Source organism: Camarhynchus parvulus, chromosome 12 (assembly GCF_901933205.1).
Source record: "Camarhynchus parvulus chromosome 12, STF_HiC, whole genome shotgun sequence".
Lineage (NCBI taxonomy): Eukaryota > Metazoa > Chordata > Aves > Passeriformes > Thraupidae > Camarhynchus > Camarhynchus parvulus.
The window spans coordinates 2,421,078-2,893,333 of NC_044582.1; the positions used below are offsets into that span (position 1 = coordinate 2,421,078).

The 472,256-nt window shown below is 42.0% G+C and overlaps 1 protein-coding gene across 1 annotated transcript; it reads right to left on the minus strand.

Moving 5' to 3' along the window:
- Positions 1-48,147: 48,147 nt before the first annotated feature.
- On the minus strand, positions 48,148-434,748 carry ATP2B2 (ATPase plasma membrane Ca2+ transporting 2). Its single transcript, XM_030956513.1, is given in 25 exon segments — positions 48,148-51,615; positions 68,839-69,021; positions 72,669-72,776; positions 74,313-74,524; positions 77,284-77,497; positions 85,956-86,147; positions 86,771-86,877; positions 93,270-93,357; positions 94,354-94,533; positions 100,259-100,493; positions 101,460-101,701; positions 126,531-126,773; positions 128,904-129,118; positions 131,197-131,361; positions 132,920-132,961; positions 138,769-138,864; positions 142,133-142,258; positions 143,535-143,660; positions 144,648-144,863; positions 144,866-144,904; positions 166,851-167,048; positions 221,257-221,743; positions 316,129-316,228; positions 353,923-353,974; positions 434,675-434,748. Coding segments are annotated over 22 exon segments (3,738 nt in total). The 5' UTR covers positions 221,456-221,743; positions 316,129-316,228; positions 353,923-353,974; positions 434,675-434,748; the 3' UTR covers positions 48,148-51,303.
- Positions 434,749-472,256: the final 37,508 nt, after the last annotated feature.

Genomic DNA, 472,256 nt, shown 5'->3' on the forward strand with positions numbered 1-472,256 from the left:
TTCCTGGAAATTGTCAGATTTAGGTTCTTCCCCCAGAGGGTGCTGGGCACTGCCCAGGCTCCCCAGGGAATGGTGACACTCCCAAGGAGAGTTTGGAAAACATTCCCAGAGATGCCCAGGTGGGATGGGTTGAGATGTCTGGTCTGGATGATCCTTGTGGGTCCCTTCCAACTTGGGATATTCTATGATTGTTTTTATATTTCAGGATATTTCTGACCATTCCTACTCCCTCTCATCTCACTTCCTTTCCTACTCACAGGAAAACTGAAACAGATCCTCCAGGGTTTGACTGTGTGGTAAAGAAAAGCTTAAAATACACTTTTCTCCAATTCTTTTCCAAGTGTCTGGCACTGAGGAGAATCATCACTTTACCAGAAACACAGAGCCTAATTCATGGAAAACCGAATTCAGGAGAGGAGAAGGAATTTTGCTGGAGGTCATTTTATGCATAAATTCTGCCTATTTTTGACTCCCTCAACACCTTGATGTTTGTAGGGTGACTCACAGGTAATAAATCAGGCAGAGAGAAGACATCCCATATTACCTGAGACATGGAGTTCTGGCTTCACAACAGCAGGAAAAAGAAGTTGGGCTTGTTTCTTTTGGCAGTCTGTAATAAGGAAGGCTGTAGTAGAAATAATCAGTTGAGATCCTGTGTTCCCACCAAGTTTTAATTTAAGCACAATATCTGGTGAATGGAAGTCCCAAAGCAGCACCTAATTCTTAAATTCTTTCTCTAAAATTTACTTGCAATTTTTTTAATAGGAAAAAATCCCTATGCTGAGGAAAGCTAAGCAACAATTTTTTTCCCAAAACTCAATTTTTTAGAAGTTCAGCTTTCTCTGAGCATTGTTCTAGCCATCATTTCCTCATGACTAGAAGTGTGTAATTAACTAAAACAGGAAGAACACAAAGATCTCCTTATTCAGTGTCACTTTTACTTGTCCCACTGGGAAAGGAAGACTTTGCTGATGGAGTCAAGGCAAATAAGTCTCCTCTAAAATATCAGAGCATGAGTGACAGTGACACATCCCCAAATATCCCATCTTTACCAGCCCTGGTATCACAATCATACAATTTTTGGGAGCATCATTCCATGTTTTGCAGTCAACTTCTCCACCTGCTTCTGAGATTAAATATCATTTAAGAGTAGAAAAACTGCACTCAGAAGAGGAAAATTTCTTCTGCAGAGGTCTCCATAATCAAAACCTTCTAACTTTTTACAGGCTACAGAACATGCTGCAAATAAACGCAATAAAATTTTCCACCACTGCATCATTTACAAAACTTTCAGCATTTTCAGCCTGAAATTCATTTCTAAAGATACTTTGCAGATTTGGGGCTTGAAGGTCAAATTCTCAGGAGCTAAATTACTGAGGTGGCCTTTTCTGCTGAAGAGGGGCAGAATATGGTACTTGGTTCATTGTTTGCAGTTCAAAAGGGGTTTGTGCACCTTGCACATTGATTGTTTTGATGATTAAAGTAGCTGAGACTGAGGAGATATGGCTTTGTATCTGTAAGTGCTTTTATCTTTCCAGAAAGTGTGAGTTTCCTCAGTTCATTACTGACTTTACACACAGAATAAAAAGCTGTAATCCACATAGCAGTAGAAATAAAGGTTTTAAATCAGGCAAGGTTTTCTTCTGAGGTTTGTTTTTAAACCAAGCAGGGAGGGTGTGGAGCAGCCAGCTCTTAGTGCAATTAATTTCAGGTCCTTGTTAGTCAAGATAAGAAAGTATTAACTTTCAGATGATAAGAAAGCATTACATTGCAGCTGCTTGTGTTACATGGATTTTTGATTCCAACTTGATTCCTATTTTAAGTCTCTTTAAGCTAATTAAGAGTTTCCCAGTTCAGCCCTGGGTTTTACAAGAGCCTTGAGCAAGGAGCAGAGCAAAGTGTTTCTCTCCTGCAGCCCTTGGGCACACAGGGATGGTTCAGCTGCTTCCAATGAAGGCAGAACTTGCAGGTGAAAGGCCTGAGTTTATACAGAGACAGCAGCTGCTCTGGAAACTTTCTCCTGTGCTGTTGTACGCTCAGAGAAATAACAATTTATGTTCATTTGCTGCATGGCCAATAAATCTGTAACAGACCACACTTGTTAAATGTGGGTTTAACAAGACAAATCATCATCTACCAAATATTTCTATAGTCTGCAATGTTTCTGCATGCTGGGGTTTGTGCACTGACCTTTTGGCAGGGCTGTGGCTGTGTCACAGCACACTGACCTGTGGAAGGCAGCACCATCCCTCAGCAGGAGGACACAGACTGAATTTTGTATTGATTCATGAGGGGCAATCATGGAACAATGGAATATCCTGAGTTGGGAGGGGCCCACAGGGATCAGGGAACATCCTGAGCTCAAGGGACCCTCAGGGATCAGAGAACATCCTGAGCTGGAGGGGACCCTCAGGGATCACTGGGTCCAATCCCTGCACAGACCCCCAACAATCCCACCCTGTGCATCCCTGGCAGCACTTTCCAAACTCTCCTGGAGCTCCAGCCGCCTCAGGGCTGTGCCCATTCCCTGGGGAGTGCCCAGCACTTTCCTTTCCCTGATCTCCACCCTAAACCTGCCCTGGCACAGCTCCAACCCCTAAAAACTCTTTGTTCACACTTTATACCCTTGGGCATACAGATATTTTTAAGCACAGGCGTTCTCCATGATTTCTTGAATTGTTTCAGTGCCTCTTTGCTAACAGCATCCTGAAGTCCTGAGTCCCCTTTTCTATTTGCAAATCAGAATCCTGGCCAGACACAGAAAACAACCCATCTATGAGGCCATTTGATTAAAACAAAATTTGGCTGCTGCCTAATGGCTTGCTCAGGAAGCATTTGGGTTGCATTAAAATGAAGAGGCCAAAGCAAGTTCCTGAGCTGCATTCCAAATCCAATGTTAAAGGTCAAAACACCAGAGTGAATGGCACCTAATCTGTGGAACAGCTTTCAGGAACTCTTTTTGCCACCTTCAACATTTACCACTCTATTCTTAGCTGAAGCAGATGTAAATTATGGTCTCCTATTAAAACAAATGAGATATTCAAGAAAACGTCTTTGAGTAAACTGGAATAGTTAAATGCAATAAATTTAAGACACAATTGGGTTCTATAATAAACCTTATTTTCCCATAAGTAATTTAATCTTAATGAAGATTGTTGTTTTACAAGATATTATTCTAACATAAATGTTATTACCCTTTGTCAGGTGCACTAAAATATCTGAAAATCTGCCCAAATTACCATTTCAACTCTACAAACATCATCCTACTCCAATTCTAGGCTGAAAATAAATTCTCACTCTGCATCTACAACTACGAAGAATCTAAAATAATTCATAGTGCTAAACATATATTGGACAAATTGGAAAAAAAAAAGTATTTAAGTATTTATTATGTTCCAATTCCTAATCTAGATTTTTTAGAGGAAGTAAATGCTTCTTTCACCTATGTTTGTTTTTTAAGGTTATATTATAGTGTTTGTTTTATAGGGTTACATTATAGTGTATGTTTGTTTTAGTTTTTTTGTTGTTTTTAGGGTTACATGATAGTGTTTGTGTTATAGGGTTACATTTTAGTGTCTGTTGCTTACAATTGGTTTCTTCACATCTTCCTCTTATGTTTGCAGGTTTTAAGATTATTTAAAAATGCCTTTTCCCAAATTATTCTTCATCAGTTGTTCCTGTGGTACCAACCCTGCAAACCCTTTACAGCAGGGCCTTACCCAAATGGAAGGATTTCCACACAATTACAGCAAATTAATGTTCTTGTTTTATTTAAGGACTTGGAGGTGGAGTGTTTAAAAAGCAGCTCCTGGTAAAATTCCCTTTCAATAACAATAATGGGCTTGCCTGTCTCATTGGTGCATCACTAAAGTATGGAAAAATGAGTCCCTGCAAACTCCAGCCCAGTCCTGAATATGACACTGAAAACTAAACAGCAAAAGTAGGACATGTTAATATATTCCTAAAACTTTGTGGAGTACTTCCATCCCTGTTGTAGAAGTCAAGCCGTATTTTCCTGGGATTTTCTACAGCAAGACATCAAAACCCTTGCACACTTAAAACTCTCCTGACAAATTAAGGCTCATTTTTCTTTTGCTTTGAATTCATTTTTCTCAAAGCTTTTGGGCTTTTTGCAAAGTAATAACTTCCATGATTTCTCAGTTCACTGTTTTGAACTTAAGGGTTTGAATGGAATAGTCCAGCTGGATTGTCCTGTCAGCATTTTGTCTTTATTTCTCTTAATGCTTGATAATGCCTCCCTAAAACAATTTTTATTATTGGTTTGCAAGGCAGAATTACCTGAATGTAATCAGATACAGCTTTTCCATTAACTGAAATATGTCTCTGGGCCATGAAGAGCTCTCTGTGGTTTTACAACATTATTTTAATTCATTATTTAACATATTTAATGTTAATTATTGTATTATTTAATGCATTATTTAAGATTTTAATATATTAATATTATTTAACATATTACTTAACATGATAATTACTTTGCTTATAAATATAGTCCGTAAATATTTTATAGGCCATTTTTACTCTAGCATTATAATTTTGACATTATTGTTCAAGTTGCATCTTACATTTAGTGCCTTCACTGTAGATGACCTTAAAATATAATCACAAATACAAAAAAATATATTAATTTATATTAATTAAAATATATTATCCTACATTAAATCATCCTGTATTAAAACATCCTACATTTAGACATGGTTAATGACTTAAAGTTTCCTGCCCATGGCAGGGGGAAAGAACAAGATAATTTCTAAGATCCTTTCCAACCCAAACCATTCTGGAATTCTCTGAAAATGGGCCTCCCATTCCCACTGTCCTTTTTATTAGTAGTGACTGATTTTCTAATTCATTTTCCAAATCAGGCTGGTTTTGCTCCACCTCTGGATGAAACAGTTAACTATTTATATAGAATATTTCTAATTTTCCATATTGTCCCATGCTGTTTCTACAGATGCTTTCTAAAGACTGTAAAAATGGCATAAACAGCAAAAATTCCTTGCTAAGGAATGGACTTCCTCCATTAATTTTTGTCATTAACTTGGGAGCACCATGCCTAATTGCTGCAAGGAGGGATTCACAGAGCTGAACAAAATCTTGGCACTTCAAAAAGAAGCAGAGCCAGGCTTGCCTGTTTTCCTGAGCAGCTCTGAACTCTGCCCAGATGTGCTGTGATCCCATAAACTCCTGAGGGATCCCTGCAAACAGAACATTCTGTCACCAGTGGCTCACCCACTGCAGTGGCTGGAGCTGTTCTCACAGCACTGCTTGGCTACTGACAGATAATCTGATTTTAAAACCTCACCTGGACAGAAATAGGTAATAGAAATGTAGATACAGAACTCTTAATTCATCAGGGATGATGTGCAGCAGTAGATTCGTGAGGGATGCAGCAGCAAGGACAGAGAGTTCCCACAGGAATTTTTTATCTGGGTGAGCCATGAGTGCCCCAATATTGCATCAATGAGGAGAGAAAAATCCCACAGGACTTTTTTATCTGGGCGAACTATGAGTGCCCCAACATTACATCAAGGAGGAGAGAAAAAATTCCCGTGGGATTTTTATCTGGGTGAACCATGAGTGCCCCAATATTACATCAAGGAGGAGAGACAATTCCCCCAGGAAATTTTTTATCTGGGTGAACCATGAGTGCCCCAAGACAACATCAAGGAGGAGACAGAAATCTCCTGCTTGATTCCTCCCTGATTTTTTATCTGCGTGAACCACGAGTGCCCCAGTGTTACATCCCTGTTTTATTGAGCTTGGTTCAATCTCCCACTGACTCTAGGAATAGCTTAGAAAATTTTTTGTATGACTACACCCCCAGAGGGTTGAGATCTATGATTTATAGCTGAATCTTCATGGCATGAGTTCTGTTTGAAAGAAAAGCCTGCTGTTGTCACCTTGTCCTGTGTTGGCAGAACAGAAAGGTACTGGGGTTTTTTAAGTGTGTGATCTGCAGCAGTGAATGTGAACTCTCAGCTATGAAAGCTGCTCCTGTCTCTCTGAAACCTGCTTGCTGCAGCTCTGACAGGTACCCCAGACTGATGGAAATGCACAAATTCCCCTGAACTTGCAGCTTTTGAAGGAGAGACCTTTCCAAGGAGCAGCTTTCCTCCACCCCCTCCCACCCTCGAGTGGGCTCTCTGTTATTACAAAATGGGCTTCTCAGCAGGAGCTGCTCGACAACAAAATGAGCCCTTGGCTCAGCCACCCGATGCTGTCAGAGCTGAATATCTGCCTGGAACTGGACTTGATATTCCTTAAAATCAGTTCATTAACTGTTTGACCTTTTCTACTTCCTAGGAAGATAAAAGTATCAATGCAAAGCCAAAGCACAGCCCTGGACCACCTAGGATGCTGTGACAGGGTTTATAAGCAGGGAGGTGGGTGAGAGCAGAGCCCGGGCTGCCCAGAGAGGGCAGGGCTCCAGTGAAACTGCTAAAAGTCATTAACATTCTCCAGGACTGTGCTGGGAGCCTCAGTGCCTCGGAAATGCCCTGGCTGCTGAGGCAGGGCACAGGCAGTCCCTGTGCCCAAACATCCCCCCGTGCTGGAGTGCCCAGCTGCCAAGCTGCCTCTGTGCTTATCACTTCTACAGGTGAAAAAAATGACTAGAAAACAGCAAGAATCCTGCTCGTGCTCCAATAATGCACATTTGGTTGCTGTTGTTAATCTCAGTCACAGGGTATTGTATTTGAGTTCCCCCCAGACAAAGGCAGGAATTACGAATCTGACTTCATGTTCTCAGAAGGCTAATTTATTACTTTATTATACTGTATTATATTAAAGAATACTAAAGTAAAATATACTAAAGAATACAGAAAGGATACTTACTCAATGCTAAAAGATAATAATGAAAACTTGTGACTCTTTCCAGAGTCCCAACACAGCTTGGCCCTGATTGGCCAAAGAGTGAAAACAACTCACAGCAGAATCCAATGGAACAATCACCTGTGGGTAAACAATCTCCAAACACATTCCACATGTGAGCACAACACAGGAGAAGCAAATGAGATAAGAATTGTTTTCCTTTTCTCTGAGGCTTCTCAGCTTCCCAGGAGACAAATCCTGGGCGAAGGGATTTTATCAGAGAATGTGGATGCTACAACAGGGTAAACTGAGCACCTGTAAATCTGGTGAGTTCATTAACTACAGTGCAATAATGGCAATAATTATGTTCATAACATCATTCAGAGCATTTTCACATCCAATGACACCACTCATATATGAACAAAAAGTATAAAAAATTCTTTTCACCCTGACTGCTTTCTTGGATTGTTTTCCAAGGGTTTTTCATGCAGACCACCATGAATTTGTCAACTACTCGAGCAACCAAATGACTGTGTGGCCTTGCTCTGTACAAATCTCATCTTTCCTCTGCCTGCTCATTAGCAGTATTCCCTAAAATACCAGCCACTGCAGCCTCAGGCCTCCAAGGCCTAACCCCTGCTTAGCTTCAAGTATTTAAGAATTCCAAATAGCAACATCTCTTAACAACCAAAATGCAAAATTCTGTTTTTGCCCGATGATTACACACAGACATGACCAGTTCTGGCCACCCACAGACAGATCCTCCTTTAGCCTCTGGAGCCACTCTGCTAAAACAAACAGAAACTGAGTTTTTACTGGTGGCAAATCTGTGTCATTTTGATCTCATTTCAAGTTGAGGAAGAGATTATTTTCATCCCGTGCAAAGTCTGAATGATTAAACATTTACACAGCTCCAGAAAGACTTCAGAATAACTTCTTCTAGCATAACCAAAACAAATCAAGGTTTTGGATGAATGTCAGTTCAAATGACAACTGAGAGGATCCTGTACTTAAAAATGACAATTGACAGGATCCTGGAGTTAAAAATAGTTTGGACGCAAACATTAGAGTTGTAATAGATGCTGATCTACCACACTCCTGTACCCTAAAGCCATTGATCTATCTATGGCAAATTTGTGTTGTGCAAATACCATTACGGAAAAAAAGAAACATTTTTTTTAAATCCACAATGCTATTGATTTCAAATGCTATTATACAGAGAGGGGTTAGGAACTGGGGTCTGGACTTTACCTTGTAAAATGAATTGAAGAAGAGGCCATGTGGGTAAAGCTGGAGTCTCCTGAAGCGCTTTCATCTCTAATTCAAGGGGAATTCTGCAGCACAGATCACCAGCTGTGGGGTGCTACAATACCAATACAATAAAATAAATTATCAATACAATATCAGCCAAGAAATCATGAGATCCTGCCTGTGCTTAAAAATAATTAGAGAGATCCTAACTCCACTCCTGGATTTGGTATATAAAATTCCAAAACCAGCTTTAAACTAGATTCAAAGGAAGAACACCAGGAATTTGGTAGCACTGTTAAAGCTGTGAGTCTTGGTGGCATCCCTGGGTTTCATTGCAAAGGGAGAGGTCAGAGCAGGTGATCAAACCAGTTCCCCTGGATTAATTCAGTGATTTAAATCAGGTGTGATGGCCTGACCCCAGCTGGCAGATATATATTGCTGTATTACCTTGATAAACTCCATTTGCATGCTAAAGAAATCATCTTTTTCTTTACAAACGTTTCCTCTCTCAGAAAACGTATTTTTATGAGCAGATTTAAACTGACTTCATGATATTGTGGTTTATGGGTAAAAAAAAAAATACAGCTATTCTACCTCTAGAAGGCTGAAATATATTCTTTCCATCAGAAGAGGAAGCAGGCAGAACAAAGTTACTTCTCAAGCAGAAAATTACTAGATAAAAAAATGCCAAGCAAAGCCTACACTCCAAACATGATATGTATATCAAGCATTGCTCATAAATACCCCCTGATGGAAGGATAGGGATTCATATCCTCTACTGATTTTGTCTATTTATCTTTCAGCAGAAGCATCTTGCTTTCATTTGCTCTGGAAAACAAAAAGGTTGAAATTGTTATACTAAAAATATGTTAATGCTTATATAGAATTAATATAAGAATAAAATGAATTAGAATAAAAGCAGTCACAGCCAAGGCAAGTGAGTGCTTTTATTGCTCCACACACCAGACTGAGCAGTCAGTACTTTGGAGCCCCTTTTTCTTTGAAAAAGGACATTTCTGCTCTGTCATGGGGGGTTTGCCCAGTAAAGGGGCAAACCCAGCAGTAACTCTCAATAAAAATATTAAAAAAATATTGACAATTACAATGTGACAGAATCAGTTAGCTTGATCCTTCAGAAAATGGCAGCTTTGCCTGGCCAATTCAAGGAGAAAAAAAGGATTTTGTTTTCTGTAATCTTTGGAACATGTTGGGTGCTAATCCTGCTATGCTGAGCAGGACTTGGGGGATATTTTCTCTCTAAATCCACACATTTGCTGTTATAATCCCAGCCCTCTTATTGTATATTTGCCTAGCTTGCTGGGGTTTACAAGTAATTATTCCCTGGCCCAAACTCTATCAACCTCAATTCTCCACAGGACAACAAGGGACTATTTTTGATCAATAAAAATAATTCTATCTGTTTATAATTTCATTGCATGGCCCCATTTATCTTCTTCCATCACAGTCAAGATGATTTGTGACTGTTGCAATTGGTTTAATTCTTTTGGTAATGGTCTTCTGAGTTATCAAAACTTATTTTTCTGCAGCACAACCATTTGAAATTCACAGGAAGCTAGGAATACATGCAGTTTTTTTAATCTGTAATATATTTTTAACATATATACTAAAAAAATAACAATATGTGGATAAAATAGCCTAAAGAAGAAATGGAATTTGCTTTTTTTTTTTTGCCTTTTCTAAACACGATTGAACGCAGCAATTGCTCAGTGAGGATTCACTGGGTTTTGTGGCTTCTAGAACACAGATTTTCTACCCACTTGGTGGAGAAATTACAGCAAAATAAACTGCTTAGAAAAGTTTAGCTGAGGTCTATTGAAGGCAGTTAATTTTATAGTTTGGCTGATGAATACCTCATGAAAGATAAAGACCCTGAGTTTTCTATAACAGATTTCAGTCTAGATCTGCACACAAACTGCAGGAGAGATTTTTAATAATTCATCTGTAATTTCACATCCCTGCAGAAATATTTCTAAATGCTGTTGCTGTCCACAAAGAAAAATGTTATCACCACCCTCATAATGTTCTTTGCAGGTTATAATTTTCCTTGCAGCCAATAAATAAGGCTGTAATAAGCAGTAGGTGATGGGAAGGCAAAGAGAGATTTATTTGCATTTATTTATAGCATATTTAGACAGTGGTTAGAGCAAGTTAGGAAAGGATAACTTGGTAAGGCAGCACCATATCACAGATAAACATTCTGGGGAGAAAGGATGTGTGAAATCCTATTCAATATCAAAAAAAAATCCCACTGAATGTGGTGGCACTGCTGAGCTTTAAGGAGTTAAAACACTCCACTATTGATTGCTTTGGAAATCCATCATATTCCACTGCAGTAGCAGCAGAAAATCTGTGGGTGGAGGTGCAATATCAACTGTGATAAAAGAGAATAGCCACCACAAAAATCACAGAGGACTGTAAACCAAAGCCTGGCCAAATGTTTGCACAATGGAGGAGCCTCATTTCACCTCTTTTGAGCATCTATACGTTGCTCTAAAATGTTCAGCACGTTATGATTTCACCTGCAGCTTTTGCTGTGAATCTCAAATAATCCTGACCTCAATCTGGGCTTGAGAGAGCAGCTTTCATGTCCTGGATTTTAATTGCCTCTGAAAAAATGAAAATTTGCTTTACTTTTCCTGACTAGAAAGAGCTTCTTCCCTCTCTGTTTTTTCTCTGAGGCTGCTGGTGGTCATTTAGGAGTCCACTGTTACAATAACAACATACAGTGTTTTTCAGATTTCATTAGCAGGATTAGTCTGGATGTGAGCATTTTGCGTAATTATTTTCTAAATTGTTCTCCTCATGCCTTGTGGGAAATACTCTGTGGTAATAGTTAGTGTGCACATCAAGGTTCTCAGAATTTATCTGACATTTCTTTTCCAGTTTTCTTCTGCAGAAATGTTTAGAAATTATCTATCCCACTACACAGATATATTCATATTTTCCTTGTGGTTCAGTTGTGTATTTGAGCACCAGTGCCCCAAACCAAGGGGATTTTCCAAAAGTAAAAATAAAGGGTAAAGATCATTGTGGAACTAGAAATCAACACTTTTTAAATATAGACTGTGAAAGGAAATGCTACATTTCATATGTATCTTCTCTGGAAGAGCAAAGTAGTGTGAAGCCATTTGAAAAACAATTTAAGTGTACCCGTGGACATGAGAAAATTCACAACCAAAGTTACCCACATTATGGAAAAACCCACAACTAATGGCCTTATGGGAAAGATACATGTATCTAGCACAAAAGAGATCTCTTCCAATATTCCTTGTGTAATAATCTGATCTTTAAATGTGGAAAACATGGAAACCAAGAGCTGCAGCCTTACAAAAAAAATTTAAAAATTAGGAATCATCAAAGAAATACAGAAACTTGTGAGAGAGGACATTCACTATGAGAAGTGAATTATTGCTCAGTCTTGGTACACATGACCAGACTGTAGAAACATTCAATCCCAGTGAATCAATTAAGATTTGTTATTTCTCCATAATTAAAAAAAATGTGTGTGGAAACATGTATTACCACACTGAATCCAAAGACAGTGTCTGGAAAACACGCACAAAATTACTCAATGTTAAAACAAAAAGGATTGGCATTGTTCATAACTTCCAGAATTTTTTGTTCCCAGTCTGGTCAAGAGTTTGTTTTACAGCCATGAGACACATGAAGTAATCTATATTACATGCACTCATTTTTAATTAATAATTAATTGAGTCACTGAGTTCCCAAATATCTGTTACAAACAGAAATACCTTGAAGGAAATAATTGAAAATTAAAAAAAATTATTCCTTGTCAAGAAGTTAGAGCTATATTCATCTTTATATTTTTTTTCTTCCCCATATCATTCTCCTTTCTCAAAAGGAGAAATGGAGCAGCTTTACAGTGATCTAGTGCAGTCTGCCACCGTGTTCTTGAGTCTTGGAAAAGGACTGCTAGCTACCTGATGGGGTTATTTTTAGGAGCTGAACACATCACCAAAGTCTGTTGTGCATTCCCAGAGCCAGGCCCAGGTGTCACACGGAGACTGGATGCGTTCCTGAAGCCTGCGGGCAGGGATCCAACGGTGACGGTGCAGATCAGGCTGACACGGAGCAGGAGGGCTGCAGTGCTCCCTGAAAAACTGCTCCAGGCAGCCAGAAAACATGCCAGAGAAAGGAGAACAGTGGAACGGCTTCCTTTGTGCTCATCCCTGGAGAAAGGAGGAATGGGAACACACTAGCCGGAGTTTAATCTCTGCGATAAAAGCCCAGAAGCTTAATGGGGCTGATTAGAGGAACAGGAGCTCACACACACTTTGTCCTCTGAGCAGGAAAGGCAGTGCTCATCCAGAGGGCAGCCAGCATCACTGAAAGGCATTAAAATAATATAAAAAAATTAACTTGTGGGGCCTTGCACTCGTGTTACACTTCAGGCACTCACAATAGTGCCCAGAGAGGAAGCGTTGGTTCCTGAGAAGAGAACAACATCAAGGACAACAGAAACACCTCCAAGTGCTGCCATAGAGTGTCCTGAGTGGGGAGGGATGCACAAGGATCATCCAATCCAAGCCCTGGCCCTGCCGGACACCCCAACAGTCCCACCCAAGGGCTGCCCAAGCTCTCCTGGAGCTCTGGCAGCCTCGGGGCCGTGCCTGTTCCCTGGGGAGCCCCAGCACCCTCAGGGGTCGAACCTTTTGCTGACATCCAACCTGAACCTCTCCTGACACAATTTCAGGTGATTCCAAATCCCTGGTCATTCCTCCTGCTCCTTCCCAGGAGGAAGCTGCAGATCCCTGAGGCCTCATTTCTCATTTCCACCAGATGAACAGCCCGAGTCCCCTCAGCCGCTCCTCACATGGCTTCCCCTCACAGCCCTCCGCCATCTTTGTGTCCCTCCTTTGGACCCTCTCTAATAGTTTAATATCCTGTTTTATATTTTGGCACCCAAAACTTCACACAGTACTCAAGGTGAGGCTGCCCCAATGAGACATGGGGGGGGGTCAGAAAATTAACTTAGAGTAGGGCAGGACAGTGCCCTCTCTGGCCCGGCCGGCCATGCTGGGCCTTGTCGCCATGATATTTTCTGAAAAATCCCTTTGCCAGGATTTTTCTCCTGAGAAGTTGAGAAGCCTCAGAGGAAAAGAAAACCAATGAACCAACGGTTATCTGCTGCTGTGGAATGCAACAGGTGCATCTTTGATTGGTCTCATGTGGTTGTTTTTAATTAATGGCCAATCACACTACAGCTGTCTCGGACTCTCTGGTCAATCATAAGATTTTGTTATTCATTCCTTTTTATTCTTTGCAAGCCTTCTGATGAATTCTTTCTTCTATTCTTTAGTATAGTTTTAATATATCATTTTCTTTTAATATAATATATATAATGAAATAATAAATCAAGCCTTCTGAAACATGGAGTCAAGATTCTTGTCTCTTCCCTCGTCCTGGGGCCCCTGTGAACACCACCACATTTGGTGACTCCAAGTGAGGAACATTGCCACAGGGTCTGGTACCCTCAGGACACTGATGTCCCCCCAGCTGCCAGGACACACAGCTGGAGCCTCAAGAGAAATATTTACACCTCAGACCCCATCCAAAACACTGATTGTACTCACAGTTCTCCTCTGGGACCGTTGCTAAGCCACCTCTCTCCCTCGTCCTTGGGATTTTTGGTTCAGGTGTCAGTCCTGTTATGAGCAAAGCCTTTTCCTTCCATCAGAAGCTCATTGGGATGAAGGCTTTGCTACAGACACATGCTGGGTTTTGGGGAGGAATCTTCTCTGTCCCAGCACAAGCTCAGCGTGTCCCAGAGGGTGGGAGACCCTACGAGCATCCATGCAGTGCCACTCTCTTCAAAAGGCAAACTGGAATTGTATTAAAGCTGTATCATTTGTGGCAAAATGAAAGGAAGGCTAATTTAGTATAAAATGTTGCTATTTGACAATAGTTAATTAATCTCAACACTAATCAATGTGAAGATAAGTTGTTTGTCTGTTCTGTCCACAATACTAGTCTTAGATGAATGCTCTGGAATTGCCTCTTTTATGGAAATGATCCTGATAGAACTAGTGGAGTGCATTTTTGAAGAAATTATTCACAACAAACATTACACTAACTGCTGTAACCACATAAAAAGGATTAATACAAGGGTAGAGACACAGTACTGTGGTCGTGTTTGAGGGTCCCCAGGACGAGGGAAGAGATGAGAATCCTGACTTCATGTTTTAGAAGGCTGATTTATTATTATATTATATTGATATACTAAAACTATACTAAAAGAATAGAAGAAAATATTTAATCAGAAAGCTAGAAAGGAATGAATAATAAAATCTTGTGACTGACCAGAAAGTCTGACACAGCTGCACTGGGATTGGTCATCAAGTAAAAACAATCTACATGGAACTAATCAAAGATGCACCCGTTGGTAGGCAACTTCCAAACTGCATTCCAAGCAATCAGATAACCATTGTTTACATTTCATTTCTGAGGCTTCTCAGCTTCTCAGGAGAAAAATCCTGGCAAAGGGATTTTTCAGAAAATACGTCAGTGGCACAGTACCATTCCAGATCACAGCTAACAGTTCTTGAGCCTTGAAATTCAATTATCTTCATTACAAATATGTGAATGAAGCACAAGATTACAGGCTACCTCAGTATCCTCCACTCCACAAAACCACACTAACAATTTTTGGCCACATGCTCACATTTAACAAGAATTAAAGTTTTTATATAGTGAATTTCATTGTGGATGATATAGTCTAAATTTTTCAGTCAACCAGTACTAAAAAGTGCATTTCCTATGAATGAACCGTGCAATAGAGCTTTCCAAACACAAAAAGGCTGTAACTCTATTATATTCTAGGACTCGCTCTTCCATTTGTTTTCAAGAAATTTATAAAAACATACTGGTTTAGCTTTCATACCTCAGAGTGTGTTTGAATGCAGTAAATTGGTTTAAAACCACTGGGGCAGTGATTGACTCCTGTCAGTCACACGAGCACAGGCCGTGCTGCAGGATGAGAGAGGAGCAAGTCTCCAGAGGGCAGAGCTGTGATGGTGAGGATTAGCAGACTGAAGGGTTTTCTGCTGTTTCTCCGATTTCAGCATCGCAATCCCCCTCAAACAGATGAAATATTTGCCCTTGGAAGCAAAGCAGAGAAACTTAATGAGGTGTTAACGAGGTAGTAAAAGCAGGAAGGTAAATTGCAGACCCACAGACACGGGCAGTGCTATCCCATTCCCAGAGCTACCAAAGAGTAACAGGCAAGCTGTTCAACAAAAATTCCTTTCCTGACTGCCCTCCAAATTAGGGTGGTCTACTCTGTGTGCCACAGAAATACTTCCTCTGCTCACCTCAGGTTCCAGGTCACTTGCTCATCCAGCACAGTGTTAAAAATAAACCAAACTTAAAGTGAACAATCAAACCACTACATCTCCAAATCCCTGTGGTTTTTGTTAAGTGGCCATGAGATTTAAATCTCAATTAATGTCCTATTGATCAGGAAGCCTTGCTGGACGGGGTTATCTAACAATTTAGAACTCAGAAATGAAGGCCAAACAACTTGTCAGAGGTCCTGTGCATAATTGAGTAATCAGAGTATCTCAAATTCTAAAATTGTTGTCGAGAACAAAAGATCTCTTGCTCACAGAAAGATAGGCAGCCCTTGGCAGTCCTCACCATCATTTATGGCAGCAGTAGAATCCCAGCAACCACGCTTAGAAAACCACGTGCTGAATTTAGTGAGAAGTTCCAGCATTATTTCAAGCTGCTATGAAAATGGAAGGGTTCATCTGCCTCATTTGCACATGCAGTGGAACCTCAGTGGGTCTTCCTAGAAAAGGCTGATTTTACCTGAACTTTAGAAACATAAAACAGCCAGAGTAATCTCCACCCTCCCTTTGATGTTTGTCATGGGGTACCAGCCTAGGAGATTCAGCATTTTCAGTTCTGGGGCAGGAGAGGGGAGGCCCATTGTTTATCTAGTCAGACCAGGATCCCTGTTTGGTTTGGATGAATTACATAATGACTATAATCAGAATTTGGGGATGGTTCATAGACAAGAAAACACAGGCAAAAGCTTTTGTGCAGCAGTAAGTGCTGGTAATTAAGTATCACCCATTCTTCCCTTTATTTGGTGAAACTACACACAGAATATTAATTAAAATTCCCAAAGTTACCACCATGGAATTCAGTCCTCCCCCTTCAACCAAGGTGACCTAATTTGACTCATCTCAGTTTTACTTTAATCTCCTCAATGCAACCAAATCTTTCCAGGAAATGGGGCAGGACATCTGTTCACACAGGAACATGTATGAAACCCAAACTCATGCCAGGTGTTCACATGCCAGCTGTCATTTTGTAGCAGGGTTGGGAAGGAGTTTCCTTACACAACTCATGAAGGTTTTTACTGATGAAAAGAAAGCTGCCTGAGGAGCTGCTTGACAAATGTGAACTGACAGGGGCTTTTGGGAAGTACTGTTCAGGTATTTGGTTTAAAGAACAGAAAGTTGGGTTATGCTGAAAGTTTGCCTGGAAAATCCTCACCTTGGGTCTCTGGGAATGAGCAGAGACTCCTTCTGTTGAGGCAATGCTTCCCCAGTGCCAATCCTGCCCCACTTCCTGGGAGTGGGCTTGAGAAGCAAAGGTTTTCCTTGTGCCCACTCTGCAGGTACAGGTGTTTACTCCTGGTAAAGTTTTGTCTTGGCTCCTTCAGTCCTTCTCACCTTGGAGGGGCAACACTTCCCTGGGCACAGCTGGGTGGGAGCTGCTCCCTCAGGCTGTGTGAGCCTGAGAAAAGAGAAACACAGCCCCCAACCTCAGCTTTGATCTCCTCCCCACATGTGTTTTTAAGCACAGGTGTTGTGTTTTAAGGATGACAAGGAGCTGTCCCTGTGCTCCCACCCCACGGTCCCCTCTGTGCTCCATTTTCAGCTGTGTGATTGCAATTACACCAATTAACCTCAGGAAAAGATGAAGGCTTGCTGGGGCTGGGGGGTAATTCTTCTGAGGCCCCAGTGTAAAGGTGTGACTTTGGTAGTCTCTTAGATTTGATGCATCCCTCTGTGTTCTCAGAATTTACCAGCTTTGCAGCAGAGGAGTTTTGAGCTCTAGGACACACAAACGATGGATCATGGATGGAACAAGCCCTTTACAAAAGCTTCTCAGTGCAACCTTTTTTTTTTGCTGTAGTCTTTATTAAATATTACTGTGTATTAAATATATAAATGAAACCCATTGTCATTAAATATAAACCCATTAAATATAGAAATGTCATTGGCATTAAATATATAAATACAACCCCTGGCCGGGCTGTATTGATGTATTCCTGCAACACTCTCTTTTTATCCAAAAGATACCTTGAAAAACATGGAGGGGAGGTTTCCCAAACCCCTCCTGGCCCTGGCTGCTGTTCCTAGCTAGTTTTCCACACCATTTCCCGGCTGTTGGTTGAGGAACAGACCATGAACAGCCCCGTTCCAGGAAAGCAGAAAATCCAGAGCACCCAGGAAACATGGGACAGAGATCTGGGGAGGAACAGGGCAGTGGGGCTCATTCCTGATGGTGCCACTTGTTACACCAGCTGAGAAAGGCAGAAATCTAAACTGGGAGTAGAAAAGGGACAATTATCCAACTTTTACCACCAAAAACTGAACTGGCTGGTGCTGAAGTTGTCGGTTTGTAGCAGGGGTGTGCAGTCAGCGTGGGAAGCATATTGAACACAAATCCATTGAGCTGAGAGCAAAACTGGTTTGCCTTGGGGGACTTCTTTCTGTTTTTGTTTGGTTGGTTTTTTGGTTTTGTTTTATTTTGGGTTTGGTTTTGGTTTTTTGTTTGGTTTTTTGTTTGGTTGGTTGTGTTTTTTTGTTTGGTTGGTTGGGGTTTTTTTGGTCGGTTTGGGTTTGCAGTTCCTAGAGGAGCACATCTGTACCAGCACAGCAACAGGCTCCCTCTGGCGGCTCATTCCCATAAATGCCATTTTTTTCCCCAAAAAAGCCATTCCGTGCAGTCCGACCGCTTGGAGCTGGCCGGATGAGGTGGAACCTGTTTGAGAGCACGTAGGTTCAGGAAGCTCTAAGGTTTTTTTGTAAAGCACTGAACAATTAATTCTTTTATTAGGAGTAAAGACTTGGGGGTTGTACAGGCTCTGTTGTTGCTATGCAGGCTGTGAAAGTGTAGAGGAATCTTCATTTTTTAAAAAATAAAAGCCTTTTAAAACAAGTATATTAACTGTGAAACAGTGTAATTTTATTTAATAACGCTTAAAATTGCTGATTATTAATTCCACCCCGGCTTTATTTGAAAAATTACATCCTTGTGATTACTTCAAAGTCGATATTTGCTACTTTTTGGAGGAAGAGCTGATATTGGACATGTACATGTCTTTTAGCTCAACAAGATACCAAAATAAATAAATAAATAAATAAATAAATAAACCACATGCCGCCTTAAAAAGAAAAACCCAAAGGCTCTGTGATTGTATAATCAACATCACTGCGCAGCTTCCAGCACTTGCACTCTGCTATTCAGCCTTGATCCCATGTGGTCCTACCAAGATTTTGACTGAAGTAGTTAAAATTTCATATGCGGCTAAATATAACCTGCCAGTCAGGAAATGCTGCATGGATGGAACCTTCCAGCAGGGCAGGAGCAGGTGTGGAGCTGGAACAGGTAACCCAAGCACATCCAGAACATTTTACACCAGACTGGAGTTAACCCTTGTGGTGTTTGTGAGGTCCCCAGGATGAGGTGAGAGATGAGAATTTGGCTCTATATTCTCAGAAGGCTGATATATTATATTATATTATATTATATTATATTATATTATTATTACATTACATCACATCACATCACATCATATCACATCATATATTATGCTATACTAAAACTGTACTAAAGAAAGAGAAAGGATACATCAGAAAGCTCAACAAGAAGAATGATAATAAAAACGTGTGACTGACTCAGAGAGTCCAACACAGCTGGACTGGGATTGGCCATTAAGAAAAAAGAATTCACATGGAGCCAATCAAACATTCACCTGTTGGTAAGCAATGCCCAAGCCACATTCCAAAGCAGCAAACACAGCAGCAGCAATCACATAATTATTGGTTTCATTCCTCTCTGGGGCTTCTCAGCTTCCCAGGAGAAAATCCTGGGCAAAGAGGATTTTTCAGAAAATATCATGGTGACAAAATCTGGTCATGTCTGACAGCTCCTGGGGCTGCACCTGCAATGAGCAGGAAATGGTTTCTGTTCACATCATCCCCACGTTGTGTTACTGATATAAATCTCATCCAGGAGAACTTTGAGAGTTCCTAATTCTGGCTGAAAACATTTTGGCTGCAGCAGAACAAACTCTGGGTTTGAACAGGCTTCAACAATTTTTGGTTGCTTCAGGTTTGCACCTCACCAAATATTATTCTAAAGGATTTGTCCCTGAGTGCCCACAGGGAACGATGCCTAGTGCTGAGGTTGCTCTTTGTGAAGTATAAACCCTTCTTCAGTTTAATATTTCAGAGAATTACAAACTGTTGGAGGTTACTCCAGGATTGTTCCTCTGCTTCTTGTCCCCTTTCCCTTAAAACCTGTCAGAATTGTCAGAATAGTACTAAAGAAAGTTGTGCCTTTAAGAAATGTTCTTCTGTCAGTTTGTTTTACATTTTAGGCCAATCTCTCCAGAATCCTTACCTAACCTTTACAGTGCTGGAGAAAGGGGAGGGGGAAAAAAAAAGGTTGCTAGGATACTTGCAAAAAGGCAAATTAGCTGCACTAGAAATAAAACAAAAGGATTAAAAATCTCTAACCTTTTGAGTTAAACACCCATTTCCAGCCACTGCCAAAATTTCACGGTCCTTCTTTTTGAGACAAAGCAATGCAGAATGTCATAGAGCCCCAATTTCACAGGCATATGGGATTTTAAAGCATTGCCTCACTGCATTAAGTTTAAGATATGACAAACTCTATGGTAAGTTTCTCCTGCTGTTGGCAGAAAATTTGATAATTATTTATAAATTCATATATATCTATTTCCATCCCTGTTTGGAAGTAGAACTTTGGAGTTTTAGATATTCCATAACACACTGAGCTCAGCTGAGCAAAGCTGAGTTCCTAAAACCAGGTAGAATGTAAGGCTTCAATGAAAGACTTTTGGACAGAGCTGTGGAGTTCTCTTTTTATATCACTTTAGTTCTACTGAACTTTTCTCCATTTATAGCTTTGGCAGCAAAAAATCCACAAGAAAGGTAAAGCTGAAGATGGAGATTCCTTCCCTTCACTAAGATATGCACCACTGATTGAAACACTGACAAGAAATCAACCCTTGCATATTTTGCTTCATCTTCAGTGTAGTAAAAATTCTGCTTATTTCAAGGAAATCTCATTTTACATATTCAAATCCACTGCAGCAGAGAGCTCCAATTGCCTGCATGAACCCTGAGGCAGAGCCAGCACTCATGGAGAGCTGCTGGGATTACCAAAGCACATCATTTCCAGGACTCTATTCCACTGAGCTGAGCAGGTTCTGATCAGATCCAGGCAAAGGATGGAGCCATCATTGCTCTGCTCCCTCCAGAATTTGGATGCAGCTGTGATTTGTAGGCCAGCAAGCACATCTGCTTTGATGGCTCTTTCTTCTTCCCTTTTTGCCTGAATAATGCCTGAACAAAACCCCTGTGTGCACGGGAGAGCTTCAAGAACACTCCACAGTTCCTGGGGCATGTTTGGTGTTTTGGTCCAGAGAGATTCTACACGACATTATTAAAGTTAAATACAAGGCAGAGCCGTGTTGGGCTTTAACAAACCAACATTCTGGGTGAAAATGGAGCAGGATTTGCTCCTTGCTCAGTCCCAGGTGGGAGGATGGCTGGCCTGGGTGCAGGATTGAGGGAGGGCAGTCCTGCCAGCTCTCTGCTGTGCAGATGCTCAGCAATGAAAGGCACCTCTGCCTCTTCACCTTGGCAGAAGTGTCTGAATTCCCTTTCTCTGGACAGCCAGGGAGAACTCTAAAATCTTCCAGGGAGGAAGAATGCTGCCAGTTTCACAATCAATTCCCATGGCTCTGCCATTCCTATGTCTGGTGCCAGCAAGGATTTGTTCTGTGCTCCTCCTGATGCCACACGAGTCACAGATGGAAGCTTGGGGCTCCCTTACTTACAGGAGAAGTTGGAGATCATGCTATTGCTCTGGCTTGACTATTTCCTTTCTCCAGCTGAGGCAATACATAATATTTCAGACAAGAAAAATGTGTACCAGGTGCCTTCCCTTGATGTATTTTCTTATTTTTCTCTTTGACCCTTTTAAACCATGGAATTTTTTTCCTCTTCTTCCTCTCACTCTCACAAGAATGAGTTTGCAGGTTTGGTTTTTTTAGTTGTTTTTGTTGGGTTTTTTAAATTAAAAACCAAAAAAGTATAATCTTTGCATGCATAAATGGAACTGGAGTAGTGACAATCTGAGATGGCAAATTGGGAAGAATCCGAATGCAGCTGCATAAAGAAAGAAAACAGCAAATTGGAATGGAAACACATTTGGATAATTACAAACTTGCCAAATCAGGACATGTAAATCTCCTTTAGGAAAAAAAAAAAAGGCAAAAAATGTAATACTGTTGTGTTTCTGCAGTGCTTACTGAATTAAAAATGCAGAGGCTGTAATAGTACAAAGCTCAAGATTTACAAAGGAAAATGAGCTGTAGGAATTAAGAATTACTGAGGTCTAACAGGTCATTTTAAAAGAGCTCCAGAAGAGCAGAGCCAGGGCATTCCATGGGCTCACTGTTCCCTAAGGAATGGGAAGCAAAGAGCAGCAGCAGCCAGAGCTCTGCCCAGAGCAGCCACAGGAGGCAAGAACAGTCCCAGAGATGGTCCCAGGCTCAGCCAGGAACCCAGGGCTGCAGGCAAGTCATGGAATCCTGGAGTGAAAGATCCCAGAATAAGCCATGGAATCCTAGAGTGAAATTATCCCAGAATAAACCATGGAATCCTAGAGTGAAATTATCCCAGAATAAGCCATGGGGTTCTAGACTCAAAGGATCTCAGAATAAGCCATGGAATCCTAGACTGAAATGATTGATCCCAGAATGAGCCATGGAATCCTGGACTCAAAGGATCTCAGAATAAACCATGGAACCCTAGACTGAAAGGATCCCAGACTAAACCATGGAGTCCTAGACTCAAATCACTGAGGCTGGAAAAGATTTCCAAGGCCATCAAGGCCCAGCTGTGCCCACCTTGTCCCCAGCCCAGAGCTCTGAGTTCACATCCAGCAATCCCTTGGACACCCCAGGTTTGGGCACTCCAAACCCCCCTGGGCAGTTCCAGTTCCTGAGCTCCCTTTCCGTGGGGAAATTCCTGCTGCTGTCCCTCCTATTTCATAAAAACCTGGCTGCAGTCTCCTCCTGTCCCTTTGTTTATTTTCCCAGGTGAACTTTTTATTATACCAAACGCCCCGGCTGTGCTCGCTGTCAGGAGTCTGTGCAGAGTCCACAAATTCTCTACTCCTTTCGTGTATAGTTTTATATATAATTTCTATAATATATCTATCATCATATTAGCCCATATCATCATATCATATCAATCATCATACTATAATAACCTTCTACAAGCATAAGACTCTTAGGAAAAATATGAAGACAATTTAGAAACCATTGGATATAAAGCAAAACTTAATTAATTTTTCTATTCTAAAATCCATAAAATGCCCTTTTTTTTTTTTAATTTTAAAAGGGGCACATATGGTGCAAGACACTGCTTCCTGGAATACTTTGTTTAATATTTTTGTGTGATGATCCTCATTTTGTTGACCATGCTTTTGAGAGGACATTAAATACAACATATATTCTTTACAGGATAAATAAACTTTTAATATGCCAGACTTTTATTTTTTGGAGGGATCAGGGGATAAATATTAATAATTCAAGCCATCATAGCACTTGATTAAGCCTCTAGGAATTTCAAATTATTTGTTAGGTAGCTGGAGTACTCCTTCAGAATATCTGTTTCTATTTAAGAATCTTAAGATTCAAGTGACCGGTGTCTCTCTTGTTCACTCAAAAAGTTTGAAAGATGAACTTGAATTCATTTGCTTTTATACAAGCATATAGGAACCTGCTGGAGAAAAGAAAAAAAATGTGAAAACACAGTAGGCATGCCCATCGATAAACTTTTAGTAATAATTTGTGTTTGGGAGGAAAAAATTCAAAATTAGGCATGGCTTAGGATAAAAAAAAAAAAGCATTTATGGTGTGAATCTCTGGTCCAGCACTGAATTCCTGATATTACAGCTTTATGATGATTACAATGAAATTCAAAAGTGAAATAAGGTCTGGGAGGACCCAGCACTTTGGATTTCAGTGTAAATGAGAAAATTGGGCAACCTAACAGGAAGCATAACTCAGGAACCTGATTGCTGGTTTTGTTGGGTTTTTTCCTGTTGAAATTCCTCCAGTTTTTAATCACCCTTTAAATCTTCTCAGGGTAATTAGTGAGGACACTGATCCCTGAGGGAGGCAGGCTGCAGTCCCACATCTCCAGAGCGATCATCATTCCCAATGACTATTGCTGTGCTACCCTTGATTTCCAGGCTGCACCATTGTCTTAATCCACATTTAAGTTTAATAGAAAATGACAAATTTCACTAATTTACACCGAAATTGCTTTTTAGAATTGCTTTGTGCTTCCCAAAAACGTGCAGCACAGCTATTGAGCCTCACTTAACTTTCGAAGCACAACCCAAGGGTTGCAAACACCTCGGTGAGAAAACTCTGACAGGTGAATAATGTGAGTGCACCCTCCCACAGGAAAGGCATTTCCAGGCTGTTGAAAGTCTGGTGCTTCACACTTCAGTTCAAAAAGTAAAACTTGGGTTTCTCTGAGGAGCTGCTATTTAGTACAACCTGTGCAGAAATAATGCATTAAACCACTTCAAAACATGGGGTAGTGATGCCACAGCTCTGCACTATAAAGAGTTTTTATGCTGTAATCAGAATGGGAAGCAAAACAACTCCTCAGTAATATTTTTAGAGGTTTTGGTGGCTGAAATTCAGGTTTTATTGGCTGAAATGTTTTAAGAGATGCTAATCAAATATTTTTTGCTTTTTCCAGTCATGTGCTCACAGTCAAGAGTGATGGGGAAAGGGGGAATGCCTGCTGGGATTTTAGAATTTATGGCACAATCTAAAAATATATAGAATTCTCTGACAGAGACAAATCTGCAATTCCTACTAAGCTGATACCTTCCCATTCCCCAGAACACAACTAAATTATTAAATACAGCTTAAATATAAAAATAAATGCATTTCTATAACATCTATACAAACAGGGCACGTATTAATACTTGGTCTCAGTGTTTCATGTTTCCAGCAGGAATTAATTCCATTTTAATTAATTAATGAATTAATTTTATTAATTAATTTCATTTTTATTCTCTTTATAAGTTGGTATTAGAACTTTGCAAAGGTCTGAACAAGTCCTGTAACACTGAAGTGTTTTCAGGGGTTTCTTCTTCAGGGATGGAAAGTTTCTTTTTTTTTTTCCTTCTATGGCCAAACAGGAGTTTTCTGTCCTTTTCCCTCTGCAACAGGAGGGCTGAAAAATGCAAATGCCACCAAGCTGTCACCTCAGTCCCTGCTCCATGTGGGTTGCACATCCTGTGCACTTCCAGCAGGGATCAAATCTGCACACTGAGGAGTCTGTTCAAGCCTTCCCTGGGCTTGTTGTGACCCCCAGCACCTGCCAAGCTTTGGTTCCCCCTGCTCCTCTCCTGAATTTCCCTGGCAGGTTCATCACAGGACAAGTTGCTGAATTTCCTCCTTGCTAAAATGTCTCACCCGTGGGATGTTCTCATTATAACCACACCACAGTGCCAGGATAAATGCATTAATACCTCCACATCTCTCTTGTTTAGGAGATGGAGCTATGCAAGCAAAATATAAAATAAATATTTCACAGGGGCAGTTGAGAGGCAGAGCGTGTAAGACATGAAACTTCCGTTGATTTCCTTCCAGAGACTTTTAAAAACATCCTTCTTCCTCTAACAACATATTTAACTTGTTCCTCCCCTCTGTGTTTGTTGGGGACTTTGCATAATGCAGTGTCACTAGAAACTTTCTGTCTAGCTGAATTAAGAACCACCAAAAGTCTCTCTAGAATGGAGTTCCTGAGTGAAACTGAAAGGACTAAGTGGCTGAATAACTTTTTTTTTAATTAAAAAAAAGAGGATATGGCCAGTTGCTTTGGAAAAAAGGCCATTCACTTGCCAGAGGACTTGGAGATCTTCAGACCACCCAGAAGGCAGGGACCCTGCCAAATCAAAACCCCAAGGACATCATGCAGAAAGGGCTGCAGTTGGCTCCCAGACTATTGGGATTTTACTTTTTATTCTTCAGTGCTTAGAGCCATAAAGGAGATCTTGCAGCTGAAACTTTGTATTTGATCATTAATAAGTCCCACCTGTCTGAAAAAATGGGTAAGAGCAGAAGCAGAGATGAGGCGGTCACTGGAAAAATCAGTTTTGCAGTTGAATGGGATTGGGAATGCCAGGAAGGCTGAGGTCTCCTGCTCCAGGATGCCCTACACAGCACCCAGGGGAAACTGCAGTAGGTGGAAAAAGAGGCCACAAAACCAGAAATTTTTGTGCCAAACAGGGGCATCACTGGTGCCACTCAGTGAATTTTGGGAGCTGGTACATGATGTCACCCAGAGCTGAGATTTCTGCTTGAGATTTTGCGCTTGTCATCCCTGAATTTCCAGCTAGCCCATTACTCTGTCTCTAACTAAACTCAAATGATGAATATTTGTCGGGCTGTTGAGATATTTGTTGTGAAACCAGCTGCACCTGTTAATAAATGGGGGAGTAGCACTGCCAGCAATGTAGCAGTGTAAATAATGATGGCAGTGGTTGTTCAGAGTTCCCATTCTGCTAAAATCAACATTAAATTGAGGAATATTAGAGTGATGCTGTGTCAGGGCTATCTAAATCAGAGGCCAGACAGAATCAAGGGAATAAAAAGCAGTTCTGTTTATTGAGGGGCCTGCAGGTACATTTAGGGCAGATTAAGCCCCCCAGGGGCTACACCCAAAATGGACAATGTTTCACGGGTTTTTATACTTTTATAAGTTTGGTCCATTTGCACATTGGGGTTCATCTGCCAATTGCAGCTCCAGGGAATGAAGTCATTGACCCCAAGTTTGCTCCCCCCAAGTCCCTTTTGTTCCCATCTCTGGGCCCTGAGGCAGTGAGGTGTCCTTGATTGCCAGGCCTGGAGAGGAATTGTTGTGTCTGCCCAAAATGGGAAAGCTGCAGCTGACACTGGCTGTGGGGTTTGGAGTTACCCACTAAAGAGCTACAGGAGTACAAATAAATTAAATATATAAAAGCTAAAATGCTAAGGCATCAAGGGCATAGTACACACTTGCACTTTAAGATGTGATAATCAGATGAAAAACTCTGTAATGTTTATAAATGAGCATGCCATCCTCATGAGCTCATTTCCAATTGGGAAACCATTTGTGAGTTTTCATGGCTAGGGGATGCAGCTTGCCCTGTGTGCTGGGACAGCAGGGCAGCACGGCCTGGCACTCAGAGCTGGGATTGTGTGGCAGCACCTGCTCAGCAGCACCAACCTGCCAAAAGCCAGGCACAACTCATGGCACGGGCCTGAACCCCCATTACTTCAATTTGTGCTGCAATGAGAGCAGTGCTAGCCATGAGAACAGCACAAAAATGCAGTTTTAGCGATTTGGAGGGGCTGGTGATAACTCAGATTTACACATTCTTTCACTATACCTGAAAAGCGTAGCTGCACATGAACTGAAGGTCGTGGCAGGGAAATTCCCTGCTCTGAGGGATGGCTGTGCCTCCACCATCTGCACAGCACCTCGGTCAACCACGGCAGCAGCAACAAGGCATCCACCAGAACTAAATTATAATTCCTCCCAGAAATATTCCTGGAAGATTTCCAAGAGTGAAAACATCCCTCCCTCAAGTTTGTTATTTGAATGCTATATTTATACAGTGGAGTGTTAAAATAATTAAATTTTTTGGCCAGACTATGATAATCTCTTTTGACAACCTTAGTGGGTAGCACAGCCATACTTTTTTTTTCCTGGTTCTAGACCAGCTTTCAGGAAAAAAAAATCTAATTCAGATTATTATTTATTATTATCTATTCCAATTCTATAAGATTGTTATCTATTCCAATTAAGAAATGCAGGTGTAAGAGAGCTAGAGCTTCAGGAATTTGTCCCAGGTGAGGTAATATGTCACTGGCAAGTTGTGCTTTTATTTGACTGCAGGGTTTTTGCAGCCCCAAATTTAGATTTTGATTAATAAGTTAATACATTTCTTTTCCTCAGGAGTAAGTTCCAGTATAATGTTTCTGAATGCAGAGAAAACCTGATCATCCTCTAAAAACCAAGAAGAAGGAAAGATTAAATCTCGGCATGAAGTAGATAGGAAATAATTTTTTAAAAATATTTTAAAACCCATATTTTGGGGGAGGGGTAATATTTTTTCAAGTAAATACATAATATTTCTTTACAATATTTGATGACCTGACTTGTCAGGTTGATTTTTTGCTAGTCCTGATCCTAAACTATTAACTTTAGTCTGAGCATTCAGTAGAATAATCATTAAGTAAAATAGAGAAATGTTTTCCCAATATTTTTGTAAGATATATGATGAGCAAAAGGAAAGTTTTGTGGACCAAAGATACTTATAAATTGAGGCAGATTTGTACCATTTCAGAGAAGGTCCCGAATGTGGGCCCTGTATTTCACACAGTGGCACTCTGCAGGATTTTGAGGTGACTAAGAAGTCCAACAAATGAAAAAAGAATTAAATTATTGTAAAATAATTGGTTTTTCTAAAGTGGACACACAGAGGTGTAAAAGGGGTTCTAAAAGTTCTATACCACAGGACTTGTGATTTTTGGTTGGGATAATACTTAAAAAAAAATAAAATTTCATTCTTAAAGAAATCTCAGTTATCTCATTGTGCACATGAGGCTTTCAGCTGGATAATACAAATATTTGGGGGCTCTGTTCCTCTAGTACAGCCACAAAGTTAATTTTTGTCACAGCACCATTGATTCTGTCTCTTGTGTCTGCTTTTCACAAGGTCACAGAATAATCAGGTTTTTCCTTGTTTTTTCTTACTCTATTCCAAGATGATTTACAAGGAAAAGCTGCTCTCTCCTCCACTTTTTGAAAAAGCAATAAAGCTTCTTTGGATATTCATTGTGCACAGGTGTAAAACCCATCAGAAATTAGGAAAGGTTTTCTTCGCAGCATCAGGAGGTTGGAATACTTCATAGAAAAAAATTATATTGCAAAAATGACTTGCACAAAGCACACTTTACTTTAAAATCTATTAAATTGCCTTTATAAATGCAAATCCTAATTCCAGTGTTATTTAGTGCAAAATCAGGTGCTTTGGGTAGGACTAGGATAAAACAAGGCACTTAGCTATAATTGCTGGATATTCTTCTTGAACACTGGACTTAAAAAGCCCAAAAAGCCCAAATTGTTATTTGAAAACTGAAAACATTTGATTATTCAACTGGCTGAATTATCTTAGACTGAGACAAGGCTGGAATTAAGCGCAGATATTTCTAAAACTCCCTGAGAGCAGGCAATGACCATTCCATTAACTCAATTGTTGTGCTTCTTATTCTCAACAATCCCTTTCATTTCCCTTTGCTCTCTGTTTGGTGTAGTGGAGATCACAGCCCTCCAACATGTGCAATTTCAGTTTCCAGTGCTGATGACAAGTTCAAATTGAAAGCAGTTTTGTAAAATTACCAATGTCAGCGCAGACAGAACAGAACAGTGTAATTAACTGCAGAGCAAGTCATTAAAGAGAGAGAAGAAATGAAGCTGCAAATCAGCTGCAAAGGCAGACTCTGAACTTTTGGCACCACAAATTGCTAATTCATTATCAGCATTGTTGTTATCAGCCCTCTGAAATATTTGGCGACCTTTAAGTTTAGAAATGGAGCTTTGGGAGTTTGAGAAACTCGGGAAACCATTAAAAATGTCCCTTTTCTTTTTGCTTAGTTGAAACAGGGTTCTACAGATCAGGATTTCTATTTAAACACAGCAGCTGTGCCCTTCTGACAATCAGTTTTGGGAGATCACTGCATAAACTCACAGAAGGCCACTACAAACTGCATGGAGCAAATCCATAAATATGGTTGGGAAGTGTCTTGGGCCATCACAGGCAGAAATTTTTAAACCAGAATCTATAATTGCTTCTAAAGTTATGGGTTTGTAATGCTAGAGCAATAATTATTATTTTTTTATCTTCTGGAAATGGACAGAAACCAAACCAAACAAAACCATTTGGTTCCTTATTGGGAAAAAAAAAGAAAAAATTAAAAATATGGTTTGACCGTAGATAGTTCATGTCAATAAAATGCTTTAAATAAGGGCACAAAGGGAATTATGGGCTCATTTCTCAGTGTTTACAGAATTTGCCAAGGATAGTGGCAAACTCGCCTACCTAGGGAGATCAAATCATGCAAGAAGTCACAAATTCACAGAACTGCCCTTTGTACAAACAGACACTGCTACACTTAGGGCCAGAAATCAGAAACTTCCCCTCCCAGGAGAAAGTGCAGCCAGAAATGCTGCAAGGACTTTCTGCATTTGCTGTGCCCAAGACAGAGATAAATGTTTATAAAATGGGAGAGAACTCCAGCAGAGAGTTTAGAGCTTCTCCATGAGCAGAAAAAGTGGGAATTCCAGCAATGGGATCCCGTGGTGCTGGAGTTGCAGCGCCCACATTTATGATTATTATCCTTACTCCTCTCTCTGTCAGGAATTCTAGGATTTTGTTTTGGGGTGGATTTGTACAGCCTGCTGTTTTAGCTGAAATTTATTAGGAATTTTAAGTCTGGAAAAAGTATTAGAATAAATCTTATTTTCTTGCAAATATTCCCATTGTCTCTATTAGTTACTGGGAATAGAAAGAAAAACACTCAGAATTTCCCTCAAATACTTTAATTCTGGTCTATATTTTATCTATAAAACTGCTCTTTTTGCATCCAGCTTGAGAGCAAATATTTTAAGGCCCAAGGAAGTGCTGAACAAGGAAAAAAATGTAGAACAACAGGAATTATCTGTCAAGTAAAACAAAGCTTTTTCAGGAGTTCCTTCTTAATTTCTTTATTATGATCCAAGCAGATGAAATGGCAATTTTAACAGTTAGAAAAGAGTAGCAACAACAGCAACACCACCATGAACTAGGGGCAAAGAAACCCTGACCTCAATCTTATGTTGTTTTTTATTTTTTTAAATGTACTTTTGTAATCTGTGTGTTATTGACATAAAAACATATATTTATTTTTATATTATTTATAGTCCCTGTTTGGGCTATTTTTAAAAGCCCATCTACTTCTAGTCAGCAATGAAAAACAAGTGTGATTCAAGAGAGCTCCAACAGAGGTCTTATTCTTCAGGGAAATCAGATTGAGTATGGGCTTGAATAAATTCAGGCTGCAGCCCCAGCAGCCTGTGGGTGTCTGTGAATGGCTCATTTTGTATTCCAGACACACTGTGAGCTACAAATGCCAACCACCAGAGCTGCACTACACAGATCAGGCTCTTTCTCCGTCTTAAAGCAGCCACTTCCTTTCTGAAAACACACTTAAAAATCCTCTGAGGACAGAGTGATTCATTTCAGGACTTTTTCCTCATCAGTGTTGGGGTGGTTTTTTTTGTGATTTCAACTCAAACACTGTCCCAATGTAAGGTTGTAAACAAGGGAAAGCAGCAGCTCACGAGCAGAACTGAAATGGGGAGAAAAACTGAGTTTATCTGCTTTGGCAGATAAGAGCTTGCTGCTGTAATCTGTCATTTGGGTCATTTTCCCTTTCAGAGTGGGAACTGAAATTCATTTTGCTGAGATTTCCTTTGAAACTCTGCGTGCAGGGAGGCAGAGACAAATGGGAGTTATTTCACCCCACGTTGATCAAGATCCCAGCTCCCATGGTGGGTGAGAAGGCTGCCCTAGAACAGAGGCTGGGCAGAGCAAAGAATAAAGCAGGGATTTATTAAAGGTCCTCGGTGGATCCACCTTGGGCAGCGCAAGAGCCCAGCCAGGGTTGCACCCAAGATGAACCAAAATGGCCCCAAAATGCACGACCAGGCACGGGGTCTGTCACTGGGATCAGTTCTGCTCCATTTGCACCTTGCAGTTCATTGTCTCATTCCAGCTTTAGCCCCTGCAGTCCCACCCTGCTTGTTTTTCTCTCTCCAGCCCACGGGGTTTGTGCTCTTGGGCTGAGATTTGGATCATTTGTCCTTGGTGCCCAGCTGGAGCAGGAATTGTTTTGTCTCCCTGCTCTGTGCACAGAGCTCACCATCCCCTCATGTGAAGCCCAGACTCATACACTAAAGCAGCACAGAACCTGAAAATATAAAAGCCAAAACCTGAAGCATCATTCCCTCTCTGCCCATCACCTGGACTCACACACGAGGCAAAGCTTTCCTAGCAGCAAACCTGGGCTGGGTTTCAGAACAAAAGGAGCAAAATCTGATTTATTTCTGCCCTGAGCATGCTCCTCCAGCTCTGGGCATCATGTGGCTCCTTGTTTCCAAGGAAACAACTCTGATGCTGAGCACATCCTCTCCTATCATGAACTGCAGGAGGGTTTGGGGATTTTTTCTTCCCCCCCTCTGAGAATTTTTTGAAGACATCAATCTGAAATAATTTGCTGCACTTGATTGGCGTTGATTTCTATTTACAAATATGTAATTCTTCCCACGAGTAGAGGAGATTATCCAAATCTACACTGAAATGAACTGCAGGAAATACATGGCACAGGCAAATTAATTTAATTATATTTGGGATGGGATTGCCACAGTTGACAAGGGAATGAAGATGTTGCACAATTGCCATCCCTTGATGGGGCTTTTTTACTTTGATTCTTTGGAGGCATAATTGAATTATGGCTGATTTGTCATTTAAAAAAAAATAAATAAAGAGATTGACAGAGAAGCTGCTTCCAGTGATCATGTCTGAAGCACCTGGAAAACACTGAGGAAAAGAAGGAGGAAATGGGGAAAAATGGGAACAAATCTGAAAGTGTGGCACGCCTGAGAGAATTGGTGCTTCTGCCTGTCAGTGGATTGGTAAAATAAAGAAAAAATGGATTTACATAAAACCCTTCAGTACAATGATAAGGGATTCCTGAAGGATTCTCTTTCCCTTCTTGTTAGAGGCCTGGACTTTACCACCTAGGACAGTTTTTATGGCATCAAAACTTGTTCAATATGACTGGAGAGTTGCAGTAGTTAAGTTTCCAACTTGAATCCACATTCTAAGTTATGGCCTGCAAGTCTTCATTTCTTTGTTTCTTTGTGTGAACAACACTAGTACAAAAAAAAATGACATTATTAAATCCCCCACAGAGTATCAAATTAAATTCTAATTAAAGTGAAGAAATCCAATGAAACAGAAATAGGAAGTGCAAATAACCCTTATTAAATCTATAAAACCAAAATGATACAAATTCAGGTAATTTCTAATGTCTATTATTAGGAGTGTTTGTAAGAGATATGCAGACATTAATTCTTTGTAATGAAAACAAATACTCAGGAGATCACCAAAGCACCAAGAAAGGGGCCAAGCAGGCAGGAATTTTTCCATGCCAAGGCAGGCAGAAACTCCAGGGATTTTAGGAGGCTGAGCTGGTTCTGTTTGGACACTAAATGGAAATAACATCATTTCCTCTGCCATGTTAACAATCAAGCAAAACACTGCAGAGTTTGTAGGGCTCTGTTGATATCTGCCAGCCTTGGAGAGAATTTCCAGATTGTTTTGGAGCTCACATTGGGCTGCAAGTGCTTTCTGCCTTATCTCCAGTGGTAAACTGATAACATGGCCAATATGAACTGTCCCCTATTAACAACAGGGAAAAAGAGAATTGGACCTGTGCTTTAGGAAGGGACATTTAAGTGACAGGATTGAAGCAGGTAATTTAATCTAAACACACTTAATTTGTCATGCTGAGTAAAGAAAATCAGCATTGAAAAAGGCAACTTACCTCAATCCTTTTATCCTAAGCAAAGAATCCCTGTACAAGGCCATTGCCTGTTTTACAGCCCTTGTGATGAGTTTCAAAATCTTGCTCAGAAAAATCTCTTTCTTTATTGTGTTCTATTGAAAAGAACAGAAATATTCACAGAAGGGAAATTTCTCTGTGGAGGTTTCCAGACAAAAATATTACTCCAGCTTCAATCAACTAGTTTTACTGGAGGTTGGAAGTGAGCCTCAAAAATAAGAAATTTAGCAAAAAAAAGGGCCTTCAGCAGGTAATTTAATCTAAACACACTTAATTTGTGCTGAGCAAAGAGAATCAGCATTGAAAAAGGCAATTTACTTAAATCTTTCTATCTTTCTATCCTGAGAAAAGAATCCTTGCACAAGGCCATTGCCTATTTACTGCCCTTGTGCTGAGTTAGAAAATCTTTCCCAGACAAGTGTTCTGTTCAAAAGCACAGAAATATTCACATATTCCTCAAAAGGAATAGATATCCTTTATATTCCTTTTGGAAAATATCTCTGTGGAGGTTTTCAGACAAAAATATTACTCCAGCTTCAATCAACTGGTTTTACTGGACGTTGGAAGTGAGCCGCAAAAAAAGCTTTAGCACTGGGGACTCCCTGAATTCAATTTAGCTGCAAAATACTTGAAAAGTTCCTCATGAATGGAAATTAAAATTAAAAGCATTTTTTCAAGTTGAAACTGTCGACAGATTGTTTGATCAGACTCCAGATTTGAAAGCAAACAGGTGGAATTTTGGTGGTTTTTTACAGAAATTGAGGGCATTTAAAGGCCAAACCCAAGGCCATGGTGAGTTCCACACTCTTCATTGGTGACTCTGTTAGAAAAGGTAGAATTGATGAGCTTCTACTCTGAATCCTTTCCTATGCAATTCTCTATTAAAATAGAATAAAAAGGAGAAGAATTACTATTTACATTTATATCACACTAATAAAAATTTAATTGAAAGAAGAGAAGTTTTTTAAGCAGCAGCATGAAAAGCAGGAATCTCTTCAAAGTTTGAGACTATTTTCCAGGTTTTTTTTCTACTTACAAATTCAGAAACTGATACTTGCAAGTTGAAACCTCCATAGAAACCTCAGGGGGTTTAGGATAAAGTGTTTCTGCTCAACATTTATTTTGGGGAAGAAATTTAAGCATTTCTTTATCTATCCATGCACGGGGTAATAAAAAAAATATTTTCTTTAGAAGGTCTCATGCATGATGTTACACAGTAAAAAGAAAACTTGAGAAATTAAAACTCTCCTCCTCCTGGGACACACATTTTATTTTGGCTTCCACTTTCTGATATCCAACTGTACTTAAATTTAGAAGGAATAAAACAATCTCCTGAGTATTTTAATCAAAGATGTCCCTCATTAACCAACAAGCAAAGAACTGTTGCAAAAATCAACATTTTAAAATAGAGCATGTGATCTTAGAAGCTCTGATTGAATTTATTAAATACTGATTAGTTCCTTTTTCAGTACTGAAGACGACAATTAGTCCAAGTTTACAATATCATTGTTGGAAAATTAATTTTACTTTGGTTTTTAAAAAACTCTGTGTCAAAAATATTCTCCTGTTGAGTATTATCCTGAGTTAGCCTTGATCTATAGAATAGAAGAACTGAACCTGGGTTAATTTTAAAGCGCAGATTATGGACAAAACTGGCAATAAAACAGTGCTACAAAGCAATTTTCCCTTTAAAAATCCACATTTTTTGGGCATTGGTCTTGCCTGAAAGCTGCTAATCCATTTTCTCTGTGTGTTCAATGCTATTTTCTTGAACATAAATGCATTAGAAAATAATTCACTTTTGGTCTTCCTTACAATTAAACATTTTAAACTTTTTTTTTAATGTGTCTTCTATTCTACTTGTACCTTTCAAAGCTCAAAAAGCCAAACCCCCAAATTTTCAGACTTAAAATGATCACTCTTTCAAGATTTTTGTATCATTTAGATCTAAATCTGGACATGACCAGCTTCATTTTAAATGAAAGCTCTATGGGGAATATAAATCAATTTGTATTCCAAATAACTTCAGAAACAAGTAGAAGGAAGTTTTGCTTTGGGATCACTTCTGAAGCATCACTGGAGTGATTTAAGCTGAAGGGCTGTGCTTTTTCTGAGCCCTATGTATGCCTTCAAACCCTAAATTACATTTTTAAAGTTTGGAAAAATTCTGTTTTCGACAGGAAATCCCCAGGAATCCCAAAGAGCAGACCTAGAACGTTCTCCTGACACCTGAAGAGTGCAGAGGCCAAGGTGTCAGGCAGAAAGGAGAGCACAGAGCCCTGTGCTGATGGCAATTAGCACAAACAATGAGGTGGCTCCTGTCCAAAATTCCAGCAACACCAGGGCAGCACGGCTGGCTTCAGAGGTGTTATAGGGTTATTCACATGGGAAGCTTGCTAATTTATTTAGAAGCAGAAAGCTTTTCCCAGCCTGTTCCCAGGCTGGGATTTGGTTGAGTGCCTCTCATTAGACTGTGTGATGGTCTAGGGTGACACTTGGTGGCTAATCCGAGCACTGAAATATCAATTGCAAGTCAGCTCTTGGGATAACTCAGGAAGAAGCTGATCTCACCTCCTGATTAAAATCCTGAGCAGGCACATGTGCAGCTTCTCAGGCTTTTGGGATGTGTCATGGGGAGTGGGGAATGTCTGAGCTGCGGTTCTCAATTTAAACCTGCCAGAAATCCCTGAAACAAGGGAGTGATCTCACTGGAAGTGCCTTTAACAAGGACAGAAGAGTTTGGCCATGGGATAGAAAGAGAAAAACAACTGATGGGATTTCTTTGTCAGTGTCCTCTTGATGCCTCAGGTTCTAGCTCTTTGTATTTTTTTTTTCAGATTCTGTGCTGCTTTAGTGTGTGGGTCTGAGCTTCACATGAGGGAATGCTGAGCTCTGTGCACAGAGCAGGGAGACAAAACAATTCCTGCTCCAGCTGGGCACCAAGGACAAATGATCCAAATCTCAGCCCCAGAGCACAAACACCGTGGGCTGGAGAGAGAAAAACAAGCAGGGTGGGACTGCAGGGGCTAAAGCTGGGATGGGACAATGAACTGCAAGGTGCAAATGGAGCAGAGCTGATAAAAATGTGAGATCTTGTGACCAAGCCCTCTTGCTTCCATCTTGGAGCCATCCAGGTACCTCCAGGGTGTGGCCTTTGAAGGCTCTTCAATAAATATCCACTTTATTCCCCTTAATACCATCCAGCCTCTGCTCCAGCTCCTCAAGGCATCATTCTGGTGACCCAGATGGGACAGTGAGGCATCAGGCAAACCCTTGGACCTGGCATTCCCAGAGAGGCCCAGCTGAGCTCCAGAGCTCCTTAAGGCATCACTGTTTATCTGACATCAGCTGGGTTTTCCTGGGGGTGCTGGGGAACAAAGAGCAGACAATGCTCCCAGTCCTTCACCTTGACCTCTCTGCTGCTGGCCTGGAGCTCACTTTGGTGTCCTGGCTCACCACAGTTTGGTGTCCTGGCTCACCACAGTTTGGTGTCCTGGCTCACCACAGTTTGGTTTCCTGGCTCACCACAGTTTGGTTTCCTGACTCACCACAGTTTGGTTTCCTGGCTCACCACAGTTTGGTTTCCCAGTTCACTTTGGTGTCCTGGCTCACCATAGTTTGGTGTCGTGGCTCAGTTTGGTGTCGTGGCACAGTTTGGTGTCGTGGCTCACTTTGGTGTCCAGGCTCACTTTGGTGTCCTGGCTCACTTTGGTTCCCTGGCTCAGTTTGGTTCCCTGGCTCAGTTTGGTTTCCTGGCTCACCACAGTTTGGTTCCCTGTCTGAGTTTGGTGTCCAGGCTCACTTTGGTGTCCAGGCTCACTTTGGTGTCCTGGCTCACTTTGGTTCCCTGGCTCAGTTTGGTTCCCTGGCTCAGTTTGGTTTCCTGGCTCACCACAGTTTGGTTCCCTGTCTGAGTTTGGTGTCCAGGCTCACTTTGGTGTCCAGGCTCACTTTGGTGTCCTGGCTCACTTTGGTTCCCTGGCTCAGTTTGGTTCCCTGGCTCAGTTTGGTTTCCTGGCTCACCACAGTTTGGTTCCCTGTCTGAGTTTGGTGTCCAGGCTCACTTTGGTGTCCTGGTTTCACACTCCCCTCCTCTTGCCCCATCCCTGCTCCTGGCTCACCCAGCCACCTGGACCTGCAGTTTATTGTGCAGATAACACCAAACCTCCCTATTCCCATGGATTCTCCTTCATCCCTGCAGCTCATGGCTGGCCTCACACAGCTTTGGGGACAGTTGATTTCAGCTCATACATCTTGAGAGGAATGTAGCTCAGAATTGCACAGATTTCAGCCCAGCTTCACCAGTTCTACCCTCAGCAATCCAAAGTCATCAACTTGTGAACTTATGCAAGGAAAAATCCCTTTGCAGAAGTCAGTGGTGGGTGCAGCCATAACTTTTAACACTGCAAATACACCAGTTCCTGTTGAAATTTTCCAGCATGCACCCAGCTGGGAAAAACAGTCCCACTTTGACACTTTGTGCAGGTGAGGGGCTCAGCCTGACAGAAACCACCACTCTGAATTGCACTGCCAGGCTTTGAGAGCATCCTTTGCTGTCCTTCAGCTGCAGCTCCATTTGCAGGCACCCACCTGTAGGATTTAGGGTAGAACAGAGTTTGAGGCTGTTACAATGTGCAGGCCTCATCTATTGCAGCAATGAGTAATGGATTTCATAATTAGTTCAAGCATTTTTGGATATCTCTACATAATTAGATCCTGCATTTCTCTTGACTTAAACTCTGAGTGAGGCTGTTTTAGCAGTGTTTACACTGAGCTTCCTCATCCCAGTCTGCAGCAGGGTTTCCCTCAGGGCTGAAGTGAGTCTGGCTGGATTCAGAGACCACCCTAAAGGAGATTTTCTCCTCGGCTGCTCTGCTCATACTGAAACCCACAGCAGGAACAAATCTCATTGTGCTTCTGGGAGAGGTCCTGCTTTGTTGTCCCCTCACAGTCCCAACCTTTGTCACTTTGGTGTCCCCTCACAGTCCCAACCTTTGTCACTTTGGTGTCCCCTCACAGTTCCAACCTTTGTCACATCCACTGGTGCACTTTGGGCTCACAATTTTTTTTCCATCCATCCATCCATCCATCCATCCATCCATCCATCCATCCATCCATCCATCCATCCATCCATCCATCCATCCATCCATCCATCCCTCCTGCAGAGCCCTGGAGGTTTTGCTGGGTAAGGCCCACCTGAGACATCTCAGATTCCAGCCCCTTCCTGAGCTGCTCTTGGAATTTCCATCCCAAGAGATCACTTTGACAGCAGAACTGTCATTTCCCAAACAATTTCTTTGTTCAAAGGGAATTTCTGGTAGTTCCCTAGACACTTTTCATTGCATTTATTACATAGTGAAAACCAACCTGACAATGTTGGTTTTCCCTCACTTGAATTTTAACACTAACCTGTTAATTTTCCTAAATTCCTTCATGGTCTGTGTCACTGCTGAGACATGAGTGCCCCAGTGGGTTTTCCCCTGGCAGGATGCTGCAGTGTCCTTCTGTTTCCTTGTCACAAAGGTTTCAGCAAACAGAGCAGCCTGATTGCCTCCTCCAAGGTGTGAAATCACAGCAAAGCTGTTTTTATCTGCATAAATTGTGGGTAGATTTGAAAGTCTGCATTTAAAACTATGATAAGAAAATACAATTAAAAGATCAGAAGGGATTTAATCTGTTTAAATGATTAGAAATTAATTCAGACCTGCTGGGAGGTGCTTGAAAAGGGCTCAGAAGAGCTCCCAGTCTGAGTTTAGCCCTGCATTTATCAAATATGTGAAGAATTGAGTTCTTGTACCTAAGGCACAGAGCTCTGATTATAAACCCCAATTTCCAGTTTGAATTCCTGCACACTCTGCAATCCCATAAAGAATTCTCCATTTTCAGCTCCCCAGACCCCTGGGTCCACCCTCCCTGTTAAGCTCTGAGTGCTCTTGTGTCCTTTGCCCTGTGAGTTCAGCAGGGAGGTGGCAGAATTCCCCCTCTGGAGCGGGGTTTGTGGCAGAATTCCCCCTCTGGAGCAGGGTTTGTGCAGGGTTGGTGATGTGTGGGATGTTCATCTGTGCTTCCAGCAGATCCTGCACAACGCTGGGAATTCCACACAGGAGCTGCTAGGCCTGGAAAAGCCTCCTCTTGCAGCTCAGTGGGAAAAGAAAAAATGATTGGATGAACTTTTTTTCATCTTTGCTATCCTTAACCTGAATGATTTAATTCATCTTTTTTAGGAAAAGTTTTGAGCATTATTTCTTATAGATTTAAAATTATATTACTCAGTCACTAGGCTATCATCAACCTTTTCTGCAGCCACACTGAAGCCAAGTGGAAAAGAAAAACCCCAAAAAAGAAACAAAATCAATGAATTTGGATCACCCTGTGCATTGCTATTGAACATGGTTTGGGTTTTTATAAAAAAAACCCTCCTGAATAAGACCATAATCTACTGATATGATTTTTGCTTGTCCTACTTTGATAAACCAAAATCAAAATTCCACCCACAGCAGTTAAAAAACAAAACACAAGAAAAGCCCAAGAAAAATCACCAAAAACCAAAAACAAAAACAAACAAACCAACAAAAAAACAAAAAACAAACAACCATCACCCCAACAAAAAAAAGGTAAAATGAAAAGAAAAGAAGTAAAACTGATCAGAAAGCAAAAGCAAGTCTTAGAAACAGCTCTTCCTTTTGATCAGAATAACTTCACATGGAAGAGACTGCTTCAAAGCCCAGCAGTTTTCTGGGAATTATTGAAGCTTGAGGAGAGTGTTTCAAGTGATAATCTGCTCTTTTGGTGGTGTGGACTGCACAAAATGGCCCTAATGAGATTCAGCTCTAATGTCACAGGTCTTTCATAGCTGCATTTTAATCTCTGCTGAGGGCAGCCAGGATGGCTGAATGAACAGCATTCCTCTTCTGCAGAAAGAAAAATTCCATTTGAAGATGAGCTGGAGATAATTTGTGCATTTCTCCTCCACACAGAAGCGCTGCGGTGGGGGAAGGAGCAGGAATGGGATGTCAGGGCCTTCATTAACCCCTCACAGGGACACACAGGGGTGGCACTTTGGTGACAGAGCTGTGCAATCTGGGCAGGGGTGGTGGGGAATTGAGTGATGCCTTAGCATTTTAGCTTTTTTAACATATATATTTGTACTCCTGCAGTTCTTTAGTGTGTAACTCCAAACCCCACAGCCAGTGTCAGCTGCAGCTTTCCCATTTTGGGCAGACACAACAATTCCTCTCCAGGCCTGGCAATCAAGGACACCTCACTGCCTCAGGGCCCAGAGATGGGAACAAAAGGGACTTGGGGGGAGCAAACTTGGGGTCAATGACTTCATTCCCTGGAGCTGCAATTGGCAGATGAACCCCCAATGTGCAAATGGACCAAACTTATAAAAGTATAAAAACCCCTGAAACATTGTCCATTTTGGGTGTAGGCCCTGGGGGGCTTAATCTGCCCTAAATGTACCTGCAGGCCCCTCAATAAACAGAACTGCTTTTTATTCCCTTAATTCTGGCTGGTTTAGGTAGGCCAAAAAAGGCATCAGGAACCTCACTGATTTCACACTTTTGCCCTCTGTGGTTATCACTGACACATTCTTCCAACCTGGGATGTCTGAGCTCCATTTGAAGGAGAATTTCTCCCAGCCTGGGCACAGTGACACATGCCCTGTCCCCTCCCTGGTGCCACTGCCAGGGGCTGCAGCACGAGGGGAGTCTGGGGAACCACCACAGACCCTGCAGCAGCCAGCCTGGGCTGGGCAGGACTCAAACAAAAGCAGCTTCTGGTGGTTAAAATCCCCTCACTCTGGCACTGCCACAGAATGTTTCCCTCCTGTGACTCCCAGACCCAAGCCCAGCCTCTCTGGGATGTCAGAAACCAGAGTAATGCAAACGTTGTGTCCAAAGGATGCTGCTGTGATGCAAATTCTGCCCTCCTGCCATCCCTCTGCAGCAAATGTTTCTCTGCTAAGATGTGCATGGAGGGTGATGGCCATGCCACACAGCTGGCAGCTTTACAAGCTGTGTCTGTGGCACACTGCTGCTGTACAAAATCAGTTTTTTCCAATCCAGAGCCCCTGAGGGTTCCTCAGAGATTGGCAGGACAAGAACAGATCACCATCGTTTCTGAAATGTGACATTGCTGTTTATTTTTTATTCCGTTTTCCATATCAAACAGCACATCTGTGTGCTCTGGCTGGAAATCAGCTGGTTTTCATTCAGAACCCTGGTCCTGGCATTCCCCTGGGTCTGAATCCAGAACACAAAAACCTCGTGCCCACCATTTGTTGCATTGCTATGGCATCATCTCAATCTTTAATGCCACAAGAAGCACAGAAAAATGAGTTGTATACTTGCTTTCTTTCAGGATTATAATCTGAGGAACACATTGAAAAACCTAACACACAAATTACTCCGAGATGTAATAAGACAAGATAATGTAATTTAAAAAGTATCACTGCAATGAGAAATCCACTATGAGGAGGTTCTAAAAAAACCAAAGCCCCCAAACCTCCATTAAATCTAAACCAACACATTCATGTCCTTTCTGGGCATGAACAGATTTGAAAATATTTAACATCAATCCTAAATAAAACTGCTGCTTGCATTGTCAGTGACAGATTAAGCACAAGAAGGAGCAATAAGAGTCTGATGAGATCAGGTTTCTTCAGTGAATTTTAAGCTATAGCAGCAGAATCTTTGAAATCTGATATTGATTTCCACTGTAGGTAATTCCTACCTGAATTCTGCCTCCCTGTTTAGTCAGAAATAAATAATTAATGTTAATTTGTGCCTTGCTTATGCTCCAGGATTGTTTTTAATCACTGACCACAGCTTCCCATGAGTGGAGAGATCCTAAACCACCAAACAATTACAGAATTAAAGTGCAAACCCACAGTTCCTGTGCACCCTTCCCTGGCCTTGTTTTCTGTTGCACAACACCCATGGACACTGATGGGAAATTAGGGATGGTAAAGAGGAAAACCTGGGGGAACTCCTGAAATCAGAGAGACCTGTGCACTGCCAGCTGAAATGTGAAGCAAAGATCAAGTGAGATATCAAAAGCTGCAGAACAATGCATCAACTTTGGAAAACTGGAATTTTTTGTGGTTTATGGAAATTATTTCAATTCTAGGTCTCTAGTGCAATTTCAAACCAGCAGATTAGAAGCAAAAACCAACACCAATAACAAGAACAATATTCCAAAGAACTGAAATCATGTTTGAGGATCCAGACTGCCAGGTTGCAAACATCTCTCACTGCCATCAAAGGTAATCACCATTTTGGGGATGAGAGAAGAAAAGCAGGATTTCCTCACTGGGGCTTTGCTGTACTATTCTGCCCCATAAAAACCAAAATCTTACCAAAGTCTCTAATGGCAAACAGCAGAATAAAGGCAAAAAAGAAAACTAAAAAGAGCAAGGATGTGCCAGATTACAAATCCCAGCAGGGTGGGTGGGGAATGCAGCACACAACCCTCACTATCCCCCTAAACTCCATTAGCAGCACCCTGCAGGAAACAGGTGAACACAAGGAAATCACTGCCCTGAGCTCCCCAAGAACTTAAATATTCCCTCCCTTCACCCCTGCTCAGCTCCTTCCCTTCCCTTGTCAGCACTGCAGGCTGAGCTCTGCGGTTTGTCCCAGAGCTTCCCTCACCTGCTGCAGCCTCTCAGGCTGACCTTTGATGTCTTTCATTTGTGTTTGATGCTCCTTGGAGATGCAAATGAGACAGATATGTTGCAGTTAGCAGCAGAGATGGTGCAGCTCTGAGCTCTGGATTTAATTGCTTACATACATTAGAATTTCTAGAATTTCTGCCAAAAGATTCCCTTTTGGCACCTGCTGTTTCCTTTGTCTCCCTCAGCACAAGATTTAAACAATTATTCTGCTTTTTGGCTTAGCCTGGAATTGAGCTTCAGCTACTCAAACCTTGAAAACTTTTTAAATTGTGTCACCTTTAAAAAATGGACTTTTTTCCTGGGTTGAAATTACTTGATCAATGTTTCAGTATTTGGACTTTTCTGCCATTCTGACACCATTTAGCTGCAGCCTCAGGAGAAAAATCAGTATTTTTTAAAGGTACCATTGCAAAAGGCAGGATTTCTTCTCTTTTCCCTTCCAATATTGCCTGCAAAGTCTTGACATCAAAAGTAGGCATTTTCTGAGCCCAGGAGAATTCAATGACCAGTAGTGGTTTGGTTTTTTTATATACCAGACAGATTTTTTCTACTTTGACAGCATTTATGGTATGATATTCTGTGGAACTAATTTACAAGGAGAGATCATTCAGGATGATCATTTAAGTACCTGCCCATTTTCCCTACTAAACCTCAGATTGCTGGGAAATTTAAAGAATGTTTTTTGGTTTTTTTTTTTTTTTTAAATAAATCCATGATTTGTAAAATGTAACATGTGGATGAACTACAGATGAAAGCAAACTCAAATTGTGACCACAGCTTTGAGCTTTGTCCCATTTCAGGATTCAATAACACAACCAAACCCTTCAGTGTGGTGAGACTGCAGAGGTTCTGCATTGATGAAGAAATCCAATTCATTCTTGACTATAGGTAGCAAAGCTTTCCTCTGGTGTGAGGTGGTTCAGGGCTGTCCCAGGCATTATTTTCAATGTCTGCTCTTTGGAGGGATGGCAAATTTCCACCAGGCTCACCATTAGCATGAGGATGCTCTGCCAGTGGCAGATCATAGATCGGCCTCCAAATTTTCAGGAACAAAATGTCCTGGCAGGAACACTGAGGGGACACAATGCTTTGGCATTATTGGGGAGTGCCTCTGTCCTGCTACATGGAAATGAAAAGAAAGGCAATTGAATCATCCCTGCAGCCTGCTCAGCCAAACTGGGCTTTCTCTGGGTTTTCTCATCCAGTGAAAATACGATTTCTATCCAGGAGTTGTGGGGTACAGGAGACTGTGGAGTTTAATACAAGCAAAGCAGTCAGAAGGAATATTTCGCTATGGCCACTTTTATCACCTCAGGCTTACAGAAAACAGCACAGAAAATGTAATAGAGAAACACTGAAACCTTCCAAATGCCTCCCAAGCACAGACAGCAGGATAATAAAACCACCTGGAAGGGACTTTATCCCTTACTAGTAGAATAAAGCCTCCAAAAAGGCCCCTATGGCACCAGCACCAGCTTCCCAAGGAGCAGCCAGAGCTCCTTCTCCCTTGCCAGGAGGTGTGGTGGGTTTGGCACAGGTGAGCCCCTGCCTGGCAGGAATCCCAGGCACAGGTGAGCCCCTGCCTGGCAGGAATCTCTCCTCCCTGCACGTTTGTGACTCTGCAGCTTTGCCTCTGAAGCCAAAGTCCTCTCGGATAGGTGGCAGGACACAAAGACAGTCCAGAGCACTGAATGCTCTGCTGGGCAGCTCTTTAATTCCCTTTTATTTTTTTCTTTTTTTGGCTTGGTAGCGCAGACATTTTCCTCTGAATGAATTATGGCTTCATTTCCTGAGCAGGCACCACTCCCCATCAAACCAAGCAGTGAGCCAGGCCTGGGATTGGAGAGAAAGCCACTGAAATGGCCAGAAACATCCCAACCAAACAAACAAGTGGGAAAGCAATCTGTCCCAGGCCAGGACCTCCAGTGCTCTCCCCAGCCAGTGATTTTGGGGAACAGCAGGGCTGCCACAGGGCCATGCAGCAGTGCTGGGCATTCAGCAGGTTCATTTGATTGGAAGGTTTCTGTTTGGTTCCCTTCCTTCCCAAAGAGCACTATTTAACTGCACAGTGACATCTCCTAGAACTCCTGGAATCTTTGTCTTCTAGAAGATAATTCCATCAAATTATTTTATCAAATAAAAATTGTCATTAACTCTCCATATGCAAAAAAGCATGACAGAGCTTCCCCATTTGATGTGCTATGGTGACAAAGTGTTAGTAACTCATTCCTGTGACTTATCCTCCCGTCATTCTTATTAGATGTTCTTCAATAATTTTAGATAATTATTTTAAATGCCTCTTTTGAAACTCGAAGCTGGAATAATTTTAGATAACTCACTGATGAAAGCACTAGGAGGCTTTATAAATCCATGTGTCACCTTCTCTGGAGACATTCCAGACCCACCTGGGGGTGTGTTCCTGTGTCACCTGCTCCAGGTGACCCTGCCTTGGTGGGGGTTGCACTGGGTGATCTCCAGAGGTCCCTTCCAACCCTGGCTGCTCTGGGGTTCTGGGATAAAGGGCAGATCAGCATTTAGATAAAGGGCAGATTAGCATGGATTGAGCGGGTGCCATAAATGCTCTGTGAAAATTTAACAGAAAGCTGCATAACTCTTTTTCTGATTTTCATAATCTTGTAAAAGCTGTTTGCTGTGCACCAACAACGCTGATTTTATACCAGCTCAACTCCTAGAGATTCTTAAATGGCCACACACAAGGGGTAGAGGGAGGTGCTTTGGAATTTGCTGGAAAATCAACCAAATCCATCAGAGGAAGGAGTGAAGTACATCCCCTTACTTGGGATTTAACATTTCACTTATTACCAGGCAAACATGGGCTCCCAGATAGACAGAAAATCAGTTTGTTTGAGTATTTGGGAGAAAATGTTGTTGTAAATATTTCCTTGGGTTTGTGTTTGTCAACAGTCTGTCCTGTTTATTAAATGAGTTGTTTAATCATACTTGTCTTCAGTTCCCATCAGGTCAGATCATAATGTGCCTGTTAAAAGCTGCTTGTAAAAAGGAAAACAGAATCAGACAGTTCCCTGTTGTTCCCAGCCCCTGCTATAGCAGAGTGCTGGTGATCAAACCTGAGCATTCCCTACATGGATTTCATAAAATCAGAAATATGGATTTCATAAAATCAGAAATATGGATTTGTAGTTCATAGCCCAGGGCAATGCACACATGGACCCTTGTCTGGATATGAGCCAGGAATACATTTATTATTATTATTATTATTATTATTATTATTATTATTATTATTATTATTATTATTATTATTATTATTATTATGTTCCATTCTGCCCATGTCTCACACAGCTGCAGCAATACAAACACAAATGGCAAATATCCAGTGCTTACCTTCAGTGGTTCCTCAAAAGCCACTCTAAAAGTGCTGGAATGCCAGGAGGAAGGGGGAAGAGCTGAGCCCTGGAGCTCCCCCCGTGCCCACACTGGCAGCCCCAGGGAGGAGGCAGCTCCTGGGGTGGTGCCATGGGACACCAGGGGCACTGGGGTGCTGGAGGTCACCTGCTCCCAGCTGCTTTGGGACTTCTTTGGAAAGGGTTTCATTCAGGGAATTCTCTTGGGTTGGAACTCAGTGCCGCATCAAGCCAGTAACCAGCAATCACAACTCCATTTCATTTCAGTAGATATATATATTTCTATTATAGATGCACCTGCATTTTCTTCCTCCTTCTCTCTTCTATTATAATACTTATAATATAATTATAAATATTGTAATATTTATATTACAGATGCACCTGCATTTTCTTCCTCCTTCTCCCTCCTTTCCCCTTTTTCCTCTCCTTTATCTGCCATTTATGCACCATTTCCCCATTCCTTATCAGTTCAGCACCTCAGCAAATCACCACCTGCTTTTCTTACAGAGGTCACAATGTTTACCCTCGTGCTCTTGGCATAAAACAGCTGAAAACTTCCAGCATTGCTATTTTGAATCAGGGTATCAGCCCTGGTCCTCCCTCATGGATGAATAACCTCGAATTTGTGCCTTTCTGCAGCCTCAGTTTGCTGCACAGAGCAGGAATTCTGCATTGTGGGGAATTTCATCCCTGATTTCCTTCCCAATTTGCACCTAAAATTCACATCCATCCCATATTTCACAAACTCCCCTGCAAAGGTGAAGCTCCTAAAGCACATCTCTGGGGCTGCAGCATTCCCAGAGTGCCCAAATCACACTGAACAACAACTCCAGAGCTTTTTCTTGCCAGCACCTCCTCACAGGAGCTTCTCTGCAGAGATGGAGAGTCCTGCCCAAAGCACTCAGCCTAGCACTGCAAATAAACTTGTGTGTGTGAGGAGGAGGGAAATGAGTGACAGAGAATGAAAGTAAAAGTATTTTCTGATTATTACCTACCCTGAGCTCCCAAAATCAAAGCAGAAAACAGTTTCAATCCAATGTAGCTGTAAAGCTGCATTAGTCCAGGAAATCTGCTGTCTAAATAATTGTTTTCTCTGGGGGTTTCCTTGAATTTGCTGAGTACATTTTTATTTGTTGGTAACTTTCCTCACAGTGTAGCACTATTTCATTTTGGCCCCTATCAAGTATAACTTCTGACAGAGAATTGGTGAATAAAAAGTTTGAAATCTAGGTGAAAAGACAGGAAAAGAAAACCTGTAATCTGAAGCATTTTACCTTTACAAATGAGATTATCTGACAGCCACTCACCTCATACCTGGCCTGCTTGGCTAACTCCTATTGCAACAATATTTTATGAGCACAACTGCACCAATCTAAGCTGGAAAAAGAAAAGGGAAGGAACTTTGGGCTCAGGGCCTGAGCACTGGAGTGAGAATTCCCTCCTTTTTCCCCAGGTCTTCAGTGGCAGGAGGAGTCCCGCACTGAACTCCCCAATTCTGATTCTCCTGGCTGAGAGTCCTGATGCACTCCCCAATTCTAAAAATTCAAAGTTCATTTTTCTCACTCTGACAGAGGGAGAAAGAGCTGGAAAAAATCAGTGTAAGTGCAGAGCTGTCATGAATGACAGAAAAGACATCAATGACAGCCTTAGAGAGCGGCTGTTCTTAGGGCCAGGATTAAGATTGTTGTTCCCTAAGCAAATTCGCTTCATGGTTTGGCTTTCCTGAGCACTCCCAGGAGCATTCCCACCTCCAGGCTTCCCAGCCCAGGCAGGAATGAAACCCTGGGGGCTGCTCAGCCCCTGGGACAAGGAAAGCAAAGTGTGCCTGGGGAGCAGGGTCCTCTCTGCCAGTCCAGATTTGCATCCATCCAAACATCCCAGCAGGAATCCAGAGCTGCGCCTCGGGAGTTCAGGTGAGAATAAAGAAAGCTGTTACATTCAGACCATTATTGTTCATGCTGCTTTGTGAATTTATTTCTTTAAATTTTCCACTTGTGCTCCTGCCAAGAGAGATCTATTAGACAGAAAGCAGCAAGAGTAAATCTTTATAATTTTGTTTCAAACTATAAAATAATTTACATCACATATTTTACTTACTTTTGTCTTTTTTGTTTGTTTTTTTTTTGAAACCACAAACATTCCAGCATCACACTGTAGGAATAAGAATAACAATAGAAAGCATAACCTTTTGCATAGTATTAAATGAACAGACAGAGTAAGTTCTTTATTTACAATTATTGTCTAGATAAAAAAATTCATAAAAACAGATGAATGAACATATATTAATAACCCCTAGTGGGATGGATTGCCAATGTACCACTGTATTGTTGTCCACAAATCTCATGCTGCTAAGTACAGTACGTAGAGAGCGAGCATTTATATATTGCAGGGAATTTTAACAAACTGATCATTTTGGTTTTTGATCCATTGTTCCCATCACAGAGAGGTCAAGCAATAAAAGAAAGGAATTGTGATGCACGACTTGTAGTTGAAAGGTCATAGCTATTCTGCTTTAAAAAAAAAAAAGTCTATCATTTATCATATACATAAAGCACAGTCTCTGCTCACAAAAGCCCAAGTTTTCTATGCATCTCAGTTTATATATGTTTTACTATATATACACAGAATGCAGTGTTCATTTTCTTATAACAGTTTTCAAGTCTGCGAATGGTACCTTAGGGAGGGGTACTCCTACAGGAAAAAATTCCAAAAATAATTCAAAAAAAAAAAAAAAAGAACCGAGAAAAAACATGAAGAGTGTTGGAAAACAAAAAGGCAAACAGTCAGTGTGTTAAGATGCTGAAAAGAAACTGTTCCAGTATTAATAGCTTCTGTAGATGTTCAAGTCCAAAGCTAGAGGCTTCCCTGTAAATACAGATACCACTTTTGTCTTCTGGCCCCAGGGAGCCCATGGGTGGTGGAGTCCCCATTACAGAGCACCTTCCTGCCTGGGCTGGGGCACGGCTGGGGCTCCTGCCAGGTGCCACCGCTGCCCTGGGCACCCTGCCTGCCCCTGGGGCTGGCCACGAGGCACAGCCAGCAGAGCTCCCAGCCCAGAGTCCCGCAGCTGGCAAGGGAAGCTGCTCAGAGCTTTACCTGGCTGAGGGTCCTGATGCACCCTGAAAACATCAGTCTGCAGTTTGGCCATGAGTCTAAGCTTGGTTTGGAGAGTTCTGGCTTGGTTAAGCTGCTGCGACTGCAGAGATGCACCACTGTATGGAGCCAACCAGAAAAAAACACCTTAACAACTCAACGGATCGAGATGGTTGGAGGGTGTTTCGTTCCAACACGCCTGGCATAATCGATTGTGGAATTCCAAATGTCTTTTTGCACTGTACAGTTATGGAAAAAATCATATGCTGAAAAGTCTCCAAGCAAACTTTATATTAAATACAAAAATTAGTTATGAAAAATCTGTGATCCACAAAGTGCTTAGCATTCAAGTGGTTGACATAGCAATTGTATAAGCTCATAATTTTTTACGTTTCTAGGGCTGTTACCATCTTGAAAAATGTTTTTCGCCTTCCATACTGCAGGTTTTCAAAGCAGCTTTCTTGGGAGAAAGCTGAAGGTAAAATAATGTTATTACTGTGTTACTGCAGGAACACAAGCTTGATTAAAAAAATCACACAAACCACATCTCAATACACAATTAATAAAGATTTGTTCAGTCCTAATAGTGCAGAAATTATATTTTTCTTTTAAAAAAAAATCAAAGCAACAACCTACAGTGATTTTCATCCAAAATGCCAACAGCCCATACTTTGCAAATAATAAGGAAATAAATGCCTAAAGTACTAATTGAAAAGGATTAACACAGTATATCACAAGATTTTAACATTTCTTTTATCTCCATATAGACAAACCAAATATAACTTATTTTAAATTATAAACTCATTTAATGTCTCTCTAAAAATAGTTTCCGAAGCCATTGCTGTATGTCTGAAGAATGAAATAGCCTCCATTATTGTATGTTGCACCAAAAGGAGTTCAAGCAGATCATCAGAGGGAAGGAAGGAAAAAAAAAAAGGAGAGAACCTGATCATTTTGATTTTTATTTGAAACAAAGGAAGCCTGGTTTACCTCCCTGTATATAGGATCACAATGCTACATCCAATGTGTAATATTTTGGCTTCTTTTGTTATTTACTAGCAGTATCTACATTATTAACAAAAAAAAAAAAAAAGACCAAAATAAAAACCCAAAAAGGAAATCAGGCAGAAATCAGAGCACGGTTGTAATAAAATATCCAGGGTGCGAGAGTACAGACATTTTCATGAGCTGAGCTGAGCCATTTTTATACTACTTCGGCAGGAAGTGCTTTCTTAACCCTACAAATAGTTAAGGATATTATCTACAGGTTTGTAAACAAATTACATTCTTTTTTAGGACATAAATAAGTTAAAATAGTCAGAGCAATTTGAGCAGAAACAAGGCAACATGCCAACAAAGAAACTTTATATATATATAACTATATATATATAGATAGATATATACATATATATAATTAATTATCTATATACTTATATGTATATATCTCTATATATAGTCTCATAAATGTTTAAGTTCCTCTGTCCAACTGGTGCAAATCTACTGTGCAAGTTAAGCTTTGCAACTTCAAAAAAGTTATTTAAATTAATCTATACAATTGAGTCCATGCCACACAAGCATTTCAAAAACTCACAGACCAGTGAATTGGATAAATAGCCTCAGAAAGAAGTCCTCTGCAGTTCCTGCTTAAGGAGGAAAAAAACAACAAAAAAAAACCAAAACAAAAAGGAAATAAAAACAAACAAAAAGAGAGAAAGAAGGGCCAGCAGTGTACAGTACATTCATGCAGGAGGATTTTTTTTTGTTTTTGTTTTTCTGAAAGGGAACGGGGGGTATGTAAATCAGCCATTCATTCTTTCCCCAAAACCATTGTGATCAACAATTCATTCACTTGTCTCAGAGTGAATAAGAGTTCAAACAGCTTTTCAGCCAGCAATGTTTTTAATATATATATTTATATATCTCGGTTGCTGTGGGGTTTCTTATTTTATTTTACTTTAACTTTTTCTATTTCTTTTTTTTTTGTTTCCTTTTTGCAGTGACCTTTTCAGCTAAAGTGATGTCTCCAGGCTATGTATTGGGCTTCCTGGACTAGAAGAGGTAGCTGATTTACTTGTATCAGTTGTAAGATTGATTCCACTGTCGATAGCACTGTTGTTCTTGTTCAGCGAGGACGGTGGACTCGAGTTTTTCTTGAGAGCAGGGTCTTCTTCTAGGTCTGTGTCATCAATGAGTGGGATGTGGGGCTGGGAATCTTCTATCCTAAATTCAGGATGAGTCATAAAGTTGTGAATAGAGGTTCTAGATTCTGGTTTTTCTAAACCTTCATAGAGAGAGCTACGGAATGCCTTCACGACGCGGATCTGGGGGGAGAAAAGGAAAGGGCTGTCAGAGGGCACCTCCCCAGGGCACAGCAGGGCAGAGAACACTTGGTGAAAAATGTAGCACATGGTTAGGGCAGTGCAGGCAGCTGGAGTCCAAAGTCTCTGGATGTTATATGCATAAACGAGTGGCTCAGTTATGTGCATTTTGAATGTCTGTACCAACTGCAATATTAAAATAAACCAAGGTTTAAAGCCATCAAAGAACTGATGGGGAGGAGTGGTTAAAGAAAGCCAAGGTCCACTCGTGTGGTACATCCCTAGTAAAAGACAAGCCATGTTAATTGTAATGCAAATGTCAAACCATGCATGTTGATAGTTTGTTTTTTTGTTTTTGCAGTGAGTAAGTAGAAAGGCTTTTTTAAAATTAAAAAGTCTCTTTTGTATTGTTGTTAAAAAAACCATTACACATAACATATCACACTTCACAAACAGAAAAGCACGGAACACGGACACGGTTGGATGGGTACGTATGAGACACACACAGGAGCCAAGTGTAAAAACTAGAATATCAATGTTTTAAAGCAAAATCTAAATGGATGCAGCCAAGAGCACAAAAAGCCAAGCAGACAAAGTACTAAGCGCAATCATGCTACCACAGGGGGAAAAAAAAAATAAAAATCACAGTTACCACATGAACAGAGATAACTTGCACACAACAACTACACTTGGAAGCCTGGATAATGTGAACATAGTATCGTTGAACCAACTTTTATTTGTCCTTCATGCAGATGTGAGGTAAACACTCGAGTATAGACCCACTGTTCTAGCCATTCAGCTTGTTAATAAATAGAAGAACATGTAATAAAATGATGGATTGGTTGTTGGGTTGAATTGAGTCCCATTGTTAACAGCGAGCTGTTTGGATTTGGTGTCTCAGTCGTGCAGTTAAATGCTGAAAGCCACGATTTATGCCATTTATGCAGTCTTTAAAGCAGGTCAGTGACCTGGGCCAGGGGCCACCTAATGCCAGAAACCACCTGGCAGGAAGAACAGAGGTGAAAATCAACTCAAGACTCAGCCCAGCGATTCTCAGGGATGGTGCCCACCGTTTTCCCAGTAGGAAATGGGAGGAGCAGAGTGAGGAGTGGGGATGCTACGTCCTCTGTGGGTGGGCAAAGGGAGGGATGCTCTCTAGTCCCAGGGACCTACCAGTTCTCAAAAGAAGTGAAGGGTTGTGCTGGGTTACTGCTGAAAAAAACAGAACTCTTTGGAAGGGGGTGGAGGGGCAGAGAGGAAAAAACAGAATGGCAAAACGTGATCTGTTGGCAAATGTTTCATGACTAAGTATGAGTTCTATCCCTCTACTTCCATGTAGTCCATGAGCAAACCTTGAGCATTTCTCAGGGGGGAGACTAAAACACAGGCAGAGGCAGAAAAGGTGCAAGCAGGTACTGTGAAAGCTTCTCCACGCATGTTTGAGATGGTTTGGTGGTTGGCATGTGGATCTTTTTACATGTAAATATGCTGCACATTGTTGGTTGGCCTGATACACCACTGCTTTGGAAAGCTTTAATTCCTCTTTGCCTTGGCAGACTGCACTTCAGTAATGGCACAGGGCCACAGGGGTCCAGCTGTGGGGTCCAGCTGATCCCATGCTTGGAGCTGGCCAAGCTGTACAGAATTTCAGCACATTTGAGGAGGAGGCTGACTTGGTTTGGTTTTGGTGTTTTTTCCTGTTTGATCTCAGTCCTTGTTTATGCTCTCTAAATTTGGATATTCAGCACCTTTTAAAATCTTAACAGCTGAAGTCCTGCCATGTTCAGATCATTGGGTCAGCCCAAATACTTTCCCTTCACAGCCACATTTGGTAACAGCAGGGCACAGTACAAAAAGTCGTTCATGTGACTGTTTATGCCCCAGGTAAGAGGATTGGAGGGGCACAGAATGGCTCAGCCAGACCTTGGGGTGTGAGAACATGTTAGGTTGGCAGAGGTGCAAGAGGGAAGATTGTCTTGCACCAAAAAAAATTATCAACAAATAAATTTCAAATCAGTTTCACCCACTGCAATCACGCAGTGTACCTAAGAGAGCTCCTGGAATTGAAAACCAGGGGTTCATGAGAGCTGAATCTGAGCTGTGTGAGGGCTCTGCAGCATCAACAGAGTGGGGTGAGGGATTCATCTGCCTTGCTGAAGCCAGAAAAGGTGACAAATCCCTTCACTATCTGTGCCCTCCCAGCTTGTCTTTTAAAGTGCAGAGTAATTCGTCTAAATGATTTTTAAAAATGGTATGACTGTTGAGGCAGCCTTAAAACCACATTCCCATATTGCCCTAGTTTAAATCAGGAAACTTTTTGTACCGTGGGTACTTTATAGTATGGGCTGATGAGGTGACATTTCTGCAAACCTCCCCATTATTTCTGCTCTCTAAACACAAATACCAGTCACCTCTTCAGCTGCAGCTGGATGCTAGAGCTTATCAATCAATAAGATAATTCTGTTATCTTGGGAACAGCCACTTCTTATGGCATAGACTTGGGTTCTATTTGCCAGCTGGATCTTTATGGTGAAGGTAAATTTTTACTTAAATAAAAGGGTTTGATACTACCCTGAACAGATCCAGCAGAATCCAAAGAAAGGAAAGCTTTTCTTCAGCACACAAATTGTATTTAAGTCTGCAAGATTTAGCAGGGCAGGAACTGATGTCAATTTTTGAGCTCCATGTCCCACAGTGGGGAAAAGCATCTGTATTGCTTTAATACCAACATTTGGCATCTCATTTGGGTTTAATCCCAGCCCCTAGTCAATGCAGGGCAAACTGCACATTCCAGCTGTGTTTGACAGGCAGCTCTGCAAACGTGCTTGCCATGACCTGGATTTGGGGCTCTGCAGTGACTCTGAATTAATTAATTAACGAGCCATTGCAGGGGAGCAATAATGACTTCGAGCTGCATGGTCTGAAGATAGAACTGCAGCCTCTCACTTTGGGTGAAGGTGTGCGGCAAAATTTCTGGCCTGGACTGTTTGGGTCCTGCAAGAACATTGAGATGTTTCTAGAATGGCTTCTACTTGTTCACACTGGTTAGTACTGGAAATATTAGCTTAGAACTGCTTCAGCTCTGCTGACACCTGAGGTAATTCGCCTTCTGAGGGCAATGGTAATGGAAGGGCCAAACTGGGCAAGTCCCTCAAGCTGACAATAAATCAAATTAGATTTCTAAAGAGTTTTCCTCACAAGGGAGCTGTAGAAACCCATAACTTCACTTAAAATCTCTCTACAGAGATGTATATTAGTTTTCCATTGATTTTTCACTTTAGAAGAAACTCCCTCCTCAACTTAAAATTTTACATACTGAGCTTGGCATCCAGAAGAAGACATTATCTTTTTAATGTCACACGTCATACAGTGACAGAATTTCTGCATTGCAAAAAAATTCAAAATCTCCTTCAAAGCCTGTCCTCCAACAGATCAAATTATTGCTTTCAGGGACAAAACTTAGTGGAAACAAAGGCAGAGGGTTTGTTGCATACAAAGGTGGCATTTTAATTTCTCTACCATAATACTACAATATTTCATTTACCTATTATAGCTGATCCAACTCCCAGATTTAAAAGTATTAATTACCCAGAGATACATGGCCCAACAGCAACAAATTCTTTTAATACATGCTCAAATTCAAGATTTGAGGTAATATCTGGTGTAAAAATATTTGGGGGCTCTGCTGAAACAAAGCCCAGCCAGGTTTTTTTTGAAGATAAAATAAAGCAGATGAACTGGGGATGTTGTTATGGCTGTAAAAGCATGGAAAAGCAGGGACATCCATGATGGATAGAACCTGGGAAGTGTTGGTTTAGTATGAACTATGTAGAGTTCATGTAATGGTGTTTCTTTATGAGACTGACAATGCCAAGGGAAGACAAACAAGTGAGATACAGCTCCCTTTTCTCACAGTAATGGAGACAACAGAAAAAAAATGAACTGCTTTTAACAAAAGACTGCGGGGACAACACTTCAGGACATTTTTGACATTGCTATAAGTTTCCACTTCTTTCTTCTCTGGAGCTGTAACAGAAAAAAACTCTTCAGCTTCATCCCACCTTGAAAGTCAGATTTATTATACTGCATCAGGCAAGAAAAAACCAAAAAACAAAAAACAAAAACAAAAAAGAGATAGAATTTTAGATACTACAATTTTTTTTCCCATCAGAAGAAAAAGGTGATATTCAGAATGTCAGTCCTAAGTACAACCATCTAGGCAAAATCTGCAAAGCCTGGTAAGCACCAAGAGCTGTGTTCTGGTTGGTAGTGTGTGGGCTTATACTCGAATGTTTACCTGGCTTCATCTAAGCCAAGTATCTGGAGTTTGGTTCACATTCATTTCAGGCTCAAGGTTAAAGACTCACAACCTCTTTTTATTTCACTCTCTCCTGCTGAACCCTTTTGTCCAATGTTCTCTAGCCCTCTGGGAAAACAAACACATTTAATATTCAGACAGTAGAGAGTAGGGCACTGCAACAGCAAATAAATTCAATACTGAAAGGTCAGTAAGGTGATTAGTATAAAATTGTAAACAAGAGGTCAATTTTGCAAAGAGATGCCAACTCTTAGGTGTAACTGAGACTATTCTAGGTCAAGACTAAACTGTACAAAGGTAAAGGAGCTTGGTCAAGGACTATTGCATATGGAAAGCTTTGAAATAGAAAACATCTTCAGTATATTGGGATTTCTTTGTGAATCCTCCCAGTTTTAGGTGAATAAAATCACATTAGGTCTCCACAGGAGATGCTGCTTGAATTGGGGCCACCTGTAAATGTTGTGCCTCGTATATTCTGGGGACTAGGACGCAGAAGTTGAGCAAATTCAAATATAAAGTTAAAAAACATGTATAAAACTTAGAAATTCTAGTTTTCTGCTTTAAGGAGTGAAACAGATGCATAACATTATTCATGCTACTCTCTTCCCACATAAAGATGCAGCAAATCTGCAAGTCCTGCTCAAAATTCAAACCACGGGCAGCAAGGAAAGCAAGCACCCACACAGGCCTGGTTCTCCTCTCCAAAAGGGCTGAATTCCACTGTATTTTAGAGCAAAAAGCAGAGCCCTGTGCAGGGCTTCCACTTTTCCACAGCAGGATTGCTGCAAAATTATGGAGTTGGACATTTTTGTATCAGATTTAAATAATTCACACAAGCCTTTAAAAGAACCTGTTTGTGCTTTAGGATCTAACCCTCCCTGCCATGGCACATCTCCACTTGGGGGCTTGGGTTTATATTTAGGCTCTAAATCTGCTTAATTATCCTTCAGGGAGGAGATCCAGGAGTTGATTTTGATTTTTTGCATATCCCAGGAGGGTTTTGTCAAACCTTGGTCACAGCCAGTGGGAAATCCTAGGCTTTAGTATGGAACCCCAGTGTCTGGTTCAATGGTGCAGCTTTTAGAAACATAATTTTAGCTGTGGGTTTGACTGAAGTTCTGCTTGTTCCATTTCCTCCTGTGATGGTTAAACCTTCCTGTACAGAAATTGCCCTCTGAGTTTGGTCTGTGATCTGAATGTAGATTGATACTGCAGCAGTAATCTTTGCCTCAACATTTATTAAAATAGATGATTTCTTTAAAAGAAATTAGTTCCCATTTTTCTGCATGAAAAAATTCCATCCAAACCAGTGTTAACTCTGAATTCTGAATTATTTCCTTCATAGAAAATTAAATATGTAAGAAATATAAAAGCTCTTCATACACAACAGCTTGCAAACAGTTAAATGGACTCTTTAAGATGCTCCCTTGGGAAATGGGCTGTGAGAGCCACTGGAGCTGAGCTTGCTGAGTGCCTCACGTGGGTGTGACACAATCTGCAGATGCTCGTGGCCTCAGCAAAGCCCTGGGTGACACCTCCATCTTTGCCTCAACATTTATTAAAAATAGATGATTTCTTTTAAAGAAATGACTTCCCATTTTTCTTCATGAAAAAATTCCATCCAAACAAGACTTCACCTCAAGTTTTAACTCTGAATTCTGCATTATTTCCTGTCCACGACAGTTCCTGCCCTCGTGCCACCCCAGCAAACGCTGAGTGTTCTACCCAGGACACGTTCCTGGCACATCTCAGAACCATTCTTTGATTAAAAGGGAATGGGAAAAGCTCTCTTGACCAGCAGTGAAGCCCCAATTCTGGAGGCTGTGGCCCCTCCAAGCGAGGCAGAGCACAAATCCAGCCTTAAGGGTGCTCTGCACTGCTCCTGCAGGAGGACGCTTCTTAAAAACCAACCAACCAATCAACCAGACAGAAAAATAAGCAAAAAAACCCCTTCAGAGATTTGTACACAAATACCTCTGAGAGCATTTTGTGGTTGACTGGTGCTGCTATAAAATTGGGAGCCCTGACTCTGTGTTTTCTCCTGTCTCACCACACAAGTGGGTCCTTTGAGGCCACTGCTGCTGGGGTTCATGTAGTAAAAAGTTTCAAGTGATTGCTTTAAATATTCACTTCTAAAAACCTCTGACAAGACAATTCTCATCAGAACCAAGAAAAAGGAACTCTGGGAGGTCTCTTTTGCTGCGGTTTGGTTTGGTTTGGTTTGTTTGTTGTTTCCCCAGTGCTCCCTAAACTTAAAAATTACAATATTTTCTGAAAGAAAGGAGAGATTTGTTTCAGGGACCTGCAGTTCCTGATTATTTCCACTTGGGTAGAGTATGAGCTCCATATGAGGATGAGGGGAAGAGCAAGTACAAAGGAATATTAAATGTGTGTCTATCTTGGAAAATCTGCAACTGTGTTGTTTTGCAGGGGTTACCTATTGCTACCACGAACATCTGAGAACCAGGAATACACAGAGTAGAATAAGGACTTGTTTACTTTGTGTACAGTTAGATATTCTCACCCTCTACCTAACTAAAAAACCTAGTGGTAAAGGCTTTAATCAATACTCAATTTTAAGCACAAGATAATTCTTGGTGTTACTAATTCTGAGCTTCAAAAGGAAAAATAAAGATGCTCCACTTCCCCAAGGTTCTGGGTTTTTTTCCCCCAAATAAAACATAGAAAGAAATGTATATAAAGCACAAATCCACCAAAGGTTGTACCTGAACCCACCCTTAAATCTGCAGTGGCAGAGCTTTCAAATGATGGAAGTTTGTGGGTGCAAATCTGTGTCTGAGAAGATCTGACACCACCTTGCTTAACTTCCCGATATTTTCATTTTCAGTAGCTTAAAGGTTTGCATATTAAACAGGTGCACATATTTAGTGTGCATTTAAATGAATTTCATCATTTTATCAGAATAAACAAAATGCCAGGTTTTAATTTGCAGGAATTTTTGCTCTATTTAAAGTTGCAAAGGCTTTCAAAAGAGATAAGAGACTCACAGACCTCACTGTCATCCATTAATGGTGACATCCAGAAATTTGTAATTTGTTATTACAAATAACACCCTGATGGCTCACTAGGAATCTCTAGTATTGTACTAAATATTCCCTTGTACAAACTGCTTTTAATTAAGGGATTCCACAACTCTGAATGGGCCATATTTGTAAATAGCTGCTAATTACATGTAATAACTTGCTGACCTGTTTCACAAACCACTCTAGGGGTGGATGCATTCCACAGGCAGATTTCTCTTTAAGCAAGCACTAAGCTTTGAATCAAACATGAATTTGCCCAAAAATACTAGAAAAACATTCCATTAAAAAAAAATTCCAAAATTTTACTATAAACCTGCAGGAGACATCTCACAGATTGGTAAGGTGTCACAATGAACTTTATATTAAAAATTAGTAACCCAGTTAGTAAAGAGCTTCATGAATGCTCTGTTAAATTAGACTGACATATCAATAGAGCAGCATGTGATTGCTATTTTTTTAATTAAGTATTTATTGATATCAGACCCTCTCCACTTTGGGCTCCCAAAATGCCACCTGAAATATCCCAATTGTTGCAACATCCTGAGCAAGTTTCAAGAACTAGACCCTGTTTCCTTCCTATACTCTCAAGGTTTTCCCTTGATACTCCATGTAATATATTTACATCTATTTTTAACAATCCTGAAGACTGGGAAAGGCTTCAAAATCAGAAGTACAATTTTCCCATTATTCCCTTCCACCCCATAGGAAGAAGGAAATGGGGTTTGAGCTGTTCTGAGCAGCTCAGAGGAAAGCTGCCAGCCCTGTGTGCCCACACACATTTTAAGCACAGAGCTGGAGAGCAGCCCTAGGTGAGCATTTTGCAACTGGGATTTCCTCAAAAAAAATGCCAATTCACAAAAGCATCTCCCCTTTCTGTGAAATTTGTATTAGGAAAAGTTTTCCAGGTTCTTGAATTGGAGCAACCCACTGTAAATACCCCATTTAAAAATAAAAACATTGGAGGTTTTACTTGATGGGGTTTTTTACTGCCATTCATAAATTTGTGCCTTTATATGAATAAACCCAAATTTTCCCTAAGTGTTGTAATTTCTGGTTTAATACCAGCAGGCATTTTGCTGTGGTAATAAAACACCAACAGTCCAGAATAAGCATTTTAAAAGCCCAATCTCTGATTGCCCTCTGCCATAGAGATCCTTATCTCTGGGAAGGTTACCAAATCAATCTCTGGCTTTTATTTTAGTGAAGAAACGTGGCTGTAACCACGAGGAGCTCTGGACACCTGTTTTATTTCTCCAAATGAAAGGTGACAAAGGCTGGAGCAGATTCTGCTCTCTCCTATTAATTAACTTCAGCCCATAAACGAGCGAGGCCCTTGTTAAGACACAATAACATCCAGTTCTTGCTTTGCTGCAGTGGAGAGGAGAGAGGGAAGATAAATTGTCTATTTAAATTTTATTAGATCTTTCCTCCCAGAGTGCTGGCTGCAGCATGTGAAGGAAACATTTAGCACAGCACAATGAGCTGCTCCCAGTTTCCTGCTCAAATGGAGAAATTCTATCCCAGGCAATCATTCCCTGGATGAAAAGCTGCTTTGGGATTTTGGGGATTTGTGCCCTGCTCAGTGTGGAAATGAGGGAACCTGGGCTCAGGAACCTCCATGGCTTCACTTCTCCTGATCCTGATCCTGCCCTGGAATAGCTGGGGCTGTTGGGGTGAAACTTCTCAGGCCAAACTTCCCAAGACAAAAATAGGAAAATATAGAGAAATCTCCAAGAAGCAACTGCCAAAGCTGGAACCTAAATAGCTTTAGCAAAAATGAAGTTTCCCCTTTAAATTCAACAAAACTTCTGGTGCTGCACTCTGCTCTTGCTTGAAAGCACTTTAAAAACCAACCAACCAGTCAACCAGACATTAAAAAAGCAAAAATACCCTTCAGAGATCGGTCTGGTGGACAAATACTTCTGAGACTCTTTGGTGATTGTTCGATAAGATTTTAATTGCTGCTATAAAAGTCATGTCTGAATGTTTGGTGTGCAAATACTGAGGGGGTTTGCACTCAAACAGGATGGAAAGGTCAAGCTTCCTTTTTCTTGCAGGAGTTCTGGAATTTTACCCCCTTCTCTTGTCTGCCTTTTCTCTGTCTGCCTTCCTTTCTCTGTTGGCCAGACAGATAAGAGCAGTTTCTTCTCTGTTTGGCAACTACTAAAACCTGTATAAGGAATAAACCCAATTATCTTCTCATGTGTGTGACAGGCTTGTAAACTGAGTTCTACACATTTACATATTCTTTTAATGCTGTAATAAAAAAAGCTACTCACAGTCTTGAATAAATAAAAATCTAGAAGCAGAATTAGCTCTTTCTGAGCAACTGGAATTATTCTGTTACTGAAGCCCTTCCTTATCAGCTGCCTCAAAGATTTTTCATTCACTTCAAGATTTCTTCAGTAGATATTTTGCATCTTAAACCAAACTGTGTCAGGATATTAGGATTCAGAAATCTATTTCTTCTAAAAAATTTGTTACCACGCCAATCTTGTTGTGTCAGTGCTGTCCTTTAACTTGTCCAGGTCCCTCCTGCTTCAAGGCTTTCCTGCCAGTGAATTTAGAGATAAAAAAATCTACATCTAAGTAAGACAGAGATAATAAATCTAAATAAGATAGAATAAATCTAAATCTAAATAAGACAGAGATAATAAATCTAAATCTAACTAGGATAGAGAGAAGAAATCTAAAGCTAAATAAGACAGAGACAATATATCTAACAATATATATCTAAAACTATATCTATATATCTAAAACTATACCTATATATCTAATATATCTAAAATATATCTAAGATAGAGAGAATAAACTTAAAGAAGTCTTTCATCTTTGATGTAAAGTCTAAGCCTGGCATCATAAACTAGATTTCCTCTTTCTTGTTCCTTCATTTCCACGTCTTTCCTGGATTGGTTACAAAGAGTCTTCCTGGTGGAATGGTGTCGCAGACATCTTTTTTGAAAAATCTTTTCTTTAGGATTTTTCCACCTGAGAAGCTGAGAGGCCTCAGGAACAAAATGTAAACATTGATTATCTGCTGCTGTGGAATGCAACAGGTGGATCTGTGATTGCCCCATGTTGGTTGTTTCTAATTAATGGCCAATCACAGTCAGCTGGCTTGGACAGAGAGTCCAAGCCACAAGCCTTTATCATCTTTCCTTCTTTTTCTATTCTTAGCTAGCCTTCTAATGAAATCCTGTCTTCTATTCTCTTAGTATAGTTTTAATATAATATATATCATAAAACAATAAATCAAGCCTTCTGAAACATGGAGTCAGATCCTCGTCTCTTCCCTCATCCTAAGACCCCTGTGAACACGGTCACAGAATGTTCTGATATCTGAAAAGCTTTAGAATCATTAAAAGTCTGTATTTTTGAAACAGTAGAAAATAAAACCTGTCAGGGAGCCCTCAAATAAAATTAAAATCTCCTCACAATGGGTAAAAAATGACCCTAAATTCCTGTCCTCGCTGTGAGTTAGCAGAGAGACAAAGAGAGCAACTCCTGGGGAGCATCTACTGTACACAAAGCAATCATGTCACGGGGTTTGGAGCTGATTGAGGTGGGAGCAGAGCCTGGGGAGGGGCACAGGAGCTGAGTCTGAGGCGACTCTGGCTAAGTTGGCATCTCTGAGGGTCGGGTGCAGTAAGAATTCACACTCACGCCCAGCCGCAGCAGCAGAGGTGCTGGTAGGAGAGGAAAGAGCATTGGATAACGATACGTGACTAGGGCTAGAAATATTGGTTACATCCTGGGTCTGGCTTGTGACGGAGGACTGTCTCCTGAGAGCCCCCTGAAAGGAAGTGCCACTCTTGAAAGTATTGACTACTTCGATCTGTAACGGAGGAAAGAACGAGACAAGTTGCTTAAAGTATGGACACAGTTGCATAAGTGACAGGAATAATCATGAAAAACAACAAATCAACCGTGCGCGCGCTTCTACTCCAGCTGGAATCCAGGTGCCCTTTCCCAGGGTTTTTAGAAATGATTCAAATTTTCTGTCTGGATAAAATGAGGCAGCTCTGTAGGAGGCAGTGAGCTGCATCACTTTAAACAACTAGAAGATTTGAAATAAGGGGTTTTTTTTAAGTTTAAACCGTTTTATTTAGAGGTAAATAAAATCAGCTGGAAGACTTGATGTAACTAATCTCCACTCTTTTTTTTCCTACTGAGATTCAAATTATGCTGTTATGTCTCTCCAGGGGGAGAAAAATTCAGTCACTCAGTTGGATTTTGGGGGATGAGGTTGGGGATGACACTCAACCAGAACAGAAAAATTTTAAATTCAATATATGACTCTATTTTGTCTACAAACCCAGGGCTGTCAGTACAGTGGTTTGATAAAATAATTCTTGCAATATTTTATTTGACTTTTTCCGTAATGAAAAATTTAGCACTGGGATAAAGAATGTTGGGGTTTTGTAACTGGAGATTTAAAAGTATTAATATTTTATCTTTATACAGAGAACCCAGAAAATGATGTGGAACTGGATTGACTATTGCAGCTAATAACATGACAATTTTCCAATTATTTTCATAGGCCTGCTGTATTCCCTGTTTGACAGACCCATCTTGAGCACCTTCCTTTTACTCCCCACCACAGAGGAGGAGTTAAAAACTGAGCTGAGTATTTATTCCAAGGCATCCTTTGGCACCAGTATAAACCCATAAAAAGCAGGCTCTGGGTACAGAGGGAAAGCCAGGAGTAAATCCCACAAACCCCTGCACCCCAAAATGTCCCCTGTGTTGCATCAGTGCAACCACAACAGACAGAGCAGCAGAATATCCATGGGAGGAATTCAACCAACCACTTGTTTGAAGTAACCCACTGGTACCAGACCATGCAACCCACATTTCTGGAGATTCCCAGCCTAGAATGAGGTAAATTGGTGGCATTTTTATCAATTTAAACAGCACAAATCTTGGTGAAAACCCTCCTAAATTTTCCAAGTGGGAAGCACTAGACTGAATTTATGATTTTCTGCTCTGGTCAGACTTAGGAATAAACCAATTTGTATCTTTAATAATATGGATGTTTTCCTTTTTTCCCTCCCTTAATCTTGTCTTTGGCCATCATTGTTTATTTTCCTGCATGTTTTTTTGGGAATAATCAACCACAGCCAGCTGGAAAAGGGATCCCAGGTTGCTGTTGTGCAATTATCACAGTGAATTTTCCTCCACAAAGCCCAGATTTGCTCTGTCTGAGCCCTGGTACCATTCCTCTGTGCACACCCAGGGCTGGGCAGTGTTCAGCAGACCCCACAAGGTTGGAGAGCTTTGGTTTTGGCAGCAGAATTACATGTCCAGTGCAAATCTCACAGTGAATCAGAGGTAAATCACAGTAAATAACATGTGAGGCGAGTTTGCACGTGGGGCAGGGCATGAGGGGATCCTCAGCTCAGGCTCATGGAAACACCACATGGCTCAAACCACTGGTGACGTGGCACAGTAAATACTCACCTGGAACGCTCTACAAAAGTAGAATTAAATACAGATCTTGGCTTCTCAGGGTCTAACCCAGGTGACAGAGCACTCTTCAAGAGAGACCATTCAAAAAAGACTCTAAAGACTCTCACTGAGGGCACGAAATGAGTGTTTCTGTGATAAACCCTGAGATGTGCAAAAGCCTTCCTGACAAACTGAGAGCCTTTGGTGCAAGAGTGAAAAGATGAGGGAAGATCTGTATTTAATTTCTTCAGAGAAGAAGAATTACAGCCATGTAATTTGCTTTTCTCCTGAAGAAATGAACTCCAGCTGTTCATGGATATAATTCCTGGTGGGAGGATGACAACCTCCCCAGAATCCTAAAAGCTGAACACATAGGGCTGTGCTCTGCCTGAAGCCAAGAAAGAAGAGAAGAACTTGGCCCAAAAGTTTATCTTCTCCAAGCAGAAAATAACAAAGAAGGAAAGAGCTCATCGAAATAAATAGTGCATTTTGAATTAAGATGGAACCTTTTCATGACAAAGGAATGCATTTATTTAGAACAATTCAAGCTGCTAAAGAGGAGAAAGGAAATAAAAGTTCATAAGTTTAAAAAATTTCCAACACAATATAGGATGCAATCATGTTTTGATTATAGGCCTTCAGGTAGAGAAAAAATACTGTCCTACATTTGAAGCTTATCCATAAGGTTGACATTTTTCACACCTGTCTCATTTTTCTCTATGTTCTATACCCTGGAAGATCCAATTTTTTAGGTGTGCACAGCAAATAAAAATACCAGTGATTAGCAAGTAAAGAAAAATTTTAAAATCTGATAATAGCAGAATTGTCCTGGCAGAACAGATACTTCTTCCTGATTTTTAACACAGAACAGATTTTCAGAAGCATTTCTGTTGTCATTTATGTGAGTAGGACCCAGGTATCATTCCCCTAATCTCCAAGCAGGATATTAATTTAAATATTTTTTTTTAAATTAAAAAAAAAAAACTAAAAAAAGAAAAGCCACCTTTCTCTAAGAAATAAAACAGTTTCCATTCCACTTACATGGGGCTACCATGATGTTTTCTATATTAAAAGCTACATGGAAACCCTAAAATGAGGTGCTGGCATTTTATCCAACTTGAGAACCTCTTGCCAGGAGTGACTTTCACTGCTGGAAGGTTTGAATTGGTTCAAAAGAAAAGTTTTCATGTTTTCTACATGAAAAATGAAGGGTGAAAAATGCAGTCCAGCACCTTTGTGCGGTTTTTTAGCATGTGAAGAGGAACAATTTTAAGCAGCAGTTACCCCGTCACCTGTATTGTTTTTCAGCTTTTCCTTTTATTCTCAGAACATTCCAGACAGTTGTTTCCCACCTGGGATAGATGAAGCAAACTGAATTTCAGGATGAATGAAGCAGAAGAGGAAAGAATCAGGCTGGGGGTGTAAAATTCTAAAATTCTGGAGAATCTTTCAATACACAATCAAAAGAGGTGAGATGTGTATTTTTCTCTATTTTTTTACTCAGATTATGAAGTCTGGCCTGAAGGTAAACTTGGTGAGCTTCCCAAAGGCTGTTGGACCTGCCAAGAGGGTGTGATCACCCTTGTCTTCCTTCAGAACAATGAATTTCTGAGAAAGGTAACAAAAACTTGGGGAAATTTGCAGAAAACTGTTGGAAAGTCCTGTCTGTATGCAATTTTAGATCCTCCTCAAACCTGCATATCTAAGAGAAGCCATTTGTGAAGCTTCACCCCTCAGTGGCCATCTGAGAGAGCTTTCCAGGAAGGAAACTCTTCCATTCAGAGAAGGGGAGCACACATCCCTCCAGAGATTCCCTATTGGATATTTATCAGAGATTCCCTATTTTATATTTTGTTCATATCTAAATGAACAAAAGGAGGCCAAAAAGAGCATCAGAAGTCGATAGCCAGTCTCTGGCCTGGTTATGTGCATTTTTCATATACCTTTCTTTCAAAGATGCCTGTCTTCACAGAAACAGAAAAATCCCAGTGGAAGCCCCTCCCCTGGTGCCTTGGGTTGAGCCCTCTGTTTGAGAGAGGATGTAGATGAAAAATGTCTCTAACACTGCAAAATCTCTTGTCAGTTTGGATGGGTTTCAAAGGGAGCACTCCAAGGAAGAAGGGTTGGCTGTCTGAAAACAACACCCAGCCTGTTGTGGGTTCTTTGTTTCAGCAGGGAAGGCTTTGCTGGGAGCTGGGGCCACCTGTCCAAGAGTGACTGAAGAGAAAATAAGGGCAAATAATCCAATTTACAGCACAAGTGTGGAAAGTGGTGTTAGGATTGAATGACCAAGCTGGTCCTGAGCCCAGAGTTCTATCCTAATCTGCCATCCCCAGGGATATAAAATGAGGGGATGCTCTACGTTCTTCTTCCACATCTCCAGGAGTGCATCAGACAGCAGAGGATTCCTGCAAATCCTCCCAGGGATGCTAAAGACATCCCAGTCTTTTCCTGGAGCTCTTCTTTTGCTGGCCTCCTGAGAAATGTGTTATAAGGGAATGAATCCACCTGGATGGGCCCCACACACAGCAAGGATCAAATCTGACCTTAGTCCATCACTCTCCACTGCACACTTGGGCACTGCTTTGGAATCTGTTGGCCCATTTTATTTTCTTTTTTTTTTTTTTTTTCATTCCATAGACGTGAAATGGATGCAAAAAAAAATCAAAAAGTCATTGAGTAAATAAAATGAGAAGAAAAATCAGAGAGGTCTCTTGGCAGAGAGGAGGGAGACATCCTACTAAAAGTGCTTCTACAACTAAGAGCAGAAAGGAAACCAAGATGGATGTTAGCAAAGAGACGTAATTAATGTTCATTTGGGTTTAAGTAGTGGAAAAGAATCATTTCTCTGTGAATTAAGTGGACAAAGAGACGCAGAACTAAAAGCTACCTCTCAGACTAGAAAGAGAACTGGAAGGATGTCATTTGCTTTGTGTTGCTCGAAGTTGTTTACACTCACCCCAACCAGAAAGACATCCTGACAGAAGTGCCAACAGGCAACACTCCTCCTACAGCCACCAGGGAGAAAAGAATGCACATTTAGAGGTCGTCTTGCCCTGAAGATCACCAGTACCTGGGCACTTTTTGTAACAACTGAAATTTGAATTTTCTCTAGTGATGAGTGCTCTTGACTCAATGGAGTCAAGACACACAAGCTCAGAGCTGAAGATCCATATTTAATCACCTACCACAGAGCCCTGGGAATCCCCCCAGCTTTTAATCTCTCTACATTTTATGCTCTGCAGATGCAGCCAAGAGACCTCACTGCCCTAATTTGGCTTCTTTCCGTCATTTTTTTCTAAATTCATGGCTGCATCTTCCCCCCTCTCAAAAAAAAAGTATCAATTTGTAGATGTGAAAAAGCAGAATGTGCTGTTTATCTCGGATGAAGACAAAAACCCCAAATCTTCTGAGACAAAAATGTTCTTTAGAAGATTCTTTCAAGGAAAAAAAAGATCATTTTCTTAATTATTCACCTCTTTTTCTTGTCAGGCTCATGTAAAACACACACATCTGATGTGGTGATAGCTGTTCTCTGCTGCAAGCTGCCAGAAATACTTGATCTTAGAAAGATCAAGCAGAGCACACCTGAGTGCAATGAAACACTTCACTGCAATGGAAAAGGCAAAATACTTCACATGATTTTCTTCAGCACTCCAGGACAAATTTCACAGCTCCTTAACCTGCACTATATTTAGCACCAGGATTCAGTGCAAAGATCTGGTATATTAAAAAATGCCATGGATTTTTGTGTTTGGCAAAAGCTGGGGGGAGATATTTCTCAGGAATCATTCCTAGTAGCCAACTCTTACACCTTAATATTTAATGGCTGCTTAATTCCTACTAAAATCCAGAACCACATTTTTCATTACCTAATGGGAAATAAAATCAATCCCTTTTAATCGTGATCGATGTGTGGCAGTGCCAGAACTGAACAGATTTATATTTTTAATCAAATTGCGCATCATACTTCAGACTCAATTTCAATTATTCTGTTAGTGCAGCAATGGCAGCAACAATGTATTGGTTTTTTTTTTGGAGCAAATCAAGCAATACATTTTAGAAAGCTTTCATAACATTCTGCGAGCTGACGTTGGCCAAGCAGCACAATTTCATGAGCTGTCATCACTCTGGGAGAAAAAGAGCATCCAGTCATGGTATTCCCAAATCACAGATCTCTGGTTTTGCATTTTATCCCTTTATATCTTTTCAGTTTGTCTCTTCTGCTGCACACACCCCCTTTGCTCAGTTCCCTTATTTTGTTTTTCATGTTTTTCCTTCGAGAGCAATTAACCAGTGCCATCCTCCACACACAAACACTCCGTGGCTTTCCTGTTAACGTTATTTTGCCTTGATCTCACATTAATCATTTCTTTGGTTGTTTCTAGACCTTGTGGGCATTCATTTTTAGCATACCTGGGTTTGGATTCTGTTGAGCCCTCGGAACCAGAGGATTTGTCCACGTCGGAGTTCTCTCTCTGCATGATCTATTTCTTCAACATCTTCATTGAGCTCTTCCTCAGGGACCTCCTCCTTCTCAGTGAGCCTCCCTGCCTCCTTTAAAAACTTTAGCCTACTTGTTGGGATGGTTGCAATGACCTAAAATTATAAAAAAGTACTGAAAACATAAGCCTCATTCAAGAGCAACAGTAAAACAATCTGCTAATTACAGAGTAATTAATCATATTTTAGTAAGGTCTAGAAAGGTGAGCTAAGCCTGTTCCTAACAGCACTTTGTACTTGGACAACTCCATTTTAGTCCCAAAAATATTTAATTTACTGTGTAAACAATTAGCATGACTTGCACCACTAAAGCCCAGTGTGGAGCAGGTCTCCCAAGGCTGGGGAAAGTCTTATCAATAAAAGAAATTGAAAATAAAATAAGATGGAAATATTTCAATGAAAAGAAAACTTAATCAGACTGATAGCTCTGCAATTAGAGTTTGGGTATTTCTATAGTAATGGGAGGTGAAAATTCATGGTATCTCATGCTGATAAATCTTCTCACACTCCCTTGGTTCATGGATTCAGCTTCCCTTTGTTCCATCAGCTGGAATGCTTTTCTGGCATTTATCAAAATTGAGTTTTCTGAAAGGTGTGGATTTGGTTGTCGGATTTCTCACAGGGCTGTCTCTCACTCTGTGTCCTTACCACCAATAAATTCTGATTAACTTAACCTCTCTTCTCATTCTGCTTGCCCACCCAAGTGGTCCTTGCAAGTAACTAATGCAGGAGAATAATCTTTAAAAAATTGCAGATACTGTAGCTGGACAATTATTTTAAACCCATTTCAGTGTTACCCTGTTGGGCAGTCATTTTCTCTTTGTTCTGATTCCTTGCATAAAACCAGGAGCAAATCATGGCAATTTAAACAAGACATTACCTGGAACACACTGAATGCCTAAATCAAATCTCCTGCAAAGCAAAGTTTTAAACCCACTTAGCAAAAACTGCTGCAATTTTCTTTTTTTGTCTTCATTTCAGCAGCGAGCAACCACAACTGTGAAGCTCAGATGTATGAAAAATGAAGAGAGAACCAAGACAGCTGCCAGTAAACTGGTGAGGAGAGCTTTGGAAAACTGGAATGGATGCAGTGAAGACACATGGAAATGTTCTGGATCTTTTCAGGGTGAAAGCAAACCTCTGAGTTTGCTGAGGGTCTCCTTGAGCTTCACAATCCACAAGGCCAGTTTTATTATAATGTTTTAAAGACAGATTGAAAAAAAAAAAACAACAAAATAACCAAGCCAAACCCAGTTTCTACACTACTATAAAACCTTTTTAAAGGGGGGTTGAAAAACAGGATGCAAACCTGGAGAATTAATGGTGTGGCACGAGCAAAGACAGAACAGGAGAGGAAAAAAAAGGGGAAATGCTCATCAATTAAATACTTACTGAAAGTCCTTCAGCCTCCCAGCTTTCAAACTACAATGCCAGCACTCTACAGAGAGAAACTACTGCAAACTCTGGGATCTGATGAAAGTGATGGTGATAAAGGAATTTGAAACCAATATTCATTAAAAAAACTCTCCTGGGTCAGAACTGTATGTGACAGAATGTTCCTCTCTTGCAGCACTTCAGCCAAGCTGATGAGACTCTGCTCTAATTGTTTCCTTAAGGTGTTTACATGGCTTTTTTAATTATTCTTTTATTTTCTGTATCTGCCAACACCCACCCAGTTCAGGACACAGACTCAGTAGATGCAGATGAAAGAACTAACTATTGTTCCCAGGAAAACTACCACAATTTTAATAAGCGATCAATAATTCTGGGAATGGGATATGAAATACTTTAGAAAGTCTTGGTTTTCAGAAAGGATGGGAGCTGTTAGAAAACTGTCCCTCCAAGCATCTCAAATTGACTTGCTGGAAAGTTCTCCTTAAATTCCTTTCAGAAGTGCCTGCTTTGACACCCAAACTCTGAAATCTTGATTGCCTTTCATGGCTCACCAGAACAGCAGGTTCAGCACGTGGATTAAAAAAACATAAGAATAACAAATTTGTTTTGTGCTGAATGAGTCAGAGCAGCAGAGAAAACGCTGAGACAGAAGAGAAGGAAAAGAATTCTCTCTCTCTGAAGAGCTCCATGAAGAAAGACCTTGCCACAGACTGTAAATCATGTAAATATGGACATAATTGATTGGTTTTAGCCTCCTATTTTCTTTTCTTGTCACTAAATATTGACTACAAGAGAGATATTTTTCCCTCTCTATTTGCTTTCTTCTCAGCAATAAAACTGTGGAGGTGTTCCAATACCAGATTTAATTTAATGTCTAAGGTCTCACAATAAACCTGGGAAACCTGGGGCAAGTAAAGTGAAAAAAAATGCTGATATTAGTATTAGTTCTTGGTGGTTATGTAATAACCATGGATAACAAAATTTAGAAGCCAAAAAATTTGATCAAAGGCTGTGGGAAATTTTCACAGCTGAATGAAGCAGTTTGGATTCTTGTCCCTCTCCCTGTTTGACTTCCCCTTTCTCCAAAAGTTGGTATATTTTCCAAGCGGTAGGAAAAGAAAACCAATAAATCCTTCCTTTCTGTGATTATCAAACTGATTTTAGGTCTTCCTCCTGCAAGGCCTTAAGTCAAATCCTGACCTCAAGTAATAATTACAGCAGAATCATCTGCTAGTCATGGTTTTCAGCCACACATGCATTAAAAGCTGTTCTGATTCTGAGCTTATTTCTATGGAAAACTGAGGCCAAACTGTCAAAAAAAGTTGGAGTTTTTTTTCCAGAAGAGATCAAATAATCAGAATTGAAAGCAAGCATTTATTCACCACAATTCCAGTAGAACCACAGCAGAATTCAATTGCAGTGGGCAATTTCTTGACTCTTCAAAGAGGCAAACTGTGGATCTACAAATCTCTTTACATCTGAGAGAAAAAAATGTAACTTCACATTTTTCTTTACTGCACCAGGTGGCAACAACTTAAATACCCTTAGTGCATTCAGAGGTGAAAAAATATTATTATTATGACCTTTGCAACCTGTGTTTGCACATAAAAGAACAATGTAGAATGTTAACAATACTGATTGTGTCCTTATTATCACTTCCAGAGAGTTAATCCCAATTTATTTAATATCATCTCATTGACTTTTTTTTTCCTTCATCAATACATAATTCTGTATTAGCCATTGATGACAGAGGATATGGCAGAAATTGAAAAGGACATGTTAATTTAACTGCCATCTTCTACAACCATTAAAGGCAAAAAAAATTTTTTTGCACTCCCTCTTCCATCCTTCACACACAGAATTAGGTGGATGGAGAATCACAGCAGAAATTTTTGAAGGCACTGGAATTTTTCCTATGAGAGAAGCCAGAAGGACAATTTCAGCAAGGGAACGAGTTGCTTGACGTAGAACTGGAACTTCATTTCAGCTCCAAAACTTTGCCACATCCTACAGGAGGAATTCTATTCCAGGAAAGGGCACAGTGCATTTGCCTTTGCTGCATTTTTTGTGACTAAAAGGCTGAAGTTGTGACTCAACATCCTTCACAAAAAAGCCTAACTGAAGATGGCCCTAGTGACAGCACACCCTTCTAGAAAGGAAAGATTTGAAAATTAACAAAAACCCCCAAAGGAACAGAGGGATAAATTATCCTTTCTAATAAATATCTCCTTGAAGCTCTCAGAGAGCCCCCTGGGTTTCAGTGAGGGCTGCACTGGGCACTGAGAGAGGAAATCACAGGAATATCAACAATATCACACCTTTGAATGTGCAGCTTCCTGAATGCTTACCTGACCCCACACCAGCTCTCCTAATCCAATAAATACACACCACATCCACTGGTCCAGCTGCAGGGGAGAACAGCTGAATGGTTTTCCTCCAAACTGGACAATTACTATCTACAAAGAGAAGCACGACGGAAAAGGGGTCAATTTTTCAGGGGGAAAAAGGCAACAAAACAAAAACAAACAGCCAGACCAGAAAAAAAAAATAAACCAAAAAACCAAAACCAAAAAACTCCAACCAAACAAAAAAAAACTGCATAATTTTGGTCCCTAAACACCCCCCCCATCAAACCTCACAAACTTCTGCATCCCCAATTAAAAATGAGAAAAAGAAATAGCAGTTCAGACTGAAGTTCCTCAGCCTCATATTTAGTGCTCAGATATGAATGGTCAGGAAAAAAGAGAACAGGACAGTCCCCATGTGCTCTCCCAGCTCCTGATTTTTTGGATTTATTGACTCTGATCCAGTTCATTTTGGAATGTCCTTTGCAAGAGAGGCTTTTCTCTCCGAGTAACATTTTATTGTGTATTTGCAGATGTGCATCATGGAGAGACAGAGGCTACAGAAAACTCTAGATCTATTGCAGGAAAGGGGTGGGAAAACCCCACACCTTCAGCAGGATAGCAACACACAGAGTCTGAGCAGACTGAGAAGGTTTTGCTAACTGAAAATCAGATATAATTTATATTTCTTGTTAATATTGCTGCTGCAAAATTGGGGACCTCAAATCAATGCAGAGATTTAAATTGTCCAAGTTGTAAACTCATAATTTTGAATTAGATGTTAAAGACCATCCCTGTGAAGTTCTGCTCCTATCACTGCTGCCCTTCCTCCAATATTCAGTTTATTGAGGAGTTCCCCTTTTTAAATCCCTGTAGCCCAAACTCAAACTGCTCTTTCCTCCTCCTTCCTCCTCCCAGGAGCAAGGTGCTAATGCTGAGCTGCCACTGCAGAGCTGAGCAATAACAACAAGATAAAAATAGATTTCCAAATTATAATATAAAATTGTATCAAGTACAGGATGGATGCCAGCAAAAGAATGGAGCAGGAGCCGAAGGGGGAATTCTTACAGAAGAAAAATGTGGGGGAAACGTGTATTACTGTGATCATGTTCACTTGTGATGGGACAGCAAAGTCAGGAGAGGAACATGAGGAATGACAATCCAGGGGCATCATTGCTGGGAATACTGAACAGCATTGGGCAGTGGCATTGAACAGAAGAACAATTCTACATCAGGTGTTTGAAGGTATATTTGTCTTTTCAAGGAGTAATAAATAATTGTAAAAGGATTTGTTGGTATGCTATTAAACAATTTCTTCTTTAAAAACCAGTTACAATATCAATGATCAGTGTTATTATTGTACATGCTAAGATGTAAGAATTAACCCAGTTATAAGGATCAAAATTTCTGTTTTATTAGCATGGCTACATAACATTTTCCATTAGTAACACTTGTATTGATTGAGAAAATACACAAAACCAGGTGGTTTACTCTTAAATGGGCCTCCTGCAGCACTTATATTTAAAATTAAAGAAAAAAAAAGAAAACACGGAGAAGAAAAGCCCCAACAACTTTGTGTTCCGTTTTTTTGAGTGGATTTGTGATGATTTGAGATGAACAGCAAGTGATTCTTGCCCAGAGCTTTACCTGAATAGCAAAGGTGCCCAGGACAATAGTGCAAAAGATGGGGTTTCTGAAGATGCCGTCGAAGACGTTCCTCTCGCCATGGATCTTGCGGGCGTTGATCTCGTTGAAGAGCTGCATCATGACAAAGGTGTTGAAGATGATGGTGTAGTGCTCAGAAGGAGGAGAGTGAAGCGGGGCGTTCCTCCCACTGTCAATCTTAAACATTTTCTCACCTAGGTGTAAGACAAAAAGAAAAGTTTCCTCTAGAATGAATCAAACCAATTTCTATTCCACTCGTATTCTTCAGCCTTTTGCCTTCTTTACTCTGCTTTTTCTAGATAAAACTTTTCTTGCACCAATGAGCAAAACACATCTCAACTGAGCAAGAAGCTGCTCAAATGCTGACTTTTATCTAACAATACCTAACTCCTATCTAACAACACCTACACAACGTTGTCAGTTCCACTCTTACCTTCCCAAGCAGGAATTACTCTAAGCACTCAACTCTTTCAGGTGTAACAAAATCTTAAGGTCATTGCCACAGTGTTTGAATTTTCTACAGTGGTTAGAAGCCACCCCTCTTCACCAGGTTTTACCCATTTACTAATCAAGTAACTTCTGCCAAGCATTGAAGGATATCAGTCACAAAATACACAGGCATTTCTGATTTTAAAGAGATTTGGGGTTGATCAGCACCAGGCACTGCTGTTTAGTTTGATAATTTGGCTTTCACTCATAGATCTGACCAACCAAAAAGCAAGATAAAACCCATGATGAATAGCTAAAAATGTGGTGAGCTTTGAAAAAATAAAGATTTTTTTTTGTTTTATACCACAGCCTGACAGGACCAGACAGGGAAATCTGGATTTCTAATGTCTCAAAGACATCTATGTTTTGTATGTTCAAACACAATGTATTTCTAAAACTAAAAAAGATAAAAACTTGATGTACTAGTCTCTGAAGCAACCTCCTACAAAAGAAAGGAATTATTATTTGACCAAAATAGAAATAATTCTCATTAATTTGAAATTTAATTATGGAGGTACTGAGTTTTGCACATCATGTCACTGCAAAGCTGAGCCTTGTGGAGTTTAGAAAGGAAAAGATTATTTCCAAGGCTTATCAGAAAATTGTCTGGGATGTGTCCTTCAAAACATGCAGGAGTTTTCCAAAGACACACAGGAGCAATTACAATAGGGGGGGAAAGCCTGGTTTGCTTTTCATTTGGCTCAGTATAAAATATTTTAAACCATAAAATTCATCAAAAAGCCATTCCAACTCCCCATAAAGTTCACAGAAGTTCTTGTTCCAAGATGCATATCACATGAATTACCAAGATTTTCTTCACCTGCTTTAGAGAACCTGAAATTCCAATTTCCTAATGCAGACATTCTCAAAATTCCCTGTAAATATAACAATGTTAGAGACCACTTCACTTCAGAAACCTGGCTATTCTTTTGGTTTAATTCCATTTTGAACAGATCATTGCCACCTCTGAGCATCCCAAATAAACTGCCAGATGGCCATAAAGTGGACAAGGCTTTCAGAATGGAGCTCAAAAACCTCCTAAAATCCAGATTTACATTTGCAGCTTCTCTGGAAGTCTGTGTATAAGGGAAAAAAAAACCTGAAAGACAACACATGTGATTTAACAGTGACTACAAAGTGACAAGAAGACAATACCCAGTTGAAAAAATCATCTGTCCTTTGAGAGGGTTCAGTTATTATTGTGGAGCAACAGAATCTATTATTAGCTCCTACTATTCCCTGCAGCAAGAAACATTTTTCCTCCTTCCCTGCCCTCTCCAAATACAACCTATAAAAAGCATCCATTGCCAGCAAGGCCTGAAGAAGAATCCAGTAATCCAATAAATTAGACTTTTCGCCCCCTTTTAATATCCATTCCAGAAATTAAATGTCAAAGCAGAATGTTATTTGTATCACTTAACACTGATTACTTACTTTCCATACCACTTAAGATCAACATTATTTCTGGACTGTGGACAACACTTTGCTCTTGGTAAAATGGATCTTGATTTTTATTGTGGTTTGTTTTGTGGGGTTTTTAAAATTTGTTTTTACGTCCCTACTCACCACGACAAGCCTCACAATGAAATCTCAGTATAGAAGCAGCAGGGTGGACAATCCTATTACAGCATAACCTTCTATGCCGTGTTTGGATACAAACTTTTTGCCAAAGCCCAAACCTGTATTTTATGAGGGGAAAAAAGCTCAATGAGTCCATTCCCAAGCTAACAATACATGGAAAGTGACTACAACATGACACTTTCTGTGCTTCCCATCCCATCAGCCAGGATTCACAGAATCACAGAGTGACTGGGTTGGAAGAGACCTTCAACACAGCCTCAGCACCTCCATGGCACCCATGGAACAGGCCCTAACACCTCAACTAAATCATGGCACCCATGGAACAGGCCCTAACACCTCAGCTAAACCACAGCACCCATGGAACAGGCCCTAACACCTCAAATAAACCATAGCACCCACGGAACAGGCCCTAGCACCTCAAATAAAACATGGCACCCATGGAACAGGCCCTAACACCTCAACTAAACCATGGCACCCATGGACCAGCCCCTAACACCTCAACTAAACCATGGCACCCATGGAACAGCCCCTAACACTTCAAATAAACCATGGCACCCATGGAACAGGTCCTAGCACCTCAAATGAGCCATGGCACCCATGGAACAGGTCCTAGCACCTCAAATGAACCATGGCACCACGTGCCACATCCAGGCTTTTTTAAACACTTCTAGTCATGGTGACTCCACCACCTCCCTGGGCAGGCCATCCCAGTACTTTACACTCTTTCTGTGAAGAACTTTTTCATGATATCCAATAAGAAGTTTAAGGATCATGGAGGCAGGCAATAAGCGCGCACAAATTCGTTACATTGAAAGCATTTTGACACTTCAGCCATCCAACCCAGCTGCTCGGGGGCTGAGCACCGTGTGGGCGAGCTTCTCACCGACAAAGAGCAGGGTGAAGATGAGGGTGAGCTGGTAGACGGCGTGGCCCAGGATGTTTTTCATCATGGTGCGGGAGATGAGCGGCTTGTTGCGGCCGTAGGGTTTGCGCAGCAGCAGCGCCTCGGTCGGCGGCTCCGTGGCCAGCGCCAGCGAGGCAAATGTGTCCATGATCAGGTTCACCCACAGCATCTGCACGGCCTTCAGGGGAGAGTCCTGAGGGGAAAAATCAAAAATGTTTGTATTTCCCAAGAAAAGCCTGGCTGGGAGTTCATTTTTCTCATGGGGCTCAGAAATCCCAGCACTGAGGAGCCTTCTTCTGTTGCTGGGACCCTTCTTCTGCTCCTTCTGCAGGACCAGGAGCACCATGACCTGAGCAGAGAGAAATTATCTCCCTGCAGGCATTTAATCAGCACCATTTGCAACCACAAAACTCATACCAAGCATGACAGTAACTCCTTCTAACACCTATTGCAATGCTCTCCTTTCCTTCATGCATTGTGCTTGAATTTTCAGCTGAAATTAGATATAACTAGAGGATCCAAGTTTCTATCGTGGAAGACTCATTATATTATTGAAACAGATTAAAAAGTAACATTTCCTTTATACTAAAACCTACCTGTCTTTTTTTTTCAGAGACAGCTTGAAATTATTAAAAATTTATGGAACAATTACGGTGACATCGTGATACATTTCACTTAAATAAGATCATTAACAGTTAGTGACATAATAATAATACAAAAAAGCCTGATATTTTGATAAAAAAAATAATCTGAAACTTATTAAACTATATCAAATGTGCAAAAGCAAGACAACCTATTCTTTTATTACTATAAAGAAAGCAAATTTGGCACTATGGAAATGGATTGAAAAACCCCAAGTACTGGTATTTGATGCAGGCTGTGGTTTTGGAAGCAGCTCTCCAGTCACTAGAAGGAGCTCTTTCCTCACACAATCCCATAAAGTCTGTGGTCATCATACAGAGGACTTTAGGTCATGTTTAAAACCCCCAAAATTAACTAAATAAAGCAAAGTTACACAGATCTCAGGAGGATGCTGGACAACCCTTAATGAAGTTTTGATGTGTAACTCACTGGGACAGCTATAAAAAGAGAGAGAAATGTTTCAAGGAGCCAGGGGAGGAAAAACAAAAAGAAAACCCCAAACTCCTGTGCATTTAGACTGTATAAAGCAGGCAGCATTAGCAAGGTCTTCTTCCTGTTCCAAACAGACCATTTTTATGAGGGAAAAAAGAATCTCCTAAGTAATAAGGCATCAACATGACAAATTTCATCATGAAATTGAGTTACTCTGCTGTGTGAAAGCTGGGAGAGGGAGCACTATTTTTATGTATTTCATTACCATGATGCTGCAGCAACGAAGCCAAAACAATGTAGAGGACAGGGTTCAAACCAAAGCAAAGCCAACAAAACTCCCTGAGAACTCTGCCCGTTTCTTCAAAGGGTTAAATGTTCATTTTTAATGAAATACCAGAAAAGAACATGCATTCAGTATCCCAAGGACTAATAGAAAACAAGGGTAAGTGCTTTGGTCTCTTGAGCATCTGGCTTAGATTCCAACTCTCCTTTGAGATAAAATATTATTTCCCCTTAAAAACACAATTTTAACACATTTACACAGATTTTGATGCGTTTGATTTATTTAAAAAAATAAATTTTGGGTTATTCAAAGGGATGGAGAAAAGCAACCTCCTGTTTCTCAGTCTTACAGGTTGGGTTCATTGCAGCAAGGAGGACAATTAGCATTAATAGATTCTTGACCTCTTGGTTATGGGTTGCATTAACTGAGCTTATCTGGAGAGCTCAACTCACTCATTCGAAATGCAGCTGCAGAAACAGGAAATGTCCTTGTTTTTCGAGGTGGCTAAAAAAACTAAAGATGATCAGGACAAACTTCATCCCAAATTGAGACTTCATTCATTTTTATTAACACTAATGGCTCCAACAAAGAGAGCACTTGCAGTAAAAAGCAGTTTATGGCTGGGACTCACAGACCCTCAATGGGACACAGGTAAAAAGGAAAACATCTTTTCTGCTGAAGAATTTTCCTTATCATGTTTTTGCCTGTCTCATTAATAAGTTTGAGCAAGCTTCTCTGCTTTGATCTGTTACAAAAACTCAATTTCCACTTCACACGCTGAATTCTCTGTCAATAAAACCAAATTTCCCCGTTAGATTTAATAGATGGAGTCAGAGATTCAGGTGTCTATCAGAGCCTGCCATATTCCCAGCAGAACAGGAAAAGCAGGATAATTCAGTCTCTAAATCACACAACTGTAATTGGCAGTCATCAGTTTTGGCAACAACATGTTCTCACCATTTCACACTGCCAATCACCTTGGGTGGCTGTGGTGCCCCTAATAATTATCTATTATTGGCAGTGCTACACTGCTCAGTGGAGTGTGAGAGCTCATTCCAGGCTGAAGCCAAAACATTAAATACACATTAGTCTGAGCAGGCAGTGGAATGAAATTTCCACTGTAACTCTATCTGATTTCTGATTAGTTGGTGGAAACTGAGGGAAATACATATCAGCTAAGGGGCTTAGGCTTCCACTGCAGATTTTAGTCACTTATGCAAGTGGGATGCAAATCAACCTTCTTTTCTTTGTGTTTTAGCCACTAACTGACCAGCCAATAATTCTTAATTCCCTCTCTGAAAACTTTGGGGATGTGAACCACCCAAAATCACCCCTTATTCATCAAATTCCTTTCACTTGACCTTGGAATAGGTTAGCCTTGGCCTAGAGGTAAAAGGAAAATGTCCCTTAAATCAAGTGATGTTACACTTCATCTTGGAAACACTTAAAAGTACAAATTGCCAAAGGCTGGAAATAAACTACAAATCTTTTGTGACATGCAGAGCCTCACAAATTTTAGAGCTTGTTACTTTTGATTTAGATGACAAGCTGCAAGGGAACAAAAAGGTATTTTCGCCCTTACCTTTTTACCCCCGTTTGCCACAGAACACATGCAGGTATTCAGAAAAATGAGCATTTCTGCGAGTTACCTTTCCATACATTAATGCAAAAAAAGTCCCTGTGCTGCTAGATCACACTGTCTGCTAATTGTATGGAAGTGGCATCCTCAATTCCATCCCCATGCCTTGCCAAAACAAAGCTAAACAGTACAGACTTTGATTTTATATTACAGCTTTTTCAAGTTTGCCTGTGCTATTATTTTAGAATTTGCCAAGTACAGTTCTGCAGTAAAACATTATAACCACATAAATTACTCCCTTTTACATGTAAGTATAGATCATCCTCATTTTTTTGAACAAGATCTGTAAAAACAATCAGTGATTCATGCAGCAGTTCATTGCTACAGCGCCTTTTAATTAACAATTTTCCAAACATAATGTCCTATGGAGTCACTGTTTTCAGCTCCTAATGTCTGCTAAAACACTAAGTCTCTCTCAAAGTGCAAGAATAATAATTTGAATGTAAAATGTTAAAACACAGCCTTTGTCTTCCCTTTTTTCAGGGCAACCCTTTTGAGGAGTTACAATTGCCTCGACAGTTGGAGCCACAGACCGAACCTGGCACAGAGAGAAACCCTCCTGCTTTATGGCTCCAGTAAAAAACTGTTTCCATTTGACTGAGCTGCATTTTAAAATCTTCATTTTGTTCATAGCCAGATCACTTTGGACAGCTCCAAATGTAATGAGCTGATATCCTATGGGTGCTGTGTGTTGTTTTGGGGACAGGGAAAGGGGTGAGCCCATACAGGGCCCTACAGGACACCCTGAGACGTGGAGCAGTGACTCACTGCAAGCACAAAACTCACAAGAGTCGTAGGCAGAGCTCCAAAGAACCACCCTCACTGCATCAATCAGGGGCTCTGCAAAACTGTTATTCAGGGAATGAAGTCAGAATATAAAAGTTTGTAGCTCATAAATCCACTGGAAAAACAAACGATGGGTTTAAGCTGAGGCAGTGGCTGCAGAAGAGAAAGGACAATTCTACACAAACTGGTCAAGACCACCACACCCTGACCACACTAAAAGTGTGCAGTGGGCACCACAGGGAAGGCAGCAAGAGGGAACTGAGTTACATTAATTAAAAATAAGGTGAATGAGCCCAGCTCAGCTGCACTGAGCCACACAAACCTCTCTGGGAGTAACCAGAGGTGTGAACTCCTCCGGGGTCTGTGCACACACAGACACAGAGCTAAAAGCACCCCTGCACCCCAGACTGAGGGCTCCTGAGTCAGCTTCCCACCAGGGACTTCCTCAAGCTCTGCTTTCCTGGATGACCCAGATCTCCGAGCCCCTTACATAATTACAGACTCACAACACAGAAGTTCATTATTAGCTGAAAATTCAGATCTTGTGGCTTATAGATTGAGCTGCTGTAAACTGAAACAGGGCCCCATGTAAGTGAGATCCCTTGGAGGGGTGGTTGTGGCAGCAGCTGTGCTAAGCTTGTCAGCAGGTGACACTGGATCTGTAATTCTTATGCTGTTCAGAATATGGTTGCTGTCACCTTAACATGACTTCGTGCTGGGAGCCAGGGGAGACAAGAGAAACAACCATTTGCCTTGGTCCTGTGCATAATAAGGTCTTTGACAGCCCACTGTTTGTCCTGCATAAGCTTTATCTGGCACTGGAGCAGTACAGAGACATTTTGTACACATCACTCTCCACTGAAACAGCAAACCAGGACAAAACAGAAATCACAGATATGGCAGATATTCTCTAACAGCAGCATCTTCTTGAAGCAGGCACTGAGTAGATGAAAAATAAAATTATATTTGCTTAAAATTAACAGAATTGAACTGAACAGCAGTTCCCTGAAGTGGAATTGGCAAGGAGCTTCATTTCATTAATCTACTTGAGGAAAAAACCAGCAGATTATTAAAATGGCCACTAATGGCCCCAGGTTCTGCCTAATGTTTTTCTTAAGCCTCTCCATGGGCCTCCCAAGGTGCCCTGGACCAAACAAATCATCTCCTGCGTGGGCAATGCTCTCTCTGGGTGGCCCTTGGAGGGCTGGCTGCACTCCCACCACACTCACACAGTCATTAATTAATTCGTTAATGCAGAATTGCAGTGCTTTCACTTAGAGTTCTGCAGGGAGATGACCACATCCTCCTATTTACATGTACATGAGAGCAAGTGCAGGATCAAGACTGAATAAAATTAAGCCCATTATGCTGCAAAGCACAAGCCAAGCATTAAAAAAAAGCTTAGTCCAAGCAAAGATTTTATTCTCTTTGTACTTCCTTTAGGCACAAACCAAAAAGAGTAGGTGAGTGTGCTGGTCCCAAACTGCAGAACAGATTACTTGAGAGGTGGCATGAGGAAGAACAGAACAAAGTTACTACCTACAGAGAATTTTTCTCATTCTAGATATGAAATGTCACCAAAAGAACAGCCTGTGTAATGTTCATTAACCTAAATCTTAATGATGGACTGAAATTACATTCTGTGTGTCAGAGAAAGACAAACTGATCACTGAAAGGAAAACTCAGTGCAGTGAAGATTTTCTTTGTGTTCATTTTGAAGGTCACAGGAAGTTGTGCTGCCTTTTGGAAACGATCGATTTAAGCTCTGTTTGTTTGCTTGCTTTTTTGTTAAGGACTGAAACATTTCAGTCAAAATCTTTCAGCCAGACCTGTGCACAGTTCAGCAGATTTGGATGTACATGTGTGCACCTAGACTGTTGTAGGCAGGATTTTTTTGGGAGTGTCCTGCACTTTGTGCTGGAGCTATTTTCACAGCAACCAGAGGGTACAGCATGTTCCCAAGCGCAATTTTTAGCAAAGCTTTCAAGCCAAACAGAATGTCCTTTGGCTGGCTGGAGTCAAAGCCTAACACAATAATGTGCATTTGTGAGGCAAAATCCTTCTTGAATGAGACAGAACCGGGAGCAGCTCGAGATTATTCACACTGAGTGTAAACAGTGGCAAAGGACAGAACTGCTGCCTTTCTGCTTCCATCTCCACTTCAGCTTCCCCCACACCTTTCCTTTGGGTTTGCACCTTTACTGCCAAATTAAGGAATTGCACAAGAATCTTCAAAGCCACCCAGGAGTCCCAGGAGGTGTCCACTACAACCTGTGAGCAGGGACAACAGGCCCAGGGATAGTCTCACAGACCTCGGGGGCAAGAGAAATGCACTGGGCCTGATCCAAGTCCTTCTAGAAGTCAAAGGAATGATTCAAAGGATGAAAAAAAGCTCCAGAATTAAAAAGGGGATTATGCTTGTACTGATAATGCGCTTCACATCCACTTAACTTGATTTAAAATAGTCCTTGCACTGATCCAGTAATGTTTAACCTCCTCAGGGATAAAAAATTATTTTGTTAACAAATAGAATGAGTTTCCCTTTGTGCTTCCACAAAAAACTGAAGAAATGCTGAGCATTGACCAAGAAATTTCACCTTAAACAAACGTTTCTAGTCAGACACTGATTGTCAATAAAATCAGTTCCAGTGATGGTGCTTCTGTCAGTGCCTTGTTCTGGCTGGGTTTGTACCACGTGTAAAAACCTTCCAGAGTTTCAGTCCTCATTCCTGTGTTACCAGCAATGATCATTTCACAGCTGGGCATTTCCTCAATATGCTGGAAAATATTTCCAAAGGAAAACTCATCCAACTTTGCTGCAACACCATGAATTTTGTCCCTCAGCGCAGGCTCAGTGGTGACAAGAAGGGACCTCCAAGGCCTCTGAATGTCAGCCAGGGCACAGGAGAAGTTTGACCTCATGGGTTTGTTAAGGTACCTGGGTTTCTGGTTGCAAGGATCAATTCCATGATTCCAATGTAAGTTTAGCCTGGAGCAGAGCTGATGACTTATTCATCGCTTTGCTCAGGTGTGCCTGGGGTGAAATGTACCTGCTGAAACAGGTATGGGCATCTGGGTGATGCATCATGAGGGAAGCATCAACTTTCTCACAGTGCATCCCAATCCAGGGAGGCACTTTGTGACAGCACCTGTCTACAGCATCTAAAATATACATTATTTTAAGGACTGGCAGCACTAAAAACCACATTTTGTTATTTTCTCATTAAAACAAAAACATTACACTGTACTGCATATATATATATTGTTTACTCTTTAGAGGAAATAAAACATTTTTTTCCTTTTGCCCAAAAAATTATAATTTGAGAAAAAAAAAAGTTTGCTTTGAGATATGCTTCTTGCAAATGACCTGGATATGTTGCATCTGCACCAGGATTGCAATGAAGGATTAATGAAGTGCAAGAAAGAGATGTCTAAGTCCAACTCTATGTGTCACTTAATTGGTTTGTCATCTGCATCTGGAATTAAAAATAACTGCCTGAAAGCAACAAAATAATTTTATCAGTCAAAAAGATTTGGGGTTACTTCCATGGGTCAGCACTGCTGTCTTGAAAATAACCTCATTCCTCAATGCATTGAAAAATCTGTATTTATTGGTGAGGTATTCTGAGAGGAAAAAATTGACATAACCTGCTCTTTTCCCAACCGATGGTGTTTTCAGTTTGACCATCACAGGCTCAGGGATGACAAAACTGAGGGAGGCAAAAAAGCTCCTAAAAGTGAGTTCTTTTAGGAAAAAAAGAGGGATTAATCCAGCCTCACCTCAGCAGCTCTTTAACCTTCAGCAGCCTGATCCTTGGAATGCTCAGGAGAATTTCTAAAGGTTTTGATGCCATGACCATTTATTGTCTTTTCTTTTTATACCTTTTATGTATTCTCAGTGCCCTTAGCATGCATACTTGTAATTCTTCAAGTCTGATAACTTAGCATAGTCCTGGTATTCTATTAAGCCAGAAAGCCAAACATCCTAAAGGCCTCACACTTAGAGGCCAGAAAGCCCTATGGTATCTTGAAAAACCAAGGTCTTCTCTCAAATACATACTGTAAACTAAGATTAAGCCCAGCCAGGAATAAATACATCAAGATAAAAAGATACCACACTATTCATTCAAGCATCTCATTGGAGCATCTTTGTTAGCTATGCTAATTTGCAAGGTCTATAAAATTGCACACATGATCTATCGTGTGTACGCATTTCAGTGTACTCCACCTTGGTGATGTGTTACACCACAAAAATCCTTATAAAATACCACGGTAAAACCCCTTTAACCCTTAACCATGCCTAGCTCTTCATTTTAGGATCAAGGAAAAGGCATCCTCATAGTTCCTGTAATTCCTCAACTTAGCATAGTCCTGGTATTCTATTAAGCCAGAAAGCCAAACATCCTAAAGGCCTCACACTTAGAGGCCAGAAAGCCCTACGCTATCTTGAGAAACCAAGGTCTCCCCTCAAATACAGCCTGTAAACTAAGATTAAGATAATTCAGGGAAAAATACTTCAGGATAAAAAGATACCACACTATTCATTCAAGCATCTCATTGGGGCATCTTTGTAGATATGCTAATTTGCAAGGTCTGTAAAATTGCACACACGATCTATCGTGTGTACGCATTTCAGCGTGCTCCACCTTGGTGACGTGTTACCACAAAAATCCTTAATAAATACCAAGGTGAAACCCCTTTAACCCTGCCTAGCTCTTCATTTTAGCACCAAGGAAAAGGCATCAGTTAACTTGCTGTGTGCCAAGCAGGAATCAAATGCAAGGCCCCATCCCTGGGAGCGCGGATCATGGTGGGATCGCGGCGGGATCCCAGCAGGATTACAGCAGGATCCCAGCAGGAATTGCTCACCTGGGTGATGCAGGCTCCAGTGAAGGCCACGATGACAGCCACGATGTTGACAGTGAGCTGGAACTGCAGGAACTTGGAGATGCTGTCGTAGACGTTGCGGCCCCACATGACGGCCTTGACGATGCTGCTGAAGTTGTCGTCCGTCAGGATGATGTCCGAGGCCTCCTTGGCCACGTCCGTGCCCGCGATGCCCTGGGGAGAGGGGTTGGGAATGAGATTCCCTGCTGGACAGCACAAATCTCCATAGTCAAAGCCCACAGGTTTTTATATTTCCTGGAATTTCGCTAATTCGGCCTGGTTTTGATGTGAGTTAGGCCGCAGAAAGGGTAATTGAGAGAGAGCAGAAGAATTCATGTGGTGATGACTCTGAGTGTTTTATCAGCTTAAAGACTGCTGATCATCTGAGGTATTTTGTCATTGATGATGGTTTTTTATTAGCCAGGAACAGAATTGGTAACAAAAATGAGAATTGTGTGTCTTTACATATAGTCAGAGTAAGCATGGAAGACACCTTTCCAATTATGGTGGATTTTACCACAACAAAAGAGAATTCCAGTGTTGTGAAGAAAAGGTTCATTTTTCTGTATGGGCACAGGATTCTGCATAAAGCCAATAATTAATTAGACAAAATCCTGAAGAAGTATCAAAACAAGCAATGCCAGTGAATCCAAATGAATTAAAGGATTCTGAGTCAATATAACTCATTCCCACCAATATATTCCTTCACTGACAAGTAATAATTAAGCAACTTCACATTCAATGAATGGAAAAGCCCTTACAGCAAATTCATAATGGCACAAACATCAAGATTATACCATTGCAAAGCCAACATCAGCTTTTTTAAGTGCTGGTCCATCGTTGGTTCCATCCCCAGTCACAGCTACCACCTGCCTCTGTTCCACCTGTGTGCTGTCAATAATACCTGCAAAAAATGCATGTATGGGTGTGTGTTTACAGACATTTATAATGTCAATGCAATAATTAGCAAGATAAAAAAGCCCCTGTAAAAAAGCAGGGTCTGTATAATACAGACTGGAAAACACCACAAAGTTTTACAGAGATTAAAAAGGCAGATCTTTAAGGAAAATAATGATGAAAGCTGTGGCATCAGTACCATCCACTACTAAACATCACCATTAGGATTTACATGGAAAGTTCTGATCCTGCATCATCAACACATCAACACAACCTGCTCAGGCTTCAAAGGCAATGAGAGCAGCTCATTATGTCCTTCTGGCAGATTCCTGCTATTGAAAGTGTCACAGCCCAGCACTGATCAAACATCGGTGGAAAGGATTTGCCAAAAACTTAGGTTCATGTTTAGGACTCTCCTAAACTGGGACCCAGCTGTAATATCAGCTTTACTAAGAGGCCTTCTTAACCTAGAGATAACAAAAGCCATTGATGAATTTTATGTAGCTGGAGAATTTTAGCAGCCATGTTCAATTTTGCCAAACAATGATTAAGAGATACATACTAATGCTTTAAATTGTGGAACCAAGTATTTTAATAAATAGATAGAATAAAACAATTTCTACTTTCATTGTGAGATAATTTGAGAGAAATAAAAAACACTTTTCACTTGGTGAATCAAGTTTTTCACACAACAAGGCTGCAGGGAATTATTTTCCACTTATGCAGATAAGGAAAGTCAGGAAAATAATGAAGAATTTTTCAGAGGCTACAGAAGCAGCCCAGGTTTTTACAGGATGAAGATCATTCCCGATTCATGTTTCTATTTCCATGTCAGGGTCCATTTGAGTATGAGTCCAGAACACAGGATTGCTGTGTAGGATACAAGAACACCTTTCCATATTGATAACTTAGGGGAGGAAAATGACAGAATTCCTTTTGCTAACACATTTTGCACAAAGTTGTTACCTCCAAAAACAATTATCCAAACCTACCTAGTGTGAAAAGCTTTCACTCTGCTCTGAAAAAAAAATTCCTTTCCATATCAGATAACCAAGGAGAAATAGGAAATTGCAGATTACAGAGCAATAGCTGCCTCTTGGCAAGGTTCAGGCTTATCAGGCACCAGAAGATTGCAGTGCCCTGTGCAAGCAGTTTGTGCCCTGTATTTTTCAGAGTTATGAAAATGAGGAAAAAAAATCCCTATTCGCTTTCCACTGGTAGTATGATCTCAGAAAAATGGCAATTACTCTGATAAGATCTCACAATTAGAGCTTTCAGTTTGTTGGGGTGATTTGCCTTTGGTATTACTAAATAAACAGGAACATCATCTGTCACTACTGTTAAAAGCATTTACTTTGTCTTGTTATTAACACATCCTTTGATGTTAAATTAAGAGTTTAAGCTTCCGAAAAAAAAAAAAAAGTCATTAAAATCTGTGGCTCATTAAGGTATTAACTGCTCCAAAGAGGTCGATAGTATCTGCTCACAACTGGGCTCCAAGTGGGAGCACAACCCAAATCAAGTTGAAGAGGCTCAAACAAATGATCTCCTAATAGAGATAAATGGATATAAATAGTGACTGTGTTGATGACTGTGCCACCAACTGCCCTCCATCAGCCAATTCCTGGGTGCTGCCAAGTCATTCACAAGGTTTAGGAGACATTTTTATCCCAAAATCCAAACTGTGCAGCCAGGATGAGCCCAGAGCACAGAGCTGAATGCAGCCATGGAAAACCAGACATGAAAAGGTCTCAGGTATCATCAGCACCTGAGCCCCAGACCTTCCCTACAGTGCCCACGGGGAGTGCCACAGGAAATATGTGGAATGCTGGGGATGGATTTCAGTGCTACCCATGGGAGAGAGAAGGACTTTACAAAACTCCCATCTGCACGTCAGACAAATTTCTAAAACGGAGCAGCCACGATTATTTGGGATTCAGAGGATTTATCACAGCTCTGCCAACACTCCCTGACTTCTGCCTGCTTTTTTTAATCTCTTCCTCCTCCCTGCTTCCTCCCATTGCTGAATGTTTGCCTTCTTCCCAGCACGTGCCTCCCTCCAAACACATTGAGGTTTGTTTTTAATATTCTGTCAATGGCTGTGATAAGGTTTCACCTCAAGAATTCTCTTCAGTACTGAGAAATGTGCACAGATAAAGTTCACAGTGTGAGGAGACCAAAGAGAAGAAGGATGCCCAGGAAGGGCTCTCCCTCTGAGCTGCAGGGATTAATCTCTGATGTGATCAGGGAAAAATGTGACTGAGGGCATGAGCTGACAGGCTGCCAGTAAAGAGAACATTCCCTGGCCTTTGCACTCAGTCCAAGTGGCTGAAAAGAAGCTCCAGTAACAATCAATCATGTCTAACAACCAGGAAATTTCTTCCAACTATCCAGCTTTACTCCAGTTGAATGCTTGCATACAGGATTTTAATAAAAGCAGGTTTTCATGGGGAATTCTTCTACTCTCAGCAAAGCTTCCTGCCAAAACAGCCTTTGCTCTTTCACTGGCCTCTTGCCTCTGTTGAGCTGTTTGGCCATGACTTTCTCCTGTCAGAAGGAATTTCATTCAGCAGCCCCAGGAGCACACCTCGAGCAGAACATGACAGTGTGCTCCACACAGGGATTCCGCTGATGTGGCAGGAATTTGGGCAGGAAATTTGGGCAGGAATTTGTCCTGTGGCTTGCATAAGACACAAGTTTCTCAGAGCAAGCAGCTTGTGTCACATGAGGGCAAAGATCAGCTTTAAAACAACCATGCAGAGCTGTCAAGAAGTGCTCTAAATGCATAAATGCCTGCCATAAAACGTACAAAATACAAGATACAAAACTGAAATATATCCTGCATCTGCCACCTTCCTCCCATCTAACACTAAGCAAGCATTAAATCAAATCCACTCAGGATAATAACTCAGGGAGTATCAGCCAACAACGTCTCTTCTGCACCCACGGCTCAGCTCAAACCCATCAGAGCCAGCCCCAGGTTCTCCCTTTGTCACAGGACAAGCGCTGCTCTACTTAAACAACCCTTGCTCGTCACCCTTAGAGTTGCATCAGCTAGAAACTCCTGGGAGAAAAATAAAAATCCTGGTTTTGAGATTTCTTTCTGTCTCAACTGCTTAAAACAGGCAGGAAAATTGATCTCCAGCTGAGGATTTCAGAGCCGAAGCCCAGTTGAGGGTTAGAGAGGCAGGAAAGCTGATCCTCCCTCAGGATCACACAGATTTGTGTATCTTTGACAAGCTAAACAGAGGTACAGCCATGTATTTTCATAAACACGTCCTCTTCAGGTTAGTTTTTAATGCTTCCAAACTTCTGGAAGTTCCCTGTTAATGTAACAAGAATTTGCAAAGTCTGTCTGAAGGAGAAAGCTCAAATTTATTTCAGTTACATGCTTGGGTACCTGCCTGGATAGAAGTTTAAAGGTTTTTTATATAAAAATGTTCTATATGACATTACAGACAGCATTGGGAATTAAGTGAAAATTCCTCCCCAAAGTTCAGGATATAAATTAATACAATTTTCTGTATTTTGATTATTCTACAGCTTTCCACATTAATGAGGTTATGAACATACTACCATGCCATGAAATAACAGTTGAAATATTTGAGTAATTAAGGGTAATTACTAAAAATCTCTTCTTCTTAAAGTTCCCTTTCTGTTTGATAACAAATTAGCCCTACATGAGAACAGCTGTTTTTAATATCAACACAAAAAATAATTCCAGTCTAATTTAAATATATTGGAAGGTACCACTTGTTTAATTGTTAACTGATTATTTCTTTGATCTTTTCTATTCCTTCTGATGATGCTTCCCATCAGTGTTAAACAATTGTTTCCTGCAGTTGTTTTTAAAAGATAAACTGACAGTTTTGAATTATTTCAGCAATAGCACTGTAACCTCACATCAGTATAAATTATATGTAATTTTACTTGTTATATTTTGAAACAGTTAAAAGTATGGCATTTTTAATTTGATAAATAACAATATGTATTATGGAATTTTTAAAATATGAAAAGGTGTCTTAAAACCCAGCCCAAATTGTATTTCAGTGGGACTGAGATTTTGGTTTCACTGAAGCACTTTGTGATTATAACCCATTCTGATGGGTGTTTTTCCAATCTACCTCTACTTCAAAGCCATAAATATTCGACTGCAAGTGTCTGCCCAGGCTGAAATGCTGAACCATGCCTTTCTCTGGTCCCTGAGCAGTACTGAAAACAAAAGTGAAAAATAAAAATGATCCTTTTGCTGGGTGGGATTGTGCTATGTTAAGGGGAAAAAAGATTCCCTCCAGCAGCTGTATGTCATTAAAAATTAAATATAAAAAAAGTTTATTTTCTGATGTGTGTTTTTAGCCTAGAGCAGATAGAATACATCAAAGGGGAGAAAATCCTCTCAATCCCTCAAGTGTCTGAGAAAAACATAACATTTTAATAAGAGGCCCAAAACTAGTGAACATTTAAATAGTTTCTTGTAACTTTTAATGGCCCTTGGAGTATTACCAGCCAAAAAATTCCATCATGATTTCCACAGACTCGTTCTTGAACTTTGTTAAGACACTTAATTTCTCTCTCGACCTTGTCACCTCTTTAAAACATTAATTATGGTACTTGCACGTGGCATTCAGTAGGAGTAAATATCTTTTGGGCTGTCCAAGTGCTTATGCTACAAACCATCAACAATTTGCTGTTCCTTTTTTCTCCAGCTCTCTATTGATTTCAATTTCCCTGGCAAAGGTTTCCTGCTCCTCTTGAGGGAAAATCCTGAATGATTCAGACGAGCACTCCTGAGGGACTTGGTTAATCCACTTAATGAAACACAAATTGTTGTGTTTCTGAAACAAATCAGCTGCTGGGCTGAACAAGGGCTGTTCTCTGAGAACAGGATCCTGGAGCACAGGCTTTGAGATGCACTGCTGAGACTTCAGCTGACCTTGGGCAGGTCTAACACTGACCTGTGGAGATAAAAATGCCTCCAAACCTTTCTAATCTTGAACAAACCCCTGCTGGAAAACTATTTTGGAGCACACCGCCCCCAGAAATGTGTATTATTTATTAATTACACATAGGTAACGCCATACTAATAAATTGTGTACATTATAAGATATATAAAAGGGTGGGATTGAGATGATACAATCTGTTTCCAGCTGCCCCATCCAGCACCATGCCAGAATGATCCATTTCCACCTGGTCTCAAGCCCAAAGAACCCAACTGATCCAATCTTCAAACCCACAATGCAACTTCTGCTCTAGAGTCATTTAAGCATTTTTAAAAATTGCATGATGCTCAAAATCCTTTGCAATCAGTCATGTATGGAATCACAGAAACAAAACCTTAAGGATTTCCTACCTAAATGTGGATTAATATTAGAGTAGTCAACAGCTGAAAACAGGTATGTGACCAGCTGGATCTCAGCCTGAACTTTAGCTGCTCCAAGAATTGCTAAAAGGGGCTCTCCAGACTTTTCGGGGCCTTAGCAAAATATTCCAGCTCTTTCTTCATCAGGAAACAGCAACCTGCTGACAGGGCTTCTACCTGAGCATGGCCAAAAATGATGTTATTCCTGCTCAGAAACTGCCTGATTTCACCAGCCATGAAGTGTGAGCCTCAAAGTCAACTGGATAAGATGTCAAGTCCTCAAAAGAAAGAAGGGAACTGCAAACCAAACCATTTTTAATGGCAGCATTCCATCTGCAGACAGCATGGGGAGAGAATGGAGTTTGTATGGTACATTTCCCACAGGGCAGACTCTAAAAATATAGGAATCTAAAGGGAGCCAATGCAAATCCCACAGTTAGATTAGCCTGTAGGAAAAATGGAATTGGCTGAAAATCCCCATCTCCACTGGGCAGCTCCCAGTTCCCCCATCCCAATAACTGCTGCTGTGACAGGAAAAGGTTTTCTCTTGGAATATTCTTTAGGATAATTCTGGGAGAAGAGATACACTGGAGTGACTGGATTCACTCTGAACGAGTTTGCTCTTGTTTCCCTCATAAAGCAGCGCAGGCAACGACAAAAAAAATCTACATCCCTTCTTGTTTATATCTTGTTTCCCAGCAATATTTTCTTTCTGCCCACCAAATGCACATTTTCCCTCCCAGCTCGAGTCTCATTCCAATTAAAAGTCACAAGGCAAATATGAGATTGCCTAAATCCACTTGCCAGGCATGTTATTGCTATTTCTCTTATTCCTGCCAAGGAGTTTCCTATTATTTTCCATGTCAAGGCTGAGGCAGAACACAAACACAAGAGTGCAAGAAAATTCCCTTGTGTGGTGTAGGGATGTGCAGTTAAAGATGACAACTCAGGTGGGTTTGTAACAGTGAAATCAAAGCAGATTATGTGCTTTAACACTTTCATCACTGATTTCCAGCCCCCCACAAGCAGTTTGCACCCACCTTTCACCAAAGTGTGTTTGTCCGTGGGGGAAGAGCGAGCAAGCACCCGGAGCTTTGGCCAGATTTTGTCAATCCGCTCCTGCTCGATCTGCAGGGGAGGAACACAAAAAAAAGAGCCCAAACAGTAAAATCCCCAGCCTGTGATGAGCAGAGTTTATGTTATTGTGTCAGAAAATTCCCCTCATGGCTCAAACCTGCAGCTTTTCTCCAAAGCACAGAAAAATTCCAGCAGCCATCGATGCTGCAAGTGAAGGCAAGGCCAGTACTAACAGGGCTCAACTGCTGGCTAAGACAGGTAAATTTTTCCACAATACCTGACCAGCCTTTCTTATCATCTTTATGGATAATCCCACCCAGAATCATCACTCTAGATAAAGGATAGTTGAGTTTCTCAAAGCTGATCAAACCTGTTCACAAGTTTGTTGTTCTACTCCACAGGAGAACCCAAATCCTTCTTTTAGCACCAATAATGGCAAGATTTTCTTGTGTAGCAACAGGAACAAAGCCAAACTTGTTGCTTTTACTAACATTCCCAGGATTCCATCCATCCATGCAGGAAGCAATGGACTATGTTCACTCATTTAAGGTGGACTCAAGAACCAGCATAGATTTTTCTTTTTAGAACTATGTGTGAGCTCCATCTTTGATGAGGAGTTAAAAACCTTCCAAAAGATGGATTTTTTTAATGCAAATCATTGCTGTGAGTACATTGGAGAAAGTGGAATAAATTAAAGAAATGAGAGGAGCTGGTTCTCAGTAGAGATGGCATTTTAGGAGCAAAATTGCTGTTGAGTTCCTTCTCCTCCTTGCCATAAACCTGCAAGGTTCCTTCTCCTCCTTGCCTTAAACTCCTGCCTTAATGAGCTTCGTTTTGATTTCTTGTGGAGTAGTGCAATGGTTCTAAAAACTGCAGAATTAGGCCTGCACTAAACTGATACTGGAAGAGTAAAGAGTGGAATTTCACCACTGTTTTGATTTACAAATATTTAGCGGGAGTAAAAAGCAGTAATTTTTCCAAGCGGTCTTTATGAGGCGCATATCAGTGCAGGAGAATATTTTGGTGTTTTTGCCGGGTTTTGTTTACCTCTCCCTTCTCATTTCGGATCCTCCTGTTGAACTCCTTGCCCTCGAGGCAGAGGAAGTCCTCTCCGGGGTGGATGATGCCACATTTGATGGCGATGGCACGCGCAGTGTTGATGTTGTCCCCGGTGACCATGCGCACGGTGATCCCGGCTCGCTGGCACTTCCGGATGGCTTCTGGCACCTGCAGAGGATCCCTTAGCATTTTAGCTTTTGTATTCTTCAAATCCTGTACTGTAACTCTGAACTCCATATAGAGTGCTAGTTAACTGGCTTCACATTTTGGTCAGATAAAATTATTGATTACACATAGGTGCTGCCATACGAATAAATTGTGAACATTACAAGATAAGACAACAATTCCTCTCCGGGCCTGGAACTCAAGGACACCTCACTGCCTCAGGCCCCAAAAAGTACAACCAAAAGTGAGGTGGGGGGAGCAAACTGGGGGTAAATTACTTCATTCCCTGCAGCTGGAATTGGAGCATTAACCCCTGATCTGTGAATGCCCAAACTGATAATTGTGTGACAAACTCGTGCCCATGGCCCACCTTGGCTGCAGCCTCTGGAGGCTGTGGCTGCCCAAGCTGGGCCTGCTGAAGGCTTTCATAAATCCCCACTTTATTCCCTGAACCTTGCCTGGCCTCTGCTCTGGGGGCCCCTCCAAGGAATCACAGAAACAAGGCAAGGGCAAAGAAAACTCCTGGATCAGAGATAAAACACAAGGCAGGTGTTCCCATCCAGAAAAATTAAGGAATGCCTGAAGCACGAAGAGGAATCAGATGTATTTCATTGTTACTTAATGGTTGTGGAGTTGTGGTCACTCCACAAGCAAGGCAAATCTTGTATCAAGTAAAAAAAATATCTTTTAGATCAGTTCCTTCAACTTTCTCCTGGCTTGAATAAAAATGAGTGCTGTGCAGCTTTTTTGACCTTTAGCAAGCTGAACAGAACTACTCAACACGTGTAAATATGAATGGACAATACAAACATTCTGTACAGAAAATGACTTTACTTCTGATCCAATCTTTCAACAAGATTTTAAAAGTTATTGTGATTTAGGACTACTTAATTCACGCTTATCAACAGGTAGAATTCCTAAATAAATGAGTTTGAAATTACTATTTTACATATTTCAAAATCATTAAAATGAAGCTTATTTTACTTATTTTACTTTTCATGCATGAGATAAGCATCTGCTGCACAGGAAATGTATCAGGGAGAGAGATATATTCAGGGTATAGCAGAGACTGTGAGATTAATGTAGGGGCTCCATTCTGATTTGGCATCATATAAATCTTATTTTAAAAAAACAGGAATTAAAAGAAAATATTGATTTCTAATAATTAAATAAAGCTGTTTGAATACAGTACTTCAGTAATGAAGGCTATGGAAACTTCCATGTCTATAGCTCAGTTTCAGATGGGGAAAAAAAATCTGTTCCCTTAAACTACATCCTAATTAATTATAATTTCTAAGTAAATATCACTAACCAATTAATTCAGTCTGATCACATTTTTGCATTATTTTGCATTATTGTTATGAAAGCATTCTTTCCTCAAGAGAAAAACAGCAATATTATTTCAAGTGGGAAAATAAGGAACGTGTTTAACATGTCCAGAACAGCCTGGATGTCATTCTTCAGCACAGCACCACTTCTCTAAATTTCATTTTTACCTACAAGAGTCTAGAGCACCTGAGGATTTATCATGAAGGCTGAAGCCCTTCAGAGAGCTACAGGGAAGTGAACTGCTTCACTCAACTACTCAGAAGATGGCAATGCACAACTATTAAAAAATGTTTTAAAACCCCACAACTATTTAAGAAAAGGTATCACAATGGATATGACTGTCTGTATTCAGTGCACCTTGCTGATCACAACCTCCAGCACAGATATAAATTTGTTGTGAAACTTAATGCCAGTTTGAGTGGATTCACCTCATCCATTAGCGCAGAAAATGCTGAGAAAAGGAAAAAGCATCTCCAACATTACACTGCTAATTTTGTGCATTTCTAGCTATTTTCATTTCCTCTGTAGCCACAAGTAGGGGACACCACTGAGTGTGAGTTTTATTGTATATTATAATATATATTATATTATTATATACATTACAAATGCTTTACACATACACCACTGAGCGTGTACGTGTACGCCTTGCTCTGAGCCCGTGTGGCAAACCTTGGGCTTTAAGGGATTTCCTAGGGCCAGGAAGGCACTGAAAACCCTAAACTCCTCCACCACACCACAGATAATGGTTCTCCCAGTCTGGGAATAATTTCACACCAGGTTTGTGAATATTTATCAAAGGCATTTTGTGGAGTTCCTGTTTTCCAAAATATCTCCCTAAACCAACACCTCAGTGAGAACTAGAGCAGCATTTTCCCAGGATTCCCAGGAAAATCCTTCCACCCTGAGTGTGTCCACAGGACATGCTGTTTGCAGGACTCTGTCAACACAGATCAAAAATCAAGGGCAGAATTCAGGGACAGAGCTTAATCTTCCCATTTCCTCACCTCCAACTGGGAATATTTTCCCCACAAATTGTACACCCTGGAAAAATTATTTCCACCTGAAGCCTTTTAGTGATGTGAAATAGGTTTCCGTAGGGGAATGTATGATCAGCTCCAGTCTGTTCCTGAAGCAAATGACCCCTGATCTCTCCAGTTTCCACATTCATAATCCTGCCTAAATCCCATTTGTCAATTGGAAATGCTTTTGTACCCACTTGGAGCTGTGGTGACCCTCATGCATCGGACAGGACAGATTTAGATGGAAATCTGGAAAACCAGCCCAATGGATGGACTGTGAAGAAGAGAAACAAATTACAGTGCAAGCAGCAAAAAAAGGATATTCCCATGAAGGGTCAGTCCCATTGAGCAAGGTCAGGGGAGGACAGCCCCAGTTGCAAACACATCTCAAACTCACATCTAACTGGAGAAATCATCCTGTTTTCCTCTGCTGTCATTTTCTGGACAGCTGGTGGGTGGTATCTGATTTAATAGTGTGTACAGTAATTACAGTTAAAATATTGTTCATATTTTTTTTATTGCTGTAAGGGAGAAAGAGTGTTGGCAGACTGAGTGGGCAGAGGAAGCAGATATTTTCCATCAGTTTTGCAGAGCCTAAGTACACATTTCACAATTTTGGGGTTTATTTTCCCTCTGCAAAGCAAAATTTCCAATGCAAGCACGCATGCACCAAGTATCCAACGCAGGAATATCTTTCCCAATCAGGTGACAAATAAATAGGAGATATTTGGAAGGGATTTACGTTCATCTCCCAGAAATAACAGACTGGAGGCGTTTTCTGGCAGATCAGTGAGAGCCAGTTCAGGCTCATTAAAATCAAGCCAGAAAGAGTGTCAGGATCAACAGAGAATCTCTGCAGGAGAAGGGCATCACTCTGTTTGTTCTCTTCCTGTGTATTTATCAAAGAAAAATAAAAAACACACCCACAAAATATAAATATCAAGCAAGTAGTTCAGTGCTTGCTAAATCCAGCAGCTGCTGATGAGAAAGCTGATGTCTGAAATAACCTGGGAATATGGAAAAGCCATGAGTGTCCATGGTGGGCATTCCAGAGAAAACTCAACAGTTGCTGGATATCAGTGATATATAACTCGTTCAAATTGGGTTTTTTAGTGTATGGGGGAGATGTGAGTGCCAGAAAGCTCCCTGAGTATCCCAAGAATATCCCTGGAAGCAGGAGGGAGGAAGGATTTCTCCAAAACAGCTGGTGTTCCCACGTGGGATCACTACTGGATGCACAGAAGCCACGTCCCACAGGATCCACAGCACAGCCCAACACTACCTCAGGGAAAAGGAGAATCCTGATTCTTCCCCAGAAACCACAGAAATGTAATGAAGGGAAGGTAAAGGCTGCCAGGACTGGGACATTTTTTATTAGAATTACCTGATTTATCACCTCCATCCAAATAAATCCTGACACCCATGAATATTGAGAATATTGATAAAACCACAGTTTTAGCAAGAATTCTTATTTTTGTGTTCTTTTCTTATCCCTACAGAAAGCACTTTGAAAACGCGTAAGCTCCAGTGGGGAGTCAATTTAATGAGCAGATTTCATTTTGGCAAAAGATTCCCTATAACTGCTCAACATCTTGCTATTTGCATCAGCAGTGGGGATTGCACACATGCACATTACGATACTCCAACCAAGTCAGACATTCCAAACTTAGAGTTTTCTGAACTCTATGTTTTTCTCCTGGCTCAGGGTTTATTGGTTCATTTCTTTCCCCTAAGGTACTGCTTCTTAAAATGTGCAGAGTAGTAATAATTTAAATATTGGTTTAAATATTTTCATGATGTTATTGCCACTTCAACACAGTCAAAAGACACAAGGAGGAAAAAACCAAAAACCCAAGTCCCAAATGTCCAAAATTTGCTAAAATTGCAAATATTTTATCGTGTGTCTTGCACTAAAATAGAAATGTTCCTGCATGTTCCGGTGCTAACCTGCAAGAAATTCAATACAATATTCAAGTGTTTGTTTAGAAATACGATGTTTTCCTGCCTTCGTCTCTTTGATTCTTTACATAGAAGTCAGATTTGCCCTCTATTTTTAGCAGAATTATTCACTTTTACCTCAAGCTCCCAAAAAAGTATTCCCTGCAAGATAAGAGCAGCTCTCTTACAAAACACACCCCTAACAATCACATGAAAGGAGAGTTTGCAGCTATTTTCCATAATAACTGCAAATCCCACTGCTCCCCAATCCCTCAGTCTGTCACACCACACGGAACCTGACTTAAAGCTGTTTTCTAACATGGATCATGATTTAATTTAGGAGGGGGAGAGGATTGATTCACAGTTCCAGTGGCCACTGACAAAATATTTCTGAAAATATCTATATTTTCTGCAAAATATTTTCTGCAAAATATCCGTATATGTGAACTGGAGCATTAAAGGAACACTGCAGACAGAACTTCTAAAGGACAATTTCCAACATTTTGAAAGCCTTGCAATGTCAGCTGTGGGGACAGATGGATTAGCAGCAGGAGACCATCTGATGACAGATAAAGTGGATGCTGTTTATCTGCTCTTTGTGGAGATAAGGAGTTTATCATCCAGTTGTCACCTACACAAGATTTACTTTTTATTTTAACCTTCATATTGAAGGAAAAAACCCAATAAAATCCATTCTGGAGCAAGGCACAGTCGTGCAGTTGGTACCTGGGGTTGTGTCGTGCTAGTTCCAAAGTTCTGTCACCATTTTCAAACCCTAACATGGAATTTATAATTCTCCACTAATTATTAAGCACCAAATAGAGAGATCAGAAATCTCTAACTCAACCCTTTGTATTTCTGTAGGAATGTAATTTGCAAGTGTAGAAGCAGGGGTGTGCTTCCCATGTGCACACCTACTACTGATTTACTCTGAAATTTTATACATATTTGTACAAGCCATGTAAATATGATATCCATGACAACTGCAGCCTTTCCTTCTTCAAATACAACATTAAAAACAAGTTTTCCTGAGTATTCACCAGGTACAACCTTAAGTAAAGTGACAACTATTACAATAAATGGCAAAAACTCCAGTTTCTCTGGAAACTGTCATTAATCATGTCAATTTTAATCACTGCACTTGTCTTCCCTTCTTTCAGAGTTGTACATCACTGCACTGCTTAAAGGAAAATTCTTTAACATGTGGGAGCATTTACAAAACCTCTGTTGATCATCAGTCCTGCAGTGAAAAAGCCCTATATTCCTTTATTTAAATATAGTTGAATTTTATCACCTTAATTATTTGGCTTTTCATCAAGTAAAACCCATTTCTAAAGCTGATTTTCAGCTTCTTCGAAAGAGCTAATTTAAAAAAGAGATAAAACCTGTAAGAAACCATTCAAGATATGTCCAGTTTTATACAAAATAAAAATTGGATGTACCTCTGGCCTTACTGGGTCTTCAATGCCAACGACACAGATGCAAGTCAGGTCGGATAAGATGTCATTCTCGTTGTCCCAGTCAGGCTCAGGGCTGCTGGGGAAGTCTCTGAAGGCCACACAGATGGTTCTCAGCCCATCACAGGCCATGGGCTCAATCACCTTCTTCACCATCTCGTCCCTGTCGCGGGGCCTGAAGATGCGCGGTTCCCCAGCCGCATTGAGGATCCTGGCACACCTGGTTTGGGCAGGAAAAAGAGAATAAAACCTGAATGTGATGCCTTGGCATTTTAGCTTTTCTATTTTCCATCTATTTGTACTCCTGCTGTTCTTTAGTGTGTAACTCCAAACCCCACAGCCAGTGTCAGCTGCAGCTTTCCCATTTTGGGCAGACACAACAATTCCTCTCCAGGCCTGGCAATCAAGGACACCTCACTGCCTCAGGGCCCAGAGATGGGAACAAAAGGGACTTGAGGGGAGCAAACTTGAGGTCAATGACTTCATTACCTGGAGCTGGAATTGGCAGGTGAACCCCCAGTGTGCAAATGGACCAAACTTATAAAAGTAAAAAAAACCTGTAACCACTCATCCATTTGAGGTCCTGCCCCTGGGGGCTTCATCTGCCCTAAGTGTACCTGAAAGCCCCTCAATAAATAGAGCTGCTTTTTATTCCCTTAATTCTGACTAGCTTCTGTTTTTAGGTAGTCCCCAAAAGGCACCAAGTGTGCATCTGCATGACTGCCAAAGTATTTCCTGTATAAGCTCATTTCAGTCAATAATTTCCTCTTCTGATGTCAGGTTTTAAGTTTCTAATGTAAATTTCTAGAAGATTCACTACTGAAATATCAGAGAGAATTTGTAACTTATTGCATAGACACCAAGAGCCCTTCATGTATTATTTTCTCAATAATCAATGAGCTGGCAGCTTACACTGAAATGGAAAAGTGCTTATTTTCCAAATGGGTTGAACATAAAGAATCCATTTACAAATTACCAAAAGCAGACCCAATTCCTTGGTAAGAAAAACACGCCAATTTCCCAGAAGCACTTAAAAAATTAAAAAACAATAATAGCAGCTCATGCTGCTAAGGTGTGTCACATTTCTGGTGCAGGCAGCAAACTCCAAACACCAGAATTCCTACATTTTAGCATCAGGATGCTTTGAATTTTAGAAAAAAGGAGGCCAGGGATGCAGTGCACTCACTTCTTGAGAACAATCTCGGAGGCTCCCTTGCTGTACATGCGGAAGCTGCCGTCGGGCATTTTGATGACCGTGCTCATGGACTTCCTCACGGAGTTGAAGGTGTAAACCTTGTAGAGCTTCTCCTCGGGGATGAGGCTGCGGACGGGCTCGTAATCCTGCTTCAGATCCAGCACAAACCCCAGGAGCCCACACTCCGTCTTGTTGCCCACCTGGCGAGGCAGCCCACCCTCTTTTTCTGGTGGCTGGAGAGAGGAGAAAAAAAATTGGAGATTAATTTCTCTAATTTCTTTGACTTCACAATTCCTAATTTAGTATCTGAGCTGTGCAGCCATGAGTCTCCCAGTTTTTAAAAGCAAGGTAAAAATTCCATGGAACTCCAACAGACCTGAAGCATCTCCTCACAAGGAGAAACATTTCTCTAGACAATATTTGCCACATTTGGTCTCTTGCATTTCTTTTTTCTTAAATTAGCCATTGGCAGCTTGTGATGGTTGGACAATCCATTAAAAAGGAAGTAACTTTCCTTAGGCTGAAAACCAAGCAATTCTCACTTGTCACGAACAGAGGATTTCCTTTTCTGTCTTGCTTAGAATTCCATTGGTTTGCTGATTTTCACAGCTTTAAAAGTGAGTTAAAGAAGGCTCTATCTTTTTCTTTTTTTTTCCTGCCAGGCATTTTTGTGTAAAAATAAATCTCCATCCAACCATAACAACAAATCTCAGTGAAAAAAAATCTATGAAATAATAGTCCTGCATCTAAATGTATTTGTTTCTAGAATTACTTTCGTCTGCTGCTTCAGACAAATAAATTCTACGTATGTTAGAGAAAATGGAGTAGGCTGAACATTGTGCAATTTCTACCAATTCTCAGTCATTCTGAAGGAGAGAAGGAAGGACAAGGAAGACTTTCAATTCCCTTTCAAAACAGAAATAAACACTTAATTTACAAACTTTCTTGGGAGTGTTGTATACCCCAAACAAAATATTCCTGTGCCAGGACCCCAGACTTCAAGTGGCCAATGCGTGAACTATAAACTAATGAAAACTTACATTTTCTTATGCTCAGTAGAATTAAAAAGTGTTCCTTAAGCCAGGGCCAAACTGCCCTTATGGGAATAAAAACAGGAAATCATCTCACAACTTTAATTTGCACTGAAAACAGATTTTGATTTGGCTCAAGCCAAGACTTTAAGTCATCATTTTCACTGTGAGTTAAACATTCACCTCACATTTTGCAGAATTAAGACTGCAGGACTGTATTCAGAATCTGTGTTTAATTTCACTTTTAAATCCAGTTTACTTCAGCAATGGGATTCCTAATAGACAGAACTTCCTACATTGTCCATCTCTGGGATGAGGGCACACAAAGGGAATGATGAGAGCTGCAAGTCAGCCATCCTACTGGATTTGAATTCTTGCAACAAGTACGGCCACCAAAAGGGAAAAGGGAGCCTTTTAAATGAGCATTAGGAATTAATTATCCCAGAAAACCACCAATTGCAGCTGGTTTAAAAAATGAAGGTCAGATAGATAACAGACTGGCCTAGAACTGAAGTAAACAAATATTAATTTTTCCAAAAGAATCATTTCCCTACCAGCAGGAAGATTGATACCTGGTGACAGGTAGGTGAATGTCTTTTTTTTTTTTCCAGAGAGAAGCAGCTACAAAGAACAACACAGAATAACCTAAAAATCTCAGTCTAAAAGAGATTTATCGTTCCAAAAAGGATTGTAACATCTTTCTTTTATGTGAACCATCATTTTTACTGACTAATATGGGTCACTCTGGTGTTGCTGTGACATTTTAACATCACTCCAGGGTCACTGTAAAACACTGACATTCAGCAAAAATGCCATTGAGATACATTAATTTTATTACCTGCTGTAACAACTTGTCCTGCTATAACCTCATTATACTGTGATGTAACTTCCCTCTGGATTCTCAAATTCATTTAAGAATCCCTAATTCAAAATGGAAGTGCTCATAGTGAGGTGTATCTGGAATTCAGTGGAGCCCAAAAAATACCTTTTAAAATCCAGTTTTGTTTACTTAAATACATTTTGTGTTCCTGGCATTGCAGGCACAGAGTTCCTGAAATCTGCCAGGAAGTTCAGGTTTCTCAAAGCAACAGAGGAACCAATTTCAGTGCCTGGGTAGTGATGGGTGCCAGGGAAGATCTGTTCCTCTGGGCATATTAAATCCCACTCCTCTCATTTTAGATCTAAATCCTCATTTATGCTTCTCTTTGCCACTGAACTCAATGAAAATTGGCACTGAAATAAATGTGAATGTGGTCAGGCGACTAGAACACTCCTGGAACCAAAAGAAAAACAAAATTTTCCATCAAAGCCAGACAATTCTAGACAAGAATTAATTTATAGATATGATTTCATCCTGCCCTGATGCCAAAGAAATCAAGAAAATAAAAACCTGCTCAATACAATTTCTCAATACAAAAAATTATCAGAGTCCTTCCAAAATCACCTTTATTTCAACAAAAAGTAGATCACACTTCCCTGTTCTTACCACAGCCTAAAAATAGATTCCTTTCAGGGAACATCTTTTGAATGCAAATACGTAAGCAAGGAGGGGAAAAAAAACCCCATGAAAAGAAAAGGAACAGACACTTCAGAAAGGTTTCAAAATCTAACAAGTGGCCACCTCCCTGCAGAGCAGCTGCTGTCTCCATATTCTTTGTGCATTACATTAGGGGCAAGCATATGGTGCTGAGAGCTGGCATGGAGCACTTCCTTCCCTGCACTGTTCCAGCTCAAAATCTATATGCCAGGAGCAGCCTCCTTGCAGATTGTTCTTGACAATCCCTTGCAGAAGCTGCTGCCTCTGAAACTTCCTGCTGGGCTGGAGCTAAATTTATTTCTCGCTGAATTCTGCAGTTCATGGCACCTGGAAAACAAGGACAGCCCGATGGGGTTACTCTGGAAGGATTCACTGGGAGCAGCTTCAGTGACCCCTCAGAGCATGGAACTGATGCCTTAGCATTTTAGCTTGTCTATTTTCCATCTATTTGTACTCCTGCAGTTCTTTAGTGGGTAACTCCAAACCCCACAGCCAGTGTCAGCTGCAGCTTTCCCATTTTGGGCAGACACAACAATTCCTCTCCAGGCCTGGCAATCAAGGACACCTCACTGCCTCAGGGCCCAGAGATGGGAACAAAAGGGACTTGGGGGAGCAAACTTGGGGTCAATGACTTCATTACCTGGAGCTGCAATTGGCAGATGAACCCCAATGTGCAAATGGACCAAAGTTATAAAAGTATAAAAACCCATGAAACATTGTCCATTTTGGATGTAGCCCCTGGGGGATTTCACCTGCCCTAAATGTACCTGCAGGCCCCTCAATAAACAGAACTGCTTTTTATTCCCATAATTCTGTCTGGCCTCTGATTTAGATAGCCCTGACACAGCATCACTCTAATATTCCTCAATTTAATGTTGATTTTAGCAGAATGGGAACACTGCCATCATTATTTACACTGCTACATTGCTGGCAGTGCTACTCCCCCATTTATTAACAGGTGCAGCTGGTTTCACAACAAATATCTCAAAAGCCCGACAAATATTCATCATTTGAGTTTAATTAGAGACAGAGTAATGGGCTAGCTGGAAATTCAGGGATGACAAGTGCAAAACCCCCAATATGCAAATGGACCAAACTTATAAAAGTGTGAAAACCCATGAAACATTGTCCATTTTTGGGTGTAGCCCCTGGGGGATTTCATCTGCCTGAAATGTACCTGCAGGCCCTTCAATAAACAGAACTGCTTTTTATTCCCTTAATTCTGTCTGGCCTCTGGTTTTAGGCAGTCCCAAAAAGGCGCCATAACCCTTGGAAGCGGGAAGAGGGAAAGGTCTGAGCTGAGATTTACCACAGGGAGCTCCAGCAAGGACCTTCTGCTCCCCACAGGTCACCTGCAATCTGTTCCATCACCTGCTTGCAAGGGACTGAGCCAGGATCCTCCCCCAGTCGTGACCCTTGCAAAATTTTTTCAAACATCTCTCCCAAGCCTTTGGATTATTTACCCACAACATTTCAATTGCACGCAGCTACTCACATGCAGAAGAACCCTCAGACAGATGTTTAAAAAGCCCTGGTTACACCCAGCAGATCAAAATAGGTTTCTAGGTCAAACTACAGCTGCATTACCAAGGCTTAAAAATACCAATCCAAAGCCAGTATTGACCTGATACTGAGTTTGGATTACAAAGAGAATTTTCAGAATTGTTGTACTGGGAAATAATTGACTAATAAAAGATTTTAAGAAGACAGATAACATTCTGGGCATAACTTAAAGAGGTGATCCTACTTGTAAAATTAGATTAGGAAATAATTCCCATTTCTGTCCTAACTCTTTACTAAACCTCCCTTTTTTCTCTAGAAGACCCAAGAAGTCCTTCTACATTAAAATATCAGGATTTTCTATATTATCTGAAGCCTTAATTTGTTGTATGTAACTCTCCTGTGTTCTACAGGCTGAACTACTCCTTTAGAATAACAATGACATTAAATATTCTAATTTATTAACATTGAAAACGAGCTTTGCTGGAATACCATATCACTATTGAGTGTTCTATTGCAACCCAGCATCTCAACAGGAAAACAGAAGAAAACAAAAACTTTTTAAAATTAAATTGCAAAATATTTCCACTTTATACTCTAATTACTCAAACAAAAGACAAAATGGACCAGGATGCACAGGAATTTTTCTCTGTATCATTAAAAATGTTATATGTAAAATTTAAAATAACTAGCAAGGATGAATGCTGTTCCAACCACTTGATATTTTTATTTTTGAATTCCTAATACCGCAAAAAGAACTAGTAAAGAACTGTGCTCCTATCAGAGAGATTCCCTTTCTATATAATTTTCATAATATTTTGATGTAAGACATCTAAAGCAAGATTAAAACATCCCAATTTATAACCAAATGTTCCAGATTTTTGCAGATACAGCTTCCTTCAACTGACTTCAAGCTAAAACAACAGAGATTTTGCCTGTTTATCATAGAGAAAAGCTCCAAAATGAAAGGGGTGAGTCTTTTTTAGCCAAGGATTAAGAAATGAAAACTTTGCTTGACTAAATAAATTTGCCCATTACAAAATGGGAAACGGTTCCAGAAGCTCTGTTGGCAAGAGGAAGGCAGTGAAATACCAGCCCTCAGCTGGTTTGGAATTTGTGTTTAGAATTTCTCAGGGATTCTGGAGCCAGAGCAATGATTTAGCCCCAGCTGGAAACCACAAAAGGAGCCTCTTTGCTCACTGCCCCTTCCCCCTGCGATGGTATGGGGAGGAAAATCAGAAATACGTCAACCTCTGGATTGAGATTCCCTGCAAACACCTGGCAGCAGCTGTGCACCCTTAAAATGCTGTGAATTTATTTCCACATAGGAATAAAAATCAGCTTTTCTATCTGTGCAGACTGGGCTCCTTTCAGCCTTAAGGGCAGACCTGGAAAAAGATAACTGATCACAATTTGTCCTTGCACGGTTTGGAAGTTTCTGTGAGGTTTCCATGCTCATGGTGAACAAGGTGCCTGTGTTTTCCACAGAGCAGGAAGATTTGTGGTACCACACAGCTGCTTCCCAGCTCACAACCAGCACTGCAAGGCACAGGGCTGCTGAAATTCAGCTGAAATAAAGTAAAAAGTCAGCTTGAATTGGGGTCAGCAGAAGGGATTGGAGAAGAGCAGTTATGAACTTGGGGCTGGTTGTGTAACCTCCCTGGCACCAGGAGAGCCACACTGCAGGGCCCACACTGTCCTGAGCTCCCTCACTGCATTTAAAGCCCAACACTTCGAACTTTGAAGCTTTTGTGGTTTTTTCCTGCTCTTTTGCACAGTGCTGAGTAGCTTCACATCAGTGTTCCCATTCACTTATATTTATGTTCATTTATATTTATGTTCACTTATATTCATTTTCACTTATATTCATATTCACTTATATCACCTGTTCACCAGAAAGTAATCTGATCTCCTTTTGACCTTCAAAATATTTAAAATACTTTTACACTGAGCTGATACAGATCTCTCCCTTCACAATTCCCAAGACCTAGAAGTCCACAACCCTTAAGGAGAACGAGCTTCTGAATCCCTGACTTTGACAAGTTTGCACCATTTTTTGTGTCCAATGATCGCACATCCAGAATTTCAAAGTCCTATGGCTCATACATTTGGAAATTAGCTCAAAACCAGACACCAAAAAATGCTTGGAAAGCCTTTAGCAGATGCTTTGCATGCCCTGGTGCCTGAGATTGGATATATTTTCCAAATATTATTGGGTTTGTAACATGGTACATAATGGTGTTACACAGGAGACAGGAAGATATTAAATGTTTTTAGAAGTGTTAATACAGCTTCTCTAAAATAAAATCGTTTTAGGCTTAACCAGGAACTTTGATTGTGAAGAGCTTCTGACAGAGAAGAGAAAAAAAAAAGAAAGAAAACATTCACCTCTAACAGTGCCACAAATTTTCAGAGAGAAAGAATCAAACAGAAGGTGATGGGAGAAGGAAAAGTGGTTTTTGCTAATTCCTACTGTATTGCCAGTTCTCTCCCTTTTCTCCTGACATATTTCCTGCATGATTTAGACCCTTAAACATCTCTGTAGCAGACAGGAGGACATGGAGCTGTTGTGACATGAGAAAGTTTAAACTCAAAATTGGAGGGAGGAACAGGATCAAGAGAAAAAATTGGGTTTTACTGATTGTATCAGTAATCCAGCACATCAGCAGCATTCCCAGGCATCAAACAGGACTGAACAAAGCAGAATGCAGAGAGGTAAATTATAAATAATCACCTAAATAAATAAATAGCTAAAACTTCACCAGGGCTGCCCTTTATTGGTGTCCCCCATAGTTCTAGTCTGAAAACACAAAAAAATGGGATTTACAAGCCAATTCCTTCTGCTTCCCATCACCCACAAAACCCCAAGATCCACAGCAGTTCCATCTCTTGGGAAAATGGCACCAAAGAAATCACCTCAAGTTCTCACTATTTCCTTTAGGCACCAGCAGCCACCACCAAAACCTCTCAAAACCGAGGGAATTTATTCCAAACCCTGGCTGGCAGGGAAGGAATTGCCAGCTCATCCCACATCTAGACAACCTAAAATGAAAGCACAATGAAACACCCACAGGGGATGCAAAATCTGAAGACTGGAATCAAAAATGCAAACAAGATTATTCCATAATAACAAAGTTCTACATTAAGAGGTTGCTCTAGTGTGAGAGTTTTGGTTTAGTATTTGATTTTTTGGGGTAGAATGTATTAGTAAGGAATGGTTATAATTGATTTGTAGTTTAATATATTGTGGTAAAATAGTTAATATTATAGATACTAATACATATGCATAGGTATAATTACATATAGGTCTAATTATAATATTAATATTACAGGTATGTTGGATATTGGTGTAGATGTTATAATTTTTTATGTGTTTTGGTTGAGTGATTGGAATTTAGTAGTACTTATAGGTGTTTTATAGGAATTGGAGGAGTTATATTGTGTTTGTAAAGTGAATTTATGATTACTGTTATATTTGTGAAGGGAAGATAGTGATTATCTGGTTTTTTTTGTGGTGTAAAGACTTACAGTATGGGGGAGAGATGTGTTGTTTTAGTGGGGAATAAAAATAGAAGTGAGTTTTTGATGGGAACTACAGTGGCATGCATCAGCTGTGAAAGATGCATTGCAGCAGGACCACATGGGGAAAAAATATGGGTGATTGGTATTAGAAACAATAGCAGCCTTGTGGGGAAAAGCTAATAGGGAAAAACATTGATAAGGGATTGTAACCAAGAAATGGGTTGGTTCTGATGGAATGGTGTTGAGTTTTACATCCTTTGTGTCTCACCCCTGATCGAGACTGATAATGGAATAAAATCTTTTAAATACCTCTCAGTTGCCCCATCTCTAGAAAAACCAACACTAGTGGCTGGTGAGGCTCCTGAATTCCCCCAGGTTTAATATTCCTCATGGTTATTAAACCTATTTCAATATCAGATCTGCCCAAACTGCCTAGGAAAAGGGTAGCAGGAATTTTTGTCTCATTCCTGCATCAGTTTAAGAACAGGTTCATGTGTGATGCAATTATCCAGGTACAACTGATGGTACAATTCCATCACACCATCAACTCTCCCATGACAGTTGCAGGATATTCAAAGGATTCCTGCCCCAGATTAGCTGGGATGCAGGGTATTATTTCATTTTTGGGGGGATAATCTGAATGGTTTTCCCTATTACCAGAAATGGTTTCCCTTATTATCTGAAAACAATGCCCAAACCAAGGGAACATTTTGCACCACATCATTTTCCTGCTGCTGCTCAGGGTGGGGACAAGTTTGGTCAGCTATAAATTGATATAAAAATGGTGCATTTCAGCATCTTGCCTGCAACTCCAGCAAGGCAATGCTCCCCTGAGAGGGGGCCAGCTGGAATTATGCAATGGATCAGGGTGACATTTCCCAGCAGCAAGGCTGAGGGAGCAGTGCTGATGTGGCTCAGTGAATATGGACTCGTGCTCCTTTCAGCTCACAGAACAGGGACGGGAAAAAAAAAGGATACAGCCCATGAATTCCCCCACGAGTGGCTCTGGAAGAAGGGGAAATCAGGCATGAAGAACAGACTGAGAGGCTGGTGTGACAGTCCCCACTCCCCCTCTCTTTGAATCTCACCTATTTTTACACTCACAAAGAGGTTTTTTTTAATAAAACCCCCTCAATTTTAATAGCAAATAATTTAATTGTCCTTTTAATTTGAAGGATGTATTTGCTTTTGATTCACTTTAAAAAAAGGCAAAAAAATACTTCCATAAACATGAAAAGTGTTGATTCTTCTCACTGATTTAAGATGGATATGTCAGGTTTGTACACAATTTTTGAAAGATTAGAGAGTTGTTCAGGGCTGTGTCCAGTGGGATTCTGAATATCTGCAGAGAAGGACACTCCACAATTCTGTGAGCAACCTGTGCTGATGTTTGACCACCCTCACCACTAATTCAAACAAAAATTACTATTTCTTTCAGTTTCACAGACAGATAAATAGAGGGATAGCTCTAGCAGAAGTAGTTAACAAAGCTAAATTTAACCACCTTTATCAATGCAATTAATTTAATTTGGACCAGAGCAAGGTTTTCTGATTTCAAACTATAAATAAAACAGCTGATAACCCTTAAAAATTAAGAATATCTATTCATAAGGTCTTGCACATGTAATTTAACAATATCTATTCTAAGGAATCAAACACTGACAGGGAGGTTACATTTATACATCACAGTTCAGCACTGACTCCATAACCTAAAGATATGAATTATTTCTCTCCATCTCCTAATCTTTTCTGGTTCTCTCATTTGAACTTTTTCCTTTTGTAATAAACTCTCTACATTTCAAGACAAAAATAATTAAAACAGAAGGCTGGAAGTCTTTTAATTTAAAAGCCAAAACTAATTATGAAAAATCTCTCCATTCCAGATGACAATAATTCGTGGCTGGGTTTAACCGGGGGTACATTAATGCACCACAGCACAGTGCAAAGAAGGAACTCTGCCTTGTTATGACACTACTGATCAATTCTTAATTACAATTAGGATCCTCCAGCCTTGGTTTCCAGATGAGATTCAACTGAATTTTACTGGCACAAATTTTTCTGCACATTTCCCTCAGAGGAGTCTTGGCATATTTATTGCACTATAAGATGTTATTCATCTGTATTATTTAGGGACCTTCCTATTTTTATTGATCAAACCCATTCCTACACTCCCTTAAATGTGCCATTTCATGACAATTTAGCTCTAAATTTGGAATATTCTCTATTCCCTTTCCAGACATGGCCACTAAAAACCTGCAATCCTGTCCTTTTGTGCAGCCCCAGGGAACCAACCATAGTTGGATTTTTTCTGGCACCATCCCAGCTTTAATTGCAACAAGAACTGTTGACAAGTAACCTATATAATCAAAGTAATTAGGCACAGCAATTGTTACTAACTTACTTTAACCAACAACTAATTTATTTTAAATATGGTCTAAGTACAAGGATTCTGTTTGAGTTTGCTGTAAAAGCCTCAGCACTTCTCCTGCTACCAAAATCAGCAGAACTCAGACCACAGTGACAAGGGGACAACTTCTAAACCAAACTGGCAAAAACTAGGAGCAGATGAAGAGACTTTATAAATTTCTAATGAATTCTTCAATACTTTTGGCAAACACTCCCCAAATTGTCATGAGCAACAAGCAAGCTGAGCATTTTTCATTTCAAAGGAGAAATTGCACTTAATGGCAGGGCTGTAACAAATGGCACCCAAGAGCTGCTACCTCGGGTTAGACCTGTTAAACTCAGGTTTTACTGCCTGCTGGTCCTGGAGTGGCTCTGTGAGAGCTGCAGATGGAGCAAAAAACAGAGAAGCTGCAGACAGAGAAAACAGGACAGAAACTGCCTGGGGTGGAGCCCATCATGTAGGAAAACTCCAGTTCCAAGGCAATGGCAATTGTTATTAACTTACTTTAATCGACAACTAATTGACTTGAAATATAGTCCAAGTACAAGGATTCTGTTTGAGTTTGCTGTAAAGAAAGGCTCAGCACTTCTCCTGTTACCAGTATCAGCAGAACCCAGACCACAGTCTGGGACAAAGGGACAATCTCTAAACCAAAATGGCCAAAAATTAGGAGCAAATGAAGAGATTTTATAAATTTCTGATGAATTCTTCAATACCTTTGGTAAACATTCCCTAAATTGTCATGAGCAACAACTAAGCTGAGCATTTTTCATTTCACAGGAGAAATTGCACTTAATGGCAGGGCTGTAATTAATGGCATCCCAAGAGCTGCTACCTTGGGTTAGACCTGTTAAACTCAGGTTTTACTGCCTGCTGGTCCTGGACTGGCTCTGTGAGAGCTGCAGACAGAGCAAACAGGACAGAAACTGCCTGGTTCATGTAGGAAAACTCCAGTTCCAAGGCAATGACCCCAGTTCAAAAAGCATATTTCCAAATTAGACCAACACTGGGATTTACATGGGGTTGGCCAACATTAAAAGCCTTCAAGCAACTGCCTTAGGGCTGAAACTTCACCTTTTAGGTTTAAGGAAGCAGAGATACATTTTCTTCAGTCTAAGCAGCATCTGTACATTTGGAAAATGTCCTTGGAGCCACTGTACTACACACTTAAATCATTTATCAAGAGATTTTTCCCTCACATCTCAATCCTTTCTCCCACCAAGCCAATAGTAATATTCAATTATTCTGACCACGTGATTCTCAAATTGCATCACCTTTTATTTGCTATTTTAATCAAAATTAATCACATTTTTTAAAAACACCTCCTCTGGTAGCCTGAGTTGCCTCTCATGCCTGTTTTTGTCTGGCCATCCTGCATGAATTTCAACCACAAAATGTGAAACCCATCACCTATTCCATGGTATCTACATATACCCACTCTCATTTCTATTTGTATTGTCTCCTCTATGCTTCTTTTAGCTAATTAGAAGTGGAAAAACCAATCAACCAAACATCCTCTTGCACAAAAACCCACCAAAACCCTGTCCCACCATCTGAAAAATATGAACTGTGATAATAATAATAATAATAATAATAATAATAATAATAATAATAATAATAATAATAATAATATATACAAGAATTTAATCAAAAATCCACCAAAACCCAGTCCCACAGTCTGAAAAATATGAACTGTGATAATAATCATAATGTACAAGAATTTAATCATGCATTAAATAACAGAAAATGCCAGACATTTACAGATGTGTATCAAAAACCTGAATTTCCATAAAAGAAAGAATTTACAGGTGGCTGATCTGTCCATCCAGTTTTTACATGCAGAAAACTTATCAATACTCTGGGGATTGTCTGGTTTTCTATTAAATAGAACCAGATGGGGAAATACATTTCTAGAAAGACCAAACCAAGGCAAATATTACTCTTAGTACTTGCTGCCTTTCTGGTGGCACCACAGCTACAAACAATTAGTACAGTGGAAGGAGCTAAATTTAGTGAGTGCAAAGCAAATCTAGCCACATGGAAAAGGAAGTTTTTTCACTTGATTGAAGCTCCTGATTATAGCCCATCATAATTACAGATCTCTGTTAATAGTACTCATTTCCAGAGTAAGGAGAAGGGTTCTTCAAGCACCCATCTCCAAAGGAGTCTAAAACCACCCAGAGCAGAAATTTCAGTGCTGACACAAAATGTGCTCCTCTTTAGCAGCACGTATCAGCTGCAACTATTTTTAAATTGGTTTGGGTCTGTTCCATTTGGGCTTTGGGAGGCAAATGGATGAGCTCAAGTGGAGATAATCTGTCAGAGGCATGCTTAGCTAATATATTTTCTCAGAGGGATTTTTTTTTTGCATGATTGGTGGGATAATGTTTGGGATGCATTGTAAATTCAGACCTCTGGCCAGGCCCTCTCCTTGTCAGGACACCAGGAATGATGCCTTGGCTGGGCAGAGCAGCAGACGGAGGCTGCAGCCAATTTGTGCCTGATTATTCATTCAGGAGGAAACGGGACAGCAGTGATGGAGAGCTGGAACATCCTGTCCTTCTTTGGAGAAAAATTCTCCCAGAAAAATCTCATTTCTCACCTCTTCCAAATGCACAGCCCCTACCACACCAGCACTGAGCACTGCCAGCCTTTGGAGTGAGGGGAAATGGAGGGGGATGGAATGAATGGAAAAGACAGAAAAATAACAGTGGCATTAAAAAAATCTGCAGTGGAGCTGTTTAACATGCTCGAGGCTTTCCTTGGTGCTATGGCCAATGAGCCACATCTTCTGCTCAACTCTCATCCAGAATTTCCCAAGGATAAGGTGTCCCAATGTCCCCACAAGGACTCACCAGGAGCCAGGCACACTCTACTGCTCTGTTTGCACCTGCACAGGTAAGGCAGGCTCACAGATTCATTCCATTTACCCCATTCCATTTCTTCCATTTATTAAGGCAGGCTCACAGATTTATTCCATTTACCCCACTCCATTTCTTCCATTTATTCCACTTACCCCATTCCATTTCTTCCATTTATTAAGGCAAGTTCACAGATTTATTCAAATTATCCCATTCCATTTATTTAAGGCAGGCTCACAGTGCTTATTCCATTTATCTTACATTTTTATAATTGCTAGAAGGTTCTTTTTTCCATGCAAGGTGTCTTCCCAGCAGCTCTGTCATTTTTCCAGCGATGCTAAGGGACTAGATGGCTTTGACTAAGTTAAAATCATCCTTATAAAATTTGAAAACTTCCTGTTTTCTCTGCAAGGCTCCAGCTGGGAAAAGGATTTTGTGGGACACATGTCCTGCCTGCTCCCTGTCAGTCCCATGCCCCTGGGAATCTGGATCCATCACAGCCACGTGCCTTTGGGAAGCCAGAGCTCCTCATGGATCCCTGGGAACAATTCTCCAGGTTTACACCCATCCTAGAGCTTTTGCTGTCCTAAAAGCAGAAATGCCCAGGATTTTTGGACACCTTCCCACACCCACAAATAACCCAGACATAAAACTGGTTGTATCCCAAAAGGAGCCAAAAGCTTCACACACAAGAAGAGAAAACTGCAAGCTTGACAGAAAAATGGGCTCTACCTACAAGAGAAAGCAGGAACTGGAAATTGGAGCATAGATTTTACTTATCATACATTTAATATCAATTTTCTAAGCTATCTGTGACTCAAAAAGAATCTAATATTTTGCTTACATTACAAGGAAATTATTAGGTCTTCTGAAGTGCAAGGTCAGTCACAAAGAACAGCAATGAAAATCAATTTAAAGTCTTGTTCAAGTCTGCAAATAACTCCTACATTTATTGCCCTGAAATCAACACATTTCCTGCCAGACTTTATTCCTGATCCATTGTACTTCAGATCTTGTACCATTTGCAGTTTTTGGTGATTGTTGACTGGTTTTTTTCCCCCAGAGGAATAAACCCCATTGGAGCTCTGAGAGTAAAGAGAAAACATACTAAAACTGCATTGTATATAAACTATATATTTGCACAATATAAATGTGAAAGGGAATTAATTTCCTATTTCATTAGGAGGCGATTCACCCACCACATTGATTTCTAATCAGCCTGTTTGTGCACCTCATAAAAGCACCCCCATTTTCTGTGAAATTGGTATTAAATCATCACATTGGAAGGTATTATCTTCCTGTTCCTATGAGTGAGAGCACAAAGAAAACTGACATTAAACCAAACTGTGCCTGAAGTAATTGGCTTACACCAACTCATGTGAAAACAAAAGCTCCCAGCAGGAAAACATGCTCGCTGAGAATATTCCCTGAAAAGTGCCACCACCACACCAATCAGCTCCAAGGTGTGATGGCTTCACCTCAGCAGGAGCAAAAGGAGCCCAACACACTCCAATCATTCCTTGTGCATCATTTTTGTGGAAAAAAAAAAAAAAGGAAAAAGGAGTCATAAAATGCTCAGCCAAGAAGCAATATTTATAAACCCTGATGAAAACGCTGTGGAGCACCTTGCAGGAAACACTGATTTTTAAAAGCCTGCACTTCTGGGAGGAGCTGGAGCTTATCCTCATAGGTGAATTTTCTCATGCCGGGACAAGATTTGTGCAGAATAAGAATGTGAATATAAGATAAATAACATAAGAGAAAATTCTATGCAAGGCAACAGGAAAAATATTTATTGCATCACAGCAAGTGCAAAATCTAATTTACTCGTTTGCATACCAGCAAGAAGGGAAAAAAACCCCAAATGTATAAAGTGGTATTATAATAACAAAGAGCTTCCAAGTGATTTTAGACTGCCTAAAAGCTTGCAGTGAATATAGATTCCAACAGGAACTGATGGAATCTGCAATGCCCAAGCTGAAGGCAAAGGAGGCCAGGATGAAGGAGGTGTTTCTCACCACGGGCTCTGTCACTTGAGGAAATGTGACAAAACAAAGGTGGTGAAATGCCATGAAAATGAAGAAATAGAATTTAAACTTTTGGCTGGTATGGGAATAACTTGTCAAGCAGGACTCTATTTCTCCATCTCCTTTTCCTGTGGCCATTTGTTGCTGGGGCAGCACAGTCACCCCTTTCCTTGGCAGGAAATAAGGAAGAGAGGAGGGAGCTGCTGGTGCCCAGGGCAGCCACAGTCCCGAGCTCTGTCCCAGCACATTCATCCCACATCCCCTGTGTCCCTCTGCAGGGAATCCCCCCTTTCCTCTGGCAACCAGGGCACCGAATCCCACCAAATCCCACAGCCTTGGGGACGTGGCAGAGGGGGAAGATGGCCTGTGACCATCCCTGCTCTCAGATCGCCCTCTTTTTCTCCCAAATCCCCCTCTTCTGCTCCCACATTCCCCTCTTCTTCTCCCAAATCCCCCTCTTCTGTTCCCAAATCCACCATCCCTGCTCCCAAATCCCCTCTTTTTGTTCCAAATGCCTTCTTCTTCTCCCAAATCCCCCTCTTCTGTTCCCAAATCCCTCCTCTGCCCCAAATCCTCCATCCCTGCTCCCTGATCCTCCTCTTCTGCCCCCAGATCCCCTCTTTATCTCCCAAATCCCCTTTTCTTCTCCCAAATCCCCCTCTTCTGTTCCCAATCCCCCATCCCTGCTCCCAAATCCCCCTGTTCTGCCCCAAACCCCCCTCTCCCCTGGCAGCTGACTCCATCCCACCCCTCACAACTCACAACAAAAGGAGATTTCATTCAAGCCCAGCTTTTTTGGCAAGCCAAAGCCTCCTGGCCCCGGCAGGAAGAGCAGGGTGGGCTCAGGGGCTGTCCCGGCTTCCCACAGCCCAGCCTTGCCCAAACACAATTAGCTCAATTATGAAGTCAGCTGCTAATTTGGGGAGAAAAGCTGGTTTTGTACCTCTCCTTCTACACAACTCCAATGGCAAGTGATGTGTGAAGATCATTACTTGCTGCTAATTACCACCCCTAGAAGCACAGGCAATTAACTGCACCATCTATTATCCCTGATAATTATTATTTACACAGTAAATAAGATGGACACTATAGGTTGGGGGTTTTTTCCCCTGCCTAATTTATCCTGAGAAAGTGCTTAGCACGGGCTTTAGAAAAAGTTTTCAATATGTTGGGGGGGGATTTTTTTTTGGGTGATGATTGTCTTGCTTATATTTAGAAAGATTCTCTGGCCTGCATTGTCTGTTCCCATCCATAATTTATAGCTGCTTACACAGTTGTGTAACACCGGGAACAAAATACAAAAAAATCAGATTAAAATATAAATTTACCTAAGCTAGGAATGGTTCTGCCTGGGAAATCAAACCTCTTACAAAATATACAGATTTTTAAAAATCGGTTCAATCAATTTTCAACCAAATAAACCAAATTTTTCATTTTAAATGGCTCAAATGCACCACTTAGCTGGAGATACAGACAATATTTTAACCCCATCACCTGGGCTCTTGAAAAAGAAGATTTTCACAAATTTCCAGTCCAAACTAATGTGCTGAAAGCAGCCAATAAATGACTTGCAGCACTATCCAGAAGCTGTTTGATTCCTGGGGTGCCTTTCCTGATCTAAAGCCACCCTGAAAATCACACAGGGTATCAGAGGCAGGAAAAGAAGCCAACACATTCAAATCATTCATTGTTCCAACATATTTTTCTTAAGAAAGAAAAGAAAATTAAATGCTCAGACAGCAAGAAGCAATATTTATAAATCCAGATGAAAACACTGTGGAGCATCTTGCAGGAGACTGTGATTTTTAAATCACTTAAATTTAAATTTAAATTTAAGTGATTTAAAAATCACTGTTTTCTGCAAGTTTTTAAAAGTGATTTTTAAAGTCCTATATTGAACCTGATTTTCTGCTAAGCAGATTTTCCTCTGTGTTTCTCCTGGTATCCCATCTTTTGGAATTTATTGTCCCCCCAAGGCTGCAGGATCCCAACTATAAAACCTGGAGCAGTTCCATGAGTTGCCCCCAATTTCCTTGGTGTTTTTCAGACAGGGAATGAAATGAGGATCCTTGAATTTCTCCACCAGCTCCTCCCAGTACTCCTCCATTTTTCTGAGCCATTTCCTGGATGGCTTCAATGACACAAGGAGAGGATTTTAGGATTCCAAATGAGTTCCATGGTGCAAGAAGGTGACTCCAGCCTGTTTCTCCTCCCTCACCCAAAACCAGTGGCACCAATGTGCTGGTCCAATGTCATTACATGAGCTGAGATGAAAAAGTTAATTTTTCTTACTGTTTACAGATTTCCTGTATTATTATGTGATAAAACCTTGGACAGGCCTCTCCTTCCATCAAATACCTGTCAAATAGCACTTCTCCCCCCCACCAGCCTTAAAACGCAAATTATGAAATCGTGACAGAGTGTCTGAAGGGAGGATTTGCTTTTGAGCATTGCCTGAGGAAAGGAAGCAGAGATAAACAAACATTCTGAAGGATGGTCGCTGCTGAATTGTCACCAAAATCCCCTCAAGCCCTTCTCTGCCAACACCAGCACTGCAAAGCTCCCTGTGGACACAGCTTGGGTTTGTGGAGCACACATGGTGCAGGAAAACAGGGGAAAGCACACTGTAAATAGAGGAGCACAATGGGCAGAACTCCTGCAAACTCTTCTGCTGCCAATTCACTATTTCCCCTTTCCTTTCCTTTCCTTGAAATTTCCTTTTCTTTCTTTGAAATTTCCTTGAAATTTCCTTTCCCCTTTTCTTTTTCCTTTTCCCCTTTTCTTTTTCCCTTTTCTTTTTTTCTTTTATTTTCCTTCCCTTCCTTTTTCCCTTTCCTTTCCTTTCCTTTCCTTTCCTTTCCTTTCCTTTCCTTTCCTTTCCTTTCCTTTCCTTTCCTTTCCTTTCCTTTCCTTTCCTTTCCTTTCCTTTCCTTTCCTTTCCTTTCCTTTCCATTCCTTTCCTTTCCTTTCCTTTCCTGAAATTTCCTGAAATTTCCTGAAATTTCCTTTCCTTTCCTGAAATTTCCTTTCCTGAAATTTCCTTTCCTGAAATTTCCTGAAATTTCCTGAAATTTCCTTTCCTGAAATTTCCTGAAATTTCCTTTCCTGAAATTTCCTTTCCTGAAATTTCCTGAAATTTCCTTTCCTGAAATTTCCTTTCCTTTCCTTTCCTTTCCTTTCCTTTCCTTTCCTTTCCTTTCCTTTCCTTTCCTTTCCTTTCCTTTCCTTTCCTTTCCTTTCCTTTCCTTTCCTTTCCTTTCCTTTCCTTTCCTTTCCTTTCCTTTCCTTTCCTTTCCTTTCCTTTCCTTTCCTTTCCTTTCCTTTCCTTTCCTGAAATTTCCTTTCCTTTCCTGAAATTTCCTTTCCTGAAATTTCCTTTCCTTTCCTGAAATTTCCTTTCCTGAAATTTCCTTTCCTTTCCTGAAATTTCCTTTCCTGAAATTTCCTGAAATTTCCTTTCCTTTCCTTACATTTCCTTTCCTGAAATTTCCTTTCCTGAAATTTCCTTTCCTTTCCTTTTCCCTTCCCTCCCCTTTTCCCTCCCCTTTTCCCTCCCCTTTTTCCATACCAGTTTTCCCTTTTCCCTCTCCGTGTACACCCTCCCCACAACTCTGTTTTTGGGGTTTCCACTCCTTTTCCCATCATCTCTTCTGCTCCCGCAGCTCTGACCCAGGCAGCTCAGCCTGGACTGGCCACTTGACCCCCTGATAAATAAATGACTGATCTTTTCCAAACACAATCAACAGCTGGAGATGCCACTTGTGCCTTGATGTCAGTGGCAGAGGAAAAAACAGCATTTAGGCCATGCCAGTGACTCTGTTGTCATTTAAATGATCATAAATGAAAGCTTTCCTCAACCTATCCTTACTAATTTCTTTATTTTTTTTACCACTTTTGTGGCCATTTCTGTCCTCATATTTGGTGTCTAGAGGGGTTTTTTTAAGTATTTATTTTTATTCATTTTTAAAGTATTCATTCATTTAGTTTATTTTTAAGTATTTATTTTAAGTATTTATCATTTTTAGCAGCAATGGGGGAACTGAGCTGGCTGAAATAAGAGAAGGCTTGGACCTTCATGTGCAGCAAAAATAAATGGGAATATCATCTGTCCTTTAGCACAAGAAACAAAGGGCTTGAGAATAGGTTTTAAGCAAACCCTACCTGTGAGTAAAAATATCTTTGCAATTCCATATGCCAAAATAACTCAAAAAGGCCATTTGGAGGTCAAAAGCTGTTTTCTTATTATTGTCCTTGGAAGAAAAAAGGGAATTCTAGTGACATATAACAGCAATTCCATTTAGCAGAGAGCCCCTGGCAGACAGCTCTGCTGCTGTAGCCTCAGGCCACAGAAATTCCCTGATTTTCTCTTGATAGGTGTGGCCTCATCTGATCTGTTGGGGCTTGAGCTTTTTTAAAAATGAAATTTAAAAAAACCTTTCCTAAACACTCAGGGTCTCCGTCTTCCTTTCTATTTGCAAAGCAAAACTGGAAATAAATAAAGAGACACATTTAAAAAAAATATATAAATAAAGGTAACTAGATAAAGGTAAAGTCTATTCTCTGTCAAAAGAGCCACAAGCAACCACTGTTTAAAAAGTGACATTTCAATCTTCCTTCCCATCACGAAAAACTTTACACATTAATGTGGGGAAATGTATGGAAAAATCCATAAATATACCTGCTACACCTCAAGTTTTGAAATTATTTGGTAGGAAACTTCCAAATATCTATATTCCCCCAAATAGTTTAAAGTTGGTTTTTTTTAAGAAGACCTTACTATATTGAAATAGTTGGAATTATGAATGGTAAAAGGAAATGCCAGGAATTTTCTGTTGGCTAAATAATATATATATATGAAATTGTTGAGATATTTTTTTTTTCTGATTAAAATTTCTTTTTAAATTCAAAATTATTCAAGTATTTGAGGAATAAAATTCAGTCTTTGAATTAAAAAATAAATAAATAATCTTTATAAAGTCAAGATTATTCAAGTATTTGATGTATAAAATTCAGTCTTTGAATAAAAAAATAAATAAACCTCAAAGAAAGAAGCGTATTTTGCACTTTGCACACCTTCTCAAAGGCTGTTCCTGACAGGAACATTGTGTCTCCCAACCATCAGAGAGCTGTTCTTGCTTGAGATGCAAATATCTTCTCACAAATAAAAAGAATTTTCACCTGGCTACCACATCCATATTCCCAATATCAGCAACAGATTCGCATCAAGCCTTGCAAAGCAGCAAGATTGTGCTAAAATCTTTTTTTTTTTTCTCTTTTCACCATTTCACCTTTGTAGAATGTCATTGCTTCTTATGGCTTTTATATATTATGGGTGTCCGATATATTATCATCGAGCTGCTCTGCCTTTCAGCTGCAATAAAATTGTCTGTACTCTTTGTGTTTTATTTCATTTTCCCCTTTAGGTTTTATCCAACAACAGCCTTTTTGTCCCAAAAGCTTTCCCAGCTCACATTCATAACTTGATGAATATTTACCAACATATACACCAGCATATTTTTATTTTATTTCCTCTGGGAAAAGGGAGTGAATATGGAAGGCAGTGAATGTTTTGCACTTTCCTGTGGCATCTCTTCCTTTGGTTCAAGGTTTGCCACCACATCCTGCCCCACTCTGTGCAAATGCACCAAATCACAGCCAGAACAGCACTAAAAATTCAGATATTCACCCAGCACAGGCAAAAGGAGCCTTTTATCCCTCACACCCATCAAGCAGCAAATGAAAAGTCAGTGTTAGATCCTCACAGTAACAGCTCCAGCTGGGACATTTCCACTGGTGCTGAAAATCCTTCAGCTAAACCCTAATTGTGGCATCTTCTTAATCAGGCACATCACAGCCAGCCAGGAAATTAAAAGAAGAAATTCCTCTCTAATTAAAACTGGAATTATGAAAGCAAGAGCTGCACAGGAAAGTTGAAATCAGTGCCTTTGGTTCATCACTGCTCCTTGGCATCCAAGACCAATGTGCTCCTGCTCCAAGTGCAATCAAAGGATTCCCAACATGCAAATTTTGCTCTCAGAGTCTTTGCAGTCCCCACCACAGCTCTCAGGCAGAAATGCACAAAGCCTGATTTTATTTCCATGTGGAAACAGGAATATTGAACACAAAGGTTTGCTGGAGAACAGCTTCACACAAACATTCTGAAGGATGGTCGCTGCTGAATTGTCACCAAAATCCCCTCAAGCCCTTCTCTACCAACACCAGCACTGCAAACCTCCCTGTGGACACAGCTTGGGTTTGTGGAGCACACATGGTGCAGAAACACAGGGAAAAGCACACTGTAAATAGAGGAGCACAATGGGGAGAACTCCTGCAAACTCTTCTGCTACCAATTCACTATTTCCTTTTTTCCTTTCCTTTCCTTTCCTTTCCTTTCCTTTCCTTTCCTTTCCTTTCCTTTCCTTTCCTTTCCTTTCCTTTCCTTTCCTTTCCTTTCCTTTCCTTTCCTTTCCTTTCCTTTCCTTTCCTTTCCTTTCCTTTCCTTTCCTTTCCTTTCCTGAAATTTCCTTTCCTGAAATTTCCTTTCCTGAAATTTCCTTTCCTTTCCTGAAATTTCCTTTCCTGAAATTTCCTTTCCTGAAATTTCCTTTCCTGAAATTTCCTGAAATTTCCTTTCCTGAAATTTCCTTTCCTGAAATTTCCTTTCCTTTCCTGAAATTTCCTTTCCTGAAATTTCCTGAAATTTCCTTTCCTTTCCTGAAATTTCCTTTCCTGAAATTACCTTTCCTGAAATTTCCTTTCCTTTCCTTTCCTTTTTCCTGAAATTTCCTTTCCTTTTTCCTGAAATTTCCTTTCCTTTCCTGAAATTTCCTCTCCTTTCCTTTCCTGAAATTTCCTTTCCCACAAACAGCAGATAAGTTGCTCTGAAGCTAAAGGGATGCAAAATCAGCTCACCCAGCAACTTAATCTTGGAAAGCAGTAAAAAGAGCTATATTTAATGATGCTATTGTTCAGTTGGAATAATTTGTGTTTAATTTCTCAGGGAAATTCAAATCTTTTATGCCAAGCACTGATATTATTCCCTTTTTATATTTTTATCAATGGTTCAGTTGCCCCTTAATCAAAAGACAATGCAAGAGGGAATATTTCTCATTCAGCAGAGCATCTTGACTAATTTTATGGTCCCATATGTGATCCCTCTGAACAGAAGTTCACACAAAAAGCAATTTACAGCACACATGTAGCTGGAGAGCTAAAAATAGAATATGCAAAACTCACTCTTGGCGACAGAACCCTTCCAATGCCCTTTGGGTTTCAGCTGAAATTCACAATTTGATTAAACATGCTCCAAGAACGAGTGCACGAGCGTGCATTCTGTATTAGCAGGAAGGAAAAGAATTCTGTCTATTTATCCTGGAAACAACTCCCTCAGGTGCTTTTTACTGTATTTATTTGAGATGCAAAATGGGCTATGGAACAATATCTTGTATCTTAAAGGTCAGCTTGTTATAAACTGTGAATAAAATGAAATCCCCTGAGACTGGAGCTATGGTTCTCATAGAGTCCATATTGCAAAGCTTTAGCTCATAAGATCTAAAAGATCTCCATTAATTTTAAACAGATAAGTTCAAGCAGTCACTGATCTGCATCCAGAGGATTTCACCCCTTTATCAGTTTAGAATCAGTCTCTGTGCAAAGCTAAAAAAGCACTGAAATTATGAAATATTAACTCTTTTTTATAAGCACATAGAACTAATTCCAACAAGGAGCAATGAAACCAAGTCAGAGGAAAAAAAAATTATATTGAGACCATTTAAGAACTAGTATTGACCAGAAATGTTTCAGTAAACCACAAGAAAAAGACAGATTATTAATCTTAATATTGCAGATGTGGAAGGTCAGATGATTTCCCATTTACTCTGGGATTCAGAGGGGTGAACTGGTGTGGAAGCTGAGCAGAAACACTTTGGTACTGGCTTTGGTCTCAGAATGAACAGCAAAATATAAAACTCTGTATAAGCCTCTGCCAGTCACACCTGACTGAAAAACCAACGCCCTGCCTGCCCTGCTGCTCCCTGGGAAGGAGGAAAATTCTGCTGACACTGAGAATGTTCTCCCAAAGCCTTCCCAAAGTCAAACCCCTTGCCTTGTCCTGATCCTGGCTCTTCAGGGTGTTTTATTCTCTTTCTCCAGGAGGAAGCACCTGAGCTGACTGAGGCTGTAACAACATTACATTACCAAGGTGCATTTTCCTCTCCCCAGCAATCAAATATTACATTGATTTGTGAGAGCAGGAATTACCCAGTAAAAGCAAACTGTTCTTGCTGGTTTAGAAGTGCACAAATGAAATTTAAGGAGCTTCTGCCATAAAATATCCACTCTGAGTTATCACAGAGAATTTGTTTTCTCTGATTGCATTTTAAAAGACCACTTTTAAAACAAACATCAAGTACATGCCTGACTTTATTCTGCAGCTCAGCACAGACCTATAAAAAGGATAATACATGTATTCATAAGCTAGAAAGAAAAAAATCTATTTGTTCAGCAACGTTAACATTCAGCTTGACCTTTCAAAGAACAAATCTATTGGAATTGCAAAATTTTTCAGTCTCTTAATTAGCTCTGTACAAAAGAATCCAATGCCACAAGCAAACAGGATATTTTCCATTCTGGCCTCCTGTACAGAGTGAATAAAATACTTCAGAATGTAATTCACCTGAAACCAGAATGAATAAAGGTCATTAACCTCACTGATTTAACCAATCCAATTTGTGGTCTTTGAGCATTAACTGAAATTTCTTAGACACACAAAAATAATTTTGCACATATGAAGACAGTGAAAACCAGATGTGTTACCAACACATTTGTGTTCCCAAATTTATCTGCACCAAAACTGGGCTACCCCAATCTAGTGACAGCAGGAGTTTTTTTAAATGTCTCATGGCCTTGCACTCTTAAATAAATCCCTGTCATAGAAAGAAACAATAAAATATACAGGTTTTAAAGAAGCACTGGTTCTTATTTTGAGGACCTCAACACTACTTAATGCTTCATGATCAACAATAAGACGTTAAGGAATTAACACTTCTCGAAAAAAAAATTACCTCCTTGTGCTGATGCCTCAGGTTTTAGCTTTTGTATTTTTCAGATTCTGTGCTGCTTTCGTGTGCGGGTCTGGGTTAGAATTCTAGATTCTGAAATTTTTAAACTTTCTGTGCTGAAAGGCACAGACTAGCAAGAGAACACTACATTTAAACTGAAGCTGTAGAAAAGACTTCCAAAATTAATTAATAGCACTAAGATTACAAGTGTGTAGTTAGTTAAAAGTGTGTAATATCACAAAGTAGAAAACTTAAAGTTTAGAGTTTTGGAACATAAAATAAATATGAAGCAAGATAGAAGTTTCAGAGCAGAAGCAAGTTGTTCTTCACCTTCTTCCTTCTTCTTCATGAGTTTAAGTAGTATTTTTTAATTAAACAGAAAAGTCTCCATTGCAAGCTTCAAAAGATCAGTTATTGAGTTAAAAAAGAAAATAATCTCTGTCATTTCTTAATTAGATAGTTTAGTCTTAAAAGACCTTGTAATAAAATATATTTAAGTAATTAATAAGGCATTTCATGCCTTGCTAATAAAAAGCTACCAAACTCATAGTTGTAAGACTGTTTCACTGATAAATAATGAACACCTATGTCCGAACATAAAATACTGTCTCAAGTACCTTCAATCTCAACTTTAATAAAAGTAGAAAACAATACAAACAAATAATCCACAGGTCTGGGCTTTCTATAAGAGAATAGTAAGCTCTCTTCACTGAGTAGGGAGACAAAACAATTCCTTCTCTAGCTGGGGACCAAGGACAAATGATCCAAATCTCAGGCCCAAGAGCACAAACAATGTGGGCTGAAGAGAGAAAAACAAGAGGGATGGGATTCACAACCTAAAGCTGGAATTGTACAATGAACTCCAATATGCAAATGGAGCAGAACTGATCAAAGGGAGAGACCCCGTGCCCGCTCATTTTGTGACCATTTTGGTTCATCTGGGTGCAGCCCTGGCCAGGCTCTTGTGCTGCCCAAGGTGGATCCATTGAGGAGACCCTTTTGATAAATCCCTGCTTTATTCTTTAACTCAGTGCAGCCTCTGTTCTAGCTCAGCCCTCACAAGGCATCACTGCTAGGCCTCACTGAACCACCCCAAAAAAACCCAGGCACCTACTCACCAGAATTTTGGTAGTGTAAGCACTGTTGATAGCAATTGCATTGACCAGCAGCTCCATGGTTTTGGCAGGGATGGAGTCGGGGTCGGGGATCTCCTTGTAGTGGACGTCGCCCACGTAGGCCTGCACCACGGTCATGCGGTTGGTGGTCAGCGTGCCCGTCTTGTCCGAGCAGATGGCCGTGGCGTTGCCCATGGTCTCGCAGGCGTCCAGGTGCCGCACCAGGTTGTTGTCCCTCATCATTTTCTGAGGGGAAAACCCAACAAAAGCCAAGTAAGGAACCCTTTGATGTCGGCTTTGACAGGATTTTAGTAGTAAAAAGGAAAGCAGCCCACAGTTAGCCTTGCTGGTGAGAATGTTCCCTAAAGCTTTGGTGTGGGCCAATAACCCCAAATCCCAGTTACAGACAGCAAAGCTGTGCCCATCCCTGAGGTAATTTTGCCTTTGATAACCTAAGAGAGCTGCATCGTTTTCCTGCAGTAGGTTTGCATTTTAAGGAATAGCTGGAACAGGTCGTTATCCCTCATTGTTTTCTGAGGGGAAAACCCATCAAAAACCCAAGTAAGAAACCCTTCGATGCCGGCTTTTGAGGTTTTTAGCCATAAAAAGGAAAGCAGGCCATGGTTAGTCCTGCTGGTGAGAACCTGAAGTTCCCTAAAGTAGAGCTTTGGTGTGGGCCAATAATGTCAAATCCCAGTTATAGACAGCAAAGCTGTGCCTATAACTGAGGTAATTTTGCCTTTCAGTGAGGTAATTTTGCATTTGATAACCTAAGAGAGTTGCAGTATTTTCCTGCAGCAGGTTTGCATTTTAAGGAATAGCTGAAAGAGGTTGTTATCCCTCATCATTTTCTGAGGGGAAAACCCACCAAAAGCCAAGAAACCATTCAATGACAGCTTTTACAGGATTTTAGCCATAAAAAGGAATGCAGCACACAGTTTGTCTTACTGGTGAGAACGTTCCCTAAAGCAGAGCTTTGGTGAGGGCCAGTTACCCCAAATCCCAGTTACAGACAGCAAAGCTGTGCCTATCCGTGAGGTAATTTTGCCTTTGATGAACTTTTTAAAGAGTTGCATCATTTTCCTGCAATAGGTTTGCATTTTAAGGAATAGCTGAAACAGATCGTTATCCCTCATCATTTTCTGAGGGGAAAACCCATCAAAAACCCAAGTAAGAAACCCTTCGATGCCGGTTTTTGAGGTTTTTAGTCATAAAAAGCAAAGCAGCCCATGGTTAGTCCTGCTGGTGAGAACTTGAAGCTCCCTAAAGCAGAGCTTTGGTGAGGGCCAATAACCCAAATCCCACTTGCAGACAACCAAGCTGTGCCTATCTACCCCTAAGGTAATTTTGCCTTCGATAAACTTTTAAAAGATTTGCATCATTTTCCTAAGGTAGGTTTGCATTTTGAGGAATAGCTGGAACAGCAAAGGTGAGCTAAAGGAGCTGGAGATTTTTAAACATTATGGCTATAGCAAACATTTGGGATTTTTTCTTAATACTGCTTGGAATGCCAGGATATTATCTGGCAGCATGCAGATGGACCACACGTTTTGGGGGAAAAGCAAAAGAGAAAGGGAAGAGAAAAAGGATGTCAGAGGAAGGACATCGGGAAAATGAGAAAACATTTTCAAAGCAGCTACATTTTTCATTAGCAAAACCCCATCTTTGAGACTTGCTCCCTTTTTTAATAATTGCGATATTTGGCTGCACAGATGCCAAGAGATTCCTTCCTAAACTTCCTAAGTTAATTTGTTTACACGCTAAATGGAAATCAACTTTACACCATCTTCATCTAAGATTCCCAGAATGTTTAAATCATCTAATTAAATTGCTCAAGTAATCCTGAAGTCCAGGATGTTAATCCTCTTAATTTCCTAATAGATCCATTTACATTGACTTCAAAGAACTGCAACTGCATTTAAGAAAAGTACATGAAAGCTTCAGTGAAACTCTTAATTTCTTTGAGAAGCTCCAATTTCTCTGAGAAGTGTTCCTGAAGACTTCAAATCCTTGTCAAAACTTTGTATAGTTGCACAAGAAAATTTGAATACAAAATTATTCTATATCAAAAGACTGGACTATTTTCAGAGTACATTCTGCTCAATAAATTCCTGGTTCCTTGCAAATTAAGTAGGTATTTCTACTGCTTGATATTCCTGCACTGTGCAGTTTTAAGGAGATGTGCTGGAAGATGTATTTGCGTTTCTGTTAGAAATACTTTCAATATAAGTGTTCTTTAAAGCAATTTCATGAACATTTTGAGTACATAGTTTTCAGACCATTTTTCATCCCATCTGATAAAACCTGAGGACCAACTCAGTGGTGAACTCAAGCAAACAGCACTTTTCTCCCTGGATTATTTTGAATGTCTCTTACCTTTACAGAATAAGCCAGAGAAATAGTGACAGCAAGTGGGAGTCCCTCAGGAACAGCAACCACGAGCACAGTAACACCAATAATGAAGAATTTAACAAAATACTGAACGTAGACAGGAGTGCACTCAGGCAACCACTGCTTCTTGTTGACCACAAAGGTGTCAATGGCAAAATACAGTACCAAGATGATGACAGTGATGGCAGACATCACCAGACCTGGGAGGAGAAATCACCAGTTACCATAAACCCAAACAGCGCTGAGAACACAAGCAATTAGAAATTGGGATTTGATAGGAAATTCTTTCTTTCTTTCTTTGTGACATTTTTCACCAGTACCAATAACAACGATAAACCATACAATGAAGAAAAAAACATTGCCATAATATATTTACAGCGCACAAGGAATTCCAGGGAATTCATTTTTAAGCACTTACTGCTGCCTTTACAACTTCCCAGGCAGTGCAGGAGTTCTGCTGTCACCGAAGCTAAGCTTATTCAATTTAGCACATTACTTTGCCCGGTACGACATTTATCTGTCCTTTTAACCCCTACCTTTTACAAATTACTTGTCTATCCATATTTAAACACCCTTCCTCTAAGTAAGTATATCTTTAGAGGCTTGAGCAGAGGAGCCTCCCATGTTGCTGTATAAAATACTGTAGAAAAGCCCTACAGATGAGTCTGGGTGACTATGAAGATGCAGAATTATGCACAGGACAGTTTTTCACCGGGTTTCTTTAAAATGTGACTAATACTGGTGTTTCCTAGGTGTCCCTTTTCAAGGGAACATCTGCAGAGTGTGTATTTTCATGAGCAGAAGTTCCAAAGAGACAGAGCCACCAATAAATATTTCACAGGATTGACAAAATGTCCCAAGCATTCCATCCACTCTCCCAACTGTTGGGATAGCACTCCTGCTGCACAGTTTTGTCCCTGGGTTTGAGTACACAAATAAAATTTCCACTATAACCTCCGCTTTGCCTTGCTCTGACAGCCCTGTTTGGCAGCTTTGTGTGAAGGAATTAAGCCTGCATTTTGGAATAAATTAATTTCTCCCTAATGAGATCATAGAGTAGAAGGAGAATGCTGTGAATTTCATGTCTTGACTGCAGTTTTTAAAAAACTGGTAAAGCTGAAGGATGCTAAGGTTGACAGGAAACAGATGAGTCAGGAAGATCATTCTGTGCCAGAGGATAAAGGAAAATTTATGAAAATATTGCACAGGCAAATACTCCTGACAACAAAAGACATCCCCACAGGCTGCTCAACACCAAAGAAAAACCAAATGAGGCAATGATAATTAATTTAGCTCCTGTTCCTTGCCACATTCTGGTCAGAAATCCCTACACAATTACTTCAAGAGTGATGTTCACGTGCCAGAGCAGAAGTCAAGGCAGTGCAGAAAGGTATTTAATCCAAGGAATTAATCATCAGGGGAAACAAAGGAGAAGAGCTGGAGGAATATGAACTGGGGCAAGGCATGAAATTGGATATCAAGGATGATAATCCTGGATTTGGTCACACTCTGCTCAGGCAAAGGGAATTGGCATTGTGGGGTTATGTGATCAACTCCTGTGATGAACTCATAGAGGGATGAGAAGGGGAAAATCCAAACTGGGGGAGAAGGCTGAGGGAGATGGAGCAGAAGTAAAGAGATCTTGGAGGGCCTCCACCAAGGAACTGAGACCAAAATCCCTTTAAGAAAATCAAAATCTCTTTATTACCAGGAGAAAAGCAAATTTAAGGAACTTCAGGCCCTTATGGAAGGTTTCCACTCTCTGCCCACATGTTGGAGAAGTGCTGCTTCCAACCCCAGGGGCCAGATGGCTCTGGATACAGGAGTCCAGAGATGTGTCATGCTTGGGGAGAAGGCAGGAATGTGGATATTTGGGGAGAACAGAATGATTTCAGAATCCATGAGAGGGAAATACTGTGTGAGTGATATTTTGAGATGGTATTAGAGATTCTGAAACTGTGCACTCCCAAGTTCTGAGGGGAGAGGAAATTAAATACGTAATTACTGCACTTGGGAATATTAACTCTGAGAAAAGCTGTATTTCATTTTGATTCAAATATTCATTACAATCCAAGTTGCCCAAAGCTCCTTGACAGTCAAAGCTGATTTTTAGGAGAATAAAAGATCTTCAGCACCACATACTCTCCTTAGAACAGCTTTGTGATGACCTATTTCCAAATCTTGCTGTAAAAAAAGGGCCTGTCCCTTTTCAGAACCATTTGCTCTGCAGCTCTTTGCCTCCTGTGACCCAAAGGGGTTTGGTATCACCCAGCCATACCTGCTTTGCCGATCTGCACTGCCAGCTTGGTCAGCTTCCCCTGCAGGACGGATTTTTCTTTCTTGTGCATGTTGGATTTCTTCTTGTCCTTGTCGTCTCCCTCTCCCCCTTCCGCGCTCTTCAGCGGCTGCATCTCCATGGCAGCAGCCCCGTCCTGCTGCTTGGCTGATAATGCAGAACAAAACTGTTAGTCCAGAGCTTTATCCCTTCCTTTCCTCTGTGTTCATCCTCTCTGAACCCAGCCAGCACCACAGGGGCTGCCTGGGACAATCTGTGCCAGGGACACCCTTGGCTCCCTGGAGAACCAGCACATCCCTCAGGACACGTGGGGATTTGGGTTGGAGAGCACTGATGGGGTTTATTCCTCATTTTGACCCCCACCCATGATGCTCTGGGCCATACACATATATGTCACTGAATGTCTTGCAGGTGGCTTGGCAGGTGACAGCACCAGCACTGCAGCATTCCCTGCAATGGCAGAGCTCCACATTCCTCTGGATTTTGCGATTCCTCTTAGAATGCAATGCATATTTCCAATGCAAATAGTTTGAAGGCAATGTGGTTGCACAGGTGGCCCGTGTGTCACCTCTCTGGGGCACCTCAGGGACCAGGAGACCATACTCTGCCATCCACCATTGCAGAAAATCCCTCAGTTATAAAGTTTCCTCAGCATTCCGTGATCAAGGTACTCAGCCCTTGGGTCTGATGGTGGTGGCATCACCATTCCCCCACAAAATCCACACACAGTTTCAGGGCTGATCCCTCCTTTCCTGACAGAATGCCAGCAGAAGGAAACTTTATTTTTACCTGTTTCTGAAAGGCAACGACATTGCAGTGGATATATGTGCATGTGTCTGGTTTGTACTGAGTACAATAAATAAAATAGGATGAGATGAAACAGCTTTGCTTTCATGAAGAGATTGTACAAGACCGTGCTTGTTTGACCTGGAAATCTAATTTATCTACCTAACCTGAATGCTTACTATTTAATAGCATTTTATTTGGTACTTTTGTATCATGAACCACTGAGTTTCCCTATCCAGTTTCTGAGCCATCACCTTTACAATGTTCAATATTATCTGAGAGGAGAAAATTGTCGTTTAATTTGGTATAACCCAAAGAGCTCTTGATAGCTGTGTCGTATAATAAAAAGGGAACCATAACTTTGCTTCAGAGAAAGCAAAATATTGATTCCCATTTCTTCCTGACATTGTATATTAAATAAGAAACATCTAGGACTCTCAATCTTCCTGTTGTTTGTCCTTATTAAAGTCTTTTACACTGCTAGGTAACACCTTGGCTTTAAGGTTTCCTTTTTTTATTGCTTTGCCTTTCCCCTGCAAATGAAGAGATGTCCAGACAATGCCATCAGACACCAGAGATGATGAGACATAAAAAAACTGGGCTGGAAAATCACTAACAAACACATAGGATACACAACTTGCACAGGAACAATTAATTCAAATGAGCTTTGTGAGATGAAAGCAACATCTATAAATGGTCCCTTTAAAATGCTCCTCTGCTAAACCTCAGCAGCTTGTGGAAGTTACAATCTCTTTGTCTGGGGTTGGCTGTTTGGGGTTTTTTTGGACATTCTACATGAACAATTAGGGCCAGTTTCACACACAGGCACAGACCACAGGTTCTCACTGTACTTTGGGACAGGGTTGAACTACATGCTAACAATACAATCCACAACCTCCTGAATAGCAAAGAAGATTACCTTTGTTCTGGTTGTTCTCCATATTCCCATCCTGCATCTTGCCTAAATGATGAAAAATTCCAACAGACAACAGACAGTAAACAACCTTCAGCCGAGACAGAACACGAAAATGGGGATTTATATCAATGGGAGACAAAACCATGAGCACACCACGGGCACCTGGGCACCATTCCCTGCCCTCACACCTGCACTCACAGAGGGGCCAAGGAACTCCAGCCAAGCTCAGGGCTGGAACACCTTAAATGCTGAATATCAGCACGTATTTTTGAGGAATCTGCATCAATTCAGAGGGGGAAACTCATAAAGTGGATCTGGTGGGAAAATGAATTGGAATAATATTCCTGAGCTGATGTTTCAGAGGGCTGGGACTGAAAAATTCTGGCACACACCAGTATAGAGTATGGCTTTCTTAATGTATTCCAGAATTAAATTAATCATGTTACTAAATTGAGAAAAAATAGAAACAATGGTGTTAATAAATCTAAATGAATAAATTAGAAATGTAAATCAGATAGGATTTTAAAATTACATCGTCCTCACTTGGTTGTACTAATTAGCAAATTTCTCCTGGAAATACAAGTGCCAGGTGACCTAAATTCAGATTTATCCTGAACACAGATTTACCATGTGCCTCTTTAACTTCCAGCTTGACATTTTATCCACCAACAGCTTTACCACAGCAAAGTCCTTATTCCTTTGTGCCTTTTTCAAGTGGAAATGTCATTTGAAAGTGTGCATGAGATAAAAATGGCAAAATATACAAATCAGATACAAAACTTTGGTATTCAGAATAACAGCTAAATATTTTCAAATGGATTCCAAATTTCTTGGTGGGATCCCTTACAAAACTTTCACAGTAATTATATGAATTTATGGAAAAGGCTACAACAAATACTATCTCAGAATGGATGACAATGTCTTTTGGTAGTTATGTAAAATACACAACAAAAAATGATGCTAAGGCAAATTAAGTTAAAATACCATTACAGGATTGTTGACACATTCTAATAAGAAATGTACCATCAGAATTTATTAAAAAATGTGCCAGCAGGTACATCTTGTTCTTCTGACTGCTGTGTGGATTATTTTTTTCACTCTGCTGTGAATAAATCATAAAAAATGGAAAAGCTAAGATGCATCTCTTGCATGTTGGTCTTTGCACTAAGTGAGAGAGCAAAAGTGACCAAGTCAGTGTTATATTTGTCAAAAATAGGCCCCAGTGCCACACTGGGAAATTCCAAAGCCCAGAAGCAGGGCCTAAAATCATCTCAGAGCTCAGGTGAATTACTGCAGTGAACCACTGACCATCAGCTGCATGTCTGCATTTCTAATTCCATTCATACCCCAGCAATAACAGGACTTTTAAAAATTCAGAATTCACCTTCCAGAGCTTTACACTTTGCACAAGAGAGGAATCCATGAACCTGAGCAAACCAAGCTCCTTCCCACAGCGAAATCCCCTGTAAAACCTTGGCCTGGGGGGCACAGTTGGACTCAGTACCTGCCTGGTGGCTGTTTTTCTTAGAAGACCTTTTAATAAAGTTACTGGAAGACACAAAGTATCTCTGGAGATTGGAATTTCTGGCTGGAGCATAAAGCCTTCCCTGAGAACTGGAAGGCATTAATTTAGAGCAGGCAGTCTGCTCCATTTCCTGCTCTGGAGATCCTTTTTGCAGAGTGCAATTCCAAATCTTGGAGAGGCAAAAAAATGGAACAATATTCAACTTTCAAAATGAGAAAAATCACCAGCAAACCCCAAATATGATTGTACCAACTGGCAGACACATCACAGAGATTTTTTTCTTCATTAAAATATTTACTTTTAGGGCATATATTTGCTATTTGATAGCATAATTATCATAATAAATTACACCAACAATTGACTGGCTACCTGAAAATAGCAGTACACAAAATAAACAATTATTAACAACAGTTTAAGCTCAAGTATTTTAAAAATACATTCTTAATATTCTTATTCTACTGCATTCAGGTTACTGAGTGGGGGAAGTCATCAGAGGTAGTTACAGTTCAGTTATTTAGATAGAAAAACAAAGAGAAAGTAATTTGGGTAATCAAGATAAAGAAAAGGAAGCTGTAAACTATTTATATCCTTCTGTGCCAAATAATTTTAAGGCTGCGCTTTGGTATAAATTATGAACAAGGAAATGAAGGCAGAAAGAAAGGTGATAGAATCACCACTGCTGAGAGATCCTTCCTCCTTCCAGGTACAAATACTCCCCCATCCTTCTCTCCTTGGTGCTTCATTTAGAATTGTCAAAAGGAGGAGTGTTTTATAATATTTTGATAGCATCATGTGAAATAATTCTTTAAAATACAATATTTTTTTACATAATTCTGAAAATATTTTCGTCTTTTCTGTTTGGAATAATAAATAAAATAAATGTTGTTTGGGCTGGAGAAATCCATCTGAGTTTTTTATCACTTTTCTAAGCAAGGATGAAAAATTTCTAACATCTGCATTCCGCAGCTGATTTGAAAGTTCTGAATTTAAATATAAATATTTTTCACATGCTTTTGCCTCACTACAATTCTTGTATTTTGGAAAGGACTGGTGGCATCTTTACTGACTAAATTCTTACTATAAAAGTCATGGATTTCACCCAACAAAATTCCCAAGAAAAGCCTCCCCTTTATCTGCTGCAGCCCTTGAGGAAGAGCCAATCACACAGAATAACAAAGTCCTATCACTATTTTGGAAATTATTTCCCTCATTTGGAAATTATTTCTAAATTGGAAGAAGTGCTTGGAATCAACCAAAGAAAATAATGGAATTATGTTCCGAGCGCTGAGAGGGAACCACTGTATTAAACAGGAAGTTTTAGATAATCCTTCTATGCATTCAATAAATAACTTCACTTACAATTAAAAAATGTATTAAAATATAAATAAAATGTATTTAAAATACAAAAAGAATATTTAAAAAATAATTCAAACTGCAAATTGCTTTTCAGGAGCAGAAGTAGCTCAGTATCTACACTGGGATTAGCTGTAGATGTAAAATATTCCAGCAGAGATTTCTCTGACTCTGCTCAGCCATTTCTATACCTTTTCTATATTTTCTGAACACACATTTAAGTAGCAAATTCTCTAGCTTACAAATGCCAAAAAAACCCCAACAACCCACCCTGGAATCCTGATTTAGGAAGGTGGCAATGCTCTACTGGAAGGAAATCAAATTTGGGGTAATTTGAGCTACTAGAAGGAAATCAAATTTGGGGTAAACAAGCTGTAAACAGTGATTGCTGCTTCCCTGATTTTCATTTTTTAAAGTTACCTTTACTAAATATAATACTTTGGAATGAGATTAGTTTTCCTGAATTACTGCCTTTCTGCAGAATTTTCTGCTCTGTTTATGGCCTTAACTTGCAACCTTTCAAAAACTGAATGTATTGTCCATAGTTCTGACAATGAGTTCAGTAACAATTCTCTATTTGGATCTCAATTCCTAAAGCTCAACATTAATAAGAATCTGTAAGAGTTCCTTTGGTACAGCACATAATACACAGGCTGGGTCCCAAAGTAAATGAATTTATCACTACAGCCTCACAGGCTGACAACAAACTCTTTCTCTTGTGTCAATTGTTTGTTGACAATTAAAAATGAAAATCTTTTATCTGAAATGTAATTGGTTGATTTTCCAAGCGACAACATTTCCTGAGCTTGCTACTTATTCAAGTACATAATTATTAATTCTTATTTTAAGGTATTTTCTACACAAAGCTATTAGACTTGTTTCCAGTCACACCTCAGGAAAAATTTTCAGACCTTAAAAAAATATTAATTTCATCCAGACCAAAGGAATATACAGATGAATTTGGGGTCCTTGCTTTGTAATTTATCCTCTCCTTCCTTTCTCCCCTCCAAACCATATCTACATTTTAGGTATTTCACTTCAGTATAGCAGTATTTCATATATCTGCAGTGTTTAATTTCAGTATAGCACGCATCAGCAGTGCTAACTGAGAAATTACCAGAAATCTGGCATTGCCCATTTCCCAGATAATTCCAAAGCACTCAGACATATGTTTGCCTGCCTGAGTTCTCTGAGTAGTTGAGTTGTGGAAAGCCTCTCCTGCCCTTGTTGATCAAAGACCAGCAGAATTATTGACCTGCCTCATCTCAGAGGAACTAAAATCCAAAACATCCTTAACTGCACAAAAAAATTCACTCCACACTGCAAAGCCCTGAGCTTGTATCCCTCAGCTCCAGGATAAACATGGGCAGTAACTGTTGTTCCTGACTGGAGAGAGGATGATGGAAAATCACATCCCTAATTCCGACACTGATCTAATATCCCCTGGAAGTCAATTTCCTCATTAAGCTCAGCATTAAGCCCAAACACAACAGGGACTTACCAGGCAGCCCCAGCTCTGAGCAGAGCCCAGGGCTCGTTCTGCACCTGCTGGGCACCAGCAAAGAGGGGCTGAACTCTGCTCCCATCCCTCCTCTGCAGCTGGCAGGGACTTTACACTCATCAAAGTGGAATTATCACAGAATCATCACAGGATGGTTTGGGCTGGAACCTGAAAGCCCATCCAGTGCCACCCCTGCCATGGGCAGGGACACCTCCCACTGTCCCAGGGTGCTCCAAGCCCCAATGTCCAACCTGGCCTTGGACATTCCAGGGATCCAGGGGCAGCCACAGCTGCTCTGTGTCAGAACCTCAGCACCCTCACAGCTATGGAGAATAAAGCACAATTCATTCCCTGGTTCTTGCCCTCTAGGGAATCTGGAACCTGGATGATGGAGGTCCCTGCCATGCAAGGAGATGTAGGGATTGCAAATCCTAGTTTTCCAGAATGGGTTTTAAATCTGGTTATATGTTTCTTTAAAATTATTTTAAAATAGGCTTAAAGATTTCCTGTGTCACTGTTTGAAATAAGATCCTACAGCAGTAAATCCTGTTCCTTGTTTAGCACTTGACATTGCTGTCAGAAACTCTCATTTCACATGTGAAATGCAACCTGCATGGAAAAAAACTTCTTTCACCAACATGATGAAAAGTAGAATGACTTTACTCAGTATTTTTGGCTCTGCACAAGCAGGAAAGGTTGCTTGGCAAATAAAGGCTCATGCATCTGATTAGCAGCAAAATACAGCTGATGCCTACACTAATATTGACCCATTCAATCCAATTTAACACTGGAATTTCACTGTTAGGAGAGACACTGAAATATCTGCGTGCTAACACACAGGGTCAGGAATCTGTCCTGGGACACAGTCAAAACTGGCTGCAGGAATGGTTTGCTTTGGGTTTAGTTTACACAGGCAGGCTCAGGAGAAAGTCACTGAGGGCTCACACAAATATCCACAAAACTTCTTGGTCCCTCCTGAAACAGATGCTGAAAACAGCAAAAGTTGTTCCTAACATGGTGTTGGTTGAAATGGAGGCAGATCCCTGATCCCAGCCCTCTCTCAGAACTGTGTGAGAATTATGAGTGAAAAAGAGGAGAAGCAGAAAGAATCCCTTGCTCATGGTGCTCTTCTCCAGATCTATGCTGAATAATGAAACTTTATAATAAAACATCAGGTGAATCTGCCTGAAAGTTTTGAAACTGGCCTGACACAACTGCTTCTTTTATCTGCAGTTTGAATGGCAAATGAATCACGATTTCAAACTCTGCCTCTGCCAGGCTGAATTCTGGGGGAATGAAGCTGCAGCAGCCCTGTGGCCCCTCTGCCAAGCTCCTGCAGAGCGTGTGGAGCAGGATCTCTCAGAGTGCAGTCACACAAACACAACATCTGTGCAGGTCAGCGAGGGGAGAGGGAATTTGACACAGTCAGGAGAGAAATCCATCAAATCAGACAAGCCGGGGGTTGTGACGTACCATTGACTAAGCTGGCATTTGCATTATCAGTGGCATTTGCACCTGCTGCACCATCTGTGGCTGGAGGAGGGCGGGAGGAGGGATGGGAAGAATCTACTGAGCAATAATGGATAAAAAAAAATATAAATAAACAAAAAAAGCACAACAACAAAACAGCAAATAATAAATAAATAATAACAGCAACACGAACGAATGCACGTGACAGAGCGAAAAGCCTTCGCGGCTTTGTTTGCTCCCAAAATCAAAGAGTTTGAAATTAATTAACACAGATTTCCAAAGCAATGTGGCATTGGGAAGGTGTCACAAAGTAAGCTGAAAACTCAAATAATAATAACAATAATAATAACAACAATAATAAAAACAACAAAAGATAAATATGAAACACATTTAGCAAAGTTAAAGGAGCTGGTGAGAACTGGCTGTACACAGTCCTGTGTACGTTGCTTTAGTCCTTTTATGTCTTATTTTTTGTACTTTAATGTAATTTATGCATTTTTTAAGTGGTTGAAATGTTTCCTTTGGAGTTAATTTACACGGTGTTTATGTAGCTTTAAAATTGGCATTTAAAAATCTGTACATACTTCTGCGTAGCGCAATGGTAGATATTTTATGTTTTAAATAATTTTGCCCATTATGATTTATCATCACTGATGCACCCCAGTGTAACAGGACTCAGTCCATGTCCTGCCATCACCCAGGTAAAATGCTAATTGATCTGAGTAGAAACAGGGAATTTTCCTATATTTTATGTGGAAAAGGCAAATATAGTCTTGAGGAGAATAAGGGGTTATTTTAAATCCAGATAACGGACATGACACATTTCCTGGTTTGTGATGACATGAAGGAAGAATCAGAAAAGAAAACCTCTTCTTCTTTTCAGTTATTATCCACATATTAGAAAAAATTGGACAAGAAATCTTTCCTAACAGGAAATTGAAAACCTTGAAGGTTTTATCATTTTACTATGTTCTTTATAGTTAAGTTCAATAAAATTAGTCTCCGCAAATAATAGCTAAAATTAATTTTGTTTTGTTTCTGATGGTTAATTGCTCACAACAGAACCAAATCCTCCCATGGATCCTGGCTGAGGCTCTCAAACTGCTCCAGTCCTTGCCCCTCAGGGATTATTTCGTGCTGTACTGGGTTGGTACTGCAGAAGAATGGGCTGATTTTATTTACAAATGGCAAATTGGGAGAAGAAAATAAACAGCTCCCAGGATTTAAAAACACACCCTGTGCAACTGCATTGAGGAAAATTTCAATTGCAAATTTGATTACTGTGGTGGCAACGACTTAAACTGTTTTGGTGACTCGTGCTTGCTCTTTATTCCGTTTGGATCCCCACCCCAACCAGCACAGCGTGAGCTGCTAACAGCAAATCAAGTATTCCACATGAAATACTTTGCAATTTACTTCTGGAGAACAGCTGATTATTCCAGCTCAATGGGAAGATTTGCAACACCAACAATGCCTGCTCACCAAAAGATCTGGCACCAGCAATCTTGTTGATTTGAAATCATTTTTTAATTTCAACTTGAGTGATTCAAAGATGATTATTTCAATCAGCAGTTCCCCCCTGATTTGCATCATTGGATGGGGTACAATTCTTACTCTACCTGGAAGCTGCTGTTCCTCCTCCTGTTTCACACCTGCATGATGATTTTTAAAGTGTTAATGAACAATAAAAGCACACACCCACACACACTGAAAGGGGCAGGGTTTCTGAGAACTGCAGGTTTATGTTCCAGCAGTTTTCATTTGGGTTGGTGCCTCCATCTGCCACCAGCTCTGCCCAGGCACGAGCACAAAGCTGCATCAGAAAATGTGGAGGAATTCTCTATATTATGGATTCTTTATATTATAGCTGTTTCTACAGAGCCATGTTCAATTAAATTCTGTGTCTGCATCCAAATTCGAACACACCTCTGTAAAAATCTCTGGTAAGTTACAGCCACAATGTGGGGAAAACTCCCTGATTTCTCTTTTCCTGCCTTTCCAGGCTCTTCCCTGTGAGACCTGAGAGAACCATCAGTGTCCTGAGCAGAGCCTAAGGAGGCCAGCCCAGTTAAACCCAGCTCAGGGAGCTCTCCATCCCACAGGGGTGAAACTGCTCCTCCTCTCCCCCAGATCTGAACAGCAGCAAGAGCAAACTCCAAGGTGCTGCTCCAAACTGGTCTGGCATAAGAATTTTGCTTTGTGACATTTCAGTCTTTTCTCCTTTTTATTCTCCTGGAGCCCCCCCATGCCTGGCAGCTATTGAGTATTTCTGTGCAGAAATGAAATGGTAAACATTTCATTTAGTAAAAAGGGATTTCCTCAAAGCAGCAGAGAGTCAAAGGCAGGCACTTGTTGAACATACTCTGAAATGGAAATTGTAGGTCCTGAAAACAATTTGAATTCGGCCTTCCTATCTCAGCTTCATATAAAATGATGGAAACAAAAGAAATAAAAGTGGAATCATATTGCCTGACAGATAGCAAATAGAATGTTCAGTAAAGCTTTAACTTCTTTTTTAAAATTAATAGTGAACACCACTAGAAAGAGCAGAAATGTCTGAAAAACCTGTATTAATTGGCCCTTAATCATGTCTGAAAGACAACTATTCTTAGGACAGACTTGGAATGAAATTGTGGAAGCAGAACAATTTACAAGACTTCATGAAGAAAAACTGGCAAGGACAGACATTAAATCATGTTTCTGCTTAGTGTGCAGCCCATAAATTAGCAAATGCTTATGACATCACACTGTAATAAGGTGAAAAGCCCAAAGAGGCTTCTTGATTTCATTAACTGATGCAGGACATGAAAGTAAAACTGTCTTCTAACATTTACTGCTACATTCTTGGCTTTTACTATTCTTAGCTCGACCTTTACACCTGAAGAAATTAAAATGCCTCTCAAGTCAGTCACTGACATTAAACAATCCAGGCTAGCAAAGAGCCACAGCTTATCTTTATTTTAATCCTGAAGCTCCAAGACAGATGCTATTTCCATGGCCAAAGGGTTTTTTTCCTGGGGGAAAAAATATTGAATTGATAGAAAAGCACAAAATCTTAGCCAACTGTAGGTGAGCATGGATTCATGTAGAGAAGCCACAGCAACTGGAGCATGCCCAGGTATCCCCTTGCATTTCAGCATGGACTGGGAGCCTGCAGTTTCACACTGGAAAAACATCTTGTTATCCAATGGATTTATTGGTTAACAGCTTCTGCTGTTTTTCTGTGTGACATGTGATGATAAAAATGTGTCATAAAAAAAAAAGGGCAGTTTGAAAAATCCCATTTATTTGTCAAGAGCAGAGGAGAGCTCTGGCTGCACAAAGCCCAGGAGCTTTCTCTGGAGCATCCCGGTGTTGGGAAATTTACCTTTCTTGTCTTTCTTCTCCTCCTCTTCTCCCCCAGCTCCCAGCAGAGTGAAGATGATGCCAGTCTGAGAATTCACCCCCACAGCAGTCACCAGCATCCGCCCAGAGCCTTCCATGACATGGGTGCCTGAAAAGAGGCAAGACAGGTTACAGAGAGCTACAATAAATGTAAAAAATTATGCAGGGCCTTTCTGAAAGTATTGAGAGATATTTGCTACGCTTTATAAACCTCTGTTGAGGGAGATATTACCACATAACCAAAATAAACCCTGTTGTGAATCATTCTCAACCAAGAATTAATGCTTAAGTACAAACCTCATGCTGCACATCCATCATCATCAGACTCTCTTTTTTAAAAGAAATATTGTCACCAAACGAGTTTATCTTCTGCAAGAAAATAGTTTCAGCAAAACATCACAAATACACAAATCAGGTAAAAAAAAAAAACAAATAAATTCCATTCAAACCTAAAGATCAGAAAATATCTTTAAAAGCCAGCAGAGACTTGGGTGGTTCAGTTGGAAAGGAAAAGTGCTGCAACCTTCCTCAGAAATTTATCAGAGCCTCCTTTAAGATGTGTCACTATTTCCAAATACCTTTTAATTAAGAACTTGCTAATTGCAATTCTGTGTTTTGTTCTGAGGGAATCTTCTCCTGAATTTCATGACAAAGGTGGATAAAAATATCCTCCAAAAAATGCCCTTGGCTCCTGGGCTCCCAGAGCAGCTTTGCCAGGCAAACAGGCACCCAGCAGAGCTCAGGCTGAGCTCGGCACACCTGGAGAGGGCAGAGCAGGCAGAGGGGATGGGATGGGTGTGGGGGTACCAGTCGTGGGTTTCTCTGGGTCTGGGTTGAAGGCACTGAGACAGTAATTCATGTTCAGACTCAAGTGGTTATTATTTCTTATCAGTCAAACAGTCTCAGTGCTGTGAGTTCAGCAGCTTTTCATCAGAAGGCACAAAATGGCCAACAATCTCTTATTCCAAGGTCTTTTAAGACTAAACTATCTAATGAAGAGCTGACACCTGGATTATTTTCCCTTTTAACCCAATAACTGATCCCACAGAGCTGCAATGGGGACTTTCCCACCCAATTACAAAATGCCACCCAAACCCATGGAGAAGGAGGAAGAAGAAGCATGAAGAAGAAACCCAGGATGACACCCTGTGCCCTCCATCTTGCTGCCATCCACAACATACAAAAAATCCCAAAACTAAATTTCTCACCAAGTGATATAACTACACTACTCTCTACTTTTGTGGATTCTAGTTTATCTTGAAGTCTGGGAAACTTTCTCCATGGATGAGGGTCAGAGTCAGAGCTTCCCTGGGGGTCAGGGCACCCCAGAGCAGACAGGGAAATATTCCCAGTGCCCTGGGTTTGCACAGTGGGGCAGATCTTACCTGACAGCAGCATCGGGTCTTTGTCCACGGATTTGCGGACCTGGTCGGACTCTCCAGTCAAGGAGCTCTCATCGATTTTGAGATCATTGCCTTGAATAAATATCCCATCAGCAGGTAGAAGGTCACCTGTGGTCAGAACAGGGCAATGGAAAACCTCCGTGAGATTGTTTTTATAATTACACTATGGGTTTTGTTATAAAATCACAATTAATTGCATGAAAAGGTGAAATGAAAGGAGAAGGGAAGGAATTACTCCTGATTGTGTCCACACGAGCCACAGTACTGCAGTCCAGGCTGGAATGGTCTTTTATTGCAAACATGTTCTGCTTCATGCTATCCCAGAATCCAAATGTGTCACATTTACCTCACAATGGACATCTCCATCATGGGGGCTTGGCAGGGAAGGGCTCCTCACATCACCTGGAGGTTTCTCCATCAGACTTCATAGGAATTAACAGCAGCTAATTAATAGCTGAGCTGCCCTTTCCCCTCCCCCCCTCAGGGAGCCCTTAGGTAAGTCCAGGAGAAATGTGAAGGCTGATGGAAGGGGATAGTGCTGGAATTAACAACTCCCTCCAGAGCACACAGAGTTCCTGCAGGAGTCTCTCACTCCACTGGAGCATGGGGCTTTCCCTATGGCATGGAATTATCAGGCACCTCATTTGGGGAGTCAATCTGGATCTGAAACAACTCATGAGGTGATCACAGAGGCCCAATTCCCTTCTACACAACATTTAAAAACCCTTCCTCCTGCCCCTAACTGGACAGAAATAAAAAGAAATTAATCTGAATAACAGAATCCTCTGTGATAGAGAATTACTTTTGTACGAACAAATACAGAAAATGGGAAGGACAAATACAGAAAACTGGAAGGAACTGGAAAACTGACCAATCCTTGTCCTGGTCAGAGAAAGAAGTTTAGACCAACTGAATTGATTTCCTAGTGCAGTTTTACAGCAGGTCTTCATGTTCTCCTTTTGCCCTGACAGCTCAGGTGTCACCTCAGCATGGCCAACACTGATTTTCTGTCCTATAAACCTGCCAGGGAAGCGTGTCCATGCTGCTGGGAAGGGCCAGCAGAGCAAGCCAAGGCTCCAAAGGCCGTGCACTCACCATATTTGACCTGTGCAATGTCCCCAACCACGATCTCTGCCACGGGGATCTGGATGACCTGTCCCCCTCGCACCACGGTGAACTTCTGCTCCTGCTCGATGCGGCTCTGCAGCCCCCGGAATTGCTTCTCCTTGCTCCAGTCGTTGAAGGCAGTGACCAGGACCACGCAGATGACAGACAGGAGGATGGCAGCACCTTCAATCCAGCCAGCTTCGCCTCCCCCTCATCCTCAGCTCCTCCTGTTGCAGTACCACACCCTGCAGAGATGGTAAGGACCGGTTTAGGGAAGGTCGGATGCGCCACAAGAAATGAAATTTGCTGTGACGTGACAAGGTGAGGGGATGGAGCTGCTTTTCCAAGCACTGCCTGCTGATGAAACGTGGCAGAATGGAGGAAAAGGACAAATAAAGAGATCTGTGAAAAAGAGAAAATAAATAAATCGACAGAAATCCTTGTCCTTTTAATTTTTCTTCTGAGCAACCCATCCTTGGTGAACCCGGACTAAACAAATGGAAGGAGAAAGCACCAATTCTGTTTTGTGATAGAGGAATCAGAGCTTCACCTGAGCTACCAAAACCTGCAGGGTAAGAATAAGAATAATACTGAAAAATAAGAATAATACTGAAGAACAAGAATAATACTGAAGAATATGAATAATACTGAATAAGAATAATGCTAAAGGTGACAGAAAGGACTAAAACAATAAATGACATTAAATAATGCAAAGCAATGGCATTAAATTCGCATTAACACCCTGTCAGATTAAATTAAACAATTTTAACATATTTTTTTTAAACAATTTTCAACACAATTTCTGAATGTTCTGAACTAAACACACTTATAGGGAGCACTTGTTAAAAGAACACTGGGGTCAGCCGGGTTTATCAGCATTTCAATTTGATAATGAATGTATAAAGGAACACTGAGTAAAAACAATTCCCTGATATTAATTCATCAGTCTTCCCTACAGAGAAATGCAGTGGGATGCTTCTAGAACTGCAAGTACATTATTGCTGCCAAAAGCAAAACAGCATTAAGAAAACCACTCTGTTCTGAACTGTAAATTCTGAATTACTTTATATACATCTGCTAATCATTTATTTCAATTAAAATTTAAATGGATAACATTCACCAAAGGAAAGTGACATAGCTCTTCTTACTGACAGAGCACCTGGGAGAAATATTGGGCAGCCAAGGGCACATTCCAGAGTCACAATGCAGAGAAATCCCAAGTGGTGGGAGAGAGGAGAACTCAGCCTGGCCAGCAGAGCCTCCTCTCCTGAGGGACCTGGGAAGAATTGTTCCCATTTTCCATGAAGAATGGGACCAGGCAGGAATTTGACATCACTCCTCCACCTCACCCAGGTACCAGGGGGTTCAGCAACTTTGCTTCCACCTCTGACTGAAGTTTAATTTGGTTTATTCATCACCTCTCACTAGAGAGAATTAACAGCCAGGTTGATTGCTGTGTTTAAATGACAAACTGGAGCATCATAACCCATTAACCAGCTGAGTAATTGCTCTTGCATGTGAACAATAACAAAACCACCAAAAGTCAAAGGAAGAAAGATGAGCCTGAACAGCCACTAAGAGAGGAAGAAAATGAAAATAAAGGGAGTTTTTCGCCAAGTTCTCTGTAGGTTACACCGAGTCTCTAAGGGCAAGGCAAAGGCTGCTCCCAAGGGCAGGGGCTGCCCGGGCAGGGGTGTCCTTCCACTGCTGGCCCACCCAAACCTGCAGCACAGGAACCTCACTAAAACCACTTTTACAGCACTCAAGGAAGAAATTAGGCAACTTTTTAAAGTCCAGTACCTTCAGCTGCTCATTACCAGCCTCAAATGCAGCTCAGAAACCAACCCTGCAACTTCCTCCTGCAGCACAATAGAGATTTTGGGAAGCACTAATGAATTTTGCTTTGTTTAACCTTAATCATCTCAGCTGGGCTCTGTTGGATCTTTAGATTCCTCTTCCAAATCAGCACGTTCACTTTTGTCTTGATTGTTTTAAATTAGTGCAAGTAATTCTGTTTCAGCAGATGTAACACCAGAATTCACTCTCTTTTTTTATTAGATATGACTTAGAATTAAATATGATGAATATTCTGGTTTTTTTTTTAACAGCAAACCTCCTCTTCTATTTCTCACAAAAGAAACATGGCCTGGTCTAGCCACAGTCAAACACTGATTCCATTTCCTTTTCAGATGGTTGAAATTTAGCCCAGCTTGTACAAATTACAAAGATCTGCTGCAGAGTAATATTTCCAAGACCCTTCAGTAAAAAACAAAAAACCAGAAAAAAAACCCAAAAAAATCCCACTTGATTAAGAAAAATCAGGTAAAAATAAATATATTCCTTGACTTGAGCAGTGAGGTTGATTTTGTGTTTGTGTTGTCAGAACAGATCTCCACGTTGACACATGCATGCAAATAATACAAAATATTGTCATTAACATAAAAAGAATTACCTGTAGATACCTTGTAGATGAAGCACAATCAAATAAAATAATTCATTTTTCAGCTGAAAATTTTGTTTTATTCCAGCTGAAAAAATTATTTGTAACAATGGAAGAAAATCTGAAGGAAACAGATTGAACTTAGAGCAAGCTCTTGGAAAGTGTCCCTAAATCTGACAAGCTTCCACACTGAATAAAAAATCATGTTTATGACTTAAAATCATGAGACAATCCTCCACAACCCAATGAAAACAACAAACTTTTAAAGGCATTTAATTTTCTTTTCTGTTCCTTTCATCTGACAATGATAAATTCGGGTGGAGCAGAGGTGGTTGAAGGGAGGAGGGAATTTTAGGAGTAGAGGAATTAATTGCCAGACTTCCTCAAAACCTGAAGTCTTTGAGAGGATGGAGGAAATTCTGAGCTGATTTTTGAGCTGTTAATTGTTAAGATTCAATGTGGCCTCTCTGAAACCCCAGGGCCCAGGTGAGAAGTCAATCAGACCACCAGAATTTCCCAAAATTTTGCTTTTGCATTTTACACTCCACAGAAAGGAGATGGGATAAAAGTGCTACATAAATTAATGCAAAATGTTCCTCTTTAGGAATAAACTCCAGCAAAAAACTACCTGATTCTTACAAGAGCAAGATTTCTGAGCAGATTTTTTTTTTTATTATGAAAAGCAGGATTTTAAAATGCAACCTCTGCCCTTTACAACACGACCCATCTGTCAGGAAACATTTACTTGAATTATGTGGTGTTCTTGCTTCCAAACTGTTTTAGAGGTGTTCCTTTGATAGGAAAAAAAAAATAAAGGAAACCTGCATCTCCATTGGTTTGAGTCTGTCTAATGTTTTCTTATTTACTTACTGAAAAATAATTGGGTTTTAAATTTTTTTTTCTGCTAATTTTAGGAATTATAGCAAGACTTACATGGATTTACAGAAAGAAACTTTGTGTATTTCTAGAGGAAAAAGACATAAACATCTTAACTCTATATTTAGATTATCTGTCCTTATTGTAAAGTGACCCAGTATTGACCTTATAGATAAGGAGAAAATAAGAAATATTAATAAAATACATCATATTAATACACCTAAGTAGCAAAATTGAATTTAGAACACCTAGTATTTATTTTAAATGTTCATATAAGCTTGCAAAATTCATGTTGAGGTATAAGATTGGTGTTCTGCTTTCAGAGAGAGCACGTGGCTCTCACTGCTACCCAAAAATCTGCCTGAGCTTTTATTGAAATGCACAGAGTGAAAAGCAGCACAAAAGAGCTGTTATAACATGCAGATGGGATTTGTGGCAGGGTTTTATTCCAAGACAGCAAATTGTGATGTTCTCATCTTAAATTCCCTTTAACAGAGGCCCTATCTGTCAGAAAACCCAAAAGCAGAGAGGTAAAAAAGTTTAAAACATGGAACTCTTTTCTCCCACAATTCTGAATGTGTGCCCTGGCCACAGTCTGACCCTCACAGCACAGAAAATGTGCAGGGCTTGAAACTGAGATGCTGAACACCTGCAAGTCAAGGATGTAAAGGGCTGGGACTCCTTTGGCACAGAAAAAGCAGATGGAGCCTTAAAATGGATCAATTTATCCCAAAAGGAGCAGCCAGGTGAGCTGGAGCTCCCCAGGAGAGGGAGAACCTGGCAGCACAGCCTCAAAGAAGGCTCAGAAACACAAAAGGAGACCAAGGGGACTCTTGTGCCCATGAAATATCTGAAAGGACGTTTCCAGAACCTTGTGGAAGGAGAACAGAACATTAAAAAGCTTAAAACTGCCAGAAATAGATCAGCAAAGCTGATGGAAAAGTGTTCTACAGAGGGGAGATGAAAGGAAGGAAAAATCCAAAGGAAAGGAAAGAATAGGGAAGTTCTGCCACCCATCACAGGCAGGGAGCCCAGCTGAGGTGGCAGCAGCTGGATTTCCATCTCTGCAGGGACTGCAGGGCTCCAAACCTGCCCAGAATTCCCATTCTCAGCCCAGCTGAGGTGGCAGCAGCTGGATTTCCATCTCTGCAGGGACTGCAGGGCTCCAAACCTGCCCTGGAGGGCTCAGCAAACCCCCAGGCACTCACCTGGGCTGCACTTCCACTCAAGAAATTTCAAAACTGGCCAGAGAAACCTCCTCTGCATAAATAGAATTTAATTATATGGAAGAGTTTAAAAGGAAAAAAAAAAAGGAAGAGAGGCATAGGTTATTGAAGGGTAAGTTAGAAAAAAATTTGAATGTGCTTGTGGTGAAAAGGGGAAGAAGGAGAGGAGGAGGCACAAAAACAGGTTAAAGCACTTTAGGAACAGTGAGCAAGAGGCAGCACGAGGTAATAACCTGGTGGCTGTTATTAATAATTTCAATTTAGTGAAAGCTAGCAAGCAAGAAAGACAATTAATAGAAGTCCACAAAAAGCCAGACAGCATCACCTGACAGCTTGGCAGGCTCATGTCCTGTTGGATCTGGAATGCTTTTACACCATTTCAATGTACATTTCTCCTGATATCACCCAAACCTGGGCACATACAGGAGGAGGCACACGGGCTCAGCTCACCTAAAAAGAATATCTGCTTAAAATTTCAAACAGCTATCAGGAGATTCTTTAAGCTGCTTTGAATAACATAATGATTATAATTACAAACTATACGATCCTGAGCTGCAGCACAGTAATTTTTAAATCAGAAAAAGTACATTTTTAAAAATCTGGGAACATCTGTATTCCTAAATCCCAACCTACAGCACATACCTCTCAGCTACTCATTTCAACCTACACACTGCTATTTTTAAGCTGAGAATACCTTGTGGCATTTAAATTCCCTAGGAAAATCTCCTCACACCTCCAGAGGTAATTTTTTTAGTCAGTCAAACTGGTTTTGTCATCAGAAAGACAACAGCTCCCCGATAAAAACTTTTTATTGAATCTCTTTCTCTAAAGACATTTTTCCCCTCGCTGCAGCTCCAGCGCTGATGTTATTAAAGCAAATTGAGCAGCTCAAAGTTACAGCTTTGTCATCAGCTCTGCTTCCCAACAGCACCACTGATGGTTCTAACTTCACAAATGTATTTAGCTGTGTAACAAAAGGAACAGTAACCCAAAAATTATGTGATAGAACCCATAAATTCCCCTCCTTAACAAGGCTTTTCGAGCGGTAACAAACACTGCAGTGTTCGTTTCTGCAGATTCCTCCTTGTGCCATGTCTTTTGCTCCACAAGGAGTCCCAGGAGTGATTGGCACCACCATTCCTGCCCCAAATCCTCCTCTGCATGACGGTGCATCAGCAGATGTTGAATCACTTCCCACGAGGGCAGAGCAGCACAGGGCTGGCTCCGAGTCACAGCTCAGGCACAGGGGCAGGAATCACTGCAATTTCACCCATTTCTGCCTTTCCCTCACTCCCTCCAAGGGTTCAGTCCGCCTGACAAACATTTCCAAGCGAGAGGAATAGTGGATTTGTCTTTCCAAACAAGCTGTGGGTCTGCTGGTACATAAAACCAGAGATAAAAGAAACAATGGGAAGGATTCCACTGATTGATGAATGGAAAAAGATATTTGCTTCTACAAACAAACTTCAGGTCTGCTGATAAATGAAATTAGACATTGAAAGATGAAAGAAACAATGAGGAAGAAAACCCCCTAAATTTCGTAAGAATTAACAATTAAAAGGGAGAGTTAAATTAAAAGTGAGGGAAATCTTTGGTATCAGGTGTTTTGGGAAGTCTGAACCTCTCAAGTACAGAGGTACAGACTGTGTATGTCATAAAAAATGTCATAACTCTCTCAGAATGTCATAACTCTCCCAGAAATGGGGAAAGAGAGAAGAGAAATGCAGCCAGGAAATTTGGATAAAAAGGAGGCTGCATCCTCCAAAAATGTGAGTGATTCTAGGGGAATGCCCCATGGCCTCTCCCTTTATGGGAATAAAGAAAAAAGACTCCTCTGTCTCCTCTTAGGACATAAATCTCTGGTGTTTGTGGGTTAATTTTCATAACACAGGCTACCTGCAGGATCAGTGTTCTCCAAACCCACAGAAGGGATTTATGAGGGTGACAAAATTACCCCACAAACATCAGCATTCAGGGGGTTTAAACATTCACTAAAAGCCACTTTTGGACACGTCTTTGAACCCAATATGAGAATTCCTGGCTTTGTGATCCACCAGCTTGTTATGTAAGGGCTCCAGGGGGGCAGGGAGGGGGAAGCAAAGAGCTGCTGTCCCTGTGGGTTTGTTATGTAACTGCCAGCTCCAGAGCTTCCTATTAAATATTTACACTTTTTTGGCATCTATATGCAAGGAAACAAATCTGGGGGCCCTGAAAGCATAGACAGATAGAGATCTAGATGATATCGATTATAGATAGAGATATACATAATAAAGATATAGAAATAAAAATATATACAGACATAGATATATAGATATAGATTTAGATATCGATTTTATAGATGTAGATATTGATGATATAGATGTAGATGTAGATGTAGATGTAGATGTAGATATAGATATACATAATAAAGATATAGAAATAGAAATAGATATAGATTATATAGATATATAGTATTAGATATGGATTATATAGATATAGATGTAGATACAGATAATATAGATATACATAATAAAGATATAGATAGAAATAGAAATAGATATTAGATATAGATATGGATATGGATATAGATAGCTATAGATATATATGCATAGATATAGATATATATAGATATAAATATAGATAGAAATAGAAATAAAAATAATACAAATAAATATAGATGTAGATATAAATATAGATATAGATAGATAGATAGATATAGATGATTTAGTTATGGATAGATCTAGATCTAGATCTAGATCTAGATCTAGATATAGATAGATATAGATACACACCTTTCTCTCTCTCTCTCTCTCTCTATATATATATATATGTATATATATATATTCACAAGTTCTGCAGCCTGATCACAAACATTCATGAGCACAGGAATGTTCATTGAACTATTCCCTCCATTTCAGGAGAAAAATGAGGTGTGTCAAGCAGGATTCTTCTGCCTGGCATCCCCAAGGAAATTCACTTTGGAGAGATCAGGCAAAGGGATGGATCCTCACTCCACCAAAAGACCAAGCAACTGCTTCTACAGTGTTTATATTCAATTTTGTTTCCTTTTTTTTTGGCAGAGAGAAAAGAGATAAATGCAAAAAAAAAAAAAAAAAGGGAATTTTCATCACGAGTCCTGTTCTAAGGGATTGCAAGAGACAAACCTTGATGTTGGGTTGTTGTAGCTTCACTTATATTGCTCCAAGCTAGAGATGTCAGGTAAATAAAACCACGTATTCTAAAGGTAAAACATGGGCTCCAAATGCAGGAATCAGACCTTGAAAAGTTGCTCTGTGTTTATTAACAAGGATTCAAGTGCAGTTATTCAACCACTTGACTTGCAAGGGCACGTCCTAGCCGAGTCCTACTTGCAGAATTAATATTTCTGGAGGATCTCTTCCTGGAAAATATGTGAGAAGACTTTTGATGCTGTCCCAAAGTTCTAAATCTCATTGCCTCTTCCCCAGCAGAGAGCTGAGTCGTGCCTGGCACCCTGGCCATGTGTGATGAGCAATATCCAAGAGTTTTGTCAGAGATCTGCACATTTCTCATGAAGGGAAGGCATCTGGGGGACCTCAGATTTTGCAGCCCAACATGGATTTGTAGAAAGCAGATGTAGGTCACTTTGCACTAGGAAATGATTCTTTAATCTGCAGGTCCCACATGACAAAATAGTGCATATTTTGCACTCTACAAGTTCTCAATGTGTTGTTACTGACACCAGCTTGAGTCTTAAATTTCTGTCAGGAATTGGCTCCCAAAGCTGATCTGGTGTGGGGAACCCTACAGAATGCAATAAATATCAATATAAAATAAATTTTAAAAATTAAAATAAATGAAAAATGAAGATAAATTAAAACCAATGTAAAATAAATGAAAATTTAAAAACTCCACGTTGCAATAAAAATATCAATTGACTCAAAAAACCCTAAGAAGTGCTGGATGGGCAGGACCTCCTTTGTTCTCTCATTCCAAAGGTGATGGGTTCAAAATAAAGGAAAGAGAAGGTCATAAAGACAGACAGACTGGCTGGATATCCAGCCAGGAAAGCAGGAAATTAAGAATCAAGGATTTTATAATGGGAGGCTTCAGAAAAGACAATTTCTACTAATAAATTTTCATGCACTCTCAGTCTAGAAGCAGCTCCCTGTAAGCATTTTAGAATATGGCAAAAATCAAGATAGGTGTGTTCTAAAATGACCAGTGGAATATATCTTCATCCAAACATCTAGAAAAGAGCAATTGCATTCACTTAAATTTCTGCAGCCCAGTAGGAATTTGCAGAAAAAGTGTTTTACAAGAATGTTTACCCCCATAATAATAACAACTATAAACAGCCTTGTAGGTACTGCTAAACAAACAAACAAAACTTTTATATTAAAAAACCCAAAATAATTAAATTTAAAGTCATTCCTCTTTAAAATTCTGCAAGTAATAATTATTTGAGGGATTAATTGAGAAGCTGTGAGCCAAAATTACAAGACAATATTCCACAGTGCAAGGAAGGCTGTGCTGTTACAGTGACCTTCTCTCAAAATAAAGGAGCTCTTAGTATGAACTACAACTATCCCATAAAGAAATACACTTAATATTGTTTAACTCTCTCTGCAGAAACAGTAAAAAAAAGAATAAATCAAATATAAAAATACATTTGTAAGCAACAAGTGATTCTGACATTTCTCTTCATTTCAGCACAAATATTAATGCCCACAAGGAAAATTCTGATGCAAGCTGAAGCCTTCTTTGTATTCATGCAGGATATATAAAAATAGAGCTACAAAATTCTCCACATTTAAGTCACTGTTCCAAGAATGCAGAACAGGTGCACATGGTCTTAACCTTAAATGGTTTTGCTCAGTTTAGAAAAAAACCTTTTTTTTCTCAGGGTTTTTCATGGAAAAAAGCTGGACAGCCTCAGCTAAGTTCCAGTGCAGAATAAAAATACATTGAGAAATCTGGTTTTGCAGCCAGCCTTGAAATGCCCAGAAACTCTACCAGGAAAGTGTTTTAAATTCAGACTTCATCAAAAACCAATTTAGAGCAAAGAAGAAGACACAGCACAAACAAGGGATCCCCTTCAGATTAAGTTGTTTAAATGTCATAACTATGATAAAAAAATATATCAATGTAAAACACAAACTCTGTTTGAAAGATGTATGGACTAAATTGAATTAGCAACGTGGGGAACTGTGATCCCAGAACTTTGGATGAATAAATGTCATTGGTTAATTCAGAGTAAAAGAAGGAGGGAAATAAATCCTTTTTTTTTTTTCATGATCACATGTTGCAACACCACATTTAGAACAGGCTATTGTGCCAATGCAAACAAACCATTAGGAATAAAGCCAATTAGAAATCAGAATTTCTGTTAGCTTGATATTAGCAGGGAAGTGGCTGTCCATATGTTGACATTTACTCACTTGGAAAAGTTTAATTAAGTTTGATTTAGAATTCTAACCTTGCTATTAGAAGGGGGGGGAAATGGCAGAGGGAACGCTGCAGCTCCTGGGATAAAGTTGTCTTTTCGAACACGAATGGATGAAGGAAAAAATATATATAATGTCAGGAAAATCTGCTAAGTTTGGAGCTGCAGCTAAGCAGCCATGTCAGAGATAAAGCTGCAGCTGGGTTCTAAAAACAGGAAGAATACTCCCATTTCTCATGGAGCAATACCTGGCTACTTCTGATGCCTTGGGATTTTGGCTTTTATATTTTTTATTTATTGGAACGGCAATCTTGCATTTCTTTAGTGTGTAACTCCAAACCCCACAGCCAGTGTCAGCTGCAGCTTTCCCATTTTGGGCAGACACAACAATTCCTCTCCAGGCCTGGCAATCAAGGACACCTCACTGCCTCAGGGCCCAGAGATGGGAACAAAAGGGACTTGGGGGAAGCAAACTTGGGGTCAATGACTTCATTCCCTGGAGCTGCAATTGGCAGATGAACCCCAATGTGCAAATGGACCAAACTTATAAAAGTATAAAAACCTGTGAAACATTGTCCATTTTGGGTGTAGGCCCTGGGGGGCTTAATCTGCCCTAAATGTACCTGCAGGCCCTTCAATAAACAGAACTGCTTTTATTCCCTTAATTCTGTCTGGCCTCTGGTTTAGATAGCCCAAAAAGGCATCACTTCCAGCACTTGTGAAATGCAGCTGGAGGGAGAGGAGGCTCTGAGCACTTCCTCAGCTCCCACTCAGATCACTGAGAGCCCCAGGAAACACAGAAACCCAGGCAAATAAAGAAATGTTTCCCAAAAAGCAGCTCTCATTGGGGCACTCAGCTTTAAATAGAGCCCTGCAGAACGTTTCACATTGACAGAGAGCAACAAATAGCTGAGAAATGCAGGAGCAGATGAGAGCTGTCTGTCCTGTGCCTATCCACAGAGCCTCATCCCTTTCTGTCTGAAGCACAGGGATGAAAAGAGCAAATCACTGCAAAAAGGGTTTTTGGGGTGGCATCTGCCTCAGTGGTGGGTGCTTGTGCTGCTCCATCCCTCTCTGTGTTCTGATAGAAATGAAATGTGCTTGCTTCCAAAAATATTCTCCTTTTTTTTGGTCTTTGATGCTTTAAAACAAGGCGTTCTAACGGGGAGGATTTAACAGAAATATTACCAAAAATCTGCAAAAAACAAAATTAAAAAAAAAGGTTGGCTTTGCCTGGAAATCTTGACAGATGTTTTGATGCGATACGCAGAATAAATAAACTTATCTGGGCTTTTTGTATCTCTTGGTCTTCTGTGGTATTGTTCTTTCTGCAAGAAACTTCAGAAATTTGTATTTTCCTATGCCCTTTGTACCATGGCAGAGGTTTCTTAAGTAAAAAGGTTAACATCCAACACATAGTTCTACAGGCTAAACTTTAAATGCTTAATTCGTATTGCTAACTCAAGTGAACTCCAACAATCTCTATTTCAGTTTCACGGGAGCTTCTAAAACCCCAAGAGGAGCAGGGGATGGAGTGGGGATGCCTGACCACACTGACACAAACATTTCTGTAGATGTTTGCAGTTGCTTTGGTTGTGTTCTGTGCTAGCAGAAACCTTTTCCAAGCTCTGAAACACTTCACACACCCAGATAATTTAGAGAGAAATTGCCAACTTTTTCCACCAGGCAGAAAGAGGTTACTGAGAAAAGGTGACTGATTTAACAGGTCCCCAAAGAGTAATTCAAAGTTTTCAGAGGGTCAGGGCTGGAAAGGCACTGATAAAGAAAATTTGCAATTGAGGAGCTTAAACAAAAAAAATAACCCTGCAATCCCAGAAAATTCAAGATTGCCCTTGGAGCCAGTCCTGGAGCACCTGGGCCTCTCCTGATGCTGTCCCTGCCTCGCTCAGGACAAGGAGAAAACCTGGCCAAAGGAGATGGGGAAGATTTGTAGAGCTGAGCCACAAAACCCCCTCATAACCTGCAGTGTTTGTTGCTTGCATTCCATTTCTCATCTCCGTTCCTTCGTGCTGGAAAGCTTTCAGGGGTGAGGAATGAGCTCAGTAAAAGATTAAAATTCTGTCATAATGTCTGACAGCAGCAGGCAACAAAAAGTTCTCCCAGTATTAGCATGGCCCTATAAAAGCAGTTTTACAGCGCAGATCTCTGTGCTAAGGAAACGTGTCCTGAACTGTGGGTCTCAGTTTATTTTCACCCCAAAGGATGGGATGAAATCCCCCCTGAATTCACATCAAAAACACCTTCAGTGGGAACCCCACTGGGGATAGACAGGAGATGGGATTTCTGAGACAAATTCTGAACTAAAATGTTCACCTGGATCTATGCAAAGCTGCAGGAAATGAGGATACTCTCCATTTAGAATGTGCATTCTATATTTTCTGCATATCAATTATCCACACTGAACTGAAACAAGAGGAGCAGCATCTCCTGGAGAGAAAAGGCAGAGCTGGTGCAAAACAGAAATAAATCAAAATTACTTGTTTAAATGCTACTTTTCTAATAGGAGAGATACATGTGTGTGTTTATATATATCCATGAAAATATGCATATATGCAAAGTGCCTTCCTGTTCAAAAAGGTATTTCTGGTTTGTTTCTGTGCTTAAACATTTTTTTTCCAGGTAATAATTTTTCATTCTAATTCAAGCCCACCAACAGTGAGGAACTGTAAGCACAGGCAGACTTTGGGATGTAGCACAGTCTGTCTCAACTCCAACTGTAAAATAATCCTAGAAGCTGATCCAGAAATACTTCATCTTTAAAAAGTCACATCATAAAGATTCTGCAAATTTGAATACTAATTGGTGCCTTAAAGCTGCCAAATTAAAAATTATTTTTAAATCATTATGAGATAAGAAAACATTCCATTTTCCTGTATTTTATATTATTTAGTTTCATTTATAAGCTATTAACTTTTGGCAATAAAGATGTTTTCAGAGCTTTTGGGCTCCCATTGATTTGAGGAAATTTTGATTTATTTTTTTTAAAGACAGGTAAATATTTTTAAGGTAATATTTTAGTTCCCTTTGTCAACTTCAGTGCAATATTTGCATTTTCTGTACTACTGCCATGCTGCTCAAATTTCAAATCCCCAAAGAAAAAGATGGGGAAGTCTGCACAAACAGCTATTCCCTGGTATTTATAATCAGGCTGTCTTCAAGTACACAAAACATGGCTGCAAATAAAACACCACAAATCGGTCTTTACATCCTTGTAAAACACAAAACTCTCAGCGTTGAGTTTCAATTCTTACAAGATTTAACCAGGTAATTCTTACCTGGTTACACACCAGGAATTAATGTCTCTATGCAGGGACACTCAGATTATCTAGGGAATTCAGAGAATTTCCATCACTGGAATCTTTTAGAGATAACTCTGATAAATGTCTGTCAGGGAGGGTTGAAGTACTGAAGTATTAAATGTCTGTCAGGGAGGGTTGAAGCATTTGAGCGTGGGATGGACTAAATCCCCTCCAGCATCTCCTCAGGTGGGTTTGCTCATCATCTCCTGCCTCCTTGGTTTTAGGCTGGTGTTGCCAGGCTGGGATTAGCCAGGCCAGGCTGGAGTGCTCTCTGATTTACCCACCAGCATTCCTCCTGGTATCATTCTCAATTTAGGGAACCTTGGGGAGCCCTGGGCAAACCCAACCTGCAGGACTGTCCTGCCTTTCTGACCTTCCTGGGCTCAGGACCGTGGCCAGGTGAGCCCTGCACCCCCTTGCCCATCACCCCTGGCTGTCAGCACCCCCAAACAGCCCCCAGGGGCTGGGGGCTCCCCAAAGCCACAGATCCAGCCAGAACCCCACATTTACACCTCACCCAGCTGGGAGGAACCAAGGTGGCTGCCATGGGCTTGGGGCTCTCTCTAAGAGCATCATCCCAAACTCCAGGAAAGGCTCAGTCTGAGTCCTGCCTGGCCCCTCTCCATGAGGAGGCTCCCCATGACCCCACAGCACAAAGGACTCTCACCCATTCATCCCACGGAGGAGCCCCCAACCTAAATCTGTCCCTTCTTTTGAAAACAACACCAAAGCAAAGATGTTTCAGAAATTCAGCAGTGTCTCCAGGGAATGACCACGCAAAGGGGCACAATCTCCTCCCCACGAGCTCAGCCTTGTACTGGTGACAATGATGGTTGGGACACACAGCACACACACTCCAACGTGTCCTGCTCTCTGCTCATGGCTACTTAGAACTGGCATTGAAATACGATTTAGAGCAGGAATTGAAAAAGCAAATTCTTACAAGCACTAAATTTCCTTAGCCAAACAGGCTGTGGTAACGTCTCTAGAAGCCATATGCTGCTTCACCTCATCCCTGCTTTGGGAGGAAGGAGGTTAAATGGGGGTTTTGGCAGAACAAGCTGTTTTTAAGAGGGCAAATACTTCTGTTTCTCCTGTTTTCCAGGCTGCCAACTGCTTCGTCCCCTTCCTGCTCACAGACTCCTTAGACTGGTTTAAAAAATCCTGGGGGAATCTCACGGTTTAATTTTTATGGTGAATGAGAAAAGAATTTTGAGTGTGTGCAGCAACACTCCTTAAAAGCTGTTTTGCTAACTCTGACAACAATCTCCGCTTTTGAGATTAATCTATTTTATATGAAAAAATGCTATTTTCTAATAGCTCAGCTTCTCTTGAGAATGCTCCTCCCTGGGCAGCACAATAAAACCCTCTGGTGCAGCGGCAGCTGGATCAGTGTGATCTGTTTAGCAGCAAAGATGATGAAGGATTCCTATTAGGACATATCAGCTTTTAAGGCTGTGAGCCCCTCATACCCCCTGATATCCATGATTTCCCATTGATTGCTCAGTGCCTGGAGAACATTATGTAACACTCTCTATGCAGACTTACAGAATGAGACAAACACAGTAGAAGCAGGAAGATGTTCACCACTTGTTGTTTTCAGCATCTGCAGCAAAGTTTTGTGAATATTTTCAGTTCATGTAGGGGCCTTGTACTGACACGGGCCATGAAATGGGGTGTCATTTAGGCTTCAAAGCACTGCAAAGTGTTAAAACAAAGGAATTTTGGCTTTTTCTGAAAAGCGCTTCATATTTTCTCCAATATATTTTGTTTAATGGAGAGGACTTGAAGAGATGTCAGATTTACAGTGTCCCAAAAAATGTTACTGGGAGACATGGGTTAAAGTGCACACACACAAATTGTGGAGTCATTTTGTCTTGATCTTGGTTTTATAACTGGGAGAGCTGGCAAAAGACTTACAGTTGTTTATTTCTGTGTGCTGCTATGATTTTAGGAGGGTTGCAAAATACCTTTAACATTGGCCTTACAAAATAGATTTTTGTGCTGCCTACGTTTGTGCATTTTTAATGCAATCTACATTATCACATGTAAAATGCTCTTAAAAAAAATTAAGATGTAAAGCTGCCACAAAAGACTAGAGAATTAACTTTGGTTCAGCTGACTCATATCTGACATTTCTTAGTTTTTCACTCATTAATCAAATAGATTAACTGCATATTAATGAACCTCAGGGTGGCTGATTTTTAGAGACAGGGAGATGCACGCAACCTTTTCCTGTGGAAAATGCCCTGCAATCTTGAAAGCGCTGTGCAAGACCCTCAGGATGGAAAGGTCTGGCGAAGGATTTAAAAAATGAATGTGCTTCATTTCACATTCAATAGCCCTCCTGAATTGATATGGTAAGGGAAATGGAGGCTGGGCTGAAAAGGTGAAGACAAGGTAAAAAAAATTGATAAATGCTGCATTAAAACATTGAGTTTCTATCCAATTGTGCCTCACTAGGAAGTAAATGAACCAAATTCCTCAGAGGATGGCACCAGACCTTCATGTGGCTATTTATCTCAGGTTACTTTTAATTCAGTTTAATTAAATTTGCTTCGAGTTCCTTGGCAATCAGTGCTTTCCCTTTTTCAAACCAACTGTTTATTCCCCAAGGCCATTTAATCCAGGGGGCACAGGAGAATTCCTTGTTCCAACCGACTCCTGAGCCGCGCTCATTTCTACGCCGAAAACAACACAAACGCTCGGCAGCGACAGCGCCAAACCCAACAACCCCGACGTGGCCGCCCTTGGCAGGAGCTGAACACTCTCCCCAGAGGCTTTCACAGCTCCCAGTGCCATTTCCCAGAGCAGATGAGGTGGCAGAGCCCCTGCAGGGCCAGTGCTGCCGTGCCTGGTGGATGCAAGGGTGGCCTCCTGCCCGCCGACACCTGCGCGCGGCTCTGAGCCAAGCGCGGCTCCATTTCCAGGTTTCCCCACCAGGCATCTGCTGTGTTTATACAATCTAAGAACAAGATGATTTCATCACAGAGATGGAAGGCTTCTAGAATCCCCAGGTAAAAAAAAAAAAAAGATATATAAATATTCACTGGACCCATTTCCTGAGACACGGCGCTTCTTAGAAAGGGAGTAGAAGGAGTTTTGTGATCTGGGGCAGCAAGTGTGAGAAAGAAAAATGTTGTTGGGAGAGTGGGAAGAAAATTGTTGAGAGTTGGATATGGAAGGAGTGAGAAATTCCAAATATCACCTACCTGAAATTACTAAAATGAGTGCAGTTCTGCCACAACTATGGGCAAATAAAGTGAAGGGAAGAAAATCACAGTTTAAAAACTGGGGAGAAAAAAGAGAAGAATCCCATCCAATCTCTGGTCAAGCAGTCCTGACACACATGGCAGCATAGAAAGGGGCTTCTCCTGCCTGTTTCACCTCCCCTGAAACCCTGAAATTCTCTTTAGCAGCCTAAAGCAGGAAAACCACAAAGTGACCCAAAGAAAGGTGAGAGCTGGACCACAAAATGACACAGCACAAAACCAACATTTTGAAGTGTTTTGAGGGAGCAATGGCTCAATTTCACATTATTCCAATGGGTTTTAATTTTTTCTAGGAATACCCAGAGTGAGTTCTGGGGGACTAGGACAGACATCCCATCTTTAGAACATTGTACCTGAGTCTAGCACACACACTATTGCAGCTGTTCTGCTCCAGCAGAACTCCAAGGTAGGCAATTTGCATGGAGGAGAATTAGACTGTCCAAATTTATGGGAATAATTTTTTGTAATGTACATCAGCACAAACTGCACAGAAATTCAAGCTACCTGATGTTACATTCAACATTTTCACTCCTAACTAAAAAAAAGAAGCTTGCTGCCAACTGCTCTCTATTTTTTCATATCTAGATATTCTTTTTTATAGGTATTCTTTCTAATATCAATAAAATTTTTACTTTTCTTCACTTTCTCCCAGAGATACCCAAAGTAACAGCTGATCAAATCTCCCTCACTGTGACTTATTTCCAGAGCTGCTAAAGAGATGAAATGCCAAAAGACACATCTTGAGCTGTGCTCCACAGGCAGGAACCTGGGAGAAGGTGGGAACAGCTCAGCACTTCCAACCCCATGCCAGAGACCTGGACAAGGAGATGGGGAAGTTCTTTGTTTGGCTTTGGGCTTTTTCTCCCTCTCTGACTGATTTTTAGAGGGTTTTTTAATCTGAACACCCCTTGGCTTCTGCAAGGAGAGCCTTTCCTGCTGCCTGGTGCCTCAGGCAATGCTGCCAGGTTGGCTCCTGCCTCTCCCTGGCTGTTTGTGTCCTGCTGTCCATCCCACACGAGCAGGGATTTGACATTCCCTCAACAGTTGTGCCACAAGTCTGAGTGAGCTCTGCCTCCACAGGGAGGCTCAGCACAGGATCAGGGTAAGGCAGCATCCTCACAGGAGCTGTGCAGCAGCTGCACCTTCCCTGCAGATTCTGGATGTCCTTCCTGGTTCAAATCTCCAGCTTGAGTCCCCACTGAGCAATGTGGCACATTATAAACAGATAAGAAAACCCCTGAGTGGTGAACCCCATGAAATAAAGTCTCTTTTGTTTATAAAATATGAAATCAAGTCTCTTTTAGGTCATGAAAGGCCAGCAGGAACCCCAACTCCAGCCCTGGGCAGCAGCAGCAGCATAAAAGCACCAACATCTCAAAGCAAGTGGCTTGGGAGGCCCAAATTTCAGGGGACCATGTCCTGTTTCTGTGTTTTTCCAACTTGTTGTTGTATGAGTAAGGGGAAGGGTAACCCAGCCAAAACCCTGCTGAGCAGCACTGAGCAATGTAACTGATCATTTCACTTTGTTTTCAATCCAGACCTTTGCCTTGGGAATTTTAACAGAAGCTGCCTGAACCAAAAAGACTTTTCCTTTTTTATTCCACCTTTAAGCTGCTAAAAGCTGTACCCTGGAAAATAGATATCCTGCCTGGGGCTTCCTGGTAAACACTGGGATGTTAAGACATCTTTCCTCAGGCTGCTTTCTCCCCACTTTGCAACCCACAGTAGGAAACAGAGCTCGAGGAAGAAGAGTTAAAAAGGTTTGTTACACTCCTGTAAACAGCAGAGGATTGGCAGGGCTTGACATCAGCAGTTTTTGCAATAAGATCCACATGTGATGCAGGGGCTGGAGGTAGAAACAAGGAGGAGGACTGGAGAGGGCTCAGAAATCGCTGCTGAAGGTGTTTGCAGAAGGCTCTGGGAATGTTTGGACCAGTTCACATGGGCAGAGGTGGGGGAGGCACCAAAGCTGCAGAATCCTGCTGGGGGACTGGGGAACAGCAGCCCCAGAAAGGGACAGAGCTGCAAATGGCACCAGGGCATTTCTGCCAGGAGGGACTGCTCCAGCAGAGCTCTGAGGGAAAACAGTGGGGAAATACCAAAGGAAACCAGCCAAAAACAACAAACAAACAAAAAAAAGCACCCTAAAAACCCACAAACAAACAAAACAACAAAAACCCACCAAAAATAACAAACTGCCCGGTAGAGGAGGAGATTCTTGCATTTCTACAGGCACAATAGGACAGAGATTTGGGAATGGCCAAGAGAAGCCATTTCCCATTCCCTTGGTGGATTTCTGAGTCTTTCCTAAAGGATGTCCTGTTTCCTCAAGCAATGTGATGCTTTGAGTCCATTGCTTGCTCTCTATCTACTCATACACTGTCTTTAAAAACAGGACTGGGCATTTCTTTACAAACTGTGCATAAAAATCATTTCACCACATACTGATATACAAACATTTCAATTTTAGTCCTGGACTACCTCTAATCTACATTACAAAAAAAAAAAAAAAGTGAATTAAATGATTTCACACTTTCATCAAATCCTCTGAGCTACCACAGACCCCCTGCTCTGCATGGCCAGGGGGACTCTGGAATCCACAACCCCCAGGCAGAGATGAGATTTTCCTGAGGAACAAAATATTCTTACCCTGCCCCAGCCACAACCCTGAGTGATCCTCACTGCACTGGAGGCTGCACCTGCACTGGGAATTTTCTCTCAACGTGCATTTGCTACAATCCAGCCTCAGTTTTGCACTTTTTTGGAGAGGGCAGCAAACTGATTTCGTGTGGCTCAGTAATGAGAGCAGTAATTGCCACGGGGCTGACAATGATTTATGCAGAAGTTCTCAACTGCTTCTAATGGCGTGTCAGATGGTGAAAGGGAATGCAAAGCACATCATCAAAACCACTCCTGAGAACATTCCTAAAACCTGCACTCCTGCTAAGGAATATGAAAAGAAAGAACTGGGGTGGCTTCTGGAGAAGCAATAAAACTGCATTTTTATCCAGAGATTCCTCTAGATCAGATTCCCTGATTGCACCAGAAATGGAAATTATGTTCTCCAAGACTCACCCAGATCTGAAATTAAGATGTGAATGCTCACATCCTCACACAAGGCTCCTTCCTGAGCACTCTAATATTTGTTGAAGCTGTGGATTTTATCCTGTTTTTCTCCTTCAAAAGCCTCAGGAGAAATATATTTTGCACTTCAACTGCAGGAAGCAGTTAAATGCTAATTCTGTTACAGCATCAAAAGTTACGAGTGGGTTTCAAGAGTCAAGAGAAGAGTTAAACTTATTTTTTAAAATACTGATGATTATGATTATTATACTAATCAGTAATGCCATTGGTAGATATAAATTCAGTATGTGAGAGGGGCAGATATAGATATATTAAATAAAGGCAGATAAATGCTCAATTTACAAGTGGTGTCTCCCTGACATCGTGTTCTAAAGTTTCTTGTTTCCATATTACAAGACTGTCACTTCTGGGGGTGACAATTTTCAAGTTACTCCAAGCAAGAAGTTGATGAGCTCAGAATATTGGCAGTGGTGGTTGAATAAATCGGTGTGGAAAGAAAACTCCTCTTAGCTCATTTTCAAAATGAAAATGCATTTCATTTGGAAAAACAAAAGAAAAAATTAGAATTTTAAGGAGGAGGCAAGATCAAGTATCGAGAACAACATGTGCCAGATCTCCTTTCTAACACCTGGCTGTACTTTCAGAAGTAAATATATTATTTTCAAGGGAAAAAAAAAACCAACAAAATATAAAAGTTGCCAATAAGTGCATATTTCAATGAAATTTTCATTCTGGGGAGAATGAGGAACGGAAAATACTGAAGTCAAACCCATTAAAATCAATTACAAGTGAGATTACTCCCCACTTCACCAAGGCAAAATCAAGCTTATTATGTCCATTTTCCAGAGTCTGGGACTCTTCAAAAAGTCATCTACCAATAAATTAAAGGTACCCTCAGCAGCAATTTATGATATACTAATTTTCAAATTAAAGGAAATTATTTCTACAACTGCCCCAAAGAAAGACTTCCAAAAAAGTGTGGAAGACCTTTACAATGTGTTCCACAAATTGCATTACAAGATATTCACTAATTTGATTTATTTTCTTGTGTAAACCAGGGCAAAAGCTTTCAGGAAAACAATTTAAAGCAGGGAAAGCAATGACTATTGAATAGAATGCTGTGCTGTGGGAAAACACAAACACATTTTCCCAGGCTGTGCTGCTGAGCTTTCCAGACTCCCTCACAATCTCAGCTGGCTCCTGTCTTCCCATGGGAAAAGAAACATTTTAAATGCAGGATCAAAATAAGAAGAATAACAATTTGAAAAAGAAAGGAACAAGCCTCCACTGTGCCTGATGACACAGCTCCCCTAAAACCTGGAGAAATCATGCTTTCAAAATTCCTTTCCCCCAAAATAAAACAAAATAAAATAGGGCAATCTGCACATTTAGTCTAAGCTAAATCCTAATTTTGTCAGGAATCTCTCATGGTTTATAACATCCCCAAGGTATCCCACCAGTTAGATGAGGTAATTCCAATAAATAACATTTTCTTCAGTTAAAAAAAAAAAAAAAAAGAATGACTCCTTTCCATGCCTAAATCGAGCACCTGCTGAATCAATAGGCGAGCATTCAAAATGCAGGGAGGGAGCAATGAAAGGCTCCCAGTGATTTCTAAAGGATTAAAGCAGCCCAGGCAGGAGGCAGGAGCTGTGCATGGCTACGTGCTGATTGTGCTGCTGAATGGCAAGGCAAGGAGGAAGGGGCTGCAAGGAAAGCAGCCAAAGGAAACTGCAGCAAATGTAAAAAGCATTTCAGGGCTATATTTAGAGGAAGACATTCTTCCTACATTTGCCAAGCTGCTCACGTCATTTCACACAGCATGTTTGATCCAGCTTTAGAAGTCTGGGAGGGAGCAGGAGAGAGGGGGGGAGGAAAAAAATCTGGATCAGCTGCCAGAAATGGAAATCTTGCATTTATGGAGAGGAACAAATATTTTAAGCATGTGAATTCAAGAGTGCTTTCCAAAGAGGGTGGGGGGGGAAATGGGAAAAAAGGAAGGGGGGCAGGCGGGGTGGTAAAACTTCCTGCAGCCAGAAAGGCTCTGCAGAATATGGGGAATATTTATCAGGAACAGGATTTTCTCCAATATTCCCTTTGGAGCCAGGCTCATGAGTCTGAGCTGCACCACTAAAAATACTAAAATGTGTGAATCTCACTGAGTTCAAGCCTTCATCTGGTGTAAACTGGAGATCTGTGCTCCTGCAATGGGATCCAGCAGTTACATAAGCAATTACATATTTCTCATCCATAATACGTGATAAACAACCACAAAGGATGAATCAAACACCCTCCAAATGCAGGCTCAAAGGTGCAAAGTGTATCAAAACCATTCCAGTTTCACAAGAAAGTTATGATTTTCCTTTAACTCACGTCATGAGGTTCAGGATTTGCATAAAGAAACGTCAAGATGAAAAGAAAAATATGTCAGAAGCAGATGTAACGGGATCAGGAACAAACCACGTGGCAATTTCCTGTTAGTGACCTTCTGGAGGCTGGTGATGGAATTGATTTGAGATGTAGGACATGCTTTGCTTAAACTGAGATGACTTGTGTGAAAAGTTTTTACCTTCATTCCCTTCTCCAGGTGGCTGATAAAAGGAAAGCCCCAAAGATATGATGGCTGCAATTTCCAAGATGATAAGAGTCACGTCCTGCAACGCTTCCCAAACTAGCTGTATGAATGTTTTTGGCTTCTTTGGAGGTATAAAATTTTTTCCAAAAATAAGCTTTCTTTTTTCTAGGTCTGCAGCAGTTCCAGCTAATCCTGTAAAGAGAATAAAATAAAATAAAATCAGTTCAAATTGCCATGAAATAGAAAATTCATCCCAATAAATTACTTCTCCAAGAAAAATTCCAAGCTGTAGTACCTATGGCATATTGACAAATGTAAATATTACACTTCAATTGTGCTTTCAGGAACAGAATTCTCACGAGCTCCATTTAGTACTAATTCCTGCCAGGTTTAATCATTAAAAAGCCTTTGAATTCAGAGGTTTGTATTAATAAGACCTATGTATATACATATGTACAAGCAATGACTTCTGGAAATAGATCCTCAAGCACAAAGAAATTATTTTTGGGATGGAGCTGGAATAGCTGATGGAAGCTTTTGGTAATACCTGTAGCAGATCACACAAATCTTTGTTCTGAATGCAAAGAATAAATCAATAAAACCTCTGTTGTGCTACTTCAAAGCAACCTCTGGCTGCACATGGACTTCAGCACATCCCTGGAATGAGCTGCATCACATTTTTGTCACAGGAAAAATATTAATGGCAAAGTGACAAGTTAAATATGCACAGAAGGGCAAAAGGAAACACCATGTATTTTACATGATGCTTCAATTTGAGAATATTTCAGTTTAAGGACACAGGATAAGAATGGGCGATTGTGCTGAACAATCTACTGGGGTGCATTTTTCCCTCCTTTGTAATTATATTAAAGGACACATGTCTGGTGCCTTTCCAGAAAAGCAAAACAAAACAAATTTTTAAAAAAATCCCCCCAAAAAAAAAACAAAACAAACAAACAAAAAAAAAACCAAACAAAAAACAAAAACCAAAACCCAAAACTTGCAAGCATCAAGGTAAAATAACTGAGCCCAAAAATCCCTCTGAGCAGCATAAAAAACTGCAAGGAGTGTTCCATGTTTCTGCCAAACAATTCCTGATATCATTGGTTAGATTGGAAAAGACCTTTGGGATCAAGTCCAGCTGCTCCCCCAGCACTCCCAACCACACATCCCTTAAATCCCCCCAGGACTGGAACAGCCTGTTCCAATGCTGGTCCCCCCTTCCTATGGAGAAATGTTTCAAATATTCAATTTACATCTCCCCTGGTGCACCTGGAGTTTTATCCTCTTGTCTTATTTAGAGAAGAGACCAACCCAGCTGGAACATTTACAAAACTTTAGGTTTTGAAGGTGATCAGCAACATATTTGTGGTTATTTAGGATTATTTATGGCTATTTAGGATTATTTATGGCTATTTGTGGCTATCCATCCTTACATGACATCAGGAAAACACCGAAGATGAGGAACAGGAGGAGACTGTGAGGGAGGAAACCACCAACCCCACTCCATGAGGATTTCTGAGCTCAGGAGGTTCAGGGCAAATCCCTGCCCTCCCCAAAGCCTGTGGGACACTTCCGGGATGGGAAGCCCTGCAAACATCCCCTGCAAGCAGTGAGGGAATGCCAAGAGTCCCCACTCTGTGCCTGGTGCACCTGGAGGCTGTTTCCTCTTGTCGTACTTAGAGAAGAGACCAACCCAGCTGGAACATTTACAAAACTTTAGGTTTTGAACGTGATCAGCAACATATTTGTGGTTATTTAGGATTATTTATGGCTATTTGTGGCTATCCATCCTTACATGACGCCAGGAAAACACCAAAGATGAGGAACAGAAGGTGCCTATGAGGGAGGAAACCACCAACCCCACGCCATGAGGATTTCTGAGCTCAGGAGGTTCAGGGCAAATCCCTGCCCTCCCCAAAGCCTGTGGGATACCTCAGGGATGGGAAGCCCTGCAAACATCCCCTGCAAGCAGTGAGGGAATGCCAAGAGTCCCCACTCTGTGCCTGGCTCCTCCAGTCCCTCCTGGGTGGTTCCTCCATTTCCTCGGGACGAAAGCGATGCTGGATCGGCCCTGCCTCACTGCAGGCACATCTTGACTCACCTTTCCCTTCAGGTGTCTCCTTACAGCTGCTGGGAGGCTTCTGGCTCTTGGTTAACTCATCAAAGTTTCATTTCCCCCTCAGGTGCAGAGAAACACGAGCCCCTCCCGTGGATCAGGGTTATTATTACCTCACCCCGTTTAATTTGCAGGGCCTGTGCTCAGTGACAGGGGACAGGTTCCAGCCAGCAGGAAGGGTCTGCATCACCCTTCAGCATCCAAATTCCTCTCAGAGCTCCCAGGAAGCTTCCAAGGTTGGGAAAATCTTTTCCCCTGAGCCACAGGAGTTGCTGCCTTTTTGTGAGGCCACAGAAATTTGGGCAAGGCAGGTGAGGCATGAGGCACTCACAGGGCCCAGCTCCAGCACACACCAAACCAGGGCACTCTGGGGCTGCCAAAAGGAAGGATTTACTCTAAAATTCAGAGACTCATGGGATCACTGCGGTTGGAAAAGACCTCCAAGATCATTGAATCCAACTTTGAAGCCAACGCTGCCAAGTCCACTGTCAGAACTCAGTACATCCCTCTGGGTGTCCAGAGTTGCCGAGGACCCCGCCGGGGGGCTCGGGGACCCTGGCACAGCCCAGAACACCTGGGGATTTGATTTTGACCCCTGGAGCAAGTTACCAGCTTTGTATGAGGACCTGAAAGTCACACAGGTTTGAATAGTATAATAATAAAATTATCACAGGGTGAAAATGTAGATTTTAGGATTTTTGGTATGGCTGTTGCGGGGACAAGATGGAGGAACTTGGGCGTGTCTAGCCTTTCTTCTTCTTCTTGGTCTCCATTTTCTGCAGTGATGTTGGCACTTTGGGATTGGTCTAGAGTAGAAGTTCACTGTCTAACATAGGTGATAGGTATTGGGAATTAAGTGTAAATATGATATACGTAGTTTGTAGTATAAAAGGACAACACCGCCTCGAGGGTGGTCAGAGTGCCTGTGGTTGCCCTGCTGAGCAGATCTCGGCTGAGCAGAAAGAAAATTTTATAGATAAGAATTAATAAACAACCTCAAGACCGAAAAGTGAAGAGTCCAGACTCGTTCTTCAGCCGCACAGGCCGAAACAGAGACATCCTGCACATCTCGGGGCAGCAATCAACAACAAGCTACCCAAGAGTCCACCCCGTCCCCAGGCCCCACATCTGCATGTTTCTAAAAGCTTCCAGGGATGGTGACTCCACCACTCCCCTGGAGAGCCTCTTCCAGTGCTTGAGCCCTTCCATGGAGAAATTTTTCATCATATTCAATTTAAACCTCCCCTGGAACACCTCGAGGCCATTTCCTCTTGTGGACCTCGTTCCCTGGGGGCAGAGCCCGACACCCCCTGGCTGTCCCCTCCTGTCAGGAGTTGTGCAGAGCCAGAAATCCCCCCTGAGCCTCCTTTCCTCCAGCCTGAGCCCCTTTCCCAGCTCCTCCTCATGGGGCTTGTACCAAAGGCAGCCACAATTTGCATCACACCCCCAAAACTCAACCATGTGAGGGGGAAATTCCACAGGCACCACTGGTAGGGATTTGGGGCAGGAATTTTGATCTGATGCAGCTCCAGGCAGCAACACAAAACTCTGGAAGGAAAAAATCAAGGAATGGAAGGAGCAGACATGTGAACAATGCCTTTTTCCACCACAGAACATTGGCGCTCAGTGGTGGGGCAGCTCCAGCACGGCAGGGATGGCTGGGACAGCACAGGGAAAAGCTGCAGGGATTTCAATAATCCAAATAACAGCTACCAGGATGTGCTGGATTCCTGAGTTTGAAATGATGCCCTGTAGCTCACTGCCAGGAGGGCACACAAAGGACAGCTCCTGTCCTGTGTTCATTATGTGTAAAATACACCTGAGGAGCCTCCAAAGGCAAGGAGAGACTGCAACCCCAAGAGCTGCTTTTTCTCTAAGATAAAATTTGTCCATTTAGACACCATAAGGCTGAGGAACAGACTGTCTAAAGCATCCATGGCCACCCTTATTTTCCTGACCATAGTCCACATAAAGCTGGAATTCAGACATCAGTCATTCAGACTCTCCCATTTCTGTTAATATTTTCCTTAAATACCACAAACAAGGGTAAATTATACAGATGATTTTATTCTTTTCTCTAAGTCCTGGTGAAATTACTCACCCACTCAGTCTCATCTAAAAAACCAGAGTATATTCATCTTTAATAATGAAATTTATTTCCTGGTAAATCATTTAGAAATCATGGAAAATGACATCCAGTGTTCAGTTCAAACCAAAAGGTTTCCCTCCTCCAGTGACCCAGCCATCACTCAGGATCCTGCCCCACAAAATTTTGGGGCTGTTTTTTTTTTTTTTTAACTCCCACTGAATGCCAGAAATGAGCAAACTCTTCTAATGAGGGAGAGAAAGAGGAAGGAAAGGAGACAACGGGGAAAACGATGAAATTGGATTTTAAGCGTTTTGTAGAGATAAGGGTCAGCAAAGTGCATGGAAATGACAAAGATGTGGGGAAAGGGGCTGAGCTCTGGGGCAAGGCAAGAGCTTTGCTCTGCGTAAATCCCATAAATTCTGAGGATTCACTCCCATAAATCCTCAGAATGCATAGGAATGCACAAGAGGGGTCCTCCTGATCTCTCCCAAGTCAGCAGCTCTGCTCAGAAAGGTTATTTTGATTATTCCTTGGGGGTTTCTGGGCTCGGCCAGGCTGGAGGTGGCTCATGGTGCCCAGATGGCACACATGAGGGCATGAGCACAGGACACCTGCCCCCAGCAGCACCTGAGCCTGGGGATGCCTCTCCTGCTGCCCCAGGCATGCTGGGTTTTTATCATGTTAAACACACCCACTCCATCTCCTGAATATCATTGTTTTATTTCTCCCTGGAGCCCTGTGACAACAATGAAAGAGCATTGCAGATGAAGGCAATTTAAAACATCATTTCTGTGTGAGGATATAAAACATCCAAGGACGTGGAGAGGAGCCGATGGGGACTAAAAAACATGAATGGAAATAGGAGCTCAGCAGGACTTCAGATTTCACAGATTCCCAGCACAAGCAGCAGCCTCCCATCTTGTGCTCAGCGTGGCAATAAAAGTCACAGACTGGCTGGGTTTAGGTTCATTTCTCCACACAAGCATGAATATTTTATTTAAGTGCTTTTCTAGGTCAAAGCTGTGCAGTACAACTTTGCTTGACCTGGGTGTTTAGAACAGATGTGCAGATTCAGGTTAAATTTACATACAAATATTGCACACAGGTTCAGGAAACACTGTGAAAATTTACTGATGCTTCCAGCACTTGAGTAATTTCTTAAGGGTTCATTTTCCAAAAATTTTTCACCAAAATTTGTGGGAGAACAAAAGTGATTGCATAGAAAACTTTTCCTACAATGCTGTGCAGTACATTAAATTCATTTATGATTTAATCTGGCATTGTTGCCTTTTTGGAGGGAGAAAAAGAACACAGAACTGGAGAAATGCCACTTAATGAATTTTCTCTGTTCCTTATCTTCATCTGCCAGTTCCTGCACGTTGAATATAAAGCCATTTTTTCAATTAATGCCTGGAAAATTGTATTTCTCTGACAGTCATCTCCACTGCAACCAAATGGAGCATGACAAACACAGAATGATTCTGATGCTGCAAAAATAGCAAAAGCACAGCACATCTAACACAACAATAAAAAAAAATAAAACTTTTAAGAGAATGTTTGAAATTGGCTCAAATTAGGAGCTGAAGAATGTAGAATTTACATTTGCATTAATTTAACAAATAAAGCAGTCATTGCTTATTAAATTCCTTCTGTGCTTTTTCTCATGCAGCCAGAAAATAAAATAAAAATTTCAAATACCAAAACCTGTAAATAATGGTATTTTAAAAATAAAATGTGAGATTTGTTCAGCATGGAAAGGAAAGGCTTCCAGGGACGTTGTGGAAATGAAGGGAGAGAGGAAAGGCAACTATTTTGATTAGAGATAATTAAAAATTAGGTATGACAGACCTGAGTTCTTCCTGTGAGAACCCATGGCTTTATCTCTGAAGCCAAAATCCCCTTGGCCTCAAACTCTCTTCTCTCATGATGAGCACTCCCACCATCACAGAAACTGAAGAATAGAACACCCCAAAGAATCCCTTGGACAGTTATTTCATTTTCCTTGCCTGGTTTCACTGTTGTATGTATTTCCCATAGAGCTCCCTGCCATTCCTGCTGCCCCACAACAATTTAGGAAACCCTGCCCCAGACCCACAGAGCTCTTGCAGCCTCTCACATCTTCCTGATGAACATTAATTACAAATATCAGCCCAATTGCTGCTGGGGTAACAAGGACAATTCAAGTCCATCACTAAATATTTTTAGTGGGATTTGACTCTCTGTCTTTGCCAGCAGAGATTTGCTCTGCTATTCCCTCTCCAACAAGCAAGAAATAGCTTGGCTTTTTTCCTTCCATCTCCTCAGCAGCAATCTAAGCAGCTTCATCTCCGCAACAGTGACTGAAGGAGCTGGAAATGTCACATTTTCAATTCAAATGAAGAGCTTGGAACCAACAGATTCAGTTCCTGAGGTCTGCCTCAGGAAACTGCCCCAGCCTAACTGGGGAAGGCAGGGGGACACTCCCAGTAAACTGCTCTGGCTTGGATCAAATGCTCAGGAAGGTCTGGTTTGTCCCTAAGGTGTAAAGATGTCATCACTGTGATGTAATCCAGCATCAGCCTCCCTTATTTCCCCCTGGGAAGTGGGACTGGGGGAAAGAAAACATTACATTCCCTCATTTTCTGTCTATCCCTTCCTAAAGCCCCAACACCATTCAGGAATTCTTCATGACCCTTGTTTATCGAAGGAAAACAGGTCAGGAATCCTTCATGACCCTCATTTATCCTAGGAAAACAAATTCCTTGAAACCCACAAAACCACAGCTCGCATTAAACTGACACAAGAGGATTGGTTTCCAAGTGAAAACTACCCCAAAGATGGGAAACACAAAGTGGAAATGTTCACCCCTGGAATGGGGCCCTCCCAGTTTCACCAAGATTTTCCATGCAGTACATTGAAATTCTGTTCAGGTCATATTAAAATAAAGTCAGTTGAGAGAATGCTGTCCATCAGTAGGAGAGAGTTTAATGAGAGCATCATCTTATTCCAGCAAGGTGAATTGGAATTTCACTACTGAATGAACCTCAACAAATAATAATTTCCTTCTAATCTCAGGACTACAAAGCTGTCTCTAAGTGTAATGAATCTCATTACCCTTTTTCATTAATATCACTTGAATACTTTTTTTTAATAAAGGTTAAGAAATACATCCAAAAATTAAAAGCCTTTGGCATTACAGTCATCTAAGCACGTGTCCTGCAAGCTTTATGCTGCTGCTGGGACTATTCCTGTGGGCAGAATTTGTAGGACCAAGACCCTCCTGGACTCAAACACTTTACAGCCACATCCAGACAGCCAACACAGAGAAAAGACGGCACAGAAACAGGAAATTAATTACCTCCCTCTCCACTTCCTCATTAATCATCCTCCCTCTTCACATTTGACAGCAACGAGTGGCCCAGGCGCCCTGTGCTGCCCTCTGAGTTCTGCCACCCCAAATCCAACAACTGGACCCCAAAAGCCCTCCTAGAAACCTTCCCTCTGACAGGGTGCAACCCAAGCTATCCCCTGAGCCACACAAAGTATGCAAATTCCTCTCTAATTCCCTGACCTTTCAAAAAATAAAGGAACTGAAGAGCTTAACAATTGTTCTTACAGACTGATTGTCTAATGCCAATGTTAGGAACAGGCACAGAACAACTTGCACTTGTGCCATGAATTCCCATCCTTCAATCTGTAGAAATTCCAAAAAACTTTATCTCAATTTGATGAGGCAGGGAAAGGCTGAGGTTGCTGTCCCAGACAGGTTGGGGGCAGTTCAGGGCAGTGAATCCTCATCATCTGGGATTGCTGATTTACATTTACACCAGGCAGGGCTTGTTACTGCCCAGAAGCACTCAATGCTCCATGACATCTCTAATTCCCCATCCTTTTTTAAAGTCGAATTGCCCTGAAATGAAGCCATTGAGCAGGAACAAACAGTTTACATAAGACGAGTAATAACAGCAGCACCAGAAACGGTTCTTGAGAGTGGCTGAAAACAGCCCCAAAAAAGCCACTCATGTGAAAGACATGCCATGATTTCATAATAATCTAATGACTGGACTTATGTGCAGCACAGGAACACGAGCCAGGACTGGGGCAACAGATGAGACATCAAATATTAAAGGCAAGACATGCACTGTAGCAGATGACTCATGGTTTTCTGGCCCAAACAGAGAGCAAGAAGCTTTCTGCAAAGGCTGATAAAGCATTCAGTGAGAGCTCAAGTCCAGGATGAAGAAAGAGGAATCAGGAATTTTTTAATTTTTTTTTTTTTACAAATGCTCTGCTGTCAGTGGGAATGTGGCTGCTGAGAGGGAAGAGAATCATCCCAGCAGAAATCATTCCTTCAGCTCTTACCCCCTCTGATCATCATGCAACCATCCACACATGTCTCACCTCAGTACCCCAGGCTCCTGGAAACATTTTTCTTTTGCTCTATCATGATATAACATCAAGTACAATAAAGCCGCTAGATTAGGGGCAATGATTGTAATAAATACTAATAATCTAGAAAAAATACTAATAAACTAAAATTAATACCCATCATCCCAACCATCACCAACTAAATAATAAAATGCCAATAAAAATCCATCTTTGCAGTAGATATGTAAATACCAGAGCAGTAGCAGCACAGATCTTCACCCAGCACTGAGACAATGAAACTGAAGGTTCTGGAAGGGTTTGGCAGCCAAGCCAAACAATCCCAAGGCACTGGGATACCCCACAGCCACTGGATCCTCCAGGTTTGTTCAGCATCACACACCCTCAGCTTCTGCACGGTGTTGGGGCTTTTAGGAAGGGATAGAGAGAAAATGAGGGAATGTAAGGCTTTCCTTCCCCCAGTCCCATTTTCCAGGTACTCAAAGCCTTGAGAATGATTCTTCAGATACTTTGGTTGTTTAAACCAAGCCAGGATTTGCCTCCCACAGAAGGTAATGTTAGGATTTAAAGTGGACCATACAAATGCCCTCTGCACATTTTGTATCACCCACAAAGCCCTGACTTCCTACTCAAACACAGATGTGGGGCCAGTAAAATGATGTTGGCTGAGAGTATACAGGAAACAGTATCAAAAATGTGGAGCATTTTTAATACTATTTCACAGTATCATTCACAGTACTAAATTATAATAATATAATTATTCTAGATAATGTGAAATCTTTTTCTTGCTCTTGATATTTAAGTTAAATCAACATCCCTGGGTTGATTTAACTTAAATTGTTGTTCTTGTTGTTCTGTAGGTCAGGCTTGGAAGCATTAACACATAAATCAGGTCATGGCAAGGAGCACCCATGGAAGTTTAACAGAGGAGATCCAAGGTGATTGTCAAGAAAACAATCAGAGAATAAATGACATCATGGTGTCAACGTGGAAGGCCTTCCTTAATTAACACACTTTCATAACCTCTTAGTACTGTTCTCATTGGACACTACCAAAAATATAATCACCCCTTCACAAAAATTGCCAGTGGCAATTTCAGGAAAAAAAAAGACCCTCAAGTCCATCTGTCAGTGGCTCTTCCCAGCCCACAGGTGAGAGGTGCTGTGGCAGAGGCAGCCTGTGCCAGCCTGGGCAGTGCAGGGCTCCAGGGAAGCATTTCCAGCAGGCTGTTGGCACCAGGGCCAGCTGGGAGCTCCCTGAGGCTCACAGGTGGCGATGACAGCCCTGAAGATGTGAAGTTAACCCAGAGAGGTGCATGGGAGGGCAAGGTCTGAGCCCTGAGAAAGGGACAGGCCTCTGCTTGTCCCCTGTCGCACCTCCTTCAGGATCTGGAGGCAGATCCTCCTGGCCACCATCACATTTTCTGGAAAAATCTCTTTGCTGAGATTTCTTCTCCTAGGAAGCTGAGAAGCCTCAGAGAAAAAAATGAAAACAATCATTATCTGATTTGCTTCTCCTGTGTTTTGCTGCTCTGGAATGTGATTGGAGATTGTTTATAACCTGGTCATTGTTTGATTGGTTTCATGGGAATTGTTTTGACTTAATGACCAATCATTGGTCATTTTTACTACTGACCAATCACCATCAGCTGTTGGATTCTGGAGAGTCACAGGTTTTTCATTGGTATCTTGTTAAACCTTCTGTAAGTATCCTTTCTCTATTGTTTAGTATAGTTTTAGTATAGTATTCTTTAATATAATATCATAAAATAATAAATCGGCCTTCTAAGAACATGGAGTCAGATTCATTTCCTTCTTGCCATGGAGGACCCCAAAAATACCACACCTCCTCACCTAGGAGGACATCAAAAGGGCCGCCTTTCCCTTTGGGCAAATTACAAGGGCTTTGTAAAACATCAGGGTGTACATTTAATCCAGGGTGGAAAGTACCTAACATTACAGAAACAAATTTCTCTCTTAATTTTAGAGATGAGAATCCCTCTAGAAATTGGAACTATTTGACTCCAGCCAAATTTTGGCCCAAGAGCATTTCCTACTTTCCAAAAGAAACCTGGACTAAAAGCAAAGACCCAGGGAATGAAACACGTCATCAACATATAGCTAAACTTTATTTAGAGCACCTTTTTGAGGCTGGCAACCTGTACAGACAAGAATCTAAACATGCCATGTCCCATGAAGGTCCTACCTTCCCTTGGCAGGAGCAGTTCCTGGTCTCTAAGCCCTGCAGAGGTTCAGCCAATGGGTTCCAGCTCCACCAAACCACCCACAGCACCCCGGGGCAGAGCAGGGAACACCACGGGGCTGTGCAGGGATCCTTGCAGCAGAGAGAGAGGAAAAGGATGGAGCCACACGTCCCCTGAGTGACCAGGACACTGAGCCTGGGATCTGCAGCCGCTGGGGACCCCACAAACCCACATCCCACTGCTGCTGCACTGGCAGCTCTTCCCAGGTGACACCATCCTTCACCTTTGGTTTTTCTGGGTCTCATCACAGTTTTTGGAGGGACTTCATGTCACTCAGAGTTTTGCATTGTGTTCAAAGGGTGTTGGTGCCACTGAAATGTGCCATGATCTGTGGCCAGGTGACCAATTCAATACAGATGAGGGGTTCCATGGAGAGCCTCAGCTGCCCTCTCACACCAGAAGGTGCTGTCAGGGTGATGTGGCCTAAATTGCTAAAGACTTCTCATGATTTTGTGTGCCCCCTCAGGGTGACACTCCTGGAAACCAGAAAACAGCAAAGGAATAAAGGAATCAAAGACATGCACCTGGGAAAGCATGGCCTGAGTGAGGGAAACATTCTGCAAGACATCAGACAGACTTTTAAATCCAGCATGAGGCTCTTACACAGTATTCTGAGAGTCTCTTTTCCAGGGAGAGGAAAGAATCTCTCCTCTTCCACGGAGAATCTTTCCTATTATTATTTGTCACTGCAATCACCACAGAGTTTCTGTGGCATCAGCAGTTCTGAGGGTCTGGAGCTCAATTTATTTGATGGAATCTATTGAAAATGTTAAAAGTGACACAGCATAACAACAGATGCTCTGACAACAACAGCAGCATGGAAAAGAGGGGGCTTCTGCTGAGGCCAGGCATGTGTAGGCTAGGCAGTTAATTCCTCACAGGGTGCTTTCATCTTTAACACAAAAAACACAAAACAGAAAAATAAATTTATATTCTGATGGGACACATCTTGGTGAGGTCAGTAAGGAAGTTGAAATGAAATCTCAAAATCCACTTTGCCCAGGCTGCTTCCTTGGCATGGCTCTTTCCCTACTGGCTCAGATAAAACAACAAATAAACCAAACTGCACTTTGCTGAGGTGTTACCTCCATGTGCTGCTACTTGGCAGCTCCTAATGTCCCTGTCAGTGTCACCCAGTGCTCCTGTGAGCAATGTCACCGTGTCACCCACACAGTGCTGCCCTCTCCAGCTCTGCAGGGCTGAGCATCCCTGCTGTGTATCCAGGGCAGCTAAAAACGAGCGGGAAGGCTGAAGGAAGCACAGTGCTGTGATCATGATGTCACCTGCAAGCAGCACTCAGCACTGCTCTGACTCCTGCAGTGACAGTGATTTCCCTCTGAACATGCTGCCCAGCCTGGGAGGTGATTTGGGAGCATCCAAAGGGAGAAATCCCACAACCCAGGAGCACCTGGCAGCCCTCACAGCACTGCCACTGCTCCCTCTGTGACTCTGCACCCATCATTTCCCATCCAGCCCATCCTCTCCTGGCACCACGTGTGGATCTGCCCCCAGATTCCATCCTGTGGCATGGTGGCACTAATCATTACTGAACTTCTCCAGGTTGTATTCCAGGCCAAATCAAATATTAAATTAAATTACAAAGTCAGCCAAGGGCCCCATGGGTTTGTGATGGCCCCAGGAGGGGCCTGGCTCCAGCAGCACCTTGGAGATGCTCAGGTCAAAGTGGGCTCAGCAAACCCAGACTGAGGGATCCACCTGTTTTCAGGTGAATTTATTTTAATTTCTTTATTTATTCTGGAGTAGCTGTTATTTATTCTGGGATAGCTGTTCCTCAGTACCCACCATGGATTAACTCCTTCTGGGCAGTTCCCACTCTGCATTCAGAGCCCTCTCCCAGGATGAAGCCCAGCAATGAGTGAATGGGCTGGAAGTCAAATGAAATGGATGGCACAACATAAACAGAGGGAATTGCTGGGCAAGGAAAAGCTTTCAGGCCATGAATGGATTAAATGACTTCTCACTGGAGACCTCCTTTCTGCTAAAAACCTAAACTTCCCAATGTATAATGAAGGTTCATTAACAACTGTTGGGGTTAATTGAGGGGCATTAAGAAAATGCAATATTTGTTTGCTCAGTGAAGCTGTCCAAGGATGTTTGTTGATGAGAACTTGGTGCTTCTACTACAACACAAAATAATACTTTGCTTTCTGCTGATGTGTCTCACGCAAATTTGTAAATATTTGCACACCCTTCAGATCATCCTCTGCCTTTCCTGCAGACTTCAATACAGACTTAGAGGAAGAAGGGAAGTGGAAGAAGCTGTAAAATTCCGTCCAAGGATGCCAACATGAGCTCTGCTCCGGCGACCAGCTCAAAGCTGCGCGCAGATGCACACTCCAAGCTGGGAGTCACTGGGCACTGATATTTCAGCAAGGCAAACAAGCTCCCTCTTGCTCCATTTTGCAGATTAAGCAGAGAAAAGAGCAAGCAGAGCCTCAGGGCTTTCATGTCCTGTGGTAATGAGTTCATTCAGACACAAAAGGTGTTCAGGTGTCCCAGAGCAGGGGATTCACCATCAGCAGCAGCGTTCTAGTTGGGAAGATGGCCCCACTGGAAACAATAGAATTTTATTATTCCAAAGAGCTCTCAGCCTCATTTAAAGCTAATACAAATACCAGGAAAAGTGACAATGTTTTCTCCACTGCTGCTTTAATTTTGAATGATGAGAAAATAGAAGCTGTGACCAAAGCAATCCCAAGATGTACTGAGGGATAGAGCATTATTTTATTCCTATACCCCCATGCAGCAGAGCTCCACCAGGAGCACAACACCCACAGACATGTCCCAATTTAGCACACAAAAAGCCCAGAAGAATAGATTGTCTCTTCCATGAAGCACAAATTGTCAATCACCTTGATTAGCCCTCCACACAATTAACAGAATCTGAATGCCCTAATCACCACTGAACTTCTCCAGGTTGTGTTCCAGGGCAAATCAAAGATTAAATTCAATTACAAAGTCAGCCAAGGGCTCCATGGGTTTTTTATGGCCACCAAACTGGGCCCACTTCAAGTCCTCCTAGATCACAGCCATGACCAAAAAAAAAAAAGTAGGAAACACTTTTGGGGTACAAAAGATGGAGTTCCAGCAACCCAAAAAGCCCCTGAGAATCACTCAGATGCCATGGAATCCATTCAGGGTGACAAACGGAGGGAAGTGTCTCTGTTCAAATCTCTTCACTTTTTTGGTCACAACATCTATGTTTTTGTGGTTTTTCCATTATGAATGACTTTTTCGTCTATTTTAATTAATTACTCAATTAATTTTTGCTCTGTGGTTTGAGACATTGAACATTCTGTTTGTCCTTTGGCCAGTGCAAATTGAGGATTTGAGGACGCAGTTCTGATCAGAGCTCTGGCAGAAGTCTGCTCACATTGCAAATGTTCACGTATTTGTGTGAGACACATCAGCAGAAATCAAAATATTGTATTTTATCATAGTAGAAGCACCAAATTCCTCTTAAGAGACAACCTTGGACAGCTTCACTGGATAAACAAATGTTGCATTTCCTTCATGCAGGCTAAATAACCCCAACAAGTTATTAATTAATAATTAACCTTCATTATACTTCTTCCACTTCTCTTCTTCCTCTAAGTCTGTATTGAAGTCTGCAGGAAAGGCAGAGGATGACCTGAAGGGTGTGCAAATATTTACAAATTCGTGTGAGACACATCAGCAGAAAGCAAAGTATTATTTTGTGTTGTAGTAGAAGCACCAAGTTCTCATCAACAAACATCCTTGGACAGCTTCACTGAGCAAACAAACATTGCATTTTCTTAATGCCACCAAATAACCCCAACAGTTATTAATTACTTTATAACTGTAAATTAATTAATTAACTGAATTAATTAATTAATTGTACATTGGGAAGTTTAGGTTTTTAGCAGAAAGGACGTCTCCAGTGAGAAGTCATTTAATCCATTCATGGCCTGAAAGCTTTTCCTTGCCCAGCAATTCCCTCTGTTTATGTTGTGCCATCCATTTCATTTGACTTCAGCCCATTCACTCATTGCTGGGCTTCATCCTGGGAGAGGGCTCTGAATGCAGAGTGGGAACTGCCCAGAAGGAGTTAATCCATGGCGGTTATTGGGGAACAGCTATCCCAGAATAAATAACAGCTATTCCAGAATAAACAAACAAATAAAAATAAATTCACTTGAGAACAGGTGGATCCCTCAGCCTGAGTTTGCTGAGCCCACTTTGACCTGAGCATCTCCAAGGTGCTGCTGGAGCCAGGCCCCTCCTGATCCCCCAGGATGGAATTTGGGAGCACATCCACACAATAATTTATGTTTTAACGTAATATAATTTATTGTGCTGAAATAACACAATAATTTATGTTGTTAAATTAGAAACAAATTCTTGCAAGTAAAAAGAAACAAAAAGACCAAGAAGCAGAAAATTATTTAAAAAAAAAAAGGCAACTAAACCCAATATTCTTATTATACCAAAAGGGAGCAGAATTCTGAGCACTTAAGTACTTTTATCATGTAACACAGAGGCATAGATTTAGATAACAACCACTTAAGGAATTAATTACATTCTTTACACCAAAAGAGATGGAAAAATGAAGTTATCCCAGTTATGCTCCCCCCAAGGAAGGGAACACTTAAAACATTTTCTGAACTTAGCATAGAATTGTTCACTTGTCTCATTAGTAACTTAATTGGAAATTCGAATTTTGATTTTCAGTAGGAGAGTAGGTTTTGCTCTGCTCTGTTCCTTGACTTGTCAGGTTATTTCTTCTTGTGCAGTTCCTGCCTCTCACAAAATGTTTTGGGGAAAGTCAGTCCAAATTCACGGTCCAAAATCTTATGCAAATTACTACCAGCCAAGTGCTGTACAAATATTATGAAACAGAAGTCTCCCCAAGTCCTTTTCAATGGCTGCTGAACGCAGCAGGATCAGACACTTTCTATTTTTATTGAAGCTCAGATTTCCAAGTTGGTAGAATAAAAGGCATTGGAATAAGTCTTTCTGAAATAGAAAAAAAAAAAGATTCTGTGCCTAAGAAAAAAATGCTTTGGGAAACTGGCAATCATCCTAAAACCCAAAATGTTCCAGAAACACAGCCTGTGATTCAAAGGCACTTTGTCATCTGTACAGTTTTGCTTATAGCTGCATTGCAGCATTCTCTTCAGGACTGCTCACTGCTCTTGGAGGATAAAATGACCCAAGTGCCTCCTCTGTTCCATCATTACTCATTAATGAAGGGCCTGAGCCTAGAGATTGGCATTGCAGGAGAGGAGGAAGCTTCATTAACACATCCCTTCAGCACCACGTACCAAACCAACACCAACCAGGAGGCAAGAAAATCAGCATTTCAGTGGCTGCCTCAGCAGCATTCAGAGGCTGTTAGCAGCTCAAAAGGCACTGAAAATGCTGCTCTGCTCTGAAATCATCCTGGAGAATGCAGGAAGTGCAGAGAACCAACAGGGCTGAGGATGAAGTCATTGCTTTCAGCAGACATCTTGAGCACGCATCTGTTTTCTCCAGGTTATGTAAATGATGAGCAGAGAGGAGCTGAATGCTGAAATACTCAGGGTGCTCCAAGGCAGACTTTGTGTGTCTGTGTGTGTCCTGCCTAATTCCAATATCCCTTTTGTGAAACAAATTTATGTTTTTCTCTGCCTCCCCATGCACCTTCAGTGCCTACTGCTCTTCCTAAAGACCACCTGAAGAGATCTCCCCTCCCTTCCTTTTCCATGTTCCTCAATTTCCCCTTTATTTTATCTCAGAGAATCTGATAAATAGCAGACAGCTCTTCCTCCTTCCCTCTGAGCTCCCACTGCTCACCCTCTCCTTCTTAATCCCTGCACTCTGTCCTCTGAGGCACAGCTCTGATTTAACCTCACACACCTCTTTGGGAGGGGTTTTTTTTCTTGTTTTCCCCTTTTTAATCAAGAAGCAGGAGGACAAAGCACACAAAACGCTGGGAGATGAGCATGGAGCAACATCCATACCCTGTCAGGAGTGTCTGCAAAGACAACCATGAGTACCACACACTCTGCAGGCTCATTTCTTCTTCAATGAAGAAGAAAAGCCCTCTCAAGGAAACAAAATATTCCTCACATAGCAAGACTTTGAGAATCTTAAAAAAAAAATCTTCTATTCATTTAATGATTAGGAAAACCAGCAGACAACAGAAAAATTCAGGAGTAATTACGTGAGCCTATTAATAGCAAGTGCCAATAAGTTTCCATTTCTGTGCCCCTCATTAGAAAAATGAACAATTTCTGGAATTGTGAAAACAGGCTTGCAGAACATAAAAAGACTGTAACAGCATTAATCTTTTAGCTTCCTGAGCTTTGTCTGTAGCACAGCCTTTATTTGCAATTAAGCTTAGTGCATATGAAGTTCACTGCCTGCCAGCCCTCAGTGCCTGATCCAGACTTGGTGGGTAATTCAAGCTCCTTCTCACTGACCTACCAAACTCTGACCTGTTGGACCTGGCTGGTAAAAGTGAGAAGGGATTACAATTTCATTCAGATGGTGATATCTGAGCAATTCATTCAACAAGGGGACCAATTATGTCTGATCCCCTCACCTTTCCCCCTGCTTCTGCACTGGACTGATTTGCCAGGAGAAGGTAATCCTGAGTCAGGGGGGGAATTTGATCACAGTGACCTGAGATGAAAAGTGCTGGATCTTGAAAATGATCTCAAATTCATCCGGTTTGTTCAGCTGTTATAGAGTGATGCTATGAAAGCAGAGGTTCTTTGCCTGGAGATAAATATCCACCACACTCTTATTTATTTACATGCAGGGGCGATGATGCACACGAGACCATCATGTGCAAAATGACGGGGAAAACAAAAACAGGGAATGTTTGAGTGGTGCTCTGCTGTGCCAGAACATTAAATCTACAAAACAAGGCATCCTCTGCCACTGCTTGAAGTCAACAGGTGATTCATTAACAGCCCAGTCCACCTAATACACTGTTCTCTCCTGAACACAAAATTAATTAATTAATAACAACGTTCTATAACCAAATCCAGCCACAAATGCAGTCAGCATCTAACCAGAACCAACAGAGAGCAAACTCCTCCTCAAATGATGCTTGGAAAGTTGTTGGGTGCCTTGGTTCTCTCACCAGAAAGCGCTTTGCTCTGCCTGTTACTGCACTTGATTCCTCTGACTTCCCCATGCACAGAGCTCACCAAACCTCCCCAGCCCAGCCATGAGAGGAAGGATGGCAAAGCCACAGGACCTGGGGGGCAGCCCCAGCCCCCCAAGCCCCAGCAGGGCCCTGTCCATGCCCCACAGGCTGGGACCCAGGGCTGGCACCCAGCTCCACCATCCAGGAAAGCAAGAACACCTGCTGCCAGCAGGGATTTCCAGCTGCAGTGAGGATGCAGATGCCTCCGGGACTAGATTACTTTATCAACACCTCATTTAGAGCCTGATCCCAGCCCTGAGGGCAGCAGCAGTTTTGCTGCAGAGGGTTCAGAGCCCAGGGATGCTGCCCAGCAGCAGCTCTGGCTCCAGGGGTGACCCTTTCCTCCCCAAAAGAGCCACCACACTCTGCACTCCCCACGGCTGACACCACAGCAACCAGATGCAATTGCCCAGTTTTAAATCCTATTGAAAAATCTCCTTACACATTCAAAAGAAGCAATGCCAGTCATTAGGCTCCGTGTCAGCTTCCCCCTTGGGAATTCCCTATAATACCCCTTTAAAGCATCTCTCTGGGCTCTGGCACTCTGCTCTGGCTGGGCCACACAGTCCCCCTGCCCCTGAATGCAGACTGCAGCTGCTGTGCTTTATGTAACCCTGCTTGCTGCAGCACCACAGCACCCAAACACAACATTTCCACACAGAACCACGTCCAGAGATTTGCCTTCTGCTGGTTTTGGGTGAGTAGCTGCCCTCCCAAGGCCTCAGCTCCTTCAAGCCGTGTTCCCTGAGGCTGGAAAGCACTGGATCCTGACTTTATCAAGCTGCTGCCTCCAACACCCTTGGCTTGCCCTTGAAAAGGCTTTCTGCAGCCATGACTCACTGCTACAGCACAAACCCCAGCCCAGCGCCAGGGAGCTCGTCAGGGAGGGACATTTCCATGAGAGAGGGACAACAGGGACCTTCCTGGGGCAGGAGAGAGGACACTGAGCACCCACATCAGTGCTCTTGATGTTAAAAACAAGAAAAAAGGCATCTGCTGTTCAATTTTCCTGGCTCCAAAGGCACTTTCTGGATTCGCAGCTTCATTCAGCTGCAGGAAATAAAATGGCACAGCCAAGCTTGGGCCTTGCAAGCAACCACTTAAAGGGGGAAAAGTGCCCAGCAGGAAGGATTTGAATCTTAGAAGTACTGGAAGAAAATAAGAAATGGCAAAGGGGCAGGTAATGAAGCTGTTTGCAGCCAACTTTGCTTTTCAAAGCCCACACCAGTGGATGTTTGCCCTTCAGAACAAAACTCCTTTCACACTACATGTATTTCTGGAAACTTCCAGGTATAATTTTCCTAATGGCATAAAATAGAACCCCAAGTGTTCTGGTGCTGCAACAGACCATGAGGATTTTTGTTAACAGCAGAATTCTGTCTGGAAATTGCCTTTGGATGGAGGAAACAAGCTGCCCAAAAAGCTGCAATTCCAGGAAGGATAACACAGGATGCTTTCTGGAACATATTTATTTACCTGAAAACCATGTGTGGTCATTAGGCTGCTTGTTTCCCAATAAATAGGAATATATAATCTGTAATCTGTGGGATATCAGCTGAGCTTTCCATGTTCTCCCCCTCTCCTGTGCCCACTCGGTGCTTACAAATTGTGATGAGACATTGCTGCACTCTCTGGCACAGTGGGGATTTGAATTCTGATTGAAGACCAGCAAAACACAAACATATGGAAAAATAAAGCCATTTACATCTCAGTTTGGCATATCCCATGCTCTATACAACTAATTATGGATCTCTGAGTGCATTAATTTTCCCTGGAATTCCCTTGCAGTGGTGGCACCGAAGCCAAGTGTGAAACACCCTGTGGCCAGTCCCAAGCCAGCCAGGCAGGATTCCAGATGTATTTCCCAGCAGAGTCACACAACCTGCTGTGCTGACACTGGGAACTGGAGAGGGTGACAACAGCTCCAACTTGGAGCATCCAAAGTGGTAAAAATAATAATTTAAAAAAGAAATTAAAATTAAAAAAAGAAAGCCACCAGTGCTGTCCCAAACAGTGCACGAGCACAAGCACCCACCCAATGAAGGAGCAGGGCTGTGAAAATCCCCAAAATCCAAAGGATTTTTCCCCAGCAGTGCAGTGGCAGGCAGAGGTTCACATGTTAATGGTCTGTACAAAAGCCAGCGATGGTCAAAAGGTTGTGTTTATCCTCGTAGCAAGGATTGTTTATCCTCACAGCACACCCTGGGCTTTTACAGCTCCAATGTTTGCATAACATAATGCTCAAGCCATTAACAGCAGAATCCTTCTTGACCCTTACGTGCCCAGCTATTGCCAGTGTTGGGCTTCTCATTAATCCCAGGAAGTTTTAGTCCTGGAGAAAAGAGGAGAAGCTGATCCAGCATGGATTACACATGGCTTGTGCAATAAACGTCACACCACAGATCAGGAGTGTTTGCTCTTGCTCAGCTCACACATATCTGTCACATAATTGTGCCTTTGTGTAAACAGAGGCAGAGAGAATGTACACAAATAATATCCACAGATGTAGGAACCATGTCAGGAATACCACAGGGAGGGGCAAGCTGGGAATGAGAACACTGATGAGAAACATGAACCACAAAGCTCTGGTGCAGGCTCAAAAGGTAAAACCCACAGGAGTGCATTTAACTTCTTTTTTTTCCCTTCTTTTTTTTTCAATTATACTTGCACAAAACAATATGACCTCTTTGCAACAAAGGACCAGACTGATGGAAACCCATCTGCAGAGAGTGGAGCTGCCCTGTGGGGCTCACACTGGTTTAAATCAGCTTCTCCTGAGCCCTGAGATTCCCTGGCTCCCTGTCAGCACAGGAATTTCATGGAGAAATCCAAAGCAGGCTATTCCAAATGAACAGCCACACACAAGGAGTGGGGTTTTGAAAATTCTTCTTTCCAACATGCAACACAAAATTAGGGATGAGTAAAGGCACTGTTTTCATGGCCATGCTGGATCCAGTTTGTCACTTCTGTTGTGGATGGGAAGGATTTCAGAAAATTAAATGTATTCTAACTTCCAGTCACTTCTAAAATTACACACACTTGAAAGATCACATTAAAGGTCCTTTATTTTAGATCTCCTCATGCCATAAATCTCCAGATCTGGAAAAAACATCAGACCTCCAGGAATAAGTGCAAAAGCATTATCTCTAAAAAATGTCAGAAAATAAATAACCACAGACTTGTGGATCTGAAGCTGAGAAAACAAGAGGCATGGAGACAGGGATTTAAGCATTGTGGGAGGATTTTAAATTTTGTAGGGGGATTGTATTAATTTCAGTCTTGTTGTAAATCTTATTGCAGTGATAATGAAGATTTCTAATGGCTCCCATGTTTCACTGATTGCTCTTGGGCACAGCTCACACTCACATTTATGGCAAGAAACAAAATGTTGCAAAAGCAACATTATTTTTTTCCTTGAAAAAAAACACAAATAACCTGGTCTGACAATAATTTTCTTTTATCATCAGCAAACTAACAAAATGCAGCAATCTCAGGCATTCTTGGCAGTTTGCAATATAGAAAAAAACACCAGAAAATACCATGGGGATGCTTATATTTAGATTCCACACTCTTACACACAAAAGTCACAACCTGATCTCAGGCACAGGAAAGCAAACAGGCTCCTCTCACTGATGCTCCCCAATTGTTTGGTTTTTACCCCCTTAGCTATTTTCAAATGTCCTGTTCCTGCCTGAAGGGACACAGGAAAGACGGAGAGGAACTTTTTACAAGATCCTGGAGTGGCAGCACAAAGGGGAATGGCTTCACACTGAGAGTGGGTTTAGATGGGAAATTGGGAAGAAACTGTTCCCTGGGAGGATGCTGAGGCCCTGGCACAGGTGCCCAGAGCAGCTGTGGCTGCCCCTGGATCCCTGGAAGCACCCAAGGCCAGGCTGGATGGAGCTTGGAGCACCCTGGGATAATGGAAAATGTCCCTGCCCATGGATGGAGGTGGGATTGGACGGGCTTTGAGGTCCCTCCCAACCCAAACTATCCTGGCATTCAATAAATCATCTTTATTTTCAGTTAACTGCTATATGCTGGTGTTTTAATTCTCAGTTTCTAGCAGAGCAATTTAACTTCAAATATGATCTTGAAGTTAACTTCAATTGAGCTTCAAGTATGGTCTGCTCTGTAGCCAGGAATTTTCAGTGCTACTTCAATTACAACCTTAGAGACTCCAATAAAAACAACTTTGGAAAACACAAGTTGCACTTACACGTTACCAAATTGTCCTGCATGACTAAGCTGATTTCTAAATAATGACCATTCACTCTTTTTTAAATAAAGCTAATTACAGGGTTGGATACAAATGTTTGTATAGGCAAGGCAAAAAGCTGCAACTGACAAGTAAATTATTCATCTATTCTAATTGCACTGCCTGCAAAAATTGGCTGAAAAAATTAAAATAATAAAATGGTTTCTAACAAAAAACCCTGAGAAGTACTTAAAAGTTAAAAGAGTTGTGGTGTAAAGTTCACTTCTGGTCTTTCTTACCGCTCAGTTCTGGTCCCAGTGCCTGGGAAGATTTCTCTAAGATGTTATAACTTCTCTCACATGGGCTTGTAAAAGTTGTAGTGCCAGGGAAAAAATGTCATTTCCTAAGATGTTACAAGCTGAATATAACAGCAAAATCTTGTAGAGCCCAGAAAGAAGGGTGCTGAGCTCTGCAGCTGTGAGTGTGCACAGAGGCACAACCAACACACCAACACTGCAATCCTGGAGTACAGAGAACAGCTCACTCACTCCTGCCACTTAAATCCATGGACAAGGGGCCTTAAAACCACAAGAAATCAAAAATGACAATGAGAGCCACCTAATGTTTGGGGTGCTTCATTTGTTCCAGCTCATTTTTTCCAGCCAACAAAAAGGATTTGAGATATTTTTGTCAGAACTCCGACTGATATTGACTTTTCTGTGCCTTCCCAGCATTAACTGTGGCAATCAAACCTGGAAGAAAGGAAGGCTAAATTCTCTAGTGCATGAACAGTGATAAATGTCAGAGAACTCTGGAAACTGGGGGTCAGATTTCCCAGAATATGTTGCACAAGGTGTCACTGCCACAAAATCTCCCCGAAATCCAGGATGTATCAAAACAGCAAAAATGAAAGACTCCTGCACAGAATCATTTGGGTTCCTTTAAGCAGGAACCACATCTGTGGTGAAAGGAAAAAGAAAGTGCAAAAGAAAGAATAAACCCACCTTATTTATAAAGGAAAAGAAATACCCTCTAACAGGTTTAAGTTCCCATATAGATGTTATTTTTACAAGGTGTTCTATCAGCCAATTTGAGTTCAACTTTTCCATTAAAAACACAAGACATGAGCAGCTGATTTAGGCACTTTGATTTCCAAGCTAAGGGTGATTACCTGATCATGGGAGGAAGAAGTGCATGTGAAGAGGAGCCAGTGGAGGTGCAAAGCCAAAGATTCCTCCAAAGATGCTCAGGGCACACAGAGGAGAGGGGACTGTGTTGGAGCAGAGGCAGGTGCCCTTCACAGCACCCAAAAAAGGAGAGGAAAACCCTGGCAGATCTCCTGGGGTTGAACCAGCATCCCTGGAGGTGCCTGAGCTCCCTCATTTCCAGCACACCCTCCAGCACTTGCACTTTAAAGGCTTTTATCATTATTAAGGATATTCCTGTACATTCATCCCCTTCATTCAACCCCCAGGGCTGATGGAAGGGTGGAAGATGATCCCTGAATACAGAAGCAGGTAAGTTACACCTGCTTCCCAGAGTGACAGGAATACTCTCCAGAGCTGCTGCAGCCCCAGCAGAGCAGGCAGAGGCTGTTATTGACACATTGTCTTGGCTCATGCGAGTTCCCTTTGATGTTTCATAATCCCAAGGGTGCTGAAAACTCAGTGAAAAACACATTCCTCCTCCTACAGATCTGTCTCATCCTCCAGGCACCTCCTCTGCACAGCAAATTGATCCCCAAGAGAAGGGAATGATGACGGATGGCTTTAGAAGGGTGGCAGGAGGAATGGCCAGAGCCAAGGACAGCAGAGTGTCCATGCTCTGGGTCACTGCGGTCACCCCTCTGGGGTTGCTCAGCACTGATCTTGGTACTCTCCCAACCAATCATTTCAACTGCACTGGTTATAATTAGTGACAAATAACTCACAAATGATGAGAGAGAGCTCATCACCAGCACCCCCTGCTCTCAGGACTGCCAGGAGAGGTAAATCACACAGCACATATGCACACAAACACAAACTTCCAAAGCCAAAACCCTCCCAGAACCAGACAGAAGTTCTCCAATGATGCAAATGTGACCTTTCTGCACACATGTTTATATTCCTACAAACATAAATTGGGGAGAAAACCCCAAACCATTGCGGGGTATCACGTACAGCACTGACAGGGCAGTGTTTGCTCAACTGGAAATAACATACATTTATATGTGTGCATAAAATGCTTTTATACTGAAAGCCAGACTGGATTTCCCTGTTAGAGGTGCTGCTGATGGGAAATGTGAAGAATGCCAAACTGTGGGCAAGTCTGAGAGCTCCATTCTGTTTGATTCCACACCTTGAGCTGAGATGGGGAAGCAGGGAAGTGGCTCCAACTGGGAGCCAAACACCAACCCCCTTCAAACACCCCCACACCCGTTTGGAAAGGATGCAAAAGGATAGGAACAACTTAGGGTGAAAGTAATTCCTCAGCTGAACCTGATGCCTTGGTTTTCCACCCTCTGGAGATAGCAAAGCCTGTGGAAGTTAAAGCAGGTCACAGCTGGAGGAGAACGTCACCAGCTCCAACCTCAATAACCCACATCCTCAAGATTTATCTCATGGGAACCAGAGATTTCCAAGACTTTTCCTGCAGGGAAAGAGGCAAGCAGGGAACGAACTCCGAGTTGTGGTGGTGGGAGGCAGCAGACGGGGCAGTGAGTGCTGCCAGTGTCTCCATGAGCCCGCGGGGCCGGATAACGTTACCCTGCACCACGGGGATGGTAAACGGAGACACAGCTGGAACCTGAGCTCTGGAAATTTCTGCTGCTGCCTTGAATTGCCCAGGTTTTGCTGGAGAAGAAAACTTCAGCACAGCCATTTCCTGGGCCACCATTTCATAGGTGTTTGGTGCATCTGCTCAAATTCCAGCAAAATCTGAGGAAGTTACGTGGGAGTATTCAAAGGTTCAGGTGGTTTTCAAACATGATTCCACATTCAGGAATTTATGGAATATGCAAGGATGGAGAAGACTGCCCTGCCAGCAACACTCCCAGCAAAGGATTCACAGTTTGCAGAAGAGATCTCGAGGAGAATTCGTGCAGTTTTAATTCCTTCCAGAGGAGGACAGTGGTTTACAACAGAAGGAATTGGCTGGCTGCGTTTCATCTGGAATTGTGTTTCCCATGGTGGCAGTGCAGGGAAAACACCTTGCCCAGGTTTTATGTGAGCTGAGGATGGAAAGCCCCAGCCTAGCCTCTACCCACGTTGCTCCCAACACCAGATTTTGCTTTAAAAATCCCCTGGAGCTTTACAATTCCTCCTTAATCCAAATGATCCCTGCAAAAGTGAGCTGATGTCAAAACTTATCATCACATTCCTAAACATGGACAACTAGAACCAGTATGCAGAATGCTGAAATATTTTAAGAACTTTTCTAGAATTACTTGTAGGATTCAGGATGTGTCAATTTAACTGTACAATACAGTGATTTTCTGGCTGAGACTGCACCTCTTTAAAGGCTTGATTTCCACAGGGGAAAAAATCTCTTATGTAAAATTTAATATTTGAAATAAAATGCTGAGGAGGCATGTATCTTAATTATTTAGTTTCTGACACATACCCTGCCTTTAAAAATTCAGCGTCTGACTGCAGATCTGAAAGACTTTCCTATAAATAAGTTATCTTCTCTGAAGCTGTAACAAATTTTAACCATTTTGCAATGGTTCTTAGTTGATCAGAGGAAGCACAGGACTATTAAAATGTAAATACCCACATATTTGAATATTATTTTAAGGCAGAAAGCCCTTCCAGGTTGCTGGAATTCTGCAAAAAAAAGGCTCGGGGAGAGCAGCTCGGACAAAAGGAAATTAATTTCCCTGCTCCCAAGTACTTTCTGTCCAACAAGTAAAGCACAAGACTGAGGGAGTAGTTACAGTTTCTCTTATCTACAACAGACCTGTTTCTGCAAGTATCTTCTAAATGGAAAGCATTCTAAATTAATTAAACAAACCTCAAGAGACAGTAAACTAATTATTCTGGGCATACATAAGATGCTGTTGAGTTAATCTCTATGAACACAAGTGAGTTAAGTTTGTATTGACATATTGGGCCAAATTTATTGTCAGAGAAATTAACTTCAGGGGAGTTAAGCCAAGAGTGAATTTTTCCTCATTAAGGAGAAATAGGCCTATTGTCTGAAGTGTGAGGATTTAGAGCCTCTTGGGAAAATCATATTGCACTTGAGTTTTACAAGTGATGAACTCTTGCCCAGAGTTGTGCTTCAAAATGCACAGAATTCTGTTTAACCACCTCAGAGCTGGGCTGTCACATGGGACCCCTCTCATGTGAGCCCTGACCTGAGCACTGGGGATGCAAAGTGTTCTGCTAAGCTGTGGAAATAATTATTCCTGAAGCTTCCCAGCAGCATTCAAAGTGCTTGTACAAGCAGGAGACACAACCCTCATACCTAAATTTAACACAAAGTCCATTTAGTTACCACAAAATCTCTTTGTTGTCTACACTTAACCTAAGCCAGATATTTTTGAATGAATGACTCAGAGAAATTTTCATCCACTGCAATTTTTTTCCTATTAAAAAAACAATCATTCACCTAAATTTTATAATTACTGTGCTCTACACAGGGGCACATATTAATATTTAAATTATTTTGTGCAGCGGAGCAGAACTCAAGGAAGTAATTGCTAACACTAATTAAGAAATAGATATAGGAAGGACCCAAACTGGCACAAAAATCATGTCTTGAGATGAGCAGTGCAAGCCCCACCTGCTCAGGAGATGGTCCCCAAACTCCTTCAGCTCTAAAAGTTCACCCAAGGTGACCCCAGAGTCCTTCCCTGTGCTAATGGGACGGATCCCATCACAAGTGGCAGGACAGCATTCCCAGCATCCTGGGGGGCTCGGTACCATCTTTGGTGTCCCTTAGCATCACCCTTCCTTCCAGACCTCTTCTCCAACTAATGGGTTTTTTTTGGAGCTTTCCATCTCCACAATTCAGGGCTACGACTCAGCCCTGCATACTAAAGGCAAAGCATGATTCTTGTTTAATTTATCCTCTTCTCTTTCCACCAACCTCTGGTTCACAAGAGCATCCCAAAGAGAAATCTATTTTCAGCATGGCCAAGAGAAACTCAAGAAGTGCCCGAGGGTGGAGTGAAGCAGGCTTTGGATCGGGCTGGAACTATTGGGAAACGTTTGTGAGAACTGGCACAGCTCCACAGAACCAAGGGAACTCCCTCGACACGAGGCCTCAAAGTCCCCTGAATATTTTCTAAAGTGGTAACAGTTCACCTCTTCTCCTGGAGACATCTGTACCAAGTGCTATTAGTGCTGTCACCTCGACTTGGTTTTCAAGAGTCCTTCCCACAACGTGAGACAGAAAAACTAATCAGAACTCGGCCTGACCTGGGTCAGGAGGGCACACAGCAATTACCGCCCTGCACCCCAGAACAAGCAGCAGAGAGGAGAGCTCGGGCAGGGAGGTTCATCCCACTGGCCCTGGGATCACAACCTGGCACCTGCACCTCCTCTGGCCCCACGCTTTGTGAGCTCCACTCAACAGCAGTGCAAACATCAAGTTTCAACCTTATTTAGGCTTTCTCACCGTTATCTTGGCAAAGGCAGCCTGAGCGTGGCTTTAAATACCTCTGAAAAAAACCACGTTAAATTACATTAGGGAAACATCCAAAATTACTGGTTTTAAACTCAAAACCCCCAGTGCAGAGTATTATGGTAATGACTAAGAAAATTGCTATAAAAGCCAGGAGGTTGTTTTCTTAGCAATACCAAGAGGATCTTTCCCATTGTTCTGCCAAGACTCGCAGCAGTGCCAGAGATGTTCAGCTTTCCCGAGGTTCATCTCTGCACTACAGCTGCTGCTTCAGCCACTGAAGAGTGGCAGCCTCCTGGAGAGTCTTAATTAAATAAAAGGCAATTTTAGAGGGTGGGGGGGAGCATCACTGCTATTTGGATGTCAATTGACACAAAGCTATATTTGCTTTTTGATTATGTATATAAATGGCATTCAAATCAAAAGCAAAATTATCCCTGAATGATTCCACTTAAATTATTTATCACCAGAGTTTAGGCTGAGGTGGTCACTAATTTAGGTTATTTTCCAGCACATTTCCTCCAGGAAAGAGTAAATCTCCAAACTTCAAGCATGGGGATCCTTTTTTCATGGGTGAGTATCTGATGTGTTGGATGTATCTCTAGTGCTGTTCCCAACCAGGATGAAGCACAGCACCCATTTTCCAGGGATAACACTAAAGAGGAACTGGAAGATGGTGCCATTTTCCAGGAATAACATGGAGGAGGAACTGAAAGATGGTGCCATTTTCCAGGGATAACACTAAAGAGGAACTGGAAGGTGGTGCCCATTTTCCAGGGACAACACTAAAGAGGAACTGGAAGATAGTGCCCATTTTCCAGGGATGACTTTCAGGAGGAACTGGAAGCTCCTGCTGCTCACGAGGAGCAACTGAGGCCTAAGGCAAGGGCAGCTCTCACCCAAGAAGCAGCAGCATCCCAATCAGAGTTTATTAAGGGAAATGTTCCCAATTAGAACATTTCTAATGTGAGCACCAGGACAGAAACCTTTCCCCCTCTCTGATGTGTCAGAGCTCTAAGTGCCAGTTGACTGTACAAAATGACAGCTATCCAGGCTCATCCCTTGCAACAACTGGCATCTGCTCTGGAGTCGTTTGAGTTGGTTTGAATGGCACTAATTAGGAGTAGTTACACATAAATGACATCCCAAAGACTTGACACAATAAACATTGCTATCTAGTGCCATTCATTTGCTCTCCCCATTCAAGCACACACAGTATTTACGATAATTTCCATGTTCACCGCCACCTTTATCCCACAAATAAGGTCAGGAGACAGACAACAAATATGGGAAAAACCACATGGAAGTCGAATACATAATAAGTTATCAAGTGCTCTTTAAAGCATGTGGGCCAGGGTTTTGATTGCTCCTGGAAGGTGGATGAGAAGGCTGCCTCCTTGTTTGACCTTGCAGAGAAGCCATTAGGATTCCTCACAAGCACCAGGCAGCTTTATAAACACTATCAGAATTCCTTATCTCTGCCTGCAGAGCACTAGTGAAAAATAAAGATATTTCTATTGTCTCGTGGCTACAGACTGCTAGGAAAGATGATTGGAGCTCTGAGCTACCAACAAGAAACTTCTTAATTTTCCTTTTGCTGACCAAAAGTCCTCTGTTTCTGCCTCAAGAAAAGGCAGCAACACCAAGTGATTTTCTTTGATTTCCACCCTACATTTTTAGCATCTCACTGCCTGTTTTAGCCTTACAGCTTTTCTTTATCCCCATGTCATTGCACGTGTCTTCAACACCTCATACAAACTCTCTCACAGCCATAGTGGCACAATGTTATTTTCAAGCACCTTTAAAATAGTGCTGCTGATTAAATAACTCGTCACTAATGTGATTTCAGGAATCCAGAGCATCTCCTAAGGTGTAACCTTTACCACTAATTGCAAATATAGAACAGAAAATTAAGTCAGGCTGAGAGAATTAAATCAGGAGCTTTCAATGCAATGTCAAATTTCTGACAAACTGCATATTACCAAAGAACAAACTATTTACCAAGTGATTACAAATTTAAATTTTCTTAAGGATGTTTTTGGGCAGCGCATTTTGTGTACAGCTTTGCAGAAGATGGAAGGAGAATAATCCCAGTGGATTAAGAACAGTGTGCTCATCAAAGACTACTGGGAGCTGTCAGATTCTGAATCCCTTCCACCACCTTTGAAAAACTGGAATGTGCAGCTTCATTTCCACTGTTTCAGCTCTCAGGCAATAAATGCAGACTTTTTTTTTTTTCTAACTACTGTCATTCCCAGCTTTACATGTGCACACACTTGCAACAACCTGACAGGAAGGCTTTGGAGTCTTCATTTGTTGGAGTCACAGCATAAAAGCCCAACTCCCTGTGCACTGAGCACATCAGCACAGAACAAAGGAGGATGAATAGAGACTTGATTTTGTGTCCCTGCTCATATCACAGAGCACAGGAGGCTCAAACAAAACCTCCACAGATGAACCATTGCTCAGGCACTAATTAATTCTTTTCCAGAACAGAGCCAGTTAACACACAACCTTCTTTTTACTTAACAGCCTGTTTAACTCTCCCTGTGGATGATCCAACTCCAGTTGAGCTATTTGAGCACACACACAGATCTCCTCGAAATGCCCTAAATGACAAAAATGCTCAAAACCTTTCTGAGGTCTGCCAAGGTGAGCCACACTCAGTGTGTCCAAGGCACTGCAGAGGGATGGGCTGTACCTGAGAGATTCCAGAGGTCTGGGAAACATTCCCAAGGACAGATTTTCATGGTTTTGAAAATCTGTCATGGTTCTGTCCCACAAAGGCCATGCTGCCTTCAGCACAAAGACACGTGGGAGTGTTTGACAAAAGCCAGTGTCCCCCTGCCTTTCACCAGGTGAAAAAGGTGCTCTCAACTATGCTTTACTTGTGTCAGCTCTTTAAGAAGGAGATTTTAAATCCATTTTCACCAAAACTGTGTAACCTCCAGAGTATCAAACTTATGAAATCTCAGGAGAAAATATTTTCCATGTAAAGATTGTCCTGTCATGCACTATGAGATGAAGCCCACTTCCATAAACTCAAATACCTACCAGACCATACTGACATTTCCAAAACCAGACAGCTACCTGGGCTTCTGCCTCAACATTGGTGCCAGAACTTCAGCATATTTTACCAAAGCAGGAGTCAAAGCAGGCTAAAAATTATGCAACATTCTTTTTCATTCAACTTGGTGATTATATAATCAGATGATTTTTCAATATCCCAGCAGTACCTCTGTGTATGGTCCCTGAAAAATACATTCTCAGTCCATCCCTGCCCACAGCAGCTGCCTATTCTTTCCTTCCATTAAAAGACCAGTCTGGAGAAAATGGATGTGTCTTTTCCCCTCAAGGTACTCTGTTTTGATAAAGCAGTGCCATTCCCCAGGCACGGCTCCTGAGTCTATAATAATCATTATTTCGTTAAAGCAGCTGCTGGGCTGAGAAGTCATAACTAGGTTATTTCCTTTTTTAACTTGTTACCTTAAAAGTTCTCTCATCTAACCAACTAGAAAGTTATTTATCACAAATGCACAAATTACATCTGAGACGTGTAAGAATATTCTTAGTAGCAGCATTATATTTTAGGAAATAGTGGGTCAGCTCAGAGTTTTATGTCTGTATTCACCAACCTGTTCCAAAGATGGAATTTTATTAAAGAAATTATTTTATTCACTACATCACTTGTAGCAGCCTAACTGTTAGGAATGATATAAAGATAAATCAATTTTAAAATCTTTTGCTCTCATTTGAGATGGCCAAAGGAGCAAGTGAATTGCAGCACACAACAGGATGGAAAGGTTAAGGGAATAGAGCAAAGTGTTACAGGGCACAAGAGTTATTCACTTCTTTTCATCACTAGGAAATGTGCAAAAGTTCCAGAAAATTCTTTGGAACTGTGAAATAGGAACTATTCAGAGGGTTCATTTGCACAGCAACCCCTTCATACCTACAGGTTATCCCAAAGAACCTGCTCCACACCTGCTCTGTGGCGCAATCAGCACTTTAATCCCTGACAGAAGGTTGGGAATCAGTTAAGAGCCAGAGCATTCTGTTCCACATTGATTATTCACCCACACAAATACCATAAGTGCTAAAGAATATCCAAATGTAAGTGTGAATGACCACATTTCAGTCTAGCATGAATTTTTTAATTGCACTTCAAATTGTGAAGCTGCTGTTCCAAAAAGCAGAATAAAACCACCAGCTTGAGGTTAAGCTGCAGACATCATCCCAAACTCTCCCGAGCAATTTCCATATGGATTCACAATGTCCTGCACTGCTTTTCAGACCAGTCCATCCATAACAGACACACACACCTACAAAATGGTTGTTTTTCCAGCAATTGCCACTTACTCTGATTAACCCCTAACACATTGTCTTTCTTTGTGCCCTGCAAGAATCAAATCCTAGGCTAAAATTAATTAGAAACTCGGAGCAAAGCACGCCTGTGATCAGCCCCAGCACTTCCAGGCACAAGTATCTTTCTTACACTTCTTCCTAGCAGCACTTTCCTGGGTTTGGCTTTCACAGTTGGTTTTTTGGGGTTTCCTTTTGTGTTTCAAGCAGGATCTGTGGAGTTAGATTGTTTAGACCCACCACACAAGTGTGTCCCTAGAGACCTTGGAGATGACTCCAGACTCCTGCACACAGCATCTCCTTTCTACTCCTAAAAGCAGCTGGATTTGCAAGGCCAACCTTCCCTCACTGGCAGTCAGGCACCTCTGCTCTGGAGCCTCCTGGACATGTTCAGCTGTGAATTATGGCTGGAACACCCTCATCCTTCTGCAACCTGCACTCACGACAGGGAATGAGGCGCTGACCTTGCCACTGCACTGAATGAACTCTAAATATAGCTTGATTTCTAAGTATTCCAATGTTCTCTCACCAGTTAACTGTTAACTCATGACAACAGGCAAGTTTTGTCCCGAGGCACGCGTTTTTCCTTTGCTGTCCTCTTGTTCCAGGTTAGAATAAAACTGGTAAAAAGTCAAGATGACATTCAGGTTGTTCCTCCAGGCAGCTGCTTGATGGCTTCAGGGGGGAAAGGCAAAATGCACCGAGGACGAGAGATGCACCAAGAGCTTGGATTTTGTGAGTCAGATCTTATTTATCACTCCCTGGGCCTGTGCTTTGGTTTTGTAACTCACCACAGAGGTGGCATTGGGCTGTTTGAACTCAAATGTATGGATGTTTCTGTGGAGAGACCTGCAGAACAGGTTGGGTCTCCTGCCCAAAACATCCTAATGGAGAGAGATGGAAGGAGGGACAGGGAGGAGCTGAGGAACTCTGCTTAGCAGAGCCCTGCAGAGAAGCGTCCAGGAGAGCTTTGCACATGTTCAACCCCATATTTCAGCACAGTATTCACCCAAGCACTGCTGAAAGGAGACAAATACAATCATTTTCCTCTCCCTCAGCCTCTCTGTAGATTTAGAAGAACATCAGCTCTGCTTTAAGAAATTTCTAATATTTCCTCCTCTGTTCGAAAGGTTTAGAGATATTGAAATAAAATTCTTCTCTTCACCCCTCAGCTGTTGCAGAACACACCTGGAAGGCTGTGAACACTGGAGGAGTCCAGTTTAAAATAGTGGCCAGCTTTGGACATAACTGCTCTTTCCCTGTGTAACTATCAATTCTGTGGGGAGAAAATCCATCTCCTTCACCAATTTTGCAACATTCAATTGTCCTCAACAAACAGCTTTTCTTTGAGGCCCAGTTCTACCACATTTTCCCTTGTGAGTATCCGTAAGATCTCTGTTAGGAAACACCTCCTCAAGCCATGCCCAACCTGCTGGAGCCTCTGCCGCTGCTGTTTTCTGCCACGGGTAGGACTTTTCCATGCTCACCTGCACTTCAGTTTCCTTTTGGGAACTCTGCTTTTGTTTTGCTCATTCAGCATTCAAAGCTAAACTCTCCTGTTACACTTAGGCCTGGATATAAAGTTGGTTTGGATGAAAACTTCAGTAGCAACAGATAATTCCCTGTTTCCTTCATGCAGAGGCTCAGCTGGAGCCTTCCCTTGCCCATGTCAAATGCCTTGGAGCACTATTTATTTATTTATCAATATTTATCCAGGAGTGCTGCAGCACGGGACACCTGAGCTGCCTTCCCTGGCCTAGTTCAGGTATTTATAGCATGGCTGGGCAAGGGACTCCGAGGTGAATGTGCAGATATTTCAGCTTCCTTGAGGATTCGCCCAGCCTGGGAAGGAGCCCCAGGTTTGTGCTAAATCAGGCACAGATCCCTCACTGTGCCCCAAATGTGAAGAGCAGGACCTGACCCCAACAGAGCCTGGCCCCATAGACTCACTATTTGTCCTGAAAAGAGTCCTGTAACACCTGAGCAAAAACACTGAAAGGAATCAAAATTACCATGTCCTAGAATATTGCAATTCCACAAAAAGAATCCCCTCAGGAAATGTTGTGCTGCCTGCTCTGTACTGATCTCTCAGAATTTCCAGTTCCATGATTCAGGATTACAACTGGAATTCTCTATGATTTTAGCCCACATTTTAGTATCAGCACGGGGGCACTAAAAGTACCACATCAGAGGTTGCTTTAAAATGAGGATTTAAGGAGGGCTATAAATCAGAAAGGTATAACGAGGAAATTTAATAAAGATAACATTGTTATGTCAAATGCAACATGGATTCTAATACACAAAGAGCAATTGTTTTTCCACATAAAAAGCTCTCAGCGAGAATTTTGCACACAGTGTGAAGCTAAGAATTACTAGAATAATAGTAAGTTGTTCTTGGAAATTAATTGAACAAATAATCTTTTTTATTATGAAGCCTACAAAAGATAAATACCCATGTACTGACACAGTCTTTAACTTTCTTCACCTTTTTTACCACATTGTTGGCATTTGCTTTGCCTCTTGCCTATAAACAGTGAGGATTTGGGGAATACAACACAAAATAAAAGCAGAATATTATTACTGGGTTCATCAGAATTGCATCTTACACACGTGTACAGAATTAAAACTGCAAAGCAAAATCAAGTGCCAGAACAGGAACTACCACCTGATCCTGTCTTAATTTGATGGTAACTGTGATGATGCTGAATATGTGATGGGAAAAAATCACTTTTTCTGTACATATCATGGCTAATAATAATAATAATTAATAATAATACACAAGGATTCTATTCCTCACTCATTTTCAATGCTGCCAAGGGGGGTTCTTGAAAGTAATTCCATATTTTGTAGTAAAATGTAAACCTATGGTTCTCTTTTTTACTGAGCAACAGAAATGTTTGTGTGAAAGAAGGCAACATTTATGTCTCATGTCCTAACAGATAAATGGCTTCATTAGTTCAAGGGAAAGTGTGGCATTTCTACTTTCCCTCCAAAACCACCCACGATCTGAGTTTAAGACACAAACATAAACTTTTTCACATAAATTACTGCAAATGCTGATGTCCCCAAATCAAATACTAATGGAGGAATATAACCTGATTGAAAAACAGCAAAAAGCTCAAACAAAGCAGCTGTAGACAACCTGGAGAAGCACTAAAAACACTTTGCTGTTCCCATATGAGATCCCTGATTTCAGAGCAATCCCTATGCTACCACACACTGGATTCCCAGTTTCAAGCATTAACCAGCTGCAATCTGTGGATATTCTGGAAAACTTTACAAAAAACCAGTTTTGCCTTCCAGGAGAGTCCTGCAGCTTCCTCAGGTGGGTTCAGGGGGAAGATGCCCAGGACATGCCCTGCCATCCAGCAATGACATTGATGTTCTGCACACCAAGGACGCCTCATGCCCAACCCAGCCTCCTAAATTATTAAAGGCACCATTTTCTTCAAGCAACTTTTTCATCAGAAAATTCTGGGAACAGCCACCTCAGCCCTCTCAGGTGCTCTTATGTATAATTCACCATCCCAGGTTCCAGCTCACAGAACATTTACGGGGCAAACCACAACTTGGCACAGTCTCTGTGCAAGAAATCTGACAGAAGCTGAGGGCACCACATCAGGGGCAATTTTGGCTGAGCAGAGGCAGCTGGTACAGAGAAAAGCAGGACATTTAAACATGAAGATCTGAAACTCTCTTCATAAAAAATGTAATTTACAATTCCAGCAACTAGTCAGTTACTTGGAATAAAGAAGGAAGCAAAGCTGCTTGGAGTTTTGAAACAACAGATGAGAAACATCATTTCCAATGTGATCTGAACAAAACAGTCAAAATACAAGATTCTTCTTCCAGGAGAGTCTCATGGGAGTAATTTCCAATCACCACACTGCTGAGTTTGTCTGTTGTAACAGCTAGCATCTATGAAAGCTGGAAAACTTCAACATTTTCCAGCACTTTTCTTATCCTTACAAAACCACAAAGTAAAAATGACATCATCTTGGAAAGCGATGCCATACACATCTCCTGGTCATGCAGATGTGTAATTTGACCATTTTTCCTTTGAAGTCTTTTCAGATAGAAAGCATCAAAGCCCAGTCCTACACAGCTGGGGTGACTCTAAAAACCTATTCCTGGACGTGTTGTGTATTTTTCCAGACCCTCAGCACCACAACTGCCCCATCCCTGTTGACCCCATGTGAGGAAAATCTCATTTCTGAATGGCAGAAAAGTCCCTTTTCTGTGTGGGACAAGCAGGAACAGCCATGCACTGATCCATGTCTGCTCCTCCCCAGCCAGGCCAGAGCTGCCTGAGCTGGGCTCACCCCAGTTTGGGAACTGGGATCGCCCCAAAGATCCCTGCTGCTCTGCAGCTGAAAGCACATCATTCACATGTGGGCTGCTGTGGATTTTGTAAAATGAGTCTTCCATTTACAGGGCAATAAAGTGCACATGGACACAAAACCAGCCCCAGACAGCCAGAATTTGGTTATTCAGTGATGCAGGGTACTGAGTACCCCCTCACAGGTATTCAAACCCTCCCTGTACTGGGTCCTGCTCAGAACAGGAGATTGCTGAGTTATTGCCATGCACTACAGCAGCTTGGAAATTCACAGCAGGAACCCATGGCTCAGAAGCCTAAAGGCCTCTCAGATGTGATCTGATTCACAGCCCACTCCAGAACTCCTCCTTACCATGGAAATCCATGTTTGCACCTGGTGCTTGATGTAGGTTTACATATTTTAAACCCCAGATGTCAGTTTAACTCTCTTACACTTTACAGCTGGTCCAGGATTTGTTTTGTGGTCTGTTATAAAATCTCTAATTCTTGCTCTAATTCCCTTCAGCTTTTTTTTCTTTTTTTTTTCCATTGCAGGATCACCTCCAATATTTCCATGACAGAAACCTCACTCAGAACCATGCTCAAGGAAGCTGCTGTGTGTCAGAGTGAAAAACACAACAGTGAAATATGTTCCCTCCTGTGTAGAGCAGCTCCAGCTTCTGAAGTACAGGCACTTAAATTAGGAGCAAGTGCTACTTTATAAAATCAGGGCAATATTTCCAGCATTTGAAATGCACATTGCTGTCTCTGTTTTGACAGAGACAATCTCTCCACTGTTCAAAACTACATTCATTATTAGAACTCAACCAGATAAGATTCAAAATGAAATCCACCTCTGTCTTTTTCTGCACACCTGAATTTTTGTAGGCAATTCCTTCAAACGTGGTATTCCCAAAATTTGGTTAATTTTGTTAACTCAGTCTTCTAAATAACCCAGGTTCTTTAGAAAAGCTGTGGTTCATGTTTTTCAATTGAAGAAAATAGTTTGGGAATCCACTGTGTCCTATGAACTAAGTCCTGCCTTCCTTCTCCTTCTGCAAGCTTTGAAAAAAATAAAAATATCTATCTTACAGGTTTTTAGTCACTTGGAAATGGTAATATGGTTCATTGACTGATTGATCACCCCATATTTTTACATATATTTTAATAAAATCTCTTTTAAATTTTGGATCCCAGAAGTTCTTAAGTACTTCAATAATTTCCTTTTTCAAAAGTATTATTGCTACTGCAGATTCTGGGTGGATTTTTGCCAGAAAATGGGTGGAAAGAGATGAGTAACTGCAATCAAATTCACTTTAAAGTGTTCCTTCTCAGCGTTAGCTACTATAAAAAACACCATATATACAACATTAACAGCACTGTAAGTGTTTACAGAAGATATTCTGAGGGGAAGATTAAATTTTCACTCCATCTAAACATAAACACCTGGATTGAAGAAAAAAAGATGCTTCTATTTTGGGACATCAGAAGTCAGACTGGAAGCAAGAGAGAATTTTCAAGGCTGTTTGGCAGCACATTAAATTGCAGGGAGTAGAACATGCAAAATTAAGTCAATGTGACACTGAGGAAGGGCTTTTTACCCCTGCCAGACGTAATTTCTGATACAATTAAACCACACCTACAAATTTTCCTCTAAGCCTGCTGCCTTACCACTCCCTTTTAGGCTTTATTTAAGCAAATAAATATTTGTTTAGAATTGTTTTATTAGAAGAACTGAAATAAAATTGTCAGCTCCTCAGGTGATGGCAAGGTGTTGTTTATCAGTTGCTGCTTCAGATTTAGGGAAAGGTCAAATCTTTGAGTATTTCTGCAGACTGAAACTTCTATATTTCAAAAGGATTAGGGGGAAACTCCAAGCACACCTCCCCAAAGGAGGAGTATGAGCAGCAGATTTCAGATTTCCAGCTCAGAAGTAGATTCAAGTTAATGAATTCTTTGGTAACTTCAAGCAATATAAACAGAGTTGTTCATAAAGGAGCAGGTCCCCTTGGTTCCTTTATTTAACAATTAACCCTCCTGGAAAAGGAAACTCATCCCTAGGGAGCCACTGGCACCTTGGGCCCAGCCCTGTCGTACAGAGGAGTTAATTGGAATAAAAACTGGGCAATATGCTGCCAGTTTAGAGCAGTGGTAATTCCTGGGTTGAGGTCTGCACATCTTCAGGACCCTGCTGTCCCAAAGCTGGCCATGCTTACAAACCCCCAGAGAGACCTGGATCTTTATCCGGCTGTACCTGGGAATGTAATTGAGCCTTAAACATTACACTAAAAAAAACCAAAAATGAACCCAAAAATCCCAAACCAACCCAAGCCCCACCAACCTTTCCTCTATGAATTCCACCCGGCGCAGATAAGACCACACAAGTGATGGGGTTTATCTGCACAACTTGGGCTGCTTTTACCCCATAAACCACAGCCAAACAGGAACCTAAAGTGGCACCAGGTGAATTTGGCCATTCCATTTCCTAAAATCTCCCAGTGCAGCACTGTCACAGGCATATTTTATGAAAAATCCTTTTGCCAGGATCTTTTCTCCTGAGAAGCTGAGAAGCTTCAGCTTCTCCATGTTTTGCTGCTTTGGAATGTGATTTGGAGAATTGTTTACCCAGCATGTGAATTGTTTTCACTTGATGACCAATGACAGTCAGTTGTGTCAAGGCTGTGAGCATTCACAAGATTTTATTATCATTCCATTTCTTTCCTCGCTAGCCTTCTGATGAAATCCTTTTCTTCTATTCTTTTAGTATAGTTTTAATATATAATTCTCTTTTAATATAATACATATCATAAAATAATAAATCACCCTTCTGAAACATGGAGTCAAGATTCTTATCTCTTCCCTTGTCCTGGGACCCCTGCAAATAGCACCACACAGCACGAGCTGTACAACAGCACCTTTGCTAAGATGGGTGCATTAATTAATGGGATGGATGCATTAATTAATTTTTCCTGCCAGCTCACCTTACTCTCCCACAATATTGAGCACAACGTCAGGTGCTCACCTCTGAAGAGACACTGCCTTGCTCGTTAATTAGCGCCATTTGCCAGCTTCAGTTAACGAGTTGTTGGTTACTGAGTAAACCAGGGCTTGGCTCTCCACGAGGAAACTCTGTCCTGAGCCTCCCACTCCACTGCCATGCCCTTATCTGCTCCTGACTCTGCCAACACCTCTAGGAATAAACCCTCCTGCAGCTCCTGCTGATTAGAAGCGCGCCGGAACCCGGGGATTATCCTCACATTTCACTTTCACTTCCTAACGCTGCCTTTGCTGCGTCCCCAGCCCTTATAACACTTCCAGGCTGTGGGGTTTTTAAACACTTTTGGCTATTTTTAAATTGCTGGTTTTTCCTTTTGCTTTATCTGGTTTTGAGGATTAGGTGCAATGAGTCTTTTGTGGTGTGGGAAAAGCAGGAGCATTGCTGTAAACTTGGATTTGTAAAGAGAGAACAGTAGAATGTCCCTGGCTTCCTTGGCTTTACACACTCAACTCAGCACAATTAATTAAGGTTCTATAAATTGCCATGCCAGAGTTCCTCCCAGTTCTCGAACCAAAATTACCTTGAGCGCTTTTGAACAAGTCTTAAGTAAGGAACAGTTGAATTTAAATAAATATAATTTAAACAGAAGAGTATCTGCTAATATTACACCTTATCACATCCAATCTTTTCCTATGAAAACCAATTATCATGATATGAACGTATTTTAACAACTAATTTTATTTTTTAATTATTACATCTTGATTTCTTAGACTGGATAGATTATTGCAGTTGAGCAAAGAGTCAAAGCACCCAAATCCATTAATTTTCACAATATTACAAAAGTTTAGCGCTTAAAAAGGCTTTTTCATAAACCCTAAATGTTAAATTAACAATATCTTTTCAAGAAAGTATTGAAAACTCTTGTGATATGCCCAAAAGGAAAAAACTTAAATTATCTTGCTTATGGAAGAAATAGAAATTTCATCTTGTATGTGAATAAAATAAGGGTTAAGTCAGGGAACAGAATGAAACAAAACCCAACTCCTGCATGTCTGGAAACACAAACACAAGTAGCCAATCTTCCCTGTCATTTAAAATACTGAGTTTCAGCCAGTAACTTTTACATTTAATTATCTCACCCAGTGAAAACAGGCTGAAGTTTTCAAAATTAATTTCTTATATAAATACTTCTCTTGACAGCCTTTCCAGCAAAGAGCAACCTAAATTTTTTTCAAAGATTCAGAAACAAAATCTGATTTCATTTTAAATGGTATGCAAATCACTGTGTAATTTGGGTTTGGGGTAGATTTGGTCGGGTTTTTTTTCTCTTTAAAGCCACAAGCCCAGTTTGAAGATCACTGCTGGCCTTAAAATAGTTTCAACTGGAAACTGCTCCATCCATTTACAGAAGACCATCTAGTTCCTCGTCCAATGCACCTAGCTTGTAATTATCAACTGTATTTAATATCTCAAGTAGATTTATTTAAAGTCATCCTGAACTATTTGTCTTTAACAGTCAGCACTGAATCTGCTGCCAAGAATTAATGTAGCCACAACCACCCAGTTGTACAAAGGGACATTCGACTGATGCCACCATCCTGCAGAACAACCTCAGCAGATAAGGGAGAGAGAGCCCTCCCAAAAGGGCCAAGTTCAAACAGGAAAAACAGGCCAGGGCAAATAAAGGAGATGAATTCTGCCAAAAGGGCCGAGTTCAAACAGGAGAGATGCTCAGCATGACCTGATCAATACTTGAAAGCACAGGGTCACCTCCAAAGGCTTGGGATGGTTAGAGAAAGTGGAGCTACCTGAGGCCACAAGGGTGATTTCACTACCATTTCAAAATCAGAGATATTTAAGATCATCAGGAAGCAGAAAAATGAAAAAAAAAAAAAAAACACCAAACCACCAAACAAATATAGATCAAAAAGCAAATGAGGAATAAAGGAAAAGTGTATCTGCAAAGAAATTGTAATCAATGGACAATGGAAGAAAGTAAAGAAAATTGAAGCAAGAATGGTTTGGTCTGAAGTCACAACAGAACAGAATTTGGGTATTCTTTTTTTTAGATTGTCTATAAGCATAAATTCAGACATGGAAGAGTCCACAAGGGGGAACATTATATTGAATTTTAAATGTGGAAAATGCAGATATTCAGAAATTTTTCAGAACTACTCAGAATATCACAGAAATAATTCAGGAAAATTCAGATAAATTACTTAATTTTATCGGGGAAACATTTCTATCATTGCTGACCACTCACACCAGCACCTGCATTTGTTCAATACCACAAGAAAACATGGATGATTTGCAAGATGAATAAATACCTCCTAGGCATTACATAATTTTATAACTTTTTGTTGTTCCTGCCAGCTATCACTAGTCCTTGCAATCCACCAAAATTACAACATTCCTGGGCAGTCCCAGACAGCTGTGTTAATAATTTTTAATAACAGAATGAACTTTTGCAAAATATTTCAAAATTAAAACAGGCTTAAGCCTATTTCCCTCCTTCCACCCCCCAAATTTAAATGAAGCTGGCAAAAATTTGTCATAAAGATCCCATGGCAGCCTCCTATGACCGAGTCTTTTGAGGAAGATTTAAGCAAGACTGAAGAAGCCCCCCGCCCCAAATAAAATTCAGGACTTTCAAGCAACAATGCAAGTTAAGAGGCTGAAAATAAAGGTAAGAGAGGAGGAAAATCTTCCTAAACCACCATGAAATGGTGATAAATAATGAGAAATCCAGGGGATTCCAAACTGGATCCCAGGTTTGGGGCATGGATTCCAAATCCCTCATGTAAAAGGGAGTTTGCTGTTCCAACATGAACGTGGCTGGATGGAAGAGATGGCAGAGGCTTGCAGGAGCAGCAGTGGGTTCTGCAGGGAAGGATGCCAGCAGTGCCCCCTGCACCCAGAGCAGGGCTGGATGTCCCCAAGGGACATCTCCCACCCACAGAGGAGGTGAGGTGTCCCTCAGCAGCTGCTGAGCATGGGGACATTGGCAGGAGAGAGCAGAAGAGCAGGCACAGAGCTCTCCCACCCAGGGAACACTGGGGATTGCCACCCCACAGCCAGTCCCACCCGATTTTTCTCTGTAATTTGAAGCTGTGAACTGCAGAGACATTTGTGTCAGCATCAATACTTTGGGAAAAGTGGGACAGCAAAAAGAACTGCCAGCATTTCATGGCAAAACATGCCACACTGATAGCCTTGTTAAATAGGATTAACATCAGGAATTAAAAATAACATCTAGGTTTGGTGAAGAAAAAAAATAACCTACTGATTTTACCTTAAGAGTCCCCATCTATTGCAAACACTAAAACAAAGTTATTTTTAAATCTTTTCAAACTCTGTAGACCTCTTACCATGCCCACTCTTCAGAGCTGGAAGCACAAAATGTGCTTCTTCAAAGCCATCTATTTAACCAACCCAACCATTTATTATCCAGCCCAAAGGTGAACCCAGTTCACTCTCAGCTTGCCCATGGTATTTTGGAGCAGTGGTGCCCACACACTTGAACAAGCTGGGTGTATTTGTCCTCTGCTGAGGGCTCACTTCAAAACAGTGAATAAGACAATTGAGCTTCATGGCTTCTGCCATCTGATATTTTTTATTGAAGCAAGTGAGCTCAGCTGTGCTGTGGCATTGAACACAATCAAACCAGCTCATGGAAGGAAACACCACTGACCCGTGGCACTTCCTCAGCTAAAACTGCTCCATTTCTCTGCTAACACAACCACTTGTGCACATCCCTCGGCGTGCACCGTGGGCTTGGCTGGACAAGAGAGAAAAGAATGATCATTCCTTTAAAACTCACTTCTGAGGGTTCTGGGATTTACCTCGGGGGTTGCAGCACATGAGGTTCCATGTTCACAAGCAAGTAGAGCAGCAGGAGGTGTAACACAACCATTGAGACTTCCTTGGGAAAAAACCCAGCAATGCATTTTCCTTAGCTATCTGTAAATTTTAAAAATTCATTTGTAGAGTCCTTCAACACCCGGAGCTTGGAATCATCCAATGGACAAGGCAGCAAAAATAAGCAGATTTATCATCCTAGGGCCAACTACAACTCTCATGTAACACTGAATTGTTGGAAATTATATTACTCTTACTAATTAGTTGTTTTAATTAATTGCAAGTAGTGCCCACTTTTAGCCAGCATTAGAAAAGTTTCTTCACAGACTCTTGTTGGAGTAACCAAAGATACAGGGGAGATTAAGGCCTGCAAAGCTGGAGAAAAAAGGTGATAAAAGGACTAAAGAATAAGGACCAATTTAGCATGAAGAGGAAAAGATCAACAACCAATAGAGGACAGAATATTAATTAATAGAGAGAATCATGTCGCTTAGAACCAATGAATATCAATTTCTTTGCTAAAAATGCATAAATAAGTGAAAAGGTTTTGTATCAGCATTGCTGTGGGGGCTGGAACTGTCAGCCACTCACCTCTGGGCCAAGACTGAAGTAATGCCTTGCTAACACTAAAAGGCCAGCGTTAGAGAGAGCTATTTTTGCCCATTTTGGGAGGATTTTGGTACCATCATGGCTCCTCTTGGATGCACCTGTGCCACTGATAACCACCTCCAATTTAGCACCGTGATCCCCCCAGATGATTGTGTCTGACGTCTGGAAAGCAAATTGTTCTGAACACTTCACTGGGCACCAGAGCCAGGGGGGCAGGGTGAGCTCTGTCACACTGTCCCTGCAGTGCCCCACACACCCAAAAACTCACTGGCTTGAGAAAACAATGGAACAAAGGAGCAGCCCAGGGAGAGCTGCACAAAGCCAGCAGGAGAGCACACCTGGATGCTTCCAGAAGGTTCCAAGTTTACACCATATTTCTGCAGGAAACAGCAGGGGGCTTTAAAGCATCTTGAGGTTTTTCTCTCAGTAAAAACTCAACAATTTGAGGAGTGAAAATCACATGTTCTGACCTGGCCAGCATCTTCCCTCTTTGGCTTCATTATCATAAACAAGGAGGGATTTTTTTTCCAGGGTTTCTGAGGACTAAAAGTCACCTGTAACACTCCAGCTCAAGGACAGGCAGAGATTTTGGCTGCAGACGTCAAGCTGGATGACCTCTGCTGTCCACAGAAAATCATGCAACAGCCACAACCCCACTGGCAAAGCAGAATGCTGATGTAATGCAGCAATTCCTATTACTGTAGGAGTTTTAATGAAAGTAAAACAACTTCAGGGTGTAATTAAAAAGCAAGCAAAAGCAAACTAAAAAAAAAGGTAAAACGGAATGGCTCAGAAAAGAATGACCATTCGTCTAAAACTGAGCTCCTGTGCCAGGGAAAGGGAGGGGGCCAGCACATGACTGGAGTGAGGCAAACCCAAGGAAACCCCTGGTGCCACCCAAGCTTCCAAACTGAGGCAAACACGTGAGACTGCCAGGAAAACTGCAAAAAATCCAAGTGGATTTGCTGTATTGTTTAGAGAAAGAATTAACTTTGTTGCCCAGACTAATGCTAAGATTATAACTGTGTAGCTGCTCTGCAGTTCCACAGCATTCCCATGTATTTTTTTTTTTCCACGTTAATGCTGCCACAGTCCTGAACAAGCAGAACTCAGCTTGTAACATCCAAGGAGCTGTGACCTCAGTCATGGAGGCAAAGTGAAATCCTGCTGCAGTTCACTGGATACTCCAAGAAAATTCTCCTCTTTTATTCCGTACTACCTTCTAGGGTAAGCTCACCTTTTACAAGTGGGCTATTCCCTCTTCCCCAGTGCTGATCAGAGGAAAAGAATCATGACAGCTTTTGGAATACTCCCAAATTTGATCGGTTTTCCTTCCCAATAATCATTTTTTCAGACTTTTTGTACCTCAGAGGACTGTACCTACCTACCTAAGCTGCCCTCACAGTGAAAGAGACTGTGAAAAGTGCTGGGGAGGAGAGATTGACACAAAATGCAAAAGGAATAATCAAAGGAGCAGCACAGCCTGTGGAAGCTCAGGTTTGTGAGTCTTAGCAGAACTGACTCAGCTCACAATCCACACAGGAAAAGAGGAACTGCAGTCCCTGAAGAATTTCATTTGAAAGCAAAGAGGAAACAAGGGCTAGTAAATGCTATTGTTACAGAAATAGCAGCTCCATACACCCAGCTATTTCTATTACACAACTGAAATGCTCTGCATTTAATAGAATCTGTGGCTGTTTTGCCAAGTTCTGGACTGGCAATTAGGATGGGACATTGAAATGCATTGTTTTACCAGCTCCAAGGCAAGGACAAGGAATGGGATTTATAATGAGCATTCAGAAAGGGTTTCTTCCTTCTTTAAAAGTTAAAAAGGAAGTTACTATACCCTGCTGAAAGCTGTGCCAGAGAATGTCATCTATTATCTGCGAAAACAGGTTCTTTATGTCTGAGGTAATCATCAGCTTTTCAGGATGTTGGGGAGGCTGCTTTCTCCTTACACCTTGCAGAATTTCCAGCACAGTTTCCAGAACACCTACACAGATGTGAAAAAAAAAAAAACCCTGGAGCTAGAGGAGAAATAATTTCTAGAGATACTTCGAAGGCAAGTCAGAAACTATGAGTGTACCACATTAAAGGAAGTCACCACCGAGGGAATGCAGATATGTTTGTCTTGGAAGCAAATTGAGCTGACTGCCAAAAATACATATTTGGCTTTATTTTCCATTCACCTTTATAAATAACAGGCATGTCAAACACCAACCTCTGACTTCTTGGAAAACAAATGGAAACAGTAAATTTGAACAGTCTAGATTTGAAAGGTGAGTAGTAATTGCAAAAGGGACAGGAGGCAGGAAATCATTACTGCACCTAACACTGTTCTTATCCCAGGTCTGTTGATATAAGTTATCTTCAAAAGAAAAACGACCATTTAATCATGCTAATTCTTCTTGCAGGGCTGCTGAGCTTACATTCAGTGAAGCCACTGCCTCATTTTATCAAAAAAAAAAAAAAATATAGCACGATCCACTTTAATGAAAACACAGAAATGCAATGCTGAATAAAAGAAAACCAAAATTCAACATTTCTTTATTGTGAGGAATGGCATTTTCATCACCTGTCCAATCCACAGATGATCCTTACAAAGACTTGAGCAGCAAAATTTCCCCATTTCCATGGTTCAGCTGGAAACAGCATCACTGCTAGCAGTGACACTTGGCAAAATGTCTGAGAGCACCTAACAGAGATTCAAGCAATTGTTTTACCTCTACATTTTAAAGGAAGCCGGTTTTTGCACCCCTGTAAGTGCCAGCTGAGACAATGAATTAAGAGCTGTGCTCTTGCAGCAGGGCCAGTCCCACCAGGACGAAACCACTGCATGGCAAATCTTTGCTTTCACAGGGCACAGACAAAATCAGGGAAAAACCCTTCTCTGTCTCTGATACACTGCAAAGGCAAAGCTTAATTCCATCAAGGGCACACTGGCTCCATCGATTGGATTATTCATTTGGTGTAATGGACTTTGCTTTCTTCCTGCAGCCTTCTCAAAACAAGAACAAAATGAAGATAAATCAGCTCTCACTCAAGGCTGGCAGTCTATAGATATTTATGGATTTCTGAGCCCTGCAGTACAACAGGAGGGAGGCATTCCCCAAGGATGTTTTCCTCTGCAGTCCTGTCACCCTCCCAGCTGCCCAGCACAGGGACACACCAAGGAAAGGCTGCAGTCACCCCTCCCCTTCAGGTCCATCACTGACCCAGCTTTGCCTTGCCCAGCACAGGAGCCACTTTGAGCCCAGAACAATCCCTGTTTGATCCTCCAAGCAAAGGCCTAATTGCCACTTTCCAAGGGAGCCGCACCAACGCAATCCCAGTTTGCCACTGGGACAGCTGACGTGGCCTCCATGGATCACAAAAATCATTTCCCCCCCCTTGTTACACTCTGCCCACTACGTTTCAGGCCTGGCCTCATTTTTTTCTCACTCAATGAATGAGCTGATTATGCCAACAAACTCAAATCACTACTCCTACGAATGAGATTACAGGTTTATCAGCTGCCCCATAAAATGGCAACACTTTCCATCTCTTTTTAATTCAGCAAAAAGGGGTTGACTCATTGTATTGCATCACTGCATTCAGATCAAGGAGAAACTTGGGGCACAACACGTTATGGAGAACGTTGACCTGTGATAAGCTCTTTGCAAAGAAGGAAAGAATAACAGAAAGTTGCTGGGCCAGGTTTTCCTTTGACTTACAACACATTGTAGTTGTAATTGAGGTATCTACACTGAACAAACACTAGTCCTGTGCAGAATACGTACAAAAAAATTTCACATCCGTTTATTACTCTGTTATTTAAATCTGAGGTACAAGAGCAGAATGTATGTCTGTGGTCAGTACACCCTGCCTGCATGCATTTAATGTCTTACAGGGAAAAAGGATTTCACCTTGCATGAAAATAGCCTCCTTTCTAAGCATTGCACCTGCTGAGGTAAGATAATCGTTGAGAGGAAGATGATGTCCCGGTAATTACATAAATAAATCAGCACTGACCCCAGAAAATCTCTGATGCTGCCTAATAGAAAAAGCAGAAGACACTCACTCGCTTTCTGCCCTTCCCGGCCTTACTTTAAAGCACTGCCTGTAACCCAGAGAGAGTCTTTTTGCAAGCCATTTAGAATTCTCAAAGGGCCAGGTATCTCTTTTTTTTTTTTTTTTTTTATGGGGAAAATGCATCATGCAATATCTCTCTAGTTCTCCACAAGTAACTGAACAAAGCCAAAGTAAATCAGCAAGTGGCACGACATGCAAGAACCCAGAAACAAAATGAGCAATGAAATTGGACTTATCACAGAGAAAAATCTGAGCCATTCATTTGAGATTCTTATGTTTGGGTAACCTTTGGAAGAATGTTTGCTGTTCCATTATACAAACAATGGAAATATTAGATAAGGAAAAGAAGCGCCATTGCCAAGAAAGCTCCACGCACCCCTTCCAAATCACGAAACATGGAGATGTGATTTTATGGAAATATAGCATGCTGCCTGCAGCAGGAGTGTCAAAGGTACAGAGCCATTCCTGCCAACCCCAGCGGGCCCAGGGAGTGCAGTTCAGGAACCCCTGGGGCAGCACATCTGCCTGGCACTGGCCCATGGACACATCGGGACCCAGGAGCCAAATGCAACCTCGCTGAGGCCAAGCCTTGCAGCTGGGCCAGGCCTGCTGAGCAGGACTGAGACAGCCCCACAGTGTGCCAAAGCAAAGCTGCCACGAGTTATCCACACACAGCCATCCCTGCTCCATCTGCTCCAGCCTTTCCCAGCCCGCCAGGCGCGCCGTGGCAATGGCACTCCCTGGACTGGGGACAGGCCCAGAGCTTCCCACAGAGCAGAGCTGCCAAGGGCCACCAGCAGGGACCCAAGGGCTGGAGGGGCAGCAGGAGTCCCTGGGTGCCACAGGGCAGGCTGCAGAAGGGAAGCCCCTGTGCACACTCCATGGTCTTCCCACAGCCAGGGACCCCTCTGGCTCCCGCAGAGAATCACGGAATTATTTGGGTGGGAAAGGACCATTCAACCTTGCCCAGTCCAACCCTGCAGAGAGCAGGGACATCTACAGCTAGGTCAGGTTGCTCAGAGCCCCATCCAAGCTGGAGTTAAACATTTCCAAGGGTGGGCATCCCCACCTCTGCGGGCAGCCTGATCCAGTGTTTCACCACCCTCGTTGTATGAAATTCCCTCCTTATACCTAATCTATACCAACCCTACTTCAGTTTAAATCCGTTACCCCTTCTCCTATCACAACAGGTCCCGTAAAACATTTTTCCCTAACTTTCTTACAGGCCTCCTGCAAATACTGGGAGACTGCAATGGCCTCTCCCTGGGGTCTTCTCTTCCCAAGGGAGAACAAACCCAGCTGGGATACACATGAGGGGCTCTGCAACTTCCAAATGAAGGAGCATCCAGGACCCCCTTCCTTCTTTCCTAGCCAGCCCCTCACGGACAGAGCCAGCCCCTTGGCCAAGCACAGGCCCCTGGGAGCCTGTTGGAGCACTCAGGGGCAGCCAGTGCCCACTGATGGAACCACAGGAAAATGCCAAGTTATCCAAGCTCTCTCTAGCTTGGCCACACCTGGCACTGCATGAAGAGCCAGATGAAATATGAGTTTAAAGTTCCTCCATGGGGTTTTTCCACGCAAGGTAGGAAAAGGCCCGGCGAGGCCTCAGCCCTGCCGGCGCTGAGGGGATTTTTCATGGCCAGGGCTGATTTCATTGTTCAAACCAAACCTCCCGTGTGGGGAGAACGCGTACAGATAAGGGCTGGATGGGGACTTGGAGCTTGGCTGCTGCCTGGGGGGTTGGCAAATGAGCCTGAGCTACAAGAGATGTTTTGATAGCACAAATAAGGATGAGGAATTAGGCAGTGTGGTGATCCAGAGAGAGGATGAGCAGGTTTGCTCCTACAATTGCTGCTTTGAAGGTTTCCAAAGTACTTCAGCTCAACATCACAAAGAAACTCTTCAAATCTACTTTCAGACAGCTGGCAACGTTCCTTTTAAAGAGATTATAAAATCAATCAAATATTATCCATCTTTACCTTAAATGTAAAATAATGTAAGAAGATCTTGAATTTATGGATCATATTTAATGGTTTATACATGACCAAGTGTATTCTTTTAATAATGAAAATTATGCTATCACCAATTTCTTTACATTCGTGGTCTGTTTTGACAACATATTAAAATAAAGCTCAGTCTCTGACAGTCATAGAATCAATTATTTTATATTTCTATTTTAAACTTCTACTTGTCTGAATCAAGTATTTTTCATTCCTTTCTCAATTTCCTTTCCAAATTCTTTGCATCTCTGTAGCTGATTGAACACAGTGGTGCACCTGACTGCAATTCAGTGTGATCCAGCAAGAGCAGCTTCCAAACAGACTATTAAGTTATTAAAGGTGCATTTTCATAGAAGCAAGTGTGAGGAACCAAAACTAATGAGTATTAAAAGCAGCTGGTTAATTTTGTTGCATTCAATCTTTCTTCATCTTCTACCTCATCGTTAAAATTGGGAAAGACTTTTTAGATTGCAATAATGAAAAATAAACACACCTCCCCAGCTGGCCCAATTGATTCTCAGCCTGTATCCCCACACACATTTGAAAAGAGAGAACTTCTCTGGTAGCACAACTAAGGGCAGTTGTGATGATTAAAAAGTCAACTTCTACAGTAGAAATATTATCAGGTAACTGTTAATTGATATTGTGTCTTTCCATAAAACCTTTTCATGGTATCCTGAGACCTACAGCCAGAAAAAAAAACCCACAAAATGAAGCTCAAATGTTCTCCCCCAGTGCACTCCACCAGCCCATTTCTAGAACATTCACCAGTTCTGTATCCAGTAAATACCAACAGAAAGATTTCTTCTGTCGTGCTGTACCACCATCACCAACATTTAACACATCCTGGAGTACCTGTTTGGGGGGTGGCTGCACAGATACCACCATGCAAAAGTTCTTCCTTCATACAGAAATCTTAAAAGCTTCACTCTACTGTGCTGGGGCATGGCCCCAAACTGCCAGAGCTCCAGGAGCATTTGGACAATGCTCTCAGGGATGCACAGGGTGGGATTGTTGGGGTGTCTGTGCAGAGCCAGGGGTTGGATCAATGATCCTTGTGGGTCCCTTCCCACTCAGGGTATTCATCATCCTACACACAGTGAATTCTTCACTTTTTACATGCACTGGAAATGGCAGCATCCAAGTATTTTTAGCAAGAAATCAGGGAATTTAATTCACTGACATACTCCTATAAGAAATAAACATTTTTATAAGGGAAAGTAGATGAAAAAGTTGCTGTAAATTGGTGGGTGCTACATAAAATTGTGGGTAAATATAGTTAAGTATTGGAGAGAGTGGATTCCAGTCTCATTTGGTATTCATCCAACTAACTCATCCCATTTTACCAGCTGTCCTTTATAAGGTATCACTGATGCTCCAGTGGGCCTCGGAGACTCCAACTGCATGGAAAATTCTACAACTGTCAGCACAGCTCAGCCCAAGGGGGGATTCAGCATTGTTTTGCAAAGTGGCAGGGCTAGATCCTGCCTATATGTGGTATTTCTGGGATAATGAAAGTGAAACTAATCTGAACATAAATATTTTTAAAGCAAATTCAAGTCGACACGTACGTGTATTTTTTTTATATAAATTATTTCCATAGATTTTTGGGAAGTTCTTTTCATGAGCACTTAAATGGGAGCTTTTCATTATAATATAATCACTTTAGAGCAGGAAATCCCTCAGGCATAACTGAGAGCTGGGATCTCCACTGCATCTATAGCTAAAGGAGCAATCAAAGAAAATTTAAAGGAGACACTGAAGTCTCCTAACCCATAATAATATTATTAATTCATTCAGCATGCAAATATTATTCTACTCAACATTCAGCAGACTTCCCCAGCTCCATGCTGAATTGAGACTGGGGTTCACTGGGAAATGAGCCTCACAGCAGAGTCAATGACATCTGAGTTACAAATATGATGTCTTAACTGGAGAAGTTCAGGGCATTTAAAACAGTCTCAGAAAGCACTTCCAAGTGTGATTGATCCTGCCAATCCATAGGTGGAACATCAAATATTAACATGGGAAATGAAATGAGTCAGCTCTGAGCTTATTACCACTTCATGCTTTCTAAATAAACCAGTAAATTCAGTTTAGGCCACATTTTACCAAATCATCACGTCCCTGCTGCCAGGAAACATTTTTTTTCTCTGCTCTGGTATCTGTTTCAGCCCTTATCTCACAATATTACAAGGACTTTGTGCAGACAAATTCTGAAAGATCTTACAAGAAAAGGAAGAACCAAGTTCTACAGTCAGGTCCTTTTTACTGTTCCACAGTCATTCAGAACTCCTGCTCAGCCATTTGGTTCCTTCAGAGAAGTGCCCTGCAGTAATTCTTATTTCCTATTTCCCATAAAAGCCTGTGAGATATGCAGCACACCAAAGTATGAAAAACAAAGGTAGTTCAGTGAACTGGGCTTCACCAAAAATGATGCCTGGTTGGAAAAGTGATTTTCAGGCACTATAGCAACTTGTGGTTTTTCACAAAGGTATTCAATGAGGAATCCACAGTTTGCTGCAGATACCAAAGGATAATGTTAAGTATGTCAATAATTAGTTTTCAAGTCATGTCTGCTTGATGTTAGGATTCCACTCCATGTAAGAATTTTTTTTTTCCTCTAAGAATAGTCTTGTCTCCAAGAATATCCTCTTCACTGAGCTTGGAATCAAGAAAAACAATGGCTTGGGATTTAGAACTAAATATAAGCTTATATTTGCCATAAGCCTTTAAAGTTTCTCTGTGATGGATATTTTCTCTCCAGTGGAAGTTTCCAGAGCTTGACAAGACATATTTCAGAGAATTTTTCCAAGCAAAACAATTAAAAATAAGATGTAAGCTTCATGTGACTGGGAATTCCTATTATGTGATCTACTTGAAAATTAAAACCCAGCAGAGCCTTGACGATTCCAAGGCTATGCTGATTGCCATTTGAAGCTGGAAAGGTTTTTCCCTAATGCACAAGTGATGAAGTGCACGTAATGCTTGGAGGAAAGTTACCTTATCTGCAGTATCAGATATAGATTACTGCTGGAGTCAGTGTGCCACGCTGCTGGATCCATACGCTCTGTTCCAACATGAGGAATTGAGTTTCCCTGATGTCATAAATTGAACACATAATGCAATTAACATCTCCTTTGAAGTTCACATTCACCAGGTAACCACCAGAATGAGTTGGCAAAACTCGTCTGAAGTCACCGCCACGAGCTCGGCTCAGACGGAGACTTCAGCTCTGACTTTCTGCAAACGTGGAATTCTTGAGGCTGAGACATTGATAGCTGCTCCTTGGGACCCCTCAGCTGGGCTAATTTATGGTATCACACTACAACTGACATGTTTATGATCACACCAATAATTCCACACTTTGAGGCATTTAAACACTGGAGGTAACTAAATGATTAATTTTAGAAAGAAGAGAATGGAACAAAGCCAAGACTTCTATCTTCGTGAAAAAGAAAAGAACTTGAAATGAACATCTTGGCTACTTTACAAGACTGCAGAAACATTATAGACTGAAAGACTGTGTAATTTCCAAAAGTGTTAATACTCCTTGGAGATGAAAATACGCTGACAAAAATAGAATTCTTAGAATAAAACAGAATTGCACTTGCACTTAAAGAGAAAGAAAATTGTGTGAGGAGAGGGAAACATTGCACCATTGTCAATGCTTTAGGGGAGCTATTTGGTTTGAGCATTGAAAACCAGACTAATAAATGATCAAGTAGAAGTAGAAGTCTCTAAAAAGACTTAGGAAAATAGATACTGGAAACTTATAATTGGTAGTATTAAACATAAGAAAGCACAGAGCTTAGTTTTACACACACAACAGAAGTGCAACTACTAAAAACATCGATACAATCACAGACTGATGATTTCAGCAAAATTATCTATGGTAATATAATAAGTGAAGATTAGTAACCTATATATAAATATAAAAAAATATATTGATCTACCCAGTAACATAATGTGCATCTCAGAAGGTCATTTCATACTCTCAAGATGTCCAAATACCTAGCAGCTGTTTTGAGGCAACTATTTTGCACCTTCTTACTCCCAGGAGCGGAGAGATTCAAGTCTCTTTGCAATGCCTAAAACACGTGCTGATTTTTTGTGTCATTTTGAGGAAGAATTAATGCATTTAGCTGTTAAAACAAGAAACACTCCTTGCGCCCTCATGCCAGCTTTAGCTATAGCTGGGCTTGTTTGCCTTCTTTCTTAAAAGACTCTTGTTTTGTTATTGTCGGGAATAATGGCAGCACCGTAAGAATTCTGTTCAGATAGGAATCAAAACCTCTTTTTTTGCTGTCTGGAGAGCATTTACACAAATTCTCCTAATTCAAGTGAAGTGAGAAGTGCTTACCTTCTGTTGGTGATGTCTTCAGACGTCTGCAGAGCCCCTCTGTTTCCCCATAAGTCTCTTTAATTTTTACTACTGCTTCTGTCCCTCGGAGTTCCATGAGGGAGCGCAGTTCCTGCAGTGTGCACCCAAACTCTCCTGCATGGTTGGCCTCATTTCTTTGGTTCTTGGAATAAAAATCGCTATTTGTCATGTCACCCATCGTGGCTGGTTATATTGCTCCACTCGTTGTAGTTGGATACAATCTTAAAACTGTTTTAAAAACTGGAGGAGAGGAACCTCGAATTCCAAATCGGAGAAATTAAAAAGAATCCCGCGTGTGTCCGGCGAGCGACGTGGAGGATGCCCCTGGCGTGGAGGGTGTCCCTGACAGACTGGAGGTCACAGAACGGCTGCTCTCAAGGCTGCAGACCAGCTCCACTCCATTCACCATTTCCCATTATGCTGCACCCAAGCTGTAGAATCTACATGGTCATTTCTTCCTCTGGACCTTTGGGAAGAAGCAGAAAGGACTCATTACAAGGGGGATGGTGTCAGACGGGTGGTGGCATCCCAGAGGAGCTGCGCAGCACCACGCTGGGGTGTCCTGGAGGTGCTGCAGGTGGGCAGCATCCACCCGAGGACAACGCTGGCTCTGCCTTAGATAAAGCTCTCCACGGCTCGAGCACCAATAGCAGCGCTGCTCGAGTCCAAAGAGCAGCCGCTAAATGAGATGAGTCATGAATATTAATTAGTGAGCGATTAGCCCGGCGTGCAGGATGCACCCCCAGTACATGCTCCACTCCATACCGCCACCCCGGGCTGTCTTCTGAGCAGAACAAAGGCTCCCTGATAAGGCTTCAAGGTTAACAATGGGTTAAACCCTACCAGTTTTCATAATGGGTTAAAGGCGGTACACAAAGGTGGTGAAACTTGGGGAAAAACTATAGAGCCACCATGACAAATGCAGAATATATTTAAATACATTACATCTTGCAGCCTTGCCTTCTGTGCAAGCGAGCACAGCATGGATGCAATGGGATGTCTGGGTTGGAAGAGGCAGAGCTCTGTATGAGGAGCCCTTTCCCCCGAGCCCAGTCACGAGCAGGCACCACACACACACACAGGATGCTGCTGGGCTCTCTCTCTTTTCTTCTTTTTCCCTTTTTTTTTATATTCTTTTTTATGTGCAATGTTGAACGAGTCCCGTTTGGACCATCTGGGAGACAGTTGATTACTTGCTAAAGCCAGCCTTTAAAACCTGTTTCCCCTTCCCATATTCTAATGAAGTTGGTTTAAATACTGCTGAAACCAGCTATTATATTTGGCACGCAGAGTTTTAACAGAGATTAAAGGTTTCTTTTTTGCCTCAAGCGGGTTAGTGTGAGTGCACTGTCTAATCTAGAGGTCTCAGAATCGTTTTCATAATAAAAAAAGATCTTTCAAAGGGCACCCCAGCAGCCTAATAACTGACCAACCTGTCACAGGCAAAGGTCACACGTTGAACTTTCTAGGCACAGCAATCCCCAGTAGAAATTATATATAAATGCCCAGATAAAGCACATCAAGAGGAGCCCAGTGCCTTTCAAGTCCCAGGTTTATATTTGTGCAATAATTTTAATCTCCCACCCAGCTACAGCTGATGTAACTCATAGGGTTTGCTATTTCCACTCACTAAGGACATTGCCATTGCTCTGCAGTGACAAAGATCAGGCCTCTGAGCACTAATTTGGAGTTACCTTGCTCAATTAAAAAAACTGAACCTCTACCAGCCCTCTCCTTTACAGCTTCAAATCTCATCATTCCTTTGATTTCTGTGGAGGAAAAAGTTAAACAAAAAAAAAAAGGAAGTTCAAGTTTCACTGTGATATTACAGCCCAAAATTCAAATACCAGCCCACTGCTACACATTTCTTCCACCCATCCTATTTACTGATGTATCTTCTAGTGCTAAGAACTTCTGCCACCCTCAACTTCCCATATTGCTTTCCACATTCACGAGATGAGAATTTCAGCACAAAATGTTTTTTACAGGAAACAACAAAGAGAAACTCGAAGCAGCAATTAAAAAGGGTTTTTATTTGCCAAGCAGGAGATGGTGAACCACACTCTGCTCTCCATGGCTGCATCCTGGGCACTGCTCAGCCTCAACCCATCCCCAGGTAATCCCCTATATACAGCAGGAAGAAAAGGCCTTACTCACACTACTGCTTTGTCCTTTTGTAAACAGGATGGATCAGAATTCTGAACAGAAATAGCATCAGCCTGCAGCATTATTTGGGGAAAAAATTGCAGGCCAGAAATGTCACAGATGCCTAGTGAAACAGGCTTCATCCCAGGAGGCAGCGCAGGGCTCCTCCTCCCTACCAGCAGCATCCCAGGCTCTGCCTGCTGCCAGCCACAGCAAAAGGCAGATTGAGATCTGAGTGTCAGAAAGGCTACAGTGATGATAACAAATAGCTGAAATAACAGGCTGCTCTTTACTTCCAGTGGTTAAAAAAAAAATAAATAGTCTGTTCCTAAGTGCAGTTCAGGGTTTTGAAAGCTGGGCATCTCAAACAGCCATGATTTTAAGAGAAAAGAAGATGGAAAAAAACATTGCTCTAATAAAAAAAAAAATCTTTTTAAACATTGCTTCAAAATAATAAAATTGCTCTTAAACTGTTCCATAACACCACAGAGAAAAGACAATTTTGAGTGTTTTCTGAAGAGAATCATCTACCAATTTCATTTCTGATGCAAAGGCTACCAAACACAGCACCAAAGACATTTTCCACGTGATCATTCTGTGGGTCGTGTCCACTCCTCTCAACCAAAGCATCTCTTTAGGCTCCCTGTGCAATAAATTAATTTATTTTCTTCCATTCTTAGAAATTCATTGCCATTTGTCAGCCACAGTGCTGACAAGACAGCGCTGATGCTTTTCAGCATGACTCATTAGCCTGCTTAATTTTTAATTTCACCTCCAATTAAATATTAACCAATAAACAACAAATATGAAGTTTACGCTTCCTTCAGAGCTCCAAAACCAAATCTCTGGCAGTCTGTGCTGCTCATGACTCACCTAATGCTGTGCCACCAGGGAAACACCACCTCACGGTTCTGAGAGGCAGATGGAGAAACACAGCAGGCCCTGAGCATGACTGACATTATCCACTGCTAATGCAGCTCCCTAATCCCCTGGAACAGGATCCTCAGGCTCCATCCCATCCCAAAATCTCTCCTAGCCAAAGCCCAGGCTCCTCACCAGGCTGGCAGGACTGACACACCACCACCTCACCCCTCCAAAGTGGTGAATATTGAATATTTCTTCACCAAAAGCTGAGGAATAGAAAAGTTGTAGCTGCCGCGTGGCAATAGTCCCATCGTGGGGCTTTGCATCTCCAAAATACATCCAGTTACCACAAATGGGGAAATCAAAGAGTCACATCCACAAGAAATCCCATTATTACACTGGGTTTGGGTGGAGTTTTCTTTTTGTTTGATGGGGTTTTTTTGGGGGTGGAGGTGAGGGAAGGAACTATTTTACAAAAAAACTTCACAATATTGATATTTTCAAGATGTTCTACGTATTGATGTTTTCAAGATGTTCCAAGCAAACTACAAAGAAATTCTGATAAAAGGAGGTGATCCTGGCATATTTTTCAATCAAAATTATCTAATATCCTAATGATCCAATAAATAAAGTGAGCTGGTTTTCATGCTCTGGATGCTGCTTTCACTGCTCTATCCATGGTGGGCTTCACTGGGTTTAATTCATAACCAAAATCTTCCTGGAACATAAAGAAGCACCATCCCCAAGCCCTGAGAGCACAGGGTTTGCTTTCCACACCATCCTAGAACAAGGTCACTTCCTCCAAATCCTCCAGATTTAGTCTCATCATTCCCTGTGAGAACAACTTCTAGAGAAAACGTCCCTCCTCAGACACGTTCAGCAAAAGAGAAATAAAAACTCCAGTAAATTAATTTCACACACAACAGTAGTTGGTTTTCCCAGACCAAAGCAGTCACTTTTAATGAAGGTTATTTGGTTTTACTTACTCTTCCCAATGCTTCTGAAACTAGAAAACTGAGTAAAAGAAGTCCCAAAGTGCAGTTTGTAAACAACAGATTGCTGTGGAGCAGAGATAAAATCCCAGCCCACTTAGATACACCTCAGGTAATAAAAGACTTCACACACAGAACACCTCAGTAAAAAAAAAACATCATCCTTATTTTCCTCATTTAAAAGTCAGAATATCAGTGTGTCCCTTGGTCTGGAATCTTGTCAAAGATGGATTTTTGTTGTACAAATGCAATATAAACTTCAGCTGGCTGTTTAGTTGGGTTTGTTTTTTCCTTTTTTTTCCAGAGTTGCTGTGTCTGGGGGAAGAGGCTTCCAGTCCTGTAGAGCCCAAGTCAAATATTTTTAATCTCCTAGCTGCTTAGGGGAAATGTATGCCAATTAAAACAGAAGCAATTTGGATGAGCTAACTGCAGGCCTGCTGGGAAAACTATTCTTTGATTTCCCTAATCAGGAGAAGTCTCATCTTGGAAGCTTGTAAATATTTTCACAGTGTGTTAGAATGTAGATATCATCCCCAAGTATTCTGACATCTGATTTCATTCAGGCTTCTACTGGCAGAAAAGTTAACAGCAACTTAATGAACCAGATTTCACCAGAGCAGAATCCCAAGGGTTGCATTTCACTGTCCTAAAAGTCTGGACAAAAAATGGATTCACCATGAGTCAAAAAAAAAAAAGATCTATTTTTATATTTTTAATTTTACTGTTTTCTCTAAAATCCTGGCAACCCTGATTTCAGAGTTTGCTGTGAGGAGCTGTTTGAATTACAGGTGAAAGTGTGATTCCCTCTCACTCCTCGTGCAGCTGGAAGGGGGCACACACAGCTGCTGCTCCAGGAATTAAACTGAATTAAACTCAGGGAATTAACAGTTCCCACCCTTCCATAGGGAGCATTTCTGCCCCACTTGGACTTTATTTGCCTGGAGATAAAATTCCAGCTGAGCCCTATAGACAACTCCCAAGGAAGGGGTGAAATACACATTTTAGTGGGTACAAGGTGCATAACCAGATCCTTGTGTATTCACTGGTACCATTCCTTAATAAAGCAGGACTGGAAGCAGATTTAAGGGAATTTTCTCTTGAATCCGAGCAAAATCATCTGAGAAATTTTGAGACTACAGTTCCTGGGTAACAACTGATTGCAGAGGATGCAAACCTCACAGCTGACCTCTGCAAGGGGAAAAGAGTTGAGAAGGAAAGCCAAAACCTGCTCTGGAGAGGCCTGCAGATATGTGAAATAAATCAGGTGTGGCCCAGCTGTGGCAGCTTTGAATGACAAAGCCAAAATGTCCACCCATTTGAGAACACAATCTTCATGGAGCAGAATGAGGAAAGGATTCTCTATCCAGCAGCCACAAAAGCTGATTAAATGTACCCAGCAATGCCTAAACTCACACTCTCTTAAAAGAAAAAAAAAATTCAACCATGCTGACTTTGAAGTTCAATTATCAGCAATGCACAAGATGCAGAAGGAGCTAAGGAAAAACACCATCTGAATAAAAGCTGGTTGGCACCTCACAAAGTGTGAAATTTTCGTTTAATGCCAGGAAGCCAAGAGCAGATAAAGAACGAGAAACTGAACTTTGTCACTGAAGTGTTCTCTGAAAATATTCCTGACTTCATCCCTGCATTTCCTCATGAATTTCAAGTTCATTTAACCTAATCTCTCCATCTATAAAGAAGCTGTGGCTGCCCCTGGATCCCTGGAAGGGTCCAAGACCAGGCTGGATGGGGCTTGGAACAACCTGGGATAGTGGAAGATGTCCCTGCCCTTGGAAGGAGCTGGAATAAAATGGTCATAAGGGTCATTTCCAACCCAAAGCAGTCTGTGATTCTGCGCTCATTCATTCATGATGAGCACCCACAGACGAGACATTCATTCACTTGTTGTTTTCAGAGAGAAATATACTTCCCCTGATAACAGGATGACATTAAGACAATTAAGCTGGAGCATTATTTTAAAAATATTGCAAAATGAAAACATTAAAAAAAAAAAAGAAAAATCACAGGCAACTGCTTGTTACAACCCCTTAACAGCTGTTCCAGTCTTTCAGCATGAACCTGAGCCTCCAGTCAGTTCCAGTTTCATTATCAGGTAGGATAAATTAAAAGGATTCCATGCCTCCTGTATACCCTGTTGAATATTTGAAGGCAACAAAAGCCTTGTCGCAAGAGAAATTTTTATTAAAGAGACACAAACTATCATTAATTTCAGTTCTAAAGTAAGCATATTTATCTAGGACTTCTACCAAACAGAATCTTGCACAAATGGGCTGATTTTTCTCTTTTCCATGTCGTATTGGTGTAATGAGGGGAACTGAAATGAGGGCTGTGAATTAAAGTCCCTGCAGCCCCTGCTGCAGTGCACAGCTATTCAGCTACATTTGATCCCAAGCCTTTCCTCTGCTCCTCGTGGAAATGGCTCCAGCAAAGCCAAATGAACTCCTGACAGCAACAAAACTGCTTTAAGGGAATCAATTCAGGCCCATTAAATAACAAAACGACTCCATCAGTGACTTCTGGGGGACTGCAGCAGCTCCTGCAGATGAAATCCTTCCTCCCCTGGTGCCAGGGCCTCCCTCTCTGCCTCAGAGGTGGGATCTGCCCTGAAAATGAGATTTTCCCACTAAAGGCTGTCCCAACCATCAGTTTTCAGAACTCTCTCTCATGCCCTGCTAACATGAATTTATGATGTTTTGCTTCCAGTGCTCAAATGAAAGGTTATTTTCCATCAGCCATTTATTCTCTTTAGGCTCCAAATCCCACTGCAAAAGGTTTGGGGTTTCTTTCATTCACTGCCTTCCCACACACCACATATCCCCAATCTTTGGGGCTGTGTTTCTGGCACTGAAAAGACCCATTCTACACCTCTATAAACTTTTAAAAATTCATGTTTTCATGTAGAATTGATTTTATGCAGCACAGTTGTTGCAAGGAGTACCAACTTCCAAACTGTGTTATCAATTTAATCAAAAATACAGCTGGGAAACAAGGATATTCAGACTTCAGACACTCAGATAGCATTAAATAAAGCAAATGTGGGAAAAAAAATCTAAATTAAATGCTCTAAAAGCAGCAGGTAGGGAACAGGTAGGGAACATTTCCCAGCACAGATTCCTCCAGCATTTCCAGAGTGGGGGGGAAGCCTTTTTGATAGAAACACCCAAAAGATGTACTACAGTGATGCTACATGACAGAGGGATGTTAGAGAGCAGCTCCTCACCATCATCTCCAGGGAAAATATTGAAAATGTCTTCCTTGGGCTGAGGTGCCTTTCTTTTCTCCCCCAAAATTATAGTTCTGTCCAGTCATTACAATTTCAGACCCAGGGGACAAGGATAAAAAATCCTATAAAAGAGGAGCCCAAACTCACCAGGCTAAAATTCAGATATTTTCTTTACTTTGCTTCACTAAAAGCTAATTATTGGCACATGAAGACTAAAAAGATGAGGCATTCTACATCTGTCCTTCATCTGTGTGTTTCACAGACTACCAGATTTCTTAAATCTAGAATTTGAGTTACCATGTGACCTTTAGCTGATTATCAGCTCAGTGCACACAATTTCAGGGAGTTCCAGGAGTCTGTGTGCCTAAAATACCCAATTATAGCTCATTTTATCAGAAAATTCTCCAGAACATCTTAAAAGAAATAGATTTTCCAGCTCCTTCCAACTTAAAATTCCAATCTAACCTTTTCCTGCTCCATCCCACCTAAAATTTTTTGGCTTTTGTTCAGTCTCTGAGTTTGAGTCCTAATTATTACTTTTTTTAGTCTATTACTAATTATTTCATTATAAAAAATTAAATGGCCTCTCTAATCTTCATACCTTGAGACTAACCCAAATATTTAATATTTTGGTAGAAATTGCCAATTCTGAGTGGTCACATCCATCTTGACCTCTTTTCACATTTCTTCCTCAGATTTTCTAACAATATTTTACAAGCACTTTCAATCCTGAAAATGGAGATTAATGAAGATCATCTCAGCTATATCTGAAGCACCTATCAGGCTTTTAATCAATAAACTGCAATTTCATTTCATGATTCCTCTGTGCTCCCAGCTCTACCTTGAGGGCTGCATCAGCCCATGACTGGTTTGAGAGTTGTGAAATGAGACTTGAAATATTTCCAGTCCTGGACAGGATTTTGTCATCAGAGCAAACTCAAAGACTTAAAGGAGGCCTGGACTTGATGACTTTTTAAATAAACTAGAGATAAATTGAAGCATTTTCCTGCCTTCTTAGGAGCATGAGGATGAGGAAGTACAGCAGAAGTGCACTCATTAATGTGAAATACAATTTTGATGGATTGCTTTTACTAAAAAGTTGACAGGTATCATGTTTTCCATAAATATGGATCCATGGGATAACAGAGAGAATAAAAACCTGGGGAAATCCATAACTGGCCAGCTGTAGAGAAAATCATTTTGTTGTGTCATGATCTGAGCTCTGGAGGTTAAAGCACCTTTCCACTTTTAACATCCATGCTATTGTAGCATGATCAGTGTTGACACTCATATCCCTGAGAAAGAAACTCCAATTTCTACATAACAACCCAAGGGAGACCATTAAGAGAAAAGAAAAGAAAAAAAAAAAGAAAAAAAAAACAAACCCTGGCCTTGTTCTGCCGTTTTCTCTGTCCTTCTGTCAGCATCCATCACATAAAGCCATTAGCAGGGAAAGGACTGACTGACTACTGCTGTCTATAAAAGTCAAGAAAATCTAAGCAGATCTAACAGACCTTTAGCCAAAGACAGGAGACAACAGCACACAGAAATGGAATCAGATTGCTGTGTTTAGCCAAAAATGCCATCATTTCAGAGTTATACATACAAAGTCTTCTATCTACAGGAGGCTTCAAGACTGACTGCAGAAAAATCCAGTTTTCCAGGAGTTACTCTTGTTTTTCAGGTGTGTGATTGCTCAGCAGGTGAAATGCTGAGCATCAAACAGATCATGAGAAACAGCTGGTCCAGGGGAAAAAAAAGAAAAAAGAAGAAAAAAGGAGGAAAAAACCACCCTCCCTCAAACAAACTAAACCAACTCCAGTCTAAATTTGCAGACCTCTCTTCTGCCACCTTGGTTTCACTGTCTGAGGAATTTTATTATAACATTAATTAAATTAAGCCAAATACTGAAGCTTCCAGTGCAGCACCATTGGTTGTTAATGAGATTCAGAAAATGGAGCTTCCATGCAAAATAAGTGCAAGCAGAAAAATACAAGAGGAAGAAAATAAAATATAAAAGTAAATCATTTGGTTGTTTAAAAACCCCCAAACAATATGTAGTTATTTAATGGCTGAATAGAAATAGATAAAATTGGAATTGAAAGAGGCACATTTTTCCCTTGCACCATTCCCATAAAGGCTGAAAAAGCAAACTGCAGGCTATAATCTCCTTTTCTGAACATATATCTACATTTTCTTTTTGTTAACAGTGAAAAGAACTTTTGCATCTTTTTCTTAAAAAAAAAATTAAAAATTCTTACATAAGGGTGAGTTACTTTATTCTTGGGATGGGGTGCAGTTCTCTAAAATGAGACTAGAGAGACCAAATTATAACTAACAGGGACCATCTCAGAAAGATTTTTGCTGCCACCTGCACATTCAATGGCAGGAGATCATTTTAGTTAACCAAGGGTATAATCCCAAGCCTGTCCTGCTGTGTGCCTGCAACTACAGAGTATTCCTACCCCACCTCACCTATTTATCAGCATTAAAAAAGCAGCAGGTGAAAGTATAACAAATTCAAAATCAAGCTTTAATAGGTTATAAACTGCTAAAAATAAACTACCAGTAGTTTACCACCAGCAGTACATGGAGCAGAGTTCAGCTCCTATAAAAGTTGGCATCTCTTCAAGGCTCCTTCATGCCACTGAACTCTCAGATCATCATTATGCAAGGACCAGAGGTAGAGAAAAATAACTTTTTAGCTTTGCTCCATCTTATGGAAAATAAGTTATGAGGTAGAAGAAAAAAGCTTTTTCCCTTTCAAAAGATGAATTTTCTTCAAACAAATTCTGTTATTTTTTGCTAAAAAAAAAAATCCATCTAATTTTTTTTTTTACTGTCACAGTTGTATAAGTTTTTCTTATAAATCAACCCATCTTTGCTACTAAAGAGAGATCCAAACCTGGCCAGCTTTGAACTCCAGCTCCACATCCTCAACCACGAGCTTGCAGGTAATAAAAAGCCAGAACAACGGATTGCAACTGAAGTGATGATTTGGGCAGAATTCCTTCGCAGTTTTGCAGAGAGTGGAAGAGAGAGAACATCCAGCTTCTCTGTCCCCAGCTGAAATGAAAGCCAAGAGGCCCCAGCCCGCCCCAGCTGGCTGATTTCTCTCACCTGCCAGGAAAACCGCAGGTGATTCTGATTCCCTTTAATCAGGGGAGAAGAAAGGGAAGCCCTGGGATAGGATGGAACCCAACAGCCCCCTTTGCACTTTTAATCGCTAAGAAAATCAAATATAAACATCTTTTCTCCCCTGTGATTCAGAAGATCTTGCTCTGTAAGGCAAGAGGAGCAGAGTTGCTGGAGATTTGAGTCTGCACCACAAAAATCTGTGTGAAAGGAGGAGAGAGGAAAAAATCCATCCCTGCAGGACTCGGGTGTACAATGGGAACTGGCAGCCAAGGTCACTCCTGAGAAAGAGAGCAGCCAAAAAGGAGGTTTTAAATCTCAGTGGGCATTAGCTGAAAGACACACAGTGATGTTCTGCAGAGCTTTTAAATAGGACATGCACAAAGGATTCCAAGGAGATGGCTATCAGGCAGACCTATCAAAATACCTTTTTTTTTTTTTTTTTTTTTTTTGCCCAGGTTATTGTCATCCACGGAGAATTCACGAAATCATTTTGGACCAAAATGATAATAAGTGCAATTTGACAGAAATCCCATCCAGGCCCTGCATAAATACCTGACCAAAATGGCCTTGCCAGCAGCATCTGAGGGCGATGAGGAACGTTTGAGAGCCCCCAGGCAGAAGGAAGGAGGGTGAGGGCCCTGCCCAGGAGCTGCCAGGGACACTTGCAGAGGGCACTGGGCACCGTGGGACTCCAGCTCCTCTCCCTGGCACCAGCTCACACCACCTGGCCCACGGGAAGGCACTTTGGGGACAGGCATATGCAGGCAGAATTGGCACAATAATGCTAAAAACTGGCTCATTAAACCTAAACATCCAACAGGAAGAATTAAAAAAAAAATTTAAAAAAAAGAGTTTGAGAAGAGAAAAATTCCAAAGCCAAGTGTTCTCTGCATTCAGCTTGAGGGAAAGCATCAATTTTAGCAGAGGGAAAATAAAATAAAAAACCCATTCTTCCCTCAAAAACGTACATGAGTACAGACATTACTCTCTTTCTGCTTCACAGAAGCAACATTTGGAAAACGACTTAACCTTTCTATTTTTATCTGGGTGCATTCAAATTACCAATAATGTACAACATGCTGTAACAAAACCACTGATGTAGGGTATAATTTTCCCTCAAGCACATTATCCTAGCTGGTGGCTCAGAAAAATAAGCTGATAAAACAGCAGCAGACATCAATTGATGGATAAAAAGCGATCACAGCTATGTAGAATGCTGCTGCCCAACCTTAAAATCATACAATTAGCCAAAAAATACAAGCTGTAGGACAGGACATACCAACAACCATGCATTAGCTGCAGGGTCATCCCAAAAATCCTCCTACAAACACATTTTTAGGCAGACCAGCAGATTATCGCCTCATAATTTAGCTATTAACACACAGATTTATTTTAAAGCCATCATCATGCCTGGTACTTTTATTAAATATCTTCTTCCCTGTCAAGTTCAATCGGGATCTCATCCTAACCATGATGAGCTTTTAATTTTCTGTGCTATTAATAGCAACTTAAAAATAAAATGTTCTCTTTTGAAGCTATAAAGCTGTAACTTTCTTTAGGAGCTGCAAGGGGGAAGAGAGATTAATCTTCCTACTCTGCATCTCTTAAGCTACATTCGTTATCTGCATATATGGGAAAAAACCCAGGAGAACAAGGAAGAAACAGGAATTTTCTCTAAGAATCCTTTAATATAACTCCCTGTAAGGATTTCACATGGCTGCAGCACAGAAATGAAGAATTACCAATATACAAGGAATAAATACTTTAATTGCCAGGTAGGTTCTGAATCCTTCTCAGTGACCCTCATCAAGAGATAACAGATTAATGAATGACATAATTAGCTGCAGGATGCACAGAGTCCTGTCCAGCAAAGCCCTTCAGCAGCTTCTCAAATTTCAGCACAACTGGGGTCCTCATTAATTGCCCAGCAAATGAAGAAAGATGGGAAGCTGGAGATGAGGCTCATGGCCCTCTCTGACCATCTGACACATGGATCAGATGCTTCCAGCTGCTCTTCCTCAGCTGCCTCCTCCCAGCAAGGGCAGAAGGGAAGGTACAAAGCTGTTCCAAGCCCTCTCTGGGTCTGTAGGAACAAAATTAAAGCAGAGGGTTGTACAGTCCCTTTCAGCAGCCTGCTGCAGTGCTGCTTGCACTCACAAGGAGTGACACGAGGCAGGTCAGCTCCAAGGCTTCCATCAGAACCACAGAGCCCCAGCAGCTGCAGAAAAACCCAGAGAAGGCTCTGGGGAGAGCTCAGAGCCCTTTCCAGTGCCTGAAGGGGCTCCAGGAGAGCTAGAGAGGAATGGGGGACGAAGCATGGAGGGACAGGACAAGGGGGAATGGCCTTAAACTGAGGGAGGGCAGATTTGGATTGGATTTAGGAAGGAATTGTTCCCTGTGAGGGTGGGCAGGCCCTGGCACAGGTGCCCAGAGCAGCTGTGGCTGCCCCTGCATCCCTGGCAGTGCCCAAGGCCAGGTTGGACAGGGCTTGGAGCACCTGGGACAGTGGAAGGTGTCCCTGCTGTGGCAGGGGTGGAATGAGATGGTCTTTAATGTCCCTTTCCACCCAAATCACTCTGGATTCGCTGATTCCATGACCTTGGGACACTCCCCAGGCCCTGGGCTGCTGTGGGATGTATTCTGTGTCAGTGCCTCCATGCTTGTGACCTCTCTTTAGGATATGGGCCCTGCCACAGCCATTGAGGCCTATCTTTATCTAAAGATTGGAACACTGAAGTGTGTTTTAATGAGGGATAAACTGAGACCATCTGGATGTCTCAGCTGCTACAGAGCATGATTGTTTGCTGATTTTAACCGTGGCTCTTGCAGAGAACATAGACCTGTGTTGCACAAAGTGCACGAGCTCGGCTTGATTTCTCCTCGTAATCAAATGTGTTGATCTAAAATCTGTTTCCAGCAAATTACTTGTCTGTTTTGGGAACAGCTCCCTCCTCATCTCCTCAGCATGGTGATGGGGATAAGCAGAGACAATTGAGTTGAAAAGGTATTTTTGTGAGGGGCTGACAGAATGAAATTTTCCATTTTGGAACATGACCACCATTTACTCACAAACTACATACCAGGTGCCAACTCAAATTAAAATCTGGAATTTTCTTTTGTTTTATTTTCTTTTTTTATTTTTTTTTCTTCAAGGCTTTTGGTTCATTGTTGTTGGGTTTGTTTGCTGGTTTTTTTTTCCTTTACAGAGATTTGTTGCAAAAAATTGGTAATTAATTGGTCCTGTTTGAATGGTGGTGGCACGGGGACAATCTGCATTTCTTCATGCACATATTTCAATGGTTAAGTGTTCTGAGTACTGGATAACCATATTGCAATTAAGCTGCAATGGATCATTTGTTGATCCTGCACCTATCCTGCAAGATAAATAATGAGTTTCTTTGGCAAGGTAAAGTAAGGAACTACTCAAAACCACCACAAAATTAATGGTGAGCAAAAGAAAGTGTGAAAATAATTCTGCAGATTAATTATTAGAATATTGTCTAGACAGCTGAGGTTTCTGTCAATTCTCAAATTAAACAGAACCAAGAGGGGATCAAATCCAAATTTCCTATGTTCACACAGATTTTTTTCCATGTCAGAAGACTACAGGCACTGGAAACATCCAAATTCTAAAACCTTCAGCAAAGTTCACAACTACTTTTCAAGAGAGCAGGCCTGGGTCTGGAAGTGGGGATGGAGAGAGTGTGCAGCGACTTCCCCCCAAACACCTCAGCCAGCAGGCACCATTAACAATTCCAGATTAGAACATTCTGTTTCAATTAGTTTAAGTGCTGTTAATTATGCATTCACCAGGAATGACACCTGTGACTTCAAATTCCAAGCAGATCTGAAAATTAAAAAACTAAAAGCAACAACTGTTCTTGTAAGAAGAGCTACTCCAGGGATACTGAGATCAGAAGGAATTTAGCATATTTTAGCATGGTTTTTTTCACCCTTTTTTAATCTAAGTAAAGTTTCTGAAAAAGAAATTTCTATCTGTTGCTTTTACCTCCCAAAAAGTGATCCAACACAGAATGTTCTGGCATTTGACTATAAGGTGATTATTTGAAAATGAAATCCTATCCTGTGTTCTTTTCCTACCAGAGTATCAATAAATGCCTAAAAGGGAATTTCTGGCTGAGGTATCTTGAGATGCTTGGGAGAAATACCCCCCAAAACACCAAGACAAGCTGACTGCTCCCATTTACTAGGCTCCATCTAGTATCAGGAGACATTGCTCTATTGATTTGTTTGGCTCAAAACCCTTTCAGGGACAGCATGTAAATACCTACAAAGATTTCAGTTGGTTACTGCTTTGATTCCCACTTCTAAACCCAAATGGTTTGGATCATTTGAATTCATGTCACCCAGCACCAATGGCCAGATGTGCTGGAAAGCCACATCCTTCCCTCTGACACAAGGCCCACAGATAATTCACACTAAAGGATTCCCAAAGAAATTAATTCTGGCATTAGAGATATGGACGCATCCAATGGGCCAATAAAATTAAATCTCTCCCTCTACAGGAAGAAGTGATAACGAGGAATTACCAAATTCTCCAAAGATCCAGGCTAGTGCTGAACATGCCTAAAATAACCAAAGTTATTAACCATAATATTATTAACCTGAAATATTATTGGTCATGTCTGTGCCTTGGTGTGTTCAAGGTGTACCAAGTTTTAAAACAAGTTTTAAACACTGGGATTTCCATGATTAATCTGTTTGAATCAAACACTCTGCATTGACATAACACCTGAAATGTGCAAGTAAACAAAAGACAAAATCCAGTTGTTTCCAAGGTTTTCACACCCATCAACTCCTACATATTTCCTAGAGAAGCAAACTCACACCTTCTGCAACAGCTTTGGTTTTCTTTGTTATGTTTTGTGAACCCATCTGAAATAATTCAGACATCAGAGAATTGAAATTACCATGCCTCTAATAACATTCAGCAATCTCCCAATCTGTTATAATCAGAAATCTTACAGAGAGAGCACCCCCACAACAATCTCCAGAATAAAAGGGAATTGTCAATTCTTTGCATGCTTAACTACAACCCCCAAAAAATAAAAATACAAGCTTATCTCAGAAAATTCAGCAAAGCTGATCAAAGCAGAGCCCACGTCTCTGATTTGCATGCACCTAACCCACATGCTATCACAAAATGCAGATCCAGCCCACTCCTGATGGCAGTGAGCAACTCTGCCAGGTTGGGGATTAAAAAAACAAGATCCCATCTCTTGCTTCAGCCCATCTCAATCTGGTGCTCCCCATGTAAACCAATGCAGGTTTTTTAGCATTTTAAATCAAGACAACTTTTGTTCACATATGCTCCTGTGATTATTGTTTTGCCTTCTTTGAAAATGAACAGAAAACACTTCCTTAGATGTGTTCCTTAATCACCTTATGTTTACCTTGCTTTTTGTCACTTCTTGCAAGAACAAAACTTCCCAAGTTCTAGTGCAGCCATTTTAATAAGGACTTCATTCCCACTGTCAAAAATGATTTGTGGAAATAGAGGGAGTGGAACAGACCCTTCCTATCCCTGTAGCAGCAACTCCAGTGACCTTGAGGAAAACAGACAAATAGGAAAAACACACAGGTGCCATCTAAACCCCTTTAACTCTTCCTGGAAGCTGCAGTTGCCCAGTGTCAGCCTGAGACTGCCAAGAGCATGTACACCTCATTTGGAGGGGCTGATGCCTTTTTGGGACTACCTAAAACCAGAGGCCAGACAGAATTAAGGGAATAAAAAGCAGCTCTATTTATTGAAGGGCCTTCAGGTACATTTTTGGGCTATGCCCAAAATGGATGATGGGTCATGGATTTTTATACTTTTATAAGTTTGGTCCATTTGCACATTGGGGTTCATCTGCCAATTCCAGCTCCAGGTAATGAAGTCATTGACCCCAAGTTTGCTCCCCCCAAGTCCCTTTTGTTTCCATCTCTGGGCAGTGAGGTGTCCTTGATTGCCAGGCCTGGAGAGGAATTGTTGTGTCTGCCCAAAATGGGAAAGCTGCAGCTGACACTGGCTGTGGGGTTTGGAGTTACACACTAAAGAACTGCAGGAGTACAAATAGATGGAAAAAATAGAAAAGCTAAAATGCTAAGGCACCCTGGGAGCACTCCTGTGGCCCTGTGTGTGCTCAGGCTGTGCATTTCCACCCCAGTCAGGAGGCAGTGACACAGGCAAAGCTCTGTGTGCGTGTTTGCTCCTGTTCAGCTGCTGCTCTGCTTGACCTGATCTGCCACAGGCAGCAGAGTTTATTTGCTGAATCTGTTTACCCCACTGTCAGTCAAGATGTAGGATATGCTTAAACAGGGAACAGTCAGATTAATATAATTGAGCTGCAGCTCAGAGCAGCCAGGGAGCCGTGCTGGAATGGCAAAGCACTTATTCCCTTCTGATTAAAACCTCCCCAGGGCTGTATCAGTGTAAAGACACCAAACCAGGGATGCACAGGGGACCCAGAGATGGGAGCCTTTCCTTTTGGGAGCAGCTCACCAGCTGGAGAGGAAGGAACATGGATCACACAGAGATAAGTTGCCATTTTAATTGCATAAGGAGCACTGGTGGATTTGTCATTCCTTGTGACAGAGTTTTCTCCCCAGAGTCACATTCTGAGCACAGCTCTGTTGTGATTGTGTTAGACATTGCATGCACCAGGGTGACAGCCCAGCACACAGATCCAGAGAGCCTCATAAACAGCCTGTTCTCATTGACTCCAGGGATAGATCCCTCTCTGCTCTTCCACAACAGATCTGCTTCTGCCCTCCCTGTCCAAACACAAGAAAAGGAGCAAGTCAGTGGCTGAAAAGGAGCTCAAGTCCTCAGCACCATCAGACTGACTAAAAACCACACATTTCTTTGTGCTGGCAGTGCTATTTCCAGCACAGGGGGAAACAGACAGGCAGCTTGCAGGTGGCATCCTCCTGCAGGGACCAACAGTGCTGGCACAGATGGCACAGGAAAAAGGGAAATGCTGGTGCTAAATCCACTCGCTGAAGTCTTTAGGAGCCTTTGCACTTAAACTCTTTAGTACCTCAGCACTACAAATCCCAAAGTTGGAAGGACTTGTCCTGACTCACAACTTGCCAGGAAAGTAACACAGAGAGTGAGGTTCTCGTGGTGGCAGAGGGTTCCTCAAGGCCTGGCACCACAGCTGTGGCTGTGGCTGGGAGCAGAATGTCCCCAGGGAGAAATGCTGTGCCGGAACTGGAGCTGCACCACACCAGCATCCCACAGCTGGGAACAAGCGACTTGGTGCCACTTCTGACTCAGTGTCACCACTGACTCGGTGCCACCACTGACCTGGTGCAGTGATTTCAGTGACATTTGCCCTAGAAATGAGCCCTCCAACTCCAGCTGAAGCACACAGGAGCCACCAGTGGCACAGCACACAGGAACTATTTCTGTATCTGTGCAGAGCTGATCTTTGCCTTTTCTCTAGCCTAGATTTTGATTTCCCCTAAGTGATCAGTGCTGGCCTAATTCTACTCCCATTTACATCAGTCGAAGCTTTACCATCAACTTCAAAGAAAATGGATTTAACCCAATATAGTTCATTTTTGATGAATTCTCCTTTAAGAGAGAAGGACCTCTGCTTCTCCAGCAGAGGATAAGATGATGTATTTTTACACCAGGCTTCAGAGCCAGATGACTTTGCTGTGCCCTACATTCACATTTTGGGTTTGAGCAGCACTGCAGCTCACAGCAGCTCAGCTCTGGCTGTGTCTCAGCCCCAGCCCAGGCAGGAGATTTCTCTGGGAGAAAACAGAGCAGAAGCCCCAGTGCAGGTTCACACTCAGCACACAGGGCAGGAACAATCAGAAGGCTCTGGAAAGCTTCCAGCCCCAGCAGGAGCACTCTGAGGCCAAAGGCTCAGACTGAATCCAGTCAGGCACGAGAGCTGCACAGACCCAGGGCTGCTCCCCACTATTGATCTGCCTCTAATGCACCCAATGCCTTGCTGATGGTGACATTGCAAACTCCACTCCTACCTCTTATCTCTTGCATCTTTTCATTTCCCATCCCTTCCTAAATAATTCACTCAGCATAACTGGTCTTCATAACCTTCTGTGTCTTATCCTCAGATTCTTATTTCAGTTGCATAAATTTGGATTTAGACTTTTTGGATTATAGCCTTGGAGCTGTGCCTCCCTCTTACAGGGACCTGACTCCAATTGTTAAAAATTCCCTCCCAGAATGAACCTTCCAAGACATTTTGTTTAACATTGCATTAACCAGCAACTTCTTATCAAGAAAACATCCCTTGTAAACAAGATTCTGTAACAAATTATCTGACACATTAGGCATAGGAACTTTAGTCCAACTTAGGTACCAGCAAATCCAATATCAGAATAAAATATTGAAAAGGAACACCACAAAAAATCCCTTAAATAAGGCTCAAAATTCAAAATCAGAGCACTTGTCTAGCAGGAACAGCAGTGGTTTAGGCTTTTGAGCTTTTACAGAAGGAAGGACTGTTGTAAAAGGTATCTCAGCAAACACTGCAGTGGCAGGGAAAGGAGCAGCACTGAAGGACTTCAGGAGGAATTTCTTTGGAGAAAGGGTGATTAGATATTGGAAGGGGCTGCCCAGGGAGGTGGTGGAGTCGCCATCCCTGGCGATGTTTAAGGAAAGACTGGATGTGGCACTTGGTGCCATGGTCTGGTTGATAGGGGGGTGAACAGTGATAGCTGGGACTTGATGATCTCAGAGGACTTTTCCAACCTAAATGATCCTGTGATTCTGTGCCTTATTAGAAGACATTTTATCAGAAGAAGAGCAACCCCAACACAGTTCATCACAGATACTTAGCAGGAAGGGAAGACAAATACTGTTGTAAATGCAACTCAAATATTTCAGCCTTCATCCAGCTAGAATCCCCTTTTACAACTATATCCTATAATTGCTGGCAACCCTCTGTCTGCAGGACTATCTCACTCTGCCTTTATACACAATGATTTCACTCTTTCCCCCCTATACCCCAAGATGGGGGCAGAACCCTCCTGACTGTCGGATCTTTTGCCACAAAACCAAGGTACAGTGCAGCCACCCCAGTCTGGGCTGGCTCATCTGCCTCTGTCCTTCCTGATCTTCCTCTGCTTTCCCTGATCATCTTCTGCTCTTCCTGATCATCTTCTGCTCTCCCTGATCTTCCTCTGTCCTTCCTGATCTGCCTCTCACTCCCTGATCTGCTTCTGCCCTCCCTGATCATCTTCTGGTCTGCCTGATCTGCCTCTGCTCTCCCTGATCTGCCTCTGCCCTCCCTGCCCATCCTGTCCCCCAAGGCCTCTCAGGGATAAAGGGACATCTCTAAGGCCACAGAATGATGGTGACACTTCCCCCCAGGAATTTTCCTTTAAACCAGACAGGGGGTAGAAGTTTCCAACCAGTAACCTTGAAGTTTCCATCCTTGTAACCTTACTGAGCCCACCCTCCATTTCAGAAGTGACACTTTGTGTTAATTGAGCATGTTTTATCATAACTCATTTTCCTCTTCACTCCCATTTCCCCCTCAGACACAGGCCTTTAACAAGATGATTATCAGATGTATTATTTACTAATTTATGGTGCAGGAAGAACTCACCCAAAGGAAGGTGACACTCGCAGGAAGGGTGCTTTAACAAGAGATATTAATTAGCAACCACTGTAATAACACCAAGCAACAAGTGGCAAACCTCCCTACATGGACTCAAGCAGTCAAGATTAAGTTAACATTTTTTCCTTATTACCCTGACTTTTATATAATTTCACACCATAAATGGAAAAGTCATCTAGAAATTTGGGGCAGGTCATTTATCACTGTTGAAAGCAACTGCATAAAAATGTCTGAGATGGAAGAATTTCAGTAATGTTTTCTGAATTCCCAACACAGGACAAGATTGTGCTGCTTTCACTCCTCCTGGTTCTGCACTTTGGTCTTACCTGTATGAATTCTACTTGCTGGAATCAATTAAAGCAGCAGAAGATCACAAATCTATCATGGAAAGATGTAAAAGGCTCATAAAGAGTGGCCAGTAACAGCCCATAATAACAGCTAAACCCGAGCTGCCATTGCAAATCAGTGCTCCAGGACTGCCAGAGGACTCAGTGACTCCACAGGACAGCACCCACAGAGGTCCCATCAGAATAAAAGTTGTCCATGACTCACAAAAACACAAAATCAGGCTTCCCTGCATTCCTGCTTGGAAAACTGACTTCAAATCAAACAGCTCCCTTTTGGTTTGGGGGTTGGTTTTATTCCCAGTGTTCCTAAGGAAACCATAGGATGATTTAGATTGGAAAGGATCTTTGAAGGTCATCTAGCCCAACTCAGTGCCAACTTCAAATGTGGAACAGCTTGCTCAGGGTCATGCCCAGCTGAGCTTTGAGCGTCCCCAAGGATGGAGATTCCCACCCCTGTCTGGGCCGCTGCTCCCATGTTGGAACACCCTCCTGGTGAGAAAGCTATTTATATTTGACCAGAATTCCCCTTACTGGAATTACAGCTTTTACCTCAAATCCTTTTGCTGTGCACCTCGGGGACGAGTCTGGATTTTCCTTTTTTCGTGACCTCCACTGGTAAGTGAAGAAAAGAATAAAACCACATCCAGCTCTTCTCCTGAGCAAGGAGCACTGACACTGCCAAGCCTCTCCCTGTGTGCCACGTGCTCCCACCTTGGTGGCCCTGCTCTGGACTCCCCCCAGTCACCACCAGTACCTCTCCTGTACTGGGCAGACTGGTCACAACTCTCCAGAAGCAGTATCACAGAGCCAGGAAGTTAAAAGGAGTGGAGAGGACAATTATTTAAGAGTTCAATGCCCAAATCTTGACTCAGGTATCTCTGATGAAGCAGTTCATGTGCACCTGCCATTCCAGAGTGCTTTCCCTGAGCTCACAACGCCACCACTCACCCAGAGTTGCTGAGAGCAAAGGAAGAGTCGGCATGAACTTTGCCAAAATCCCTGGGAAAAGAATTTTATTTTCAGAATCAAGAATAAGTCTTCATAACCCACACTGGAGGAGGGGAAAAAAGTTTCCATACAATGAAGGCCATCCATTTAATCAAGACATTAATCCTGGAGTGAATTTTCTGAACACATCTGAACCTCAAGGTCAAAAGTTGCAAATGCAGATTGAATACATTTCTTATATACAGGGTTAGCCACACAAAAGAGATTGTTTTAAAACTTGTTTTCCTTCAATCCACAAAGTATTGGAATTAAAGGACTTGAAAAATCAGCAAAGGATTTTGGTACATTTACAAATCTCCATTCACAGCCCTATCAAGATAGCCTTGCTAAAAAGAATTAATTCTGATTATCAGGGGAAAAAATTGTTTGCCTGCTTTAGCAGGTTACATAATTCCCAAAAATACTTAGAGCAATATTAAATTCTGCTATATTGGAAGTTTTACATTATACAAGATAATGCAATACTTAAAACTGAACAGCACCATTTAGGATCAGAGCAAGGCAGTGGCAGATTGTTAATCACCTCTGCCTTTGTTTCATAAACACAATTTGAAGAATGAGGCTTTGGTAAAGGCATATACCAAAAAACAAAAGCAAATCAGAGCAGAATTCAGAGATTAACAACTCAACCAACTTCCTAAAGGCCAAAATGTATCCAGAGGGGCTCTGCTGGGGGAAAGGTGCACTGAGAGGTGGGCAGGGATCCTGTACAGTGGTGGGAAAACAAAGGACTAAACCCATCAGTATTTCAGTGGGGCCACAGTGAGAACTTGTGCATGGAGGCTGTGGCTGTGATCTTGAACCAAAATCAAACCAGCACACATCCAGAAAGAGCAACAGGGAGGCAGGTGGCAGCGCAGGTAACAAGTGGTGGCACCTCTTGGCGTGGGAGAGGATTTGAAATCAGCTCTGAAACATCTTCCAGCATCCCCTGGGGCTCAGGGCAGCAGGGATGGAGCAGCCCCAGCAGCCTGGGAGAGGAGCTCTGTGGAGGGGGAAGCTCTGTCCATGGCCCCAGTGGAGGCACTGCTGTGCCAGGAGAGGCAGGCAAGCAGGAAAAATGGAGAAAGGAGGAGTCAGCAAAGTGGCTAAAGAGCAAGAGATGCATTTAAGGCTTTGCCAAATATCTGCACCCCGAGGGAGAAGGCAGGGAAGGAGTGGGATGGACACAGGCCTTCACCCTGGGATTCAGGTGGAAGGAAAGCTGCCAGCACTGCTCTGCAGCACAGATTTCTCAGGTCCTCATGGGTTAGAACCAAACATCCTCATTTCTGCTCCCCAGCTATATTATATCACATCATATTGCCATGCTCCCCAGGAACAGAGCACTCTGGCTGTTCTGCCAGCCCTGATACCTTGCTGGCCAAACACAGCCTGGGTGCTCAGAAGGGCAAGGAAGATCAGAGGAGGGCTCTTCTAAAGGCAAAGCCAATTTGGGCAACTTGAAGTCATCCCAAGTTTCAGAAACAAAGGCTGAACAGCTTTCTGAGGCACTCTGAAGCACATTTCCTGCTGGATGAATGTGGATTTTGCAACACTTGCAAATCCCATTAGCAGCAAGGAGAGCTGTAGGACTCAGAGCACACGATGCATTATCACTGAAGTGACCCCTATTTAATTACTGAAGAAAATGCAAACACTTCCCAGTTGATTTTTACAGTGTTAAATAGCTTACAAATTGTTGCAGAGATGCTTTTCCTGGCATGCATCAGGTCCAACACTTGAGCAAAGTCATTCCCTCACCTCAGCTGAAACCTGGGCCCTCAGTGATCAGCAGCTGCTAAGAAGGGACACTGCCCTTGATCCCCACAAAAACTGGGGTCATTCTTTAGGAGTTTCACATCCTCACTTTAAAAACCAAGCAATTACAGCTCCTTCATGTTCTATTTTATGGTTCCAGCAGTTTTCTTAACCTTGAGAAAATTTGGCACCGTTATTCTAATTATGAGAAGTGGGAGTACATGAAATCTTTCCAGCAAAGGAGAATCTGAGCTGGCAGATGCATGAAATTCTATCCTGCAAAATGACAGAAGGGGAAGTAATGGGACACTAGACCTGTCACTTAGCCAGGTAAGTGCTGTAAATAAAAAAACTACATTCTTTTAAGCTCATTCAGCTCCTGATAAATTGACACCAAGTATGGATATGGTTACAAAATGCAGCTGCAGTAACTTGAATTGCTTATTTACAAAACCTGTTGTCACTATCACACAAAGACAAGCAGTGTGTGTGTGTTTGTGGTACATTTAAAGCCCCAAACCCCAGAAAGGAAAGTCTCCCATGTGTGTCCTGACACAGCATCATACATGAAAAATGCATGCACTTTGCTACTGAGCTCACACATTGGGTTACAGCCCCATGGGAGGACTGGGGATTTAAATACCCCACTGGGCCTTTTCCATCTCCATCACTGCCATGGAACCCAACATGCACAAGTCCCAGATACCAGGAAGGCTTTGGAGCCATCACTCCCTAAAGTTTGGGAAAACTGAAGGAGTTTATATTTTAACAATTTCCCATTAAAACCCTCAAGTTTATTAAGGTTTCTGTGCTAAAAATTCTCAAAAGCTTTCATTGCAATAAAAGACACCATTCCACAAGGTCTCCTCAAGCACAGGGAAGCTCAGTGAAATGCAGGAAGGGCCTCCCAGCCATTCCTGTTCCAGAGGGCAGAACTGAGCTCTCAGTGATCTCCTCCACAGCAGAAACCTTCAGCAATCCATGCAGGCACAGATGTCCTCACACACATTTCAAACCAGATTTCAATCCCTCCTGCATCCCTCTCTGTGCTGTACTTGGCTAACCCCTTACATAATCCCAGGACTTCCTTCTTTCAAAGCACACATAAAATAGTCTGAGTTCAAGCACGGAGATAACAAAGTCGTCAAACAAATCTGAACGCTTCCAAAACCTACTTTTCTCTTTTGACAACTGTCTGAGAACAGAGAGTGCAGAGAGCTGTTCCTCCTTTAAATTTAGCTTCAGCCTCTGTGAAAATCCCTCCCAATGCTCCAGCATTTGCTGCCTGGTCTTTCCATTCAAGTAGAACGGGGCAACGAACCTGATTTCGCTGACCCATTCCCATGGCCATGGGATTACAGAAGGGAAAAAGAGAACACGTGTCTGAACAGAAAACTCAATTTTTTATAGTTTTTTTACCTCTAAGGTTGGCGTGTGTCTGGGGCAGCTACTGCTGCACCTCTGCTTGGCACAGCTCTGTGTGCCAGGGAAGGAGCTGGGGCTGGTGCTGCCCTCGGAGCCACGTGAGCTCTGGAGCTGCTCAGATGTCTGCCTGACATGGGATTGCTCTGAAATTAGAACATTGCCCCATTTTCAATAAAGCCTCCAAGATCCCAGGGTTGTCCCTGTTAGCAAGGGATGTCCTTGAAAACGAGGACAGCTGATGACCTTAAAGAAGGAGGGTAATTAGTCACAGCCCTGCAACCTTTTCTCCTAAAGAAACAGTGATAAAAGTAAACTCCTATTAGAATATCATTAAATGCATTATTATGCAATACTGGTTACATAACCATGCTTTACCAACTCGGGGTATTTTCAGGCAGAATTCAGTTTCACAGAATTGCCCACACAGAAAGGTTTTTTAAAGTATGAATTGTCTCTCTGGAGGGGATGGAAAAAGCTCAGGTAAACTGATGAATGGCAGATTGGCTGCCAATATTTCACATCCAACTTGAACCCTTTAAAAAAAAAAGTCTTTTTAAGAATCCATTTTCAGCTAATTCCTCCCAGAGAAGTGATAAAATTCATAGAAGCATTTGCAACTCCAAATATATCACCCTATCCAGACATTCAGTACCATTTGAATTTCAGCTAAAAATTCACTGTGAATCCATGCAAAAAATCAAGGATAAGCAAAATTAGACTACATTAAGCATGGCAGCTTGAAAAACGTTGCTGCATTTTATCAAAATTAATATTGTCATCTATTTTCCTCTATCCCTGTTTCCAATAACAAGCAGGAATAGTGATGCATTCTATGTTTTACTAAAATATTTCATCTAATTCTACTCATTTAGCAGCTTTATTTAGTTCAGAAATGTTCTAATCTCCAAAGTAAATACCTGAATATTGTTCTTATTGGTGCCTGAACTCAAGTTAAATAAAATTCACAGCTATTACAAAGTTTAAAGCAAGAAAAGAATGAAACACGAATGCATGTGAAATTCTGACAAGGCAAAAGCTGGTGCTGAATGGATTTTTAAAAGATCGGGTTTAAAAAGACAGGATGTACATTTTCAACACAGAGATCTACATGAAATACAAGCATTATTCTTATTTAAAGTTCATCAGTAAGCTGCTTATTTCCTTGCCAAACATTTCCTTGCAATATCAGCCATGTATGCTTTACTGCTATCTATGAAAGTCATCCCAAAACACTGCATTTGTACTGGGCTACAGAGACAATTGTTAAAGAGAAAATAAACAGCTGATGAATATTTCAGGTACAGCATCATCTCTAGGTAATAAATCCAGCATAGTTATGTTTTTCTTTCACATGGCTCCATTCTAATGCATCATTTCTACTCCCATCCTTCCCAAAAGCCAAATGCGGGGGACGTTTTCGAAGCAATTACCATTTGCCTTCTGGCTGTGCAAACTAATAATGGACATTCTCCCTCTGTCACCAAGCCACATTTTGTGCCTCATGCCTTCCCACTCAGGGCACACACAGCTTGTGCGTGCCTGGAACCCAAAACCAGAGCCCAAAACCCCCAGCCAGAACCAGAATAACCCTGCTGGGCAGCAAAGCTCAGAGCTGCTGTGCAGAGCATCCTTGTGCCATACCTGGAACCCAAAATCAGAACCCAAAACTGGGCTGATTATTCTGGGCTGGTCCAGGCAGCCCAGAATAACCTTGCCCAGAATAACCCTGCTGGGCAGCAAAGCCCAGAGCTGCCGTGCAGAGCATCCTTGTGCCATACCTGGAACCCAAAACCAGAACCCAAAACCAGAACTCAAAACCATCCATCCAGCCCAGAATAACCCTGCTGGGCAGCAGAGCCTGGAGCTGCCATGCAGAGCATCCTTGTGCCATACCTGGAACCCAAAACCAGAACCCAAAACTGGGCTGGTCCAGCCAGCTCAGAGCTGTCATGCAGAGCATCCCTGTGCCATACCTGGAACCCAAAACCAGAAGCCAAAAGCAGAGCCCAAAACCCTCCAACAAGCCCAGGATAACCCTGCAGGGCAGGCAGCAGAGCCCGGAGGAGCCGTGCAGAGCATCCCTGTGCCGTACCTGGAGCGCTGCAGCCGCGCACGGGCTGCCCGGGCAGGGATGAGCCGTGCAGGTGAGCCCCGCTCCCGCAGCAGCGCTGGCCATGGGATGAGTGAGGCGTTCCCGCAGCTCAGCCCGGGGTGTGGCAGCAGGGACACACCTTTCCTGCTTCTCTCCACCCCCTGCAATGCCTGGATCTCTGTTTCCTTCCCAGCCGGCGGCGCAGGGAAGGGAGGCAGGAGCGGGGAGCGCTCCGGGGAGGAGGCACCGCCGGCGGGGCGATGCTTTGCTTTGCTTTCCCTCCCTGCCACATCCTGAACAGCAAAGTGACATTCCCACGGCTTCCCAGGAACGCCAAGGGGCCCTGGCAGAGTTCAGCTTGCAGGAAGGTGGATTCCTGTGCGCTGTCCGCCCCCAATTCCCGAACGCACCGTGCCCACCCCAGGAGAGCCAGCCTGGGCTGGGTGCGCGCCCCGGGCTGCCGGGACAGCTCCTCACAGGCCAAACCTGCGGGAACGGGCTCAACAAGAGCCTCTGCAGCGCTCCAGGCTTCAATAAGGACTGTTCAATACCACTCAGTCAGTTCCAGACACCACCTTTTACCTTTTTAGTTATTTATTGAGGTGCTGAAACATAAACCCAGCAGCAGGGAAAGCTTTCACACCAACCCAAAGCGCCTGGCTTGTTACGTGGTACGGGAAGATTTGGGGAAATGAGAGGGGGTGGATTCAAGCAGAGGATGAAACTGAATCCCAGCCTCCCTCTCTGAGCCCTCAACCACTAAAACATCCCAGAAGAAGGGAGGCAGCAAAGCCAGTGCTGCAATTTTCAGCTTCTCTGCCCAGGGTTGGACACCAGGGGTAAGCCTGGCCCTCTGGTTTTGTACAGCTTGCCCAAATTGAACTCTAACAAGTTTTTTTTCTGTAATCATCACAAATGTATTGAAGTACTATTAGTTTCAGAGGAAATCAAGGAATAGAGGAGAGGAAAAGAAAGTTCCTACTACCTCCAAATTTTTTAAATGTCCACACAAAAATAGGTGGGATGAGTTGGACAATCCACATTAAATCAATATTTTTATGGAAGAGATATATACACACATCGAGTTCCTATTATTCTTATTCTTACTATTACTATTATTATTATTGGTATTATTTATTATTAACCTCAGGCACTTTCTCACAGGTAAACATTTTCTCCCATCAATAAAAGACAGAAAATTGTCATTAGAAAAAGAAAATAATGATAAAATATCCAAAAGTAAGAAAGTTTAGTGCAGCTTTTTTTAAACTATTGTCTCATTTTCTCAGGAAACATTATTATATTTTAATGGTGCAAATTATGTTTATCACTGTCACACTATGGAAATTAATTTCTGATTCCTCTAAATTACAGACTTTTGTATCTGTAAAGAGTAGCATTTTCTCCTATAAAAGTATAAGGACTTTTAATAGAGTCTAGAAGAACATACTGTGATATTTAAAAATAAACACTGTCAGACTTACCTGAGAAAATCAAATCCTGTGAGTTAATGCATGTTTGACTGGACAGAATTTTAAAATATTATTTCACATATACAGATCCTCCATGTGAAGAAACCAACAATCCCAGGTCTTTACATTTTGGGACCGTAAAAAGAGACTCCAAAAATACTCAAGATGGTTTTCCCCAACTATTAAAATAAGTGGTTAAAACCTAGGTAATTCAGAAATTTAAAAATATGCAGGAACAAAATATGGCACTAAGCTGTTAGAAAAGGACATTTGTGGCATGCAAATGTCTCAAGATAAAACCAAATTACACCTGAACAGGAAAGCAGCATTTGCAACCTCACAAAATATTATTCTTCAGCACTGAGAAGCAATTGCTGTTGGTGAGAGGACTCATTTCTTGAGTGGAAGTGATAAAGATGATAAAGACCTATTTGTTATGTATTTTAAAATAATTTTTATTCATATCCCAGGTCCAAGCAGTAGTCTGAGAAAGAAAGCCCTGAAACTGTGCTGAGCTGTGGGTTTCAGACTGCTGTTAACCCCAAACCCTGGAGCCACCCTTCCTTTGCTATGGCACAATTAAACACCTTCAGCTCACCTCTCCCTGGTGTCCTGCAGGTGTTTTCACAGAATCACAGAATTTCTAGGTTGGAAGAGACCTTTAAGATCATCGAGTCCAACCCATCTTCTAACACCTCAACTAGATCATGGCACCAAGTGCCAGATCCAGTCTTTTTTTAAACACATCGAGGGATGGTGACTCCACCACCCCCCTGGGTAGATGATTCCAGTATTTGATCACTCTTTCTGTGAAAAACTTCCTCCTTAATTCTAGCCTGTATCTCCCTTGGCGCAGTTTGAGGCTGTGTCCTCTTGTTCTGTCTGTTGTTGCCCGGAGAAAGAGACCGACGCCCAGCTCAGCACAGCCACCCTTCAGGAAGTTGAAGAGAGTGATAAGGTCACCTCTGAGTCTCCTTTTCTCCAGGCTGAACAACCCCAGCTCCCTCAGTCGTTTTACACCGATTTCTCCCGAAACAAACCCACAATTCCATCGCAGGGCTCCCTGCGGCCCAGCCCAGGCTCTGCCATCCCACCTGAGCCCCCAGGGACGCTGCCAGGGCTGCCAGGAGCAGCTGTGATTTACGAGGCCTTTGCACACTTTGTGCACGGGACAAGCAGTGCCCGAGGCAGGGCTGGCACCGCTCTCAGAGCCCCGGTGGCACCGTGACCTGCAGGAGCACAGAGCGCACCTGGCACCGCACAAATTGCACCCGGCCCTGCCTGGGGAGCGCCAGTGCCTGCGGCTCGCAGGGAAAGGCACAACAGGGGCAGAAAGGAAAAATCTGCCACGTGGGCAGAAGGGAGAAATCACTTCAAAGCAGGCTCTGTATCTTTCTGTATACAAATAAACACTTTGTTATTTTTTTCCCCATTTTCCACAAGGTAAATGATCACCAGCAGCCTGAACGCAGCAGGCTAAATTTTAGAATTAAAGGAATTTATTTCCCTTACCTTTGTGATATTTTCCATTCTGAATAACTCTGAAGTTGTTTTATCTAAATTTACAGAGGGGAAAAATAATGAAAAAAAAAGGTGATTGGGGTGGGGAGTGTTTAAAAATTACAGAAATCAAAGGGGAGGACTTTGCTTCACAGCACAGGAAAAGGACATTCAAGATATTATTTTGGGAAAGTCACTTTGGCCAGTGCTCTAAAATTTGCATGAAGCTCAGGGTAACTGAATGTTATCTTCACATTATATTATATAATTGTCTTTTTTAGGCAGACATATACACATTTTCCTGTACATAATTGTAACTTTCTGGCCTAGATGAATCTGCAAACAGATAAAATATTGCTTCTTAACCAGGTAGTTTTTAGGAAATCTTTAACAGTAAAACCAGATTTTAATGTTTTAAAGATTTATATGTAAGATAAGAGACAAGAAATCTGTATTTAATCATTTTATCAAGGCATAGGCACAAGGCTGAAGGAGAGAGTGGAATTTCAAGGAATGAGAAAGGAGGACTGGAGATGATGGAATTTATGTGTGGGCATGAAGATACAAATTAAGTAACAATACAGGGAAACAATGAAATGGAAAAGGGTAATAGAAAAACTAGATTAATTTAGTTAATTAATTTTAAACTTTACCTGCTTTTCCATAAATTTAGCAATGTCATTTCAAATTCAAGAAAACAATAGCTCATTTAAAAGAAACTACTATTTTTAAACAAAAACTGTCTACCAAAAGCCTGAAATTTAAAAAAAAAAGGGCTTGATCCAATCAATACAATCCTATCTATTACAGTTTCAGGGGTGACCTTTACACCAGATATTTGCATCTTTGGAGCAATTCTGTGTAAGCAGAGGTGAAAAAGGTGTGAGAGGTATGAATTCTGACAAAAGGAGTAAGAGCTCTGAGTTCTGACCAAAGCTACGAGGTGGGGACCCCATAGCTCTGAACTCTGATCCCCCAATAACCCAGAGTCTGCTGGAGCCCAGCATTCCACCAGCTCCCCTGTCTGGAGGTCCCCAGGATGAGGGAAGAGATGAGAATCTGACTCTGTGTTCTTCAGAAGGCTGATATATATTATATTATATTATATTATATTATATTATATTATATTATATTATATTATATTATATTATATTATATTATATTATATTATATTATATTATATTATATTATATTATATTATATTATATTATATTATATTATATTATTTAAAGTGCTATGTATAGTATATATACTATATATACTATAAATAGTATAAATATTATACTATTAAATATGTATTATTATTTATATATGTATTTAATATTATGCTGTTAAATATATACGTTATTATTTATAGAATAAATATATATATTTATACTGTAAATATATATATAGTATAAATATATACTATAAATACTATAATAGTATAGTTATATACTATAAATACTATAATAGTACAGTTATATACTATAAATAGTATAAAACTATACTAAAGAAATAGAGAAAAGAAGACATCAGAAGGCTAGAAGAGAAAATTATAATAAAAACTTGTGACAGACTCAGAGAGTCCTACACAGCTGGCTTTGATTGGTCATTAAGTTAAAACAATTCACATGGAGCCAATCAAAGATGCACCTGTTGGCAAACGATTTTCAGACCACATTCCAAAGCAATCAGACAATTATTGTTTACATTTCTTTTCTGATTTGCATTCTCAGCTTCTCAGGAGAAAATTCCTGGCGAAGGGATTGTTCATAAAATATCCCAGTGACACCCCTGAACAACGAGCTCCAAACCCACATGTGTGCAGCAAACTCAGCCTCACCTCCAGCAAGGTAAAACCAGCCCCGAGTGCAGAGATTTTTGTGCTGCTGCAGCAGTGCCCAGCACATTTTTCAGACACACACAGAGCAGCTGAGCACTAATATTTCATGAAGGTGTCACGTTACTCCCCCCAAAGGGAAGTGAGGCATGCAAGGCAGCCCTGGCGTCTCCAGATTTCAGAGATAATTGCACAGACCTGTCCCAAAGTGCTGACCATCACTGCAATGCAACTCGTGCAAATACAGATGTTAGAACTCCACTTTTTTATGCAGGTTGGGTACATTTCACATCATGGATGGCGACTCTAAATCCCCACAGCAGGGTGTGGCACTGGATGAGCTTTAAGGTCCCTTCCAGCCCAAACCATTCTGGGATGTGTTACAGGAACAAAGGGGTTTTTTGCCATAAACTGAGGTGAATAAGCAAAACAAAACAATTTTGCTCCACTGACTTCTAAAGATTTGTCAACCAGAACCCAAAATTCGACCCAACACTCTCTTGTTACAATTTATCAATCTTTTTATCCATGTTCCTTTTATCTGTACTCCTGTCCAATGTCCATATCACTGTTTGGGTTGTGTCCCATCAAACGTTTCCTCAAGCAATGTTATTAATCTAAATTCATCCAAATGCATGTGTCATGACCAACCTTTCTGCAATGTAAGAACAGAATTCTTGATTGAGAAAAAAGTTTTAAAAGAAGATGTTTTCTACTTTTTAAGGCTCTGGAAAAAAATAGTGGGTTTTTTCAGAAGAACCAGTTTTTGGAAGCAATTAATCTGCTTTTTAAAGTAGGTAGAACAGCAGAAGCCCAAGCTGCAAACCCCCTTTCAACCTCAGTAAAACTATTGTTTAATCCCATGCTGTGTTATATCTCCTACAGCAAGAGAACAGGATTTAAAGATTGCATTTGTGCACTTTTGGGCCTGTTCTCACAGTCCCAATCCATCCCCCACCACGCTTTTTCCATAATTATGACAATGAAAATATACAAACTATAATAAGCATGTCCCAAATGTTTGACCCAAACATAAACATCGCTTTAAAAATATCCTCATCCCATTTCACTGACTAATGCCAGATAACAAACCTTGCCCAGATAGAATTCAGTGGTTATTTCCCATCATTTTCATGTCAAGAGTTGCCATACTCTGATCCCAGCTGTAGATCCAGCACCACATGGACACATTGGACAAGGCTCTGAGGCACAGGGTGGGATTATTGGGATGTCCTGGACTCAGTGATCCCTGTGGGTCCCTTCCAGCTCAGGATATTCCATATATCCATAAGGAGATATATATATATTCCATATTTCCATAAGGATATATATATATATTCCATATATCCATAAGGATATATATTCCATATTTCCATAAGTATATGTATATATCCCATATATCCATAAGGATATATACATATATATTCCATATATCCATAAGGATATATACATATATATTCCATATTTCCATAAGGATATGTATATATCCCACATATCCATAAGGAGATATATATAGAGAGAGAGTCCATATATCCATAAGTAGATATATATATATTCCAGATATCCATAAGGATATATATATATATATTCCATATATCCATAAGGATATGTATATATCCCATATATCCATAAGGATATAAATATATATTCCAGATATCCATAAGGATATATATGTATTCAATATATCCATAAGGATATATACATATATTCCCTATATCCATAAGGATTTCTGCAGCAGGAAATGCAGAGCGAGGCTCCATTCCCATAATCCAAACATGAGCAGGGCTGGCGAGGGCTGAGCACAGAATAATCAGAATAATCAGAATGATCAGAGCCCCAGCAGACACCTGGCAGCACCCATCCTGCACTTCCAGAGCAGCTGCAGCTCCTGGAAGCTCTCAGGCTCCTCTTGGAGCTCCCACAGGCACAGCAGCCACGCAGCTCCCAGAGCCCAGAAGCTCTGGAGCATGGACTGGGCAAAAAAACCTCTCCCAAAAAACCTCAACAGCAGCTACCGACTTGTCCAGTTACCCAGTTAAATCAGCGTGGAAAAGATCGTGCATCCTTTGACATCTGCTTTGCTTTGGGGGTGAAGGCCAGTTCTATTATAAGACAGAAATCCTGCTCTTTTTAATAAAAATTTTAAAAAACCCCACAAAATTCACAGAATGACCAGGTTGGGAGAGACCTTCAAGATCATCGAGTCCAACCCAGCCCCAACAGCTCAACCAAACCCTGGCACCCAGTGCCACATCCAGGCTTTGTTAAACTCACCCAGCGATGGGGACTCCACCACCTCCCCGGGCAGCCATTCCAGAACTTTATCATTATTTCTGTGAAAAACTTTTTCCTGATATCCAACCTAAATTTCCCTAGGTGCAGAGCTTGAGGCTGTGTGCTCTGGTTGTGTCAGTGCTGCTGGAGAAAGAGCCCAGCCCCAGCTGAGCACAGGCACCTTTCAGGAGCTGTGCAGAGTGATGAGATCACCTCTGAGTCTCCTTTTCTCCAGGCTGAGCACCCCCAGCTCCCTCAGAGGTTCCTCACAGGGTTTGTGTTCCCAGCCCCTCTCCAGTCTCGTTGCCCACACACATGGAATTAAAAAACTAAGGGAAATTTTTAATGAACCATTCAGCAAAAGAGAATTTTCAGCTGGTTCTAGAGCTGGTGATCACAGCCCTCAGCACAGGTCATTTCTAGGAAGGTGTGTTTCCCTGCAATGGTTTAAAATATTTATATTTAATTGCTCCTGGAGCCTAATGCTGCTCAGCCTTTAGCAAGGGCAGCACAGCCCCAGCTCTCCCCAGTCTCCACAGGGAAGTTTTGCCCTCAGTTGCCAGATCAGATAAAACCAAGACCTGTGTGTCCCTATGATGGACCTTTATATTTCAGAGATTGAGGGTGACTGCTGGTTAATAAATCCTTGTGCTTCTCTGAAAGCCACTAAAATCAATAAATAAAAGTCATCACAATAAAAATGTCTCTCTTTTTGTTCCTCAGAGCACCAAGAGCTGCAGAGATCCCAAAGACCACTCTGCCTTCACAGAGTGCTTCCCTGAATTCCTGCAGAAGGAATAAAAGCATGACCCCCATCAGGGCAAAGCCCTTTCTAAAATGAAATGGAACCTGCAGAATCCTCCTTTCAGACCACAAAAACACAAACACACAAAAGATTTTTTCAGGAGATGATGCAGGAGCACAAAGGAACAAACAATTTGCCCTCACCCAAGCTCTTGGGTTATAAAAGCACACAGTGAAACAGGCTTTGCTGCTAAACTGGGGAATGTTTCACACAGACAAACAAGCATCCAGGCACTGCTGCATCCCTCTGCCACAACTGCTGAAATCCCAGAATATTTCTCCAGAGCCACTTTGCCAACCATTCCTTGTAAACAAGAAGTGAGCTGAGAGCGAGGGAATGGATTGGGGGATGAAATTCTGCCCCAGTGACACATTAATGCAAATCAGGGGGAGGAGAGATGGATTTCTCATTCCCTGCCAGGGTCTTATCCTGCATCCAACCATTCAGCTGGAAGATGGGAGCCACTCAGCAGCTTGAAAATTGGAATTTTATTGGTCCAGAAGAGCAGAAAGTGTAAATATAAATATATATAAACACACAGAATTAAAGCATTACCTCCCCTAAGGATGGAACAGTGCAAAGAAAAGTCACTGCCCATTTCAGACTGACCCTGTCTGAAGATGAAAAACCACTGTAAAACCCCCCCAGTCCCTGCTGGCAGCAATTCCCACCCAGCTGGGGCTCACAAACAAGCAGGGCACGTAATAAGCTTTCAGTAGTTGCATTCTGAACAAATGAGTTCATTTTCACTTCACCAGGTGGAATTCAGAAATTCTCAAGACAACCATTTGTTGTTGAGATTTGAGATTAATATGAAACCAATCATTCCATATTAAAAATTCAATATGTTAATAATAATAATGCAGTTTATTTTGCTTCTCTTTATCCTCCCCAGATTAAATCTAATCCGTGTTTGTATTGGTTCCCTGAGCATCTGAGCAAAAAAAAAAAAAAAGAAAATATCTAGAATTAGGAAATAAAATGCTGACCACTGTGATTTTAAAATAATCTTGAAAATCTCAAAATAATGTTTCCAGTAGAATGAGAAAAATGTTGATACTTACAAAGCATTAAAACATTACAAAAATACAAGCTTACAATCATCAAAAATTGCCTTCACTTTTCATGAAGCATTTTACACTTTTGTGAAAATGATTTTTAGAACAGCTTAAGACGTCACAAAATTGAAGTGCTACATTTAGCTTGGACAATGGAAAGTCATACTGGAAAGTAGAAGCTTCAATACTACCAAGAATGTTTAAACATAAAACATCTGTAAATATCTTAGACTTTATAAATAAAGTATTATGGGTGATTTTGATAAGGAAAACTTCTGCAAGTGTCAGTGACCTGTATTAATGTTTTTTCTATTTAACCTTATGCACAAAGGACATAAATTAAGAGAATGGTGCAGAACAAGAAAATCTATTTCTAAAAACATTTTTCTGTTAGAATCACAAGCTCAACATGAGAAGAAGTTCAGGCCAATTCATGCAGGTCTGTGTCACTTCCACAGAGATGCTGCTCAGGAATTGCCATTTCCCTGCCTGCTGGGGAAGGAAATGCTGCAAAGGCTGAAGCAGAGGCTGTCCCCGCTGCTGAGAGCTGCCCTGTGACACACAGAGTGACCCAGGGGACGGTGTCCCTGCTCCTCACACCTCTGCCCCTGCTGCCAGCTGTGCACCTTCCACCCAACCCCAGCCACATCTGCAGAGCAACAGGGGGCTTCTGGAGGATGGAGGTGCTGCAATCCCTCCTCCTCCTCCTCCTTCCACATACCTAACCCAACCCACATCTCCAAAGCCACGGGGAGCTTCTGGAGGATGGAGGTGCTGCAATCCCTCCTCCTCCTCCTTCCACATACCTAACCCCAGCCACATCTCCAGAGCCACAACGGGCTTCTGGAGGATGGAGACAATGCAATCCCTGCTCTTCCTCCTCCTTCTCCTCCTTCTTCCACCTAACCCGACCCACATCTCCAGAGCCATGGGGAGCTTCTGGAGGATGGGGATGCTGCAGTTCCTCCTCGTCCCGCTCCCGCAGCGGGTCAGGATGAGCTGACAGATTTCCAGGTGTCACCCGGAGCCGCGTCCCTGCCGGGCAGTGACCCCGGGGGCGCCGAGGAGCTGGGCTCAGCTATTTCAAGTTCATTACAATATCAATGGCGAGCTCAAAGGAACTGCCGAGTCCTCCTCATCCCCGGTGCTCCAAACACACCTTCCAAAGGCACGGCGTGTTTATCTCCATCCTCCGGCAGCCCGGCTGGCTGGCTTCCCCTTCTCCTCAGAGGAATCTCTGCAGTTATTGCTCAGTTAGCTCAGAACTGCTCAGCAGCACAGCACCTCTTCATTTTCCCCTCCGTACGCGTCGTTAATGGTCCCTGCCCTCCCCACATCAGAAGGAATTTCCAACAAACACTGCTGTAATCTGTTTATTACATCCTGGTGGTCCCGTTCAGGCTGTACTAAGCATCCCCAGCAGCTTGGACCTGCTTTATGTAATAGGGCTGGGCCAGCAGCTCTGCCAGCCCCAGAGCTGCTCCTGCTCCTCCTCCTCCCTCTTCAGCTTCCTCTCAAGAAATTGATTTAAAACTTCCTAAATGCAGGGACTCACCTTCCAGGTGTTCACCATTCTTGCAGGAATACCAAGCCTGGATTTTATATCTATTTCTGTGACTTGAGCACAGCACTGAGCTTTGATCCTCTTCTCAAAGGGCCTGGCTAATATGAAAATGAAGGCACAATAATAGAACTTGTCTCTGGCTGGAAAAGCCATTCAGGCACAGTTGTTTATTATTCCAGGGAAATTGTAGCCACAGACACGTCAAGGAATTGCAGCCACTGCTCAGAGAGGTGGGTTTACTGAAGGAACAAGCAAATAGATTTACTGCACTTCTCTCACACAGCCTTTGGGTACTTGCAACATCCACATGGGGCTCACTGAGGGGTGAAAAACCACCCTGACCTCTGCACTCCCCTGCTCTGCTGGATCCATCTCTTAAATTCAGGGCGTTTGGGGTTTTTTCCTGTGAGCAATTCTGCTACACATCACAACAGCAGCTTGCTCTGTCTGAGCCCAGGAAGGCCCAGCTGGGGCTTTTCAATGTAAAAATTTGGTTTAAAAGAGAGGGACTTTCACCAAGTCCTGTAGTAACAGGACAAGGGGCAATGTTTTCAGACTGAAAGAGGGAATATTTTAGTGAATATTGGGAAAGAAATTCCTCCCTGTGAGGGTGGGCAGGCCCTGGCACAGGGTGCCCAGAGCAGCTGTGGCTGCCCCTGGATCCCTGGCAGTGCCCAAGGCCAGGCTGGACAGGGCTGGGAGCACCTGGGACAGGGGAAGGGGTCCCTGATCATGGCAGGGGATAGAACAGGATGAGCCTTAAAGTCCCTCCCAATCCAAACCATTCTATGATTCCATCTCCTGTATGAACTCTGTGATGACATTTCCACACAAAGAGGAAAAGAAAAAGGAAAAGCTGAACAAAGCAACCAAATAAAATTGAAAGGTATTTTGGAAAAATTGACGTTGAAATCATGGCTAAACCCAGATTGTTACAGTTAGAAGCCAAAAGAAGTAAAGCCCAAGTGTTAAACCACTTCCTTAAACCTGGCATTGTACATCCACAGGTGCAGAAAAGTAACCACAGTGCACAATAATGCCATGGCTGCTGCTCCTCCACCAGGAAATCCTCACTTGGGAATCTTGAGAAATCATTTAAGAAGAGAAGGGAAATCCCTCAGGAGAAAACAGACCTGAAGACTGAAACCTGTATAAACTCTCATAAACTACACCAGTCTTTGCAGAAATATTCCACCAATAAGCCTGCAAAGGCAACAGAGAGTGTTTAGGAGGGAAAGATCAGTAATTCCAAATTCAATCACAGTGATCTGACAAACAATTCTGTTGCTGAATGCTTTAAAATATTGGTCTCTAAACAGCTTTGGATGGGCAGACAGGTCACAGATTTATTTTCTTCACTGTCTTTCCTGCTGCCACTTTGACCTTTGTTTGCAATCAGAAAAGGACAGAATTTAAACCCAGTCTGGTGGAAGTCCAATAAAATCTGATCTCTTTAGCTCCCCTCTCTACATAAATCTGCGTGGAGTTCACTGTGTATTTTTAGTCTCTTTAATAAAATATCAGACAACAAATCCTAGAAGTTTCTAAATGTTATTATTAATTCCATTACCACCAGGCAATCTGGGCTGAAATTTGGAAGCAGCAAGGTCTGACTTGAGGGAGAAGCTCAGAAAAGAAGTTGGGAAGGGAATTTAGTGAGCTAGACAGAAAAATAATACATTGTGTTGTGAGGGGTTAGCTACAACCTTTCAAACACACCACAAAATGGAACTGTGGAGAAAGGGCACAAATGGAAGAACATTCCCAAGGAAATCAACAGGGAGCTGCAGGACCTCCATTCCCCACCCTGTGCTGGCTTTAGCACAGCTGTTTCACAAAACAGGACATCAGAAAGAGCCTGGTTCCCTCCAGCCAGGTTTTGTTGGTTTTTCTAAAACCTCTAAGTTTTCAACTCTGTGACATCACACACTTCTAATCAACTACACACCTGTAATCTCAGTGTCATCAATCCATTTTGGAAGGTTTTGCTATGGCCTCAGGCTAAATGCAGTGTTCTCTTGGGGGTCGGAGTCTGTCAGCACAGAAAGTCTAAAATTCTCAGCATCCAGAACTCCAACATCGTGTGAAAAATGCATATTTTATGATTGGCTTTTTGCAAATATTAAAATGAACATTATATGTGTTATGTTAGAAAGTTATGCTGTATTAATTTTCTTAAGTAGTGTGTTAAATATAGTTTTAGGTTCTAACATAATGTTAAAATAGAAACTATGCTGTGTAAGATACTTTTTTTAAAGAAAGGACTTGCAGCCAGATAGCAGCCACAGGACATCTAAATCTTTCAGAGAAAGAGAATTTATTGCCCCATTATCAGAAGAAATGAATTTCTTCCTGCCTCGCTCAGCCCTGAAGATATCATTAGGATTAAAATGAAGAAGCTGACACTGACCAGACAGAATCCTGTGTTTGAATGGAATTTATGCATCATGTATGAGATGTATGAATATGCAACAGGCTGTTGTTTTTAAGGGTTAATCCTCTGTTAACGTGGGTCCTTTTTCGGGTTTATGCTGCCCAGAAAGAGGTACCCGGGCTGTCCGTAACTCTTTGTTTCTCTTGTCTCATATTGTCCTAATCCAAATTGTCCAAATTTTTATTACTCTAATTATATTACTATTTTTGTAACCATTTTATTAGTATTAAACTTTTTTTCAAAAACAAGTGATTGGCGTTTTTCACAATCGTTTTTCACACAAAGCTGGGAAGTTTTCAAAGACTCCTTCCCTGTCTTTCCTCCTCAGCTGCACAAAGATCTGACTGGCAGGAACACAAAGATTCAGGATCAATCCAGGCCAAAAGCAAACCTCAGGGGTCAGGGATTTTGTTCTTAGGACAAGGTCTCTAAAGAGAAAAGTTTGGTAAACCCTGAAGCAGAAGTGGGATCATTGGATGGCTTCACCACAGCTGCTGCAAGAGGCAGGAACCAAGGGATGAGACAGCAGGGTGGAGAAGGAGCAGCTGTGTCTGCAGTGCTGATCTCCACAGGAATCCCTTTATTCCATATGTTCGGAGAGGAATATAGGTCCCTCAAGCCCATCCATCTTCTGCAGCCCTTATGCTGCTGTCCATTCCTGCTCTGAAGGACCTGAGGAGCAGTTTTCTGTACAGGATCACTGCTCAGAAGAGGCTGCAGGAGCTGAGCTGACAGGGTTTGCCCCTGTCCCTCCTGGTGTCCATTTTCCCCGGAATTGCTGCGCCTGCAGGGGGGACACCCTTGGTGGAGACAGCAAGTTCCAGCACGGAGGGATGTGCTGGCACAAGGATGGGGCATTTTCCTGCTAAACAGAGCAGCAGCCTCCCATTTACAGCATCAGGGAAGATGTTAAATGCACAGAAAATCAGAGTTTTCCAGAGTTCAAACCTCGCTGCCCATGGCTGCCCTTCCCCTGACCTTCCAATGAGCACAGCAGCACCAGGCTGGTCCAAAGGCAGGGTACCCATGGCAGCTTTTTCCATGAGCAGTTTTGTGAGTTAATCACACAGTTACCAGCCCCTAAAGGCCTATTTTCAGTGCTCTAAGTCCATCTATTCAGCAAAGATATTTTGAAAGGCAAACACCCCACAGCAGAAAGGTGTGGGAAGAGTATTGCAGTTCCATATCAATGCAGATGGTCCTGCAGATCATTTACCCCTCAAAACAATTCCCCCAAACTGGCACTGTTAACAAGCTTAATTACCAGCCCTATTATTCTTAAGGCCTTTCTTTTCCACTTGCAGACAGGATATTTTTCATCAAGTGACTTAAAACAGAGAGTTTATGCCTACAGGACTGGTCTTCCAGTTGGACCAATACTGAAGTTATAATTTACCACTCAGATCTGAGAAAAACATCTCAAACCTTTAGGTCAGGCAGAGGAGAAGAGGAATGACTACACCTCACTCACAGTTTATTGCTGGTGTATTTGCTATTTTAGGCAGAGAAAGCTGAGTACATGTTTCTGTCCTAGTCCAGCAGTCAACTCTCCACAGGTGCACAGGAAAAGCATAAAATACTCCTGTGACTACACTGAGACTGAATTCAAACAATTCACCATGGCAGCTGCACCCTGATTTCATAGCTCAACTTCCCCTGAGTGAGAGATCCCTACAGGCAAAACCTTAAAGAGGCTGTTGTTGGCAGAAAACATCATTTAAGGATTGTATTAAATATAAAGTAAGGCTCTGTAAACACAAACTCTTTCCATTTCCCATGCTATTGTTTTACAAGCTCAGGGCAGAGCAGAACTGCACCATGCCAGGTACAGCAGCTCTTAAGCTCCTGCCAGTTATCCAAACCCAGTCCATCCACTGGAGTGACTCCCAGTTAGATCTCCCCTGTATATCAATAAACACAGAGTCAATTCAGTACAAAACAGGAGGTACCCGGCCAATGTTGCAGTCAGTTATTTCTCTGCATGCTCAAGGTTAATGAAATCAAGCAGATATTTACAGAAATCATATCATTCAGGGGCTTTAGGAACTCATTACTCACAGTTGTAATCCATTTTCCTAATCCGGTGATTGGTTTTGAGCAATAAAACATTTTGGTCATCTGCTGCAAAAATGTCTCATAAGTGATTATTTTATTTGCTGATACTATAACAACTGAAGTAATGCACAGTTAAATTAAATTATTTGGGGCCCAGCATAAGTAGCATCATTTGGGATGTTTCATTTTTAACCAGTGAACTCTGATGTCCGGGATGGATCTGAAAGCACTGTACACTTCTGCATTTAACACTGCCAAGCACAGGCTGGCTGTAAGAACTCCAGGAGGTTTTCTGTGACACAGGGCTGACATTTCACTGCAGAAGATGTTGTATTTATTATCAACACACGGGCAAAAGTCGGGGTTATGCTCACAAAGTAAGTTTCCTTCTCCATCACTCGATCCAAAGCCTTTCCCTTGCAGTCCAGCCTGCTCTCCCCAGGACAGGAGCATTTTCTAACTCTGCCCATCCCCATCTCCCCTGAAAAATCCCAAATTCATCTTCATGTTACAGCCAATTTCGTGAAGTGGAGAAAACTCACAAGGTCTGACAACTGTCCTGAACATCTGAATCCCTCTCTGGGTCTGATGAGAAGGAACACAAGCCATAAGCACAGATACTGATGGGAAAGTATCTCAGAGCTTCTTCCAAGCAATTTCAGAAGCTGCTTTGCTTGTAAAACATCTTGTTTAGCCACATGTTTATGTGAAATAACAATTCTGTCAAACCAGCACGCTGAGAATCAACCACAGATAAAAACACAAAAGAAACAGAACTGCTATTGAAATGTTCTGAATGCTCCTCTCATGAGCTGAAAGACAATAATGTGATTGGCAACAGAAAAACCCTGGATGGAGCTTCAGCAAGTTAATTTAAGCCAAACAGCTCCTTAACTTTGGTTTCAATGGACAAGACTCTGCTTAGCTGCAATTTGGAGCACTCTGTTATCTTGTTTAGATTTTCCAGACTGGTTTAGCCATCCCTAATGAATATTTGTCTAATTAGCCTTTAACCCTTCACTGAGAATATACCTGGTACGAGGTAATGAAAAATAATACAATAAAAAAATAACACAAAATCAGAACCCCAAGCAAACCCTCTGCATCACCTGCTCCTTCCCCCACCACCTTTCATGGTATTCAGAAACACCAAGTGTCTTCAGCTCAAAAGGAATAAATAAAATTATTTTTAAAAAAACAACCCCTAAACCCCCATCACTGCTCATCAAGACTAAACAAAGGAAGAAAATTGCTGAGCAGCAGCTGTCACCAAGTAGGAACTGAGAGAAGAAACCACCAAGACATTTTAAAGTCTCCTTCTTTAAGAAAATCCCTCTCTTCTCTCAAAGCTGTTTTTTCAGCCTTTTAAACTCCAAATAACAGCCTGACAATTTATCACTATATTTTCCTTTCCTGGGGGGGTCTGTCAAAGGTTTGCATCACAAAAATCTTTGCAAGCTGCCTTGAAAGCCCCCCCTGCCCAAGAGCCTTGCTGCACCCAGGGGGACACACAGAACAACACCTGGGCCTGGAGTGCTCCTCCCCAGGCCCTAAAATAACTTCTGAAGCCAATCTGGGACAAATTTTGCTGTTTACAACCTCATTCCTGTCTATTAAAAAAAAATGGCATAACAATGGTGCCTGGTGGGTTCCCAGCACTTTGCTAAAAAAGCTTTTGCTTGATAATTCATTCTATTTTAGCTGGTTAATGTTTGAATCAACTTCCAATAAAACACACCTCAAGGCTGGTCAGGTAATTCAGAAAGCATTCCTTAAAAAACTCCAAAGCTTTTAAACATATTTATAAATATAAATATGAATACAAACACAGTCAATAAATGTTTTGGGAATGTTAAGAGTGCAAAACTCAGTGCTCAAAGTTGGCCAAGCACCGTTATTCAAGATTTTATTATAAATTACCTGTGCTCAAACCATCATAAGGTATTGCCTATACTTGTCCATGCTTCTCATTTTCAAAAATATCTGCATATATAAATATATAGTTCTTAAAAAAAATTAAAATTAGCTTTCTAGAATTCCCAGTTCTGTGCCCAACATACATTCTGGGTTTTCTCTTTTCTCTGTTGTCTACTGGCCATACAAAACTTGGATTAACTTGGATTTTGACAACTGTCCCATATTTTAAAATTCAGTTTCTAGTTAAATCTTCATAAGCATGAGAAAGAGCCTTTTCTGAAAAGAAAATAAAGAGAAAAGTAAAACATGAGATGAAATGTGACACTGGAAGAATGTGAATTACCCCTTTGCTTGAGATCCTGAGTTACCTGAAGCAGAACATAAATAAAATCAAGATCAAAGAAAAGAAAAATATTCATCTGCTACTTCTGTAATAAACTATACCCTTAAAGGCTGTAGTCTGAATTTGTATGAAGTGAAATGTCTCATCTGGAGAAAGGTCCAAAAGTCCATCATTATTTGCCTAGCTGGTTTTCCACAGCTTTTTTTTTTCAATAGCTGAAATGCATGTGGTAGTGATATTTTTTGTCCAGAAAATATTGTTGAAAAGAAATAACTTTAAAGAGGTATCTGATAGCCAGCTCATGGATGTTTTAAAAGTAATTAGAATGGTTTTTGTCTTTAGTAGAAATATATTTTATATATATATATCCAAACATTCAGAAAAGGGTTAAAGCCAAGAGCAAACACACGAAAATACTTGGGTAGATTTCAAATTCTGTGTGGAGCTTTGGAAGATCTTCACGTGCAGAGAAGTGATACCTCTAAGATCATATCCAGATTATTTCTCACAGTTCAACTTTACCCAAAAAATGAAGTTTCAATCAACTGCTTTAAAGGGAAAAGTGAGCATAAGGAGTCCTTCAGCACCTGGAAAAAGTGTTCAACAGAACAGAAATTCCTACAAATTCCCAGTGCATCTCCATTTGTTCCCTAGGCAGCAAACACTTCATTCCCTCTCAGTACCCAGAATCTGGTGGTTCTGTGTTTGATCCCATCTTTGCTGGGGCTTGGCCCTACAAGACCCAGCCCCTTCCTATTCCCTGACACCTATTTACAGGCAGGATTTATTTCATGTGCAGGCTTTGCATGTCACACACAAACTCCTCAAAAACAGCAGAGTACCAGGGGCTGGTAACAATATTCAATAACAATACTCAATAACAATACTCAATAACAATATTCAATAATGATACTCAATAACGATACTCAATAAAAATATCCAATAACAATATTCAATAACAATACCCAATAATGATGTTCAATAACAATATTGAGTAACAATATTCAATATCAATATTCAATATCAGTATTCAATTACAATATTCAATAACAATATTCAATATCAATATTCAAACAGGCCCCAGCCATTCCAAACCAAGGCACTGCACAAATTTTTATCATTACCACAGAAAAGCTGCAAAGAAAGTCCATGAACAGTGGAGGACATGACAAAAGCTATTTAGGAAGCTCATGCAATGAACTCCAGCTGTGCTGGTTCTCTTTAGTTTAGAGAGAAGCCTAAAGTACAGAGTTACTTCCCTCTTTCTCCATCATCCAGTTTCTTTAACAAGAATTTTTTTATGGATAACCTGCAAAGCTGTCACTCAGAATTATTTTGGCTATTTTTGTCAAGATGCACTGTACACATCTATGTCCAATGCCTCATCTAGTGTAGCTGTACTATAAAGACAATTGAGGCTAAATAAAAATAATTTAGGTTAACTCTGGAAAACAGATATGATTGAAAAAACATGGCATAACAAACAGTTAGTAAATGGTACATGAAAATAAAAGGGTGAAATGCTTTAGATAGACCTAATTAAAAATTCATATAAAATAAGCAATTCTAATAAATTCAGGTTTGGGAGTTCTTTCTTTAACCTCTGATTAATTTACTGGTCATGATCCTAATTACAATGTAGGGCACTGCCAAGTGCTGCCAATGACATCTATTCCTTTGTAGCACAAATTACTGCTCAAAAGCTGAGGTAAGATTTCTCAGAATGAATGAAGCTTTTGGGGAGGCCACAGGGTTAATGGGATCACTTAAGAAAAATATTCTGACTCAGCTTATCATTAGGATTTCCACTTTTACCCAGCTTTGGGAACATTTTCTCCAGAACAGGATAGAACTGTTTGGGTTGGAAAAGCCCTGGGAGAGCACTGAATCCAAGAGTTATCACCACCCAAACATGTCCCCAAGTGCCACAACTAGATGCTTTGTGAAAATGACCAGGAATGGTGACTCCGCCATTTCCCTGGGCAGCTGTCCCGATGCCTGACCACTCTTTTAGTGATTTTTTTTTTCATTTCCCCAGTCCAAACCTCCCCTGGCCCAGCCTGAGGCTGTTCCCTCTGCTCCTGTCCCTGTTCCTGGGTATGCAGAGCCCGATCCCCCAGCTGTCCCCTCCTGTCAGGAGCTGTGCAGAGCCACAAGGTCCCCCCTGAGCCTCCTTTTCTCCAGGCTCAGCCCCTTCCCAGCTCCCTCAGTCCCTTCCCAGCTCCATTCCCTGCCCTGGACCCCTCCAGCCCCTCCAGGTCCCTCTTGTGAGGGGCCCCAAACTGACCCCAGGGTTTGGGGTGGTGCCTCAGCAGGGCCAGCTCAGGGGACAATCCCTGCCCTGCTCCTGTGGCCTCACCATTCCTGACCCAGCCCAGGTGCCCCTGGCCTCCTGCACATCTGGGAACCCCTGGGCACAGCTGGGAACAGCTGGGCACCCCTGGGTTCATGTCCAGCTGCTGTCCCCAGCACCCCCAGGGCCTCTCCCACCTTTCCAGCTGCTCATGCCCAGCCTGGAGCTGCAAGGATTGCTGTGACCCCATGGCAGGACCCCACACCTGGCCTCGCTGTCCCTCACCCTGCTGTCCCCATCCCTCTGCAGAGGCCTCGGCAGATCTGCATCCTCCTGGACAGCAAGCAAGGAAAATTCCACAAGGTTTATATTGAATATTTCCCTCCAGAACAGCCTGCTGATGCCAGGTCTCAGTGAGAGCACAGGAGTCACAGGCACAGAGCTCCCAGCATGGCCACAATCCCAGGCTCACACTGGTCCTGACATTCCCTCCTGCTGCCTTTTACCCCCCTGATCCCAGTAAAGGCACCAGGCAGCACCACCCTCTCCAGTGGCTTTGTCAGAATTCCTGCAGGAGCCTCACCAAGCCCCAAAAAACACAGTTAAAAATATTCTCTGCACAACTCTGGCCAACCATTCTGCAGCATCATGCCAGGCCACTTCCCTTGATTAGAAATATTTGCTCAAATGAGGTTGTTTTGAGTTGCAAGTACATTACCTTGTGTCAGGGAATGATTCATGCATACAGATTTTAATAAAATAATTAACATTTTGTGCATGAGACAGTATTTAATGTTCTAGACCAAGATGTCAGTCTGAATCCTAGGCAGCACACCACTTTCCATGCCTGAGTTATTCAAATATCAAATCCTTGTCATGCTGTAGAAAACAGCTGTTTGAGAAGAATCATTTTTAAAACTATATTGAGAAGATATATTTAAATATATTTATATCATTTTAAAAATGATATAAATATATTTTATACGTGGAATGGTGACTAAGCCACTAAAGGTCATACTATATTTTGTCTATCAAAAAATACAGGAATTTATCAGCCTTTTTTATTTGTAAGCAATGTTTAGAAGGGATGAATATGCAAAAATCTGTTCTCACAGCTAACAGTTGATGGATAGGATCTTATCATGTCCAGAACAGGTATGTTCATAAAGACTGGGATGCATGCAGGACTTTGGTGGCAAGGGAACAACTGCAGTCCACAGGAGAAGAGTCAAAACATTGTTTTGAAAATTTACATTAAATTATGCTCTCACATTTCTTTTGTTGCAGGTAGAGGCACTGCCAAAAAATACCAAACTTTTTATGCCAAATTTTTGCTTTGCAAGAAATACCAGAATCTAGTAAGTGCTATTTGCAGAAAATCCTTTTTATTTAATGTTCTTTACACATTTCCCATTGCAGGTGACCTCTCCCACTGGCCTCAGCCCGTGGAGCGCATCATTTGTCACCAGCACATAACCTGGGGACAAGTACTTGATTATTTGTGATATTTCCAAGATGCAGCACTGTTGGAACATTTCACTTGCAAAATGTCCTCATGCAGCTCTTGAACCACTCCTTGCTGCATTCTCCTAATGAAATTATCCCTCCTCTCATCTCACCATCCCTGCAAACTTACTCAGGACACCCTGAAAAGGTGGAGCAGCACTGCTCAGGAGCTCTCCTCCATCCAGGGCTGCACCTTTCACCAGGGAAATGGAATTTCCTTGGATTTCAGCAGGACCTGCCTGCACTTAGAACCAACAGGAGCATTTTTGTCATTTGCTATGTGACAAAATTCCCAGCCAGGAGTTTTTGTTTGTGATAGAAGATGGAACAGCAGCAGCCTAAATTTCCTCACCTCCTTCCTGGCTGCTCTGCATTCTGAAGAACAAATCCAGCCATTCCAGCCCTCCCATTAATCTACAATCCCAAAGCTCTGCTGGATTGCTGCTATACACAGCACATGCTCACATCAGCCACTGGGAAAAGCTGTGTTCAACAATTCCCAGAAAAATCTAACTGTGGTAGGAATAGCAGAATTTTTACCCAAAGTAACCATTTTAATGATTTTATTATGAAAATAAATCTTACCTGTAAGATTTTTTGGACCATTATATAAAACTTCATAAATAAATGGCTCAATATTAAAACCAGAAAAAAGATGCAGATTTATTTCACTTCTCTTGTTTCGTCCTATCTTCAAAATATTAGATGAAAACCAAGTTCTTGGTAACTTTACATCTGATTTACTCAGAAATGAAGTATTTTTGCAAAGCCCTGTTAAGCATTTTCAGCCCCTGAAGTCATTGGACAGGTCAGTTCTGCAAACTGCACATGGTGATTGAATGAACATGCAGAATGAACTGCATTTAAGCCATTTCTGGAAAATGGCTTTTAATTGTGGTTTGTAGACTGAACACAGGGTAGACTGAAATTATATTTCAGCTTTGAAACATCCTATGAAACTTTAAACTTTAAGAATTCTTCAACCTTATCACCATTTTTGTTTTTAAAAAAGGCTCTTCTTGCCTAATAAAACAATTGATGAAGCACATTTCCAATCTCACAGTGACATATTTGGTGGGATTGAAATTCTCCCAGTTCTAAGAATTAGTTCTGCAGCAAACCAGCCCTTCCATCAGGAATTCCAACTGGAATTTGCTCACAATCCAGACCAGCTGGGCAACTCTTGAAGCACCACAGTTTCTGTATCAATTATCCCTGGGGAAATTTATAGATTTCTAATCATCCATTGCTTCCTTTTGAACGATGCAAAAGGGATTTATGGAAAGGATTTTTTCAGGCACGCCATCAGTCAGAGAGCTTTAGAGACAAATATTGGGTTCTGCAAAAGCATTTTTACACAACTTGGACACTCACAAATGCAATCCCTCCCTCCTGCCAACTCCCTGATTATTATGTAATATACCCAAGCTTTTACATTTATTCAGCATACACAACTGTGGTTCAATTTGGCACATTTTTGGTTTTTAAATATGAATAAGAATGCCTCAAAGAATAAAAACGGAGTTGGGAAATATTTATACAAGAAGCTGAGTATGGATTAAAATTGCTTGGCTTCAAAAGTAAAATTAGATGATGTTTAATTTAGTTTATTTATGAAGTTGTATTTGTTCAATTTAAATACGTAATCTCCTCTGAGAGAGTTCAGCTTTGCAAAATGATAATCTGTTCCTATATTTCTATTAGTTGTGATTTATTCTGATTCATTCCTTTGTTCAAAAATGCTAATGAAAGCAGATGATGCCGAAGAAGATCCACAAGCAGCAACCAATATATCCATCAGTCTGAAAAACAGGGAGAGGCTGCTCCACACAGCCAGGCAAAAATCCCAGACAAAAGATTTCCAGGGAGACACTGGCTGTGGAGAAACCCAAGCACAGGCTCAACCAGCACCACCTGAATTCTCAAAACCCATCTCAAAATGTCCTGCAAAGGCACACAGCAAATTCCCTCCCTTCTCTGGGTAGACATGGAAGAGAGACGAATGCTAAAAATCAGCTTTGCTGGGCTGTGATGGGAAGGCCCCAGGGAGGGAAAGCTGCCCAAAGCTCTGGGGACTTGGGGATTGCATGCATTGGACAGACTGACAGCAGCTCTGCCACTCTGGAAGTGTTCTGAGCAGGCACCAAAGAGATTTTCCCATGGGACATCAGGCTTGGAGTGGTTTTTCACAGAAAGGTGATAAAGTTCTGGAATGGCTGCCCAGGGAGGTGGTGGAGTCCCCACCCCTGGGTGTGTTTAACAAAGCCTGGATGTGGCACTGGGTGCCAGGGTTTAGCTGAGGGGTTGGGGCTGGGTTGGACTCCATGACCTTGAAGGTCTCTTCCAGCCTGGTGATTCTGTGATTCTGTGAATTTTCCTGTCGCCAGCTGTTGGAGTGTTTACTGCACTCCTTGGGGAAGAGCCTGGCAGTGCTGGGATGTCTACAAGGGGCAGAAAACCTTTCTTCCATCACTGGCTCCTACAGCTGCACCCAGAAACTCCCACAGAAACACCCCTGGGGCTTGCCAGGGTCAAGACCCATTTGCAGACAAAAGGATTTGCCACTGATAACGGAGATCCTCAGAAATAAATCCTTAATTACGACGAGATTTTTTTCCATCCTCCACGTGGATTAAAAACCCTCCAAACCACTGCCTCTGCTCTACATACTTTCTCCTTACAAGGCTATTTCTTATGGGTGCACATGGAATATCCCACTTTTCCCGTGCCTTCACCATGGAAGCTGATGGATCTTCAGTTTAAGCCATGTAATCATATGGCTTGAGGGGATAATAAATAATAACAACAGGTTTGAGGGGATTCCCTATTTCTATGCTTGTAGTTGCTTTGCTCTCCCCACAAAGAGGTAAAAAAAGAGTAGGATCTCCTCCCTCTTCCTTCCAGAACTAAAAGCAGCTTCATGGAGCCCTTATGGCCATCACCACAGATGTTTGGTGTTCTGTGATTTAATGGAGCATGTGGTTCATTCCCTGGTCTGTTCAGTTCTCTGCAGGAATGAACTCCACAGCTCCCAAGAAGAAATTTTTATCTCAAGTAATCACAAGCATTCCTGCATTTGTTTTCTTACTGCTGTGGTGGAACTTGGGGGCTGTAAAAAAGCAGAGTCACGGGAGAGAAAGTCAAATCCATAGAAAATTTTGAATTAAGTAAGGCCTCGAGCTTTGGGGCTCTGTGTTCACTACAGAACAAGCACAAAAGCCAGACCAAGATGGAAATGTGCTGCTGCTCCTGAGGGTAACTCCTGAATAGAAATATCTGGCAGCTGGGAGGAAAGTTTCTGGAGAACCAGCTGTGAGGTCAAACAAGAATTACTGAGGAAGGGAGTGGATCTGGTGTGTGGGAGGCAGCACAAAATTGGTATTGTTTTCAAATGGACCACTGTGAGATTAACTTTGAATGGAATTAAACTCCACAGCAAACCAAAAGGCAAGAAGGATTTGAGAGCCACTGCTGTCTGCTTGGGTGCTTTGAGAGATGCATACGTGCACATGAGTACATACACACAGACACTGATTTTCTTCTCCATGTGCGAGGATTTATCCCTTCCCCAGGACTCTTCCCAAGCCTCCCTGTGAGATGTGCCCTCCTTGAGGAGCCTTTGCCCTTTGCAGGGTCAGTGGGAGCCCTTCCAGCCCTGCCTGCCCACTCTGATTTGCTGCCACTGCCACAGCCCCAGGTCATGCTCTGCCTAGAGGCACAGCAGGGTCAGCTCTCTGATGGGATAAATCCAGCACAGAGGCTTTCCAGAGGATCCCAGAGCCTAATCCTCTCTGATTCCCAATGCCCACAACAGCACTGAGCTCACCAGGACTGTCTCCCACTATAAAGTGCCTTCTTTAAAAGGAATGTGCTTGGATGTTTCTACCTAATTTAATATTTGTTCTTTCACAGCATCCTCATTCAGGTTTGATTTAAGTATTGCAATAATTCTTCTCTCAGGGTTTGGCAATTAAAGCTCAGAAAGCACTGCTGCTTACCTGATTGATACTAAAAACTTTAACGTGTCCTGTATCTGCAGCTCTCATCTGCTCCAGATAAGGTAAAGGAGGGGAACAAGACTTCCTTAGAAGGAAGCTGGACCCAATTAAGAAATTGTATGTTAGTTTTCTCTACCAAAAAAAAACCACCCCAAAAATACTTTCCTAGCAATATTTTTCAAGATCCCCTCCTAATCCTAAAGCAGATATGTAAATGAGACTTGTATGTTAAGACCTCATGCACTCAATTTTAAGTCTTAAAAAGGTTCAAGAAAAAAAAACACTTCAGAAAACTTCCATTTTCCCTTTCATTCCTTTCCATCCTCAGTTCTGGTACCAGAATTGTGTTTTCAGATTAAAACTTCCAAGTGTATTTCTAAACTAGAAAAAGGAGGACAAGGGCAGGGACGAGGACGCTTAATTTATTATCTTTTCACATTAGAGTTACAGGGAACCTTAATGATATACCAAGCTATAAACCCTGTAGCTGGTGCTGTATTAATCATCTGTCTACATGAGAACTCAGATAAATATATAATCCTATTTCTGCATTGCAGATTTTATATGTGCCTTCCTCAGATTGCTGCTTCTTTTTTTTCATTATTTTGAAAACATTGCTGGAGGGGAGGATCCATCCCAAGGTAGGGAATGGCATCCTAACTGTACTTGCTTCAATTGAACAGCCATATTAAGATTTATAAGAAGATAACCAAAGCAATAGGCAGCAATTCAAGCTTTGCAGCAGAGAGTGCCTTTTTTTTTTTTTTTTAACAGTCTGAGCACAGTTTGTCTCTCTCAACACATTCTCCCTTCTCCAAGGTCAAGTCTGTTGCCAGCCACAGGCAGCAGCTGGCCCACCCAGGCTTCCCCCAGCTTGAGGAAGAGCCAGAGCCCACCTGCATATCCAAACCAGTTCATTTCAGACAGGTCCCTATCCATGTCAGCTCTTGTTGTGTCACACATTCCTGAAAAAAAAAATCATATTCCCCTTTTCTGTCTTCCCAAGAAGAAGACAGAAAAGGGGAATATGATTTATTTCCATGCTTGGGCTTGACTTCAGGCCAAGCATGGAAATAAATCCAACCCCTCCATATTCTGTACCTATCTGCAATATTTAGGCATCACACAGGACAGACAGAGATACCCCGTCCTATTTTAGATGAACCAAAACGAGATTTAAAATCAAATAAACCAAAGATTCTGCAAACAGTGGTGCAAACTCACCCACACAGTGCCCTGGGGGTAACAGCTCCCCACAAACACTCAGGATAAAACATCACCTCCAAACCTCTGTGCCCTGAAGGGGAGTTCTTGGTGCTGCAGTGGAAATACCAGGGCAGTCCTTTCACATCCTTTTGGGCACCCCCTCAGCCTTTCCCCTGCATGGCAGGAGCTCTGTCCTGCCTGCTGCAGAGGGATGCAGTGAGGGCACGAGGGAGGCACCAAACGCCCAGGAAAAGCCATGGAAATTACCTGCAGAACCCAAAGCTTGTCCCCAAGAAAGCTGGGAGCTGTCCTGCATTGGGATTTGGGCACCTCATCCCTCCTGTAATCCTCCTGCTCCCAGAGTTTGTTTTCCTGGCATTTTCAGCCATCTTATTCAGCACTGCTGATTTAGCAGTACCATTTTATCCTGCAGTTCTCTGCATAACAATCACCACGACAGCATCACAGAGACAACCAGTCCTACCATCATGCAAATGTCCTCCATGGGTACTGCAACAATTTGCATTGCATCTCAGGAGCCGTCTGCAATTCTTCTTGGAATTTCCCAGGTTAGCTCAACTACTCATAAATAGGTATTGCTTCAAGCACTGGGGGAAGGAGGATGACAATCTCACTGTGAAAAACACCATGAAATCATCATTTCATTGTAATTGCATTTCGCTGGTCCCTTAATATCAAGCATCATTTGGAGGTATTTTTAGAACAACGTGCGAAATGTTCATTACAATGCAAGCAGAGGGAAGGGACATGGGAAGCCTGCAGTGCACATTGAGCAGCTGTCCTCAGCCAGGAGGACAACAGCTTCTTCTCCAGCTGACTTCCAGAGGACACAGATCAGTGCTGCCTCCTGACAGTTGGGATTGCACTTTTCCCAAGGAGACTGGAAGGGTTTATTGGGAACGCTGTTCCCTTCTAATGACCTGTGTGACACGAGGTGTGCCACTGTGAAAGACAAGTCACATCGGTGGCAGAGCATTTTATTGTGCTCCATCAGCACCCGGGGGGCCAAGGTTAGTGAGATGCTGAGCACAACCATTGCAACCAATTCATCCAGCCCCAAGACAAACAGTGCACGTGCCAAAGAGCCAGCACCTCTCTGGGAAGTGTCCCTCCTCCCTCAAGGCCCACTGGGGCACAGCAGGCTGCTGAACAAAGAGTGCGGATGGCAGGAGCTGGGCTTGGGAGGCTGAGGCAGGCAGGAGAATGGGGATGGAGGTCCCCCCATGTCAGAGCCCAGGACATCCCTCTGGCTGCCCTGGAGGGCTCGAGACCCTGCCAGGGGGTTCAGAGACCTTGACACAGAGTCAAAAACACCTGTGCCTTCAATTTTAGCCCATGGAAAAAATTACCAACTTTATGTGAACATTTACAAGCCACGAGAGTTTAAGTAGAATGATAGTTAATTTGTCACAAGAGAGAAAAGCAAACTTTGGGTTTTGGATTGGGGGTTCAGATGGAAGGACTGAAGCAGCCACCTGATCCTGACACTTTGTAGACGTCGTATGATTATTCCTCTACATTTCTATCTACTGATGAGGATTTTCCTCTTCTAGTATATTAATTACAATCGACTTCCAATCCTTAGAATCTAGTTTAAACCCAGAGAAGAGTAATAAACATAATCCTATTCATACTGGCCCTATCACTGACCCTAAGCATCCTCCTAACTGCGCAAGGCACTGGGCGTGCTTTGTCCTTCCTCTTTCTTCTTCTTGGCCTCCATCTTCTGGGTGATGGTGGCATCTTTGGATTGGTTTAGAGTAGAAACACACTGTCTAACACAGGTGATAGGTATTGGGAAATTATTGTAAATAAAGTACACGTAGTTTTTAGTATAAAAAACTAACACCGCCTCTGGGGCGGTCAGTGTGCCACAACCCAACCTGCTGGACACACCTCAGCAGGTCAGAGAAATAATGTTATAGATAACAGAGAATAAACAACTTTGAAAACCACAGCCAAAGAATCCTGACTCCTTCTTCAATCCCAGGGCTGGGAAGAAGAGACTTTCTAAAACTCGGGGTCATCTTGACCACAGGGACTCTGAGACCCCCACTCCAGTCCCAGGTGACAGATGGCTTCAGGGCAGAGTGCAGCACATCCCAGGATGTGTGTGAGGCTGTAAAGGGGTCCCAGACTGTTCCACTCTCCTGCAGGAGCCTGCTCCTTGCTGGTTCCAGCCCCACTGTGCTGGCTGCAGGTCTTGAGGATACCTGGACTAAAAACGATGGGGCATGGAATTAGTGCAGAGGGATGAGACAGCACCACCAAAGGGACTGAGCATGGCAGGGGTCCTGAGATTTGGAAAACTGAGGGCCCTTGAGCTCCAAAAGGAAGATGAGGCTGAACAAAGAAGTGATCTCTGAGAAAACAAGGATATTCAGGAGAAAAAAAAAAGGGAAGATAGGACAGAAGACCAAGGGGAGTTTGGAAAGACAAGTAAGTGGAGATCCTATAATTCTGAGATGCATGGAGACAAAAGCTGAGACAAATGGAGATCCTGGGATTCTGAGATGCATGGAGACAAAAGCTGAGACAAATGGAGATCCTGGGATTCTGAGATGCATGGAGACAAAAGCTGGGGGGATGCCTGGGACAGCCTGAGTGTGAGATCAAGCAGGGTAAAATCCCAAAACTTGTTGGATCTTGCATAAACTCCATCACCCAATCCCAGCATGGGCTGTCATTCCGTGCCTCACCTGGGACAGCTGGTGGGAATTGTCCTGTGAGACTTTTGCTGGGGGATGCAGGAGAGATCCCAAATCCCAAATCCTGTTTAAAATGCTGCATCTCACCCTAAACTGGGGCCCAAAGTCTGCACAGATTTATGCTGCGGAACACAATCCAAACCAAAGCACATAGGATAACTTGTCAGACTAAGACAGCTCTTGTCTAAGTAAAAATCTCCTCAGATGGAGTGTGTGTATGAGGAGTGTCATTTTCTCCAAATGCCCAGCTAATTTCCAGAGGTCAGGAGCTGGAAGGTCAGTGAACTGGACAGGCCAGGACCACAGAAATAGCTCTTTGCCCAACATCCCACAGATAAGCATCTTCCCTATCCTGTTTCCTCATTCTGTGCGACAGATTTTTCAGCAAGATCCAAATCAGATTGGACTAAATCTCATTTTATTTTTAATTCATTTCATATGGTTTTATTTTTAACTCACTTTAATTGAAATGCAGTGAATGAAATTATCAATTGAAATTACTTCATCAGCTGTGAGTCTTCATTCTTTAATATATAAAATAAGCTCTTAGTAAATCTGAATCACTGATTTTCCTGTTTCATCCTCAAACCCTGGGATGCTGATGCAATGCATTGGGCATTCAATATTGCAAATTCCACGCTCTCCACCATAAACGTATTCGGGATATTGACCAATTTTTTGGCATTTTTTAATAACACAGCACTTCAATTCTGGGCTAAATCTTGAAATTGCAGTTCCAGCTCTAATCCTCTCCTTCCAAGGGATTTCTTTTGATGCAATAGCCAAGTGTTTTATTAATGGCCTGGATGGAGGAACAGAGCACCCTGTGCAAGGGCCCAGAGTGGGCAAATGGGGAGGAGTGGCCGTGCCACCAGATGGATGAGCTGCCTCTCAGAGGGAGCCACGGGCCAAGAGGAATCCCAGGATGGCCAACAAAGGGAAAGGCAAGCTTGTGCCCCTGAGGCAGGACGGGCTGGGGGCCAGCTGGCTGGGAAGCAGCTCTGCAGAAAAGCCTTGGGGTTCCTGTTGGACCCGAGGCTGAGCAGGAGCCAGCAGAGTGTCCTCACAGCACAGGGGTGCCTCCCTTCCCACCAGCACTGCTGGGGCATCCCAGTGCTCCCACCTGGGCTGGATTTCCTGGAGAGAGCCCTCCAAAGGCCTGCAGAGGGGAGGAAAGGGCTGGAGCACCTGGCACGCAGGTAGGAGGCTCAGAAAACTGGGACTGCTCAGCCCAGAGAGCAGAAGGCTCTGGGGGAACTTATCAATGAACAGCTGATGGGAGAAAGTGAGGAAGATGGAGCCAGACTCTTCTCAATGGTCTCAAAAAGGCCAAGAGAGCAAAGGTAGAAAATTCCATGTAAAGGTCAAAAGCTGTGAGGGTGGCCAAACACTGGCACAGGTGGCCCAGAGAGGTTGGCAAGTCTCCATCCTTGGGGATCCTGAAACCCTGACTGGACATTGCCCTGCTATAGGTGACTCCACCTGGGGCAGGAGGGGTTGGGCTGGACCATCTCCAGAGGTACTTGCCAACCTCAACTCTTCTGTGTCTCTGAAATCTGCTTTCTGCAGCCATTTCACCTTCACCGTGTGGGCAAAGGAGACAAAAGGTAAAAAATGCACAAACTCTTCCATAGAAATCCCAGTTTTACTGCTGGTCCTCTCCTAGCTTTTCCCATTAGCTGTTTCTAGGATTCTCTGAGAGCCTGGGTGCACAGCCCTCAGATGCTTTAACTGTGCCATGAATATTTTAAAAACAAGGGAAAACAAGTTACCAGCAGGATGAACTTGCTCATACACGGCGTGGTAGAAGGGAAGTATTTTGTAACTTGGTTACCATTTCCCAACTCTGCCAACTCTGGTACCTAAGCAGGAATTCCAGGTCCCTTCTGAGGCTCCATGTTTCACCCATCTGCAGCATTCAGAGGGAACATGTCCTGCCTTGCACAGAGCTGACAGCCTCTTAAATTTATTAAAATACGGCTTGTTCCCAACCCTGCTCTTATACATCGGTTCTTCAACTGCAAATCTCCAGGTTTAATGCAAAAGCCAAGGTTATTTATCAAAAATACAACAGTAAAACCATGCTTTTTAACCTAAACGTGAGCAAAACTTGAACCAAAACCCCTAGAGCTCTTAAAATCGTACTGTATGGTTACATTTCCTACCAAAGGGCACCGAACTTTCCAATAAAGATCACAATAAAACGCTACTTATCCTCTCTGTTGTTTTACGGGTGAAATTCAATGTATATATATTATACATTTATATAACCTCCACAACGCCCTTTATTTACCTCTATTGGCACACCAAAAACCAGCCAGCATGCGGAGCACAACCTACCTAGAGAGAAAGACTCTTCTCTTATGCAACTGCTCCACTAAGGCTCTGTTACCTCGGGGCGCCGGGGAGGGCTGGATCCCGGCGAGCATCCGAGCATCCCTGCAGGGCTCGGCCCAGGGCGGCGGGGCTGAGCCCGCCCGGACTGCAGGGGCTGCGGAGGCTCGGGAGCGATCCCGGCACACACGGGGAGCTCTGCTGGAGCGATCCCGGCACACACACAGGGATGGAGCTGTGCCGGAGCGATCCCGGCACACACGAGGAGCTCTGCCGGAGCGATCCCCGCACACGGAGGGATGGAGCTGTGCCGGAGCGATCCCGGCACACACAGAGGGATGGAGCTGTGCCGGAGCGATCCCGGCACACACGAGGAGCTCTGCCGGAGCGATCCCCGCACACGGAGGGATGGAGCTGTGCCGGAGCGATCCCGGCACACACAGAGGGATGGAGCTGTGCCGGAGCGATCCCGGCACACACGAGGAGCTCTGCCGGAGCGATCCCCGCACACGGAGGGATGGAGCTCTGCCGGAGCGATCCCGGCACACACGGGGAGCTCTGCTGGAGCGATCCCAGCACACACACACGGAGGGATGGAGCTCTGCCGGAGCGATCCCGGCACACACACAGGGATGGATGGAGCTCTGCCAGAGCGATCCCGGCACACACACAGGGATGGATGGAGCTCTGCCAGAGCGATCCGGCACACACACACGGAGGGATGGAGCTGTGCTGGAGCGATCCCCGCACACACACAGGAGGGATGGAGCTGTGCTGGAGCGATCCCCGCACACACACACGGGGAGCTCTGCTGGAGCGATCCCCGCACACACACACACAGAGGGATGGAGCTGTGCTGGAGCGATCCCCGCACACGGAGGGATGGAGCTCTGCTGGAGCGATCCCCGCACACACACACAGGGAGGGATGGAGCTGTGCCGGAGCGATCCCCGCACACACACACAGGGAGGGATGGAGCTGTGCCGGAGCGATCCCCGCACACACACACAGGGAGGGATGGAGCTCTGCTGCTCCCTCAGAGGCTCCGTTCAGAGCGGAGTCATCACTGCCCGCCTGCCTCAGCACGACCAGGAGCCCACGGAGGGGCTGGCTGGAGCTTTAGCATCATATTTTAATAGCTACATCAAACAAAAATACCTCTCCAATCCTTAGCTGTTCGGTTTTTTTAACCCCTTTTTCTACTGGCAAAATTAACTTAATCTTGCCAGTTGAAAAGGGGGTTAAAATTAATTAATTTAAAATTAATCAGAAATGTGTGGTTTTAATCATGGTGGGGGGAGAGGTTGACATTTGATCAGATCATGTCTGATCTGAATGGAATTAATCAGAGCAGTACTTGCTAAATTTCACATCCTTCATTGTGTCTCCTTGAAAACAGAATTGAAAAATCCTGGCAAAAGGCAGCTTATTCTCCACAAGGTTTCCCAGTCAGGTCAATCAAATGAACCACTTTCTTCCCTTCAGAAAATGATTTTAGGTGCAAGCTGTAAAAGTATTTCCATTCCTTAAGGCAGGTGGGGTCCATTTGGAGAACCCCCACTGCTGGAGTCCTGCTGCAGTGCAATGGGCTCTCAGTGAGTGGGAGAGGGAGTTACAAGGTCAAGACTTCTACATTTATTCCAAAATGTAACGAGGAATTACTACGTACACAATTGGCGTTTGACAATGTGAACTCCAGGATGAAAATGAAAAAAAAAAATTTAAAAAAGCAAGAACACTTTTAACATTTTCTTATGTTAGCAGGATGTATGCTTGCAGTTGCTGTATTCAGACAGGAAGATATATAAATATATCTTGAGTAGGATTCAAAAAATGTTGCATCCCTAATCCAACAGCACTGGGAAAGATAAGCTGAACGTTTTAAATGCTGGGGGAAGACGAAAGGGGAAAAGAAAATCTTTCCAAGCTGTTTCCTGGATACATGGTATGAAATTTAAAAGGAAAAAAGCACTCACAAAAGTGACTTCACGGCAGCTCTTAGAAGAACAGTATGATACCTAGTTCATCATTACCATGTCTTCTGCAACCTGGAATCCTGCTGGGAAGCATGAAACTCTTCCAAGCTGTTCCAGTATACATGCATGCAGCCTTTTTATATATGCAGAAAGCATGAGGGCTATCACGCCGGTTTGGTTTGCAGCAGAGAAGAAAATTGACCTTTTCCATGAAAATGAATGCATATTTAGCATTGATGCGGGCCAAAATCAATTCTCTATAGAAATGAAGACAGACACACAAAAAGGATGAAAAGGGGGGCAGACAGAGAAAAATAAATAAATAAATGGGGAAAATCTTCATGCTGCATTGCTCTACACAACTTATCTACAAGCCTTATTTTATTGCCTTATTCACAAACTTGCTCATTTTACCAGCACTACAGGGAAAATGTGAACCACCTCTTCACAGGTAGCAATTTGGATTAAAATGAGAGGAGCATGAACAAAGTAGAAGCTGTCTGTGATCAAAGACCTGCTGGATACCTGAGTCAAACAGTTATTCCAGAGCAAGGTACAAGAGCCAGTCATGCATATGGATGACCTCTCACAAATTAAATGCTAATCAGGAATGCATCTCAGCAGTAAGAAAAAAAAAATGTGGACTATGAAGTCGATCTGTAATCCCTTCTCTAAGCAAATACTAACAAAACCCCCTCGCTATTCATTTCATACCACAAACATCTAAGCCCAACCTCACATCCCAGCAATAAAAGCGCAATGTTCCCAGTTGAGCGTGCCAGCTCTCCTCCAGAGACCCCAGCTTATGTCATATCCCCGCAATCCTTCCCCAGCCCCACCACAGAAAGCATCCAGGGGGTCAAAGCCCAGAAACCCTGAGGAGCAGGGATGTGAAAGGAACCTTCAGGTTTCTCCTGAAGGCAGAGCCATTCCCTGGGAGCCCCTCCAGCACTCACCTTGCAGAAGGAGCAGGAGCAGCGGGCTAAGCATCCGCTGGTGGCTGCCTGCGAGCCCCGGGACTGCCCACAGCCATGGCCCCGGCAGCCCTGGGGACGCTCAGGGAAGTGCCCCGGCTGGGATAAGACGAGCCTAAAGTCGGGACTGGGGAGGCTGGGGCAGAGCCCGGCTGCTGGCGGAGCGCAGGAGCTGCCAGCGCTGCAGGCGCGGATCAAACGCACAGAATCTCCCTTTACATAATCGGAAATGACTCCCGGAATCTCAGGGCTTCTCTTAAAGCGTTGGGTGCCTCACCAACAGCCAAAAAAAAAGCTTTTTCCATGCAGGGTTCGGTGGGTTTAAAGCTGATTCTTCTTTTGATTAAGTAGATAAATAAATAAATAAATAAATAAAGTGTATCTGTCAGAAGTCTTAATTAATATACCACACACCTCAGGAAAGCCTTTCCCCATCTTCCCACAGGAAACGCTATGCATGGTAAGAAGGAATTACAGAAAATTCCCAGTTTCTTCCACACTATTTTCTAGTCCATCTCAATACAAAGGCAATGCTTGGAGGTTTTAACCTGCATGCCCTTTACTCTCAAACAAATGCACTGAGAAACTATAAACAGCTCTATAAAGGAACCCAGCTGAAGATTACAGATTTTTCTAACATGAAATAGCTCTGCCTATCACAAGAGAACATTAAAGTTAGAAAAATACAACAGTCAAAGTGTACTGCTCACATTTTAGTGAAATGTGAGCTTCTGAAAGAAAAAAAAAAAGGTACATCCGATTCTTACCAGCAATGATAAAAGCAAAATCCCATCCACGTGTTTTCCTCATCACTAAAGAACTGATTTAACCAAAATCAAGCCCATACGTTTCAAAAACAAGATCATGCTGAATTCTCAACCTACCGAAGCCCAGCAAACGCTTTCTGATGCAAGAGAGCCTTTTAGCTATGCAGTTTCTCTTTGACCTTACAGAATAATCTGCACGAGTCGCAGCATTACCTTTGCAGAGACTCCCAGGGCACGAACCAAAACCTAATGCATCACTCAGCCTCATTCCCCACACCATCTTCCCATCAGCTCGCGCCTTCCCCGGCAGCAAAATGCCAAATAAACGAGCTCAGGAACGGAAAGGGGGAAATTTTTTTTTTTTTTTTTATTATTATCATCACCATCACCACCACCATCACTATTGCTCCCGTGCTGTGGATGTCGCTACTTACTCGGCTAAGACATGCTCCCCGGCGCAGCGGCAGCCTGCTCGCGGCTAGCGGGCGGAGGGCTCGGGGCTCGGCATGGGCGCGGGCAGGCGCGCAGCGGCCGCGGAGCCGCTCTGCAGACCGTACCACCAGCGCGGAGGGGAGGCAGCGCCCGCAGCATCCCCGGACCGCACCGCACCGCACCGCGGGGACACCGCGCCGCCACCGCCACCGCGGGGACACCGCCAGCGCGGCCACACGGGCAACGAACCAAAACAAAAATAATAATAATTTAAAAAATAAAAAAAAAATATATGGACTGAACCACCATGTTTGTTGTTTGCGATTTTTTTTTTTTTTAATGCTTCCCCTGGGATAATGACAAAAACGGAAGATGGCAAGCGACCAGGAATATGCCACTTACTCAGAAACGGGAGAAACCTTCAAGGACAAGGGCTGTCAAGTCCTATCAGTGTCGCTGGAGGAGCAGAGGGGGGGATGGAGGGCTGTGGAGCGCATCCCCGGCGCCCCCGAGCAGGCAGGCGCAGGATGCGGCGGGGCTGAGCCCGCAGTGCCCGGCGATGCTCGGGCTGTGCCCGCCGATGACAGCCCGGCACGGCGGCGTGGCCGTGCTGCAAATTACTTCATAATCACCCTCTGCAAAGATCCGGCTCGCTCGCCCTCCCCTGCTCTTTCTGTTTATGTAAGAACAATGGGGATTCTAAGGGAAATAGCAAAAAAGGAAAGCCTTGCAGCGCTGTGGGGTTTGTGTTGGGTTTGTGTCCCTGCCATGCCTGCCAGAAATCCAAACCCGTCCAGGAGGAACAGTGAAATATCCCCGTTTAATCTGATCTGGTCACATCAGCATGTGCTGCAAAACCGCACACACATGCCAGAGCAGCTCTCTGCCCTTCTCTTCCTCTTCCCCAAAGCCCTGCACTTTGGGGAATAACTGCATTTTATCTACAGCTCCTCACCATCCATTCTGAGTTGTTATTATGTGTCTGCTATTTTGAATTATTAGCACATAGAGGATTCAGAAATGTAAAAGGCTTTTCCAATGGGATACCGTGTTATGGCAGTGCAAAACAAACCCAAACACCAAAAATAAGACAGAGACATCAGTCCTTTGAAAAGCAGAATATTTCCTGTATAATAGTTTATGTTTTTCAAAGGAAACTGTGATCAGTACATGTACCATGTCCAAGCTACACCTTCCAATTCCCTACCTCAAACCATTCAATCCTGAGAGTGACTGAACGCAAGAAAACACCTCTCTTTTTTTTTTTTTTTTTTTTTTTTTTTTTTTTTGAAGAATGTGTAAAACAGCACAGATAAAAGTTGGGATGTGCTCTGTAGCATCCTAGGACAGCAGCGGCTCATGGCTTGCCTGTGCCTTGGCCAGGGTGGGCAGGAGCACCTCCCTGAGCAATAATAGGAGTAGCTGTGCTGATGCTCTGTCATCCTGCCTTACTCGCTGCTCAGAATATCAATTCAGCCAGTTAAACCAAAAGTCTGCACTGCACCAAAATGGAAGCTATTTAAAAAAAAAAAAAGTGCTGGGATCATTGATCAGGAGTTTTATCATTGCTGATCAATTTTTTCTTAACGAAGTAAAATGTAAATCAGGACTAGGATCAATGCAGAATTTTCTCATGTGAGACTGCCTTTATCATTAGGAAGCTACAGGCAATTACATGCATGCCAGGAGACCAGATGCAGTGACTTTGGGTTATATTAAGCCGAGAGACGTGTCCCCTTTTCAGAACAAGTTTTCAGTACAAACTGCAGCTGCGAGGAGTTTGCAGTGCAGCTCAAACTGAATCCCAGCTCTGAACAAGGCAGTGCTCCAGTTAAATGTCTTGTGCTGAGGTCCCAGACCCATAAATGTTGGTGACCTCTACTGCTCTGTCAGATAAGCAGGAAGATACTGAGACATCTGCAATTATCTGGCTACTGGCATTCTTTTTTTTTTTTTGATAGAAATTTTGAAGAGAATTTGAAAAGCAATAGAAGGTTGATTGACACAGTACCAAAATATATTAAAGAAGACTTTTTTCTTACTCTGTCTTTCTTGAAGGAAGAGAGGACTGGCTTAAAGAAATTGAGCACAGTATAAAAGACTTGTTCCACACATTTGGCTGTTGCCCGTTTGAATAGGGCTGCTCTCAAAGACTTTGTGTCATACTACAGGAATTTCAGGCCAGAGACAGGACCATGAGGTCTACATCAGAAAAAACTCAAATTCATATTTTTAATTAACAGAATAGACAAGGGAATGAGAGGAGGAGAAAAATTACCAAAAAAAAAGGTGTTCAAAAAGGAAAGAAAACCTTAGTTTGAACATTTCATTATATACTAAATCCAAGCAACTTTGCACATGGACATTCCCAGTGCTCACTCACCAAAGGCCTCCAAAGCCCCAGAGCACGTGAGGAGATGGACAGGGCAGGAAGATTTTGGGAGGTTTGTTTGGAGCCTGCTCACAGGGCTGTGTTGGTTCTACCTCCACCACAACTCTGCCACCCTGCAGCCAAGGCCAAGCTTTAAAGTTGATCTCCATCCTGGAGGATGCAAATCCTGGAGGGGGAGCTGAGCTCCCAAGCCTTGGATCCGTGCACCTGCTGGAGTGTGCATCAAGGAGCTCAGAATGAAGAGACAACCTCATGTTTGCCCTCATTTAAAGCTCACAAGTGAAAACTCTTCAGAAATGGCCCAAACCTGAGCCCCAGCACTGCTGACACAGGGCCAGGAGTCCTCTGGTTCCAGGCTGACACCTGCTCGCTGCCCTCAGCGTTACAAGAGCACAATCCCAGGGAATACCTGCTACCCCCAACCAGAGCTAAAACCAGCAATTCCACCTCAAAACTGGGCCAGCCAGAAAACAGCACCTCTAGGAACACTCTGAGCTCAGATTTTAAAGGGTTGGGGGGTTTATTATTATTACTTTTTGGACACAACTGTGAAAATATTACCATTTTCCAGCCTGGCTTCCAGCACATGCAGCTCAAAATGGCTGCAACGTTGGCTGATGCTTTTCTGAGATATTTCATCATCAAATTTAATAGCAAAGCAAGACACCATCCCAAATGAGGGTTTGTCAGCACATCTTCATGCCTATTAAAGCATCCAACAGCATGTTATTTAGCTCTGACAGAAAAACAATTTAACACCTTAACTTGGGGGCAAGGAGCGGAAATGGAGCAGAAAAATGGAACGGAAAATAGAAAGATGCTCTTTGGGAGTAAATTTAAAAAAGACAACAACGCTTACGGGATACAGAAGGAATGAGACTTTAGCTGTTGAGCTTGAGCTGCAACTTGAAAAAATTGTCCCCCCAGTAAAACTTCAAGTGAAAATTTATACTCAGAGGCAAAAGAGCCTACCTAATCTCTTTGGAGAAAATTTTAATTCTGTATGTGCTGGTGGATAGACATCACAAGCACATTTCAAGGTCTTTATGAGATAATTAATGACAGGAAACACAGGAACATAATTTTAATTCCTCTTTCAGGATCTTGGGGACCAAGACCTCCTTTCCAGTGAGGTTGTCCAATCAGAGGAACAGCACTGGAAAGCAGCAGCAGATTTCTAATATTTTCCTAATCACAACCCAGATACTTAAACTAGAACAGAAGACTGGCAGCCTCTCATATTTTTAAACCTCATTTGCTACGTTTTTCAAAACAAGAATTAAATCTGTTTTCAGATTCGGTGTCTCTCCAGTTTGGGAACACAGAGCAGTAATATTTCTGCAAGGAAACAGCTTGTGCTCCCAAACTGTGCAAACATGTTGTTATCCTGGGAAGCAACACGACCTAATAAAAGGAGTGGAGGAGAGGGACCTCAGAACAGTCACACTCAAGGACTTGCCCTGCTGTTTCCTGACTGGGAGATGTTAGTAGGTCACTTGATCCCACTGTGCTTCAATTTCCCTAACTATAAAGTCAGTGTATTCCTGAGTTTAAATTACAGCTCTCTGGAGCTGGTTGCTTGGTTAACCCTTCCCTGCCCTTGGGGGAAGGTGCTGGGCACACCTGGCTGTGCTGGGGGATGTTCTGGAGCTCATCCAGGCACAGGGCTTGGGTTGGGAGAGCCCCAGAGCTCCCATCCAAGCCCAGCCACTCACTGTGAGATTTAAACTTCAGAAGCTCACTGTTGCCTTGAACTCTTGATTTTATCTGCCACATTTATTTTCCTGAACAAATTGCCACTTGCTCTGACTGATAAATTATTGCAGCTCACTTCCTTGACCAGCATCCCAACTTTCTCAATATCTGAAAGGAAAACTACCAGCCAGTCAGAACTGCAGTTCCCCCCTCTCCTTCAATCTCCACCAGCTGATATCTACAAATATCCTAATTTTTCTTCTTCCACCATCTAAAAGCCATGCCCACAAAGAGCAGGTGCCTGCAAGGCTGGGCTGCCATTGCTGTCCCCTCCTTGACACAGGTTTAAAGCTCAGAAAACAACACCAGGCTCCCAGGATCACCCAAGCAGAAAGAGAAATCTTTAGGCTCATGCAACAACAACAAAAAAAAAAAAAAAAATCTAGGAAGAAGCATTAATTAGCCTGAGCTTCCCAGTAAAGCTTAAGTAAAGCTGGCTCACTGCCACAGCCTAAGCACAGCAATGACAGAGAAGCATCTTAGCAGCCTCCTCCAAAGGGATCTGCCCTGGCCAGAGTGAGGACCTGCAACATCTGACACAGCTAAACCTGAATCCACTGCTGAAATCAGCTTCTGAACAGCCTAAGACGGGCCTAAGAATACAAAACCTGTCTTATCCCAGCACTCAACCCTGCTTCTGCTTACAGACAGATCTGCCCTCTCACATGCAGAGGAGGGGAAATATTGGTCAACACTGAGAACAAATCTTGGACCAACCAATAGAGTGGCCTGGCAAGAGCTTGTAAGAGCAACCTTGTGAGGGTGCCACAACTTCTGGGGACTGTGGATAGGCAGCAAAGGAATCCCTCCTTCATTCTGTGGGCATTTAAACCCCATAAACTGCCAGTTCCCAAAACAGAACTTGTGCCAACTGCCTTCCAGCATTAATCTGTTTACTTAACGTAATTCCGTGATACTGGCAGGGAGATTCCAGTCCTTTGTGGTTTCCACCACAGGAATTCCCTTCCCTGGGTTCTGGAAGGGAATTTTACTCTCCCCCTGCAGTTGCATATCACTGGTCCTGACGGAGATTAGAAAGGTAATCCAAAGTCAATTAAACTCAAATTATAGGATTGTACAATTTATAGGGGTCACATCAGCTCATATCAAACTGCAGATTTCAGACAACCTGACTTCTGAAGGATGTTTGGAAATAGGGGTGAAACTTTGCACAAGTAGATGGCTTATATGGACTCATCTCTCTATTGCATCAAAACTATTCTCCCAGAAAAAACAGAGTTTGGAATCAGAATTTTGGTTCAGTACCTTCTTCTGACATCTTCTGATGCTAAATACCACCACCATGTTCTAAAATTTTTTGTTTTGGTTTGGTTTTTTATTTGCTAAACTTCTGAACAGGAAACCACTTCTCTTCCATTTGGAGAGAATATCCCCAGCAGGATGGGTTTGCAGGAGCATCCTTTGCCATGAAATTGTGCATGACTGTGGTGTAGATGTGACCCTCAAGTACCCCCTCTACACAGCCAGGTCACACCGTGGCCTTGGGCTGCACCTTGGAGAAGAAACCCACCATTGTTCTACTGAAACTGCTCAACCCTTCCAGCCCTAATTCAGATTAGACAGTAAGAAATAACAGCAGAGAATTCCATTACAAATATGGACTGTTATTAATATTATTAAGGAAATGCATGCTCCTTTGAGAACTTAAAGCCTTCATTCTTCAATGTATGGACTTTTCCTACATACCTGGATCTCCTGACGGCAAATCTCATTAACTGACACAGTAGTTCTCATTGTAGCATTTTTGTCAAATGGCTCAGAATGGAAGCTTGGATCAGCCTTATATATTACTCTAATAAAGGCAAATTATTAACACAAAGGGAAAGAACGGTGGGACAAGGTTCAATCACTCTCAACAATTCGAACGGGAGAACAGAATTTTAACAAACCGTGAAAAAAGGACTTTTGATATCTCAGCAAACAATCCAACTCCCATCCACATTTCCTAGTAATTAATCACCTGCAGGGATTGCCTCCTGTTGAGGAGAGGGTTTTCCCAATCTAATGAGATAAAGGGCTATGTTTAGCTTAGTGGGCAAAGCAATCTGACCCGTTAAGCTTTGCTAAGCCCTGGGTATCTGTGCCCTGCTGATCATCCTGCCTGAGGAACGTGCACACACAGGCAGCCCCAGGGGGCCAGAGCCACTGCTGGGAATGTCAGGGCCACCCCAAAGCCACCTCCTCCAGAGGGTGTCCCCACAGCCCAGACCCACATCCTGGGAATCTCAGGGCCACCCCAAAGCCACTTCCAGAGGGTGTCCCCACAGCCCCATCCTGGGAATGTCAGGGCCTCCCCAAAGCCACTTCCAGAGGGTGTCCTCACAGCCCCATCCTGGGAATGTCAGGGCCATCCCAGAGCCACCTCCTCCAGAGGGTGTCCAGGCCCCATCCTGGGAAACTTGGGATCACCCCAGAGCCACCTCTTCCAGAGGGTGTCCCCTGAGCCCAGCACCAGGGTCTCTCCTCACTGCAGGCCCCAAAGCCACGCAGATCTTGGTGCTCCTCTGGGTGGAATGAGGAGCTGGAGCTCACCCACCCACCCATCAGACTAATCACTGAGAACCTCGGATGTCCTTCCCTGTGCCACAGCCTCCAGCCTAGCCAAAGCTTTGTTTTCCCTTTGTGCTGCTGATGTCACCGGGGCTGGCAGTGCCACCCCTCTGGCTGTGGGAACCCAGCCTGCTCCCAGGGCCTTGGGAGGGCTCACTGGTGTTGGCTGGAATGGACTGGTACAGCCCAAAACGTTTCACAGCAGCGCTGCCCCTTCCCTGCATGGCAGTGTTTGACAGAATGGCTCCACCTCAGCCAAAACAAACAAAAAATGTGTGAGCTTCAATAACTCAGTTCTTTCCATTCCACTGGAACAGCTGGGAAAAACTCTCACAAAACTCATTGCAAGGGTTCAAGGAACCATAGAGCCAAACCTGATCTGAAATTATCACAATGGCTGTTTGTAGCTTTTAGATAGAAATATTCTCCTGTAAGGACTCAGAATTTGTATTCACAACTACATCTAGATTTGAAATAAATGTTCAAATTCTTCAGCAAAGAATGAGCTTTACAATAAGAAAGCTTCAAGAATTATTGCTATAGAAAACTTACTCAGAGGTGTAAGGTATAATTTGCACAAAAATACTTATTCACATTATTCAATATTAAACTAAATACAAGACCCAAATGCTATTGCAATAAATATAGTCTGTATAGGAAATAAAAATACACTCTAAATGAAAATTAGGTGGGTGTCAGGCTTGGCTTCCAGACTGAGCCATGTCCTGAAGATCCATGAGCTGTTCCATAACCCCAGATGCAGCACTATGAAGCAATAGTTATGAAAATTTTGCCAAAATATCAGAACTTTTTGAAGCAACTGAGCTTAGGGCTTGCCAAAACTTTATTGTAGAGTAAAAGAGTCTGTCCAGCACAGAATAGTGAACTGTGAACAAAAACGTTATTGGAGAGAAAAAACCCCACCAATATCTAGTCTAGAATAATCAAACATCCAAACAAAATTGGCTAATTTTATGGTATTTCCCTTAGCTAAATAATCCTTCAAACTGTCCAATATTTTAAAATTGTCCTTCTCCAACAACACAGATTCCTCACTGAGAGGAAAGGTTCCATTCCTTCAGGAAGAGTTTTTAGAAAAAGGAAAAAACCCAAACAAACAAAAACAAAAAACTCCACCAAAGCAACACAAAAAAAACCCCACAAAACTCATTTAGTTTGGTCAGAAATGTGTCAAGAAAGGATTTAGGGGCAAACAATTGCCCAGTAATACCTCTCCTATCCCCCATAAAGGAGCCAGGAAATACAAGAACCAAAAGACCAAGCAGAAGGAACCAGAACCAGTCATTACTTTGTAGAATCCCAGAATATCCTGGGAGGGACCCTCAAGGAGCCCTGAACCCAACTCCTGGCCATGGCTGGGTCACAGCCAGGTTTAACCTAGCAGAGAGCACAGCCTGGGAGGTTTGAATGATGTCCTAATTACATCCTGAGTGATTTATTGACTGCATTTTCACCTCCCTTTCTTCAGAGCCAGAATTGTTCTTTTCTGCACCAGCAACAATTTGTTTTAGGCGCTGAGAACAGGATGCAGCATTGTGCAGAGGAAATAAAAGTCTGGTTATTTATTTCACTGGGGGTCATTTGTCAGCTCCCATCCCAAGCCCAGCCAAATTCCCCTCCACAGGGACCACCAGGAAGTGCTCCAGGACCAGCAGGCAAATTCCAGAGCCCAGAACTCAAGGCCTCATCCAGAACTCCTCCATCTGCATGACCAACATCATCATCTCCCTTTTCCAGGGCTAACTCACAGACATGATCTCTTAGCAAGGTTTTTGCTCCAAATAAATCTTTTGGATGTCTTAATGTCCAGTAATAAACCAGCAGATTATAGTGATAAAATCCCAACAGCCTCCTCCTGTCGGAGGCTGGCAGAAACCACCCCTCCTCCTCCTTACCTGATCAACCACACACATCCTGATCTCCATAAACAGAATTAATGGGTGAAAATAATTAAGGGGGAAAAAAAAGTAATTTACTGGTGAATAAATACAAAAGCCTCGCTGGGAGATTGAGAAAATAAATCTGCGAAGCTTGCTTAAATCACTCCAAAAAAGGGAAGATAAGAGGGAGAGTCTGAAGTACTTGTAAACCAGTAAAAATCCAGGAGTGCATCTTTTTTTCCTCCTCTTTAAAGTGTTACAAGGTGGTTTATGCATGGGCTGATAATTTAATACCATTAAGAATTCATCTGCCATTTCAACGCAGTAATTTTGAAAGTGTCCAGCACCATCAGATAAGCACAAATTCTACTTTAATCCACATTTCTTCTTGGAATTCCCATATTTAGAAGGATTCCTTAATTTCTTTATACAAATAGCCTTTTTTTTCTCTAACACAGCACTGTCCTACAAAGATCAACTTCATAGCTCTGTTACATATCTTGGAGTTTTGCTCTCCAAGTCAGACATTCCAGCTGTATATAAAAATATACAGCTTTTATTTTCAAAAGCCCAAGGAAAAAGATAATCAGTAATGCATATACTTGTGTACATCTGTAATATATACAGGGAAATTCCTAACCTTGAAGGGAACCATATTTCTTGAACACTGATGTCAGTGCTCAAAGATGTTACTTGACCTTGAGGATAAAAATAAATTGTGCAGCCCTGCATCGTGTCCTCGGCTTAGTTCACTAAAGACATCTAAATGTTCTGTGCTCACATACCATAAAACAGTTAAACACAGATATTCCATATTAATTATATTTAATACTCCTAACTTCGATTTGTGGAGAGGAAAATTGGGTTTCCCAGGAGCTGCTGCAGCTTCCAAACATCCTCTAATTCACCAGCAGCAGAGATGCTCACACTGTTATATTTAGATAAAGTAGTGATGAGAACCCTCAGCACATTATTCGCAAAATTAAATCCCACTGAGGTTTTTTTCCCTCTTGCCATTTCATTAATTCCAGCTCAGGAGCAACAATGGAAGATCATAATATGTGGAAGAGATAAAATAATAAAATATATAATGAAACATCATTCGGAATTCTATGTTTCCTGCTTTTAAAATAATGGATTTTTTGGTAATTTCTGTGACTGGGAGAGAAGACTCACAGAGAGGCTTCCTGAAGCTGCTGAGATGATGTCTGCTAGCACTGATCTTCAAGTAATTAATCCTCTAAAGCAACATCTGAATGCCAAGCTCAACTATCTTTTAAAAAGGCAACGATTTCTCAAGAAAACATTTCAGAGAAGCTGTCAGCCCTCGATTCCCCATTTTACAGAAATCCTGGGCTCCCCCTTAAGGAATGATGCCCTGGTGTCCCCAGCACTGGCACAGCCCAGCTGCCACCTCAAGTGTCCCCTGCTGGTGCTGCCTGGGGACCGTGGAGCTGTGCCAGAGCTGCCCAGATGTTCCTCCCCAGGCTCCTGATCCCACCCAGGGCTCTCAGCAGGGCCAGGGACAGCCCCCTCAGCTCCCAGAGGCAACTTCACTCACTGGGAAGGAAACTGAGTGTGCATCCCCTGGCCTGGCTGGGAAAACATTCACAGGGACTGGACACAGTGCTGGGCACGGCCACAGCTCAACTGGTAATTAATACATTAATTAACAGAGGTACAGAGCCCTCCAGGTGTCCAAAGAAATTGGTCTCAAGAGAATGAGGTATTCCTTGGTTGTCACAAAGACCCTTTCATAGCTAAACAAGTTCACACAAAACCCCAAAACAGCAATTCCACGGCACATCTGTAGCCAACCCCTCATTGATGTCACCTGAAGTTGTGCCACTGACACCAGCAGAGCCTCCCCAGAGTCCAGGAGAGCTTCATTCCAACAAAAAAAATTATCATTTGTTAGCAGGGGAATTATAAAGAACCATTTCCTTTGTCTATCCTCTAAAATAGTTGGGAAAGCATCTTTGGGATGCCTCTTCTTCCTCCCTGCAGGATTACAAAAAAAAATCTGATGAAACAAAACTTTATTTTACATCATTTGCTTCCTCTCAGCCTAAACTAAGTTAAATATAATTATGCAGAAATTAAGTCAATCACATTATTAGAAAAGAAGAAGTTCATTTTTCTTCGAAGATATAATTTTGATGGGTGTAAAAGGAGGTACTTCTAAACCAGCTGAGGAAAGAAATTCAGTGAATGCCCTGGAAGGAAGGATGGCCAGGTTTTATGAAGGACCACCTAAAATCCTTCAATATGGTGTTTAAAGAACCCACTGGAAAAGCATGAATTATACAAATCAAATATGACAGCATTTGAGAGTCTACATCAGGATATTTAATTTATACAAGCTTTGGATCCTGTGTTTCCTGGAAGGCAAAAACAATAATAAATGCTGAAATCACTGTCTGTAAAGAGCAAGATTACCTCACTTGTAAGAAAATCTGGCTTCTTTTCTCCTGGTTTATGAGAAAACCTAAACACATGGTTTATTTGGGCACCATGAATAGGGAAAGTGATTGCACTGGTGTTCCAGCAGTGAAAGACTCTGGGTGTGTTCGCAGAATCAGCACGAGAGCAGCAAGGCAGGGATTTCAATCTCTAGGAAGGGAATGTTTAACCAGTACAAGGAAATAAACATTATTCTGGCACATTTTTCTATCCCTGACAGAACCAATCCAAGTAATTCTTTTAAAACAGCATTTCTGACTTGTGCATCCACCAAGAGGAACTAAAAAATTTGTTGTTGGACGGCAAAACCAGCATCCAGTTAAGTTAAAGTAATATAGTTTTACAAAGATTTAGTGATAACCTTAAAGAGCTCTGGATTTTTTTAATTTTTTTAAGAGCTTGAAGCCTCAAGATTGAAAGTGACCTTAGAAATTTAATTTTCAAACCAATAGCCCATCTTTTATAAATATGGCACCCAATAAAACCAGGCATCAATTTTAGTGTATACTGAGCAAAGAGTGTGATATGGAGCACTGCTCTGGAGATACTGTAACAGTGAGATCCAGATCCTTTATCCCTTCCTCTGTCACCCCAAACTTCAGCTGTAAATAACTGATCCCACATTTACAGGCTCTAATGTGATCCCTGTGGAGACCTCTCTCAGATCTCCTACACATGCCTTACATAAAGCCTTGCCTCTCCATCACCACACAATCAGCTCAAGCTCCACCAGACTCCAGAGATGTATATTTAGCTGGAAGAGAATGAGAGCTAGCACAGCTTATGCTTGGTTATATCATCCTGGAAAATCCTGGAGTGAAGAGCTGAGCAATTTGTCTGCGCTGAGCTGCACGCTGCCCCAGTTCTGTGATGAGTTCTCAAGGCACACACTCAAAAACCAAATCTGAGACCTCTGCAGGCTTCTCCTCCCCTCTGCACTGACCCCTCTGGTGGCACTGCCTGGCACCAAGGTCTGGGCCAGCACCTCCAGCTCCCAGCCCAGCTGCACTCCTCCTGCTCCAAGATATGTTCTGGGAATGCCACATGGAATGCAGTGCTTCCTCTCACCCAACTGAGCCATTAACTGAGGCTCTCCTGAGCTCTCAGCTTGCAGAACAACTGGGAATTCCTCCAGGAGGAGGGGTTCCCTCTGCCCAGCAGCTGGGGTGGGGGACAGGGGCTGCTGGTTCTGCAGGGTCCCCACTTGGGTACCACAGACACTTCTGTGGCTGCAGCAAACTCAGCCAGAGCCACAAACAAGCCCGTGATGACAGAAGAGATTTCAAATAGAGGGTGACCATGCTGCAACAGGATTAGCTCAGGGCTAGGAAGATCCAGGCTTAATTTCAACATCCATCTCAAATTCTCCCCATAACCTTGACCAAGTGATTTAATTTCACCGTGTCCGCTTCCTAAATATATCCAGGATAGATCACCTCCCAAATGTGCAGTGAGGACAAACAGAACATTGCTAAATACTCTGATAAACTCTCAGTATTGAGGGCCTTCCACAGGCAGATAAAATCCACTGGGTAAACACAAAGTAAATATTAAGTAGCCAAATCGCTGGGGAATTTATTGCACTCTATTACATTGCAGCAGAAATTCAGAGGAGTAAATTCAATATTCTGTGTTTTACTGAACATAACACAGAGCTGAGGAGGACTACGGACTTTTTTCTGCGTGTTCTTAAAAATCTTGAATACTTTCTTTTATTTTCATGGACTAAAGATCATCTAAACTGTTCAGGGGACCTTTCTCCCAGTTTTTAACCTACATACATTCTGGTCAAATCTCAAAACATTGACTTATCAAGCATAAAAGTCAACTCAAGACTGAGCTCTGAAGGAATCTCAGCCCCAGCTCTTCTGGCTGATCTCAGGAACCAGCTCCTTTTTTTCTGGCTTACTTTCCACACCTCATATTCTTTCCTCCTCGCATTAAAATTACACTTCTTAATTTAATTGTACTTCCAAATCTCTTCAAATATAAGACTGAATTCCTGCTTCCTCAGTCTTCAACTGGGATGTCTTATAAAAAACCCAAACCAAACAACAAAAACCTGACAGTCTTCAGAACATACACATCATTTTTGTGTGACATGGATGTAAAACCTCTGTATTCACACCTGGAGCAGCTCCTCAAAGCCCCACATACAGAATAGTTTAGGTTGGAAAAGACCTTTAGGAGCAGTGCTGCCTGAATGCCATAAACCCCTCCAGTATTTTGGGGTTTTTTTTGCTAATAGTGCCTCTTTCTGTCTTCTCTGAGCTCCTAATAACGAGCACTCTCTAAAGAGTTTGTTTTATCCTTTTGAAATGTTTGAAATCTGTTTGAAATCTGAAAAGCAGCAGCAATGCTGCCAGCCCTGCTTTCTGCAGGAAGAACTTCCAAACTTCCTTTCCTTATCCATGAGCACTGGAGAGGGACCTCTCCCTCTGCACCTCCAGAACTGCTCCCCGTTTGCTCCACAAATCCCAAATCCCAGAGCAACTCCTGCATCTCTGCCCAAGGGCTCACTGGCCTGGCTGGAGGAGCTGCCCACCACCAAGAACTGGTGGCCTCCCTGCCAGCAGGTCCAGCAGGATAAAGGGGGAGAACAGGGATCCTGCTGAGGAACAGCACCAAAGCAGGCACAGCCACCAGGCACCAACTCACACTAGCACTGCTGGAAAACCTCTGCTCCAAAACACGAAACCCTCCAGAAAAAGTGAGTGGGACAAATCTATTAAACATTCTGACGTGGAAACTCCATGGAACAGGCTGAAATGCCATTGCCCAGACTGCTGGTGTCACTGTGTTTCTCCACACAATTTGAATTCGCAGCCTAAGGAACGCAGCCTTTAATTTATGAGGATGAATTATCCACACATAACATCTCACAATCCTGGCTGCAGGAGCCTGCTTAAAGCAGGAAGAGACAGAAGCAAAGAATCTCAATCCCAGTCAAAGGATTAAGGAATGCTAAAGTGTCCAAGAAGCAGCTGGACATGGAACTCGAGCCATGGTCTGGCTGACAAGGTGGTGCTCAAGGTTTGGACTTCATGATCTTGGATCTCTTTTCCAACCTTAATGATCCTGTGATTCTAAAGAGGAAGCAGAAACAAGGTGAAAGCTTCCAGAGCTGTGTCAGTGCAGACTCCAGCAGGAAGATCCAGGCTGAGTGCTGAGCTAGCATGGCTGGAAATTAAAAAAAAAAAAAAAAGAGATTGGAAAGAAAATCCTCCTCCTCCTCCTGCTCCCTGCACTTTCCCAATGTGGCAGCATGTCCTATTTCCCAAAAGCTCATTCTATTGTCTCTCTTTCACCTCTGTAAACAGAGGTGAAATCAAAGAACACTGCTATTCTTCCTGTTCTACAAAAGCAGGCATTACGGACACAGAAGTGTTCTGCTTGGAATGTTTTTATTCACTTTTTTCCATTTCTTTCTCATTCTGGATATCCTCACTGCAAGCACAGGGAGTGTCCAAGGGAATATCAACTGTGGAACAAGAAAATTGAATTTTTCCTCCTTTTTTTTTTCTCCTGTTTAACCTGCACTTGATTTTTTTTGTTTGTTTGTTGTTTTGTTTTGGTGTCCTGGCAGAGGACACCAAATTCCTGTCCTTATAGAGAGATGTGAGTGGTTCTTTCCAGGTGGCTGGCAAAAAAGAGATAAGGGCCCAATGACCCAAACCTTCTCACAGGTGTAGGTGTATTACAGAACCACAAAGAAAAACAGGGAAAAAATTGTTTAGGGGTTCAAGATCTCCTTTGACTAGGATTTGACTTTATCATTACTGTCATTGCAGTTTTGCTTCCCTTCCCTATCCCAGAGGGAGAAAATACCTGGGTTTGTTTGCCTGCCTCACTTGCAGCACCTAATGTTTCCCTAATGAAGCACCCTAGGCGTGCAGAGAGGCTTTGGGAGCCTCAAACCCCTCTCTGCTGAGCCCTGATCCAAAGCTCAGCCTTAATCAAAGCTCAGCCCTACCCAAAGCTCATCCCTACTCAAAGCTCAGCCCTACCCAAAGCTCATCCCTACTCAAAGCTCAGCCCTAACCAAAGCTCATCCCTACCCAAAGCTCAGCTCTAACCAAAGCTCAGCCCTAACCAAATCTTACCCCTACCCAAAGCTCAGCCCTACCAAAGCTCATCCTTAACCAAATCTTATCCCTAACCAAAGCTCAGCCCTACCCAAAGCACATCCCTACCCAAAGCTCAGCCCTACTCAACGCTCAGCCCTACCCAAAGCTCAGCCCTAACCAAAGCTCACCCCTAACCAAAGCTCAGCCCTAGCCAAAGCTCAGCCCTAAACCAAAGCTCAGCCCTACCCAAAGCACAGCCTTACCCAAAGCTCAGCCATACCCAAAGCACATCCTTACCCAAAGCACATCCTTACCCAAAGCACATCCTTACCCAAAGATCATCCCTACTCAACGCTCAGCCCTACCCAAAGCTCAGCCCTACCCAAAGCTCAGCCCCACCCAAAGCTGCCAGAGCTCCTGTCGTCAGGTGGAATTAGGTCAGCACCAAGGCGCTGCTGAGGGGGAATCACATCCTGGATCTCATTTCTCTCTTTGAAGCAGCAACCAAATCAGGGCATTATTTTCCAGCTCCCATCCTGGATGGCTGCCGTAATTTGGATTTCCTTCTCCTTAGCTGAGCAAGCGAGAGGGAGGAGGAGGAGGAGGAGGAGGAAAAAGGTACTAATCTCTTCAGAAAGCAGCACTTGACACCCAGTGTGTAGGTGATAATGAGCACTTCTAGGGAGCTGACATAATACCGAGCATTTACAGGAGGGAAACTTTGCTGTGAGAAGAGCCAGAGTCCGCTGAAGAGATTAATTCATGATTTCTCTTCTCTCACACCACAAAAAAAAAAAAGTTTAAAAAGCCCCAACACGATTAACTCTAAAGCGATTCTACAGTTGCTCAAACATGCACAACAAGAGGTGACAGTGGTACCACAGCCCTCTCGGGTGCCTGGAAAAGAAGCTACAGGTCGCCTTAATTAATACTCCAAAAATAATGAAAATATCACCTGTTAGATTAAAACCAGAAGAAAAAAATATTTTGAAAGGAAGGAAGAAAAGGGAAAGAAAGAAGAAAGATAGAAGAGAAAGATAGAAGAGAAAGAAAGATAGAAGAGAAAGAAAGAAAGATAGAAGAGAAAGAAAGATAGAAGAGAAAGAAAGATAGATAGAAGAGAAAGAAAGAAAGATAGATAGAAGAGAAAGAAAGAAAGATAGAAGAGAAAGAAAGAAAGAAAGATAGAAGAGAAAGAAAGAAAGATAGAAGAGAAAGAAAGAAAGAAAGATAAAGAAAGAAAGATAGAAGAGAAAGAAAGAAAGAAAGAAAGATAGAAGAGAAAGATAGAAAGATAGAAAGATAGAAAGAAAGATAGAAAGAAAGAAAGATAGAAAGAAAGAAAGAAAGAAAGAAAGAAAGAAAGAAAGAAAGAAAGAAAGAAAGAAAGAAAGAAAGAAAGAAAGAAAGAAAGAAAGAAAAGAAAAGAAAGAAAGAAAGAAAGAAAGAAAGAAAAGAAAGAAAGAAAGAAAGAAAGAAAGAAAGAAAGAAAGAAAGAAAGAAAGAAAGAAAGAAAAAAGAAAGAAAAGAAAGAAAAGAAAAGAAAGAAAGAAAGAAAGAGAAAGAAAAGAAAGAAAGAAGAAAGAAAAGAAAGAAAGAGAGAAAGAAAGAATAAGAAACCGCAACTCAATTAAGTGTAGCAAGTAGCAAATAAATAGGAATCAAATTTAAAATTAATCACAAGGTGAACATTCCCCAGCTCCCCACACATCTCTCTCTGGTAATTAATTAAGCTACAACTGCCCTTACAGAGGGAAAGAAAGATGCAATAGCTTTATTTACATATAAACAATTATTCAGCTGTAAAGAGAACTCACACACACAGGAGTTAATGGAGAAATCATCAACACAGCTATCGACTACACTTAGATCTCCTCTTCAGGTGCCAGGTAGCAATTACAGACTCCTTCACCTCGGGAATTCTTAAATATTCCCCTCTTTATCTGGACTAACCTGTGCCACTCCTATTTCAAATACACTAAAGACTGCCTCAGGTTGGAGTTTGGGGATATTAGCCTCTATCAAAGCATATTTGCACAAAGTGTGTCTGAGCCACAGAGCAAAACTAAAAATTAACCAGGCACATGTAACTTTATTATAGAGCCTGCCATAAAATGCCACCGAAGGCCCGGAGATACTGCCTGAACCATGGCCTCTTTGGAAATCCACAAATGTTTGCTGGAGAATTGGACACGTCTCGCCACAGCAAATCTCAGTTTGCCACTAAAAATCCCCATGCAAGACTTGTTTTGAGGCAAAAATTTCCACCTACTCCTGCATATTTTCCTGTCCAAATACTGCTTTTGCCCCAGACACTGGCCTCCATTCCCTACTCCCAACATCCAAGTTTTTATTGTACAATTGTGTTATTTGGAACATGGAGAATGAGGTTGAGTGGTAAATGATGACTTTATCTTTGCGAGATGAATTAGGGCTAGACACAAAGGTGCCGCAGGTAATTATCACATTGATGGGGCCCGGCCAGAATCTCAAAGTTAACCTCTGCACAGCTCTGCCCTGCGGAGCTGAGAGTCTGCTCCTTCTCTGGAGTCTCTGACCACACAGATTTCTCACCCAGAGGTGACAAATGAACCTCGTGGTCCAAATTCATGTCTCCATGAGAACCACACTGCTCCCTTACTCAAGAACCATCTCACAACAGAACAACTGCGAATTTTTGTCTCATTTAGTCTTTCTGCTTGGGTACAGATTTACAATTTACAGATTCTTTTCAATGCTCTTTGACAATGCAAACCATGCAACATCTCAGTTTGGAAGGTGAGCATCTCCTGGAGGCAGAACAGAGCACACCCAAGCAGATCCAGGAGCTGTGGCACATCCTCATCCTCCTCCTCAGAGCAGCCTCTCCCTGCTCCCCGTGTGGGGCCACTGGGGCTTGCTTTCACCTCAGACACACTCATTTCAGAGAGCTGGGTTTACAGAAATTTCATTTCTGTCTTCCTGAAGCTCAGCTTTTGCTTTGTTTCTGCTTTTTGTTCCTTCCCAAGCTAGCTCTCTGCAGGGTTAACTGCAGGAAAGTGATGCTCAAGGAGAAGGGAATGGGATTATTTTTCTGCTTTTGTCAATATTCCTTCATGGATCTTAATTTCAATTACTACTCCCTCCACTGGGCCATGGTCACTGCCCAAGCAAAGCGTGCTGGGATTCCATCAGCTCCAGGAACAAGAAAATCCCAACTGGAAGCCAACTGGTGCAACAGCTCAAATGCAAATTTAAGTTCACAAAGACACACAAGTTTTGATTTTGCTTTCTGCAATAATGGCTCCTCTTAGAAAAAAAATTAAAAGAGGATGAGAGAAATTATGAAGAGCTAAAGCTTTTCCTTTTAATGCAAATGTAGCTGAAAGTGCATTAACCAGAGAACATTCATTGGGTATTAATCCCAGCACTAGAATGACCTGTGATCCTATGGAATGTCTGCTGAGCCTGGCAAGGATGGAGTACGGCTGCTACATTGCGGAGTTCAAACAGAACCAGCTCCATCCTGGTTTTTAAAGAATGAAACCCTTCTCTAGGTGCTTTTCCTTCAGCTCCAGAGCTTTAGGTGTTGGATGGGCTGTTCCCACCATGGGCTCCTTGAAGCTCCAGCAGGACCTGGATCAGCTCCAGGGTGAGTGCAGGAGCCAGAGCAGGGCAGGACTGGGTCCGTGGAGGTGAAACCCAAAGGACCAAACCCCAATTTTGCATCAGCTGAAGCTGTGCAGCAACAACCACGTGTCGCAGCCCCACGAAACCTCACAAAGGTCAATAATCCCCTTCCACAAGAAGGCCATTGTGCCATGGATGATGATTCCTCACTGACCACAAAGTGGCTCTGATTTCAAGCTGTTAAACTCAACTGAAGTGTCCCAGAGGAGAACATTTATATCTAGTGTGCATATTCTCTGTGCAAAATTAAACATAAACCCCTTCTGCCCAGGAAACTCCACAGTGTGCACAAAAAGAGAATTCTCTGTATCCCTCAGAACTTACAGCTTCTTTTTCAGTTACTTCTCACAGCTTTTCACTAATATTTCCCACAATAGCAAATAGAACATGCATGGGCACAGTCACAACTGCAAAGTTAATCCTTCATGTGCTCCCAGTTATTAATATGTTCTTCTCTGCATCTTATGGACCATGCATTCACAACAACCATATGGATCAGTTAAAAACAAACAAACAAACAAACCCAAAGGAAAACAGGTTGGCTGCAAACTCAAGAGTGGTTTTCATCAGGGCTAGGAAAATGTTTACAAATTTCCCTAAATTCCATTCTAAATATCCGATTTTAAAATCTCCACATTAATCAGCGGCAACGAAGCAGTTTCCCAGAAGCCATTTTGATTAAAATCAAAGCAGTGAAGCTGTCACAGAGATTTTGGGGAGGAGCCAGGAGGACTGAAGGTGTTGTGCCTGCTTTCCTAAGAGCAGCTACTGAAGGTATTTTTTGGAGTTCTGGATGCTGAGAATTTCAGACTTTCTGTGCTGACAGACTCTGACCCCCAGGAGAACACTGCATTAGACCTGAGGCTTTAGAGAAGGCTTCCAAAATTGAATGATAGCACTGGGATTGTGGGAGTTGATTAGAAGTGCGTGATGTTACCGGGTGGAAAACTTAGAATTTAAGGTTTTAGACTATAGTAATATATAGAGAGCAAGGCAGAAGTACCTGTCCCAGAGGTGCCTGGAGAGCCCTGTCCCACAGCCCTGAAATGAGGCTCATTGCTCCTGGCAGCTCCTCCACACAGGTGACATCAACAATTTGACATTTGGACCCCACAGACTCGTTCACTGTGAGGTTTGTGACACATTTTGTGTGGATCTTGCATCCAGGCAATTCTGTGAATGCTGCTTCATTGTGCCACTGAACAGATTGGAGGCAAAGGATTTTCAGGTGGCAGGAGGGACTTAAGAGCAGAGAGCAGGAAAAAAAAAAGATGAGTTTTTGAAGCTTCTTCTGTGTTTGAGTTTGGGTTGGACAGAGTTAAATTGCTTTAATGAATTAAAGAATATTGTATTTTGTATACACATATTGTGAAGGAGCAGCCTGCACAAATTCCCAGACACTGAAATTAATCTGTCATCTTGCAAGGTCACTGTCACCAGGGAGCAGCTCTGGCAAAATGATGGGTGATGGAAAGGCAGAGTGAGTAACTGAATCAATGACTCAATATTGCTCTCTAGGAAATGATATTTTGGGTTGGAGGATACTCTGCTGTGAGCTCTCTCTTCAGTAGGGAACAAGGTCAGGAATAATATTGCACTAACCAGGAGCAAATAAACATGGGGATCTGGCATTGTAGATGGAAAAAATTCACTAAAACTGTTTTTCCTACATCACTCACTAATTATTACTCATAATTAAAGTTTATAAATATTTCCTCATACCACATCCCTCCGAGCCCAAATCTATTCCAATATTCATCTTCCATTCTAAAAATATTTTCTGTTTCACCACTCGGCCGTCAGCTGAATCCTTCCCCTAATCCTTTCCAGGTATAAAATTAAAATCAAAATGAAAAATGCAATTTCTACAAAGCCCCAAGAGCCCTTCTGAAATGTGCTGTGCTGACAGGTGGATTGCCAAACCACATGAGGACATTTTTGACCTTTTGCACTTTCAAATCAGTTGCAGCAAAGATATCAGGCATTTTGCAATAGGAGCTCTCCCCAAAGAGAGTTCCATAAAAAGTTGCTTCTAGGAAAATTTCCTTCTATTTCAGAATCTGAGTGACAGGACTACTTTAGAAAAAGGTAAAAATCACAAAGATGAAATTTTAGTGATCTGTTAGAAGGAGCTGTTAAATCCTGGATGGTAGAGTTACTCCAGATATAGAAATCACATTTTGGTGAATAATGTCTTGTCTATCAAAATTCACACAACCAGAGGACCCCAGCACCAAATAATTTCCAGTCTAATGTACAGCACTACCTTATAAATTCATTTACCAAACAATCAGAGGTAGAAAATTAGCAGAATAATCCCAGGGAATGTACTTAAGACATGGAAAGAATCATTAAGGTCTCATGGCAGAGTCATTTTTTCTTCATTCTGAGTTGCTTTGGTTCCCTGTCCCCAATTTGAAGGGGAATTAACAGGTGTGATGTTTAATGAAGTTCTATAAATACTGTGGATTGCATTGCCTTAGAGCTCCATGGGACTGGCACTGTAAAATTACTGGCAAGAATTCCTTGGCTTTATTAAAGCTTTATGAGGATAAAACCTTTCTTTTCCAGCAATGCAGGATTTAGGTGGGAATAACTCATTTCTTGGTGGTAAAGCTGAGCACAAAGCTGCTCCTCAATGACCGATCCCTGCTGTCCACCCAGCAAACCTGAATCCCAAATTCTGAGGAGTTCAAATTTCCTTTTGTCCAGGTAGGAATCCCCACCCAGAGCATACCCAGAATGTGTCAGGCATTCTCAGCCACTCCCTCTTTGTTCACCTCTCAATATTTTGTCAGAACACAGATTTCCCACACCAAACATGTCCCAAGTGGAAGGAGAGCTGTGAAAATAACTGGAACATAAGAAGTACAAAAGGAAATGCTTCTGACAGGATTTCTGCACACACTTGGAATCCCATCTGCTCACAAAACCAGTGAATACTCATCACTGACTGGTCAAACTGGGCATGTGTAATCTTGCAGGACTTTTGCCTGGGTTAAATTACAGCTCCAGCCTATAAACAAAGAAAAAAAAAACACTTCCAGCCTATTAAAAAAAAAAACACCAAAAAACACTGCACAGACATGAAACAAAACCCTTAAACTATATTATTCACAGCTTGCATGAAAAATAAGATTAAGATTGTATGTTTTATACACGATTTCTTCCTGCATTGAGAAATATGGATTATTTCTCATTAATCTGCAAGGAACCAAGCCCAGTGTAACAAAGTTTCATTAAATTCACTGCTCATTCAAAGCTGCAATAAACCTTTTTCAATACACTACTGCATTTTGATTGTATATGAGCAAAAGTGCATTTTGTTTCTGTACTTCAGAAATAGTCACACAAATACTGTCACAGTATTTCATTTGCTCATAATACTGAATTTCACAGACTACAGAACAGACTGGCAGCAGCTTCAAGCCAGAAGCCACTGCCATGAAAATGACACGACTGTGACTCAGTGCAAAAGTTTGATCTCTTTTTTTTTTAAATCCCGCTTTATAAAAACATCTGACTCCTCTCTTTGGAAAGTGACCTTCTCTGGTTATCTTTTAGAGCTCCAATGGCACAGCTGTGTTCTCCCTTCCTCCTCCGTCCTTCCCAACCAGTGGCAAAGGACCCCAAACCCCTTTTGGGAGCAGATCCTTCTGCCTCAATGTGTGAGAGCACGAGCAGAGCCTCTCTCCTGCCTGGCTGCAGTTTTAATTTCACTGGAGCTGCTTTGGCTGATTTTCTCTGCAAACATCTGTGACTCCAAGCCAAGTGTGACTTTGGATACTGCCCACAGGATTTCCTCCCTTTCCCACCATCCCTCATCCCTGGGATCCTGCCTTGTTTTTTTCCCTGCTGTATTTTTAAAGCATGTTCTTCCCAAAAAGATCCCAATGACAGTCTGCTGCTCAAGTGTTATGGATTTTTCATTTAAATTGCCAGGTGGAGGAGGGAGATCAACTCCCATTTTCCCATCCATTTCATGTAGAGCTGCATCCAAGATGATGTGAGTACCCCCAAAATAGCTGCTCAAAATGAATCATTCCAACCAGTTTCCAGCTCCTAACAGACAAGGGCTGAGCCACCATCACAAAAACTTAAAATGTCGTATAATGAGAGAGTTTTTTGTGAGCACAACAGGCATTTTGTAAGCAAAGTGAAAAATAAAAATGTAAATTAGGTGCTTTTTAAATTTGTAATATGAAAATTATCTGTTTTACTCAAATTTGACCACAGAAATAACAAAAGTCTCATCATGTACAAAACTGATGGAAAAATAAATAACACCATCACAAGGGTCAAGGCTTCTGCAGCAAAATCCAAGGATTCAAATGAGCCTCCAGATGGGAAACAACTGAAGCTTTTCACAGGTTTAAATCTTGCTGTACCTTGGGGCTGCTGCTGAACTCCAGCAGTGCATGTATGAGCAGGCACACCAACGCCCTGTGTATTCACACACACTCAGCTGCAAAACAATCCAGTGCATTACAGCCCTGGTTGTATCCTCAATATTCAAAGTGTAATGATGATTTGGAGGGGTTTTCTGTTTCTGCCATTTTTCTTTCAGATACAGATTACAATAAATTTTTTTTGCAGGTTCCCCTTTTTTTAATTTTACTCTTTACCCATCCATATCTTACCAAAATTTAATTTAAACTCCATGAAGACAAGATAGAAAATTCTCTGATCCTTAGTAACCTCATTTTTGAACTCTTGCAGTCTCCTCCTTTAGCCTTTGCAATCCCAATTTGCTATCCTTTAGTCTGAAACACTGCAACATTGGGCTGGGGCTGTAATTTGATTGCCTCAGGTTGGTTTTTTCCTTTTCCTTTTCCTTTCCTTGAAATTTCCTTTCCTTTCCATCAGAGGACCCTACCATGGGCTGTTGAGCTGGAGCACTGACCCTTTGTTCTGACAGGACACCTCACTGGCTGCCCATTCACCAGATTTCCCAAAAATCACGACCTGGACTGATGTGTTCGCACAAAGCAAAGCAACCCCACTACCCTGCAAAATCCACCAAGCAACTTCTCTCCACAATTCCCTGAATCATCCCCTAAAAAGGACCCACTCTTAGTGGTTCCAAGCTCTGGTTCAGATGCCACTTCTGATCCAGAAAGTCTGAAACTGGATATGGAGAAAGTTTCCTTGTTAAACTCTCGCCATAAAGAAAGAACCTGCTGCTAGTTCTCCTCAAACGATACATTGCTAATTTTCAAGAATGCTACTTGAGGGGATTTAGGAAAAACTTTAAAAGGCTTATGAGGAAATGAGGATTCAGCAGCTCCCTGAGTCTCTCATGCTCCATGGTCATGTCATTCCCCTAGGAATCACAATGAGGAGAGAAATGCCTGCAGGCCAAAAAGAAGAGTTCAGTTGGGATGGGCACTGCTTAAATTCCCATTTTGGTGCTGTTTCTCCAGCACCACTGACAGAGAGGTTCACAGGGGAGAAGCACCTGCTCCAGCAGGACTGGGCACTCTGGGGATCTGTGGGATGATGGGGAAAGGAAGGATTCCTCAGCAGTGAGGTTTGGAAAAACAAAACCCCAAAGGAAACAACCAAACAAACTCAAAGGCCATCAGCAGAGCAGCCCAGAAGGTGCAGAAGGATGACACCCATTTGGGTCATCCTCACAGCTTTTCCAGCAGTGCCAGGGGTCACTTCATGGCCAGGCTTTTAGGGTTCTCCAGTCTAACACAAATTTCTGCAGACTGACACACTCATCTCCCTCCAAGCTGGAATTTATATCCAGCGGCTCGGTAAGGTTAGAAAGTGTAAAGATAAAAATGCCAATAAAGATTATAGGGGATGATTCTTCTCCTTTTCCCTCAGCTCTCCCCCAGGGCAGTGCTTTCCCAGCAGAATCTGCTGGATCATTGCATCCCAGACAGAGCAGCAGCTTCACCGACGGCGCCGCCTCAGCTCTGCTGCAGAGCTCACCCAGCTGCTCCAGCAGAGCTCAGCACAAAGGAACAAAACCCTTCCTTCCCTCTCCTCCTACTGTGTTTGAGCCACACATCTGCAGTTGCCAAGTTCTCTTTTTGATGCTGGAAATTTACATTTGCCTTCATACACACACATGCTCCTTTTATCACACTCTGATAAGCTCAGTTTTTATCCTCATCCCAGATGATGCTGGTGGGGAGAAGAAACTACCTGCTACAGAGGAGAAGCTGGACAGCTGTTCCTGCAATAAAAACTGTGGGGTTTTTTTTGAAGCTGAATCCCTAAAAATCCATTTAACGGACAAAAACAAGATCCATGTTGGCTTTTATAAAGCCAGGAGCTCATGTAATTTATTCTCTCTTCTTTTTGGGTCTGGGCAGAAGGATTCACAGCACATCATTCCCAGAAGATTTTACAGCGAGTGGCAAACCTCTGCTAAACATTGTCATTTATAAAGAGATACTTGAAATTATAATAGATTCTAAAACAGAGGTGTAAAGTTGCTGCAAATAGGACTAAGAAAATGTTCACCACATTCCAACTATGAAGTTATGATCTCTGCTAAATTCCAGCCCAGCTCAGGTAAGTCACTGATCCCAGCCTTGGCATTTCCAGCGCTCTTTCACTTTAAGGAAAGGGAGGAGAAAACACGACCACAAATCCCAAATAAACCCTACAAAACCCAGCCTTCCACCACATTCTCTCACACTGGATTTAGCATCAGCTCAGGTCAGTGCTGGCTCCAGAACTGGCACTAAATGATCTGGGCCAACAGAAGCTGGAAGCAGCAATTTTCATATTTATCAGAAAATCAAGTTTTGCAGGACAAGTGATGATGATGTGTAAAAGTTCCATAGCAACTAATCAAAGACAAAACTTGAGGAAGCAGCAAAAAGCTCATAATGAAGAAATATATTCCACCACAGGTGGCAGGAAATTGTAGCTACTGATAACAAGTGCTAAGGGGCTCTGGCAAAGAAAGACAATCAGCATAAGCATGAAGGCAAAGTAGTGATAGCACCAATAAAAAAAAGCCTCAGAGCACTCTCCAGAAATCTATGGTGAGAATCAAGAGACAAGTAATAAATTTGCATTTTCTGTAAGACCTTGCATTAAAACACATTCTTAAATACTTTGTGAGTTTCAGGAGCTGGCTGCAGACCATGTGTTGCTTGAGAACATAAAAAGCAAAGCATCACTTCACTGAGCACTGAAGCACCAACATCTGCAGGGAGAGATTATGGGGAAATCTCAAACGAGATTCAGGAACAAGCTGCTCAATCCATCCAAATGGTGCAAAGCATGGAGAAGCCAAAGAATTGAAGGTTTGTTTTTTTTTTTAAATGCTAAATTTATCCCATTAAGATTCCACTAAATTTTTTTGCTCTTGTGTTTTCACATTGTATTTTAATCTCTGCCTGTGCTGTGGAATATGGCAGGACAAGAAAGGGACAAAGCAGGAGCCTGAAGTCAGGGCCAAGCCTGAGGCTGGCCAAGGTGTCCCATCCTGGAGCAGTCACAAACTCCTCTCCAGCTGCATTTGAAGGAATTTCCAGCTCAGGAAAGCCCTGCAGGAAGGGCAGTGGATCACAGAACCCTGCAAAAGCTGGGCAGTAGCAAACACCCATCCAGGATAGGTATTCATATCCCCGGCTCAGATGAATTCTCCAGGGGAAAAATGGATTGCAATGGGAAATGATTGGCTCAGCAAACAGGGAATTCACCCACTGAGCTGCTGTGAGAGAGCACAACTCCTGAATTCAAGGGAATTCCAACAGCCACAACCAAGAGCGGGCAAAACACAGAGCTCAAAGCTGCTAGGCAGCATCTCTGAGCTCAATGCACATTCCAATAAGGACCAGGTGAAAAAAGGAACTTTTGTTTTGTCTAAAAGGAGCTCAGGGTGATTTACTGGCAGTGGAAATTGGAAAAGAGAGGAAAGAACACCAAAGTCAAGGAGAGACTTCCCAGCACCCAGGAAAGCAATAAAATCAGCTAAGGGGGGGAAAAAATCCCCTATCCAGACTCTGCTCAGTTTCTCCATTAAAAAGGGAAATTTAACACGGAAATGCCAGAAAAAGTGGAGGAATCAGCAAAGCAGGCTCAGGTGGGGTCATGTAAGGAAAAATTCACTTTTCCTTGGGATCAAAAGACTTAAACTATGCAAAAAGGAAATGCTTCTCTCTGCCTTTCAGGAGTGAACTTGTACAGTGTAGAATGCTCTGAGTGTCAAGGAAGGCTTGGCACATATCCTTTGAAATAGAGTGTGAATAAAGACAAATGTTAACACACTCCTTTGTGAGATTTGATTTCTACATATTAGCATCTGAATTGTACTGAGCCCTCTGTGTGTGTCACATTAAGAAAATTCCCATTTCTATGCTCTGCATTAGGAGAAACCTGCAGAAATGTGGGCTCCAGGAAGAGCCAGAAGGCAGTAAAAATCCAGAAACACACCTACAAACCCTGTACCATCAAAGAGCCTGCCAAGGAAAACCCTAAAGCACAAACAGCACACAGGAATTTCCCTTTGGGGGCAGCAGCTCCTTATCAATCACAAGCAATTTATTGATATCACCAAGGATTGCTCCCAAGTCAGGAGGAATTTCTCCTTTGCAGCTGCTCCCTGGAGCACTTTGTCTTTCCTCAGAGAGGGAAATGTGTCCAACATCACCTGCAAGGAGCTCCCATTGTGCCCACAGAGGTGGCCAGTGCAGAAATTCTGAAAATTCCTTTTTTCAAAAAATTACTGAGCAGCACCCCAGAGAAACACTCAGAAAACACAATTAACACTTCCTGACAATCCTCAAAGCAGCTCTTTTGGTGACAGTGAAGTAAATCCACTAAAAAAAGCAGGAAAAATAAATATCTTCAACATGCAAAACTAATATATATATATATATTTAAAACTACAATAAAATGAATACTATAAAAGTAGTTTCATTGCTATGAGCTCTTATCTTTTGAGTTACATTCAATATTTCCAAAGATTTTTAAATCAGAAAAGTGCATAAAAAGCAGTAAGAAGGAAAAAAAAATAATGATACAGTAATTAGTAAGAGAGTATTAAAATGTGATTTAAAGAATAAAATCTTTCAAACTTGTCTAAATGTGCAAGAAAATTCCATAGAAACTTTACTTGCTGGACACGGCAGGAATTATCCTGCCTGGCTCCCACAGCCACACAGAACTCAAACCAGGGCCAGGCTGTCATTTATAAACTGATATAAATCAAATGCATTTTCTCCTGTCCCTTGAGCAGGCACTGAAGTCTCACCTGACTTTTCCCCCCCAAAACTGCTCAATTCCTTGGAATCCTGGGGAGCACAAATGCTCTGTTCCCTCTGCCAGAGAGGGAAGGAAAAGCAGCCCCTGACTCTGAGGCTCTTTGCCATTTTTAACAGTCACACCAAGACAGGTGAGAATTGCTTAAATCCCAGGGTAACACTCATTAATTAGAAAATTAACTGACATTACGTAATAACTTCATGTTAATCTGTCCGAGAGGTTATTTGAACCAAACACACAATACAGAATTCAGCAGGAATATATTTAAATTTTTCACGTTTGGTTTTTTTTTTTAATCCTAATTTGATTCCATTAAGATTCCATTAATTTTTTTTGCTCTTGTGTTTCCACATTGTATTTTAATCTATTGCTCAGGAGTCTGATGGGATGTTTAGACAATAAAACACATGGAGAGGTTTGCACAGCCACGCTGGGCAGCCTCAGAGGGCCACAGTTCCCATCACCTTTAAAACACAGATAAAAATCCATATTTTTCTAATGCACTTCAAGATCTACTGGTGAGAACCCCATGCAAGAACTCCTGTCAGCTGTTACCCTCTCACTGAGTATGGTTATGTTGGAATATTACCCTTCCTGACCTCTGAAAATAACATAAAATTGAAATGAAGCAGTAATTGTATGATTATAAATGTCACTAACATCAGACAGTAGGGAAAGACTAATTAAAGGAAGTTTGCTCTTCAAAGGATGAAGAGTTCAGATTCATTCACAGATATTTATATATTTAATTTAGTTGTGCACAGAGAAGATGAATGCACAGGTAGCTCTAGGGAAGAGCTCAGATTCATTCACAGATATTTATATATTTAATTTTGTTGTGCACAGAGAAGATGAGTGTGCAGGTTTTTGTAGGTACAGATCTGCTCTGCTTCTGCACAAGCCCTCTGAGGAGCATCATCACATTCACAAGTGCCAGAAAAAGGAACAGGCTCTTCTTCCCCTTCAAATGCAGGGACAGAAGTGGCACAGAAGGACGGAAGGAAGGACGGAAGGAAGGACGGATGGATGGATGGATGGAATCCATGGATGGATGGATGGAATCCATGGATGGATGGATGGATGGAATCCATGGATGGATGATGGATGGATGGATAGAATCCATGGATGGATGGATGGATGGAATCCATGGATGGATGGATGGATGGATGGATGGAATCCATGGATGGATGATGGATGGATGGATGGAATCCATGGATGGATGATGGATGGATGGATGGAATCCATGGATGGATGATGGATGGATGGATGGAATCCATGGATGGATGTATGAGGGATGGACGGAAGGAATCCATGGATGGATGGATGATGGAGAGATGGAGGGATGGATGGAGGATGGACAGAATCCATGGATGGATGGATGGATGGATGGATGGATGGATGGATGGATGGATGGATGGATGGATGGATGGATGGACGGATGGACGGATGGATGTCTCTGACATCACACCTGCAATCCAGGCTTTGCTGACATCTCTCACTGTTTGGGATGAGCTGCTGGGTAATTTGTGCTGGGAACTGCAGTGAGGGGAGCCCCATGCTCGGCTGTTTGCCCCCGTGGAGGTGGCAGAAGTGACAAAAGCTGTTTGCCAAAGGTTTCCTCACTACTGGGAAAGTCTCAGTGGCTTCCCAGTGCCCTGCAATTACAGGCCAGGAGAGGAAAGCAGGTGCAGCTACACAAGATAAAACCATTCCTTCAGCTTTCCATCCCCAGTTCCAGCTGGCATTTCAGTGCTGAGCAGCACAGAAATAACAGCACAGCCCAAAGCATCTCCTTAATAACTCCAATAAATCACAGGGATGACAGAACAAAACCAGGAAGGAGTTCACATGGGAACATCTTTGGGAGAGGACAACACCTGCAGCTGCCTTGGAGAAGAGCAAATCCTTGTGAGCTCCTGGGCTCAGCAGACACATTCCCAGAGCATTCCCTGAGCACTGGGACCTCCTGGCTCTTGTCTACAGCGCCTGCCAAGGTCTGACCACAGCAGGTGCTTCATGTTCATCAGTGCAAACAGAAACCCCTTCCATGTGTGCAGCCTCAGCTCTGGCTGGGAGGGAAGTTAAACTGAGGAATCCAGGGATTCAGCCCATTTTACCCTGGAATGGGATGGGAGAGGCTGAAGGCTCTAGGAAGGTTTGTTTTGGGAGGTTACAATATTTTTCATCTCTACAAGCTCACTGAACTGTGTGGTTGTGCCTGGCAGCTTGCCTTCCGCAACAGGAACTGAAACTATTATACTGAGAAATAGAGAAAATTACAGTATTTCAAACTCTGCTTATTTCTCTGGAAAAAAAAAAAAAAAAGGACAAAAACCTCGGGAGGCTTTTTTTTTTTTTAATAGCTGAATGAATAAGAAAGTTCCCTCTCTAGTAAGTCTGTTTTTGCTTTTCAGTCTCTAACAGACATTTAAATGTCTGACAAATAGATTATAGACTACTTGTTTTAAGAGTTGGGGGGGGAAATGAAGCTCAAATCTGTATTACTTTGAAAGACAAGCACAATATTCAATATTTGGTCTGCACAGCTTGTGGCACCTACTAAAACCTTCATTAAAGCCCCAGTGACAAACTGCTGCTGTCAGGGAGAAGTGATGCTGAGCACTCTGCAATATTTGATGGTACAGTTGCCCACACAGTCATTATGACCATGTTTTCATTCTGCTCTATACTGAAAAAATATAGGCACCCATTAGAACATTTTGATGGAAGTTGGGTTGGTTTTAGCTAAAGGAGCCCATCAAATATTTACATGGAGGTGAGGACTATAGGTGCACTCATCACCTGAGTGGAAATCCCATCTGGAAATCAGCAGTGGAAAAAGAGAGCAAACCTTTGAGTAGTTTCTCTCCACATTTACATTACATAATATTTTGAATACATTAAATCTGTGCAAGTGCCACTTTGTATAATATAATTATTTTTATCAACTTCCTAACACAACAGTTGTTTCAGGTTTTTCAATGTACAATACAGAAAAATTAATCTAAAAGAAGTTTGTGCAGTATTCTGCAGAGCAGCTACGCAGAACTTAGGGCTCTGATCTATGGAGAGTTTCCTTCACTACCCACAGAAAACCAGCAAAGCCTTTTAATCTGAGTTACTCATTTCTTTGTGCTTCTCCTATTGAGCTTTAAGTCTGTTCCACACACATCATAGGAGAGGGAGAGTTCTGTCAGCAAACATCCAAAGCAACAGGGTGCAATTGTTATCTTTCTGCTCTCCATGTTTACTTGTTGAAAAAAGAGTGTAATTCTCTCTCTTCCCTGATAACTTGCTAATAATCTCAATATTTTTGGAATATATTTATTCTTATCATAAAGAAAATTTGCTCAGACATCTCCTTGCAATCATAAAAATGAATACTAAGCTTATACTTCACTCTACAAAATTCTATTTCACAGTTAATACTTACTAATTTTTCTTTATTTGTTCTACTATTTCATAAGCCCAAAACTCACTTGCTGGTGAATGCTATTTTCCCTTTTTTTCTCTAATAGTTTGACCATTATACCTCATTTTCCCTCCTTGGTTAATGAACCTTCAGCAACAAGAGAGGTAACAAATGAAAATACAGATTGCACATGCATTGTGTCACCACTTGCAAGTTACTAGAATCACCTGCTATTCAAGAGAAAATTCAGAATAAATACCAGCTTGTACAAAACAGTGGAATTTTTATACAATCAGTGGCAGTTGGGCAAAGCCATTTTAACAAGATTATGAAGATCAGCCAACCCAGCCTGCCTGGCTTTCAGTGCAGTTATAACTAAAGAAAAGCTGGAGATAATGTGGTGCTGCCCCACGCCTAACAGCACTGGCTGGATTCCTGCTCATCTAAGCAGAACATCCTGTAAATGTATGGCTTCAAAATTTCATAATTAAACCCCCTACCACCTGGTTACAGAAATTAAAGTCTCATCATTGCTAAGGCAGAGCATCTTCACACAAGTGAAAAATGTTAAATTAGATACACACCACACCAAACACGGTGACAAATGTATCAGCACTCCACCTGGATCTAATAATTTTATTAAGCTGAGCTTATAAAACATGGCTCATGCTACAGATAAAAAAAAATAATTAAGCCATGCACTATTACTGCTGGAGCTTTCATTTCTGCATCCCCACACTTGCATTCCAGGCTATAAGTGATACTTTATCTGAGAAATTCTAGTTTGAGTAAAATTAAGGTTTTGCCTTATGAGGAACAAATTTATAATTGTGGGGAAAAGCCTGTCTACATCAAGTACAGAGGAAGGATTATTTAGTCCAAATCCCAGGGTTGGGGGCAGTGGGAGAATGCAGAACTCTGCCAGAGGAACCTGTCTGCAGAGGGGCCAACTCCTCCTGCACCACTTCCATGCTGGGATTCGGCATCTCCTGGCACAACCCATCAGCAGTGCACTCCAAACAGTTTGTCACATTCCCTGATCCCAAATGTCACACAGCACAACGTACAGAGACAGCAGATTGATCTTCCTAGCCAAGGGAACCTCTCCTTAAACAATTAAGAAATGTAAAACCATCACAACGTGGGGAAAAAAATCTCTGGTAAAGTGAATAGAGCACGTCTGGTCCTTGGCCGGCATCACCAAGCCAAAATTCAAGATTGTCTTTACCAAAAAAGTGAATTCCTCAAGAATGTTCCAGAATTTCTATGAAGTTACAACAGTAGATTTTTCATTTGAGGGAGGAAAAGAAAAAGAAGCAACTTACAGTTGTCTTGTAAAAACAAGCAAGTGCCTCATGAACAGGGTTCTGAGTCACATAACCAGCTGGGTCTTCTCCTGTTGGCTAATCAATCTTGATTTCAAAACTGGAAGAAAGAAAGAAGATAATTAGACTTGACAAACCCCAGAGAATTAAGCAAATTAATAGAACAAACAAGGATTGATCTAAAGGATGCCCCACAGGGGAAACAGATCCAAGAGCAAACATCCAGTGTCATAAATAGTTAGGGACATCTTGCAGTAAAATCAAGTGATTAAAAAGTTCCAACTCTGTGACCAAAGATGTGAATTAAAAGCTCAAAAACACAGCCCCAGTGATATCTCTTTTACCCATTTATCAGAGCTGTAGCACTCTGGCCCCTCATATTTGTAAATAAATGTGATTTTTAATGTTTCTGGAGGCTGAAAACTCCATGTGTGCTGTGTCTGTGTGAGAGGGAAAGGCCAGCAGAGAGGGGAGACATTCCCCTGCTTTTCCTTGCATGACACAAGAACTTGGAAGGGAATAATTGAGAGGTCTTAGGGTCATCACAGAGATGTCATGGTGAATAAGTGACATTCTGGCTGCTTTCATAAGGAGATTATGAAAGCCTCCCTGCTCAAGAAGGTGCAGGGAATGACAGGCAAGGAGAGGCCCTCCTTGGACAGGATGTGGGAACACATCCTTGCACTGTAAGGACAGACAAAAATTAATCTGTTCTTCATGTTTTGGTACTAAAAGGGAGTGTTGTGCTCCAGCAGGATGCCATGTCTGACCCAAGCGCAGAATTACATTGGGTTCCTCTGGTGTCAAACCTCAGCATCTGGCAGAGCTGGAGGGACACTCCTGGGAGAGCAAACATCCACTTCTGCCTCATGAGTTCCAGCTAATGATCAATTCATCACACCCCTCAGTAAATCATGTTTGGGTTCAGCTTGCAAAAACGGGATTGTTTAAGGCCCTTTGAACAGCATGTGAAAACATCTTTCATTATAAATGAGGATTTCCCTGCAGACACCAGTAGGATCACATCTGCTTCATCTTGGATTAGCATAAAGGAGTGACTGTCCCCATGCTCCTGCCACTGTGCCAGCTCTGCCAGGTTTGGCACGTCATGGGCTTTATTCAGCCTCCACCTTGTGCCCAAATGAACATTCCAACTATCCAAACACATTTCAGTTCCATATTGATGGCATTTGTTTGAGGTAGAGCAACATCACTTAAATATTCTTACTCTAATTTAGCTCAGTTCAGTTTGTGTAATTTACCTGGGACTCCCAGGACACGGACACCATTCCTTTGTAAACCACATTTCAAATGTATTGTGAAGGTTAACGCACAACACAGAGTTCCAGGACCACACAATATCCCCAAGGCTTCCTCTCCCCTCATGGCTGTGGAAATCAGTGGGAGCTGATTTTGGAGGATGGAAAGATGGAGCAGCCCAGGGAAGAAGCACTCAGAGGTGAGTGCTTCTGAGAGGTTGGACACGCCCCAGCCAGGTCTGGGACCCCAAACCCTCTGCCTTGGGCTGAGCAGGGCAGGTGAGATACTGCCCCAGCCCTGGGCCAGCACAGGAGGGACCTGGAGGAGCCCAGAGGAGGCTCCAGGATGAGCAGAGGACGGAGCAGCTCCAGGATGAGCAGAGGATGGAGCAGCTCCAGGCTCCAGGATGAGCAGAGGATGGAGCAGCTCCAGGATGAGCAGAGGATGGAGCAGCTCCAGGCTCCAGGATGGGCAGAGGATGGAGCAGCTCCAGGATGAGCAGAGGATGGAGCAGCTCCAGGCTCCAGGATGGGCAGAGGATGGAGCAGCTCCAGGCTCCAGGATGGGCAGAGGATGGAGCGGCTCCAGGCTCCAGGATGAGCAGACGGATGGAGCAGCTCTGCTGGGAGGAAAGGCTGGCACAGCTGGCATTGTTCACCTGCACAGGAGAAGCTCTGGGGTCACTGAATTGTGGCCTTGCAGGGCCTGGAGGGGCTGCAGGGAAGGTGGAGAGAGATGATTTACAAGTGACAGAACATGGGGAATGGCTTCACACTGGCAGGGCAGGGTTACATGGGACATTAGGAAAAAAATCCTTCCCTGTGAGGGTGGGCAGGCCCTGGCACAGGTGCCCAGAGCAGCTGTGGCTGCCCCTGGATCCCTGGCAGTGCCCAAGGCCAGGCTGGACAGGGCTTGGAACACCCTGGGATGGTGGAAGGTGACCCTGGCCATGGCAGGGGTGGAATGAGATGATCTTTAAGGTCCCTTCCAAGCCAAGGCAGCCTCTGATGTGACTCTGTGCTATTTAACGCCAAGGGATGCACAGCCTTGCCCTGCCCCACACACTGAAGGAGGAACACACTGAACCTGCCTGCTACAAACAGGAACCTTTGGAGGATCCAGTCTGAAATCCCAATCTCAAGACCCTGTCTACCAAAGAAAATAAGACTTTTGGTACAGGTTTCTAACCAAATACTTACTATCAGGCTGTACCACCAGGTGGCAAGATTGCAAAATAAAGGAAATTTTAAAATTGTTCCTAAAACCCATTCAGCCAGGGCTGCTTCAAGGACCCCTGGCTGGGCCATGGTGATTGTTTTGGGAGGACCTGGGCAGGTATTCAACATGTACCCACATGGGTCTGTAAAATAAAGTATTTTAAGTTTTCTCTGTCACTCCTCATGTAGTCAACAGTCAAATGCAACAGGAGATTCCCAGTACATGAAAAAGGAAATTGTGGCCACCAGCTACACTCCTGTGAAGAACTTGGTTTTCCCACTGTTTTCATCCTCTTTCCCTGATAACCAGTTTAACCTTTTCAAAAGAGCCTAAAACCTGACATGACTGCTGGGAACCACATAAAAAATGGGAATATGACTCAAAAAGATTAATAAAATTAATCCCATTGCAAAGGGAGAGTGAGGACTTTACACAGAGTGTACTTACAATCATTTGGGTAATTTGCCATATATTTTCATTTATCTGGTTATATCCCAATTATCTATAAACCAAGACACAGTTCTAAGTTCTACACTAAAGGTGTGCCACAGACACATGAGCTCAGTTTAAAGGGCTGAATTTTATAATATGTTATTTTAATTTAAAATTTAGGGATAATATAAATCTCCACTAACAACTTGGGAAACTCTCTCTCTAATTCCTTGCCCCTAGATCACAAAGGATGCCATGTGAGCACCCAGTCCACATTATGTGATTTATTTATATCTAAACACACACATAAATAACAGGCTATAAAATATTAGTAAAGCTAATACTGGTAACCACACCAAGCTGGTGAGAAACTCTACCTGATCCTGAGATATGCAACACAAAAGAAACAATGATTCCAGAAATAGTTTAGGGACTTTTTCCCTTCCATTTGTAGCCTTGCACCTGCTCCATAACACACAGCTACACTTCACAGATGCTTAAAATATTGTCATTATCCCTGGAGCTAGAAGAAATTAGGTAGGTGTAAAATAATCAGAATGTCAAGCACATTAAATGTCAAGCATAAATAAGAACCAAAATTGGAATCTTTCAAAGATGCTGGTACTCCCACAGTTGGGCAAAAAGTGTTAACTTCAATAACTGCCACCATTTGGGACTTGTATTATTATACAAACCACAAAATTCTCTGCCTTAATGGCATCAGCTTGAAAGATGATTTGGCATTAGAAAGTAGAAGTAAATGTTACCCAAAACATCAAGAAAACTTCCTGCCCCAAAATAGATTTTTATTTGAGATTCTTCAATTTAAACACTCCAGGGTATTGAAATTAAAAAGAGAAATAAAAAATCCAAAAGGCTTTGCAGGAGAAGGGAGGGATGAGTAATACACGAGCCTGTGTTACATGAGATGGCACCAAAAATATAAACTGCAAAATAAACTGTCGAGTTATGTTCCTTCAACCAATAAAACAAAATAACTTCTTCAATCACCTTTTAATTCCATAATCCAGTCATCATGAAAATTAAAATCAAGCACTCTTTCCCTAGTGAATATATACTAACTAAATATTTTAAAGTGAAGAGACCTAAAAATTAAATTAGATTGGAAATTCTTTCAAGAGAGATTTGCTTTCATCTAAGTTCATAGAATCTCAGCATAAAGTCCAGAAATCTAAACTGTAGTTAATTAAAATTTAAGCTTGAAAAAAATATATTAAAACAAAGCACACCATGCCATGCTTAGAAAGCAGCACCTATTTTGAAATGTCCAATGAAATCCACACAAGGGTTTGGGGTTTTTATTGTCTGGAACCAACATCTCCTTTCCCTTCCACATTTCCTATTTAACTTTCTATTTAAACCACACGACCAAAGCAGCTTTACAGGAGATTCAGAGCTTGGGAATGGCTTTGCTTTGAGGGCTTCAGATGGGAAATTCCCTGGAAAAGTCTGGGGCCCTGGAGAAGCCCATGGAGAAGCCATGAGCCCATCACAGAGATGTTCCCATGGCCAGAACACAAAATCCTGACTATTTAGATGTTCACGTGGGAGAGATTCACACTCTTGGACAGAGGCAGGATGGAAACTTTTCTCATCCTTTCAGCCTTGGGGCAAGAGCTCTTCTCTTTCTGGGGAGAGCTGGAGCAGGATCACTGGACTGACAGGAGGATCCAGAGGAGCAGGGCTGAGGTCAGAGGAGCATTTGGCCCCAGCCAGAGGAACCAGCCCAGGGGAGCAAGGACATGGATCTGATTTGCAGCAAGAGAGCATCAAGGTTAGAGCACCTCCACAGACCCTGAGGAGGGAAAACATCCCAAGGAGCTGACCTTTAAAACCACAACCTTCCTGTAAAGCTCCAGAACACCCCACACACATCATACCTCACCAGCATGGGCTGGGCATCACATTTCTGGAGCCTGAGAGAAAACACTCAAACTCACAAACTTCTCCAAGTTTACAATGAACTGATGGAATTAGGGCAAGACAGATTTACTCCCCTGCTTCTCTGCACTGCTTGGGACTTGCTAACATGCACTGCTAGGATTACCATGCCAGCTTAAGCCTCTGCTTCAAATCCCAAACTAACAAGAAAATACAAAGTATAAAGGTATTAATAACTGGAGTTTAAATTACATTAAAGGCTTTGTTGGCTTTCTTCTTTGCCTTATTAAATAGTAAGAAAATAGAAAAAACAATCCAAAATTTTATAAGTAAAATGAGGCAGTGCCATATAGGTGAGCACTCTTCCTTAGGGGCTTATCTTCTTCTGAAAATAACATTTTCTCTTCCTAGAGAGTACTGTTATCCAGCCACAGACTCAGGCAACTGAAGTACGTGTTCACATTTAAAAAAAATAATAAAATCAAATCCTCTTCATGTTCAAGATCACTCTCTAAAGCACTTACTCTATAAAAAGAAATGTGAGAGAGTACATACACCTGATTTATTTCAGGAGCCAAACAAAAATAACAAGAGTGCCACCTATCCTTCATTAGGAATAACAGAACTTCCTGTGGACTGACCTTGCTGCTAAAAACCCTGCACAACAAAACCTGACAGCTGAGAACATATAAAACTCTCCATCTGGGCAGAAACTTGGAGGAAAAAAATCCAAAGGAGTGTTGCATGGAAAAGCAGGATTAAAAAGAAATACAGGAGGAGGAGGAGGGCTTGGGGAAAAATAAACCTGTTAGGTATCAAAAGTATAAAATCCAAAAGATTAAACCCAGGAAAACTCGGGATGTTTTACAGCTTGAGGCCACATTTAGGGTTTCAGTAATGACTTTATGAAAATCAGTTTGTGTGTAACATGCAAGGAGAAGCAAACTTGGTGTAGAAGAAGCTGCTGTACAGAGGCAGCAGCTGCCACTGAACAGGAGACAGGGAATATTTATCCAGTGCAGACAACTGGAGCAGCAGAGAGAGGTGGGAGGGTCATTATTTTCTCTTTTTTTAAGTTATAGCAGATATAGAAGTATTACATACTATATTATATAGTAATATATTCTATATATTGCTCATACAGATGAGCAATCCCAGCACCTATACCAGGAAAATAAAAAGAAATTATTGCACCTAGTGATAAACACATAAATATATTTATTATATAAAATAATTATAAATATATCTAAATATATGCATTTGTATTTATATAAATATAGATATTATTGTATATGTTTTAAAGTTTTATTTAATTATATCTATATATGTATTAATATGTATAAATAAAAATAATATATTTTGGCATTATAGATTACACATTATGTATATAATTATATAATATTATATAGTAATAAAATTTATTAATTAAAAAAATAAAAGTTTTCCTTTTTGGTAAAGGGAAGTCATGGCTCACAACCTGCTACATGTGATGAGGGAAAATCCATATATCTGCATCCATTAAAATCCAATAGATATTTGTAGGCTTTCCAAACTGCCTCCCACAAAAGGAGTCACATGAAAACTAAGGCACTATGAGATAATACAGAAGGCCTTTGCTTTTCAGAAAATATCTGGTGACAATATCTGGGGAACCAGAGCTCAGTTCTCCCTGCAGGGCTCTCCAGGGAATGTGAACTGGAAAAGGGAAGAGCAGCAGAGCCAAGGGAAGGGGCAAAGTTCTCCCTGTGAAGTGAGGAGGGGCAGCCATGGAGCGCAGTGAAAAGACCTTTCCAGCTGCAGGTGGACATTAAGGCAGAAGATGAATTTCAGCACAAGTCCCCATAACACAATAAACACCTGAAAAACCCAAATTTACTACATTTACTGCTCAAATAGGGGAGCTCTGAGCTGATCCCCTCCCCAGAGAAGTGAGGCTGGAATAAAATAGTGACATAAAACATGGCCTGACACGGGACAACATCCCTCCCATTTTCACACAACCACACAGAGCAAAAAACAGTCAAATCTTTGTCACCTCTCCTGTGGAGACAGCCTGGAGAAGGCTCCAGGGAGGGCCCAGAGCCACTTCCAGGGGCTCCAGGAGAGCTGGAGAGGGACTGGGGACAAGAGGGAAGGGTTTCAAACTGACAGAGGGCAAAGGTAAATCAGATATTGGGAAAGAATTCCTGGCTGTGAGGGTGGGCAGGCCTTGGCACAGGTACCCAGAGGAGCTGGGGCTGCCCCTGGATCCCTGGCAGTGCCCAAGGCCAGGCTGGATGGGGCTTGGAGCACCCTGGGATGGTGGATGGTGGAGTGCGATGTTCTTTAAGGTCCCTCCTGACCCCAACCACTCCTAATGCACAATCCACTGCCTGTAAGTTGGTCAGAAACCTCTCGAGGATGAAGCAGTATTTTTAAAATCAAGTGGACAGCCAATGCTGACAGCTAAACAATCATCTGCACTAAATTTCCCAGGAAATTGAGGTGTGAGACACCAAGCTCCAGGAAGCATTGCTTGCCAAGCAGATCTTCCTCGGAGACATGACTTACAGGATAAACAAAATGCAGTGTCGTGTTGGAAAGTAATGGAGGTTACCTCAAACCTGTCAAAATTCACAACTTCAACCTCCCCTAAAGTATTGCAACTGCTTCACCGTAGGAAAAAGGTGGGAAGGAGTCCAAATGAGAGCTGCAACCTCTCCAAAGAGCACAATGTGAACTCAAATAAAAATCACTCCATCAAGCTCCCCAGCAGAAGCTCCACAGTGAGAAGCCCTTATGGGCTGATTTACACATAAACCAGCAAATGATGGTTTATCTATGGAGGGAGCTTTGCTCCAGTGGTTTATATAATATCACTCCCTAAGTATAATTACACCTATATAATCAATCAGGGGCTGTATGTTATTTTACTCTTGTACAGCTCTGTTTGGAATCCCATCCAAGACATTTAAAATTGTACTCCAGTTACAGCTTAAAAAAATCTGCTGTATGGTCTCATCAGAGAAGTTTCAGAAGGATGCTATTAATAAGTATTGAGACAAATACAAAGAATGGCAAAAAAACAGAAGTGTGAAAAATATTTCCCATTAACATGTGCATATGGTTTCACTCAAAACAAATTTTCTTGCAGGAAACATGTTTATATAACAACATTAAGTTGTTACATTACCAAACTGGCTGTAAGTTTATAATGGGGCCATTTTGATTTAGACACCGTAAAAATATCAGCTGGAAGGCAAAAATTTCGAATGGATATGGAAATAATGGAAGTAAAGTCCTGGAGGACAACTATTTGAGAGAAAAATGATAAAGACAAAAGAAACAAAGCATTGTTTCTGAGCTCTGATGCCAAAAGCCCAAGGAAAAAGGAGGGAGATTGGGATTCAGCCTCTACCTCACACAAAGATGTTTAAGACAGTTCCATTAATTGCTGCCAGTGCAGTTAATCTTAAACTCTTTCTGCAAACTTTCAGTTTTAAGTGATTTTGAGAAGCTCATCAAGCAGCAGGGGCCACCTGTCCCCAGGCATTGTTTGAGCACCCAAGTCCTTGTCAGCCTTACCAAAGCATTATTTGAGTAGCCAGCTGCAACAGGATTTTTAAGCAATTTTTAATCCAGCTCCATGCTTGGATGAAATAAACAATTTGTATAGAAGATTCTGTTGTAAATGTCATTTTTTTTTTGGCATTTAGTTGCTTTTGGGATCTGGATTAGCTTTCATGCTCGGCAGGACTGAAGCGGAACCGATACGTGATAATGCTAAAAATGTAATAATGCAGGAATTTCTATGTGTGAGCATTAACAGGAGAGACTCACCCAGGGAAACGACCCAAACTCTGTGAGTTCAATACTTCTCATGCACCAGAGGAGAGACCAACACAGGCCTGGTATGAGCATCCCCATCCTGTGAAAGTTGGAGTTACTTCTGATGGAGGAACAGAACTCCCACAGCTGGGCTGGTTGGGTGGGGAGCCCTGGCACAGGGTGCCCAGAGCAGCTGTGGCTGCCCCTGGATCCCTGGAAGTGTCCAAGGCCAGGCTGGACAGGGCTGGAAGCCACCTGGGATGGTGGAAGTTGTCCCTGCCCATGGATGGGGTGGCAGTGGATGGGCTTTAATGTCCCTCCCAAGCCAGGGAAGCTCAGGGGTTTTTAAAGGCACCTCCCTGCTTGGACAGGTGAAGCCCAGAACCACATGGCTGGTGTTTAAAGCCCTGCCCTGAGGTGCTAGCCCAGCTTTGTAGCAGTGGAATTCTGCAGTTTATGGCAATTAAGGAAAGAGCAGGTGGGAAAACGAGGCAGTGGCTGGGTAGCAGGAATGTTCTTGGAGCTGGGGATGGGAGGAAGCACAATGGCACACCCACGCTGCTCTGGGCAGAGTGACTCTCTCTTTGGGGAGGCAGGGATGCTAAGAAAAAGTCAAAGAGAGAAAACTCTTCAGGAGGAAAAGCTGATGCACAAACCCTCCCAGCAGGTGTTCAGTGGTGGGAGAAAGACAGGTGCTCTCAGCATTGTCTTCTGCCACGGGTAAATGAGATTGCAAGAGTATTTTTCATTATTTTCAGAGATTGAGAGGATAAATATGAAACCAGTGTGACAACCTGTTACTCTGGGAGACAAAAGGGGTACATTTGTCAGCAGCTATATGTGTACATTATCATTTCAGAAGTGACACATTAAATACGGATTATTATGCTGGGAAGGAGCAGCACCATCCTGCAGCACCATCCATATCGAAGCCTTGCAGGAGGGCATCTGAGTAACTGCAGTCAAAAAATCATAAGGAAAAATCCAAACCCATTATATTCAGTATTTATACTTGTTGATCACATTAAATATTTACTCTTTGCTCTCTGATTTGAAAATATCAGATGCAATGCTTGTTGCTTCTTATCTAGCAAATACATAAGAATAAAAATAGATAAGATAAATCCCTCAATAGCACCCAGAGCAGCTGAAGAAGAAGGACAGACTCTCCATGTATATAAGAAGAAGCAGGCAGAAAACTCCTCATCTCCCTCCAACTCCAGTCAAGGGAACTGAAAAGGCCACTTGGAGGAGGGAGTCCCACATGAGCTGATTTGCTCTGTGGATTGCTGTCACTGTCATATTTTCTGAAAAATCCCCTTGCCCAGGATTCTACTCCTGGGAAGCTGAGAAGCCTCAGAGGAAAAGGAAAAACAATAATTATCTCATTTTGCTTCTCCTGTGTTTTGCTGCTTTGGAATGTGGTTTGGAGATTGTTTGATTGGTTTCATGTGAATTGTTTTGACTTAATGACCAATCACAGCCAGCTGTGTCAGGACTCTGGAAGGAGTCATGAGTTTTCATCATCATTCTTTGCAGATTTCTGTCTGTATCCTTTCTCTACGCTTTAGTATAGTTTTAGTATAGCATTCCTTTAATATAATATCATAAAACAACAAATTAGCCTTCTAAGAACATGGAGTCAGATCCATCAATTCCTCCTTCATCCTGGGGACCCAGAAAACACCACAGATTGCAGGAAGGGTTTGACACCATTTCCCTGGAAAAGCAGGGCACTCTCCCAGCCCTGAGCATCAGCACCCTCCCAAAGAGCTGAGAGCTCACCCATGCTCAGAGTCAGCCCAGAGTGCCCCTGGCTGTGGTGCTTTTCCAGACTCTGCCACCGCGGGTGTCTAAAGCAGCACATCCTGGGCACTGCGGCGCCAGCAGTGTGTGAATAACTGTGATAGATGAGTTTAAAACGTTCTCTGCAAAGCTTCCTTGAGACCAAGGCAGTTTTCATTGTCTCCTCCCTCTTTGCAGCCATTTCTGTGTGCTCTGCAACTCTGCAGCCCTTCTTTCCCTCACACAATTACCCAAAGCCACCAATAAAGCCCCAACTGCTCAGTGAGCTGCTGCAGATTGCTGAATGATGGCCTTGCACAAAGCTCATCAGCCTGACTTGGATATTGCAATCACCAATAATCATTTAGATATTTCATGCAAAATGCCATCCTATTCCTCTCTCAGAATTACCAACCTTCAAAATCTCCTTCCTAAGCCCATCTGAATCAGTCAGAAATAATGGGTTCATTTCTTTCCAATTAATTCAACCTGGCTTAGGAAAAAAAACCCCACATTTTATTTGCCTCTGGAACAGCAGCAGTTCCAGATTTCTTGTACTTGAGTATCTGTACAATTAATAATACTTGCCCAAATGTCTATTCCTTTAAAATTAGCACCTAAAATTAAAAAAAAATCTTCCATATCCTGCAGGATTTCCTTATCTGCTTAACTCCTCAAGGGTTTGCTGTAAATTAGGTGAAGAAATCTAATAATGGGGCATATGAAAAAAATAACCCTCCTGACCTTGTTCCAGGAGGAAAAGATTTTTAAAAGGTACAGGCAAGGTACAAAAAGTCACACTGGGAGCAGCAGTGGGAGGTGTGTCAGCTCCCTCAGGCAGGACACAGCCCAGAGCTGTGCTCTACCTGCAGGGAGCAGACAGGAAGGTCCCCCAACCACCATGGTTAAGTTTATCCTCAGCTGGCACATGGAGCATCCAACTTGGCACAGCAAAACCAGTGAGAACCAGGCTGTGGCTTTGCCCTGTCCCTTGCAGCCTGCTGGGAAGAAGCTGCAGCTCTGTCTGGGCACAGTAATTCCTGTGGTTGTCAGCCCAGCGTGGCTGGAGAGCAGGGGGAGCACCAGACACCAAACTGGGGCTCCCTGCCTTCCCCAGGGCACCCATCCCTGTCACGTGTGACCGTGTTCACAGGGGTCCCAGGATGAGGGAAGAGATGAGGATCTGACTCCATGTTTCAGAAGGCTGATTTATTATTTTATGATATATATTACATTAAAACTACACTAAAAGAATAGAAGAAAGGGTTTCCTCAGAAGGCTAGCTAAAAATAGAATAGGAAGGAATGATAACAAAGGCTCTGTCTCAGACTCTCTGCTTGAGTTAGCTGGGCTGCGATTGGCCATTAATTAGAAACATCTAACATGGACCAATCACAGACCCACCTGTTGCATTCCACAGCAGCAGATAATCACTGTTTACCTTTTGTTCTTGAGGCCTCTCAGCTTCTCAAGAGGAAAAATCCTAAAGAAAAGATTTTTCATAAAAGATGTCTGCCACAGTCACACAGCAGGGGGATATCGAGTCCCTCACAGGCAGCTCCAACAGCAGCTCAAGGACTTGCTCCTAATTCTTGAAGCAACCCCATTTTTTTTTACAGAGGAAGTTTTGGCTGGAGTTGTCAGGCCTACATTTCTCTGCTAAGGATTTTTTAGCTGGGAAGGAAAGACAGGAAGGTCATGAAGAAATTGTCCTCTGGTGAAGTACCCAGACACCAAGCAGCCATTTGGGAAGCAGAGAAAACTGAAATTAAATTGCAATTCCTCCCAGTGAGGGTGGGCAGGCCCTGGCACAGGGTGCCCAGAGAAGCTGTGGCTGTCCCTGGATCCCTGGAAGTGTCCAAGGCCAGGCTGGACATTGGGGTTTAGAGCACCCTGGCACAGTGCAAGGTGTCCCTGCCCCATTCTAGCATTCTATATACTCTATATATTGATTCTATAAACTCCCCTCCCGAGCAGGAACATCTCAATGCCAAGATTTGCCCTAGAAAGGAAAATTCTGTTCAGGAGAAACCTTCTCTCATCACCATTTATTGTCCCTAACTCCATTCTGCTCTCAAAGTTTGGATCCAGAGAAGATGGATTTCACATCAGCGTGAAAGGTGGAATAGAAATAGCCCTTTGTAAATGATGGATGTGCATTACACCCTGAAAATTCTTCTTGGAAAATGACAGACAACTCCAGCTATGGTCTGAGGCATTGGATGGATTGTGTGAGTGCTGCCAAAGTGCAGAGAACTCAAAAGGTCAGGACAAAGACCTAGAAGGAAGATGAGGAGGCAATCACATTACTCCTCAATTTTCAACAAAATGGGAATTTCTAAACTACATAGGATGCATTATTAATTTTCAACCATGCAAATACTCAGGAAAACAGGTCTAGTAATAAAAATCACTTTGCTCTTCAGACCATTAAAGCAACCAAACACTGGAGTCCTCCTTCAGTGCTGCCCCCAAGGACCCCTGGGCTCAGCTTTGCTCGCAGAGCTGTGTGGGTTTAGTCCTCACTGCTTAAACCCTGCTCAGCCAAGTGCAGCCCAACAGCCTCGTGCTGGCAGCTCTGACCATCCAGAACCACGAGTTAGGCTCTGTCCTAACCCTAACACTCACCTGGAGAGCAACCTGAAACATCCATCATTTTATCCACAAGATTGTCTTAAAATCACTGTTAAACTCACTTAATGCAAGGATTATTTTTTAATGTGCTCTTAATTTTCCCTTATCGAGGTCCTAGAGAATGATTTAAAGCAATTGTACAAATAGAAGCATAGCTTATTTAAAACCAGAACAAAATTGACAAAACATTCCCATCTAATTGCAAGTGGCAGGAATAACCATCATGGAAAGAAAGCAAGGCTTGGTTTGTTTATCAGTAAATAAAGCAACTCACCAAACATCTGAAAACACAAAAACACGTTGGGAATGCTACGAAAAAAAATTATCTTAATTGAAAAATAATGGCTTGTCTGAATTTTATTTTCTTTGCATCTTTTAAAAGACAGTTCAGACAGCTCTGCACTCACATTGAATCTGAATATGATTGCAGTGGATCATGATGGGTCTCACAGCAGAGATGACATATCAGTGGCAAGCAGACCCTGATGTGGATTAGGATAAGGGGGAAGAGCAGAGCTCTCTCCTGCACAGCATTTTTCATGCACGCTGTACATCCCCACAATCAAACAGCACAGTCACCTTGCTGAATAATGAATGGCAAAATGAAAAGAAAATTAAGGAGCAGCAAGCAAAGGAGAGAAGATTGAAGCTGACATTTGCAAGGAGAGGAAGTCACTGAGAGGTTCCCAGTGGCTGCTCCAGATGGCTGCAGCTATTTTGGCCAGACTACCTGGCCAGGACTGAGCTGCAGTGAGCTGAGCACAAGGGGACAGGAGGAAGGAAAGGAACAAAGGGACAAAAACAAGCATGGAAAATGGGATTTGGAGCCTGCAGGCCACCTAATTCTGGAGCTTGTGAAGAAGAGAAAGTTACAAAATAAAATAGTCATCATTTAGGAAAAGGAAACCAATTGCCACTTGGGATTAGACAGAAATTTCTCTTGGCCACTGTATGGATTCATTATCTCTCCCATGCCCGGCATTCTATAAACATAATTAAATTGACTATTTCTTATGAATAAATCTTACATGTGCTTTAGGCCACATAAAGCATCTTGCCATCTAATTGTATTTTTCATCTGCACTTTCCCCCATCGACCTCCCTTACAGAACTGGGAAGAAAGGAAAAGCCCTTCTGTATAGAATCATCTTTTTTTTTTTGTTTGCTTGCCTCAAGGTCCAATGCATATTCTAGCTGTCAAAAGTGATTTCCCTGCTCACTGAGCAAATATTTTCAACATGGATTTTCTTTTTTATTTCCTACTATTAAACAATGATTTTACAGACACAGGTAATAGAAATGCAGGCAGGTCAGAGTGCATCAAAGATTTATCTCTGGGCAGGAAGTCAAGTTTCATTAAATATAAAAATGATGTTTATGTAAGTGGAATGCAGGGTTGCTGTGAGTTGGCTTTGGGACATAGGTGACAAAGTTGCAGCAAAATGATGAAAAACATAACAAAGGCCAGTAGGAACCTCACATGACCCCAAGCCTGTATGGTAGGTGGATATTCCATCTCCAGAAGACTGTTTTAAACAATATATCAAAATATATTTAAAGACCTGAAACTGGATTAAGTCTTAAGTCCTGATGCCTGATAAAAGCAAATCTTTTGTGCTCTCTAACACTGGGCATAAGATGAGAAATAAGCCACAAATAAAAAAAACAAGTGAAGTAAGTGCAGAAGTGGTGTAAAGCAGGTTTGTGGCTGACAGCAAGGTGTGAGCTGTGTGCCAGTGCAGGTGGGAGCCCAGGGCAGAGCCAGGGATTTGTCTCCAGAGTGCCCAACCTCAGCACAACCCAAGGCCTTTCCCCAGGGCTGTATTCAGGGCCCTGAGTGGAAATGGTGCCAGGGTTCTCACAAACCTGCTGGAACCCAAACACAGCCTGGCATAAAGAAACTGTAAAGCCTTGGGTAGCTCCTGCCAGAGCTGCTGATGTCCTGCTAAGAGGCATCCTGGTGAGCAGGAACAGCATTTACAGAGTGCTGTAAAACCCAGCACATCAGAGTTTTAAATTATCAAAGCAGATAACAAGGACCAGAGGATTACTGCAGAGGTGAAACTGAGCTGGAGGATACTCCTGTAAATGCAGCCAGGAGAAGCTCAGTCACGTTTTCAGTTAAGAATTCAAACACCCATGGCCTTCAGTAGTCCTTAGGAACCCAATACTGGAAACTGGATGTATTTAGGTCCAAATAAGCACTGATTACCACTTCAAAAAATTCCTTTATTTCTTATTCTGAACACCAGGTATCAGCATCTGATGTAGCTGAACTCCATTACTTGTCACAGTGTGGGGTCCCCAATGCAAAACCCCCCTAAACCTGATGTATTTTACAAATGCTAAATGTACATGAAAGTCAATCAAGAGAGAGGTCTTTACAAAATGTCTAAAGCTTCTTTAAAACCCTTGCAATGTCTGAACAGTTGTGGTGAGTGAACTGCTAAACAGAATTAAAATTCAAGCAAGATCAGATACCAGGAAGGATTATATTCCCTAAAAAGGTCAAATAGAAAACTCTGAAATATTTCAGGCAACTGTTTCCATGTTCAAAGCACCATGACAAAACAATACACCAGAATATGGAGAGCAAAGCATCAGGAGAGTTTAGGAAATTGAGGATGGAACATGAAAACAAACAACTTGTCAAGCAACAGACATTTCCCTCACGTGAACAAACCTCCAAACTCCATGAGATGTGATGCAATTTAGAAAACGCCTGGATGTCAAAAGATGTCAATAAGTAGGAAATTTGGTGTTTGTTTAATGGATGTAAGAGAAATGCAGGCAATTCCATCCCATCACTAGGAAAATAATGGTCTAAACACAAGAACAAGGAAAGCACACGCCAAACATGGATAATTCATGGCTGCTGCCAGTGTGTCTGAAATATGAGTATAAAAACATGGCTTTCTTGTTTTTTAATGAATTAAAAATAATTAATCCATAAACAAAAGCCTGAGGGGTTTTGTTTGTTTGTTTGTTTAATTAAGTCATGTCTAGGGGTTAAGCAATTTTAAATACAAAACAAAATCAAATTGGATTCATCAAAAGAATTATAAGATATCTGTGTTAAATAATGAAAAATAACAAGGTTTCATTTTTTTATTATTATAAAAAAACATGAAGTGGAAACTACAGAAGAAGAAACAGTTGCTTCCTCAGAGACTGAGGAAGAATTATTAGGATTATTCAAGGAATCCAAATTTGTACAAAAAACAAGCTTTTGCAATTAAAGGCCAATGTGTACTCTAGAGCCCATGGGTAAGATAACAGAAGATCTGGAATAAGAAAAAATATAGGAGAACACAAGACAAAGTCCAAGCTTTCAATGAAAAAACAAGGAAAACTCTGATTTCCAATATTGTCAAGATTTTCTGATTATTAGGGAAGCTCCAGACCTGGCACGGCTCTTGCTCCTGAGGACACACAGCTCTGCACTCTGCTGCCACAGCAGCAAGAGCCCAAAGAAATTAAGGCGAGCTAAGTTAAAAGTTCAGGCAGACAGGAGTGCCAGTAATGAGAAGCCACTGAGAAGGGACCATGAATGGAGATAGTTGCACAACAGAGAGGGGCAGAAATCAAGAAACCCCCTCTGTGAGTGGCTGAGCTAATGAAGCCTCGCTGGCTTCTCTGCTAATTGTATGCAAGATGAAAATTGAGCTTTCTTCCCCAATTAGTGACATCTCAGGAGAGCTCATTCCCCAGCAGCTCTTTGGTATTCAGCAGGGATCATCAGCCTTCTCCTTAGGGCTTGCTTTCCCCTCAGCCTGGTCACCTGCTTTCCCTGCTGGCAGGAGCTCCCTGTTCTCTGTCCCTACGTGCCTGCCAAACAGACCCACACTGGCCCAAGGACTCAGGAATTATTGAAGGGTGGGGGGAGGAAAAAAAGGGATGAATGCAGAGACACACCAAGAGATTTGGTCTGAATGTTTCCAAGGGGAGCCACTGCCAAATCTTGGCAGCTCCTCCTCAGTCACTTCAGCTCCTCAGGTTTGCATTTTCCCCTCTCCTGCCCCCACTCAGAAGCTCCAAGTCAGGAGAAGGAATCCGGGTTTTGGGAATGAATCACCTTCTCAACACTTCTCTTCATGAGACTCTTTGGAAACTCAGCAAGAAATCATACATATGCAACAGAAAACCCAACAAAGTCAATTTATTTTAAGCCCAGGAAAAGGGAATTAAAAGACAATCCCTTTGCAGGAGTTAAAACTGAGCCATTTGCTGGTTTATTAGCAATGAGGACAAAGAAGGCAAATGGTCACAATGAACCTGTCAAGCCTTCCCAGCACCTCCTCGTGGGGGAAGCTACCCTACTTTCCTGAGCAGTTTTCCTCAGACTCATCACTTTCTGCTAACAGATGGGAAGCTGAAGATAGAATGAGGCATAGTTTATGCCTAGCACCAAGGGGAGGGAAAAATTATCTCAGCAGGAGACTCTTAAAAAAAAAAAATTAAAAAATCAGCAACTGTCCTTCTCTTTAGAAACCAGGGAAGGGGGAAGTGTTGAAGACAAAGGATCACAGACTTTTCCTGGTGCTGCCCATGTTCTGAATGCCAAGCTCAGCTCCTCCAGCCTCTTCTGCTCTCCTTGCTCCTTTTCCTAATCACCCATCAGGGCTCACATAAGAGCAGTAGGAGAAAAAAAGCTCCTTCAGAAGTCTAACATAAGGAGTTCTATGATCAAAAAGGCTTCCTCATACTCTATAAATTGGAAATAGATTTTTTTTTCTGTAAAATCCAGAACTTTTCAGCTCATCCTTAATCCTGAATTCCTATCTGGATTAATTTCTTCACCAAGCAGTCAGGATTTCCCTAACTCAGAGATGGCAAAACCCTCTGTAATGATCCAGCAGCAGGGCAAATCCTGGGATACACATTGAAATATTGTGCAGTGAAATGCTGGGATGTACGCTAAAATAGACTCTCTGATGCAGATGGGAGTTTATAATTTGCCATTGAGACCTACAGATTTCCTGAAATTGTGATGATACAGTAAAAATGTCACTGCTCTTAAGTCACTTAACGTTTTCTTCCTTTCCACCACTATGGAATTGTGAGAACATTTATCAGTAGTGGTATTAAGGAGGAAAAAAATCTCAAACACCATCCCTACAACAAATAAAGCTGAACTAAACCCCTTTAGATTGTGACACTTAATTACTCAAGGGGGAAAAGACCCTCTACTAATTCAGCAAGCTTACCTAGTGATGGAAAGGACAAAGTGCTAACAATTTTTAGCTAATTTGTCATCATTTTCTAGATGCCAGCACACACTCCACTTACATTTGCATGTGTTTGTGTGTGCATGTGTGCCCTTTTGTGTGGTTACATAAAAATGCACACACTTTTTGGGGACTATTACCAGAAATATTAACACCATATTATCTACACACAACTTTAAATTCAGATTGGAACCCAAACCAAGGAATTTGGGAGTGGTTATTTCATTTTCCTGTCAGTGATTTAACAACTAAATTGAGCAGGAAAGGGCTGCTTTGCTCCAGTGCTAACATTCATTGAGGAACACGAGTCTTGCCCAAAGCCTCAGCACCTCAGGGCAGAAGGAACAGCATTTGCACAATACTGATTTTAGATTTTTTTTAGATTTCTCCCCAGTGAGGGTGGGCAGGCCCTGGCACAGGTGCCCAGAGCAGCTGTGGCTGCCCCTGGATCCCTGGCAGTGCCCAAGGCCAGGCTGCACAGGGCTGGGAGCACCTGGGACAGTGGAACGTGTCCCTGCCATAGGAGGATGAGATGATCTTTAAGGTCCTTCCAACCCAAACCATTCTGTGATTTCTCTTCAGTTCCAATTTCAAGAGTCAGCTGAGAGAATGCAGGGATTTTAAAAAATTGTGTGTATAGTTCTTCAAGGGAAAAGCTTCCATTTCTGTCTTCCCTAAGAGAAAAGAGGTCACCAGAATCAGGGTGAGAACATTTCCAAGGAGGTTTGCCTTTGACAGGGCAGGCATGGAATTGCATGAGTGATTCTTACACAGGAGTGTGAAGATAATAATCAAGCTGTAAGAAGGCTGAAATTCCCAGGAGGTCTATACACACATATAAACCCTGAAATAATGAAAGATAAAGGTTTGGTGAAAGTATCAATGCCTCTGTTATTTCTGGGCAGATCCCAGGTGCTTAATAAAAAAACAGAAGACAAATATAGAGCCACACACACCCAGTTACACACAAAACCAGAAGTGAACCAGAATGGTTGATGAGAGACATCAGAATATCATCAACTAATTAAGTGCTTCTTCTCCCTTTTGGGAAGATAACTGCAGCCTCTGTAGACTTGAGAAATCTACATGGATTTGGATAAATATGGAAAATGGAAGTTGAGCTGCCTCTTTAAATGCTGAGTGATTATAGGAGGGTACTTCTTTGGGGTTTTTTTTTGGGTCCATAATGTGATCATGGAAAATACTGCAGCACAGCAAGTTCCCTGCCATGGGCACACCAAGCACCATTTTGTCTTGGAATTTCATTAGACCATCAATTAAGACAAGCACTGACTGAACAAATCAAAGAGAGCTTTTTGTCTACAAGCAGTGTAACAGATTAAGTTGCCAATAATTACAGATATAAAATAATGCAGACTAGTCTACAATGTGGTTTTGTGAGCTTCTATTTTGTTGGAGTTCAATTTTGTACCGTTCTTATAGACTGCTCTGTAGTGTCATCAGAAAGAAAATTTAAACCCATTTCTGTCATTTCCCTAAATCTTTCTGACTAGCCTGATACATTCCTTGATTTATGAAGTCTGTGGTTATTTACAGATTTGCCCTCCATCATTCTGAAATGAATTTTCCTTGAACGTTCATTTCCTGGCTGAAATCTAAGAGAAAGTAATACAGGGAGAACTTTCAAGGGTAACCTTGGCTATGAAATAGGTTAGGGAGCTTTTAGTTCAGAGGATCCTTGTTTAGAAACCACTACAGGTGGCAGAGTGATGAAAACAGTGAAAGCATTCTGGACAGGTCATCAAGAAAATGCAAAATGAGACACAGGATGAGCATCCTCATAGTGAAGATAGGTCTCTCATCCCAGGTTTCCTTTGGTTCCCCTGAAAGTCTTCAATTTCTGACTGCCACTATCACAACCTTTGATTAAAATGATTTTATGGGTGGCTGGAATATCCCCAGAAATATTTCCAGACCCAGCTGAGCTCCCCTGGTGTGTTGTCATCTTATTGCAGAGTTCCATACCTTCTCCATGATTTCTCATGGGTAGCTCCTTTCAGCACTGACTCCTTCTTCTTCAGAGCACAGCCAACAAACTCCATCTCCCTTTTCAGCACAACCAACAAACTCCAACTCTCTCCTCACCCAGCTAACCCACTCTTTTGTGGCACTCATCTTCTTATTGGACACAGCTGTGGCCTGTTGAGGGCAGGCCTGTTCCTAATCTTTGGTGATCAGTACAGCTGCAGCTCCTCAGGGGTGAGATTACCTTCTGCACTATCTTTATTTTCTTACATTCTATCCCCCCACACTGGTGCACTGTTGACAGAAGTGATTATTAATGGGGAACCCATGTGCTCAGTTATCAGAGAGAGCCCTGCAAGCAGCAGAGCTGGCACCTCCAGGCTCTGCCCGCTGACACCTCCACACTCCAACCTGCCTTATGAAAGCTGACCAAAAACCTGTGCCTTCCCTTTTTATTCCATCTAAAGTTCACTTCCTGCTGGGCATTCAAAACAAGCCTGAAAACGGAGGGTGTTCCAATTCTCTCCATTCTCAATTATTAAACACAGGAATGGGCACCACACAGATTTTTCCGCTCTCAAAGCAACCCTCATCTCATGACAACTCGGTGCTGTCTGGGTGGTCGGACTGTGACAGACACTGGGGGTCAAGCTCCAGCAGCATCATGATTGCATTTACAGAATTATTTCTTATTAAAATTATTAAATTAATTCTTATTTTTAAAAGAGTGAGAAAAGCCTGAAGTGATTTCATTTGACCAAAAAAAGGATGCTTGATATGCAGATGTTGTTTCATTTCTGATTAAATGAAAATTGAACTCTGTTAAGGTGGGAAGATAAAGTTCAAGTTAACTTGAGTTATCAGCACCACCAACCTAAGATGATTTCACATAAAGCTCGAGAAAATTTTATCAAAACTATGAAAAGAAGATTTAAATATTGAAAAAAAAAAAAACCTCTTGTTAGCTAGTCTGCCATACCTTATGTTCCAGTGCTTAGTTTGTATGTTAGCAAAACAGAGGTAATTAGGTTGGCATTAAATTCCAGTACATAAAAGCTGCTGAAATTTTCATTTGCAGAGATGTTTAACCATCATTTTCTTCACACTTTGAAAGTGAATATAGACAGTCTGCCTAATGTCCTCTTATGTAACATGCACCAAATGCAACAGAAAGCAATATGGACTAAAACATATCTGGGCATTTTCAATTTTACTTGTATTTCATACATAACACATTAAACCTGACAAGAAGAAAGGTAATAAGAATAAAAGTCATCAATTTGAAATAGCATTTTTTGATTCTAATCCTTAAGCTGTGAAAGAAAGTCTAAGTTTCCATGGAAAATGTTCTATTACTAAAAAACAGACAAATAATATTCAGATAATAAATCCTGAGCAATAGACTTTTTAGTTGCTAGTAGGTGAAAAAATACTGCTGTCAAGTGACTAAAATAAGCATTCAATTCTCTAACAGCCTGAAATATAACAGATTTCACTACAATATCAAAGTGCACTCAGGTACATGAAATACATGACACAAAGGACATCCACAACCACATTAGAAAGATTTTTAAATTTACAGTCCCAATAATAAACCCCCTTTTTCATGTGCTTGATAGAGAGGGCAGATATATGGAACTGCTGCTCTTCTGCAGCTTGGCACAAGCCATTCCCAAGAGGGGAAAAAAACCCGGGATACTGGGAAGTGCTGTTTAGAACTCTGGTGAGAAGCATTTTTCTCTTTAATGTAGTGACCCTGCATCACCAGAGGCACATGCAAATTCCTAACACCTCTGTTTCCTTAAATAAACGAGAATATTCAATACGGCTATACAATAAAAAGGCTTTTTCCACTTCTGAACTTGTATGCCCAGTTATGGGGATTGTAGGAGAAACCATAAAAATATCCAGCAGATTTGGCTGCTGCTCCTGGACTGGGAAATTTGCCTTTCTGTCAGGAAGGTGGGTGCCCATTTCACCCATTTCAGGACAGACTAAAGAGGAGCCACAGCAAACTTCCACACTGGTATCGCTGTAGCAACATCATCCCCACTTGGATCTTCTTAAGTCAAAGCTTGTCATGGAAAATGGATGTTCTTTAGGACAAGATGCATAAACAGCCATTTTTTTCCCGTTTCTACACTGGAGAAATACCTGCATTGTCCATAGCACTTTAATATATGTGTGCCTACTGCCTTAAAAATACTTTAATAGATTTACTAGCAGCTATCATACCTGGATTTGACTTATTTTAATTTCCAGCCTCAAAACCAAACTATAATAAAATAGCTGTTGGACCTGTCACAGCCTGAACATAGCAAGAACTAAATGCCATGTTTTCAGCTAGTCAGAAAATTCTCTTTAAATAGAGAGATGATCATACCAGAAGACATCATCAGCTTTCATAATTCAAAATTCCTTTGTGCTGGTTGCAGCATATTACATGGCAAAACAAGGGGGGATAAGTATTTAAAAAAAATATATATATAAGAATATATATATGAGTTAGGTCTGGAACAAAGTAGCCAAGGAAGATTCAGGAAAACATAGAAGCAAAAGGAAGCCCAAGTGTGTGTTAATTTACTATTATTTTACACACTCTCCTCCCAGGTCATGCTGTATGAAAAGGAAGGTGGCCTCAGGACCACACTTCCAAAGCTGTCACAGACTAAAGATAACTTGACAGCTGACAATTTACTGCCACTAATTTTAAAAATATCACATAGATCAGCTCCAAGAGGAGTACCATGACCCACTCTATGAATGCAAAAGGAGGCATGAAAAAAAAAAATCTAAATTCTCTCAAAATATATCTCGAAGTTCCTTTTTCTATACAATAAAAAACCTGCCAACTTGTTTTTTCCTAATTTTTTTTCTTCTTACTTTTGTTTCTCCTTTTCTTTCTTGGCTTTGGATATTCAAAAACCACAAAGAAGAAAAAAAAATTAAGCCACATATAAAAATATAATTAAAAAACCACAATAATGATTTTGAGAATATAATTTTAAAGCCAACTTAACGATATTTACAATCATGCTTGCAATATTCATTTCCCATGCTGGATCTCCCAGCACTTGGATCTTAACACCACCACTGGTCCATGCAGGCATCTGCAGAGAGTATTTTGAAAAGAACCTCTATTTGATTCTGTCTGTTGCCTCGGGATGGAGAAGAGAGGATGGGGGTGATAATTCCATTAGAAACACCAAACTTCCTCGTCGCCACATTTCTCTTCACAGACAAAAGCAAGGCACAACTCTTCCCAAGAATATTTCTGGGTTTCACATTCTCTGAACCTCAGAGAAAGGAAAAACAATTCTTATCTCGTTTGCTGTGCCTGTGTTGTGCCAAAGCAGAATGCAATATGGAGATTGTTTACCCAAAGTGATGGGGTTTTGTTTCCTTGGCCTATCAGGGCCAGGTGTGTGTGTTGGGACTGTTGGCTGAGAGTCATGAGATTCTGTGCAGTGTTTGCAGTTGAGTGCTTGGCAGATTCAGTTTAGATGCAATGTAATATAATGTAATATAGCATAATAAAGTAATCAATTAACCTTCTGATAAGATGGAGTCAGATGCATCATTCTCTCCCCTTGTCGGGGGCAAAAATATTCACTGTACTTCCTCGTGTGAAAACCTAATTTTTGTCTCTAAAACTTGAAAACTTACCTAAAAAAGAAGTTGAAGCATGCATTAAATGCTGTTGCTCATCTCAAGGCTCGCTATGTACAAGCTGGTTTGCCAATCCCCCCTCAGGGAGAGGGAAATGCAGTTCAAGAGGTGCCAAAAGAACATTTTCTTGCACTCCTCAGAGTGGTGGCCAACACATTTGGGCCAGCTCCCTTCCCTGGGTGACTGGCAAGGACCTGGTTGAGCTGTAATTACTGCTGGCAGCAGGAGCTGCCTGCTCCTCTCCACAGCTTTTGGAGAACCAATTCATTTCTTTCCCCTGGTTCAGGCCATAAAAGTGAATTCCAGGTATCCCATCTCCTGTTTTATGTTCACTGTCCATGTGCACGGACAAAACCCTGACATCCCATTAAGGATCTGAGTCACAAGGCACAGGAAGAGGTTTTAGAGGGACTGCTTCATCCCTGGGCTCTTCCTGCAAGAATTTATGGCAAAAGCAAGCAGCTAAAATGCTAATGGAAAAGGGAGGAATTTAATGTGGGACATAACCTAGGCAGTGCTATAACCACGCTGTAAAAGTTTCAGCAGGAGCCTTTCCTGTGCAGACATTTCGAGGAGCCTTTTTTGGGTTCAGATATTTGCTCCAGCTGAAATATCAGGCACATAAAACATCAAGACAATGCCACCACCAGTAGCATAATTAGAGATTTGGAAGAAGAGCTTCAACAGTTGTCCATTTAATTCTCTCTCCTGGCTCCAAGAGTGGAGATGTACCAAATGCTTTGGAGCAAAAATGCTCCAAATAAGAGGAATCAGAGCACTCTGCAATCTGGTAAAACCTTTCGCCGTGGAAAGGTTCCCTGAACTCCTCTCTAGCTCTTCTTATAGAATATAAACAAGTCAAGCTTTAATTACTGTAAGCTTTCACATACTAATGGAATATAAGGAGCTTTAAAGAAATTTGGAAAGCAGCAATTTGCTTTGGAGTGATGTAATTTTACTTAATTGCTCCTAATTAAAATTATTCTACAAATGTAAAACAAAAATGTCTATTAATTCTCTGCATAAACTAAATTTAGGTATCAACTGAGTAGCTTATTCACAGTATTTACTATAATTACTGCAAGACTTTTGTAACTTTGATGATTTAAAAGTTTGGAGGCTTGATACCAAATAATGGTTTCTGCTGCATAAAGCAAAATAATCTTTCAAACTCCCAGTGCCTTTGTACTTTGACTGTGACTCACTAAATTTACATTGTGTGAAAGTACATGTAGGAGTAAAAGCACTTATGTATTATCAAGAAATATGACATTATAATCCCATGAAGTTACTACTTATAGAAAAAAATAAAACTGTTCCCATTCTCTTCCACACCTAAGTGTAAAGTGAATACCTTCCATTAATTTTACCTTGGATTAACTTTAGCAAGAAAAAGGACACTTAATATTTTTGCATGTATTTTAAACTTCACTTTTAACACAAAGTTTTAAAATCAGCCATGCAACATATAAATTGGAAATATCTTTCCAAAAAATTTAACTCATCTGAAAATAATTATTGTATTTTAAACTATCCTGTGATTTGTGTCAAATCTGGCAAAAAGCTGCGGCCAAAGTTGGGGTGGAAAATTAAACAAAAAAAAAGTGAGATCATTCTGCAAACTTTTGTATTTTAGAAATAGACCAAATTGAGTCTAAAGACAGTATTTTTTTATTCACTTCTGTTATCTTCCTTATTCTCTCTCCATGTTTTTGCATCCTAGATTTTCATTTTGTTCTTCAAACAACCCAACAAAACCAATGCAACAGGGTCAATGTGCCATTTTGAGGTGAAATTTGCTAACTTGAGTAAAACCAGTACTAAATGCTATTTTCCTCCTACAGATAAGCCATTTTCTTCTCCAAATTCTTTACTACTCCAAAGTCAGTGCATCACAAGAGAGCCATGCCACCCTATAGAGCATTGCATTACCACCCTATAGAGCTCACCCCACCAACACCTGAGCATGGACCTCTAACAGCAAACAGAGAATCAGGAGGAAACAACCACGTCAGAGCTCCTCTTGCTGTTGGGAATCATGGAATGGTTTGGGTTGGAGGGACCTCAAAGCCCATCCAGTGCCACCCCTGCCACGGTCAGGGACACCTTCCACTGTCCCAGGGTGCTCCAAGCCCCATCCAACCTCACCCTGGGCACTGCCAGGGATCCAGGGGCAGCCACAGCTGCTCTGGGCACCTGTGCCAGGGCCTCACAGGGAAGAGTTTCATCCTAATAGCCAACCTAAATTTCCCCTCTTTCAATCTGTACCCATTCCTCCCTGTCCTGTCACTCCAGTTCCTGACAAAGAGCCCCTCTCCGGTTCCCTGTAGCTCCTTCAGACCCTGGAAAGTGCTGGGAGGTGTCCACACAAGCTTCTCTTCTCCGGGCTGTCCCAGCCTGTCTCCTTAGGGATGGTGCTCCACACCCTTATCAACATCCTGGCCTTCCCCTGGACTTGCTCCAACAGTTTTTATGCTGGAGGCACCATCTGAAGAGACTTCCAGAACCTGGCAAACCATGGAGCGTGGAAATCCAGACCTTGGCTTTGTTTTTAAACTTGGGGGGGGAGAATAAAACAGATTTCTCTTAGCCAACAATTTTGGTGCTGTATTATCATTGTTTTCCTCCAAAAAAAAACCAATTCCAAGAGCCTCCTAAGGAAGTCACAGGCTGCCACCTTTGGGCCCAGCTGTGTCACAGAAACATCTGTGCAGTGCAGGGTCAGCATTTCACCACTTCAGCAAGGCGGAATCTCTCCATCAGTGCAGGGGCATTTCCCTCTGCCTAATGAAGTTCAAGCCAAATTACCACCAAAGCCCAGAATGAGATTGCTGATGTCATGGCAAAGCAACAAGCAAAATAAAATGAAATTGTAGCGGCAGCAGCACCCAGGAAACAATTTCTCACAGTAATTTACTTCTCACATCACTGTGGCACTGACTACATCCCTTCACTGCATGGATGCCATGGAAAGCAGATGGTAACACATTTTTAACCCCAAGCTCACCAAGTCTAATAACAGGCTCTTAATTAAGAAAAAATCAGGGAAATCAGGCTTTAATAAACAAATGGGTTACATGAATACAAAATGCAGAGGGCATGTTTAAAAACTGGCCAAGATTAAAAGCAGGAACAATGAGTTAAATTACAAACACAGTTATTAAAATGTCTGGTTTGAATATCTGAAAACAAAAACCTTGAAAATGCACTGTTCCAGGGAACATTCTGCAGTGGCAGGAAGAGATTCCCACTGCAACTTGAAGTTTTTTCTTAAATTCAGCAATTCACTAACAAATCATCATTAAAGCCTTCATCCCCAGGGCATCCTAAAAGCACTTTTGCAGCATTAGTAATACGCCATTTAATTCCCCCACTTTATTTCTAATTTCTAATTAGGCTTTAATTCATCATATATCTTATCCTATCATTGTGATAGCCTGTATTCTTAAGGAAATGGGAATTTATCTTTCTGAGCTAGAAGTTTTTACACTCAGGATTGCTGCTGGATCATGGTGTTCCTTCTGCTTGTTTGCCATCTCCCTCAAACTATCCTAAAATAAATCTAAGCGTTTATTATTGAAATATCCTGCTTTCCCTTATCTGCTTATGCTGCTCAGCTGGCATTTTGGAAATGCAAGAATTGGTGACATTCCACGTATCACCACCTCAAACCACATTAAAAACTCCACTGTACCAGCAGCCTTGTCTTAAAATAACCTTGAAGAGTTTCACCATGGAACACTGATTAACCTCTGGTCCCACTGCATGTCACCCAGACAAGGGATGGTGCCAGAGGTTCCTTGTCCTGCTTGGACTTCTCCTACCTATGGATTGCTGCACTGCTTGATTCTCTAAAAGCTTCTACAGGACAGCTTCTCTTATTGTCAAACAGAAAAAAAAAAAAAAAAAGAACCAAAAGGAAAAAAAAAACCATCCCCAAATCTTTTCCCTGTGACTCTTACTCCATTTTCTCTTGCCCCAGGTATAAGGTTATCAGCATGGTACATCTAACTCCAATATTTCTTTGTGATCTTAAGCAGAATGGAAGAACTGGAATGAGGGTGGAGCAAGTGGAGTAGGGCAGAACAAGGGGAGAATTGGGGTGAGCTGGGCTCAGAGCAGAGCAGACCTGAATTCCTGCACCTGCAATGCAGCACATCCCAGCTCTGCCTCGGTGACTCCAGCAGCAGCAGGAATCTGCTCAGGGGGAGAGTGATCAGCTGCACCTCAGGAATCACTCTTACAGCCACAAATTCTGTCACTGGGGTGACATTTCAGGACCCTCCCAAGTGCCTGTGCTGGGGACAGGAGTGAGACCCCAGGAAATGCTACTCCTCTGGTTCTTTGTCAGTGGGAAGCCTGAGTTTGTACCTGATGCCCAGCAGATTTTCCTGTCGTGGCTCAGTTTAATTTGTTTGGTTCTAAATATCAGCAAAAGATAGAGTTGAGGGGAAAAAAATTTTTAAAAATTGTGTTCCTGACGTAAAGCACTGCCTGGGTGGGGCTGCCAGGTGATCCCACACTCAGACACTCATCCGAGGCTGAAAAGCAGTGCTGCACTGCAGGGTCTGCATTTCCTCCCAAACCCTCACAGCAACACCAGCACCCAAAATCAATCCAGTTCCCTCTGCTGATACTTTCTGAAGGAGCAGCATGCATAGATCATGCTGAGAGAGAGGCTGCTTTTCTTTAGCCTGCTGATCTCATTATAAGCAAATACGAGGGCAATCTAATTTTATCAGCCACAAAACAAAGAGCGTGTTTAAATTTTAACATCCAGCCAAAACCTCTTCTGCTTATAATTTGAGTTTAAACTTATACAGCATGTTCATTACCATAAACAATCTGCAAAATGGCCAGAAAACAAACTCCCCCCTTGTAATCTGCCATCAGAAAACCACAAAGAAATAAACATTGGCATCTAGGCTTTGCTTTCGCTTTGCTCTCAAGGCTTTGGAAAGACCAGCTAAGAAGTCTTCCTTCCAAATAAACTGAAGGTTTTAAACAAACCAAAGAATGCTTCCAGATGTTTTTCTTTCAAGCATACCTTAATAAATGACCCTGAATAAAGAAAACTTCAAGGTAGATAGATAGTGTCTTGGAGGATAATGAATTAGGGAAGGGCTCTAAGTATTACAAAATTATACTCATGTTTCATCTCAATTGATTTTGTCCACCTAATCAGTAAAATCAACAACAACAATTTGACTTTCTTCTTTGTGAAAGGGAACAAAATACTATTTTAAAATATGAGATAATTTCAATTTAATAAATACTACATGTGCAGATAATGGGATTTCCATGAAAAATTCAAAGAGCATTGCTCTTCGTCATTAAATTCAAGTTAATCAGCATATTCTGCTGCAGATTCAATTAAAAACCAATATTCTAAATTTATTACTCAGTTGTAAATATCAATTTGGTTTCCAAGCAAAACAATATGAATCTGCAGTAAACAGCTCAATCATTCTGGAAGTTGTCTAAACACCAACCCCAATAGCAACAGAGAAAATAAACAAGAGAAAAGCCACAACAGCAACTTCTCCAAAATCCAGAATACAGGGTACAACATATCGTACCTTAACAAACCAAGAGAATTGGCAAAAAGTGGTGATACCCAACAAGAACAAAGACTGCAATTTGGTTATCAAATGTTACAAATTATTGTTTTAAACAGATGTTCATTTTGACTGCCATATGGGAGATGGGAAGGGTCTGTCAAAGCAGAGTCCTGATGGAAATCTCCTAATCAAACGTGACAGAAAACCAAATCCACAGATCGACAGCCAGGAACTGCAGATGCCTCATTTCCTTTGGAAAACCAACCTGAAAGGAAGGGCTCACTAGCAACAACCACAACATCACTTCCAGAGGTGGTGGCAGCACCCACAAACCCCAGCACAGCAATATTTGATGGGAAAACAATGAATCCAGAGAGCACAACCCCTGGAGAAGCCATGGGGATGGATCCAAGAGGAGCATCTGCCTCCCCTCCCCGTGTGACTGCCTTAGCTCCTACAGGGTGTCCTGCCTGCTCGGGAGAGGAGCCCCAACAGCTCCTGGGGCAGTAAGTGACCTCCCTGGCATGGAGGGAAAAGGACAGAAGCACAAGGATGGGCACAGAATGAAGGCAGGCTGGTAAAACCTGGTCAGCTTAGGCCTGGCTTTCCAAACCCAAGCCCAACAGCTGCTCTGGAACTCTGCCATGGGGAACAGCCAGGTTTGGCCAAGCTGGAGAGAGCAGAAGCTGAGGGAACATTGGAGAAAGCAGGGACTGAGGGAAAGCTGGAGAAAGCAGGAGCTGAGGCAATGTTGGAGAGAGCAGGAGCTGAGGGAATGTTGGAGAGAGCAGGAGCTGAGGGAATGTTGGAGAGAGCAGGAGCTGAGGAAACATTGGAGAACACAGGAGCTGAAGGAACCCTGGAGAAAGCAGGAGCTGAGGGAACCCTGGAGAGAGCAGGAGATGAGGGAATGTTGGAGAGAGCAGGAGATGAGGGAAAGCTGAAGAAAACAGGGGCTGAGGGAAAGCTGGAGAAAGCAGGAGCTGAGGGAACATTGGAGAAAGCAGAAGCTGAGGGAATGTTGGAGAAAGAAGGAGATGAGGGAAGGCTGGAGAAAGCAGGAGCTGAGGGAATTTTGGAGAAAGAAGGAGATGAGGGAATTTTGGAGAAAGAAGGAGATGAGGGAAGGCTGGAGAAAGCAGGAGCTGAGGGAATGTTGGAGAAAGAAGGAGATGAGGGAATTTTGGAGAAAGAAGGAGATGAGGGAAGGCTGGAGAAAGCAGGAGCTGACGGAATGTTGGAGAGAGCAGGAGCTGAGGAAAAGCTGGAGAAAGCAGGAGCTGAGGGAACACTGAGCTCCACAGCCTGAGGAGACCCTCAGGACCATCGGGAATGTCACTTCCAGGTCTGAAAGGTGCCCTAAGTAGTTACAGACTCCACTTTAATGCTTCCCTCTCCTCTCCCATAAGTTCCTGTTCATTATTTTCATATTTTCTGTTTGGCATATAGAAACAGGATAAGATCAAGTTTGAACTAAATTTCTCCATGACTATAAAAGTATATTTGATTAAACAGATGTCAGCAAAATTTTATGGAGTGAAAATTGAGTAACAGATGGTGAGGTCTGTGGAGTTCAAAGAGGCTGTATTTTATTAAATAGGAAATTTGAGGAAAAGAATTATTTTCCTGGAAATATTGATGCAGTGTTTAGGCAAATATAAAAGCATTCTTACTTGATAGAAAACAGTAAGTTTGAAAAAAACTTAAAATAGATATATTCATATCATGAACCTCACTCAGACCATTAAAAGAGGGGATTTTATTCCAATTTCTTTTTACTGACTACAGCACATCAAGGTTCTCAAAGAAAAATAATGGAGAAGGAAAAAAACCCAGCTACCAAACCAAAAACAACAATGACCTTGATTAAGCATCCTGAGCAAAATACATCCTTTGTATGATACACAAATATTGTGAAAACAAGTTTAGAAGTACAAGACCATGGGATTACAAACAGTTATACCAAACTTACATTATGAGCATTAAACAAAATTGCAAATAATGGCTTATGTGCTGTGGGAAATGAGACAGAAGGATTATAACTCCTGGCTGCCATTAATGTACCACCCCTATTCCAGCTTTACTGCTTGGAATGGTAGAAGAACATTGCCACCAGTGGAACATAGACAGAGAGTCAATGAAATGAAAAGAACATCATAAATGTAATTATTATTGCACAAAGTGATTTCTCTCCCTATTCCTATGGCTCTCAAGTCTTTTCTTCAAGCTGATATTTTATTACATCATTGGGGAAAAAAAATTCAAAGGGCAGAAGTAGTTTCAAATTCATGACCAGGCTCCTTCTGCATCAAAGAGAAAGCTACAGTACCCTGTGGAATAGCAGTCAGGGAGCTGCCTCAGATGTCCAGGGGGAAGAACTGGAGAAATCCAATAGTTCCAGAGCACTCAGCCATGCTGAGAGCTGCCTGTTGTCCAAAGCAGCCTTGTGTTGGATCACAGGCAGGAGACCCCTCTGATTCCCCCACAGGGAGGAATTCTGAGGAGGAGATAATTGGAGCTTTCTGAGCTGACAGAGCCTCTCTGACCTGCAAGAGGCACCAGCCCCTGTGGCCAGGCCTGCACCAGCACAGCCCAGCTCCATCAGAGAGCTCTGCTCCTCCCAAAAACCTGCTGGGAGCAGCTTAGCTCTGATCTCACCCAGCAGAGCTCAGGGCTTGGTGCTCCCGTGGATCAGAGCTGGAAGTGCTGATGCCACCAGGAGTGGAACCATCACAAACACATAACAGACCTGTCTGAGCTCGTGTGTTCACTTCTCAGAGACATTTGCCACCAGGTGTTTGGCTGTGCTCTCAGGGCTCCTGATGTGTGCAGCCCCAGAGCTGTGGGAGCTGCTCCGCGCTCACAGTGGGAAATGCTGCTGCTGCTTTTTCACAGAGTGGGGCAGTGAACTGAGCTCCCCCAGACTGTGAATGCACAAACAGAGCTTTCAGCACACCAGTATTTATGGGTTATTAACTAAGATCATGTCTTATTAGTGGGTTTAAGCCTTGATACCAACACCACAAGAAACATTTTCCCATACAGACTGTATTTTAGGAGAGAAACAGTCAGATAATGTTTGACAGACTGATAAAAGAATCAACTAATTCAAGCCTCCACAAAGCAAAATACCCTCCTTGAGATTGCACTTCAGGGTTTTGAACAAGAAGGAGCTCTTCAGGAGCAATGCTTAGCTTTACAACCCATCCATCCTTCCTCCCTCTCTATTGATCCATTGATCAGTCACATCCAGGTATCTGGGCTGCTTCACGGGCTCCAAATAAACACATGAGATTGTTCCTGGCTTTATATCACTACCAGAGTAATTTAGATCATGTTTAGCACAGCCCTGCAGCCTTCCCAAGGAAGAACTGATGGGATTCAAGCACGTTGCAAGCACATATATGTTGTCTGAACTATCTTCACATGCTTTTAGACCTAGAAATCCTGTATTTAAATTAGCAGAAAAAGGAACTGTTGGAGGTGGGTGTTAATTACTCCTATTTACAGGCTTTTTAGCAGTTTCCCATATTGGTTAAAACAGAAGCTGTATCTTATTTTCAGTGATTCAAAAATCAAGGCAAGAGACAGAAATTCATCAGAAAAATCAGAGACTACATTTCCAGAGATATAAAAGAAAATGCAGCTTACACATCTCAGGCATCAGCCTTTAGATCTATCCTTTATCTTCCTAAGGCAAACATGATGATCAATCTATAAAAAAATCCTGAAATAGTCACCAAAAAACTTCCTCTTAATCTTCAGCTGTTCAAGCATTCTGCAGTTTTCAAAAGAACTCTTAAGCACAAGACATTCTGGGGTTTGAAGTATTCAGTGTTAAGGGCATGAAAAATATCACTCAAAATGTTTAAAAGGGATTTCAAAGCTTGACCCAAGTTGATAACCCTGGTTAAGATTTTCATTTCTGGATATTTAAGATAAAATGGCTGAGGACTTACAGAGAGGAGAAACCAGTTTTACAGCAGCATTTTAAGTTGTGATAAGATTCCTAAATATAAATGCCCAAAGCTGATGTGCCAGAATGTTCATTGGGTATTTTTTAAAGGAAGGCACAAGGAATAATCTTAAACCTATATTTTACCTCTACACAAGAGGCAGTTCAGCATTCAGGGAGATCTGAAGGAAGGTCTTGTTCTCATCAGATCATCTTTCTTCAGCTTTGGAAGAAGAAGTGCTAATTTCCATCCTTCCCCATTTCCTGACGTGCTTTAGGACTCATTGTGGATGTGGGAAAAGAAATTATTTGACCTCTTGAATAGAAGGAGAAGGGAAGTGGGAGGGTCATGTCTGGAGAGAGATCTCTGCCCCCTATTCCATGCCAACCTTCTGGGGCCTCAGGGAAATTTCTCAGGGCCAAATCTGGCAGCTACCAGAGAGGTTCATTGTGAAATGAATAAGGAAAAGTACTCTTGGGATAATCTTATGGAACCCTCTTTATATTCCTGCAGTGAAAGGCAGGAAAAGTCCATATAAAAATACCAAATATTTTACAAATGGAGTCAGAAAAACAAAAAAAAATTGTGTCAATATGCATAATGCTCCCCAAACTGGAGGAACTCAATTAGAATAAAAACAACTTGTTAGAATCATCATTCTAAGGTGCTTTTACATATCTTTAACATAATTGTTACCATACTGCAGCCAGAAGTTCCTGAGGATTGATTGACCCCTTTCCCAAGTTACTGTTTAGATAAAATCTCATGCCCAGTGTTGGTGCTTTTCTGTTGGTGTTTTCAGAGAGAATGCTGAACACTTTTTTAAAAATTATTTTGTTGACAGGAGGCTGCTCTGTGCCTTGGGAATGCCAGTGGATCCCTGAGTGGTGCCACCTTACTGACACAGGGGTGACAAGGACACAGGGAGGGAAGGGTCTCCCCAAGCACAGCCTTGCACTCAGTGTCTTCTTTAATGCAAGCTGAAAGCAAACTGCTCCAGCTGATAACCAAAAAATAGAAACCAAACAGTTAAGGCCTGTCTGATTAATTGCTCTACTTAGCTAATTTGATAAGCCCTCCATCAGTTTTCCATGCCTCCTTCATTGGCTTGATCTACTCTGTAAATTAATCTAATTATGAACACCTGCAATCCAAAGCCCATCTCTGCAGAAGTTCAACAACTCTTATTTATACTCAGTATTTCTTTAAAGGTCAGTTGTGAGCCCCATCCTGCCACAAGAAGCCAAGGAAAGGGCACAGCAAGGGGAATATGCAGTAGAGGAACCACTCTGCCTCAGCAATGCTTTATTCCCTCCGTATTCAGCAACATAAACTGCATTTTACAAGAAAAATTTAGTAACAATTTACAGCAGAGAAAAGATGACAAACAAGTCAAAGTCATCACAGTCCCCACAACGATCAGATCAGCCACACACCAGGAGGGGAATGACAACCAATTCAGGGTGCCATGGGATCCCCAAAGAAACCAGGGACTGCACAAGGAAAGGGCCAACTGCAACCAGATAAAATGATTTCAAAAAGTTCAGCATCACCTAGAGTGAATATATGTCAGATAATAAAAGATTAACTGTGTGTTTATGGTGTAGATGTGTGGCTCTATCCTTGATTCCCTGAAAAGCCATTTCTGTTTGCACCAGTTCTTCATACCCTTCCAATAGAATCCAAGCACAAAACTTGGGCTGCAGTATTTTCAAAAGTATGGACTGGCAACTGATTTAAAACCAACTGTATTGATAGTTTTAATTGATGTCTCTGATTGCTACTTTATCCTCATTCATTATTGTGAATATAAATTAGAAACAAAAGGAAGCCCCAAGCAGTTTTATCTGGCTATAAAGATTTCTTGCCACTGGATTTGCAATTCCTTTTCACAAATTATTTTGTGGGCAGAATTTTTAATACCCTGTTTTAATCATAATTTTCTCCTGTTCAACATCATTACAGAAAGATTGAACATCATAAAATGTTTTTTTCCATCAAAATCAGAAAAAGTTATAGTTCAATTCATCTGGGGGTTTGTGCTAGCCTTGATAAAATGTATTTTTAAAAGGCAAACAATAACACTGTCAGACTTGCCTGACTCAAAAGCAATTTACATTAGTAAAATTTAACTGTAAGCCCTTGAGATGCCAATAGTTTATTGTATTTGTTGTAAAAAATATTTTAGCCAGGCAATGCCAAGCTTGGGGCCTTCTGCAGTAACTGTGGCAAGGAAAATGAGGAAGTTGTGCTTCAGAGAACATCTGCAGAGTTTGCAGGGGATCCCTGCTAGATGGATCCCAAAACGAAGGATACTCCTAACCTACCTCAAAATACTGGTCCAATATTTTAAATATGAGGAAGTTATTGATGGAGCCATTAAGTGTCTCTCTGGGGCTCCCAAATTAGTTAAATTCAGAGTCAGTGCTAGATCCTCACAGCCTTTCCAAAGCTCCAGCAAGCACCCGCAGAACTCTTCCAAATATCACCATGGACAGCACAATGTGGGGAAAAAGTCATGCATTACACAGAAAAGCTGCTAGAATGTCAGAAAAGTATAGAAAACTACACCAAAAAGAAAAAAAAAAAGGAAAATGTTGGCATTAAAAGCCCTGACAGATGTTAAGCTTTCGTTCTTGCATCATCTCCCTTTGCAGAGCACTGAGTAATTAAATGTGATGAGTTGCAATGTATTTGCAAGGGTTAGTGTGCACCAGCCAGCCTGCCTCTAAGTTTGTTATCAAAGCCTCAAGAATTCATCAAGGCTATTAGAACATAAATTGTACTAAATTAAGGAAGAAGAGGCTGAGAAACTGAATGCCAAGACCACAAGAACTAGATAACAGAGGACTGTGAGACACCTGGACTGTAACCAATCATATACTCTGAGAAATACAGGCAGAAAATGAGTAAAAAAGACAAAAGCAGTAATCAAAAAGTGTGTACTTAGTACTTTGTAGAATCTATAAATATGTGTATAATGTAAACAATAAACAACTTCTACTTAATCACATTAGTCAGCTATTCAAAAACCCTAAATTTCCCACACTAGTGATGTGCAGCTGAGCAAGGGCTTGTCCTTGCCACGATCCCAAAGCTGCCCAGAGCCCCTCACCAGGGAAAAGGATTCCCCTGGGAGCTGGGGATGGTTCCTGACACCCCAATGGATGTCCCAGGATGGAACATGCCCTCCAGGCAGCCACAGCACATGGATGGCTCCCAGAAACACCAGGAAGCTCAGCTGAACGTGGCCACTGATTACCCCAACAGCTTCCTGAGGCAGATCCCAATGGAGGACTCAGCTGAGGTGAACTGGGGAAGAAGATTAAAAATCCTAAAAATCCATGTCCCTTAAAGCCTTGGCCATGCCTCTGCCATTCCCAATCCCATCAGCAAGGGAAAGCTGTTTATTAACTTCTGCTCTCAGAGGTGGAGGTCACCAAGCAGCTCAAACATCCTGAGGCATATGTAAGGGAGAACTTAGGAGGTAAAAAAAAAAATTAATTGAGAAAAAAAAGGAAAAAAAAGAACACTGGAGCCACATAAGGATTACCTAGTTCCAGTTAAAAGCATGAGGGAAAATAATCAATTTAAAAATATGTATCAGTAAACCCAGAAACACAGAAGGTGTTTGCTACTTAACCCTCAAAAAAAGGTAAAAAAAATAAAGCAGAGCACAGTAGGAAACCATTTGATAAATGTGAGGCCTAATCCCAAAAGCTGGTTTCTTTTCATATCATTATAAAAGGGGCAATTTGCTAATATTTGGAGGAGAAGGGAACGAGAAGGAACATGTGCTGCTGAGGAGCAGCACAGGGGCTTCTTTTGCCTCTACAAAATGAGTTTATGAAATATATTTAACTGAGTTATTTTAAGAAGTGCCAAAAAGTTGGCAGCCACAGAGAATTCCTTAGCATAGCTAAAGAGCCTGAGGGTTTGGAACCAGGACAAAATGGGATTCACTGGACCCAGGCTGGGCCTGTTGTGTCGCTGTTTGCAGATCTCCTCATGGAGAGGAGATCTGCAGGAATTCTGATTCCTATCAGGAATTCTGATGTCACCGATTACTTGAAACTACAAAACTGGCCCCATCCTGCCTACTCTGCAATTTTGACCATGACCACTGGAACTTTGATGCCATTATCAGACCCTTCACAGGTTCTTAAAACTCGTTTTGCACCGGATGTTGTAGAAAACTGGAGATTTGTCATTAATTCAGCAAAAAACCAAAGACTAAACTCATTTCCATGTGTTTATGGTGATTTCAAATGATTGGTTGCTAAAATAACATGATCCCCCTTTGATATAATAATCCCTAGAATGACAACATGGACAACAGGAGGAGATCAGGCTCACCATGAACATAGCGCTCCAGGCGAGGAGATCTTTGTGTCACAGCACGCAAGACCTGATAAAAACAAAGAAAAAAAAAACAGTTTATGTTTTGGAAATTTAAATAATAGTCATTATAATGAATGTGAAATCAAAGAGAAAGGCAGTTCAATCATTGAAAAGCAGCTGGTTTCATTTAAATCCAAATGCGTTTATTGCACAATTAATAAAATTAAGCTCATCTCTTTTGTGTTACTCCATAACAGAAAATTTAAAAGTGACTCTTAAAAAATGAAGTCTAACACACCTTCAAAAAATAAAATATTACACGCCTTCCAATAGAACTTAAGCGTTTAATATTGCCTAATTCCAGGAAAATCCAACTAACAATGCACACAAAAGCTATCATGCTTGCTGCCACTTATAATTCTTTTATAGTAGCATTCAGGTCTACAAGTATTCGGCAAAACTGATAACCTCAATTCTTCTCAGAATCAAATATCTTGAGGGGAAAATGTTTACTAAATAAAATACAAGCATGAATGAGGGCACATGAAAGTTTTCCTCCCTTCCTGCTGGAGATGAAAACAAACATCCCTTCCAAGAATTACATCAGGACAAACTCGCAGGTGTCACAAATCTAATGCCAGGACGAAATTTTCAACAAAGAATCTATTTCAATCCCTTCTGGGGGTGATTTCACGTCAGCAGAGACAGAATCCTGTGTGCAGCACATTTGTCAAGACACAACTTGCCAAGCAATCAGTTCAGCAGAGCCCCTCACGCTGCCTGGGGAATGTCTCCCTCCCAAACCAGCAGATTGATGCAGGAACACAGCAGTGCCAGCCCTCTCAGAGCTCCAGGACACAGGGATTCAACAGCAATTTCTCTCCCAACCCCTCAAAGCGCTTCAGAGCATCAGAGGGATGCATAAACAGAATGGACCTCGTGCTATTAAGAGCCAGAAAGGAATTCCCGGAGTCTCTGGGTTCTGCTGTGCAACTGCTCAGCCAGAAATTAAAAGGACAACACGACTTATCTGGGAGCCAAAGCTGACTTAGGGAGGTGGCACATCATGAATTAAATTGAAATCTGGCCAAAAAAAAACCCAAACCAAGCCTAACCCACTTGATTGAAGTGCCATGTAAGCACTACAAGTGATAAAAATACCCCTCTGCCATCCTAAGCTGACAGAAGTGCTTGCAGGAGTTCCAAGGCAAACATCTTGTTCCACCACCTGGGCTACCAACATCTCTTCAGCACATTTGTCCCAGAGACTCCCCGTTGTGGGAATACATGAAAACAGCTAAAAACCAGAGCTCTCTCGCTCTGAATTGCACACACAATGCTGGAGCTGAGCAAACAGCAAGTCCATCTTGTCCAGGAGCTGGCAATGCAATCCCTCTACTGGATACCAGTCCCAAAAATCAGCAGGTGACTCCAGGAGTCAAACAGCAAACAAGGAGACCCAGCAGGGGGAAATACCCAAATACCCAAAGGCTTTGGAGTACAGCAAGTCAGAACATCTCTGCCAGAGGGGATGGAAATGGTACAAAGTTGATTAAATGAGTGAGGAGGGGACTCCCAGCAGGACTGCATGCAGGCAGGGATGGGAACACTTGGCTCTGTCCTGGCTAAATCCAGTTCCAACTCCTACCCTTGGAGGCCTAAGCTGTAAAAACTGCTTGTGCCCAGCAGCACAGGTGTGTCCTTAAACCTCCTGCTCCCCTTTGCCCCAGCAGTAAAGTTGTCCCACTTCTGTGAGATTGATTTTGTGTATAAATTCAGAGGATAACATAAAAGCACTCGAACACTGCGGTGATAAATTAAAATAAATGTCTCATTGGTATTCTCAATATATTTCTCTGACTCTGTAAAGATTCAACATTTTCAGCCTGGGAAGGATAACAAAACCAGAGCCCAGGAGTAATCAATGCTACTTTTAAAATGCATTTTTACTTTAATCAGGGATTACTTAAACCCCAGCCAGATCAATATTTATTTATTCTTTTATCTGGCTTTCCCCGAGTTTTAGAAAATTATAGTTGTCAAAGGTACTGCCTATTGCTGTAAAATTCCCTGTGAAGGAGTTTGATGTAAGAAAGCCAGTCACTCATGAAAAAAAATTAAAGTCATACAAAATTTATAGTTAAATAAAAACCTTTGTGCTTCATTCATTTCCCTAAATAGCTTAAACCCTTACTGGAGCAGAAATTCAGTGTGCCTGCAAATCAGTCATTTGCTGCAGCTGCCTAAAAATATGAATAACCATAAAGAAATGGATAATCAAAGAATTTGCTAGAAAGAAAAGGATCTTAGTGATTTTTAAGACTGGTTTTGATGAGGGAAAGGTTTCACCTTCCCAAAGTGAAGATGGAATTACAACAAAGATATGCAACAAAATGATAATAAAATAGATGAGTTCCCATTTCTCCAATATCCAGAAATCTGGAAGAGTCACATAGGTGGCAATGGTGGGCTCCTTATCAACAAACCCATTTCCTATGAAAAGAAAAATAGATTCTCTTTGGGGTACAAGGGCATGGGGGAAACTTGATTAAGTATTAAAAGAAACTTCTAAAAGGGGAGGGAAACAAAAGGATCATTTCTCTGTCTGTCAGTCAGCTCTGGGACGCTCAGCTGCTACCAAACATCCTGAGAACTTTTTATTTACTTTAAAAACAAATTCACAGACACATTTCTTTATATCTGGGGCTGCTGGAGTGGCTTACAAGGTAAGGCAGAGCATTTCCAGCCTCTCCAGCCCAGAGCTACAGCCCTGCCAGGTGTTTTCACACAACCAGAACCCAAAGTGAGACAAAAACAGAACTACAACAGCTCCAAGTTGAATCTGATGGAGATTGTTTGCTTCATTTTTTAAGTGCCGATGACCAAGGTCTAGCAAATATTTTATCATCTCTTGAGAATCCACATGTAATGCTGCAGTCAAACATTTTAAGTCAATTTTGTGCTGCTGAAATGGGATCATTTCCCCAGGATTCTGTGGCAATTAGGAGCAGCACTCAGTAGGGTTATTTTTAGCAAGTGCACCTCATTCACACATTTCACAGTGCTGCTCAGGGATCACTGATCTATATGCATGACTGCAGTGATAAAATCTGGCAACACTCTTTAATAACTGTTTAAACTGTTCTAGGCGTGTTTCGAGCAACGTGCAATTATTCCAACACCTAAAAAGAGCTTTTCCACTTGCAGGATTTTCCACTACTCAGTATGTGCACCCTTGCAGTCGGATAGTTAAGATTTTCCATTATTTCCTTTATTTGATTTGCACCTTTTCAGCCAGTGGACAAAGAAGGTGTCCCTGCACATGGAAGGGGGCTGCAACTGGATGGTCTTAAAGGTCCCTTCCAACCCAAACTATTCTGCTCACAAAAGACACCTAAGATGGGATTTGCAAAGGCTGGAAGGAGAAATTCTTATCCTGATGCACAAATTAATGAGGGTACAGCTGAAAAATATGTCATCCATCAACACACATTTATGTAAATATTGAGAATGATCACCACAAGTTCTGTATGATTTTGTTACATTTTAGTGAGCATAATGTATTTGGCAGGACACTGAACAAAGCCAAAATTTAAACTGTAGCTTGGTCAGTTTTGCTGGGTTTTTCAATTTACAACAAATTCCAGAAACATGTTGACTGCATCACCACTGAATTTCTTTCCATTTTCTAAATGTCTTCAAATGCTGCTGCTGTACAGCACCATTTCTTAAGATAAACAAAACAAATTGAATTTATTAAAATGAGCACAGATGGAGATTTTGAACTCAGCATAGCACTTTTGTTAATATAAAAGGTGGCAGAGCTTTGGGTGAAGCAGGGATAAATAAAAGTCAGCTGTGTTAGGACATCTGCAGGAGGAAAAGTGTCCTGCTGGCCATGCTTCCATCCTGTGCAGTGCAAGAGACCTCAAAGCCCTGCTCCACTTGGCCCTGGCTTCCCAGGACAAAGTTCACTCATGTTTGAAGATGGAATGAGTGCGACATTAGCAAAAAGCCCATCATGAACTGCCCAGCTGCAATTCAGGCGGGTGGAGAAATGAAGTCACAAGGGTTGAAAGCCGGAGACAGGACAACAGGAGAGAAACCACAGTGATACTTGGAAAATGCATAACAAATGATGCATGGGAGGAGGAGAAATCACTGCTTTTAAATTAAATGGTCATTTTGAGGGCTTTGTCTTCCCCTAAACCCCCCTGCAATAGTGGCACACACCTCTGCCACACCTCCTACTGCTCCCACCTTTCATAAGGGCAGCATTACTCCAAGTTTAGCTCCCAGTGTGAAATGCATCTCACTCTCCCTATAGTTCCCCAGGATTTCAGAATCTGTAATTACAGCACTACAAAACAAACCTGACAGCCACCGTGGCAGCTCTTTTTGTCAGACAGAAAGGCAGCAAAGCCTCTCAGGGGCTGTGCCACATCCACTGTCAGCTCTCATCGGGTGGAGAGCTGAAAATCAGCAAGGGATGGCTTCCCTTGCTCTACCAAATGAGTCAAAGATCTTCTTCTGAAGGCTTCTTCTGACTCTCAGTCAAGTCCTCACTGGAAATAGGAGCTGAAAACACTGCCCCACAGCACTCAGATTTTGGAACATGCAAACCTTTTATCAAACCTAGTGACATTAAAGTAAAAGTGACATCCCAGGCACCTTGAGTCACTCCTGGAGCTAGAAGAGGGTTGTAGGCACCAAACAGACAACACAGCTTTTCTGCTTGGTGCTGGAAGTTCTGGGTGGTTATTTAAAGCCATCCCATGTGTTCTGAGGTGACTGATGCCCTCCCTCCACCAATGGCCTGGGCTGGTGGGAACGAGGGACCAGCAGAGCTGCGGATAAAAGTGTTCTGTGCAATGTCCCAGCAGTGCCTGTGTCACACAGCAGTCCTGACTGACACATCACAATGTGCTGGGGACTTTCTCTGGGGAGCTTTGGTCAATGAAAGTGTTACTCTGATGAAGGAAAGGGGCAAAAAAGATTTGAGATTGGGTTTTGGTTTGGGGTTTTCTGTTGGGTGGGATTTCCTCACTTTTTGTATTTCTTTACCTTGTCTTTATTTTAGAGGTGCAGAGTTTGAATGATAAAAAAAGGTATTCATCACCTAAGAAACTTCAGTGACTTCAGTCCCCAAGTATTTCATACAATGACTATTCTGTATGTTAATTTAATGTAAAATGCATGGATGAGCAACTCTACCAAAATCATACAATAGATCCAGACAAATTTGGCTCAAATTTCTTTAGGTACAGCGTGATTTAGAGGTTGATCTGCCCTGTCTTTGGTGTGGTTAATGGCTTAAGATGTGCTGGTGCATCTATTTCATCCTAAGGCCATCTATTATAGATTTATAACAGCGAAAAAAAACAAAACAACATGTAAGGGTCTATCAGACAATAAACATTTTGTTCCCTAGAGGTATTCAGCTTCAAAATAAATAATGAAACAGGAACTTAAGATTTTAAGTGCTGGAATCAAAGCTATGTATTTCAAAGGACTCTGGGTGATGTCCAGCCTTCATTTGCCTGCACACTGCTCATATCCCAGGAGATGGGACTCCTGTTCTTCTGGAATTGTTTTGGTTGTAAGAAAATGCAGTAGCTCAAAAGGCACAGTAATAGCTTTCCCTCAGTCATATTAGACATACATTTTCTAAATATTCCCTTTCTTTCTAACAAATGGGGCTGGATTTGTAGCAGAACTTGACGATCAAAGACCGTGATACAATTATGACCCAGCTTATCCGCAAACTCCTTCACGGTTTGTATTTACCAGCTCTTCATAAACTGCAGTTATTGCCAATTCCTTTAATAATTTGGCTTTCTGATTCTAGGAGATTATCTGGGCCAGAAGAATCCTCAGATAATAACTCTGTGATGTTACAGAGCTTTACAGCTGTATTCAATATATGTGAATGTTTTCTCCCAGAGATCAGCTCAGGGATCCAATAACACTTTTGGACAGTTTAAGGCTATGCAATAAACACCCCATAGAAACTGATTCAAATCCAAATCATCTTATAAAATCTGAGAAAACATAAATCATGTTTGAAAAACAGGGGGGGTTATTAGGAAAAACCACATCTTTTCCTAGATCTGAAAGGAGGAGTCAAGGGCTAACACAATGCTGCTTTTCCAGCATTCCCAGCACTGATCCCTCACTGCTGTCCCTGCAGAGCCCCAGGAAATGGGATTTGTGTGCCCTGCTTTAGGAACAGCAGTGCCTCCAAGGCAGAGGCTCCTCCTGGGGGATGAGCAAACCCACAAAGCAAAGAACTTGATTTAGCCCAAAATACGAGTTGCTCCCTCGCCCCAGTAAATGACAGGTTTAGTGCACAGAGGCACCAACAGGTATCTGCTTTTAGGCAGCGTTTTGGAATGAAACTGGCTCTGGGAAGGAGGAGTCCATCATTCTCCCTCAGTGGCCTTAAACTCAGCAGCCAGGAACTGTTCCATTATCCCAACCCTGTGGAGAAGCTGTTCCAACTCATTTATAACCCTTCAACATCTTCCCAAAGAGCAGAAGAATCACACCAGAGTCCAAATACTCTTTCCACTGTAGCCATTATGAAATAGCAAATATTTCTCCCACCACTTGCTGCTGGTACTGCTGAGCTTTAATTCCTCAACTTTCTAATGAACATGGCCCCATTCTCTCCCTAATATATGCAAATGCACTGCAAGAATTTTCAAAGCACCGAACAAAACTTAATATCAATTTCTAATTAGAAATCTCTGTAGCAGCTCTGGAAATCTCAGCCTCCTCTCTGTGATTTTGTTTAAAAAAAAAATCCACGTAAGTGGTCATAGAAATGTGTATTGTATGAATGTATTTTTTTAATTTATTCATGAAGAAATATTTTTAAAGGCTGCTCGGTGACAGAGGATTTAACACAGTGTTATGCAATAACTGGTTCAACAGCTTCCCCCACCATGTACTTTTCTCTGCATGTAAATTTTTTGAAGTTATTTCTAAGGCAATAACTCGATATCAAAAGTTTAATTTCAGAGTGTGACAGATGACAAATATCTTCTCCCTATTTGAGTGCTCCCCCCACAGCACTATTCTAGTCTGTGCAGAATATAAATGACCCACTGAAGGCAAAATAAAAAAAAAAAAAGCCAAAAGCATTTCTCAAGGTTTTTCACTAAAATCCACATTTAAGAGAGAATTAATGAGGGGGAAAGAAGTTACCCTCCCCTGAATGATGCTGATCAAAGTACATTTCTTCAGAAGCTTCAAAGATTTGCTGAGCAATACGTCACTCATGTCCCCCCCCAAGGAAAAACCAGGTTATGTATTGAAAATTTAGGTTAGCTACAGTTCACTGTAAATGCATTTATGACACTGCAACAAAGGAATGCTGCTGTGTGCACAGGAAGGAAAATTCCTGCAGCATTTTTCTTGTCAAAAGGACTGCACTGACTTTAACACCACAGTTCAGCGTGAGCTGAGGTGCTGAACTTGGCCACATCTCAGAAGCTTGCAGAGCTGCAAGGCTCCATGTAAGAAAGATGAATCAGCCTTAAATTAAGCCCAGAGTGTGCAGTGAGGCTGTGAACCTTCTCAGAAATGCAGAGAGAGAGGTTTCAGCTCACACAGCCATCCACTGTGCCAGCAGGGACTTGGGGTTCTGCTGCTGCTTTTCCAGGTGTTAAAAAAAACAACAGGAATTTTCCTTTTTGTGCTTCTTTCTGCTCCTTCACTCTCAGGTGATGCACACAGGAAAATAACTCCATTCAAGAGGAAATCTCCCTGAAGCACCAGAGACTGCTGTGTGTTTGCTCTGAGCCAAGCCCAGGAAGAAAAAAGGCTCTGGGTGTGCTCCCATCCCATTGTGCTGGGCAGCAGAGGGTGCATCCTGCAGTGGAGAGGGCACATCCACGGGCAAGGGCTGCCAAGGGCTGACCTGCAGCTCAGCTAAACAGCCTCTCACAGGAAAGGAGCTATAAAAACACAGATTACAGCAGTTTGCCAGTTCCCTACCACGGGCACCTCACTGGGAATTCCGAGAATGAGCAGCATTCCCAGCATTTCCCACAAAGCTTTAACACTTCTGCATTTTTATTTTATCCATATCACTTCCTTCAGGGGTGGGTACAAGTGCATCCAAACATCCTGGATCTGAGAGAGGGTTTAACACCTCCCTGGTCACACAGCTGTGGTTAAACTGCTTTTCTGACAAAGTTTTATCTGCAAATTCATTCATTTTCTCTATTAAGGTCTTCCAAAGCATCAGCAAGGTACAGTGACAGCACAGTCAGGCAAGGTAAGTTATGCAAAGATGCTTTCCAACATTTTCCCAAACTAACTTCAATGTAGTTGTGATGGCTGGATTGGCCATCACTTATAGTAAGCACACACATTAATTATTCATTACAAATTGTTATCAATTGCACACGTTACAACTTGAACTATTGCAAGGTATCTTGCCAGGATAGTCCAGTTAGTTCCACAAGTTAAAAAAAAAAGGTCAATTTCCATTTTCTCTGATTAAATAACATACTGAAATTATTTCCATGGCACATCCAGAAGTGGTTCAAGGTGAATTCTTTTGATCCCAAAGCAATTAGGACATTATTTTCAAATTCAGTAAATTCAATAAATTCAAATATAATGAGAGTGAAAAAACTTCCTGGTGGTTGACAGGTGACTCCATTCCTGAACTATTCCTTTTACCTTCAGTGGATGGACCTAGGAAAAAATGCTTACAAAGGCTGTTTGGAAAAAATATTGGTTTGTTACTGGGATTTTAAGTTGTGTCAAACTATTTCCTGCAAGGTTGTCCTCAAAGAATTCCCTGGAGCACAGCAGGGAATTTACAGAGCAGGTGATTAGAACCTGTCTGAAGGCAGAGCAGGGCTCTTTCAGCACAGTGTGAAGGAGAAATATTTTAAACCATTCCTTAGCTCCAGAGCCTTCTCCTGCACAGCTTTCCCCCACCCCACTGTGACAACAAGGCAGCACTGACAGCTCTGCAGGCTGCAGCAGGAAGCCACCCACACTCAGCTCCAGAAAAGCTCTGCCTGGCTAAGCCAGGCTCTGCTGGCCAGGCCCAGGTGACGTCTCTGGTCACTGGCAGGATCCCCTCTGGGCACCCAGCAGCTGCCCTGGTCCCTTAGTGGTCAGGATGACCCCAAGATGTGCCAGAGTTTCTTTTCTCAGCTCAGCAGCTGAAGGAGGAGTCAGGATTCTTCTGGTTTGGTTTTCAAGGTTGTTTATTTTCTGTTATCTATAACATTCATTTTTTGTCCTGCTGAGCTCTGTTCAGGTCAGTCTGCGGCACACTGCCCGCCTTCAGGGTGGTGGTTGTTTTTTTTTTAATACTAAAAACTACATGTAAATTATTTACAATTATTTTCCAATATCTATCACTTATGTTAGACAGTGAGCTTCCACTCTAAACTAATCCAAAAGTGCCACTATCACCTAGAAGATGGAGGCTAGGAAGAAGGAGAAAAGGACAAGGCACACTCAAATTCCTCCATCTTGGGACTCCGAGTTCCTACTCTAAAAACCCTAAAATTCTACTTTTCACCCTGTGACAAACTAATGATCATTCTACTTAAACTTTTGTGGCTTGTAATTCTTCATGTAAGGTTGGTAATTTTTTTCTATGGGTCAAAATCAAAGGCACAGGGGTCTTTGGCTCTGTGCAGGGGTTTGAGCCCTCCAGGACAGCCAGAGGGATGTCCTGGGTTCTGACACCCCTGGAGCTGCCCCCTGAGCCCAGGATGCAGGAGCAGGGCGGCTGCAGCTCCTTCCATCCCGCTCCAGCTCCTCCCTGGCTGCCCCCAAAACACATCCTGCTCTCTGGAGGTGTTCCCAACATGTCCCAGCAGCCAAAAGTAGGACAACTGTGCTGCTTCCCCTCTGGTGAGGGTTTGCTGTATGTAAAAAATGTGTATTTTATGATTGGCTTTTTGCAAATATTAAAATGAATATTATATCTGTTATGTTAGACAGTTATGCTGTATTAATTTTCTTAAGCAGTGTGGTAAATATAGTTTTAGGTTCTAACATAATGTTAAAATAGAAACTATGCTGTGTAAGATACTTTTTCTAAAGAGAGGACTTGTACCAAACAGCAGCCACAGGACACCAAAATCTTTCAGAGAAAAAGAATTTATTGCTCCATTATCAGGAAAAACGAACTTCTTCCTGCCTTCTCAGCCCTGAAGACACCGTTAGGATTAAGAGGAAGAAGCTGACACTGACCAGACAGAATCCTGTGTTTGAATGGAATTTATGCATCATGTATGAGGTGTATGAATATGCAACAGGTTATTGTTTTTAAGGGTTAATCCTCTGTTAACGTGGGTCCTTTTCCAGGTTTATTTTGCCCAGAAAAAGGTACCTTTTTGTTTTTATTGTATATCCATAACTCTTTGTTTTTATTGTCTCATATTGTCCTAAATCCTAATTGTCCAAATGTTTATTACTCTAATTATATTGCTATTTTTATAACCATTTTATTACAATTAAACTTTTAAAATTTTAAAAACAAGTGATTGGCGTTTTTCACACTATACTAAAAAAGAGGAAAATGAGAAAAACCAACTTTATTCCTTAGTGCAGTAGCACAAAAGATGATTATGCTACCTTAGAGTTTTCCCAAAAATCACCTTATCTCAAGATACCCATCAGGCACCACTATTTCACAACCATTAGAATATATTTCAGCTTAAATTTCCTCTGACAAGGGGGTTTTACCTCTGGAAAATATCTCAGTTTAAAAGAAAACTTCCCTTATTATAGATTAGGGAAAAAACACAAACACACACCAAAAAAACCAAAACCACAAACAGAAAAGCACAAAACTACTCAAGTTGTTTAAGAGAAAACCATAAGTACAAATTGCCATGGCAAAAAGCCACAAAATTTGAAATATTTTGAATCTTAGCAGACTTTCATCATCAGTCACCACTATTTTCACAACCATTAAAAGACATTTCAGCTCAAACTTCCTCTGACAAGGACTTTTTTACCTCTGTAAAATGCCTTGGTTTTAGAAAAAAGTTTCCTTATTATGGATTAGAGACTCTTGGTTTTACTGACAGTCCTTCTGTGCAGAGGAAACAAGACTAGAATTCCTTGCTATGGATTCGATTTTGGGGTTTAGTGAATGCCTTTCTGTGCAGAGAAAACTCTAGTTCAGGGCACACAGCAGCATAAACCATTGTTCAAGATAATTTCCAACCACATGAACAAGTGCTTGAGGAAATACAGGCATAAAATGATCCTGCTTTAAATGTTCCAACTCTGTATTATATTTGTCTTCTTGTTCTGATAAAGTATGCATGTTGACAAGAGAAAAATGGAAGAGAGATCCAAGGGAATAAAACCCCTGCCATCAACTACAGAAAATGTAACATGATTTCTGTTGTACCAGAGATTAGAGATATTAAATGCAAATACATGCAAAAATGCTACTCATAAAGTGATTTGGAGGCCTTGAATAACCTTTTTTGGTAAAATGTGTCATTCACAGAATAAATGCAGATATATCACATTCGGAGATGTGATATAAAGAATTGTAAGTGACATATTACATTTTTGAGGGATTTTTGGCCCTCATTTGAGACCATCAACATCCAGATCCTCAGAGGCTTCAGCATTCACAGACTCTAGAAAGGCTTGCACAGGGTGCTCAGAGAAATTTATTTTCATCAGTGATGATTGAATGATGAAAATGCTTTAAGATTACTGCAAATTCCACTTGATGGCAAATATTTAACTTCACACAACAAGCACCCACATACCAAATTAAAGAAGCTGCAAACCAAGATAAAACTTCATTATTAGTCTTCACAACATGGAGAAATGAGACAACAAATACAAGCTGGCAAACCATCAGAACTATTTTTCAGCAACTGCAGGCAAAGGTAGAAACACATCAGGCTTGCAGCAAGTGAAATAAACTGGAACCAAGATTTGCCACCAAAGCTCAGCCTAAACCTCTGCATATGCTGCTTGTGTTGGTATGAGTGGGCATTACCTATTATTTATAAGTAATGGCATCATTATTATCCCAGGTTTCCCCGCATGGATCCCTCCAGACAACAATTTCCCCACTGCTGTCACCATTCCTGCAGTTAATGAGCCCTGGGAAAAGCCCCACTCCCTCCCAGGTACCTCTAATCCCTGGAATGTGCAACACAAGCAAGGTTTGGTTTTGATTTACTGCCTGCACTGAAGATGACTCCTCAGACACCTGCAGCACTCCCAGAAAAGCCATTTCTGCAGCCTCTAATAGGGCTGCAAAGAGCCCCCAAAGAGCTGCTTTTCCAGGCAGCTGCGACGCCACTGCACGCTGTGGCTGAATAGCAAGGCACAGCCCTTCTTCCCTTCCACCAAAAGTCATTTACTCCTCGCTAACTCTGCTCTCATTTCCATCTGGGAGCTGGGAAATATCTCTGTGCATCATCCTTGGCTGGGAGCAGTCTCACAAAGTAAAAGAGCAGGATGCTGCTGGGGGGTTGTGACCGTGTTCACAGGGATCCGAGGATGAAGGAAGAGATGAGGATCTGACTCCATGTTTCAGAAGGCTTGATTTATTATTTTATGATATATATTATATTAAAACTATACTAAAAGAATAGAAGAAAGGATCTCATCAGAAGGCTTGCTAAGAATAGAATAGGAAGGAATGATAACAAAGGCTTGAGGCTCGGACTCTCTGTCCGAGCCAGCTCACTGTGATTGGCCATTAATTAGAAACAACCAACATGGACCAATCACAGATGCTCCTGTGAATTCCACAGCAGCAGATAACCATTGTTTACATTTTGTTCCTGAGGCCTCTCAGCTTCTCAGGAGGAAAAATCCTAAAAGAAGGATTTTTCATAAAACATGTCTGCGGCAGTGGGTTCTGCTCCCACAGCCAGGCCAGAGCAGCACTCACCAGCCATGGTCTGTCCTCAGAAAGTTCAGATGAGCAGCAGGATGGAATCATAGGAAGGGTTGGGTTGGAAAGGACCTTAAAATCACCAAGTTCCAACAAGTCCCAGCCCCTGCCCTGGGCAGGGACACCTTCCACTGTCCTAGGTTGCTCCAAGCCTTGCCCAACCTGGCCTTGGGCACTGCCAGGGATCCAGGACTCCCTGTGCCAGCCCCTGCCCACCCTCACAGGGAACAATTCCCGCCCAATATCCCATCCATCCCTGCCCTCTGGCAGTGGGAGCCATTCCCTGTGTCCTGTCCCTCCATCCCTTGTGAAAAGTCTCTCTCCATCTTCCTTGTGAGTTCCTTCAGGCACTGGAAGAGCCCAGCTGGGTCTCCTGGCAGCTTCTCTGTTTGGTTTGGGATACAACTTTTAAAAAGAAAAACCAAACCACCAACAGAAAAGCACAAAACTGCTCAAGTTGTTTAAGGGAAAACCATAAGTACAAATTGCCATGGCAAAAAGCAACAAATTTTTTAATATTTTCAATCTTAGCAGACTTTCATAATTACTTGTTCCCTTAGCAGTAAATCTCACTCCCAAACAGAACCTCCTATATTGTGTTAAGTGCCAAGGGCTCCAAAGAACATATTCCCCCAAATATTTCTCATGTGAATAGCACATTATATTTACTATTTGATACATTTATAGTGGCACACTAAATATACACTTTTGAAACAGGCTGGATTTATTTCCAGCTTATAAAAGGCCATACAGTTTTCCATCCATAGGGGACCAAGCTAATCATAGCCCATTCAACCAGTGGACTCAAAACATTTCTGTCAGACAGTTTGATTATTCCCCACTGAGGACACATGGCCCTTGTCTCCAGATAAATCCCCAACCTGAGTTTAAGGAGTAAAAGGGTTAACAAGGAGGACCCAGGTATTCTGACACAGAGACATATTTCTTCACCAGTCCTATTTCCACAGGCCAAAGGAATATATCAAATTTCCCACCAGAGTCACACATAACAGCATGCCCCACATTTCAAAGCAAGGATGCATTAACTACATTTAAAATTTCTCTACTCTCATTTTAGGTACTTAAATGTTTAGCCTCAGAGTGGACATTTTGTCTTGCTACACTCCTCTCTCACTGCTTGAGACTGAGCTTTACTCATAAATGAACAACATGGCCAATTTTTGGATGAGCAGGGGAGAAGGTGATTGTTTGGGGTTTTTAAGTAAATCCATTTTCAACTGTCTCAAAATGATCATTTCAAATCAGTAACAAGCTTTACAGCAGGCTTGGTCTTCATCTTTTCATTTACTTGCTTTCATTCCCCTTAAACTAGCAAAAGAAAAAGCTTTCAGGGATTTCCAGAGTGACCCATACTTATTGCTGCCAAATGGAAAATGTGGATTTTATTGTAGTATCCTATAAGCAGGACCCTGTTGCAGAGGAATACTCTGTATGAAGCAGACATTTTCCCTTGGAAGTGGAAAAAGGATTCCTTTTTTTTCCTTTTTTTTTAAATGGAATCTGCTTCCTTACAGTCCACACACCTAATCTGTGTGATGTTATAATAAATGTTGCCTTCTCAGAGAGCAAGTTTATAATCAAAATAAACTGTTCTGGAGCATCTGAAGATGCTTTTTTACCATTCATTACAATATGCTGTGTTTTTAAAACCTATGTAAATATAATAAAACCAAACCCAGCCCCCAGGTTTTCACCCCCAGTGGAACACAGGGGCTGTGACAGGGGACACAAAAGCGCTCGCTCGAGCGGCAGCTCAGCTTCCTCAACACCTGGAATTTGTGACAGGAACTGTTCACTGAGAGGGTGCAGAAATGAATAGTCTGGCTTTTCTAGACATGGAGATTAGGGACAAGAAACCAACAGGACTCACAGAATTGTTGGAAAACCCTTCCAAGGTCATTGAGTCCGGCTGTTAATGCAGCACTGCCACGCTCACCACCGAGCCGTGTCCCCAAGTGCCACACGCACAGGGCTTGATGGAATGATGGATGATCCAACCACAGCCCAGCCCTGGGCAGCCTGTTCCAGGGCCTGGCTGCTCTTTCAGTGAAGAAATCTTCCCCAATATCCAACAGAAACCTCCCCTGGTGCAACCTGAGGCTGTTTCCTCTTGTTCTATCCCTTGTTATCTGGGAGAAGAGACCGACCCCCACCTGGCTGTGAGCTCCTGGCAGGGAGTTGTGGAAGGAAGCTGTCATTTATCATGGAAAGACTTTAACACTGCACACAAAGACAAAGCAGGGATTCTCAGAGCAGCAAACTGTTCTGCAAGCCAGTAATTTCTAATTCTACAGGACACAGATCAATACTCTTCAGCTTTACGAGCTGATTCGCTCGAGTTATTGTTCCTGCTACACCTTTAGTGCGCAGCAGAGAGGTTTAAATCAAAGCCAGGGAACAAAGGAGGGCTGATGGGCCCGTGGGGAGGTCTGGATGAGATGCAGGCTCTGCTGTGAGCCTGCAGCCCCTTCTCAGGAGTGCTCAGCACCACAATGGAGCAATCAGCAACGCACAGCCCTGCCACCAGCATCACTGCCACACCATCAGCAGGTGACTCACCTTGCCACCCACTGCAGGGGCTGCACAAGGGAGTTTGGTAGGCAGTGAAGAAGAAAAATGAAAGAGGAGAGCACCTGAAATCTCAGAGTTGCTTTTGGAATGCCAGCATTTGCATGGATCACTGCCCTGCACGCAGAGGAACACAAAAAGCCTGGGTGGTTTGCACACAGCCCAAAGACAAAGGAGCAGCACGAGCTCCTGGGAGAAGTTGCTGAACAGGGAAAGGGAAACGGCAAAATTAAACATTATGTTAGATAATCTGGGCTGAATATTGTTAAAATCTTCTTTCAGCTTTACAATCACTCGCTTTTTTTTTTTTTTTTTTTTTATTTCAGTGGCAGCTTGCAAATCTCACTGAAGTGCAATAAAAATCATAGTGCTTCATGAACATAAACTATTAAAAAAGCTACCATTTATTACTTCAGTGAAACAAGAAATGGAAACTCTAATGTATCCCATCTGTCTCAATGGTAATGAGCCCATGCAAAACTCATTGCAGGGTCAGAATCCAATATTTCCCTTTGGATCATTCAGTGCAAACAAAGTTCATGTCAGCTCTGGTTCCAACAGCAGAAAGAGGCAAAATGAGCTGCAGCTCCCAAGATTTCGTTATGCTGATCAGATATTTCTCAAGGTTTGAAGCCACTTCAGTGTACAATCTGATTTCACACACTCAGAGCTTGGACTGGACCGTGTTTGCAGCTCTTGTTTCTCAGAATGCTGCTCCATCTGCCTGGAGAGCTTCTCCCGAGGCACACGGGCTCCACTCACTCTGCAGTGGGAACATTGGGGCAGTCAAGACTGGGATTGACTTCAAAATTCAAAGTACATAGCTTTTGCAGAGCATTTTACAACTTTATAAAGCTTTTTTAAACTTAAATGTACATTTAAACATGTAGTTTACTAACACTAGTTGGGAGCTTTTTTGAAATAAAAAGAGTAATTTTTGAGTTGTGAAGATTTGATTGCCAAAGCTGAATGATCAGGGCACAGTAACTACCTGTGCTTATCTTAACACAACTGACAGAGGTCCAAGCAGCTCCATTTAAACAAAACAAAAAAAAAAAGGCAAGAAAGAAAACCAAGCAGACAATGTTCAACATCTTCCTGAAAAAAAATAACAAACAACAACGAAAGGCAGAAAAACCTTCACGTATTTTCCTACAGTACTTGACTACAAACTGATTTTGAAGCTCAGCTCCAACAGGCAGGTTTACAGAGCCTGAAAGCAAACTGAGTATTATTTGTTTTCCTTTGCAGCGCTGCAGAACCAGCAGCCAGAGCAGAGCTAAGCTTTGGCTCAGGTTTCTTTGATCCTGGAAAACCAAGTTCTGCCAAAACTGTTCAAACAGCCCTGCAGGCTTAAGGCTAACAAGCAAGGGAGGCTCATCCATATTCAGCAGAGCTGAAGGGTTCTTGTGCTGGGAGCCCAGAGCAAACCTCCACAGATGCTTTCATGGCCCACACCTCTTGTGATGCAGCCACCCACACCGGGCTTGCATGATGAGCACCAGCATATCAATGTGTGATCAATTAATTTATGAGTATTTAATATGCATGGGAAAGGTCAGCTAACTCCCTCACTGAGATTCAGAGACTTTTTAGCACTAGTGGCAGCTACAGGTACATCTGTGGTCCTGCAGCTCAAACAACATTTTAAGCCCCTAGGCACAGGCATCCACCAAAGCTGCTCACAGAAGGATGATTTATCTTTTCACACTCGCTTCCCACTAATTTTGTTACTGACATACCAGTAATTACGGTTTCTAAATGCCTTCCCTACCTTCTTCAATTTTAATTATACTGTGTCAGCACCTAAAAATGTACAAACCATGCAGAAGACAAAAAAGATGCATTTCCTACAGGGGCTACAGAGCTTTCAGAAGAAGGAATACAAGAGCAAGGCCCCAGCAGGCAGAAGTCACCAGTCTTGCATAGGGAGTCCCAGGTAGGGATAAAAATAAACTTGAAGTTTTGAAGGGCTGAAATAGAGGGCAAAAAAGAGAACTGCAAAAGATTTTTCCTGACTCTTACTTGCCATTCTTCTGAGACTCATTTCTTCCTAAGAAATGGCCAAAGAAAAGGTTTGCTTGTCACACCAAATAATACAAAACCAAGGCTCCCAGTCAGCTTTTAAAAGCTTGTTCTGTCCTGTCCCCTCCAGCACTTCTACCACATCTGTATTATTCCCCAGGGCCCATTCCAATAACAGCACATCAGAATTTACAAAGGAAGCAACTTTTCCCTGCAGACCACTTTCCTAAGGAGAAACACATCAGTTAGGGATTTATCCCACATCCAGCTCCACCTCCAGCCACCTTCTCCACTGCTAAAGGTGCAGGAGACACATGCAGGCTCCTGTGATCTGCAATGGTTCATAAATCAATGCAGAACAATCTCCCTGTAAGGGGTTCCTGATGAGGGGGGACATGAAATAATGTCTGAGAAGGATTCTGGAGGATCAATAATGATTTGTCTTTAAAAGTAAGCTGAGAGCCAGAGCCACGAGGAAGATGGAATGCCATGATTTAAGTTTCTCAGCTGTGGTTAAGTTCATGAAAAGCTTCTCAATCAGACTCTCACCTCCAGAAAACACTGTGACAAGCCAGGGACTCTGACAGGGCCTTTCTGGGAGCCTGTTTTCCCTCTGCCTGGTAAATAAGGTTGCCTTCCAGTTCTCTGCTATTAAGAATTCATTCCTCTTCTCGTGTGAGAGGGAATCACCTTAATTCATCACAGCCTGGCCTTTCTCTCATAATAGCACCTACACTCAGGGCTTGTGTCTGTAATACCCTCAGCAAGTTAACCCTTCTCCTCCCAACCCTCACAGTCTCAAGGGAAAAGTCACTAAAGCTGTGAAAAGAAAGAGCTGGAGGCTGGACCCAAAAGAGAACTAAAATCCCACTGGGCAAGGCACAAAACCTGCACCAGGTTTTACCTCCTTTCTTCATGCCCTCATTTCTGCTCCCCAACAACAGCCCAGGTCCTGTTTTAAGGACACAGACTCCCTGTGGACACAAATCAGGATACTTCAAGAGATGAGATCCACCAGGAAAGCACACAAGTGTCTGCATCTGGATTCCCTTCTCAGATCTTAGGAACTTCCTAGGAAAAGGGAATTCTTTTTCTAAGGGTTTGTAAAACCTTCCACACCCAAGGGAACATTCCTCAGACTAATTTATCAGATAAAAGGAGCAAAGCCACAACTATTGCCTTCAGCCCCTGCTATTGCAGCTCCCACAGCTTTGTTCAGTGCTTTGTTAACTTCCATTTATCTGGAAGATAAATGGCATTGTTCTTCCTGCAGCAAGGCTGATACATGAAAGACAGTGCAGAGAACTCCTGCAATGATGTTTTTCATGCCATCCACCTGAGGGAGGGTATAACCTCTACATGAAATACACCTGTCTTTCACAGATAAAAACCAAAACTGGTTCTTCTGCTTCCCTCTACTTTACATTCTTCCATGTCTCACTAAGGAGCTTTTTTACCAAAGAGATCTCTCATGGGCATCTGCAGGTCACAAAGCAACATTTATAGGCAAAGTGAAATTTACTGCTTTTCCCACCAGTGACATTCAGTACTTGCACTGTTCATTATTTATTTATAAAAGATTCCTGAGGAAAGAGGGTAAATATTTTGGTCTAATGCCATTTAACATCATTTCAAAATTCTGCTGGGATGGTAACTTGTTGGCTGTGTTACTTACACACTAATTGAGGACACATCAATTACTTAAGAGATTATACCAAAAATATCTTGCTGGGAGACTTTCTGTCATCTAATGAAGAAAAAAAACTAATTTTTTTAAGCACCACAATCACCTTTTAAAATACAAAACAAACCCCTGTCTCATTAGGAGTATATTATACAACAACAATTTCAAAGCCAACTGCCAGTTTCCCACCTTAGGTCTTACAACATGGAAAAATTAAGTATTTCTCAAAACCTGGAGATAATTCAGGAAATGTTTTAGATTATCATCATTTTTGGAAAGGGTTTTAGCAGCTAAGGTTTTAATAAAGTATCAGTTAAACTTTCCTCTATCACACTTAAAAATATGCAGAACCCAGCTCCTGGTCTGACTTCACAAACATCCCAACAGGACAGCTCTAGAAATAAAGCTGTTGCTGCCTTAGAAAAGAACAAAAGTACATTTTTCCTGCAGGGCTTCGGCAGTGACACACAGGAAGTCAAAGGCTTTTGCTGGAGGGTTTTGCTCCACAACAAATCAAAGCAGGCCCCAGTTCTCATCTCCCTCAGGACCCTGCAAATGCAGCGCCATTAACATTCAACACACTTGAGCTCAGAAAAGGAGAATTTTGTATAAGTATTAATTATGCAAATTAAATAAGTGTGCTTTTAAATATATCTAATGTATGGAAATGACCCACAGTTATATCTTCACTTGAATTATTGCCTAATAATAGAGAGCTGCTGTTGCTGCAGAGCACTGTGCTGCAGGTACAGCCTGTGGGGTGACATTTTCATTGTGGCCAACATTTTCAATGAAGGGAAAAGAGAAAGAAAGGGGAGAGGAGCAAGAACATTTTTCTTTGCTGGTTTGGCATCAAACCTGAGATAAATCGAGCTGAAATCTGTGTGTTATTGACCAACACTTGCACAAGTAGCTGTGATAAATACAGATATAAATATTCTCTAGGCATCATCCTGGAGCACATTCCTGGGTTTAGGTGTCTGATTCATACATCTGACCTGCAACTTAAACCCCACCAAGATCAATCTGCTGCAGCTCTGATGGTTCTCTGGCAAAATCCTACTGATAAGGAGAAGGAAGAAAGGAGGAGAAAGAAAGGAGGAGAAAGAAAGGAGGAGAAAGAAAGGAGGAGAAAAAAGAAAAAAAAAAAGAAAAAAAAAAAAGGAAAAGAAGAAAAGAAAGAAAAGAGAGAAAAGAAAAAGGGAAGGGAAAAAAAAGAGAAGGAAGAAAGAAAGGAGAAGGAAAAAAGGAGAAGAAGAAAAGGGGGCGGTAGAATGGAGAAAGGAAAGAACTGAATAGTTGAACACTTTCTATGAGAGAAGTAGGTGATTCAGATCATAAACTTCTTATTCTGTTGAGAATCTAGCTAAAGGCACTGGAAGTGGCTTTATTATCCAATTACTGGTATTTTCCAGTGTCCAACCAGACCTGGCCAGAATGATGAAAATCTACGATGAGAGAACATAATTGAACTCAAGAAATATATGAATGAGGGAAAAATTCATGGTTTTTCCTCAAACCCTTTAATGGCACTGAAAGAATTTTAAAACTAAAACCAAAACAAACTACTTTTAGTGACTCAAACTAGCAACCTTTTCTAGAATACATAAATTGATTAACCAATGATACTGCCACTAAAAAGAAACCATTATGGAACACCAAAAAAATCTGGTTTAAAAGTTTGTTTTTAAACTACTAATGAGATAGCTCCTTGTATTTACCTCTAACTTCCAGGAATGGGTTGATTTTAAAACCAAAAATGCAAGCATACATAGGGAAACATCTGTTTGGGATTATTTCATTACTACCACCCTGACTGGCTCTATAAAGCTGTGCCACAAGTGTCACGTTTTTGGCATTTCTTGCCATGCCAAGCTCACTGTTCAGCAGGATTGCATGAACACTTCCTTGCCTTGCTGACAAACTCTCTGCTACCAGGATGCCACACTTGGTGGGTGGAAAGCAAATTTTTTTCCCTTCACACTTTTCTGGTGATAAAGGCCAAAATGAAATTTTTGAAAATTCCCCTTCTGTTTCTCCAGCACCATCATTCCTGAACTTCATGGTCCAATTATCCCGCCAGAATCCTTCCTCTTCCAAGTTTGGCAGCAAACTCCATGAGCAGCATCCCTCTCACTGCAGCTACTGCCACACAGCTCCAAGGCCCAGGGAAGTTTGATCAGCCAAAATAATTTGACAGCAGGAGGAGATACCTCATTTGTTGGATGAAGATGTGCTGTGCTGAACATCACAAAGCTTAGATGATCTTCTCCATCAAAAAGCACAGTGTGGGGGAGAACAGTTTCTCATCCATGAATAAGAGGATAACTCATTGCTGTAACCTGTTTTGTGTTTTTCAAACAGTGCTTACTGCTGAAAAAATGAGTGCTGTTTCTCAAAAATTAATGTTTCCTCTCTTCTAAAAATCAGGGAAAATGTAGTGAAGGAAAAAACCACCTTACTTTACTCAGGGGGAGAAAAAAGAGCCCAGTGCCTTAAAGCAGATCTGAATTCTTGTTGATTATAAATGTCACAATACCTTGGCTGTTACACAACTGCCAGGAAAATGAAATGGCAATGCTGTGGGATTACTCACATGGAACAACCAATCCCCTGCTCTCTGAGGGAAAAATATTAAACTTAGTTGTAAGCTAAATAAAAATGTGTTCTGAGGCAATAGTGCACTGATCTAACAGCAGGAGTGGAGAGAACTGTTGGAGGTATTTGTGTGGATTTCACTCTGGTTCACATTTGCGTCTACATCAGTTGGGCTTCCAAATGTGCCCATGAAACCTGAGACCTCTGTCACTCACACGGACCATCAGGACAGCTTCTGAGAGAAGGAATGCCAGGTACTAAATGCCTTTGGCAAAGGAGCCTCCTGAGCAGGACAGTCACAGCAAAGTGGCACGGGGAGGTGAATTTGCAGCCTTGCATCATGTTCCCAGTGCCTGGGAAAAGCCTTTGCTTTGTCTCTGACATGGATTGCTAAATCACTGCATCCCCACACAGAATAAAACTGGTGCTCCCTGACAGTTCCAAGCCAGGGGGTTTAAGGTTCACCTGAGCTAAATTACTCCAGGCAGCTCTGGCTCCAACAGCCCAGCCCCTCTCCAGCTGTGTGGCAGTTTGGATAATTGACTTCCAAAGCAGAATGGAACAGCACAGTAACATCAGCCAAATCTCTCAGTAGCCAAAATATCAGCCACTAAACTGCTGTCAACATACAGCAATAACCACCCCAGCTGTGCACAGGCACCAAGCTATTGGGCTGGCCAAGACTTTTTCAGTTTGAATTTTGCCATGACGACAACCCCTGTATGGAGCAGCAAATGACAGACAGGCCCTTCTGACCCCACTCATTTTTTGGTCTCAATGAGGCAAGGTAAAAAGTTGGGCTATCACACACAACCCATCCTTCTCCCAAAAGAGCTGCAAGGGCCTGCACCAGCAGGAGCCAAGGCTGGGGCTGCAGGGTGGAGCATGAGCCAAACATGGGACAAGCTAGAGAACTACCCAGGGGTTGTCTTCAATTTCTGCACATGGCTGCAAATGTTCAGTGATGCCACAGAAAAAAAGTGGTGGAGGATAGCACAAAACTACAGCGGGAACAAAATCGGGGTTTTTTGCTTTCATCCTTAAGCGTCTGACAGAAGGCTCCTTCAGAAGAACAGAGCTGTATCCACCCTGTTCAGCACCAACAACAAATTCCAGCTTGAACTTCTGCTGAAGGTTATTTTGCCAGAAAAAGCAATGGGCTTGCCTTGTTTGGTTTGCTTTTGTTTGGTTTGGGGTTTAGGTCAATATGGTCTGCAAATAGTACAGCAAAGAAATTAAATAGTTCTAAAGGAAAAGGAAAGCTCTTTAAAAAGCCAACAGCATTCAATGCTCTGACTTTACCTCAAGCTTCCTTGAGATGTCTGTGAAATAACAGGGCACGAGGGCTGGGGCTGACAGATAGATCCACCTTGAAGTATTATTAAACTCCAAAGAGCTGCCTCAACAAAGACATTTTCTAAAGGAGTACAAGCATTCCACTGATGTGGGGTATCAGATCATATAGAGAGCGTTACACACTTCAAAGGAAAGCCCTTCGTGTTTCCTCTTATCATTATAATAATAATTATTGCTTTTCTTATAAGACATTTGGAAGCTACAGATATCTGTGAAATTTCAAACCTCCCTGCTAATACAGAAGTGCTCTACACCAGAGAGGTAAAAGCAGTTCTAAGAGAGAGGTCCTGGAGAAAACACCTGTTTTATGAGAGCTCTTCAAAGATTTATCATCTCTGCTGGTTTTTTCCCTGGGTTAAAACCTCACTGTTACATCTCTAGTACAGATGCATAACACATTTCTGTTTTAAAGGTGGAAATGAAAACTGATGGAAATTGATTTTAAACTGTTCTCAAACTGTCTTAACTGAACTCACCAAGGCTTTTAAGCAAGAGCAATGAAAAAAATGAACCCAAACAAAAGCAACAAAAAGGCTGATTCACCAGGAAAGGTATTTCCTAATCAAGCACCACTGAAGTGTGTCCAGGACACTCACATTAATTTTTCCTCCATCAGACTCCACTCTTTTTCAAAATGCATAACCAAGTCTAATATTGAAGCACTTTCATGATCACTGTGAAGAAGCTGGTAAAGTCTAATTTGCCAAAATAAAACTGAAAAAGAAATCTAGCAAAACATTGAAAGCAGCAGTCACAAACAATTATAACTGCTGGAACGTGTAATAATGAGGGAAAGTAACAGGCTCACAACATGACAGAACTTAGAAAAAGCAATTAAATCCTAAATATTAAACTCCCTTTACCTCTAAATATCTTGGGATGCTTTGCAATTTCTCAACAATATCAACAATAACTACACACAAGATAAAGGCTCATTATCTGAGTTCTACAGTCAGGCACCTGTATTTGGTACCTGCATTGTGATACGTTCCTGTTTCCATAGGCAAAAACCTGAAAGAAACAAGGCTGTACGATATTTTCACCTAAATGAACCTCTACACCTGGGAAAAATATTACTTCAAGTGCTTAAAACCCCCTTGGATGTCCTACTGCCTAAAGCACTGAAAAGTTTAGAAACTTTTAGAAAAAATTGTTCATATAACCATAAAAGTTTCCCCAAAACCTCTTGGCTTCTTGCTTTCCTCAAAGCGGGTCACATTCACCCTTGTCTGTCTCTTTATTTTAAAAAAGTCCAAACAAAAGCCACTAAAGGAGCACCTTCCAGCTGGGACTTTTCCAGTGACAACATCAAATATGCAGAGCAGAAATGCTCGCTTTGTTACATTGAGCCTGGTGCAAAATCAGCTTAAAATAGCAGAAGGTGCTGGACATCCTGGGCAGGTGAGTGTTTAGAAAACTTACCCAAAACTTCCAAAAACACATCACTCCAGGATAAAAGGGTGCTTCTGCACAAACACCAATGGGTTTGGATTCTCTGAACAAAATTTCTGTATGGTAAAATGTCATTGGCAAGGGACATAACTCCAGTCCATGTGATTCTGGCTTTAGAACTTTTCATGGAGTTCAACCCCTTGCAAAATAATGAATTCTGAATACCTAGGAATAATGCTACTTTTATGCACTTCAGTCACACACTCTGCAAGGAATAAGGTGAAATTATTGTGATTCAGGGCCAAGAATGGAGCTGTCACCTGCCCACTGCCTTGTGTCACTGCAAGTGGCCTCACAGGTCACTCCTGCTCCAGCCACCCAAAACAGAGCTGTGCATGTGACTGAAGAATATGATTAGAGACACAAAATTAACATAACTCAGCTAAGTCAGCCCTGATAGCACAAGTGCTGTCGCTCCCCCCTTGTTTATTGACGGGATTTGCAAAAGAAGGAACAAAAAATATTTTTACAGGAAATTCTGAAAAACAGAAGACTGATATTGCAAAACTTCCCGAAGGAGAGGAAATCAAAATAGTTTTTGAAATCTATGGCAATCAAGGCTTGGTTTCTAAGAGTCACCAGTGGCTTCTGGACACTCCTGGCTTTCCAAAAGGATGAAAAAAGGCAGGGTGAGAGCAGAGGAGGCTCAGGCACTGGGAGGTGCTGTTGAGAGCCAGGGAGCCCTGTCCTGACACCTCCAGCCCAGGCTGGGAGCACAGCAGGGCCGTGGAGGCACTGCCAAGCCAGCCTGGGCCAGCAGGAAACCAGCAGCTCCCAAAGGTCTCCTTTATTACCCTTTCAAAAGGATACATTTCCACAAACACTTGGGACGACAATGAATTTCGATTTTTCAGCCAAAAATGTTTTGTCACAAGTCTCCACCATTCCTGCCACCAAACGAAAAACCATTAAAAGAATGAATTTGTTGTGCAGTTCTGGCCAGCTGGATTCTTCCTCTGCAGCCATTGCAGAATTCTTACGTGACCTGGAGCCAACACAATTTTTCACTGATGCTCACAGATCAGGTGCTGTGCGTTCCGTGTACCCAGCCTGAAGCTGCCAGATGAACCTCCCAGCGAGGTGGGTGCTGCACCCAGAGCAGAGAAAGTTCTGTCCATGCATAAAAACTTCTCAAAGGGCTGACAGCATTGCAACTTAATGCTCTTGACAAGGGGACACTGTTGTGCATAGAAACATTAGATTCTCTTTCTTGGCTACGTGGTGGTTAAAAGATGAAAAGTGCTGTCACTGACCTGGTGACAGCCCAGCACACCAGCCCTGGTTCCCTGGCTTTGATGTTGCACAACACCCACACAACAGAGCCACATCAAAATACAATTAATCTAAGATGAAAATTACAAACTCAGATACCCTCCCCAGACCCTACTAGAGAAAGTGTTACTGCAAATTCCAATAATGCTCCTGAAGTCATTTCAGAAACAAATTAATTCCTTTCACTAGCACCACTGATTAGGTTTTTGCAGGAGGAATCAATGCAGGTATGGCTGCACCTGCATGGAAATAGCTCAGCTACTCACTCATTCCCCAAAGACTGACTATTTGCCAAGCTCCGGGTTTTCATACTGTGCATTTTACACAAATCAAGCTTCACAGAAGCTCCTCCAAACTGAGACTGAACGTGGTTGTTGACGGTGGTCACAAGGGTTTCAGGGTGAAGGAAGAGACGTAGATCTGACTCTATATTTCAGAAGGCTTGATTTATTATGTTATGATATATACATCTATTTAAACTATACTAAAAAGAAAAAGAAAGGAGAGTTTCCAGAAGCTGCTAGCTAAGCTAAGAAAAGTAAAGAATGAAAACACACAAGCTGGCCTTGACAGACTCCACAAGCCAGCTCTGCTGTAACTAGTCACTGAACCAAAACTTCTACAAAAAACTAATCACAAACCCGCCTGTTGCATTCCACAGCAACAGACAATCTATTGTTTACATCTTGTTTCTAGAGCTTCAGCTTCCCAGAAAAAAAAATCCTAAAAAAAAGATTTTAGTAAAAAAGATGTCTACGACACGTGGTCTCTCCCCAGCCTCCTCCCATGCACCACCCAGCCAGGAGCACAGGGAAACACACCGAGTAATTATTGGAAGAAAAACTTCATCCCCCCATCCCAAAATATTTACTTCAGTCTCTAACAGCTTTTCCACTAGGGAAGGGATGTCAAGTGGAATATAAACCATTTTGACACACAACAGTTTGGTGGAACGAGGATTTGAAAAGATTAGTCTTGATTCTGGCAAGCATGAAGTATGGGAGTAATTAGTTATTCTCGGGGTAATTGGTGTCAGTGAGACCCCAGCTGGAGCCCTGTGTCCAGTTCTGGGGCTCCAAACAAAAGCAGGGCATGGAGCTCTGGGAGTGGGTCCATGGAAGAGCCACAGAGATGCTCAAGGAGCCCCTGTGGAGCCAGGCTGGGAGAGCTGGGGGAGCTCAGTGGAGAGGAGAAGCTCCAGGGAGAGCTCAGAGCCCCTGAAGGGGCTCCAGGAGAGCTGGAGGGGACAAGGGATGGAGGGACAGGACACAGGGAGTGGCTCCCACTGCCAGAGGGCAGGCATGGATGGGATTTTGGGAAGGGATTCCTGGTATGAAGGTGCTGAGGTCCTGGCACAGGTGCCCAGAGCAGCTGTGGCTGCCCCTGGATCCCTGGCAGTGCCCAAGGCCAGGCTGGACAGGGCTGGGAGCACCTGGGACAGTGCAAGGGGTCCCTGCCATGGCAGGGGGTGGAATGAGATAACTTTAGATTCCCTTTCAATCCAAACTATCAAAGGATTGCTAACCTCACCTGGAAGCTACAGTTGATGCACAAAACTGCAGCACATTTAAAAAAAAAGATCCTTTCTCTCTTTGTAGGGGTTAAATGGATCTCCCACTTGAAGCAAATATGATTTATTAAAGCATTTAATATTTAGAGTAGCATTTATGCTTTCACCTTATACATAATATTGACATTCCAATAAGACAGCTAAAAGCAACAATAAAACAGAAATATAACTGCATTTTCTTATCTGCACTAACACAGAAGAAAACAAATGCTGCCATTCCTGACACTCCATAATGTAATTTTTTAGTGTATTCCTTTGCTTTTAAATTAATAATGATGCTTCCTTTCAGGAAAATCTACCCATACAGAAAATAGGATTTTACAGAGATTTTCAGATACTGACTCTATTTTCACTCTAATTTATGTACAGTAACAGTAAAACAAACTTGCCTGTAACAGTAATAATTAAAAATGCATCAGAGATCATCTGGGATCTCTAGGTTCCAAATCCAGCTGGGGATACTGGACAGAGCATTTGGCTCCTGCCTTGGAACAGGACAGTGCATTTGGATGTAACTGCAGTTCTTTGGAGGTGTCTGAGACTAAAAGACCACAGCCAGTGACTGAGGATTGTGCTGAAGAGCTCAGTCCCTGCTCCAATTCCTGCTCAAGACTCTGCTCACAAACCAGCAGCTCCTCCCTGATGCTCCATCACACAACTTTTGCAACAAAGGGGTTCCTATCCTCAAAAGACCTCTCAACTTCTCCTTCTCCCCAAACTAAGGTGGTCTGAAACACCAAGGAAAGCAGTTTTTAAAAAATGTAAATTCCTGTCAGAAACTCTAAGAAATCAATTTTTCATGAGCAGAAACCCACATTTTCTGTAACAAAACATCCTTTGGAGAATGCTTTGACTTTTGAGCAACAGCTGCAAGCAGGGAAGATGTGAGGGTTTCATTCTGGACTGCAGGATCTGGGGGGAACACTGGGTGACACTGGCAACTGGATTTTACACAGATTCTATTGTGAGCGCTCATTCCCCAGCAAGCTGGGCTCCCTGCTTCCTTCCTGGCCCTGCTTTCCAAAGCCAGCATTGCCATAAGGAAGAAATGAAGAAGTGGGTGGCGCTCAATCAGGATGTTTTTCCATGAAGGCAGTAACAATAGAGCTATTTTTACTTTTATTCATTTAATAAAATGTTGGTAATTAAGATAAATAAATAATCAAAACCAACCATCTTCAATGACATTTTAGATGAGTTAGGGACAGCCACTGTCCCTCTGCTCACTTCATCCCAATGGCAAAATTACAGATGCTGTCTCAGGACGAGAACACTGTTTGGAATATTTCCTTTCACCAACTCAGATTTTTAGACAATACAATAATAAATTTATTTAACTTTTTTTTTAATGAGAAAGAAAACAAATTATGAGCTAACACAGAGCAGAAATAGGGCTGTGAATGCAGCAAGGCTGTGCTGTGCTGCTCATGGTGCTGCGTCCCTCCCAGTGCTGCAGCACCCCTGGCCCAGGGAATGACTCTGCCCTGCTCCACGAGATGTCCCAGTTTTTCAGTGATTGAGTGACTCATTTTGTCTTTGTAGACAAGAGTGATTCCCTATTTCTCAGAGCTATTGAGGCAAGATGTCACAATATTATGGGAGTCCCATAAATACTGGTGCAAATACCACAAAATACAACAGAGTGCTAACAAACTTCCACTGCAGGGTCTCCCAAAGGATCCAGCTCTGTGCTGGAGAATTCCCTAAGGAATTAGTTTCAGTTTTCTGCAGAATTCCACTGCAGGAAATTTTCTCTAATTTATTGAGGTACATGGTCCAGCTTCCTGAAAGGGATGGATTGAGCTGGAGACAAATTCACAAATTCCATTGTGGACCAGGCCTAACCTCAATGAAATCCAGGCCTTCTTCTAAGTCAGATCCCAGATACAATTCTCTTGTTTTAAAAGCAGTAATTAGACCCTCAACAAACATATTCTACTCATTTTTACATTGCCAGAAGTCAGAACCATTTGAGTGCCTCCTGCCAGCAGGCCTGCCTGAAGGCAATGCTTTTTGTGCGGGTTTTAAAACACAAGTGTCCTCTTCCTCTCCCCAGACCTACTGAAAAACCATTCTTTTGGAAGTTTTTAAATTTTTCTAGAAGCTTGACTTTATGCCAAAAGGGTGGTTATGAAAAGGTCTTTTACCTAAATGAAGCAGTCAAATCATCAAAATTATCTGCACACCCATTTTATGTATGTGGACTGTTGGCATGAACTGCCCCAAACACTTCAAGAATCCAGAGCTGCCGAAAAGAGTTGTGTCACATTTTTCACATTTCAGGCTGATTCTGAAGCTACTTCAAAAACTACAGTTCCATATTATGTAATGGCCCCTTTTTGAGACTTTTGATGTTTATACCTACAATACAGAAAAAAAAAAAAAAAAGCTCACTTTTCAGATCATCTTTTTAACGCCTTTGGCTTCGCACACTTTAAACGCTCCAAGGGCGGCGTGGAGGAAAAGCTCAGAGAATGTGCCACGGCCAGGAATGCACAGGATTAACAAAAGCACTGCTAAATCATGCCTGCCAATATGTTTCCAGGGGAAACAGCTCTGAACAAACTTGACTCAACCTTCAGCAGCTCTGCTGTAAAATGAGGTCCTCCAAAGACAAAGGACGAGCTTTAAAAGCAGCTGAGACAGTCACCTCTGGAAACAGCAACTCAGCGTTCAGAACTGACCTTCCTAGACTTGTCTTATAAATCCTTTTGCCTCTGGATGCCAAAAAGCTTTGGATTCAACACCTAGGGGTACCTGCTGTCAAGGAAGAAATATCAACAGCTTTATGAAGTGCAGTGTTAAAGGGAATTCTCTGAAATGTCTCCTAAAGCTTCAGAGCAGCGAGTAAACAACCTTATTTCACTGCTTGAAAATCCAAGGTACAATCCCTGAATTTGAATATATTGTAGTCACTGACTCCATAAGACGATTATAAACAATTAGAATCCTTAAAATCTATTTCAACTAACTAGTATTTGTTTAGCTTGAGACAGAAAGGCAGCAGCACATCACATGCAAAGCACAATGTGCAGGGAGAGGAAATATCTTTAGTGAGAAGAAATTATATACTTTGGAATATAGGGTTCAAGTATTTTTTCCTTTCAGCTACTGATGAGACATGCAATTACAATATCAGTAGGGATTTTTTTGCCTCAGAGGGGAAAGCAATCAATGGTTTTCCAACCAGATCAAAGCAAGATTCAAGCTATTTCCAATGTTAGCGTTCAACCTCCCCAATAAGAGACAGGGAGGAAAATACAATTTATGAAAGGAGAACTGAAAAGGTCAATTTGACACCATATTTCTGTGAACTGCACTCAGAGCACTCCCAGCCCAGAACACCTCCTAAAAAGGGTTAACAACAGTTCTAAAGTGCTAGCAGATAAATTTTAAGCCATCCAGTGCTGGTTTTATCCAGCAGTATTAATAAAAAATACACAAAATATATATTACCCACAACGAACAGCAGTTTCTAATGTTCCCACATGTCAAAAGCACAGGGAAGAAATTGTTTTGGACAATAAGCTAAGCCTTCATAGTTAAATCTGAGATTTGTGGGAGAAGCATTAGCTACTGTACAAAACTGGAGAAGGCTAAAAACAAAAACCAGCATATGCCAATTAATCTTGCAGCATGACGACATAGTGCTAAAATCAGACCACTAAGACACAAGTGTAGGCAGAGAAATAATTTGTCTTCTGTGCAGAGGCTTTTTTTCCTTGGGGGAGGGAAAAAGGAGAAAGAGATGCAAGAGCCCAAATAGAAATAAAAAAAAAAATCTTCCCATGCCCTTTTTCATCCAAGGTTGGAAGTATCCCACAATCTTCAAAATAAGGAGAATCTGCTAGCATGAGCTAAATTTAGTTGCATATGTTTTTCACAACATATGCAAGTACCACTTCCCCCCTTCCTCCTGGGGGCACACACTTTGCTAAGCTGTGCTGCACTCATTAATCCACACTCACTGCAAAACTTCTGAGGAATATTCCATCATAAGAACAGAGAATTCATCTGTGATTAAGCCTTGGAACAACACTCTCAAATCAAGAACGCAAAACCTTTCTCTTCACAGTCCCCATAACTTTCCCGCTCTGGTGGGAATCAGGATCAGACAGAAATTCCCTGTGATTGCAGCTGTGGCTGAGACAGGGCACAGGCACAGCACAAACCCCTGCCCCTCTTTGCAGGATGATTTCTGCTGCAATTCCACTTCTCACTTGGCATGAACCATTTTCCTATTCCATCACTGAATAGAGAGAATTAGTATTTACTCCTGATATTTGCTTTCTGCCTTCCAAGGATAACAACAACACAATTATTCATTCTCCCCTCTTTTCCAGGATGTTGTTCACCATCTTTTTTTTAAATATGAAACTTGAATTCTACCTGTAAAATATTTCAACTGCATTAATCAACATTACTAGAATTACAACAACACTCTCTTTGACTTCTAGATCTCCTTACCTCTTTGTGATTTCCTGTTCTTGTCCCCTGTGTTAATGAAACAAAGCAAAGTTTCACCTTCTGGAAACCCTTCAGTGCTGTGTCTCAGCACAGCTCCAACTGTCTCAAGGTTTCAGTGCAGCATCACCTTCCCCTGGAAATGCTGACACAACCAAAGGCAGGCAAGCACAATTCCTTCAAATAAACCCTTCCATGGACAGTGGGGGTTGAACTCGGTAACACCATCGTGAGTAAGAAGTCAATTTAAACCAAAAGTGACTTTCAGAGCTACTCAAGAAAGCTGTAATTTCATATCATAGTCCCACTGCCATCACTGAAAAAATAGCTTTATTATCTTTACACCATCATGTTTTTGCAAGATAATAATGAAACAATTAAGCAAATCAGCAGTAGCAGCAACTATGCTTATCATTGTCAAGTCCTACAGGTTAAATATGAGGGACTCTATAGTAAATACAGAGCAGAAAGGGTACTTAATTAAGACTAATGTTAAGCAATACTCAACATAATACTGATCAGTGGCATCATACACTAAAATAGCATTTGAGAAGATGAGACCATAATCCTCACTGGTGCTTCAAAATGTTGCTTATAAGGAAAAGATTTCTGCCCTAAAGAGAAGAAAAACATGCAAGCAGTAAGCAGTGACCACATGGGCAGCACTGAAAGGCCTTCAAGGCTGCCCAGCAGGAAGGGAACCTCTCCTGAGCCAAGGATTCCACCCCACACCTGCAAATCTGTGCTCAGGAAAGAACATCACTATTGCTGCTTTATGCAAGGCCAGTATTTAATGCTGCAGAGCAGAGGTGGAGCTGCTTTCCTATCATTACCCAAGCTAGAGGAGTGCATTTGTTTTATTTGTAAATTCTGCAAATAGTAAAATAATTCTGCTGGGCTGCATCCATAGGTACAATACTCACATCTCAGCTTTCACAGCAAGGTTGGCACAAATCTCTGCCTGCCCCTTTAGGTCAGTCTGTGGTGTTCTTTCCTTGGATTCTTGATCTCAACTCACAGGCCAAGAGACCAGAAAAAGTAAAATAAAGTATGAGGAACACTCAAGCTTCCAGGCTTGGCTCAATCTCTCAGCCTGTTAAGCAAAGCTGATACAAGTTCACATTTTATCCACAAACCGTTCCCCTTTCTCTTTCACACGTTCACTAAAAGTGAAAAAAAGCTATTAATGACTTCTGAGTGCTCCCAGTCAGACCAGGTTTCTCTGACCTCACAGAAGTGCCCTGTAGATTTACAGAATTATTGAGGCTGGGACAGACTGTTTCCATCTCCTGCAGTGAGCCAAGGAACGAGGCTAATGTGCAAAATGTACCTGGGAGTGTTGGGAAATGCAGAAAAAGCAACAATTTCTGCTGCCTCTGTGGCTCATACAACACATTGACCAGAACAAAATTACCCATGTCTAAGGACCAATTTCTAATTGAACTCTACAAATTCAGTAGAGTTCAATTCTCCAAATGTACAGTTTGGGGAACACCACCACGATCAAACCCTCCTCGGTTACCCAAAGTGAAAACCAGCCCCATTCCTGCCAGCAATGCCCATTAAAACTTGCAGGTCTGAGCCAAAAGCACCCTCCAAGCTCACTTGTAATTAAAAGTACATTTTCACCCCACATGCAATAAATAAGACTACTAAATTTGTGTCCCTTATGTTCTAGTAAGGGAAAAAAAATGCCCAAGTAGGAAATTACAAGGAATCAGTAAAAAGATGGGAGTGTAAGTCTTGAGGAAATATCACCTATATTGCAACCTCAGCTGGGTTTTTTTGGATTTTTTTGTTTGGTTTTTTTTTTTAATTCAGACAACTGCAAAATCTTTGTTTTAAATGGTACAGAGTCTGGCTTAAACACAACCTGTGTAACCTGAAAGTTGAGATGAATTGTTACTTGACTGACAAATATATTGCAAAATCTCTGTAAAAAATTATTAAAATAGCCCTGTTGGGAAATTTTCGTTCAACTTTCCATTTTATTTGTAGGCAAAATTTTATCTGCAGATAAGAAGGCACTTTTTGCAATTTTATGGGGTTTGGTACCTGATGTTCATAGGTCTCCAACACTGGAACAGAGAAAGTATCAGGAAGTTTTTGAGGCCAATATTGACGTCTTTGCAAAAGAGATTTTGGGAATTGTGGGAAAAGAGGAGCGTTTCCAAACAAAGAGAGTTTAAGAACAGCCATAAATAATTTGCTGTGAATAAAGGGAAAATAATCTATGTGTATATACACATACAAAATATTTAGACCATATGTACACAAGCACCCACAAACAATGATAACCAAAGCTTCAGGAAAGAAAGTAAAAGCTTTGTCTCAGAAAGGATGACTTGAAAAATAAAACTGCAATAAGCCCTTCACCCGCATATTTTATTAAACCACTCCAAAAAAACCCTTTTTTGTTTTTTTTAATTTTATATTCTAGTTAGGAAAGTCACACTGAAATTAATTCTGGTCTTTCAATATTCTCAAGAAGATCAGAAAATTTTGAAAAGGAATACCCAGAATAGCTGTTTCTGCTATTATTAGCTTTAACCAAAACAGGGAGTCTTTAAGGTTATGTGATTTGTAGGCCAATTAGGACAAGTTCAAATGAGAAATGTTATGGGACAGCAAATGCTTGAGAAGATTCATTTTGAATAATGATGACCACACACATCCAGCCCTGGGTTTTTTCAACACTAATTTTTTTCAATACTATTTTTTTCAATAATAATTACAGTTAAGAAATATTAACATCATTAACTAGGAGTAAATACAGCCCACACACACATCAGAAAGATTTTAACAGAATAGATAATTTCTATGGTTCTTACAGTGACGTCCCAGAGAGGTGAAAACCAAAGGAATCATAAAATTCCAACACCCTTTAGCTGAGCAGCAGATCCCTGATCTTTCCTCACAGAGAAATGAAAGGTTGTGTAAAGCAAGGAGACTCTGCCTTGCTCCAGAAGCACCTTGGAAAAGCTGCCCTCTTCCCTCAGAAAAGGCAGACGATAAAGAGCACTGGATATTATTTATATAAAATTACAGATAAACACTTAAAAACAGCTATAAATTTGCTTACTGAGTGATCTATCACTGTTTATCAATTATTTTTATTGCCCTCCTCCATCAGCACTCTTGGCAATTTATCTCTGACAATGTCTTTAGGAGGAATGTGACACTAGCAGGAACAGGTGGTAACTTAGATGGTGAACCTACCCCAAAATGTAATTTAGCCTGAAAAATCTCCCACACACCTTTATTATTACAGGGGGAAATGCCTCCTCCCAGAACACATGGACACGTGAAAATATTTCTGCCTCACAGGACTGATGTACATCAAATATATGGAAAGGATTTATTCCTTTCTGATACTTGTTGATATTTTGTACATTTAAATAGCTCTGAGATTGCTGGCAATTCCTATTTGTGTCCACAACAAACCCAGATTTATTTTTCATTTTTCTTCATTTGGTTCATTGGTTGGGGTTTTCTTTCCCAAACTGTTACCCTCCACCCTTGCCAGACACTAAATGCTGAATATTTCCTGAGCTCCCTCAGAAAACTGGAGGGAAAGCATTCCTTTGGAAAGCACTGAAAATTCCAAATGGGAAAAAAACCCTATAAATATCAAACAGTTCAAGATTGCTGCCTCAGAGAATTCCAAAGGACAAAGGCTATCCACTCACAGAAATGCATTTTTCACATATATTTTTAACCACTGCAAAGGGAAAGTCGCACATTTTATTTAACATTGAACTCTCAACTCTTAGAATTGAACCATGTAAAAAAAACCATAAATAGAGCTGAAATTGAGTCCTCCGTGTTTCAAGCATTGGTCTTCTCACTGCTTGCTATTCTCCAGGGGTGAGGATCAAGCACAGCACTCGAGCATCCATTGTCTGCAGGGTTTGTACAAGAATCTGCTGGGAACTGTTGCAGGTTTTACAAAAGCCTGAGGAGCACCAGGCAGCTCTCAGGGCGCTGCTCCCTCTCGGGAATGCCGAGATGTTGAGAGAACTACAATCCATCTGTGCCACCTGCCCACCCTCTTAACACCAAGGGCACATGTCCACGGAACTCACGTGTTTTCTTCGCGTTCCTAAGTTTGCCTTTAAGATAATTGGCTGAGAATGAAGTAAGAATTTTTTATTTGTTAACGTTTTGCCAATCGTCGCCTTTGTCACTGCTACAAACCAAAATCCCCAGGAATAACTCCAAATACTGGGCACTTGTTTGGTCTGTCCTCCTCCCTGTTCCTCTCTTTCTCCATGAGTCCCTTTCCTTTCGAGCAGGATAATGCTTAATTGAACAAGATCTCTGAAAATAGATTTTTCACTTGGTCCTAAAGCACAACATGCAAAGGCAAAAGGCCAAGTCACAGTCACATGAGAGATTTTAAATGTGAGTGTAGTAAACATAAGGGTAACTTGAAATAAATCGTTTACTTTGAGTCGTTAAGCTGTCTAATTAATTTTTGTTTGACATTATTAGTATATAGCAGCAAGCAGCCATTTAAGCAGCTGCTTAAACACATATCATACAAATATATGAGTGTAGGCTAATGGAAAGAATGGCATATTTATTTAGATTAAACATTCCTGAATGACTTAAATAAAAAAAAATGCTCAGATCACAAGAACTGTGTGGCTTTTGTGAAATATGCTGCAGAAAAACCTGGCTTGGCTGCTTTGCATGAGGGAGAGCAGCAAATGGAACATGGTGAGTCCAAGCAAGATTGTGAATTTGTTATAAGCTGTTAACAGACCTCATTTGAAAAGACTTACATTAAAAATAATTCCTCAGCTTGCTCCTTTTTTTAAGTACATAACCTTTTTTTATTACTCAGACTAATCTTCATCACCGAAAGGCATTGCAGTTTGCTTTGATGCTGTGTAATGCTGCTCCTTTCTGTTAAGTGGTACATAATTATATTCCTCCCCTTCCCCCAGCAGAGATCATAAATTTGTTATCTCCTGACAGCTTCAAACAATTCAGCTTCAAAATATGCAGGTGAGGCAGATGGGTGAGGAGTCATGTGAAGCTGTTAAGCTCTCAGTTGACAGAGGGGGTCTGAGTGTTATTTAGTGCTTAACTCCCAAGCTCTGAAGATCTGAGGAAAGTGTCAGAGCCACCTTTGGTTACTCCAATATCTGGAGACAATCCACTTAAATCTGAGGCAATATCTGCACTCAACCCTCTGACCTTTCAGAGCAGCAGCAGTGTGAACAGACTCAGAGAAACTTCACATGGATCTGCTGTCTCATCATGTTGGCTCATCTTGAGTTTTGAAAGTGAAATAATACAACTGTTGAAATGCAACGGCGCTTCTGAAATCTGCAGAGAACATTCTAGACCTGGGTAAAATCCAGAGCGTGCCTGAGGGTTTCCCACTGTGCCCAAGCAGAGCCTGTACAGGAAGGATCAGGGTGCCCAGATCTGTGGGACCTGGTTTTGTGCACCAGAACAAAAGACACAGAGGGAACAGAGGGCTCCCTCCTCAGGGAACATTCCCTTCCTTCCCTCAAAGCCCACCCCAAAATGATGGCAGCCAAAGGGGCCACGCAGGACGTGCCAGGTGAGGTTTGCTTGTCACAAGACACATTTTCTGAAAAATCCTTTCCTTAAGATTTTTTTCTCCTGAGAAACCTCAAGAACAAAATGTAAACAATGGTTATCTGCTGCTGTGGAATGCAACAGGTGGATCTGTGATTGGTCTCATGTGGTTGTTTCTAATTAATGGCCAATCACAGTCAGCTGGCTCAGACTCTCTGTCCGAGACACAAAACTTTGTTATCATTCTATTCTATTCTTAGCTAGCCTTCTGATGAAATCCTTTCTTCTATTCTTTTAGTGTAGTTTTAATATAATATATATCATAAAATAATAAATCAAGCCTTCTGAAACATGGAGTCAGATCCTCATCTCTTCCCTCATCCTGGGACCCCTGTGAACACGGTCACATTTGCTCACCTGGAAAAGCCAGGCTGGGAGGACCCCGAGTCCTTCCCCAGGGTTTGGAGCTGCCTGGAGCTGTGTCCTGGTCCTGGTCCCAGCCCTGCCCAGCCCAGACGTCCAAGTGCAGCTCCACTCTCACCTCTCCCCCAGCATCACCCCACTGAAATCCCCCTTGCAAACTTTACTGGGGATGACTTTTCCTGCTCTGCTTCTGGGAGTACAGGGAACAATCCTCATCCTCTTTTCAGAATCCTTTCTGAAAAGCAACATGTTCCCAGCTGATGGTTTTCCAATTCTCTCAGGGTTTTCTTCCTCACGGAGCACTTTCTCAAAATATTTAATTTTGAAAAAAAAAATTATCTTTTTTTTCCCCTTATCCAGCCTACTCACCACAATTTCTCCTTTGGTTTAACTTCTCTTTGACATTTTTTAAGTGCTCAAATTAGAATCTAAGTGGATCTCCAAGAGCTCTGATGGTGAGCTTAGAGCTGGTGCACATTACAAAGGTAACCCCAAACATCCCAGATTTAAAAAATCTGTAAAACACAATCCTGTCATGTTCAAAGTCTGCTAAAAAATCCTACACCCTGCTCTAACCCCAATTCCTTCCCACCTACTAAATTGTCTCTTATTTTAGGTTTTTACTTGTAATAGTAAATAATACATTTCCCTTTTTATTTGTTCTTCAATGGTTTTGATTAATTCCACACCTTTTTGTAAATATCAGCTTTAATCCCAGTACTGCCCTGCAAAATGTTTTTGAAATGCATTGATCCTGAAAGCACTAAACTTTGCACATGTTTTTGTATTGTAGAGCCAACCTGTTAATAAAGAAATGACACATAAGAATCAGGATCTGATGATATTCTTGAGTGACCCATTCCAAGGAGGGAATGAGTAACTGAGAACTCTGAATAGTCTTCTAAACTGGCCTAATTGTTTTGTAGTCATTTCACCTAAATCAGATTTTTCTTCTGAAAACATCCCAACAGATCATGTCAAGTGCCCTCCTGAAGCCACATTTGTGTGTCTCCCCTCTTTTGGTATCCCTTTTCAGGGCCATGCAGGAGGTGGGTTCTCAGTAAAACCTGACCACTCTTTAATGAAATCTGTTGAAAATCTATTCTGAATCTTTCCAAATACCCAGTTAGGCCCTCTTTACCCTCCTACAAAGCAAAGTAATATTGCTTCCCACCCACCCACAGCATCCAGCTCTCTGGGAATGCTTCCTCCTGACAAATCCTCTGTGTCAAAAGGCAGTAAATCATACATTGCTGTCAAGAATTCCTTAAATAGCACAGAACGTGTTCTCACTGTGCCTGACCAAGTGGAATTCATCTAAATCACCCAAATATTTTCTAGCATGTTCTTACCTTCAGGCATGCAGTACTATCTTGAAATTGCATCAAGCATCTGATTCTAGGTAATCTTTTTTGGATTGGTTAAGGAAATAGATACTCCATGCTTCAGCTTTGTCCAAATCATCGCTCCTTTCTTACACTCACCAGCAGAAAGAGAGACCTCCTTCTCCATGGGCCTAAAAACAGCAATCACTCTGCTTTGACCAGACAGTGCCCATGGAAAAAAATCCCAATTACCCTCTCCAGCCTTTTTAATTGGAGCACACTTTTCTCAAGTTAATTAACAGCTTGTAGGGAACCAAAACTGTTGAACCTAATTTTGAAGCAGATCACTATAACTCAGAGCAACACACACTGCCAGTTAAGTGCCTCTAATATGTTAATTTTGCCTTTTAGCTAACATTGTCTGCAGCTATTTACACTACACTGCCTGAATGAGATTTCAGTTTCTCCTTTTGACAAGCTAATACACACAGAGTTTCTAGAAATATCTGATTTATTTTCTTGAAGATCTTACAGTAATTTCCCATCAGCTCCGAATACAAATGGTCCCCAGCCACCTGTGTGAAAAAAACACACCCTTACTCAGGTATTTCTTAAAGTATCTTGAATTTATGAAGCCAGGACAAAAATTTCACAAATAACACAAGTTATTCACGGCCAACAGCAATAGAGAATTTCTTTTTCCTGAAATTCTTACAAGCTGAAAATTCAGGGACCTATGTATTGAAATTAATCAAGTTAATACTGTCAAAGTTCAGGAAGGTTTGTAATTATTTAGTGTGATGGGTCAGAACAATTCAAAATCTGTTTTTACCTGCTCATATCACTACTCTGTCGAAAAAATAAAACACATAAAAACACAGACAAAACCTTAAAATAATGCAGATGGTATTTACAGACCTTTTAATACCACAGAACTTATTCTTTGCTCAGACAAACTGCCCACCAGACAGAAATTCCAGGCAAGAGCACCATTGCAACACAGTTAATTCATTTAGAAAAGCAGCTCTGAGTGGAGCTCTCAGGGAGTTCCAGATCCAGGCTCTGAACTTTCCCAGCAGTGGGATGGAGCTGCAGCTCTCTGAGCAATGTTTGGCACTTCAAACAATCTCTTATCAGAGACAAAAATCAGGGATGTCTCTTTCCTGCCTGCCTTTTGCATCTGACTTCTGAATTTACAGCCTGGAGCCCTCTATCACTTTTACTTCAGTTACAAATCATTTCCTAAATGCTACAGAATAGTTTTAAATCCTGGCAATTTATCTTCATCTGAAGCCTCTCAGATCCTCCCCAGTGGAGGAAGGCTGGAGTCTCATTCTCAGCAAAACCAGAACCAGCAGAACTGTTGCTGTGCATGGAGCTGGAAATTCATCTGTTTTCACAAAAACCAGACAATTCAGACCATTATTTTTAAATTATCAGTCAATCCAAGGCAAACTGCTCTAGCACTGGCAGTGCAGTGTCAGCTCCTCTCTCAGGCCTCATCCTCCACTACAACATTAATTTGGTTCCAAAGGATTGGAGCTCAAGTGCCTCTTCCATGCTGTTCAATATTTAAAATACCAGGGTACACCCAGTTTTGGGAAATTTATTAAAATAAATATTATTTATTCTTTATGCCGAGTTTGGTACCCTGTCTTTAGATGGTTTGAATATCCACTCAGCCATCCACTGCTGGCTTCTTTGCTAAGGAATGAAACTGAGCTACAGTAACTCTCTTCAGTTGATCTGCAGTGAATATACCACATCTCTATAAAAACAGGGTCTTTAAAATGTGCAATTAAAAAATAATAATAATTTTAAAAACCTTGCCAGCATTTTTTTAATTTGTTGCAGAACTCATTCCAACTTCTGTGCACTAATAATGCATTCCCTGCACAGCAAAAAGTGATGTCCAACCTCAGCAGACTTTTTAAGAGGACAGCTTCAAATATGGAATCAGACTAACACTTAGCATTTAGTCAGACAAGAAAATCTCTTTTCAAAAGCATTATAAATCTCTTAGAGCACTTTAGTCTGTGCAGCTGGATTTCTATGGAGAAAGAAAGTCATTATTTATTAGCAAGTTAGATTATAATATATATAATTTGAATTACATTAAATTCCTCCCAATGTAAAATGGTTTTAAGAGACAGTATTTATCTAGAGTACATAAAGGAATAATCCATGGATTAATTCATGTTCTATGTGCCTTTTCTGGTCCCTTCTGGGTGGATATAGGAGCTGGTTTTAACCAATAACTAGCAGGAGTCACACAGAGAAAAATCCATTTGCTTAAGCTTCATATTCTGGAATTTGGTTTTTAAAAATGCCATATTTTGCTAAGGATGCTGCTGTGGAAGCCCTCAGGAGTTCTGGGTTTCTGCCTCCTGAAGGGATCAGTGCAAACACAGAGCACTCAGTGATGCGCAGGCGTTGCGGCAGCTCAGGAGCTCCCCGTGCCCCTGGTCCCCTGCACAGGGACAGAGGGGTGCCCTGTGCTAGCACTGCATCTTATCCAGGGTCAGAAGTGAAACCCCAGTGGGAAAAGCCACAGTTCCACTCTGTGACACTACAGAGGCTGAAAATAGAAACCCAAGGCATCATCACCACCCCAGGCAAACCAGGGAGAGGGATCAGCTCAGCGAGCCTGAGGACATGGGGCAGGCACAGTGAAATTGTGCTGCTCACAGCTTTGCTCCTTTCCATCAATCTTTATTTCCAGCTGCATGAAATCCCCAGAAGCACATAAAATATTTTAGGACTCTCTCCTCCAGACTGTCAGAAACAAGAGGAGAAAAGAGAAATGCCTCTAAACAGATTTTCAGGATAAAAACCATCAAATACATGATTGACTACAAACTATAATACTTTATGATCTTCCCCTACAGCTTCCCAGCAGGAGCTATGATAATGCTGTTTCCTTTTGAACTTCACTGGGTTGGAACCTCACAGTGAATGCAGCTGCAAGGGTTGGAAATACAAATCCATCCTCCCACCCCTGCATTACTCAACCTCAGTGGGGACAGAAATTCTTCCTCCCGGCCTTGAGGGTTGAGCAGCCACAACACCCCCAGGTTGTCTGCAAGGCTCTGTATGTGTGATTATCAGTTTGGTGTGGAGTTTATAACTCACAGGATAAGACTCCTGAACTCTGAGATAATCTGCAAAAGGGAAACCCAGAGCAAACAGAAAATAGATCTTATGGTTTCAATGGGAGCCTCAACAAATGGGCATTCCCCTTGAAGAGAAACCCACTGGAAATGAGGAAGCACATGAGAGAAGTGGTTCAACACACAGAAAGACGGGACAAAATCAATGCAGAAGATCAAAATCAATGAAGAAAATCATTGAGAACACCCAGTCTGACAGCAAAACCTCACGGTCATGTTTGGTGAAGATCTGGAGGATTCTGATTCTACTGATTCTTGCAATGAATAGAAAAACACTGAAAACACTGCTCTTACCAAATCTGAGCTGGAGCAGGAAAAAAAGAGAGACAGGAGAGAGGTGGGGAGGGATCCTGGCCTGATGCTATGAGCAGTTTGTACACAGCCCTGCCAGGTGTAAACTTCACTTGAGTTTAACCCTGACACTCAAAACACTTTTAACATTTCAGAGTTGCATTGAAATAAGCACAGACACAAAACTCAGTCAGAGGGTGCCCTCAGCTCCCCCAAAAATAATTAATAAACCTTCTGATGATGATTGCAAGGGATTTTAAATGGACAACAAAAAGTAATAAACTTGCAGGTATAGAACTGTCTCCAAAGAGAGCCAGTGCTGTGCCAAACTGTGAATCATTAGATTTGTTTAGGTCAGAAGGTCCTTTAACACCTCCATCTATGTTCTATTGTTGTTCAAATACAAATGCACAGGCATTGCAAGCCACAATATTCCCCATTTTATGCAAATAAAGAGATCAATGAAATTTGATACAGAAAACTTGAGAAAAATGGGCTTCCCCTTTTAGTGCCTGAACAAAGGTTTGGTGCCCAAGGACAGGAATCCCAATATTTACACCCTCAGTCCTTTAATAGCTGAGCATCAGGGAGAGATTTGAAGCTACAGTTCCCCCAAAAAAAGGGAACACTTAAATCTAATTTTGCCATATATAAGGACTTGAAAACCAAACCCTGCTCCCAAAAATCCGGCCAGAGATGTCCAGGAGAAACCAAGTTAGGCAGTCCAAGTTTGATTTAATAACAAACTGACTTCACAGAGCCCATTTCGCTTCACCATAATGTGGCAAAACTCAAAGATAAATTTGGATATTGTTAGCAAAAAGAATCTTAAAACCTGATGAAGAAAAAGCTAAAAATTCTTCTTTTCTTACAAAGTAAATGGGTTTTTTGTCCTCCTGAACCGGGCAAGTGCAGGCTGGATTACAGTTTTCTTCAGGTGGAGCGTGCAGAGAGCACAGACATCCCACAGTATTTGGGATTAATTCCCAGTGCTCCTGCAGCTGGCAGCGAAGCCAAGTGAGTGACAGCAGATGATGAGCAGTGAGAGGGTGAGGCAGGAGCAGGGGAAGCCAGGGATCACATTACACACATCCTGACAGCATCAAAGCATCAGGTGCAAACCTACACAAACACAAATTACACACAGAGCCTGGCACCACAGCCAAGCACGAGGCAAGTAAATATTTGACAATTTGAAATGACAGCCTGTGAAACAGAAAAGTGTCTGAACCAAACAGAGCAAAGCCCCTCTAATTTCATTGATAATGAAAGGAGAAAAAGCACTATTTAAATTACTGTAGGCAGAAATGGTTGCCACAATTTAAGTCCTGTAACCCTAATCCTTGCCAGAAGGCTGGCAAAAAAATTCTACATTCATGGTTTTCCAGATCAAATATTTCTGGCCTTTTACCCTGAAATATTTCAGTTCAATACCACCTAATTCCAAGCACTTTCAAAGCCCACAGTCTGTTTGTCCCAGCATGCAGTGACTTGAGCTTGTGATGGGAAATGGGTTCTGGCAAAAGCAAGAGGGGGATGGAGCACGAGGTGCCTTCACATTAATTCAGCGCTCGAAAATAATTGAGCCAAGCAGAACTCAAAGTAGAGAAGTTTCCTGCTGTCTCTTGATTGTGGGGGTAAGACCAGCAGACAATGATAGCAGTGCTTGAGCTGAGGTTATGAAATCCCACATGGATTAAGTACTAAACACACTTTTGGGAAGGGTAAGGAAGATTACAGGCACTTTTCTCACCTTTTCTTAAGGGAATTTGTTAATGCACAAAAGATAAGACAGTACTATGGAAATCTTAGCAAAACACAGTGCCAAGCATTAAAGTTTGTTAAATGGTGGGACATTTTTCAGAAGTTCAGGAAAAACTCTTCCCAAAATAGCTGATTTTGATGAACCACACAGAATTCCAGACATTCTCTTCAGCACCAATCCCATTTCAATCCCACTAAAGTGGTGGGAAACTCTCACATCACAAGCTGAATTATACAGAATTATTGAACTAACACACATTAAAGGAATGGACCCCAAAGCACAGTCTGGGTGAAGAGGCTCTATTTTCCCTCAGTGTAATTGGAAATACAAGCAAAGACACAATTATGTGCTTGTCAGCACCTCTCCAGGCAGAGGCATCACTCCCCATTGTTCACAGAAGGAGACCACCAGCAGCACCTGTAACCCTGTCACTGCTCATTCTGTCAAATCCAAGGGAATATTCTCCCAGAAACACCAGGCTCCTTCCAAGAATTACGGAATAATGGCAAGCCACTGATGCTCTGTGGAATGAGAAATAATTTCCAAAAGACAATGGGGAAAAATAGGACAGAGAAAAGCATCAAAGCCTTCACATCATCCCCTGCTTCCTGTTCAGTATTCACCACCCCAGGGTCCCTAAATGCTTATCAGAAATATGTACATCAAATTAGAACCTCCCATTAACACTTCATACCTGAGTGAAGCCAGCACACAAAATGCATTTTCATCTGTAAAAGGAGGAAAACTTCCTTCCATATTGCTGAAGAGGAGGTTGCAGCATCCTCCATATCCAAAAAAAACCTCATCTGAATTGTAACACAGAATTAAAACATTCTGTGGAAATGAATTTAAACCTCCTTTATTGAGTTTTAAATAAAATACCTGGGAAATATGCCAGGTCTTTAAAATATCTTACAATGTAAGAATGTGGGGCAAAACCAGACAGAAAAAAAATCATTTTAAAAAATGCTATTTTACAATCCTTTAAGAGAAGATTGGTGAAATTAAGTTTATCTGATGGAGCATGTTTTGCAGCTATTTGGTTTAGATGCTCTTAATTAATTAAAAAAAATATTTATGCAACTGGTTCTGAAGCAGTCAAGGAAGATCAGCTGAAGAATTCTCAGCAAGGCAAATTCTGCAGACTGGAGGTGGCAAATCAGATTTCAGGTGCAAGGCACAAACCCAGAGGAAAATCCAAATGTTCACAAAAGTCACATTCCTCTGTACTGCTCCAAACATTATTTCTCATTGAATCTGAAGCACTCCAAGAGTAGCTACAGATTAAAAAAAAAAAAAATTCAAACAAAGCAGCCCAGGACACTGAATATCCCTAAAAGACAAAAAAGTTCTACCTGGTTAAACCAAAAAGTATTCAGGGGGATTTGCAAGAACACACTGGATCTATTTCTGACTGCTTTAAAATTAAAGACTCAAATTATACTTGAAAAATATTTTCAGATTGGAGATATTTCAGCAATATTCTCCATGTACACCCACCCCAGTGACACTGCAACTGAGCACTGCCCTCTGTACCACAGGCACTGTGTGAAACCACAGGTTCCCTTCCAGCTCCCCAGAATCCCAATCCCACAGGAAATCAGGGAAGAGCATTCAATACCAATTGGGACAATTAAAAACCATCAGTGTCTTCATGTTAGTGAACTTATTCTGTGTTTTGAGAAATCAGGAGTGATGGCACAGGGCTGGATTTAAAGCCCAACAGGAGAACAAGTTCCCATGTCTGTACAGTCCCCAGAGCTACAAGACCCACTATTTACCAAAAAATTCAATTTTGCCCCCTCACTCATCAAACTTGGAAAAGAAATAAACTTTTTACAAGAAAATAAATAAAAAAAATTTACCAGACCTTTATAGCTAGTAAGAAAATAAAATATATCTGGTTTGGGGGTTTGGGCTTATAAGTATCTTGTCTATGAGGAAAAAAGGATTCCTTCTGGTGTTTTTCTACCAGGTTGGTTTCTAAGTGACTGAGGTCACAACTTCTTACTCATTCTGGAATCAGCTTTTCAATTCTTTGCCTTCAGCAAGCTCCCAAGAGCTCTGCTTGGTTTCCATGCCCTCAATCTCTCCCTTTAAAATGGAAATCAGCTTGGAATTTCAGCCTTCCCTCTGACACAGGCAGGACCATCTCAACATGCCAACAGAATCATTGTTCAACACAAGATGCTGGCTGTTCACACAGGGATGCATCTTTAGCTCTCATTTTCCAAGCTTTATGAGCTATTCAATATTTTACTAGAGAAAGGGAGTTATGGTTTAAATTTAAAATTAAATTTTAGCAACCACCAGTGGCAAATCTGTTCTACACCTCCATGTGTTGCTGAGCACGTCCATGTGTAACCCAGGAGCTCCTTGTGACCTCTGTCCCTTCAGCAGGAAAAGTCCAGCTCACCTGGCTCACTGAATTACCCTGAGATCCTTAACAAAGTTCTCTGATTATCCCAGCTCAGGGAGAGCAGCAGAGGGGAATCCCTTCAGGAATTGTCTGCAGTGTCCCAGTTGTACTGAAGTTCCTCCTCTGGCCTTGGCAGAGCTGGCACTGCCCTTCAGCCCTTCTCTCCTACCCCTAGGGACACTTTCCATGGGATCAGCCAGGAAAACCTCTCATGGGGGTGGAACAATGGAAGCAGGAGCTGAGAAAGAATTAAAATTTATTGTCTCCAAGTCTCCAAAGAGCACACCCTCAGGATCTGAGCAGGAGACTATTCTGCTAAAATGACATCAAAAGCTCAGGCTCAGAATTAAAATAGGTGTAATAAATGGCTGCCCTCGTGCCAGATGGCTCCTTATAGCCACAATAAATCTGCCATTATTGCCATTTTACCCTGTGATGGAGAAGCTGAGCCCTGTCCCACCCAGCTCAAACAGGGGTTTCTCCAGTGGCCATGGTTCATCAGATCCCACCCCCTGCACACTCCAGGACAGACAGCAACTCAGAACCTTTCACTGAAGGCTGAAATCCCTTCACACTCCAGGAGGTCAAATTAAAGTCAGTCATTTATACAAATCCTGCAGCAGGCAGAGAGTGGCTGCCTGTTAATTAAAATGAATGGCTGCGTGGGCAGGGGGAGCAGCGCTGAGCACAGGAGGCAGCACAACGTCCCCTCCACTGCCACAAAGGGACACAGCATCAGCATCCCCCTCGAGGGAGGCAGGGCAGCCAGAAAAGCAATGTTCAGTCACACCCAACCTTCAGGAAACACCAAAATCCCACCCAGCAGCAGCTGGGACTGCTCAGCCTGGCCAGGCTGTGTCACCTCAGTGTGACACTGCCAGCCCAGCTCTGCTGAGGGGCACACATAGCACGGGCATCACACACACATAGCAGTGGTATCACACACACACACAGAGCATGGGCATCACACACACACACACAGCACGGGCATCACACACACATAGCAGTGGTATCACACACACACACAGAGCACGGGCATCACACACACACACACACGCACGGGCATCACACACACATAGCAGTGGTATCACACACACACACAGAGCACGGGCATCACACACACACACACAGCACGGGCATCACACACACATAGCAGTGGTATCACACACACACACAGAGCACGGGCATCACACACACACACACAGCACGGGCATCACACACACATAGCAGTGGTATCACACACACACACAGAGCACGGGCATCACACACACACAGCGCGGGCATCACACACACACACAGCACGGGCATCTCACACACACAACACGGGCATCACACACACACACAGCACGGGCATCACACACACACACAACAGGGCATCACACACACACACAGCACGGGCATCACACACACAGAGCACGGGCATCACACACACAGAGCACGGGCATCACACACACACACAGCACGGGCATCACACACACACAACACGGGCATCTCACACACACACAGCATGGCATCACACACACACACAGCATGGGCATCTCACACACACACAGCATGGCATCACACACACACACAGCATGGGCATCTCACACACACACAGCATGGCATCACACACACACACAGCACGGGCATCACACACACACACAGCACGGGCATCACACACACACAACACGGGCATCTCACACACACACAGCACGGGCATCTCACACAGCGCGGGCATCACACACACACACAGCACGGGCATCACACACACACAAACACGGGCATCTCACACACACAGCACGGGCATCACACACACACACAGCACGGGCATCTCACACAGCGCGGGCATCACACACACACACAGCACGGGCATCACACACACACAACACGGGCATCTCACACACACACAGCATGGCATCACACACACACACACAGCACGGGCATCACACACACACATCACGGGCATCTCACACACACACAGCATGGCATCACACACACACACAGCACGGGCATCTCACACAGCGCGGGCATCACACACACACACAGCACGGGCATCACACACACACACAGCACGGGCATCTCACACACACACAGCATGGCATCACACACACACACAGCACGGGCATCTCACACACACACACAGCACGGGCATCTCACACACACACAGCACGGGCATCTCACACAGCGCGGGCATCACACACACACACAGCACGGGCATCACACACACACACAGCACGGGCATCTCACACACACACAGCATGGCATCACACACACACACAGACGGGATCTCACACAGCACATCACACACACAGCACGGGCATCACACACACACAGAGCACGGGCATCACACACACACACGGGCATCACACACACACAGAGCACGGGCATCACACACACAGCACGGGCATCACACACACACAACAGGGCATCACACACACACAACAGGGCATCACACACACAACAGGGCATCACACACACACAGCACGGGCATCACACACACACAGCAGTGGTATCACACACACACAACACGGGCATCACACACACACAGAGCACGGACATCACACACACACACAGAGCACGGATACAACACACACACAACCAAAACACAACAAAAAAAAACGGCACCCACAGAACGGTCACACACACACACAGAGCACGGACATCACACACTCGTCTCTTGGCATCACTGCTACAGAGAGCTCCGAGACTGGCAGGGAGCTCCAGCACTGCCTGTTGTCCCCTCAAACATGAGCACTGAGAGGTTGAATTCATCTCAATTCCAGGACACTTTTCTCTGCAATGGCAATAAAAGCAGATTTTATTAATTCCCAGTTGTAGTTTGCATGGTAAGGTGTGAAAGCCACCACAGAACTGCAATTTTTTTTTTAAAGGATGCAGAATTAATGCAAATTTTTATAACTATGCAACCTGTGGTTAGGAGGTAAACCACCAGCACACCTTGGCAAATCATCCTTGTGATCTTCCTTATCTCTGACCCCCATTCCATACTAAACATTTTGCTTCTCAGCCTTTTTTCAGAAGCATGTGAGGAAAATCTCTTCATTTTCTTAAGGTGCAGTTGATCACTTCATTAAACCTGCAGGGTTGGCACTGTCCTGTTTCTCAGGTATTTTAGCAACAGCTCCATCTCCCTAAAACTCAATGATGCAGAGTCAGTGAGAAGTGCTGCAGGACACCATCTGGGGCCAAGGAAATGCCCTACAGGTACTTTTGCTCAAGCCAAACCTTCTTGGTAGCTTTGCCACCACTCCCAGTGGGGATGGAAAGTGGCAGTGCTATCACTGGTCACTGACCCTGTCTCTGGGAGCTCCATATTCCCATTTAGGGTGTAAAATTCAGCTTTCCCTGGGTTTTGTGGAAGGTTACCAGCTGCTGGCTCTTTGAAGTATCTACTACAGGAGAAGGGACAGAAATGGATGGTGTCTCATGAGGGAGAGTCAAACAACTCTTAACACTGAGCAAGAAACAGAGAATCTCGCTGGGCAATTTTTGTTGGCCAAACTGATTTGATCATAGAATTGTGGAATGGTTTGGGTTGGAAGGGACCTTAAAAATCATCTCATTCCACCTCCTGCCATGGACAGGGACACCTTGCACTGTCCCAGGGTGCTCCAAGCCCTGTCCAGCCTGGCCTTGGGCACTGCCAGGGATCCAGGGGCAGCCACAGCTGCTCTGCCCACCCTCACTGGGAAGGATTTCTTCCCAATATCCAGTCTAATCCTATTCCCTGCCAGTGGGAAGCCATTCCCCTTGTCCTGTCACTCCAGGCTCTTGTAAAAAATCCCTCTCTGTCTTTCTTGTTGGCTCCTTCAGGCCACAATTCAGTCACCCCTAAACTTCTCTTCTCCAGGCCGAACAAACCCAATTTTTGTCTTATTTTGAACTAAGCATTAAAAGCACCATTAAATTAAGTGAATAAAACAAGAAATACAAGCAATACAAATTCTTCTCCTCCAAACTTAGTGCAGCATACAGGCTCTGCTTGCATACAGCCATCTGTCAAGCCTCAGAGTACAATCTTTGGGCTTAACATGGTCCACCCAAAGATAAGTTTCATTATGACAGAAAAAAATCAAGCATATCTGTTAAAGGGGGAAAAATACATCAGAAAAAAAGTTATTTTTTCCTACTGAAAAAATAGCTCTGGATAGATATATCAACTGCACAGCCCTGCAACCTCCTCCACCTCAACTGCAGTGTTGGCAGCAGGCTAAAGGTTCTCAGCTAAAGCAGCAGCTCCTGTCACTGCAAGGCTTGCTTTGATTTGGCTCATGAAAAGGAGTTTGATCCAATGGTCAGTGAAAGGGCAGCATTACCATGTTACAACAGCTACAGCCACATTTCTCCATCTCAGCAGGAATAAACACAAATCTTGCCTCACATCTCAGATTCAGCTATGGCAAGTTATCATGTTCTGCATTCTTTACTTCCATCCACCAAGGGCTCAGGCATACCAGGAAGACTCAAGATGTCAAAATGCAGGAGTAAAGGAACAGGTTTTTCTAAGGAAAATCTCATAAGACATCTAAGAGCCTTAAAGAAAAATGTATCTTTCTTTATTTCTTCCATATTTAAAACAATAAAACAAAGCAACCAACCGTAATCCTCTCTATGTAACGCTTGACCTTGATGAATAATTCCCATTTCAGAAATAAACAGGGAAAAAAAAGCGAAAAGATTGCCTGATCACCTAATAATTGTGTCTGTAAATCCCTACCAGCATGGCTGCATGATCCCAGCAATGTTCATTAATGTCAAACACAGGTCTGGGAGCACAAGTGCAGGGTAAGGAAGAATTAAATCCATTTAGTAGTGCTGTGCATATTCTGATTAATGTTTTTAAAGAAGCTAAACAGTGCAGAGGTCAGTCAGAAATAAACAGAACATTAAGTAAATAACCTCTTAAAATAATAAGATAGATGAATTTATTTAAAATAAAGTTTAAAATAGATGGCTTTTCTGACTACTGCACTTGCTTTCCCTGGCAAAGGAAATGGGAATAATTAATGGATTTGGCTGCTTCTCCCCAGGGACAAAGATAATCAGTCTGTGGGGGAAGGCCTTTATCTAGCACAGAGATAGTGCAGGAACAGCAGAAGGAAGAGGGGGGAGAGGTGTTGGAGATCTTTTCCTGGCACACCTTCAGAGCTGCTTATCAGCCCTTACTGCTCAAACGACCTCAGCTCCGGGTATCCGAAATGCTGAAACGTTGCCAACAGAAATATTCTTTCTTTTATGAACCAGAATGAAAGGGGGGTGTCCCTATTGTTATTGCAACAAGCAAAACCTCAGAATTAATCCAGGAGCACTAAACAGACTCCTTGTTCCTTTCTGGCAAATGCAGCTCTTGAAAGCAAGGCCCTTTTTCATTTTTTGTTCATGTATTAGTGGAAGGTGTTCCTGCCCGTGGCAGGGGGTTGGAACCAGATGATCTTTTCTGGTCCCTTCCAAACCAAACCCCTCCACAATTCTGTGCAGTTACAGTAGGAGTGCAATCATTGCCTGACAACACAAACTGCAGGTTCATCAGAATTAAATGGGTTTGGGTTTCAGTTATTTATTTTACAATAGCTCAGTTCATTATCTACTCCACAGCTGAGTAGTTCTTGAAACACAAACCTCTTTTTCAGCGCACAAGAGATGCAAGTTAATTCATCCCTGCAGGCAGGGAGCAGAGTGACTGAGAGCTCCAACCTTCCCACCTCTTCTAGACCCCAAAATCTGCACAAACACCTCACGAGTGATCATTTCAGAAACCTCACTCTCAACAATTTTTCCAATGGTTTGACATTGTCTTCAATTCCAAGATTGATATTGTCTTCATTTTCTGGAACAAACTATCGGTGACTATTTATTTTTGTTTCCAAAAAAGCTTCACGATTTAGGATTAAATAAAATTATTGTATCAGCCCAAAATGAGCTCGAAACTCACCCTTCGTGTTTGTGATAATCTGGCAGAAAAAGAGGAACATAAAAGAAGGTGGTGGGGGTTTTAATGCATTCTTAGATAATCACATGGCATTGCTCAAAATAGCATGAGTTGAAAACCTCTGAGAACGCACAGGAGCTCACAGCTTTCCCAAAGTCATTTTAAGAAAAATTAAAATACCTTGAAAGGAATCAGATTCTCCAGGAATGTAGAGACCTCCTCTCTTGGAGGAGGACAGAACTGAGCTTATCAAAATCACTGTACAAGTGGCCTGGAACCCAACCAGGAGAGCTCCAAGGGGCTGAACAAACACCACCAGAAGGAGCCTAGATTTTCACAGGAAGTTAAACACTGCTGATCTCCTTTCCAAATTACCATCTAGCTTTCCCTTGTGAGGTGGGGGGGAGTAGAGTGTGACAGTATTTCATCTATCACCAGAAATAATCTGGATTCCCACTGTCAATCGCATGGTGCTGATTAACTCAAATTATTTCAAATCAGCACAAACAAATGAAAAGCTCCTAAAAAAAATCTAGTCCTACTGGTTTGTCAGAAATATGGTGACTTAGACTAATGTGGAAAAGAAAACAGACACATGATCTGCCTGATGTAAACAAGAATTTACTCAGGAAAGGTCAAGTCCTCACCTCACACAATTATGAGAGCCAGCAATGGCTGAAAGCTCCATAAAATCTGGAAAGAAAACAAAACGGGAAGAGGGGTTGTTGTTCTCTGGGGCTCAGTCTATATCACAGGGTAAATTCTGCATGAAAACAAGGAGAAAGCAAACAGAAGTGCTCAGCAACACCTTCTTAATCAATCCAAAATACAAAATTTATCCTTGTGATCTTCCTTATCTCTGACCCCCATTCCATACTAAACATTCTGCTTCTCAGCCTTATTTCAGAAGCATGTGAGGAAAATCTCTTCACTTTCTTAAGGTGCAGTTGATCACTTCATTAAACCTATTATCTCCAACTTTTTCAGGAGCAGATAAATTATTTAGCACCAGGCAGCCAAAAATCAAAGTTTGGTTTAACATTTATTCTTGCCGTACATCATAACTATGGGCTCAAATCTCCCTGATCTTCCAGTGAATTCCAAATTACACCTATTTTTCTTTCTTTTTAGAAGTAATTAGAACAAGAGGAAAATATCCTAAGTAAAATAAAATTTCAAGCCTAGATCTCAACATGAATAAATTGGTTCATTTGGGGCTAGAGTGAAAATTGATTTCTGACCTACATAAGGATGAGTTCTGGGCAAGAATATCAAACCACCCTGATAAAATTCCTCCTGTCAGCAGAGTGATTACACCAAGCAGCGTGCAATAGTGAATATGATTTATATTCCCCAAACACGCCGGGGTTTATGTCCCATCTCTGGTCCTTCTTCCCTTTCCCACATGGAATTCTCTCAGTTCCAGCACTGCAGCAGAGCTGCTGGGGCACAGCTGCAGAGACCCCAGCTCCCCACAGGGACAAGGTGAAAATAAAGTGCCTGGGTTAAAATAAAGTGCCTTGCACAGGTGGGAACATCCTGGGCACTGCAGCCTGGCCAGGAGGTCACACACCTGCACCCCAAAGCCAAGGAAGCCCCAGGTGTCCATCAGAGCAGCTGCTGCCCCAGAGGACCAACCAGAAATTGCTCACTGAATAAACATCAAGGTGCATTGCATGAAATCTGGAAAAAGGTTATTATTACACCCCCAGCACCATTCTACCTCCTGGGCTGAAAGCAGCCTAAAGAAAGTCATTGGAAAACATTCCCAGGACTGAAATCATCTGGATTTAATGGGCAGCTCAGTCATCATTAAGTGCTTTATGAAACTTGGAAGGGCAGGGACAAAGTTCAGCTCAAACAACCATTCATCTCCTCCTAAGCTGGGTAAATATTCCATTGAACCAGCTGTGCTTGCTGCACTCCCTGAAACACCAACAGGAGCTGCATGATCCCAGATCCCATCCTCGTTTTCCAGACCCAGGAAAAGCACACACACCCCCAAAACAAGGGCAGGAGAGGGCACAAAACCACTGGAATTCAGTGGCTGCAGGAGATCCCTGGGCCTAATCCCAGGAGAAGTGGAGAGGGCAGCAGGCACATCCCAGCACATCCTCTGGGCTTTTGTAGCAAAATTTAATATACACACCCTGACAAAGGAAACTCTCTCAGCACACTGAACAACTGATGTGGAGCTCTCCCCTGGCAAAAACTCCATATCAAACTAAAAATTGTTTCATACATTTCAGTTGTAATGAAAGCACAAAAAAAAATCTGTATTTGATATTGGATTTAGAGCACTTAAGTGCTGTAGTCAGGAAAATTAGTGGCAAAATGCAAAGTCATTTTCAGAGTAACAAAATCATTACCACTCCCCCCTTTAATTTTTATTCTTTTTCTCTGTCTTCCCGCCATCTCAGGCTTTTCCACAGACATTTCATGTCACATTTTAAACAATACACTTAGGCTGACATTTAGTTTTGTGAAAGCTGAAATAATTAATTGTTGGCTATTGGAAATAAACTACTATGTTGGAATTTATTACCACATTTGGAAATAACTGTGTATGGCCTTTGGTTGATGTCCAGCAGATATTCCAGAACCATCAAGCCCCCTCTCTTGAATCTCCAGTGCTTTTCTGCTGCCTCATGTCTCATCTTGATACTATAGAAAGTTTGACAAAATAAAGCAAATAAAGAAATCCTTCCTCATCCTTAATCTCCAGTTTTATTTCACTAAAATACTACCAGTTTGGATCAAAGAAATTACTAGGAGAAGTCTTAAAAATGTTCTCTTTTTTTCTCCTTTACATTTCCAATATTCTGAGTCTGTTAAGTGAAATTATTCTGTGGCCTTCAGCCATTCCCATGAGAACATCAACTTAATCCAATGGGAAGAAGCAAATTCAGGCACACTTAGGGATATTTCACCTTTCCAAGAGAACTGGAGATCAGCCATTAATGGAACAGGTGTCACCAGCACAAATATTAACTGTCATTTACTAAGGCATCACAAACTATTTGTGCAGCTTGCCAGAGAGCTCCTGTGAACCACCACAAAGCCCCCAAAGACTGAGCATCAGCAGATGGGGGGCAAAAACTACACAAAATACAAATGAGCACAAAATACTCATAAACATTAGAGCCAAACAGTTTGGCTGTAATCCAACAAAGCATTTAATTGTATGAGACAATCTATTGCTAAGCATGACTTCAGCACTTCCATAAATATATATTTTTAGTGCCTGCTTTTTAATTTCCAGGAATAATTATGCAGTTGACTTCAAAATAAAAAACGTTTAGAAATCTGATATTATCATCAAAATTATTTCTTCCAAACAGAGGTTCGGGGATTGCAAAGCTTTGGGATCCACAGGCAGGTTTTGAGTGGGTATTAGGTGGTTTGATTTAGGGGTTTTTGTGGTTACTTTTTCCTCCCCACAAAATAATTCCCAATTCCACACAGCCAGTAAGACACATCTCTCAACTCAAATTAAAAAAAGCCAAATCTATTTCAGTACAAGTTTATTCAGAGTGTCAGTGGCTACAGGTACTTATTTGGAAAGCTCTCCTACTGCATTAAATTTCCTGGGAAAATTACCATCTTAAGGCTGAGAAAAGCTCAGCAGAGCAGCCCACCTCTCTCTATATATACATCTCTCCATAGCCCATCAGAAATCAAGACAACTTTCCAGTCAGGATGCAGAAGCCTGTGCTATATGCAGCTCTTCCTTGCTGCCTGCTGCATGCTAATGCTCTGGCTATTCTCTATTAATATTTCCAATTACCATATGACCTATTATTCTGACAGCTCAGCAAAAGGCTGAAGGACCAACAACAGCAAAACAAAACCTCACAAAACAAAGGGGGAAGAAAATGAAAACAAAACAAGGATTCCTGTACTGTTAGCAAAGGCTCTCTCTTGGTACTTCACTGTCTCTTCTACTCCACATATAAACAATTCCAGGGTTCTGCTCTGCTGAAGCTTCCACCAATCTTTGTTATAGCACTGCTTAAATAACAATTCTGCCTCTACAACGAAGCAGAAGTATCATTATTTTATATGAAAGCCCTATCATAAGAAAGATAAAAACCTCTATGGTTTTCTATTAAATGTAACTCCAAATAAAACAAATTTTTATCTATTTATTTGTGTCCATCTATATAAAGGCACATTCCCGTGACAAGGTTTCGGAATGTTTCATTCCAAAGCCACACGTGGAGGAGCCTGGCACACACCAGGCCATGAACACACAGAATACACAGCCAGGAATGTTCCAGAAAGCCAGGACCCATTCTCTTGGTGCTTTAGCCTCAGATCTATTTTGGTTTGGGGTTTTTTTTAACCTCTTTCACAGACAATGTCTCAGACACCATCTTGCTTCATAATGAAGACCTGAATTGCAGACAAAGCAAAAGCAGCAGAGCAGAACAAACAGCTTTGATTATCTTCTTCAAATATTGTTATGTTGGCATAAAAGTGTTTGGCTCTCACAATGCCTTTTTTTATTGTTTGAAACATGAATGGGTTCAGAGGAGCAGCAGCACAATGAGGACGATTCAGGACCTGTTTCACAGGGACACAAATGCATTGTCAGAGCAAACATTGCTCTCTGCATTCACCAGAGCAGAGGTCGAGGAGAAGCCCTCACTGCAGACACCTCCCCAGCCCACAGCAGCAACCACCATTATTCCTCCAGCAAGAAACCAGCTCAAAAGGAAAAACCAACAAAAAAAACCAAAAAAACCTTGCCAATATATATATATACACACACACAAAATGATGTTGTCTCCTGAATATTTATTCTGTCAGCACACACAGTTTAAAACAACAATCCCATAAAACAGCAGGCATTTGCTTTTCTGGCTGAGATGGATCCAACAAAAGCAGGAAAAAGAACTTCTCAATTTAAAAAATACTGCACAACTGGCGCCATTAAATTTGTTTATTAGAAGTGTTTGAGGGATTAACAGGGAGGGAAGTACCAGGCCAAAATTCACAAGAACATTATAAATGTGTCAATTGTATTTTGCATTCTGCTGCCACTCATTTATTCAACAGTGCAAAAGGAAAAAATAGTCTTTGACTAGGGCATTACATCTAAATAACAACAAAAAAAAATCAATTTTAAAGGTATTTTCTCTCTTGATTGACCAGTTTTCCTTTATATGGTGTGTGCCAGTTTAATCCTACCAGTTTGGCTCAACAGCTTTCTAAAATAATTCTGCTCCTTGCTCAAGAAGAGCTCTGTGAGCATCACACGTTCCCCGCAGTGCCCTTGAAATAGAGCCTTGCTATTCCATCTGAGCAGGAAACCCAGAATATCAAAGATCCTAAACTGCAAGGGAAAAGCAAACACTTGGCTTTGCACCACTCTGATCCAAGGGAGAGCTTTGAGCAGCGTCAAAGGGATCCAGGTGATATCTTGCCACTTGGAATCTTTGGGCAGCTGAAGTGAGCACATTTTAAACAATGTTTGGTGTGTAAATATTCATTCCAGAAATGGGTAGGTGACAATTATGTGCCCCCTGGAGCACTTTGAGATGGACCCAGAGCCCAGGGAAAATGTGGAAGTGGAAATGGCAGCCAGAGCTTTGCCAACCATTCACCTGCAGTGCTTCTCTCCTGCTCTGCAACCAGAACGTGGCTTCCTAAAATAAAAGCACAACCCCCAGCACAACAAACCTTCCCCATGTTCATCTGCCATTCTCATACTTCAGGCCAGGAGTTCAAATACAATATTCAATAAAACACAGGACCCAGCTAAACCTGCACTAATCCAAGGTGTCTCTTTAAGTCTCCTTCAAGGATTTATCTGTGCTCACTGAGGAGAAAATAAAAGAAGCATCCATGCAGCACAATTATCTTAAATATCAGTTACCATCCCCAAAATGTACTACTACTGAAACTTGACATTTGCAGGAAGGAAACTGCTTAACTAAAATTGTTCAGCTGAAATATATACACTGTCAATACAACAAGTTCTCTGCTCTGGGAAGATGCCAATTCAATTCAATCATACACTGCTCCACTGCTGCAGGAGATTCTTTATTTTCCTAGGGGAACAGGAAATAAATAAGCTGAAAACTCAGCTTTTAAAGTGTTGCTGGAATTCCTGTATCTAGTTCCCTGGCTGTGAGCTCTGTTCCATCTCACCAGTCCTGACTCCACTCCACTGTTGGAAATACCATTTGTTAGAGACATTTGACAGAGCATTATTCACTCACCTTCATTTTTTAACTTCCACTGTGCTTTACAAAAAGAGTAAGTAGATTTTGACAAGGGATGGGATGGCACATCTATTGATCCAACACAGGTCCACTCCTCTTTAGTCTTTTCCATTCATAAGAAATCTTTTCTATTCTCAATTTTTTTTTTACAAGTGAGCTTTACAAAGAAAGATTTTAAACAATTGCCTTGTCATACTTCATGTACACTTGTAGAGATTTTCTATACATGACATTCCTTTCTACAAGGGATTTTGAAGAAATGGGTGTTTTTCCTACATGACATAGTAAAAGCAGGTGACTCAGTCAAACTCTAAGACACGAGGTCAGAAAATAAAATATTTTGTACTCCTATAGTGATTACTGGGAGCTGGTCAAAACAAAATGCTGATGTTACAGCCAGAAATAGCAAAACTCTAAACAAGAAAGGTAATCCAACTTCTCCAGTGACAGAACACTTCACGTGTAAAGCAGCTGGAAATTTACTGCCTGCTGGTTTGGAAGTTGAGGATTTCCCACCACAGCTGACTTTGGCATTTCCATCCCATTGACAACACTGTGGCTAAACAGTTACCAAACACAAAAGTACAGGCACAAAGATTGGCCCTCCCAAAAGAGTCTGTGCCAAAACAGTTTTTTAACAATACACACAAAAGACTTAAAACTTGGCAGGGGAACATAAGGAAAAGGTGAACATTTCTATTCAAATGTCCAAAACCCCAAGAATATTCATTATTCCATGGTAGAAAGAGAAGCAATAAAGAAGTGGAAATTAGTTAAACAATGCACAGGCTGCAGCCAATTACCTCTCCAAAATGAGTTAGCAGCATCTATTATATTTCATGTTAATATGCATTTTCTTCCAGCAGTTCCTAACTCCACTCAATGTCAAAGCTTTCCCAGCATCTCAACCAAGCACCACGAGAAAAATATGCACATTACTACAAGTATTTCTTTGCTCATTTTCAAAAGAACATGGCCAGGTGCAGCCTGTGAAGCAATTCAACATGCTGAGCCCTTCCCTTAAATTCTCATTTCCCCCTGCCTACCTCAGCACCTGAATTGTCCACAGAAAATCATTCCACAGTTCTAGCAGCCTTTCATAGCAGATATTACCATCTTAAAAACTCTTGTAGGGAAAAAAACCCAAAATAATAACAAAGAAAGAAAGAATAAAATATTTACAAAGGTATCCTTTCACTGCTGTGAATTTTTAATCACTGAATAATAATGCAGGTCTTAAAAAGCACTGCCTGACAAATGATCGCTGCCCACTACAGAGCCTCTCAAGTGTCACATCTGTTAAAATTTCATGGAGGCAGAAGTTTTAATGATGTCTGAAAAATATCTATTTTTAAACACCAAGATTAAATGGAAAAAGAAAAAAAATTACTAAATAATTTGGAAAAAAGAATAATTTGGAAAAGAGGTTGGATAAAACCCAAAGCCTCAATAAGTGGGTATTACAAAAGTGGGTGCTACAAAAGAACTGGATAGAAATGTCCATTGGTGACCTACAACTCCAACACCAGAGCTCCCATCCTGCAGCACAGCAGAAGAACTCTTCATGCAGAGCCTGCTGGCACCAGCTCCTGCTGCAGAACCAGCAGGAGCTCTGTCTGCCCACAGGGACAGCCTTCCCTCAAAGACATTCGTTCGTCTCAGCCACTCCTGGCACTAAAAATGAAATCAAGGACTTTGTGATGGATGCTCACAGGCTGGGAGAGCTGGGGGTGCTCACCTGGAGAGGAGAAGCTCCAGGGAGAGCTCAGAGCCCTTCCAAGGCCTGAAGGGGCTCCAGGAGAGCTGGAGAGGGATGGGGGACAAGGGATGGAGGGACAGGGCACAGGGAATGGCTCCCACTGCCAGAGGGCAGGGCTGGGTGGGAGATTGGGAATTGGGAATTAGGAATTGTTCCCTGGGAGGGTGGGCAGGCCCTGGCACAGGTGCCCAGAGAATCGCTGGCAGTGCCCAAGGCCAGGCTGGACATTGGGACTTGGAGCAGCCTGGGACAGTGGCCAATGTCCCTGTCCAGGGCAGAGGGAGGATTGGGATGGGGTTTAAGGTCCCTTCCAGCCAGGCCAGCCTGTGGCACTGAGGCCATCAGGACAAGGGCTGTGACCCCAGCACCTGGACAGAGCAGAGCAGCCTCGCTGTGCACATCCTGCAGGGGACAGACACCCTGAGCCTCTCACACACACGCAGCTCCGTGTCCCCACATCCCAATGGCACTGAATAATGCCACAGCTCTCCCCACTCCCTTCACCAAAGCATGGCTTGGGATGCTTTTTTCCATTAAACTTGTCTCAGACCGCCAGTGTTTAATCCCATTTCATAGCTACAACGCTTTACAAGGAAGGTGCTCCCACATATAGCACAGTTTTTTATTTTCCTCTCCAAATTAACTGTCTTTCATGGCTTCATAACCTCTTCTGATAGAACAACAGCCTAAGCAAATGACTCCTCACCCCAACATAACAAAATTAATTCTCTAGCCCAAGGCAAAGGAAAAGGAAATGTTAGAAAACAAACGGCTAAAAAAAGCAACTTTAACTGCCAAAATCAGCTTCTCTCATGGGGTTTTAATAACTACTAGCTTTTCCAAATGAACATATTTGTAAAACATGAGAATCAACTTGAAAATCAGAAAAATAAAGTGAGGAAAAAACAATAACTTTTTATTAATGGAAAAACCTCTTCAGAAAAAAACAATACATCGAAAAATTGTGACAACACCACTTACAGAGTTTGCATAAATCCTATATAACTTTGTATTTAACAGGATGTGTATTTGTATGAGAAAATTGTGGTTTAGAATTAAACTTTGAGCAATTTTCCTTTGGAGAAAAGGTAACAATGAAAGGAAAAAAATAAAACAAAACCATAAACATTGTAGGAAAGAGATGACATAGCAAACACACAACACTATTTCCATAATTAGTTGCTACCTTTGCTGCAAATGGGTATCACAGAAAATACTATTAAAAAATAACCAGGTGAATCAGAAGCAAGCCTAATGAGATGTCTATCAAATACCTCTGACCTGATAGGGAATTTAAAAAAAACAACATGGCAGCCATAAAACAAACTCAACCCAATCTCAGAATAACCAAGCCAAATAATGGTTACAAAAATAAATCTTTAAATGGTCTTAAAAATTTCAAGACATTAACAATATGCTCCATCATTCCAGCAAAACAGTAAACTGCTGCTTGGGAAATGTTCTGCATTCTAAATTAAGTCTGCAGATCCCAGGGATTATTTTATTTTGTGTTTGCCTCTGAGGTCATGTACAGTTTTGCTGTGAGTTATTTTCCTCTAGAACCTATAAAGCTGAAGCACCTCAAACTTTCTGACCTTGCAATACAAACATCTGCAATCAAACACAGAAAACCTTATTAAAGTGGGCAGCAGAAACCAAGGAATTAAATTGTAGAAATGTATCTAAAGTACAGAAACGACAATAAATAGAAATTCCTAAATTCTTTCCTTCTGTGCTTTACCTGCACATAAGAATCATAATGTGTCTATCCCAGCAAATTGAACTTTTCCTTTTGCCCTGCTTTATATCCACTGACTACTCCCAGGTTTGCTCTTTTTCTGCTTGTTTCTCTTTTTAGAGCCCTTCCTGTCTTTTTAAAGAGAAAACTTTTCATCTCTCCTGATTCCTCCTGCATTATTGTGTTGGGACTCCCAGTGCCAGGAGCACTGACAGCCACCCACAGACCCTGTCCTTGTCAGCAGGATGAGCTCTGACCTCAGACTGAGCTGCAGAGCTGGATTCCACATTTTCACACCCACTGGTGGGAGAACCATCTCCTCCAACCCCGTGGGACAAGGGAGGAGGATGCCCCTTCCCTCTGGCTTTGGGCACAAGCTTCAAGGTGCTCAGGAAAACAGGAGAGAAAAAGTGTTTTGTCAACAGTTTTCATCAGCAGAGCAGTTCTAGCTTTAGTCCAAGCACAGGATTGTTACTGGGAAACATAAGAACACAAAAAAAGCTTTTGAAATACTATTGGACTCATTCACAGTGGGGAAAAAAATATGTTTAATAAAGAAGATTGTTACAATTATTCCTTCAAATGTGGAGTTGAAAATCTATCTGGTGACCACCTAGCAGCACAAAATCCATGGAGAGAAGCACATTTGAAAAGAACTTCCTCCCTCAAACTTCAACAGGTGGAGCTCACAAGAAATGGCAAAGCCCAGGAGGGGAATGTCCCTTCCCCACCTGCTCTTAGCCCTTAGCTGGGGCCAGCCCATCACACCAGGGCAGGATGTCAAGGACCCTGTGGTCACTTCATCTGCCCTAGCCCATGGTGCCACCATCTCCATCATTAACAGAGTGGAATTTTAATGACATGTCCCAGCCTGGAAGCCACCAAGGATATTAATAAAGCCCAGCTGTGATTTGCTTTGCTTACAAAAATACCTGTTCAGCTAGCACAAACCCCATTCTCAAACTGCAATTAAAAAATTGTGTCCTGGTTTGGAACTCTTGTCCCAAGTGCATGTGCCACTCACGTTCCCTTCCAACAGGATTCAGGTCTTGTTTATCTCAACCCATAGCAATGACTCTCACTTGGACGATTTAAAACTTTTTCCTTTAATATCTTCAGCTCAAAGCTTTCAGAGAACCCCAGAGCAATCAGGACCTCTGGAGATGATCTAGTCCAGCCCTCCTGCCAAGGCACAGTCACCTAGAGCAGCCTCCAAGCGAGGCCACCAGCTTTTGCAAACTGTCAAACCTCCCCACTTGGTTGCCTTATTTACCTTTGAATAGCAATAAAAAATAGAGCCAAGTCCTTTGCTCAAGGGGATCACAGCATCAGTAATACTGCTGCAGTTAGCATTCTCCAATTTTAAATTTTCATTAAAGAATTCGTATTACTCATGAGCCTATGCAATATTCTAATCATGCTGTATTACCTTTTTCCATTAAAGAGTCAGTAAATTCAGAGTACAAAATCTTTTCATTCTCCTGACAGCCAGCAGGGACAGAAATACATCTCCTGCAGATCTGTCTTGCAGGTTTTTATCTACAGACCAACACCGTAAGTATAAATCATTTCTGAGCAAGTCCAGGAAGCTCTTTTTCTGGTATCTTGCTGGAAATCAGAATCTAACCTTTTCCCTGAAAATTCATCAAGGATGGATGACACAAAGCATATGTCATCATTTTACCTGCATTTAACCTTGTCCAAATGTAACTGGGGCCAGCTTAGCAGAGTGTCCAGCCATGAACACACAGGCCACAGTTCAGCTTTTTTGCTGATAAATGGGAATTGCAAACTTTATATATAAAGCACAGAGCCAGTCTTGGAACTTGAATGCAAAATGGTTGCATAGATCTTCATTTCTGACTTTGCAAGTCTTAACCTTCCTCATATTTACCATCAGCTTTTCCAAAGAACAAACAACCAAGAGCAAACCACTTTGCTGTGGAAGCACAGCCTCAGTTGGAGGGTTAAGATTCAATTCACAGAAAGACAATGGATGGATGGGTGATAACAGAAAAAAAAAATTGGTTTAATTATTTTTTTTTGTTTGTTTGTCTTAATTTAAAAAAAGCATCCTTGAAAATTACTCAGAGAAAGAAGCAGACTCCAGAAATATTAATCTTGTTTTATTTATAGTCAGGGTCGTGGGAAATCTGTCCTGAAACATAAAAAAATACAGCCTCCCAGATTAGGTTGGGTATGGGAATTCAAAGAATGAACAGCTATGGGAAAGTTTAAATTCTCATCAAATACACCTGAGTGTCCCCGTTCAAAAGGGTTTGTACTTTCTGCCACTCATTAAGCAGAGAGCACAAAGGCAATTGTAATTGCTGGAACACCCAGGACTAATTATTGTGGTAACCCAGAATTTACCAAAAGCAGGAGCATCTCTAATGTTCACAGACTAGAGTCTGTGGTCATGGGTAATCATTGCATGATTGGGATATTATTTCAATGATTATATTTGACAAGGAAAAAAATCTATTAAAACGCTTTATTAGATTAATAAAAACAATCACTAAACTTTTGTTAAATACCCCCTACATCAAAGCCTGCTGTACATACTAGTGAATTAATTGTATCTAGCAACACTTCTTATCCCTAACAACTAAAACACTGATGGCAAGAGGATGCCTTCTTTCTGTACTTATTGCTCTCTTTGGTGCTTGCATGACAAAATTCACCCTCTGCCCCTTGTGCTCCACACTTTAAAACGCTGTTTGCTCTGAGCACTGCATCAACAAAGCACAACAGGACAAACAAAGCCCACAGAACAGAGCCCGAGCCCAGGACAGCCTCTGACCGCGAGGAAATGATCCTGGCTCAGCTCAGGCTGTGCCCCTGTGTGCCCAGGCACTCACTCTGCTCTGCCCACATCAGAACTGCAGGGACAATTCTGTGTTCTCAGCACAGCTCCAGCTGCACAGCCACAGCTTGTCACTCCAGACAGACTCCACAGAAATGCCACCAGACCTGAGCCATCTACACCTCAGAACTTTGGATTACCCTTGAAGAAACAGCACCTTACTGAAGAATTGTGCTGATTTTTAAATTTCCCTGTGATAAATGTATGCTTTGGGGGTTGATCCTTTCAGGAAATCAATCAGGATCTGAATCTCAGCAGTAAATCCACAGAGTGCCACATTCCCCGGGGCATGCCAGCCACAGGCTCACCACTCCTGGAGGCAGCTTTGTGCCAGCCCTTGCACAGTCTGCCAGGCTGTGACCAGAGCCCCAAACACAAAACACTCATTTCAAACTGCAGAGGTTATTGTATTTGTGGGGTGCCCTGATGAAGGCAGCAATGATGAATCTGACTCCACGTTCTCAGAAGGTTAATTTATTACCTTATGATACTATAATATATTAAAGGATGCTAAATTAAACTATACTAAAGAATACAGAAAGGATTCTTACAGAATGCTAAAAAGATAATAATGAAAACTCCTGACTCTTTTCAGAGTTCTGACACAGCCTGACCATGACTGGCCAAAGAGTGAAAACAACTCACAGCAGAATCCAATGGAACAATCACCTGTGGTAAACAATCTCCAACCACATTCCACATGTGAGCACAACACAGGAGAAGCAAATAAGATAAGAATTGTTTTCTTTTCTCTGAGGCTTCTCAGCTTCCCAGGAGAAAAATCCTGGGTGAAGGGATTTTATCAGAGAATGTGAATGTGACAAGAGGTGACATCAGCACCTGCCCTGCTGGCCCCTCATGTCCCACACCACGAGCAGGGGAGTGAGGAACCCCTTGCATTTCTGCCAAGCAGAATCACTCTGTGCTCTGCAGCACCTTCAATCACCCACTCTGAGCAGCCCTGGGTGACAACACCAAGCTCTGTCCCACAGCTCTGTCCCAGGCACCCCCCTGCCCTGCGTGCCTCAGGAAGGAATCCCCCTGGAGCTGACTGCCATCAGACTGGATTTTTTTTTCTCTCCAGAAATGCTGCAATTATCTTTCTCCACACTGCAGGCAGGTGAAGTGTGGGTGCCAGGTGCCTGCCAGCTGGAATGCAGCCTGGAATGCAGCACCCATGGTCCCAGCTGCTCTGCACCTCATCCATCACACCCTCAGAGACACAGGGGTGGCTCCCAAAAGTCAATAACTCTTCTAGTAAAGTCCATTCATTAACCAGTGTGAGACTGCAGCAGCACTCAGGGACACGTGGGCTCAGATTCTCACAGACACACAAACACCTGCCTGCATCTCTTATTTCCTTCATTATTAGGGTTTCTGTCTACCCTTTCTATCCCATTTCTGTTCCCATTTCCTTACCTTTTATAATAAAATATAAAATAAAAAATAAATAGAAAATAAATATAAATATAAATATATAAAATTAAAATTATTAAAATAAAATTATTAAAATAAAATTCTAAAATAAAAACAAAAATATAAAATAAAAATAAAACTATAGATATAAATAAATTTTATAAATATAAATAAATTTACAAATAAAAATAAAAATAATTAGAGAAAATAAATATAAATATAAAATATTTCCTTACTTTTTATAATAAAGTATACCTTTTATAATAAAATAATAATGCTTTGATTTGACTGAGCGCATATCACTACTCTGTTCATACATATGCTATTTACCTGTAGATTCTCAAATACAGATATATTATAGGCATATTCAATTCACCAATGCTCTCTAGGAACTGCTGTCATAATGACAACATTTCCATTTTTATTTACCACTAACTAAAATCACTATTATTTTATTGTGCCTGCAGTTACCCAGATTCAGGGAGCACTGGGGTTTTTCACTGAATTGGTTGTTTGGGGTTTTCTGTTATTGTTGGAGGTTTTGGGGGCTTTTTTGGTTTTGGGGGTTTTTTTGGTTTGTTGGTTGGTTGGGGTTTTTTTGTTTGATTTAGGGGGGTTTTGGGGCGTGGTTGTTATTTGGGGTTAAAGGGGGTTGACTTTGTTTTAACTTTTTGCTTGTTTTGTTTTTAATGATGAATTTCCTTAAAAGAAAATCACAGAAAAAAAGAAAAACACAAAAGAAAAATTATTTAAAGCACACAGATAAACTCCATTTCCCTGAACAAAACCAAAACCCCAGCAGGGCAAATCTCCTCTGTGGACAGAGCTGGGTGTGTTCCATGCAGTTCTCTTCTCCTTTACCCCCACCACCTGATCCCAGGGTACTTTCTGCTTCCCTCCCTGCACACAGGGCCACCCAAAGCCCAACACCCAGCTCTGACATCAGCATCCTTCCCAGTCAAGGAGGGAATGCAGTTTATGAGGCAGCCCAGACTCAGAGCACGTTTCAGAGGCAGCACCACGCTCCTCAGCAGTGACTGCATTGGTGTCCCTGCCATTTCAGTGGCTGTAAGAAGCATTGCTTCACTTAGGGAAAGCACACACTCATCCCCAAACCTCATCTCTCTTTAAGATACATTATGTCAAACCCAAAACCATACAAAACTGAATACAGAAGTATTCAGAAACTATTTCATTACTCAAGGTAGAAGTTTCACAGTTGGGTTTTTTTAGACGACTATCATAGAAAAAACCACACACAAATTAATAATTTCAGGATCTATATTAGAAGCAAATAAGAGCATCTCAACAGAGAAATGAATGCACAGTGGAGTTGGTTCCATACATGCTCACTGGCATTCTGGCCAGGACCAGAACGTTCCTGACTTTGTCTGTAACTCTCTCCAGATGAACAGGAGAGCCCAAACCCACCTGACAAAAGTTCTGAACACTTCATTGAAGAGAAGTGTCCACATTAATCAGTTAAACATTTCCTAAGCACACAGAGCTGCAGGGCTCACACTCTTTGTTACTTCAATATTCAGGCTGACAGATACCAGAGATCATCCCAGCTCCTGATACTTTATCGGTCCTACAGGAGACTGACACCAAGCTGAACATCCATTTCCATCAGTTGCTTCTATTTACAGCATAAGAAATTCACACAAACTGCTCCTCCTTAACAATACCTATCTGGTCCTATCAACAAGGGAGCCAGAGTAGCAAATGTTGTGATGTGAGCACTAAATTAATTTCCTCTTTGTCACTCCCACCATGCAGTGAGCTGAGTTCCTGATTTCTAATCACCACTTTTCCCAAACACCTTCATCATTTCTGTCCTTCACACTGCTGGAATGCTACACAAGGCAGAGGATTTCTCTGGTTCTTGCAGTTGGTTCAGGACAGTTCACTGAGCAAAACCTCTTATCACCTCCTGCTCTGTGCTGCTCGCACCCCAGGGGACTGCACAGAGCCCATGGATTTTCTGCCATCAGCAAAGTCAGGCCTCCTCCTGCTGACACACAGAAAGCTTCCTCAGCTCTGCAATGGGCTGGAAATCACCTGCAGAAGTACCTGTGTTACAAAACAAGGCAAGCAAAACACAACTGAGCTGAATGCAAAGCCTCTCTCAGTCCAGCCAAGCCTTCAGGCTCAAAAGCAGGAGAAACAGACCCATTTCTTCTTGGATGAAATGAATGGGAAGGAGATCCAGTGGTGCCCTGCAGCAAAGCAACAGCCCCCTGTCAGCTTACACTGGTAGGCTGAATTTTGGACATTAAAGCCTAGGCCTTTAAAGCACAACATTTTGTTAGAGGTGGATGATGTAAAGTACATTCATTAACCGGTGTGAGACTCTGCAGCAGCACTCAGGGACACATGGGCTCAGATTCTCACAGACACCTGCCTGCATCTCTTATTTCCTTCATTATTAGGGTTTCTATCTAGCCTTTCTAGCCCATTTCTGTTCCCATTTCCAGAACTCCAGATTTAGATTTCCTAAGGAGATCATCTGGGACAATGAACGCAGCCATGTCCAGCCTGACCTTCCTTTCTAAAGGGTTGTTCTATGTATGTACAGAGAGCCTTTAGAAGAACACCCTTCTTCTTGCTTAAAGTATTCTAAAAATATTACTTCCTAATGAGGATCTCATTTGCATGACAAATTCTCTGTGCAGTGTCAGAAACATCTTGAAATTAAGATGTCATGCTTACAGGAATTATTCTGCACACAGATGAGTTCTCACCAAACTTTGCTTCTGACAAGTTAATTTCATTTTCCTCATCATGTGCTTTGACAGCAAGATAAGAGAATCAAAGCCTTTCCCCAGTGAGAATCCTTTGCTCCTACATTAATTGGAACCAAAGAATATCATCCACTTGAATTCATCCCCACTTTTCTGGCCAAATATTTAAAATCAATCATTTATTGAGTTAACAGTACATATGTCATCCATGCTTTCCACTGCAATTCTTGCAGGAGGAAATGCAACCATTAAAGAGAAACATTAATAAAACAACTGAAGTTTTTTCCTGTCACCCTGATTTTTAAAGATTTTCTAAGCCTTCTGATGTTTACATTCTTGTAAGGAACTTTTTCACACACTTCATGTAAATAACGTATTGTTTTGCATTATTTTATGGAGGAGGAGAAATTTGATGGGCTGTTGGTTTGTCCAGTGTCATTGGAGAGGTGGCACTTGCACCCTCCAACCCACTGTCACTTTTGGAAATCTATAAATGTTGGAGTCAGAAAAATAAAAGTCTTTTTTTTTTACCTTGGAAAGAACAGTGATTCCATGTTGTGTTGTTTTGTGTCCTACAGTGACATTTCCTACCTCTACACAATGGATTTAAATTAAAAGAGAACATAAAACCATCAAGGCTTGAAAATTGGGGATAAATAAGACAAAGCTCTCATTTTAAAGCAAATTTTAAAAAAAGAACTTTAAAAAAAATCCTGAAGCCAATATTCTCTGCATTCTGCAGAGAAACACATGCACTGAGAGACAGACCTAGGCACAAATCCTCTGCCTGGAGAGAAAGCAAACTCAGGAGCTGCTTCCTGCTCCAAGCCCTCCAGAAACATCCAGCAGGGAAAGCTCTGCCCAGGCTCAGGGAGCAGAGAGCAGCACAACTCCAGCCACAGCCTGCAAAACTTTCACTTGCTTTAAAAGTGTTCACATCACATCACACTTTGTGCTTTCCTGTAGGGCTCCTTGGCACGGGAGAAGGAACCTGCAGGATCCCAGCATCCCTGCGCCCCTGGCAGGAGTGGGTGCAGGGAGCTTTCAGTCACACCTCCCTGGAAAAAGCTTCACTGGATCCTCACACCCTGTGACAAAAGCTTGACGGAGCAAATAAAAGATATTTCTTCCTCTACCTGGAGTCTGAGAATATGTGAGAGCTCTGCACCAGAAAGATCAGATCCTGTACACTTCTTTTCTCTCCTCAGCCTGGAAACTTTGGGGATTAATGGTGAAGTCATGAAGGAAACCTTAAATAGACTCTGTTTTCCACCATCACCCAGCTCACTTTCTCAGATTTTATCTGCTTCAGTTTCCCACTCAAATCTTATATTAGATTTTTTTTCCTCTTTTTTCTCCACCTCCAAGCTTTTCCATTTTCTTACATAATACTGAATAAATATTTTATAGCCAAAGAGGATTTCTACCTGTTATGTAACTCACATTTTTTGGAGGCAGCTTCCCATCTCATTTTTACTGATAGATCCTTTGGTGAAACCAGGAGCTGCACTGATGCAAGCAGAGTGTGCCCAAACTTAAACAAACAGATCTGTTTCTGCCACATTAAAAATGCTAAATGGGGTGAAATCTCATTTCATTGATATGCAGAGGGGGACGACAATGTTGAGGAAAATATTACCATATGTGTATAAACATCAACAAAACTATTAATTGTCACATAATGAGGCAGCAATTTAAGCATGCTGAGCAGATGCATCACAGCTAAACTGGAAGGAACAGCCACGTTTTAATTCTGAACCAGGCTGGGCTCCATGGCTGGGTTTTGGATGTCCAGTCACAGATGCTTCCCAGAGCCAGAGAAATTTTCGAGCAATCCCCTCTAAAAACTGCTCTGAGCAGAGCTCTCAAAAACCTTGGATAAACTTTGCAGATCTTGGACAACAATATCTGTCCAAAAGCTACAAATTCTTTCTTTAGCTCTGGCCAAAACTTTAAAAAAAAAAAAGTAATTCCACCTTTTTCTGGCCACCCACCTGTTTGTTCACACCATAATGCTGGATATAGCAGGAAGGTACTTCAATTATCAAAAAATGTCTGTGCTCATCAATATACAATCAGGTCACCTGCAGAGGATGGCAGAAATTCTGTGTAGGAGAATGTTACACACCCTCTGTTGCTCATTTCACAGTCAAGAGCCTGATGTTTCCAGCCAGGCCAGCAGCAGTGGGTACAGAAGCAGAGCAAGCTGAGAGCAAATCCATCCTCTTCTCCCTCACCACAAGGAACACACTCACTGTTTTATCCCAACAGGATGCTTCATTTCAGAACTACAGTTTTATGACGAATAATAGTTATTTCAGATTTTAAAAATTTAAAATTAGTTGTGGTTGGTTTTCACCCATTTTAGTTAGTAATTAATAATGCAGTGATGGACCCTGATTGATAACATTTGGGGAAAAATACATTACAAAGATTGGCTTAAAGTTTGATAACAAGAACAATATTACAAAGAGCACAGGTATTACACTGCCATCAATTCCTCTCAGGATGTGTCCTGAATGTGGATTTTTTTTAAGAAATGCAAAGAAGACTCCATATAAAGCTACTAAGTTGTAATTGGATTTAATATGGTCAGCTGCTTTCACTTGTAGTTTTAGGCTAGAAAACAGAATACAGAAAAGAAACATTCTGTATTTACTCAATCACTTGAATCACTTCAAGGAGACCATGTAACAATCAGAAAGGCCCCATTTCTTCCTTCCACATGGCATTAAATCAATGGCAACGTTGGGCAGAGGAAATTTGGGGTTTCAACACAATGTTGGGACAGAATTCTGGGGCTTGTATTCTACAAAAAGAGGCAGAAGCTCTTTGCTCAGCACTGAGGGCTTTATTAGACACCAGCAAAAGCAAGTGTCTGGGAACCTAGGAGGTTACCAACACAAAACACCATTAAGGTGGTGCCAGAAATATTTATAAATGGGGCAGGAAGGGCCTTGAAAAGACTCCTTCAATTCTGGATTCCTCAGAAATGTTCCCTTCTTCCAGGCACCCAAACGCCCAGCCTTGGGGTCACAGCTCTGCCACCCGAGCTCGGGGATCGCTTGGGCTGGGGGGGACCCCGATCCACAGAGGGTCAGAGACTGCAGTCAGTGGGAAACGGGGAGAGGGGTGTGGGAAACGGAGAGAGAGAACGGAGAGGGAAACGGGGAGAGAGAGAGAGAGAGAATGGAGAGGGAAACGGGGAGAGAGGGGAAACAGAGCAGGAAAACGGGGCTGGGAAACGGGGAGAGAGAGAGAGAGAACTGAGAGGGAAACAGAGAGAGAAAGAGAACAGAGAGGGAAAGGAGAGTGGGAAATGGAGCGGGAAACAGAGAGAGAGAACGGAGAGGGAAACGGAGAGAGGGGGAACGGGAGCGGGAAACGGGGAGAGAGAGAGAGGACGGAGTGGGAAACGGGAGTGGGAAACAGAGAGAGAGAGAGAACACAGTGGGGAACGGAGAAAGAAAGGAGAGGGGAAACGGGAGTGGGAAACGGAGAGAGAGAACGGAGACAGAACGGAGTGGGAAACGGAGAGAGAGAACGGAGACAGAACGGAGTGGGAAACGGAGAGAGAGAGAGGGAAACGGAGAGAGAGAGAGAGAGAACAGAGCGAGAAATGCAGAAGGAGAGAACGGAGTGGGGAACAGAGCGGGAAACGCAGGGAGCGGAATGGGGAACGGAGAGATAACGGAGCGGGGAACGCAGGGAGCAGAATGGGAAACAGAGATAACGGAGCGGGGAACGCAGAGAATGCGGCCGTGCGCGGGTGACAAAGGCGGCACTCGAACGGCCCCGCAGCACCGGGAGGAGGGAGAGGCACCCGCGGTACCCGGAGCGGCGGCGGGACCGGGCAGCAGCCAAAGGGGGCAGCACCGGGATCGGGATCGGGGCGGCCCCGGGGCTGCTCTGCCCGCCCGGCGCCCCCTGGCGGCCGCGGCCGGTGCAGCCCCGCGCGGTGCCGGCCCCAGCGAGCCCCGCGGGCTCCGGAGCATCCCCGGGAGGGGACGGGAAAGGAGCTCATCCATCCATCCATCCATCCATCCATCCATCCATCCATCCATCCATGGGCAGCTGCGGGGACTGAGCTCCCCTGGGCTCCCCCCGCACCGCCCAGGAGCAGCAGAGCTGGGATCTGCTCCGCTGTCAGTAACTCACACGCTGTCTGTGCTCCAGCGCAGTGAGCAGGAAGGCCACAGCTGCTGCAGCCCTCAGAGGAGCAGCATCCAATAAACGCTGCGAGCCTCAGCAGCATTTAAAACAGAAAAATACATCTCCACAGCAAACAGTACAGGGGACTGAGGCTGCTGACAGGGCCTGGATGTCTTATCTTCATTTATCCTGAGCAGATCGCATTATCAGCCACCAAATGAATTCTGCAAGAGAGGGAAGGTTTAACATCCAGTCTTTTGTCCTGGATCTTAAAACCTCCTTTTTAACAATAATAGCTCAAAAGACATATTTCTTCTGTCTTAAATAGATGTCAACTCAATAGCTGAAGTTTGAATACAGTTTTCAATAAAAGGTAATTCAGAACTGAAGATAAGGCAAAGGATGAGGGAAGTGTTCAGTGCCTCCCTTGTGAGTGCCCTATCACAACACAAGGACTTGACTGAGAAAAATGCCATTAAATGGAGAAAGGGGAGAGAGACGTTTATTGGCACTCACACACACAGATATACATAAGGAGGCTATTTGGCTGAAGAAATAGAGTTTAACAGCTCAGAAAACCTGGCCATCAAGCTCAGGGACAAAACCTGTTCCTAACCTGTTTCTTTAACCCGAGGTTAAAGGAATGACAAACATGCACTAACAACCAAAATTGTGATCACCCAGTGCACACAAACTCATTGACCAGTGATGGTGAGCACAGAAACACCAAAACTGGAGTATCATTAACAGGAGTTTGGAGCCTCTGTTTGGACAAAACGTTCCATTTCTTGAAGCCTCAAAAAAAACCAATATATATAGAAAGCAGCCCAAGTTTCTGTATTAGTTTCCCACTGCAGAAAGAGGATGTCTCTAGTCCCTGAGCAAACACCAGCATGGAAACAAACCAGACAGCGCTGATGGACTGAGCCAAAGTAAGCACTGGGTGGGGTGGCACCAGTTTCTCACTCGGGGTGGGTTTTTTTCATGCAAAGAAAGAATTTTTCAAATAACTTTGAGCATCTCTAAATAACAACTTGTAATCAAACGAGTGTTGAGACTGCTGCAGCACAAATTAGAGCTGCAGAGTTCAGCACAGATCTGATAATCTCAGCTGGCTCCTGGTGCCACAGTCTTTGCATCTTACGTCAGCACGAGCAGAGCGAGCTTACGTTTGTCCCGACACACATCCAGGGATTTTTGGGTGCTGGCTGGGGCAGGACAGGCTAAAGCCATGGAGCAGAGCCAGCCCAGCACTCCAGGCAGCAGTGCCAGCTCCAGGGGTGACAGCTGGGCACAGCTCTGCCTAAGAAGGTCAGTTTCCAGGGGATCTGACAGTCTCAAATACAAAAAGAAGTTTGGTGGCATAGCTCTGTGCATGTGAGTGTAAAAAACCTCTTTGGTGCATGCCACGATAGCAGCTGGTTCTGCTTTCTCACCCCACAGGTGACTCCTCTGAACTAACAACTGCACAGAAATAACCTCCCAGCTCAGCAAAGATGGGCTCTGGTTACTTATAAACAGTCACTGGTGCTTCAAGACAAAATTTACCTCTTCAAACACCTTTTGGTTTATGCACACAGAGAGCCAGGCAGTGATGGTTGATAAAATACTGATGTGCAAATGTAACAATAAAATCCCATTAACTCTTCACAGAAAGAGCTAAATATCATTTACATCCTAGGGAGTGTTTGGTGTGAACTCCTGTCCACCCTCTCCTGCTCACCTGGTACCTTTTGTATCATCATAAAAACACTGCAAAAGCAGCAAATTCGGTGCTTTGATATGTGGCAGCACAAGCATCAGGAATTTCCCACGTTAGGAAGAACACTGAGGGGGGGAAGTCTCAAATTACACAAAGTTGGCAAAGTTGGTACATTATCACTACTGAGCAAAATGCAACAAAATTTCTGACTAGTCGTGTATAAGGCTGGCACCAATGAACTGGAAGTTCATACAAATGATACTTTGGTCCTTTTTAACTTCCACTTCTTGGGGTTTTATTCTAAGAGAAGACAAACTGCACTACAACTGAAAATTTTTGGTCCAAAATAGAAATTTAAAAAACAGATTATAGCTAAAATTCAAGAAGAAGCATTTAAAGATCTTTCAAAGCTCCAGAAATGAGGTTTTTCATCTTCTTTCTTGCTCTAGTCTGCTTCTATGAGAAAAACCATATTCTAAGCATGAAGTGTTTCACAGACTATACTCCTGAGAGTTAAATTTTCCTCTGGTTTTTTGTTGGTTTTGGGTTTTTTTTAAGGCCAACTCTATGCTCTATTTAGTTTTGCCTTCCCACTCACACACAACACTTTAAAATTTACAAGTTCCAGTGATACCAACTGCTTTCATAAAATTTAATCCTTCTCCTGACAGATCTTGCTGCTCTTGAACCTCCAGCCATTGCAGTTCCATAAACCCTCTGCTCTCAGGTTTCTCACACGTCCAGCAGAGTGCACAGAAAAGGTCATTTTGAGTGTTCAGGAGCAGAACAAAACCAGGAGGTGCTGCCAGCCTGGCAGGGGAAGCTTTGCCCACGAGATTTCAGATTCCAGAACTCACTGAGACCTCTCAGACCCAGCAGCTCCTGCAGCCAGAAACCCCCGTGTGCCCCAGAAAAGGCTGCTGGAACTGGCACTCAGATGTTTGGGCAGAGAATTCACCGTGCTCTTGACAAGGTTTTAAGGGTATTTTATGGGAAGCTGGGGTGTTACAGTGAGATATTTGTGATGTTCACGTCTCAGTGTAAGAGCAGCGCAAGCCCAGCCTTTTCCAACCCAATATTCCCACAGCCAGACCTGAGGAGGTCTGTAGGGCAGCACCCTGAAATCCCACACGGGGGGAAAAGGGACAGAAGAGGAGCAGAAAGGAGTCAAGACAGAAAAAGGCTTTGCTTTCTATTTCTGTGTTCCAAGGAAGACTCCTGAAGTATTCATTCTGCTTTCCAGAAATTACACCAACAGGCAGCTTGGAGTTGCCCTTGTGAAATGTGGGCTAACTTTAGGACAGAGGACATGCTATAAAGTCAAATGAAATTATGCCCATTTACATAAAAAGTGAAATAAAATGTGCTATTTTAGGGTTTTCAAGCAAATATTTGGTTAAACTGATTTACAATGATGCAGTAAGAGACAGCATGAAATAACAACCCATCACTTTGGTCACCTACAGTATCCATTTGAATTATTTCACATAAATAAAAGTGCCTGAGAATACCTGCAGCAGTCCTTGCTTAGAGGGGTTTGAGACATCCATAACCATGCAAAGTAAAAAATATTTACTTTTTTCCAGACAAGGCTCCTGCATTATGTATGGCCAGTAGAAATACCTTTGCCTGAAATCAATTGAAACCATCCATCTGGAGCAAACAAGAAAATTAAGCACTTAAGAAAAAAAAAAAACTTCACAGCTTACCACCCTCAACCCAGGGAGCCTAAACCTTATTTTACACAATAATTCTCAAGTATTAATGTTGTCCAGTAGCATTCTATAAGAGCAACTAATCTCCTTAACTGAAATCCACTGACTGGAAACATATTGAATATACTGTGGGAACAGCCTGAAATTACAACCTAAGCTGCCCAGGAAAACAATGGCAGTCCCATGAAACATCCTGTGAGCTGAGAGCTGGACAGGAACAGCAGGGACTGGACAAAAATGAGATTTTAAAAAAAAAGGTGAGTCTCAGGAATTTTAACACTTCCTGGTCATCTCCTATCCCTTGGGAAATGGAACATGGCATCTTCTGCACATCCTTCTTTCAACTTCTTCAGTTTGCACTCAAGCAGCTCCAAGTTTTGCCAGTTCTTTTGAAATGGCCACCAAAATTGGCTCCAAATTCTGCAGGCTGTGAATGCCTCTGCTGGAGCTCAGCACAAGGGCTGTTCTGCCCCTGCTGGGTGCCAAAGCCTTTTCTCTACCAGCACTGCCTGAAAGCACCAGGAACAGGAGAAAGGGAACCAGTGGGAGAGGGAAAAGCAGCCTGGGTGACATTCTGAGCCAAATCAACTCAGCTCTGATTGATTTAAATCACTAATGAGTGAAAGCCACAAGCCTGGTTTCCTGTTCTAGATCACTCAGGGAAATAAAATCTTTTACCATGTAGATATGAAGAATTTTTGAGTGTTTTGATTTTTCATGGCAGTTCCTTGCCTCAGAAGCCAGACATGAACACTGGTAGCAAGTGCTTGTTCATGTATCAGTGAGGTGAGCTCTCACCATTAAACACATGGCCTGCCAAACACTGCCTCCATGGCTTTGCCCTGGTGTTTCAAGAGTTATTTTTCCGTGTTCTGAGCAATGACTCCTCTGACAGACCCCAGCAGCTCGCCAGGTTGTTTTCTGCTCACCTTGATGACTAAAATTCCTGTTCTAGGGAATGAAAGGCAAATCCTCCCAGGCACAGGTACTCTGCTTTAGTGCCCTGGCTGACATCTGTGTGCGCCTGGAAATGTTGCTGCTCTCTGGCCATGCCTGTTTGCTCTCTGAAGGACATCCCAGGGAGCATTTTCAGAGGAGCACATGCCACTGCATTGCTGCTCTACCTGCAGCTCTCTCCCTCTGCCCAGGCTTCACCTTCAATCTGCTGCACAGAAAACCTGTTCATTTACAGTATCTTAATTACTGCTCCTTTTCTTTAGCATCCTCAGTTTTCAAGCAATAGGGTCAGCTGAGAGCACAGCATGGCCCTGCTGTTGGCCTGAGACACAAATTAAAGCTGATTTGGCTCTGCCTTTCCCCCAGAGCAGTGAGGGCTCTCAGGTCTGAACTCTCAAACACCCCCACCTGTGTCTCCCTCAAGTTCAGCATCACTTCTCCACTACAAAATAAAAGGCATTTCAACTGGAACTTCTGGCTGTTCACCCTTATAAAAAACACTGCAGTCCTATTTGCTCTTTGTAGGAAGATTAAGGAAAGCTTCAATATTTGTAGGGTTTGAAAAAGTTTCCCATTGATTGTGTGAAATCCATCTGAATGGACGTGATTAAACTCACAGCTGATGGCACTGAGGTCAGCACTGTGGGATCAATGCAAATAAACCTTTCCTGCCTCCAGAAATCAGTCACATCTACCCAAAGAGAAAAATGTTCAAGGCAGAGCCACCAAGTGATTTATAGCTGGTGGCATTACTTCATTTAAATAAAACACTCATTTAACATCCCAGCAGTGATTCTTCCAAGCTGAACTTACTTTTCTGTAAGAATTATTAACCAGAGAAAACATTTTTCTCCCTTTAACCATACTGCCTCAATCTGTTTTTTTATTTGTATTTTGTTTCTGGTAGGAAAAAAAAAATCCCCTATGGACTAAAGTTGTAGAAAAAGAGAAATTTTCCTATAGAAAAAAAATATTATATCAGCAAAATATCAGCTATCAGGTAATGATAGGAGAAGAACTCAAGAGAAACATTAACTTTCACTGTCTCTGAGATCAGGTTTCAGAAGACATCACCTTCTATCTGCTATGGTGTTACCTTGGCACCAGAGACAAGGCAAGACAACAGATTATTCAGATTATTATGAATAACTCGAAAACAACAAGAAGCTGTGCACAGGAGTTTCACAGAGTTTAGGACAGTGTGGTACAATGCACTAGGGTAAAAAAAAATCCGATTCCTATCAGAATATTATTTCTTTCACATTAAAATGTTTCCAAGTTGAATCCTCGGTAGTGCAAGTGAAAATTGAATTTGGGGCAGGAAAAGGCACTCAGGGAGTGCTTTTTGTAATGTGGACTTTTTCTCATTGGAAATGGCCCAAAAGGCCAGGTACAAGCTGTAAGGAATGGTTATGGCTCGTGGCCCTGCTTGCCAGAGGATGCCAGGCTCTGAGGGAAGAATTCAGTGCTGGGATCACCATTGTCCATCCAGGGGTTAAAATGGAATTTGCCTTATGGGACTGTGAGTTGTGAATTTTCTGCTGTTTCTTCTGAGCCCAGTCTGAGACAAGTTTGACCAGGATGCTCTTTGGTCGCTCCCAGTGTGAGCCAGGATCACAAACACAGCAGGACAGCTCAGCTCTCTCAGTCACAGAGACAAGAGACAGAGGAGCAGGTGAGTGTGCCCTGCAGGACGTTTTCAAACACAGCGTCTGGAAGGCCTCAGAGTGCTGCCATCATTCCTTCTGAGGAGATTCATTTCTCCTCAGAAAGGTTCTCAGGAGGGGAAGGAATCAGCACACAACTCCACACAGGTTATGCTGGAGGGAATCCAAGCGCAGAGAGGGGAACAGAATGGCTGTTATGGCACCTGTAACACTGACCCCATATTCCACCCCGAGCTCTGACCCTGTGCAAAACCTGAGTGCCTTCAACAGCTGCCACAGGGCTCAGCACTCAGACACTGCAGGCAGCACTGGCAGAATTTGCTTTCTGCAAAAACCTTTCCATGAGCAATTTGCCACTTGAACTCCCTCAGACTTCTGCTATACCTGACTTCATTATCTAGACCAGTTCCAACAGGACTGACAATGCACACTGAGCAATCTGAGGTGCAGCACTACCCCAGGAAACAGAAGGTGGGGGTTTATGCCTCCTTTGAATAAGCTGAAGCAGTAAACTTCATTCCAGGCAAGCCCCAGGTTTATAAAAACACCAAGAAAAACCAATGAGCAGCCTGTTAACACAAACCACTCCTGAGTGCAAAGGCACAGAGCACTCCTTTGGAGAATGGAGCAGCTGAGCCCCAGGAAATGCTCTATATCCTTCTTTGCTTCTTGTGCACAGCCCAGCAAACACTGAGCACTCTGCAGGCGCTGCTGGCCATGGATCCAGCCCTCCACACGCTCCATGGGTGGGGACAATAATTCAAAGAGTCTGCAAGAAAATGACAGAAGGGGCTGTGCAGCTCCCATATACAAACAAATAAATCTCATTCTCTCCAGCCACTCTCCCCAGGATCAGACTTTTTAAACTCATCTTCACTATGGCAGCTCTTCATCTTCCCTGTGCTTTGTCACTCCCTGATGGAGCTCCAGCAGTGGCACATGCTGCACCTGGTGTTAAGAGCCCACAAATCATCACACATCCCCCGAAACAAGAAAATAACAACTCACTGTTTAAAGAAAACACACGTGCAGCCAAATTAGGAGAGTATTTTCCATATTTCCACTCCAGCCCTCTTGCAATAATTGTATTTCACGTACTGCAAGAACCTAAGGAAACTGAGCTCCTTATCCATAAAAACTACTGTACTACTTTTCTCCAAGATTTGTCTCCAACAACAACCAAACATCACATGAGTGAAAGTCTGAATGATATTGCACTCATGTGATTCTGTTTCTATGCAGGCTAAACCTCTCTTTTCTGTTTTGCATGACTCCACAAGCTTTTTTGAGATTTAAGAACTAATCCTATTTCACCAAAACATTTTTTTTTTGCCTCAGATCCAATTCTCCCCTCTCTCCTTTATTGGCAGTGAAATTTTGGGTTCTTTTCAGTTTGCAGGCAGAGGAATATGAGGAAATGCATTTACATTTTTCAAGAACTTCTGGAGAATAAGTAAAGAACATTGGTTAAAGCTCTTATGAGAATTTTAGGTCTTTAAATCAGTCTCTGTAGGTGTTGTGTTTTGGAGATGAGGCACTTCCAGCAGGGTGGCACATTAGAGGAGGGTTATTTCCAATTCTCATGGAAAAGAAGCGTATCAGCATTTACTAGAGCAAGCACTCACTGCCCACCACACACTTGTGCCAGGGATTTTTTCTGACAGCTTCCCCTGTTTGACTGTGGGGTTTGGGAAGATTATACAACTCCTCTACACTTCCCTTGCAATCCTGTTGCTCCATTCTCTGTAATTACCTTCCAACACAGAGGCAATGGCAGCAGCATTTTGCCATAGCATTTTCTGGGTTATCTGATAGAGCTGGCAGTCATTCCTCCTCTCTGTCAGGCCTAGAGGTGTCTGGGAAATATTTCCTGAAGTAAATTCCAATTCAGTCTTCTAGATAAGTCATTTATCCTTTGCCTTTCTTGTGAGATAGTTCAAATATGAAAAAATAAAACCCCTTTTTCTTTTGGATCTCGGTGTAAAACATACCTGCAGAGTCTGCAGGTACCAGCAAAACTCCGGTCTGATTCCTCCCATGTATCACTGGGAGGCAAAGTTAATTGGATGGCTGGGTAAAAAAACCCTGATAGACAATATTGATCACCTGCAGGAGCTAGTCAGGGGGCTTCAACGGGTGTGGAGAATTCTCAGCAGAACTTTCTCTATATAATTCAAACTATTTCTCCTTTCTTTCATATTTGGAGACCTTGAGCAGATCCAAGGATGAATCACTCTTAGAGTTGCAGCTACATTACAAGACTGTGGCAATCAGTGATGCCATTTCAGTGATTTACACAGGCAATTCTTCTCCAGAAGGAACAGGGAGAGGAAAAGTGCTGTGATGAGCTCATTGCACAGCAGAAGATTTTAATGAAAGGAAAAGAACGAGAAGCCCAGGCTGAGCCAGGAATATGCCCAGATGAATATGCAAATGAGAAACTTGTGGGCAGACATTTTCTCTTGATTTTTTGACAAATAGTATCTGGCCTGTGAAAAGCCTGCTCAAGAGCAATGTTAGGCAGGGCTGCGGGAGAGCCTGGGGATCAAAGCAGGAAGATTTTGCATTTAAAACCAGGACTGATGATTGAAATTAACAGATGAGCATTAACATAGAAGTCTCCAGAGCAAATGACAGAAATGCCACTGAGCACCATGGCCACTGGTGCACAAGAGGAGCCTGAAGCTCTCTACATGCACCTCTTCTCATCTTCTACCACCTGAAATTTAATTCCAGCCACTTTTCATAAAGTGTTTTTTCCAAAATTAAGCAATTTTAATCCAAGTCTGCAACAGCAGAATTTCTAACTACTATAAAACAAACTAACAAACAAACAAAAAAGCTCTCAGACTATTTGTCAGATAAAAGCACATATGTTGCTTTTCCTATACACATCATAAATAGCACATACAGCTACTGCAATAACCAGCTGGTGGGAAATGTCCTGGATGAAGAAATAGCTGCACTTATTTCAAATGAAAGCCCCTGCCACAGAGCACAGGTCTGCTCTAATCTGAATTATGGATGTGTGCCTTTCTTCATGAACCTAAAATAATGCACGCGTTAGACTTTTAATCCATTTAGAGAATTAGAATATGAACAAACAAATACAGACATCTTCGATTTTCCTCCTTTCACTACTTAGGGAAGGGGCTGTCCATATCACTTATTAAGCAGCATGCTGGAAGCAAATGGGCTGAGCTTTCTTGAGAAGTCCAGCTGCAGCCGACTGAAAACCTCAGCAAAGAGCAAGTCACTCCCCAAATGGCATCCACTTAGCACAGGAACATTTTGCAGAAGTCAGTGGGATCAGTGATAACACAGGCAGCAGGAAAAAATAGGGGTGTTGTAGGGAGAGCTGGGCAGAGCAGGAGCAGGGGAGAGACTAAAGCCATGGTCATGACTAAAGCCAATTCCCCTTTAAGTCATGTTTGAGCAAGAGGCTAAGCTGGAAAAAATGTGAGAGCAAAAGTTGCAGAATGTAAAAGATCTCATTCTGAAATCCAAGCAAAATGCTTCTTTTTTGACAATTTAATATTTCATGTTAAAATCTTTTACAGTGTTAAGTTTTCATTTCAAAATTCACCTAAATTCAAGGAAACCTGGAAAACATTTAGTTTTAATTGAGCTGGTAAATATTTTAAGCTGAAAAGCAAATCCTTATGCAGTGTTTTGCCAACAACCCTGTAATTGTCGCTTCAGTTCAATTCTGGTTTTGTTTCTTTCAAAATTTTTGTTTCAATCACTACAAATATGAAAGCAGACAAAATTTACCAACTTTATCTGAGGGGATAATTCACAGGGATTTTAGTCCAGTGTGGAATGCAAGTCTGCTCCTCACAGCTGGGTAAAATCATGCACTGACATCCTGCAGGGGCCCACGCAGAGCACAGGAGCATGGTCAGTAGCTGGGACCTGTGCTGACAGGAAAAAGCCCAACAAAGTATATTCCAGGACTCAAGTGCATTCACCTTCTCAAACACAAAGCTTCAGCAGGGATAACTAAGGCAAAGGACTTCTGTTATTAAGAACAGTCATTGCTAAATAGTTACAGTAGTGAAAGGGCAAAATATAAAGGCTTCAGCCTCTAAGCTCTTAGTGAGGAGTCCAGAGAAAGGAAGGGCCAAGGAAGCAGCTGGAGAAGGGACAAGAAAATAACCAACACTGCTGTAGGTTTGTTTGGTATAGCGAGTTCAGAGCTCTTCTCTCACCGCCTCCTCCTTCCTCAACAATTAGCATTTGTACTTTGATTCCTTTGTGCATAGTCTGGAATGCTGAAAAGAATTAATATTTCAGCAAGGCTAAAAGGTTGCACAGCCTGCAGTCTCCTGCTTACCTAGAGCAGGGGCAGTCCCCAGAGGGCAGGAGTTCCACAAAGAGCCCTCAGCCCAGCAGGGGAAGGGCCCTTCCAAGGATGAGAAAGCTGCTCAGTCATTACTCATTTTTATTGCAGTGGTACTCATGCACCACAGAAATATTATTTTTGTCTCTCTAGTCTCTTGCTCAGCCTACAGGATGCCCATTAGTGATCACTTTCTAATCTTATTTTTAGTTCCCCGCTTTAAACATCTATTTACTGGTAAACTAGGCAAGGTCCCTTTACCCACTGAATGGGCCAAACATTGCATTTCATAAGAGCTATATTATATTTATTCTTTCTGTTAATAGCCTTGAAACGAAAAAGTGAAAACCCAAAACAGATAAGAAAAACAGAAATCTAGATACACATATACAAAAGTCTATGCCCACGTTCAACAATAAATATGCACAATATTTCTATAGTGTCTAGGCAAGATAACATTTTTAATCATGGTGCTGTATATATAAATGCCAAACATTTAGCAGGATGCAAGGGAGACACACAAATCAATCTCATACAAAACAAACTATTTAAATGCCAAGAAAGTGTAATGTATTGCTAATTTCCACAGTCACTTCCACCATGTTTCTGTGCTCAGACATGCAATGACATCTTCCACAAAAACACTTAGCCTACTGCCCCCAAAACAAACCAAAAGAAGAAAACATTCCTTTTGTGCCCCAGGGCACAGAAAAGAGGAAGTTTATTTGCTCTGGGTAGTAATTAGACGATACTGAGGACAGCACGTGTGTGTTTGTGTGCATGTACACATTCACCACTTACCCTATGTGGTAATTAAATGATTTTGTGTTTCTGCACACACACACTTATCTTGGCCAAATCAAAGAGCTCTGAAAACCAGATCAAACAGACAGGAAAAATCAGCTAAGACAAGACCAAATGCACCAGGTTCTAGGCTTTCCTAAATCTGTCGTGGTTGAAAAGTTTGCAATTAATACTTGGTAACTCTTCAAACAGCACAGTCCTGCCTTGGCAACTGGAATTCACAGGGCCTCTGGGTCATTTGAACACTTCCATAGAGTTTTATCCCCTCTGCTCACACAAGCCATAATTCTTCTCATTCACATCATTTCCTTGAAAATTTGGCATTTCTAAATTTGCCCGCGCCGCCGTGAAACATTTTGAATTATTGCCACGGGGTTAACAATGGGACTGGAGCAGCACTAAACCAAAGTAAGGTTACAAACTTTGCTAAAAGGCACTGGCAGATTTACAGCAACCCCTAAAGCTTTGCTGTGCTGGGACTGGTTGCACTTCTGAGCCAGTTACTCCTACCCAGAAAATCAATTTGAGAGTCAACGCACACCATAAGTGACTCCATGGAGAATTCTTGTGTCTGTCTTCAAACCCATTTATTTATACAGCAATTAAACGTCTCTATAATTACATTTTATAAATGTTTATAGCTCATCTTGCAAAACAGCTACATAAAGAGGAACTATACTGAAAAGTAAAGGTACTTAATGCACACTAAACAGCAAAAATTGAAAGGAAAGTTTATTTTTTTGCAAGAACTGTTAAGGAGGGAGAAACAGGCTGTCCATCTGTACAGACTCAGAGATTGGGTCACCATTAGAAATAAGATGTATGAAAATTCTGTTTATATATTCAATAGCTTGGAATTGCATTCAGCCCTGATTGCCAGGTTCCCACCCTACTGTTGTTGAATAAATGTTTTCTTCTCTGCTTCTTTGTGGGAACTACAGAAGATCTCATCATCAGGAGGGTGGGCAAAAGAAGAACAACACACTGAAGTTCCCTAAAAACCATTTGTAATTAAGATGTGATTTTGACACACACTACTAATGTCTCTGCCTAACAATATCATTGTTCTTGGTAACAGTGCTTATTTTCAGGTAAGTATTTTGTACATTGTATACTTTATATACTAATTATTTGTCAAAGATAACATTTATTCCTATTACTTTTCATTTCTGTAATGCAATAACACGGCAGTAGATTGTTAATTTATGCTGCAGACCTTCTGATGACTTTATAAACTACCAGATTAGAAAAACACTTCTGCTTTTCTGATGAAAAGCACTGATTTATCAGAAACACCAAAGCACATAAACAGTCAGGAGACAGCAAGCATGCCCACCCAGTTCAAAGGCACTTGGGAATGTGCCTTTATCTGCATTTTGCCTGCAGTTCCCAGAACACTGAAGAAATGGAAAAACCATACCTGGAGTAAGTCTGGACACACAGACGGGAGAGAAAGTGCAATGCACACATTTCAGCTCTGTTTGTCATTCTCCCCACAAAGGTCTCTTAAGCAGTTCCCCATCTTCAGTTACACAGGAAAAAGAAAACCCAGCACAAAAATAGCTGCAGATAAACCTCTGCCACTCCCCTCTGCTTCTGTGAGGGATTTTTGAGGACTTTTAGGCATGATGGCCAGAGAAGGCTTTGCCTCATCAGCTGCCTCTTCCTCTTACTCTCCTCAGAATTCACTCATGTCAACAATTCAATAAAGACATTTTCAAAAGGTTCTCAACATCTATGACCTTATTTTCTTTTTATCCAGTTCTTGGAGTAATTGGGCTGTCTTCTATCCGAGCTGAGAGTAAAAAAAAAACCAACAACTCAGAACATTTTCCACCCATCTTACACCACCAACCTTCTCTTGGTCAGGGCATCTCCCTCACTTGCCCTGGCCTGGCTGCCTCAGGTAAATACTCAGCTCCTATTCAATCCCAGCTTCCTAAATCTTGATTTTTTTTCCCAGTTTCCAGTGCTGCAGGTCAGGGGCAGTGAAGCTGGATGCTGAGGGATACTCATCCCTCACCTGGGAGGAACTGCAGGCTCAAGGATTTCCCTGCACACCGCTCTACAAGGAGCCCTGGGAGCACAATTCATTTTTCCTTCATCCACCTCACACATCAGAGCAGAAACTTCTCCCAGTGCAAAGACCCCCAGTGCGCTGAGCTCTGCTGTCTGCAGAGATCCTTGTGGTGCTTGCAGCACAAGCACACACAGAAATCCTCCAGGCTGTGCTGGAAAACCAGCTCAGCTGGGATCTGCCACCCTCCAGGCTGCCCAGAAGATAGTCCCTACAGTGTCTATCTAATTTATACCCTTATTGCTCCCTAAAAAGCATTTGGCATATAGAAAATGTTGTTTTTAAAAGGTGAATCCTCTGAAAGTTTAAGAGTTACTGTTTGGAGGATTTATTCCAACACCAGTTTCTGCTTGCCATAATCCCACTGAAATTCCCTGTAACACAGCTGATAAGAATGGTTTATTCATGGGGCTTCAATACTAAGTTTGAGATTATCTAACAGAACTTGGGATTTAATTTCTATAGAAAAGAGCTCTCTTTTTTTTCTTTTTAAATACAGGAAAATTCTGAATGCTCCTACTTGATTTCTATAATCTGCTCTAGTACAACAGCACCTCAGAGCACACCACGGATTCAACTTCATGTGCAGTTTCTTCATTTTCAGCTACTTTTTTCAGGTTTATTAAATGATTCTGTTTCTGTAAACCTGCTGGCAACTGGATACTCCACCTTCCTGCACTTCCTGCCCCAGTGAGTTTAAATGCTATTTTTCACTCTCAATTGAGCATTAAAAGGGCAATGATACACTCTAGGAATTTCATGCAGCTGTATTAATGCTGACTACTGTAGCAGAGAACTGGCTTCCAAAGCAGCCCCAGAATTATCTTGTAAAGACATTATTACCAAGAAATTTAAAAAAAAAATCCTAATCTGGTCATTCCTTATAAAAATGAGGAAGAAGGAGGAAAAATTGATGGTCTGTTTCTTTTTAAGTCAACATCTGAGGCATTTCAAAACATTTTTCTACACAATTACAAAAGATTTTTAAAAAGCAAAGTCAAAGAAAAAAATGAACATGTTTTTGCAGTATTATCCGGTTTCAGGAACTACAACTTACAGGAAAACATCACATATGATGGAGATGATGCAGAGAAAATCTTGTGCCAGAAACAGAAAATTAATCAATTTAGTAATCTGTGTGTGTCATCAGGGCCAAATACTCAACTATAAAAAGCATCTCTTTGGTGCCTCATTGGCTCCAGAACTCCAGCACCATCCTCACTGAATCTGGGGTCTTCTAAGATCACATCTCCAGCCTGCCTTCCTATTTATAGCTGGACAGGATTTCACAAATATTTATAGATGGGAAGTGCTTCACAGAAGTTCCTTGTAATTCCTGCTTCAACACACACAAAAACTTATTTGCCCTCAGAAAGCCAAGACATTATTGTGCATATTAATAAGCATCTTAGGCAGTATATATTTAATATAGGAAGTATTTAAATATAAGTTGTGACCTTATTTATATGAATAGTTGTATGAGATTATAACAAATGTTATTTATATGAATAGTTATTTAAATATATGAATATTTTATATGAATAGTTATTTATAACAAATGTTGTTTATATGAACATGTTGTGTGTTATTCATATGAACAGTCATCTAACAACAACAGTGTTGTGTTATTTCTATGAATCCAGCAAAGATTTCCACAGCTGGACTAATCTGTGAAGAACTTCAATTCCTACCAACCCTGCTGGTGCTAAAAAAGTGTCTTGGATAACAAAACAGGAAAAACTATATTAAAGAGAGAGAGGGGGAAAAAAACCAAATGAAAATACACTGAGTTTCTGAGACCAAAGCTATTTTGAGCACTGTCACTGTACCTTCAACATGTACAAAGCTGCTGGGTGAGGATGAGAAAAGTGAGTACAAACAGCTGCCATCAATCCTAAATCCCAAAGCACGAGCCCAGCACAGGCACACAGGAGCTGTGAGTGTGGCCAGAGGAAAGCTGCCTTCCACATCCAGGAGGAAATGGAAATGAGCACATAAATTGCTCTGAGCTGCCAGATCCATTTTTCCTCCCTCAGAACTCTTTGCCTGCTGTTCCCATGCACAGCCCTGGGTGTGCATTTCCAGATTCCCCTGTCGGTCGTGTGGGGCAGAAGGGAAGGATGGAGGGAGAAGCCAGAGCCCTGGATTTGGGGCAGGGGGAGCACTCCCAAGCAAGCTCCAGCTCACCACTGCCTTGCAAGCTGATCACTGAACCCACCACTAATCTGCTGCACAATGCAATTTGATTTCAATTTCCCCAGGAGCAGGAGGAAGGGAGAGAGGAGAATGGATCCAGGTGATGAAGCCCTGCTGAGGTTAAAGTCAGCTGAAAGCTTTCTGCAGAAAAAATGCACAGAAGGCACTGCAAAGGAATTAATGACTGATCATGTTTCCCCAATGCTTTTTCCCTTATTAAATATTTTTGTTAACTAAATAAGCATGACCATTTTGTTCAACTTTGTTCACAATACCCCCAAACACATAAAAAATTCTGTCTTTGAAAAATGGGGTTTTTTTTCCTAAAAGGAACAGAAGGCAATTCCATTTCTTGGATAATTTTTCTTGATAAAAATTATGAACATTTTTTTGTATTGAAAATTAGTAATGCTACTTTATATATAGCTTAAAATATTTTCCCTTCTCCTGGAGGCGAGACTTGAAGGCCTCTGGCACCACCATTGACCAAACAATGAAAGAATTTATTTGCCATGAAGCTTTAACAAAACAGCTCCAGAACATTTAATTAAAAACGCTGCAGTTCTGTTCAGCAAAGAGGAGCCTGACAGAGAGTTCTACTTTGCAGAACTCCTTTGCTTCATTGCATGCACATTTCAACATCAGACCATCAAATACTCCATCAGTTTATTTCCATTCTAATCTGTCATTTCCCTGGCAATATCCTACTGGAAGTTACTCTCTCTGCATATTTCACCAAGGCCAGCTCATTAGTTTCTTGTCCTCCAACCTGCTTAATTACATCCCATAGTGAAACAGCATTAATTTTAACAGAAGTTATGTGTCAATCTACAGCCCGATTTGGGTGTTTTGATCCCGTTTCTAACAGACATTTTGATCCCTGGTACAGAAAGTGCCACTCACACAGTTTGAAGCTCACAGAGATAAAGCCCATTTTGTGCAACTCAAAGTGCCAAGGGCAGCCCATGGAGCCAGAGCCCATCCTGACTGATGGGATTTGTATCAGCCCAAAATGGCCCTTCCTCAATCTGCCCTAATCAAACAGAATGCAAAGCAACAAGGGACTTTCACTCAAATATTTACAGAGGGTGTTTTTAATGATAGAATTGAAAAATTTCAACTATTACACCAGGGAGATTTACATGAGCTTATTATGACTTTATAGACTTGATCTGGTTTAAATTATGAAAGCCTTTTATAACTTCCTACATAAGGATCCAGATTAGAATTTCTTTAATCAGCTCAAACATATAACATTTGAATTAACCATTCTTACAGTGTGCTTTTCCTGGTGGAGATTTAGAGCACCCTCACAAAACAGGTACACAGATTTGCTCCACAGAGAAACAGTGAAGTAAACAAAGCCCCAGCACTGTGACTGACAATTAGCACCAGGTATGACTTGGGCCCTACAGACTTCCTTTTAAACAGCCACAATTCTTCAAAGAATATTTTTGGAAGTGGCTTTCTAGATCCATTTGACAGATATGTGTGTGTTTGTGTGTGTGTATATATATAAATAAATATCTCCACTAAATCATCATGGTAACTATTTCATCCATACATCAGAACATTTTTTAGTCAAACCTTTGCTGTATCAAAAGTCCAACCACTCATTAGTTCAACCAGATTTCCACTGGAAAGAAAATTTTTAAGAATTATCGCAGCTGTGAAGGTGAAAGATAACCAATGTTCTGAAATGCATTTGGGGAATCTTGGGCTGATTAACTTTGAGTGATCTGAGATGTGAAAGCTGCACTGTCAGTCAGAGCAGGGACTCAGGGCAGGTTTCTCAAAAGCCAATCTGTACCTCAGAATCCCTGATGAGGGACTGACACGCTGAAGTTTCCATCTCAGTGGAAATCTAAGTTTTACAACCTTCATATTCCTACAAATGAAAAAAAAGAGTTTGTTTTGCTGTAAATGTCCATGCTGTAAAAAAGCAGGATATATTGTATTTTCATTATTTTCACCTGATTGAGATACAGTTTTTAATTCTCACTTTTTGATGGATCCAGCCAGCCACAACAACCACTGTGGAATTTATGTGGAGCCTTTCCAGAGATAAGATGACTAAAAATAGCTGTCAATAGTCAGGATCCCTGTAGAATAGTGGGCAATACTTTGAAAAACTGAAATGGTAAACTAGATTTCCTTATAAGAAGAGAGATGGTATGTTTGGAAGAGATCTTGTGTGGTAACTCTAAAACTGAGATCCAAATGGTTTTTAGATGCACCTGAAGACTCCTTAAGAGTCTTCAGGGATACCTGGGTGGAGAAGCCCATGCTCTGAACTCCTGAGTGCAGCTGCCTCTGATGTCAGGAGGAAAATCCTCACTGCATCAGTTGTACAAAGAAAATGGAAATTCACTTCAGTGGGTAATACAGGTCCTCCTATCACAAAAAGCAGCAGTTATCATTAACTCTGATCAACTGGCCAACAACACAAGAACACGATTGTTGGAGTATCAGAACACAATTGCTCTGCAACACTTCCACACCCTGCAGTTCTCCAAGTGAATTGGACAGTGCACAGTGTCAGAAATTTCCTATAAAACACTGACCCACAAAGGCTCCCAGCACACCAGGGGGCGTGCAGGAAACCACTCTTTTCTGGGGTCAAGTTTCCTATAAAAGGCTCCCAGCACCAGGGGGCTGTGTAGGAAGCCACCCTTCTCTGGGGTCAGAAATGTCCTATAAAAAGCCACCCTTCTCTGGGGTCAGAAATGTCCTATAAAAAGCCACCCTTCTCTGGGTCTGTGTGTCCCCACAGCCCCTAATCCCACCCAGCACTCAGGCCTGATGCCCACAGCTTTATTCCAGCAGAATTCGAGTGCACATGTAAGTGCTTTGTTGAACAAGGAGGGATTTAGGCATGTGCTTAAGTACTTCACTGAGCTGGGACCAGGCTGCTATTTATAGCAAGCTTTTTGTTCCGGTTTTATTGTTCAACACTTAAAGCCATCCTATGGCTTTTCCTGCTGTACGCCCTCCCCTCACAGAGCAAACCTTTTAGGGCTGCAATCTCCTTCCAGAAGTCACAGGTTTCAAAGCAGAATGGATATTATAAGCTCCTCCACAATTACATAATTTTTTTCCAACATATTTACACAGAAATATGCAAAAAAAAAAAAAGTTAGGCTGGATGGTAGGAAAGTCATGAAGCCAAAAGTTGTATGCAATAACAGGATGAAAAATCCCATCCCACCCCAGCACTGAAGCACTCACAGAGGAACCAAACACTGATGGGGGCACCCAGAAGTGCTCATTCCAACTTCTCCAAGTGTCCTTTGCGGTGCAGTCCTGTGTTCCACAGAGAAATTCAGGCAGAGTCAGGTCTGAGGCAGGATTTCACTGAGCTTGAGAAGCCATCAGTGCTGAGCAGCCCTTGCTGCTGCAGAGGCAGACTGAGAGCAGGCACTGAGTGAAAACACTGAAATACTTCCAAATGACTCCAGTGCAACACCAGCACCTCTGTGCTTTCACTTGGAAAAATAAATCTCTCCACTGCAGAGGCATCTGGACCTATCAGCTCATCTTTCAGTGTTAATGAACGTGTTTACACCAATCCTCGTTTTGATTAATTAATGTCTTTTCACAGATATTGGTATAATAACAAAAAAATGCACATCTCCTCAGAAATCTCACAATATCCCATCTGCTTTTTTAAAAACACTATATATATATAGTGTTTATATATATATTATTTTGTATATATAATTTTATATGTATTATTGTTGTTGTTTTACAGACCTTATGTTACCCATAAAAACGCACGCGGGTTTTCTGTATTTGTACACAGATTATCCAGCGCTGTGCTCCTGGGATCCCTGAAAACCCGGCTGGAGGAAAGCGGCGGGGTCAGCCGGCAGCCCGCGGTGAGAGCGGCCGGGAACGGCCGGAACTGCAGAGAACGGGAGGTGAGGGATGGAAATGGATAACGGGGAAAGGATCCGTGCCGATTGTGCGGAGAACGGAGGGACAGACGAGAGAGAGACGGGGAAGGATGGAGAAGGAGCGGTGCGAGCCAACGGCGGCTGCGGCTGTGCCGGGGAGGGACTGCGGAGATGAGATGGGGGAATGCGGGAATGGGATGGGACGGGGAAAAATAGGGAGATGGGATGGGACGGGACGGGGGAATGCGGGGAGATGGGATGGGATGGGGAATGGGATGGGGGAACGCGAGGGGACGACATGGGATGGGGGAATGGGAGAAGATGGGACGGGATGGAATGGGGGAATGCAGGAGTGGGATGGGATGGGATGGGATGGGGGAATGCGGGAAGATGGGATGGGATCGGGGCTGCAAGGATGGGATGAGGCTGCGGGGATGCAAGGATGGGACGGGAAGGGATGGATGCGGGAAGAGGAGGGGGATGCAGGGAGGGCAGGGATTACAGGGCTGTGGGATGCAGAACCCATGCTACACAGCCAGAAGAACCACTTCCCAAGGAAATGCACCACTGAGCTCTGCCTGTGGAAATCTTCCACTGAGAAACTCACTCTGCCTGATTCCTCCTGAGCTCAGGGGGACAGGATCTTACACATCCCTGAAAACACTGGCACATGAACAGCATTAAAGAAGGCTCCAGCATCCATTTCTCCTGTAATTCGTGACTTTCAGTTCTGACTGCCAAGATGCATTCATTGAAAGGGGCAAAATCATCCCTCAAAAGCACATTATTTCATCAGAGTGCCCAATAACCCAAAGCCACTAAAATCACAGAGAGAAGCTTTTCACCATTTTCAGGAGGTACTGAGTCCAACTGCAATAACCTCCAGCTGAATTATTAATGGTAGCTTGTAAGCCATTATCATGGAAAGATCTCTATTAGTAACCAATTTACAGTGTTATTTTCAAAAACATCCAACTTAGGGACGCACAGATCCCATTGACAAGCCAACAGGACTTAAAATTCCATTTGGCTTCCATTTCTCCCCTTTTCAAAAATCCTGCCCTTAATACACTAAACCTTCCCACTGCATTATCTATAACTTCTTTGACAATCGGGCCATAAATGTTACTTGACAAGAACACAAGCCTTGGTGCTAAGCCAACAAAGTCTCTCCCCAGAGCTGGATGAAATTTTAGCTACAGGGCACTTGGTTCCAGGTAGGTTCCTCTACTTGAAATGCAAAGGTTCTCAGAAAGATGTCCTCAAGAACAGCAGCAAAAAAACCCTGATATTTTGATGTACAGAATAGACTTGGTTGGTTGTGTATGTGTAGGACACATCACACTTCACTTCTACATAAGTAAATGGCTTTAATGCTCTCATTGAATAGCACTACAAATATCTTGCACATACAACCAGAGCTTTGTGCTTACAGCAGCATTTTCTATCCAAAATTCCCAGCAGCTTTACAAGTAGTGATTAATTAACCCTTGTAGCAGGCAGGCTATGTGCACTCTGATACTGAATTGTAAATCTGAAGCAACAGCCCACAAGGACAAGTAAAGAGTATGGAGGAACAAAATGTCCCCTAACAAAGCAGGTAACAACACACAATTTGTTCTCCCATCCCATGCCACAGCCCTAACAAATCTTCATTTTTTCAGTCTTTCCTTGAGGAGGAAATGCAGGATATCACCAAGCTGGAGCTGTGCTAGCAGGATAAAGGGATGAGCATGGAAGCATTGCTAAGGCTGCAGCTGTATTTTATTCTGATTAACAGGAAAGCACTGGCTGGGATCTTAAGGGCAGCAATACATTTCAAGTGAGCATCATCACAAGCCAAGAGAACTGACCAGTGACACATTGAAAGGAAGATGTGAAGGAGGCACAAGAAAGAAGTGGAATTCGGGGCAGCAACTTCAGCAAAATGATTTGTAACATCTCTTGAAGAGAGGATCAAGGAATTCAGGAAAACTGAATGAAAAGTGTATAAAATAGCGCCAGAGATTATCTCAGTGCAGGGGGAATACAGGGAACACTGGAAGAGGCTGTTACACCCAGAATCTTCAAAGGCCTTGACTAGCAGAAGGGACTGTACAAAAGGTGAAACAAGAACATTTAACAAAGAACAAGGATTAGAATGGCACAAACTGCTCAGTTCTGATCCAGATGAGCCAACACACAAAAGGATCAACAACTAATGAGGGACATAAAAAGGCAATAGGAAAAGGATCTATAAATACAACAGAAGTAAGTGGGAGAAAAAGATAAGCAGAGGCTCTAGTATTTAATGGGGAAGGAGAGAAAATAACAGATGGCAAAGAAAGCTGAAGCATTCAGTACTTCCTTCATATTCTTTTATGTTTCCAACTAAAGGATAATGAAAAGCAAAAATGTTTCTAAAGTGATTTTCACAGAGGAGACAGGACCAGAGGCCCAAAGAAAAGAAAGAATAGGCTAAAAAGTATCAAAAGCAGCCAAACATACTCAGTCTGCTAGAGAATGGTGAAGTTCACCAGAGAGTACTTAAGGAATTACCTAAAGCCATCCCCAAACATTAGCTATTATATTCAATAATGCACAGAGGGAGGGCAGGGCTCCCAAAGCACAGTGCAGAGGCAAAACCAGTGTGCAGCTCCAAAAGGAGAAGCAAGACTAAACTGAAGAAACTGCAAAGCCAACCACCTCCCTTTTATACCACAGAGGACACTGGAACAAGTTAAATCACCACGTAGGTACCTCAAGGATTAAGTGCCTGAAAATAATCAACATAAAAGCAATGAAACTTCCTTTTTGATAAGGTAACTGGGCTACTAGAGAAGGAAACCCCAGTAGCAGGCAGGTTAGACTGGCTGCAGTAAAGCTTTCTGTAACTGGCCAACATGGTATTTTCATGGGGTGGAAGGACTGATAGCAAATTGCAGTTTAGTGGGTGCAGTTTCTTCAAGAAAAATCAAAAACCAACCACCCACCCAAATTAAAAGTGATTACTAAAATTCACTGCCAGTGGAATTCATCTCACAACTCACTGTACACGTTAGAAAATGCCAGGAGAGAAAAATGTTTGGGAAGGAAAGAGGTAGGGAAGGGTTCATATCACCTCCAGCTCACAAGAAAACAGATCAAAATTCAAACTAGAATGAATTCAAACTTGAAGCGTTGAAGGACTTGTTGAAAAGTGAAGTGCAAGCAGAACAAGTGCAGTTCTAGACATCAAGAAAAACACTAAATAGAGATCAGCTGAGTTCTGTTGGAAGGGTTCTAAAAGCCACAGGTGACTATAAGTAAAAAGCAGTATAATGGTGTTTTTAAAAAGGCACATTTCATGCCAGGATGTCTAACAGGGCTGCCACTCAGACAGTAACCTTTCCATTTTTCTCCACTGTCCAGAAACTTGCAGAACATGAGTGGAAAAAAAAAATCACAAGAAAATTCACAGTAAATGCAACTCTGTCTTGTCATCCTGTTTAGCTGGGGAGCAATAAATGTCAGCAGTGCCAAGGGGAAATATGAGGGGAGCTGTGCTGGGTGACACAAAAAGCAGTGTAATAGTGTAGCTTTGCAGGGAACACACCCATTAACACCAACCTTCACAGCCCATAATGGCATTTCCCTGTTCCTACTGCTCTCCAATTCCTTAGCACTTGACACAGAACCACCAGGGCTGCTGTATATAACACATTAATTTTTCAGAGTATTTAACCTTTCTAGAAGAATCATTCTACATCTTCCAGATTGATTCTTTGTGACATTTTCAAGCTTAACTAAAAAATGGGCCTAGCTCTTGTCAGGGCTTTTGGACACCTCCTGTAATTAAGAAAAACCCAATGATGTGGAATAGAACTTTTCCAGGTAGAATTTTAACATTTTGTCTTCATGTAATTATTTTCTACTGTTTATATGCCAAAACTCATGCCAGCCTTCTATTTTTACTTCACATAAACTGATTTAAAGCTTGTAAAATACTTCACACATGAGAAAAATGCTGGTGAACATGAGACTTAGTAGACTACAGCAATGCATTAACACTGCATTTGAACCTAAGGCCACAAATTCAATGCAGTTGTAAATACATCTAATAATGCCACCAATTAGTTTTAAATAATGAAATTTCTTCTCAAAACTTCCATTGTTCTTTCCCTGTAACTGTAGGCCAGCACCTAAAAATGCACATATCTGTTTCCTAGGATGTCAAAGAATGTAATTCTTAATTTTTCTGGAGTAATTACTTTAAGCTTCATCAATTGCAAAGAAAACTGATGATAGCATGTCTTGATTATCACAAATCTCCTCATTCATACTTCTGCTGAAAAACATTCTGTAATGCCTATTGGGATACTTTCTAGGAACCCATCATCAACCTATTGGGAGTTTTCAGTGGGGGTTACAGAGAACATTCCCTGAAAACACAATTCCTATTATTTCAATCCTCTTAAACAGTATTAACCTCTTTAAATAATAACAATACAAAAAAGTTTAAAATATGAACAAATTACCTGAGTCACACAAAATGGAATGCTGCATCATCTAAAATATGGCCCTGTTTTGTCTGCTGTGCTGAATGCAACCACACCTCCCAGGATGGAAGATTTCCCATCAGTGGGAGTAACTGCCCCTAATGAAGAATGGCTGTTCCATAAGCAGGACAGAACACACAGGATCAGCAAATGCTTTCAAGGTGACTTTTTCTGCACAGGAAAGCTATCCAGAGGCTTGGAATCTCCTGCTCATCACGAGATAACAAAAGGAATGTGCTGGGCATTAGGCTCACTGATAAAGCGTCAGGGGAAATCCTGTTCCCCAGGAAACTCCTGAACCCAAAAGGATTCCATAAGGAGATGCACCTGGAAGTGGGCAGCAGCTGCAGTGTCTTGGAGCAATCTTCACCCCAATGGATGATTTTAGAGGAGGTATAATTTTCATAAGTTCAATACAAGCTATTTGAGCCTTTTCAATAAATAAATCAGGCCAAAGGCAATTCCCCAAACACTGTGGAATTAATGATTTATCAATCTTAGAAATAGAAACTCTGAACAGAGACAGCTGCATTATTCTGGCTTCACAACACACAAAAAGTTTTCAAAACTTGAAATGTGCATCCAAGGTCACTCTGCTGTGGAGTGTGAGGGGGAAATGTGATTCAGCCTTGCAGCTCCAAATCCCATCCCTTCAACAATTAACATCAATCCTTGATGAACATGCAAGCCCCTGTGCCAGTTCCTGCGTTTACACAATCCCACAGCTCTGTGCAGGCAGAAACACCTCAGAGCACCAATGGAATCAGGCAGGTCTGGCTCAAAAACCCCCCTGCCGAGACTTTTTAAAGGCATTCCACCACCCAGGGAATAAAGTCACTGTGCAAACAGAGGTTCCTGTATTATGGCAACTGGGCAACCCCACACACAGCCCCACTGCTGCTGCTCCCTCATGGGGTGCAGCTCTGGCACCACAACCCTGCCTTCCCAAGCCTTTGGCACCCCAAACGGGGCAGCCTCAGAAGCTGAGCAGTTCTGGGGATGTGAATGGGAGCAGGAGTGATGGAGGGACTGCAAAACCCAGCAGTGCAAGCCTTTGGGTCAGGGGAGAGGAAGGCTGGAAGCAGATAAATAAGCATCCACAGGAGAATTGCTCTGGAGGCACCGAGGGCACTGACCTGAGCAGGCTCTTCAGAAATGTCTTTTCTGCACAACTAAAGGTGTTCAATGAACTCTCCAAAACACACTTCCTATTGCACCAATTAAAGAGGTAGCAACCTCTGCCTCCTAGAAATATTTAAAGCTTTTTTTGGTTTACATTCCAGTGTGTGGAGGGCGCCCCTGCAGCACACCAGTTTTTTTTATTTTGATGTTACAAAATATTCAAGAATTCTGAGCATAACATCCAAATTAGGTGAAAACACAGCCTTTTACATAATGACCCTTAGATACAAGCCCATGCTGCTGGATCTGGGGCCATCAGCAATATGGGAGTCACATACCCCCTAGGAAATGCTGTCTCAGACCACACAGATGTGAAAAATTGGTCACACCCATAAAATGGAAGCCTGAAATATTTCACTGCTAAACAAGTCCATTTATAAAGATGAAACTTTTTTTCAAAGTAGGCTTTGGCAATAAATAAGCCATTTTGATTTAACTGATAATTTTGTAGCATGAATATACTGAGACCAACCTGGATCTCAGTGACTGTGACACTAATTGCTGTCACCTCTGTCATCCTATTACACACATATTTCTTGTTTATTCTTGCTTTTCCTTTCTCAAATATCTTAAATTTTTCTTTTCAGATAATTAAAACTATTTATCCTCTTGCATTTGCCACTTCTAGTCATAAATTTTTTTATTTAACTTACTTTTGACAAACTTTTTCTTTCCAAGGACAGCTTAAGTTCCACTCTGAACTTTGCAAATTGCAACCATTTACTGCACAGTGTACATTAAATGTAAAGCTGTTTGGAAACAGAATTCTTATGTCTGACACACACATTCCAAGGATAAGCATCGCCAGAAGTTTGAACTTTGTTCAGATATTTGTTTTAAAAGATTTCAGCAGCCACACAATTTTGTTTAAATGTAAACATTCACTCTGTTCCCACTTATCTCCTTTGCTATCATCTCCCATCAGAATGCCACTAAAACAATCACTTATCCCTTGTACAATTACTTTGCTTTTTCCTCTGGTCAATGTAGATGACTTTTCCCCAGATGCAGTCCTGAACCTATCTTAAGTTACAATCCAAGTTTTAGAGGGTTTTGAGTATCAGAATTTCCTTTCAACCTCATGTGCTCCCCTTTAAACTGCCTACAATAACCAGAACGCACAGGTTTTGTTGATAAACTCCAAGCACTTGGAGGGTTATCAGTATTCAGACAAACAGCCCAACTTCCCAGTCACAGCACTGAAGTTTCTGTGGTAAATGACCTGAGGTGCTTTATTGTTGGATAACCAAGGATAGAAAGCCAGACCAATGCACCAGGTTTGACTCAGGCAGCTCCAAAAAGGCAGCAAACACTGTCAGAGGCGCCTGGTACATGACACTGGACACAGTGGAGACTCACAGCCCTCTGAAACAGTGACAAAGGCCAGGAGAGGAGCCCTGAGGCATCTCCAATAACACCAAACACCTCTTTGGGGAAACCCAAGCAACCTCAACCCACTGGCTATGATAATTCTTCATTCATCCTCCTCCCTGCACTCCTCCAAACCAAACCCATCAAGGTCACAGCATCACAGGACACCATATAAAAATTCCCATTATCTCCCCATGGAGCTTGGCAAAAACAATACAAACGTACTCAGCATGATCAGGAAACAGACAATTGAATGGTTAAAAGAGATGGTTGTGATAATGTTGCAGCAGAGATGGCCACAATACACAGAGTATCCCCACACAATTTCAGAAATCTTCAACCCATACACAGTAACAGCTCACCACTTCAGAAGGCTTCAGGGCTCTGCCCATACAGAGTAACATCATTCCACTTCAGAAGGCTGCAAGCAACTGCCCTTCTTGTTCTTAGCCCAGCGTTTTATCCCCTCCTGTTGATGCATTGCACCTGTGTGCCCTCTGCTCCCTTCCCTGGTTGGTCAGTGCCCCTGGCTCGTTACCTTCAATGCTGCTCACCTGCTTCTCACAGCTGCAGCCCATTAGGGATGAGCATGGGTCACAGCCCCACTCCCAATCACCACAAACTGTGTGCCTACAGGACAGAGAGACACACCAGACATTTGGATCAATATCACACTCAACAGCCTGGATAATCAAGAGGTTGTGGTCCTGGATTTACAGCACGTGGGCAAAGGACAGTGCTGGTGATGGTATCAAATAGAAATTCAAGGTAACAGAATGCTCTGTATTCATTCCACTGAGTGTTAAAGTGACTATGTTAGTATTGACACTAAACTGAACGTTTAATCCATATTATTTTGCTTTAGGAAGAGCTTGCAGCAATGCTCACTTTGAAAAAAGAGCTTAACGTCAGACCATGAAGTCACTGCAGAGAATGCTGAGCTGCGTTCTTAGCGAGATACCACAGACAAACCACTTCTGCACAGAAAAGTCATGAAAATGCTGAATCCTGTTTGAGTCAGCACATGAAAATTAGCCACATGTAGGTGAGGGGACAGGGTCAGAAACAAAGTGGTGCTGAGAACATGACAGTGCATGTGCAGAGCCACTCAAAGAGCTGCTTACGTAACCAGGGCTCGCAGTATCTACCAGCCACACAGAGAATTCCTTAAAAGATTCCTTTTTACTCCTTGGGAGTTGAGTTACAGCACTATCAACTTTCGCACTGGTTAAAAACTTACATTTTAGCTTATTTTGGGAGCAGTTAAGTCCTACTCGACGTTGCTTTCAGCTTGCCTATCTTCCCAGCACCTTATCTTGGTACCCATGCTTCTCAAATAGCACTTTACTACAAAATACGCTTTAATTAAAAAGAAAGTAAAGAAAGTATTAGCACAGAATCGGGTTGGTGTAACGTGATAAAACTGCACAATAAGATGGAAAAAAAAAACTGCACACCAGCAAAAAGAATCAGCAAGAAATACACCGAAAGAAAGAAACTTTGGGACAGTTTAATTCAGCAAACGAGAGGTTTTCTCCGCCTACAATACAGGAGGCCTTTTAAAGATACAGAACGGAGGACAGTGCCCCTCCTTTCACGTTTCTAGTACAGTCTCCAAACCAAGATTTCAGCAGAAGAGCCCATTCTGTTGGGTGACGGTAGGAAAGCACATCCTGACGACATCCATGCCCAGCTGGAGGCGGCCGGGGCTGCAGCGGCCACCCCGGCCGGCATCCCGGGCACCTGGGCGGGCAGAGTTCCCTCCAGCCGCCTTCTCCTCGGGCTTCCAGCCGCTCCAAACGCTCCGCTGGAGTACTGCGAGGCTTTGGAAACTACTGCTTGTAAAACATTTAAATCCCTCCCCGTGGAAAAGAAGAAAAAAAAAAAAACAAAAAGCCCCAGCGCGGCCGCAGCGGAGCCCAGCGGCACCGCAGGAGCTGGGCGCTCCCGGGAGAGCTTCTCCTTCCATCACCCCGCCGGGGGAGCGGGGCTGCGGGCAAACACCTCCTGCTGACCCTCTCCAATTAATATTTCTGTGAGGAGCGGCGGGGGCAGCGCGGGGCTCCGCTGCCGCCTCCCAGCCCCCGGCCGGGACAGAGCGCGGCCACCGCCGCCTCCCGACCCCTTCCCGTCCCTGAGAGCCCTCCGGGCTCGGGCCGGACTGAGCGCTCAGGCTTCCCGCAGCCGCTGCCCGATCCGCCCGCGCCGCGGAGCCGCCTCCATCCCCGCCCGAGCGCATCCTCCGGCCGCATCCCACCGTGCCGGGATGGGCTCGGCCCCGGCCCCGCTCCCGCCGCCCCCTCAAGGTCACCGCGGCTCGGGGCAGCCCCGGGGGCGCCGCTGCCGCTCCTACCTGAGCCGGCGAGCGGAGCGGAGCCGCCGGGAGCGCGGAGCCGGCGCTGTCCCCTCACCGGCGGCAGCGCCCGGGGACTCGGGCCGCGCACGGCGCCTCCTCCTGCGCCGGGGCCGCTGCGCTGCGCCGGGAGGCGGCGGCTCCGTCACACTTAGCGGGGAAGCCCCGGGGGGGCGGGCAGCGCCTCTCTCTCCCCACCCCGCGAGGTGCCGGAGCCGAGCCGAGCCTCCCCCGGCGGGGCTGGGGCTCCCCTCAGCGGGGAGAGGCTGCGCCGCGCCCCGCTCCGCTCCGCAGGGCTCCGCAGGGCTCCGCAGGTGCGCGGCCGCTCCGCGGGCTCGGGGGATGCGCGGAGGCTCCGCAGGTGAGCGCGGCTCTGGGGCGCCTCTTGTCTGTTCAGCACCGAACTTTTGACGCCAGCACCTTCCTTTGGCTTTTATTTTTCCTCAACACACGGCGGTTTTCCGACAGAATTCTGCAAAAGTCTCAAGGGGAAAGCCTGGCGAGGATTCTGAGATGGAGAGTCCCGCCCTGGGACACGGCACCTGGGGAAGTACAAAAACTGGAATTATGATGTACGAGTGATGTGCATTACACAGACTGAGCATCAGCACTCCAGATTTAGAAAATTAGTAATAAAACCCCACCCCATGACTTAGATTTGAAGATACTACTTCTGTTTGCAAAGAGGATGGCATCTTTGAAATGCTGCCAGAGTAGTTAATGCCGGGTATTTAACCAACACGTTCTGGTTTTACACATGGGCTTAAGCTACGTTTCATAACAGTTCTCTTGTGCCACATAATCTTTTCACCTTGAGAGTTAAAACCAGTTACTAAATGTCCCCAAAGCTGAGCGGAGACAGAGGGGATTTTGAAGAGCAGAAATGTGGTTTTGGTAGGTGGGGTGGGGGTTGTGTGGTGTAAGGGATGCACACACATCACACAGCACCTGCAGACTGCTACAGCGAACAACACCAGCATTTTACTTGGAAAACTGGAAGTATTCCACCACTTTCTATTGGTGAATAGCAGCACTGCCCAGCCCTGGTTGTTTGACAGATGATACACTGTTAATTATATTCTGATTACTATCTTGGCTTCTTCCTTAACACCATTTAAATTCCAGTTTTAACCTTATCTCAGCAAGGACTAAAGGAAAAAGTAGGACAGGCAACATGAAAGTACAAATCCCTCCACATCTTTTAAAACTCTAACTTATTGGAAGCCAGGAGAAGATGTTACAGTATATTTGTAAAGCTTTCAGACAAGCTTGTTAACAAAATCCAGACTCGTAGGTCTCACCAAGTTCAGTTCCCAGCTTTGGAAGAAAATCAGAAACCTGTAAGTATTCTGCAAATATCTAGATTGGTTTTCTCATCTGATCTTAAACCACATGCCTACTGTCAAGGGAGAGTGAACAAGGGTGCTTTCCCCTGCTACATTTCCCTGGGTCATGAGGAAGATCAAACCAACTGAGAAAAACTAACCAAGAATAGCAGCAGTATTTTTGTTTTGACAATGCTTAGAAAGATGTCAGAGTAAGCCTGAATGAAAAGTTTACAAAAATAATCATGCAAACATTAGGTAAATGCAGTGCTATTTTCAGCCTGTGCTTATTAATCATTTAAAGCAGATGATTGGAGTGCCATTTGAAAAGCATTAGATGTGCATCCTTACTAGCTGCCTGCAAATGCATTTCACTGGCAATTCTGTGCTGCACAAAAACACGACATCCCCCAGACTGTTTTCACCGAAATCCTGAATTCCACGCCCAGCTCCACCTGTTAAACCCCCAGGCTCACCGTGCAGAGCTCAGGGTTGAAATCTCACACAGAAGGACAGTCTCCACCATGTGATTCTCACATCAGAACATCCTCAGCAGGTCAGCTACTGCAGCTGGAATTAATAACACCAGAGCAGCACAAACAAATGATTGCTTTCCTTGCTTCCTCTCCATCTTGAGATGTTTAGCCCCTACAACTGATTTTGTCAATCATGGTGAAATAGCAGAAGTGTCTGGCTGTTTATCACTTCTGATAAGCAATGAATGACAGAGCAGGTTTCTTCATTTTAACATCTGCCTATGATAATCTCTCCCCATGCAGACAGTGAAGTAGAATTTTGTACATTTCTGCCAGCTTTAGAAGCTGTCCCTGTGTTTTTGTAGAGTACATGACAGGGATCTCAGCACATCTTTTCTGTTACTACAGCCTTTCTAGGAACTCAACCTCTTGCATACAGGTTTTAAAAACACTTAAAGTGTGATATTAACAGTAACAACATCAACTAATGACTAAATTTAACACTTCTTATTATATTTTAGAGATTAGGACTGTTTGTGTTATGTTTTTTCCTAAATTCATTGCACCTCCTCTCACCTAAGGTGATGCTTAGAGATTCCTTTAAATTCTTCTCATTTTCCTGGTTAAAGGGGGGATGTGTGCATAGTGGGGGTCATCTCCTTCACCAAAAGAATGCAAAGGAGCAGAGATCATGCAATAACTAAACAGTGGCACTATGCTTGCCTCAAGTTTGAATTACCTAACAGTGACTTATCCTTCTCAGACAGTTCTCAGGTTTTAGCTTCACATCATTTTTACAACCTGGAGCTTAATTTCCACACTAACAAAACAGGAGAGGATTTTCAAGGAAATTTCAGAAAGGAAGTAACAATGGGTGCCAGTTCAGCTTGGATTTTGGCTGTATTACATTAGAATGGAGCAGCTATTTGTATTTTAGCCTCCTTTGGGAAGTTTCTAAAACTAGATGTGTGTGTGAAAGGACACAATTGTGATGTCTGGATACCACATATAAACAGAGCATCTTCCATCCCATGAGCCCTCCTGCACCCACAGTTTATCTTTGAACTGCAGCTGGTGCCAAGAGGCAACGCTGAGAATGAAAGGGAAGAACACTGAATCTGCCAAAAACAGCAATTTGTGCACCAAGAGAGCAAAGTGCAGCCCTGAAAGCTGTGCTCATCCTTCAGGCACAGAGGTGCTGCCTCCAGGAGTGGTCACCCAGCCCTGAGTGAAACATGAGCAGTAGGGACACATTTGGGGTGCCCACACTGGACTCCCAGCCACCAAACTGGGGCTTTTCCAACAAACTGGGACATTTCATTGGGGCTTTTCCAACAAATTGGGACATTTCATTAGCAGAATGTTCAGGCCCAGCCATGGCTTCTATTGAAGAAAAACTCCCATGGTATCAAATGCCACCAAAGTGTGGCACAAGTCCAGCATCTGATAGAGTAGAAAATGTATCCCTGTGAATCGCCAGTGAGATCTCCTGCAGTAATTTCACACCCTCACACCAGCCTGCCAGTGAAAAGCCAACCAGCCTGAAATATCTGCTGGTTTTAAGAGGAAAAGTAATGCCAGACAAAGGCTGTGGCAGTAAAACACTCTGTGATACTGCCATGATGTCTTGTAGCAACCAGCGTGAGGAAACTGATTTTTGCATTTAATGTCTCAACAGGAGAAGATAACAAAAACCTGCCCTCTGCTTTGTTTGGAAAAAATACAGCTTGACCAGAGGATGATTAGGTATACTGGGATATTCTGGATCCATCCTTTTGCTGTTCTAATTCAGTGTCAAAGCAAAGAGTCAAGAGCAAAGGGCACATTTTGTTTGCACCCCCATGAAATGACCTTGCTGTGGCCCAGCTCCAGCCCCACAAAAGCAGAGGCACTTCCACTTCCACCTGATGCTCAGCAACTCCTCAGGTCAGACACAGAGCTCCCAGGCTGCTGGTACTGCTGACCCTGGCCACAAATAAAACTGACTAAAAGTTACCAATGGGTTTCTCTATCAATGCTAACAAATATCAAAACAAACCTGGTGCTTCCCTGGCAGAAGCAATTCTCAAGCTGTAATTTGTTAAACATGACATAAAGTTGATGATCTTGCAACTAAAAGCAGGAACAGCATTAAAGGCCATTTTCTCACACATTTAAAACTCAATGGATGGAGGTGTCCACAACACCTTTACTCTAAAAGAAAATTTTTTAAAATTAAATTAAAAACCCTGACCAGTCAACCACAGCAAAAGAATCAGAAGAATATAGTGAATAGTGACAACATGATATTATATCTTTTCTGAAAGGGCCACAAGTTTTGCCAGATGCATAATCTGACTTGTTTTGTCATAATCTGCCAATTATATGTATATAAAAGGGGGCAGGATAACATTTTTGACCCCTGCACTCCTTAGAAGTCACACAGTTCTTTTATATACGCAGGGTAAATTGTGCAAAAGAGCTTTTTGCAATAGCCAAACCTTTTTGCCACACACCTGGACAATCCTCTTAAGTGATGCAGCAAGACTGCTGTAAAAAAATAGCCCAAATTTTATATACCACCCATCCCACAGATTATTGTGAGAAATCAGCAGGCAAAAGTAAAAGCTTTAGTAAGGATGACATTGCTTTGAGAACAGCATAGATATTTTGTTTTATTTATTTATTAACATTGAAGTACACGAGGGAAAATGCTCAAGTGTTGGATTAAAAACTCTGAAAACACTCTGAGAGGCAAAAGATGGTGAATTACCAAATGTTAAGTCACAGCACTGTTATTTTACAGTTAAGAACAGAAAAGACAACCTCAAATTGCATAATAATCCCAAATAATCTCAAACATGGTCCTCTCTTTTTGATTTTTCTATCAAAAAAATATTTTTTTACATTCTTTTCTAAGAAAAATCCTGATAGACTGAAATAGGCACCAGTTTGCACAACTAGTGCAAGTACCAAAGATCCTGAAAGTGGCAGAGCATTAAATCCTTGGACATGGGATGTAGGGCATTTCAGAAGTAAGAGTAAAATCAAATTAAAAAAAAAAAAGCAGTGAAAACAAAGCAGCAGCTAAAGGTCAGTACTGGAAAACCAGCTGAGTATTGGCAAATTTGTCTCAACATTCCTATAAATTTAAAAGTCAGTCCTTGCTTTCTACAGCAGCTTCCCAAGGGGAAGCAGAATAATTGATTTAAAGACTTGTCACCAATGGTTGCAGCAGTTCCCAGAAAAAATACTACCAAAAATACCTAAAATATTTATCAATAACATAAAATTAATGTTGCAAATAAAGTGAATTCAGCAAGGCAAACCAACCTAGATGTGGTCCCAGATTAATTTCATAAATCCCAAATTTCACTTGCTGCTGTTTGGGTAAGAATAATTTGCTGGCTTGGAGAATAACAACATTTTACAATATGTCCTTTGGACTGAAGGCTGTAAATTACAATCCTGCTATTTTTTTAGGAAGCCCCCTTACCTTTCATACTTCAAGTCTTAATTAACACCAGCACCAGGCAAGGCAGATCTGTCAGCATGCATTTTTAGTGATTGCTTCAAGCCATAGATGCCAGGAAAAACCATCAGGATGCACTCAGGAGAGCCATGGCATTGCAGAAGGAAGTTAACAATGCTGTTAGGCTGCTCTGCAATTTATCACCAGTGAAATCTGCTTTTTCACTTCTCCAGCTTATGGCCAAAACTCCTGCTGATGAACCCAGGGCTTATTTCTCACTGCATTTTATAAAAAATCACCTTGGATCTCCTCACAGCCCCTGCAAGCCAGCCCTGAGGTGAGATGGACATGTCAGACTCAGGTACAAAAGATCCCCAAATGAACCGCACAATCACCCAGCACTCCCAAATTAATCCCAGAATTACCCAAGCCCCGGTGGGCTGAGCTGTCCCAGGTGTTAGTGAGGTTTAACTCACCTTAAACAGCAGCAGAGAGGCCCTGCATGGCTCAGCAGGAGCAGAGCTGGCATTTGTGTGGCCTCACCTGCAGCCTTCAGCTCTGAAAAGAGTGGGATTTATATTTATATTTGTATTTTATATATTTATATTTATTCACAGATGTAAAACAATGAAAAGAGAAATAAGCACACCCAGATCTCCTTCAGTATCCCCCCTTCCACCTCTCCATTATCTAGAGAGAGAATTTAAGGTGCCTACACACTTAAATTATGCACTTAAGGATTAATTAAGAATTAACCTCTGATATTGTTTTATAATTAAATCCATATATCTGTCTAATGATCCTGGGCATAAATTATAGTGATGAGTGCAAACAGCAGAAAGGCAAAAGTGTGCATGTGGATTACATTACAGATGGAGGAATTACAAACCTTCTCTTATTTTTCATTCAACCTTCTGTATTATAGCATTTCAGCAACATATTGATTTATATTGATCTAGAACTTCTAGACAAAAAACTACTCCCAGTTAAAAACTACTTGTTTTTTTTTCTCAGCCAATAAATTCTGATTCTTTCTTATTCCTGTAAATATTAAAATTATCATTTAAAGCTTTAAACCTGAACTTTGTCAACAACAATATACTGACAAAATGCAACCCAACCACAGTTTGGAGCTTTTCTGGAGTGGTCTGAATTTCTGCAGACTTCTTGATCTTGAAAATCCTCCCTTATCTTTAGTGTTTCCCAGTGATAGTTGGATCAAAATTACCTTGGCAATAGTGTTTGACACAGAATGCCAGTGAATTGTACAAAAATATTCCCCCAGCCCCTGAAGTTTTAAGATTTATTTACCTCTTAGACATGGTTTAAACTTTTTGTTATATGGAAGTGAAATCCCATGACAAACAAGCTCTTGGGAGAAGTGTTAGAAGTGTTATTCTCTTACAATGGGATTATTTTTATTATATATATATATATATGTGTGTGTGTGTGTGTATATATGTATATATATGTGTATATATGTATATATGTATGTATGTGTGTATATATGTATACTATGTATACATATGTATGTATATGTATATATTTATTTATATTTTATATATGTGTGTATATGTATGTGCATGTATTTCTATTTCTATATTTATTATAGATAATATCTATTTAATATATCATGTAATATATAATTTAGATGAATATAGTATAATAATATATAATACATACTATATATTAGTATCTAATATTTATTTATCTATTTATTTGTTTATTTCTTTTATATATACAATGGTTCAGGCTTCAGTGCAAATGGTCTTGTCCTGCTGGGCTGCTCTCACTCCCAGGCTGATGCACACTCTGTCCTCACTCACAAACACTTCCTAATGAGGCAAATATCACTTTTATATATTATATTACCATTTAAAACTCTCACCAAAAGAAACAATTTTTGATTGAGTAGGAGAATTTTAAAAGAAAGAAATAAACCTGATGTCCCATCTCTTCTGAACGTGGAAGCACAAATGGTCCTGCTCACAGGCAGTGTCCCAGTTATGCTCAGGAATCCTGGAGCTCAGTAGAGGAGTGAGCTGGGATGTGCTGGAAAACAAAAGCTGGGACAACCCTTGAGAAGCTCCTGGTGGGTGGGCTGCCAGTGCTCCATGAGCACCCACCAGAACAGCTCTGGGGTCACTGCTCAGAATGAAAACTCCCTGGCTCTTGCAGAAATCCTTCCCTTTGCAGCTCCATCATTTGTTTGAGGCTGGGATGAGCACCATCACTCTCTCCCCAGCAGCTCTGGGTTCTCCAGCCTTTTTCCTTTCTCTCGGAGGAAGAAGGGAGCGAGCTCTTTGCACAGAGGGACGTCCCAAAGATGGACAGTGCTGTTCCCACAGGAAGGAGGCAGCCAGGCCTTGGTCCTGGAAATTAAGTTATCTCTGTTTCCTCTTTCAGTTCTCTCCTGTCTCTGGTTTATTTCTTGGTTAAACCAATGCTCATTAGTTGTGTCTGCATTTAGTCTGCAACAATTGGCAAAATTGCAAACGCACATTTGAGTCAGCGTTAGAGGAGTGTCAGTAGGGAAAATCCAGGAATTTCTGCACTGAGGCAAATAACCCAACCCAAAAACAAAAAACCCACCAAAACCAAAATTAAAAAAAAAACCACCAAAAACCAGGAAATCTTCATCTACTCCTTAAAACTTCTCTCAGACTACATTCATGTTACTTACTTTTAATGGGTTGTACTGACATATATTAATCAGAGTCTCTGCTAAAGCAGTAATTATTGCAGTTCTAAGGGGGTGTTGAGGTAAATGTACTTAGTGCAGATTAATATTCCTTTAATTATGTAACTTACTGGGATCTGTGAGTTGGCAGGGCGGGTAGTTCCTCAGTGCCAGGCATTCATGACAAAGCTTCAGCAGTCTCTCATCTTTTCCCCCCTCTCCTTTTCATTTATCATATGGTTAGATAAAAACAGCGAGGAAATGAATTATGCATAGTTTTTAGCACACTGAGGAGTTAATAAAAAGTTACATACAACTCACATGTGTGATTGCACAAAGCACTGATGTGACCTTGCTAAGCGGGAACAGGCACTCTAAGATTAGCCTGGCATGGATTTCAAGTGTATGAAAAGCACAAAATTGCTTCTTAAAGCACTAGTACAGACTGTTTCATGCCTAAATCCTCGTTATGTGCAGTGTATTTATAGGACATGACTCAAGTTTGAAGTGTGCAAAGACAAGTAAACTCTCCTTGCTCATGGCAAAGTGTTCAGATGCTCCTCACCAGGCTGCAGCCAACAATAAATCCTGGTCTGCACTGGGAGGAGCAAAGACAAACAAAGGCTTCCAGATAGCAATTTTTGTCATAATGATTGTGAAATATTGCAGCATTTTATAGCTGAGCAAATGGGAGGTTTGGGACAGAAGGAGGTGAAAAAGGGGAAGGAAAACCCCAACTCTTTTCAGGCTGAGGATTTGCACACAAACCTGAGGGTTCTCCAGCTCACTTTGCCTTTCCACCACTTGTCACATCTCATTTTAACAGGGCAAAGCAAAGAGTAAGTGAATAGAGATACCAAAGACAGAATAAATGCCCATCCCAGCACCACACAGAGAATGTTTTACTCCATTCTTCATTCCCTGTCCTTGTGTAGCAATGGAGAATGTGCAAGATCTGACACACCATGAACCAACCCTCCATGCCCACAACGAACACCAAGGTAAGAGTTGCTTCTATCCATTTGTGAAAGAGGCAATAGTTTAAGGAGTTGAAAAAAAATCACATTCTTCTTTAGCAATACCTGAAAAAAGTTAAATAAAATAAAAGTTAAATAAAATATTAAAAAGTATAAAACAATAAAATACCTAAAACAATATTTTAATATAGAATATTACTATAGAATAATACAAACATTAATATAGTATTTAATAACATTTAAAATTTTTATATAAAGTATTTAATATAAAATATTTAATGAAATATTTTAAAGTTACTTCAGTAACTGAACTCCTGCTAAGAACTCCTGGACAATGTTTCACCCTCAGCTGACAGAAACAGATCAGGTTTAAGTTTTCCTTACAAATTGATACAAACAACGAGAGGATGAAGGATGTTAGATGGTTTTCTCCCAAAATGGTAAATACAGGTAAGCTGTGGGAAGTGATTTTTAATACCATTCTTATACTGAGGAAAACAGACTATGGAACAGAAACCCATCCATGACACTCAGACATGTGCACGTGTACCAGTAACCACAGCTCTCAAGTCCTCCACCTTTAATCCTTAATTTTAAAATATTTTTGATTTGTGGAACTATTCATTCTCCTTGACTTAATGTCTCCTCACCTGTACAGCCTCTTTGTTTGTACACATTGCTGTGTTGTGTTGCATTATTACAGAGCTCCTGATTTCCAAAGGATAAACTCCTGGTTAACTTATGTAGGTCTGACCAACAGTTATAAAAAATTATTCCTCCAAATGCACCTCTTTGTATCATGCTCTCTATTTTTGTCATGTCTGAATTAATATAACACATTGCAGCTTTTCCATGCTTTTACTGCTGGGGAATAATACATTTTTTCAAAGTGCTTATTCCATGCAAGAAAAGGCTTTAAACTGGCAATACTTCAGGTATGTTATTACAAAGGTGTAAAAAACCTGTTTGATATTATTGCCCCATATAAATTACTTTGGCCTCCTGCAACTCTTAATACTTTAAAAAAGGAGCTTAAGGAGACAACCTTGCAATAAAGAGACTCCATGCACTCTGTGTTTGGTGCCCTTATCTTCCCTTTCTCTTTATTATATACACTTGCATGAAAATCTCTCACTTTGCTACCACTTCATTCCTTTCACTTCCCTCTCTTATTGTGATGGAAATTATTCAAGAATTAACCTGCTGCCACTGACTCCTGGGTCAGTTTCTCTGTTGCTGTTTTTGCATCATCTAACAAAGATTAATTTGGATACAGGCTCTGAATGGCAGCTCTGGGAGGATCCAGCAGCCAGAGCCTGCACTCTGCTACTGAGCTAAGGAAAAACAGGACAAGTCTCATAGGCTTCAAGTTCTTGTGTTCACTTATAAAAATGCAAACCTACAAAATAATCAGTGTATTTAAAAAGAAATCCTGGGTTTAGATTTTTTCCCCCTCAGTGAGTTTCACTGCTTATACATGATGTAATTAATGAGTTTATCAACTTTTTCTCTGCACATCACAAAAGGAATCTGAAAGTGAGAATTGCCCTGGGACAGACCAAGAGCCTGGTCTTCAAGGAGACACTTTAATGTTTAAAAATCTAAATACACATTATTGAACTGTCAGCCACAGCATGCCTCTCTGGCAAACAGCAAAGTAGAATAAGTACCAGCCTTAAGAAGTTCCAGGTGTGTCACTGATGGTGGGGATAAAAAAACCCAAGGTGTTAAAGCTGGACCCTCTGGCAGCAGCGACAACATTTGTGCCTCTCTGTGTCAGCACAGACAAGTCCTGCTTGGCAAATGAAGCTTTGAGTGGGAATCCCTGGGGTACACACACAAGAAATTGGAATGGAAAGGCAGGAATGAAAATCCAGTGTGCCAGAAGCAGCTCAAAGAACAACATTCCCACGTGCAGCCAGAGAAACAGGGAGCAGGGAAACAACGCTTTGGGATCCTCAGGGCTGTGCTGTGCAACTCCAGGTTAGCACATCTACCAGATCTACCCAAGACAGGCCTGTGCATCCACCAAGGGAGCAGCTGAAAGCAGAGTTTCACACAATAATCCAAGTTAAACTAAGTATTTGAGAATTTTGAGCAGCTCTGTTTTCTGAGCTCTTGTTCTTCCCAGTGAGCCGTTTGTGTCTTGTACGCGATGGTACCGACAGCAAAATGGGATTTGGAAACAGACCATTAAGTCTCTATTTGCAGCATCTCTTTGTAGGTTTTTCCATTTTTAAAATGATGGATGTTACTGGTTCTTTGCTGTTTTCCTCGGGGGAAGGAAGGCATCTCTTTGGAATATGTACAGCCTGAAATAGCCAGTGTTTTTTGGCTAATATACACAAGTGCTAAAAGCTGATGCCTTAGCATTTTAGCTTGTCTATTTTCCATCTATTTGTACTCCTGCAGTTCTTTAGTGTGTAACTCCAAACCCCACATCCAGTGTCAGCTGTAGCTTTCCCATTTTGGGCAGACACAACAATTCCTCTCCAGGCCTGGCAATCAAGGACACCTCACTGCCTCAGGGCCCAGAGATGGGAACAAAAGGGACTTGGGGGGAGCAAACTTGGGGTCAATGACTTCATTCCCTGGAGCTGCAATTGGCAGATGAACCCCAATGTGCAAATGGACCAAACTTATAAAAGTATAAAAACCTGTGAAACATTGTCCATTTTGGATGTAGCCCCTGGGGGGCTTAATCTGCCCTAAATGTACCTGCAGGCCCTTCAATAAATAGAACTGCTTTTTATTCCCTTAATTCTGGTTGGCCTCTGGTTTTAGGTAGCCCCAAAACGGCATCAAAGCCAAAGCACAGGTTTGCAGGGCAGTGGCTCAGCCATGGAGGGGAGGAGGTTCAAGGCATTCTGTAGAACTGAGATTCAGAACTCTGCATTGTAAAATTCAGGCAGTGGAGCAGCAAAGAGAGGTGAGAAAAGAATCCAAGTGCTGCCCATCAATAGAGCTGGACCAAGTCAATAGGGATGTGCTGGTACCATGGCACCAGTGCTTACAGCCATGGCTGTGGCACACACACTACACAGCTGCTTTGGGACCTTCTTCCTCAAAGAGATACTCAATTACTCCTTAATTTAATTTTAGGTGGAAGAAATAGAAACACCTGTGGCTGTTTACCAGCTCATCTCCTCTGTTAGTATTGAACTGTGAGTTGATGTCCCTGAGATGAGGGCAAAGCAGCAGAGAAAAGCATTTCTTACAAAGACCATTAAAAAAGGGGGAACCTGGGACACTTTTCTAATTAATTTGCAGAATTGAGATCAGGAATAAGCTCCTGTCAAGTCCATAAACTGACAGGATCATCCAGGGATTTGGAGCATAAGGTAAATGTTCCAGTTTGGGTTTGTCCCCTCCACTGCCCTTTGGGACAAGCAGTCATCACATACAGAAATAAATGTAACCTGTGCTGTTCTGGGGTTTTAATCCCCTTGCTGTGCTTTATTTCTGTTACTTTGACTCCTCTTACAGAGCTGGTCTAAGCTACATGGTGTTAACACCAAGTGAATGACAGAATCTTGAAGGTACCCAAATATTGCCAGCAAAATCCATTTTTGCATCTGGCTTGTATGTTCCAGTGGGATGATGAGGATGCACAGGGTGCCACAGAGGTGTTCAGATATCAATATGATCAACACATTATTGTAGATATCCAAAGAAAAACACGTTTTAGAACTAACAACCAGTTTCTTTCCTTGTATCCACTAATTTTTATGGGTGAGCTAATATCAGGCTGAAATTTATCAGGAATTTCTTTTTGCAAATCCATAGTTTCCTTAAGTGACAAAATAAATTTTAAAAGTGAGTCAGAAAAACCCTGTCACTTTCTCAGGCCACCCATCCTAGGGACAGATTAATTCTTAGGCAGCTTCCCCTCATGTGTAGCCTAAATTCCCATCCCATTTCACTGCAAGCCTCTTGAAAACTTTGTTCATTACTATTCTCTTTGCAATTAGTATTTATTTACTGGAAGACTCCTCCCATCTCACCCTCAGCCTTCCCTGCTGCAGAATAAACATGCCAACTCTTGCAATCTTTCCCAAACCATCTTTGCCAGACCTTATTCCTGATTCTCCTCACGGGCCTCCCTCCAAATTGTCAACATCCTCCTCATGGCAGGGCTCCCAAAATTGGACACAGGGCTGCAGGAGGAGCCTTATCAGTAACTGAGTGGAAAGATTACTTCACCATCTCCCAGACAATCCTGTTTATGCAGCACAGCACTTGCTTTTTTTGGTGCTTGTGTTCTTTGGCAAGAAGATGGAATTATTGGCCCTTGTTTAATTACTACTCCGTGGCAGCTCCCTTTGCTGTAAAGCTCTTGCTTTCCAAGAGCCTGAGCTTGGCTTTTGGCTCATTCAGCTGACACAGCGAGCAACTTCTTTTTTCATCTTACAAACACTGCCTTCAGGAATATTCAGGATCCTTCATCCTTGTTTAGATTGTATCACCAGCAAGATTTGCAGTCTAAGATCTCAATTTTTCCACGTTGCCTCATCTCCTCCCACTTCCCTGCCTGGCACACACAGCCAGAAGCAATGAGTCCCAAAGATCCCATGATTTTGGGGGTTGCCAGCACATTAATCACAGAACACAAGTCCTAGGTCTGTATTTTGATAGTCTTCACCTCTGCAAACCTGCTGCCTTGCAGACAGAAGGATGTTTGTCCCCTTCAGGCAGAGCACAAAGGATATCCCATGGCAGCACAGCTGTCCAGCTGTCACACCTGATCAAACACAGAAAATTTTAAGTGCCAGGGTACATTTTGCTTGTCTGCGAGGTTTCAGCTGTTTTCACTGGTTTGAACACTAAAGACAACTAGAACAAATTGCAGAATTAGGACAGTGTTTACAGAACTCCCAAGAAAGTCTTAAAAATTAAATATTTTTAGGAACAGTTTTAATTCCATCTACAAGGAACTTCAGAAGTCTTCTGAGGAGCTTTGTGACCCCCTAATTAGGACTTTGTACAGACACAGACTGGAAATTAACTGAAATATCCAGACATACTGAAATAGGAACCTTTTTCCCCCCTCAATTACATAAAAGCTATAATTATATTTGTTACATAAACATTTTAACTGGGGAAAACATTAGATAATTGATGACAGCCCCTCCCTCCAACCCCAGCTGCCCACCACTCACAGCACAGCAAGAGCAAATTTAACTCAGCAAAGTTGTGTTCCCCCTGCAAAGCTGCTCCTGTGCATGGATGGTGCTGTGCTGCTCGTGCTGGGGAAGAAAGATGTGAAAGGAAATTATCTGAGGCTCTTTTAGAGGCCACCTTTTGTAATGCAGCTGCAGACAGTGTATTTTCAATCTGTTTAATCAGTGTTGAGAGTCCAGCTCGTAAGAAATCAGATAAAGAGCAAGAAATTATTTAACAGACTGAATAATTGCTTTGTGCTTAAGCAGTAAGGATGAGGACACTGAATTCTGCTGCTGGCAGAAATCAGAAAGATTCTGAGCTGCTAAAGGGCTGAAAGGTTGATCAGCTGCCACTCAACTCATTGCAGGATGAGGAGAGACCTGTTTATTTTTTCTGTCCTTAAAACCATTCTTCTCTCTGGGAGTTACCTGCAGAAGGACACCTGCAGTCACTGCAAAAGGATGCCTACAGTCACCTGGGCAGGGCAGAAATGCAGCTCTGAGTGCTGCACCCACCCTGGGCAGGGCAGAAATGCAGCTCTGAGTGCTGCACCCATCCTGGGGAGGCAGGGAGGTGACTCTGGGCTGGACCAGCCTGGCCACACTGAGTGATGGCTCCTAAGAGTGACAGGGACTGCACTGACAGGAGCAGTGCTGCTGCTCTCCTGTCACAGCCTGTGCTGGTTCAGCTCAGCCAAGCCCGAGGATTTCCTCTGCCCTCAGCCTTGCTCAGTGCCAGGCCCTGCCCTTGCCAAAGGTGCCAGCTGGGATCAGCTGCAGAATCCCAGCCTGGTGGAACTGGGGCAGAACAAACCCCTTGGAGCTCAAAGCAGCTCCCAGAGATTCAGTGGGGAGGGACACAACTCTGTGCACATGTGGTGGGGGATGTCCCCATTTTGCTGAGCTCCAGCACTGATTTTTGGATAGAACAATGGATCTGGGTTGGGTCAGCACCTCCTGCTCCCCAGCAGCCCAGCTCCTGGAGGATGCCCACATTCCAGGCAGGGGGAGAGCTGGAATGCCACCAGGTGAGAGGCAACAACATCAGGATTCAAGGCTCCAGACTCCTCCAGGGACAGCAAATGCTGTGACACAGCTCTGCAGTGCCCTGTTCATGGCTCCTCTATGCAGCAGTGGTCTGGGACCTCATTTGTGTAACAAGCTATTTAAGAGGGAAGCTAATTGAGGTACATAAATCCTGAAGAATATCACATCAAGCCAAGAGACTATTATTAGCCCAACCTAGATAATGTTATAGAAGTGCATTAAGAAACCTCAATAAAAAAATTACCAGGAAACATTCCCCCCCCTTCAAGATCCCAAGAGATAAATTCTCTCATGCAATGATTAGATATTACCCAGAAGAATAAAAAAGGAATACTAAAAATGGATATGGAGAAGGAAGGTAGAGACAGCACAAGATCACCCAAATGGGTCACAGCCTGTTCCTAACGTTCATGGCTGTGCAGGTAAGAGATCACAGCCATCTAACAGTGGCACCTGAAAGGAAAATTAACCCTAATTCTGCCTCCAAATTATTTTTTTAATTATATGCTACTTGTGTTGATGTAAAGTTAATGGAGCCAGAAGCATTTCCAGCAGTGTCCTCTGATCAGCTCTGGTCTTGTTCTTCCATTACATGTCCTACATATATTGAATTTTCCCCTCTGCTAGTTTCTACTGATCCTACCAGACAGAAAAAGCATCTATGGGCATTTCCATCCTTGTCCCATCCTTGTGATGTGAGCAGGCTGGAGCACACCTGGGTTTCTGTCATGAGG